We start from the raw sequence: 576,716 nt of genomic DNA, 5'->3' as shown, positions 1-576,716 counted from the left end.
GAGTTGGAGGTATGGATCATAGCCAGAAAGGTGGTTACAAGGCCGTGATATCAGCTCTGAAGACTCTGTTTAGGTGAAATATATGTAATTCAAGAACCAATGATTTTACCCAAAAGCTATAAGGTTAAGTTTTTACAGGTGATCTGTTTGAAGGAACGTTCAACAAAACAACATAAAAACACTATAACAAGAACAAAAAATACTGCTACTACTACTACTACTACTACTACTACTACTACTACTACTACTACAATAATAATAGTAATAATAATGAAAACAGTAAACATCTTTACTCTGCGTGAGAAATTCTGTCAAGCACTTCACATGAATTCTCATGTAGGCCTCCAATAGCCTGATAAGGTAAGTACTATCATTATGCCATTTTACATATGAGTCAAATGAATGAAGAAATTACATAATTTGGTCACGATCACACAGACAGTAAGTGGTGGTTCCAGGATGTGACCTCAAGCAGTCCAGCCACTATGCATGCAGTCACCATACCCAGGACTGTCCTCTGCTCACCACCCTATACTGATTAAAAAGAGCCAGGTGACATCACAAGTGTCATACCCTTTGTGGTCCCAGAGAGGCACTATTTACAGAAAACAAAAGATAGAACCAAGCTTTAATAAGGAGCACCACTTATTCCTTCCACAGACACTTACTGAACATCCACAATGTATCTGATGCTCTGCTAGAGATAATGGTGAATAAGATAGATGTGGTTATGGGTTTGTTGGCACTTACAGAACAGTGGACATCCACAACGTCCCCTGCATCCTTCAGCCACTTCCTTCTGAGGAGCTCTTGAATCAAACTTAACATAATACCTGAAAAGCAATTCCTAGAAAAGAATTTTCAACTGTTTTGAATTGTCTACTCAATTACTCACTTCAGAATCATGAATTACTTTTATCTCATTCAAAGCTCTTTATAGTGTTCCTATATGTAATGCTTTGAAGAACATCTTTGAGGGAAAAAAAAACATAACATGAGAGAGTACTTGAAGAGCATTTACTGCCTGGGATGGTAACAATGTAATTTATGAAGCACACACATTTGCTTGATAGGTTTGTTACCTCTTCTAAATGGCACTGGTCTTCTGTGATGGTTAATTTTATATGCCAACTTTGCTAGGCCAGATTACCCAGATATTTGATCAAACATTATTCTAGATGTATGTAAAAGTATTTTTTAGATTAGATTAATATTAAATCAGTAAACTTTGAGTAAAACAGATTATCCTCTACAATATAGGAAGACCTCACCCAATCAGTTTAAGGTCTTTTTTCTGTTGTTTTTATCTCTTTTCCACCTTGAATTCAGGTCATCATTTCTCTCTTATCACTCTTGCTCCATTCCTGTCCTACTCTGCTCCATCTTGACAAGACTACAGAATACCTCAAAATAAAAATCTGATGTCTTGATCAAAAACTTTCAAACACACTCTAATGCCTAAAAGCCCACATCTAAACTCCTGACTCTATTGTCAGCTTCCCCTTGTCTGGCCTCTGCATGCCTCCTTGTTTAGCCTGGTTTTTCATCAAAACACCACCTTTGCCAGACACATACTTTCAGCCTCAGGCGTAGTGAATTACTTCTAGCTCTCCAGCAATGCTCTCTGTCTCCATCTCATCTCTTAAAGCTAAGCATGGAGATCCATCTGCCAGAATGGCCTTCTACCTTTCTATATCTAGCCAGACTCTCTAATCAGTATTCACAATCAGCTCCTGAATGAAGAAAACTTGTGGATTTCCTTCTCTTAACTTGCCATCATACATTTTATGGAGCTCCCATCAAAATAATTACCCACTATAATGTATATTATTTATTTATTCTTTTTCTCTTGAGAAGGCCCTCCAAACTACATAAACTTTAGAACCCACCAAATCTGACAGGGCCCTTATCTGTTTCATCTTTGTACCCTAATTAGCTAGCTTGGTGTCTTATACATATTAGATGTTTAATACTTATTTGCTGGGTGTTAAATAAATCAATCAAATTACAGATTTCATTTTACTGGAAGTGAACTCAATATAACCTAATAAAAATATGGGCTTTGACACAAAATCACAGCTATGTGATTTTGAGAAATTTTGTTAACCTTAGTTGTAAAATGAGACTACTTGACTCATAGAAATACTCTTAGCAACACTCTTAGCATTCTGGTTTACATATTTAAAAGATTCGATTAATGTTAGGATTTACAATGAGAAAGGATTACCCAAATAACTAAATTTCTTACATCAAATGTTTAGACTTATAAAATGGCTTTAACTATTATCATATAATGCAATAGAGCTTTGCATGCCACAAAAAGTTAATAAATACTAACTGGTGGTTGTGATAAGCTTAGAGACTAAGAGAAAATTGCAGGTAAAAACTCAGCCCACATAGGCTGTACCAACCAAGCCACCCTAACATAGACACTTTGCGTCTCAAATGGATTATTGCATTTGCTAGCAATTAGAATTTGTTCAGGCATCATTAATGGGGTTTGTTCAGTTTCTACCACAAATATCTGTCAGTGAAATACATGTTCAAACAAATTATTTTCCCTAAACCTAATGACTTAACTTGACTAATGTGTGCAAGACTAATTATTTGCTACCCAAGACTCCAAAGATATCAGACTTTATGGGGTAAAAGTACAACAGAGAGAGCTTCCAACTGTTTCTAGTTATGGATAACAGGTGTGCTGACACTGCATTGTCATTTTCTATGTGTGTCTTAATATGCAGAACATTGAGAAGCACTTGTGCAGATAGGGGTTTAATTTACCATGTTTTCACATTTCTGTGTAGCCTAGTTTGGCCCCTTAGAGTACCTGCTGCTGGACTGTGTGTTAATGGTTGCCTCAACAGGAATCTGACCTTTTTTGCTTCTGAACTAGCCAGCTCTGTCCCTTGCATTACTACCTTCATTTTCTAGATCCATTCATTGCTATCAAATCTGTCTCCTTGAATGCTGCATCTTGAAGTATTGAAGTCTTGGTACCCCTGTTCCTAGTTAAAATATGCACATTTATACAATTTTGACCTTCTTTATCTTATGTGTCCTGCAGGAAATACCTTAGATCATAGTCAGTCCTCAAGAAATAATCCAAGAAACTTTTCATCTCATTCATTCATTCCTACCAGAAATCAGAACAAGGAAGTATTTTTTCTTAGATTTCACCCCATGTGTATGATTTCCCAGTAATTTATCCCACAAATGCTTCTTGAATGCCACCATGTGTTAAGCACTGTGTAAGATTCTTAATGTATAAAAATGAATAACATCCCCTTCCTGCCCTAAGAAACATTTAAATTATTGAAGATAGAGACCTGTATAAAAATAACTATATTGCAATGGAAAAACAGACACTTGAGCAACTGGCTTCCTTCAAAGTCTTTATAAGCTAAGTGTGTATTTTAAAAGAGGGATCATTGCTGTCAATATTCATTTCCATTCTCTATTTGGAATATTCCCAGACTAGGCAAGGGGAAACAAAGGAAACAGCCAGACCAGGTTATATCCCTGATAAAATCACCTCCTCAACCCTTCTGCCCCAAATAAAAGATGCCATTTCTCAAATTATTTGCCAGATAAAAGGCTTCTTATCTTAGAAGCTCTTAATTGTTGTCTCATTTCACAGGAATCCTGTCTTTCTCATCCCTACTTCCACCTCCACCTCACCTAGTCAAGCTGTTCTTGCTGTGTGTTTGATTGCACCTGCATTGCAGCAGTTACTACATGGTATTATAGACCTGTGGTCATGGGTCAGCAAGAGGAGCAAAGTGGGGACTGTGTTTAGACTTGGTCTTAAAGGTCAGAATGCTCAAACTTCCATGCATTCATTTATTAAAAAGCTTAGGTAGTTTTTCCTTATGAGTCAGTCCAGTTTTAACTTGCTGTCAGATGACATCTCCAACGAACACTTTAAAGGCGCAAGAAGCCCCAGGGGTCTGCTGAGATTATTTACAGTGTAAAGCAAATGAACAAGAATTTATCAGCTAGCTTGGTGGTAAGCAATTCCATGCATATCATTCTGACTAGGGTACCCCGATTTGCTCCCCACTTTCCATAGGAGAAAGTCTGACTTCCATAACATGGCCCTACAAGATCATTCATTCTTAGAATCCACATTATTGTAGTAAGAAATGGTTGAACAGAAGCTATTTCTTGTGGTTTAACCTAAAATCTCTCCTGTTGTATCTGCCATAATTTCTATGTCATAGGCAGCTAGAAATTTACACCAGTCCTCTCATGCTCCCTAATCTACCTGGAAAACTTAGATTTTTATTTTAAGAAAAATCACCATATCTAAACTCCTTCATGTATTATTAGCTTAATATACAAACGCATGCTGCCAGTTTTAGGGGTTGCATCCAAACTAAGCACAGTAAGCTCACTCTAACTGCAACATACTCCTTGTTCCTCGGGGACAAATGCCAGTTTCTCTTTTGAAAAAGAAAAGTCAGCTGTCAAATGGCATAGCAGCATGAACTTTCTTACTTCAGACAACTCTTGCAAAATGATACAAACCAAAAAGGTGGGACTAATTTTAAACTGTATTTACCATATCAAAGAAATTTTCTGCTCTTTGAAAAACATCAGACTTAAATATTTTAGATTTACCAGCTAAGGGTTTAGGACACCCTAGAGTGTAGTAGCTGTGATTCCATTGCCAGATATTTCATGAAAATTTATGGGTCAGAAAAAAATTGGAAAAGATGCAAAAAAGAAAAACTTCAATCTTAAATGATGAACACATCGTAATTTTCAAATTGAATTTCCATTCACAGTATGAAGACTAGGTTGATTGGAAGATCTCATGAAGTAAATCAGCTTGCCAGCCCATGTGTTTGAGAAAACAAAAAGACACTAACGTTCACATAGTAGTTTTCACAGGAACCCAGTTGGAACCCACACAAAACTTTTCAGTCACCCAAATCCTAGCTCAGTGAATATATGCAGTGTTAGTCATTTATTTCAAATTTTTAGAGATCCCTCAAATGCTATTCAATGTGTCAGGAAGAATGCTCATTGAGGAAGCAGGATAAATAGCAGAAAAGCAGGCAATTCTATGCGACAGCAGATGTGCTAGTACAAAGCAAGGGAGACATGCAGAAAGGAAGGGACAACCAATTCTGAAGGTCTAAGGAAAAGCTTCGAAGGCAAATTTTCTTGAAAGGAAAATTTAAGTTTTCCAGGCAAATTAGGGAGCATGGGAGGACTGGTGTAAATTTCTAGCTGCCTATGACATAGAAATTATGGCAGATACAACAGGAGAGATTTTAGGTTAAACCACAAGAAATAGCTTCTGTTCAACCATTTCTTACTACAATAATGTGGATTCTGAGAATGAATGATCTTGTAGGGCCATGTTATGGAAGTCAGACTTTCTCCTACGGAGAGTAGGGGGCAAATCGAGGTTCTTTAGTCAGAATGATATGCATGGGATTGCTTTATAGTAAGATAACCCTGGAGGAAATGTGGAGCAGGAACTAGAGTAGGAAGAAGCTGATGCTAGGACAGCCAATGAGGAGGCTATGAAAACAATCCAGGCACATGCAGTACCAGCAGCCTGAACACGGGCAGGAGAGAGACAGAGGCAGGGACCAAGTCAGAGAGGGACAGAGAGTCAGCTAATGGGCCTCAAGTAGCAGTTCCTTCCTCTCCTCTGTTTAATTTTACAGGGAACTAACTTCCTCTCCTGGTCTCAGCTGCTGACTAGCTTCCATATAGGTGTGGCCAAAAGAGGCACTGGAGAAAAACTGGAGCCCACGAAAAGGAAGGAGGCCAAGTTTACCCTATTGTCCTTCTAGCAAAGGATTGATGGTGCTCTCCTGCTTTTGCTCCATGTCCCTGTTCTGTGTCTCAGCTCTCCCATTACCTATTTAAACGAGTTTCTGAATTGTAGCCTCTCTGTTAGATACACCTGGAATGCTGTCTATTTTTCTGACGAACAAGAGGAGAATTAATACAAAAGAGAGAATCAATACAAAGGAGAATGTACAGGAATTAATGACCATGGATGTGGAGGTAAAGGAGAGGGTGGAAGTGAGGACATCTGACATGTCTCACTGAAGTAGTGAGATGAGTGAGAAAAACAATACCAGCAAATACTCCCTGAGAGTTAAAATATGCCAGGAACCATTTAAAATGTTTTACACATAGTAACTCATATAATCCTAATAACAACTCTTTTGAAGTAGAAAGTTAATATTATGCAATTGTACAGGTCAGAAAAACTGAGGCCTATAGAGCTGAAGTAATTTATCCATGGTCACAAATTAGTAAATGATATAGAGCCTGGTGACTAATAGTTTAAAGAGATGATGGAGGAAAAGGACCAAATGATGAGCTCATATCTAGGCATGTGGTGCACAGGGTACTTGCTGAACATCTAAATTTAGATGATGTTCTGCAGTTGAAAATACAGTCTATAGTCTAAGAGACAGATGGAAGCTGGATGTGGGTGTCACTGTTGTATAACTAAATGTTGAACATAGAATATTAGGTATAAAAAGACCAACAAAAGATTTAAAACTTCAGCAGTTAATGGTATTGTATAAAGGAGGCAGATGAGTTGGCCCATTCTCTCAACACAGTGGCTATGGACAAGATGACCGCCAATAAAATGCTTCCCAAATTACCATGCTACACTGCTATGATAGAATCTCTACATTTCCCTGTTGCATCACTAACTTGTCGCCACTTAATAAATTTGATTGGGAGTTTCTTGGCAGCACTGACTGTATATATTTCAACCAGCCAATCAAACAACAAATATTTACTGAGCTCTTGGTAAATGGCTAACTATATATTAAGTCCTATAGGGGATTTGAGAGAAATCCCAAATCCTCTCTCTTCCTTTAAGTACCTCATACAAAGAGATTTGTCAAATATTCTGAACCTCTATCCCATGACTTCATTTGAAGCAACACACACTTTGAGAGGCTCAGTCAAGTATTCATAGAATAGGTTTTTAATGTCATAGAGTTGAATGAAATTCTTTCACATTTAAAAAAAATCTCAGTTTAATAATAATTTACTTTAAAGATGTCTAAAATTTCCCATATAGTCTTAAAGAACTTCTTTGTTATTAAAGGTTATGTCACAAGATGAGGTCATTCATTTAACATTTATTGAGCATTCCCAAATTAAGAAAATTGTATAAATCCTAGGAATACCAAAAGGAGTAAAACAGTTCCCTGAGAATATCACAGAATAAAAGCATTGGTTATAAAGCAGTATATACAGTACTACAGCGGACTGTTCATTGGCTGCTGCTAGAGGGGCTCAAAAAAGTGCCTAACTCAGCTTGGGAGGGGATATCAGGACATGACTACAAGAGAAGGTGCAGCTGGAGCTAAGGCTTGGGAGACACGTCATAATTAGCTGGAGAAGAGGGCAAGGAATCCTAGACAGAAGTAAGCATGGCATGGAGGTGTCAGAGCGTGTGGGACACTGAGGGGCTGTGTGTGAGTCAGAATAGGGAGAAAGAAAGAAGTATGTGCAGATGCTACACATGGTAAGCTAGGAAAGTCACAGAGAGATCAGAGCTGAAGGGCCATGTTAGTCATACAGAGGGGCATACGGATATGGTCATATATCCCTCCAGCACTGAGTGGGGTCAGTGAAGGATTTTCATTAGGGGAATGAAATGATTATATTTACTTGTAAATCAAATCAATAGTATATGGACAAAGCATTTGCTGGTGGTTATGAGGGGTAGGAGTGGAATGTGAGGTTGAAATAACATTTAGGAGGCAAATGCAGAAATTCAGGTGAGAAATTATGAGAGTAATGTCTTTCTCAAGTCAGCCAAGAATCGTGCTCACAGTGACCTTTGGTTTGGATGTGTAAACAGAAAGAATTTATTTCCTCTTTCTTTTTAAATGATTATTATTTAATGTAGGTTATAACCCTTCCTGGAACAGTTCATTAAGACCTCCAGAAAGAGGCAGCCATTAAAATTAAGCTGAGTGAGATGGAAAGTGGGGCTGTAAAGATTCCACCGCAGCCACCTGGAAACAGAAAATGTTAGGTTTGTGAGTCCTGGCAGGCTTCCTGGGAAGGAACCCTGTACTTTCAGTTAAAAAAGAAGGGCCCATGAGTTGGATTCTTTTGATTTGGAGTTTTCATTTTTAACCTTAAAGTGAGAGAATTTAGGAGAGCATGGAAAGAGTCAATATCTGTTTTTCCTAATTCTAGGAAGTTCCTAATCCTAGAAACTTTAAAACTCTTTTGTATTCAGTAAAAGCAGTGAATGGTAATGGAGTTGGAGAGAAATTCTCAAAGCCAATAGAATTAAAATGTAATTTTCAAAAGGTAAAATCATAATTCTTAGGTAAACATAAAATGAACATATGATAAATATTTTAATTAATTAAAATATTAATTAATGAGGGAAACAGTAAGAGCTTAAAACTAGGGACCTTGTCCATTGTATTTTGTACTCATCTTAAGTTTGAGTATCTGAGCATACATAAGCAATTTAATAAATTGATGAGTTAAATACAAAATGTTAATGTCCACCAGGCCTGTAAACCTTTTAGTTATATGTTCTATCAGACAGTAATTATTTGCATCTTTACTGGGCAAAAATTCATGGTAACCTTTGCTCCTAAAAAGTTATAAAACAGACAATCAATAGAAAGTTGCATGCAGCACTGCCCTGACAGAATAACCTGTAATTAGATAATTAGAAGCCTATTTCCAATTGTTCGATAACTTTTGTGACAACAGAGATTTTGATGAGAATGGCACTTCACATCAAGCATGCAGGAAACTGCCAAGCAGGAAATTACCAAGGATACAGTCATATTTTGATATAAAAATAGCATGACATACCAGTACAAAAATGGGTTAAGCATATGAACTGACAAGTCAAAAAAGAAGAAATACAAATATTCATAGACAAATGAAAAATATTCATAGGAATTTAATACTTGCTAGTTAAAACAGTCAGATATCTAATTCCTCCAACAAGTTAACAAATATGGGCTTAAATGATGATATCCACTGTTAGGAAGACTGTAGGGAAATAAGCACGTCTATAATCAGCATATGGGAGAATAAGAGTAGCTCTCTGGCTCAGACTCCAGTCTTTACGGACCTTGTCCATTGTATATTGTACTGCACATCCCTGCTCAACATGAGCAGAAACATGGCAAGACAGGACCCAGAGAACTTTATCTCTGCCCCAGAACCTACAGCTTGTGCCAGGGCCACCAATGCAGTACTCCCAAGTCCATAAAGGCAGGTTAGTCCCCAGAGCATCCATAGTTGGTTTCCAATAAAGAAATATCTTCCAGTTGTACTGCTTCCAGGGAACCACTGTTGAAAATGACCATAGAGGGGGAAGATTTGCCATGTGTTGGGGTCAGGAGGCTGCCCTGTTGCCTTAGCGCCCTTCACTCTTTGTTTTGTACCTTTTTTCCTCTTTACAACCCCCATTCCCGATTCTCCCTTTTCTTCTTCCATCACATCTTTTCTCTCTGTCTCACACACACACACACACACACACACACACACACACACACACAGTTACACTATCTTAACAACTCTTTTCTAGCTAAAAAACAGATCTGTTAACTCATTCACATGATATTCCCTGAGTTTTTGTTACTACTTGCAAGACTGTTTATATATCAAAAGAAAATTTCTATTTAGTCCTTATTTGGGCAATATGTAATGTAGATCTCTGCTGATAGAATTTCAAACTTTTTCTTTGGATGGGGAAGAAAAAAAATTAGACTGACAGAGGAAGTAAATGCCTTGAAGGGGCAATGCGCTTAAGTTATGTACATTCAGAAAATATGGGTTACAGTTGAGGAATGCAAAAAACTGGATTCTTGTCGTTGGAGTGCCTCCCTCCTTAATTCTGGGAAATAATAATGTGTTTCTTACTAAATAGTGAAAAATGTTGTTACCTTGACAAATACTATCTGTTAAGCATAGCATTAGGAAGGAACTTACTATTTCTCATCATCACATGTAATACTGAGGATACCCAGTTAAGACATAGTCCCCTGAACTCAGAATGCTATGAAATCTAGAAGTGTCAGTGAATAGTAATAAATAGTAATAATAAGTAACATATAAAATAGTATAATAATAGTATACATAGTAGTATAATATAACATAGTAAGAATAAGAAGAAACATAACAAAGATAACATTTATTAACTGCTTATTATGTTCTGGGTACTGTTCTAAATATTGTACACATATTAATTCATTCCTAGCTTGGACCAGAGAAACAACACTATAAAGCATATACTATTACTATTCCCAATTTACAGAGAAAACTAAAACAAAAAACTAGCTTAAGCCAGTTGGCCAAGATCATTACACAGCTGGTAAATAGCAACATATTCTACTATTAATAGAAATCTATCAATCTCTCTCTCTCTATCTGTCTATCTATGTATCATCTATCTATCCTCCTATCTATCTATACCTAGTTTAACAGGTGGAGGAAGATGTTCTAGACTGAGTGGTACAAGGGAATCCATAGATGACAACATAATTCAGACAGAAGCATTCTGCTTCATTTTGTCTTCTTCTCACCTAGGTGCTTGGTGCAAATATGTTGCCATTGCTATGTTTACTCTTGTTTGCTGCTTGTCAACAACTGCAGTTTGGGGATGAGTGTTTGTGGCTGTAGTGGCAGTGCCCAGGGTTGCCTTTTGCAATAGCACTCCTGGCGCCACTTCTGAGGCACCTCTGCACCTCTCAGAGCTCCAGGCATAGCTGAAGAGTATAAGCACCACCAGTCTTGCCACCAGGCTCCCAGGGGCATCATCTGAAAAGTGTGATCCAGTGGCTGGCAAACCTCCCATGAGCATCCCAGCAGACTTCCCAGCAATAAACTATGGCCCTCTGACAAGCAGATGACTGCCAGACTGGCTGGGTGTGGAGAGAGACAGATATTGTTTACTCTTTCAGACTAGAATAGGGGAAACTCTGATTCACTGGCAGACAGGCTTTGGAAAGAGAGGACCAGTTGTGGTGGTTGATTCCTCCTAGTGTTTTGTAGTTGTAAATTGTTCTATTTCTAGAACTAGAATCTCTTTAAATAACATACATATATACAACACACACACAGAGAGAGAGAGAGAGAGAGAGAGAGAGAGAGAGAGAGAGAGAGAGAGAGAGAGAGAGAACCTAAACATGTGGATTTCCACTGACTCCAAAGTCCAGAAACTGGAAGAATAATTTTCACAAGGTGAACACTGAGCATGAAACCCTGCTTCGATTTCAGGAAAAAAGTTTTTTCAGAGGCAGCTTGCCTCAGTTTCAAGAGAATAGCTAGCTTGCCCTGTGAATGTGTTAATCCTTAAAGGTTTTGATAATGAAGGGACAAGTGAAAGGAAGACAGAGAGAGTGGTTTTACAAATCAGTTTTCAGGTTGATAAGAATAAAAAATTGCATTTCTTTCATAGTATTTAAACAAATGCAACTTTAATTTCCATGATATTGCTCTTTTGTTTGCCTATCCACCAAGCATTATAGGAGATGAGAGATAATTAGGACACCAGAGGTTTTTGTGGAACAGGAGAAAATATATTCTGATCTGGATACTGGACTGGTCTAAAGAGATTTTAGGTTTTTTATAAATCATCAAGGAGAAAAGAGAGGATCTTCCATTCCGAACAACTTAGACATTCATTTAAATTCAGTTTTCTCTGAGATGCACTCCAAGGTGTTTTTTTCTGCAATTCCAAGTCTCCAATTGCTTGGCTGCTGGTCTCTTTCTCTGTAGCAAAGTTTCATACCTTCTAGTTTTTTGTCTCATTTACACATCAAAACCATTATTCTAAAAACTGAATAATCTCATGTTTTACAACTACCAAAGTATTCCTCCCTTTATTTATAAGGCATGAATATCTTCCTGAACTTTATTTCTTCTGCATTTTCTATGAACTTGCCATAAGGAAGAAAAAAGCATTACCTTTCTCTATGCTTAGTATCCTATGAATTCACTTCAATTATTAAAAAGTGACTGTAACTTATTTTTTAAATTCCTTGCATTCATACTTCCCTTGAAATATAAGATCTTGTCTTAGCACGTAATATAAAGCCTTAAGCTACTCTGTATGCTCAAGAAATACAACTGACAATGATAGTGGAGATTCTTTAAAAGCTTATCAAATTCAATCCAATCTAAGACCAATATCTTTTATCTACTAACATTAGCATTTAACATCGCTTCCCCAAATCAGAATTTTTATATTAAATGCCTTGTTTCCTGAAGTTAAAGAGTAAAATGTTCCAATTAACCAGATGTACTGGTTAAAACGAATTTATTTATACATCACCTGGGACACTGATTTTCAGGAAACTGCAATACAACCAAATACTCAACAGCAAAAAAACTAAAAATTTTTATTTTTATTATTTGATAAAACAGAGGTAATTTGGGATCTTGTGATATATCAAAGCCATTGTTATGAATTTTATTTACTTTCTCTCTGGCTATTTTGTCAGTCAGAAGACCAGAGTTCTAGAACTATCTTGGTAATAACTAGCTAAGTGACCAATAATCTACTTCCTTTCTGGGCCTTCACTTCCTGGGATGAATGGATTAAATGATCCCTTAGGTCCACTATAGCTCTAATAGTCTGTGCTTATATTATCACATAATAGGTAGGGCAAGTGATTGTTTAGCCTGTTTCCAACCAATGAAATGTCATATTATCTAAATTTTATTTTAGTCCCAAAGATCATAACAAATGCAATCTTTTAAAAAACATTAACAATAAGAGAAAGACATCTAGGCACTTTACAACCAGAAAGCTTTGAAAAATGCTTTGAATTAAAGACTATGTCTACATGATACCTGGATTTCTGTTTGGAAAAAAAGTAAATCCTGTCCAACATTTAGTATTTACATGCACAGTTGAAAATTAGATTTACCAGAAACCATAGAAAAAATGGGGTATTAAGGCATATTAAAGAGAGATGCTGTTATGGTCATCCCTGTAGAAGTAGAAGGTCAGTCCAGACATCCATTCAGATAGGTTATGATATTCATCAAAAGACAGAAGTGAGCCTTAGGGATCATGAAACCCAGCCCTGCCTTTAACAGATTTTGTTGGCAGAGGTATAGGAAGGTGGAGCTTTAACTATTTTTTTTTAATAAATAGAAAGCATCATTCTAATAATTTATGAATGTAAAATCATCCTTATAGCAACCCTCTACACAGATAACTACTGTTATCTTCTCAGTACAGATGAGAAAACTGAGGCACAGAAATGTTAAACAACTTGCTCAAGGTCACAGAGCTAGTACATGGCAGAGCCAGAATTTGAAAAGTTCTCGAGTTTAGCTTATGATCATGGGTAATACATTTTGATAGAGGGAAAATACAGAATCTGTGGTAACTTCCCAATATACTTTAATGCTAAGAGGCTGTGAAAATGTCTTAAGGCCTCTGAGGGCCACGACCTTTCCTGGGGAGTAAACACCTAACTGATTAGGTATATGAATTGATTGATGTAATTCTGGGGAAAGGAAATCCTGGGGCAAAATACCTCTAAAATCTGAAATCAGTCAAAGGGAGGAATAAAGTTTAAAACCCATTTTTTGCTTACAAATTGCAGCCTGGGCCCTTCTCTCTTTCCTGCTCCAGCAGAAGCAAAACCAGCCCTCCCCCTCACCTCTCAGGTACAGATAAGCCCTCTGTTGCCCAGGTAATTACCCACTGATATGGAGATGAACTTCTCTCCACCCCTGAGGAATGATGCAAATGCACTAAAGCCATACTTCTCTCCACCCTTGAGCGCCTGTTGATATGCAGATGTACGAAAGCCAGGCAAGATATTCTGGAAATGTTACAATTTTACCCACAGGCCACCCCTCCAGAAATCTCGCCTTTCAATTTACTCGTTCCCCCTCTTCCGACCAAATTAATGACATACAATAGCAACAACAATAAATCATGATAATCCTCAAACTGAAGAATTCAGCCTATGCAGATTAAGTAAATGTACAGCACAATCTCTAAGCACAAAATATGTTTCTACACTTGTTTACTCATTCCTAACAAACGTGCTAGATTACTCACAAAACTTTTACCAAACATTAGACAAAGTCAAGCCTCTCTTTAAGCATTTTTTTCTTGACAATAGCAACACAATCATAATTCTCAAACTAGAGGATTCAGCTAGGTTCAAAGTCCCATGCAGATTAAGTCCAAAACTCATCCATTTCAACCATCACACAGCAGCTGCAGTGAGGGGGCACATCCAGGACACAAGGACCAAAGAAGCAAATAACCGTGATTTTGGGGGATCACTTTGCTGTTATTCAAGGAAAACACAGGAGGCCAGCTTCCAGGCCTTTTACCCATGGTGCTAGAAGAGCCAGTCATCACCAGTCCCTGTATTGAAATGTTCAAGGCCACATCCATTTTTTTCCTAATTGCTGCACCCATCCTTACAACACATGTCCAGTACAGTGGGTGCCTTGATCAGTCTCAATCACCAGCAACTGGCCATAGGCTGAAAAGAGGCACTCTAGGCCCCTCTTGGTGGTTTGCTGATCTGCACAATGAGCAGGGCACTCCTTTTGGGCTCGGCTGACTTCTCCCAAGGTCAATGGCAAGCCCCACCAGTGGGCTACAGCCCACATTCTTTTGCCCCATGTGCCATTGGGCCACATCAGAGGCAGGCTTTCCTTCTAGCCAGCACACCTGGGCCAATGCATCCGCTTCGCCATTCCCTGGGAATGCCAAAGGCAAATGGCCAGTGACATGACATATGGTAGGTGTCTGTGTCACACCACTCTGTGGCCTTTGGGTCCAGTCTCTCACCCACCCCGTGATAGGAGAGGTGGTTATTACCTTGGTCGGAGCTGTTCCAGCAATGGGCTCCATAGCCAGCAAGGTGTGGTACACAGCAGCCAGTTACTTCTCTATCAAGGTGACCCGGACCTCTGCTCCTTTCCATAGTTGTGACCAGGCTCCGGCCGGCAGCAGAAGCAGCAGCAGTGGCAGAAGCCAAGGGCCATGGTTGGCGTGGTCAGCAGCGGTGGTAGTGCCTCCACGACCACTCAAGTGTAGATACATGTTCCTCAGCATGAGTGCCACTTCTCCCCATCATTTCTTGGGGCGGCCCTCCCAAAGGTCACACCGATTATGACAGATTTTGGGTTCAGAGGAATCCTGTTGACTACCACCAGATGTAAGTCGGGAGAAAGAAAATCCTGGGGCAAAATACCTCTAAAAACTGAAATCAGTCAAAGGGAGAAATAAAGTTTAAAACCCGCTTATTGCTTACAAACTGCAGTCCGGGCCCTTCTCTCTTTCCTGCTCCAGCAGAAGCAAAACCAGCCCTCCCCCTCACCTCTCAGGTACAGATAAGCCCTCTGTTGCCCAGGTAATTACCTACTGATATGGAGATGAACTTCTCTCCACCCCTGAGGAATGATGCAAATGCACTAAAGCCATACTTCTCTCCACCCTTGAGCACCTGTTGATATACAGATATACTAAAGCCCACCAAGATATTCTGGAAATGTTACAATTTTACCCACAATTGAGTATATGAAATGACTGTTGTTAACCAAAAGACAGAGTGGGTATGTGAAATGGTACCTCCGTGTTAGAAACACTGTATTTTGAAAAAGAGAAACTAATTATAATGATACAAATGATAATTTTTAAAAATATGGAGAAAAAAATGAGACAGGAAGAATGGCTCTAGCAGGCTCAGAAAGAACAACATAGATTTTAATGTAATTATTTCATAGAAATAGATTTATTTATTTTTTTAAATCCCAGACTTGTTCTCTACAGGGAATAGCACACAAAATAAAGGCAAAAAATGGTAAAAGTTTACACTGGGATAAGCACTAGGTGAGAAAATGATCACAGGGTAATGTGCAGTTCTGCGCTTTCTTTAAAGGATGGGCCGTTCTACACGCCAGCTGAGCCCCTGGACCTGTGTTTTCATAGCTGTGTGCTCTGAGGACAATGGCGTTTACACTACCTCCATCAGAAGTATATTGAATCTTTGGTCCTCGTCTGTAATCATTTATAGTGTCTAGCACACTGACATTTTCTTGATTAAAGATGGTTTTATACAAATATGAGATAGATGATAATTACAGTAACAGAATGGACATTTTTTCCCCAGGCTAAAGCTTCAGAACATGTAAAGATGTTGAATCATAGCAAAACAGCTATTATCTTCAGCCCACCTGACAGGATATTCTGCCTGATCCTAGCCTGCTTTCCTGTCCCCCAAGGGGAAGTAAATACCATCTGTGACTGCCTAGCTTCCATCTTCCCTATATGTACCTCATAATTTTCGGTACACTGCCATGTTGCCTGAGCTGCTGATAAGCTGTGATGTCTCTGTGCAGTTAATGCTGTTGGGAGGGTGCCAGTTTCCATGCTGCTGTGCCGCTCAAACCCGACCCAGCCCTGATGACTCTACCGCCGTACACTGCAGACAGGGTGGTGGTCTCTGTGACATGGGCCAGATGGGCTCTCTCTCAAGGCTGTGTCAGATCTACACAGATCACACTCCCTTGCCCAGGACGAGCCCCTCCACTCATTGTTGTACCACCTCTCCCTACATTCATTATTGAACTTTGTCTTGAATAAGATTAAGAAATACTCCTTTTCCATTTGTTTTGGATGCCACTTATAGTAATAATCCTAATCATGTCAATACCTTGTGAAAGGATCCTCTCTAATTTCCCAGCTTCACCAGGCCATTCTCCTCTTTCCCCAACACTGATAAAGCCATTTGAGTGCTAAACTGTTAACTTCAGGACAAATAATCATGTACTTTTGTGACTACATTATTGAAAATAATTATCCACCAATTTATTCTCATAGCATATGGGTACGATGCTTTACAATGTAAAAAACCAGAATTTTTGAATATATGATTCCATTTAATTACATAAGAATTCCATAAATAGGCATAATCCATTCTATTTGACATTTGAAGAATGTGATGTCCAGAGAGACTGTGATTTATCTAGACTTATCAGTTAGACAGAAATGATATGAAAATCTCTTCTCCCACATGCAACTCATCAAATTCTCCACTCCGTAAGTATAGCAGAGACAATTAAATACAAAGCCAAGGTCAAGAAATGAAAATCCCCAGGTAGCTAGAAAGGATGATAGAATTTCTTGATTTTCTTAAATCAAAGAAGTGGTATAAATGATGAGGGGCTCACAGGGACATTCACAGGGAAGCACCCACAGAGGAGCAGAGTCCAGGAGTCTGGCCCAGAGAGCAGGTGAGCCACGAGGAAGTTTAGAATCCATAGGGAACCCTAAATAGAAAAAAAAATAATAGAAACCCAGGCGTCTATAGTATGTGGGTATGAGGTTCATGGGCCCATATGGCTCAGTACTGAAAACTGAGAAATTAGCTTGAAAATTGGAGTGAGTCCAGGAAAATCACGGAGTTACTACAGAATAATACATGGAAGTATTCCCGCATCCCCTGACACACAGAACTCCAACAGAAAACATCTTATGGTGAAGACAATGTGAAAGTACAACAATTACAAATCTTATGATTAAATTAACCAGCATTCAGGAGAGACAGAAGAGGGAAGATCTGTACACCAAGAATTAGAGATAATACAACAGTCTGAATGAAGCTGTATTACTAAAATGTTCACATATATAAATAAATGAATGTAACATAAAGTAGAAACAGGATATTTTAAAAAGAAAGAAAGAAGAGGTTTGAGAAATAACAGAATTCTAGAAATGAGAAATACAGTACCTGATTGAAAAGCTGAATGTATGGCTTAAATAATGACTAGATATAGGTGGAGATTAATAGTGAATTAGAAAACAAATCTAAAGGAATCACACAGAAAATCAGCCAGGAAGATTAATGGGATGGAAAATATAAAATAGGACATAAAGAATAAAGAGTTGAAATTTTATTTGAGTTCTAGAAATAAAGAAGAAAGAGAATAAAGGGAGAACTTAAGCAAAGATCATGAATATGATTTTCCAGAATTGAGAGGTATGATTCCATAGACTGAAAAAGCACACTGAGTTATAAACAGGATAAATAAAGATAAATCCAAACAGGTTGTATTAACACTTACAGAGCATTAAAATCCTTGAAGGCAATCAGAAAGAAACAACAGGTTACTTATAAAGGAATGACATCCTTACAAAGAAATAGCAGTCAAATTGTCATCAACGATAGCAGATGCAAGCTTAGAGTGGAATAAATATCTTTAAAGGGCTGAGGGAAAGTAAGTACACCAAGAATCTTATGAGTATACCTAAAATACCCTTAGAGGACAAAAATACCATCTTCAGCTGTAAAGAAACTGCATTTACTACTCCTGGATCCTAAGAGAATTATAGAAGGTATATTTCAGCAAAATGACAATTAAACGTGAAAGGAAAGAAAGAATAGAAAAATTAGATGTACAAGTAAGCAAAGAAACTGGTAAACATGCTGTTAAATCTAAATTTTTGCTATCTGGTTTTAAACAATGATCAATGGGGATTGGATTTAAATCAACTTGTAACTAAATTTCTGGCAGTAACAACCTGAAAGAGTGAAGCTATCCTAAAGTCCTTCTATTATTTAGAAACACATAAAGGTATTTATTAAGTTTACTCATGTATGTTAAAAATGTAAAGGCATAAATATACTAAAATATGTGTATCCATTCTACTTTGCTAGATATTTAAATCGTTTCCAGTTTGGGGAGCCACTATATGCAATATTGTTATGAACATCCTTGTGCATTTCTCAGGGTGAACCTATGAGGCTACATGGCAGTGGAGATGAAATACAGCAACTCATCACAACATAGGTTAATGTCACAGGAAAGAAAATGTATGTATTCTAAGATCCGATTTTTTTAAAAAGATAAAACTAATAAAACTAGTTCATTGGTTTGTTAGAAATCACAGCACTGGTTGTGCTTGAGGAGGAGAGGAAGGGTAGTGACTGGGAGGGACAGCAAGGGGAGCTTCTGGAGCCTGAGGAATATGCTGTTTCTTGATCTGGATGGCAGTTACCTGACTGTGTCATGTGGCTGTATTCATTTTATGATAATTCATTTAGCCGTATGATTACAACATGTGCATTTTTCAGTATGTTTGCTATACTTTGTAAAATAAAAAAATAGTTTATTTTTTAGTGTAAGCTTACCACCAAAATAATATAAATAAATTGTATACTTTAAAACCCAATAGAGGAGGAAAAGGAATAAAATATGATTAAACAATAAAAGCCAGAAAAGAAGAAATAAAAATACAGTAGAAAAAAAATAGTATGGCAGAAATAGTTCAAGTAGATCAAGAGTCATAGGAAATGTGAATTGAGTACTTAACTACTAAAAGACAAAAGTTTTGAAATTGATTTTAAGAACCTAGCTAAATGCTGTTTACAAGAGACTCAGTCAAGATGCACAGAGTGGTTCAAAATGAAGACCATTAGAAGATATGTGGGGTTTTTTGCTGTTATAACAGATTATCACAAATGTAGTGGCTTAAAGGAAAACAAACTTACTCTCTGAAGTTCTGTAGATTAGAAATCCAACATGAGCAAAAGGCAAGGTGTGGTCAGGGCTACATTCTGTTTTTGAGGCTCCTTTTTCCAACTTCTAGAGGCTGCCTGCATTTCTTGGGTCGTGACCCTCCTTCCCCATCTTCAAAGACAGCAGCTCAGGTTGAGGGGTTGAGCCCTCCTGTCCTATTATTCTGACCTTGCTTTTGTCATTACAGCTCTTTATCTGGCTCTCCCCCTTGGCCTCCCTCTTCATTGTTGAAGGTTTGTTATGATTACATTACCCAGGATAGTCTCCCCAGTTTAAGGTCATCTAATTTAGTTCCATCTGCTATCTTAGTTTCCCTTTGCCATATAATATAGAATATTCATAGGTGCAGGGACTTAGGACATGGACATTTTGGGGGGATCATTATTCTGCCTGCCACAGATATATTTGGTAAAGATACACCAAGAAAGTTGATGGAGTGATAGTATAATATCTGGTTTAACATATTTAAGCCAACATATATTAGTAGGGAAAAGGGAGAAACTGTATAATCATAAAATATACCAAGACGATATACAATGTTATTGGTCCAATAAGAATTAAAAGGACCCGAGTTTTGTGTGCTAGTCCAGTGTTCTTACTAATAAAAACCTCTAAGAAACACAGATGAATAGAAGGTTCTGCCTAAAGTCTCCTGTGTGTGAATGCTGGTAAACTTCTTGCCCCAAATGAAAATCATGATTCTGACCTAGCCCACAGGGCTGTTGTAAGAAATACCTTAGGATTGAGGCACACTGCAGCTATCATATAAATGTTAAATAAGAATAATATTTCCTGTATCCTTACTAGGGTTGGGCAAATCCAGATGTATATTGTACTTTTCACATATTTCAAAATATTTTCAAATGTTTTGGTTTGGGTTCAATAAAAACCTCAAGTACATTTTGCCAAGTGCTTTTTCCATTAATTATACAATCCATTTGTATTTCAAGGGAAATTGAGTCCACATGTTCCTAATTCATTTAGCACTAACTCATCAAAATATTGTTTCTCTCAGGTCTATTTTCTGTCCAGAAGACTTTTCAAGCCCTCTCCTCCCTTTTTTTTTTTTTTATTTCTTAGAAACAAAAAGATAAAGTTTTCCAAGGGCAAACTTTGGTAAACTACCAAAGACGTACTAACTACTGCAGCTAGAATTCCTTGAGTTTGAAAGGCTTCTGTCAATCTGCCCAGTCTATGTCACCTCTCTCAGCTATTCCCTAGCTTCCTTGCCTTTTGATTTCCTTTGACCAGGTTCTTACAGGATCACACTGACCCACTACAGATTTCACGTGTTCGGTCACCAGATTCCATAGGCTAGAAGACACCTGAACCCTCCTGACGAGCCCTTTCCTCTTAATAAATACCTTCCAAGGCTGGGGCCAGGGAAAGAATGGAGTTGTACTGCCTTCCAAAATATCCTCATGGGATCTGTGGCCAGCCTTAAAAATAGATACATTTTAAAAATATGACTTTTTTAAGTATGTACTTTGTGTGTGTGTGATATCTTATGTGTGATTAATGTTGTCTTAACTCAAGAGTGTCTGAAGGATGAGGAACCTGATAGGATGTTCATTGTGAGAGCTCCAAAAACAGCAAGAACTGCACATAGAAGTGAGCTCCCACATCACTTATGGAGCCTTCTTGCCAAAAAGATTTAACCTGAATCCATTCATAAGCTGATTGTGGAATTCTTGACAAGACAATTTCTCTGGGGCCTTCAAAAATTCCAGTGTTATGAAAGACAAGTAAAAGTCATCAGCTAACTCTTCTAGATTAAAGGAAATTAAAGAGATGTGACAACTAAATGCAGTATGTTATAGTTGGAGCTTAGAAAAGTATCTATGAGGACATTCTGAGAATTTGAATGTTACATTTCTTGGGCATGATAATGTTGTGGTTATGCAGAAGTGTTCATGCACACACAGACATACACACAAACACACACATATATAAAGAGAGAGTAAATGTAGCAAAATGTTAACACTTGCAAAATGTGCATACACCTACCTACTCACACATACACCCACACCCACAACTGCACATATATACGCACACCCACACATACCCATACACCCAATACCCACACCCCCACAGCACAGGGGAAATGTGTAGGAAGACTCCTATGCAAATTTGTACAAATCCATTTCAAAGCAGAAGTCAGTGTGCCCTTTTTTAAAATATAAATATTTAGATCTTTGAGGTTGACTTTTTCACCACATGCTGCCAAGTTTAATATGTATAAATGTTAATTAAATGATAACAGTATTGAAAATGAGTACTGTTGCTGTGTGTACCAGTCAAGAGCTTTCAATGTCTCATGGAGTGATGGGCTTTCAAAAGTCTGAAGATCATGTAAAAATGTGTGTAGATACATTTTTCTTCATGGAGTATACATCATTTTCATTAGGTGTACAAAGGGAACTTTAATAAATTTTAACTGCTTTAAGAAGTTTCCCATTGAGTATTTTGTTGATTAAGAGAAACCTTAGACAAACCTCAAATTTGTCAGTGCTAATAATGCCTGTGGCACTTCACACTAAGACATTCACTGTAGCTTGCAGAAGTCCTTCAGCAAAATTGAAGCCTTTTCACCAGCTACACACATTAGTTATCAACATGTGTAGAGACTGCTCCTTGAGAAGTTCAACACATCATTAAGATATTTAAATAATCATTTACAAGCCAGAAAAAAGATGGAAAGACAGTGGAAAGCTAGTTGGCCCAACAGTGGCTGGGCTTGTGCAATTTAAAGATTGCAGCACACAGCCCCCCAGAGTACAGAGGAGGAACTGACTGTGCCTTCTGATTAGAACAGAATTCACCTCAGTCACGTGGCTTTTGTTTTGGAAGGGGATTTGGGACATCACTGGTTTATGGGACACAATTCTACACCAGGTGGTCCTAGTTAGGTGAGAGATTTTATGTAAAAATAATCCTTCTTTGGCTTTATTCAGCACAATAAAACCACTAAGACATTTTCCCATATGAAGGATTTCTGTAGGCACATTCAAAATGTTAATCCCCATTTTTATATGCATTTTTCATGACTCCTAAGAAATTTCCCAGGTTGGGAAATTTGCAGAAACTGGTCCCTTGACAAAGTCATGAGATGTTTTTACCACAACAGGTTCGTTTGGTGTTCATGTAGGCCCAAGATACTTTCATAACATCCCTCATTATGGACACCACAAATAGAATAAAACGTTGTTATCCTAACCTTATAAATGAAGGCAAGGGTCTCACAGTGATTTTTCAAGGCTATCAAATTCTGAGTTCATATTGCACCTCCATTCTAGGGTTACCAATCCAGAATTTTATCCATGCTGAACATTCTTTGTAATACAAATGTCAAATACAAAATTTCAATATTAATGAAAAAGAAATGGGCAATTTTATTATACCAATACAAATACATATTATACATGTATAAGTGAATACCTCTGCAATACAATCCTTGATATGTGAAGCAATCACCTAAAGCTCCAAACATTTCTGAAGTGGCTGCAGAACCTTCACTAAAAGATAAAAGCCATGTTTAGGAGAACTTTACTCTTACACAGCTTGGGGTAATGGAAAGAATTCAGACCTGGATTTGAATTCTGAGGTCATCATTATTCTTTATGTGACCTTGAGAAAAGTTACGTAGTCTCTCTAAGCTTTGTTTCCTCATTGTGTTTTCAGGAGGACTGAGAGAGACATCGTCTGATTGCTCTTGTTTAATGAGATGACTCAATCCTTTCCCTAACATCATCCTAGTAGAATTCAGTTACAGATCCTGGCCACTTAAAATAGAAATATATACTCTTTCCTCTATTTCAAGTGCCAATCATTTGCATGAATATATATGAGCAGTTTAGGCACAGCAAAAAGAACAAAACTACAGCGTTTGTCCGTGTCTTATACCACATTAGTAAAAGTGTCAGGAAACAGTACATATGATTAATGCTGCTGAAATAGGCAGGAAATTATTCAGGTGGATTCAATCAACCCAGCCAAATGTATAGGTAGCTTATTAAATTTTAGACAAAAGTCCACAGGCACTTAATACATAACTATGACTCTAGACCTAAATTAACAGTGCTCCCCACCCCCCGGCTCCCCAACCTTTACAACTTACTGCCTAGAAGCAGCCACTCTTCTTACAGCTAGGGTTCTTGACCTGCTTTTCAGCCTTTTTTTTCCTCCTCTCTGAAAGTAAGACCTGTGTCCTTTCTAAGCCCCTAACCTGAAGCCCTTGCTGAAGCGCTGTGCCAGGAGTCTGCCTTCCAGGCTGTCTCTTCCCAAGGCAAAGGCGATGTGAAATTGACCCGCTGCCAGTGCTCCCCTACGCTCTCCCACCTGTGAGCTCGCCCACATGGATCAGGATTTTGAAGAAGAGGAGGTACAATATGGGCTTAATGGGGCAAGAAAACCATAGTTTTCTAGACAAAAGATTTAGCACCTGGCTCACTGGGGTAAAACTACATGTTAAATATTTAAAGCAGTCATCTGAGACAACACAGGTACAGTTCTTTTCAAAGTTAAATGTTTCTTGGTTACTAGGGTTGCAACCACGGCAGGGAGGGATGGCCTCTTTTCTTCCTGCTTTTGAGGATCACTTCACTTAGATACAGGAAAGACAGGTCCACACTACTGGCCAACCCCAGCCTGAAATTCCCTCAATGACCACAAAGGGGTTCACTGTTTCTAAAATCAGCTCAGAAAGAGAGCTAAGTGTTACATTAAAGCTCCGTCTCAAGTCCTAATTCTATGATTTACCAGCCATAGCATCTTCAGAATAATAAAATGATCTGTCTGTATGAAGCATCTCCCATTCAGAGTAACAGATCTGTTTGTGGCATATTGGTCTTTTGAGAACTCCAGAAGACTAATGATTTTAAGTAAAAAATTAAACACAGAAATAGTAGTAACATGTTGACACATCGATTGTAGACCCTGTACTACTGTGAGAGAGAGGTACAGTATGGTGCCATGGGAAAATGCAGAGTTCTAGTCTCCGTTCTTGCATTCACCAGCTAGGCTCTCTTGGGCATGTTGTAAGACTGCCCTAAGGTCTCCATTTTTCTCATCTGTAAAATGAAGGTAGGTGTCAGACTAAATCAGTGTTTCCCCAGGTGCGTTCCTTGGAGCATTCTGTATGTTTTGCTCCCCTACCCCGACTCCCTTCCACTTACAGAAAAATGAGCAATCTGCGATGAAACCTATTTAGAAACAGTCTTTATCTTACACATTTATCTTGTGAACATCCAAAAGAGGTATTTATTGTTCAGCATTTTCCAAAATTATTTTCCCACAAAATTAGTTTCTGAAGAAGAAGGAAAAAAGTTTTCCACCAGCAACATACCTATATCTGCCCTAGATACAGGTACGATTTAAAATAAACCCAGTTTAAAACCTTGTAAACTGGGTTTATTGTAGTGTCATTTGGTTGTCAGATATACTGAAGCAGAAAATGGGCAATTTCAATCCACTGCACTAAGTTTATTTCTCCTCAGTGAATTCTATTCCTCTAAGCTGCCATTTGGCTTCAGAGGTCTTCCTGAGTCATTCACCAATTGTCTCAGTTAAAAATAGGATAGTGTCATGTGGGCGAGATCACCAACAGCAGCAAGCATGACCTTATTTAACATTACGCACTGGCCCCACAAGTGTCTTTCCCCTACATGTCTTTGAGAAGACCACCAAGATCTAGATATTAATCTGGGCAGTACAGCTAGAAGTCATTTTCAAGTAAGGCAAGAAAAAGCTTTTCAAAATAAGGGGAAAAAAACCCTCAAAAAACAAAAAACACCTCTCCTGACATACGACTTGTAGAAAATGGTGAGAAGGAGAAATGGCGTTGTCTGAGTAATTTTTTCTTATTAATTTGTGTTTTGCTATGTTTTGTTTTTGGCCCTGAAGGAGTTGGTATAACAAACCAAATGCCATTCTTTTATAAGATAGTGCGGTGGTCTCCAAGAGATAGAATAAGGGGGCTTATACTCTGCCAGCACATCTAGGTTCTTGCTTCAGTTTTACTGCTGGCACATCAGATGACTACTATCCGCTCACTTACTTTAGTCATCTTTGTGAATATGTGTACATTTTCATATTAAAGTGTAAAAGTATCACAAGTTCAGCCTCTACATTTTAGGTAAAAGAGGAAAGAATCACTCATAAAACTACCATGTAAACATCGAAAATTATTTTTGTTCACACCTCTCCAGTCTGTTATAAAGATGCCCATTATTAATGTAGTTGTAATTCTAATGGATAAAAAGTTTTCTATTCAATTTATTTCATTTACATTCTATCATAAACTTTCTCCTATGATGGAGACAAACTTTACATTATTTTTTGATGGCTACCTGAATTGTCACCAATTTATTCACTGAACTATTCCTTTACTGTAAGACTTTGTTGCTTCAAAGTTTAAATTTTTCTACAATAAACATTTTTGTGCAGTTGTCTTTTATTCATTTTTCAGATACTTTTTAAGATGTATTCATGAAATGAGGTATTTAGGGATTTGGTATAAAACTGCACTCTGAAATGTTTCAGTCATTGTGATGTCACAGTGTTAATAGCCTTAGCTTTTAGCATTTAAAACAATTTTTTTATTAATTTAAAAGTAACTTTGTTTTCATTTGCATTTCTTTTGTTACTAATAAGGGTATACTAACTGGAAATCAGTCCCTAACCCTCTCACTGAAAAAATGTAGTTCTCTGATAATGTCTGCTTTCTCCTCCAATATTTTAATAATTTGTGAGTTAGTAGACCCAATGCTCTGACCCTCAGGTCAAAGTCAGGCCTCAAGTTACAGGGCAATCAATCAAGGAAAGCTCTACTTTAAGGCTTCCTGCCAGAACAGAAGCAGAAATTGTTCTTTTCAAAGATTGTGGTGGGTTCCCAGCTAGGCATTATGCAGCTATTATTTTCCTAAAGTTTGGTGTCTCTGCACTTGTTACAACACTTTAGTTCTGTGCGCTGCATCTTCATAGAACACCTATTTTGGGCTAGATAATGTGATAGGTCCTGTAGATTCAAAAATGAATAAGACACAGGCTTGCTCAGTGAGTTTAAACCTAGCACAGTGGTTCTCATACCTGGCTGATCATGAAATTATCTGGGGAACTTTCAATAAAGAAGTTTCCTGGATTTATCTCAGAACTACCACATGAGAAGTTTCACGCTTCTGTATTTCTAACAAGCCACCAGAGGTAAGCCAGGCTCAGGAACCAGTAGCCTGGAGCCTTCTTTTTTGCAGTCTTGGGACAACAAAAAAGCAAGAATACAAACAGGCAGTTGTCTGTGGGAGGATCTGTGAAGGGAAGAAGGAGAAAGTCAGCCTAACCCTGGGGAAATGATTGATGCATCAGAATAAAGAGCAAATTGCACAAAACCTCTTAAATGTTACCTTTGAAAAAGGCCCTTTCAAGCCAAAGGTGATACGTCTTATTCTCCTGTAGTAGAAAGCAGATTCTAGAGAATGACTCAACTTTTGCCTTTAATTTCTGAAATTACTTGCCTTTAATTTTTTCCCTTTACTTACAATCCAGCACTCAGGTCACTTGAGTCATCCCCTGAAGCACAGATGGGCTCTCTCCATTGGCAACCAAAGAAACCCCCACCTTCTTAACATGATAATCTAGGTCTTTCATTAGCTCTCCCCAGACTGCCTTTATATTTTACAATGATGAAATCGGTTGGAATATTATTGAATAACTTTTTCTGTACCCTATATTCCAGCTTCTCACCCTAAGTCTCAAATTTCTAAAGGTGCCCAGTATACTCTTATCCCATTCCATGCCATTGATAACGCCATCCTTGCCATCTGGAATGCCTTCTCCCCCTACCTAATCCAGCTCGGATCTCACATCTCTTCAACACTGAGAGATTATACCACCCCTGCACATTTTAATTTTACCTACTGTTTATTGAGTATTTGCTCTGCACCCTGCACTCTACTAAAAGCTTGACACATACAATTTCACAAACACACCGTGAGTTAGGTAGGCCCATTTTTCAGATAAAGCAAATAAAGCTCAGAGAGATCAAATATATAAGTTTACCCAGATAAAAACAGAGCGTGGGACCAAATCCAAGTCTAACAACAAAGCCTCAACTGTAACAATATTTCCTCTTTGCTACCCTAATGCCCTAAGACCTCCCCCATTGCTCATTTTTTCCTTGAGCATTATCACTTTCTGCCTTGCATTCTAGCTAATTCTAAATCATTTGGGCCCACCTCTGGGGAGCAGTTTCTCAAGGGCAGAGATCCTAACAGGTGATTAGTGCTTCAGATTCTCTAGAATGCTGAAGTTTTCTATTTTTTAAGTTCTTAGTGAATGCATATAAAAACAAAATGAATATAGCTATAGTCTCATTGATGAATGTTTGCTATGAAAAACACTACTTTTCTATATAATTTCATTACTAAGCATCTTGTTTATTATACTGACTCTGATACTGTAGATAAATTTGCCCTTAAAATATAGCAAAGCTAAAAGGCAAAGTCTGACACCAGTCAGCTTGCAAACGGTTGTTAGTCTTATCCCTCAACACCAGCATTATAAAAGGTCCCACTGGATTAGCACTTAAAATGTCATGCATTTAAAACACTTTGATAATTTTTTAAAAGAGACCTTGGCTATGATACCATGTACATTATGATTAATATATAAGAAAATGACTATATAAACCACATGTGCATATTATTTACTATGAAAACTGGAATGAAATTTAACAAAATAAGTTATGTGCTTGCTTCCAAATTAAGGACCCATATCTCATCTTCTGCAGCCTTTAAAGGTGCAAGATGATAGACTCCCAGAGCATTTCAGAGTCATCTCATTCTCAAAGTGGCCCGTTACTCCTTCAAGTACAATGCTTCAAAATGCTTTAAAATTTTGTGTACTGTGTTTTTAAACCTTAAACATTACTTGGGTTTGATAAGGAAATGATTAAGAAGGTCTGCTTTAAAAAAAAAAGAAAAAAAGGCTAACTCTCAAAGGCAAAGAAAATTATGTCCCCACAAGGGCTGCTCACAAAGGGAATACTGTTGGGGCCAAGAAGGGGTTAACCCTGAGTCACTCTCCTCCCACCTCTTCTCTCAGCCTCCCAGATACCATACAGCTGTTGAAAAGTATCTGTCAACAAAACTATTACTGTCTTTCCTGGGATCAACACTATGTCCTGGACCCTCAAGGTCAGCAGAATCTCCCTCAGAGCAAGAAGAGGCAACAAGCAGAAAGTTGGCAAGGCCGGTGAAACCCCAGGGGCTGCTGGCAGGTGGAGGGCCTGCCCTGACTGCTGCAGGTTCTATAGGGAGCAGTAGGGCTCCAAGGGTAGAGGCTGCCCAGCAAGAGAAAGACACACTTCTGCCCCCTAAAAACTCTTCTCTAGAGCAGCCTAAGTCTGTCAATTCCCTTCCTCCCTTCTTGTTCCATCTCATGCTTCCATTCAGAATTTGCAAGGAGCAAATGACTAAACATAGTATAATGAAAATATTGGCTAATGGTTTGGAAACAGTTACTATATAGCTGGTGTTACATCAGCCCTTTGGGTAAATCACCTTCATGAAAAAAATAACAAAAACCAAAAACATCCTCTGAGGTAGGCTCTGCCATTTTACAGATGAGAAAACCAATTAGGAGAGTTTAATGACTTGCTCAAAGTTGTTGAACGTATAGTCTGTGGAGTCAGAATGTGAACCAAATTCTAACTCCTAAGTCTGTACATTTAGTGAGTAGGTTTTCTGCCATTCTTTAATTCTCTTCCACTGTAGGGAGAGAGCATGTCCTGGAGAGCTCTAACATAGGCAACATCAGTCTCCTGGGATTTCTCACGTGGCAGATTTATATTACCAGAAAGCTGTGATCAGGAGAGGACTTTTAAAGTCATGGCATGACTGCTAGTGGGATATAAATTATAGTCTTTCTCAAAGGTAGTCTCTCAGTAGCCATCATAATGGGATATTCTTTGACCCCACAATTTATCTAAGTAAAATAAGTAAGGATATTCACAAAAATTTAGATAGAGGTATTCATCATGATGCTCTTTATAATATCAAAAAATTAGAAGGAAACCCCTTTCTGTTAAAAATCAAGGTATTGGTTAAATTATGAAATATATTTGAATATTATAAATTCATTAAAAACAGAATTATGGAAAAACATTGACATGGAAATACATTCATGGTATATTGTGATTAAAATAGTTCACAAATAGCATATAAATGATACTACTTAAACATATATATGTATATGCATATTATGTATTTATATTATACATTATATACTAACATAACAAAAGCAGTGGGTATAAAATGTGTAACTATAGAATTATAAAGTCTCATGGTTGGATAGACTCTTAGAAGTGTTTTAGTCCAGAAATGCCCATCCCAAAATCCCTGGCAGATAATACCTAGGATCTGATCCCAGGTTTTTACTGTTAGGGGGCTCATTAACACCTCCTCTGGCCAGTTTCAATTAATTTTTGTACAACACTTATAATTTACAAAATCTTGTGTCTATATAGCACAGACTATGTCAACTTGCTTTAGTAGAAAAGGGAGGGGACAAATTTGCTCCTTAGAAATGATTCCCTGCTGAGAAGCTATATTCTTCCATTCTTTCTCTTCAGGGGAAAGATGTTATATAAATCAGCTAAGTAAGATTATAAACTAAGTTGAACTCCATCATCAGCAATAACAGCTCCAACATCTATAACCAGCATTGACATCTGTAACTATTTCTGATGACTGTCTCCCAAGTTTGTTTATATTAGTGGGACTTCTGGAAAATTCTGCCAATGAAAGCCAAAGCTTTCAAAGTTCCACAGGAGAAAAAGGCAAAAATGAGAAACTCACTGTATTGTATGGAAAACCAAGAGCTAGATCCTGAGGGAATATTTGAATGTTCTTGAGTTTTCCAGCATAAGCTCTTGCCTTATGTTATATGCACTACTGAGCTTTATAGAAGGAAACTAGCCAAAGTCAAGAGGTTTTTCTTGAACTAGACATCCATGAGTTGAGGCAGAATTATTTAAATGGAATAGCAAGTTAGCCATGGAGTGTGTGTGTGTGTGTGTGTGTGTACGTGTGTGTGTGTGTGTGTGTGTGTGTGTATGTGTGTGAGGTGAATGCTGTTGTTGGCATGTAATTCATTCATTCATCCATTCATTCATCTGTTCATCTATGTGCCAAGCACTTAATTAGTTGTTAAGAAATAGGGCACAAGATGAATAGTTCCTCACTGTGTGGAGGTTCCAATCTAGAATGGTAACTGACAAAGGCCTGAGGATGGAATAATACATCCAGGAGGAAAAAGTAGATTGTGAATATTCCAGGAAGAGGAAAGAGGATATGTAAAATTCTCTTTTTTAAAAAATAAGGTCCTGTAACCTGAAATGACAGCTAAATAACTAGAAGTTTGCTCCTGCTTCAGGAAGAGAAGCTAGTCAGCTAAGCAAAGATCAGATCATAAAAATTCTTTTGGGCCAAGCTTGATGTCTGGATTTTATGTTAAAGTAAGGAGAATTACTTGGCAAAACAGGATACCATATGGTTAAGAGCCTGGATTTTTAAATTTGATGCTTGGGTTTGAAAACTATCTCTGCCCTTAACTGTTACCTTGAGCCACATAACATTGTTAATATTAAAGCACACTTGATCTGCAGCTTCATATGGTTCAACCTAACAAAAAAATCAAAAAACTGATTCTCATCTCTAAAGCATTCAGCAGAAGCCTGCTGAGGTCCCATTCATTACCACGGGCAGTGAGAGCCCATTAGGAGTGAAGCCCCAGGCCGGCAGGTTTGCCGACTCCTGTCAGAAGATGACACTTGCCTTAGCTGGCAGCACAGGGCAGGCCATGCTCAAGGAAGGCACTGATTTTCAGCTTTCACTTTGTGTCCTCAAGCCCACCTCCCCTGCAGAGCCTCCCCTTCTTCTCCTTTCCCTGATTTTGGTCAGAAAATGTGTAATTCACAGAGCCTGCTGCTTATGTCACCCCTCAGCTATCTGACCGCACTGGAGAATTCCTGGCAAACAAGGCCCAGAGCACACACAGGCCTCTATTTTTCTTTCTCTTGCTCATTCGCTCCCTTCCTTTGGCGCAGGAATCTGCCTCCTCTGGTAAGGCAGGGATGAGTTTCTGAATTGTGTTTATTTGTTGGCGCTCTGGTGTGAAAGAGCTCCCCATCAACTGCATATTAATCTTGTCAGCAGTCTGTATCTGTTTTCCTCTGCCTCCCTCCCTGGCCTAATTTATGGCTTTCCTTTCCCCTGCTTCCTATTGTCACAGTGACAGGGAGCACTCGGCTATGGGTGCTCAGGCCACAGACAGGAGCACGAGCTACGCTCACAGGAGGAGCTGCGGCATGCTGCAAAATCCCGCCATTTGTCTGGCAGGGATGCATAGACCAGGCCTGCCCTCCTTTATTGATGTCCTATCTTGTGCTGTGCTCAGTTCAAAGAGAAGAACCAGGAAAGCAGGTCTCTATCTTCTAGGGCAGAGGGCACATGGATAGTAGGCAGACAAGGTGGCCAGTATGTATAGTTTAATTGCCAAGCCACAAGTATTGGTAGCACAGACTTGAATTGAGATGATACTTTCTACTTGTGTGACTATTTGTGTGCCCACTTTTGTCATGAACATATTTATTAGCTTTCTGTAGACCTCTTTTTCCTCATATCTCAAATCATTGAAATACTATCTACCCCTTCACTGGTTATGTGAATTACATGACAGGCTGCCTTAGCTCTTATTCCAATATATGGCAAATGCTAAGCACTCAGTTTATGGGATACATTTTTATGTATTAGTACTAAAAAGGAGAAAAGAGGATGAGGAAGGAAGAGAAATTTGTGAAGTGGTTAAGTTGTAGAGTTAAGAAAGCTGTCTTAATAACATTGTTTTAGACACCCTGCCAATTGAGCCTTATGTTAATATTGCGTTTCTTATGTAACACACCCTTAGCAACAGGCTGTGTGTTTGAAATCTTGATAAACCTAAAGCCTTGTCCTGACACTGGCCCTTGAATTAAATGAGGACTCAAACATTCAGTGTGTCTAGATCCTCAGAGGCTGACTTTGAAGACTGTGTATCCTGAACTGGAATTTCTTTACAATGTTAACTGGCTAAAATGAGCTGTCGTGAGCTAAATCTGATTCCATGCCTAAATCATGGCTGCACTTTCTAGTCCTCTTCTATGATGGGGGGCATAGTCACAGCCTTGAACGCAGTCAGCCTAACTCTCTATGAGTGCTTTAGTTTTGTTGCAGAAAAGTAGCCTAATGTTAGAGAGTAGAACCTTCCTACCATCTTCCCCTCAGTGGGCCCTAAGTTCCTTCCAGGAAACAGGATCCCATCCCCACTAAGCAGGAGTGCCATGCTGAGGTTTGATGCATCTGCAGTTTCTCTTTACCTCAGTATTCTGGTGCAATTCTTAGAGACCATAGGAACTCTGCTATTCCTTGAATTCCGATACTTCTTAATTTAAAAAGTTAAAAACAAACCCAGTAGCCCCTCTGCTGCTCTCAGGTACAAGGTGGACAGACAGAATGGGACATACAGCTGAGCTCTGCATAGCATGCCTCCCTCTCTGGCCTTTCACAGACTGTTCCCTCTTGCTTTTTCTTGCCTCTTGTTTCCTCGTGCTCTCCACCCTGATCTGGCTAATGTTACCTCATCCTTCAGGCCTCAGCTTGGATGCACCACGGTTCCCCTGTACACTCTACCCTTCCTGCAACAGAGCACTTACCACACTACCGCTCAGTTCCTTGTTTGTTTTTCCCCCAGGGAGAGCAGGCACCATGGCAGCTGTGTTCATTACTGACTTCTGTTCCCTAACATGGTGCCTGGCTTTAGATGTGTATGTATTGAAGAAAGGAAGAGAGAGGGAGAAGGATGCAGTACTGCTGGACGCACAGTGATCTGGCCTAGATAAGAACAAAGTCAACAACTTTGAATTCTGGGCCTGGAAAGCAAATATCACGTGATGGTGCCCTGTGTGTCAGAGGCACCAGAATCAAAGGGTCTGAGCAGGGGCTCCACTTGTCAAGCAGTGAGGGGCTTTTGAAGTTTGTTTGTTTGTTGTGCCTTTAGCATTAATCTCAGGTTGCTTCTAACTTACAAAGGAGCTTTTCTATCATCCTGAGATGGAATTCTCACTTTGATTTCTAGCCAAAATTTTTGTCTTGAAAACTATCATTATTTTTTGATCCAGTTTCTATTTGTGGCTAGGACTTTCTTTTAATGAAGATAAGTTAAGAACTAAGATGTAATTTTTGGAAAGTTGTTGAAGAGAAATACTTGAGAAGTAAACCAATACTAGGAAATAGATGCAACTAAGAAACACTCAAATGCAAAAGAAATCTCTGTTTTTCTCTTACTTACACACAAACACACACACACACACACACATGCACACATGCACACACACACACATACACACACACATGCACACGCGCACACACACACATAGTACTGGCAAATTAGAAGCTGAAAGTCATTGTAGGAAGAATAGGGGAAGACATTTAGTTTCAAATGTACTAATTTTATGCCTCTGGAGATGTTACTTGATTGTAATGCAGCCAAATTGAATACTCAATTCCATTATGTATTAAAATTGGGGTAATAATGCTTATCTGATAGGATTGCTGAGAAGATTAAAAACAATATCTGTGAAACAACTCACATGCAGTAGGCACTCAATAAAAGCCAGTGGTGATGATGGTGTCTTTGACACTCACAGGGGAGGAGCTGAGGGGACATTGTGTTCCTTGGCAAACCAAAGCCCCTGCAGCCTACAGGGACAATCTGGGCTGGACATGAGGTCAGTGAGGGCTCTGGATTCCTGGAACAGTTTCACGCAAACACTGCGGAGACATCTGATTGCAGTCCAAGAACCCAAGGGCTCTCTCCAGTCCGGGCACACATGACCGAGCATGTGGAAGCTCCTCTGCGCAGCGACATTTCAGAAAGCAGCTGAGCTCTGGATGCTCTTTATTAAGTGGTAATTCTAGAATCTCAAGGTGGTTGGTTCCCAGCTTGAACCAAATATTTTGTCTGCTCCATTTGGTCAACCTGTGCATTAAAAATGGGTGGCTTTTATTATCACACCAGCCAAAGATGCAGCCAAACATTCTCTTTCGTACACTTGACCCCATGGATTGTTGGCCTACCCAAGGCCCTGAGTCATAAATAGATACCATCTCTGCACTTCTCTTGTTCTCTGCTGAGGTCTCTAGAGTCCTCAGTTGCATCCAGTTTTGGAAATTTTTTCCTGATTTCTTATGCCCTCCAGGAGGAATCTGCCAGGCTCAGTTGATTTTAATCTATCTTGCTGCATATCTGTTTATATAAACATTTACAAAGTTGGAATCAGAGTATATGTACAAATAAGAATCCTACTTTTTTCATTTAACAGTAAACATCCTGTATATTCAATGTTTTCTGGTCAGTATTATTTTTAGGGCAGCATAATATTTCACCCCATGAAGAATCAAAATCTATTCAGTGTTTCTGTGCTGCTGAATACCTTGTCTATACCCACCCCCAGTTTTTTGTCTTACATATTCTACAAAATGGCAACTTCAGCTAGGAAAAAGCAAAGGAGGAAAGCACATTATGGCCCCTGTGCAGCCTTTTGAGGGGCCTATCTCTGGCCAAGGCTTCAGGTTTCACTTGCACCCACCTTTCACTGACAATTCTCTAAAAGAATGTGTTTCCTGGATGTCTGATCACAGAAAACAAATATAAACCTTGAAAGAAGACTGTGTTGTGCAGCATTACTTTCTGCTTGGAGAGTGTGAGGAGGCAAGCAGAGGCGGTGTCTCTGTCTTGGTTCTCCAAATGAAAGCACTGAGACCTGTCCCCGGGGGCAGCAATGCTCACTCCAAATTCTAAGCAGCTCCATCACTTACATGTGTTGAACATGCCATTCAGATTCCTACTTCTCTGTACCTTAGTTCATGCTATTCTTCTCTAGAACACCTTTTCCTCTACCTATCCATTCTTCAGGTTTTAATGTGCTTTCTGTTCAGTTCTTTGTATCTGTTTCTACTGTTAGTGCTCACCCAAATCTTGCTTCTTTGGACTCTTATTAAAAGCAAAAAATAAAAATTTTGCACTCAGTTTTCTATGTAATCTTCACAGACCTCTCTACCTAGGTCATAGCACCTTAAAGCAAAAAGCTCAACTTATCTTGTACATAAACACAACAGCTACTACGGTGTGATAGCATAAGTGAGGATTCAGTAGGTCGCAAAGATCAGGTGTACTGGTGGGTCTGGAGATGTGTGACACCAAGGATCTGTTCATCCTGAGACATACAGGGAAACCAATTCCCAGAAGATAAGGAGTCCAGAAGGAAGAGGAGAGGCAGGAGCTCTGCAAGGTTCTGCAAGCTGGGGAGATACGGGAGTGGTCAGTGGGTGAGCAGACAGGCCCTATTTGATTTGGTAGCAGGTAGCAGGAAACCGAGGAAATACACCACACATTTCCAATAGGAAGGACTAGGATCAGACTCTGGAGAGCTGATGGATAAGGGAGCAGGCTGAGGTCGAGTCCAGAAACTGCCTACAAAGTCTTGGCTTACTTGGGGGCAGTCACTCAGCAGGAGATTTTACACTAGAGGTTAAAGATCCCTTTTCCTTATTTAACACTAAAGAGAGAACTACTAAAGCAAGTCCTAGTAACCCCTTCAATCCTTGCCAGAATAATCCCAAGTATGGAACAAGTTCTCATCTACAGATAAATCCCAAGTGGGACTCAAATATTTAGAGAATTTTCATGTAGGGGAGGCAGGTAAGCAAGTGCAGCTATTCATATACTAGGTTCTCAATAAATAATTGTTGCCTGATAAACAAAAAAAGATTTTGGTGCTTTTTTTTCATCCTTTTTTTTTTTTTTTTGGTAGTTGTACTTGTTGTTTACACGGTGATGAGGACTATTTCCCTAGAGCCTTGAAATCATGACAGAAAGGACAGTTAAGCAAAGAGGTAGGCATGGGATAGTGGGAAGGATGTTAAAATAAAAATCCTTAAGTAGAGTTAAAAGCACTGGCTCCAATTGCCTTCCCAATGGGAACACTAGACAAGCACAGAAAATAAGGAATTGCACAGACAGGAACATTGTAGGCTGGTTGTTGAAATCTCTCAACAGATTCTAACCTTCTGAATAAGGACCCTAAAATAACATTGGCATTAACTTGCTTTATCTGTAACAGTAGTCAAGCTCCTGTACCCCAGCCCAGTGTTTCTAAGCTGCCCACTCTGCAGAGAACAAGAGGACCATGAAATAAACACAGATGTGTAAGCACTGAGAAGGAAAGGATTTCTCAAGGAAGACAACTAATTTGACAAAAAGTCAGATAAAGTCTCAAATTTTTCCTCCTTGTTTTGAAAACTGAGGGTCATTTGACAAAGTGAAGAGATTCAATATTTTAAATAATTAAATAAGTCAAGCATGCTCTAGTCAGCTCATGTGATATGCTGCCACTGGCGAAGTCCAAGTCAAACACTGTACTTGTACTCGAGTTGGAAAACAGCGGGGTCATTTAACGACCATTCCTTGCATTCATCTTAGGTCAAGAGAGGATAAAGATCAGAGTAATCAGGGCTGAAGTTTCAGAACATGATGTGATTATGACGGTGTTCACCCTGTCATGCACAGCCTTCCCAGCTGGCATTAGGCATTATGAAATTCCCTGCCCCAGGCATGTGGAACCTTCACCACATGAGAGATTGGTGGGGACATCCCCACAGCGTGACCTATTACTCTGTGTTCTCATAAAATCAGGATGGAGTTCAATAGGCCCCTTCCTATCAGCAGAAGGAAAGCCTCACCCAGCTGCCACTGGGGGTGCAAGGTACTGAATGGGGCAAAACATGTGGTCTGATGTGTGGTTTAGAATAGTCTCATGCCAAATTCCTTTAACAAATCAGGAGTGGTTCTGCCTTGGATATCTCTGCCGGGAGCAGTAGAGAGAGACAATAAAAAAATTAAGCCTGCTAATCCTACCCAGAACTGCCCAAGACTACTTTGGGCTGGGGACACACATGCTCAGCCTTCAGAGACGCATATGAGTGCATTTTGTTAATCCCCATCACTGCATGTCAAGGATAACTGATCTATGACTAAAAATAGTGTGAGGACAGCAATACCAGACATTTGGGGCTGAATTGAGGACAGAGTGGAAAACTTGACAGCAGCACAGTAGAACCTTTCTGGCCCAAGGCCACTAGCTCAAGGGCAAGAGGCCTGGGTTCATCTGCTGGGGAAGCTTGATTGACAGGTTCACCTCCCAAGAGTGAGTCTCAATGGTCGTAATCTTCTCACATTATTGGGCACCTTCTGAGTGCAGGGCAAAGTGCTAGGAACAGGGGATGTAATGGTGAAAGACATGGTTCCTTTCTTGGAAAAGCTTACAACTGACTGATATTTAACAGGGATACATAAAATAAAACAAAAACAATTCTGCTTTACTTCACTGACTCCAGTCTGAAGCTGTCTCTTGCATCCACACTAAGAGAGAAAGAAATCAAGACTTCTAAGAGCAGAACCCCCTTCAAGCCCATCCTCGGCTCTGGTAGGATTCTTTGGGTGGGAGGGAGGAGAGAGGCAGGAAGAGGGTGTAAGGTCACATTCACCAACTTAGTCGAGGTAGTTAACATGTAGTTAGATCAAGTATTATTAGTAATACTTTCTGCATCCTAAGGAACTGTCTGCCATCAAACATTAACTTTTAAAATTCTAGAATCATTGAATCTCAGTATTCCCCCCTACATAACGATCATATTCCAACCATAAGCCAGATGCCATGCAAAGAAACTTTTTAAAGATTGCCTTAAACACTTGATGCAGTGACCCTGCCTGAGGCATGTTAAACTACTCCTCTCTAAAAGAAGAGTAGTTCTGAAGAAAATTGCTAGGTGTTCTCAGGAAAGCCGTATGCTATATGCCCTTGGAGTTGCAGTTGCCAACCATGACAGGGGCTCTTGTGGAGACACTCCTATCCCCTTCAGAGCTCCTGACATTGCTGACGGTGACTGAGCTGTACTCATTTCCTTACTTGTATTCATTCTTCGTGCTTAGAATACACAATGCTGGGTTCTTGAATGAGACATCCAGTGGAGCTTTCACCTCTTTTACTGGCATCAGGCCACAGGCCTCACAGAGTGTGATAATAGCTTACTTAAATAAGTTCAGATTCAATGAAATGAAAACGGAATGCAGGAATCCTCATCTGGGCTCCACAACACAGCCACCTATTCTACCTAGGTGACTAGACCTACAAAAAGTACTTAAAACAGCTCCTGGCACACGGTAAGTGCTACGAGGTTGTCATTCATTGCTATTACCATGATTGCTGTCATTGGCGTTGATGTTGTCAGTAGAGGAAAGGACTGGATACCCGCTCTCTCCACCCCACTGTGGCTTTCACTTCACCTGCGCCATTCCCAGAAAGAACCCAGAGGGATTTATCTTCCCAACCTCCACTTTTCTCTAAAGATGAACCTCCTATATTAGATACAGCTGGTTACTGATTCTTCTAGACAACAAATTGCTAAACCTCTTGGTAACAAGTGCCTATCTCTGTGTCAACCCCTCTGTGAAACTTTTTCTAATTTGTCCATGTAGAGCTCATCTCAAGTGCTGCTTCTAACGTGGCCCTATGGCCCTGCCCAGTCAGAGACTTTGCCACTCTGTACGAGAGCCTTTATGTCCTCTGTTGTTCTCACCGACCTGTGAGCTTCTTATGGGCAGGAGCCATGCTGGTTCATCTCTGCATGCCCTTCCTCTTTTTCACTGTGGAGGAAAGCAAAGAAAACAAATAGAAAATTTTATTTTTATGCATGTTGACATTGAAAACTTCAAGACATGTGACACACACATATATATGTGTGTATGTGTATATGTATATGCATATATCCTGATGAGGATATTCACTGGGCAATTGTTAAACCAGTTGGAGTTTTAGAGAAGATCAGGGCTAGAGATATACATTTAAGTGCCATTTGTACATACTGATATTTGAAATGACAAGAGTGAAGAAGGCACCTGAAGGTGAGATTTTGGAGAGAGAAGAGGAAGAGGGCAAGGAAAGAAAACTGGGGAATTTGGACTTTCCTAATACTTGCCATTTATCTCTACAGATAGAGCCAATTGCTCCTTCCATTTCCAACAGGTTCAGTCCATCTCCAAGCTCTGAGACAAATTTTATCTTAGAGAAATAAGGAGCTATTGATCCTTTCTAAGCTTCTATTCATCTGTGCAGTTAATCCACAGTATAAACCAGGACTGGGAAGTGGGTCTCTGCCCCAGTTCTTGGGGCCTCACGCTACATGATAATCTTCCCCGAATCTCAGTTCTAGTCTCTCTTGGCCATGACGTACACACTGATCACAAGTATGCAAGGCAGAGATAAGAGTGGCCAAATGAGACCAGGGATAGACTTGTGATTCAGAAATAAGTAAGTAAATAAATAAATAAATAAATAAGCAAACAAATAAATAAAACAACTGAAGACAGTGCCAAACCTTGATATATGGATAAAAAAACAAAGTCATGGTAATGGAAGCAGTGGCTAATAATGGCTCCTGCGCTCTCACAATAGAAGGAAGAAAGGACAAGTGTATGGGTGATGGGAGCCGCCGAAGCCAAGAGCCAACAGAATTTATCAGTATTAGTAGAAACCTAAGAAACCAGGCACTCTTACACCCTACTAATGGAAGAATATCTTGGTATCAGCCATCTTGGAGGGTAATTAGGGAATAAATTTCAAAGGCTAAAAGATGTATATAGTCCTTCATCCTGTTATTCCACATCCAGCAACTTAATCCAAGGAAATAAAGGATCTTCAGCATGGATATTGAATTCATAGAAATGATGACAGAAGCTGGAGAGGAAAATGCAGTCTTCCCATTAGCTTATTATATGCACATATAAATGATGACTCCAAAGCTAAAGTTTTATTAAAATCTTGATAAATGACTGATGGAATTGTGTAGAAGAAATTCCATCAATCTGTGCAAAGATATCCCCATATAGGAAAAGCCTAATTGCTTCACCACCCAGTCTTCTTTCATGCTTCCTAATTGGTGTGGAGGCGTGAAGAGCTTTGAGGTGGGTACTGACAGCTTTGACAGAAGCAGAGGCTGATAGGGACCAGTTGCTGCTGAATTCCCAGCAAGCTAATAGACTTACTTTCCAAAGAGATCACACTAGGCCCTGACTGACCCATCCAATTTAAGCATCAGGTGAGTGGAAAACCAGACTGTAAACTGGGTGGTAGCCACCTCACCAGCACACGTAGATCAACCATCCAACCGTTCATTGCTCTGTGATTGCCCATCACAGAGGGGTTGTAAAATGATGTAATTTACTCAGCTGGAGGTCAACAAAATCACAGAACACCATCAGTAAAGTGATAGGTTAAGTTTCCAGGGAAGCGGCATCAATGATACACACTAAAATTCAGTTTATCTGCTGTACTTCCAAACTATTAAAAGATGCAGAGGAGCCGAGATGATTAGTATGATGTACATGTTGCTTGGACAAAAAGGGAATTTTACAGCTCTGAAGAATGTCAAATTGAAATTGCCTGTCATCAAAATTGGTCCCAGAGAAAGGCACATGAGAGTATGTCAGCACTCCGTGCAAGAGGACTGCCAGCTGCTCCGAATGTGAGAGGATGAAAAGTTCTTTAAGAATAGTGCTTTACACCTTCTCTGGCATTTCCATCTGGAAAACATCAAAACATTTGGCTAATTTAATTATATATCTGTAATTATGTTTGGCACTAGGTTCCAAAGAAAGAAACGAACATTTATTGAGTGCTTCTCTCGTGCCAAACACTGTAGTAGCACTTTGACAAATGAAAGAGGATGCTAAAATAGAACCTGATGCTGAGACATCACGAACAACCCACGCCAGTGTGTACAATCAGCAAAGGAGATGTTCCAGAACTTACAGGACCCAATCACTCACCTACATCTAGGATGTAAAAGGTCGCCAGGTACATATTTGAAGAGATTTTTCTTTGGAGAGAGCACACTGCCTATCTCTCACCCTGCCCTTTCAATGGAGAGAGGGGTGAGTGTACCACCTCCTAAACCCAAATCCAGAGAGAATTTTGAAGAGATCAATATGACACCTTAATATAAAAGTATAAGTCCTGTGAACTTTGAGGGACATATGGTTTGGTGTTTGAGTCACATCTGAGGAATTTACATGAACAGAGGCTGGCTGAAACAGAGTAGAGGGCTGTAATATGGGAACTGACTATACTCCAGAGGGCATTTCCTGAGAACCAGATGATTGGAGAGAACTGCCTGGCAGGGCTAGAGGACCTCAGCAGTAGGTAAGCTGGAGGTAGGCTACTGGATGCTTACAGAGCATACCAGAAGTCAAATATTAATGCATGGAAGAAGAATTTTAGGTGAGAAAACTTTGTGATGGCCAATGATGGGGACACCAAAGAATTTCCAAAGGCACTCAGGAAAGGAAGAATCATTTAAATATCTAGCAGGGCCTCAGACTGCTACCTTAGACCACCCCAGATTTCCCTTTCCCTCTTGCCCCTGCCCTAACCCTAGGAAGATCAGATGAACTGGTTAGAAAAGGAGAAGGCTACATAAGGAAAGAGAAAAATAGCCAATCGTACCTTTTTTCTAGAGCTGGCTTCATGCTACCTGATCAAAGAGGCACTTAGATGCAGATGAGGAGAGGCATTGCATTTAAATAAAGTTTAGGTTTGATTATTAGATGGAGCGCTACAGTTTTAAATTCCTGGATTAAAAGTAGACCTGTGATTTTAAAGGATGTAGTGCCATATACTACTTGAGAATGACCAGAGAAGTAAGGGGATATGATGGATTGAATAATGGTCCCCCAAGAGATTGACATTCTAACTCCTAGAACCTGTGAATATCTTACCTTAAATGAGAAAAAGGACTTTGTAGATGTGGTTACATTAAGAATCTTGAAATGAGGAGATTATCCTGGAGTTTCCAGGTTGGCCCAGTATAATCATGAGGCTCCTTGTAAGAGGGAGGTAGAAAGGTCACAGACACAGAAAGCAATGTGATTACAGAAGCAGGCAGGCAGAGAGAGACTGGAATACACTGTGCCACTGGTTAGAAGGCAGGAGGATGGGCCAAGAAACTCAGAAGGCCTCTAGAAGCTAGAAAAAGAGTGAGGGAATTGACTTTCCCCTAGAGCTTCTAGAAGGAACACAGTCCTACTGACCCATTTTAGGACTTGTGACCTCCAGAATGGTAAGATAATAAAATGTGTGTCATTTTAAGCCACCAAGTCTGAGGTGATTTATTTCAGCACCAATAACAGACAAATACATGAGATTTGTCCAAGTTTTCATGGAGGAACAGGGGAAAACTTGCCTCACTGATTATAATTAAAGAAACAAGAGAAAACAAAAAAAGAAAAAGGTTGCTTTATGATTTTATATCACATTGGCAAGCTTGTTCATAGTTATCTTTGTGGTCTTGATTAATATTCACAATAATTTGATTAGATGTTATAATCCCCATTTTAAAAATCAGAGGTTAAGAAACTTAACCTAAGGTGACACAGTAGGCAACTGAGGCCATAATCGGGCAAGAGCCTGAACCCCTGGTAACAGGCCAGCTGGTACGGGCCCCCATCTACCCGGCTCCAATGAAATGGCACTACACCATTTTTTGTGGGCATGGTTCTCATTTTTCAGATGAGACATGAACTATGAAATACCTTCCATAGATTCTGCGCCCTGCAAATGGATGAGCTCCACACAAGATTCAATACCTGGTCTGTCCTACTTAACCCCCCTGATGTCCTTGGGCTGGGTGCCCAAGGTCAAACTCTAGTTCTGACCTCTTATGATTAGACTTCCTTTATCAGATACTTCCTGATTCAGTCTTTCTAAAGAGCCTTATCTTAGGAGTTAGGTCATCACCTGGGCCTGCTTCTCTTGATTTCTATTTCTCTGAACACTTACCACCATTTTCCTAATCTTTCAGACTGAAAAGTTTGGAACTATCTTTGGTCTGTCTGTTCATCTCATTCTTTGACCCTGTGGTTGCCACAGGTGATGCACTCTACCCATTCTATCCAGAATGGGACCCAGAGAGAAAAAAGAAAAAAAATCAAACAAATGAACACTGATCTATAGGACAACTTCAAGTAGCTTCATATATATGATGGCAAAGAAGGTTGTATGCATATACCAAAACTTTAAAAATTGAACATTTTAAATCTGTGCAGTTTGTTATGTCAATTCTACCTTAATAAAGCCGAAAAATGAAAAAAGTATATATTCAAGGGTACATTCAACACTAGTCCCTCTGTCTTCTTTCCTGCCCTGCAGTTTCTCCCTCAGGCACCCCCTTCTCTAGGACTGACAGCCCAGTCTGAGCTGTGTGCTGGCTCTCTTCCCAGTCTTTTCCACAGCAAAGGATCTCTTTAATATACCCTCCACACCTCCAGCTACAGCAGCAGGGACCTGGCCAGGAACAAAGAACATTCCTCAGCACGCCACTATGAATACAAAATAAAAATCGATCAAAACATCAAAACAAATTTTCAAAAGCTGTTATGAATCCCAATACACATTACAAGTAGTTTTTTAAAGAGAAGTAAATCTAGTTACTGAACAATTCTATGAATTAGCCATTTGGCAAATTGGTTTTCAGGGAATTGTCATTGATGAATTGATGGAGCTGCCTGACATCAACGTTCTTCCTTTGTCGGGGAAACAGATGACTAAGAAGAGTATTGTTCTTATATATCACATAGTGAGAATCCATGTGTCCCTTCTAAAAGACACACTATGCATTGGCAATATTCTCTTTATTAGAAATTATGCTTTTTGGATTTTTAAGGTTTCTGTCTTTAAACTTGTAGCTTCAGAGCCCAAGTACAAGAATCCACAATTCACTGGAATGGTATTAGAGTTCTGGCTAGAGCTAAACATAAAGGTATTAAAATGTCTTTAAAATTATTAGCAGAACTGGTGAAGATGAAGAAAACAATGCAGAATTCAAGTAAACTTTAAAGAAATAATTGCAAACAGTCTGGGTGGGAGTTTTGGAGTTCTGTCTACCTAAATCAGGTAATAATCTGTAAATATGGTTACAGAACTAGGGAGAAGGTGAGTTGAACCTAGGGATGGATACAAGATGCAAAATCTGTCACTTGTAAGGTTATGGACTTGGAATCTCCTGTTTGGAGGCCATAAAGAAGGTCCAGCAGTACATCAGAGCTGGGGGCACTATATTCTTCATGCAGGAGTACAGTGCTGCTATACTGTACAGTTACAGTAACTGTAACATGGTCTCACTTATTTTCCTCCTATCCCTGCCAATCTCCCAAGATGGTAAAATGATATCCTGCAGTTTGTTCATGATCACCAGTAGAACCATCCTAGATTTTTACAGCCCAGGTCCCATATTTTTTACTTGGACCTGGCTCAAATATGAAGCCTTGGCTTGCTTAAGATAGAAAAATGGAGAGCGGAGCCAAGATGGCGGTGTGAGTAGAGCAGCAGAAATCTCCTCCCAAAACCACATATATCTATGAAAATATAACAAAGATAACTCTTCTTAAAATAGAGACCAGAGGACACAGGACAACATCCAGACCACATCCACACCTGCGAGAACCCAGCACCTCGCAAAGGGGGTAAGATACAAGACCCAGCCTGGCAGAACCCGAGCGACCCTCCCCGCAGCTCCTGGCAGGAGGAGAGGAATCAGCAGGGAGGGAGATGGAGCCCAGGACTGCTGAACACCCAGCCCCAGCCATCCAGACCGGAGTGCAGACAGTGCATGCATGGGGTCCTGGACACTAGGGAAACAGGGTGGCAGGTGCCTGAGGCTGAAGCCGGAGAACAAAGAAATGGGAGCGGCCACTTTTTTTTTTTTTTTTTGCGAGTGCTTTTTGGAAGTCTTAAAGAGACAGTGACCCCAATACTAGGGAAAAGGGGCAGCAAGACCAGTGAGCGGGTGCCTGAGACCAGCACCTGAGGACAAAGAGAAGGGAGTGTTATTCTTTTTATTTTTTTTTAAATTATTTATTTAATTTTCTTTTTGTTGCTGTTGTTGTTTTGGTTTGGAAAGTGCTTTTTGGAAGTCTTAAAGGGACAGGGAAGGACACTTAGACCAGAGGCAGGGAATCTGGGGATCTCTGGGCAATCTAACCCCCTGGGCAGCACGGAGCATGGAGGCCCCTTATGGAGATAAATAGCCTCCCGGTAGCTCCCCCTAAAATGGGGCTCCACCATTTTGGAGCAGCAGCCAGAGCCAGGCCACACCCACAGCAACAGTGGAGATAAACTCCATAGCAGCCAGGCAGGAAGCAGAAGCCCTGTCTCCACACAGCTGCCCAGCACAAGCCACTAGAGGTAACTATTCTTCCAGGAGAGGAAGGCCACAAACCAACAAGAAGGAAAGCACTTCCAGCCATCACTCATACCAGCTCTGCAAACTATCTCTATCACCATGACAAGACAAAACTACAGGCAGACAAAGATCACAGAGACAACACCTGAGAACGAGACAGACCTAACCAGTCTTCCTGAAAAAGAATTCAAAATAAAAATCATGAACATGCTGATGGAGATGCAGAGAAAAATGCAAGAGCAATGGGATGAAGTCCGGAGGGATATTACAGATGGCAGGAAGGAGATCACAGAAGTGAAACAAACCCTGGAAGGATTTAGAAGCAGAATGGATAAGATGCAAGAGGCCATTGAAGGAATAGAAACCAGGGAACAGGAATGTATAGAAGCTGACATAGAGAGAGATAAAAGGATCTCCAGGAACGAAACAATACTAAGGGAACTGTGTGAACAATCCAAAAGGAACAATATCTGTATTATAGGGGTACCAGAAGAATAAGAGACAGGAAAAGGGATAGAAAGTGTCTTTGAAGAAATAATTGCTGAAAACTTCCCCAAACTGGGGAGGAAATAATCGAACAGACCACGGAAATACACAGAACCCCCAACAGAAAGGATCCAAGGAGGACAACACCAAGACACATAATAATTAAAATGGCAAGGATCAAGGACAAGGAAAGAGTTTTAAAGGCAGGTAGACAGAAAAAGGTCACCTATAAAGGAAAACCGATCAGACTTCTCAAAAGAAACCCTACAGGCCAGAAGAGAATGGCATGATATACTTAATACAATGAAACAGAAGGGACTTGAACCAAGGATACTGTATCCAGCACGACTATCATTTAAATATGATGGTGGAATTAAACAATTCCCAGACAAGCAAAAGCTGAGGGAAGTTGCTTCCCACAAACCACCTCTACAGGGCATCTTCAGGGACTGCTCTAGATGGGAGCACTCCTAAAAAGAGCACAGAACAAAACACACAACATATGAAGAATGGAAGAGGAGGAATAACAAGGGATAGAAGAAAAGAATCTCCAGACAGTGTATATAACAGCTCAATAAGCAAGCTAAGTTAGGCAGTAAGATACTAAAGAGGCTAACCTTGAACTTTTGGTAACAACGAATTTAAAACCTGCAATGGCAATAAGTACATATCTCTCAATAGTCACCCTAAATGTAAATGGACTTAATGCACCAATCAAAAGACACAGAGTAATAGAACGGATGAAAAAGCAAGACCCATCTATATGCTCTTACAAGAAAATCACCTCAAACCCAAAGACATGCACAGACTAAAAGTCAAGGGATGGAAAAACATATTTCTGGCAAACAACAGTGAGAAGAAAGCAAGGGTTGCAGTACTAATCTCAGACAAAATAGACTTCAAAACTAAGAAAGTAACAAGAGATAAAGAAGGACACTACATAATGATAAAGGGCTCAGTCCAACAAGAGGATATAACCATTCTAAATATATATGCACCCAACACAGTAGCACCAGCATATGTGAAACAAATACTAACAGAACTAAAGGGGGAAATAGACTGCAATGCATTCATTTTAGGAGACTTCAACACACCACTCACACCAAAGGATAGATCCACTGGGCATAAAATAAGTAAGGACACAGAGACACTGAACAACACACTAGAACAGATGGACCTAATAGACATCTATAGAACTCTACATCCAAAAGCAACAGGATATATATTCTTCTCAAGTGCACATGGAACATTCTCCAGAATAGACCACATACTAGGCCACAAAAAGAGCCTCAGTAAATTCCAAAATATTGAAATGCTACCAAACAATTTTTCAGACCACAAAGGTATAAAACTAGGAATAAATTCTGCGAAGAAAACAAAGAGGCTCACAAACACATGGAGACTTAACAACATGCTTCTAAACAATCAATGGATCAATGAACAAATCAAAATAGAGATCAAGGAATATATAGAAACAAATGACAACAAAACAAAGACCCAACTACTGTGGAACACAGTGAAAGCAGTCTTAAGAAGAAAGTATATAGCAATCCAGGCACACTTGAAGAAGGAAGAACAATCCCAAATGAATAGTCTAACATCACAATTATCGAAACTGGAAAAAGAAGAACAAATGAGGCCTAAAGTCAGCAGAAGGAGGGACATAATAAAGATCAGAGAAGAAATAAACAAAATTGAGAAGAATGAAACAATAGCAAAAATCAATGAAACCAAGAGCACGTTCTTTGAGGAAATAAACAAAATAGATAAGCCTCTAGCCAAACTTATTAAGAGAAAAAGAGAATCAACACAAATCAACAGAATCAGAAATGAGAACGGAAAAATCACAACAGACTCCACAGAAATACAAAGAATTATTAAAGACTACTATGAAAACCTATATACCAACAAGCTGGAAAACCTAGAATAAATGGACAACTTCCTAGAAAAATACAACCTCCCAAGACTGACCAAGGAAGAAACAGAAAATCTAAACAGACCAATTACCAACAATGACATTGAAGCAGTAATAAAAAAACTACCCAAGAGCAAAACCCCTGAACCAGGTGATTTACCGGGGAATTTTATCAGACATACAGAGAGGACATAATACCCATTCTCCTTAAAGTTTTCCAAAAAATAGAAGAGGAGGTAATACTTCCAAACTCATTCTATGAAGCCAACAGAACCCTAATACCAAAACCAGGCAAAGACCCCACCAAAAAAGAAAATTACAGACCAATATCCCTGATGAATGTAGATGCAAAAATACTCAACAAAATATTAGCAAACAGAATTCAACAGCATATCAAAAGGATCATACACCATGACCAAGTGGGATTCATCCCAGGGATGCAAGGATGGTACAGCATTCGAAAAACCATCAACATCATCCACCACAACAACAAAAAGAAAGACAAAAACCACATGATCATCTCCATAGATGCTGAAAAAGCATTTGACAGAATTCAGCATCCATTCATGATAAATACTCTCAGCAAAATGGGAATAGAGGGCATGTACCTCAACATAATAAAGGCCATATACAATAAACCCACAGCCAAAATCATACTGAACAGAGAGAAGCTGACAGCTTTTCCTCTGAGATTGGGAACTAGACAGGGATGCCCACTCTCCCCACTCTCCTAGCCACGGCAATCAGACAAAACAAAGAAATCCAAGGAATCCAGATTGGTAAAGAAGAAGTTAAACTGTCACTATTTGCAAATGATATGATATTGTACATAAAAAAACCCTAAAGACTCCACTCCAAAACTACTAGAACTGATATCGGAATACAGCAAAGTTGCAGGATACAAAATTGACACTAACAATGAACCAATAGAAAGAGAAATCAGGAAAACAATTCCATTCACCATTGCATCAAAAAGAATAAAATACCTAGGAATAAACGTAACCAAAGAAGTGAAAGACCTATACCCTGAAAACTACAAGTCATTCTTAAGAGAAATTAAAGGGGACACTAACAAATGGAAACTCATCCAATGCTCATGGCTAGGAAGAATTAATATCATCAAAATGGCCATACTGCCCAAAGCAATATACAGATTTGATGCAATCCCTATCAAATTACCAGCAACATTCTTCAACGAACTGGAACAAATAATTCAAAAATTCATATGGAAACACCAAAAACCCCGAATAGGCAAAGCAATCCTGAGAAAGAAAAATAAAGTAGGGGGGATCTCACTCCCCAACTTCAAGCTCTACTACAAAGCCATAGTAATCAAGACAATTTGGTACTGGCACAAGAACAGAGCCACAGACCAGTGGAACAGATTAGAGACTCCAGAAATTAACACAAACATATATGGTCAATTAATATTTGATAAAGGAGCCATGGACATACAATGTTGAAATGACAGTCTCTTCAACAGATGGTGCTTGCAAAACTGGACAGCTGCATGTAGGAGAATGAAACTGGACCATACACAAAAGTATGTGGCATGAAACCCCATACACAAAAGTAAATTCAAAATGGATCAAAGACCTGAATGTAAGTCATGAAACCATAAAACTCTTAGGAAAAAACATAGGCAAAAACCTTTTAGACATAAACATGAGTGACCTCATCTTGAACATATCTCCCCGGGAAAGGAAAACAACAGCAAAATGAACAAGTGGGACTATATTAAGCTGAAAAGCTTCTGTACAGCAAAAGACACCATCAATAGAACAAAAAGGAACCCTAAAGTATGGGAGAATATATTTGTAAATGACAGATCCGATAAAGTCTTGATGTCCAAAATATATAAAGAGCTCACATGCCTCAACAAACAAAAAACAAATAATCCAATTAAAAAATGGGCAGAGGAACTGAACAGACAGTTCTCCAAAAAAGAAATACAGATGGCCAACAGACACATGAAAAGATGCTCCACATCGTTAATTATCAGAGAAATGCAAATTAAAACTACAATGAGATATCACCTCACACCAGTAAGGATGGCTGCCATCCAAAAGACAAACAACAACAAATATTGCCAAGGCTGTGGAGAGAGGGGAACCCTCCTACACTGTTAGTGGGAATGTAAATTAGTTCAATCATTGTGGAAAGCAGTTTGGAGGTTCATCAAAATGCTCAAAACAGACCTACCATTTGACCCAGGAATTCCACTCCTAGGAATTTACCCTAAGAATGCAGCAATCAAGTTTGAGAAAGACAGATGCACCTCTATGTTTATTGCAGCACTATTTACAATAGCCAAGAATTGGAAGCCACCTAAATGTCCATCAGTAGATGAATGGATAAAGAAGATGTGGTACATATGCACAATGGAATACTACTCAGCCATAAGAAGAGGGCAAATCCTACCATTTGCAGCAACATGGATGGAGCTGGAGGGTATTATGCTCAGTGAAATAAGCCAAGCGGAGAAAGAGAAATACCAAAGAATTTCACTCATCTGTGGAGTATAAGAACAAATGAAAAACGGAAGGAACAAAACAGCAGCAGAATTACAGAACCCAGGAATGGACTAACAGGTACCAAAGGGAAAGGGACTGGGGAGGATGGGTGGGTAGGGAGGGATAAGGGGGGGGAGAAGAAGAGGGGTATTAAGATTAGCATGCATGGGGGGGTGGGAGAAAGGGGAAAGCTGTACAAGACACAGAAGACAAGTAGTGATTTTACAACATTTTGCTATGCTGATGGACAGTGACTGTAAAGGGGTTTATAGGGGAGACCTGGTATAGAGGAGAGCCTAGTAAACATAATATTCTTCATGTAAGTGTAGATTAAAGATTAAAAAAAATGAAATAAAGAAAAGGGGGATTACTCCTTGATAGGATAAAACTAACTGAAAATCAATGATTAATGCATGCTTTAAATATCCTTAATTTTGATCATTTAAAGGGTGTCAAATGATCGGCTATGGAGGTACACTTTTCTGATAATATTCCTTTCTCTTAAAAAAAAAAAAGCAGTTCCTGTGTGGTGACCTCCAATGAGTTCTACACAATGGTATAAAGGGCACATCAAAGTGTGGGCAAAGGGTCTGTTTGTGTTTATACAGAGGATCAAAGCCTAATTTGGCTACCCAGAAAATGAACTAAGGTATGATATGAAGAACATCTTCCAACATCAGCACTCTCTGGAAGAGTCATACCAGAAGATGATCACCAAAAAACCTCAACAAAGGTCCAGGTGATGCTGCAGTTGTAGCTGCATCCATCCCACCGGTTCCTGTACTTGCCATTGGAATGAAGAAGGAGATATCTAAGCTGGCCTGTGCTTTCAGTACAACAGCAAATTTGACTGGATCTATACTGTTGGAACTCAACCAAGAAGTAGGAGAAGTACAAGTTGTAGCTCTCCAAAATCTTACAACTACAGACTATCTACTGTTAAAAGAACATATGGGATGTGAACAGTTCCCAGGAATGGGTTGTTTTAATTTGTCTGATTTCTCTTAGACTGTTCAAGTACAGTTGGACAATATCCATCATATCATAGACAAATTTTCACAAATGCCTAGGGTGCCTAACTGGTTTTCTTGGCTTCACTGGAGATGGCTGGTAATTATAGATTTGCTTTGGTTATGTAACTGTATTCCTATTATGTTAATGTGTGCGTGCAATTTAATTAGTAGTTTAAAACCTATACATGCTTAAGTTACTCTACAAGAAGATATGTCAAAGAAATCATCAATCTTCCCATGTTTTCTTCCATCTGCTACCTCTATTGCTTTTCTTCTTCCTTCCTAATTATAACCCTTAAATAGAATTCGTGCCTCATATCGAATTTACCGAGTATCATAATTCCTCCAAGTGGTAAAGATACCTCAATACAAATGCTGGGCATAGAAGCCACAGGGCATAAATCTGCAAAGAAGTAAAAAGCTAATCTTTTCAAACAATATGGCTTCTCTCTCACTTACCAACTTTACATCTCCCTGTATGGTCCCGGAATATGACTGGTTAGCCAGAGACAGGTAAGATTCCTCAAGAGAGGAACAACCTAAGACAGGCACAGTTGCAGGGGGGCCATCAGGTGAGAAATTGGGGATCAACAGTGGTGAGGCTTAGAACCTCACTCCCCATGTTTTGTGAGAAATCTTCTGCATCCGTGAATGTTTTAATGCCCTTGTCTAGCTTGGATTAACACATAGTCTACAGGCGCACACCTGATCATCTACAATTGCTCTCTTAGAACACTAAACTATGTTTTCTACCTACCACTACAGCATTTTATTAAAAATAAAAATAATAATAATAATAAAGGGAGAAATGTGGGATCTACATGTAAATGAAGTATAAAAATCAAACGAATATTCATATTTGACCTGATTGTTTATAGTTTATAATGTGTGATCAAAACCTGAAAGTTTCTGTGATGACTGCCCTTGTACTGTTCACCATGTAAGAACTTATTCACTATGTAAGAATTTGTTCACCATGTAAGAACTTGTTCATTATGCTTCAGAAGATTGGAGACTGATGAGAATTAGGCTTGGGGTGGATTAATGATTGTGCATTGAGCATTGACTCCCCTATACAGAATTTTATTGTTGTTAATAACCATTTGATCAATAAATGTGAGAGATGCCCTCTCAAAAAAAAAAAAGATAGAAAAATGGTTCCTCTTCACAGTGAGGTCAGTCTTTCTTATGATTACAATTTAATGTAGAAATGATTATTAAATCAACAAATGCTCTATTTTAAATTTCACTTTGGAATAATATAATACCTGCTTACTATTTAATATGTCTCTAATTCTCAAGAAAACCTGACACATTAGTCAAACAAAAAACTAATTTCATGATAAAGTAGTAACACTTTTAAAGTAACTGTCCACACAGCTATAGACATTTAGCAAAAGCAAATGAAGCCCTGTTTAACTTTAACAAAGTAGTAGATTAAAGATTAACTAAGTTATTCTATTGCTTTACTCTTCTGACAGATGTTGGATCTCATACAGCTAACAGCACAGTAAATCTAGTGAAAGAAATAGTTATAGATTGGGAAATTGAGAAAATATCATACAATTATCATTGACAATGGAACAATCAAGGTGAAGCAACTTGGAAGTCATGAGCATTAGGGATTTTATTTGCCCCTTCATCAGATTGTTTAGGAAGAAATTATAGTACAGTGTACATAACAGAATCACAGGCTGATCCAGAAAGACTGTGGACGTCTATTGTCAGCCAACTGATTTGATAATTGCCTTGCAGTATAAAAAAATGTTGAAATAAAATAAAATCACAGCTACTGAAAGTTTAAAAAGTCTGTTCTGACAACAGCAACAAAAACTTAATCTTCATAATTTGTAAATTGCAATAGTTCCATAGCAGCACTTAACAAAAACAAGGGGTGCTTAAAGAAATACTTTGCCAGAGCCTGCTGCAAAGTAATCAGCTGAAGTGCCATGAGTGTTTCAATTTCTCTCATGAATCCTGTGGTAAAGAGTCTCCTATCACTAACTATAGCTATGATTTTAATATTTTAATATTTGTGTACATGCAAAGAAAGCAGGTTCCGATGAAAAGACAGAAGCAGTTTAGTTATTTCAAAATTCAGTTATATAGCTCCATTACTACATTAATAGTTCAAAAGAAGAAAAATATTTCAAGCAGTTGGGAAAAGCAGTGATTCCAAAAATATGAGAAACAAAATATAAGTAAGAACAATTTCAGTCTACTTCTGAAAATATTTATAAGGGATCTTTAAGCAATGCATAAAACTTCAATCAGAGATTGCTTCAACAGGACAGTGTCATAATCATTGGCCAAATCATCAAGTACAGGAGATAAAGAAAAGGTGAACTTTCATCTTAGGTACCATTAGAAAGTTAGAAAATCTTTCTAACATGAGCTTGACAAAAAATATTTTGCTTTTCTACTGACGTTAGTTAATAGTAGACACCTATATTGTGTCACAAATAAGCAGTATTACTTAGGGAGTAATCTGATGGTTAATATCTCCAAATGGATTGTTCTTAGATTATAATGTCAAACTTTTAAATGTGCTCACCAACAGTTTTTCTTTTCATTTAGAAAGTTTACCTATACTTAATAGAATCAATTTTAGAGTAAAATAGGCAGTTTTGCCACAATCACACTTGAGCATACATAAAAAGGAAAATATAAGCAAAACAAATTGTCATCCATGACTTTTTGAGCCTAACTCCTCTCTATCACTTTTTGTCTTCACTTTCCAGACATTATCATTTTCTGTGACATCAAGAGTATAAATGCAGCATTTCTTAAAAAAATGCTCCAGGACATTCTTCTGCTTATTCAGGGGAAGTTTCTAACAAATTGACATTTGATGCCTTAATGACAGTTCTGTGTCATGCATGAAATGGTTATACCATCCACCATCTCGTTACTTTGAATTTTCTATCTATTCCAAGGATTGGGAGGTTTCTCCTGCTTTCATTCTGCTCAGAGAGTGAGAGGCAATCTTTTTGCACATGTCTAACAAATCTAATGGCTCATTCATCTCCTTATGAACCATTAACATTGTAAATAATAAATTATAATAATTTCTAAACATTTCCAACTTATTCTTACCCCAAAAGTCTCTTTTATGATGTTAACATATGACTTAAGCCTTGATTTTTAAACATATATTTAACTCCTGACCATCTGGCATTCTGTTAAAAAGCATGTTTGGTACATCTTTGCCTTTTATGAACCCTCCTATTTGTCATCTCAATATCCATTTTCCACACTCTCTTTTCTTTATTCCTTAAAATAATCACTAAGTTGAGGTCTTCCCTCTTTCTCACGCTGCTAATAAGACTCAGAGGAGGAAGAAAACATAGGCAAAAATCTCTTGAATATAAACAAATGAGCAACTTTTTCCTGAATACATCTCCTCGGAAAAGGGAAACAAAATAAAAAATGAACAAATGGGACTACATCAAGCTAAAAAGCTTCTGTACAGCAAAGGACACCATCAACAGAAAAAAAAGGCATCCTACAGTATGGGAGGATATATTTGCAAATGACATATCTGACAAGGGGTTAACATCCGAAATATAAAGAACTCACATGCCTCAACATCCAAAAAGCAAATAACCCTATTAATAAATAGGCAGAGGATCTGAACAGACACTTCTCCAAAGAAGAAATTCAGATGGCCAACAGGCACATGAACAGATGCTCCACATCACTAATCATCAGAGAAATGCAAATTAAACCCACAATGAGATATCACCTCACACCAGTTAGGATGGCCAACATAGAAAAGACTAGGAACAACAAATGCTGGTGAGGATATGAAGAAAGGTAAACCCTCCTACACTGCTGGTGGGAATGTAAACTAGTTCAGCCATTGTGGAAAGCAGTATGGAGGTTCCTCAAAAAACTCAAAATAGAAATACCATTTGACCTGGGAACTCCAATCCTAGGAATTTACCCAAAGAAAACAACTTGTCAGATTAAAAAAGAAATATGCACCCCTGTGTTTATTGCAGCACTATTTACAATAGCCAAGAAGTGGAAGCAACCTAAGTGTCCATCAGTAGATGAATGGTTGAAGAAGATATGGTACATAACACGATGGAATATTATTCAACCATAAGAAGAAAACAAATCCTACCATTTGCAGCAACATGGATGGAGCTAGAGGGTATTATGCTCAGTGAAATAAGCCAGGCAGAGAAAGATAAGTACCAAAGGATTTCACTCATCTGTGGAGCATAAGAACAAAGCAAAAACTGAAGGAAAAAACAGCAGCAGACTCACAGAACCCAAGAATGGACTAACAGTTACCAAAGGGAAAGAGACTGGTGAGGATGGGTGGGAAGGGAGAAAGAAGGGGAATAAGGGGCATTACGATTAGCACACATAATGTTGGGGGGGTTCACGGGGAAGGCAGTACAGCACAGAGAAGATAAGTAGTGACTCTATAGCATCTTACTATGCTGATGGACAGTGACTGTCATGTGGTATGTGGTGGGGACTTGATAATGGGGGGAGTCTAGTAACCACAATGTTGCTCATGTATGATACCAAAGTGAAAAATAAAAAATAAAAACATCCTTAGAGGAGGTAGCCCTCCCACTTGGCTTCAAGGTTAGGCCTGGTGTGTCTTAGAGAATCCCACCCCCTTTACCAGTGATTAATTCAGAAATTAATAAATTACCTAATTCTAGCCAATGAAATGTGAGGTGGGATTTGCTGAAGGTTTGGGGGAATTTTTTTCTTCTCTCTTAAAGCCAGTATAGGTCTATCTCTCTCTGCTACTAGATACTCATTCCTGGGTTAGGCAGCTAGAGAAACGTTACTGCAATTAAGGACAGGTACAAACTGTAAGATAAATTCCAGCTGAAATAAGCAGGCAAAGAGAGGCAACAAAGGGCCAGGCAGTTTATTTGAATGTGATCCCGGGCAAAGTTCACCAGCCTGTACAGACACAGGCTAGGGAAGTCGCACTCAGCAGGGCAGGCAGCGAGTTTTTAAAGAAGGCAGGGGGAAGCAGAGCTTAGATTTACAGCGGTGCGAGGATTGGCTAGCCTACGGCACATTTTTCAGGTTGGGAGGGGGCAGCAGCTGGGGACCTCGGCACATCATCAGTGTCTGACGTGCTCACCCCTCCCCCCCAGTGCCTTCAACCTTACACAAACAATAGAAAGTGAAGCAGCATAGGACAGTTTAGTCCCAAAGCACAGGGCTCATTTTAAGAGAGCAAGTATGAATGAGTTAATGGTAAAGCTGAAAGAATTCTGGAACCCAGGCCATTTACTAGGTCAAGATATATAGTCCCTATTAAAACAAGAGGCATCTCTCTTTTATGACTATCAGAATAATAATATCTTATCAGGAAGAGCAACATAATTTCAGGCACTTTTATACAGAGTAGAAAGTGAGATGTTGTATCTTTATTTCAGTGGTTGAAACTTTGAAAATAAGGCAGAAGACATGATACTGCATATAGAAAACCCTAAAGACTCCAACAAAAAACTATTAGAACTAATAACTGAATTCAGCAAAGTTGCATGATACAAAATCAATATACAGAAGTCTGTTGCATTCCTATATACCAACAGTGAACTGGCAGAAAGTGATTTCAGGAAAACAGTTCCATTTATAATTGTATCAAAAAGAAATAAAACACCTAGGAATAAACCTAACCAAGGAGGTGAAAAATACACTGAAACTTATAAGACCCTGATGAAGGAAGTTGAAGAAGTTACAAATAAATAGAAATTTATCCCATGCTCCTGGATACGAAGAATTAATATTGTCAAAATGGCCATTTTTCTGAAAGTAATTTACACATTCAATGCAATCCCTATCAAAATACCAATGGCACTTTTCAATGAACTAGAGCAAAGAATCCTAAAATTTATAGGAAACCACAAAAGACCCTGAATAGCCAAAGCAATGTTGAGAAAGAAGAACAAAGCTGGGGGTATCATACTCCCTGAATTAAGCTTTGTATAAAGCTGCAGTGATCAAAACAGTATGGTACTGGCACAAGAACAGACCCAGAGATCAATGGACCAGAAGAGAGAGCCCAGAAACAACCCATGCCTATATGGGCAATTAATATATGACAAAGGAGGCAAGAATATACAATGAAGAAAAGATAGTCCCTTCAATAAATGGTGCTGGGAAAACTGGACAACTACATGAACATAATGCAACTAGATTATTCTGTAACAACATATACAAAAGTAAACTCAAAATGGATTAAAGATCTAAATATAAGACATGAAATCATAAAACTCTTAGAAGAAAACAGGCAAAAATCTCATGAACATAAGCATGAGCAGTTTTTCTGAACATGTCTCCCTGGGTGAGGGAAACAAAAACAAAAACAAACAAGTGGGGCTACATCAAACTAAAAGGCTTCTGTACAGCAAAGGACACCATCGACAAAACAAAAAGCAACCTATAGTATGGGAGAATATATTTGTAAATGATATATCCAATAAGGCATTAACATCAAACATGTATAGAGAACTCATATGTCTCAACACCAGAAAAACAACCCAATTAAAAAATGGGCAGAGGACCTGAATAGACATATTTCCAAAGAAGATATACAGATAGTCAAAAGGCCCATCAAAAGATGCTCCACATCACTAATCATCAGGGAAATGCAAATCAAAACAACAGTGAGGTATCACCTCACACCAGTCAGAATGGCCACTATCCAAAAGACAAGAAAAACAAGTGTTGGCAAGGATGTGGAGAACAGGGAACACTTTTACCCTGTTGCTGGGAGAGTAAATTGCTACAGCCACTATGGAAAGCAGTATGGAGTTTCCTCAAAAAACTAAAACTAGAAATACCATATGACCCAGTAACTCCACTTCTAGGAATTTACCCAAAGCAAACAAAATCTCTGATTCGAAAAGATGTACCCCTGTATTTATTGCCACATTATTTACAATAGCCAAGAAATGGAAGCAACCAAAGTGTCCCATCCATAGATGAATGGATAAAGAAGATGCGCTACATGTGCACAATGTCATAAAATGAAAGAAATCCTGCCATTTGTGACAACATGGAGGAACTTAGAGGATGTTATATTAAGTGAAATAAGCCAGGCAGAGAAAGACAAATTCCATATAATTTCACTTACATGTGGAATCTAAAAATAAAACAAAAAAAACAAAAGGAACAAAACAGCAATTGACTCACAGACACTGAGGAGTAATTGGTGGTTACTATGGGGGAGGGTTTGGTGAGTGGGTGAAACAAGTGAAGGAGATAAAGAGGTACAAAATCTCAATCATAATAGAAATCAGTCATGGTAGTCACAGTGATGAAAGTATAGTATAGAGAACATAGTCAATAGTTCTCTAACATCTTTCTATGTTGACAGATAGTACCTACATTAGTTGGGTGAGCATTTAATAATCTATATAACTGCTGAATCACTATGTTTTATACTTGAAACCAATATACAATTATACCAACTATATTTCAGTTAAAAATAAAAACAAAGAAAAGAAGATCAAAGAAAGTCAGACACTGGCTTTGCCTATATTAAGAGAAAGTACAGACTGGCCTCTCATAGCTTCATCTTCAAGAAGACCCAACTGCTACCAGCAGCCATTCCATTGCCATGAAGGAAACTAGACTTAAGATAAAACTGACATGGCCATAGTTCAGCAGAAGAGCACGACCAGGATTCTGGTTGACAACATTGAGCCACTGGATGAAACAGTTTGGAAATCTGCTGCATCTGCTCTTCCATTTAAGCAAAGTAACATATTTTCTTAAACAATATACAGGTATTGAGACACTTGGGGCACAACATATTCTAACTGATACAAACCCACTATATTTAGTTGGTCAGAATGAAACTGACCTAAATCAAGACTAAATCCCTTAGTTGATTCCTATTCACTACAATGTTTGAAATTATCAGCAAGGCAAATCAAAAATGTATCTGATGCTTTCTTTAGTTTTAGCAAGATGAGATCTAGCAGACATCTGGTTTGCTGTAATCTGCCATCAATATTTTTATCTTGGTTTTGCCAATTAGATGATCTGATTCAATATAGCAAATTAGTCATTCAGTCAGGGTGATGGGCTTGGCCTAAACATGCTTTGGATTTGAGAAGTTTACTTTTTCTTCACTTTGGTGAAACCATTGTTTGCACTGTGCTGCAAGTTCTTGTGGCTCTAACTCCAGTGACGTCTGTGTGTAGTTTAAATAATTGTATGAGATGATACTGACTTATCAACTTTAAGATCCAAAAACATTATGTGTTTTCTTATAATACATGCAAAATAAACTTTTACTTTCTGATTAAGTTTGAAACAAACATATTTTTTTGACTGAAAGAATTTTTGGCTCTCTTGTTTCTTTTCCTATGTTTTCCTTTTTTCTCTCTCTAGTTGTTGCATAAAGCAAATAGTTAATGATTTTCTGCTGTATCGGACATTCCCTGGGTGAATGAAATTCGAAGATGAAAAAGACCCATAACCTGCCCTCAAAGTTCTCAGGCTTAGGAGAGATTCAGACATGCTACGTGAAAAGCAGAGGGAAAGGGTATAGCCATGTGCTGAAGACAGGGGAAAGCAAGTAATTCTTCCTGACACCATTAAAAACACCTTCCATAAGCCCCTTAACTCCTGCTTTAAGATTTTTTAAATTTTGACTGACAGTTTACTTAAGTATTGTATATCTTCCCATACCATATCCACTAAACAGAGCTGTTTCTTTCTGACAATCTCAAAATTGACTGCTGCAAAAATCATATCAACACTTAATAAGGATTGTGATTCTGTCTTGAAAAAGACCTTCTTTGCCCTCTTTGACCTTCTTCTAGAGGTTTAGAATATATTAGTAAGAGAGTAGAAAGTATCTTGAGAACTCTGAAACTATGAATCCTTGGTGTATCCTGGACCAATCTCATACAAATGTACCTCTTTGCTTTACGCTCGCTCCTTTTCCCTTTCTCCTCTCGAGATGAGAACTGTGAGAGGTAGACCATACTCTCTTAATACAGGCAAAGTCAGTGGTTGATTTTCTTCTTCCTTATTTTCAAAATTTCAATCACTGAAATAAAGATACAGCTCTGTATAAAAGTGCATGAAATTAAGTTGCTCTTCCTTGTAAAATCGTATTACTCTGACAATCCTAATGGAGAAATAACACATTTCAATAGGGACTATATATCCTGACCTGGTAAATGTCCTGGACTCCAGAATCCTTTGAGCTTTAACATTAACTCATTCTTACCTACTCTTTTAAAATGAATCCATGCTATGGGACTATGCTTTTCTATGCTGCTTCACTTTTTATTATTGGTACCTCTCCTTAATTTCAATAACATTTCTCTTGCTGCCTTACCCAGGAATGAACAGTCTCCCTGATACATGCACTTTGCCAGCTAGTGGTGTTGGGGCCCACCTCACACAATGAGATCTATTGCTTACTCTGGAATGGGGTGACAGTCAGTGATCAAGCATAAGTAAGCATATCATAAGGAAGGAGTGACCATGGGTTGCAAATTGCCCTGATGGGTACAAAAGACTAGATTCAGGTGAGGGACTCTGGACGCTGATGTTCCTGACCTCCTCGGACTAAGATGAACTTCTGAGCTGCTAAGCAAATCATGACTTCCCCTAACTGCATAGAGAGGAGAGAGAGAAAAAAAACAAAAACAGTCAGCATGTGTGAATTCCACACCATGCGACAAGCACAGTGTTAGACATTTTACGTATTTATTAATCTTCAAGGGCTCCAAGGGCTGCAAACTGCCTCCTAGTTAGTGACTGGCAAAACTGGGAATTGACCCTAAAGCATCGGACACCAAACTTACCTATAAATTGTCCTTCCTAAGGCATACCTCTCTGTTTATTGCTTTCCTGAACCTCAGGCAGCCATGTTTATCCAGATCCTGCAAGTGTAAAACCGATGACATAATCACGTGATGGTGTCTATGGGACTACTTTAGGAGGATTAGACTATTATCAACGAATCAGGGACTAGTATTGTTTTATCAGCATGGGAGTGTTTTCAATTAATTTGTAATTAAATAAAGGAAGTAATTTACTGGGTCTTGGAAGAGTCAGGGCTGGGGAAGGCTTATCTCATCAGTCTCAGCTGTGCATTCCTCTTGCACCGGCTCATTGTTTAGATCATAGCAGTGATACATGATCTGACCTATAGGAGTAATTCAATAAAACATCAATATTTTCCTTCCTTTAACCCATGGAGCTGTGATAACTCTAGAAATCTGCCTGGAATTGCCTCTACTATGAGCCCATCAAGAGTTGCAACTTTGGCCTTACTGTTCTGTCAGCTATTCCTGCCAAAGAGCCTGACCATGTGAAATGACCAAACTGGTTTTGTCTAGGTGGAAGACAAGTGAACTTCATGGGTTCAAAAATATTTTAAATGTCTTTACATCTAAGTTCTCTAGGCACTATGTTGGCCTCTGTACAACTATGGTCTGATATAATCTCCTCCCAATCATCTTGCAAAATAGGTATTGTTACCCCAATTTTATTAGATGAGCAAATTTAGATTAGTCAGTGGCAAAGCCAGGAACAGTACCTAGGTCTGTAGCTCTGTCAGGCCCCAGAGCTTTTCCACCTAGGCTCAGTCCAGGTTTATGCAAACTATGAAAAGTGAAAATGTGGCTGGTCCTCCCACACAGCCAGAGGATACTGTAGTTATCTCTTCAGAGTTTTTTCTATTATTCAAAGTATAACAGGGCTTGGTATCTGTAGGACTTGGCACAGATATTTCAGTAAATACATACTGAAGGGTCCCCACCAGTAAGATGGCAAACTTCTGGCTTCTCTTCGGGGTCCTCCGTTCCCTCCGGTGCCACCTAAAGCCCAATCACCTCTCGCCCCCCTCCCAATCCCAGCACCTAGCCAACAGCCACCAGCCCCGTAGAAGTGACACCTCAATCAATTCATGCCCCCTCCTATATAACCCAGCACCTTTCCCTAATAAAGGGGAACTCTCCGGTTAATTGCTGCTATGTGTCGCTCCTTTCCTTTCATTGGTGCTGAAACCCGGGAGACGGGACACCCCAACTGGGCCCCGTCTTCCCCCGACACCAGCAGCAGCTTGCCCTCGTCCTCTTTTTCCGGCGCTGGCTCATCACACTCACCACTCCTCTCTGGCCTTTAGGTAAGATTTCCCCCCCCAGAGTGGGCCACTCTTCCCCGAGCTATCGCAGTGCCATTGACAGTGATCATCCAGCAAGGCCCTGACACTCAGGGATGAGGAGGGAACGCTCCCCGCCTCAGGCCTTCACGGCTGCGGCGGACCCTCAGGCCCCTCCTCCGACAGTCAAACGCATTCACCATCCCTTCCATCAGTGCTGAAAGTTTTTAAGCAAAATTTCCCCGGGGTGGGCCACTCTTCCCCGAGCTATTGCAGTGCCATTGACCGTGATCGTCCGGCAAGGCCCTGACGCTCCGGGATGAGGAGAGAACTCTCCCCGCCTCAGGCCTTCACGGCTGCGGTGGACCCTCAGGCCCCTCCCCAAACAGCCATAAATCCCTGCCTCAAGCCTTTACGGCTGCGGCGGATGCTCAGGCCCCTCCTCCGACAGTCATAAATCCCCGCCTCAGACCTTCACGGCTGCGGCTGACTCTCAGGCACCCCCCTCCAACAGCCATAAACGAGGTGACTCCTTTGTGGATGAGAACGCTCCCTTTCCCCCCCTCCTCCTTCTGCTCCGTCTGCCGAAAACGCCTAGCGCTAGGTACCTCGTGACTCCGGCACTCTGCCTTCTTAGGGAAGTCTGGGTGACGACCCACACTTCCCAAGAAATTCCGACTCGTATACGAGTTTCCGCAGACCACCAAGGATCATCGGGGACGCCCTTTGTCTCCTTGTGGTCTGCTCTAAAAGGGACTTACACCAAATTCCATAGCAACATGGGACAATAGCTAAGGGGCTGATACCCCTCATCAGGATTCGGATAAAAAAGTAGATATTTATCCTCTGCCCATGTCAGAAGGGTACCAATATGCCATGACTTGTGTGGACACAGCTACTGGACATCTGATTGCTTTTCCTACATGTTGTGCAGACCAACAGATGACCAAAAGAGGCTTGGAGTGTCTCTGCCACCTATGGCTGACCACAGGTAATTGAGAGTGATTACGGCACCCACTTTACTGGACATGCACTACAAGTACGGTTGCAACAGTAAGGAATCAAATTGAAGTTTCATGTGCCATACAGTCCTACTGAGGAGGCAGAGACAAAGGAGGATTACAGAACTGCAGACTGTTGGATGCAGATGTATTTCTAGGGTTCCATTGCAGGGAGAATAAAGCCAGTTAATAAAAGCTTTTACCCCAAGAACGTTCTAATGTCTTCCTTGGTCTCACTGAATCCACAGTGAACTTGCCAGGGACTGAAACCCTCTGGCAAGACAGCCCACATCCCAAGTTTAATGGTAGCAGACCTTTCATAGGAACCCAAGCCCACATGCATCTCAGCTCTGCTTTAATTTGGGGTTAGGGTTTGGTAAAGGGTCTGCTGTCATGAACTCAGTCTCTGTCTATAAAGAACTAAAGAATCAAAGTAATTAACTAACTAAATAAAAAAATGTAATAAAAGTTGATCTGAAGTCTTTGGATTTTTCATTTCCAACACATTCCCCACATAATTACCTTGATTTTTTAGTTTACTTTGGGAATATTCATCCCTCCCAAGGAAGAAAGTTTGGCAACCTGGGAGCAACTAGCTTCATTGGTGATTTAAGCAATGGGAATTATTTGCAAGTTTGTGTGAAAAGGTGCATGGGATTGAAAGACATGGGGATCAGATAGCATAAAGCAGAGACTGGAAAGGTCTTTTTGACAGTAACCTTATCCAAACTAGCTTTGAAATATCTAGTATTTTTTCCTAGTGTTGTTTCTTGCTTAGAACATAGGCACACCTTGTTTTATTGTGCCTCACTTCATTATGTGTCACAGATACCATGTTTTTTTGTAAATTGAAGATTCGTGGCAATCCTGTGTCAAGCAAGTGGATTGGTGCCATTTTTCCAACAGCACTTTGCTCATTTCATGTCTTTGTCTCATTTTAGTCATTCTTGCAACAGTTCAATTTTTTCATTATTATATTTGTGACAGTGATCTGTGATCAATGATTGCAACTTGCTAAAAGCTCAGATAATGGTTAGCATTTTTTAGCAATAAAGCATTTTTAAATTAAGGTATGTACATTGTCTTTTTAGACATAATACTATTGTGCACTTAATAGACTACAGTATAGTGTAAACATAATTTTTATATGCACTGGGAAACTAAAATATTCATTGACTCACTTTATTGAGATATTTGCTTTATTTTATTATGGTGGTGGTCTGAAACCCACAATATCTCCAAGGAATGCCTGTACTATGGCAGTTTGCTTGTTAGAATTTCCATCTCTAGCACCTAACCATTATTATGGGGTTGATTTCCATAAAGTACAATCCCACTTCAGCCTCATCTCCCACCCCTCTTACCTTCACCCAACTTTCTCCCAGCCAGACTAACCTAATTACTATTCTTCAAACATATAGAGCAGTTAACCACTCCCATAACTTTGTTCTTAGAGTTCCCTCTGCCTGCAGTGTCCAAATTTTCTCTACTTCAGAATGCAGTTCAAGCTCTTCGAAAGTTCCTCTGAACTTTTAACTATAAGGAACACTTCCCTTCTCGACTCCTATAGTGGTTTACTTATGTTTCTTTTCGGCACTTAACACTTTTCACCTTATATTAGGACTACTTATAGACCAGGCTTATTTTGCTCACATTTCCTTGAAGCCTGCACCTCACACATTCCTTAGACTTCCTATCACAATGCCTGACTCATGGTGGGAAGCCAATGAAGGAATAAATGAGCCCAAGGTGTCTGGAGACCTCCCTCTGCCAAAGAAACATTTAAAGCTGATGGCATTTCTGAGCAGAGACAGTCAAGTTACAGGGCCTCTCTTCCCAGCTGCTGGCTTATGTGGTACTAAAGTCCCCAGATGGGGACAGCTGTGCCAGCTGAGACCAGCTGAGCATTTAGCTCCATCCATGAAATGAAAACACCCAGGCAGTGTTAGGGCTTGTCTTACTGACTACTGACTTTGCCTTAAGGAATTGTATCCCTGGGAATGTATCCCACATTTCTCAGGGTTCCTTCAGGGTGGGCTTCTGGGCATTAGTATCACTTGTTAGCTACACACCACAGAAGTGCTTTAGTCTTGTTTCTCTGTTCCTTCAGTAAAAAAAGTCCTGCATCTCTAGGTCCTCAGATTTTCTGGATCCTCTGAAGATAGTGGCTGGTGTTGTGATGAGCACAGTGGGAACACCTTCTACAGCAAAGGATTACTATTTATTTAAACTCTGCCCTATTCTAAAAGGACTTCAGGAAGATTACAAAAAGACATGTACTACAAAGATGTTTTTAAAGTGAGAAAATTAATGGAAGAGAAAAATAAGCATAGAACAAATAAGATGACTAGTGATTAATATAGAAAATGATTGATGACGAACATGAAGGCCATTCAGATCCTGTGTCTTTGCTGCAGGTGTAGTGTATATCTGACTCTGTGCTTCCTAGAGACCAGAAAAAAAAAAGGAGGGAAAGATAATCAAGTATAGGAATCATGGTATCCATAAGATAAGAACAAATGAATTGCTTAAGAGGAGTATCTCTCTTCCTCTGTAAAAAAATCACAGAAATTTTCTTCTGTGAATTCTATGGAAGAGTACCCTGCATGATGCAGACAGCAATGCCCTTAAAAACACTGAAACACACTGCAAATTCCAGGCTTGTTGTAAATCTGACAGGCAGAATATCCATCTGATAAGGAACTTCTGGAGAGATCAGTAGTTTTCTCCTGCTCCTTATAAGTTCATCCCAACAAATATTTCTAGAGCCACTACTCAGTGTCAGCCAGGATCAAAGATTTCCAAGAGCTAGTAACAGGAGAAACCTATCAAGACTCTGGTCCTTGCCCATCTGATACTGAAAGAGGAGTAAAGTTCAAAGGCTTGGCTATTGTTGGGGCCAGAACTTCAGTGAAATCCAAACATAAAACCTGAACAGGTGAAGAAGGAAGTCTTATAATAACTGATTCCTAACCTCTATAGTCAGTGTGGCCATCACTCTTCTTAGTTCTGGGTCCCCTAAAGTTATCCTGGGGACCCAGAATTACAGCTTCAACATAGCACTTGGGCCTTTGCTCCAGAGGTACATTCTTGTCACAAAGAGTAAAAGGGGTACCATCTTGGTGTAGTGGAAATAAATGAGCAGTGTTTGTTGTTATTTGAATCACATACAGTAGTCTCCAAATAGTAGTATCCAGAATAAAATTAGGAAACAGTATTGGTAAAAAGAAATTACGAATTACCTTCCTAGAGAGGAAAATCTTTAGTGATTATAAGAGTGGAGACCACCATGGGAGAAAAAATATCATTGATTACTGAATACATGCTAGCGCCTATACAATAATTGTGATGTTAGACTATTCATTTGGGATTGTTCTTCCTTCTTCAAGTGTGCCTGGATTGCTATATACTTTCCTCTTAAGACTGCTTTTGCTGCGTCCCACAGAAGTTGGGGCTTTGTGTTGTTGTTGCCATTTGTTTCTAGATATTCCTTGATCTCTATTTTGATTTGTTCATTGATCCATTGATTATTTAGTAGCATGTTGTTAAGCCTCCATGTGTTTGTGAGCCTTTTTGTTTTCTTTGTAGAATTTATTTCTACTTTTATACCTTTGTGGTCTGAAAAATTGGTTGGTAGAATTTCAATATTTTGGAATTTACTGAGGCTCTTTTTGTGAGCTAGTATGTGGTCTATTCTGGAGAATGTTCCATGTGCACTTGAGAAGAATGTATATCCTGTTGCTTTTGGATGTAGAGTTCTATAGATGTCTATTAGGTCCATCTGTTCTAGTGTGTTGTTCAGTGCCTGTATGTCCTTACTTATTTTCTGCCCAGTGGATCTATCCTTTGGGGTGAGTGGTGTGTTGAAGTCTCCTAGAATGAATACATTGCAGTCTATTTCCCTCTTTAGTCTGTTAGTATTTGTTTCACATAGGCTGGTGCTACTGTGTTGGGTGCATATATATTTAGAATGGTTATATCCTCTTGTTGGACTGAGCCCTTTATCATTATGTAGTGTCCTTCTTTATCTCTTGTTACTTTCTTTGTTTTGAAGTCTATTTTGTCTGAGATTAGTACTGCAACCCTTGCTTTCTTCTCACTGTTGTTTGCCAGAAATATGTTTTTCCATCCCTTGACTTTTAGTCTGTGCTTGTCTTTGGGTTTAAGGTGAGTTTCTTGTAAGCAGCATATAGATGGGTCTTGCTTTTTTATCCATTCTATTACTCTGTGTCTTTTGATTGGTGCATTCAGTCCATTTACATTTAGGGTGACTATTGAGAGATATGTACTTATTGCCATTGCAGGCTTTAGATTCATGGTTACCAAAGGTTCAAGGTTAGCTTCTATAGTATCCTACTGCCTAACTTAGCTCGCTTATTGAGCTGTTATATACACTGTCTGGAGATTCTTTTCTTCTCTCCCTTCTTATTCCTCCTCCTCCATTCTTCATATGTTGTGTGTTTTGCTCTGTGCTCTTTTTAGGAGTGCTCCCATCTAGAGCAGTCCCTGTAGGATGCCCTGTAGAGGTGGTTTGTGGGAAGCAAATTCCCTCAGCTTTTGCTTGTCTGGGAATTGTTTAATCCCGCCATCATATTTAAATGATAGTCGTGCTGGATACAGTATTCTTGGTTCAAGGCCCTTCTGTTTCATTGCATTAAATATATCATGCCATTCTCTTCTGGCCTGTAGGGTTTCTGTCAAGAAGTCTGATGTTAGCCTGATGGGTTTTCCTTTATAGGTGACCATTTTCTCTCTAGTTGCCTTTAAAACTCTTTCCTTGTCCTTGATCCTTGCCATTTTAATTATTATGTGTCTTGGTGTTGTCCTCCTTGGATCCTTTCTGTTGGGGGTTCTGTGTATTTCTGTGGTCTGTTCGATTATTTCCTCCTCCAGTTTGGGGAAGTTTTCAGCAATTATTTCTTCAAAGAGACTTTCTATCCCTTTTCCTCTTTCTTCTTCTTCTGGTACCCCTATAATACGAATATTATTCCTTTTGGATTGGTCACATAGTTCTCTTATGTTGTTTCATTCCTGGAGATCCTTTTATCTCTCCCTATGTCAGCTTCTATACGTTCCTGTTCTCTATTCCTTCAATGGCCTCTTGCATCTTATCCATTCTGCTTATAAATCCTTCCAGGGATTGTTTCACTTCTGTGATCTCCTTCCTGACATCTGTAATCTCCCTCCGGACTTCATCCCATTGCTCTTGCATTTTTCTCTGCATCTCCCATTGCTCTTGCATTTTTCTCTGCATCTCTGTCAGCATGTTCATGATTTTTATTTTGAATTCTTTTACAGGAGGACTGGTTAGGTCTGTCTCCTTCTCAGGTGTTGTCTCTGTGATCTTTGTCTGCCTGTAGTTTTGCCTTTTCACGGTGATAGAGATAGTTTGCAGAGCTGGTACGAGTGACCGCTGGAAGAGCTTCCCTTCTTGTTGGTTTGTGGCCTTCCTCTCCCCCTTCGCAAGGTGCTGGGTTCTTGCAGGTGTGGATGTGGTCTGGATGTTGTCCTGTGTCCTCTGGTCTCTATTTTAGGAAGAGTTTTCTTTGTTATATTTTCATAGATCTATGTGTTTTGGGGAGGAGATTTCCACTGCTCTACTCATGCCACCATCTTGGCTCCGCCTTGCTAGCGCCTATACAAAGGATATATTGTACACTCTAGGATATGTACAATTCTGGACTGTAAGACTAGAACTATGAATGATAGGAAGTAGGTTTGGGCTTAGTATAATGGGTATTATAAAAAAATAATTCAAGTTGCCAAAGGGCTTCTTCATAAGGGAAATGTCTGGGCAAAGGCTGGTTAAACACTTGCTGGGAAAACATGTATCAGTAAAAAACAGCTTGGATTCCATTTAAGGTCCTTTTTAAGTATTACTTTCAGTGATTCCATGAAAAGTGTGATTATCAACCCAGTTTTCAGAAAGAAATTTGTTTCCATCTTTATGTCCTCTTCCTTAGTTGGAAAGGGTTTGTGCTAATCTAGTCACACTCCCTTACCATCCCTTACCATGACTTCTGAGGTCTGATGGGTTCTGTGGTATGAAAGTAAGTGCTGGGGTCCAGAGGACAGAACAAAAATACCTGGCCCGTGGATAGATAAAATCCATATCTACCAAGGGTAGGCAGAACAGGGCAGTCTCCTTATTTAGCAATAAGATTCATTACTTCCTCAAATAGGATTTAGTGAGCACTTGAGTTGTGTGTAAACTGGGAAGAGGGGGTTAATGGTGGACAAAAGAACTGGGTGAGTGTATCAGTGTAGAAAGCTCATGGTCTAGCAAACGCAGTAGAGAAATTCAGCCAAAGCCATCAGGGTCATACAACTGTGTGTGGGGTGAGGTTTTAACTGCACCCAGCCTCCCTGGCTTTCTTAGACACCCACCTGATGCTCTACATCCAAGAATATCATTCTTGTTAGCAAAGCCCACTGCCCCTGTTCAGGGAGAAAAAGAGAACAGAAAGTGCAGCAGCTGTCTTGCCAATCAGTGGTTTTAGCCCCAGCCAAGTTCCCTTTTGATTCAGTGAGACCAAAAAATGACAATGGGACATTCTTGGGGTGAAAGGGTTTATACCCAACTTTATTCTCCCGGTGATGGCAGGTCAATCACTAGAATGCCGCCCACCTCAGAGCAAGTCCGCATGCAGGAAGCCGGTCTCGGCCTCTGGGGCTCTCTGCCCCTGCAGCCCTCTCAGTATCTGTCCTCGGTGCTGCCACCACTCCAGTCTCTGCTCTCTTGCAGCTGTGCAGCAGCCCAGAGCACTGGGTGGAGCTCTCTAATAGAGTCAATAATAATGTATTGCCCACACAAGTGTAGTGAGCAAGCCAACCAGGGCCAGGTGAGAATCCTGGCGGTAGGAACTTTCATTTTCTCTACAGCATCCCTGGCAGGGTCTCTGTGGCTAGGGCAGATCGAAGCAGGGCAAATGTAAGAAATGAGACCAGAGGTATGGCTGGGACCAGATTGCTGCAGGCAATTATAAGGATTTTAAGGACTTTCACTCTGAGTAAGATGGGAAATCACTGGAAGGGTTTGAGCAGAGAGGAAATACTAGATGCCGCAGAGGCTACTGTTTTGTGTATTCACTGTAGGAAAGCAAGAAAAGGAGTAGGGAGGGTACTTAGGTGTGACTTGGGATAATTCAGGTGAGACTTGAGAGGTTAGGGTGGCCATGGTAAGGAGAAAGAGCACACAAGATTAGGCAAGGAAATTATCAGAATTGGGCTTGTCTTGCCAATGGGTTTCAGCTCTGGGCAAGTTCACTATGGATTCAGTGTGACCACGGAAATGATAGAATGTTCTTGGGGCGACAGGGTTTATTATCTGGCATGTTCTCCCGGCTATAGGTCAAGCACTAGAGATACGTCTGTATCCAGCAGTCTGAAGGTCTGTAATCCTCCGTCGTCTCTGCCTCCGCCCAGAGCACTGGGCAGAGCTCTTTATATAGTGTCTCTGTCAATAATAGTTTATTGCCTATGGGTGTGGAAGCAGTAGCCTAGCAGCAGGCCAGTTATATCATCAAGTGGTTTAGGTTCAGTGAGGATCCTGGCCATAGGAACCCCAACTTTCACCATAGGCTTCAAGATAATTCATCTGTCTGAAAGGGTGGAATTAAGAAATGTATTGACAGTAGGAAGAAATTGGAAGTCCTGAGACTGTATTTCTTAAAGGTGGGCCACAGACCACCTACACTTAAATCACCTGCAGAGCTTGTTAAAATAGAGTCCTGGGTCTCTGACCAGATCTGCAGAATTAAAATCTGCAAGATCTCTTGTGAGGTTCTGTTACTAGGTCAGTCTTTTGAATGCCAAAATTTGGGAACCACAGAGGACTGAAGTCCTTAAAACTGAAGTTCAACAGAGTGTTTACTGACAGAAATTTCAAGTCCAAAGAGAACGGATACGTGAGTATCAGAGCTTTTTTCTCCTTTAAGATTATATTATTTAATAGTAATATACTAGAAGCCACCATTTGGGACATGTACTATGTGCTAGATACAGTTCTAAATAATTGAGCCATGTGTCAGTGAAAAATTATTTATGTCTAAGAAAATGTTATGCCAGTGACAACCGCCTTCCACTCCCATCCCTCCTCAGATGAGTGGGCCCCGAGAAAGAACTTAACTTGCTGAGTGGGGCCATGGGTATGGAGCTGCTGATTAGAGGCTGAGAAGGTGTGACTATGCTCTGTGTAAAAATAAGGATGAAGAGAAACCTTGGGGTGGTCTGGAGCAAGGACAGAGCCTCAGCCAAGATGGGGGGTGGGGGGCAGGAGGGAAGGAAGATGAAAGGCTGCCCCTAGGGGGAGAGCTGGGGAGAGAGGAAAGACAAGTGGCAAGGACCTGAGGGGGCGTCTTGGGAATTAGCGGAGATGTTTAAAAAACATTTTAGAAAGCTTTGTCGGATTGTCTGTGATGCAAGCTCTCTTCCCCACCACTTCCTCCAGTAAGTCTTTACCAAAATTACTACCTGTTGGATCTGTTTTGGGGATGCAGTGATGTGTCAGGGTCTGCTCTACGAGTGCCCTGGTCAGGAACAGAGATCGCCCCATCACCTCCAGTGGGCACTGCATCAGCTCATTCACCCTGAAAGCAACTTCCGGGAGGCTGTCAGCTGTACCAACCAAGACTGTCCGGCTCACCTCCCTCTCTCACCCGCGTGAAGCCCTTGCAGCCTTTGCAGAATCTGTGTGGTAATTTTATTTATTGCCGTGGTGTTTTCCAGGCAGAGAATCTGGAATTAGAGTGACCTTTTGCCCACAGCAGCTGCTGATTTATCAGAGAATCTGTTAGAGTCTGGTCCAGATGTTGATGTTCCTGACATGAAGCTGTTTAATTTCAAATTGGCTCAGCTGGAAAATTAGGTTAAGTTTTTATAGTCACAGTGCAAGGCAAAAATTTTACCCTTTTTCATAAACTCAGGGTGCTGGTGCTACAAACCACAATTCAAAGAAATTTAAATTCTGGCCTGGGCAATGTTACACTGTATCTGGAGGAAGGCTAAAAGGTGGGAGGAAAATTCTTACCAGGAGAGTCACCCCTGGGCCTCAGGAACGGCTGCCAGAAGCTATAAAGAAATTACAGATGTGTGGGAGCCTGAGCAGAGCTCAGGTGAGAAAAGGTGGCCATCCCCAGCCAAGAAAGGAGCATGTGCATTTGCTCCTCAGCTCTGCCCTGAGCGCCAGGATCCCGCTGCTGATGATCTGCCTGCCAGGCCAGACTTCCCACCATTCGGTGGTCCAGGGTGCCTGGCAGAGTCCCTGACCTGTTTATTGCCGTGTAAAAGTTTCAGAGCCTTCACCTTGTCCTGGAGCCCTGCCAGGAGAAGGTGGGTGGCAGTGGCTGCTGCTGTGAAGAGCAGTTCACTGTGTTGGAAGGGAATTTACTCACGTTTCTGTTCATTGTCAGAAAATCAGGCCTCTGAGGTGAAGAGGAATTCAGAGGTAAAACAGAGACGAGGGTGGAAGTCCTCTCCATCAGGCCTTGATGGTCACAGTAAGGCTCAGGGTAGGGGAGCTTCCAGGGGGCACAACTCTCCTTGTGTTGAGTGCTTTAAGAGGAAGACAAACTGGAAAGATTCAGGGAAGATCCTTAGACAGCATGACAGGAGAGACAGAGTTGGCTGGAGAAGAGAAGTCCTGGCTGAAATTTCAGGACAAGTGGGTGGTGAGGGGTGAAGAATGTGACAAATTATTTCAAATACCAATGATATAAAAAGACAGCTGACATGTTCGGTGGGGTAAGGAGGAAATCAGGGTTTGGGAAATGGAAGTCACCGAGAGGTAGATACTTGGTTAAATTTAAAAAGTAATAATAGTAAGTCCATTCCCTGTCTCTATAACTGTCTGGATAATCACTTAATAAATGTGTCAAATGGAGATCAGGTTTAAGCATTGGATGGAGAATCACATTAAAAGACCTTAAAAGTCCCTCAAATCTACAATCTAGACTCAGGTCTATTCTTAAAATGTTTTATGTGAAACTGTCTAAGCTTTAGTCACTTGATAAATTAAGGTAATAAAATTCTTTTCACTGGAATATTGAGAGACTGTAAAAGGCACCATATGTTCAGTGTGTTTCAAATCCTTCAGAATGACAATTGGTGTCTAAATGCAAAATATGTGTTTTTCATTTAATTATAATAAAGGACAAGTTAGATGAATTATGCAAACTGAAAAAATTGGATAATGTGGATATTTTGAAATATTTACCACAATTCTACAGCCAAGGAAGATTCAAATTCCTGATTCTTTCTCTTGAAATTTTTGCATCTGGATTTATTTATGCTGGGATAGACACCCACTTCCTAACCCACAATTCCTCATAGCAGAAAGCTCTTAGCATCCACCCGGGACAAGCAACTTCTCCCCAACCTTAGTCAGACTAGTGAGTCAGAGGTTCTTTTTGTACAGGGATTGAATCTACCAGGAATTACTGTTCTTTATCAAGTGCACATAGTCAAGCTGTGTATTTTTTAATTAAAGCATTAATATGAAAGTACTCTTTCTAGGGGGGAATCATTCATTATTCAGTATTGTCTACTCTTGCCAAACATCTGGATTTGGTGGAGAAGCAACTGAATAGTTAAACCAAATTTTTCTTCATCATTTGGATGTTTTGGTGTCATGTATAACTAGGCTCAGTTAAAATTTGGAGGGAAAACTTGGCAAAAAAAAAACAAACCCATAATGACTTATTGCTAGCATAACAATCTAAAAAGAATTAAGATTTTTCACGTATGATTATCATGATTTGAGAAGACACTGGAAAAAAAATTCTTCTAAATAAGTCAGTGAGTAATGACCAGGCAACAGAAAATAATGAACTAAATTCTTATATCTCTTACATAATTCAGGCAAATGATTGGTAAATTAGGAAGCCATAAAAATGGTAGGATGTCAAATGAACTATAAATCATTTTAGCAGGTATTTGGAAATCCTGGATGCACAAAGAAACAATAAGCTAAGAAAACAATAAGCTACAGTGTGGGTGTGAAAGAGTGTATGGAAACACCACTTAGACTCTTTGTGAAGGCTAATGAAGAATGGAGAAGAATCCCAGGAATATGGCTAAAAATAAATACTATTAGACCAAGTTGGAAAGGAAGAAAAGGATTTCGGACATTATTCTTCATTAGAACATGGCTCTTGAACTGCTGAGGATGGATGAAGCCAACTTCACTGTAGGCCTCTTAGAGGTTCCAGAAAAGGAAGAGGGCATAGGTGTGTGCATGTTGAATGCATCTTGGGGCAAATGAAATTCTCAGGGCTTGAGAATGAAATTGCCACCACAATCTGGCAGCTCTACTCAATGCAAGGAGACTTGTATTATCCCTCCCTCCTCCTCCCCTCTCCTGTCTCTCCTATACCACCTCCAGGTTATCGAGATTCTTTGTGTACCCTTTTTTCTCCTGGTCTGGAAACCAGGACCCTTAAATGCTGTTTTTTTTCATGCCCTGTCCTGCCAATTGTCCATTTAACTTCTCTGGGCCTGTTTCTTCATCTGTAAAATGAGGGTATTGGATATTACTTTAATGATAGCAAACTACAGGATGTTAAAATCCATAAGTATTAAGCAACTATTAAATGAAGAAGCAGCATGTGATATTTTTTAATGCATTTGTGAAGTGATGCTTCTGACTGAGCACTAGGATCTGAGTACCAACATTAAGCTGAAGCATTGGGCTGTGAGGTAATAGACAAAGAGATATGGGGAAAAGTATTAGAACTGGTATCCTTTAACAAAAGATTAGTGGAACATGCTGGTGGTACCAAACTAGAAGAAGCAGACCCCAGTGTGGGCAGGCAGTGAACACATGAATGATAGTAAGAGATTATAGAAATATGGGTGGAAAAGAATGAGATAGGGTTCAACTTAGAAAAAATTAAAAGTAATGCATTTGGGAGCAAGTAACGAGAAACATATGACCTTGCAATGTTTGTGGCAACAGAATTAGCTGGAGACAGATCATCATGCCAGTGAATAGAAGATGGATGACCTCTGCACCCCTAGGAATTCTGAGTTCAAATCTCTCCCTTTGAAAGTAAGGGATGAGAAAGAAAAATGAGGAAAAGGTCAGAAAAGTGCAAAACTAATAATTAGGTAATTAAAGGCAATTGATTTAAGGTAAGATTTCACAGTTTCACAGACTGTCCTGGCTAGTATGAGGTAGTGATAGGAACATCGAGCATTGTGAATCCCACTGTATAAACTGTCATGGAATCAGAGGACATAGAGAAGGAGGGGGTCTTAGAAACCTATGTTGTCTCTCCCCTATTTTGAAAATGAAGCCAAGACATTTTAACATCCTGTAGTTGGCTATCATTACAGTAATATTATCCAATACCTTCATTTTACAGAAAAAGAAACAGGCCCAGAGAAGTCAAATAGCTCAAAAAAGGGTATAGTTCATTAAAGTGATGTCTCCAGCAATAGTAATAAACATGAAACCTCAGGGCCTCTTGGTTATTAAGGCCTTAACGTGGTGAATCTCCAAGTTTCACATCTCTTTTCATGTCTTCTTGTTTTTGAGAAAAATTTCATTGTGTCTTTGTTCTGGCCCCTTTCCCTTAGGTCCCTCTCTCTGAACTTCCTCTCTCTAATGAGTGCTGTCCCCCAGCCCAACACCTATACCATGTACCTCTTCTTTACCTCACAAAGGAGATCTGGGAGGAAGTCACCTTCACCTTCAGAAACCTCTCTCTTTTCATCAGAATGATGCGTTTTCCCTCCTGACTGTTCTCTTGCATATTTTATTTTTAAACTTCCTCTAAGGCAATGATCACACTGTACTGCAAGCCTGTATGATCAGCTCATGCTTTCCTACCACTACATCTGAGGGAAGAGATGGTATCTCAGTCTTCTTTGTGTGTCCATTACTTATCACAAGTCCTGACATAAACAGAAATCTTTTCCATGAATGTTAAATGAATGAAATGTTCTCTTTGGTCTACATCACTCACTTCCTAAACTTCTGTTTCAAGGCAGATTTGCGGAAGTGTTGGATTCACAGGGCACCTTCACACTGTCAGTGCTGCTATTGAAGTGTGACAACACTTCCTGTCCTTAGACACTTGGAGCTTCATCAGCGCAAGTCCTTCCCAATAATCAAATCCAACCCATCTCAAATGTAGCCAGCCACTCTCCTACATCAGGCACGACTGATAGCCAATTCTGTCCTTCAGCTTTTACTCAATGTGTTCTGTATAACATTATATTTCACAATATATTTCTCCAATAAAGGAGGATTCCATGGTGAAATAAATGGGAAATGTTTGGGTAAACAAAAGTAATTTGCATTATTTCACTGTCCTGTATCATAAATCTCAAGGCTAGGGAGCAACCAATTTGGTTTCATAACTCTTTTCTCATGTGGCATCTTCAGGGAATAATGTTTTTGGAAAATACTTTGAGATATGTTGAGCTTGTTGGCAAGTGATCATGCCACCTCTTCTTGTAGTAATATAAATGCTCACTGTGTGTCAGACACTGTTGCAATACTTCATATGTACTAACTCATTTAGTTTTCACAACCTCATAAGGTACAATTATCTCCACTTCACAGAAGAGAAAAATTGAGGTATAGAGGTTAAGAAATTTTCACACCATTGGACAGCTAATAAATGGCAGCAGAGAATTCAATCCCAGATCTTTTGACTCCAGTGTCCTGTAGGTTCCCTACTCCCTATAAATCTCATTCCACATTGACTTCTGGGTGCTACAAAACGAGTCTGAGTTGTTAACAGCATGCAAACCCTTAACTATTCAGAAACAACATTCTTTCTGAGGCTTCTTTCTCTGAATCTTCCAATTCTTCATTCTTCAAATGAAACTTTCCCAAATTTTTTTATCTTCTTGGTGACTGGCCTCTGATTTAAGTTAAGGTCTCAGAAATAATTCAGTCAGACTGACATTGTTTGACTGACACTAAGAAGAGCAAACTATTCCCTCTCTCTAGAAACACATTAGATTTGGGAAGTTTTATTTATGTTTGCCTGGGGAATCCATACTATTGAGACAGGGACCGTGGGTGTAGTCAGAGTAGGGTGAGGGCCTCCGGAAAGAGCAAGGAAGGATATTTGCAGTCAGAGCAATGTAACTACATGCAAGGAAACCCCCTACCAAAACTCTGTGTTAAACATTGAGCTCTAGAGTCATTCTTCAGTGAGATCAGTTAATACACCCCAGATAAAGAAGAGTAGCAAATGTTTTTATTATGCTAATCATTTATAATCATGTGTAAGATTCACTTTAACACGCTAAAAGGCCCAGGCCTATGTGCTGTCTTTCCTCCTTCAAATCTGATGAAGTGATTTTGCAAACTGGGCAAACTAATTCCGCCTGCAGGCCCAGCCATAAACAACACAGTAAAAGGCAAGAAGGATTCCACCTTGAAGATAAGATTGCATTTTAGTACACAAGAAGTTAAGACATTATAAGTTCTTAACTTACTCTTTAGCAAACAGTACCTCAGCCCACCCTGGGGGCTGAGCAGGTGGCCCTTGTTTCATATGCTCCCAGACCAAGATGCTGGTATCTCAGGGAGAAATCATCAGAGCGGGAAATTACTTGTGTTAATTCTAAAATGTTCAGGGACTACTTAATAAGTTCACACCCCTAAGCTTTTTTTCATGTTCTCAAAAATCCTCAACTGTCTATAAAACCCCTAGACAACACACCACTACGGACTCTCTTGTCCCCTCCTGGCATGAGCCAGGAGCTCTGTCCTTACACTTTATCTCTAAATAAAAGCCTGTACCTTGCTCTCCTACCTTGAGTGTTTGTGAAGCTCATTCTTCGGCTTTGTGAACAAGAACCCTGGCATCACTATGTCACTGGTACATGTTCAGCTAAATAACTAAACCTCTGCAAATCATGAGTTTGAGGAATATTTCATGATATTTTTTATAAATGGCAGAAACAATAAGCAAAGAGCTCTTAGCTAAAACCGCTCCCACTTGGGCAAATATGCAAGTATCATGTGGGGCCTCACACAGGCTGTTCCTACCCTGCATCTGCACTGATTCAACCCTTCACTGACCAACTGGCAGCTGTGGCTAGCCTTCTCAGGAGGGACTCATGAGGAGTACCAGTGACCATCTAGGAAGTACACTTTAGTGAGAGAAACTTCTTATAATGATTGTAAGTCTGGGGAAAGGAAATTCTGGGGCAAAATATCTCTAAAAACCGAAATCAGTCAAAGAGAAAAAAAGTTTAAAATCTGTTGTTTATGAACTGCAGTCCTGGGCCTTCTCTCTTTCCTGCTCCAACAGAAGCAAAACAGCCCTCCCCCTCACCTACAGACTGCAGCAAGCCAGCAAGCAAGCCAGCCCCCTCCCCTTACCCTCTCAGATTCAGACCTGCCCTCCGTTGTCTAGGTAATTACCCATTGATATGGAGATGAACTTCTCTCCACCCCTGAGGAATGATGCAAATGCTCTAAAGCCATACTTCTCTCCACTCTTGAGCATCTGTTGATATGCAGATGTACCTAAGCCAGGCAAGACATTCAGAAAATATTACAATTTTACCCACAATGATATTACCATTAAATTACTATTAAAAGTGGGTATGGGAGAGAAGAGACAAGAAGTGATTTTTTAAATTATGAATTAAATCTTACAGATACAGATGTGTGCAGCCAAATGGACACTTGAAACACAACTCTCAGAGGAGCGGATCTTGAGTTAACATTTTTCCTCTAATTACTAATTACACCAGAGAAAGAGGCTTTATGGCCAGAGTCCTGGAAAGGTGAAATATGATCAGTAGAGATTTGCAGTAAAGATGGAGGATTGATATGTGACGTCAGACAGCTGGCAAGGAGGCCCATGAGGCCAGGAGGCCAGCAGCTGCTCACAGCGGATTTGAGAGGGTGAGAGAGGGTCTGGGAAGGGGAGGGATCAGAAAAGGATCTGGGAGAGGAGAGATAAGGCAAAACATGCTAACAATTCTGCTTCCCCCTCCTCCTCTTTCTGTCATTTCAGATAAGAACGTATTAATCCTCTGAATTTGAGGCAATAGCCAACAGGTGGCAAGGCCTATCCCTGTACAGCAGGCAGCTGCTGGAAGTGAGAAAGGGTGTCAGGAAGAGGGAGCTTCAGGTGGGAATCTCCACAGAGCAATTAACCTTCACCCGGAAACACACCCCACTCCACTCCCACCACTCACAGAAGGGACCCCAACCCTGAGGGTCATACACTCAGAACATTCCCTAGAGCAAAGATACTAAAAGGATTGCGCAGGGGCCAGCTGCAGTGGAATCTGCTGACCTTCTCGTTAACCGTGCAGATTCCTGGACCCCACCCAAAGACTCCAGGGAATGAGTCTCTGTTGGGAGGGTAGTCTACCTCCCTAGTCACTTTCTTTCACATCATCCCATTGGTTTTATTCTTGGCACATAAACCATTATCTGAAGTGATGTCCCTTTATTTGTTTCCTGCTTTCCTGTGCTACTAGACGTTCCAAATGAGCAGCGACAATCTACTCAGTATAGTGCCTAGCACATAGGAGCCACTTAACACATACGTGCTGGATGAATGAATAGAGAAATTAATGGGAGGTGGAGAGGAAGAGAGGAAGTTCAGAATGCCTTTCCTGCTGAGTAACTAGTCAAGCTACCGCCAGTTCCTATGCTCTGGGATCCTTAGGTAGTATGCATCAGCCTGGCAGTCATGGAAGAGGGAGGTTGCTCTCTATTTGGGTAAAAAACAATAAAAATGAAGGACTGAGGATGGTATACTAGCAATGAGCCCTTAATGCATACTCACACAAGAGCTGGATGCAGGGAAACATGCCACCAGAGCCCACCAGCAGCCAGGCAGAGAAGGGGGTCCCCCTTTAGTGCCTTTTATATCAGGAAAGCCTTTAATGTGGACCTGCATTAAATTGTCCCTAAGACACTGATATGAGGCCTGCATTGCTACCCCTAATTTGAGAAAGATATTAAGGTTTAAAAGTAATGACAACATGCTGTAGACCACAAAACGGAGTTAGAAAGGAAGAAAAAATGTTAAAATCTGGCCTTGCTGACTCATAAACCAGCTATATTTTTCAACTCAACTGCTTCCTCTATTTTCTTTGATGCTTATACTTGAAGTCACAATGGTTTTTGTAACAGGCAAGCAGGGGAGACATTCACATAACACCATTTTTATTAATGCACATTGTACTTAATTTACCTATGACTCTTCTTTTATGCAGTAACATTGTTAATATTGATATTATTTTCTGTGTCAATAACTAGAGTACTCACAAATACAGCATATTAAATGTAACATCTTTTTATATGTAATTCTTTCTTAGAACTAAATTCTATTAAATCAGTCTTTAAAATTCCACTCCCATATAATAAATGTAGTCTCTTCCTGCTGTGAGAGTCTTATATCCATTGTGAAGTCAAAGAATCACAGGCTGTTAAATCTCGCTCTGAAGAATCATGTCATCTAAATCCTCCCCTCCTTACCACAACATAAACAAGGAATCAGAGGTCCAGGGACTTCACATGGCCTGGGATGCAATGTGGCCAGCATTCCCATTTTTTGCTTGCAAAACTTTTCATGGGAATCCCAGTGCTTGGCATAATTTTGAGTTCCATGGCAGGGCCTAGCTGGTATTACTTGACATTTGTCCTTTTCAGTATTGACTGAGTAGGCACACAATCCCTATAACTATGGCTTTGAATTGCCTTAGAAATGTCTGCTTGCTCTTTTGCCACTGCACCTGTGTGTCTGCAAACCTCAGCGCAGCTTTCCCTAAACCAAGGCAATGAGTACTCAGCAGACTTCCTGGGAAGAGTGTTTAGAGCTTGGTGAGCAGCTGAGCTCACTCCTCCTAGAATGCTGTGTTAAGAAAGGCTTCCCACTGTACTGAGGGGATAAGGAGGCCCCAGCCTCGCTCCTACAGGGCTGGTGCTCAGTCCTTTAGCGCTGCCCTGGGTTTCTCCCATAGCAGTTCGGAGAGCCATTGCTGTCACAAGCTGTGTCAGTCCCAGCGTCAGCATGAGCCAGGAGAGGATAAAGCAGCCAGCTGTGAGCGGGTCTTCTCTCATTTGCCAAAGGAAAAAAGATTAGCAAGCATTCCCTGGCACGGGGCAAAAAAGCCATCACAAGTTCTAGGACTAATGTGGCATCATTTTCTGGTGGAGCTTGAGTGCTTTGACATTCGTGGAGGAGTTTGACTCCCAAGTCTACTGTGTTTTATGTATCTGTTCTCAGTACACTGTTTCTGAGAGGTAAGTAGAATCAAAGATTATTGTCCCTTTTCAAGGGTACAACAACTAGGAATGTCTTTGCTCCTTTTCTATGCAGAGAATTCTTCATTCCTCAAAATTCAGCTCATTGCTAAGTACCTCAGTGATGCCTGGTCAAATTCCCCTTGGTAGTCTCCTGGAGGCGATGAGATTCCCTCCTGCCTCCAGCAGCAGCCAACACACCCCTCAGTCATAGTCTAGTCCCCTGAGGTTCTGATTGTTGACTTTGAAGTATTTCCTCGGTACACTATGCTTCTCTCCAGAGCAGGGGCAAGTTTCCTTGATCTCTATAGACACTCACCGTCTTTACTCACCTACTCTCTCTCTTACTCCAAGTCCAGTTTTAAAGCCTGGGACATCAAAGATAATGAAAGGACAGAAAAGAAAAAAAAAAAAGGAAGAAAGTTAAGTGGCTTACCCAAAGTCACCCGGCAGCTCAGCATCAGAGTTCTGACACTGAGTGCAGGGCTCAATTCTAAACTAGGCTGTCGTCATGTCCACAAAGAGTGATATTTTTTTTAAATGATTTTACTACTAAAGAAATAAAAAACTGAAAAACACACAGCCCAGGCCAGTTAATTCTTAAGTATGATTAGATGATGGCTTATGGGCTCCACCTTTGCTTTAAATCAGGATCATTTTCAGGTCTAATGGAAATTACACGATGGCTTTGGCTTCACAAGGAAGGAACTTCAAGCTAATCAGCCTTGGGAATGCCACTATCTGAGATGCCAAGGCAAAAACAAAGGAATGTAATCAATTAAGATTCTCCCTTCAAGAACGTTCCAAGGCTGTGAGGCTGCTGAGATGAGATGGGACTGGAATCCTAGCCACAGGCTTAATTGCTTTGCAAAAGGCCACAGCTGTTGCTGCAGGGAAGAGCAGGGTAAAATTCTGTTTTCTTACTTTCAACTTTCTGCTGACCTTGTCTGAGATTGTTTCTGAACTGCCTGAGGTCAGTATCTATCCCAAGTGGTACTTTAGTGTCCTATGTCTTGTCTTTGCATTTCATTATATCCCCAACACTTAACATAAGATGGGCATATGGTGCTTGCTCAATAAATGTTTTATTAATTAATTAAGCCATTAAAAGTAGGGCTGTAATAGGAAGTGATAGTTCTCTGGAACACAAGAGAAATGCTCCTTCACTTTTTCAACTAATATTTCCCTTGGCCTTTGGACTAGAAATATAGGAACATGAAGAAAGGAGAAATAGTGTAAAAACATTTCAATTTTGTCCAGTCTTGTGACCAAGTCGACACAGATTTTCCCATTTATACTCTATGACTAAATAAAATTTTGGGGGGTCTGTTTTGTTGTTTTTCTTCTATGACAACCAATTCCTGAATAATTACTGACTTGCCCCACATTTGCAGCCTCTTCTGGTCTTTGAAATAGCTAAAATGACCTGATGCCTAGCAGAAGAGTGGAACAAATGGACTTTGCCAGAAGTTGGGCCCATGGGATAAGATCTAGAGAGTTATTGGCTTAAGTGGTGTTAAGCAGTGCCTCTGATTGGAAAATAAAAGGAAATAGAATCCCCTCAGAGAATCAAGAATAGTTAGGCCTCATCCTAAAATAAATAGACCAGAGAAGCATGGGTGGCAATGGCTTAATCCTCAAACCTGTTCTCCCCTTTTATTTCACTTTAGTTTCCAAACATTTGTCTCTGCCTTCTATCTGTAGCCTTATACCCAAACATGTTCTAAGACCTTAAGCAATGTAGATTTGTCACCCTTCTTTATCTTTAGAGAAGAAATGTGCATTCTGTAGGTATTTTGTAAATATTAGCAACCAAAAAGCCCAAGGAATCAACCCCGTGACTAACTACCATCAGTCCTTCTTCTTACTGTCAACCAGATCAAAACCTCTTCTAGTGACTTTTCCAAAGTCAAAACCTTAGGGTTCCTTGTGCTTTTTTGTTAACACTTCACTTACTAGAGCCAATGGGTTACTATATCCTTAGGAATATGTTTAGCTTCTTTCCATGTTCTATATATTGTTTTCTCTTCATTTGTGAACCTTGAGTCATTTGAATGTTTCAGGCTCATTTACACTTAACTCATAAGTCACTCAGAAAGTAGCAGTTGGTGTCTACCAAGCCATTTTATATATCTTATTAAAAATTATTTGCCCTTTTGCCAAGGATATCCAAACTGGAATACCAGAAGGTTTGAAATACAAAACACATGACATCTGAATGGGTTCCAAACTCTGTAAAATTTCTCTTCTGCTCCTCCTAAATTTTCCTCCTGCCCACTTGCAGCAATAACTTAGACCCACGAGGCTGTTTGTGTTGTGCCATCTACCCCCAACTGGAAATGTGGGTATATTTTAGCCTTCAAGCCACCATTCAAAACCTAGAGTGAAGCCACAGCTATCAGGCGGCAACTACCAGGTGTTCTGAAAAATGCATCTGCTCATTGCCTAGTGCTGGTGTCTTTGGCAGCAAGGAGGAAAGTGCTGCTTCCACAGAACAGCCTAGGCAAGTGAAGTTGAAATCGATTGCAATAAATTACTCCTAAAGCCTTGCTTCTCTCCTCCTTAGAAGGCAGACGTAAATTGGCTTTCCTCCATTCAGGTGGTCCTCAGAGGTCCAAAATTAAAACGGTGAGAATGGGTTTTTCACAATGACTCTGCTCCAACCAAGCCACGAGGGTCTCTGTGCAGTCTAGCTGATGACAACTACAGGGCCAAGCAGGCAACCTGGAAGCACAGTTCCTTTCTCCTTGTTGGAAATATGCCAAGACTACGAATGTTACCCACCTAATTCTTGTAAAAGGTACCACGGGACCTTTAATAAGCAACAATAGCTAGAGTCTCAATTTTACACTTTATCTGTGAGACTTTGTCGGAGGGAGGGGGCAGTTTTAAACGAATATGTATTCAACACCTCAGACTAGATGGAAAGTCAGAGCCCTGCAGTTGTGGATCAAAGAGACTTGAAATTTGATGAAAGACAGGACTTGAGTAATGTTTTTCCATTGCTTTTGAGGTCAGGTCTAGAAATCAAACATTGCAAGGAGCAAATACCTGTCTGTAAGTACCGTCCCGCCTAACTCCGTCCTCTTTGCTCTCATGCGCTCCGCCACCACCCCGCGATCGGGAGTCTCTGGGCTACTGCCTCAGGAAGAGTTTTTCCTTTCCTTCCACTTCCTGTCTCCCTTGAACACACTGATGGCAGCACGTGCTTAGTCTTGTATTTTCTTAAGTTACTTTACTACATGTGGGAAAATTCTGTCTCCACAAACTCTACAGTTAAACAGAACAAGGATTTTACCTTTCTCCTGCTTAGTTGTCTATCTCTAACAAGTTATGTGTATCATAATTATTATGAGGATGAATTAAAGAATTAATGATGGACATTATAAGTTATGAAGTATCTTATGAATATAGACATTTGTTTTTATTATATTATAGCTATTTATTACTATTATAGTTATGCAGAGGAGTTCTAGGAGAGTATTTTTTCTTCGCTGATGTACAGCTGAAATCTAAGGACTAAGTCCTGGAAATCCTAACATAAAAAGTGGTAACAAAAGTTAGGAGAAACAATCAAAATTACAAAAAGGAGTGGCTAGACAGAGACCAGAGTAACAAAACCAAAAAAGTAGTCCTGGGAGTCAAGAGAAGTCTTTCAAAAGAAACCACACCAGATATACTGAAAACTGAGTAAGACAAGGATCGAGAAGAGCCACTGAATTTGGCAAGGGGAGGGTCCTGCACAGTTCGGAAAAGACTGTTTTGATGGAGTGGTGGGGCTGGAAGCCCAGCTAGAGTTGGTTCAGAGGAGTCTGAGAGGAAAATAAATGGAGACAGTGAATAGAGATAACTCTTTTTAAGAGTTTCCATGTAAAAGGATCAGAGCTGGATGGCAATGTGAGGCCAAGGCAGGGTTCTATCTTACTGTTTAACAACGGAATATATTATATTATATAGCTTGTTTGTGTGCTGATGTGAATAGCTTAGTAGACAGCAAAAATTTGATAAAACAGCAAAAATAGGAAGGATTTCAGGAGAGATGTTGTATTAGTGCCATACAGATGTTGAAGGTGCCAGAATCTGTGGGCAGCATCACACACTGGGTAGCTAAAACAACAGAAATGTATCGCCTCGGTTCTGGAGGCTGGAGGTCAGAGGTGACGGCGTCAGCAGGGCTGCTTTCCACTGAAGTGCTCTTCTTGACTTATAGATGGCTTTCTTATTCTGTCTTCACATGATCTTCTTTCTGTGTCTGTCTGTATCCTAATCTTCTCTTCTTATAAGGACACCAGTCACATTGAATTAGGTCCCATCCCTATTTAACCTTAATTACCTCTTTAAAGAGACCTTATCTTCAAGTACAGTCACATTCTGAAGCACTGAGGGTTAAGACTTCAACATAGGGATGGATCATGGAGGGAACAACTCAGCCCTCGACAGATGCTCTGGGTTAGGAGAGAGGGAATGGGCTCAAGGGCATAGGTAGAAGGTTTCAGCACATCTGTAATGACAGGGTGGAGGAAAGAAAATACGGGAAGAAATGTATACAGTTACTAAGAGTTAGTGTTGTCTTCATGAAATAAGGCAGGTAATGGCAGAGAAGGAAGTTGGAGGTTTAAAAAGAACAGAAAAGAGGTAAAACAGTCATCTAGGAGAGTGTGGAGTGACAGGTAAAGGGAAACAGAACAGACTTGCTGGGCACTAGGGCCAACCTGAAGTATGTGGTCATGGCTTTCATATGACATCAGTCCGTAAGGGTGAGTGCTATTTTCTCCAATTATGTTCACTTCTCAGGACTGATACAGAGTGGACAGAGATTTTGGCTTAATTAGATTCATGGTTTTGTTAGATGAATATGGCAGAGGGAGAGAGAAATAAGAGAGTTGAGTATGTGTACAAGGTCGTAATTGTAATGATGAACCATTGAATTGATGGCAGTAGGAAAAAGAGATAAGGAAGGATGTCTGGTAGTGAAAATGGAGTAGGATTGATAGATTGCAGCTTCCTGTAGAGTCGGGGAACTGTTGGAGACAGGAGACGAGACACAATGCGTTGAAAAGATAGGAAGTGCTAGTCACGGGGAACACTTGAGATAAGATGTGAAGTGCTGGCAGTTATTGTACGGACTAAACTGGGGTAGAGTTATGTGAATCAACAGTTTCTCAGTAGGAGGAGGAGTCAAAGGACAGATGATCCAAGGCATTAGTTGCCCCTAAAGATTTGAAAATGTCATGAATTATTACAGGAGTAGTTTTAAAGAGAGGGGCATCAGCAAGGTGCTAAAATATTCAAGGAATGAAGACTGAGAGGTCTGTGCTGACTGTGAGAGAAAGGGCAGGAGGCAGGGATTAAGGCAGAAAGGGGAATGGTCTGGAAGAGCCAAGAAAGAATAGTGAGTGAAGGGTAAGGAGGACACCTTGGGTATAGGACAGGAAACAGACCCTGATGAAGAGAGCCATGGAGAAAGTGTCCTCAGGGAAGAGTCGAATCTGAGTTCAGACAAGGGAGTGGAAGGGTGAGGATGGAGTGCTCTGTTGCTGCAGACACAGTAGGAAGTGACCTGCCTCCAGACCTCTTGCTATATGCAATAATGAACTACCTAACTAGCTTTTCTTTTCTTTTTTTTTGAAGATAACATCCATCAGGTGCTTTTCCCAGTTGAATTCCTTCAGTGGGACCACCTCAGCAATTTGCCATGCATGTGCATATGTGTGTTTGTGTGTGTCTCCACACATACAACTACTGCTCAAGCAGCCCTGTCATGTACAATTCATCAGCAAGAGTATCCCTCTAGGAAGCCTTGCTCAGGTAAACAGGTGTGAGGAATGCTCAGTAGTTAACCTTCATCTCACCATAAAGTATTAGCAAAGCACGGAGTGCTACTTCCACAGAGAGCTGCTTTGGGAGTGGTTGCTATCCACCTTTGATATTCTGCTGTATATAAGTCATTGAAAGAGATTTATTAGTGATTTTGAAACCCCCACAGGGAATGCTTAGCAAATATTTCTGAAATTTAATCCACTTTAAAATGTTGGTCTATCAATAGAGAACCCTTTCTGATCTTATTTCACTGAAGGAGTACAAATCTATACACCTACACAATGGACCAAACCAAGGGTTAATACCTCATCAAACCCTGGCTACTATATATTCTAGAATCTTGCTGTTGAGCAACTGTGACTCTCAAGCATTCTCTGTGGGAGTTTCAAAACCTGAGTCTCGTTTGTCTTCAGGGAGTTTATATTTTAGCAGACTATCCAAGAACAAAATAGGTATCTAAATCTCTGCAGTTTCCTCTTTTGGGGAGCAAGGTGTTGGATACTTAGGAGGTTTACAGGATGTAGCCTTGAGTGTAGGTTGAGCCATGGACAACTGACAGAACTGCAGGCATGTATTCAAGATGCAGATATTTGAATGATACCTATTAATTTCCAAATGTGCACTTTTAATAGCACACTCTCCCATATACAAATATACAACGAATGCACGTACTTTTTATGCCCTCCAACTCTGGGAAACAGATTGCTGTGACATGATCACTCACCTGTGGTCACTTTGTGGACACAAACTCCTGCACTTCTCTAGAACTCACTGAAAACATCTAAAAGTGGCTGAACTGAGATTCACAACTATGAGCTGTGACTGAATAGCCACCAATAAAGATAACTAACCTCTGCCCCCCAGTCATCCCACCCATGTTGTGTCCCTGGAAGGGGCTGTGCACTTGATGCAAATGTCCATGTCAGCAGCTCTTTGTGGAGCACCGGTGTCTGTCTGAGCAAAGGACAGAGATTCTACCCTCTTCCTCCCAACAAACGGACTCTCCCTCCTAACAACCGGTATGGGACTGCCCCCTGGAGGTTTAAGAAAGCCTGTTTCCTTAAAGGCAGGCTTTAACTACAGGCATTTCAGATATAGAATCTGGAACAAATCATCTGACCATCTAGTCCAGACCCCTCACAAATGAGGGTAGCAAGACTTCAACACTGGAATAAACTCGTATGGATGCAATCATTTGCAGAGATTCCACCCAGCAATGTGAGACAATGGTAAATTCCTTATCAGGAACTTACTGCAGCTCTTGAAACAGGGAAAAAGAGGCTTAAAACCACTTTTTATTAATATCCAGATTATTCAGGGAGATCAATCATTTCTTGATAACACCTATTGGACGTATACTGCAGAGAGGACAGTAAGCTTTGCTTCATTCATTCATCATTTGCTTCTCAGCCACAGTAACTAACGTGTTAATCCCAATATACCTACATTCAGGAAACATGTTCTCCAAAGTAGCTTCTTAAATTTCTGGAGCTATGACAGTGATTATATTTAAAAGCAGTAATCCTCTGATCTCTCTACTACCAGGTAAATGTAGTTGACAATAGCAGGCCAAGTTTTCTGTTTCTACATAATCAATTTCAGTTCATTAGCACTGGTTCTCCCAGATTACAAACAGTGGGGTCACACGGTGCATCATCCTGGCTGAGCACTTGCTCAATGTGCAGGAATGAGGCTGAGAGGGCAAATGTTGCTGAGTGTTGACCAGCCTTGGTTATCTCATTAAATTTGAAAATCTGTGAAATTTGTGGAGGCTGTGGAAACTCTCATTACAGCTTCTTTCTGTTGATAGAGATAGGAGTCAATGAAATGTGATATAAAGAGATCATCCCAGTATGTAATTAAATAAGGGAAAAGTGGATCACACAGCCATCTGATAATATTTCAGAAATTAAAAATACATGTCTAAGCCTAGAAAAGCTATTATATTGGGATATTAGTGATTTTCTCTGGTATGATAATGATTAATTTTTATTTTCTCTGAGAAAATCAATTAAAAAAAAAAAGAAAAGGGAAAGAAAGTACAACACTATTGTAATCCAAGGAGACAATTCTCAATTGGTGAGTCTGAAATTAAAACAAGCATTAAAGCAAGGGGAGAAATACGTGCTGGCCTGTAACTGGTACATGTAAGATTCTCATTCCCCTACAGAGAAGAAAAATGATTTAAGATTTGTTATCATTTCTTTTCTAAGCAACAGGCATACTCTTGAAGTAGCTTTGAAATTGCTAAAATTCTAGTTTTTAAAGACGTAAGTTGTTGGACTCTATTTCATATTGACTAAGCTGAAAGTTGTCCAAACTCCTTTTAATAAGAGATTGAAGGATGAGGGCCATACCACTTTCAGAGATTTCCCTTCTCAGTGGAGCTAAGCAGTATTTTCAAAATATCTGGCTAGATCTTAAAAGGCATTCATGACAGGTGATAATTGATAACTACTGAGTTTTGCCAGAAACTCTAATGTCATTGGCATATAGAGCCACAGCATTACTACAGCCTGTATGTGCAGAGGACTGGAACACAAATAGAAGGCTTCATAAATTAAATTTAATGTTTCATAGCTCTTCTTTAACTAAACAAAGTAGGTGTAGAAATTATATTAAGTTAAAATTTATTTCTGTGCAAAATAAAAACCAGTCTCTAGATATATATGTGTGGGACAAGAAAGCAGAATTCATGATCATGTGGACCCCTAACTGAACATTAAAAGAGAAATTATTTTACATATCATAAGGAAAAACTAAAATTTTAGAATTCCAAATATTTTCAAGCATGGGCTTATAATGTCAACCAGTTACACCACTGAGTGGGCAAGTTGTCAGGGGGTAGCTTTTAACTGAGTAAATTAATTGATCAGTGCATTCATTTCAAACTTAATATAGTCATTTCTATTTTATTAAGAAGTCACATTCCTTTGATCACTGCTAATACGCCTTAGAGAAGAAAGTGAAGGTAGATGAGCAAAGGCAATGACTTAGTGAAATTAAATGCTCATGTTTAAAACATTTGCAATTTATTTTAAATTTCTTGAATTGCCTTCTACCCTCTAGAGAAGCAACCAACCAACTGACCACAGATCAAATTAGATCCAGACAAGTTTTATTTGACAATTTTGTTTTATTTTCCATTTGTTTTGCAGTGGTCACTGCTGTCATTGCTATTTTTAGGATGTTTTAAATGTCCTTGCAAGGGTTGGACACTCTGTCAATTATCCACAGTCCAGCTTGTGTCGTAGCCAAGTACATTCACACATTTATAATAACTGGTTTCTATGTGTGTTTCTTTTTTATTGTTTTGTTTTTGTTTCTATCTCTACTCTAGAGCAATTTATTTCTTAAACTGCCAGTCTCATCTCAGGCAGTGAAATCTATTAGCAGGTCTGGGATCAGCACTGTTTCCCACAAACTAGAATAGAGGAAAAATTGGCAGTGCATCACAACTGTAAAATTTAGCCTATTTTATAAAACTTTTGCCTTGTGGGCATACTTATGTGTGTACATGCATGTGATCATGCATGCATATGCCCACATAGACTATATGCAAATTCACAATGCATTTCTTACGATGGTGGTAGTCCAAAAATGCTCTAGAGGGTTTCTCAGAAGGATTAAGATCCTCAACTCAAATTATACATTCCACAAACATATACTTTATTCCACAAATGCAGGTTATATTCACTCTATAAATATTTATTTTCTACTACTGTAAGTACCAAGAATTTTTCAAATTCCTCTGCCTTCAAGGAGCTTACAAATCTGTAATGTTTAAGATACATTCTTAAAATACTTGATTACCTACAAAATCCTTAAGGTCTTTTCTCTTCCCCAGCCCAAGCTCTACCCACTTCTTATTCACCTTCCTCATCAATTCTTTCTTGATCACCCTGACTGAAAGTAGAGAATTCCTTCCCTTACTGCCTGCCTAAGTGAGCCATTTAGCAGTTATACAGGACTTTGTGGCATTTCTTTTATCGTTTTAATAAATGGTGTTTTAATGTTGAGGACTAGCACAAAAAATCCCTAGGTATTGGCAATATTTTCCTTCTCTTTCCTTCCAAGAAGGAAGGATCTTTCATTATATTGCTCCATTGTGGAGTTCTTATCATGCCAAGAGGATAGTCACCAGACAAGAAGAACTTAAAAAGCAGAGAGGATGTTATAGTTCATGCTCTGTGAGAGAAAGCATTTCTATAGTGAGAATACAAGAAAAGATCCAGAAAGTAGGAAACACAAGGTGAAAAAGAGGCTGATGAATTAGAACAGGAGAACCAGTTGCTCTAGAGTTTGATAGAGGTAAGTAAAGGAGATTTTAGGAAGTTTTCTGAAATTTAAAGTAATCACTTCCTTGCTACCTGTTCAGGAGACCTTCAGTGAAAGCCTTCTATTATATTTCAGTGCTTTATGGAGTCATTTTTGTGGTATTAAGGGAAACTGCAATGTGCCTTGAGGCACCCAACTTCACTTAGATTACAACTATATTATTTAATACTTTCTAGGATGGCATTTAGCCTTCCCAGTCAGATTGTGACATTTGAAGAGAGTATTTTTAGACTATTTTGCTAACCCCATGACACTCAGCTTGCAGGATTCACACTGAAGGGCTGATTTTTGTGTTTCTTTTTCCTCTACCTGAAGACTCAGTATGTTTCAATGTAGTTCTCAACCTACCCAAAGTTCAAGGTTTAGGCCTTTTGTCACCTTTGAAATCATCAGAAGAAAGATTTACAGCACTGAATGTACTTGTCACATAACTTTCCTATAAGGACTTCAGGAAGAATCTATAAAAGTCATCAATAAGATATTAGAGAAATTATTTTTAGCAGCAGGAACACTGCCCTTTCCTGTCTCAAAGTCAAAGAAAACTGATATATTTGGATTTATTATCAATAAATCTAAAGTGCTGTTATTATTCTGTCCAATTCTCTGACCTTAAATTTAAAAGTCTGAAACTATCTTACACGACATCAGATAGAATCATTCTGGAAATAAGGCCGTCTCACTGCTCCCTACATTAAAAAGTGGTGTGTCACGTGATCATTCTGACTCCCGCAGTCCAGTGGACACATAGTTGTGTGTACACCATAACACTAAAAGTGTTAGCTAATTACCACATGCAACCTGTAAGTTCAGGAACAATAATTTATCCAGTGTATGTAATGCTGTGTGAGAAAATCTCAGAGTGGTCTTATCTCTACGTTTAAGGGAACCATTCTCCGGTAAACAGAACCAAACACTTGGTATTTCTGTGTCTTAAATCCATCTTCTACTGATGCCCTTTAGCAGTATGAGCATTAACTATATACATTGTAATCATTTATTGTTTAAATCATATTTCTTGCTTTTAGGATGTCTTTTTATATGAACTGACACCTCTGGACAATTGATTTTAATTTCTGTAAATTGTTTCTATTGTGCAGCAATAGCCAGTCACCAAGATAATAATGGCCTTTCTTTGATGTACCTCAATCTGCACATCTGCTTCAGCTCTTCTACCAGATGTTCATATTTATTTATATTCCTTGTTTAAAGTTTTGGATACTTCTGCTCTGGGGAAAGATATATTAGTATAATAAACTGTGTTATATAGAATGTCAAAATAGTGTGTTCACCAGAATTAAACATAACTACCTTAGTCAACCGAAAGTGATATGATTCTAGAATTTTATTAAATGCATACTTATAATGGGCTCTTGAATACTTTTTTAATATTTAAGGTCTTAATAGTAGTGAAGTATCCATTGGCATAATGCAAAGTAGCCTTTTAAAAATTATTTCATTCCTGCAAATTATCTAATATAATCAACCCAATTATATCTCTGATCATTACATGACTATAACTATATCTGAATTGCCCCTAAAATTTCCATAGCAAATAATTCCAACTGCACAAAAACTTCATTGAATCCTCACAACAATCTTGTAAGGCAATTACCATTATAATCCCATTTTACAGATAAAGAAACTGAGGTTCCATATCTGGAAAATGACAGAATCAGCTTTCAAGACTAGAACTGCCTACCTCTCTCCTAACTGTGCTACATTACTTCCTTACCATATAGAATTATTTAATCTATACATCAGATATATGATAATAGACACAATTAATGAGAAAATGAATACCTTGCCACACCTCCATGTAAGAACTTGCTTTGGATTAATTTGTAGAATTTCAGGTGGAGGGAGACCAGTTGATGGAGACCTGGATAGGAGCTGGGACTGGTTCCTCCAGGGCCTCATTTCTAAAGCTAGACACACATACTTTTGGGACAAAGCAATGCATCTTTCTAGAGCATTAATTTTTCCTCAGTGATAAGTAGTTTAATAATTTTATTAAAACAAACATGGATATATTATGGAATGAATAAAAAAATTACCTTGAATTTTTTTATTAAAAGTGAGATTTCCAGAAGCTTCCCCTTTCTGGGAGAATTGCCCCAGGTCTCCTGGGAGTCAGACATTTCCTGCCCTCTGATTTCAGGGTGTACAGATCCACAGTTGTAGGATCAGGGGGGCCCTTGAAAAGTCTGAAGCAGATTCTGAGCAGCATTTCATTCTGCTGGAGCTTGGAAGATGGATGTGAAAGAATCCAGACCAAAGGGAGAGGAAAAGTTAGAAAGCCTGATAATAAGGGCAAAACACAGGTAAAGGATAAAAAACAAGACACACACACACACACACACACACACACACACACACACAGCCTGCAGAATGAAGATATAAAAGATTTATGTCCAAATATCTCCCCCCTCCCACCCATTCTCCTCCCCAGTGCCTCCCTTCTTCACGTTAAACATTGGCCACATCTGTGTGTGCTTGGCATGCTTTGCTCATTCTGCCTTACACAGCAGAGCCCCTCCAGCAATGAACCTGATTAAACACTTTCACACTCTGGGCCGTTTGCCATGGTCATTTGGTCACAGCCAGTTATGTTTCTGGGCAAGTCCTGAAGTAGTCTGAGATGTCTGCCTGGTGGTGCTCGCTATAGCCTAACAGGGACACATGTTTGGAGAAAGAGGGTTTCGTGTAGAGAAGGAATGTTTTATTTTTTTCTCCTTTCAGCTGATGATTGCTGTTTCAGGATGTAGCAACTTCCATTGGTGAGAGAGATTTATTACTTACTTTCTGGAGAAAGCAATTTTCTCTCAAGTGTGAACATTTAGACAGGGGGCATCCAAAAAAGTCACTCATTTTTTGCTTTTGTAACTTAGAGGGAAGGAGAAATTTCAATCTGCCCAATTTCTCCCTCCCCTCAAGAATGAGCAGTGATGTGCTCTCCAAAACCACAAGGCAGAGAGAGGGCCCCATGCTGTCTCTTTGCAGTGAGAATGCAGAATCTCCAGTTGCAGCAAACAGTCCCTATAACCACAAACTAACACAGATTGTTTAGTGATTTTGGAAATCCATTGTAGCAAAGGTGCAGTGTGACTGCTGCACTCTATCCTCCATCACATCCCAAAGATGGCGCCAAAGATGTGATTTTATTTTGTAATGTCAAGGAGCTCTCAACACCCCTAGGCTTTCTTTTCTCACTCTACCTTCCCTCTCTGGAGAAACTGCAAATACCTTAACATATCTTTCAAGACACTTCCTAAGCCAGCCCTGTTTACCTCTTCTTTCACATTGATAACCTGAACTCTACTTCCAAATCCATGCATGCTAAGGCACTTGAAGTTTCCTGAAGTTCTATCTTTTGCCCCTAAGCCTTTGCACATGCTGTTCCCTCTTCCTAGAACAGCTCCTATTATGTTCCTTATGAACTCAAGCATACTCTCAGATTACATCCTCACAACCCAGGACTAGGGTGTGTGGGAGTGAGCACCTGCTTAAATTTTGCACTGTAGATCCCTCCTTGCCTCTCCCTAGTTCCAGCCCCGCATATGCTTAACATAACTTTCTTCCTGATCCCTATTATCCTCCATCCTCAGAATGCGTGAGGTGCCTATCTCCTATGTCCTCCACTGTTCCCCCTACTGTAGCATTTATTCGATGGTATTGTAGTTGGCCTTTTACTTGTCTGTTTTCCCCAACTGTAAGTTATTTGAGGGCAGGGACTTGTATTAACTGTCCTTTTGTAGTGCTTCATATCTAGTAGGTAATTAATATATATTGCCTAAATGAATATACTTTCAGTCCTGTATGTCTCAGGCATGATGACATACCCGTACAATCAAAGGAAGCTTGGGTTGGAAGGGACCCCATAAATCATAAGATCAAATCCTTCATTTTATAAGTGAAGAAACTGAGGTCAAGAAGGTCAGGGCAAGGCTATTTCTCAGAATGACATAAGCTGAAAAAGCATCCTAGTAGCTTATTTTTAGCAGATATCAGTTGCCAGTGTAATGAAACATAAGCTATTCACCAATGAGATTTAATATGCAAGCCAAATAATGTAATATGTCAAAATGATTTTATAACACCTTTTTATAATAACACCTTATTTTATAATAAGTTTTCATGACATTTTTCTTCAGTCAATATGTAAGCTGCCACCCCCAACTGCGCACATTTTGCAGTTAAATCAACTGGGAAAATGCCAGGAAAATAAGTAGAAATACAGCTAGAAAGAAGAGTGTTTACTAATTTGTGATACCATGTGGTTAGGCAAGACCTTTCCCTCGACTTACAGAAAGGAGAGGACAGATGATATTGCCAGTCTCCTGGACACCTCGCCTGTGTAAAGTTCTTAGAGCTGTGTCTATTGCAAGGAGTGTGTGGTCCAGGAGAAAGGTTCTTAAAGGTGGTACTTTTTTCTTTGTGTGAAAATACAGGTAATATATTGAGGAATTAAATTTTTCATATTTGGAGCCCTCAAGCAATTATACTAAATAGCATTAAATAAAATGACAAGTCATTAGGCTTTTACATTTAGTATCAAACTCCCAACAAATCAAATTTGAATCAATTTGTTTTCTATTCATGAAGAAAGATAGTGGTGAGCAAAGGGAAAGAAATGTATGGAAAATTTTTTTTTTTTTGAGAGGGCATCTCTCATATTTATTGATCAAATGGTTATTAAAAACAATAAAATTCTGTATAGGGGAGTCAGTGCTCAATGCATAATCATTAATCCATCTCAAGCCTAATTCATGTCAGTCTCCAATCTTCTGAAGCATAACGAACAAGTTCTTACATTGTGAACAAATTCTTACATAGTGAATAAGTTCTTACATGGTGAACAGTACAAGAGCAGTCATCACAGAAACTTTTGGTTTTAATCACGCATTATGAACTATAAACAATCAGGTCAAATATGAATATTCATTTGATTTTTATACTTGATTTATATGTGGATCCCACATTTCTCCCTTTATTATTATTATTTTATTTTTAATAAAATGCTGAAGTGGTAGGTAGATGCAAGATAAAGGTAGAAAACATAGTTTAGTGTCATAAGAGAGCAATTGTACATGATCAGGTGTGTGCCTGTAGAATATGTGTTAATCCAAGCTAGACAAGGGCATTAAAACATCCACGGATGCAGAAGATTTCTCTCAAAACAGGGGGAGTGAGGTTCTAAGCCTCACCACTGTTGATCCCCAATTTCTCACCTGATGGCCCCCCTGCAACTGTGCCTGTCTTAACTTGTTGCTCCCTTGAGGAATCTTACCCGTCTCTGGCTAACCAGTTATCTTCCGGGACCATACACGGAGATGTAAAGTTGGTAAGTGAGAGAGAAGCCATATTGTTTGAAAAGATTAGCTTTTTACTTCTTTGCAGATTTATGCCCTGTGGCTTCTATGCCCAGCATTTGTATTGAGGTATCTTTACCACTTGGAGGAATTATGATACTCAGTAAATTCGATATGAGGCACGAATTCTATTTAAGGGTTGTAATTAGGAAGGAAGAAGAAAAGCTATAGAGGTAGCAGATGGAAGAAAACATGGGAGGATTGATTATTTCTTTGACATATCTTCTTGTAGAGTAACTTAAGCATGTATAGGTTTTAAACTACTAATTAAATTGCACACACACATTAACATAATAGGAATACAGTTACATAACCAAAGCAGATCTATAATTACCAGCCATCTCCAGTGAAGCCAAGAAAACCAGTTAGGCACCCTAGGCATTTGTGAAAATTTGTCTATGATATGATGGATATTGTCCAACTGTACTTGAACAGTCTAAGAGAAATCAGACAACTTAAAACAACCCACTCCTGGGAACTGTTCACATCCCATATGTTCTTATAACAGTAGGTAGTCTGTAGTTGTAAGATTTTGGAGAGCTACAACTTGCACTTCTCCTACTTCTTGGTTGAGTTCCAACAGTATAGATCCAGTCAAATTTGCTGTTGTACTGAAAGCACAGGCCAGCTTAGATATCTCCTTCTTCATTCCAATGGCAAGTCCAGGAACCAGTGGGATGGATGCAGCTACAACTGCAGCATCGCCTGGATCTTTGTTGAGGTTTTTTGATGATCATCTTCTGGTATGACTCTTCCAGAGAGTGCTGATGTTGGAAGATGTTCTTCATATTGTATCTTAGTTCATTTTCTGGGTAGCCAAATTAGGCTTTGATCCTCTGTATAAACAGAAACAGACCCTTTGCCCACACTTTGATATGCCCTTTATACCATTGTGTAGAACTCATTGGAGGTCACCACACAGGAACTGTTTTTTTTTTTTTTAAGAGAAAGGAATATTATCAGAAAAGTATACCTCCATAGCCAATTATCTGACACCCGTTAAGTGATCAAAATTAAGGATATTTAAAGCATGCATTAATCGTTGATTTACAGTTAGTTTTATCCTATCAAGGAGTAATCCCCCTTTTCTTTCTTTTTTTTTTTTTAAATCTTTAATTTACACTTACATGAAGAATATTATGTTTACCAGGCTCTCCCCTATACCAGGAACCCCCTATAAACCACTTTACAGTCACTGTCCATCAGCATAGCAAAATGTTGTAGAATCACTATTTGTCTTCTCTGTGTTGTACAGCCCTCCCCTTTCTCCCTCCCCCCCTATGCATGCCAGTCTTAATAACCCCTTTCACCATCCCCCCTCTTATCCCTCCCTACCCACCCATCCTCCCCAATCCCTTTCCCTTTGGTACCTGTTAGTCCATTTTTGGGTTCTGTAATTCTGCTGCTGTTTTGTTCTTTCAGTTTTTCCTTTGTTCTTATACTCCACAGATGAGTGAAATCATTTGGTATTTCTCTTTCTCCACTTGGCTTATTTCACTGAGCATATTACCCTCCAGCTCGATCCATGTTGCTGCAAATGGTAGGATTTTCCCTCTTCTCATGGCTGAGTAGTATTCCATTGTGTATATGTACCACATCTTCTTTATCAATTCATCTACCGATGGACATTTAGGTTGCTTCCAATTCTTGGCTATTGTAAATAGTGCTGTGATAAACATACAGGTGCAGCTGTCTTTCTCAAACTTGATTGCTGCGTTCTTAGGGTAAATTCCTAGGAGTGGAATTCCTGGGTCAAATGGTAAGTCTGCTTTGAGCATTTTGATGAACCTCCATATTGCTTTCCAAAATGGTTGAACTAATTTACATTCCCAACAGCAGTGTAGGGGGGTTCCCCTTTCTCCACAGCCTCGGCAACATTTGTTGTTGTTTGTCTTTTGGATGGCAGCCATCCTAACTGGTGTGAGATGATATCTCATTGTAGTTTTAATTTGCATTTCTCTGATCATTAGAGATGTGGAGCATCTTTTCATGTGTCTGTTGGCCATCTGTATTTCTTTTTTGGAGAACTGTCTGTTCAGTTCCTCTGCCCATTTTTTAATTGGATTATTTGTTTTTTGTTTATTGAGGCATGTGAGCTCTTTATATATTTTGGACATCAAGCCTTTATCGGATCTGTCATTTACAAATATATTCTCCCATACTGTAGGGTTCCTTTTTGTTCTATTGATCATGTCTTTTGCTGTACAGAAGCTTTTCAGCTTAATATAGTCCCACTTGTTCAGTTTTGCTGTTGTTTTCCTTTCCCGGGGAGATATGTTCAAGACGAGGTCACTCATGCTTATGTCTAAGAGGTTTTTGCCTATGTTTTTTTCCAAGAGTTTAATTGTTTCATGACTTACATTCAGGTCTTTGATCCATTTTGAATTTACTTTTGTATATGGGGTTAGACAATGGTCCAGTTTCATTCTCCTACATATAGCTGTCCAGTTTTGCCAGCACCATCTGTTGAAGAGACTGTCATTTCAACATTCTATGTCCATGGCTCCTTTATCAAATATTAATTGACCATATATGTTTGGGTTAATGTCTGGAGTCTCTAATCTGTTCCACTGGTCTGTGGCTCCGTTCTTGTGCCAGTACCAAATTGTCTTGATTACTATGGCTTTGTAGTAGAGCTTGAAGTTGTGGAGTGAGAACCCCCCCCTACTTTATTCTTCTTTCTCCAGATTGCTTTTGCTATTCGGGATCTTTGGTGTTTCCATATGAAATTTTGAATTATTTGCTCCAGTTCATTGAAGAATGTTGCTGGTAATTTGATAGAGATTGCATCAAATCTATATTGCTTTGGGCAGGATGGCCATTTTGACGATATTAATTCTTCCTAGCCATGAGCATGGGATGAGTTTCCATTTGTTAGTGTCCCCTTTAATTTCTCTTAAGAGTGACTTGTAGTCTTCAGGGTATAGGTCTTTCACTTCTTTGGTTAGGTTTATTCTTAGGTATTTTATTCTTTTTGATGCAATTGTGAATGGAATTGTTTTCCTGATTTCTCTTTCTATTGGTTCATTGTTAGTGTATAGGAAAGCTTCAGATATCTGTGTGTTAATTTTATATCCTGCATCTCTGCTGTATTCTGATATCAGTTCTAGTAGTTTTGGAGTGGAGTCTTTAGGGTTTTTTATGTACAGTATCATATCATCTGCAAATAGTGACAGTTTAACTTCTTCTTACCAATCTGGATTCCTTGTGTTTCTCTGTTTTGTCTGATTGCCGTGGCTAGGACCTCTAGTACTATGTTAAATAACAGTGGGGAGAGTGGGCATCCCTGTCTAGTTCCCGAGCTCAGAGGAAATGCTTTCAGCTTCTCGCTGTTCAGTATAATGCTGGCTGTGGGTTTATCATATATGGCCTTTATTATGTTGATGTACTTGCCCTCTATTCCCATTTTGATGAGAGTTTTTATCATGAATGGATGTTGAATTTTGTCAAATGCTTTTTCAGCATCTATGGAGATGATCATGTGGTTTTTGTCTTTCTTTTTGTTGATGTGGTGGATGACGTTGATGGATTTTTGAATGTTGTACCTTCCTCGCATCCCTGGGATGAATCCCACTTGGTCATGGTGTATGATCCTGTTGATGTATTTTTGAATATGGTTTGCTAATATTTTGTTGAGAATTTTTGCATCTACGTTCATCAGGGATATTGGTCTGTAATTTTCTTTTTTGGTGGGGTCTTTGCCTGGTTTTGGTATTAGGGTGATGTTGGCTTCATAGAATGATTTTGGGAGTACTCCCTCCTCTTCTATTTTTTGGAACACTTTGAGGAGAATGGGTATTATGTCTTCTCTGTGTGTCTGATAAAATTCCGAGGTAAATCTGTCCAGCCCCGGGGTTTTGTTCTTGGGTAGTTTTTTTATTACCGTTTCAATTTCTTTGCCTGTAATTGGTTTGTTAAATTTTGTGTTTCTTCCTTGGTCAGTCTTTGGAGGTTGTATTTTTCTAGGAAGTTGTCCATTTCTTCTAGGTTTCCAGCTTGTTGGCATATAGGTTTTCATAGTAGTCTTTAATAATTCTTTGTATTTCTGTGGATTCTGTCGTGATTTTTCCCTTCTCATTTCTGATTCTGTTGATTTGTGTTGATTCTCTTTTTCTCTTAATAAGATTGGCTAGAGGCTTATCTATTTTGTTTATTTTCTCAAAGAACCAGCTCTTGGTTTCGTTGATTTTTGCTGTTGTTTTATTCTTCTCAATTTTGTTTATTTCTTCTCTGATCTTTATTATGTCCCTCCTTCTGCTGACTTTAGGCTTCATTTGTTCTTCTTTTTCCAGTTTTGACAATTGTGATGTTAGACTATTCATTTGGGATTGTTCTTCCTTCTTCAAGTGTGTCTGGACCGCTATATACTTTCCTCTTAAGACTGCTTTTGCTGCGTCCCACAGAAGTTGGGGCTTTGTGTTGTTGTCATTTGTTTCTATATATTCCTTGATATCTATTTTGATTTGTTCATTGATCCATTGATTATTTAGAAGTATGTTGTTAAGCCTCCATGTGTTTGTGAGCCTTTTTGTTTTCTTTGTAGAATTTATTTCTAGTTTTATACCTTTGTGGTCTGAAAAATTGGTTGGTAGAATTTCAATATTTTGGAATTTATTGAGGTTCTTTTTGTGAGCTAGTATGTGGTCTATTCTGGAGAATGTTCCATGTGCACTTGAGAAGAATGTATATACTGTTGCTTTTGGATGTAGAGTTCTATAGATGTCTATTAGGTCCATCTGTTCTAGTGTGTTGTTCAGTGCCTCTGTATCCTTACTTATTTTCTGCCCAGTGGATCTATCCTTTGGGGTGAGTGGTGTGTTGAAGTTTCCTAAAATGAATGCATTGCAGTCTATTTCCCTCTTTAGTTTTGTTAGTATTTGTTTCACATATGCTGGTGCTACTGTTTTGGGTGCATATATATTTAGAATGGTTATATCCTCTTGTTGGACTGAGCCCTTTATCATTATGTAATGTCCTTCTTTATCTCTTGTTACTTTCTTAGTTTTGAAGTCTATTTTGTCTGATATTAGTACTGCAACCCCTGCTTTCTTCTTGCTGTTGTTTGCCTGAAATATGTTTTTCCATCCCTTGACTTTAAGTCTGTGCATGTCTTTGGGTTTGAGGTGAGTTTCTTGTAAGCAGCGTATAGATGGGTCTTGCTTTTTTATCCATTCTATTACTCTGTGTCTTTTGATTGGTGCATTAAGTCCATTTATATTTAGGGTGACTATTGAGAGATATGTACTTATTGCTATTGCAGGCTTTAAATTCGTGGTTACCAAAAGTTCAAGGTTAGCTTCTTTAGTATCTTACTGCCTAACTTAGCTCGCTTATTGAGCTGTTATATACACTGTCTGGAGATTCTTTTCCTCTCTCCCTTCTTATTCCTCCTCCTCCATTCTTCATATGTTGTGTGTTTTGTTCTGTGCTCTTTTTAGGAGTGCTTCCATCTAGAGCAGTCCCTGTAAGATGCCCTGTAGAGATGGTTTCTGGGAAGCAAATTCCCTCAGCTTTTGCATGTCTGGGAATTGTTTAGTCCCGCCATCATATTTAAATGATAGTCATGCTGGTTCAAGGCCCTTCGTTTCATTGCATTAAATATATCATGCCATTCTCTTCTGGCCTGTAGGGTTTCTGTCGAGAAGTCTGATGTTAGCCTGATGGGTTTTCCTTTATAGGTGACCTTTCTTTCTCTATCTGCCTTTAAAACTCTTTCCTTGTCCATGCCATTTTAATTATTATGTGTCTTGGTATTGTCCTCCTTGTATCCTTTCTGTTGGGGGTTCTGTGTATTTCCGTGGTCTGTTCGATTATTTCCTCCCCAGTTTGGGGAAGTTTTCAGCAATTATTTCTTCAAAGAGACTTTCTATCCCTTTTCCTCTCTCTTCTTCTTCTGGTACCCCTATAATACAGATATTGTTCCTTTTGGATGGGTCACATAGTTCTCTTAGTATTGTTTTGTTCCTGGAGATCCTTTTATCTCTCTCTATGTCAGCTTCTATACATTCCTGTTCTCTGGTTTCAATTCCATCAATGGCCTCTTGCTTCTTATCCATTCTGTTTATAAATCCTTCCAGGGTTTGTTTCACTTCTGTGATCTCCTTCCTGACATATGTGATCTCTTTCCGGACTTCATCCCTTAGCTCTTGTATATTTCTCTGCATCTCTGTCAGCATGTTCATGATTTTTATTTTGAATTCTTTTTCAGTAAGACTGGTTAGGTCTGTCTCCTTCTCAGGTGTTGTCTCTGTGCTCTTTGTCTGCCTGTAGTTTTGCTTTTTCCTGGTGATAGAGATAGTTTGCAGAGCTGGTACAAGTGACAGCTAGGAGAGCTTTTCTTCTTGTTGGTTTGTGGCCTTCCTCTCCTGGGAGAATAGCGACCTCTAGTGGCTTGTGCTGGGCAGCTGTGCGCAGACAGGGCTTCTGCTTCCTGCCCGGGTGCTATAGAGTTTATCTCCGCTGTTGCCATGGGCATGTCCTGGCTCGGGCTGCTGCTCCAAAATGGTGGAGCCCTGTTGGAGGGAGAGCAGCTGGGAGGCTATTTATCTCTGTAAGGGGCCTCTGTGCTCCCTGGTGCCCAGGGTGTTAGAGTGCCCAGAGATCCCCAGATTCCTTGCCTCTCAACTAAGTGTCCTGCCCTACCCCTTTAAAACTTCCAAAAAGCACTCCCTTCGTGAGGTGCTGGGTTCTCGCAGGTGTGGATCTCGTCTGGATGTTGTCCTGTGTCCTCCGGTCTCTGTTTTAGATAGAGTTGTCTTTGTTATATTTTCATAGATATATGTGGTTTTGGGAGGAGATTTCTACTGCTCTACTCACGCCGCCATCTTGGCTCCACCCTGGAAAATATTTTTAAAACACAGTATTCTGGGGAACAAAGAAGGCTGAATTAAGTACCTTCTCCAGGTTACATGCCAGCAAGTAGCAAAGCCAGAATAAAAACTTCTTTATCAGCTGCTTCAGTGGAAAATCTGAAAGGTGCAGAAACCTGCTAGGTGTTGTTGATTAACAGTAAGAGATGACTCAGGCATTTCTATCCTGTGCAAAGGTAACAGTTGAAATTAAATAAGCTCAGAATTCAAGGAGACTGGAAAAAACATCATTTTACTGTCTAGTATATGATTTGGAGGAAACCATGTCTACAGGGCATCTCTCTACCAAATTTTCACCTTACAGAAAGTCTGAAACAAGGCCCCCCGGGGGTTCTTACTTACTGAAGATACTCCTTTTCCATTCCCCACTCCCATCTTGAATCTCTCTATAGAGACTTGAAACCAGTTTCTATGGTGTGGATATTCCCATCATGGCCAATTACAAGTTAATTACCAAGGTGACATCCCCAAATGCAGAGGTGGGAAAAAATGAGCACAATCAGCTTTCAAAGCTGGCTTGAGCCAGTTTAGCACACCACTGCTTGAAACCCAGGACTGCCAGATCAAAAGAGAATTCTTCAGTATAACTCTGCCAGAGCATGTCTTCAGGCCTTCCTGTGTATTTGTCCTGATTGGCTAGATTTTGTGGCATAACAGTTGAGCCCTGTAGTCTCAGTGGCTTAATACAGCAAAGTACAGGTTTCATCCATGACACATTTCCAGAGTGGGTGCGTGGTGGGAGGGCAGTACTTTGGCCTATGGGGGTTTCGCCATCTGGAAAGGGCTGGTGGCAGTGAGGGAGAGCCTGGGGATTTTCATGTGGGCTTTTCACCATTTCAGCTCACATTTCATTAGTCAGAACTAGTCTCATGGCCCCACCTAAATACAAGGGATTTGGCAAGTTCAAGGGAGCAGATGGAACATTTGGTGAGTACCACTGTCTCATCACACCCATGATTTCAGCAGGCACCACTGTTTCTTCATCGTTCAGGACACATTCAGGGGACCCAGTAGGGTTAAGGAGAAATGAAGGGCTCTGAATGCCTTGGGAAAATTAGAAGTTCAGCAAGAGCCTTCAAACAACATTATTTTTTATTGTTAATAAATATTAATGTGCCAAACCAACTATTATTCATTGACTAAGACAACAACTTACAGCTCAACAAAAATCCCAGGCAGGCTTTGCTCTGGTCCTCTGCCACACTGGGAGATGTGGCAAGTTTTTAAGAATTTGCTGTCTAAACATAAACTATCAATCTGAGGTTTTCTGCCTGAGCTAAGGCCCAGAGCCCATTTCCAGCAGAAAAGAGCATTCCTGGGAGGAGACGGCCCCTCAGCATCCAAGTGTTCTTGGGACAGGGAGTGTCTAACACTGGGGGAACTGTGGGTTTCCAGGGACTCTTGCCTGAAACCACAGCTTTTCATTTCAATATTTTGTGTCCAGGGAAGACCAGGTGTGGAGGCTTCCTCTAGGGCTTCTACAGAGTCGAGGGTATCAGGTGCATCAAGTTCTCCCACTCCTTCCTGTATCTCTTAGCTGATTAGATACATTACTTTAATCACCTCTGTTCCAAAAGCAAATAGCTATGAGTCTAGGGCTACAAAAATGTTCTGAGATAGGTAAAGAAAAATGTGATTTCAATCCTGTGGATAAAATGAGAGTTCCTGCGGCCAGGATTCTCACCTGGCCCTGGTTGACTAGCTCACTGCACACCTCTGGGCAATATGTGGCTGTTGACTCTATATAAAGAACTCTGCCCAGTGTTCTGGGTGCAGCACAGTGGTAGGGCTGCAAGTCTGCAGGAGAGCAGAGCAGAGGCTGGAGTGGTGGCAGTGCCAAGGATAGAGGCCCAGAGGATGGCTGTGCAGGACGACAGTGCAGACAGAGGGGCCCAGAGGCAGAGACCGGCTTGCTGCATGCAGACTCACTCTGAGTGAATGGGATTTTAGTAACTGACCTGCCACCTGGAAATGAAGTTGGGTATAACCCTTTCATCCCAAGAATGTTTTGCTTTCAATTTATTTGGTCACATTGAATCCATAGTGAACTTGCCTGGGGCTGAAACCCATTGGCAAGATAAATCCTAACTCAGCCTCTAATGAATTATCATTGCTTGAACAAATCTCTTAATCTCTGGCATCTCCTTTTCCTCATCTAGCAGCTAAAAAAGTTGCACTAGGCCTATAGTTTTCATACTTTCTTTGTGAAACCTTTAGGGATTGATCTGCCTAAGAGGAGAGAAGCTAGAAGGTAAGGTGCAGGACTTCCATCAAGAGCAGATATATTTTTTTTATGTATTAGATTTTTTAGAAGATTTTTGTTTTTGTTTTGCAAAATGGTGCCATTGCTTAATAAGAGTTCTTAAGAGGATGTTTCCAATAGCTCTTTTTCTTTTCTTTTTTTTAAAAATCGACTGAACTGACTACCTAAAAGAACTGAAAATAACATGGATGACAACACTTCAGTCCCAGGAAATAAGGCTGCTAATGGCTTGTGGGGCACTCTGCTGGGATACTTTCCTTCCTCATGTAAGCTGTTAGCCAGGCTCCCAGTTATTCCACACTCTCCAGGCTTCTCTAACTGCAGCCTGAGTCAGGCCTCTCCATCCAGCCAGTGTTTTACAAAGAAGCCTGGACTAAATAAGAGAAATAGGCAGTAGAACTTCCCTGAAATTAAAGCAGAAGACCTCAGCCTGCATGGGGAGCATGTGGTTTGGAATATTTCCACAGACTATTAAATCATACAAGAATTTTCACCATCGTCACTATGGAGGTCATGACATGACTTTCCTCTAATGAATTCTTTATATGGGCAGCTCTTCTGTTTTCCACCTTACTCCCCTGATTCCTCACTTACACCTCCACTCTCCTCCGCATCTTGCTATGAGCAGTCCTCTCTCCTTTAGTCTCTTTGTGGGAACATGTGGTAATACTTTTCCTTGATCTAGGCCTTGAATTTGGTCGACACCTGTGTAGGCCTTCAACTAATGGCTCAACAGGTACTGCCATGAGGTCATTCTCCAGAGTCCTCTGTGCACACACTGCATCTAACAGGCATGCCAACACCTCCCCTGCCTTTCCCACATGCGCAGAGACCTCAGGTGTTTCTCCTGATACACTGATTTACTATTCAAGGTTCCAGGGATGCATTCTTCAGGATTGTCCCCAGGATAGTCTTCTTCAGGAAGAAGAGGGTTAACTTCCAAAAGCCTCCAAAGGGAAATGAAAAAGAGAGACAGAAAGAATGAGAGAGGGAAAAAAATAGAGGAAAGAAAGAATTTGTACTGAAAACTTTCTTTGGTGAGCATTACCCTGACTTAATCTTATGAGATTGTTATGTTTGCTCAAATAAGTCAAATGACATGCTCAAGGTCACAGAGCCAGGAAGTGGCAGAACCAATATTTAAAGACAAACCTTTTTTCAAGTCCAACATTCTCTTTGATTACCAGGTCCCAGTTCTTTATTTTTGGAGCTATTCACTAAATCGTAACTATAAAGCCAGGTACTGCACCAGGTGCCCTACACACTCATTTTTACAATAGCCCAGTGAGGTAGGTTTGAGTATAGTCACCTTACAAATTTTATGGAAATGGAGCTCATAAAGTTTACATTGCCCAAGATCATATAGCTAAATGCAGAAATGATCCTGATGCTTTCTGCACAAATCTACCAGTTATTTTCCATTACTTTCAAGAATAAAAAGCTCCTAGGAGGTTTACAAGCTCTCATAATAAAAGTAAATCCTCATCTAAACACACGAGGCCCATCATGAACTCTTCTTTCTGCTCCCCCACTGACACCAGTCTCTCCTACTATATGTTCAGTTCCTCAAAATACTCTCTCAACCCTACGTGAATCATGCACGTTGTTACTTCTCATTTTCATCTACCTTTAACTTCTTATAACTCAGCATGTAGCCCCCTTTGCAAAAAGCATTCCATCCCCACATGCCCACCAACTACCTCATCACAAATCCAGTTGTAATTACTAGTAGTCTTGCTCTTGCAGCCTCTTATGAATATCTTAACCAAAACACTGACCAAGGTATGGTGTAATTGTCTACCAAGTTGGCTGTCTCCACCACCAGACCCTACTCTCCCTGAAGGTACCAAACATATTTTATATAACTTTGTATTCTAAAAATTTATCATTATATCTAAAACAGTTGAGTTCAGAAAGTTTGTTGACTGAATGAGAGGATGAAAAAATAAAAGAAAGGGAAGGGAAGCAGTGAGTGTAGTAAGGGGAAAGTCAAGGACTGAACCCAGGTCTTTCTGATTCCAAAATAGACAAGACTTCTACTCATACTCCTATACTCAACCCAAGATGCCCCCCGCGACACTCTATCAAAGATGTGATTCTACTTTCATTCTCCCCTCTCTTTTCACTCAGCCACTGAGAGCCGCCTTCTCTGCTATGGCTTTCAAGGCAGTCCACCTGGCTTTGCGCACAGCACTGATTAGCTCCCCTCTCGGGTTTTCCAGAGTTCTCTGGAAGAGCTCTCCCCTCTGTGTATTTGTCTATTTGAGTCTTTACAAGTCACAGAGTTTGTCTAACAAAAACAAAAAACAGCATCTGATATTACTAAAGGACATGCCCTCCCCAAATAAATATTCAAGGTTGAACAGGATTTTGATTCCAGAAAAACAACCTAATAGAACTTTTTGCACTTCTGATTAAATTATTTAGGGGATATATTTTTACATAGTCTGCAGAATCTTCCTTGCAAATAAAAAAATAATATTCTGTATTTTAATAGTAAACTGCCCTTTTTAATCACTTTTACCACATGTTTTCACATTATAAAAGTATTATTGTCTTGCCAATGGGTTTCCGCCCAGGGCAAGTTCACTATGGTTTCAATGTGACCAACGAAATGACAGTAGAACATTATTGGGGTGAAAGGGTTATTACCCAACTTTATTCCCATGGTGGCAGGTCAATCACTAAAATCTTATTCACTCAGAGTCAGTCTGCATGCAGCAAGCCAGTCTCTGCCTCTGGGCCTCTCGGCCCACACAGCCATCCTCTGGGCCCCTGTCCTCAGCTCTGCCACCACTCCAGCCTTTGCTCTGTTCTCCTGCAGCCTCACAGCCGTGCCACCATGTCACCCAGAGCACTGGGCAGGGCTCTTAATATAGAGTCAACAACAATGTATTGCCACACATGTGCAGTGAGCTAGCCAACCAGGGCTAGGTGAGAGTCCTGACCACAGGAACTTTCATTTGATCCACAATTATGTATCTATTGTAGAAAATTTATAGGCATAAATATGCAAAATGAAAAAATAAAAATAACCATAATCATACCACGCAGAAATAATCACTCTTATTTTGGTAAAGATCCTTCTCTTTCATCTATGCATATATAATTTTCTTGCCTGAGGGTTTTAGCCACATGCAAGTTCCCTATGGATTCAGTGAGGCCAAGAAATGACAATGGAATGTTCTTGGGATGAAAGGGTTTATACCCAGTTTTGTTCTCCCAGCATAGATTGAGCACTAGAATCAAGTCAGTCTACAGGTCCCTAATCCACCTCTGTCTCTGCCTCCACCCAGAGCACTGGGCAGAGCTCTTTATATAGTGACTTTGTCAATAATAGCTTATTGCCTGCAGTTGTGGAAGCAGTAGCCTAGCAGTAGGCCAATTACATCATCAAGTAGTTTAGGATACGGTAAGGATCCTGCCACAGGAGCTTCCATTTTCGCCACAATAATTACGTAAGGGTAGCTCATATGTACTCCATAAGTATTATGAGCTGGCACTGTTCAAGTACTTTGTGTGAGTCAGTTTAAATCCTCAGAACAATCTCATGAGATTGGCACAATTATTATCTCCATTTAACATATGGGGAAACTGAGGTATGAAGAAGCTGACTTGCTCAGAGGCACACACATATTAAATGGTAGAGCTGGGATTTGAACAAAGGCTGCCTAACTCCTGAGTTAGGCATGTGCTTTCAGCTCCTGAGATATACTGAGGATAATACTATACACACATACATGATCAGGCAGTAAAAACTGTGTTAGTAACTTGTCTTCTTGTAGTTAATATACCTTGAACAGTTTTCATGAAATTTCATACTCTTCTGAAACATCACTTAATAAGTGCATATTTCATCATATTGATGTGCCATTATCAATAAATTTCTTATTGATAGAAATTTAGATTATTTTCTAACCTACTATAAACATACTGTATGAACAAAATCATAACTGGTTCTACATTTACAACTTAGAATTGAAGTCACTGGGTCAAAAGGTAAGAAATTTACACATTTACAACATCCACATCCTCTGATGTAGCTCAAACTTAAATGGAATGTATCTCAGGAGTTGAAAATTAGAGATGCTGAGTAGGACAGCTTGCTTACCCTCTGGGGCTTTTTTGCCAAGTTCTTCCCTATTCTTAGAGCTGGTCATAACAAATGGAGAAAAAAATATCCTAAGCCAGGCATGTGCTGTTGTCAAAGAATGTCCAGATACTTCTTGGCCCAGTGCCACCACCTGCTGCTCAGGTGCACGCCTCCCTCAGCCTTTCTCCTCTGTCAGCACCACATCAGAATGAGTTATCATTTATTTTTCAGCAGTTGGTCTCACCAGCATAGAGGCCCTTCCCATTTGGAATGCCTACCATAGGACAACAGCTGGGAAAAGGTGGAGAAAGTTCCTGGGATAGAGGTGCAAGGGGATCCCTATAAGCTGACCTGCCCCATTAACCTACACAGCATCTCCTTGGAGGATTCAGGAGAGGGGGATGAGCAAATCCACTCCTTAGAAGGTGGTGGCCCTCACTTAGAATAGGGAGACCGTGTAAAGTGACCCAAATGAGAAAAAAACAGAGGAACAGTACAGTATATCTTAAGTGTTTATTAAGATGATGAGGATAGCTGAAGAACCCTTTAAAAGCTTATTAAAATGAAGAAGAAAGAAATTTAGAAAATAAAATATTGAGAAGGATATTAAAAAGAGCACAGCAAATACAGATGAGGTGACTAGTATCCTAATAGTTTTCTGTCAAACTGTTTGTCATAAATTTTAGAGCCTCCTCATCTGCACACCACACATAGAATGATGAGTAATTCTCTGACATTCATTCTTGCAAGTTTTATTGAGCCTATAAAACTAATATTTACCAAACACTTTATAGTTTATAAAGCTCTGTACATATACATTATCACAATTTACACTCTCAAAAACTCTTGTCAGGCAATTATTGTCATTACTTAATCACTATCTGTGAGTTAACCAAGGCTAACAAAGTTAAATAGCTTACTCAAGAACATTCAGAGTGATGGTTAATTCCGTGTCAGTTTGACTGGGTCATGGGGTGCCCAGATATTTGGTTAAACATTATTGAGAGATGTGACTGTGAGAGTGTTCCCGGAAGAAATTAGCATTCGAATAAGTAGACTGAGTAAAAGAGATTTCCCTTCCCAATGTGGGTGAACATCATCCAATCTGTTGAGGGCCTGAACAGAACAAAAAAGCAGAAGAAGGGAGAACTGATGTGCTCCACCTGACTGAGTGGGGTATCGGTCTTCTCCTGCCTTCAGACTGGGGTTTACACCATTTGTTCTCCTAGTTCTCAGGACTACAGACTAGAAGAGGAGCTACATATGGGGAATGGGGAATTTCTCAGCCTCCATAATCATGAGAGCCAATTCCTCATAAAAGAAATCTTTTAAAATATCTCTCTTAAAATGATATATATGTTATATGGGCTATAGGTTCTATTTCTCTGGAGAAACCTAACACATACAGTTAGAGCTGGAATTTGAACACAGGCCTCTTGACTCCAAATTTCCTGTCAGATCCTGTGAATAAAGTGAAGGTTCCTGTGTCCAGGATTCTCACCTGATCCTGGATAGCTAGCTCACTACACACGTGTGGGCAATATGTTTATTATTGACTCTACATAAAGAGCTCCGCCCAGTGCTCTGGGTGACACAGTGGCACAGCTGCAGGAGAGCAGAGCAGAGGCTAGAGTGGTGGTAGCGACAAGGACAGAGACTGAGACGGCTGCATGGGTAGAGGAGCCCAGAGGCAGAGACTGGCTTGCTGCTTGCAGACTCCCTCTAAGTGGACGGGATTCCAGTGATGACCTGCCACTATGGCAATAAAGCAGGGTATAATCCTTTCACCCCAAGAACATTCTACTGTCATTTCTTTGGTCACACTGAATCCATAGTGAACTTGCCTGGGACCGAAACCTATTGGCAAGGCACCTCCTAAGTGCAAGACCCTCCCACCAAGGCAGACCTGAAGATCAGAGCCCTTAAAGATGGTGCATTAAAACCCAGGAGGAAACACCCTGTTGTGTGATGACCAAGGCCCCCAGCAATCAATAACCAGACAGTAAGACCTGAGTTCTACTGTGTGCCTTATACTGACTTAGGCACAGTAGGGACAAAAAGAGAAATTCAAAGTCTGGTGGGATTCTTCTCTTAAGTATGTACCCTATTAAGACTCATGAAACAATTATAGAAAAAAGATATTAGTGTTGGCTAAGATAATTAATAAAGCTTTTATAAAGGAAGCAAGGCTTGGTCTAAGGAAAACTTAGGAGAAGAGATCATTTCAAAGGTGGATCATAATGAGCAAAGATATGAAAATAATGGCTAGCCATGATATTATGAGGTGAGGGTGGGACAAGCTATTCAAAGACAAGTTTAACTGTACTATAGTGTATGTGTTAAAAAGGAATAAAAGGGGGCAGGTAGCATGAAACCAAGTGATAGATATAGACTTAAAGAGCAAACAAAATCCATCCCAAAGATTTACTACTGAGTGCTTTCTATATGCTAAACACTAGGGATGAATAAATTTGAATAAAGCATAGTACCTTCTCTTCAAAAGTAAGTTGCTCCCAATCTTGGGAACTTGGATTCCATTCTGTAAACAATAGGTTTTGAGTAGGGGAGTGACAGAATGTAAATTTATTTCCACATAGCTATATTCTCTTAACCAAACAAAAGAAATGTTACAGACCCACCCACAGCAGCACGGTGGTTATTAAGACACTCCATATGGCAGTTTACAGGTAGTATTTTAAACAAGAAAACTGTATGGAAAGTTCTGGTATGAGTGAAAGAAACTAGCTCTCGTGGGAAGAATCCAATGTGTAGGGAGATAAAAGAGGGGAGGGTAAGGGGCAGGAGAAGCTAAAGGGGGGAAGTATCCCAGCATGAGAGGAAGGCAGCATTTTTTAGCATCTGGACAAGGTAAGAATTCATGACTGGAGAAACAAGGTAGCAACACAAATACTAGGATCAAAGGGCCTCAGAATGAAGAACAAGGCAAAAGCTTGATGATTGGGATCAGAGTACAAAATCAGTCTAGTCCCAGAAGCATGACTGTCTGTCCCTTGACCTGGGTTAAGACCAGGCCTACAGATGGCAGTGAGGCTGACCTATAGGAAAACTTAGAGATTCAAAACCCAAGAGTCAAACCCATCGCGGATGCACAGCTCTGAAACTTTCTAAGGGGAGCCTCTGTGATCTGGCTTAACACTGGCTACCAAACACATCCTGGCTATCTTTATTAACACTGTTGATTCCAATCACATTGGTCTTGTTACTCTACTCCTCCAATGAACCCCAGCTGATTAACACCTTAGACACACACACACACACACACACACACACACACACACACGTTTGAGGTTTTGCTTGTACCAACTCTCTCACCTATAATGTTCTCTCTCTTCATTCAAGTCCTTTTCAGCTTTTCTCTGAAATGACGGGTTTACAGGTTCCTTTCTCTGAATCAGAAGACAATTTCACCTGGTCCTCCTGTAATTAGTCTCTTTATTGCCACAGCATGGAGGAAAATTCACAGGCCTGATGTCATTTACTCATTTTGGTTGCTTCCATCTGGACTTGTTTCTAAGGGAAAGTCATTCTGAATTTCAACTAGGGAAATACAGAAAATATTCATCTCTTGTCCTTTCCTGGGTTGACAAAGGGAGAGGAATCTTTCTGTTTCCTAACACTGAGACAGAATCAGCAGCAGAAAAAAAAAGATAAAGGTTTCAGTGGGAGCAAGAGGTCCAGAGAGGAGATAGAATAGGGGAGGCATCTAATATAGCAGATGAACCAGAGGCATTAGTGGTCAGAATAAAATAATAGGGAAAACAGAACCCCATACACAAAAGTAAACTCGAAATGGATCAAAGACCTGAATATAAGTCACGAAACCATTAAACTCTTAGAAGACAACATAGGCAAAAAAATCTTCTGAATACAAACATGAGCACCTTTTTCCTGAACGCATCTCCTCAAGCAAGGAAAACAAAAACAAAAGTGAACAAATGGGACTACATCAAACTAAAAAGCTTCTGTACAGCAAAGGACACCATCAACAGAACAAAAAGGCATCCTACAGTATGGGAGAATACATTTGTAAATGACATATCCAACAAGGGGTTAACATCCAAAATAAATAAAGAACTCTGATGCCTCAACAACCAAAAAGCAAATAACCCGATTAAAAATGGGCAGAGGATATGAACACTTCTTTAAAGAAGAAATTCAGGTGGCCAACAGGTTCATTAAAAGATGCTCCACATCTCCAATTATCAGGGAAATGCACATTAAAACCACAATGAGATATCACCTCACACCAGTAAGGATGGCCAGCATTGAAAAGACTAAGAATAACAAATGCTGGCGAGGATGCAGAGAAAGGGGAACCCTCCTACACTGCTGGTGGGAATGTAAGCTAGTTCAACCATTGTGGAAAGCAATATGGAGGTTCCTCAGAAAACTAAAAATAGAAATACTATTTGACCCGGGAACTCCAATCCTAGGAATTTACCCAAAGAAAACAACTTCTCAGATTCTAAAAGACATATGCACCCCTATGTTTATTGCAGCACTATTTACAATAGCCAAGATATGGAAGCAACCTAAGTGTCCATCAGTAGATGAATGGATAAAGAAGATGTGGTACATATACACAATGGAATACTATTCAGCCATAAGAAAGAAACAAATTCTACCATTTGCAACAACATGGATGGAGCTGGAGGATATTATGCTCAGTGAAATAAGCCAGGCAGAGAAAGACAAGTACCAAATGATATCCCTCATTTGTGGAGTTTAACAATGAAGCAAAACTGAAGGAACAAAACAGCAGCAGACTCACAGACTCCAAGAAGGGACTTGTGGTTACCAAAGGGGAGGGGTGGGAGAGGGTGTGTGGGGATGGAGGGAGAAGGGGATTGATGGGTATTATGATTGGCACACATGGTGTGGGGGTATCATGGGGAAGGCAGTGTAACACAGAGAAGGCAAATAGTGACTCTGCGGCATCTTACTACACTGATGGACAGTGACTGCAATGGGGTATGGGGGGACTCAATAGTATGGGTAAATGTAGTAACCACATTGTTTTTCCATGTGAAACCTTTATAAGAGTGTATATCAATAATACCTTAATAAACAATATAATAGGGAAAACAGCTATGGGTGTTTTTTATGTATGACTTGGTGTTTGTTTATTAGAGACCATCTACACAAACGTTATAAGTTACTGTGAAATTTATCTATAGGGTAAATAATAATAATGAAAATGAAAACTCTGTAATGTCTAGCATTTGTTTTGTTTATATGTGCTGAGTACTGTGATAATGTTGATTGTACAGAGGCTTCTTATATTCCATTGTTGGTAGTATGGAGTACATGATATTTTTCAGAGTATATATGGGAACAGTTACTGAGGCAAGAATCAGTAATTTTATCTCATTTTTGATGACTATATCCCATGCAAAGTCACAAAAAGTCTCTGCATTGTAACTACCAACTGTGATCAGAATTATTATTTTAATCATAATGATAGTGACAATATGCAATGCATGGGAAATGGATGCTTAACTCTTGATTTCAAAGCCACAGCATTCTAGAGTGGATATTTTAGCTGAACTTATGTTTTCTGAATTTCTACAAAGCAAAGTTTCAGCACACATCTTTATGTCAGCTTGAATTCTAATCAGGAAGGATTGAGTTATGTACAGTACATGTCATCTTTCAGACAAATACCTACCTTAATTGGCTCCAATGAGAAATAGGTAAGTAAAATAAAAAGCATATCCCACTCCATGTAAAATTGGGAACATTCTGAATTTTAATTTGGGAGGTTTGGAAAAAATCTATCCCTTCTCCTTTCCTGGGCTGCTAAATAGAATTTAATAAGTATAAAACTGTTCTTAGTATAGTTGTGGTTTTTAGATCTTCAGAATAGATTCTTTTTTGTCAGCATTTCAGTGGCACTGGAAATGCAATTCATTATGAAAAGTTAGATGTTTCTTGCTTAAGAAAGTTTGAATATAAAAGTCTTGCATTATTCCATATTGTCACTGGATATAAATATGGGGAGTGTGTGTATGGGGGATGAGTTGTAATTATAAAGGGACTCTGAATCAAGCCCAAATCGATCTACTCTGTTGAACCAGAGGAAATCCAAACAAGTTCCCCAGTTGTCTCTCCATCTGGCTGCCACAACCAGTTCTTCTGTTTTGCAACCCTAAGCCCCACTACCTTCTCCTCTTGTCCTTCATGCTTTCCTCTGTTCTCTCTCACTTCAGAATGCTCAAGAAAAGCAGTTCAGATTCGTTATACTGCCAACGGCCCACTGCATCTCTTTTCTTCCCCCAAGCACCTCCTTAATATTTCTTAATGCATTGTTCATTTCCCTAGGGCAACATAGAGCCCCATACACTGGGGAAAAAGGAGTAAATCCAGGGTGTGATTCCCTTCAAATCTGTATTTTATATCTCTACTGTTTCCACAGTGAGTGATTTTGTACCCTTTGTTGCCTATTAATGTGTGACCTTTGACTAGAGGATTTCCTATGCTCCACATATGTGCTCAATATCCCTCTCATGTGGCAGATAATACCTTTGATTGCAATGACATCCATTCCATTCTTGGAAGATTTATTCAGTCTCACTCACAGAAGATCTTTCTATTGAATTTTTGGCTTATACTAGTTTTCAAAGTCTTCTGTAAGGATTAGAGTAAAGGATATTACTTTTGGCTCTTCCTAAGAATATTCCTATGGTCATATTTTTAAGAGATTTTTACACCTTACATAGTTTCTCACCCTTATATCTAAGTGTCTCTATCATTGGACAAATTTAGTTCATTTTCAGTATATACAAGCAAATAATACTTTAAAATAGTGACTGAAATTATATTTGAAAATATATTAAAATATACTTTGCAACTGACAAAAATATAAGGGAAACCCTCAGAGACCAAAAACAAAGAAGAAGCAGGAAACCAAGAATGTAAGGAAGCACCAACATGACCATGAGCTCCCACCCTATCGGTCATGTAAGGAGCGGGAGCACCAGAGGTAATGCCTAAGGCCTACCCAGAGCAGGTCATTGACAGGAGACCCCACATGAAGCTGAAATCACAAGGGAGTACACCTTTGTTGAAATACAGCCTAAATATATACATACACAAATCCTGCTCCATTTGTGACAGCAAAGAAATTTGTTTATCCTAACCTTGGCAGAGGCTGAATGCTAAGTGCCCCATGAGACTTCAAAACTACAAGCCCACCCTCATAGGCTTATAATTTTGTGATTCACAAAACTTAAAAATCAAGAATTAGCATACTCATACTTATGAGAGAAATGTATCTTCAGCCTAGGCCTTAAACATTTCACTCATATAAACCCAGAAAATAATTGTAATAAAATGTACAAAGAAACAATGCTCTTTGAGTGAAACCAGAAACAACAAGGACATAGTTAAAAATACTTAACACTTCAAATGGTAGAAATGATCAAGTAAGAATATTAAATAAGTATGCTTACTATGTTAAAAAAATAAGAGAATACTGAATAAGACACTCAAAAAAATGACCAGGCAGATTTGACAAAAACAACCGCATAGATGCACTAATGCTAAAATAAAAAAAAAGAAAAGAAATGTTAAACATGGATGTATGTCTAACATGGATACATGTACATCAAGTTAGACATGACTGAAGAGAGAATTAGTCAATTAAAAGATAAATCTAAATTAAAAGGAAGTTCATAGAAAAACAAAGATAGAGAAAATATAAGAGAAGTAATAAGTATAAAGATACTTCTTTTTTTAAATTTTGGTATCATTAATAGACAATCACATGAGCAACATTGTGGTTACTAGATTCCCCCCATTATCAAGTCCCCAACACATACCCCATTACAGTCACTGTCCATCAGTGTAGTAAGATGCTATAGAGTCACTACTTGTCTTCTCTGTGCTATACTGCCTTCCCCATGCCTCCCATACATTATGTGTGCTAATCATAATGCCCTGTTTTTCCCTTATCCCTCCCTACCCACCCATCCTCCCCTGTCCCTTTCCCTTTGGCAACTGTTAGTCCATTCTTGAGTTCTGTGAGTCTGCCGCTGTTTTGTTCCTTCAGTTTTTGCTTCGTTCTTATGTTCCACAGATGAATGAAATCATTTGGTACTTGACTTTGTCTGGCTTATTTTACTAAGCATAATACCCTCTAGCTCCATCCATGTTGTTGCAAATGGTAGGATTTGTTTTCTTCTTATGGCTGAATAATATTCCACTGTGTATATGTACCACATCTTTTTTAACCATTCATCTACTGATGACACTTAGGTTGCTTCCATTTCTTGGTGATTGTAAATAGTGCTGTGATAAACATAGGGGTGCATGTCTTTTTGAAACTTGGCTCCTGCATTCTTAGGGTAAATTCCTAGGAGTGGAATTCATGCATCAAATGGTATTTCTAATTTTTAGTTTTTTGAGGAACCTCCATACTGCTTTCCACAATGGCTGAACTAGTTTATATTCCCACCAGCATTGTAGGAGGGTTCCCATTTCTCTGCGTCCTCGCCAGCATTTGTTGTTCCTAGTCTTTTCTATGTTGGCCATCCTAACTGGTATGAGGTGATATCTCATTGTGGTTTTAAATTGCATTTCCTGAAGATACTTCTTAAAAATAAGAAAAGCAAACATACATCTTGGAGTTTCAGATGAAAGCAATAGAAAAAAATGGATAACAGGATATATGTGAAGACACAACTGCTAAGAACATTTTCAAAATTTATTAAAGATATTAATTGGCAGATTTAGGATGAAGTACAAATCCCAAGCAGGATAAATGAAAAGCAATCCATAACTAGATATATCATGGAGAAACTACAGAAAATAAAAGATGAAGAGAAGATCCTGATAAAACCAGAGAGAACATGAAGCTACAAATAACAAATAAACTAATTGCTGATTTGTCAGTAACCAAGGAAGCCAGAAAACTGGAGGGTAATTTTCTCAACCTTCTGTAAGAAACTAATTTTTAGCTTAAAACTTTACACCAAATGAAATTATTTCTTAAGAACTTATTAATGTGAAAACTTTTGGTACAAATAAAATCTAAAATATTTTATCTTTGACAAATTACAATTAAAGATAATTATAAGGGTTGGACTGCACAAAAAAGAGAAATTGAACAAGAGGAAAAATCTGAAATGAAAGCAGAAATGATGGGCAATGAATAACCAAATATGGGTAAAACTAAGCATCTAGCATCTAGGCAAACATCAACTATCTTGTTGGAGACAGGACAAAATGGATGAAATACTGGTCATCAGTAGTGCACAAATGAGTCTGATGGAATTTAAAGTGGTCTAAAATACTTGTTTTGTTTGGGACAAGACTTTGATAATTTAAATATGCATGTTGAAATTTCTAAGGTAGCCTTCAAAAGAATATAAATGGAGTATATAACTTGTAAACTAGTAGAGGGCAGAAATGAAGTAATAAACAAAGTCTTAACAAATTTTAAAAAGTAATAATCAAATGGTAAGGAAGGAGAAAAAAACCACAGCTATGAAAGCAGAACAAAGAGAAGGTACAAAATGATATGGTAGGGAAAAAAAACAAATAAATTGGGAATAATAATAATCAATGTGTCTGTTCTAAAATTTAAAGACTTCTGGACTGAATTTTTTAAATGATTGTTTGCTATTAAGTAAAAGGTTACAGAAAGGTTGAAAAGGTTAAAAATGATAAACCAAGCAAACACAACCCAAAAGAAAGTGTTAGTAGCCTTATTGATTTAAAAAATAATACACTTTAAGGCAAAAATCATTCTTCAGAAGCAACAGAATCATTGTACAATGATAGAAAGTTGCCTATCCCTACTAAGACATAGTAATTCTAAATTTGTATGACTCAAATTACACAATTTCAACATATATAGAGCAAAAATTTATAAAACTTCAAGGATGAATTTATGAACATACCTTCAAGGAGAGCGATTTTAAGACCTTTCTAAGTAATTAATAGGCTGGTCAAGCAAAAAATCAGTTGGAATATTGAAGAAAATGAATAATACAAGCTCAATATTATGTCTTTACACAGGACATTGCTTCCATCAACCCAGGTTACTCATTCATTAAGAACACACAAAGCACAAAAATTTAGTACAGTAACCATAAAATGCGTGTCAATACATTTCAAAGAATAAGCATCATTCAGAACAAATTAATCATAATACAGCTAAGTTAAAAATGAATTTTAAAGAGATAACTAGAAAAAAATTCAACCATTTGTAAATATAAAATCACATGTCTAATAACTTAGGGGTAAAAAATTACAATGAAAACTAGAAAATATAAAGCAATAGCAATAATAAAATACTACCTATCAAACTTGATATGAAGCTAAAATAGTATGTAGAGGGAAAATACGAGGGCTTAAATGATATTAACAAAGAAGAAAGGCTAAAATTAGTCTACTAAACACCTAACTTCATAAATTAAAACGTAAGAATACAACATAGAAATTTAAAGCAAGCAACAAAGACAAAAGTAAGAAATTATAAAATCAGAAATGTAAATAATTGTGTATGGACATATACATGAGTTATTGCATAATGTTGTCTACTATGGGGGCCTAAACAAGGCATGCTTCAGTAGCCATGAGCAGGCCCAGTGACCAGATTTGTGTTTTTAACATGATTCTCCAATAAAAGGAACCAGGGCTCTTTGGAGAAATGGCTGATTCTAGGGCTGGGGCAAGGAATATGCATCATGAGCCTGGATCATGATATAGTGCCAGAAAGTAAAAAGCAAAATAATGAGCAAATATGTAAACAGAACCCAGGAATCAACTGAAAGAGCTCCCAATGGTCACAGCTGGAACAACTAAGCTAAGCAACAACTTAAATAAGCAGTACTGGATTGTAACCTAAAGGATAAAATACATATTCCTGAGTCCCTTCTGATATAAATAAAAGATTTCTTGAATAAATAAATGGGGGGAGAGTAGAATATTTCTGATACAGAACAATCCCAAATATTTGTATAGATACTGCCCCCCTCAAGGAGGTGGAGCATAACTCTCCATATCTTAAGTACAGGCTGCATATAGAGACTTCTTTCCAAAGAATATAGTATGGAAAGTTGGTGGTGGTAATGTATTGTGGGGGGGGGGGGGTGCGGTGGTAGTTCATAGCAGCAAGCACTACCTCAGCCAGGTGGTTAAGGTAATCCTCAATGAAAAGTCATACTGATAGCACATATCCTTCATAGGATGTAATATGATTCTCATGACTTGTACTTTATGTCTTAGGCCTTTATTCCCAATCTTACAACCCAAGGCTAAGCATAAGGAAACCAGACAGAAATTGAAAGACATCCTATAAAATATCTTATCACCTCAAACTGTCAAGGTCATCAAAAATGAGGAGAGTTTTTAGAAATTGGGCTAGTTTCAAGAAAATCAAGGAGATAGGACATCTAAATGTAATGCAGTATCCTGGGTGGACTCCTAGAACAGAAATAGGACATTAGGTAAAAACTACTAGCTAATAATAGAATATCAATATTGGTTCATTAGTAGTGACAAATTGCCATACTGATTTAAGAGGTTAACAAAAGGGGAAACTGGTGCAGGGTATATTGGGACTCTGTACACTATCTTTGCACCATTTCTGTATATCTAAAACTACTATAAAATAAACTATTTCTTTAAAAAATACTAAGTAACATTTATCTAGTATGTGCCATGAACTGTTCTGAGCTGTTTGTGAGCAGCTGTATCTTCTAACTAATTTTCACAACGACCCTATAATGTGAACATGATTATCCCATTTCATGAAGAAACTGAAGCAAAGGGGGGTTAAGTAATTTGTTCAAGGTTGTCACAAAGCCAGTAAAGGGTGGAGCAGGGGACTGAACCCAAGAGAAAGAATTTTGTATTCTTTGTACAAGATGACCTCTGGAAGTGCTTCTTAGCATCATGATTTGATTCTCTGATTTTTAATAAACCTCTTCAGTGTTGAGGAACGAGTATATGGGAAATTAAAAAGCTAATATTGAGGAGTTTTTTAAACTATGATAATATAGGGTTTCAAACTTCTTCCGGAGTGAATGGGGAGGGAAAAGAGATTAGGGGTATAAATGTCAGTAATTTAAGCTTTATAAAAATGATTTCTATAAAATGAGGAATTTACTTAGTGGAAAAAATTGGCAATGGCTATTACCCAAAAGTATGGTAAGGAAAAATAGTCACACTCTAAAGGATCAAGACAGCTCGCTCAGGCAGAAAATGCTTTTATGCAAAAATAATCATAAAAGTTTTAAAGTGTGGATTATCGATGAATTATATAACTTCATTGTGAACAAAAATAGAAGCCTAGAGATTATTGCCAGTTTAAGGAAAGTAAACAAAAACAAAAAAATTACAAGAGAATAAAGAAGGCACTGCTATGCACAAGGAAAAAAAAGCAAATAATCAAAGCATAAAAGACAAAGAATAAGGTTTTGTTTTGTTTTATTTAATATAGTAAAGAGTTGAAATACAAGAAAGAGTTAATGAAGCCATTATTTTTGGTAGGTGAAGTTAGAAACAGCTCCTGTAAAGGGAATGGTGGAAGGCCTGAAGAGATTCATTCAGAAATGGCATGAAGCAGAGTAAGCAGCCTCCAACATGACCTTTAGAGCAGTATTTGTTGTGCTGATTGACTTTTGCATTGGCTGAAATTATTTTTGAATGAGTCTTTTTATTATTCTCCTTTCCTTCCAATGTCTGACTCCAAGTGTTGTCTTTTTCCTCATATGTTCTTTCCTAAATTATATCAGCCATGAAATGGAGCTTTTATTGTAAGTTTTCTGAGAATGTGTGTTCAGAAGGGGACAAAATGGAGGTAGGAACCTTTCCTTAATAGTAGAGAATCTCCCCTCTATTTTCAGACTCACATCTTCACAAAACATAGTTGAAGTCGATTTCAATTAGATGGTTTCCTTCCTATTTTATTCTTAGTAGAAAGAATCTTTAAGCTTCAATGAAATCTTAAACTGCTTCTTAAACTGCTTAACATCATAAAAAATGACAGTGTTGTGGATATTTCCTTATACTCTACATAAGGCAATGCTTATCAATATCTAAAAAGAGATGACAGAAGGCATATAATAAAAGCTATGTATTGTAATAGATAAGATTTTTCAAAGAATTCACCACATATAAAACAACAGGAAATGGGATTTTTTCAAAAAATACACTCTTAAAGATTAGTATATTAAGATAGGTAGATAAATAGATAGGTATTCAGGTAGATATAGACAAATAGAGAAATATTTATTTTGAGGGATTGGCTCATAAGATTATAGAAGCTGAGAAGTCCTGTGACCAGCTGTCCACAAGTTGGAGGCCTAGAAAAATCAGTGGGGTAGCCCCAGACCAAACCTGAAGGCCTGAGCAGCAGGGAAGCCAGTGGTGTAAGACCAGTCCAAGTCCTCAGGACCAAAACCTGGAGCACTGATTTCTGAGGGCAGGCAGCTGGATATCCCAGCTCAACAGAGAGCAAATTTACCCTTCATCTACCTTTCTGTTCTATCTAAGTCCTCAACAGATTGGATTATGCCCACTGAAATGGTGAAGGCAATCTTCTTTATTCAGTATACTGATTCAAATGCTAATACCTTCAATGCATAGCCTCATAGACCCAACAAGAAATAATGTTTCACCAGCTATCTGAGCCTCACGTAGCCTAGTTAGGTTGACACATAAAAGCAAACATCAGAATTAGTTTGACCCAAGAACAGGAAGAAAAATTACCTGCACAAGAACTGCATTCAAATGAACACAGCTGATACTGTGCAAAAACATTAAAGAACAGCCAACCACCACTGACCTCTTTGTCCCTATCCCTACATCCAGCAAGTATTTTTCAGTCTTTCTGACCTAACATCATCTCAGTAGGATTCAGGACTCCTGGCCACTCCCTCATTCTGAAAATAGCCCCATGTTTTGGCTCCAGTAACATGACCCCCACCTGAGTTTCTCTTCCTTTTTATGACCACACACTTGCCAGCCCATCCTCTTCCTCAGAACCAATGATCATTGGGCTCCTAGAGCTCAGCCCTAAGCCTTGCTCCCCTGCACACTGAGTCATCTCTCCAGGCACACTCATCCACCCAGGTTCAATTACTACATGTGTAAACTCACCCATGTCTATTTCTGCTCTGAGTGCCAGGCCTGCCTATCCAATTGCCTACTTTATATGTTTGGATGTCTCAAGGGCACACAGCAGAATGTCTACCCAAAGTCATAACTTCATCTCCTGCCCGCACCCAGACCCTTCTTCTTCTAGTATTCCTTGTCCCCATAAAAAACAAAACCAATCAACCAGTGAAATAAAATGGCATTAAAACTGATAAATTAATTTTCTTTCAGAGAGATAGATGTGACATAAAATGCTGTGTCTGAAGGACAGAAGAAACCTAAGAAAGCACATTTAAAGTTATTGGATAAACACATGATCTATGAGTTTGAAATATAAGAAGAAATAAAACAAGTTAGACCCACTGAAAGATACCCCTTTTCAGTAAGTGGAACAGTATGGTATCTTACAAATTAATCTTGATTTGGGTTCATTCAAAACCAGAATGTTACACAAAACTTAGAAAACAATAAGAGCAAAATGAATTCATGGAAACATGGACTGGCATACATAAAATAGAAGAAAGTAACTATGCATAGTTGCATTTACTATTTCTAAGATCAAAATCAGAGATAACCTTCCCTGCAAGTCATCCAGACATCTTCCTAGTGGTACCCTGCATTTTTTAAGGAAAGTCAAAGGTCAGAGAGGGTTAGGCTGGTAAAGAGAAATAGAAAAGTTGAGGGAGAAGGAGTAAGAAAAGTGGTAGACACCAGGGGGGGATTAAAGATGGTGCATGAAAGGTGAGACAGATGCCTCATCCCAAAATCACATATAATACAAAAATATAATTAATACAACTAATCCTGAAAGAGCAACAGGAAAGAAGGCTGTGCCAGACTGCAGACACCTGGAAAAAAGAAAAGATCTCACAGAACAGGGTAATGTACCAACATTGAGATCAGGTGAGGCCCAAGCCCTTCCCCCACCCCAACTCACTGGCGAGAGGAAGAGAAATAGAGCAGGGAGGGAGTAGAGGCCTAGGACTGCTGACACCCAGCCCTGGAGATCTGCTCCCGGAGCACAAACCTACATTGCATGATGCTCTGGAGATTAGTAGGGTTGAAAAGCTCATACAGGAAGAATACCTGGAAGACTGAGATTCCAGCCACTTGTGGAAAACAGGAATCCACATCCGGCTGCTCTGCGACAAAAGAAAGCTGGCCAGTCTGAGGGACTTCCTAACAGTGAGAGGGATGCTAAAGGGGCAAGGATTGCCCAGAGCTTACTGCTCAGAAATAAGGACAGTTGGACAAAACTGTCTGAGTGCACTCTGCCCAGCAGGTTGGGAACTTGGCTGGTTAAGCAGCTCCAAGGCCCCCCACTGTGATACGCAGCCTGCTGCAACTTCCTCCTGTCCAGACCACACCTGGCTCACAAACCAGCAGCACCTGCCACAGTGTCAGGATAGCCAAAGGGAAACTCTGCCTAAGGCAGCTGCAAATGCAAAGCATAGAGGCTTAACCCTGTGGGCTCAGCCCACTGGTTCTGGCAGTGGAGCCAAGCATAGCAGTCGGGAATCAGGAAACAGTTCTTTCCTCCCCCCAGGCACCAACACTGCTCCCCTGAGACCCCCGACATTGCTCCAGGGGGTAAGCAGCTCCAGAGAGTAGAGCTTCTGGGCAGTAGATGGTGCCACATACAAAGGTGAAACAGCAAAGGAACCTGGTTCAAAGAAAAATACCACAAACACCACGAAAAGGGCCAAGTGAAACTGAACTCATCAGTTTTCCTGAAGAGATTCCAAAATAAAAATCATAAACATGCTCACAGAGGTACAGAAAAATACAAAAGAACTCAGGGAAGAATTCCAAATGGAGATTCAATCATTATGAAATACAGTATCAGAAATGAAACATACAATGGAGGTATTTAAAAGCAGATTAGATATAGTGGAGAGGATGGTAAATGGAATAGAAATTAGAGAAGGGGAACACAAAGAAGCTGAGACACAGAGACAAAAAAGGACCTCTAGAACTGAAAGAAATTTCAGAGGATTGTGCGACCAATCCAAATGGAGCAATAATCGCATTATAGAGGAAGCAGAAGAAGAAGAGGAGAGAGAAAAAGGGATAGAAAGTATCTTTGAGGAGGTAAATGGTGAAAGCATCCCCAATCTAGAGAAGGAGATACTATCTCAGGCCATGGAGGTACACAGATCTCTAAACACAATGGACCCAAGGAAGATAACATCAAGTCATATAATAATTAAAATGGCAAAGATGAATGATAAGGACAGACTATTAAAAGCAACCAGAGACAAAAAAAGGTTCACATACAAAGGAAAACCCATGAGACTATCATCAGACTTCTTAGCAGAAACCTTACAGACCAGAAGAGAGTGGCATGATATATTTAATGCAATGAAGCAGAAGGGCCTTGAACCAAGAATACATTATCTGGCAAGATTATCATTTAAATTTGAAGGAGGGAATAAACAATTTCCAGATAAGCAAAAGCTGAGAATTTACCTCCCAAAAACTGTCCCTACAGTGTATTTTAAGGGACTGCTATAGATGGAACTGTTCCTATGGCTAAATAGCCATCACCAGAGGAAATAAAACTACATTAAAGAAAGTAGAACAATTAATTACTAAGCAGATGCACAATTAAATCAACAAACCCAAAGTCAATCAAGGGATAGACAAAGAGCACAGAATATGATACCTAATATATAAAGAATGGGGAAGGAAGAAAAAGGAGAGGGGGAAAAAAGAACCTTTATATTGTGTTTGTAATAGCATGCTAAGTCAGTTAAGTTAGATTGTTAGATAGTAAAGAAGTTACCCTTGAACCTTTGGTAACCATGAATCCAAAGCCTACAATGGCAATAAGTACATACCTATCAATAATCACCCTAAATGTAAATGGTCTGAATGCACAAATCAAAAGACATAGAGTCACTGAATGGATAAAAAAACAAGCCCATCTACATGCTACCTATAAGAGAGTCACTTCAAACCCAAAGAAATACACAGACTAAAAGTGAAAGGATGGAAAAAATTTCATGCAACTAATATGGAGAAAAAAGCAGGAGTTGCAGTACTTGTATCAGACAAAACAGACTTCAAGACAAAGAAACTCACAAGCAACAAAGAAGGTCATTACATAATGAAAAGGGGGTCAGTCCAACAAGAGTATACAGCCATTAAAATAACAATGCACCCAACACAGGAGCACCTACATGTGTGAAACAAATACTAACAGAATTAAATGGGCGGAAATAGAATGCAATACATTCATTTTAGAAGACTTCAACACTACACTCACTCCAAAGGACAGATCTCAACCACACAGAAAATATGTGGACAGAGGCACTGAACAACACATTAGAACCAATGGATCTAACAGACATCTACAGAACACTCCACCCAAAAGCAACAGGCTACACACTCTTCTCAAGTGCACATGGAACATTTTCAAGAATAGATCATATACTATACCACAGAGTCTCAGTAAATTAAAAAAGACTGGGATTATACCAACCAGCTCCTCAGACCACAAAGGTATGAAACTAGAAATAACTTACACAAAGAAAATGATAAAGCCCACAAACACATGGAGGCTTAACAATATGCTCCTAAATTACCAATGCATCAATGACCAAATAAAAACAGAAATCAAGCAATATATGGAGACAAATGACAACAATAATTCAACACTGCAAAATCTGTGGGACACAGCGAAGGCCATGCTAAGAGGGAAATATACTGCAATACAAGCCTACCTCAGGAAAGAAGAACAATCCTGTATGAAGAATCTAAACTCACAATTTAAGAAACTAGTAAAAGAAGAACAAATGAGGCCCAAAGTCAGTAGAAGGAGGGACATAATAAAGATTAGAACAGAAATAAATAAAATTGAGAAGAATAAAACAATAGAAAGTATCAACGAAAGCAGGAGCTGATTCTTTGTGAAACTAAACAAAATAGATAAACCCCTAGCCAGAATTATCACAAAAAAGAGTCTACATACATAAACAGAATCAGAAATGAGAAAGGACAAGTCACTATGGACACGACAGATATACAAATAATTACTAGAGAGTACTATGAAAAATTGTATAGTAACAAACTGGATAACCTAGAAGAAATGGACAATGTTCTAGAAAAATATAACCTTCAAAGAGTGACTCAGAAAGAAACAGAAAATCTGAACAAATTATGAAATTGAATTGGTAATTTAAAAACTACCTAAGAACAAAATCCCCAGACAAGATGGCTTCACTGCTGAATTTTAACAAACATTTAGTTAAGATCTAATACCCATCCTCCTTAAAGTTTTCCAAAAAGTAGAAGAGAAGGGAATACTTACAAACTCATTCTATGAGGCCAGCATCACTCTAATACCAAAACCAGACAAAGACACCACAAAAAAGAAAGTTACAGACCAATATGCTTGATGAACATAGATGAAAAAATACTCAACAAAATATTAGAAAACCGAATTATGATTAGCATGTATAGTGTGTGTGGGGGCATGGGGAGGGCTGTGAAACACAGAGAAGACAAGTAGTGATTTTACAGCATCTTACTATGCTGATGGACAGTGACTGGGAAAGGGTATGTGGGGGGGACTTGGTGAAGGGGGGAGCCTAGTAAACATAATGTTCTTCATGTAATTTTAGGTTAATGATACCAAAATTTTAAAAGAATCAACTGCAAAAAAAAGATACTCAATATCATTAACCATCAGGAAAATTCAAATCAAAATTTTAATGAGATACCACTTCACACCCATTAAGAGGGCAATAATAAAAAAGAGAGAAAATTGCCAAAAAAAATATTAGCAAACCGAATTCAAAATTACATTAAAAAAATCATCCATCATGATTAGGTAGCATTTATTCCAGGGACGCAAAGATGGTACAATACTGGAAAATCCATCACATCAACAAAAAGAAGGACATAAACCACATGATCATCTCTATAGATGCTGAAAAAGCATTTGACAAAATTCAACATCCATTCATGATAAAAACTCTCAACAAAATGGGTATAGAGGGCAAGTACCTCAACATAATAAAGGCCTTATATGACAAACACATAGCCAACATCATGTGTAACAGAGAGAAGCTGAAAGCTTTTCCTTTAAGATCAGGAACAAAACAGAGATATCCACTCTCCCCACTTTTATTCAACATAGTACTGGAGGTCCTAGCCATGGCAATAAGACAAAACAAAGAAATGAACAGCATCCAGATTGTAAAGGAAGAACTCAACTGTCACTATTACAGATGACATGATATTCTACATAAAAAACCCTAAAGACTCCACTCTAAAACTATTAGAACTAATATCTGAATTCAGCAAAGTTGAAGAATACAAAATTAATACACAGAAATCTGTTGCATTCCTATACACTAATGATGAACTAGCAGAAAGAGAAATCAGGAAGACACTTCCACTCACAATTGCATCAAAAAGAATAAAATACCTAGGAATAAACCTAACCAAGGACATGAAAGACCTATATCCTGAAAACTACAAGACACTCATGAGAGAAATTAAAGAAGATACTAATAAATGGAAACACATCTTGGGCTCATGAATAGGAAGAATTCATATTGTCAAAATGGCCATCCTGCCTAAAGCAATCTACAGATTCAATGCAATCCCTATCAAAATATCAACAGCATTCTTCAATTAAATAGATCAAATAGTTCTAAAATTCATATGGAACCACAAAAGACCCCAAACAGCCAAAGCAATCCTGAGAAGGAAGAACAAAGCTGGGGGTATTACACTCTCTGACTTCAAAGCTCTACTACAAAGTCACAGCACAGCAATCAAGACAATTTGGCACTGGCACAAGAACAGACCCATAGACTAATGGAACAGACTAGAGAGCCCAGATATAAACCCAAGTATATATAGTCATTTAATATACAATAAGGGAGCCATGGACATACAATGGGGAAATGACAGCCTCTTTAACAACTGGTGTTGACAAAACTGGACAGCTACATGCAAGAGAATGAAACTGGATTATTGCCTAACTCCATACACAAAAGTAAACTCAAAATGGATCAAAGACCTAAATGTAAGTCATGAAAAGGAAACAAAAGCAAAAATGAACAAATGGGACTACATCAAACTAAAAAGCTTATGTACAGCAAAGGACACCATCAGCAGAATAAAAAGGCATCCTACAGTATGGGAGAATATATTTGTAAACAACTTATCCTACAAGGGGTTAAAATCCAAAATATATAAAGAACTCACATGCCTCAACAACCAAAAAGCAAATAACCCAAATGAAGAATGGGTAGAGAGTATGAACAGAGCATTCTCCAAAGAAGAAATTCAGATGGCCAACCGGCACATGAAAAGATGCTCCACATTGCTAATTATTAGGGATATGCAAATTAAAACCACAATGAGATACCACCTCACACCGGTTAGGACGGCCATCATTGAAAAGATTAAGAACAGCAAGTGCTGGTGACGACTCAGAGAAAGGGGAACCCTCCTACACTGCTGGTGGGAATGTAAGCTAGTTCAACCATCATGGAATTATCAAGGTTCCTCAAAAATCTAAAAATACAAATATCATTTGACCCAGGAATTCCACTCCTAGGAATTTACCCAAAGAATACAACGTCTCAGATTAAAAAAGACATATGTGCCCCTATGTTTATTGCAGCACTATTTACAATAACAAAGATACGGAAGCAACTTAAATGTCCATCAGTAGATGAATGGATAAAGAAGATGTGGTACATATACACAATGGAATACTATTCAGCCATAAGAAAGAAACAATTCCTATCATTTACAACAACATGAATGGAGCTAGAGGGTATTATGCTCAGAGAAAGACAAGTGCCAAATGATTTTCCTCATTTGTGGAATATAACAATGAAGCAAAACTGAAGGAACAGAACAGCAGCAGACTCACAAACTCCAAGAAGGGACTTGTGGTTATCAAAGGGGATGGGTGTGGGAGGGCATTGGGGAGGGAGGGAGAAGGGTAATGAGGGGTATTTTGATTAGTACACATGATATGACAGTCTCACAGGGAAGACAGTGTAGCAACAAGAAGACAAGTAGTGACTCTGTGGCATCTTACTACACTGATGGACAGTGACTGCAATGGGGTATATGGGGTACTTGTTAATATGGGTTAATGTAGCAATCACATTGTTTTTCATGTGAAAACTTCATTAGAGTGCATATCAATAATACCCTATTAAAAAGTCAATAATAAAAAAAGAAAAACAAAAGTGGTGGACACCACTCTTTGTTTAAGCTATCATTTGCAACATTTCTGGTTCCTCAAAGCCTAGCTACCAATCATCATCCCACCAAAATATTGCTGCATGGTCTAAACAAAATATGATTTGGCATAGGGTCACATCAACCACAACTGTTGAACCTCATACACAGTAATGAGGAAGTTATTATTTAACATAGCACAAATTTATAAGTAACAGAGATCTGATAAAACATTAAGAAATCAGGGAATGGGATTAAAGATGGCAGCATGAGAGGAGAGACAGAGGCTTCCTCCTAAAACTGGATACAATTAGAAAATTTAATTGGCACAACTAATCCTGAGAGAGCAAAAGGAAAGAGGACGGTGCCAGACTGCACACACCTGGAGAAAAGAGCAGACCTCAGCGAACAGGGTAAATACCAGAGCTGTGGCTCTGTGGGACCTGAGCCCCTTCCTCCACCCCAGCTCACCAGCAGGAGGAAGACAAATGGAGCAGGGAGGGAGTGGAAGGCTTGGGACTGCTGAATACCTAGCTCCGGAGATCTGCGCTGGGAGCACAAACCTACATTTCATGGTGTCTTCATGAGACTCACATGACTACCAGGTTGGAAAGTTAATACAGGCAGAGTTCCTGGGGAGACTGGGATTCCGGCTGCTTGTGGAAAGCAGGGATCCATATCTGGCTGCTCTGGGACAAAAACTTATACCTGTGTGACTGACCCACTGGCTCAGGCAGTGGAGACAGGCACAGAAGCCAGGAGGCAGGGAATAGCTCTTTCCTACCCTCAGGCACCAGTACCACTCCCCTGCAACCCCCGACATTGCTTCAGGGGCTCAGAAGCTCCAGAATAGAGCTTCTGGACAATAGAGGGCACCATATACAAACATGAAACGCCAAAGGAACCTTGTCCAGACTAAAACTGTTAATACAACTACAGAGAAAGATTTAAATGATATGGACCTCATGACTCTTCCTGAAAGGGAGTTCAAAATAAAAATCATCAACATCCTAATGGAGGTAAGGAAAGACAACCAAGAACTCAGGAATGAATTCAGGTCAGAGATCCAATCATTAAAGAACATGATGGAGGGTATTCAAAGCAGGCTGGATATGGTGGAGGAGACAATAAATGAAATAGAAACTAGAGAGGAGGAATACAAAGAAGCTGAGGCATAGAGAGAAAAAAGGATCTCTAAAAATGAAAGAATATTGAGAGAACTGTGTGACCAATCCAAGTGGAACAATATTCACATTATAGGGATACCAGAAGAAGAAGAGAGAGAAAAAGGGATAGAAAGTGTCTTTGAGGAGGTAGTTGCTGAAAACTTCCCCAATCTGGGTAAGGACATAGTCTGTCAGGCCATGGAGATCCACAGATCCCCCAACACAAGGGACCCAAGGAAGACAACAGCAAGACACATAGTAATTAAAATGGGAAGATCAAGGACAGACTGTTAAAAGCAGCCAGAGGCAGAAATAAGATCACATACAAAGGAAAGCCCATCAGACTAACATCAGACCTCACAGCAGAAACCTTACAGGCCAGAAGGGAGTGGCATGATGTATTAAATGCCATGAAGCAGAAGGGCCTGGAACCAAGATTACTTTATACAGCAAGATTATCATTTAAAGTTGAAGGAGGGATTAAATAATTTCCAGATAAGCAAAAGCTGAGAGAGTTTGCCTCCCACAAACCATCTCTGCAGTCTACTTTGGAGGGACTGCTATAGATGGAAGTGTTCCTATGGTTGGATAGCTGTCACCAGAGGTAGTAAAATCACGGTACGGAGGGTGGAGCAGCTGATTGTGAGGCAAATGCAAAATTAAATTGACTATCCCCAAAGTCAATCAAGGGATAGACAAAAAGTACAGAATTTGATACCAAATATGTAAAGAATGGAGTAAGAAAAAGGAGGACAAATAGAAAAGAAACTTTAGATTGTGTTTGTAACAGCATACTAAGTGAGGTAAGTTAGACTCTTAGATAGTAAAGAAAGTAATCTGGAACCTTTGATAACCACGAATCTAAAGCCTGAAATGGCAATAAGTACATACCTATCGATAATCACCCTAAATGTAAATGGACTGAATGCACCAATCAAAAGACATAGAGTCACTGAATGGATAAAAAAACAAGACCCATCTATATGCTGCTTAAAAGTGACTCACCTCAAACCCAAAGACATGCACAGACTTAAAGTCAAGGGATGGAAAAGATATTTCATGCAAATAATAGGGAGAAAAAAGCAGGTGTTGCAGTACTAGTATCAGACAAAATAGACTTCAAAACAAAGAAAGTAACAAGAGATAAAGAAGGACATTACATAATGATAAAGGGCCCAGTCAAATAAGAGGATATAACCATTATAAATATATAGGCACCCAACATAGGAGCACCAGCATATGTGAAACAAATAGTAACAGAATGAAAGGAGGAAATAGAGTGCAATGTACTAATTTTAGGAGACTTCAACACACCATTCACTCCAAAGGATAGATCCACCAGACAGAAAATAAGTAAGGACACAGAGGCACTAGAACAGATGGACCTAATAGACATCTAAAGACCTCTACACCCAAAAGCAACAGGATACACATTCTTCTCAAGTGCACATGGAACATTCTCCAGAATAGACCACATACTAGGCTACAAAAAGAGCCTCAGTAAATTCCAAAAGATTGAAATCCTACCAACCAAATTTTCAGACAACAAAGGTATGAAACTAGAAATAAATTGTACAAAGAAAGCAAAAAGGCTCACAAACACATGGAGGCTTAACAACACACTTCTAAATAGCCAATGGATCAATGACCAAATTAAAATGGAGATCCAGCAATATATGGAAATAAATGACGACAACAACACAAAGCCCCAACTTCTGTGGGACGCAGCGGAAGCAGTCTTAAGAGGAAAGTATATAGCAATCCATGCATATTTAAAGAAGGAAGAACAAACCCAAATGAATAGTCTAACATTACAATTATCAAAATTGGAAAAAGAAGAACAAATGAGGCCTAAGGTCAGCAGAAGGAGGGACATAATAAAGATCAGAGAAGAAATAAACAAAATTGAGAAGAATAAAACAATAGAAAAAATCAATGAAATCAAGAGCTGGTTCTTTGAGAAAATAAACAAAATAGATAAGCCTCTAGCCAGACTTATTAAGAGAAAAAGAGAATCAACACACATCAACAGAATCAGAAATGAGAAAGGAAACACAATGACAGACCCCACAGAAATACAAATATTAGAGACTACTATGAAAACCTATATGCTAAGAAGCTAGAAAACCCAGAAGAAATGAACAACTTCCTAGAAACATACAACCTTCCAAAACTGACCAAGGAAGAAACACAAAATCTAAACAAACCAATTACCAGCAAAGAAATTGAAGCGATAATCAAAAAACTACCCAAGAAAAAAACACCCAGGCCAGATGGATTTACCTCAGAATTTTATCAGACATACAGAGAAGATATAATACCCATTCTCCTTAAAAAATAAAAGAGGAGGGAGTACTCCCAAACTCATTCTATGAAGCCAACATCACCCTAATACCAAAATCAGGCAAAGACCCCACCAAAAAAGAAAACTACAGACCAATATCCCTGATGAACGTAGATGCAAAAATACTCAACAAAATATTAGCAAACCGAATTCAAAAATACATCAAAAGGATCATACACCACGACCAAGTGAGATTCATCCCAGGGATGCAAGGATGATACAACATTTGAAAATCCATCAACATCATCCACCTCATAAACAAAAAGAAAGACAAAAACCACATGATCATCTCCATAGATGCTAAAAAAACAGTCGACAAAATTCAACATCTATTCATGATAAAAACTATCAGCAAAATGGGTAAAGAGGGAAATTACCTCAACATAATAAATGCCATATACAGTAAACCCACAGCCAACATCATACTGAACAGCGAGAAGCTGAAAGCTTTTCCTCTGACATCGGGAACAAGACAGGGATGCCCACTCTCCCCACTGTTATTTAACATAGTACTGGAGGTCCTAGCCACAGCAATTAGACAAAACAAAGAAATACAAGGAATCCAAATTGGTAAAGAAGTTAAACTGTCACTATTTTCAGATGACATGATATTGTACATAAAAACCCTAAAGACTCCACTCCAAAACTACTAGAACTGATATCGGAATACAGTAAAGTTGCAGGATACAAAATTAACACACAGAAATCTGTGGCTTTCCTATACACTGACAATGAGCCAATAGAAAGAGAAATCAGGAAAACAATTCCATTCACAATTGCATCAAAAAGAATAAAATACCTAGGAATAAACCTAACCAAAGAAGTGAAAGACCTATACCCTGAAAACTATAAGATACTCTTAAGAGAAATTAAAGAGGACACTAACATATGGAAACTCATCCCATGCTCTTGGCTAGGAAGAATTAATATTGTCAAAATGGCCATCCTGCCCAAAGCAATATACAGATTTGATGCAATCCCTATCAAATTACCAACAACATTCTTCAAAGAACTGGAACAAACAGTTCAAAAATTCATATGGAAACACCAAAGACCCTGAATAGCCAAAGCAACCCTGAGAAAGAAGAACAAAGTGGGGGGGATCTCACTCCCCAACATGGATGGAATAAAGGGTATTATGCTCAGTGAAATAAGCCAAGTGGAGAAAGACAAATACCAAATGATTTCACTCATATGTGGAGTATAAGAACAAAAGAAAAACTGATGGAACAAAACAGCAGCAGAATCACAGAACCCAAGAATGGACTAACAGTTGCCAAAGGGAAAGAGACTGGGGAGAATGGGAGGGTAGGGAGGGATAAGGGGGGGAAGAAGAAAGGGGGATATTATGATTAGCATGTATAATGTGGTACGTGGGGGAAAGGGGAGGGCTTTGCAACACAGAGAAAACAAGTGATTCTACAACATCTTACTATGCTGATGGACAGTGACTGTTATGGGGTTTGTAGGGGGGACTTGGGGTCGGGGGGAGCCTAGTAAACATAATGTTCTTCATGTAATTGTAGATTAATGATAACAAAATTTTTAAAAATTTAAAAAAAACATTAAGAAATCAGACATTTAGCTAAGCATTTAAAGAATGGATTTACCATGAATTATGGATTTTGGTATAGTTACCAAAATATTTACAGCAAATCCTTTCACTGAAGATATTTAAAATTGGATTCAAAGAAAACATGAGAGAATACTAGAGTAAAAACTCCAATACTAACAAGTATGAAACAGATGAATTTTAGCTTTTTATATTTTTAAGATATAAAACTGTTACTTTTCTGATTCATTGAAAAATAGATTTTGTTTTCTAAACACAAATAACATGAAATAAAAATTAAATCAAACAGCACTTAATTATGTTTCCAGAGACCTACAGATATACAACAAGACATTCAAGGACAAAACTGTAAACTTCAAATAATGCTTTTGCCAATGACAGAAACAGAGGAGTTGTAGGGAAGTTTTTAGAAAGTGATCCACTCCCAGGCTTCCCACAATTCACTGGGGATTATGACCAGCAAGCACACAGCTGATTTTAATTGCCATAGTAATGCCTAGGGAGAGAGTGATATTTGGAGTAACTGGCTTCAAAACAATGAGGGGCTTTAAAGATTAAAGTCAACACTTTAAATTGCACTGCAGACTGAATGAGAAGCTAATACTGACCGTAGAATGCAGGTGTAATATTCTCCATATGTTTTGGCCCTTGTAGCGGAAAGAGATTGAGCCCGCTGCATCACATGCAATAAAAACTCAAGGACAGTGCACTATAACATTGTATTTTGAAGGTTAGGAACACAAAAATTATGATGGTAAAAAATCCATATAGCGAAAGGTGTTCTTAGATGTAGGAAATCAATCAATGGACATCTGTGAGGCTTTTTTTAGACATAGGCAAGCAGGTTGTTGCAACTAAATGTACTTTGAGTACTTGAAATCTTGGCCTAGAAGTGAATTGGTATACAGCTCCTGATGTTACCTGATAACAGTGGAAATACTGGATGAATCAATAGCTGGCTAGACATTTCAGGTATGAGAAATGACCTCTCAGGCTTCACACCTGAATAAGAGTTCACTGAACACTATAAGATCAAAGTATAAAACTTGAAAAGCATAACTTAATTCAGTAATAGTATATGTAAAGAAATAGTAATGCTTTTGCCAATGACAGAGGCAGAGGGTTTGTAGGGAAGTTTTTTTAGAAAGTGATCCACACCCAGACTTCCCAGAATTCACTGGGGATTATGACCTGCAATAACTGCAACTGATTCTAATTGCCACGGTGACACACAGGGAGAGATGTGCTAGTAGAGTATCATATATAATAGCATAGTAAAGAAACAGCACATCCCTAAAAGTAGATAATCCTTGGTGAACTAAATAATAGTAAATGCAAAATCTTACTGGAAGAACTAAAACAAACTAGAAGTAACCTTGCCAGTATGAATGAAAATTCTCCCAATTGTATAGTTTGGTTTTAGCCACTGACATATGGGACAATTTATGCAATAAAGTATATACTTACAAAGTTTCAACTTCTATTTAGTGGGGGAAACAATTTATTATACCAAAAAAGTATAAATGTGTGACAGATGGTAAGGCTCTTATTTTCTATTCTTGGGCAGGGTCCCTTTTTAGCTGAATGTCTTTCACTTCTTAAAACTATGAACATTGTCACTCATGCCTATTTTCTGAAATTAAACAGATCAATTCTATGATGAAATCCCCTGTAAATTAGGTTACTGAATAGTATCTTCCCATTTTGTATCCTGCATTATCTACGGTACCACTTTACCTAGAATAATCAAATAGGCCAAAGCTTGGCAAAATTCATTCTCTAATACAACCTTCATATTAAATTCTCTGAATCAGTTTTGTAAAAATTTTATATTTAAATTTATTCAGGTAGGACTTTACAATGGAAACTATAAAAGAGTATACTGGGAGTGAATTCCTCCATCCTGAAGATTTTAAAATATAAAACTGTTACTTTTCTGATTCATTGAAAAATAGATTTGATTTTCTAAACAGAAATAACATGAAATAAAAATTAAATCAAATTTTCCATGAATAATTGAGAGAAAGTGAAGTTAAGATGTTCACTTTCTCTCAATTATTTGCTAAATTATGAGTTCTTTATATAGAAACCTAATGATGGATCTCACTGGTTCACCTAAAAAACGGGCAAAATTTTTCATAACTGTATGTGCCATAGGCAGACTGGTTTATTGTATTACTATATAACATGCAAACCACTTCTTTAAGATTTTTTTTTTTACCTGATTAGGAAGTGAATGAATGTACTGTTTACACAGGTAGAAGGCAAGATAAAGGGTGCAATCTGGTGGGTAATACTAGATGCAGTCCCTGGAAGGGTAAGGATGAGATCTCTCTCAGTAGCCAACATTGCGACCTACCTACTTGAAAGGAATAAGGTGGTTTTCTCAAACTGTTGGGGGAAGGCTGGCTACAGTTAGATTTATTAAAAGCTGATTCTAAAATGAAAATTTTCAAAAATGTTATAGTAGCTAGGGTAACTCTGGTTACTATAGCAAAGTCCAATATTTCAGCAGCTTAAGAAAATAAAGGTCTAATTCCCATCCATTTAATAGTCACAAGTGAAAGCCGTTGGCAGAGAAAGCAGGGTGAAGCTCAGGGTAAAGGGGGCTTCAGAAGCTCTGTGCCATGGGAATCATTCAGAGATTCAAGTCTTTCAGTGTCATCCTAATATCTGGGTAGAAAGGGAAAGAACATGAATAATGCTTGGGAAGGGTTATTAAGGGCCAGGCTTAGGTATGGCCATATATCATTCTGCTCTTGTCCCATGGCTATAAGTCAGTCACATTTTCCCATCTAAGGATAAGAAAGGCTGAAAAATGTTGACTGATTCTCATAGCCCGAGGAAAGAAAATGAAATGTTTGATGAACAGCTAGTCTTTTTTTGCCGCAATAAATGTCACATTTTATTGCTGCCAAAATTGGGGTTGGACATGTGACACTTGTAAGATGTAGCTAATGACACTTTCTCTGCAATTTTAAAATAACACTTAATTTTACTTTTTCTCCTTATTCCATTTTTTCTCCTTAGTTTTCTCTTATCTGCAACTTATTAATCATGTGCGTGATTTGGTTGAACTAACTGGGCATATACATCTTATTTTGAAATATGCATTCATATTCAGAAAGAAAATTAGTAACATAGCATGACATGCATAAATATCTAGTTAAATTGTTTTATGAAACCTAACTGGAAGGCCAACAAACTTTTTCCTGCTTTTCAAAAAAAAAAAAAAATGCAGGACTTTTCCCCAAACAGTTTAAACCTACAGGAAGAGTCATAACCAAAATTGGGGATGATGTAATTACTTAGATTTTTTTTTTTTGTCTGTAAGAGCCACATGTTTATATTCAAGGCATAATCCAAAAACAGTTTTCACCTACAAAGAAAATTTTAGTGAAGAACAAAATTTTGGAGAAAATTTTATGATAATGAATCAGCAGCAGTCTAGGTGATTGAGACCGAGACCCTCAGGAAAATCCCTTTCTGGAATGATTCCTCTGGCATCACTATGCATCGGACATTTTATTCTCATAAGAAGAAAGAGCTTTGAGATGTGGTTTGTGGCTAGACAGCAAGGATCTATTCCTTCCCAGAAGATAAACTATACATATTACATCAAGAAAGGAAAAGTTTAAGATTTTTGTAAATCTGTGGAAAGACTGTTCTAGAAGTTGTGCTTTCTCTTTAATTTGTATTCAGGAATTGGGGTGGGGGGGAGAAGGAGAATCCTTCCCTTCACTGGTCTGAATTATGGACAAGAGTCGAGAAACATTATTGTCTTTAGACCAGCCCCCAAATGAAGTAAGACAGCAGTGACTAGATTCACTATCCCCTTCACACACAATTTCATCCTCAAAGAGGGCAGTAAACAGAGTTAGAACACCTTCCCCTTGTGGAAGGTCATCTGGCAGGTTCGTGCAGAATGAAATTAAGCTGTAGGTCATATGTATCACTTAAGCCATGGCTGGCCCACTGAAGCATCTCACCTCTAGGCAAAGGGTAGACCTGGGGTGAGTAGTTAAGCACTGCATTTTATGTAGAAGACTGAAGAGATCAAAAAACCTTTCTTGGGGGCCCTGCCCCTGGCTATTCTTAAATTAGGCTCATTGCAATAATAAATAGATAAAAGTATGTCTAGCTCCCAAAGGGATATATCCCTCATTTTGGCGGTATTAAAACAGTAGTAGATAGTAGTGTGGAGGTTAAGAACAATGGATTTGGGATTTAGTTAACCTGGATTCTAACCGTGGTGCCATCAGTTGAACACTGTGGGACTTGGAATAACTTGTTGCAGGAATTAAACCATATAAGTGTACAGGATACAACCAGTGTTCAAGAAACAAGAGTTGTTGTTAGTCATTATTATTGTTATTATTTTGGAGACTCTGACCAGGATATTTTAGATGTTAGTGAGTAGGTGAGGATAAAGATTCTACTTACCAGCGGACAGTTTAAAAGAACTGGGAGTGATTAGACAGAGAAGATGATTTAGAAAGACATTAATATGAATACAATTATACTGTAAAGGATCTCGTGGAGGAGTGGTCAGACTTGTTTAGTGAAGCCAGGGGAAGCAGACCCAGGACCACAGCAGAGACAAATTTGGCTTCATACAAGGAAACATTTTGGGCGGATTACAACGAATGAGAAAACAGCATGGATGGCTCCTGAAGGGGTCAGTTCTCCATTCTAGTTACCCAGGATCAAAGAAATTTCGGTGAAGTCATGTGCGGGATTTCAGGGAATTTTAGTTTGTAGACAATGCCTCGGATCAGAGAAGGCTCCAAGAAGCACAGGGTAGAAGCGAGTAAAACCCTGGCCAGCTCGAGACGAGATCTGTCCAGTCCTCCTCCACTTGTGGTTCTGCCGCTGGAAAATCCTAAAACTTAACCAGAGCGGCTGGGAGCCCCGCCCCGGAGTCCCGGCGCGCACGGACTCTCGTTACGGTGGCGACGGAAGCAGTTGGCAGGAGGATTCAGAACAGGTCTGTGGGACCGGAAACGAGGTGGTTCAGGAACTGGGCGTGGCTTCGGTTACTGTGGCAGCGGCGACGCTTACTCCCGGCCAGATCCCAGTTTAGACGCCAGGGCTCCTTCCGTCCTTTTCATGGCACCCAAGAAGGAGAAAGGCGGGACTGCGAGCACCGCTTCTAAGCTATGGGAACCTTCCCTCATCGCTGCACAGTTCAATCAGGTGAGCCCAGAGCCCTGTAAGGCCCCTCTGTTCCCGGGGATGGCAGAGCCCTGCCAGACCCTCCAGACAACGCCGCCAGGCCCGCCCTCTCTTCCATACGCCACCCCTGCCCCTTCGTAAACTGTACTCGGAACAGCTCAGGCTTGGTGGTTCCTCTCAGGAAACGTCGTAGGGTCCCATCCGCAGAGAGCGGCCCTTAAGGAAAGGAGGAAGGGGGCGCTTGGTGAGTCAGTACCATTTTAAAGGGTGGTGAAAGCTGCGTGGTGGGGAAGAGAGGTGTAGCTCTTGATACCTCATGATCCTTTTCAGGGAAGTCACCCACATTGGCTTTTCAAAATTGTACTGGAATTGTCTCCATGAACTGACTTCCTCTTGACATCTGAAGGACAGAAATCCTGTCCAGTCAGCTGTATGCTGGCCCATAGTAAGGCTTCAATAAATTCTGTGTGAGAAGAGACATTTCATAAAAGTGAGCCTTCTGTAGATAGGAAAGGATGGCTTTCTTTAAGTAATGCCCTAATACCACCGTATCAAAGTTTTTATGTATCTTGAAGGTACTGTAGGAGATCAGAGTAATGATGGGTTGGCTGCTAGGCTTATCCACGGGATGGCACACAGGCTATCTACAATTCCCCTGCCACATGACTTAAAATTGAATGGCATCCCAGAACTAACTAGCTCCTGTTCCACTCACACCCACCCGCCTCCAGTGAGTTGGGCCCCCAGGTGGTCTTGTCATCTGCCACCCGAAATTCACTTCAACACTAAGTTTTTTCTAAGTCCAAGGTAACATTTGGAAAGAGGAAGGCTGATTCTAGACATTCCAGCTTGCCATTCCAATGTACTTCATAAACAGGAAAAAAATGTTTTCTTCCTTTTTTGTGTGTGTTTATGAGGCAACAGGGAATTGTACTTAAAGGGAACACATTTCTAAAATCTCACGATGACTTCATGACAAATTTCTACTTACTTGTCCTAGTTTTCCATGATAGTTGTTTTTTGTTTTTTTTTTCTATGAACATTAACTCTGTCTGATAAGGAATTCTACCTAGTGAAGAAGTTGATAAAAGTAATTAAGACACTGCTGATGCTGACACGGCATCATGGAATTTCAGGTTATTTCTAAACTTTAGGAATGAAGGACATTAGTACTCAGTTAACAGTCTCAAATTCTCAAAGATGTTTTTCAAAATGCTCAGTGAAAGCACCCTCTCTTTTGCTTTTATAAATCAGCCCTAGACAAAATAACTTTTTTCTCCATTTTCTCTGAGCTTGTGTAGGCCAAGTTTAGGCTTGGAGTGAACATTTCTGCTTGAATTATAAACTGCTGAACAACAGAATTTGATGGAGGTTCTGACACTGCATTAACTTTAGTGTTGTAAATATGAAGCTATAATTTTGCTAGTTGTAATGAAAACCTAAAGGCACTATTTTTCTTTATAACTTGAAAACCTGAAATAATATCCAGCATTCTTGATCCTGCTCAAAAAATATAATTTCAATAAATCTTATATATTAGTAGAAAGAATTTGAACTCTAATATGTAGTTTTAACTACAAAGAGTAAAAGTTTTTTTGTTGGAATACATGTTTTTCATTTCAGGAAAGACAACTGCCCTCCACCTCCTCTCATATTTTTTTTCTCAGCTTGGCTTCACATCTGATCCAAGAGCAAAATTCCCAGGTTAACCCTGAAGTCCACTGCCCAGAGGCATGTCCTAACCACAAATGTAATAGACTCTGAATTTGGGTTAAAGATGACTGCAGAGGTGTGAGTTCCTTATTCTTAGGGTTTAGGGAAGTGCTTTGTATCATAGTGGGTGCTCAAAAAATGCTTTTGCCTTAGCTTCCAGATATTTTCTTTCCATTCAGTTGCTACTCGTGTGCAAACTGTGTTCAGTATGTGTAGTTGAGTATGTATGTGTGTGCTGCTGTGTGTGTGTTGGGTGCAGGACACAGGGAGTCCTTCCTCTCAGTTTTCCATAACCAGTGTTTAGAATTAACTTATTAAAGAATCCAGATCAATAGTAGTTTTGAACTTATGCTCATACTGAGGTGTCCTAGACTTTAATAAATGTCACAATTTGGTTTCAGTGAATTTATTTGTGTCACTATTTTGCACTGTCCTTTCGAACTGAAATACTTGTCAATTTTTCAGTACATTTTAGTTCATTCTAAAACGTAAAAGTGATAGCAAATAATATGAGGTAGTCTAAGTACTAAGTACTAAATGACAAGATAGAGACTAGAGGTTAGTATTATGAATGTGGGTTGAGGTAGTCAAATAATGCTTTCTAAAATGCTTTCTTTAGCTGGGTCCTAAAGAATGGGTAGAATTTGAGCAGGTAGAATGAAGGATGATTATTTTAGGTAAGGAGACCAATATGTGTCTTAAATAAATCTGGGATATTTAAATTGAAACAGAGAAAAAATATAGGTTACACCACGTCTGGGTGTTCATTTCTCCTAAACTAATTCTGTCAATCAAATGGTCATTTATTAACTTTGCTATCCATGTACCAAAACATTTAGCTCATTAGTATATGTGAAATATCACACCTTACATTCCATAAAAAAAAAACACTTAGATACATTGGCAATAAAACTGTAAAAATACATCTTAGGGTGCACTTGTATGTGACATAGACATTGTATTTATGATTTCCAACAATCCTTAGTAAGTTAAAGATATTTTAGTGTCATAGAAATTAAAATCTTTTCATGCAACTGTCAAGGTAGCCCGTATTGGCCTAAGTACTCAGTGACAGAAGTTACTATGTGGAGACGTTAGTCTAAGATATTTTTATTTGTATAATTTTATCATGGTAAAATGTACATAGCATGAAATTTACCACCCCAACCACTAATGTTCATTCGTTTTAAGTACATTAACTCACATTGTTGTGCAGCCGTCACCAGCATGCATCTCTAGAGCTCTTCCATCTTCCCAACTGAAACTACACGCAGTAAATGATTCCCCGCACCTCCCTCCCGCAGCTCTTGGGAAGAACAACCATTCTATGAATTTGACTACTCTGGGTAACTCATGTAAATGATATCATACAGTGTCTGTCTTCTTGTGACTGGCTTATTTCACTTAGCATAATGTCCTTAAGGTTCATTCATGATGTAGCATGTATTAAAATTTCCTTGTTTTTAAGGCTTTATAGTATTTCATTGTATATATGGACTAAATTTTCTTTATCCATTCATCCATCAATGGACACTTGGGCTGCTTCCAGCTCTTCGCTATTCTGAATAGTGCTGCTATTAACATGAGTGTACAAGTCCCTGCTTTTGGGTTTTTTGGTGTATATATCCAGAAGTGAAATTGCTGAATCAAATGGTAATTCTATGTTGAATTTCTTGAGCAACTGCCATCCCGTTTTCCACACTGGCTCTACCATTACGTATTCCCACCAGCAATGCACAAGTGTCCCAGTTTCTCCACATTCTCACCAACACTTTTTAAATTCTGGGTTTTAAAGCTATAAAAGCTGTCCTAATGGATGTGAAGTGGTATTTCTTTATGGTTTTGATTTGCATTTTCCTAATGAATAGTAATATTGAACATCTTTTAGATATTTCTTGGCCAGTTGTGTATCTTCTTTTGTCCATTTTTTAAATCGAGTTGTTTGGTTTTTTTATTGCTGAATTGTAGGAGTCTATTAGATATTCTGGATATTAATCCCTTATCAGATACATGGTTTGCAAATATTTTCTCACATTCCATGGGTTGCTTTTTCACTCTGTTGATAGTGTCCGTTGATGTACACAGTTTTTAATTTTGGTGAAGTTCAATTTATCTAATTTCTCTTTTGTTGCCTGTGCATTTGGTATCATATCCAAGAAATCATCACCAAAGCCAGTGTCATGAAGCTTTTCCTATTTTGTAAGAGTTTTATACTTTCGTGTCTTACATTTAAACCTTTGGTCCATTTTTTGTTAATTTTATATATGGTGTGAGGTAAAGATCCATCTTCATTATTTTGCATTATTTTTGATATCCAGTTTTCCGAGCACTTTGTTAAAAAGAGTGACCTTTCAAAGGTGGGGCAAGTGAGAGTAAACTTGCCACAGAATTTGCTACCATATTGAAAACAGCTTTATCTTGATTGGGCATACTCTTGGTTGCTTTAGATATTTGACTGGTTTCAGTTTTCATAAAGTTATTTCAGCCAGTATCTAGTTGTTTCTCTAATGTTTCCATGGAGTACAGAGCCTGGAGCTTCCTAGTCTGCCATCTTGCTGATGTTAGTGACATCTAAGAGATTTTATAATCAATTCTGATCTTTCCATTTCTTCTAAACCTATTATATGAAAGGTGATACTGGTAAAGGGGAGATTAGCTGAAGTTTTGTCATGACAATTTAGGAAAATTTTGGAATTTACAGGTTGCATAAGTCCTGCCTCTGAACAATGTCAGATGGCTTCAAAATGACTGAGGTATATATGCTGCAACTGGAATTTTTTGTTATGGTCAGAACTTTTGTGTCAACATGGAAAAACCTCACAAAGGTATCTTTGTTGTGACAGTATGATACTATAGAAAATATTCAGATATACAAATCAGTTTTATTCCTTTCAAATATTATGGACTTTTGTCCCAAATGTGTTATCAGAAATTTTGAGAGTTGATTTAGATACTTCACAGGTAGACTTTGATTTGGGATTTTGCCAATTTTGATTGTTAATACTTTCATATTTTCAGATTATCTGAGGATGGTTATTTTCTTTTCATTTGTTCCTAGCTTAAGGTCTCATTTTTATGTGTAGGAAAATGGCAGCCATAACTTATGAGATCCGCTACAAAAGACATCAAAAAATAAAAAAGAGAGAAAAAACTTTACGGCAATTCATATACCCCTTAATCCAGCCAGTTTCACTGTTCCAATTCACTGATTTCATTTTTTTAATGATGAGTTCAGGTCCCTAATACCCAATTTAAGGAACTGGATGCTCTTATTGTCAATTGCTTTACATTTATCATTACGACTTAACTTCTTGATAAAGCCTTCAATTCTTTTTCAATATAAATATCTGCATATATAAAAATATTTGGAAACATCTACTATAATATATTATTATATTGTATTATTACTGAGACTCATGCGGTCTTTTTTTAAGAGGCAAACTTAGAAGTTCGATTTATTTCTGAAGTGTATCTTTTAATGAAGTATAGATTAAAAATAATATTATGTTGGTTTCAAGTATACAACACAATGATTTAAAAGTACACACATCATTCAATCATCTCCCCAACTAGTGCAGTTACTATCTGTCAACATAGGAAGATGTTACAGAATCACTGGCTATATGCTCCATTCTGCACAACCATCTCTGTGACCAACTTATATTATGATTGAAATTTCTGTGCCCCTTTATCTCCCTCACCCACCCCACTCACCCACACCACAACCCCTTCCCTATGGTAACCATCCATCACTTCTCAGGGTCTATGAGTCTATGAGGTCTTGCTTCCAATTTCTATATTTTCATTCTCAATGTACATTTCCCATTTTCAGATAAATAATGATTTTTGTATCAAAAACATAAATTGACTCTACACCTGGTAGTGCTGTCCTTTGCACTACTCAGAGGTGGAGATTCCCAGGGTACCTGGGCTACCCTCCTCCTTTTATACAACTGAGGATCCGAGCATTTCAAGGTATGGTCCAAAGACATGCAGTGATTTAGCACAAGAGGGGCCAGATCTGAACTGTATGTGTGGTAAGTATAGCATTTTCTGTAGACCTTGTAATTTGATTTTACTTATGTCAGTCTCCAAAACAGTGTTAAGAGGTAGGTATTATTACAGTAGAACAAGTTATTTAAGGAATGTCTATTCAAAAGTTATTTGATTAGTACTTGAATTTGAGATTCTAATGTTGCTAAAACCAATAAATAAATATGAAAAGAGTAGTTATTTGACCTGAAAATAAACTTCATCCTTATATCATTCATACTCTAACTCTCATAGTTAACATTCAGAAGAAAGGCCATAGCATTTTCTTTCCATATTCAACTCTAAGGCTTCTTTCCAAGACAATTTAAAGTAGGAAAATTAGAAATATTTGAATGTCTTGATTAGGAAAAAAATTGTTTTATTATCTCCAAAAACAGTGCTGCTTGTTTTTTCTAAGAGCTTTATAGCTTTACGTCTTTCTTGTGCTACCTGAAAGTATGCTGCTTTTCCTGGTTGTGTCTCTCCATGCTCGGTGCATCATATTTTCAGACCACCTCCATCTCTCAGCTTTCCAGCTTCTGTCAATGGCACTACAATTCTCACAGTCTCAAAAGCCAACCTATGAGTTACTGGTCCTGTTCAGTCTGCCTCTAAGTCTTCTTGATTTTTCTCTTATATTCTCACTTCTATCTCTTCTCCATTCTCATGTCATCATTCTAGCCCAGGCCTGTGTATTTTGATCCCTGAAATTTTACAAGAGCTGCTTACCTCTACTCACTATAGACTCATCTATTCCTGTTTATCAAACCAATGACCATCTTACCTTTCCTAAACACTGCTCACACCATGTTCACTCCCAGCTCAAGAACTATCAGTGACCACCTGTAATCCAAAAATATGATCATCCTAGCTTTTTCAACCCTAGCTTTGGCAGCGCATTTAATCTGGTTCCATCTATCAAATTGAATCACTACAGACCAGACGGTCTCCTCACTGCAGCACAGACACCTGCAGCAAAGACAATGAGCTCCTGGAGAAAGCCCAGCTCTGGGAACAGACCAGTCTAAGTATTGAATCTTGATTCTGAAATGTAATGGGTAATGTAGGGCAACTTTCTTCCCTTCTCTAAACCTTGTTTTCCTTTTGCCACATAGAGATAATAATATCCACTGCAAAGGCTTACTGTGAAGATTAAATGATTTTTACTTCATTTCATAAATATTTCTATAGCATCTGGTATCTAATAACCATTCAGTAAATGAGTTCCCTCCCTCCATCCTGCTCTTTCACTTATTTTAGTCTCATTGCTTGGAATGAATTTCCACTTTGTCTCTCTTTGTCATACCCATTCCTTGAGGCATTTATGAAGCCGTGTCTTACAGGAAGCTCTCCCAACTACCTTAACCCACATTTATATTTATCTCTCCTCACTTTGGCTCTAGTCTCTATCTTGTAATTGGTACTCACTTACTTAAACTATTTTCTATCATTTCATGTTTTATAGAGTTTAAGTTTGATGTGAGGTACTTAATAGCAAAATCATATTTTATGCTCCTTATGTCTACACCATAATAACTAGCTTAGCTATAGGAACATGATATCACACTCAAAGTATATATGGAATTAATTCACTGATTCACTTTGAAACTTGAAGAAAGCTATATTGTGGAAACCATGCTTTCTAAGAGAAGAGGGAGGGGTGGAAAACATTTGTATCAGAAAACATCACAGCAGGTACCGTGACGAGAAGAGAACTAGGCAGTGATACCAATTCACTTCTCAGGGATACTTCATCTGCCATCCAGGAGACATTCCAGTGAAAGTTCTTTATAACATTTAGTTAGCAGTCTCTCCATATTACATTTCATTTGAGAAATAATATTTTTCTCTTATTAAATGTAGCTTATGACAATAGCTGAGTTGTACACACTTGAAAAATAATAATGGAATTTGTTGGAGTCTTGAACAAAGCTTATTATTCTTGTAAAGTTTGTAAAGTGGATAAGGGTTCAAGATGGGTATTACTGAAATGTTAATATCCCAGACTCTTAAAAAAATGTTATAAAATATATAGATACTAGGATGATAATAAACTGAGTCTAAGCAAGTTTTTTTGGGGGAAAGTGTTCAATCAAATTGAACTGCTTAAGCCATTAAAAATGTAGTTTGCTAGAAAGGAAAATATATTTTATTGGACAGAATCTTTGAACAATTTTTAAGAGGCATTGAAGGATTTTTCAACTTTTTTGATCTTAAACAGTAAGCTATTTCTCATGGTAGTGTAAATTTAAGACTTACTGGAAATACTTATAATATGAGTTGAAGACTGATGTCTGGCAGCAAACATATCCCTAAAACTGGGTTGGTTTTTATTAGTATATTCTCTGAAATATGCTTTCATTGATATTTACAAAACAAATTGCCAATTCACATAAAGGTTGTTTTAATAAAAGCCAAAGAAAACAACTGAGTTCCTAGGAAGAATGTTAAGTGGGAAATGGACTTTTCATAACCTCACATTATAATTCCTCTTTTTGGACAAAAATGTATTATTTGAATGAGTTTGGAACCAAGGGGTACTAGCATGTCAAAATATCTGCATAGATGTGGTATGTGATCATTTTTATTGCAAAAGAAAAACATTAAATATAAGTAACATGTAAGTATTGCCAGTATGAGTTTGGCAACATCCTAGGAAAATGTTAGTTAAGAAATGGTGAATGTTGACCATGTTTCAGCTCTAGCCATAGAAACCATTATTGACTCCCAGCTATCTACAGGATAAAATCCAAGGGGTTCTGACTGCTTTTCACGGCCCTTACTAACTTGGCCTTTCTCTGCCCATCCATCTTTATCTCCCTTTACTTCAGTTGAATGGTCTCTGTGGTATCCCAAGGCATACACTGACCATACCCAGGCAGTTTCCTGGCCTGCAGATCTCCCTGCCTCCGTCCAACTCTTTCTCGTTAAAATCCTCCCCTGTATCTTCCAGAAAGGAGTTCAAGCCACCCATTCTGGCCCTCACTGACTTTTCTCTCTCTACTACATTATTTCAGTGAGTGTTGTTTTTAACACTATCCTACTTTGAGCTGTGGTCCAAAATTTCAGTGTTTTTTTTTTACTATATTTACATTCCTTGCAATACTACAAATTCCTGGAGGGTAACAGAATGGTAATCTTCAGGAAATACCCATTGAATTAAATTCATTGACTGTATTCTATTATATTTTACTGGAAACATCCTGTGTGTGTGGCCTCTGCCAACTGCCCTGACTTTTTCTTGTATCTTCTGGCCTTCTTTGAGTTCCAGAATTAGTTCCAACCCATTGGTCATAGAACTTAAATTGAAAAAAATCTCATAGCCTTAGTTTTGCATCCAAAAAACAGGGACAGTGGTCATACCTCCCATCCAGATATTAAAAAGATTGTTGAGAGAATTTAAAGGCACCTAGAACATAGTATGTCAGACTTCACACATCTCTAGATTTTCCCAGACTCCAGATTTTCCCCTTCAAGCCTACTCTTTACCAGGTCTTCACCTTCTCATTGAATGTGTCACCATTCACCCAGTGAGTGAATGGGGCCAAAAACCTTGCATTTATTGTGTTTTCCTCCTTTTCTGCACCCCATAATTGATTTTTAGTAAATTCCATTTTTTCTATCTTTGAAATGTATCTAAAATCTATCTCTTGGTACCACCCCCACTGCTACACCCTAATCCAAGCCACCATCATCTCTTACCTAAACTACAAGTAGCTCAAGTGCTTCAGAATTTAGTCTCTTTCTCCTATTCTCACTGCCCCAGAGTCTTGTCAAATATAACAGCCAGAGTGTTCTTTCAATACACAAGACTTTGAGTAAAATCTTAATGCTTTACTATGGCCAAAAAAAATCCTGTGTGTGACCTCTGCCAACCACTCTGACTTCATCTTATATCTCCTGTGACTCACCCATTCCCTTAGTCCATAGTAACCACATTGGCCTTTTTGCTGATCTTCAAATCCGTTGGAAAAAGATCTCCACCTTAGAGAATTGGCTCTGGCTATGCCCTCTGTCCAAAATGAGCCTTCTCAAGATAGTCACATGAGTTACTCCCTTAGGAATTATCTTCAAATGTCTCCTTCTCTGACTACCCTATTTAAATGACACCATCACACTCTATCCACTTACCCTGATTCGGTTCCAGACCTTCTACTTTACATATATCCCATTATGGTCTGTTTCCCTCCATGTGAATGTAAACTCCATGAGGGCAGGGGTTTATCTTACTCACTGATATATCGCCAACTCCTGACTTGTAGAGGGGCTCAAATAACTTCTGAATGAGGGATAATAGGTACTCAGTAAGGAAGAGCTATTAGTTAATAACAGTATTAATATACTTATTGAGCTGGTAAGAAAATTAAATAACGTATACAAAAGAATGTAAAACACTATTTAGCCTGATATAAGTATTTATTATTATTACTACTTTTACGTATTTCCATATGAATGTTATACATGTTCTTCATACTCAATATGATTAAAACTTCAGACTCAATAGGTGCTATCCTATTCATTGAGTCAGAAATCATCCTTGAATCTTCTTTTCAAATATCAAATTGTTCAGCAATTCCTATTACTTCTACTTTCTATTTCAGTTCCTTCCTTTTTATCTCCCATAACTTCTAGCACCATGACAGACACCTTCTAACCTTCCTTCTTTCCTGCCTTCATCCAGGGGTAAAAATTCAGAGTATGTTAACTTGAATAGTTATATGTAAATCAACACAGAAATAAAAAAATTCAAACCACCTTTTATTCTCTATAGAAATTAAACTATGTGTACCTTATGAAATGCTTATCAGGTGATATAATTTTTAATAATTCTCATTCCTCACACTTTTCTAACAATTTCAAAATCACTTGTTGGAGTGGAAACAGGCATAGCAGCTGGGAAGCAAGAAACAACTCTTTCCTTTCCCCAGGCACCAATACCACTCCCCTGCAACCCCCAAATTGCTCCAGGGGCTGAGCAGCTCCAGAGAGTAGAGCTTCTGGGCACTAGAGGGCGCCACATACACCTATGAAACACCAAAAGAACATAGTACAAAGCAAAATTATGAATACACCAGAGAAAGACTCAAATGAAATCGACCTCATGAATCTTCCTGAAAGAGATTTCAAAATAAAAATCATTAACATGCTCATGGAGGTACAGAAAAATATTCAAGAACTCAGGAATGAATTCCAGTCAGAGATCCAATCATTACAGAACACAGTATCAGAAAAGTAACATACAATGGAAGGTTTTAAAAGCAGATTAGATACAGGGGAAAAGACAATAAATGAAATAGAAATTAGAGAAGAGGAATACAAAGAAGCTGAGCACAGAGAGAAAAAAGAATCTCTAAGAATGAAACAATATTGAGAGAACTCTGTGACCAATCCAAACAGAACAATATTCGATTTATAGGGGTACCAGAAGAAGAAGAGAGGAAAAGAGAGGTAGAAAGTATCTTTGAGGAGATAATTGCTAAAAACTTCCCCAGTTTGAGGAAGGAGATAGTCTCTCAAGCCATGGAGGTGCAGAGATCTCCCAACACAAGAGACCCAAGGAAGACAACACCAAGACATATAGTAATTAAAATGGCAGAGACCAAGGATAAGGACAGAATACTAAAAGCAGCCAGAGAGAGAAATAAGATCACACACAAAGGAAAGCCCATCAGGCTATCATCAGACTTCTCAGCAGAAACCTCACAGGCCAGAAGGGAGTGGCATGATATATTTAATGTAATGAAGCAGAAGGATCTCAAAACAAAAATACTTTATCCAGTAAGATAATCATTTAAATTTGGAGAGATTAAACAATTGCCAGATAAGCAAAAGCTGAGAGAATTTACCTTCCACAAACCATCTCTACAGTGTATTTTGGAGATACTGTTATAGATGGAAGTGTTCCTAAGGTTTAATAGCTGTCACCAGAGGAAATAAAAGCACACAGTAAAGAAAGTAGAACAGGTAATTACTAAGCAAATGCAAAATTAAATTATCTACCCCCAAAGTCAATCAAGGGATAGACAAAGGGATACCTAATATATAAAGAACAGGAGGAAGAAAATGGAGGAGAAAAAATGAACCTTTAGATTGTGTCTGTAATAGCATACTAAGTATGTTAAATTAGACTCTTAGATAGTAAGGAATTTACCCTTGAACCTTTGGTAATCATGAATCTAAAGACTGCAATGGCAATAAGTACATATCTATTGATAATCACCTTAAAAGTAAATGGTCTGAATGCACCAATGAAAAGGCATAGAGTCAGTGAATAGAGTAAAAAACATGACCCATCTATATGCTGCCTACAAAAGACTCACTTTAAACCCAAAGACATACACAGACTAAAAGTGAAGGGATGGAAAAAGATATCTCATGCAAGTAATAGGGGGGAAAAAAGCAGAAGTTGCAGTACTTGTATCAGACAAAATAGACTTCAAAACAAAGGAAGTCACAAGAGACAAAGAAGGACATTGATTGCATAATGATAAAACGGTCAATCCAACAAGAAGATATAACCATTATAAATATCTATGCACCCAAACACAGGCACACCTACCTATGTGAAACAAATACTAACAGAATTAAAAGGGGAAATAAAATGCAATGCATTTATTCTAGGAGACTTCAACACTCCACTCATTCTAAAGGACAGGTCAACCAGACAGAAATAAGTAAGGAGACAAGAGACACTGAAAAACACATTGGAACAGGTAGACCTAACAGACATCTGTACAACTCTCCACCCAAAAGCAGCAGAATACACATTCTTCTCAAGTGCCCATGGAACATTTCTAAGAATAGATCATATATTAGGCCACAAAAAGAGCCTTGGTAAATTCAAAAAGATTGAAATTGTACCACCCAGTTTCTCAGACCACAAAGGTATGAAACTAGAAATAAATTACACAAAGAAAATGAAAAATCCCACAAACACATGGAGGCTTCACAACATGCTCCTAAATAACAAATGGACCAATGACCAAATAAAAACAGAGATCAAGCAATATATGGAGACAAATGGCAACAAAATTTCAACAGTGCAAAAATCTGTGAGACACAGCAAAGGCCGTTAAGAGAAAAGTATATTGCAATACAGGCCTACCTCAGGAAAGAAGAATAATCCCATATGAAGAGTCTAAACTCACAATTAATGAAACTAGAAAAAGAATAAATGAGGCTCAAAGTCAGTAGAAGGAGGGACATAATAAAGATTAGAGCAGAAATAAAATCAAGAATAAAATAATAGAATCAATGAAAGCAAGAGCTGGTTCTTCAAGAAAAACAAAGTAGATAAAATAAATAAAAATAAATAAATAAAAATCAAATGAAAAAAAAAAAAACCAAAGTAGATAAACACCTAGCCAGACTTATCAAGAAAAAAAGACAGTCTACACACATAAACAGAATCAGAAATGAAAAAGGAAAAATATCTATGGACACCACAATAATACAAAGAATTATCAGAGAATACTATGAAAAATTATATGATAACAAATTGGATAACCTAGTAGAAATGGACTTTCTAGAAAAATACAACCTTCCAAGGCTGACCCAGAAAGAAACAGAAAATCTGAACAGACTGGTTACCAGCAATGAAATTGAACTGTTAATCAAAAACCTACCTAAGAATAAAACTCCTGGACCAGATGGCTTCACCGCTGAATCTTATCAAACATTTAGTGAAGACCTAATAGCCATTCTTCTTAAGTTTTCCAAAAAGTAGAAGAAGAGGAAATACTTGAAGCTGATTCTATAAGGCCAGCATTATTCTAATACCAAAACTAGGCAAAGACAACACAAAAAAAGAAAATTACAGACCAATATCCCTGATGAACAGAGATGCAAAAATACTCAACAAAATATTAGTAAACTTAGTTCAAAAATATATCCAGAAAATGATCCATCATGATCAAGTAAGATTTATTCCAGGAATGCAAGGATTGTACAGTATAAGAAAACCCATCAACATCATCCACCACATCAACAAAAGAGGGACAAAAACCACATGATCATCTTCATAAAGCCCAAAAAAGCATTTGACAGAATTCAATATCCATTCATGATAAAAACTCTCAACAAAATGGGTATAGAGGGCAAGTACGTCAACATAATAAAGGCCATATATCACAAACCCACAGCCAACATCATACTTAACAGCAAGATACTGAAAACCTTTCCTTTAAGATCAGGAACAAGACAAGGTTGCCCACTCTCTCCACTCTTATTCAACATAGTTCTGGAGGTCCTTGCCACATCAATTAGACAACACAAAGAAATAAAAGGCCTCCAGATTGGTGTGGAAGAAGTTAAACTTCCTGTTTGCAGATGACATGACATTGTACATTAAAAAAACTAAAGAATCCACTCCAAAACTACTAGATCTAATACCTGAATTCAGCAAAGTTGCAGGATACAAAATTAATACACAAAATCTGTTGCATTCCTATACACTAGTGATGAACTATAAGAGGGAGATATCAGAAAAACAATTCCATTCACAATTGCAACAAAAAGAATAAAGTACCTAGGAATTAACCTAACCAAGAAAGTGAAAGACCTATACTTTGAAAACTACAAGACACTCATGAGAGAAATTAAAGTAGATACCAATAAATGGAAACACATCCTGTGCTCATGGGTAGGAAGAATTAATATTGTCAAAATGGCCATCCTGCCTAAAGCAATCTACAGATTCAGTGCAATTCCTATCAAAATACCAACACCATTCTTCCATGAACTAGAGCAAATAATTTTAAAATTCATATGGAACCACAAAAGACCCTGAACAACCAAAGCAATCCTGAGAAGGAAGAATAAAGCTGAGCGGATTATGTTCCCCAACTTAAAGCTCTACTACAAAGCCACAGTAATCAAGACAATTTGGTAGTGGCACAAGAACAGAACCATAGACCAATGGAACAGACTAGAGAGCCCAGATATAAATCCAACTATATATAGTCAGTTAATATCCAATAAAGGAGCCATGGATGTACAATTTGACAACCTCTTCAACAACTGGTGTTGGCAAAACTGGACAGCTACATGCAACAAAATGAAATTGCATGATTGTTTAACCCAATACATAAAAGTAAACTCAAAATGGATCAAAGACATGAATGTAAGTCATGAAACCATAAAACTCTTAGAAGAAAACATAGTCAAAAATCTCCTGAATATAAATATAAGCAACTTCTTCCTGAATGCATCTCCTTGATCAAGGGAAACAAAAGCAAAAATGAACACATGGTACTACATCAAACTAAAAAGCTTTTGTATGGCAAAGGACACCATCAACAGAACAAAAAAGGCATCCTACAGTATGGGAGAATATATTTGTAAATGACATATCTGACAAGGGGTTAACATCCAAAATATATAAAAAACTCACAAGCTTCAACACCCAAAAAGCAAATAACCCAATTAAAACATGGGTGAAGGATATGAACAGACAATTCTCCAAAGAAGAAATTCAGATGGCCAACAGACACATGAAAAGATGCTCCACATCATTAATTATCAGGTAAATGAAAGGGAAAACCACAATGAAATATCACCTCACACCATAAGGATGGCCAGCATCGAAAAAACTAACAACAACAAATGCTGGCAAGGATGCAGAGAAAGGGGAACCCTCCCACACTGCTGGTGGGAATGTAAGCTAATTCAACCATTGTGGAAAGCAATATGGAGGTTCCTCAAAAACTAAAAATAGAAATACCATTTGACCCGGGATTCCCACTCCTTGGAATTTACCCAAAGAATTCAAGTTCTCAGGTTCAGAAAGACATATGCATCCCTATATTTCTCACAGCACTATTTACAATAGCCAAGATATGGAAGCAACCTAAGTGTCCATCAGTAGAGATGAATGGATAAAGAAGTTGTGGTACATATATACAATGGTATACTATTCGGCCATAAGAAAGAAACAAATCCTACCATTTGCAACAACATGGATGGAGCTGGAGGATATTATGCTCAGTGAAATAAGTCAGGTGGAGAAAGACAAATACCAAATGATTTCCCTCATTTGTGGAGTATTACAACCAAGCAAAACTGAGGGAACAAAACAGCAGAAGACTCACAGACTCCAGGAAGGAACTAGAGGTTACAAAAGTGGAGGGGTGAGGGAGAGCAGGTGGGGAGGGAGGGAGAAGTGGATTGAGGGGTGTTATGTTTAGTACACATAGTGTGAGGGGTCACAGGGAATACAGTGTAGCACAGAGAAGGCAAATAGTGTCTCTGCAGCATCTTACTACACTGATGGACAGTGACTGCAATGGGATATGGGTGGGGACTTGATAATAGGGGCAAATGTATAACCACATTATTTTTTTCATGTGAAACCTTCATAAGGGTTTATATCAATAATACCGTAATAAAGAATTTTTAAAAATCACTTGTTGGTTTTAGAAGTCCTGTTGGAGTCTGTGGGTGATGTGGTTTTTACTCCATAGATGTGGCCCTTGTCTGAGCCATGAGGTGATATGAGAATGTACATAGGCTCTTCCCATAACTTTCTGTTTAAATGACAATCATTATTATGTAATTTGTAGTTCTCTGTACATAATTTCTCCTAATATCAGCAATATTGTTCACTGTACTAAAGGCTCCTCAGCTTTTGAACTTTTAATAGTTACATTGAAAGATTTTCTAGTTGTCCTAATATTGTCTGAGATTTTTATATACTCACATATTTTATATATTTATTTATTTTCAATTAAGTCACAAAACCATTTCTTGGAATGTCATATCTAATTACTTGGTTCAATTTTATGAAATTTTGATCACCTAAAATCTTTGTTTACAAACATTGTGGCTAATGTTTAGGACTGAAAACTGGAAGAGGTTAATAATTCATCACACTTTTCATTTTTTGTCATAAAATAATAAACCCATTTCTATATAATTTATCTATCTGCCTTTCTACTGTAATTTATATTTAGTTTTATTTCAAGTACCATTTATTTCTTTGTTTCTGTACATCTGCTTCTCTTTCATAGTTTGCTTTATTAGTTTTAAATGAGCAACATATTTTCATTTCTTTCTTATAAAGCTAAGGAAAGTATTGACATTTCTATTGGAATATTTTGTTAAAGCCAGATCCCTAAAAGTTAGTTGCACTTTTCCAAATGCTCAACTACTCACACTTTACAATTTACACCAAAAGGAACACATAAGTTTTGGCATGATTTCCACTCAGTGGGTGCCATTTTAGTACTATAGTTTGGCCTTTGGGGTACTAATATTTTTCTAATGTTCAATCCCAGCCTCTCTTAAGGTATATTATGTAATTATCTCTCATGTTTATTTAGTACATAGAAAATTTATCAAGAAAGTATTTGCATTGACTTATTTGATACACATCTTTTATTGTCTAAGGATATAATGAATATAATGAGTTAAGAAAAAGTAAAACATGTGAAACTTTTTCCAAAATGTGGGCTGAAACCCCAGACTTTCTCCATGTCACCACTCTGGTACTGTTTTCACATAAATCTTACTCAGTGAAAACATTTTCTGGTACCTATTCAAAAATGTGATACATCACAGATGCTTTTTCATTAGTCCCACCAGATCAACAAAAACACTTACCTACCTTCAGTGCCTTGAATTTTGCATATCAGGTATTATTAAAACACTTTTACATAAAACTTTTAAATCAATAGTGATTAAAATTTTACTCCTTTGATTTTTATACATTTTCCAAAAGGCTGCTTTATCACTTCAATAAATAAATGCTTTGCCATAGTCAGGACTGTAAATCTACATTGTAATGATACACCAATGTAGATCATTATTTTTTGAAGTACAACTAAGTAGTTCATTTCTAAAATGTTCACTTATGTTTATATAATAGATTATGTTGAGTTCTGATATGTTTAAAAATGTTCTGTAATTTATTGACAAATTTTGATAAAAAGTTTTTATTTCTAATATTTTACTACATGAAATTAATTATATTCTTTAAATTTTATTAATAATTGCAAAATTTCTTTATTGGAATCATGAGTTTTAACAAAAGACAATAGCCACTTTGACTTAAAAAAGTGTTTTGCCTGTTAACTTTTTTTTTGTGAGAGGGCATCTCTCATATTTATTGATCAAATGGTTGTTAACAACAATAAAATTCTGTATAGGGGACTCAATGCACAATCATTAATCAACCCCAAGCCTAATTCTCAACAGTCTCCAATCTTCTGAAGCATAATGAACAAGTTCTTACATGGTGAACAAGTTCTTACATAGTGAATAAGTTCTTACATGGTTAATAGCACAAGGGCAGTCATATCACAGAAATTTTCTGTTTTGATCATGCATCATGAACTATAAACAATCAAATCAGATATGATTATTCATTTGATTTTTATACTTGATTTATATGTGAATCCCACATTTCTCCCTTATTATTATTATTATTATTATTTTTTAAATAAAATGCTGAAATTGTAGGTAGATGCAAGATAAAGGTATAAAACACAGTTTAGTGCTGTAAGAGGGCAAATGTAGATGATCAGGTGTGTGCCTATAAACTAAGTATTAATCCAAGCTAGACAAGGGCAACAAAACATCCACAGATGCAGAAGATTTCTCTCAAAACAGAGGGGGTGAGGTTCTAAGCCTCTCCTCTGTTGATCCCCAATTTCTCACCTGATGGCCCCCCTGCGACTGTGCCTATCTTAGGTTGTTCCTCCCTTGAGGAATCTTACCCGTCTCTGGCTAACCAGTCATCATCCGGGGCCATACAGGGAAATGTAAAGTTGGTAAGTGAGAGAGAAACAATATTCGTTGAAAAGGTTAGTTTTTTACTTCTTTGCAGATTTATGCCCTGTAGCTTCTATGCCCAGCATTTGTCTTGAGGTATCTTTACCACTCGGAAGAATTATGATACTTGGTAATTTTCTATATGAGGCACGAATTCTACTAAAGGGTTGTAATTAGGAAGAAAGAAGAAAAGCTATAGAAGTAGCAGGCGGAAGAAAACATAAGAAGATTGATTATTTCTTTGACATAACTTCTTATGGAGTAACATAAGCATGTATAGGTTTTAACAAACTACTAATTAAATTGCATATACACATTAACAGAATAGGAATACAGATACATAACCAAAGCAGACCTACAATTACCAGCCATCTCCAGTGAAACCAAGAAAACCAGTTAGGCAACTGAGGCATTTGCAAAAACTTATCTATGATATGAAGGATATTGTCCAACTGTACTTGAACAGTCTGAGAGAAATCAGACAAATTAAAACAACCCATTCCTGGGAACTGCTCACACCCCATATGTTCTTTTAACAGTAGATAGTCTGTAGGTGTAAGATTTAGGAACACTACAACTTGCACTTCTAATTCTTGGTTGAGTTCCAACAGTATAGATCCAGTCAAATTTGTTGTTTTACTGTATGCACAGGCCAGCTTAGATATCTCCTTCTTCATTCCCATGGCAAGTCCAGGAACCAGTGGGATGAATGCAGCTACAGCTGTAGCAGTGCCTGGACCTTTGTTGAGGTTTTTTGATGATCATCTTCTGGTATGAGTCTTCCAGAGAGTACTGATGTTGGAAGTTCTTCTTCATATCGTATCTTAGTTCATTTTCTGGGTAGCCAAATTAGGCTTTGATCCTCTGTATAAACACAAACAAACCCTTTGCCCACACTTTGATATTACCTTTATACCATTGTGAAGAACCTATTGGAGACCACCACACAGGAACTGCTTTTTTTTTTTAAGAGAAAGAAATATTATCAGAAAAATGTACTTCCATAGCTGACATCCGACACCCTTTAAAAGATCAAATTTAAGGGTATGTAAAGCATGCATTAATCGTTGATTTGCAATTAATTTTATCCTATCAAGGAGTAACCCCCCCTTTTTTGTTATCATTAATCTACAATTACATGAAGAATATTATGTTTACTAGGCTCTCCCCTACACCAATTCCCCCCCACAAACCCCATTACAGTCACTGTCCATCAGCATAGCAAAATGTTATAGAATCAGTACTTGTCTTCTCTCTGTTGCCCAGCCCTCCCCTTCCCCCATCCCCCACATTATACATGCTATTCATAATACCACCTTTCTTCTTCCCTGCTTGTGTCACTCCCTACCCTCCCATTCTTCCCAGTCTCTTTCCCTTTGGTAATTGTTAGTCCATTCTTGGGTTCTGTGATTCTGCTGCTGTTTTGTTCCTTCAGTTTTTCCTTTGTTCTTATACTCCACAGATGAGTGAAATCATTTGGTATTTGTCTTTCTCTGCTTTGCTTATTTCACTGAGCATAATACCCTCTAGCTCCAGCCATGTTGTTGCAAATGGTAGGATTTGTTTTCTTCTTATGGCTGAGTAATACTCCATTGTGTATATGTACCACATCTTCTTTATCCATTCATCTACTGATGGACACTTAGGTTGCTTCCAATTCTTGGCCATTGTAAATAGCGCTGTGATAAACATAGGGGTGCATCTGTCTTTTTCAAACTGGAGTGCTGCATTCTTAGGGGAAATTCCTAGAAGTGGAATTCCTGGGTCAAATGGTAATTCTATTTTGAGCATTTTGATGAACCTCCATACTGCTTTCCACAATTGTTGAACTAATTTACATTCCCATAAACAGTGTAGGAGGGTTCCCCTTTCTCCACAACCTCGCCAACATTTGTTGTTGTTTGTCTTTTGGATGGTAGCCATCCTTACTGGTCTGAGGTGATATCTCATTGTGGTTTTAACTTGCATTTCTCTGATAACTAGTGATGTGGAGCATCATTTCATGTGCCTGTTGGCCATCTGAATTTCTTTTTTGGAGAACTGTCCAGTTCCTCTGCCCATTTTTTAGTTGGATTATTTGCTTTTTGTTTGTTGAGGTGCATGAGCTCTTTATATATTTTGGATGTCAAGCCTTTATCGGATCTGTCATTTACAAATATATTCTCCCATACTGTAGGGTTCCTTTTTGTTCTATTGATCATGTCTTTTGCTGTACAGAAGATTTTCAGCTTAATATAGTCCCACTTGTTCAGTTTTGCTGTTGTTTTCCTTGCTGGGGGAGATATGTTCAAAAAGAGGACACTCATGTTTATGTCTAAAAGGTTTTTGCCTATGTTTTTTTCTAAGAGTTTTATGGCTTCATGACTTACATTCAGGTCTTTGATCCATTTTGAATTTACATTTGTGTATGGGGTTAAACAGTGATCCAGTTTCATTCTCTTACATGTAGCTTTCCAGTTTTGCCAGCACCATCTATTGAAGAGACTGTCATTTCCCCATTGTGTGTCCATGCCTCATTTATTGAATATTAATTGACCATATATGTTTGGGTTAATGTCTGGAGTCTGTGATCTGTTCCCCTGGTCTGTGGCTCTGTTCTTGTGCCAGTACCAAATAGTCTTGATTACTATGGCTTTGAAGTAGAGCTTGAAGTTGGGGAGTGAGATCCCCCCCACTTTGTTCTTCTTTCTCAGGGTTGCTTTGGCTATTTGGAGTCTTTGGTGTTTCCATATGAATTTTTGAACTGTTTGTTTCAGTTCGTTGAAGAATGTTGTTGGTAATTTGATAGGGATTGCATCAAATCTGTATATTGCTTTGGGCAGGGTGGCCATTTTGACAATATTAATTCTTCCTAGCCAAGAGCATGGGATGAGTTTCCATTTATTAGTGTCCTCTTTAATTTCTCTTAAGAGTGTCTTGTAGTTTTCAGGGTATAGGTCTTTCACTTCTTTGGTTAGGTTTATTCCTAGGTATTTTATTCTTTTTGATGCAATTGTGAATGGAATGGCTTTCCTAATTTCTCTTTCTATTGGTTCATTGTTAGTGTATAGGAAAGCCACAGATTTCTGTGTGTTAATTTTTTTTCCTGCAACTTTGCTGTATTCCGATATCAGTTCTAGTAGTTTTGAAGTGGAGTCTTTAGGGATTTTTATGTACAATATCATGTCATCTGCAAATAGTGACAGTTTAACTTCTTATATACCAATCTGGATTCTTTGTATTTCTTTGTTTTGTCTAATTGCCATGGCTAGGACCTCCAGTACTATGTAAAATAACAGTGGGGAGAGTGAGCATCCCTGTCTTGTTTCCGATCTCAGAGGAAAAGCTTTCAGCTTCTTGCTGTTCAGTATAATGTTGGCTGTGGGTTTATCATATATGGTGTTTATTATGTTGAGGTACTTGCCCTCTATTCCCATTTTGCTGAGAGTTTTTATCATGAATGGATGTTGAATTTTGTCAGATGCTTTTTCAGCATCTATGGAGTTGATCATGTGGTTTTTGTCTTTCTTTTTGTTGATGTGGTGGATGATGTTGATGGATTTTCGAATGTTGTACCATCCTTGCATCCCTGGAATGAATCCCACAAAGGTCACTGTACGACCTTTGAATATGCTGTTGAATTCTGTTTGCTAATATTTTATTGAGTATTTTTGCATCTACATTCATCAGGGATATTGGTCTGTAATTTTCTTTTTTGGTGGGGTCTTTGCCTGGTTTTTGTATTAGGGTGATGTTGGCTTCATGTGTCGCGTGCCCCGTCCTCGCCGGCAAGAACAGCACGCAACAACAGCAGGATTCTTCTGCAGAAAGCTTTATTCTTCAGCTCTTTGTGAAACAAATGAGTTGGGCAGGACCCAGAGGGGAAGGAGAGGCTTGCTTATATAGTTCTCATGCTCTGACCTGGTTGGTGCGGCTCCATATGCCTTATTAGCATAACCATTTGGTGGGTCTCATTGGTCCTTATGCCAAGGCGCAATTAGCATGTAGTTTAGTGGTATGGGATGATTTGTCATTAGGAAGTTCGGGGCCTTCCGGCTGCCCTGCATTGGGCGCTATTTTCTGAGCGCGGCTGCCAACATCTCCCCCTTTTTTGTCTAACAGAAGCTCAAGGCGGAACTTGCCAGCAGAGGCGGAGACAGAGGCCTGACCTCCATCATACTTCCTGATGCCCCCTTTTTGGAGAGGGGTTCTGGGCATCTACCCCTATGCAGTCAGGCATGCCTCTCAGAGGGGTCCAAGACCTCTTGCAGTGCTTTGCCTCGCATCCTCTGGCTGGCGTTGGGACCGCTTGGTACAAAGGGTTTGGACCTTTTTTCTCAACCCTCTTGCACCATGACCTTCTTAAAGAAAGCTGTGATTAGGCATTGAGGTACTCGGGCCTGGTGCAGTGCCACATGGGCTCAGGGTGCAAGAGCTACCTCAAGCTAAAGCTGAGCTTCCTTCTTAAGCATATTGAGCCACACTTGGGGAGAGGCGTCAACGTCTATCGCCATTAGGGCTTGAGCAAGGATCACCTTGTCCTGCTTATGTTGGTTGCGGAGTCTGCATAACAACCAGAGTAAAAGCATGAGACCTCCAAGCAGGAACACGCCCATCCCAGCCATGCCCGCCCACTCCTTGACGTGGGAGAGAGCTCTGAGGAACCAGGAAGAGAGTCCTTCTGCTACGGAGATATCTAGACGGGTGGAGTTGATGTGGATAATTTCTCGCCGCAGCTCTTCTAGTGTCCCATCGAAGTCTTGGGACCAGTTTCCTGAAAGATACTGGGACAGGTCTCATGACAGATTAGCTGCCCGTGTAAAATTTTCATATTGAATGATAGTGATGCAGAGGGCACGATATTTCCGCTCACATCCCAATTGGGCCATTTGCCAGAGCACCTCCATTTGTTCCTCCACGAGATCTATGCGTTGATTGAGGATCATTATTTCTCCTTTCAGTTTGCCATCAAGTGTGGACTGTTGGTCCAGGGCAGAAGCTACTGAGGCTGCAAGGTTATTGAGCTCTGTAGCCGATTTGATGGAGGTGTCTAAAGCTATACCAGCGGCGGTGGCTGCGACCGCGGTCGCGGAGATCAGGAGCACTATGGCGGCTGTAACACCGAAATCGCGCCTTTCTCGAAACAGAGTCATGCTGTTAGGGGCGTCTATGGGAACAGGGACCCAACGGGGGATGCGGACTACCAAAGCATTGGTAAAGTTACGCGCATCCCAACACTGAGACAGAAAGCAGGTTTCATTGGAGCAGGAGTCAAAGCTACTATTGGATAAGATAAACAGAAATGGGGGGTATACGCATACTGGAGAAGGTGGAAAAAGGGAATTAGGTGACTCTGGACCTGATTTTGCTGAACACGTGTAGTTCTCGTTGTTATGGGTCATGATCATGTTCCAGTGTGCGCGCATGTGGGTATTCTCGCACCAAAAGGTGATATTTTTTACACCGATTCCCCCACCCTGGAGGGCGGAAAAGGGGGAGAGGTCGGTACACGAGCCATTGACTCCACACAGCATCCATTTATGGAAGGGGTTCATGCTCAGCTGCTGACGAAACTCGCCTTCGAGCACCTTTACTGGCCACCAAGCCTCATTGGCTGGCCGTCCCTCCATATCTGGGGAGATGGTAAACTCCTGCCTCTCAGTCGCCCACGTTACTACAGTTGACTGACAGTCAGTCCAGGGCCACAGCTCTCCCTCATAGTCGCCCACACAATGGGAGGCATATTTGGGTTGACGAGGCCTGTCGGTGGAATTGTTCCTGGGAGAGTATACAAATGTGCCATTGATCCAGAGAACCATCTGGTGGATAGTCATGTTCTTATAGGGCGGGCTCCCTTCCTTATTAGGCCCTTCAAATTTAGCTGACATAACGGGGAGGCCACTGGCCTCTAGAATTATGTCACTGAACCATCCGTATTTCCTCCGTTTCAGGGAGATACAGCCAGCTAGATTCTGAGTGGTGAAGCATAATGACCCATTAGTTACGAAGGATCGGTTTTCCCCCAACGGGGCTGTTAGGGTGTCCTTTTCTAGGTAGGGCAAGTTCATACTAGAGTTGGTGGTGAAAAAGCGGGGAAAAACGGCTGCATTGAAACGGACAGGCATAGGCTTAGGAAAGGCAGACAGGATTCCCCATCTCAATACTCCCTGAGTCGGGGTCTCCAGTGTCAGGAGCAGGGTCAGGAGGTACAGCGAAGTCATCTCCTTTGTTTAGGACTTTCCTTGTTAGGCGCTCTGGGATCCAGAAGGGATTTTCTTCACCCTGGGGGAAAACACACACAGCTCCCCTGGATCTGATTATGATTGGATCCGGGCCCTTCCATTGGTTAGATAACACGTCCTTCCATTTTACTAGTTCTTGTGGGTCTTTTGGCCACTGATTATGGCGATCCGCTGCTGTATGGCCTTGAGCATCCAGATTCAAAAAATTTATAGTGAAAAGTGCTAGGGCTATGGCAGTTTTTGGTGTGGGGGGTATATCTTCAATTCCCCCTTTTTGTTTAAGTAAATAGGATTTGAGCGTGCGGTTCGCGCGTTCCACAATCCCTTGACCCTGTGGGTTGTAGGGAAGGCCAGTGATATGTTTTATCCCCATGTGATGACAAAATTGAGCAAATTTTGTAGAGGTATAGGCTGGGCCATTGTCTGTTTTCAGAATCTGTGGTAACCCCCATGCGCTCCAAGCCTCAAGGCAGTGCTGGATGACATGGGAAGCTTTCTCTCCTGACAATGGGGAGGCAAAGATGACTCCTGAACAAGTATCCACGGATACATGTACATATTTCAGTTTCTCAAAAGATGAAATATGCGTCACATCCATTTGCCAAACTTGTAAAGGCTTAATACCTCTGGGGTTGATCTCAACATGAGGTGTGGGAAGGAAGCTGCAGCAATGTTGGCAGCTAAGGACAATGTTCCTAGCTTCGGCCCTGGTTATGCTAAACCGCTTGCGCAGTGTTTTGGCAGTGACATGAAATTGTGTATGGAATTTTGAAGCTGCGGTGATAGGGTCTAGCAGGGGAAAAGCTATATTTCTGGTTGCGAGGTCTGCCAGGTGGTTGCCTTGAGTCATAGGCCCGGGAAGGCCTGAATGTGCTCTGATATGAATTATATACAAAGGAGATTGCCTATGAAGTAGTGCTGATTGTATCTGTTTGAACAAAGTGGCTACTGGGCTGGACGCTTTGATTAGCCCGGCCACTTCTAGAGATTTGACTGCATTAACTACATAACAGGAGTCAGACACAATATTTAAAGGTTCAGGAAAGATTTGTAGGACTTCTAAGACTATGCGACATTCTACTATTTGTGAAGTGTCAGGCGTGTAGCCTTTTGTCACAACTTTGCCATCATGGACATAGGCACCTGTGCCTGTCTTAGACCCATCTGTGTAAACTGTTTTTCCATGAGGCAGCGGGGTTAGGCTAGTGACCCGAGGGAATACTAGGAGATGATTTTTGGCGAAGTTGATGAGGGGATGTTTAGGGAAATGATTATCAAAGGTTCCTGAGAAACTGTAAGCAAGTATGGCCCAATCATCGTTCATAGCACATAATACTTGTATCTGTTCTACGCTGTAAGGGGTTATAATTTTAGCTGGAGCCTCTCCGAAATGAGTCATGGAGGTTTTTACTCCTCTCAAAGCAAGTTTGGCCACGGCTGCCGGATAGTACTCTATTGTCCTAGCCTGAGAGGCTTGGGGATGAATCCAGATCAGTGGGCCGTGCTGCCATAAGACTGCTGTTGGCAGCTCTGGGGTGGGAAGGACACACAACTCAAAGGGTTCATTCGATTGCACTCTATTTAATTGTGCTGTCATCAAAGCCTGTTCTACTTTGCGAATGGCTTGTAATGTCTCAGGTGTAAGGGAGCGCGGTGACGTTAGTTGTGGGTCTCCTTCTAGGGTTTTAAATAGTGGAGTCAATTCAGTGGTGGGTATCTTTAAGTATGGCCGCAACCAATTAATATCCCCTAGGAGTTTTTGGAAGTCATTCAAATTTTGCAATTGATTATGTCTTATCTCAAGCTTTTGGGGGCAAATTACATCTGTGTAAATGGTTGCTCCTAGGAATTTGCTAACACTAGATTTTTGGACCTTCTCGCTTGCTATATTCAGTCTCCAATTTTCTAGGGATCTAGTGAGATCTATATATGCTTCTTCTATTTCCGCTGGTTGTGGGGAGCAAAGAAGGATGTCATCCATGTAATGGATGATCTTTAGCATGGGATAGGTCTTACGAATTGGGTCTAGCGCCCGCTGAACGTACAGTTGACATATGGTGGGGCTATTTGCCATTCCTTGAGGGAGGACCTTCCACTGAAATCTGGCATCGGGTTGTTCATGGTTAATAGCTGGCAAAGTGAAAGCAAATCTTTCCCTGTCCTTGGAGCTTAGAGGTATAGAAAAGAAACAATCTTTAATATCTATTATGAGCACTTTCCATTCTTTGGGTAAGGCAGAGAGGAGTGGCAGTCCCCGTTGTACGGGTCCAAGCATTCTCATTTGAGCATTTACTGCTCTCAGATCATGAAGCAACCTCCATGATCCTGACTTTTTCCTGATTACAAATATGGGTGTGTTCCATGGGGACACAGAGGGTTCTAGGTGTCCCACTTGGAGCTGCTCTTGCACTAAGCAATGAGCTGCTTCTAATTTTTCAGAGGATAGGGGCCACTGAGGAACCCATACGGCCTCCTCTGTGAGCCAAGGTATGGGCATGGCATCTTCAATGACCCCTATGAAAAACCCAGGCCATGACGGTCATTCTTTACTTTGGGCAGGATGGGCTCTATGTGTCCCTGTTGGTGTTTCCCCAGCCCCTTGCCAGGGATGTATCCCATGTCCATCATCATGCCTTGGGCGGGGGTGGAGTATTCATTAATGAGTTTGAGGCCTAAGTCTCTCATGACATCCCTCTCCCATAAATTGACCGGTAGAGGGAGTACATAAGGGGTGACTGTACCCTCTTGTCCTTCAGGGGCTCGCCATTTCAATGGTTTGGCACTAATTGAAGGGCTTGACTCATATCCTAAACCTTGTAATGAATGTGAGGATTGGGTCACAGGCCACTTGGAGGGCCACCAGGTTGCAGAGATAATACTTTTATCTGCTCCAGTGTCTAGGATTCCCTCAAAGCTCTTTCCCTCTATTTGAAGAGTTAATTTTGGTCTGTCTGCTAAATCTAATACTATGAAGGCTGAATCCCAGTCAGAGGAGCCGAAGCCCCTTTCTCCCCTCTCCGTGTTGGTAGCAGGATAATTGGCGTGGAGACTAGGTAAAACTAAGAGCTGGGCTATGCGGTCTCCCGGGGATATAGGATAGATTCCTCTGGGAGCCGAACACATGATTTTTACTTGTCCTTCATAATCTTGATCTATGACCCCGGGATGAACTACCAGGCCTTTCAATGCAGCAGAAGAGCGCCCTAGGAGTAACCCAACGGTATTTGGTGGTAGGGGGCCTTTAAAGTCTGAAGGGATAGGCTGAACTCCCATCTGTGGAGTCAACACTATTCTGGTGGTGGCACGGATGTCCAATCCCGCGGAACCTGAAGTGGCTCTCCTTGGGGGGCCTGGTTGTTCCCGAATGACACTTGCATGCTGGTTGCCCCATATATTTGCGGGCCCTGGTGACAGGGGCCCCTCTGGGCGTTTTTTGGCAGTTCTAAGGGTTTCCCTTCTATATCTTTAATAGACCCGCACTCATTGGCCCAATGCCTGCCTTTCTTACACTTAGGGCACAACCCAGGGGTCTTTTGGGTTGTTTGTTCTGAAGCTGGGCTCCTACACTCTCTCTTTATATGTCCTAATTTCCCGCATTGAAAGCATTTGATACTTCTGTTAGTGATCCTGGCTTGTTTGTGGCTCTGTAATATGGCCGCGGCTAGGCCCGCATTGGTGAGTGGCCCTCCTATTTCTCTACAGGCTTTCAACCAGGCGTGTATCCCTTTTTGTTTCCAGGGTGTTATCGCCTGTCTGCATTCCTTGGTACATTGTTCAAATACTAATTGCTCCACTAGGGGCATTGCTTGTTCCTGATCTCCAAATATTCTGCCTGCGGCCTCCATCATACGAGCGACAAAGTCAGAAAATGGCTCGCTCGGCCCCTGAATAATTTTTGTCAAATTGCCTGATACTTCTCCTTTGTTGGTGAGGGCTTTCCATGCTTTGGCGGCGCATGCATTTATTTGTGCGTATACCTGTAAGGGGAAGGCGGTCTGGTTGGCTACCCACTGTCCTTGGCCCGTCAGCATATCATATGACCACGCAGGCTGTCCTTCGGCCGCGTTTGCGCGTGCCTGGGTCATACTGATATCATGCCACAATGCCTTCCATTCTATGTATTGCCCCATACTAGAAAGGCATGCCTTAGTTACATATTGCCAGTCTGCGGGTGTCATGGCTGTCTCTGTTAATCTCTCAACTTGTGCTATGGTATAGTTAGCACTGACTCCATAAGCCCGAACGGATTCTGCTAACTCCTTAACTTGTTTATGGCTCAGGGGCTGGTGAGAGCGTACGCCATTATCCTCAAATACAGGAAACATTTATCTAATTGCCTGAAGAGTATCTGGGTGGCAAAAGGAGAGTGCGCCACTCACGTAAGGTGGCGGGGCAATGGGTGTCGGGGGACACCCTGCTTTCATTTTTTCCTTGGTCCGCTTTTCAACTTTGCTGGTTCCCTTACTTCTACACTCTGCGGTTTTATTTTCTTCCCCTTCCTCTGCGGACATTAATTCCTCCTCAGATTCCCTATTGGAGAGTTGGAGGTCCCTCAACTCTTTCCAAGGGTATTTACTATTTTCTCCGAGGCGATCGTCACTCGCTTCTCGGGGCTCTTTCGCTTTTGCCCTAGGCGGGCTTTCTCCCTCACTCTGGGGTTTCTTTACTTTCGTTTTTGTGGCCTTTTTTCGGCCGCGCGCGCTCTCTGTTTCCCGTTCCGTTTCTGACATGCTCTCTTGGATATCTGTCAATGCTCTCTGACCTTCTTTTATTACCTTTTCACATCTCTCATCTTGCAGACAAGCTCTAATCAGTTTCCAGAGGGGTCTGGTGCCTCCCCTCAGGCTACCCTCCTCCTCCTCTCTATCAAGATCTTTCCCCAGTTTGTCCCAGCTCGGGATTGAGAGGGACCCTGAACAAATGAACCAGGGGGCCACACGGTCTATCTCCTTCACAAAAGATCCTAAGACTTTGCTGGAGACCTTCAAGTTTCGCTCTTTGAGAGCTGTCTGCAGCGCCGTGACTAATGACGGTGCATTCCCCATGGTGCCTCCTTATTTACAGAGAACCATCAACCATCATCCTAAAAAGCAGGGGCCTCTCGGAACTTACCCCTCCGGGCATTCTTCTGACCTGCAGTTCTGAATCCTCTCCAGATGTCTGAAGGGTCCTCCCTGTGCCGGTGATGTTCTGGTTCCCGGGATTCGGCACCACTTGTCGCGTGCCCCATCCTCGCTGGCAAGAACAGCACGCAACAACAGCAGGATTCTTCTGCAGAAAGCTTTATTCTTCAGCTCTTTGTGAAACAAATGAGTTGGGCAGGACCCAGAGGGGAAGGAGAGGCTTGCTTATATAGTTCTCATGCTCTGACCTGGTTGGTGCGGCTCCATATGCCTTATTAGCATAACCATTTGGTGGGTCTCATTGGTCCTTATGCCAAGGCGCAATTAGCATGTAGTTTAGTGGTATGGGATGATTTGTCATTAGGAAGTTCGGGGCCTTCCGGCTGCCCTGCATTGGGCGCTTTTTTCTGAGCGTGGCTGCCAACAATGTTGGCTTCATGGAATAAGTTTGGGAGTATTCCCTCCTCTTCTATTTTTTGGAACACTTTAAGGAGAATGGGTATTATGTCTTCTCTGTGTGTTGATAAAATTCCGAGGTAAATCCGTCCAGCCTGGGTGCTTTGTTTTTGGGTAGTTTTTTGATTACCATTTCAATTTCTTTGCTCATAATTGCTTTGTTTAACTTTTGTGTTTCTTCCTTGGACAGTCTTTGGAGGTTGTATTTTTCTAGGAAGTTGTCCATTTCTTCTAGGTTTCCAGCTTGTTGGCATATAGGTTTTCATAGTAGTCTTTAATACTTCTTTGTATTTCTGTGGAGTGTGTCGTGATTTTTCCATTCTCATTTCTGATTCTGTTGATTTGCGTTGATTCTCTTTTTCTCTTAATAAGTTTGGCTAGAGGCTTATCTATTTTGTTTATTTTCTCAAAGATCCAGCACTTGGTTTCGTTGATTTTTGCTATTGTTTTATTCTTCTCAGTTTTGTTTATTTCTTCTCTGATCTTTATTATGTCCCTCCTTCTGCTGGCTTTAGACCTCATTTGTTCTTCTTTTTCCAATTTCGATAATTGTGATGTTAGACTATTCATTTGGGATTGTTCTTCTTCTTGAAGTGTCCCTGGATTGCTATATACTTTCCTCTTAAGATTGCTTTCGCTGCGTTCCACAGAAGTTGGAGCTTTGTGTTGTTGCTGTCATTTGTTTCCATATATTCCTTGATCTCTATTTTAATTTGTTTATTGATCCATTGATTATTTAGGAGCATGTTAAGCCTCCATATGCTCCTTTGTTTTCTTTGTAGAATTTATTTCTACTTTTATCCCTTTGTGGTCTGATAAATTTGTTGGTAGAATTTCAATATTTTGGATTTTGCTGAGGCTCCTTTAGTGGGCTAGTATGTGGTCTATTCTGGAGAATGTTCCATGTGCACTTGAGAAGAATGTATATCCTGTTGCTTTTGGATGTAGAGCTCTATAGAAGTCTGTTAGGTCCATCTGTTCTAGTGTATTGTTCAGTGACTATGTGTCCTTACTTATTTTCTGCCCGGTGGATCTATCCTTTTGGGTGAGTGGTGTGTTGAAGTCTCCTAAAATGAATACATTGCAGTGTATTTCCCCCTTTAGTTCTGTTAATATTTGTTTCACATATGCTGGTGCTCCTGTGTTGGGTGCATATATATTTACAATGGTTATATCCTCTTGTTGGACTGAGCCCTTTACCATTATGTAGTGTCCTTTATCTCTTGTTACTCTCTTAGTTTTGAAGTCTATTTTGTCTGATATTAGTACTGCAACCCCTGCTTTCTTCTTGCTGTTTTTTGCCTGAAATATGTTTTTCCATCCCTTGACTTTAAGTCTGTGCATGTCTTTGGGTTTGAGGTGAGTTTCTTGTAAGCAGCATATAGATGGTTCTTGCTTTTTTATCCATTCTATTACTCTGTGTCTTTTGATTGGTGCATTCAGTCCATTTACATTTAGGGTGACTATTGAAACATATGTACTTATTGCCATTGCAGGCTTTAGATTCGTGGTTACCAAAAGTTCAAGGTTTGCCTCTTTATTATCTTACCACCTAACTTAGCTCACTTATTGAGCTGTTATATACACTGTCTGGAGATTCTTTTCTTTTCTCCCTTCTTATTCCTCCTCCATTCTTCATATGTTGTGTGTTTTGTTCTGTGCTCTTTTTTTTTTTTTTTTTTTTTTTTTTGAGAGGGCATCTCTCATATTTATTGATCAAATGGTTGTTAACAACAATAAAATTCAGTATAGGGGGGTCAATGCTCAATGTACAATCATTAATCCATCTCAAGCCTAATTCTCGTCAGTCTCCAATCTTCTGAAGCATAACGAACAAGTTCTTACATGGTGAACGAATTCTTACAGAGTGAATAAATTCTTACATGGTGAACAGTACAAGGGCAGTCATCACAGAAACTTTCGGTTTTGATCATGCAATATGACCTATAAACCATCAGGTCAAATATGAATATTCATTTGATTTTTGTACTTGATTTATATGTTGATCCCACATTTCTCCTATTATTATTATTATTTTTATTTTTAATAAAATGCTGAAGTGGTAGGTAGATGCAAGATAAAGGTAGAAAACATAGTTTAGTGCTGTAAGAAGGCAAATGTAGATGATCAGATGATCAGGTGTGTGCCTATGGACTAAGTATTAATCCAGGCTAGACAAGGGCAGCAAGACATCCACGGATGCAGAAGATTTCTCTCAAAGCAGGGGGGGTGAGGTTCTGAGCCTCACCTCTGTTGATCCCCAAATTCTCACCTGATGGCCCCCCTGCGACTGTGCCTGTCTTAGGTTGTTCCTCCCTTGAGGAATCTTACCCGTCTCTGGCTAACCAGTCATCTTCCGGGGCCATACAGGGAAATGTAAAGTTGGTAAGTGAGAGAGAAGCCATATTGTTTGCAAAGGTTAGCTTTTTACTTCTTTGCAGATTTATGCCCTGTGGCTTCTATGCCCAGCACTTGTCTCGAGGTATCTTTACCACCTGGAGGAATTATGATACTCGGTAAATTCGATATGAGGCACGAATTCTATTTAAAGTTTGTAATTAGGAAGGAAGAAGAAAAGCTATAGATGTAGCATATGAAGGAAACTTGGGAGGATTGATTATTTCTTTGACATATCTTCTTGTATAGTACCTTAAGTATGTATAGGTTTTAAACTACTAACTAATTTGCACACACATATTGACATAATAGGAATACGGTGACATAAACAAAGCAAATCTATAATTACCAGCCATCTCCAGTGAAGCCAAGAAAACCATTTAGGCACCCTAGGCATTTGTGAAAATTTATCTATGATATGATGGATATTTTCCAACTGTACTTGAACCATCAGACAAATTAAAGCAGCCCATTTCTGGGATCTGTTCACATCCCATATGTTCTTTTAACCATAGATAGTCTATAGTCATGAGATTTTGGGGTGCTACAACTTGCACCCCTCCCAACTCCTGGTTGAGTTCCAACAGTACAGATCCAGTCAAATTCGTTGTCTCACTGTATGCACATGCCAGCCTAGACATCTCCCTCCTCCTTCTTATGGCAAGTCCAGGAGATGGTGGGCTGGATGCAGCCACAACCGCAGCATCGTCCGGATCCCTGTGGAGGCTTTTTGATGATCATCCCCCGGCACGAGTCCTCCAGAGAGTGCTGATGCCGGAAGCTCCTCCTCATATCGTATCTTAGTTCATTTTCTGGGTATCCAAGCTAGGCCTTGATCTTCTGCGTAGAAACAAACAGACCCTTTGCCCACACTTTGACATGCCCTCTATACCACTGTGCAGAACTCATTGGAGGTCAGCACACAGTAACTGCTTTTTTTTTTTTTTTTTAATTAAGAGAAAGGAATATTATCAGAAAAGAGTACCTCCATAGCTGATCATCTGACACCCTTTAAGTGATCAACACTAAGGATATTTAAAGCATGCGTTGATCTTTGATTTACCAATAGTTTTATCCTGTTAAGGAGTAATCCCCCTTTTCTTTCTTTCTTTCTTTTTTTTTTTTTTTTTTAAATTTTTAATCTACACTTACCTGAAGAATACTATGTTTACTATGCTCTCCCCTATATCAGGTCCCCCCTAACAACCACATTACGGTTACTGTCCATCAGCTTAGCAAAATGTTGTAGAGTCACTACTTGTCCTCTCTGTGTTGTGCAGCCCACCCTCCCCTTTCTCCCTCCCCCCCATGCATGCTAATCTTAATACCCCCCTTCTTCTTCCCCCCCCTTATCCCTCCCTGCCCACCCATCCTCCCCAGTTCCTTTCCCTTTGGTACCTGTTAGTCCATTTTTGGGTTCTGTAATTCTGCTGCTGTTTTGTTCCTTCAGTTTTTCCTTTGTTCCTATACTCCTCAGATGAGTGAAATCATTTGGTATTTCTCTTTCTCCGCTTGGCTTATTTCACTGAGCATAATACTCTCCAGCTCCATCCATGTTGCTGCAAATGGTTGGATTTTTCCACTTCTTATGGCTGAGTAGTATTCCATTGTGTATATGTACCACATCTTCTTTATCCATTCATCTACAGATGGACATTTAGGTTGCTTCCAATTCTTGGCTATTGTAAATAGTGCTGCGATAAACATAGGAGTGCATCTGTCTTTCTCAAACTTGATTGCTGCGTTCTTAGGGTAAATTCCTAGGAGTGGAATTCCTGGGTCAAATGGTAGGTCTGTTTTGAGCATTTTGATGCACCTCCATACTGCTTTCCACAATGGTTGAACTAATTTACATTCCCACCAGCAGTGTAGGAGGGTTCCCCTTTCTCCACAGCCTCGCCAACATTTGTTGTTGTTTGTCTTTTGGATGGCAGCTATCCTTACTGGTGTGAGGTGATACCTCATTGTAGTTTTAATTTGCATTTCTCTGATAATTAGCGATGTGGAGCATCTTTTCATGTGTCTCTTGGCCATCTGTATTTCTTTTTTGGAGAACTTTCTGTTCAGTTCCTCTGCCCATTTTTTAATTGGGTTATTTGTTTTTTGTTTGTTGAGGCGTGTGAGCTCTTTATATATTCTGGACGTCAAGCCTTTATCAGATCTGTCATTTTCAAATATATTCTCCCATACTGTAGGGTTCCTTTTTGTTCTATTGATGGTGTCTTTCGCTGTACAGAAGCTTTTCAGCTTAATGTAGTCCCACTTGCTCAATTTTGCTGTTGTTTTCCTTGCCCGGGGAGATATGTTCAAGAAGAGATCACTCATGTTTATATCTAAGAGGTTTTTGCCTATGTTTTTTTCCAAGAGTTTAATGGTTTCGTGACTTACATTCAGGTCTTTGATCCATTTTGAGTTTACCTTTGTATATGGGGTTAGACAATGGTCCAGTTTCATTCTCCTACATGTAGCTGTCCAGTTTTGCCAGCACCATCTGTTGAAGAGACTGTCATTTTGCCATTGTATGTCCATGGCTCCTTTATCAAATATTAATTGACCATATATGTTTGGGTTAATTTCTGGGGTCTCTAATCTGTTCCACTGGTCTGTGGCTCTGTTCTTGTGCCAGTACCAAATTGTCTTGATTACTATGGCTTTGTAGTAGAGCTTGAAGTTGGGGAGTGAGATCCCCCCTACTTTATTCTTCTTTTTCAGGATTGCTTTGGCTATTCGGGGTCTTTGGTGTTTCCATATGAATTTTTGAATTATTTGTTCCAATTCATTGAAGAATGTTGCTGGTAATTTGAGAGGGATTGCATCAAATTTGTATATTGCTTTCGGCAGGATGGCCATTTTGACGATATTAATTCTTCCTAGCCATGAGCATGGGATGAGTTTCCATTTATTAGTGTCCCCTTTAATTTCTCTTAAGAGTGACTTGTAGTTTTCAGAGTATAAGTCTTTCACTTCCTTGGTTAGGTTTATTCCTAGGTATTTTATTCTTTTTGATGCAATGGTGAATGGAATTGTTTTCCTGATTTCTCTTTCTATTGATTCGTTGTTAGTGTATAGGAAAGCTACAGATTTCTGTGTGTTGATTTTGTATCCTGCAACTTTGCTGTATTCCGATATCAGTTCTAGTAGTTTTGGAGTGGAGTCTTTAGGGTTTTTTATGTACAGTATCATATCATCTGCAAATAGTGACAGTTTAACTTCTTCTTTACCAATCTGGATTCCTTGTATTTCTTTGGTTTGTCTGATTGCCGTGGCTAGGACCTCCAGTACTATGTTAAATAACAGTGGGGAGAGTGGGCATCCCTGTCTGGTTCCCGATCTCAGTGGAAATGCTTTCAGCTTCTCGCTGTTCAGTATAATGCTGGCTGTGGGTTTATCATATATGGCCTTTATTATGTTGAGGTACTTGCCCTCTATTCCCATTTTGCTGAGAGTTTTTATCATGAATGGATGTTGAATTTTGTCAAATGCTTTTTCAGCATCTATGGAGATGATCATGTGGTTTTTGTCTTTCTTTTTGTTGATGTGGTGGATGATGTTGATGGATTTTCGAATGTTGTACCATCCTTGCATCCCTGGGATGAACCCCACTTGGTCATGGTGTATGATCCTTTTGATATACTGTTGAATTCTGTTTGCTAATATTTTATTGAGTATTTTTGCATCTACGTTCATCAGGGATATTGGTCTGTAGTTTTCTTTTTTGGTGGGGTCTTTGCCTGGTTTTGGTATTAGGGTGATGTTGGCTTCATAGAATGAGTTTGGGAGTATTCCCTCTTCTTCTATTTTGTGGAACACTTTAAGGAGAATGGGTATTATGTCTTCTCTGTGTGTCTGATAAAATTCCGAGGTAAATCCGTCCGGCCCCGGGGTTTTGTTCTTGGGTAGTTTTTTGATTACTGTTTCAATTTCTTTGCTTGTAATTGGTTTGTTTAACTTTTGTGTTTCTTCCTTGGGCAGTCTTGGGAGGTTGTCTTTTTCTAGGAAGTTGTCCATTTCTTCTAGGTTTTCCAGCTTGTTGGCATATAGGTTTTCATAGTAGTCTTTAATAATTCTTTGTATTTCTGTGGAGTCTGTCGTGATTTTTCCATTCTCATTTCTGATTATGTTGATTTGTGTTGACTCTCTTTTTCTCTTAATAAGTTGGGCTAGAGGCTTATCTATTTTGTTTATTTTCTCAAAGAACCAGCTCTTGGTTTCGTTGATTTTTGCTATTGTTTTATTCTTCTCAATTTTGTTTATTTCTTCTCTGATCTTTATTATGTCCCTCCTTCTGCTGACTTTAGGCCTCATTTGTTCTTCTTTTTCCAGTTTTAATAATTGTGATGTTAGACTATTCATTTGGGATTGTTCTTCCTTCTTCAAGTGTGCCTGGATTGCTATATACTTTCCTCTTAAGACTGCTTTCGCTGCATCCCACAGAAGTTGGGGCTTAGTGTTGTTGTTGTCATTTGTTTCTATATATTCCTTGATCTCTATTTTGATTTGTTCATTGATCCATTGATTATTTAGTAGCATGTTGTTAAGCCTCCATGTGTTTGTGAGCCTTTTTGTTTTCTTTGTAGAATTTATTTCTACTTTCATACCTTTGTGGTCTGAAAAATTGGTTGGTAGAATTTCAATATTTTGGAATTTACTGAGGCTCTTTTTGTGAGCTAGTATGTGGTCTATTCTGGAGAATGTTCCATGTGCACTTGAGAAGAATGTATATCCTGTTGCTTTTGGATGTAAAGTTCTATAGATGTCTATTAGGTCCATCTGTTCTAGTGTGTTGTTCAGTGCCTGTGTGTCTTTACTTATTTTCTGCCCGGTGGATCTATCCTTTGGGGTGAGTGGTGTGTTGAAGTCTCCTACAATGAATGCATTGCAGTCTATTTCCCTCTTTAGTTCTGTTAGTATTTGCTTCACATATGCTGGTGCTCCTGTATTGGGTGCATATATATTTAGAATGGTTATATCCTCTTGTTGGACTAAGCCCTTTATCATTATGTAGTGGCCTTCTTTATCTCTTGTTACTTTCTTTGTTTTGAAGTCTATTTTGTCTGATATTAGTACTGCAACCCCTGCTTTCTTCTCACTGTTGTTTGCCTGAAATATGTTTTTCCATCCCTTGACTTTTAGTCTATGCTTATCTTTGGGTTTAAGGTGAGTTTCTTGTAAGCAGCATATAGATGGGTCTTGCTTTTTTATCCATTCTATTACTCTATGTCTTTTGATTGGTGCATTAAGTCCATTTACATTTAGGGTGACTATTGAAAGATATGTACTTATTGCCATTGCAGGCTTTAGATTCGTGGTTACCAAAGGTTCAAGGTTAGCTTCTTTAGTATCTTACTGCCTAACTTAGCTCGCTTATTGAGCTGTTATATACACTGTCTGGAGAGTCTTTTCTTCTCTCCCTTCTTATTCCTCCTCCTCCCTTCTTCATATGTTGTGTGTTTTGTTCTGTGCTCTTTTTAGGGGTGCTCCCATCTAGAGCAGTCCCTGTAGGATGCCCTGTAGAGGTGGTTTGTGGGAAGCAAATTCCCTCAGCTTTTGCTTATCTGGGAATTGTTTGATCCCACCATCATATTTAAATGATAGTCGTGCTGGATACAGTATCCTTGGTTCAAGGCCCTTCTGTTTCATTGCATTAAGTATATCATGCCATTCTCTTCTGGCCTGTAGGGTTTCTGTTGAGAAGTCTGATGTTAGCCTGATTGGTTTTCCTTTATAGGTGACCTTTTTCTCTCTAGCTGCCTTTAAAACTCTTTCCTTGTCCTTGATCCTTGCCATTTTAATTATTATGTGTCTTGGTGTTGTCCTCCTTGGATCCTTTCTGTTGGGGGTTCTGTATAATTCCATGGTCTGTTCGATTATTTCCTCCCCCAGTTTGGGGAAGTTTTCAGCAATTATTTCTTCAAAGACACTTTCTATCCCTTTTCCTCTTTCTTCCTCTTCTGGTATCCCTATAATACGAATGTTTTTCCTTTTGTATTGGTCACATATTTCTCTTAGTGTTGTTTCATTCCTGGAGATCCTTTTATCTCTCTCTATGTCAGCTTCTATACGTTCCTGTTCTCTGGCTTCTATTCCTTCAATGGCCTCTTGCATCTTATCCATTCTGCTTATAAATCCTTCCAGGGATTGTTTCACTTCTGTGATCTCTTTCCTGACATCTGTGATCTCCTTCCGGACTTCATCCCACTGCTCTTGCATTTTTCTCTGCATCTCATCCCACTGCTCTTGCATTTTTTTCTGCATCTCTGTCAGCATGTTCATGATTTTTATTTTGAATTCTTTTTCAGGAGGACTAGTTAGGTCTGTCTCCTTCTCAGGTGTTGTCTCTGTGATCTTTGTCTGCCTGTAGTTTTGCCTTTTCATGGTGATAGAGATAGTCTGCAGAGCTGGTACAAGTGACCGCTGGAAGAGCTTCCCTTCTTGTTGGTTTGTAGCCTTTTCCTGGGAGAATAGCGACCTCTAGTGGCTTGTGCTGGGCAGCTGTGCGCAGACAGGGCTTCTGCTTCCTGCCCAGTTGCTTTGGGGTTTATCTCCACTGTTGCTGTGGGCTTGGCCTGGCTGGGGCTGTTCCTCCAAAATGGTGGAGCCCCGTTAGAGGGGGAGCAGCCAGGAGACTATTTATCTCCGTAAGGGGCCTCTGTGCTCCCTGCTGCCCAGGGGGTTAGAGTGCCCAGAGATCCCCAGATTCCCTGCTTCTGGTCTAAGTGACCTGTCCTGCCCCTTTAAGATTTCCAAAAAGCACTCTCCAAACCAAAACAACAACAGCAACAATGAGAGAGGGAACAGAAAGGAAAAAAAAAAGAAAAAACACGCGATTTTTTTTTTTTTTTTTTCCTCAGGTGCCGGTCCCAGGCACCCGCGCACTGGTCCTGCTGCCCTGTCTCCCTAGCACCAGGGTCCCTGTCCTTTCAAGGCTTCCAAAAAGCACCCACCCACCGGTCCCGCAGGGAAGGAACGCTCAATATTCTTGGTCCTCAGGCACTGGTCCCACGCACCCGCTCACCAGTCCCGCCGCCCTGCCTCCCTAGCACCGGGGTCCCTGTCCCTTCAAGGCTTCCAAAAAGCACTTGGCAAAAAGAGAGAAAAAAAAAGGGGAAAAACGCGCGATTTCTTCCGTCCTCAGGTGCTGGTCTCAGGCACCCACCCACCGGTCCCACAGGGAAAAATGCAGGATATTCTTTGTCCTCAGGTGCCGGTCCCAGGCACCCGCTCACCAGTCCCGCCGCCCTGCCTCCCTAGCACCGGGGTCCCTGTCCCTTTTAGGCTTCCAAAAAGCACTCGCAGAAAAGAGAAAAAAAAAGGGGAAAAACGCGCGATTTCCTCTGTCCTCAAGTGCCGGTCTCAGGCACCCGCCCACCGGTCCCGCAGGGAAAAACGGGGGATATTCTTTGTCCTCAGGCGCCGGTCCCAGCCACCCGCTCACCAGTCCCGCCACCGTGCCTCCCTAGCACTGGGGTCCCCGTCCCTTCAAGGCTTCCAAAAAGCGCTTGCCAAAAAGAGAAAAAAAAAAAAAAAAGGGGAAAAACGCGCGACCTCCTCTGTCCTCAGGCACCGGTCTCAGGCACCCGCCCCCAGGTCTCGCAGGGAGAAACGGGGGATATTCTTTGTCCTCCGGCGCCGTTCCCAGGCACCTCCTCACCGGTCCCGCCACCCTGCCTCCCCAGCAACGGGGGCCCGTCCCTCTAAGGCTTCCAAAAAGCGCTCGCCAAAAAAAAAAACTGCTCCGGTTTCTCTCCACCCGCCGGGAGCCGGGGGGAGGGGCGCTCGGGTCCCGCCGGGCTGGGGCTTGTATCTTACCCCCTTCACAAGGCGCTGGGTTCTTGCAGGTGTGGATGTGGTCTGGATGTTGTCCTGTGTCCTGTGGTCTCTATTTTAGGAAGATTTTTCTTTGTTATATTTTCATAGCTCTATGTGTTTTTGGGAGGAGATTTCCACTGCTCTACTCACGCCGCCATCTTGGCTCCCCACTGTTCTGTGCTCTTTTTAGGAGTGCTCCCATTTAGAGCAGTCACTGTAAGATGCCCTGTAGAGGTGGTTTGTGGGAAGCAAATTCCCTCAGCTTTTGCTTGTCTGGGAATTGTTTAATCCCACCATCATATTTAAATGATAGTCGTGCTTGATACTGTATCCTTGGTTCAAGTCCCTTCTGGTTCATTGCATTAAATATATCATGTCATTCTCTTCTGGCCTGTAGGGTTTCTGTCAAGAAGTCTGATGTTAGCCTGATGGGTTTTCCTTTATCGGTGACCTTTTTCTCTCTAGCTGCCTTTAAAACTCTTTCCTTGTCCTTGATCTTTGCCATTTTAATTATTATGTGCCTTGTTTTTGTCCTCCTTGTATCCTTTCTGTTGGGGGTTCTGTGTATTTCCGTGGTCTGTTCGATTATTTCCTCCCCCAGTTTGGGGAAGTTTTCAGCAATTATTTCTTCAAAGAGACTTTCTATCCCTTTTCCTCTCTCTTCTTCTTCTGGTACCCCTATAATATGGATATTGTTCCTTTTGGATTGATCACACAGTTCTCTTAATATTGTTTCATTCCTGGAGATCCTTTTATCTCTCTCTGTGTCAGCTTCTATGTGTTCCTGTTCTCTAGTTTCAATTCCATCAATGGCCTCTTGCATCTTATCCATTCTGCTTATAAATCCTTCCAGAGTTTGTTTCATTTCTGTGATCTCCTTTCTGGCATCTGTGATCTCCCTCCGGACTTCATCCCATTTCTCTTGTGTATTTCTCTGCATCTCTGTCAGCATGTTTATGATTTTTATTTTGAGTTCTTTTTCAGGAAGACTGGTTAGGTCTGTCTCCTTCTTTGGTGTCTCTGTGGTCTTGGTTTGCCTGTAATTTTGTCTTTTCATGGTGATAGGAATAGTTTGCAGTTCTGGGACTAGTGATGGCTGGAAGAACTTCCCTTCTTGTTTGTGGCCTTCCTCTCCTGGGAGAATATGGACCTCTAGTGGCTTGTTCTGGGTAGCTGCGTGCAGACAGGGCTTCTGCTTCCTGCCCGGCTGCTATGGAGTTTATCTCCACTGTTGCTGTGGGTGTGGCCTGGCTCAGGCTGCTACTCCAAAGAGGTGGAGTTGCATTGGAGGCGGAGCAGCCGGGAGGCTATTTATCTCCATAAGGGGCCTCCATGCTCCCTGCAGCCCAGGGTATTAGAGTTCCCAGAGATCCCCGGATTCCCTTCCTCTGGACTAAGTGTCCCACCCTGCCCCTTTAAAACTTCCAAAAAGCATGCACCAAAACAAAACAACGACCACAAACAAACAAAGAAAAAAAATGGCCACTCTCTTTTCTTTATTCTCCACCGCCGGCTTCGGGCACCTGCTCACCAGACTTGCTGCCCTGTTTCCCTAGTATTGGGTTCCCTATCCCTTTAAGACTTCCAAAAAGCGCTCGCCAAAATAAAACAACAACAAAAAAAAAAAAGAAAAAAAGGTGGTCACTCGCGTTTCTATTGTTCTTTGGTGCTGGTCTCCGATACCCGCTTGCCAGTCTTGCTGCCCTGTTTCCCTTGTATTGGGGTCCCTGTCCGTTTAAGACTTCCAAAATGCACTCACCACAACAAAACAACAACAACAACAACAACAAAAGATGGTCGCTTGCTTTTCTTTTGTCCTCCGGCATCCTCCTCCTGTACCCACTCTCTATTCTTGCTGCCCTGTTTCCCTAGTATCCAGGGCCCCGCGCATGCACTGTGTCTGCGCTCCAGTGCGGATGGCTGGGGCTGGGTGTACAGCAGTCCTGGGCTCCTTCTCCCTCCCTCTCAGACCTCTCTCCTCCCGCCAGGAGCTGGGGGTAAGGGCGCTCGGCACCCGCCGGGCCGGGGTTTGTATCTTGCCCCCTTTGCGAGGTGCTGGGTTCTTGCAGGTGTTGATGGGATCTGGATGTTGTCTTGTGTCCTCTGGTCTTTTTTCTAGGAAGAGTTGTCTTTGTTATATTTTCATAGATATATGTGGTTTTGGTAGGAGATTTTCGCTGTTCTACTCACACCGCCGCTCTGCCTCGATTAAATTTTTTAAGATACCTGCTCTTTCTTCTTTAAATAGGCCTGAATTGCTATATACATTCTTAGAACTACCTTCTCTGTGTCCCATAGAAGTTGGAGTATTGTGCTGTTATTTTTATTTGTCTCCATATATTGCTTGATCTCTGTTTTAATTTAGCCATTAATCCATTGATTATTTAGGAGCATGTTGTTAAGCCTCCATGTGTTTGTGAGCCTTTTTGTTTTCTTTGTACAATTTATTTCTAGTTTTATATCTTTGTGGTCTTAGAAGTTGCTTGGTACAATTTTAATCCTTTTGAATTTGCTGATGCTCTTTTTGTGGCCAGTATGTGGTCTATTCTGGAAAGTATTCTATGTGCAGTTGAGAGAATATATTTCCTGCTGCTTTTGGGTGGAGTGTTCTGTAAATGTCTTTTAGGTCCATCTGTCCTAATGTCTCATTCAGTGCTTTTGTGTCCTTATTTTCTGTCTGGTTGATCTGTCCTTTGGAGTGCATGGTGTGTTGGTCTCCTAAAATGAGTGCATTACATTCTATTTCCCCTTTCAATTCGGGTAGTATTTGTTTCATATATATAGGTGTTCCTGTGTTTTGTGCAAAGATATTTATAATGGTTATATCCTCATGTTGTGTGTTGGACTGTCCCCTTCATCATTATGTAATGTCCTTCTTTGTCTCTTGTTACTGTCTTTGTTTTGAAGTCTATTTTGTCTGACAAAAGTACTGCAACTCCTGCTTTTTTCTCCTTAATGTTTGCATGAAATATCTCTTTCCATCCCTTCACTTTTAGTCCGTGTATGTCTGTGGGTTTGAAGTGAGTCTCTTGTAGGCAGCATATACATGGATCTTGCCTTTTTATTCATTCTGTAACTCTGTGTCTTTTGATTGGTGCATTCGGTCCATTTCCATTTAGGGTGATTATTGAGAGATATGTACTTATTGCTATTGCAGTCTTTGGATTCGTGGTTACCAAAGGTTCAAGGACAGTTTCTTTACTATCTAGCCGTCTACCTTAACTCACTTACTATGCTATTATAAACACAGTCTGATGATTCTCATTTCTCTCCCTTTTTCTTCCTCCTCCACTCTTTATATGTTAGGTGTCATATTCTGTACTCTTTGTGTATCTGTTGACTGACATTGTGGGTAGCTGATTTAATTTTGAATTTGGTTAATATTTAGTTGGTCTACTTCCTTTGTTGGTGTTTTATTTTCTCTGGTGGCTGCAATTCAGCCTTAAGAGCACATCCATCTAGACCATTCCCTTTAAAATACACTGTAGAGATTATTTGTGGGGGTTAAACTCCCTCAGCTTTTGCTTATCTAGGAATTGTTTAATCCCTCCTTCAAATTTAAATGATAATCTTGCTGCATACAGTACTCTTGGTTCAAGGCCCTTCTGTTTCATTGCACTGAATATATCATGTCATTCCCTTCTGGCCTGTAAGTTTTCTGCTGAGAAGTCTGATGATAGCCTGATGGGCTTTCCTTTGTAGGTCATCTTGTTTCTCTCTCTGGCTGTTTTTAATACTCTGTCCTTGTCTTTGATCTTTGCCATTTTAATTATTGTATGTCTTGGTGTCGTCCTCCTTGGGTCTCTTGTGTTGGATGATCTATGAACTTCTATGGCCTAAGATACTATTTCCTTCCCCAGATTGGGGATGTTTTCAGCAATTATTTCTTCAAAGACACTTTCTATCCCCTTTCTCTCTCTTCTTTTAGTAGCCCTATAATACAAATATTGTTCCATTTGCATTGGTCACACAGTTCTCAATATTTTCATTCCTTGAAACCCTTTTTCTCTCTCTGCCTCAGCTTCTTTGTATTCCTCTTCTGTGATTTCTATTCCATTAACAGTCTCCTCCACCATATCTAATCTGCTTTTAAGTCCCTCGATTGTTTATTTCACTTCAGTTATCTCCCTCCTCAATGCATCTCTTAGTTCTTGAATATGTTTCTGTAGCTCCATCACCATGCTTATGACTTATTTTGAATTGTTTTTCAGGAAAATTGGTGACTTCAGCCTCACCCTCTTTTGGTTTTTTTGAGGGATCAAGGTTCTTCTGCCTTTTCATGGTCTTGGAGTGATGGGAGTGGTTGCCAGTGAGTGGCACAGTGTCAACTGTGAGGAGAAAGTCCCTTCCTGGTTGCTGGTCACCATGCCTGTCTTCACTGTCTGTGTCAGTTAATCATGCACAGGGAACAGCATATGGGTTAATCACTTAAGCTGCTGTGGGTGGGATGTCCTAGAGCACTGGCCGGGGTCATAGACCAGGGGTGCATGTTCTGCCTAGAGAATAAGGCCCCTTTATGCCTCCTGGTCTCTGCGCCAATCTCTGTTGTCTCTGCTGGTCAACCACACACAAGGAGCAGCCTCTGGGTTAATCCCCTAAGCTACTGTGGGCAGGGCACCCTTTGGGATGGCCTAGGACACTGGTGGGGGTTGCAAGCGAGCATTGCATGTTCTGTTGCAAGAACAAAGACCCTTTGTGCATCCCGGTCTCCATGCCTGTCTCTGCTGTCTGTGCCAGTCAACTGCATGTGCAGGGAGCAACCTCTGAGTCTGGAGTGCATGCAGGGAGAAGCCTCTTCATTAAGCTGTGTGGTTGCTATAGGCAGGGCTGTCCTCTGGCCAGTCTGCAGCAATGACATGGACAGCCAGTTATGCAAGTGGGTGCCTGTGCCTAGGAAGGAGCGGGAGGCTGCTTATTGCAGTGAAGGGCCTCAGGGCTGTGTTGCCAACCAGAGATATAGGGAGCATGAATCTCCTGAAAGTTCCATGCCTGCTGAGCTGTATGTGCAAGGACAATTCTGTCCACCTATTAAACCCATGCCCCTTTAAGACTTTTAATGCACCTGCTTTTCTTTTGTGCCAGTGTAGCTGGTTGTGGGAACCTGTTCTCAGTCCCAGTCTCAGATTTTGCCTTTCAGCTCCTCCAATCTCCAGAGCTCCATGCAATGTGGGTCTGTGCTCCCAGGGAAGATTTCTAGGTCTGGTTATTTAGTAGTCCTGTGCTTCCATTCCCTCCCCACTCTGATTCTTTAGCTTCCACTGGTGAGCTGGGGTGGCAAGAGTGCTTGGGTCCTGCCGGGTCACGACTCTCCACCTTACCCTTTTCTGTGAGATGTTGATTTCTCCTAGATATAGACTGGCCAGTGTACTATTATTTCTGGTCACTCTTGTAGGAATAGTTGTGTTTGCTGTATTGTCAAAATATATGTGGTTTTGGGAGATTTCCACCACACTACTCATGCCACCATCTTTGTAAGAAGACTGTACCACTTTTTTTTCATCCATTCATCTATTGATGTACATTTAGGTTGCTTCCATATCTTGGTTATTGTAAATAATGCTGCAATAAACAGGAGTGCATTTGTCTCTAATTGGTGATTTTGTTTTCTTTGGATAAATTCCTGGAAGTGGGATTGCTGAGTCATGTAGTATTTATATTTTTATGCCAATTTGCAATCCTACAATCAGTGTATGAACATTCCCTTTATCCACATTCTGGAAAACACCTACTGCTTCTTGTCTTTTGGATAGTGGCCACTCTGACTAGTGTGAGGTATGATTTGCATTTCTTGATTATTATTGATGTGGAGCATCTTTTCATGGCCTTGTTGGCTATCTGTACATTTTCTTTGGTAAAATGTCTGTTCAGGTCATTCATAAATTTGGTTTTTTTATTGTTGAGTTATGTGCATTTTTAATGTATTTTAGATATTAGCCCCTTACCAGATACATCATTTGTAAACATTTTTCCTATACTGTAGTTTGCCTTTTTGTTTTGTTCATGGTGTCCTTTCCTGTGCAAAAGCCTTTTAGTTCATTAGAGTCCCATTTGCTTATTTTTGCTTTTGTTTCCATTCCCTGAGGAGATAAATCCAGAAAAAAAAAATACTTAGCTGAGGTTCCAGGGTGTTCTATGTTTTCATCTAGAGGTTTTATGGTTTCAGGTCTTATATTTAGGTCTGTAATCCATCTTGAGTTTATTTCGAGTTTATGGCATAAGACTGTGGTCCAGTTTCATCCTTTTGCATGTAGCTGCCCAGTTTTCCCAACATCATTTATTGGAGACTGTCTTTTCCTCCTTGTGTCTTCTTGCCTTCTTTGTCATATATTAATTGACCATAAGGTATGGGTTTATTTATGGGCTTTCTGTTCTGTACCATTGATGTATGTTTCTGTTTTTGTGCCATACTTTGGCATACTTGTGCCAGTACCATACTGTTTTGATCATTGTAGCTTTGTAGTATAGTTTGAAGTGAGGGAGCATAATATCTCCACCTTTATTATTCTTTGTCAAGATTGTTTTGGCTATTTGGGGTCTTTGTGGTTCCATACAAATTTTGGGATTATTTGCTTTATGAAAAATGTCATTGCTATTTTGATGAGGATTGCATTGAATCAGTAAATTGCTTTGGGCAGTATAACCATTTTAACAATATTACTTTGTCCTATTCATGAGCATAGAATATCTTCCTGTTTATTTGTGTCTTCTTCAATTTATTTTATCAGTGTCTTGTAGTTTCCAGAGTATAGATCTTTCACTTCTTTGGTTAGATTTATTGCTAGATATTTTATTCTTTTTCCTATTTTAAATGGAATTGATTTCTTAATTTCTGTTTCTGTTAGTTCATTATTTTTAAATAGAAACACAATAGACTTCTGTACATTGATTTTGTATCCTGTAACTTTACTGAATTCATTTATTAATTCTAATAGTTTTTTAGTAGTCTTTATATGTATATATTTTTATATATATAGTATATAGGTTTTCTATATATAGTATCATGTCATCTGCAATAATGACAATTTTACTTCCTTATTAAGATGCCTTTATATCTTTTTCTTGTCTGATTGCTATTGACTAGGACTTCTAGTAAATGGTGAGAATGGACATGCTTGTATAGTTCCTGATCTTAGAGGAATAGCTTTCAGCCTTTGGCCATTGAATATGATGTTAGCTGTGGTATTGTCATATATGGCCTTTATTGTATTGAGATATGTGCCCTCTATACCCATTTTGTTGAGAGATTTTATCATGAATGAATAATTTTGTCAAATGCTTTTTCAACATCTAGTGAGATGATCATATGGTTTTTAATCTTTTTGTTAATGTGGTATTTCCACGTGATTGATTTATAAATATACCGTCCTTGCATCCCTAGAATAAATGCCACTTGGTTCTGATGAATTATCTATTTAATGTGTTTTTGAATTTGGTTTGCTAATATTTTGTTAAGGATATTTGTATCTGTGTTCATCAGGGGTATTAGCTTGTAGTTTTCTTTCTTTCTTTCTTTCTTTTTTTTGTAGTGTCTTTGTCTGGTTTTGATATAAAGGTGATGTTGGCCTTGTAGAATAAATTGGAAACTTTCCTTCCTCTTCAATTTTTTGGAATAGTTTGAGGAGGATGGTATTAACTCTTCTTTGGATGTTTGCTAGAATTCATCTGTGAAGCCATCTGGTTTTGGTATTGTGTTTGTTAGGAACTTTTTTTTAGTACTGCTTCAACTTAATTACTAGTAATGAATATGTTCAGATTTTTCTGTTTCTTCCTGGTTCAGTCTTAGAAGATTGAATGTTTGTAGTAATTTATCCATTTCTTCTACATTGTCCAATTTGTTTCATATACTTTTTCTTAGTAATTGAATTATTTGCATTTCTGCGGTATCTATTGTAACTTCCTTCATGACTGATTTTTCTATTTTGAGTCCTCTCTTTTTTTCTTGATGAATCTAACTAATGATATATCAATTTCTTTTTTATCTTTTTAAAGAATCAACTTAGTTTCATTGATTTTTTTTGTACTTTTTTAGTGTCAATTTCATTTTTTTATTAAGGTATTCTGATATACACTCTTATGACAGTTTCACAAGAAAAACAATGTGGTTATTACATTTACCCTTATTACAAGTACCCCATTGCAGTCACTGACCATCAGTGTATTAAGATGACACAGAGTCCCTATTTGTCTTTTCTGAGCTACACTGTCTTCCTCGTGACCCCACACACACCATGTACACCAATCATGACAGCCCACAAACCCTTTCCCCCTGTTCCCCACCTGCCCTCCCCCACCACACCCCTTTGGTAAACCCAAGTTCCTTCTTGGAATCTGTGAGTCTACTGATATTTTGTTCCTGCAGTTCTGCTTCATTGTTATACTACACAAATCATTTGGTATTTGTCTTTCTCTGCCTGATTTATTTCACTGAGCACAATACCCTCTAGCAACACCCATGTTACTGCAAATGGTAGGATTTCTTTCTTTCTTATGGCTGAATAGTATTCCATTATGTATATGTACCACATTCTTTATCCATTCATCTACTGATGGACACTTAGGTTGCTTCCATATCTTGGCAATTGTAAATAGTGCTGCAATAAACATAGGGATGCATATTTCATTTTTAATCTGAGAAGTTGTTTTCTTTGGTGAATTCCTATGAGTGTAGTTCCCAGATCAAATGTATTTCTATTTTTAGTTTTTTGAGGAACCTCCATATTGCTTTCCACAATGGTTGAACTAGCTTACATTCCCACCAGCAGTGTAGGAGGGTTTGTTTCTCTGTATCCTTACCAGCATTTGTTGTTCATAGTCTTTTCTATGTTGGCCATCCTAACTGGTGTGAAGTAATATCTCATTGTGGTTTTAATTGGCATTTCCTTGATAATTAGCGATGTGAAGCATCTTTTCATATGCTTTTTGGCCATCTGAATTTCTTATTTAAAGAAGTGTCTGTTCATATCCTCTGCCCATTTTTTAATAGGGTTATTTGCTTTTTGAATGTTGAGGCATGTGAGGTCTTCATATATTTAGGATGTTAACCCCTTATTAGATATGTCATTTACAAATATATTCTCCCATACTGTTTTTGTTCTGTTGATGGTGTCCTTTGCTGTACAGAAGCTTTATAGCATGATGTAGTCCCATTTGTTCATTTTTTATTTTGTTTCCCTTGCCTGAGGAGATGCATTCAGGAAAAAGTTGCTCATGTTTATATTCAAGATATTTTTGCCTATGTTTTCTTCTTAGAGTTTTATGGTTTCATGACTTACATTCATGTCTTTGATCCATTTTGAGTTTACTTTTATTTATGGGGATAGACAATAATCCAGTTTCATTCTTTTTCATGGAGCTGTCCAGTTTTGCCAACACCAGTTATTGAAGAGGCTGTTATTTTCTCATTGTATATCCATAGCTTCTATATCGTATATTAATTGACCATATATGGTTGGGTTTATATCTGGGCTCCCTTGTCTGTTCCACTAGTCTATGAGTCTGTTCTTGTGCCAGTACCAAATTGTCTTGATTACTGTGGCTTTGTAGTAGAGCTTAACGTTGGGGAGTATAATCCCCCCCACACACACACTTTATACTTAATTCTCAGGATTGCATTCACTCTTCAGGGTCTTTTGTGGTTCTGTATGAATTTTAGAACTATTTTTTCTAGTTTGTTAAAGAATGCTGTTGGTATTTTGATAGGGATTGCACTGAATCTTTAGCTTGCTTTAGGTTGGGTGGCCATTTTGACAATATTAATTCTTCCTATTCATGAGCACAGGATGTGTTTCCATTTATTGGAATCTACTTTAATTTCTCTCATGTGTCTTATAGTTTTCAGAGTATACATCTTTCACTTTCTTGGTTAGGTTTTTTCCTTTGTATTTTATTCTTTTTGAAGCAATTGGGAGTGGAATTGTTTTCCTGATTTCTGCTAGTTCATCGTTAGAGTATAAGAATGCAATAGATTTCTGTGTATTAATTTTGTATCCTGCAAGTTTGCTGAATTCGGATATTAGATCTAGTAGTTAAAGATTCTTTAGGGTTTTTTAAGTACAGTATCATGTCATCTGCAAGCAGTGACAGTTTGACTTCTCCTTACCAATCTGGATGCCTTTTATTTCTTTTTGTTGTCTGATTCCCATGGCTAGGACCTCCAGAACTATGTTGAATAAAAGTGGGGAGAGTAGGCATCCTTGTCTTGTTCCCGATCTTAAAAGAAAAGCTTTCAGCTTTTCGCTGTTAGGTATAATATGGGCTGTGGGTTTGTCATATATGGCCTTTATTATTTTGGGGTATTTGCCCTCTATACCCATTTTGTTGAGAGTTTTCATCATGAATGGATGTTAAATTTTATCAAATGCTTTTCCAGCATCTATGGAGATGATCATGTGGTTTTGAGGATTGTTCTTCTTTCCTGAGGGAGGCGTGTATTGCAACACACTTTACTATTTGCATGGCCTTTGCTGCATCCCACAGATTTTGCGCTGTTGAATTATTGTTGTTCTTTGTCTCTATATAGTGCTTGATCTCTGTTTTTATTTGGTCATTGATCCATTGATTGTTTAGTAGCATGTTGTGAAGCCTCCATGTGTTTGTGGGCTTTTTCATTTTCTTTTTGTAATTTATTTCTACTTCCATTTCTTTGTAGTCTGAGAAACTGGTTGGTACAATTTCAATCTTTCTAAATTTACTGAGGCTTTTTTTTTATGGCCTATGATATCACCTATTCTTGAAAATGTTCCATGTGTCCTTGAGAAGAATGTGTATCCTGTTGCTTTTGGAGGAGTGTTCTGTAGATGTCTGTTAGGTCCATCTGTTCTAATACATTGTTCAGTGCCTCTGTATCCTTACCTATTTTCTGTCTGGTTGATCTATCCTTTGGAGTGAGTGGTGTGTTGAAGTCTCCTAAAATGAATACAGTGCATTCTATTTCCCCTTTTAATTCTGTTAGTATTTGTTTCACAAATGTAAGTGCTCCTGTGTTGGGCACATAGATATTTATGTTTATATCTCCTTGTTGGATTGACCCTTTATCATTATGTAATGTCCTCTTTGTCTCTCATGACTGTCTTTGTTTTGAAGTCTTTTTTGTCTGATAGGAGTATGCAACTCCTGCTGTTTTCTCCATATTAGTTGCATAAAATATCTTTTTCCATCCCTTCACTTTTAGTCTGTGTATGTCTTTGGGTTTAAAGTGAGTCTCTTGTAGGCACCATATAGATGGGTGTTGTTTTTTTATCCATTCAGTGATTCTATGTCTTTTGATTGGTCCATTTAGGCCATTTACATTTGGGGTGATAATCGATAGGTATGTGGTTATTGCCATTGCAGGCTTTAGATTTGTGGCTACCAAACATTCAAGGTTAACTTCCCTATTATCTGAGAGTCTAACTTATCTCAGTATGCTATTACAAAGACAACCTAAAAGTTCTTTTTTTTCCTCCTTTTCCTTCCTCCTCCTTTCTTTATATATTAGGTATCATATCCTGTACTCTTTGTCTATCCCTTGATTGACTTTGGGGGTAGTTCATTTAATTTTGCACTTGCTTAGTAATTAACTGTTCTACTTTCTTCACTGTGTGCTTTTATTACCTCTGGTGACAGCTATTAAACCTTAGGAACACTTGCATCTATAGAAGTCCCTCCAAAATACACTGTAGAGATGGTTTGTGGGAGGTAAATTCTCTCAGCTTTTGCTTATCTGGAAATTGTTTAATCCCTCCTTCAAATTTAAATGATAATCTTACTTGATAAAGTATTCTTGTTTTGATGCCCTGCTGCTTCATTGCATTAAACATATCATGCCACACCCATCTGGCCTGTAAGGTTTCCATTGAGAAGTCTGATGATAGCCTGATGGGTATTCCTTTGTATGTGATCTTTTTCTTTCTCTGGCTGCTTTTAATAGTCTGTCCTTATCCCTGATCTTTGCCATTTTAATTATTATGTGTCTTGATGTATTCTTCCTTGGTCCCTTCTCCTGGGAGATTTGTGCACCTTCATGGCCTGAGAGACTATCTCCTTCCCCAGATTGAGGAAGGTTTCAGCAATTATCTCCTCAAAGACACTTTCTATCCCTTTTTCCCAGTCTTCTTCTTCTGGTACCCCATAATGCGAATATTCTTCTGTTTGGATTGGTCACACAGTTCTCTCAAAATTCTTTCTTTCTTAGAGATCCTTTTTTCTCTCTGTGCCTCAGCTTCTTTGTATTCCTCTTCTCTAATTTCTATTCCATTTACTGTCCCTTCTACTACATCTAATCTGCTTTTAAATCCCTCCATTGTATGTTTCATTTCTGATACTTTGTTCCATAATGATTGAATCTCTGATCGGAATTCATTCCTGAGTTCTTGAATATTTTTCTGTACCCCCATGAGCATGCTTACGATTTTTATTTTATCCTCTTTCAGGAAGATTTGTGAATTCTGTTTCATTTGTCCCTTATTTCATTCCCCCTCCTCCATGTGTTGTGTAAATATGATGTCTTCTTTCACACCATTTTATTTCGTGATTCTCTTTTAACTAATTTTTAAAGGTGATTGATTTTACTGCTATTGTCTTTTAATCTTTATAGTAGCTTATCTATTACCTTAGTTATATGTTTGCCTTTATCAGTGAAATTTTTTTCTTTGCATAATTTTCTTGCTTTGACTTATGGCTTTTTCTTTTTCTCTTAAGGCAGTCCCTCTAACATTTCCTTTAAGCCTGGTTTAATGGTGGTGATCTCCTTGAATATGGCAACCATCAGTTTGTTCTCTGTGTCTATGAGTCTACTTCTGTTTCATTTGTTCATTTTTTAAATTCCACATATAAGTTAAATCACATGCCATTTGTCTTTCTCTGTCTGACTTATTTCACTTGGCATAATACCCTCTAGGTCCATCCACACTGTTGCAAATGGCAAGATTTCTTTCTTTTTAATGGCTGAATAATATTATATATATGTATATATAACATTGCATATGTGTACCATACCTTTTTTTATCCATTCATCTATCAGTGAACATTTAGGTTGCTGCCACATCTTGGCTATTGTAAATAATGCTGTGATTGTTTGCTTATGATAATGATGCATATCAGTCTTTTTAATTCCACTGTTCTGTTTTGTTTTGTTTCTTACTGTGTTTTGTACTGTGCCCTCCCCTCCAATTCATGTTTAAATTTAATCCCTAATGTGATGGTGTTAGGAGGTGGAAACTTTGGAAAGTGATTATGTCACAAGAGTAGAGACTTCATGAATGGGATTAGTTCCCTTATTAAAGAGACTCTGTAGGGATCCCTCCCTTTTTGCCATATAAGGTTATAAGGAGAAGATGGCCATCTATGAACCAAAAATTGGGATCCTACCTTGATCTTGGACTTTCAGCCTCCAGAAGAATAAGAAATAAATTTCTGTTATCTATAAAACACCAAGTCTCTGTTATTCTGTTATAGCAGCCTGAAGAAACTCTATCCTAAACTTGCTTTGGTCAGTCTTCCCATTGAAGTCCTTTCCTCATAACCAGTTTATTTAGCATTCTCTCAATCTAGCTATTCAATCCCTTTTTAGGTTTTGGCTAAAATTCAGTACAACTTTCCAATTTTCCACTCTGGTTTTGCACAATGGTAGAATGTTTTCTATTTCATTCACACTTTTTCCCTGATACAATGAGCAAAGGCCTTTCAATACAACTGCAGCACATTGATCAGAGGAAGCATTAAATATAGACAAATTTCCTGTAATTGATCAACGCTTCTAAACTTGTGACTAGAGTTTGGATTATGTCTTCTTCACGTGCTCACTTATACTTCCCACATTGAATCTCATCAGACACATAGGCTTACTCAACTTAGAAAACTTTATGAAATCTCCCTGCAGTATTTAACTGTCCCCTTGGCACGGTGTCATTGTCACAACGTCTGCTAGTGAAGGCAAGCAGGGTCATAGAGGAAGGCCATTGTCTGAGAATCAGGCCATGTCTCCTGCTGTCTGTGTCACTTTGACTAAGTCTCCATGTCACAGATTTTGTTTTTCTATCTGCAAAATGAAGGAACTGGACTAGAGCAACAAATTTCCCAGCATTGAACTCTACAACTTTAGATTTCACTTTAGTATATGTTCATATTTTATATAAAAGCAATTAAATAAGAACTATCCAAGTATGATCCCCAGGACTCCTCAGAGTTAACACTTGTTCCTTCTAAAAAACTGCCTGTTTAACCTAACCTTTGTTTTTTTGTTATTGTAGTTTTGTTTTAATTAAGGTATCATTGATATACAACTCTATGAAGGTTTCACATGAGCAACATTATGTCCTTACCTTTGTTTTTAAGCCAGTTATCTAACCACAATGAAACATTTCCTCTACTTCCACAGTAACTCAATATTGTTATGAAAATTTGTGAAATGCTTTCTAAAAAAGTATATAAATTCTGTTTCCTAGCTTCCCCTGATCCTCACCCCTCACAATCATTTTTCTTTGTATTGTTATTATTGCATTTTCTGCTTAAATGGTAAGTGTATGGCCTTGTGTGACAGACAATATAACAGCTTCTCAGAGAGCATACATTGAGTAGAAATGGAGAAACCCCCAAATTAAAAAAACACCAATAAAAAATCATGTGATTCTTAAAAATCTTTATGACTCCATATATGTATATATTATTTGAGTTTTGGTTAAACTAGTTTAAGATTAGGAATATTGAGTTCAACCACCTCTATCTTTACACCAAATATTTAGAAGGCTGAATAAATATAAAGACAGTTTCTTTATTTACACTAGTCATTATATAATTATAAATGGCAGAACACTAAAAAATGATTATTGTTTAACTTATCAATCATATCTTACAGTTTAGGACCAATCTAGGAAAATGTTTGTGGAAAAGTGATTTATTATGACCACACTTTCAACCTTTTCTATGGAAATAACTGTAGATGCATTATATTGCTCTTTGTGATGAAGATGACACCTTTGTTCATAAGCGTATACCCTTTAAGTTTTGTTTAAAGTAATGATGACATGTTTTGCTTAAGAAATTTTTTGCTTAGTCTCTCTTTTGATCAATAATCAAGAGCAATCATGTCTAGAGACTAAAGATTTTGGTCATATGGAGCAGCACTTTTGGTCATATGAAGTCCATGGGAACTCGACCTCTGGCTCTACCCTCATTAGCACCATCATCAAATCAACTGAAGAAATTAGCTCACCTGCCATGGTATATTCCACAAAGAGTCACTTTCACTTATCCAGTGATGGCATCACTGGAAGTCTGCTCTCAGCTTCTTGGGCAACATTCTGTTTCTGGACCTCACCACCATCTCTAATTATTTTTATTTTATAGATATTAGTGTTCCAGCAAAAAGCAAGGAGATTGAAAGTTTCCTCTCTACTTCAAAGTTTAGCTACTAGAAAAGTTTTTAAAATCATAACTTAATTTGGTCAGTGAAAGTTCTCAAACAAATAAGCATGTAGAAACAGATCATTTGTGTTTGAAATAGTGTTTTAAGGAAAGATTGTTCACCTTAGCTTGGATTGAAAAAAGTGGGATTAAAACAAAGTTAAGCAAGGAAAGGTGTATGACTTCCTAGATCTTCTTCTGTCAGTCTTTATAATAGATGTTACCCACCAGTCAATTCCAAACATTAAACATGGTCAGAAGTAGAGCAAGAGCCTCTATGTAACATGCCATCAGCTCAGGAATAGTTGAGATACAGATGATCTGCAAGGAGACTAGACCATTATTAGGTTGTTAACCATTATCTTCCCCAGGTTTGGGGGCAAAATTACCCTTTTATTATCTTCTAAAAGTCCTCCCCATTTTTCTTCCTCTGTCTTATTTTGATATTGACATCTTCCTCCTAATCTTCCTTCCCTGAACCCATACTAGGTTTCAGAGGAATCAGAAAGTGGTTCTTGACACAGAAATGTCCCTTTATGGGGGAATTATTTAAAGCATCATAATTTCCAGAATGTAAGGTGGGCCCATCCCAAAATATCATTTTAAAAATGCATTCCAAAGGAAAATAGAAGTAATTTTCCTTTTTTTTCTTTCAAACTCTTAGAGTCCTTACACCTCTCCATTAACATGAAGAACTGAGGCTTGTCTGATTATATCTATATCTAATGTGTTTTTTCTTATAAATAAATAGTACATTGTTTACCTGCCATCACTAAGGCATTCTCTTTTAGTAGATTTTTATGTATTGGAAATGGTTTAAGACTGAGTGTGACCTGCTAGTGAATATGGAGTTTTACTACAGCTTCATTAAATAATTAAATTGAAGTGAAAAGCATTTGTTCCTTCCATGTTAAACTACTGTCCTAAGTACTACCTAGAGTATATAGAAAGGGGAGGATGGGTCAGTGGAAAAACAAATGATACAGCATTCCTGCCACCTAGGAGCTTACCATCAGAGAAGACACAGACACCAGTGGTTCCAAAAGTATGACCCCTGGACTAAAAATAACATCACCAGGGAACTTAGAAGAAATGTGAGTTCTCAGGCCCTGCACTAGACTTACTGATCAGAAACTCAGGATGGAGCCCAGTGCTTTGTGCTTTAACAAACACAATTCTGATGCACACTAAAGTTTTGGACATACACTAATATAGTCACTACAATGTATGTACTGTATTACTACTACAGTACTGACTACTACCTACCTCATAGGTAGGTAGTGGACATAGAAATCACTGTTGGGCTGGGATTTTTAGGGGAGGAGTCACAGATAAAGCAGGGTTTTCACCTAGAAGGAAGGCATTCTGTATAAAAGGACCTGGTGGAGCAAGCAGACAGCTAAGGAAACACATGACATGTCTGTGATATACAATTTACCACTAACAAGACACTGTGTCAGGTGCTTTATGCACACTACTGTGGTTAAGCCTCACAATAGCCCTAAAAATATTATTCACATTTACGTCAGGAAATTAAGGCTCAAGAATTTACACAGAGCAGTGAGAGTTTAGACAGGCGATGGGAGATGTGGCATTAAATATATGTGAGGAAGAGAATGTAAAGGGCTTTGAATTCCAGTCCTTGGAGTTTGGGTTCTATCTTATCCCTTTAGAGTCTAAGAGTTAGAAAATTAAAATACTTTCTGTGAAGGAAGCATGAAATGATGAAATTGGTGTCTTAGAAAAATTAATAGGTTGGAGATGGAAGAAACTAGAGGCTTGAATAGACTCTGTAGAAGGTATTTTCTATAGTCCAGATATGTGCTAGTTACAGACTGAACTAGGAGACTAGCTATGAAAATATAAAGAAAGGGACTGATTCAAGAAATTCTGAGAAGAAGGAAACGGTGCTTGCCTATCCAAGAGGAGAATGAGAGAAGATTTGAAGTTATGATAATTGGGAGAAATGAAAGTCGTAAAAACTGACAAATTCAGGAGAATGAACTTAGATGATTTTTGTTATTTTTGATGGGAGAGGTTTTGTCTTGTTTTGTTTTTAGGGTTTAGAGAGATGAAAAGCTCAGCTTTTAGACATGCTGAGTTTAAGACGGTGGTAGAACATCAAAGTAGAAATGTTCAGCAGGCAGTAAAGATGTGGACTATGGCAGTGGAGACACAGACTTGGGGACTGTCAGGAGAGTAGTGATAGTGGGAGCCATGGGAGTCATTGCAATGTCCCATAGGGAGTCTGTGCTAGGAGAACTGAAGGGTGAGATCTGAGTGCCATGCAGTATCTAACAGATCCTCATTTATGAGACAGAAAGAAAAGAGAGTATGATGGTCAGAGAAGGAACATCCAAAGGACTAGAGACAAAAAAGGAGTAGTGTCCTGAAAGTCAGATTACAAAGAAGTGGTAGCTCAAAGTGGTAGTTAAAACAACCCATCTATAGAGACCTAGGGACAGCAGGGCAAAACAACCATATCTGGTGGTGAAGACATCATCAGCGATCTTTAAGGATGCAATGTCAGGAGAGTGGGTGGCAGAGCAGGGAGTGATGATGGTGGTGGAAGGAGGTGGAGACAAGACTATAGGGTTCAAGGACCTGTGGCTTATCAGGATGTGGGATCCTCAAGTATTAGCTCATGTGGTTTGGAAGTTTGATTATGAAGTAAAGAAATCGTATGGGAAGCAGTTAGTGGGAAAAATGAATTAGGCAAAGATAGTTATCTATGTACTAAGATAGGATAGGGGAAAAAGGGGAGGAAGGGATTGAAAATGAGAGAGGGAGCAATGGGAGAATTGAAGGAACACAGTTGTATAAATATGGCAAAGTAAAGTGGGTCATTCACTCTAGTTCAGTAGAGAAGAGATATGCATCTCTTCCTCAGCCCAAGAAAAAAGTTCTTGAGACCAGTGAAGGACGTATTGAGATTGAAAATGTGGAAAGGGAAGGAAACCTAAGCAAGAAAGCCTTGCTGTTCTGAGGATGAAGTAGGGCTATGTGTAGACAGAAAATGGGCAAGCAGGTGACAGACAAGAATTCCTTCCACTATTTCTTCAAATGGCATCTGCCCATGAAGCTTTCCCAAAGACACAGGGAGAGATGCAGTCTAGTTAGATGCCTATTGCCTTACATTATGACTGTCCATATATCTGTCTCCCCTACTTGACTGTGGGTCTTTTGAGAGCAGAGACTTCTTGCCAGTACTTTTTAAAATGCAGACTAACAGGAAGGATATTATAACAAGCACATTTGTACCATCATGAGAAATTGAGAGTTGCTACTTTTTCTTTTTTAAAAATAAACACTGTAAAAATAATTGAACACATTGTCCTTATTCACATCCTTTCTCTCCCTTCCCAGAAGCAAACACTGTCATGAATCCGAGATATGTCCTCTCAGCCTATCTATGTATGTATTTATCTATATCCACAAATAATATATAGTATTGTTTACTTACGATTTTTAAAAGTTTATACAGATGGTTTCATCTTGTACTTACCAATTCTGCATTTTTTTAATTCAGCCTTATGTTTTGAAATCTATCCATGTTCAGATACACAGATTTAGTTCATTTCCTTTAATTACTCTTATTGTATTCATCTTTGCATCTTCCATCTCTAGGGTGGGACACAAAACAGAGGTACTCACATAGTAAATGTTAATTACTAGTGAATAAATTAGGGCAAACAATATAATAAGAGAAATGAGTACTTTGTACAATGCTTTATAGTTATGAAATACTTCTATGTGTAATCACTTCTCATCTGTATTTGTGTATTTCCTTCCCCAGACTGATGTTATTTAAGAATAGTGATTATGCCTTATGCCTATGTATTCTATTCCTAATGCCCATTCCAATATTTGGTATATAGTAACACCTCAAAAAATATTAGTTGAATGAATGAATGACTTTTTATTGTATTATTTTATTAAGGTCCAGGTTCTGAGTATGTGAGCGTTTTTCCAAGACCACGCGGTTGGAATCAGGACTAATAATCAAGTTTTCTGATACCAAATCCAGTGCTTTTCTCATTACACCACTGAAAAAGCAATTGTAAGACTATATTAGGGAATCAATAGATGAATAATTATAATGAATTACTGCCCTGATGTAACCAATAAACAGAATCCATGCACCTGTGTCATTGGAGAAAATTAATAACCATATCCAGATTGAGGGCTTGAAACTTACCATAATTATTAACTTGGGTTATTTAGTCAGATGGTCCTTCAGTGAGGTCTGTACTATAAAGTAGATGTGTGAATTATGAGCATGTCTAGGATGGCAGGAGTGAACAAATGATCAGGAGCTGTTTGGCTCAAGTAGAACTGCTCTCACTAAGGTCACTGATAACCTCCTAATTGCCTTTGATGACATAAGCCATTCCTCCCCTGACTTCGGTGACACCTTCCCTCCTAGCTCTCCTCCATCTCACTTTCTTTTCTAACTCCTAAGAAACTCTTCCCTAAAACAATGATAGCTGAGCAGAGATCTGAAGGAAGTTATGAACAGTTTAGGAAAAGATCTCAGGAACTGCCTCAGACCTACCTGTCCACACTCTAATCTGCCCTGCTAGGACTGATTGACATTGATCAACACTTCTTCCCTTCACTTGTCAGTTTGGGAGTCTCACTCTACCTTCCTCACTCAGAGAGAGGTCTCCACATCTTTTTGCCTTCCTTGAACAACTCCTGGGTCCTGGGTAACTGGGGAAAAAAAGGACCACTGCACACCAGCTCTGGAGATCCACACATCCTAACTCCCTGTGGGCCAGTCAGGGCGACAGATGTGATTAAACAGCATGCATAAAGAAAAGGTCTTACAAGGAACCTAGTTTGAAACAGAACCATTGTTTGCCCATTTTCAAACTCCTATGTTTCTGTGTATCTTTACAATTTGTTACATCACAGACATTTAATCATACTAATTTAATAAATGCTTGTTGAGTTGAATTACTCTTTTTTTATTGAACTGAGGCAGGGCACAGGTTGCCTAACACATTTCTTGCTAAAAGAAGTTTTTGGATAGACAAACTCAAGTATATAGAAGATCTGGCACCATCCCAGGACCATACCTGGATGCCCCTTCTTTCCCACATTGTAAGGATGTGAATAAGGACAATGTGTTCAATTTTTTTTACAGTGTTTATTTTTAAAAAAGAAAAAGTAGCAACTCTCAATTTCTCATGATGGTACAAATGTGCTTGTTATAATATCCTTCCTGTTTGTCTGCATTTTAAAAAGTATTGGCAAGAAGTCTCTGCTCTTAAAAGACCCACAGTCAGGTAGGGGAGACAGATATATGGACAGTCATAATGTAAGATGATAGGCATCAAACTAGACCCATAGTTTTAGACCTAAAAATCAGAAACATAATCAGGAAAAAAATTTTGTCCTGCTACCAAGTATTAGAGGCAATACAGAGGATGTAATTTGGTGGCCAAAATATTGGCATTTCTTGAACTTTTTATTGTATTTGGGAGAGAATAGGACACAGTGTTTATAATCAAGACAGTCTTGTATCCTTGTGGTAGTCAGGAGTTTCCTTGGGGACTCTACACTCACTCAAGATGGATGTAAGAATTAAATTCTATCAGTGGCCTTATAGTTACAGATGATAATTGAGGATACTACCTTTAATTTCAAGAAAATGCATTGTTCATGAGACATCATTTACCAAGTAGCAGCTATGGGTCATGGGTGGATAATCAGAAAGAGCACTGGCTGCTCATCTCTTTCCTCTGGGTAGCCCAAGTGCCAAGGCTATACCAATTCATGAAACATATGGCAATGCTTAGTGGATAAATGACATTTAAAGTAGAGAAAGGAAGGTGCAAAATGGGGACTACAATAGGATAACTAATAAGCTAATAATATTGAATCTTGAAAATATGTCTCATTTTTAATGTGGGAGATAGTAACTCGACACTGAGGGGACTTGAGAAAGGCTCAAAAGGGTCTCATGTCTGAGGAAGGAGTTGATGAAAGGTTGTAGCCTTTAATATCTGATGATGAAAGAGATCTTGTTCCTTTGGGTGAGTCGCTGATTGCAGTTTTACATTTGTAGAGCAATTAGCAGGATTCCTTTTGGCTTTGCTTGGTCTCCTCCCTTAGAAGAATGCCTCTGATATGTAATATTTGTTTGAAAACCCAAAGAAGCTTGTTTCTTTTTGAGGTTTGCCTTACTTTTTTATGTTCTGAAGTTCATTTTGGACCTCAGACTTTGCTCCAAGCAATAAAACTGGTTGGATTTTACTAACATAATAGACCCATAATGTTAGCCAATGGTTGGGGGTGGGAGATGGTTAAGGTGTGTAGTGGTTTCTGTGGTTTCTCTGTGGAGTAGAATTCCCTGCAAAGCTTTTCCATGTGGCGTTTTAATAGCTGTCTTAAAATTCTCTGAAGCATGGAGCAAAACTGAATTAGGCTCATGTGCTAGATTGGTGGGATTGGCCAATGACTCTTAAAAACAAAAGAAAAACAAGCAGTCTAAGCTCAGATGCTGAACTGTCCAAAGAAGATCCTCAGGACATACCCAAACTCAAAATTATAGAAGCAGTCACCTCTTTTAACCCATTTTTGCAGAACTTTCTAAGGGAAATTAGAACACTTCCCTTGCATATATTCATATTTTAAGTTTGCACAGTACTGTACAATTTACAAAATGTTCATAGGTATATTTGTCCATTAAGCCCTGCAACAACCTTTGCCATGTTGTATTATTAGATCCATTTTAATAAAGGAGAAGATGGAGTCACAAAGGTAAGTCCAGTGTCATTAGGCTAAGAAACCACAGAGGCAGAATTTGATGCTCCTTCAGAGCTCTGTGTCTTTACATCAGAAATTCAATGATTTTTAATTAGTGTTCATGTTTAATATTTATGAAGACAAGGAAAACCAGTGAGATAGTGTGTACATGCACAGTAAAGATGTTTTTAGGCCACTGAGTTCTCCTCAGTAAATATAGGCCATTACAGTGTTGTCTAAGCAATGAAGGAGTATGCTGTTTCTTTAATCCAACTGCTCAATGATTCAGAGACATGTTACCTACCAAAGTGTTGAGTGTATCTGATAAAATGCCACATACTTAGCTCATATAATTGCATATTAATAATACCAAAATTTTAAAAAATCATAGTATCATAACTGAAAACATAAACTCATGCAATTGTATATTAATGATACCAAAATTAAAAAAAATTTTAATCATACTATTATAACTGAAAACAAAACAAAAACAATGCCACATATTTAGTTGGCACTGCCATACTAAGCATGTGTAAAAATTATCTTTAGTGTGTGGTTTTGGCTGCTAAGTTCAAGAAGCATTTATTGAATGCTACTATATGCCAGGAACATGAGCAAAGTGGGAAGTTGTCTAGTTGGTATGATTCTAGGGGAGACTCTGGCCTTACTCACTGCCTAAAGTAGCCTCATTAGCAGGGCATCCCTCTAAGTTAGTCCAGGAGTTACTGGGATTCTTTTTTTGAAAATTCAGACAGCTTGGAGAGAAAAAAAACTTCAAAGTGGTCATAGTCACTAAAGCCGTGGGATATACTTATTTATCCAATTAGCAAGTAAAGTATTAAGTATCTGAGCTGAACAGAATGTGATGTGGGTACATTTCATTCTACCCAGGAGAAGAGGATGGTGGATACTGGAAGGACCTAGAAGGGACTCTGGAGATGCAGAATACAGCAGCAGGCCAGTGAGCCTGTCTTGCCTGCAGAAAGAAGTGCACTAAGGCTCTCTATTAGATATAAAGTTTAATTGCTTTGCTTTTGTTTTTAAGAATCTTCCTGGCATCTGTGTTTTAGGTCTGCTCCTATAAAATGAACTAGACTAGTATTGGCCATACAAATATCAAACATTTGATCTTTGTTCTTATTTTTTTTTAAGTTAAGTAAGCAGGTCCCATCTCTATTGAAAATTAGTCAGGTGTTGCTCTCTCCTCCCAGCCCTCTGTGCGGCTGCCCCAGGGCCCCTCAGCAGCTTAGTCAGCCTCTGCACTCCTCATTTGTACTTATTTCTAACTGATGTCTTTCCACAGCTGGTGATGGGGGGGTGCGTCTGATTGATCTGGACCAAGCAAAGGACTTAGAAGTCCCTCCTGCCACACACTCACATTCTTTCCCACAGCTCTGAAATTTATATACCTTTAGAACTTTAAACATAGTAGGTTCATACTTTTGTTTTAGAAATGTGTTAGTTAACAAGCCTATTGTTATCAAAGAGAAAATTTTTTTATAAATTGTCATTCAATTTAATATTTGCTTTTCATTATATAACTATTGGTATTCTGTTTGGTTTTTTCTTCACACTTGAGGCTCTTCACACTTGAAAGAGCATTTATAGAATAACCATGTTTGTGCTAATGACTAGCAAAAGCAGAAGCCCCTCCAGAAATTATATCTATGATGATGGCTCTGATTATTCCCAGGTGCTATGCTCAAAAAGGCTCTCTGTAGGTTTTCTCATTCAGTTCGCACAACAATCGCAAGAGGTAGGTGCTCTCATGATCCTCATTTGTACACGAGCACAGAAAAGGTAAATAACTTGCCCAGGGACACACACCTGGGCACTGAGATTCAAATCCAGGCAGCATACCTCCCGAGCCCAGACTCTTAATCATTGTGTCACCATGGCCTGTGTTTCTCCAAGGGGTCACTGAAGTGAGGAAGCCTTGTCAGCTGTGGGCGAGGGGTGCTCAGGGATCTCCCACAGCAGTGGCCCCGGGGCTCAGAGCCTGAGTGGGGAAGAGATCCCTGAGGTAGTAAGAAGGAAAGGAGAGTCTTGGGGTGGGTTGCTCCTTCCAATGTGGCCTCTCTTTCCTTAGCTTGTCACCTGCTTTTCGTAGATCCCATTCTGAAGGATAGCACTAAGGCTGGCTCACACCTGACACAGTGACAGCACACAATCACTTCACACAGCCCCCTGCTGCAGAGCTTGCATTGGAGGGGGGCCTGTGGTAGATGGAATCTGCTCTGCTCTCAATGTTTTCTCAGAGACAGCCTGGCCTTTTCCTTCAAAATCATCTCTAAGTCAGTCTCAGACACACAGGCTTTCCTGGGCTGGGGCCTGTGATGTCCTGGTGAATGTTTAATAACCTGTTCTCCAGGAGGAAAGCTATGATTTGTAGCATTCAACATTGTTGTAGTTTCCATACTCCTACCATGCTGAATTACAAGTTATCAATGCAACCTCACTGATCAGAGTCAGGAAGAGCTGTGGGTAATCAGATCCACTCCTGAATGGAGGTCAGTCAATTAGGGTGGAGGGGGCCATGGCACTGCCGCAGGAGACAGGCGTCAAGTTCAGATTTGGATGTCTCCCAGACTCTGGACCTAAACTGTTCATACTATGTGCAGCTTCTCTGTGTCTTCCTTCTCTCTCCACCCAACCCTGATACTCACCCATCATAATGTCAGGCCCATATGAATTTCAAAGGCAACTTGAAAGAGAAAGGGATCACAGAACTTGTAGACATCAAGGTACCCCTTGATGGAGGCATGGGAGAAAGTAGGAATGAAGAAAGCAATGGGAGGAGTGGTTTTATAGTCAATGCATGTTTGCATGTGAGTCTTTGGCTGTTTCCCTACTATCTGGAAGCTTGGCCTCCTTCCCTTAGTGTCTGGTTGTTCATCTGAGTCATTCCCAGGAACTTGTAGCAGCAAAAGAATGACTTCAGGGCCTAACTCCCAAGACCCCACTAGTGACCCCCTGGTATGAATCCTGTTACATCAGATATAGTCTGTTTTCCTCCTAAACGACTTCAGGGCTGTGGACCAAAAACCCTGTACAGCTATATTCTAACACTTTATGATTCCCAGGGTCAAAATCCTTAGTGTCCAAGCCTATTCCAAGTTGCTTTAAAATATGGATCAACAGATATTTACATCAAGCCATGCTCTATTTCCCATTTGCTACTAGGCACCATGAGGTGCAAAAATGTATAAAACATAATTTTTTTATCTAAAGAGCTTACGATCTAGTTGAGAAAATGTGACAACCATGTGAATTAATTCCTAAATAAGGAGCACTTAAACAGCATGATGATAATATGTCAAACTATAGGACATAATAAATTGTGAGGAACCTATAATTAGAGAAGGATTTATAGTAATTTGTTTTAGTGAAGATAGAGGAGTTGGGTAAGTGCATATCCTGCATATCCCAAGTTTTTGGTATTGTTCTTGTTTATTATGTAGCATGTAGCCACTTTTCAACCTGTATTTCCAATTTATTTTAAGTTAGAATCCCTTTTTAACAAATACAATTATAGCAGCCAATTTCACATAATAAAAAATATTTCTTCTGCTGGCCAGCAGCCCATACTAACACTTCTTTGCTGATGAAGATCCAAGACTCCTTTTGAAGGAAAAACCCAGTATGAGAAAGACATCCACAAATCCCTGTCCTTTTGGCAGTAAATCTACCTGACAAAAAGCCTATCTTTCATTAGAGTACCGACATAAAGTACAGGTTTGCATGTCTGCACAGTGTTAACAGTTAACAGAACTTGACTCAGTGTTGCACTGATTTTACTTGGGGCTTGTACACATCTCCAAGTAAAGCTGCTGACCACTTGGGCTCTGATCTGTTCTAGGTAAAGGACTGTGGGACTCTCATCTCAGCCCTTTGAGGACAACAGGCCCCCTGGCATGCTAGTGAGGCAGCAGGAGAGAACATGTGTGTCCTGCAATTGCCATTCCCCACCAGCTAATTATTTGTGCTAATAGAAGGAAGCAATCTCATTCCCATCGTCCAGATGCTACTTTTCATTTGTTCTTGAAAGGGTTTTTATAAGTATGTTAGAATATAGAAATGCCTGAAAAAATCTGGAGAATTTGCAATATATGAAAGAAAAATAATTATAAATCTACCCTGTGTCTCTGAGACAGGAGGCTTATGTGAGACAGCTGGGTTCTCTGAATTTACATGAATACTTTCTTGCCTTAGGAGAGTCTGTAAGTGTTTGGGTTAGGACGCCCTCCTGCCAGGCTTCAATTAGGTGAGGCTGATAAAGTAAATAAAAGGTAATGGATTGTGTCCATACATGACTTCATTCCATCCTTTGAATGACTTTATCAGTAACTCCTAGAGGATAAGACTCAGCCATAACCATGTACAGATATGCCTCCAGGCCATAGAGGGCTGACTTTATTTCATAAAGTGTTTGAGGAATGCCAGACTCAAACCCTATTCCTTCACCATTGGCTACATCCAGTGTAGTTTTTCTAAAATGATTAAGGTTTTCTTTCTGTAGGCTCATACTACTAATTAAACCCAAACTGTCTTAAGCAAATCCCCCCACAGGTAGGGGCACTGCGGGACTCGTGAGTGTAATGAATCAGCTCGTACATACTGTGCTTGCATTTCTCCCACACAGTCAACATTTGTTTTCTCTATACTCAATTTCTCTTGATGCCTCCTGAACTCAAATTTAAGGACTTTGCTTAATTGCGTGTTTGGATGGGCTACAGGTAGTGGGGTGTTTTTAATAGCATTTTGCCAAATCTACTTTGTGTTTGATTTTTTTCCAAAACAATTTCCTATTCCTAAAACTGCTGCCAGTTCATAGAAATTTGGAATTTATAATTATCCTGAAATACTAAAAGAAGGATTCATAAATTATATTTGCAGAACATCATTCATTTAACACTTCATCCTAATTAGACATGGTAAATGATTTGCTCCTCACTATTCAAATAGTGTGCATTCCCTGGCATCTCACTGCCCCCTAGCGCAGCATGCCAGTGAGTGCATCCTTCTCTGCAGGCATTCTTGGTTTGCATTTCTTACTGTCTGTCGGATCAGTCCATTTCATGCTCACCTGGATTTTGGCAGTGTGATTAGACTCTAATCCATGACGTCAACAAAGTCTTCTTTGAGCCCTCTTTTGCCAATTAGATCCTGTTCCTAAAGCAGCGGTTTGGAAGTCTAGATTGTGCAGATGGGAAATTGAGCCTCAGCTGGACTTTTCAGACCCCCTCCCCATGGAGAGACAGAGCCCAGAAATTTCAGTATAGTGCCACGCGCTGGAGGAACAGATCTTGTGTTAAGTTGCGTGCTGGAACAAAGTGACGAGAACACTGGGTTTGAGAGAAACAACCTGGGGAAATTTCCTTAACCAACTGGAGCCTTCATAAATCTATCATTGATAAAAAAAAGTGGTCTTAAGATGTTTTAAGGATTTTATACATAATCTGTTTTTGAAGGTTTTATACACTTTAACATGTGATATAAATCTTCATCTATTACATTTATTCTGGCCAAAGTAGCCATTTAGGTGCAATTTAAGGATTATGGAAAAGGCAGACTTGCTCTCAAAACTGTTCTAAAAGGATCACAAAATTGTAAGCCATGTATGTGGTCTCCATGAGGTTCTTCCAAAATGACCTTGAAAAAGTTGTTTAACTTCACTGGGCCTCCATTTTTCCATCTATAAAGTATTAGTGCACCTACTTAAAGGGATTACTTAGGGATGCAATGAGATAACATATGTCTGGCACATGGCAGATTTTGATAATTGTTAGTTCCTTGCTCTTCCTCCCTTCTTTTTTTCTGGTCTGAAATAGTCAGCACCTGTCTTCTACACCAGGCACCAGTAGATAGATGGACTACAATGCCCTCTTTCTGAATTGTCCCCAAAGGAGCTGAGAGGCAGCCCTTTCTTGTCACCATTAGCTTTAAAATATTTGCAAGGAAATTCACAGTGGAAAGTGGGATAAGGGGGTAGAGGTGGGAGGTGGTCATTAAAACCTCCAATGTTGGAAAGTGTGATTGACAGGAGCTTCAAATATTACCTGTTCAGGAACCATGTGTAGTTCATCATGAGAATGAAAGAGATTCACCTCCTTTAATGATTGTTGTTGCAGGTTTGACTAAGCAAAAAAGGCATCAAATGTGGGCAAGGCTGTTTGGTCATAATGGAAGTTCTTCCAAAGAACACATTATAAATCTCATACCTTTTCAGAATCAGAATAGTTAAAAAACAGATTCTCAATCTTACTATGGTGAATTAGCAAACAAAAAAGGCTTTCAATGCAATATAATAGAAGGAAACAAAGCCACACCTACATGCATGCATGCACACGCACACATACATACTTGGTAGGTAAAATATACATTTTTATGCTTTTATGTGTGGTTTTTGTTTTGGTGATAGCATTAAATGTTGAAACGGTTTTGTTAGGTAGTAAGTTTCCATGGAGAGAAGCCTAAAGATACTCACTATGTGATGGTAAGGAAGAATTTGCCCTAAGGTCTGTTCTCCCACTACTACACTAATCCTGTCATTACCCTGACTATGACCTGGACAGAAACCAGAGAGAACCACATGAAATTATGCATTTCATTAAATGTGTGTAAAGTCTTTTCAAATCTTCTTAGACATTGTTTTGGAATCCACCAACAGGGAGTTTTAATCTATTTGAATCAGAGCTCTTGAGTGGAGCTCGAGGGAGGCTTAGATATTGCTCTCTCCAAGTCCTTTATTTTATAGCTGGGGAAACTAAGGCCTGGAGAGGTCACCTGGCTAGAGCACCCTCCCTTTCTGTTATCTCATGATCTCTTTCCTAACGTCTTTATCACGTTTGCTCAGTCCGTCTCCCCCGTAAGATTGTTACTGTTCAAAAGCACTAGGCCTGATATGCTTGAGTTAGACTCTTCTGTCAGCACCACACAGTGGGTAACTCAGTAAATTCTATTCTTCATGTCCTCCAGAAAACTGCTTCTTCCCTACAGAAATTATAATTATAATAGAGAAAGGGGGATTACTGAATAAGAATACTGTCTTTAGTAACTTTTTCTGTGAATTATTCGATACAAAATTTCATGTCCAAGTGTAATATTTTAAGCCTAGTTCTTGGGAATGGAAAAGACTCATTTGTGAATTAGCAATGAGATTATTATGTTACATTAGGAGGACAATATGTGCTCTAGTTATGTGCTTTACAAAAACTTCAGGGATTAAATTTTCGCCTCATATAAAAGGCCCATTTGGCAACTCATTCAGTATTACCCAACATTCAACAAATATTTACCAAGCTACTACTGTGCTCCTAGCACTGTTCAGAGTCTTAGGATGTACCAGGGAACAAAACAAAAGATTTCTGCCTTCTAGGTTGCATTTTCACGTATATTTGTAACATATGAGTGAACTTTGCTTTCCACCACCAAATTTTTCTTGGACATCTTTCTAGTGAAAGTGTGTCATTTTCTTAAAAAAAATTGTCTTCTTTAAAATAAAAAGCTTAGTTTCTCAAGAAAACTTTTTAAATTGCATGAAATTTGGCACAATACTGCCGCCTTGTGGCTACTTGCATCAGGAAATCACATACACTACAAGGTGAACTGTCTTTAAGGTAAGATTTACGGGAAAATTACCCTGTTTTGAGGTGAAAGGCTTTGACACAAAATTATCTAACCAGGAGTATTTAGAATTCAATTTCTTCTGGTTTTCTAACAGAAGGATTGGAAGGGCTCCATCGCGTTTGTAGTTGGAAACCAGACTGAGGACGATCTTCTCATCCGAGCGCTTACGCTTGCAGTTCAAGTCCCTCAGCGTAAAATCTTCAGTTTGGTATCATGGCGAGACATCCTCCAGCAGGTACCTGTCCTCTCTCATCTCTAAGTCTTTTTTTTTTGTCTTAAAATAATAGAATAAACAATAAAATAGGTAAAACTATAGTCTTCTGGGGCTATTTGATAATTTGGGTGAACTATTTTAAACAAACATGTAGCTAGAATAAATTTGAATCATTTCATCTGGGAGAAGTATTTTTGGTTTGTGAATATTGCCCATTTACCATTTGTTCCTTTAACAAAAATTGCTGTGTCTATACCAGACTCCCTGCTAGACTCTGGGAGGAATTATTTAACAAAGGTTCAGTAATAAGAAAGACTAAACTACTTACTGTTGCAAGGAAGTCTGTAACTAACCAGAAAAATGAAGTCTACCGAGAAACATAGCTGTCAGAGGTCAGCGGGAAGGATGACTCATTCTCTGTCTGATGGCACATTCTCATACAATTATTAACAACTTACCAAAATGGCAATACGTATAATTGATGAATATCTTTCCTCAACCCCTCAAGTCCCCTAGGTATTTGGAAGTTACATATATCTAAGTACTCTTTATGTAGGTCTCTCTTTTTCATTATCGATGAATTTCATTTTCTTATAGATTGATGATATAAATTCACTTCTTGGAACTACATCTAAAAAAGCAAAGAACCCCCTAGGCGGTAGTGCTCCCTTATATTATGAGGTAGGTGAATGCGCTTGTTGAAGAGAGTTATGCAATTTTTTAAATATTAGGTAAGATCTTACAGTTACTTTTTAAAATTTTAATTCATTCTTTGAAAGCAATTTCTTGCTCTTTGTTGGAGCTGTTTGTTCCTTATCATGGGCACTTAAAAAATCTGCTTCCCTTTTAATCAAATCCCTCTCTAGGAATAGAATTGTCCTAGAATGTCTATACCCTACTGCATCCAGTTGAGGGCTATAAATCAGAAATTTTTATATCTAAAACTGTTGGGTCATGCTTGTTCATGGTGATTAGTTTGTGATGGTATTTTTTTTTAAAGGGTGTCATATTGTTACTGTATTATAAAGTGTTAGTTTCACCAAAGAAAAAATGTAAAAATACTTCAGAAAGCATTTCCTGTATAAGACAGAGGCACAGCTGGAGTAAGTTTCCCTCAGCTTGTGACCTTTGTGAACATTTTACATCCTACTTTAATCAATATGAAAATAATTATAATTCAGATTAATGGTCCATTCTGTTACTAGCAGATGCTTGACACAAAAATCTGGCCTGGCTGACCGATAGGTTTTTGAAAAGAACTCATGCCCAGTACAAGGGGATTTCCCCTCACCCTGCCTTGTTAATAGCTAACTTACAGCTTGCAAGAAACTATAAACATCCAGTGACTAATTAGAATATCACTTAAAATTTGTCAGGCTCTGTTTTATGGCTCTGAAGATTGAAAGCATAAAGATTTTTGGATCTTTCTAAGACGAACTTGTTTGCACTATTTCAGTGATGACTAATAAAGTTTTTATGTGCCTCAGGTCTTGGATGATTTCATAATGGGCTCTTTAGTATTGCCTGAGTACTATCTGAACAAGTTTCAATGGATTTATTTACGATTGACAATACTGTGGATTTTATAACATTAACTCTTGCTACACTACTCTCACTATCACAGAAAACTTATTCTGTGCTATTGGAGTGAAAAAAAATACCTTCTGTCTTTTGTTCTGATGCTCTGTTGTGTGTGTGCTTCGGTAGAAACATTCTGTGTTACCTGGATTTAAAATATTGGAAGTTTTCTTCTGAAGTAGCCATAGAAATTCATGTCCAGTTCTCAGGCCTGGGATCAATTAGCCCTGCAAAGGACTCTTTCTTCTTCAAAGATGCTCAGTAAAAATCAGAGATGATAACAGGCTGGTTTTGATGTCTAATCTACACAGGCATTTTGACTTGGATGTGGGATAATGCAATGTTACACATCCAGAGTTGAGTTGGAAAGCCATTCCTCTCCAATATGTGCTGTGACTCTTGGTTGTGAGTCCGTCACTCAGGGGGGTCCATTTTACATCTGGCTCTACCACATCCTTCCAGTGGAGCATTTGGGCAATAAGCCTCCCACACCCACTCACATACCCTTTCTGAATGGTTCCAGAAGAAAAGGGAAGGCAGGATGAGCACCAAAGAGACTGGACCTTGGGTGCACCAGACATGCATTAATGCAACAAAAATGAATAAAGAATTTTAAATAAATTCAGGCCCCTAATCAGCATCAGCCAAGGACAGAATGCAGATCTGGAGAAGCAGGCACAATCTTAAGCCTTTCACACTTAGAACCCATTCAGGAATGCTGTCACTTGGTACCTCATCCCAAGTGAATTGAAAAGCTGCAGGCAGTGCCTACTGAAGGACCCAAGATAGTTGTAAATTGTGAGCATGAAGGAGGCCCTGAAGCCAAACTCTTTGGGGACCTGTGGACTGTCAAGGCAGGCAGACAGCCTGTTTATGCATCTATTTCTGCTTTAAGTTTTGCATGGTCTGTGTTAACTAGGACACTTGCCACAGTGAACTCTCTCAGGAGCCTGGCTAGGAAGTCTTATATTTTCTTTCTCAAAGGAACCTGCAGTGGGGAAGAAAAGATAAGCTAAGAAAATTTCTTATGTTAATGGGAAATTCATAGAGTTCTGTTTCCTTTTGTACCTCCATTTTGGAGGGAGAACTCAAAATAGATACTGTAAAGCCATGCACTTACGTTTACTTCTATCTGTAGGACACTCTCATTGGCTTTAAATCCGAAACTAGTTGTTCTTTCTTTAAAGACACTTCTAACCAATTTGGTTTTTTGGTTTCCTAGCCTACAGTCGATTAAGAGCAACAAATCAAACTGAAACTTCCCTATATTGCAGTTCATCATGAGTAGTAAAATAGTGTCAGAACCACATTACATACTGCCAATAACTACTTGAAAGGTCTGAGCTAGCAAAGTCCACATTCCTAAATGATTTGCTCAAGCTTTCACTTGGATGGCTTGGAGTTGTGTACACACAGCCTCATTTTGATATTGTGTAATTTCCCCTGAAACTTTAGAATTTCATTTAGCCATGGTATTGTATATATGAGAGAGTATTTATTTATAAACCACAGTTCTTTGAAAACCTGCTTAGACCTGTGCTAACATAATTCCACAGAGACATAGCTGCAGCCCATTTGTTCATTCACCTTCTCTTTTTGGAAACCATGTTCCGCTCCAGCAGGAGTTCCTCCATGGACTCATGTGCCAACAGGAAGAGAGTATTTTCCTTTGTGTATAGTCTCACGGCTGTTAGCTTTCATGTTATTATATTAGTAATAGTAGTAGTATTAAATAATGATGACGAAGATGATAATGATTCCATGCACTGACATTACATATAAACATAATTTCCAGCACGTGATCCTACTTGAGGATGTGAGCCCACATGGAAATGGATATACAGATACTGCCTGAATCATATAGTGGCCAGTTTTACCACACAGTGGTATTTCACCAAACACCAAACAACAACTACATTCTTATTCAAGTACTAGATGTCAAACACTATCTACAAAGGAGGGGGAGGGAATTTGAATATTATAGAGACTCTAATCTCAAGTAGTGTAAGAACTAGTTAGAAAAAAATGTATACGTGTATATGCCTGATACCTGGTAAGTGTTCAATAAATATATGGTAAGTGAGTGAATGACATTGTGAGGAAAACAGTTCATAAAGTCTATGAGGGGCAAGTTAAGTATTGTGAGTATGCAGAGGAGGATGAGATCACCATTAGCTAAGGTGGGGGAAGCAGGGAGATCCAGAGAATTGTGAAGGTGGCGCTGGCAGGGAAAGGAAAGGGGGCTGATGATTTTGACCTTTTACACATACCCAATTAACCCATATCACATTTCTAAAATAAAATATAAATGCCCCCATTTTACTTACAGGGAAATTGAGGCATAGAGAAGGTAGGAAATCTACTAATTGAAAAACTGAAGAATATGTATTTAACCACAGTTAAATACATAGCCTCAAGTTTTTTTACTTTACTATAAACTCTGTACCCTTTTGCTGGGCTCAAAGCTGTCCACCCTCGGATGGGTAGGTCTTGACATGCAAATGTGGGAGAGGGCATTCTAAGAAAAAGAAACAGCTCAAGCAAACGCATAGGGGTGGGAGAAGACTGACTGAATGAATGTGTACTTACATGGTAAATATAAACTAAATAGGAAAGGTAAATCTTGTACATATTTTAATTACAACTTTAAAATCCTAAAGATGGATATCTATAAGAAAACATTTCAAACACCCCCCAAAAAAATCCATGCTTTATGATTCATGCCTGAACTTAAATTTCCTTGCTAAGCATGCACAAATATTTGTGTGCGTATGCTTTATAGCCCACGTAGAGAATCAGACCTGTTCATTTGTAGGGTTACCCCTTCCTGAGCAATACTAAAAAGGAAAATATTTATGATCATTAAAAGTCAGCTGAAATGTTCCTTACATGTGTACCATACATGTAAAGATTCTCCCATTTGTTATTAAATGTGATCCATGGTATGTGAGCATTGTAAAAGAGATGTACAACTTTCAGAATTTGACACTGAGGCTTTGATGAATTCAAAAGAAAAAAAATGACCAGTTGAGCAGAAATTTGTTTATCTGATTTATCTGAAATCAGAGTCAACTGTCTTAAAAGGTGTAGATTCCACTCCGTGTTTCTTTTCATTTCATGATGTTAAACACCTTACCACCCTTCGCTACCTTCAAATGAATCTCCATCCACACATGGGCCATGGTTTACATGCCTGTTTGTGATTTATTCAGAAAAGACAAATTAGGTCACCACACACACACAAAAAAGAACCCTGTTGAAACAGATATCTATAAAGAATAAAGGTTTTTATGCTCCAGTTGGTAACTCGTGTATCACAAAAAATAATCAATTCTGTATAATAAAGAACTTGGTCAATCCTAAAGATTGTGATACATTTCAACTTTACAACAAAAAACATATTAATTTTCCTCTTTACAACTGTCAGTAAAAAAAAAGACCTAATTTTTTAACTGATATGTTTTCATCAAAATATTTCTATTGGGAGCTCATTCTGGGATATTAAACATGGAAAGATTTTTCTGATATATTTGAGAGTAACGAACCAAATGCAGTTTTAAAAGATATAGGTTGTAAGTTTTATATCTAAAGATCTAATTAGTTTGATCACATTTTTAAGACACATTTCTAGTGCATTGGACTAGTAGCCCCGGATGTAATGGCTCCATTTCCTCAGCTCCTATGCCTGGGTGTATAGACATATTTCTCAGCTCTCCCCAACATCTATTCATAACTCACAAGTAAAAATGCAGACTTAGCTATTATCTTGTTGCCACCCTTTTCCAGATTCTTAATATGAAACTAACTTCTTAAACAGTGCCTCAAATTAGCAATCCATTCAGTAGAATGTCAGGGCCTCTTTCTTGGGGTGGCCCTTGTCAAAATGAAAAATGGCAAACTCCTGCTTCAGAGATAGGAACAAATACTATGTGAAACCAGTTAAGAGGTTTGACGTTATTAAAATGGCAGATCTACTGGGAACAGAAAGAGCAGCATGTCATGGAAGAAACGAAGGAAAGGGGAGACAGGAAGCATTCTCTGGCCTTTTCAATCCTGCGTTTTAAAACAAAACAAAAAAAAATTCAGGAAGAATTGGAAGGGAGCCAACCTAATGCCGTTATTTCATAGAGCTTAGGGACACGCCAGGAAATTACAGGCCAGTTAGTTTGACTTCACTTGTAGGGAAAGTATTAAAAACTGCTGCAGGAGATCAAGTAAAAGGATGCTTAGAAAAAGCACAGCTTGATTAAGTCAAGCCCGGCCAACATGGTTTTCGGAAAGGGAAGGTCATGTCTTAGGAACTTGTTGAAATTCTTTGAAGCTATTATGGCCAGTACAGTCTTCAAAGAAAATAGTGGGGCCTAGAGTCTGTGCATCTTTTCCGTTCCACATCAGTCCTTCAGGGATGGACTCGCTGTGTCAGGGCCTTGGTGCTCCAGGTTCAAAAACCATTATCAAAACAGCAGAAAATAACCTCTGATGGAACATTTTTAAAGCTGGAACCAATTAATACAACCTGATATTTATAAATGTAAAATAATGATGGAACACAATTTAGGAATATTGAGCTATACAAAGAAGTACTACATTGGGACTATAAAAACAATCTACGAATGATTGTGCCAAAATCTGGGCTTGGGATGCATTTCTCACCCAAAGAAGGGAAAATGAGAAGAAATCACAGTGCTGGAAATGGTTACAAAGTATAGAGTTATGAAGAGTTGCAACTGAATGAATTCTGTCAAGATGGGAAAAGGAGCAGTCAGACGTGTTAACAGCCCAGAGCTTCCATGGTCCTGGAGGAGGCCAGAGCAACCCAGCAGAGAAAGTCAAGTCCAAGCTAGTCACTGAGGGGGGCAGAAGTTCAGGCCTTCATTGCTTCAAGAGTGGGCTCCCCAGGCGAGAATATTTGCCTCTCAGATCTGAAACCTGGAGTTCTGTTCTCAAAGAAAAGCAAAACTCAAGCAAAGGCACTCAGAAATATCCGAATCATGCCCCCAGCTCTTTTCCACCTTGAGGCACAGGCAGCTGGCCAAGCCCCTGTTGTTCAGGTGGAGCCAGGGAGTCACGGAGGAGGAGGGGAATCTCAAGCTGAAGAGCCTGGGATTCAGCAGCAGGAAATGCATACCGCGCAAGGTTTGGGGCGCTGGCTAGGACCTTCGGTCGATGTGAAAACTGTTAGGCAAGACAAGAATCTAATAACGAATCCGAGGACACAGGTATCAGTAGAGGAGCAGCCGCAAGCATAAAGCAAGTTTTAGGTAATGAAGAGCAGCCGTCACAGTCTTGGCTGGGTGGATCCTGGAGCCTCCCCAACACTCAATACTCCGCACCCACCTTGATTGGAAGGATGTCAGGGAAGGAATCAGGAAGACTATATCCTTCTATTCCTGTATCTAGGACTGTGATGAAACCACCTTTATATATGGTAATATTATTAGTTATCATTTTTTGACTGCTTAGTTTATTACAAGTCTTGTATGCTGGATGCTTCATGTAGATTAGCTCACCTCATCCTCTCAACAACCATCCAGGAGATCCTTCCAAACACTGTGAGTGGACTCAGACAGGTTAAGTAACTCTTTGACTCCGAAACCTGTTTCGTCTGCTTGCATCACACAAAAACTGAGGAGAAATAATTTGGATTCTGCAAGTGGTTGTTGTGGTTGAACATTTCTTGAATACAAGCTACTGTGAGTAATTAGAACTAAGCTTCAAACCTCTCAGTAGTTGGTGATGTGTTTACTACCATTCAGGCAAAAACAGTGTAGGCGTATCTGCAGATGAGGAACGTGACAAACAATTGTAGTTGTATTTTTGAGCCATGTTGATGAGTGGCTTGTGCCCAAATGTTTGGGTCGACAGGAATTTTTAAGGCTTGCAGCTCAGATTTATGTGCCTGAGGTGACTTAAATTTTCTCTTTGGGAGAGGGAAGAGAGAAAAATGGGGAATGAAAATACATTTTCATCAGAGCTGAAGGTGTGGGAAAAAGGGGACCTGTCTGAAATCTCAAGCAAATGCATGAGATCCAAGTTTATCTCCAGAGGGCCTGCTGCCAGTTTAGTGAGACACCTAGTGGTGAGATGCACTGATCCAACCGGACCGCCCGGCTCGTGCCCCAGCTCTGCTCACACTGGCTGCGTGACTTTGGACAAGAAGTGTCACTCTGCTGTCCTTCAGTTTTCTCTTTGTAAAGTCAGCATTGATGATAGTATTGCCTCATAAAGCTGTATTGATGATTCAATAAGATAGTAAATATAAAACACTTAGCATAGTACCTAGCATAGAGTGCCCATTACAGTTTAGCTGTTATAGTTAATATTATTATATTTTAAATTTCTATTCTCAGTCATAGCAAATGTTATACTTTAGGAAGCATGGAAGAACTAGAAACATCTATCAGTGGGTTTTTTTAATTTTTAATTTTTTATTATGGTAAAAAGAACACAATATAAAGTCTGCCATCCTAATTATTTCTATGTGTACAATTCAGTAGTGGTAAATATATTCACATTGTTGTACAGCCAATCACCACAACTTCTTGATCTTACAAAACTAAACTCTATACTCAATAAACAAGTCCCATCTTGACAAAATTCACTAAGTTGCAACTCTTCATAATTTTTTACTCTGTAACCATTTCTAGCACTGTGATTTCTTCTCATTTTCCCTTCTTTGGGTGAGAAATGCCTCCCACGCCCAGATTTTGGCACAACAACTCATAGATTGTTTTTATATTCCCAATGTAGTACTTCTTTGTTATAGCTCAACATTCCCAAATTTTGTTCCATCAGTATTTTATATTTATAAACGAATAACCATTCATCAACTCACTTATTTAACGTAGTATAATATCTTCAAAGTTCACCCATATTGTAGGATGTGTCAGAATTTCCTTCCTTTTTCAAGGCTGAATAATTTCAAGGCTGTATGTGTGTGTATGTATAGCATTTTGTTATATATGACATTTTATCCATTCAACTGTCTATGGGCGCTTGGGTTGTTTTCCATCTCTTGGCTATTATGAAAAATGCTGCTATGCACATGGATATGCACATTATGCACAGATTTTTTACTATGTAGAATATGATTCATGAAAGAGAAACTAACAGGTAGGTCAGTAAGGGAAGGAAAAAAGCCAATCAATGATTAAAGAGTATTTGGGCTATTCCATTACACTAGTTTTCATGGCCATGAAGACTAATGTTATTATGGAAACTAATAAACTAATGTACATTCTTTTTATGTCGTGTAAGGAGTAAATGTGACTGAACATCCTAAGGAATAAACAGCAGTAGTAACCATTTCTAAAATAAATAATTATAATGATAAAATTCTACATTTATATAAAAGAAGGATTTCACAAGCACTCTCTCATTAGGTCTTAACACTTTCACGTGAGCTGGTCAGAACAGCTAGTATTTCCTCCATTGTGTAAATGGGGAAATGAAAACCTAAGAACCTCAAATGATTTGTTCACAGTCATCAGCCAGAGCTGAAATCAGTGTCAGTTTCCCTGACACTGGTGGGGTTTCCTCTACACCAAAAAAATAGGTATTTATTTTAATGTGCATTAAAAATAAATTTGGAATACTAATTTACAGTATCCCCAGCTTTATGGCTTTGCATAAAGCTAAATTATTTTTTTTAATTTGCTTTACAATCAGTTTAGAGAAAAATACTAGTTTCATAGTACAGGTGGCACACAGGTTTGGCTAAATAATCAAGTGATGCTCGATGTCTAAGAATTGTAAATGCTTCCTTTTCATGCATTCTAAAAATATCTGAGTGGCTCTTACTTACAAATGCTATGGTTGAGTGTATCTTGGTGAATAAAACATACAATTCCCTGCCCTCACAGAGTTTAAATTTGAATGGGGAAGGCAGGCATAAAGCAAAAAATCAAACAAGCAAGCAAATAAACACCTAATTATGAGTTGCAATAACTGCTTTAAATTAGAGAGAATTACAGGGGAAAATGCTTTAGACTGAGTGATTGGGGATAAACTGAAAGACAAAAAGAGCCAACTGAAAAGAGTGGGGGAAAATATGTAGGCAGAACAAACAGCAAGTGCATAGAATCCGAGGCAGAAAGGAAAAGATTTTGGCCTAACAGAGAAATGAAGGAGGCGGGTGTGTGGGAACATCGAGTGTGAACAGAGGGAGATGGAGAGGTGGACAGAGGCCAGGCTGCAGGGATTGGTAGGGCCTTGTTAAGAAAGAGTTTGCAATTTTACTTCATAGGAAATGGGAAGCCATAAAGTCTTTTAAAGGGGAGAGTGACACAATATTCGTTCTTTTTAAAAATATTTTCCTGCTGTTGGGTGAAGAATAAATTGGGATGGGGCAGAAGGCAAATATGGAAGCGAGGAGAGCAGTTAGTAGGTTGTGGGAGTGTCCAGGTGGGTGTGGAGAAAACTGCTTCAGGTCTATTTAGGAGGAAGAGTTGGCAAAATGGCGCCAGTGTGAGGGGTGAGGGAGAGGAAGGCTTTGGGAGTGACTCCAGAGCTCTGGCTTGAGAAACTGAGTGAACATATCTTCTGATACCGGGAAAACTGGAGTTTGAATTTGGAGAAAGTTTGAAAGTACAGTTTGGGATAAGTTATATTTGATAGGTATGAGAGGGGTCTAAGACAGGTAACAAAAAAGAAATCAGGTTTTTTAGTCTCTCTCACTTTTTATATCCTGACATTCCTAGCTCAGTGCTAATACACCGTAAGTACTGAAGAGGCATTTATTGTCTGAAAGAATTAACTTATTAATGAAGTGAGAGTTACAGGTAAAGATGACAAGGAGCAAACCACTTCAACAATACTGCTTCGCTAGTATTTCCTAGGTACTTGCAGCCCTGGTCCCTTCCATTTTCCCTTTACTGGTTCCATATCCTATACAGTGGTTTTCTAACTGTGGGTACAGCCCAGTGGTTCACAAGGAAACTTAGTTGTTTGCTACTGTATTTGTACATGTGTGATCTGTGACACAGATTTTTTTTCCCCATAAATATAAGTCAAAAAAAGTTTGAAAACCTGGTAGAATCCTGGAATCCTCCAAACCTAATTTCTGTTATCTTCCTTTTGCATTTTCTCTCCATCTCCCACCTAACCATCTCCCACCTAACCATCCTGCTCCTTACCCCACAGACATTTACTGAGTTCCTATTACATGCTGGATTATGGGCACAAGACCTGGTCTCAGCCCTCGGGAGCTGGTAGTAGATAGTTTTATAAACAATATTTGCTTCCTGCCATTTCATGGCAATGTAATACCTTGTAGCAAGTCTGATATAAAAGTTATATATTTAATCCCTGGTTACAATTGAGTCTGTTCTTCATTGAGCCCTGTGGCTGACCCCACTTATTGTTCACAACTTTCAGCCAAAAGGGTAATGGTCCCCAGACAGGGCATGTGGGAAAGAAAGGAGGGGGAGGGGCAGAACACTCACCCAAACAGTCAAAGATACAACAAAGATATAGAAGGCCTGTTTCCTTAAAGGGAGAGAAAGTATTGCTAGAATTGAAGTATGGTAACAGTTTTCATGCTTCTACATGTTTTTTGATATGATGTCTATTTCTGCAATTCTCTTTCCTTGAACTTTGGTTACAAGGAAAGGAAAAAGAAATAACCAAACAGAACGTGGGAGAATTGATTATTAGAGAGAAATTCAGTTACATTTATTGAAAAGCTACTGTACATATTAAACACTCATTAAACATCAATTTGAAAAAATGGATTTCAGATAGATATTTCTATATTAAAAAATCCACCCATTCTTCGCATTACTGGCACAAACCCCTCAAACCCTCATTAAGTAACGTGACAATATAAGTTACCTAAAATGTGGTCTCGATATTGCTCCAAGAAATATATAAAATATATGTAATGGCAAATTCAGTAGTTTGAAACATCGGAAAACCATCCTACAAAAATTCTCACCCAGAAAAAGTGAAATTGTTCAATAAACCCCTGCCTTTAAAATTTCATATTTCACCTTCACACTTGTTTGGATTGTGATGTTCATAATCACGTGAAATCTGTAGAACTCCAATGGTGAGCCAGGTCAACAGGATGACCAGCATAGTGTCCTGTACTACATCAAAAATTCCCAAACGAGTAAGTTTGTCATAATCCTCATTAGCTTCATCAAGAATGTATATGAAAAAGAAAAACTTACTCTGGACTCATTTGTTCATGAACAAATCTTTAATTAGGTTATCTCCCTTTTCAGAAGGAACATCTAATTCTTTTAGGAACATCTAATTCTGAGGTTCATGCCACCAAGCTAGAAAGTGATTGTACTCAAATTTAGGTCTATCAGCTCTCACGAGGTATAACAGTGGCAGTGTGTATACAGGCTACCATTTGTTAGAAAGAGGGTGTGTATGTGCTTGTTTATGTATATCTCTCTCTAGATGGGAACACAATTAACTGGCAAAAATGACTGAGTCTGGGGAGAACTGGGAACCTGGGAACAGGATGGGAGAGCAACTTTTCACTGTTGTATTTGGAACCTGTGAATGTATTATCTATTCAAAATATAAATAAAACTAAAATGAGAGAAAAAAAAATTTATTTTAAATAAAAAAAATTATAATTTTATTCTTCCATTTGTCTCTGGAGCTACAGAGAAGCAGAGCAGAATCTAATAACGCAACATAGTCACAGGCCACCTCTGCGGGGTCACATGTCCTTCCTGAAGGGTTAGTTTCGTATCACATTCCCAAAAGATTCATTTTAGGAATATAATTGAGAAAAAAGATAGATCCTATATGGACTTAATGGAAGTGACTAATATATTATTTTTGTAACTAATAAAATTTCAAGGACTGACAGCAAGTTTCAGATTTGCTTTTCTCCCAGTAAAGTGTCTGCTTTGAATTACTCGGAAGGAATTCTTCTCCTGCCAACTTTCAATTCCCTGTGCAAAACCTCCACAGAACATTGTCAGGGGTTTCCTATAGAGGTTCATTTCAGGATTCTTCAGTCATTAGAGGAATACACACACACACACTCACACACGCACACACACACACACACACACACACACACACACACACACACTTTCCTCCTTTTTTTGGATCAAGCAAAGGAAAATGTATTGGCTTGGTAGGGTTTGTGTAGGGTGCTTTCCCTTTCTGAAAGCAGAGACAAGTATTAGTCATCAGATGGGAAAAAGAGTTCTTTGGTCTCACCTGGGGCCAGCATCCTGTTTTATGTATGCAATCCTGCCCTGCATGTAGGTGGAGCAGGGTTTTGCCACGGGATGTGATTTAAGAGGTGCTGCAAGTCCTGCCTGTCCAAAAATAACCCCCAGAAACTGCTAGTTAAATTCAGGCACAATGTCCATAAAACCTTGGTTTAAATGAAATGAAGCTGCATTTTCAGAATGTTAACCCATTATATCCATTATCCTATCAGCATACATTTCTTTATCAGAGATAAAGCTGGACTCTCAGGGGATGTCCATTTGTACAGGGAGAGTGAGGGAAGACATTAGCAAGGTCGAGGCTTCGGGTAATAATGCAAGCCACCAAAAGCCATTTCTGCCTAAGCATGAGGACATTTGTTGAAACTAAACTTCCACATTCATTCAGTCATTCTTGATTCAGTATGTTATGGAAAACAACATTTTCTCAAATAGGCGAGTACCGTTTGCTGGAACTCTAAAAGAAAAGAATAATAATAACAACAGCTCATATTTAGAAGATAGCTTTTTGGGGAAAAATACTTTGACACACAATGTCAAATTTGATTCCATCAGCAACCTCATTAGGTGACTTGACATATTCTCTTCTCATTTACAAAGTGAAGAAAAAGTCTCACCGAGGTTCAGTGACCTGCCCCCCTTCAAGACACACTCCCTACAGTCAAGAATCTGACGGTCAAGTTTAACCTGCTTAGTAATTTATCTAAACTAAAGTGCGAGCTCCAGGAGTTTTCGCTAGTGGTATTACTGAGCAAGTGTTTCCCCTTGTCTTCAAGTTTCTGAAAGAACTGTGCCAAAACAGGCTTCTGCAGGTGCACATTTGGCCTCTGAAATTTCAGTTAGGTTTGATCAGTTATTCACATCATTCCCTGGGCAAAGAACATCCTCGACTTAGAATACTGACCACTTGGCATAAAGCTGTAAAATACAACAATAAACCAAATTAGATAGGGAAAATACAAAAGTAAATTGGCAGTAACTAACAGGATTTTCTCTAGAAGCCTTTGGGATCTGGGCTATTTTGAGAGTAGATAGAAAGTGGGGTAGATCCTGATCAGGCATTATGAAGTGACTGGGAAATCTAGGATTTCTGTCTCAAAGCACACCTACCTTGTTCTGTAAGTGAACACACATGGTTCCATTATTTACAGTTTTGCTAACTCTAACTCATCTCTTTTAGACATTATAACATTTAATTCACTTTATACTCCTTCAGTGAGTGCTAAGTACACTGAGTTGAAGAGAATTATGTAAAATTTAGATATAGATGTTTCCATTTATCAACCAAGTAACGCTGTTCAAATGCCGTCTTTTTTATGAAATCTTCTTGGAATCCCCCTAGGCAGAATCATCTTGCTGTGTTATGCTGTGATTGTTTGTTTGTATCTGCCTCCCCCTGGTTCATAGTGAATGGCATGAGCACTAGAAGCCATGTGTTACTCATCACTAAACCCCAGTGCTCTAGGCCAGCAATCCCAAACTCTTTTGATCACATATCCCATCAGTTAGGAAAAAACTGAGCATTTATTCCATGTACCTTGTGCTAAAAATGTGTAAAAATACAAACAGTAGAAATATCAAAGAAAGTCTTCAAAACAAAAGCTAAAAAGGACAAAATAAAGAGATTTAATAGAAAGTTGTAATATTTTTCCACCTCCTGTGGATATGCACACTGGGAGTGTATTTGGAGACCAAATTTAGCACATTAGAAGGGCACAATAAATGTTTGTAGAATGGGTGAACAAATGAAACTTCTATACACAGTCTCTTTGGCACATGAGGCACTTGCAGGACATGACTTTCTAAATCAGTGAACTAATGCCATTTGCTTCCCAACCTTTGAGCACACTGCAACCTTTGAACACACTGGCTTGGCGAGAGTGGGGCTGGCTGGATGTCACCCAAACTGCCCATTGCAGGGTGCTCTTTTATAAGAAGCAACCTGCACAATGTTTGTGAAGGTCTGTGTGATTTGCATGTTGGTTATTTTGTTCAGCATGTGTTTTATTGTTGTTTACCATTTGCCAATAACAACATGAATCCAGCCTTCAACCTGGAAAACAGATAGGAAATGAGCAATTCTAGTACCCTATGATAACAAAGAAGTTTTAAAAGGTGCAGCGAAGGGAGAACAATGCCTAAATCTTCCTAAAGTTTTGAGGGAAAGGCTTTAGGAAAATAGCTTAAAAGCTGAGTGGGGAGTTTATGAAGTAATAAAGGTGGGGAGGGAATTCTGGGCAAACTAATCAGCCTTTTGAAAAATCCAGCAGACGTAAGATGGGCCAGCAGGATGAAGGAGCTCCAAACGGTGGGTGTCCCTGATGTATGGGAGGGAAAATGAAGAGCAGCCCAGACCAAGGTGGAACAGGTGTGTCAGGGGTAGGTCATAAGGAATATAAGGTGAATTATGTCCTGCTGAGGAGTATACAGTTTATACTTCAGGTGTGGGAGCCATTGAAGAATTCTGAGCTGGCTGAGCTGGGAAGGAATATGAGAGGCTGTGTATTCAATTTATTAGCTGTTATAAAAGCAGTTGTGGGTAAAATTTCAATACTTCCAGAATCTCTCACCTGGCCTTAGTTCATCACCATATCAAGAGGTGTTTCCAAGGGGTGGAGAGAAGTACCATCTCCATATCAATAGGTGATTACAAGGAGGAGCGAGGGCATATGTGGACCTGAGAGGTTGGGTGGGGTCTGTTTTTCTGCAGCTGGGTCGCCAGAGACAAGGGCAAGCAGAAGTGGATGATTGCTTGTTTCTCCCTTTGACTAATTTCTATTTCAAAGGTATTTTGCCCTAGGCAGGGAAAATATTCCCCACCTCCCTGAGTTACAGCAGTACATTTTAATTGTAGAACATTTGGAAAATGTAAAAAAAGCATAGCCTATATAGTAGTAGGAAAATAGTACTGAAAGTAAGGACAAAGTATCTGTAGAATATTCTGCCATGCAGAGATGTACACTTCTTTTTTTTAAATAAGAATTATATATCCTTGTACCATGTCCATTTCACATATTATGACATTAGCTTTTTTCTAAATCCATATTCAGTGTCAATATAATAGAAAGCATGTCTCTGTTCAATAATTCATTTACCCACTCCCCCTTTTGCTAAATTTAGACTGTTTACCAATAGTTGTGGCCCTGATTGTTTCCTTATGAAAAGTTTCAAGAAATGGAATTACTGAGTCAAAGTATATGAATCTTTTTGAAGCTCTTAACACATATTGCAAAATGCATTCAAGATAGTTTGTGCCAATTTACATTCCTTCTAACAGTTCTCATTTAACTACACCCTCTTCAAATTGTGTTTTTTAAATCTTAGTTTAATAAACAAAAAGTGTAAGCTTGAACATTTAATCATATATTTATTAGCTGTTTTTGTGAGTATGGAATTCATTAAACTGAAATGATTATGTAATTTCATTTTTAGATTTCTTCTGAAAATGGGAGGGGACCCTCTACTGTTTAAATTCAGAATGAAAAATATTTGCTTTAAGTGATTTCAAAACAGATATTAGGTGCTATGAGGGATACATAAAGGAAGGATCCCTCCTCAGGGCCCCACACAAATTCAAGAGGCCACCGCAGGGGAAGGGCCCAGATTCAAGGCTGCTAATAAAGGCCTGCCTGCTGAAGGGCTGGGCGGCACCGCCCAGGGAGAGCCACCTCAGAGAAGACATCTGGGAGGGTCAGTGCAGGAGGCTCTTTGGCTACGACTTTGCTTCTCTTCTTGCCTTTTTGTATCAACGGTCCTCAAAGTGGCATGCCTCAGAGTCAGTCACCAGGAGAGCTCATTAAAAATGCTGATTCCAGGTCTCAGCCACAGTGATGGGGATCAGGGGTGTCTTCAGGAAAGTCTAAAGACACACCTTTTTTTGTTATTGAAATATAGTTCACATACAATATTCAATTAGTTTTAGGTGTACAACATAGTGATTCAGCAATTATATACATCATGAAATGCTTACCAGGGTAAGTGTAGTTATCATCTATCACCATACAAAGATATTACAATATTGTTGACTATATTCCCTATGCTGAACTGTCATTCCTGTAACTTATTTATTTTATAATTGGAAGTTTGTACCTCTTTATCCCCTTCCTCAAGTTCACCCATCCCGCTACCCTCCACCCGTATGGCAACCACCAATTTGTTCTCTGTATTTGAGTCCATTTTTGTTTTGTTTGTTTTTTATTTTGGGGGGTTTCACATATAAATGAAATCATATGGTATGTGTCTTTCTCTGTCTGATTTACTTACCATAATACCCTCTAAGCCCATTTATGTTGTCACAAATAAAAATGACTTCTCTCTTTTTTATGGGTGAGCAATATTCCATTGTATATATGTAGCACATTTTTATCCATTCGTCCACTGACAGACATGTAGGTTGCTTCCATATCTTCCCTATTGTAAACAGTGCTACAAAACACACAAGGGTGCACTCTCTGTCAAATTAGTAATTTTTTTTCTTCAGGTAAATACCCAGAAGTAGAATTGTTGAGTCTGGTATTCCTATTTAAAAATTTTTGAGGAAGCTTCATGCTGTTTTCCATAGTGGGCAGCACCAATTTACATTCCCACCAACAGTATCTGTGGGTTCCCTTTTCTCCACTTCTTCGCCAATACTTGCTATTTCCTGTAATAACACACCTTCTGGACAAGCACCCAGTCACCTCTGAGCCTGTACTTGAAGAGACACAGCCACCTCTATGTGCACACACTGCCCACAGGGCCTGAAAAGGGCTATCCTCTTCTACAAGGAGATCTCTGTCTTACTCTGTACCACCCTTGGCACCCACCCAAAACTGAGCAGACTCCACTTATTCTTCTCCTCCTCACATTCTCCATTGCCAGTGTGCATCCATCCATTCATTCATTCTTTCATTTTGTGCCCTTCTGCCAGGCACCATTCTAGGTGCTGGAGGGACAGAGGTGAAGATGCCCTCACAGGCGTCTGTTGCCAGGATGTGTATATTCTTCAGTCTGTTGAGTTCTGCCAAAGTCAACGTAATCAGAAAACGTTCACGTTTTGCACCTTCCTCTGTTTTTCAAGGTAGTCAATGCCACCTGCCCACATCTTTGTCTCTCACCTCTGGGCAAACTAGAATACCTCTGTTAAACATATGTGCCTCTAGTAATAGGGGCAAATGACAAGTTGGAGGAGAAAAGTACAGAGTGTAAGATCTGCAGGGCACATTCACGGGTTTTGGCATTTGCTGTGGGTCCCCAAGAAGTCTAATAAAGCCTGGATTTGTTGCTGAATATGAGCAGTCACTAAATATAAATAAAATGCTATAACTCACAGGATTCTAGACATTTTAGCTCTCACCTGCTTAAAACTTTGTCTCATCACTTTAAAGGTAAAATACAAATTCTTTTAAAATGTCTGGTGGTCTTACCCTTGGTTACCTCTCTAGTATCGACTTTCCCGAGTCTTCTCCCCTCCCCTGGCCACCTGCTGCTCCTGTTCCCTAAGCCCCCAGTCCCCTCTCCCAACCACATTCTAGTTTCTGGATTATGCCACTCTCTCTGGCTCAGTACCTGTGCCTGGGATACTGCCCTTCTCTCTCTCTCCTGTCCTCCTTGCCCATCTCATACCACCCAACCTCAGTCATGGTCACTCCCACCAATCCTTCAAGACTCTCTCAGTGTCGCCTTTAGGAAACCTTTGCTGCCTCTCCCAGTTTGGATGAGATGCCTTTCCCGGGCCACTGCACCCTCACTCGGCTCCATCAGTGGGCAGCGCACAGGATAGTCTAGGGCACACTCCGTGCACTTTGTACTGGCCTCCTTCCCTTGACTGAGAGGTCATATGGGCAGGGGCTGCTCTTCTTGTCGCTGAATCTTCAGTACAAGGAATGTAGTGGGTACTGTGTAAAAATCTGATGAATGAGTGACAAGGTGGATCTTTAAACCAAGTTAGTGCGTAACCAAGAATGGCTCCATCTCAACAGTTGGATGGTGAAAAATGGACATCACCGGGATCTGCACCACAAGAACAATCCATCTATAGAACAAGTCTCTAAGAAAGGGTGAACAACGTGCACCCTCCAGAGGCCTCAGTTAATTCAGATTTGATCCAGCCCAGTAGGAGAACCTAAGTCTGGGTGACTCATGACAGTAGAGACTCCAAGTAGTGGTAAACTTTGCAATCAAGCAGTATAAAACATGGTTCACAATGGCCACCTGATTTAATTCATTCATTATTTACTAAGCTTCTTCTGTATTCTAGAATTTGAATTCAGATCAGTAAGGAAAGAAATAGATGGAAACTGATGTCTTTATGAGGTTTATGTTTAAATTGGGAAAGGAAAAAAATAGAAAAGTAAAGTATGTGTAATATTAGATGGTAATAAGTTTTATGGAGAAAAGGAGGCATATTTATTGAATGAATGGTATACTGTATGTCTACATAGGCATTGGATTCTGTGAGGAGATTTAGAAAAAATGAATCAGAAAGGGATCTGACCTTCCAAACTCCTAGAGGAGACAAACCCTATACACAAATAATTCCAATACAAATGAACTAGATCCCTCTGGAAAGATTCAAAAAAGGTGCAGGGTTGTTCAATTATAGTATTGACTATAAGCTGCGAGAACCAAGAATGACTTCAGAGGGATGGGAACATCTTGAGACTAAGGAAAAGATCTTGATCTACAAAAGAAGATTGCCATGATAATAGAATCATGTATTGCTAATACATATTTAAAGCTAATACACATCTGAACTTTCTGCATCATTCTTCCATATATGATTGCATCTAACTCATATGAGTGTATTCATATATTTTCAAAATATATTCATGATTTTTCAAGCATGCAAAACCCCAAAACATTCCTTAATAAAAAAGGGAAGTTTTGCTTTATCCTTCTTTGTAAGAGTAATCCCAACAAACATTTCTAAGAATTCTGTGCTTTTTGACGTGTGCATATTAGATGTCCAAAATGGGAAATTCAACACATTTCAAATTATACAAGCACAGATCTGTTCTACCTTCCATGTATTTGTTATTGCTGCTTCTGAAACTTCCTTACAGCCCCAAAGAAGTCTTAATCCCTGTCAAATGTTATTATGATTATGTTACCGACTTTTATATAGTCTTGAAAGGGGTTGTTTATTTAGTTTCAGTGACTCCTTGTTACTGCCAAATATTATTTCATTTCAGTACAGATGTAAGGGGTCCAAATGACTGGAATTATTTTACAGCCCTGACATTATCAAGAGATGGATACCAGTTTAATTATGGACAGCTGAAAATGATCTACGAGTCACCTGCTATGGATATTTATCATCATTATGAACTTCTCACCACACTGTAGTCTGAGCACTTCCATAATGTTCCATTTGTGTTAGGCAGACAGTGTGATCTATGTGGAGCCTCTATCTTCAGATGCCTTTAAATGCATGTATAGACAGCTTAATATTGCTTGATTATTTTCTTTTCCTCTGCTCCAAGTGAGAAAATATGTTTCAGTCATTCCCCTTCTTTTTCTTCCCTCTTTTTCTCTCTCCATTGCCTTCTCTCACTGCTACCCTTATCCTTCCAGCTGTTTTTCCAATTATGCCTCATTGGAAATTAGTCGTTACTTAAAGAATGTGAATTGGATAGACTAGACATGCCAAGGATCAAGTAATGCAATGACTGCAGTATAGTTGGCACCCAGTAAATGCAGAAGGAATGAAGGAGGAAAGAGAGTGGAGGGAACAGGAAAGGGGGGCTGTGGAATTGCAGAGCACTCTTCATTTAATTCTTCCATCTCCCATTTTAGAAAAATTAAGAATAGCAAACTTCCTCCTTCTCTACCCCCTTGCATTATACACTGCACCACAACAAAATATGTTTTTACACCTTCTCTTTTTATCTCTGCTTTCCCTAAATAGAGCATGGTTTGCCCTTGTCAGAGCAGAGAGAGAGGGTTCAGTGAAAGGAGAAGCCAGGTGGTCACCACCAGCAGATGATGAATTACGGTCACTGTGCACCTGCCTAAACACTCTTAAGTCCATTCCTTTTCTTGTTCCCCTAACCTGAGCTGGAAGACCTTCAAGAATTCCAATTTTGTTCTGGGCATAAACACAGTAATAGAGCTAACTTTGGTAAGGGTGTACTATACATATATCATGCACCATGCTAAATCTTTTTATGAGTTATTTCATTCAATTTTAATACAGTCTTATAAGATCAGCATTATTTGGATTCTCTTTCTGTAGATTAGCAGTTTCCAATTGTCCCTGATTGGAACAACCCCTGGGGAACATTTGACAATGTCTAGAGATGGCTTTGGCTGGCACAGCTGCATGGAAGCCAGGGACGCACCACACTTTGTACAGGGCAAAGGAAAACCTCCTACAATAAAAAGGGGAACTGACTCAAAATGTCAGTAGTGCCACTGCTGCAAAGCCCTGCTGTGGATAAAACTCTGAGGTTTAAGATACTAATCATTAACTTGCCCAAGGCTACCCAGTGGTATTAGAGAAGACTGGAATATAAATGCAACTTTTGTACTGTGTTGCACATAAGTAGTTAAGGCTTCAAGTGGCTGGTTCATCATCCCTTGTACAAAAGGAGCTAAAATTCTCAACAGGGGTCTTTTCAAGTCCGGGCACCTCCACATCAGCAGTCCTTTTCAGCCATTTGCTAATCACCTGTTTTTCCATCTTTTTCATCAAATATGCATGTCAACCAAAAAAAAGCTGTAAAACAATTAGTCACATTCAGCTGGGAGTCTTAGGGATTGCAATCTGGAACACAGATTGAGGAGGAAACACAAATGTTTATTCCAAGAGAGTAAAGGGTTTAGTATTTTTAATGGCAAAAAGGGGGACTTCCAGAGGGCTTACATTAGTGTGTCAGAATTACAATTGGCTATAAACTGTTTGATCTACATATAGTTATACATATTGGTTGCTAAGGCTATTTATTCACTAGGTAAAAAGTGCACCTTGTTGGAGTCAGCAGATGTTTGTTGAAAATGTTTATGGTTTGACAGAATACAAAATTTAACATTCTTCTGGAACAATTTCCAAGAGGAGGACACCATTTATTCAGCTTCCTTCATGGCCCCCCACTGTATTTTAGTTCACTGTCATTGACAGTGTTAACTCCATTTTGTCTACATTTACATGCAAAATCAGATCTATCGAAAGCAGCCCCTCACTCTAAACATTTAAAATTTTGTAACGTACACATACACAAACATTCGGACAATAGTTCGTCTGACTTTTTAATGTTATAAGCAGATAGAACATATATAAGAGCAGAATGTGTAAGCAAATAATGATGCTACCCAAGCAACAACCTTGGAAGGTGGCACATGTAGTTCACACTTACTTTGATGAATAAATTATACATATTTAATCTGAAAATAATGATGTATATAATCTCTGATGTTCTGCAGGATAATTAGATAGAAATGCTACATAGTCAGCAGTATATACTTTAAAGGTGCCAATCAAAAGTGTTTGTAATCTTCTTTTTATTAATTCTTCCACATCCACAATTTCAGTTTTGACAGTATTTTAAATACTGAGTATCTTTCAATAATTTTAGTCATCCCCAAAGGCCACTGCACATATAAACACACATATTCTTGTGCATATATACATATATATATACATACTCTTGTACACATACACACAGACACATGCATGCACACACACACAATCCCACACCACATGTCTACACACATCAGACACATGCATACAGACTGCAGGTATTACTCCCCAGGGCAGTTTCCTTTGCCCTCATGCCTCCCTCAAAACCTAGCTGCTAGCTCACACTTTTGCTGCACCTACCCCTGTACTCAATATGGGAGAGTATATTTGTAAATGATATAACTGATAAGTGGTTAACATCCAAAATACATAAAGAACTCATACAACTCAACACCCCCCCAAAATAATGCAATTAAAAATGGGCAGAGGAGCTGAACAGACCTTTTTCCAAAGAAGACATACAGATGGCCAACAGACACAAGAAAAGATGCTCCACATCACTAATCATCAGGGAAATGCAAATCAGAACCACAATGAGCTATCACCTCACACCAGTCAGAATGGCCAGTATCCAAAGGACCAGAAATAACAAATGCTGGCGAGGATGTGGAGAAAAGGGAACCTTCCTACACTGTTGGTGTGAGTGTCAATTGATGTAACCACTGTGGAAAGCTGTACAGAGGTTCCTCAAAAAAACTAAAAGTAGAAATACCATACTACACAGTAATTCCACTGCTAGAAATTTACTCAAAGAAAACAAATCTCTGATTTGAAAAGAAAATGCACCCTTATGTTTGCTGGCATGTTATTTACAATAGCCAAGATAGGGAAGCTACCTAAGTGTCTGTCAATAGATACATGGATAAAGATGTGGTACATATATACAACAGAATATTGTTCAGCCATAAAAAGAAAAAAATCTTGCCATTTGCTACAACATGGATGGACCCAGAGGGTACTATGCTAAATGAAATAAATCAGGCAGAGAAAGACAAATACCATATGATTACACTTATATGTAGAAATCTAAAAACAAAATGAAACAAAAAAAACAAGACAGCAGTAGACTCACAGACACTGAGAAGTGCTTGGTGGTTACCATGGAGGAGGGATTGGGGCAGGGGGTGAAATAGGAGAAGGGGATAAAGAGGCACGAAATCTCAATCATAATATAAATTAGACACAGGGATGAAAGTACAGCATAGAGAACACAGTCAATAGTTCTGTAACATCTGTTTTGGACAGATAGTAACTACACTAGTTGGGGTGAGCATTTAATAATGTAACTGTCATATCACTATATTGTATACTTGAAACCAATGTACTATTGTATATCAACTATACTTCAGTTAAAATATATATCAAAGAAATATACTTATAAATAGATGCTATTTTTCATTTTTCACTATTACATAGACCTGTCCTGACCAAAATAGTAGCCACTAAGTACATGTGACTATTTAAGTTTTAATTAATTAAAAAATAAAATAAAAAATGTAGTTCCTCAGTCACACCAGTAATGTTCAAGTGCTCAATAACTCTGTGTGACTGTTGGTTACTATGTTACACAGTTCAGGTAGAGAGCATTTCCATCATCACAGAAAGATCTGTCAGCACTGAGGTAGACAAAGATAGAATTGGAGAATACCCAATGTTTATTAAGGGGTGGAAAAACACACCCTTTCATATAGTGGTGGTGAGAACAAAAATGCTACTAACTTTTCAAATGTGAATTTGGAAGTATCTATAAATATTTAAAATATATATGGACTTAATAGAAAAAAAACCTGAAATTAACCAAGTGTCCCTCAATAGGAAACTGGTTAAATAAATGACCAAACACCCATACTATAGAAGGGAATGCAAATAATTAAAAAATACATAAATAAGCAATACATGTCTTAACTTTGTATATAAAACCACAAACTATTTGACAATATGAAAGCATGATCCTATTTATATTAAAATAAAAAAGATATACATATGTAATTTTATATATGCATAGGAAATTACATAAGGACACATAAGAATTAGTTAACAGTGATTACCTCTGGAAAAAGGGAATGGTAGAGGATGTTGGGGAAGTATTTCTCTTCATTGTACATCCTTTGGGTACTATTTGGACTTTTTGCAATGTTTAAGAACTATAGCACCTAGTCATATATTAAGGAAATGAAGTACCCTAAAGAATGTGATATCAAAGAATGAATGAATAAATGAATGAATGAATGAAGAATTTGATCTTCTGTGTCTCAAAAACCTCTTAGCTCAACCTTGTGCTAGTCTGAACTGAGTTAAAGTTATGGATTCTGCTCTTGTTCACTGAGATCTTACATATCCAAACCAACACTACATCATTGACCCAAGGGCAAAACGTTAAGTATGAAGTCATATCCTGTGCATTATTACAGCCACTATAACAAACACCATGGGCCGTAAGGGGGATCCTGAAACCAAAAGAGTTTTTTTAGGAGCACTGGTGGCTATTTGGAGTCCCTGGAAGTAAAGACTTGCCTCTGTTCATCCCTCTTCCATCACCCCTTCCTTCTCTGCCCAACACAACCATACTTTTCTCTCTCCACCACCACTTTCATCCCTTGGCCTGTTCTAGCCAAGAGAAATGCAGATGCAAAATCTTTACACTTCCTCAGAACTCACCTGGATTGAAAGTGCAGCAAGTTCATCAATGATTCAAACTGCTCCATATTCCTCCTTGTAAGCCCATCAGGGAAACCAGGCAGCAGACCCCAAGGAAGTCCTGTCTGTCTGTTTGTCTATCTATCTTTCTGGCTATCACCTGTCATATATACAAATATACATATGTATGTGTGCACATGTGTTTATATATATGCACACACTTGCACACATGCATACATTTTCTTTCCTTAGGAATCTGTGGAACAATTCTAAGTGTTTATCCAGGCAGATGTTGTGCTTACTACTTATGTGGGAGGGGCCACAGAGGAGGGGTGGGAGAGAAGGGAGGGTACCAGAGTCTGTGGGTGGGCCTGATCCCCCAGCAAGGAAAGCATTTGGCTTACTTGGTATATTTTTGTTGGATCAAATCTTTAGAAAATAAATGTGACATAAATCTTTAGCCAGGTCAGTGATACAGAGGAATTGATTTTATTTCTTACTGTGCTCAGTATCACAAACTTCCCAACAGACAAAGGGCATCCACCCTCAAAAAAGATTTGCACACAATAAAATACAGACTTGTCTCCCTGCCTCAGCTAAATACTCTCTGAAGCTAAATTTCCTCCTGTATTGGTCTTTCCCAGGACCAAACCCCTCTGGTGTCTTGGCCGGGACTTACCCCCAGCCATGGGAGGTCATGAGGCCTAGCCTGAATAAGTCCAGGAGACTCATACAGGCCTCGCCTGGCAAAGGTTTTTCACCATTTTAATGAGTCTCATTTGCTCTTAAAATTCGTTTTTTAAGTTTCTGACTCATGCCAGGCTCATTTATTTGGTATTTCTGCTCAGTGAGTACCCAGTTTTCACCCACTTACGGCTGTTTTTCTACCTAGTTCTGCAAGCTTGAGTTTCTGTCTAATTACTCCCGACCAACTTCTGCCCCCATTTTCTGTTGTATCCCTCAGCCTCCCAATATCTCCAGCCCTTGTCAGCTTGCCTCCCCTCCCCCCCCCCCCCACAGGTACATACACGGAGACACACCCACATGCACACACACGCATTGACTCAGCGCTGGACAGGCAGCCTTTACATCTGGAAGGTTGAAGGTTTAGTGATTATTTCTGCTACTCTAAGTAAGGCAAGGGAAGGGAAGCCTTTCGGCAATGTTATGTGAAAAGTTGCATTTCTTTAAATTCTGTCTGCAGTGTTTCTTTTTCTTCACTCAAAGACTTATCCTTTAAACAAAGGTCCTCCAAGGATTTGTTTGTCAGTGGAAAGAAACTACTGGCTCTTGATTGGGTGGAATTGTGAATTATGGAGTGTAGAAGAAAGGATTTTCAGTAGAAATTAGCTTGCAAACATCTTTCTTTTTCTGCCTCTCCTGAGGGTGACCCACATACCATAAAAATTTTCAGCTTTAGATTTAGAATACAGCAGACTTTCATTTTTATCAGTTATCCCAAGGACTCACACTATCATTCCCTTTGTGGGAAGCACAGAGAGGAAATGGCGTGTGTGGGAGTCAAATCTCTTCCGAACAACCCAATGGGAGGGCAGGCAGGCTGAGGGGCTGCCCTCGCTAATGGCGCCACCCTCACCGCCCTGCCCTGCTCTGCCTTTCTCTGCAGTGTGGGTCTGCCTCTGTGGGGCCCCCGGGACTGTTCCTGGAGGAGGGGGCGGAGGGGTCCCCAGGCCCTCCACCACGCTGCCTTGCCCTGCCACCACTCTCACTCTGTGCCCGTGTGTCTTGAGAACACAGATACCCACAATTCCAGCAGCACTTCTCATCACTAATCTCCCATTTCACAGCAGGATGTCATTGCTGTGTGCAAGCCATGCCAGATTTTTGTTTTAAACCAAGCTCTCTACAGACAGTTTTAGATGGACCAGAAATAACTTTTATGGCCTGCAAAATACCTTACTCTCGGGACATTTTGTTGTTCTTTGAGTACATTTTAACACAGTGAGGTAACATTCCTAGACTCATAGAGACATGGAGATAGAAAGCCGCTCCAGAGAGATCCCATCCATCAACATGACGCCAGGCAGGCTTCACCCAAACCACCCCAAACGTAAGTAAATATCCTGTTTTCACAGGTCATCAGGAAAAGAGACTCCACACCACCTTGGGTAACCCATTTCAGTGCTGACTTCCCTTCAACACTGTCATTATACTTGTATTACAGGGAAACACCCCATACTAGAGCTTTAAAGCACCCATACTGTGAGCTTTAAAAACCTAAATTTGTATATTTTGAACCAGATGTCACAAAGCAGCCTGATCGTCGGCACACTGTTTAACTAGTATAAAAAAATGCCATTTCAAATCAAATACAGTTCTACTCTTGGAGCTGGACTCAATCAGACAGCTTTCATTTTACAGTAAATGTGTGACCATCTGTCCCCTTAGCATCCCCTTCCCTCTTACATCTGAGTCACCATTAAACGGCGAGGTTCTACAGGTGTACCCTTATATTTTCCTGCTCCCAGACATCACGGCCATCACGTTGCTTTCCCTAAATCGTTTTAGCAGTAAGAGAACTGCCATAAAAAAAGCAAAGTGCTCTGTTCCGTGGCGCATGTTTGCTTAGACACACACAAAGCTTTCTGACACTCGGTTTGTTCCATTGGATTTTAGAAATAGCAGCTTTAAAAGAGTCCTTTCCCTGGCTTTCCCCTTCTGCGATGCAATGCAGGAAATCCCTGATATGGTCTCCAAGAGGTCCAGTTACATTCTGGCATATGATAATCCACAGGGCCTTTTGCAATTAGAAGCAAAATAGCCATCTCCTTTTCTTTCACCTATTTCCCTTGGAAAAGTGAAATTCATAAGGAACCAGATCAGTCAGGAAGGCCCTGACCAAGAGCTGGTGCAAACCCCAGACAAGACTCAGCTCGATGAGGCGTGGTGTGCACACTCATTGTCTGAGACACAGGGTCTGAAATTGACACCATATGTGCCCAGAGGAGTAATTGCTCCAAGGGGGGACAAAAGCAACATGTCAGAACATTTTGGTAACACCTAATTCATCTCAAGGTTATAAATAAATCTTATGCTTGCTTAAAAACAAAAGTCGAAAAATACTTCGACTAGATTATTTTTGTGACAGTGCTTCCGGCAGAGGTGAACTTTATTAGGGAGACAACATGAATAAAGAGAAACACATAACAACTTTTTATGGTATATTTTACGTGATTTTATTTTTTTGCAGTAAATAAAGTGGTTATAGGGCTCCAAGGAAAAGGGCCCAGATGTTAGAGAGTTGTGTGAAATTTAGGGGAAACAAGCTGTAAAAAGCACAGTCATAAAATAGGCTGTCAGTGCCACACATCTGGACAATACAGCTGTATGTTCCTAGCGGTTGTCGTCACCCAAAGAAAACTCAATAACCTCATTTCACCCCAATTAGGCCGCATACCAACAGGATCAACATTAAATTGCAAGTTGGGGAGCAACATTCATATGGCGCCTATGTCAAGCAGCTTTTATCTTTCATTTGAATTTGGTCTCCAAGAAATAAAAGATTGCTAACATAACCATTTCCATTATTATAAAACCCTATTTAATTCATAACGTCCTAATAAGTCAAAGTTTGACAGTTTGGACTTGACTGTGCCAAACAATAGACTTTGTGTAGCGGGGAATTGACCCCTCCGTCATCCTAAACGGAGCCCTGCATATCTCCTCTGCCCCTTTGGGGCAGCCTGAGCCTAGCGTCATTGTCAAAGTGCTCTCTGCCTCATTGGAAAAGTGCTTTATGTTCAGACAACCCAATTTATGTAAAGATTTCTGGCTAGCAGGGGGGGACCTTTGCAGGAAGACAACTATTACAAAACTGAGGCACCATTTCATCCTTTCATCACTGACAGACCTCGCCAAAAGTCATAAAATGCCACTATCCTAATAATTGTGTTTCTTCACAGGTGTTACTGGCAGCAAAGGCAATCCTGGACAGTGGGGAGAAATTAACCTTACCACTGATAGGGAAACTCTTGAAATTTCAGCTTCTCCAGATTAAAGTTAAGGACCAACAGCGACGGGAAAATGAAAAGAAGGTACTGTGTGCTGGTGGGGTTTTCTAAAGACAGCAGGCAGGGGTGGAAATGGAGCCAGATTTCCGCAGGGGCCCTTGGGCTCTTCCTAGACCTACCATGAAGGGTTACTTCGCACATTTAGCTGTTGCCTCAACTTCTTAGGGAAAGGCCTAGTCAGAGATCTGTTGGAGGAATTATATTTTCTCAAAGACAAACCCTTTAAAAATAACTTCCTTTAGGCAGAAATATGACAATATTCAGGACATGGGCCTGAGATTGTTTTTATGTTAGCTTGTTTATATACTGGTAACAAAGAAGGGAACCAAGGAGAGACAGGGAGTCAGTAAAGTAAAAATGTGAAAAAAAAACCCACAAAGTAGGGTCTAACTATTTAAAATATTTTATTCGATATTCAATGTGAGTGCTTATTGTACACATTGTACAATATGCTTATTGTACATATTGAATATTAAGGTACAGGCTACATCTGTACCTTCTTAGTAATCTGAACATACCAGCAGTAATCTATCACTTCTTTTCATATTTATATGTCTGATTACTTCTTTACATGTAAATTTTTCATTTCATTTGCCTGTGGAAATCAATGTATGTTTTCCAAAGATTCATATTTCCATCTGAAAAAAAATTTTCTAAATACTTTTAGTAAAGTGATGCCAGGTTCAAATCCATTTGCTGTTATTATTACTCGAAGTAAGAGATGTTTTTCTTATTCTCCAAATCATAGTGAAGTATGTTTGGAAAGCCAAATACTTTCTTTTATATATATATATATATATATATATATATATATATATATATATATATATATATATATATGTAGTATGTGTGTGTGTGTGCATGTGTATGTATGAAATGGATTTATATGTATGTAGTTTTTATGCCCTTATGTGGAAGAGGCAAAATTAATTCATGGAAGAAGAAAAAGTGAGTTTTCACATTTGCAAGGCCCCTGAATCTATGTTTCCTATTTGAATGGACTCTTGACAAGGTATTTGTAGAAAAAAATAATGCCACCTTGTATTTGTATAGAGCTTTATAATTTTCAAAGAGATTCCCCATATAGCATTTTATTGGGATGGCAAATTGTTCCCAGATACTTCTACATATATGAACTCAGTTGACAGTACCGTTTTCTCTCTATTGAAGCTCTTTTCAACATATGCAGGAGACTTGTATCTTCAGAAATCCTCAGGGATGTTAAGACTTGGCAGAATTAAAATTGGAAAATTTGGAACTAGTATAGAAAGATCTTTTCTTACCTTTTAAAATTCCAATGTCACATGGGAATATGAATTATAAAGAAGGTAGACTATGAGTTCTGCAAAAATTCCTGCTGCTTATTTGCTTTGCACTTTCCCACAGCACCTACAAATGTACCTGACACACTAATGAGAGTTTACTTGTTTGCCACCTATTTTAAGTTAGAAATTGTTTTGTAATATGTTTTAGATGTCAGTTAACAGACTTTAAGTAGAAATAAATGGAATATCCCGGCAGCCCAGGAAAAATTTTTAAAGCTAGCAGCAATATAAAAATATTTCTGCACAGTTAACCTTGCTCAGCATTTCTTTGAAATGTGAGCTATAATAATACAGCTATAGATTCTGAAGTTTTGGGAATAATCTTAATTTATTTGTTGAAAATTCAAGAGTCCTAAGGAATTTGGGTTTGAATTTTATATATATCTGTATATAATATATATATGTACAAATATATATTATATATAAATAAAATATATGTTGTATATTATATATATTATATATTATATATGTATAAGTAATAAATGCATAAGAGAACTCTTTGAGCAACCAAGAGCCAATAATTATATAATCTAATTTGATATCTTCGTCCCCAAACACCAGCCTGAAATCTGACTTGAAACCATATGAATAAATGCTAACTAAATGGAGAAAAACTGACTGGAATGGAGTGTTCTCCAGAAAATATGCTTGGTAAAGGCAAGATTAAGAGAGTTGTTTGAGGGATGATGTAATCTATGCTCATTTCAACAACATTGCCCAACAGGTCAGTTGGAACAATTGAGGTTAGTGCTTGTCAGCCAGTGAGTTTGGCAGCAAGCAAAGTAGGAAGTATGTAAGAGGGACACCATGCTGTGGATGAGCCAGAGAGGACTTTACCTGACGTCCTCCTCTTTCCTGAACTCAGGGTGAGATTCTGAGATTCCTACAAGGAGAGTAACTGTCTCTTCAGTTTTTTAACATCAGTGAAATCTGTATAGATGTTTTCTTTCAAATGCTAATGATACTGCTGACATCTGTACAGCGCAAATGGTGCTTTATATTTTCTATGTTGAATTTTTGGAATTGTATTTGAAAATGAATGCTTAGAAAATATCCATAGCAGAAATTGTAGAAAATACTAGGGAGAAGGTGGAACAAAAGTAACTAATACATTTAAGTCCCTGTCCTTTTTCCCCAGTGAAACAAAAATATCCCTATATATTTGATCCTGTTTTAATGAATTAAAATTTTTCTTAAAAATAAATGATAAATTATACAGTTCTAGTTGCTAAGTACAGTAAAAATATCATTATTTCAGATTCCACTAATTTTAATAGTTTATAACACTTTAGTCTGGGCTATACTTTTGAAGCCTTTACCACATGAATTTCTCAGAGATGAAGGCCTGCCTCTGATTACACATAAGTTGAATATGTTTGAAAACTTTTATCTTTTTGGAAACACCTTGTCGATTACTTCCAAACATACATTCATGAAGAAAATATAATACATTTCTCTAAATTAGCATTTCATAACTTCTGAATATGATTCTTTCATATAAATTAATCCCATTAGATATTATTCCATCTTAAAATCTGAATAAGAGAGTTTTTGCTTAGAAATGAATTTTCCTTGTATGCATCATTATCTCAGCATTTACTTTGCACTTTTAGTTCTGTCATTATCAATCTGTTGTTAATTCATTAACTCAACAAACATTTAGAGAAACAAGGTACTAGGCATGCATATTTTCATAATGTTCATTGTAATTTTAAAATAACTTGCTTGGTTTCTATTCTGATCTCATATTTTAATTTAGTAGTTGTCTGAATGTTATAGTATCATTTACATTTTTGCTTCTTTTTAATTCCAACTTCTATCTTATGTGTCAATTGTAAATGTTTATTTAAAACCAAATACTTCATTGTGAATCAAAATATTGAAAATATATTGAGAATTGAGCTGAAAGAAAACAAATTCAAAAAATAGGTGAAAAATTATTATAACCCAAAAAAATTATCCATTTAAATAATCAGCTAATCTAACTCTAATCTTCTGTGCCTCTTAAGTGAGTTCAGAACATTTGCATAGGTTTTAGGAAAAGATCCAAATACAGTCTGACTGCTTTTAATTTGGGAATTGAATAACCAGCACATATTTTCTTGGATACTTTTAGCACATCTTTTATGTAAAAGCAGAACAGTTCTCTTTCTTTCTGGCTCATACACTCAGTGTGAGTTGCCTTATTTTCCAATGTGTTAGCACTAAAGAAAAAGAAAGGCAACAAAGAGCTATGGACAGACGGCATTTGGTGGACTTTTCTTAAAACGACACAAAATTAAAAGCATCTTAAGTTGGTAAGACTGGGATGAAATCACAAGTAACCAAGAGTATGCTCCAAAGGAGGAATGAAGAGACATTAGGGTAACTTTCAGAGATGCTTACAGTTTCTTCCAGTTGAACCCCCAAAACACTGGAAACCAGCCAATGTAAGGCCATTTTTTGTGTGTGTTTAATTGTAAAAGAAAGGCCATGGGGACATACCAGGAAATTATGGGCTGGTTAGTTTTGATTCAGTTGTGGTTAAGGACTTTAGGAACTATGTTAAGAAATCAATCAAAGAGCAAGAACTCGGGCGTGTGGTGTTTCAGGAAAGGAGTAACTTGCTTCACTAGCTGGATGGAATTCTTTGAGGCTGGAATACCAAAATGAGGATACTGCCAACAGAACTGCTGAATCTAAAGTGCTATGAAATCCAGTCATTCAGGGTAAACAGTAAGTGACTCCTGGGCTAGGTTATCTGTAAAATAGAATTGTATTTTCCTAATTGGGATGCTTTTAATCAGTGAAAAATTTTTACAAACTTCAGGAAAATATAAAGAAACACATATTTAAAATAAAGATGGAGGTGTTTCATGAAAATAAATGGTTTACTTCTCTCAAACTTATTTGACACTGCACATTTCTTCCAGCCCATCCACTGTCCTCTCATCATCTGTGGCCAGTAGAATAGATTATGAGATAGAGTGAGATCTTAAAAGATAACTAGAGTAGCATCCAGAAGACAGACCTAGTTTTTCATAAGCCACATAGTAATGGCACAACTTCATTATTTAGCCTCCATGAGCATGTTTTCTTATCTATATCCTTAATAATGTTATTATGGGACTCTTATGAGACAAAGCTACACACAGTTATGAAGATGTGCTGTTAATTGTAAGAATAAGATGAAGTGTAGCTAGTTACCATGTGTTCCACTGACTTTTACCGTTTACCACCCTTTCTTTAAGGAAGAACAGAATACCTGGCAAAGTATTTGAAGGCATTTGAATTTTGAGATCAAAGAGTCATTTAGAAACAAAATACAATCTGAAATATTTTGAAGTATCAAATAACTAGGTTGCCCTGTTACAGAGAGAGAATTTTGTATTTTTACCTTTAACAAGTGATAATACTAAAATTAAGAATTCAGGTAGTTACTGAATACTCAGCGGGGCATGTGAAATGCCAATACGTTCTCTGGTTGTTGCTAAGACGAAAGCCCTACATCTGCTATATAGCTTAACTGGTTAAAAAATCTCTGTGCCTATCCAAAGCTTCCCCACAGTAGGAGGCCTCCAGATGCTTTTTGTACACAGTGCGCTTTAAAGAAAATGTACTCTGTAACGAAATTGACTCTCCCTTCATATTCTGGGGAACATGTGTTCCCCAAACATGGTGGAAAGAGGGGCCTTTTGGATGCATCCCTCCTAAATTTTTGTTTTGAATCGGCAAGAGTTTCTTCTGAGTTCTTTTAAGTTGTGAGTGGACAACCACAAAATGGGAACATGTATACTATGTAATTCAGAAACAAGAAAGGCCAAAGAAGTTGGTGTGAACAAATTTTAGTATATGTATTAGGAGAGGGTCAACTTTGCTGAATGCTCAGCTAATCTGGTTCACCTCCCACCTCTCCTCCCAAATCCCAAAATATAAACCCATGGTGGGGAAGGACTTATTCAGAATATGAGAGAATAGAAGAAAGGGAAGAAGATAGGAGGTGATATTCTATGACTGGGGTTTGGTAGACAAGGATGTTCCAGCTTTGGATTGAAGTAGAATGCCAGCAGGCCCAGCAGTCAACCACTGTCCAGGACCAGAAGGGCAAGGGGACAGTCCTGGGTCAGCTCAAGTATGAAGTGTGTAAGGAGAAACAGACTGAAACAGGAAAAGAGTAGGTAGGCCACCATTAGAGTCAGCCGTGGAAGAGCAGAAGGGACTGCACAGGGCAGAGAACATGCCCAGAAATCCACCAAGGGCTTCTCTGCCTGGAACTGGTGCCCAGGTGGGCCTAGTGCTTCTGTTTGCTTCTGTTCACTACTGTGTAGTGTCTCTGCACCAAGAAAGTGCATATATAGTTGCTCTAACTGGGAAATTCTTTGCATGGCCATACTTCTTGAAATTCTATCAATTGAAGATTGATCCACATCACTGTTAAACAGAAAATACAGAACACTAAGTTGTGTAGTAAGAACAGTAACAATTATGCAAAATGATACATAAACATAATTAGAAAGAAGGTATTAAATATCTTATTCACTCATCTTTTCTGGATGGTGGAATTGGTATTTTTTGGTAAGTTTTCCATATTTTTTCCAATTTTTCAATAATGATTACCTTTATAATTTTGAAAGTTATTTAAAGAAGTAACCCAGGATTTTAAAATTTACAAGTATTTAAAAAATACTTCGGTGAAGGGAGAAAGGCAAATATTAATAATTTCAATGTTAATGGAAATTAGTTTAAAAGGTGCATTACTCCAGTCCACCAAGTTTGGCCTTGCTGAGGGAATGCAAAGGCAAAAAGAGCGAGTGAAGAAGCAGAGGGCACTGAGCAGGAAGAGTAGCCAAGGGACATGAAGGTCTATGGAGAAACAAAAGAGCAACTGGGGAGTATTATTTAGTCCCTGGAAAGAGAGGAAGGGCGAGCAGGCATGGAGAAAGTGGGGGAGTGACCGAAGTCAGAATCCCAGAAGAACCTTGAAAGCAAGATGAGTTTAGGGTTTGGGGCCAGACCACCCTGTTTCTTTACCATAGCTTTGTTTCTTAATTTATAAGATGGGAATAAAATGACCCATCTTGCAGGTTGCTTTTTGAGAACAAATTAATGGTAATGTCTAGAAAGCCTGTATCAGAGTACATGGTTAAGTCTCTGCTATTTTACCATTTATTTTGGAACCTTGGTTGTGATCAGCCCCACTCTCTCCAGGACCCCAAGAAATTTTACAGGAGAAAGGGCTTGGGGAGTTCTTACCTTCTAGAACCCCAAGCCTTGCTAAAGGGGTTCTAAGGAGATGAGAGCTATGTGGCTGCACAGGCTCTTGAACACCACCTGGGAGAGCCTGAAGGATTAGCAGGTGAGTTTAAAGGGTTTTTTTTTTTTTTTACTCTTATCTGGGAAAGAAAAACACCTTTCCCTAAATGTTTGTATACTCAGCAAATACTTTTTGGAATAATGGAATAAATGATGGATGTATAAATGTTTATTCTTCCAGGTGAACTTCAGACTAATTTAACTTAAAACCATTTCTTCTTTTCGGTTCTCAAGATCACCCTGTGATTTTATTCAAAATTGCAGTTGTGCAAGTTCCTGGCACATTCTGATGGCAAAACTCAGCCTTCTCTGTGGCCAGGCTAGCTGTCCAGGAAGGAGCTGCACGGTGGTGTTTCACTTCAGTGGGTTTACCATGACCCATGTGGCTGTTTGAGTGCCTGCAGGAGTCTTGCCAGTGCCTCTGAGCTAACTGGACTCAGGGGCCCTGATTTGTGCTCTGGTTTCATTTCGAATTAACAATCTCAAAATTCCAATACACCCTCAACACCAGCAGGTAGTTTTACTGTATTTTTTTCAGTAAGCTTGCTACGCCGCTTTCTGAGATGACTCATGTTATCTTCTCTATTCAAACCTCCTACCTTATACATGCCCATTGTCAGCTGAGAACTTTGCGTCATCCTTCACTTGGAAAATTGAAACATTGCCTCAGTGCCATCAAGACCTCTCTCTTGAATCCACACCCAGTTACCCATCCCCTCTTTGATCCTCTTTTTAAACTGAGAAATTGCCTTTCCTTCTATCAAAGTCCAATTATTGATGCATTCTCTTGATCCTATCTCATCTTGCCTCCTCAAGGACCTTAGTCTCCCCTTCTTCAATGTCTCCCTGCCTACTGGATCATTCCACCAGCCTGTGAACACGTCTCCTGACTTTACAGACAGACAGACAGACAGACCCGGACTTCATATCCCCCCTACTTCAGTCCCCTCATCCTCAGAACTCAGTCCTGTATCCCTTTCCCACCCAAACATTTCAGAGAAGTCACCCACCCAAGGGTTCACTCCATTTACTGCCTTCTGGCCCCACCATCACCACCTGCCATCAGTGTCATCTTTAATTACTGATACTGTCTTTCCGCCCTTTTCAGACCCTCAGTTCTCTGGCTTCACACTATTTTTCCCACCCTTTTAACCACTTTCTCACTTGCTGACCTCTCCTCCTACTCCCAGCTGGCATGCGTTGGAGTTGCCGGGATGATCTCACATTGCTTGAGAACTCTCCCTGGAGGGGATCTCATCTCTTCCCATTCTGTTAACCACTATCTACATGTTACCCATTCAACTCCAGTCAAATCTCTCTTAGGAAATTGTGTATCCGGCTGCCTCCTCAACATCTCAGGGGCATCTCTTAACTTAACATAATCACTCTGCCTAGTCTGCCCACCTTAAGTGAAAGCCATTATCTCACCCCGACTTCTCTACCTCTGTGAGGGGCACCATCAAACTGTCCCATTGCTTAAACTAAATAGAGGACAATATTTTTGTCATCTCCTTCTTTACAACTCATCTCTAATTATTCAACCTCTACAGTTTCAATATCCAAAATAGACCTCAAATCCATCTTCTTTCCTCCACCCTGCCACCACCCTAATCCGAGTCATTATTAGGTCTTAGCTGAACGATTGCTAGAGTTGCCTTACTGGTCTTCTGGCTGCAGAATCATAGTACGTCTCCACCTAAAGCCCTTTATGGTCTTTCCACTGCATTTTAAAGGAAGTGTCAACTTGGGAACCCCACCTCCAAAGCCCTGGATGACCCGGCCCACGCCCTGCCTCTCCTGCCTCAACTTGGGCTACCGTCTCCCTTACCCACTATTCTCCTGCTCTACTCACCTCCTGTCGGTCCCTGGAGCACACACCTCTCCTTTATGACTCAGGGCCTTCACACACACACTTCACCTTTCCCTTCAGGTCTTTGCTCAAATGCCATCTCCTCAGAGAGGCCTTCTATCACCAATTTATGAGATTGTGTATCTGTTACTACATTGGGTTTTATCCTTCATAGCATTCATGAAAATTTGTAATCATATTTTATCCATTTGTTTATGTGCTTTATTGTCTTTCCTTCCCCACTGGCCAGGAGCTCAAGGAGGCAGCGCCCAGGCCTATTTTTTGCACCTATTTATATCTCTCACAGAATGAAAAGCTGGGGCTTTTCAGACCTCTGCACCTTACCTGTGCCCTCCTCATGCCTCCACCCAAGGCTGCTAGTGACGACGACAGAGCAGTCTCCCCCGGGGCTTTCCTCTTTTTGGCTGCTGAGGAGTAGGTGCTGGGGTGGCAGAGTTTCCCTCCCACAGGAGCCACAGATGCTACGCATACCTGGAGAATCCATGGGTATCTCTGACACTTCCTTTGGGTGCCACAGCTAAACTGGGTTCTCTGGAGTGCTCGACATCCAGAAGACAGTGGAGTAGGGTGATCCTCCTCCTCTCCGCTTCTATGTTACATTCTGCTGGCTGGGTGCCAAAGCCACGTCTTCTGCTTTTTCTGTCTCTAATGTCTTAGAATGGAGTTTTCACAGTTCAATTTCATGGCCTCAAGAAAATGCAGAGCTCCAAATAGTGCTACAATACTTTGTTTAGTTCCTTTTGTTTCCAAATTTTTTATTTCTTTGTTTGATTGAAGAATCGTTGATATACAATCTTAATGTTGGTTTCAAATATACAACACAGTGTTTCAACTGTTACCCATGTTATTAACCTCTAGTGGGGGTTACTAGTATCTATCAACATAGAAAGATGTTACAGAATCATTGACTCTATTCCCTATGCTGTACTACCATCCCCAAGACTGACTTATATTGTGATTGCCCCTTTATCCCATTTTTCCTGCCCCCACCACACCCACACCATCCACCCTGACCCTTGCCCCTTGGTAACCACTTATTTCCAATGTTTTGAGTATAGAAAAAAATAAACAATACAAGCATATTATTCTGGATCGTCTGTATGGCCACTTATGACCCAGTACTAAAACATTATTTCAATGAACAAAAATATTTGAATTTATGAACACACATATTGAAAGTAATTACCTTATGAAATAATGCACAAGGTTTTCTGCAATTATTTGAAAAGAAACAAATGTGGGAAAATTGAGCCTTCACATAGTGCACGGCAATCTAAGCAGGCTCCAAGCAGTGTATAAAGAATTCACGCTGCCAACTGATGTTTTGTATAGATCCCATCTTTGAATATATCAAATAGAAAAATGATTATATCTTCCATTTTTAAGTAGCATTATAATAAAAAAATTTGTTAATGCTAGGTTTCCAAAAGAATCTTTTAACCTCTCAAAATGATCAATGCACTACTTAAACTTTGAAAAAATTTTATCAAAGAGATTTTAGAGAACACTGCTCTATTTTCCTCTGTATTTTTAATTTTTGTTTTGTTCTGTTTTTAATGAACAAGTCCACCTCTGTCTAAGGCCCAGAAAGAGATTCCCCAGGGTTAGGTTACAAGATCAGTCTAAGTTCCTGCCATCACAATGTACTCAGATCCTCTACTTGTTCTGCTGTGCAGCAGCTGAGGTAGTTTATTGGGCCTGACTGTCCTTTAGGATAACTTCACTTCCAGAATGCTGTTTGTGCAAATGCTCCTGGCACTCACCCCTCCAGTCCTTGTGGATAGGTGTGCCTCATCACAGCTTATGCTCAGCCTGTGATTTCCACTGTCCTGGCTTGAAGAGTGAGTAAGGAGAATAGATGAGTAAATAAGCGATTGAATGAAATAAAGATTAATTCACCTGACAGTAGAAAAGTCCATGCTTGCTCACTGTATAATTAGGAGAAAAAGTATTTTCTCTTTGTAGGTGATTGAAGACAGATTTAAGATAGAAAAGGATAAAGGGAAAGCAAAATCTCCCAAAGAGAAGAAGGCCACGAGTGCTAAAGTTGCCAAAGGGAAGGGAAAAGATCAGCCTGAGGCAAACACAACTGTGAAAAAAACCACCCAGTTGAAACGGAGGGGAGAAGAGGATGATACCAGACTTTACATTGGTCAGTAAGGTTCTCTCGTGTCGGTTGCCTTTTTCTTCTTGCCTTTTTACCTACACAGTCACTTGAGAAATCATTCCAAAAACAAAGCTTAATCTTTCTCAGGCTCTTCGCACTTTATAAAACCAGAAATCGCACAGAAAAATGACACTCTACAGAAAAATATTTCTACTTCCAATTCATTTATGTTTTCAGCAAATACTTATTTAGCACGTGTCTTACAATAGGCACATTTAGATAGTGCAAATAAAGCATGAAATAACAAGCTGGTTGTGCCACCAACTAGCTTACTATCTTTTGGGGAACATTTTTAAAAGTCAGACATAATCGTAAGTCAAAATGAAAAGTGATTATTGTCATGACTGAAATACAGTGATAGTAAAACCAGATCAGTTAACTGGGGATTTATGTAGAGCACAAAGCTTCCTGACCTCAACTTCTCCCACTATCAGTGTTTTCATCTTAGGTTATTGTATAAAGATGATGCAACCTAGGCAACTATGAATAATTGATTGCCATCTTCCCTTAAACCCAAATAAAGCTACCTGTTATTATTTGTATCACATCTAAATGACATGACAGGCCTTCATATCTTTTATTATTTTGTCTCCCATGAAATATCTTTGCTCTATTCTAAATCCACTAGACAGCAGCAGTCATATTATGGATTCCACAGGCAATATCAACACTGATTTATTAAGTGATAGAAGAAAAACCATTACTTAAAAATTAAAAATTTGCGCATCTGTTGCACAATTTACAAATAGCCCACTGATCTTCATGGATTTTTGTGGGATGTAATGATTTCAAGTACCACCTAGCATTGGTATTAAAGTATAGCAACTATTCTCACCCCCAAGAATTTCACATTCTAAGATAAACTCATATTTTAACATTGATACGTTAGTATAACCAAGACAAAATAGAGGAATACAACTTTAGGAAAGTGCACAATGTATATTTAAAAAATTTAATACATATAATAAATACATAATTACTACACAACTCAGCATTCACACCTATTGACATAAATACACAGAATGCTTTGATAAGGAGCATGTCTTTATTCAATATTTCCCTCTCCTGTAAACACCTCTACTTATAAAATATCAGAAAGCTGTAGCTACTCGTAATTCAGGAGTAAAGCCAGATGTTGCTCCAAAGAATTAGACCCCCCCAAAAATCATAGCCTTAATTTTTTTTAACAAAAGTCCAAGTATAAATTTTCCATGACCACAGGCCCCATGTATGTTTGTCTTCCTACTATGACGATGTCTCATTTGCAAAAGGGATTTAATATTTTGTAAAATGGCCACCACCTTCTTAGTGGAAGGGCAATAATGAAAACCAGTCCACATAACTGCATTCCAGCCAACTGGACTCTTTTTGGCAAGCCAGAGGGATTATAAACGCATGCATAATGTATATAAACCATTGAACCAGCTGAGTACAACCTGTTCTCTCTTAAAATGACGGCTGCTCTTCTTTGTGGTATTTTGAACAGACGATGAGCCAGATGATGGTGCCCAACATTACATTATAGTTGCGGGCTTCAACAATCCTCAGCTATTAGCAATTATGACTGAGCTTGGCATTCCCATAAGCAGCGTGATTAAAATATCTTCAGAGGATTATGAACCTCTGCAGACACACCTGGCAGCAGTTAGCCAGCAGCAGGAAGTTTCTCTTCAGCCAGAAGGTATGCAGTCTGTTACACAACTTACTAGATCCTTCAATATTACCCACTGTCCTTAGTGTAAAAATATAATTCTGTCTAAAACAGAATCATGCAATATATCCATTATTAAATCCTTTCAAGACTTTGATTTGCTATTTATCATGCTTGCACTAACCAGATATTATAAATTTTTCAAATTAAAATCGTACTCTGTGTTTATATCCCCGGGTAGCCGCAGACCATAGGCGGCCAGTCAGAAGGCTTGGTTATCCAACTGCATCTCTCAGAAATGTTTAATCTAGAACTCTTACCTAAAGCATGAGCTGGACAGATCAGCTGTGGACAATCTGTACTTCTGTAAGCCATAATCACTAAATGGGCCCAAAGGAGGTCATAGCCTTGGATTCTTGCTCTGCTTCGCTACTGGCTTATTGTGATAAATCATAGAGGATGCTTTATTTTCCAGGCCTTAGAGAAAGAAGTTGTGGAATGAAGTCCCAACTACCTACTATTCAGCTATTTGTAGCCTTGGGAGCCTTCATCTAAGGGAATTGTGCTAGACAACCTCTGTGGGAAGGGAACTCAGAGTTGCTATATACTTTAGGTAATGGAACTGGATTTGGTAGAAGCCTATGTGACCTAAAAGTCCAAGCTCCTTTGGCCATGTGATGCTGCTTTTATTGTTATTTGTTAATAAATTTGCACAGTGTTCTGTAACCTACACAATTTCTATAACACTACATTTTTTTAATTGCTGCTTCAAATAAGAAATTATTACCTCTGATAATAATAATAACTACCATTTATTGGACACATGCCTTGGGACTAGACTTAATGCTAAAGGCTTCAAGTAGGTTGATTCATGTGTTTCTGCAACCAGCCTTGGAGGTATGTTTTATTATTTACAATTTGCCAAAAAGAGCTCTCAGCCCAGAGGCAGCTATTAAGTAAAAGAGTTGAGATTTGAACCCAGCTACTCCTGACTATCTCAAAGGATAGTTGTAACATTAAATAACTTAATGAAACCTCTGAGAAAATGCTGTATAAGCTCCATAGTCTCTCTATAAAAAATATTTAATGTATAAAAATAAAATTATAGAAAAACAGACTTTACAATAGAATAATGAGATCTTAGTAGTAGAACCTATTTAGTTATAGATATAAATTAAACATAACTATTTCAGGCAAATTTATGAGTATAGCTTTATGGAAATCTGTCTTTATTTTACGGTCAGAGCACAAATGACCCAAGAAGGCTGTAGCTATTTTAATGTGACCAAAAGTTAACTGACGCATAAATCATCGATTCAGTCTCTTAGCCCCGTGGGAAGGAGAACTGGATCAACACCATTTCCAGCCAATTAGCAGCAAACAGACACTAAGGTGGTCAAAAAGCGAATTGGCAGAAAAACTCCTATATAGACGCAATCAAAGAGTAACAAATATCAAACATATTTAGCTCTCAAAATGTGTGACCTTATCATAATGTTTCTGGGCCTCAGCTATAAAGTGAAGGGGTGGGATAAGTTCACATTTAATATCAATTTCAGAAGCAAAATCCTCTTTTGCTTCTGAGTTTATAGTCCAGGTCCAGAAACTTCTCAAAATTATACTTATTTATTTGTATTTTCTGGTATGACACAGACATCTTGGAATGCATATGTTACACCATGTCCACTTGATGTGGGAAGAAATTCAACACTCTTATTTTGTAGTACAAACATGTTGCTATTGTTAGATATAGAAGCTGAAAAAGTGAAGAAAGAGAATGCCGTGAAAGAACTTGAAATTTTCTGGAAGTACTTGGAACCAATACTGAATAATGAGAAGCCTGAAACCAGTCTCTTTGATGTTGCTCGACTTGAATACATGGTCAAGGCGTGTGACTTTCCCTCTGACTGGTCAGACAACAAGATGATGGTTAGTACATGCACTGGTGAGAGTGAGTGATCTGGATGTGTGTTACTGTCATTCTGTTTGCCACATTCATTCATTCTATATTTATTGAGCACTGACTATGGACAAGACTTTGTGCTAAGTTTGTTTGTTTATAAGACAGTGATAACATCAAATGTCCAGTGATGATTGTAGCCTGATTCTTTGGCTTTGAGTGTATGAATTTATGACAAAGAATAAGATTTGAATGAAGATAAAGAGTGGTAATTCTTTATTACCTCAACAATGTTCTAGGCAGTAGAGTCTTAATCTGTATTAATTGTGAAAATAGTAAATTTTATGGTTTGTGACATTATATTGTCATTCTTTTTTATATATCAGCTCAAAACATGTTTTTCTATGCCTTTAATTTCATTGTCAAAGTTGTACTTTTAATATATTTGGTTAACATGGTCTATCCTAATAGGATGACTTGACCCCACCTCAACAATTAGCAGGCATTTCCTAGAACATTTACTGGCCCCTATTATGGAGGAGCTTGCAGAGAGGCAAGACTAAAACCATGAAACAGAGACGCAGTGTTCAAGGTGCCTTATATCTAGATGCTCAGTTATGTGAAACACACTCTAAGTTTCCTATTAATTCAGAAAGGTAAGAAATGGGATGCTTTGAAAAGTAGCAAATGCTAGTAGTAGCAAATACATGAGGGTGTTTTAATAAAGAGAGTTAAGTGACTACTTGTCATAGATGTTGGGAAAGATATCAAGACATCCCTTTTACAGAAAACTGCTCATGTCTCTGGTTGACTCTCTGTCCCAACAAACAGGGGCCCGGGAGGGTTGAGTCCCCTGCAGCGTGATAGATTTCAGCATCAAGAAAGGAGGGACCACATCAAGTGAATGCTCTGGAGGGAGCTGGGCAGAGTAGGGCAGAGGAGGTACATGGGTATTTGTGCCCAGTAACTGTGGTTAGTTGCCAAAAGAAAGCTGTCTGTCTAAGAGGAGAGTGAGATGAAAGCCTGGAACAGTTTCTGAGCCAAAGGGTAAGCTATTCATTACCATGGGGAAGACATTTGTCGCTATGAGTCCCTGATTCTATTACTTTGGATAGATGTGCACTTGGTGAAGTAAGGGAAAACACTGAGGAGGGCGGCCCAGATTGGAACCCTGAAGGATGGACATGATTTGAATAAATAACAGTGAATAGATCAGTTTGAGTTGTAAAGACTGTCAGCGTAAAGCATTAGATGTCACTACATAGAAGCCGAACACTGCAGTCTGATGCCTTGCCAATGTAAGAATAAATGTTAGCCTGACCTATATGTGGAAAATGAAGCTGAACATAAAGAAGCTGTGGCTGAAGGCAGAGCTTGTTCTGGTTATGCCAGTCTCCCTTTGCTTTTCCTCTTCCACCCCTTCCTCTAGTGGCCTTTATCTTTCCTGCTTTGTCTTTCACTCTTCTGCCTCCTAAACCTGAGCTCAGAAAAGAATTCACTGCCAACTGTCTTCTACTGCCTCACGTTAAATTGAGTCAATGCATTTCCCTATCCTGGAGATATTGGCATCTCAAGAAATGTACTACTATGACTGCTCCATACTATTTAACTGGAATTCTAGATTACACCCAACAAGTATGAGATATGTTTGGGAAAGAGGCTGTTTCCCTGGGATCTTGAAATGTCACCTCAAAGCCAGCTTTCTACTCTTTCTCTCTAGTAGACCAGCTCTTCTCCAAGATCATAAAATCTGTGCCTAACAAAAATTCATATCCACAAATAAATGTATTGGAGAAATAATCCTCCTCTCAATGGGGCCATGTTCTGGCTATATAATCTGCCAAAAACTTGTGTACATTTTTGATTCAATAGGACATAGGGAATCACAGCTGAACATGAATGCTCTGGAGGGATCTGGGCAGAGCAGGGCAGAGGAGGTACATGGGTATTTGTGCCCAGTGACTATGGTTAGCACGCAAAAGTCACCTGCACCACACTCCAGGAGAGGCAATAACAAGAGGCTTTTAAGGCAGCCACAACCAAGTACCTTTTGCTCCTGCTCCAGCTAATGTTCCCTTTGTGTGTCTTATTTTACTCCCCAAGTATAGGCTGAGAAAACCTGAAATGAATTGAGCCAAGGTAGAGCACATTCCAATGTATCATCACCACATAGATGTGAAATGCCGAAGTTTCAAAAGACCCAGCACCATTCCCATCACTATGCTTCCTATCCCAGTGTCCACCACCTATGGTTCATTTGAAGATTTTAATTACTCCATTTTTAAAGAAAGTGAATCTGCTGATATTTTACTTTTTGAAAACATAAAGTAGAAGGGTTTAAATGTCAACTAAAGTTCAGAAATTTTGTTTTATGTTGAAGAATTATTATCAGCTGAAATATCAGTGATAGTAGAACATTCCTGACTTCAGAACCAGAAGTTTAATGTCTAGCTGTTTAGTTGGCCCATGAAAGTAACCATCAGGCATGAAAACATTCAGTGGTCTAAAGACCATTTACAGCTGTGCTGCCCAGCTGAGCACACTAATCTCTATCAATCAGTTTGCAAGTATTTATTGACCATCTTCATGCCAGATCTGTGGTCTGGGTCTCACTGCAGTAGCATTTTATAGCCTGAACATGCCTCTACAAAGTATGGTTTGTGGATGAACAGCCCAGCATTGAGGATGATGGGGAAAGAGAGCCTTGAAAACAGTTCAGTAATAAAGTTGGGTTCCAGGAGAAAGGGCACTGGGTTTAATGTTGAAGATCAAAGTTCATCTTGAACTTTGGATTACTTAAAAAATGTAAAAGCAATAAATCTACTTCTAATAGAAGCAGGTTAACTACATGGTGTAGATACATGGTGCCACGCTCTCAACTATATTTGTAAGTTGATAATGGCTTCCTATCCAAGGCAGGAACCAGTCAAGAAGTCTTCTTCCTCTCTGAAAGGAGGAAAGCATTAGTACCTTTGGCTGCAAATAAGCAGGCTATATTTCTGCTGAACCGAGATAATGGAAGCTTTACATCAAATAAATGCCCATCAAGAAGTGCTAACTGCTTGTGTAACACATCTGCACCATCTCAAGACTTTGGTTGGTTGCTGAAGTAATTTTCTGGCTTTTAGCATGTGATTTGATATTTGATTTAAAAAATGAATTAATAGGTTAAGCTGAGGGGTCATTGGGCAGAACTTTTGCTATATTTTTTGTAAATACAAACGAACAAAAAATGTGTTTCTATGCCCAGTTTGGACAATGTATACCAGGTTGACATTTAACTGAAGAATGCTCTGGCTTAGAGTAGACCCGTGACGCCCAGACTGACGACTGTGCTGTGAAGATGGGCAGAATTAGGCCCTTCCTTGGATACCTGCCAGACTGTGGCTCACAGGCCCTGCAAGAGTCTCTCTCCCTCTACCTTACATCTTTAACTGAGATGTAGGATGAGCCTATTTAATCCTTCGTTTCCTGCAAGCAGACAGACCTAGTGATAATGGTACTTTTCCACTCAGGAAATGAAAGGCCAGGTAACAGAGGTATCTGATCTATATCTTGCTTGCCAGATTGTAAATGGTGGGTATTATAGAAGCAGTAGACTACCAGGATTTCTTAGGTTTTGCTTTGGTTTTTTTTTGGTTTTTTTTTTTGTCTCTGAAGGTAACATACAGGAAAGGAAACAGGCAGGGAGGAAAGGAAGAAATGTTGATTGACTGCACATATACTGGGTGTACGATGCATAAAATGTTCAGGTGATTTCCACTGTGCTTCTTGTACAGCCGAGCAAGAAATCCTCTACAGCTTGTCTTAGGCTGAGGATATCAAAATTACCTATCTAATGTGTTGTATAAATTAGGACATCAGAACATAGGTCACAATGCTGAAACTATTGAATAGGGTGTTTTTCACTTTGCCAAAGCATTAACTACACTCTCAAAGTAGTAAGCAGACTCCCAAGGGAGCAGTCTGCCAGGTGGTGCAGAGGGCAAGGAGGGCTCTGCTGCTGAAGGGGTGGTCACCACAGCTGTGAGTCAGCGGTTTCGGGAAGCACTTCCAGATAAGAAGTAATACATTTAACTGTTAGAGAGAGGTACAAATATACGTCTGATTCCAACAGTATGAAACCAATAATTATGTAATTAATATTTATAGGTATTATATTTAGATATAATTATATTACATATATATTCATTTTATCACACATATTACATATATAATTATATATTTACATATATATTTATCTATAATAATTATGTAATATAACATTTATATGTAATTAATATTGATTATATAATTAATCATTGTGTAATTAATTCTCTCACCTGTAGCTAGAATTGGGCACCAATATTTTTGAAAATATTGCCTGTTTGATGTATGACTGTCTGGACTGGAAAAGGCAGCACCAGCACTATTTGGAAAACATGCAGCTTATTAATGTGCCGCAAGTGGCTAATGAGAAACCTGTCTTAGAAGCAGTGATGATTTCTGAGGTAGGCACGTGCTCGCATGTCTTTAATGGGCTGGTTGGGTAACTGAACAATTAATTTTTACGTTAGTAAAACATATGAAGAGAAAATTGTGCAAATACTTGTAGCAAGATAGTACTGCCTGCTGGGCTTTAACAAATGAGAGGGAACAAGCAAAGGCTTCCAGGCATAGCATTAAAGGAAGGATATTGATAAATCAATCACGGTGTTTATTTAGCACCTATCATGTGCTAGCACTGTGCAAGGCACTGACAATACAGTTACGAGCAAGCCTCATTCCCTGTCCTCCTCATAGAGGTTAACTTTTAAGGGGGATGGCAGTTAAGTCAACAGTGGTTTCGGCAGAACTTTCAACAGAACATGACAAGTGCTGTGAGAACGGTCAGCTTAGATTGCAGTAGAAGCAATAAAACACAGCACCTAACCTGATCAGAAGAACTGTAGGGGAAGAGAAACCTTACCAGGAACAATAGGTGATGTGGTAGATGATGTGCTGAAGGCTGAGTATGAGCCGCCTAGGGAAAAGCCTGATGGGGAAGGGACAGATGGTGTTCTCAACAAAGGGGCGGAGTGTACACAGATAACGGAGGTCAAAGAAAGGAAGTACTGTGCCACAGGCCAGGACCGGACCACGGCGTAAGCCAGTGCTCCCAGGCACCGTGTGCCTGGTGGAGAATGCACAGCATGAACTCAAGCTGGAGGGGTAAGAACCAGAATGTCCTTTGGTGCCGAGTTAGTTTGGGTTTTATCCTGAAGATGATGGGGAATCATTCAAGGATTCTAAGAAGGAAAACGGAGTGATTCTGAGCCAAGAGGGAAGAAATCCTTTTTGAGCTCTGTGCCTCATCTCCCCACCCCTTTCCTGGCAATTGCTTGGTGGAAAAACTGAAAACTGGTCTTACCCATTAACTTCTTTCCTTCCTCAGATGGAACTCTTTTTAAAAAAAAAATCATGGTATGAGCAAATGATTTTGTGGTGTGAACATAACCATACAATCTTAGAATCCTGTCTGATCCCATCCTACCAGCGCTGGAGGAAAGCATCTCTCAGACGAATATCTCCATTATTTCCTTTCATTACTCTTCTTTTAGGCTGCACAACCTGTTGCTCCAGTCCCTGGAAAGAAGAAAACACAAAGTGAAGAACTGCAAGCCCCCCGACCAGGCATGTATGAAACCTGTCGCTGGAGGGTAACGAGCTGGTGCTTAAGGAATACTGGCTGTCCTTGGTACTGCTTCCAGATAGCCCTCCGCCTACAGATCCTACGTTTATAGTGCATGGGCATAGTTTGGATTTATGGATGAAATTCTGATGGAAGACATGGAGAACACATCTTAACTGAGAAATAATATTTTGTATATTTTACAGTGGCTTCTGTCATCACAACTGAAGTAGACATGAGATATTACAATGATCTGCTAAATCCAATTCCAGAAGAATTCATCTCTGTGCCCCTGATACTGCATTGTATGCTGGAACAGGTAGGCGGACACACTCTGAGGCTTGTTTCCTACATGGGTCACCTTGAGTTAGTCACTTATCTCTGTTTGCTTCCTTTTTTTTTTTTAACTAGTTTCAAATTACACACAAAATACTTGAACGCATTCTCCTTTACAAAGATTAGAACATTTTAGATTTAAAGTTTGCTTTGATCATCAGATTCCATTCCCTTTCTTTTGACATGCTCTGGAGCAGTTTATGTTCCAGTTTCATTCCCTGAACTTTTTGTAGACATATCCTTAAAACTGTCTGTGTCTGATGTCATTTTAATGGAAGAGAAAGTGAAATTGGACAGGTGGATGGAGTGAGTGGTTAATGGTCTTTATCTTTAAAATTTCTTTCATACTTGTAGATTTAATCAGATTTTTCTAATTATGAAGTCAATTTTAGTCATTAGTATTTTTATAAGTATGTTCCTTTTTTGCATTTTTCAATGTCATACAAAGTTCTTTATATACATTTTAAAATTTCTTCTGTGTCTGGTTATGTGCCTTCTGTGTGGCTGATGTTACCTATTTGTGTCCTCTTTTTTCCTAATCATGGTTGTCAGTGGTTGTCAGTGTATTATATTGATCTTTCTAAAGAACCAGCATTTTATTTCATTGATAAACTCCTTACTTTTTATTTTATTAATTTTTTCATTTATCTTATTGTTGCCCTCTTTCTACTTCCCTTCAGTTTATTTTGATTGAAAGCTTACCTCATCGATTTTCAGTCTTTTTTGCTTTAGTGAGACCTATACATTTCCTTTTATTTCATTAGCTGTTTCCTGATGCTTTCAATATATTCAGTTGCAATCTTTTATTTTAATTTTTGTTGTTCATTGCCAGCTTCTAACTTTACTGCATTATGGTCAGTAAACATGGTCTGCATGTTAAATATGTTTTTTAATATCCTGAGCTTCCCAGAAATTTTCTCTGTGACCTGATGTATACAATTATTCTTGCAAGTGTTCTATATGTATTTGAAAAGAATTTGTTATTAATTAACTCATTCAATTCTTGGAACAACCCTATTAAGCAAGAACTGTTTCTATTCCCCATTTTACAGATAAAGAAACTAAGGCATAAAAAGGTTAGGTATCTTGTTCCAGTATGAAGTGGCAGAAAACACTTTTAGACCTACTCAATCTGAGGGGAGAAGTATTTTGAGGATGTTGCTCCATTGTCTTCTTCCTTCTGATGTTGCTAATGAGAAGTCTGATGTCAGTTGGATACTTCCCCTTTTATAGTTCTGTTTTTTCTTTCTGGCAGCCCTTAGGGTTTCTCTTTTTAATTCATAACACAAGGCTAAGTCTAGGTATGGCTTTGTTTTATCATTGCTATTAGTGATCTGAAGGTTTAGATCCCATTCTACTTTCTGATCACATTCTTAGTAAAATAGAAATTAAGATAGCCAATGAAGACCCTAAAAAATGTTTCTGGGCTTTATCTATCAAATCATCTCTTGCCCTCCACCTCACAAACATACACACACATACACACATTCACTCACTCATTCACTTATTATTCATCTTCTACATAGGCTTTCTGGGTTTTCCTCAAATAAACTATACTGAATTCCACCTTAGCTTTTTACTCCAACTTCTCTTCCTAGAAGGTTTTTCTCTCACATGTCTGCCTGGTATATCCTCCCTGACATGGATCCCCAGTGGAAGTGGCATTCCTTAGATAGGCTTTCTCTGACCACCTGAGATAAATAAGGCCCATGACAACACAGAGCACTCTCTACCACATCACTTTGTTTTATTTTCTTATCAACAAGGGCTTTTCCTAAAATATATTTATTTGCTCTATGCCTTATCTTCCGCCTTTTACTAGAATATAAGCTCAATGCAAAGGGACTTAACCTAGTCTTGTTTGCTACTATATGCCCAGCATACAGTAACCACCCCTATACCATAGTAGACACTGAATATGTATTTGTTGAATTAAATTATATATTCAAATATTATTTACTCCTATTTATTTATCCTAATTATTATTAGATGGATGTTGGAACTTCCCTTTTTTCCTGCTTTTAATGTCATTTAAATGTTCCTTCAGATTTATCCCTTTGGGAATTCCAGTTTTTCTTACTGATTTGTTCTTCAGTGGAATTCAGTTTGCTATTGAAGTTACTTTTCAACAATATTTTTAATTTATTAATTTTCCAGTTTCTTTTTACAGCTGTCTAGTATTGTTCTTATTTCATGGGTATAATGCTTTCCTTTATCTCCCTGAATTGTAAAATGTTTGTTTTAAAGTCCTTCTCAGGCTCTCATCTCTGTTACCCCCACTATACATTTTTATGTTTGTCAGATGCTTTAGTTGTCTAACCAAATAGATAAACACTCACATTTGGTTTTAATTACCCCATAAGGTTTTTGGAAGACCAGTAGGTTTATTAGATCAATAAATTTATAAAAACTCAGAAGCCTTATAGAGTTTGCAATATTATCATTTTATTTCTCTTTGCATCTTATTTTATTCAACTCAGCTCAAAGTAACAAACATTTATTAATCATCTACTATATTCCAGTCACCACAGGGAACAGTTGGTGACCTCAGTGCCTGACACATAGAAAACACCTAATAATAGATACATGCTGACTGAATAAATGCCTAATATTTAAATAATAAGAGGATGAAAAATTAAAATATGAAAGGAATGGGAAGGAATTTTATAGGATGAGGTAATGTTTCAGAGATGGAACAGTTCTGAATGGTCTTTTGTGATTGGAGTGTGTCCAAGAAACGGTTGGAAGATAGAAAGTAGAGACATGAGTGATTATTTTGAAAGTAAGGAGTTGACAAAAGGTAAAGGGTATGAAGCAATTTTGTTATGGGTCTCTAGCAGAGGTTCTCAACTGGGGTGACTTTACCACCCAGGAGACATTTGACAATGTTCGGAGATAATTTTTGGTTGTTACAGTTAGAGGGGTGTTACCGGCATCATGAGGGTGGAAGCCAGGGATGCTGCGAGGCGTTCCATAGTGCACAAGACAGACCCCAAGACAAACAATCATCTCATCCAAAACATCTTAAATTCCAAAGTTGAGAAATCCTGCAGAAGGATATGAAATCATAACAGATAATTGTGGGATTTAAGGTAAAGAGAAAAACTGTAAATTAAGGGCTATCTTGATTATATTTCAACTTTTCTTGTTTGCTGCATAAAATTAAGCAAGGCATTTAATCTTTCTCGACTGCACTTTTCCCATGTAAAAGAGTCTATTACCCTTCACTGATCTGACCATCTGCAACTATTTTGAAGAAAGAATGAAGATTTGACCGGAACCCTAGTTCCTCCCACTCAGTAGCCTTGGAGTTGAGCCAGTCACGTAACTTCACTCATCCTAATTTCTTCCTCTGTAAAGTAGAAAATAATATCTACTCCACAATATTTCTGTGAGACTTACGTGCTTGGCATGTAGTAGGCACCCAGTAAATATGTACTATTGATTCCAATGGAATATAAGCACAGTTTTGAATGCTGCAAGAGAAAGTAAATCATTAAGAAAAATTACATGATGTTGTTATTTTGATTCCTACCATAGTAAATTTCTTGTTTAGAAAATTTGTATTTGGTGTTCTTTGTCCTAATGCATGCATTAAAATTGCATCTACTTTAATGCATGGACTGTGAACATTTTTCCTCTTATTTTGATAGTCACTGGTGATTACACTGCCACTTTGAGTAATTGCTGTACTTTACAGTAGGAACTGCCTTGCTTTTACTACAGGCCATGGAAATACATTACCACTAGAGAGCTGACCAATGAACTGATTCCTCCCAGTGGTTTATTTCAACAGGTTGTGGCAACTGAGGAAGACCGAGTCCCACCCAGTCTGGTGGAGCCACCTCCCAGAGCAGATGGACTGGACCACAGGATTGCAGCTCACATCGTGTCCATCCTGCCCTCTCTCTGTCTCACAGAGAGGGAGAAAAAGGTCAGATGGGGACACACCCAAAACACATGAATGCTTTGAAAAATTATGGATTCTCTCCTTAAATCAATATTATTTCAATTTTTGAATAGAATCTCCAGGAGTTCTTCTTATCTGAAGAAGAAAGTGAAAGCAAAGCAGTGCCCAAAGGCCCCCACCTACTGAACTATCACGATGTGCATGCCCACAAGAGGTACTTACTGAAGGTAATGATAACCGGCTTACCCTGGGGCGATTGATTCAAGAAAGCCTCTTTGTAATTGTTCAGTTGGAGAAACATTAATTAGATCACTTTACCAATGTAATTAAAAGTACAGTCATGCACAAAATGGATACCTGCTTGTAAGGTGAGCTCTCAGAAAATAGAAATGGATAAATGAGAAACTGTGTCAGCAAAGAAAACTTGTCTAATTATAGCAGGCCAATTCACCATTAAATCGATTGGGACTGCATGAGATTTGCATTAAAACCTTACAGTTACTTGCTTTCAATAGCTACTATTATGAAAAACTAGTGGAGGCCAGAAAAGAATCTCAGAAGGGAGAGGTGAATGTACACGACACTTCGGCAGTTTGTCCCTGTGAATGAAAAAGCCATCATTTCTGTGCACCAGGAACCTCTGGCAAAGTGAGAATGAGCTTTTTTGACCTTCAGTAAAGTACCAACAGTTTGTCTTCCCCAATTACCATTGATTTCCCCTGTTCCTGAGTAATGAAAGCGAAGGTATCATGTGTTGCCTTCTCCATATGCATAAGGCGCTTGACAGCTTACTTTAATGTCTTCTGTCATGTTGCTCTTTTTCATCAGGACCAAAAGAATTTTGACCCAGTTCAAGTTGAGCAGGAGATGCAGTCCAAGCTACCACTGTGGGAATTCCTTGAATTCCCTCTGCCCCCGCCATGGAATAGCACTAAGCGTCTCGCTACAATTCATGAACTCATGCACTTTTGTACAAGTGGTGAGTACTTTGCTTTGTCTTAGCTTAAACTCTTTCATTTATGGTCATATATGCTTCTTAAAATTACACCCCTATTTGCAAAAAGTATTTTGGTTATCGATAAACCTTTCAGAGATTGAGGTAGATATTTTGAATAAGTACAGTTTTCTTTTCTTTATTAATATCATTAGCAATAGTATGATAGCTCTGATGCATAACTTTTTCCACTTGAGCCACTGGGTTTTCTTTCCACTGTGATTCCACAACAGGAATTATCCTCTTCTTTCCCCCCTCCACTCCCACCCAACCCCACCTCATCCTTCATTGACATCATTGGAGATGACATGGTAGTCCCTATCCTAGTAAAGGAGGTAGATTAGAGTTGGTGTGGTTCTGGGAACATGTTGATTCAAGTTAACCTTCTCTCACAACGAACAGGAAGGGCCATTTTATGCTCTTTGAGGACAGTGGAAAGGAGGGTCATTAGGAACGTCTAAAATCAGCTTCTCATTGCAGAGTTCACTGGGGTATTACGATATGGAAAATCATTTCTTAAAACAATTATGTATTTACTTGAGGTAAGTGACAGATAAATTCCTCCTTATAAGAAAGAATAAGAAATTACACAGACATCTTTATTTGACAAGAAAGCATTTGACCTAGAAAAGAGAAAAACATCTAATTTCACTTCTAATCTTAAGCAAATCACATAATATTTTTATCCTGATTTCTTTTGTTCATTTTCAAATAGGCTTAGTAATAAAAGAAACAAAACCTTTTGAATACTGTCATGCCATCCATCACCTCATGGAAATGTGAGGTGTAGACTATGGGGAGTAGGATGTCATGTCTGTTGTTTTCATAACTACCCTCTTCCTGATGTTCCAGAGAATGTCCTTAGCCTTTATCCTGCTCCTCTTCTCCTTTTGCCTTGTGGCATTGTTGAAAAACAAAATTCAACCAAGTAAATGTGAAGATCTAATTGACTTCATTAATCAATTCATGAATCAGTCAGTATCCCATCTAGCAAGTAGAGATACTCCTAGAAGCGATACAAATGCAAGGTTATTATAGGCAGGAGGGTGGGGCAAAGAATTTTTGGCAAAAGAAAGAATAGTTTCAGGCAAAATTACCTTATCTCAGGGGGAAGGACAGGGGGTCTTATCTGGTGGATCACCTCATCTTCCTTTGGGCATGGAGAGGGTCCAGGTGACAGATTTCCCCATTGGTACTGACCCAAAATTCCTGACTGTTAATAATGCATTTCTGGGGGAGGCTGGAACTGCAATTAGGTCAGGGATTAAGCCCCTGTTTGGTGACTTAGCCTAGCAGAAATGGCTCCATTTGGAGCCTGTGGTTTTCTTTTTGACAGTAGGATTCCGTTTTCTCTCCACCTTAGTTCTGCACAAAGAACAGGATTTTTGCCTCTGTTGCCTCCATTGAAACTTCACACATATCTTGCTTACATGCCCATCCCAAACCCTTTCTCCTCCTGCCTCTCCTTCCTCTTTTGTCTTTCAGTATCTCATACTTAACAGGTCCAAAACCAAACCTGATTGCCCCAAAGTTTGTCCCTTTACACTTTTAGTAAGTGGGAACTATTTTCTACCAAAACCTTGGAGTCTTCCCTGATTCCCCTTTTTTGTCATACATCTCACCATACCCTTCACTACCATACCAGCCCAACCCACCATCACCTCTCGTGTGGACTATTTCAGTAGATTTCCAGCTGGGTTACAGGCTTTCTCTTTTTTACCTGTAGCCTTTCTCCACACAATAACCAGAATGGCTCTTCTAAAATGTTAGTTATATCATGAGTATTCTTAGCTCAAGACCTTCTGGTGGTCACCCATTTCACTCCCAGTAAAATCTAAACCATTCTACCACCCACTTTTTGAGCTTATCACCTGTCAAGCTCTCATTGTTCCACTCCACTTTACTTACATTGGCCTCACTGGGGTTCCTTGAACATGTTACACCCCTGCCTCAGGATCTTTGCATGTGCTATTTCCCTTGCTTAGATCACTTTTCTCACAGATATCCACACAACCTGCTCTCCCACTTCTTTCACGTATTTCCTTAATTGTTCAAAGAGGTTTTTCTTCTCACCACCTTATATATAATAGAGGCCCTCCTGTTGGATTCCCCTGAGGAAGGCGCCGCTCCTAATCACTCACCAAAGACGTTTCTTGATGCAACAAGCAAGAGGAATTTATTCAGAAGCCAACTAGTTGGGGTCCAAGTCAGCCCGTCGCAGCGGGTCTCAACGAGGACCCTGAGCACTTACAACTAAGTGGTTATATAGGATTTTCTGAGGCATTCAGCCCTAGAGGATTACCATGGTTACAGATTGTGTTGTAGTAACAAGATAACAATACTACATAGCAAGATAACAATACTACAGAGGCAGTAATTTTTCAAACCTACGATTTCTGGGTTAGTGCCACGTCCTGGGGGTGTAGCAAGGTAGGGTCAGCTTTTATGCTTAACTAACCGAAAGGTTAGCGCCGCCAGCAGTCATGATTGATTAACTTGTTTTTCCAGAGGAGTTACCTTGGTTTCAGTTGTTCCCTCTGAGTCATATGTCAGAATGGTTTTCAGGCTTCAAGATGGCTACTCTTAGGCTAACTTATTTCTCAGGGAGGTTGGGGTCCTACATTCCCCACTTCTTTTTCTGAACATTCTAATCATGGAATGTTGGTGTCTTCTTGATGTGTGAGGGTATGATACTGTTGTCTCAGCATTAGCACCTGCACAGCACTTACTCTTTCTCTAATAAAGGTTATTACTCGATTTAAAATGCAGGGACCTAAGGTGAGGAGCAATATAAAAATAAGCAGGGGTCCTGCCAAGGTGGATATTAGAGTTGTAAGCCATGGGGATCTAGAAAACCAGGATTCAAACAGGCTCTGGTTAGCTTCTCGTTCTCGCTTTCGCTGATCTAATCTTTCTCTCAGTTTAGACATTGAGTCTCTTACTACTTCAGTATGGTCTGCATAGAAGCAACATTCTTCCTTTAGAGCTGCACATAATCCACCTTCTTTTAGAAATAGTAAATCTAACCCTCGTCTATTTTGCAGCACTACTTCAGAGAGGGAGGTTAGGGACTCTTCAAGTTTAGAAATGGACTGTTCTATAGTTCTCAAATCTTCATCGATAGCTATTCTTAGTCCTTCATAATGTTGGTTTTCTTGTATAATTGCAGCGGCCCCTGTTCCTACTCTGGCTGCGACTCCTACTCCTAGTAATACAGCTAGAGTGAGTGAGACTGGCTCTCTCTTATACCTTAGTCTAGGTTCCAATTCTGCCACGAATGAGAAGTCATCATGATACATTAGTCTGGGTACTAACTGGACCATTATACAGAATTCGTGGGAGAAGTTGAAGACAGAGGTGGAAACACATGGAGTTAGTCCAGTATTACAGGCCCACCATCCTTCAGGTGGTGGGACAAAATACCTGTTTTCTCTTGTGGGGATCATGGGGATGGTCTCATTACATAAATTTTTATGCGTGGCGGGAACCGTACCTAGACACTTTCCTATTCCAGACACTTCGGTTAGTGTTAGCTTTTTATGACTGCCCCAACTACAAATTTCGTGGCTGGTTGTATTCTTAAAATCAGCTGACAATCCCAGCCCTTCATAATAAGGTGGTCTAGAAGAAAAACATAACCAACAGGACTCTGTAGTTTTAGGGTCAGTGGCATTTAGGACTCTGAAAGCTCCCTCAACAAGGTTGAGGAGGCGCTGTCCATTGCTAGAAAAGGAGGTCAGTGGGCTAGGAGCAAAGACGGGGACAGCTGAAATAGTTAGGGTTCTTTTCGGGGCTGGGGTTGGGAGGCGAGGCTGATCTGGTAAGACAGCGTTTGGTCCTACTGGAATAGCCGGGAGGGTTTCTACTTTGAGTCTAAGAGTGAATACAACTCCATTATCATATCCTTCCTGATAGAGTCTTAATCCCCACATGAGCCCTCTTTCCCAATTTGCTCCCTTTCCGGCTTCAGTAAAGGAAATATCAATAAGATTACAGGTAGAGCTGGTCATACATTGGGCCTGAGTACTGTTTCTTTTAACTCTTATAAGACTTGGAGGGGAGCTCCCGGCATTTCTGCCTATCCAATGACATGTCCCTGTTTGTTCACAGCCCCAATTTTTGCAGAAAAAGTCTGTCTGCCCACCACACTGTGAGGCCTTAGCACGATCGGTTGAGGGGGCTGGGCACACATAGAAGCAGGTATCTTGGAGTTTTTTCATAGAAGCCCGAGATCCACATCCTGGCCTTCCTATTCTACCTCCGTGCCGAGGGTCTTGTTTGAAGAGAGTACATATGTCTACAGTGAGGGTAGGCCACCAAGTCCCCCTAGGATGCTGTTCTGTTAACTGGACTACTACTTGGTGGGAAGCTGGGGTAATGATTTGCCATGTCAGTAACCTGGGTTCATGGGGGTTAGGGTTCTGGTGGGTTGGAAGTAGCAGGAGCATCAGAATTACTAACAGCATAATTCTTTTTACACAAGCGAAGCTTAAGGGGGTTATCAGTTCGAGTTACTCGCCAGTCCGGGTCCGGGGGTGCCTTCTTTAGATGTGAAGCGTGTATCCAGGAAGAGACGCCGTCCACTTTTACAGCTGTGGGAGTAGTCAGGAGGACGATGAAAGGTCCCTTCCACCGTGGCTCGAGGTTTCCTGTCCGGTGCCTTCTCACGTAGACTGGGTCTCCCACCTGGAACTGGTGAGGCACCGAGAGGTCTTCTGGCTGATAGGCTTCCTTGATGGAGGCCCACACCTCTTTCTGCACAGCCTCCAAGGCTCGTAACCTTTCAAGCAAAAACTTATTAGTTGCACACTCAGGGAATGTATGAAGATGTGCTGACTGAAGCGGGGCCGGGGCCCCAAACATTATTTCAAAAGGCGTTAGTCCAAAGCGGCTGGGAGTGTTCCTGACTCTAAACAGGGCAAAGGGAAGGAGGACTAACCAATCACATAAGCCAGTCTCTATGGACAATTTAGTCAAGGTCTCTTTTAGAGTTCTGTTCATCCTTTCTACCTGTCCTGAGCTCTGGGGCCTGTATGCACAATGCAATTTCCAATCCGTCCCCAGGATCTTGGCCAATCCCTGACTTACCTGGGCAACAAAAGCAGGGCCGTTGTCGGAGCTGATTACCTTTGGAATCCCAAACCTGGGAAATATTTCTTCAAGGATTTTTTTAGACACCGTCTGAGCTGTTTCAGTTTTGGTGGGGAACGCCTCTGTCCATCCTGAAAATGTGTCTAGAAAAACTAGAAGGTACTTATATCCATACTTAGCAGGCTTAATTTCAGTGAAGTCAACTTCCCAATAAGTTCCTGGGCGATCTCCTCGAAGTCTTTTCCCGGATATTGCTTGATTTTTGCTCACGTTTACTAATTGACAGGGAACACAATTTTTTACAATCTCGTCAACTAATTTTCCTAATCTAATAACATGATAAGGGGAGTCTCGAACTAAAGTCTTTAGGTTTTTTGCTCCCAAATGTGTCAGTTGATGTAATTGCCTTAAGTATTCTTCTGCCTCTTTCCGGGGCAGGACAACTTTTCCTTTTTCAGACTTGTATATCTCTTGGGGTGAGGAATTTTTGAACCCTAATTTGTTTATACAAATGAGATCTTCAGGTGTGTACTGGAAGCTCTTGATGTGAGTGGCTTCCGGACACACTTGAAGGGGCAAAATGTTCATTCCCTGAGCCGCTTGCTTTGCGGCTTGGTCTGCTCTCTGATTTCCTCGAGCTATTGGAGAGTCGTCTTTCTGGTGTCCAGGGCAATGCATTATTGCTACTTCTTTAGGCCTATGGATGGCTTCCAGCAAATCTAAAATTTCTTGTTTGTTTTTAACATCTTTCCCGGCAGAAGTTAACAGCCCTCTCTGTCTATAAATAGCCCCGTGTATATGAGCAGTGGCAAAGGCGTATCTGCTGTCAGTGTAGACGTTAAGTCTCTTACCTTCTGCCATCTTTAGGGCCTGAGTCAGGGCGATGAGTTCTGCTCGCTGTGCAGAGGTGCCCATTGGGAGTCCACTGGCCCATACAACTCGGTCATCATCTACTACTGCAGCTCTGGCTATTCTCTTACCATCTATGATGTAACTGCTCCCGTCTGTATACCAAGTCAGGAGTCTCGTTCCCCCTAAGGGCTGATCTTGCAAGTCCTGGCGGGTTCCTGTCTCTTCAGCCAGGATTTCCTGGCAGGTGTGAAGCACTTCTTTCTCCAAATCGGGGAGCAGAGTGGCCGGGTTTAGGATGGCAGGGGGGGCAAACTCTACTCGATCACGATTCAGGAGTAAGGTTTGGTAGTGAGTCATTCTGGCATTCGACATCCATCTCTTGGGTGGTTGCCGAATTACACTCTCCAACGCATGTGGAGCAACTACAGTAAGTTTCTGTCCCAGTGTCAGTTTGTCAGAATCTTTAACTAGGAGGGCCACAGCCGCCACTACTCTCAAACAGGCAGGCCATCCACTACTTACTGGGTCTAATTTTTTTGACAAATAGGCGACAGGTCTCTTCCAAGGTCCCCATTGCTGGGTCAACACTCCCCGAGCCACTCCACTCCGCTCATCCACAAAAAGGACGAATGGCTTAGTTACGTCTGGCAGGGCCAGAGCGGGTGCCGACAGGAGGGCCTTCTTGATTTCATCAAAGGCCTGTTGCTGTTCAGGTCCCCAAACAAACGGGGCTGCCCCTTTGGTTAGGGGGTACAGGGGGGCGGCTAAGGTGGCATATCCGGGTATCCACAATCTGCAGAACCCTGCTGTTCCCAGAAATTCGCGGACTTGGCGCGGAGTAGTAGGGACCGGGATCTGCGTCACAGTCTGCTTCCGGGCTTCAGTAAGCCACCTCTTCCCTTCTCTCAGGGAATACCCTAAATAAGTCACTTGTGGTTGGCAGATCTGTGCCTTTTTGGCAGATGCTCTATACCCCAGCCTAGTAAATTCAGTCAAAAGGGCTTCAGTAGCCGCTTGGCAGACTTCCTGTGTAGGAGCGGCTATCAGTAAGTCATCAACATATTGTAACAAGGTTACCTGTGGGTTGGAGGCTCGGTAAAAGGCCAAGTCCTGGTGTAAAGCCTCGTCGAAGAGGGTAGGTGAGTTCTTGAATCCTTGTGGCAAGCGAGTCCAGGTCAATTGTCCAGTAGTTCCTGTGGAGGGGTCTTTCCACTCAAAAGCAAACAGCGGTTGGCTACTCTGGTGCAGGCGCAAACAAAAGAAGGCATCTTTTAAATCTAAGACTGTATACCAAGTATTTTCTGGGGCCAGAGAGCTTAGCAGGTTGTAAGGATTCGGCACAGTGGGATGAATGTCCTGTGTTCTCTTATTAACTTCTCTTAAATCTTGCACTGGTCGATAATCTCCTGTTCCCGCTTTCTTTACAGGCAGCAAGGGAGTGTTCCATGGGGATTTACATTTTACTAATATCCCCTGTTCTATGAGCCTCTGGATATGGGGCCTAATCCCATCTCTGGCTTCTTTACTCATTGGATATTGTCTCACAGTTACTGGTGAGGCTGAGGCTTTTAATTCTATGACCACCGGGGGTTGGTTTACAGCGAGTCCCATACCTGCCGTCTCTGCCCAGGCCCCTGGAAACTGGTTGAGCCACCTCTGATTGACTTGGGAGGGTTCTGGTTCCTTAAAAAGGCGGTACTCGTCTTCTAACTTTATGGACAGAATGCTTAGGCCCAAGGGTCTCTTTTTTCTATCAGTCACTTGGGTATCTTCAGTCTGAAAGGATATTCGGGCCCCGACTTTGGTCAAGATGTCTCTTCCCAACAAGGGTGTAGGGCATTCCGGTATAACAAGGAATGAGTGGTTTACTTGTCCCACTCCTAAGTCTACTGTTCTTTGGGTAGTCCATGCATATTGTTTCTGACCCGTGGCCCCAAACACCCAAGACTTTTTACTAGAAAGGGGGCCTCTAGCTTGGGTCAGTACTGAATGTTGAGCACCGGTATCTACCAGAAACTCAACGGGTTGCCCCTCCACCTTCAGAGTTACCCTAGGCTCGGGGAGGGGCTCCGAGCCCCGTCTTTCCTAGTCCTCATCTTCTAGCAGGGACAACACTTTCTTCGGAGGTCCCCGTGGTGGTTTCTTAGGGCAATCTTTCACCCAATGCCCCTTTTCCTTGCAGTACGCACACTGATCTTTATCCAAAGGAGGTCGGTTGCCCAGGGACCCTGCCTTACTACTTTTACCACTAGAGGGCGGCCGTCCCTTACTTTCTACTACTGCGGCCAAGATTTTTGTTAAATTTCTCTCATGCTTCCTATCTCTCTTTTCTTCTTTACTTTCCCTCTCCTTCTCTTTCCTTAACTCCTTCTCTTCTTCAGTCTCTCTCTTATGATAAACTTTCTCTGCTTCTTTCACTAAATCTCTCAGCGACAAATCCTGTAAGCCCTCCAATCTCTGAAGCTTTTTCTTAATGTCGGGTGCCGATTGCCCGATGAAGGCAAGGGCCACTGAAGCACTATGCCCCTCAGAAGTGGGATCAAAGGGGGTATACCGCCTGAAGGCTTCTATCAGGCGCTCTAAGAATACTGCAGGTGCTTCAGTGGCTCCCTGGCTGACCTCTCTTACCTTGGCCAAATTGGTGGGGCGTCTTGCGGCCCCACGGAGACCTGCCACCAGAGCCTGACGATAGATGGTTAGTCGCTCCCTACCTTCTGGAGAATTAAAGTCCCAGCTGGGTCTAGTCAACGGGAACCCCCTCTCTATGTCATGAGGGAGTTGCGAAGGCCGTCCGTCGGTTCCAGGCACATTCCTCCGTGCCTCCAGGAGAATTCTCTCTCTCTCTTCCATGGTAAAGAGCACCTGCAAAAGCTGCTGACAGTCATCCCAGGTGGGCTGGTGGGAAAACATCAGAGACTCTACTAAACCAGTTAGTTTCTGTGGCTCTTCTGAAAAGGGCGGGTGGTTAGCTTTCCAATTATACAAATCAGCAGAGGAGAAGGGCCAATATTGCAGGGGTTGGAAAGGTGGTTCCCCTTCTTCTCCAAGGATGGGAACTCCATAGGACCGGAGAGGAAAGATACCCGGTGGGTCCAAGATGACCCCTCGGCGGCGCCGGGTGCCCTGGGCAGGTCCCGGAGCCTGCCCTACTGCCTCAGCATCAGGGACTGAGGGTGCCGGAGCTGGGGGTGCTGGGGGTGCTGAGGGTGCTGAGGGTGCTGAGGGTGCTGAGGGTGCTGGGGGTGGGGGCACCGGGGGTGCCGTGGGGGCAGGAGGGTAAGGAGGGGGAGGGGGATCATCAATTATAAGCGAATCCTGAGTATCAGGGTAAACTTTGGTAGTTTCCTTTTCCTTTTTCTGAGGTTGAGTCTGGGCAGCTAAAACTCGAGGGCCCATTTTCTTTTGCACCCAGGGCTTAACCCAGGGTGGTGGGTTCTCCACCAACTCTTGCCAGACTACAATGTAGGGTTGCTGATCCGGGTGTCCTTGAGACGAATCCTGAAAGACAACAGCTTTTACTGCTAATAAGGTGGGGAGATCAAAAGTCCCCTCCGAGGGCCACCCAACATTGTAGGTGGGCCATTCAGAGGTACAGAAAGTCTGCCATGGTCCCTTTTTCACTTCTACTGACAAGTTATGTGCCCTCGCTCTAACTTCCGTCCAATGATCTAGCGTCAGGCTAAGGGGGGTCGTCACTATCTGTCCCATTGTCAGTATAACAATAATTAGACACGTAAAGGACACAAAAAACAAAGACACACACAGATTAGACACACAGCGGCCGCTTTTGGCTCTTTTCAGAGCCTCGAGCAGAAACCGAAAGGAATCAGAGGGTTGATATTCTCGGCGCCCAAAAATCAACCCTATCTCATCAGGTTCAGTTTGCCGGAAAAACAGACGGGAGGCTACCAGGCGTCCCTGGCCTCCCAACCTCCCTGAGGCGTCCCCCAGGGTTGCAGCCTGCGGTGCTCTAGTACGTCTACCGACCGCAGTCACAGCCCCTTTACGGGATTGAGACGGCTGCCAGACAGCGGGTACCCTTCAGAACTCCGACCGGTCTCACTGAAACAGAAAACAGAACACATACAACTCAAGGCGCCACTAATCTTACCTCTTCCTCCAAGAGCGACTTCGGGAGTGAAGCGGGGTGGACGCCCGATCCCGGACGAGCCCCCAAATGTTGGATTCCCCTGAGGAAGGCGCCGCCCCAAATCACTCACCAAAGACGTTTCTTGATGCAACAAGCAAGAGGAATTTATTCAGAAGCCAACTAGTTGGGGTCCAAGTCAGCCCGTCGCAGCGGGTCTCAAAGAGGACCCTGAGCACTTACAACTAAGTGGTTATATAGGATTTTCTGAGGCATTCAGCCCTAGAGGATTACCATGGTTACAGATTGTGTTGTAGTAACAAGATAACAATACTACATAGCAAGATAACAATACTACAGAGGCAGTAATTTTTCAAACCTACGATTTCTGGGTTAGTGCCACGTCCTGGGGGTGTAGCAAGGTAGGGTCAGCTTTTATGCTTAACTAACCGAAAGGTTAGCGCTGCCAGCAGTCATGATTGATTAACTTGTTTTTCCAGAGGAGTTACCTGGTTTCAGTTGTTGCCTCTGAGTCATATGTCAGAATGGTTTTCAGGCTTCAAGATGGCTACTCTTAGGCTAACTTATTTCTCAGGGAGGTTGGGGTCCTACACTCCCCAGTGGTTATCACTTTTCATCCCCTCATCTGGCTTTATTCTTTTCATCTCTGCTGTGGTGTACAGTTATCTATTCACTCTGTTTCCAGCCACTACAATGGGTACTCCATAAGATCAGGGCTCCATTGCTGAGGTCCCAGCTTTTATTGCGGTCACTTACAACTAATAGGTGCTCAAAAAATATTTGTCAAGTGAAAGAATGAGCAAACTTTCCTTAATTCTGTAATTTTTACCTCTTCCCTGTCTCTTTTCTGAATTTCCCTATGTGTTTTTCCAAAAGGAACCCTCCCATAACCCTCATCTCTGTTGGAGAGAAAGTGGATGTGACCTCTGAATCATTGATCTGCCATATTTCTTTTTTTCTCTTTGAATTGCATGATTATTTGTTATGCCTACCTCCCACCCCTCTACCTTGAACACCTAAAGGTGTTTAGACCAAACACTGAAAGTGCAAGAATCAAATCTTTTCTTTGAATCTCAGGCACCTATGACCAAGCATAATACATAGAGAATAAAAATGAGTGAGTGAACAGGTAAATGCACATATGTGTAATAGAATAAATACACAAATGAACAGAGCCTGTAGAAAGCCGATAACCTATGAAGTACAATTATGAAAAGTAAGGCAGCAGGTCAAGTGGTCAAAAGAGGCCTTTTTTTGAGTCTAATAAAAAGGAAAACCTACTGAATATAACAGCATATCTTAAACACAAGTAATTTTTCTATTTTAAATTACAACAGCAGCAAAGGTGTTTTTGCTTAAAAATGGTAAGTTTTAAACATATTCAACCAATATGGTACTCTGGAAAGTCCATGTGAATTAATTTAGACTCCTAATATTGATTAAGCTATGAAACAGTTTGGGAGTGTTGTCCTAATAAGTTGTGTCTTGATTGTGTAGCTTTGTTATTATGAGGTACCTTTGAAATTTGTTGCAGAATTGTGGAGTCCATGTTTAAAGTCAGGTGAACACCCTGGTGTGACTCCCTTGTCATTCCAGGGTACAGACCCCTTGCTTAGCCCTGTGCCGGGTGGTAGTAAGAAACATTCCTAGCAGCCCAGGTTCTGCTTTCTTACAGAAATCTTGAGCTGGAATGAAGTACAACGAGCCTTCAAAATGTTTACTTTTGAGAGCCTGAAACTCTCTGAGGTTGATGAAGAAGGGAAACTGAAGCCTCCTGGGATGGTGCATGGGGCAGATTCTGATATGTTCAACATACCATGGGACAACCCTGCCAGATTTGCTAAACAGATAAGGCAGCAATACATCATGAAAATGAACACCCAAGAGGCCAAACACCAACCAGGTATACTGTATGGAGGGAACAACAGGCATTCTTACATTATATGATTGTCGATTTTTCTAGTATTTTATCTCATAGATCCTTTTCACACTGATCAGATACTGAAATGAAAGAAAGAGTTTTGTTTGTGGATCAGAATTGGTCGGTGTCTGTGCAAGATGACAAGATCAATAAAGAACCTTCAGATCCTAGTCAGCCTGATGCTAACAACATAAAGCACTCTGACCCAAATAATAAGAAACCCTCAGACTCTGATACTAAAGAGCTGTCAGAACAGAATACCAGCTTGAAAACTCAGTTCCAACTTGAGCCTTTGGGTAAGTAAACATGTGTGTGTGTATATAGACACTATGATAGACTGTATAAACAAAGATTCAAGATGCATAATTTAAATTTAAATGCCTCCCTATTTCAACTGAAAAACTGTTTAATCCCTCAGTTATTTGATTAGTTCAACTTTGTCATCAAGGGCTGTTTTTCAGTAATTCCTCTTTGTCTAAACCCTTGTTTTTTAAAACATCCTAAGGCCTCTTAGTCTACTCTTACGTTAGTAAATGTAGTGCAGTGAACATAATTAAACTTTCCTCATTAGTTTTGCATGGGGTTCTTGTGATTATATGCAAAAATTATGAAAAATTACCTGCAATAACATAATGAACTGCCCATAATAGAGCTTGTACAGGATCAATGCTCAATGAACATTGATTCCCTTCCTCTCTTCCTTATAGCTAAGGTAATTATTCTTACTCTAGAATGTAGCGTAAGTATTGTTATATTAGGAGATATGGAAGCATAGAAAGATAATTAGGCTGAATTTTTATCTTACACATAGCTGTCAGATTAATTACTTAAAATATAGCTTTGTTTCCCTACTTTTAACCCTCAATGGCTCCCTATTACCTGCAAAATAGAGCCCAATGCCTTGGCCATGCTTCTCCAGTAGTTTAAAATTACTTTTCCAAACCCCTTCCACTTTTTCCCTTTTGATCCCTTATCTAATGTTATAGTCAAACAGAATTAAGCCCTATTTTCTCTACACAGTCTGCTCTTTTCACTCTCGGTGCCTTGCCCTGACAGTGCCCTCACCATAATCTTTTGGGTTGTGATTAGCTTTCAATGGCACCTCCATGAAGCTTCGTCAGGTGTGTCCATCTGGAAATCCCTTCCTTAGCATTCCTGTGATCATGCTCATTCTCCATTTTCTTTATGGCATTCTTTATTATTTCTTACTACTTATTACAATTAGTCATATGCCTATATTAAGACCTCTATAATACTATAGCTTCTTAGAAGTCATAAGTATGATTATGTTAAAAATATTTACCATATTGGCCCATTAAACAAGTCTCAACAAGTTTTCACAGAATCAAAACTATAGCATATGTTCTCATACTACAGTGAAATTATGGTGGGCATCAATTAAAACAATGAGAAAATGTCCAACTTTTCAAAATTAAGAAATACACTTCTGTATACCCAGGTCGAAGAAAACATCACAATAGATTAGGAAATATTTCAAACTGAATGATATTAACCATCCTGATTTTAAAATTTGTAGAATGCAGCTAAAGAAAGAAATACTCAAATAGTTTACAGCTTAAATGAATATATTTTTTAAAGGAAAACTAAAACTTAGCTAAACATGAACCTCAAGTAGTTAAAGATGAACAAAATAAATCCAAATAAACAGAAGAAAAAAATAACCGTGAAGAAATGGCATAGAAAATATGAATGCAATAAGGAAGAAAAAAATAATACAAAAGTTTGGTTCTTTGAAAAGACTTAAAATGAATAAATATTTTAAAGAAGTCTGATCACAAAAAAAGAGAAGCATGAATAACCATATTAGGAATAAAACTATATCAAGAATAAAAATCGAGGAATAAAGCAATAGACTTTCCTGTGATCCTATAGAAATTTAATAAATAATAATAGGATATAAACAACTTTATTCCACTAAATCTAAACACTAAGTGAGAAAATTGCTAGAAAAGTATAACTTAACAGCAATGACTCATGAAGAGACAGAAAACCTGAATAGTCTTTAACATTTAAATAAATTAAGTCAGTAATTAAATATCTTCCCTAATAGAGTTTGCCAAACCCAAGCAATCTTATTGACTAGTGATACCACTCAAAAAATAAATAATTTTAATAATAACAAAAATTTCCAGGAAATAGAAAAGGGATATCCTCCCCTACTCATTTTATGAAACTCACATAAAGCTTTTAATAAAACTGTCCAGGGTAGTAAAACAAAATTATAAATCAAACTCATTCATGAACATAGATGCAAAACTACTGAGGAACAGGAATACAAGGAAAAAACATACATTGCAAAAATCAATATAATTAGCAATTAACACATTGAGAAAATGATACAATTACTTCAATAGATGCAGAAAAGCACTTAAAATTCTATAACAATTTATTAAAAAAATAATCTCAGCTAACTAGCAGTAGAGAAATTCCTCTACCTTATAAAGGTTATTTTAAAAATTGTGACAACAAACATTATATCAGCAAAGATGAAAAGTTGAAGGATTTCCTATGAGATCAGGAGATTATTCACTATATTATATACACTTATATTCAGTATTACATTGGAGATGGTAGCCAACTAAGTAAGACAAGAAAAAGAGGTAAAAGTGTAAGATTTGAAAAAGAAACAAAACTGTTATTATTTATAAATACTATGTATGTAGAAAACTGAAAATAATCTACTCAAAAAAATTCAGGATTAACATGGACATTTAGTAACAAAATCATGTTTGTTAAAGGACACACCTAAGATATCTGGAGTGCTGAGACTTTTCTTTATCATTATTCATTATACCAAATATTTATGTTCTATGTACTTTTCTGTATGTGTTGTATCTCATAATAAAAAACATGAAAAAAAAAGTGATCAGTGTCAGGAGAAAACAGGTATTAAGTCAGTATTGACTGAATGGTCATCTTACCATTTTCATTTATCCGGATGAGAGCAGAAGAGGAAGTCATGTTGGAGTGGAGTTACGGAAAATCTGCTGCCTATTAGTAGAGCAGATAAGTTAGGTTGAAGAGAACAGAGGAAGGAAGGAGATAATGTTTACTTAATATTGCCCTGCTATATTCTGAGCTCTATGCTGTTATTTTACATATATTAAATAATACTTTATATGAACAGTAAGCTTTAGAGGAAAATGCTGTTATCTCAATTCTACAAGACAAGAAAATGAAGACTCAGGGGTTAAGTAATTTTAATTTATTCAATTTCATACAAGTAGGAAGTCAGGATTCCTACAGGAATGTAAATGTATGACAAAGAAGTCATTTGAGTTAACATGAAGCCAGAATAAGCCAGAAGATAAATGAGGCCTGAAGTTTTCTCCTTTGTTTTTTGTCTTGGTTTCTTCTTTGGAGCAATTGGTTTATAGTTTTCCTCAGGCAACTTTTGCCACCTGGTGGTCAAACCACATAAACTGGCATTCTGGATGCTGGTGGAAAGTAGATGATGATAGCAATGCCCTAAATCATAAGAGCCAAAAGTGCTATAATGAGTGCATCCTAGAGGCAGGGCTGTCTTGAGAGCTGAGCCCATGACCTGTAAGGCGTTCTGCATGGTGTGTGTTGTCCCACTTCAAAGACTGTTATATCTGAACAGGGAGGGCAGCTGAGACTCGGTGTGGCTGTTGTGTGTAAGGAAATTTTTTATTGTTGTTGATCTTGCATTTTCCCCCTAACTGAATCATACTTTTAAAACAGATACTTTAAATCTCTTTAAACACAGCAGAAGTTGTTCATGTATTTCCTGCACAACCATCTTAGCATCAAATATGCATGAAAGCCTATTCTTGGAAATGAAGGACTGGATATTTGTGCTTTTCTTAACCAAACAGGGGATTTCCATCTGAGACTGTTTTTGAACTTGACAGGGCCTATTGGATATTTATGAAAAACCTGAGAGTTGATAACCATGAGGCTATAGGTTTAGATGTGCCCTTTATGCTTTGGGGTGCTTTTTTAATAAAGTAACTGCTTTGCAGAGGGATCTTGTTATCTCTAAAGTAAAACAGATTAGGAAAGCTGTTTTTCAAAGGGATGAGAATGCATCCATTTCCAGATGTGTCAAATACTACTGAATCACACTGTCAGAGGAGTATGTGGTTGAAGGAGAAATCAGAAAGAAAGAAAAAGTGAATCTTACTCTACTTTTAAATAAAGAGTTCAGATTAGTTTTAGAATGTTCTTTCATTTGACAAAATAACTGATGCACATTTTTTTTAGAACATATTTTCTAAACTGGAGATTTTTTCTGCTGGATCCTTAAACACGGGAGGGAATATCAAATCTCCTGGAAATCTGGCAGACCACAGAATAGAATAATTCTTATTCCACAGATTTCATATCAATTGCTTCAAGGACACTTGGGACATCATGGTCTATTTAGAATTATAGTTGCCCTGAGTTTTTTTTGAGTAGATATATTTATATAAATACTGAAATGAATTGACTTTATAGTTTTTTTCTAAATTAAAATGGAACATGAATGCTGTCAACTTCACCAGCCGAAGGCAAGATGGAACTAGTAGCAAAAATGCCAAGTAGCTATGCTCCTAAAAGAAAGAATAACATTGCTTTATCCTTGATAGACATAGTTAACTATTCCCTCTAGAAGCCCAGATATGGTTCTCATTGATATAGAATTAAGTTAAATCTTATGCCTACCCCCAAAATAAGCTTTTGTTTTTAGGGTTTCTTCCTCATTTTTGCTCTCTTCCTATGGCTGTATATACATTTCTAGTTTCAATGTATGATGTAGATTTCCCTTATTCAATCAAAACAAAAAAATTACTGAGTTCTTACCATGTGCTGGGTGCTCAGGGTACAGTTAGGGAAAATAATATAAAATTCTTATTGTCCAGGAGTTTACATTTGATGTGGAGAGACAGACATAAACAAATAAATATTATCAGGCACTGATAAGTGTTATAAAGCAGGGTAAGAGGAGGAAGGCTCTTGAGGAAGTAACATTTGAGCAACAGTATGAACGAAGCAAGGGTTTCAAACAGGTAAATGTCGAAAAACAAAGCAAGACATGTCAGACAGAGCAAGCACAAAATCTGCAGACAACAGGCAAGCCAGTCATTCTGGAGGAAATGAGCAAAGGAATGTGGAAGGAGATGTGTTCGGAGAGTTAGGCTGGAGCCATTTGATATATGACTTTGTAGGGATTAATCTGCTGTTATTCTAAGGGTGACAAAAAGTCAGTTTGTCTCAGCAGCATCACAAATATGTTACAAGATTCGTCCCCCATTTCATTTCTTTGGTCAAATTTGGAATATGATAATACTTTAACAATTTCTTTATTAGAGATGCACAATCGCAATATATTACAAAAATGTTCTGAGACATTCACATAAAGATGTCTATCCATGTTAAACTTAGGAATTACTACAGCATGGCGATGGAGAAACTAGAGCATGAATCTATTCCTTCTCTGCCCATTCATACAGTCATTTGCTCCATAGCCAAGGATGATATGGCAATCCCAGTCATCATATAAGTATGTACTCTTTGTTCACAAGGAGAGCTGGTGTGCATGATTGTATTGGTCCACAGTATACTGCCTTGGAACCCAGCTACTAATTCATTTAACTAACTTTTGTTAAACTCCATCTATAAATCCTCAGATGCTTATTAAATGGTCTTTAAATTAGCAAATTATTAATGAATAAAAGTGCTCTGCTGGATGATGAGGTAGTATAATTTTCTAATAGAGCTGTGTTGATCTGGTAGTTCTGTTCATCCATTCCCTGCTCCTGCACTAAGTCTGTCGTCCACGAAACATGAGCCACAGAAGTTTGAAAAAGCTGCCAGCATGACAAGACAGTGTATACTAAGCAGCTGATATAGCTTAAAAAATAAATATTAGCAGCTTGTAAAGGCAAACATACATTATTAGAAGTGGGCGGTACAGTCTGAAGGTAGAAATCATATAGAAAGCTGGGTTCTTTTCAAAGGGTTTTAGTATAGCAGTCCTAGTGGACACTGATTTAGAACTATTGACACAAACACCTTTTTGGAGACAAGAAACATGCCTTTCAGGAATTACCTTTTCAGCACAGAAACATAGATCATATGGGCAACAAAAAGGCACAGCCCAGACAAAGGCATGAACAAAGCCCAAGCACAACTGGATGTTGGTGTCTTTGATTTACAGAAAAGAGCATGAACAATGAGATCAAAGATGAAGCAGTCATAAAGGCTGATCCTCTTGAAAAGGTACGAGTTACTTTCCTAAAAGTGTAGATACTAGTAAGATGATCTGAGAACATCATGACTCAGAGTGAGAGACAGAAAGCGAGAAAGAGAAAGAGGAGGGAGAGAGGAGGGAAGGAAGGAAAGGAGGGAGAGAGGGAGAGAAAAGGAAGAAAGAAAGGGAAAACAAGAGCCGTCCGTAGTAGGAGAATGCTGATGATGGAGGGAAGAAATTATTCAGATGTTCCCAGACCAGCTCCAACTGGAGAGGAAGGAGTTAATTTCACTAGCCGGCTTAAGCAAAACTTGCAGGCCCCATGCTCCTCTCTAGACAGTGTGGCTTGGCAACCTCACAAACACCTGCCGACCATACAGCCATGTAAAACTAGTGCTGTCTTGAAATGAGTTCTGAAAACCTGCCTGTAATTGCTAACAGGACTCAGAAGAGTATAACCTAACAATAAAAATATTTAGATTATGTTGCCCATAAAAAAAAAGTCAAAGGCATACTCTTTCTGGCAGCAGTTCTCCTAAAATGTTGCCATATGGATTTATACATATGTAGATTTCCCCAATTAGATGGAGTGCATGCCTGTTAGTGATGGAGGCCAAGAGGGCTCCATTTGCACTAGAGCAAATTAAAGCTGAAATTGTATTCCTATGACATTTTAGAAGCCCAAGAAGATGACCATGGAAGCAGAGTTAGAGGACATAAAGAAAACCCAGCAACGTAGTCTGATGGACTGGAGTTTTACTGAACATTTTCAACCGCAAGTTCTGCTTCAGGTATTAATGGACTGTGAGTCTCTAGGAGACAGTCAGATAGGTCTGGGGAGCTGTGGTGTGTGATTTAGAACAGTTCCTTCCAGGTCTCTTTCTCAGATCTAGTTCACATCAATATTCCCATTTACTTAAGCCGTGAAATGAGTTTATTCCCAGATTGAGCTATGCGTGCCCAAGAAATCTCCAAAATAGATTAAAATATACTTTCCAAAACGGTTTTATAAAATCTTTTAAGAAAAAAAGAAATGAACTTGACTGCTCTATATTTTTTTTAAATAAAAAGTAAGGCATTATTGGAAAACAATCTCACTTTTTCCCATTTGCCTGGCATTTCTGTTTAGTTTTCACTACAGAGTTTTTATTATATGTGTTTTAAGTTGAAGAATAGTTGATATATAATATTATGTTGGTTTCAAGTACATAACATAGTGGTTTGACAGTTATCTACATTATTAAGTGCTCACCCCAACTAGTGGAACTATCTTCTGTCAACCGAGAAAGATGTTATAGAAGTATTTGACTATGTTCTCTATATGCACTTTCATCCCTGTGATTAGTTTATATTATGATTAAGATTTTTGTGCCTACTACAGAATCTTTTCTGATGCAATTAGTAGGTCAATGGAAGCTACAATATCTAACATTTATTCAGCACTTGCCATATGCTAAGCAGTAATTAATAAGTATTTATTACCTCATTTAATCTTCACAATAATCCAATGAAGTAGAAACTATTTAAAGAGTAGGACCCTGAGGCACCTTAACCAATAGTAACTTTTGCCCAAAGTCATATGGCTGCAAAGTGAGAGAAGCAGGATATTAACCCAAGAAATCTGGCCCCATAATTGCTGGCCGTAACTGCTATGCAAAACAACAAGTAATTTTGAGGCTTAAATTCCATTTGTTACTTTTTTATGCAAAAACCTGTACTGTTTCCTCTATTTTATTTTTATTTTACTTCTATTAAAGTTTTACCTACATGTTTTTTTAATCTCTTTATTTTGATATCATTAATGTACAATTATTTAAAAAACATTATGGTTACTGGACTCCCCCATTATCAAGTCCCCCCCATGTATCCCATTACAGTCACTGTCCATCAGCATAGTAAGATGCTATAGAATCACTTCTCTGTATACAGAAGAGAATTGTCTTCTCTGTATATACTGCCTTTACCATGATCCCCTGCCCCTACATTATATGTGCTAATGGTAATGCCCCATTTTCCCCCTTATCTCTCCCTTCCCACTCACCCTCCCCAGTCCCTTTCCCTTTGGTAGCTGTTAGTCCACTCTTGGGCTCTGGGAGTCTGCTGCTTTTTGTTCCTTCAGTTTTTGCTTTGTTGTTTTACTCCACAGATAAGTGAAATCATTTGATACTTGTCTTTCTCTGCCCAGCTTATTTCACTGAGCATAATACGCTCTAGCTCCATCCATGTTGCTGCAAATGGTAGGATTTGTTTTCTTCTTATGGCTGAATAATATTCCATTGTGTATATGTACCACATCTTCTTTATCCATTCATCTACTGATGGACAGTGAAGTTGCTTCCATATCTTGGCTATTGTAAATAGTACTGTGATAAACATAGGGGTGCATATGTCTTTTACAAACTGGGCTGCTGCATTCTTAGGGTAAATTCCTAGGACTGGAATTCCTGGGTCAAATGGTATTTCTATTTTTAGTTTTTTGAGGAACCTCCATACTGTTTTTCACAATGGTTGAACTAGTTTACATTCCCACCAGAAGTGTAGGAGGGTTCCTCTTTCTCCACATCCTTGCCAACATTTGTTGTTGTTTGTCTTTTGGATGTTGGCCAGCCTAACTGGTGTGAAGTGATATCTCACTGTGGTTTTAATTTGTGTTTCTCTGATGATTAGTGATGCGGAACATCTTTTCATGTGCCTGTTGGCCATCTGAATTTCTTCTTTGTAGAAGTGTCTGTTCAGCAGTTCTGCCCATTTTTGAATTGGCTTACTTACTTTTTGTTTGTTGAGGTGTGTGAGCTCTTTAGATAATTTGGATGTCAACCCCTTATCAGACATGTCATTTATGAATATATTCTCCCATATGTAGGATGTCTTTTTGTTCTACTGATGGTATCCTGTGCTGTACAGACACTTTTTAGTTTGATATAGTCCTACTTGTTCATTTTTGCTTTTGTTTCCCTTTGCCCGGGGAGATATGTTCATGAAGAAGTTGCTCATGTTTATGTCCCATAGATTTTTGTCTATTTATTTTTCTATGGTTTCATGACTGACATTCAGGTCTTTGATGCATTTTGAGTTTGCTTTTGTGTACAGGGTTAGACAATAATCCAGTTTCATTCTCTTACATGTAGCTGTCCAATTTTGCCAACACCAGCTGTTGAAGAGGCTGTCATTTCCCCATTGTATATCCAAGGCTCCTTTATTGTATATTAATTGACCATATATGCTTGAGTTTATATCTGGACTCTCTATTCTATTCCACTGGTCTATGGGTCTGTTCTTGTGCCAGTACCAAATTGTCTTGATTACTGTGACTTTGTAGTAGAGCTTGAAGTCAGGGAGATTACTTCCCCCTACTTTATTCTTCCTTTTCAGGATTGCTTTGGCTATTAGGAGTCTTTAGTCATTCCATTTGAATTTTAGAACTATTTTCTCTAGGTCATTGAAGACTGATGTAGGTATATTGATATGGAGTGCATTGAATCTGTAGATTGCTTTAGCCAGGATGGGCATTTTGACAATATTAATTCTTCCTAACCAAGAGCATGGGATGAATTTCCATTTATTAGAGCCCTCTTTAATTTCTCTTAAGAGTGTCTTGTAGTTTTCAGGATATAGGCCTTTCACTTCCTTAGTTAGGTTTATTTGTAGGTATTATATTCTTTTTGATGTAATTGTGAATGGAATTGTTTTCCTGATTTCTCCTTCTGCTAGTGCATCGTTAGTGTATAGAAATGCAACAGATTTCAGTCTATTAATTTGGTATCCTGCAACTTTGCTGAATTCAGATATTAGATCTAGTAGTTTTGAAGTGGATTCTTTAGGTTTTTTTATGTACAATATCATGTCATTTGCAAACAGGGACAGTTTAACTTCTTCCTTGCCTATCTGTATGCCTTTTATTTCTTTGTGCTGTCTGATTGCTGTGGCTAGGACCTCAAGTACTATGTTGAATAAAAGTGGAGAGAGTGGGCATCCTTGTCTTGTTCCTGATCTTAAAGGAATAGCTTTAGCTTCTCGCTGTTAAGTATAATGTTAGCTGTGGGTTTGTCATATATGGCCTTTATTATGTTGAGGTACTTGCCCTCTATACCTATTTTGTTGAGAGTTTTTATCAAGAATGGATGTTGAATTTTGTCAAATGCTTTTTCAGCATCTATAGAGATGATCTTGTGTTTTTTGTCCTTCTTTTTGTTGATGTAGTAGATGTTGTTGATGGATTTTCAAATGTTGTACAATCTTGTGTCCGTGGGATGAATCCCACTTGATCATGATGGATGATCTTTTTGATGTATTTTCGAATTCTGTTTGCTAATATTTTGTTGGGTATTTTTGCATCTATGTTCATTAGGGATATTGGTCTGTAATTTTCTTTTTTTTGGTGTCTTTGCTTGGTTTTACTATTAGAGTGATGTTGGCCTCATAGAATGAGTTTGGGAGTATCCCTCCTCTTCTACTTTTTAGGAGACTTTAAGGAGGATGGGTATGGTCTTCACTAAATGTTTGATAAAATTCAGCAGTGAAACCATCTGGTCCAGGGGTTTGGTTCTTAGGTAGTTTTTTGATTACCAATTCAATTTCATTGCTGGTAAATATTCTATTCATGTTTTCTGTATCTTCCTGGGTCAGCCCGGGAAGGTTATATTTTTCTAGAAAGTTGTCTATTTCTTCTAGGTTATCCAGTTTGTTACCATATAATTTTTCATAGTATTCTCTCATAATTCTTTGTATTTCTGTGGTATCTTCAGTGATTTTTCCTTTCTCATTTCTGATTCTGTTTATGTGTGTAGACTCTTTTTTTCTTGATAAATCTGGCTACAGTTTATCTATTTTGTTTATTTTCTCGAAGAACCAGCTCCAGCTTTCATTAATTCTTTCTAGTGTTTTATTCTTCTCAATTTTATTAATTTCTACTTTAATCTTTATTATGTCCCTCCTTCCAGACTTTGAGCCTCATTTGTTCTTCCTTTTCTAGTTTCATTAATTGTGAGTTTAGACTGTTCATTTGGGATTGTTTTTCTTTCCTGAGGTAGGCTTGTATTGCAGTATATTTCCCTCTTAGCACGGCTTTCGTTGTGTCCACAGATTTTGTGTTGTTGAATCACTGTTGTCATTTGTCCCCATATATTGCTTGATCTCTGTTTTTATTTGGTTATTCATCCATTGAGTATTTAGGAGCATGTTATTAAGCCTCCATGTGTTTGTGGGCTGTTTCGTCTTCTTTGTGTAGTTTATTTCTGGTTTCATACCTTTGTGATCTGAGAAGCTAGTTTGTACAATTTCAATCTTTGAATTTATTGAGGTTGTTTTTGTGGCCTAGTATATGATCTATTCTTGAAAATGTTCCATGTGCACTTGAGAGGAATATGTATCCTGTTGCTTTTGGATGCAGTCTTCTGGTAATGTCCATTAGGTCCATCTTTTCTAATGTGTTGTTCAGTGCCTCTGTTTCTTTACTTATTTTCTGTCTGGTCGATCTGTCCTTTGGAGTGAGTGGTGTGTTGAAGTCTCCTAAAATGAATGCATTGCATTCTATTTCTCCCTTTAATTCTGTTAGTAGTTGTTTCGCATGTGTAGGGGATCCTGTGTTTGTTGCATAGATATTTATAACAGTTATATCCTCTTGTTGGACTGCCCCCTTATCATTATGAAATGTCCTTCTTTCTCTCTTATTACTTTGTTTTGAAGTCTCTTTTGTCTGATACAAGTACTGCAGCTCCTGCTTTTTTCTCCATGTTGGTTGCATGAAATATTTTTTCCATCCCTTTACTTTCAGTCTGTGAATGTCTTTGGGTTTGAAGTGAGTCTCTTGTAGGCAGCATATAGAAGGATCTTGTTTTTTAATCCATTTATTGACTCTCTATCTTTTGATTGGTGCATTCAAACCATTTACATTTAGGGTGAATATCGATATGTATGTATATAATGCCATTTCAGGCTTTAGATTCGGTGTTACCAAACGTTCAAGGATAATTGAATTACTATCTGAGAGTCTAGTTTAACTCACTTTGTGTGCTATTACAAACACAACCTAAAGGTTCTCTTTTTTTCTCTCCTTTTTCTTCCTTCTCCATTCTTTGTATGTTATGAATCATATTCTGTACTCTTTGTCTATCCCTTGGGTGACATCCATTCAGCCTTAGGAATACTTCCATCAATAGGAGTCCCTCCAAAATGCACTGTAGAGGTGGTTTGTGAGAGGTAAATTTTCTCAACTTTTTCTTATCTGAAACTTGTTTAATCCATCCTTCCAATTTAAATGATAACCATGCTGGGTAGAGTATTCTTGGTTCAAGGCCCTTCTGCTTCATTGCATTAAATATATCTTGCCACTCCCTTCTGCACTGTAAGGTGTCTGTTGAGAAGTCTGATGATAGCCTGATGGGTTTTCCTTTGTATGTGATCTTTTTTCTATCTAGCTGCTTTTAAAAGTCTGTGTTTATCCTTGATCATTGCCATTTTTTTTTGAGAGGGCATCTCTCATACTTATTGATCAAATGGTTGTTAACAACAATAAAATTCTGTATACTGGACTCAATGCACAATCATTAATCAACCCCAAGCCTAATTCTCAACAGTCTCCAATCTTCTGAAGCATAACGAACAAGTTCTTACATGGTAAACAAATTCTTACATAGTGAATAAGTTCTTACATGGTGAACAGTGCAAGGGCAGTCATCACAGAAACTTTTGGTTTTGATCACGTGTTATGAACTATAAACAATCAGGTCAAATATGAATATTCATTTGATTTTTATACTTGATTTATATGTGAATCGCACATTTCTCCCTTATTATTATTATTATTATTATTATTATTATTATTATTATTTTTAATGAAATGTTGAAGTGGTAGGTAGATGCAAGATAAAGGTAGAAAACATAGTTTAGTGCTGTAAGAGGGCAAATGTAGATGATCAGGTGTGTGCCTATAGACTAAGTATTAATCCAAGCTAGACAAGGGCAACAAAACATCCACGGATGCAGAAGATTTCTCTCAAAACAGGGGGGGTGAGGTTCTAAGCCTCACCTCTGTTGATCCCCAATTTCTCACTTGATGGCCCCCCTGTGACTGTGCCTGTCTTAGGCTGTTCCTCCCTTGAGGAATCTTACCCATCACTGGCTAACCAGTCCTCTTCCAGGGCCATACAGGGAAATGTAAAGTTGGTCAGTGAGAGAGAAGCAATATTGTTTGAAAAGGTTAGCTTTTTACTTCTTTGCAGATTTATGCCCTGTGGCTTCTATGCCCAGCATTTGCCTTGAGGTATCTTTACCACTTGGAAGAATTATGATACTCGGTAATTTCGATACAAGGCACAAATTCTACTTAAGGGTTGTAATTAGGAAGGAAGAAGAAAAGCTATAGAAGTAGCAGACAGAAGAAAACATGGAAAGATTATTTCTTTGACATATCTTCTTATAGAGTAATATAAGCATGTATAGGTTTTAAACTACTAATTAAATTGTGTACACACATTAACATAATAGGAATACAGCTACATAACCAAAGCAGACCTACAATTACCAGCCATCTCCAGTGAAACCAAGAAAACCAGTGAGGCACCCTAGGCATTTGTGAAAACTTATCAATTATATGATGGATATTGTCTAACTAAATTTGAATAGTTTGAGAAAAATCAGACAAATTAAAACAACACATTCCTGGGAACTGTTCACATCCCATATGTTCTTTTAACAGTAGGTAGTCTATAGTCGCAAGATTTTGGAGCACTGCAACTTGCACTTCTCCTAATTCTTGGTTGAGTTCCGACAGTATAGATCCAGTCAAATTTGTTGTTTTACTGTTTACACAGGCGAGCTTAGATATCTCTTTCTTCATTCCAATGGCAAGTCCAGGAACTGGTGGGATGAATGCAGCTACAACTGCAACAGTGCTAGGATCTTTCTTGAAGTTTTTTGATGATCATCTTCTGGAATGAGTCTTCCAGAGAATGTTGATGTTGGATGTTCTTCATCATATCATATCTTAATTTGTTTTCTGCATAGCCAAATTAGGCTTTGATCCTCTGTATAAACATAAACACTTTGCCCACACATTGATATGCCCTTTACACCATTGTGAAGAACTTATTGGAGATCACCACACAGGAACTGCTATTTTTTTTTAAGAGAAAAGAATATTATCAGAAAAATGAATTTCCATAGCTGATCATCTGACACCCTTTAAATGATCAAAATTAAGGATATTTAAAGCATGCATTAATCGTTGATTTACAGTTAGTTTTATCCTATCAAGGAATAATCCCTCTTTTCTTTTTTTTTTTGTTATCATTAATCTACAATTACATGAAGAATATTATATCTGCTAGGCTCTCCCCTATACCAGCTCCCGCCCACAAACCTCTTTACAGTCACTGTCCATCAGCATAGCAAAATGTTCTATAATCACTACTTTTCTTCTCTGTGTTATACAGACCTCCCCTTTCACCCACCCCCCACATTATGCAGGCTAATCATAATACCCCCCTTTACCCCCCCTCATCCCTCCCTACCCACCATCCTCCCCACTCCCTTTCCCTTTGGTATCTATTAGTCCATTCTTGGGTTCTGTGATTCTGCTGCTGTTTTCTTCGTTCAGTTTCTCCTTTGTTCTTATACCCCACAGATGAGTGAAATCATTTGGTATTTCTCTTTCTCCACTTGGCTTATTTCACTGAGCATAATACCCTCTAGCTCCACCCAGGTTGTTGCAAATGGTAGGATTTGTTTTCTTCTTCTGGCTGAGTAATATCCATTGAGTATATGTACCACATCTTCTTTATCCATTCCTCTACTGATAGACACTTAGCTTGCTTCCAATTCTTGGCTATTGTAAATAGTGCTGCGATAAACATAGGGGTGCATCTGTCTTTTTCAAACTTGAGTGCTGCATTATTAGGGTAAATTCCTAGGAGTGGAATTCCTGGGTCAAATGGTATTTCTATTCTGAGCATTTTGAGGAACCTCCAAACTGCTTTCCACAACGGTTGAACTAATTTACATTCCCACCACCATTGTAGGAGGGTTCCCCTTTCTCCACAACCTCGCCAACATTTGTTGTTGTCTTTTGGATGGTAGCCATCCTTACTGGTGTGAGATGATATCTCATTGTGGTTTAAATTTGCATTTCTCTGATGACAAGTGATGAGGAGCATCTTTTCATGTGTCTGTTGGCCATCTGAATTTCTTCTTTAGAGAACTGTCTATTCAGCTCCTCTGCCCATTTTTTAATTGGATTATTTGCTTTTTGTTTGTTGAGGTGTGTGAGCTCTTTATATATTTTGGATGTCGACCCTTTATCAGATCTGTCATTTATGAATATATTCTCCCATACTGTAGGATACCTTTTTGTTCTGTTGATGTTGTCCTTTGCTGTACAGAAGCTTTTCAGCTTGATATAGTCTCATTTGTTCATTTTTGCTTTTGTTTCCCTTGCCCGGGGAGATATGTTCAAGAAGAGGTCACTCATGTTTATGTCTAAGAGATTTTTGCCTATGTTTTTTTCTAAGACTTTTATGGTTTCATGACTTACATTCAGGTCTTTGATCCATTTCGAATTTACTTTTCTGTATGGGGTTAAACAGTGATCCAGTTTCATTCTCTTACATGTAGCTGTCCAGTTTTGCCAGCACCATCTGTTGAAGAGACTGCATTGTATGTCCATGGCCCCTTTATCGAATATTAGTTGACCATATGTGTTTGGGTTAATGTTTGGAGTCTCTATTCTGTTCCATTGGTCTGTGGCTCTGTTCTTGTGCCAGTACCAAATTGTCTTGATTACTGTGGCTTTGTAGTAGAGCTTGAAATTGGGGAGTGAGATCACCCCCACTTTATTCTTCCTTCTCAGGATTGCTTTAGCTATTTGGGATCTTTGGTGTTTCCATATGAATTTTTGAATTATTTGTTCCAGTTTGTTGAAGAATGCTGTTGGTAGTTTGATAGGGATTGCATCGAATCTGTATATTGCTTTGGGCAGGATGGCCATTTTGACGATATTAATTCTTCCTAGCCATGTGCATGGGATGAGTTTCCATTTGTTAGTGTCCCCTTTAATTTCTCTTAAGAGTGAGTTGTAGTTTTCAGGGTATAGGTATTTCACTTCCTTGGTTAGGTTTATTCCTGGGGATTTTATTCTTTTTGATTCAATTGTGAATGGAGTTGTTTTCCTGATTTCTCTTTCTATGGGTTCATTGTTAGTATATAGGAAAGGCACATATTTCTGTGTGTTAATTTTGTATCCTGCAACTTTGCTGAATTCCGATATTAGTTCTAGTAGTTTTGCAGTGGAGTCTTTAGGGTTTTTTATGTACAATATCATGTCATCTGCAAATAGTGACAGTTTAACTTCTTCTTTACCAATCTGGATTCCTTGTATTTCTTTGTTTTGTCTGATTGCCGTGGCTAGGACCTCCAGTACTATGTTAAATAACAGTGGGGAGACTGGGCATCCCTGTCTGTTTCCCAATCTCAGAGGAAAAGCTTTCAGCTTCTCGCTGTTCAGTATGATGTTGGCTGTGGGTTTATCATATATGGCCTTTATTATGTTGAGGTACTTGCCCTCTATTCCCATTTTGCTGAGAGTTTTTATCATGAATGGATGTTGAATTTTGTCAAATGCTTTTTAAGCATCTATGGAGATGATCATGTGGTTTTTGTCTTTCTTTTTGTTGATGTGGTGGATGATGTTGATGGATTTTCTAATGTTGTACCATCCTTGCATCCCTGGGATGAATCCCACTTGATCATGGTGTATGATCCTTTTGATATATTTTTGAATTTGGTTTGCTAATATTTTATTGAGTATTTTTGCATCTAGATTCTTCAGGGATATTGGTCTTTAGTTTTCTTTTTTGGTGGGGTCTTTGCCTGGTTTTGGTATTAGGGTGATGTTGGCTTCATAGAATGAGTTTGGGAGTATTCCCTCCTCTTCTATTTTTTGGAAAACTTTAAGGAGAATGGGTATTATGTCTTCTCTGTGTGTCTGATAAAATTCTGAGGTAAATCCGTCTGTTCCAGGGGTTTTGTTCTTGGGTAGTTTTTTGATTACTGTTTCAATTTCTTTCCTCATAATTGGTTTGTTTAGCTTTTGTGTTTCTTCCTTGGTCAGTCTTGGAAGGTTGTATTTTTCTAGGAAGTTGTCCATTTCTTCTAGGTTTTCTGGCTTTTTGGCAGATAGGTTTTCATAGTAGTCTTTAATAATTCTTTGTATTTCTGTAGGGTCTGTCATGATGTTTCCTTTCTCATTTCTGATTCTGTTGATTTGTGTTGATTCTCTTTTTCTCTTAATAAGTTTGGCTAGAGGCTTATCTATTTTGTTTATTTTCTCAAAGAACCAGCTCTTGGTTTCATTGATTTTTGCTATTGTTTTATTTTTCTCAATTTTGTTTATTTGTTCTCTGATCTTCATTGTGTCCCTCCTTCTGCTGACTTTAGGCCTCATTTGTTCTTCTTTTTCCAGTTTTGATAATTGTGATGTTAGACTATTCATTTGGGATTGTTCTTCCTTCTTCAAGTGTGCCTGGATCGCTATATACTTTCCTCTTTAGACTGCTTTCCCAGCGTCCCACAAAAGTTGGGGCTTTGTGTTGTTGTTGTCATTTGTTTTCATATATTCCTTGATCTCTATTTTAATTTGTTCTTTGATCCATTGATTATTTAGGAGCATGTTGTTAAGCCTTCATGTGTTTTTGAGCCTTTTTGTTTTCTTTGTAGAATTTATTTCTAGTTTTATACCTTTGTGGTCTGAAAAGTTGGTTGGTAGAATTTCAATATTTTGGAATTTACTGAGACTCTTTTTGTGGGGTAGTATGTGGTCTATTCTGGAGAAAGTTCCATGTGCACATGAGAAGAATGTATATCCTGTTGCTTTTGGATGTAGAGTTCTATAGATGTCTATTAGGTCCACCTGTTCTACTGTGTTTTTCAGTGCCTCCGTGTCCTTACTTATTTTCTGCCCGGTGGATCTATCCTTTGGGGTGAGTCGCGTGTTGAAGTCTCCTAAAATGAATGCAATGCAGTCTATTTCCCCCTTTAGTTCTGTTAGTATTTGTTTCACATATGCTTGTGCTCCTGTGTTGAGTACATATGTATTTAGAATGGTTATATCCTCTTGTTGGACTGAGCCCTTTATCATTATGTAGTGTCCTTCTTTATCTCTTGTTGCTGTCTTTGTTATGAAGTCTATTTTGTCTGATATTAGTACTGCAACCCCTGCTTTCTTCTCTCTTTTGTTTGCCTGAAATATCTTTTTCCATCCCTTGACTTTAAGTCTGTGCATGTCTTTGCATTTGAGGTGAGTCTCTTGTAAGCAGCATATGGATGAGTCTTGCTTTTTTATCCATTCTATTACTGTGTGTCTTTTGATTGGTGCATTCAGTCCATTTACATTTAGGGTGATTATTGAAAGGTATGTACATATTGCCATTGCAGGCTTTAAGTTTGTGGTTACCAAAGTTGAAGGTTAGCTTCTTTACTATCTTACTGTCTAACTTAACTCACTTATTGAGCTATTATAAACACAGTATGATTATTCTTTTTTTCTCTCCCTTCTTATTCCTCCTCCTCCCTTCTCCATATGTTGGGTGTTTTGTTCTGTGCTCTTTTTAGGAGTGCTCCCATCTAGAGCAGTCCCTGTAAGATGCCCTGTAGAGGTGGTTTGTGGGAGGCAAATTCCCTCAACTTTTTGCTTGTCTGGGAATTGTTTAATCCCTCCTTCATATTTAAATGATAATCGTGCTGTATACAGTATCCTTGGTTCAAGGCCCTTCTGTTTCATTGCATTAAATGTATCATGCCATTCTCTTCTGGCCTGTAGGGTTTCCGTTGAGAAGTCTGATGATAGCCTGATGGGTTTTCCTTTATAGGTGACCTTTTTCTCTCTAGCTGCCTTTAAAACTCTTTCCTTGTTCTTGATCTTTGCCATTTTAATTATTATGTGTCTTGATATTGTCCTCCTTGGTCCTTTCTGTTGGGAGTTCTGTGTATTTCCATGGCCTGTTCAATTATTTCCTCCCCCAGTTTGGGGAAGTTTTCAGCAATTATTTCTTCGAAGACACTTTCTTTCCCTTTTTCTCTCTCTTCTTCTTCTGGTACCCCTATAATATGGATATTGTTCCTTTTGGATTGGTCACACAGTTCTCTTAATATTGTTTCATTCCTGGAGATCCTTTTATCTCTCTCTATGTCAGCTCTATGTGTTCCTGTTCTCTGGTTTCTATTCTATCAGTGGCCTCTTGCATCTTATCCATTCTGCTTATAAATACTTCCAGAGTTTGTTTCACTTCTGTAATCTCCTTCCTGGCATCTGTGATCTCCCTCCAGACTTCATCCCTTAGCTCTTGCATATTTCTTTGCATCTCCATGAGCATGTTTATGATTTTTATTTTGAATTCTTTTTCAGGAAGACTGGTTAGGTCTGTCTCCTTCTCTGGTGTTTCTGTGATCTTGGTTTTCCTGTAATTTTGCCTTTTCATGGTGATAGAAATAGTTTGCAGAGCTGGGATGAGCGACAGCTGGAAGAACTGCCCTTCTTGTTGGTTTGTGGCCTTCCTCTCCTGGGAGAACAGCAACCTCTAGTGGCTTGTGCTGGGCAGCTGCACACAGACAGGGCTTCTGATTCCTGCCCTGCTGCTATGGAGTTTATCTCCACTGTTGCCATGGGTGTGGCCTGCCTCAGGCTGCTACTCCAAAATGGTGGAGCCACATTGGAGGGGGAGTGGCTGGGAGGCTATTTATCTGCATGATGAGCCTCCGTGCTCCCTGCTGCCCAGGGGGTTAGAGTGCCTAGAGAGCCCCAGATTCCCTGCCTCTGGACTAAGTGTCCTGGGATGCTTCTGTCCGGTTTGGGAGTCCCTGTCCCTTTAAGACTTCCAAAAAGCACTCACCAAAAAAAAAAAAAAAGAAAAAATATTAAATAAATAATTTTTTAAAAAAAGCCTCTCACTTTTCTTTGTCCTAAGGCACCGGCCTCAGGGACCTGCTCACCAGTCTTGCTGCCCTGTTTCCCTAGTGTCCAGCACCTCACGTATGCACTGTGTCTGTGCTTTGGTCCGGATGGCTGGGGCTGGGTGTTCAGCAGTCCTGGTCTCCCTCTCCCTCCCGGCTCCAACTCCTCTCCTCCAGCTGAGACCTGGGGGGAGGGGCCTCAGGTCCCGCCGGGCTGGGGCTTGTATCTTACCCCCTTCACAAGGCGCTGGGTTCTTGCAGGTGTGGATGTGGTCTGGATGTTGTCCTGTGTCCTCTGGTCTCTATTCTAGGAAGAGTTGTCTTTTTTATATTTTCATAAATATATGTTGTTTTGGGAGGAGATTTCCACTGCTCTACTCATGCCGTCATCTTGGCTACAACCTCTGATCATTGCCATTTTAATTACTATATGTCTTCATGTTGCCTTCCTTGGGTCCCTGTGTTATAAGATCTGTGCACCTCCATGGCTTGAGAGACTGTCTCCTTTCCCAGATTGGGGAAGTTTTCAGCAATTACCTCTTCAATGACACTTTCTATCCCTTTTTCTCACTCTTCTTCTTCTAGTACCCCTATAAAACAAATATTGTTCTGTTTGGATTCATCACACAGTTCTCTCAATATTCTTTCATTCTTAGAGATTCTTTTTGCTCTTTTTGCCTCAGCTTCTTTGTATTCCTCTTCTCTAATTTCTATTCCATTTATCGTCTCTTCTACATCTAATCTGCTTTTAAATCCTTTCATTGTATGTTTTATTTCAGGTATGGAATTTCTTAATGATTGAATCTCCAACTTAAATTCGTTCCTGAGTTCTTGAATATTTTTATGTACCTCCATAAGCATGTTTATAATTTTTATTTTGAACTCTCTTTTGGCAGATTGGTGAGTTCAGTTTCATTTGTCCCTTTTTCTGGGGTTTGTGAGATTTTGGTCTGAACCATGTTCTTTTGACATTTCATAATTCTGTGTGGTGCCCACTAGTGTCCAGAAGCTCCAGTCTCTGGAGGTGCTCAGCCCCTAGAGGAGGTTGGGGGTTGTAGGGGACCTGGGGGGAGGAAAGATCTGTTTCCTGATTCCCATCTGCGGTGCCTGTCTCCAGTGTCAGAGCCAGTGGGCCAGGCACACAGGTGTAAGCCTCTGTGCTTTGTGTATCTAGCTGTTGTAGGCAGGGCCTCCCTCTGGCTGGCCTGATGCCAGCACAGTGACTGCAGGTTTGTGAACTGGTATTAGCAGGCTAGGAGGGAAGGCACAGCAAGCTGCATGTCACAGTGGGGGGGGCCTCAGAGCTGAGTAGGGCAGCCAGGGGGCAGCGGTGCCTGAAGCTCCTCAAAGTCCCAACCAGCTGGGCAGAGCACACCCAGACAACCTTGTCCAGCTCTCCCCTCCCCCACACACAGCAAGCTCCATTCAAATCCCTCTCCTTCAGCAGCGCTCTGCTGCTAGGAAGCCTCTCAGACTGCCTGCCTTTACCTTGTCCCATAGCGGCCTGCTGTGGATCCCCTCCTCCACAAATGGCTGGAATCTGTGTCTCAAGCACTCCACCCATCTGAGCTCCCCAACGTCCAAAGCACCACACAGTGTAGGTTTCTGCTCCCAAAGCAGATCTCCAGGGCTGGTGTTCAGCAGTCCCAGGCCTCCACCCCCTCCTGGCTCCGTTTCTCTTCCTCCCACCGGTGAGCTGGGGTGGGGGAAGGGCTTGGGTCCCGCCTGATTAAGGCTTCCCTACATTACCCTGTTTCGTGAGGTCTGCTCTGTTCATGATGTCTGTATGCAGTCTGGTTCAGCCTTCTTTCTTGTTGTTGTTTTAGCGTTAGTTGTATCAATTAACTACATTTTCATTCTAAATGTATTTTGGGAGGAATTTTCCATCTCACCACTCATGCTGCCATCTTGAATCACTCTCCTTATCTACATATTTTTAAATCTATAAAAATTCTTATGAAAAATAGCAGCTCATTCCACCCTCAAGCATAAATTTCCAGAGGTAAAAATCTTCAAGACCTTTTCCTTTTCACTTTTTTATTCAACTCAGTTATCTCTAAATAACAAGGACATTCTGTTTAGTTTTAGTTTTAGCTTTGGTCATCATTATCAATTGACTTAAGAAAAGGGCTCTGCCCATCCCAGTCCATCACACACACACACACACACACACACACACACACACGTGCAGGCAAACACTCACTCCTACACTCACACTAATGCTTTTCCTTTCCAGTCTCTGACATGTTAACTATATCATAATTTTTGGTCAGATCAATATTCAATGTTTACTTTATTTCAACTATATAAATTAGATTCACAGCCAAATTGTGTAGTATTCCATAATTGTATTTTCTTTTTTTGACACTATTTTTGTTTTCCCTGGTGTTAATTTTCCCATTTATTCCCATTCCTTCAGTTAACTATGCATTTGTTATTATTCATCCTCAAACTCTACCAAAGACTAAATTTCCCCTCAATACATTCAGACAATTGGAGTATCCTATCGGTTTTATCATCTGAGTGATATCTCTCCCATGTGCTCTCAACTCCTGCTTGCTGTCTAGGCCTATCACACAGCTGTGGTCTTGGGATCTTGCTTTACTATCCTCCTGGGCCACATCCTTGCCTCTCTTCCTAGTTTGATGCCTGGTTTCCTGAGTCCCATGTCTTTTTTCTTGGTTTACTCTCTTTCTGTAGGGAACCATCTCTTCCAGTTGTTTCCTGATTTAAGAAATCTGGCAGGTAAATAGTTGAGGCACTAGATGTTTGAAAACATCTTAATTCTATTCTTACATTTGACTGGCACTTAGTCTTTTTATAAAATGCTAAGTTAAAAAGCATTTTTCCGAAGGGGGAGCCAAGATGGTGGTGTGAGTAGGACAGTGGGAATCTCCTCCCAAAAACATATATATTTTTGAAAATACAACAAATACAACTAATCCTAAAAGAGAGACCAGAAGACACAGGACAACAGCCAGACTACATCCACACCTACAAGAACCCAGTGCCTGGTGAAAGGGGTAAGATACAAGCTGCAGCCCGGTGGAACCTGAGGCCCCTCACCCCAGCTCCCGGCAGGAGGAGAAGAGTCAGAGCGGGGAGGGAGAGGGAACCCAGGACTGCTAAACACCCAGCCCTAGTCATCCGCACCAGAGCGCAGACACACAGTACATGTGTAGGGTGCTCGAAACTAGGGAAGCAGGATAGTAAGACCTGTGAGCAGGTCCCAAAGCCGGCACCCCTGGGACAAAGGAAAGCGAGTGCTTTTTGAAAGTCTTAAAGGGACAGGTTCCCTACAGCTAGACGGAAGCATCCCAGGTCACAGTCCAGCAGCTGGAAATTCCAGGGAACTCCAGGCACACTAAACCCCTGGCAACAGCTCTGAGACCCCCTCACAGAGGTAAACAGCCAAACAGCCCCCTGTCCATTACCCCTCCGGGGCCCCGCCATAGCAGAGCAGCAGCCGGAGGCTGGCCACGCCCACAGCAAGGGAGCTTCCTCAATACCGGCCAGGCAAGATATAGAGACCCAAACTACACGCAATTGCCCAACACAAGCCACTAGGGGGTCGCAGTTGTCCCAGTAAAGAAAGGCCAGGAGCCAAGTGGAAAGAGTCTTGACTCGCCCAGATGACAAAGTCAATAGCACTCCACTGTACCTATCAACATGAAAAGGCAAAAAAATTTGATCCAGATAAGACTAACCCAGACAGCTTCAACATCTTCTATATCTTCCCCTGAGAAGGAACCTGGGGAGATAGATTTAACCAATCTTCCTGAAAAAGAATTCAAAACAAAAGTCATAACCATGCTGGTGGACTTGCAGAGAAATATGCAAGAACTAAGGAGGGAGAATACAGAAATAAAACAATCTCAGGAAGGACTTCAAAACAGAATGGATGAGATGCAAGAGACGATTAATGGACTAGAAAACAGAGAACAGGAACGCAGAGAAGCTGATGCAGAGAGAGGTAAAAGGATCTCCAGGAATGAAATAATTTTAAGAGAACTGTGTGACCAATTGAAATGGAACAATATCCGCATTATAAGGGTACCAGAAGAAGAAGAGAGAGAAAAAGGGATAGAAAGTGTCTTTGAAGAAATAATTGCTGAAAAATTCCCCAAACAGGTGGAGAAAATGGCCTCTCAGACCACAGAGGTACACAGAACTCCCATGATAAGGGATCCAAGGAGGGCAACACCAAGACACGTAATAATTAAAATGGCAAAGATCAAAGACAAGGACAAAGTATTAAAGTCAGCCTGAGAGAAAAAAAAAAGGTCACCTACAAAGGAAAACCCATCAGGCTATCATCAGACTTCTCAACAGAAACCCTACAGGCCAGAAGAGAATGGCATGATATACTTAATGCAATGAAACAGAAGGGCCTTGAACCAAGGATACTGTATACAGCACGATTATCATTTAAATATGAAGGAGGGATTAAACAATTCCCAGACAAGCAAAAAGTTGAGGGAATTTGCCTCCCACAGACCACCTCTACAGGGCATCTTACAGTGCTCTAGATGGGAGCACTCCAAAAAAGAGCACAGAACAAAACACCCAACATATGAAGAAGGGAGGAGGAGGAATAAGAAGGGAGAGAAAAAAAGAATCATCATACTGTGTTTATAATAGGTCAATAAGTGAGTTAAGTTAGACAGTAAGATAGTAAAGAAGCTAACCTTCAACTTTGGTAATCACATACTTAAAGCCTGCAATGGCAATATGTACATACTTTTCAATAATCACCCTAATTGTAAATGGACTGAATGCACCAATCAAAAGACACACAGTAATAGAATGAATAAAAAAGCAAGACTCAAAGACTCATCCATATGCTGCTTACAAGAGACTCACCTCAAATGCAAAGACATGCACAGACTTAAAGTCAAGGGATGGAAAAAGATATTTCAGGCAAACAAAAGAGAGAAGAAAGCAGGGGTTGCAGTACTATATCAGACTAAATAGACTTCAAAATAAAGAAAGTAACAAAAGATAAAGAAGGACATTATATAATGATAAAGGGCTCAGTCCAATAAGAGGATATAACCATTATAAATATATATGCACTCAATACAGGAGCACCAACATATGTGAAACAAATACTAACAGAATTAAAGGAGGAAATAGAATGCAATGCATTCATTTTAGAAGACTTCAACACACCACTCACTCAAAAGGACAGAGCCACCATACAGAAAATAAGTAAGGACACAGAGGCACTGAACAACGCACTAGAACAGATGGACCTAATAGACATCTGCAGAACTCTACAACCAAAAGCAACAGGATACACATTCTTCTCAAGTGCACATGGAACATTCTCCAGAATAGACCACATACTAGGCCACAAAAAGAGCCTCAGTAAATTCCAAAAGATTGAAATCCTACCATCCAACTTTTCAGACCACAAAGGCATAAAACTAGAAATAAATTGTACAAAGAAAGCAAAAAGGCTCACAAACACATGGAGGCTTAACAACATGCTCCTAAATAATCAATGTATCAATGACCAAATTAAAATGGAGATCTAGCAATATATGGAAACAAACGACAACAACAACACAAAGTCCCAACTACTGTGGGATACAGCAAAAGCAGTCTTAAGAGGAAAGTATATAGCAATACAGGCATATTTAAAGAAGGAAGAACAATCCCAAATGAATGGTCTAATGTCACAATTATCGAAATTGGAAAAAGAAGAACAAATGAGGCCTACGGTCAGCAGAAGGAGGGACATAATAAAGATCAGAGAATAAATAAATAAAATTGAGAAGAATAAAACAATAGCAAAAATCAATGAAACCAAGAGCTGGTTCTTTGAGAAAATAAACAAAATAGATAAGCCTCTACCCAGACTTATTAAGAGGAAAAGAGAGTCAACACAAATCAACAGAATCAGAAACGAGAAAGGAAAAATCATGACAGACGCCACAGAAATACAAAGAATTATTAGAGAGTACTATGAAAACCTATATGCTAACAAGCTGGGAAACCTAGGAGAAATGGAAAACTTTCTAGAAAAATACAACCTTCCAAGACTGGCCCAGAAAGAAACAGAAAATCTAAACAGACCAATTACCAGCAACGAAATTGAAGCGGTAATCAAAAAACTACCAAAGAACAAAACCCCCGGGCCAGATGGATTTACCTCGGAATTTTATCAGACATACAGAGAAGACATAATACCCATTCTCCTTAAAGTTTTCCAAAAAGTAGAAGAGGAGGGAATACACCCAAACTCATTCTATGAAGCCAACTTCACCCTAATACCAAAACCAAGCAAAGACCCCACCAAAAAAGAAAACTACAGACCAATATCCCTGATGAACGTAGATGCAAAAATTCTCAACAAAATATTAGCAAACCATATTCAAAAATACATTAACAGGATCATACACCATGATCAAGTGGGATTCATCCCAGGGATGCAAGGATGGTACAACATTCGAAAATCTATCAACATCATCCACCACATCGACAAAAAGAAAGACAAAAACCACATAATCATCTCCATAGATACTGAAAAAGCATTTGACAAAATCCAACATCCATTCATGATAAAAATTCCCAACAAAATGGTTATAGAGGGCAAGTACCTCAACATAATAAAGGCCATATATGATAAACCCACAGCCAACATCATACTGAACAGCGAGAAGCTGAAAGCTTTTCCTCTACAATCGGGAACAAGACAGGGATGCCCAGTCTCCCCACTGTTATTCAGCATAGTACTGGAGGTCCTAGCCATGGCAATTAGACAAAACAAAGAAATACAAGGAATCCAGATTGGTAAAGAAGAAGTTAAACTGTCACTATTTGCAGATGACATGATATTGTACATAAAAAACCCTAAAGACTCCACTGCAAAACTACCAGAACTAATATCGGAATTCAGCAAAGTTGCAGGATACAAAATTAACACACAGAAATATGTGGCTTTCCTATACACTAACAATAAACTAATAGAGAAATCAGGAAGACAATTCCATTCACAATAGCATCAAAAAGAATAAAATACCTAGGAATAAACCTAACCAAGGAAGTGAAAGACCTATACCCTGAAAAGTATAAGACACTCTTAAGAGAAATTAAAGAGGACACTAAGAAATGGAAACTCTTCCCATGCTCCTGGCTAGGGAGAATTAATATAATCAAAATGGCCATCCTGCCCAAAGCAATATACAGATTCGATGCAATCCCTATCAAACTACCAACAGCATTCTTCAACAAACTGGAACAAATAATTCAAAAATTCATATGGAAACACCAAAGACCCCAAATAGCTAAAGCAATCCTGAGAAGGAAGAATAAAGTGGGGGGGATCTCACTCCCCAACTTCAAGCTCTACTACAAAGCCACAGTAATCAAGACAATTTGGTACTGGCACAAGAACAGAGCCACAGATCAATGGAACAGAATAGAGACTCCAAACATTAACCCAAACACATATGGTCAACTAATATTCGATAAAGGGGCCATGGACATACAATGCAGTCTCTTCAACAGATGGTGCTGGCAAAACTGGACAGCTACATGTAAGAGAATGAAACTGGATCACTGTCTAACTCCATACACAAAAGTAAATTAGAAATGGATCAAAGACCTGAATGTAAGTCATGAAACCATAAAACTCTTAGAAAAAAACTTAGGCAAATATCTCTTAGACATAAACATGAGTGACCTCTTCTTGAACATATCTCCCCAGGCAAGGGAAACAAAAGCAAAAATGAACAAATGGGACTATATCAAGCTGAAAAGTATCCTACAGTATGGGAGAATATATTCATAAATGACAGATCCGATAAAGGGTTGACATCCAAAATATATAAAGAGCTCACACACCTCAACAAACAAAAAGCAAATAATCCAAATAAAAAATGGGCATAGGAGCTGAATAGACAGTTCTCTAAAGAAGAAATTCAGATGGCCAACAGACACATGAAAAGATGCTCCTCATCGCTTGTCATCAGAGAAATGCAAATTTAAACCACAATGAGATATCATCTCACACCAGTAAGGATGGCTACCATCCAAAAGACAACAACAAATGTTGGCGAGGTTGTGGAGAAAGGGGAACCCTCCTACAATGGTGGTGGGAATGTAAATTAGTTCAACCATTGTGGAAAGCAGTATGGAGGTTCGTCAAAATGCTCAGAATAGAAATACCATTTTACCCAGGAATTCCACTTCTAGGAATTTACCCCAAGAATGCAGCACTCCAGTTTGAAAAAGACAGATGCACCCCTATGTTTATTGCAGCACTATTTACAATAGCCAAGATATGGAAGCAACCTAAGTGTCCATCAGTAGATGAATGGATAAAGAAGATGTGGTACATATACACAATGGAATATTACTCAGCCATAAGAAGAAAACAGATCCTACCATTTGCAACAACATGGATGGAGCTACAGGGTATTTTACTCAGTGAAATAAGCCGGGCGGAGAAAGACAAGTACCAAATGATTTCACTCATATGTGGAGTTTAAGAACGAAAGAAAACTGAAGTAACAAAACAGCAGCAGAAGCACAGAACCCAAGAATGGACTAACAGTTACCAAAGGGAAAGGGACCCGGGAGGATGGGTGGGAAGGGAGGGATAAGGGCGGGATAAAAGAAAGGGGGCATTACAATAATATGTATAGTGGGGGGGGGGGCACGGGGAGGGCTGTGCAACACAGAGAAGACAAGTAGTGATTTTACAGCGTCATACTATGTTGATGGACAGTGACTGTGAATGGGTATGTGGGGGGGACTTGGTGAAGGGGAGAGCCTAGTAAACATAATGTCCTTCATGTAATTGAAGATTAATGATACCAAAATAAAACTAATAAAAAAATTTAAAAATTAAAAATTAAAAAAAAAGCATTTTCCCTCAAAATTTTAAAGGCATTCCTCAGCAGTCTTCTACGCTTCTGGGATTGCCCTCAAGACAAAACAGTGAAATTCTGATTTCTGATCAGTTGTTTGAGTCTGTTTTTTTCTTTTCTTTTCTTTTCTGTAGAAGGATTTAAGATCTTCTCTTTGTTCCAATGGATTTCCTGTTGATGTGCCTTGGTGTGGCTCTGTTCCAAATGTACTGGTGAATCCAGTACAATCCAGAAACTCTTATGTTTATATTCTGGGTAATGCTCTATAATAATTTCTTTGATAATCTTCTTCCCTCCATTTTTTCTATTCTGTCTTCTTAGAGCTCCTGTTATTCTGGTGCTGAACTTCCTGAACTGAACTTCCAATATCCATATTGTTTTTCCCCCCAGTTCCCAACACTTTGCCTTTTTGTTCTGGAGATATGGCTCAGCCTCATCCGATTCTTTTATTGAGTCTTCTATTTCTATCATCATTTTAATTTCCTGAAGCTTTATTTATAATTTCAAATTACCTTTTTATAGCATCCTGTTCACACTCCCTGATCCAATATCTTCTCTTATCTCTGTGAGGATATTAAAGTCCTTTGAAGTCTCAGTGTTTTCTCCCTGAATTGTCTTTTACCAGAAATTCTTTTTTTCTTTTTGCTTGATTAATTTTTTGGTCTCCTTTTCATATTAGTAATATCTAATGGTATTTGTCTTTCTTCATTTTAATAATGAGACACTAAAAATATGACAGGAAATGAGCTACATGAAGTCAGGGCCAGGGAGAATTGTCAGTACTAGGCTTCATTTGGGGTGAGTTAGCTGGGCAGTTTGTTTTGGAGACCTGTCAGTGTTGGTGTATTAGGTTCATCCTCTTGAGCCATTTAGATTCTCCAGAAAGAAGAAAAATCTAATCTCCTGTGTGAAAGAGATAGCTTCCCTGTCAGGGTTTTGAGAATTGAGTGATGGGGGAAAGGCAGTTGGCTGTAGATCTCCCTTGTCCAATGTGAATAGTCACATATGGGTCAGTCACATGTTCCTGTCACATGGATAGGAACAAAAAGCATATGAGGCACCTTGCCCACCCTGCCCTGGCCTTGTAATATGCCTGTGGACACATGTCTCCTCAGAGCATTCGGAAGATCTGACTGCCTCTCCTTCATCTTCCCAAAAGGAGGGAGGCCAGGCGGTCAGAGGAGCAGAGGACAGTGGCTTTCCAGATCGCCCTCCCTGAGGCACACCTTCCGCTTGCTGAGCTCCTGTCTCTGGTCAGGAAAAGACCCTATTTTTGGTTGTGCTTTGCTTTTGTATAGGAGTCCCAGGCAGGGCTAGCAACACTTTTTAAATAAAAGGCAACAGTTCATGTTCCTTTCCTTGGAAAAAAAAAACAAAAAAAAAAACACTGCTAGTCACATATAGCTTCTGAGTACTTAAAATTCGTAGCTAGTACAAATTAAGAGGTACTGTATGCTCTACACTATATATATGTGTGTGTGCATATATATGTATACATATGTAATATAGATGAATAAGAACTTAATATAAAAAATGATATATCTCATCAATTTTTATATTGGTCATATACTGAGATGATAATATTTTTGACATTGGGTTAAATAAAATATATTTTTAAAATTAATTTTCCCTTTTTCTTTTTACATTTAAAATATGGCTACTATAAAATTTTAAATTACGCATATAGTTCACATTTGTGGCTCACCTTATATTTCTATTGGACAATACAAATTTAGACTTTCACAATTCCCTTTTTTCTCTGTAGTATCTCTCTCTTTCAAGCGGTGCCTGGGTCCCCTCTTTTAGAATCCACTAGTCACCTTCTCTGGGTAATAATTTTCCCTTCCTCTGCTAAGGTGGGAGAGGAGCAGTCATCTCTGTTCAGAATTGCTGAGGGCTTCCCCCCAGGCCTAGTGGCTTCTTTGAAAGATCTTAATTTTCTTATTTTCAGTACCATTTTCACCCACTTTCAGGGTCACTTACTGCTGCCATTTCATGAGCCTTTCTACATTTCTGTACACAAATAAGTTTGTTCCTGGTCTCTCCTAAAACTAATCTTAGTATTTGGCTTTCTATGTTCTGCCAGGTCAGCTACCACTCACCCTTCTACTTTCCAGCTTCTAAAATGTTGTTGTCTTTCTCTCTTCTCCTGTAGCCTTCAACTTTATGGTATTAGAAACCAATAATGTTACTGTTCTTTCAGTGAGGTGTTAGGGAGTGCCTGTGTTTAATCTTCCATATTTAACTGGCAGTTCATTTCAGAACCCATTTATTTTATTTTGATTCGGTTCTGTCCTCAGTACTCCATGGAGCTGCTCTTTTCAAGGTCACCAATAATTGTCCTGCCAAGTCTATTGGACACTTATATTTCTTCATCTTCCTTGACCTTTTAACAGCATCACAGGGCTGATTACTTCCTGGTGAAACATTCTCCAGTCTTGGTGTGCAAGACCACTATACTGTGTTCCTTTACAGTGCTCTGCTTGAAATTTTGTTGAATACTTCTCCGTCTATCTAGATATTGAAGTGCCTCAAGTCTCAGGCCCAAACCATGTTCTCTCTTCTGCAAACATTCTTTTCATAATTTCATCTATTCTGTACAATCTGATGCTGATGACGCCTAGAATTTTACCTTCTGAATTCTGTCTTTCTTGAGTTCCACACTAGTAAATCCAACTTTAAGTGCTGCTTGAATTTCTGATAGGCATCTCAAATGTAGTGTCACACATGAAAGTTTATAATTTTCCCATATAAACATGTTTCTACCTTTATCCATCTCAGAAAATGTCACCATCAAGCCAAAAAGCTAAGAATAATCCTTTATTTCAGCTTTTTCTTTGTCTTGCATGTCTGATCCATCATCAAGTATCAAGTGGTACACCTCAAAATATATCTTCAAGCTTTTCGCCATTTCCACTGTTGTTACTTTAATCCAACTACCATCTTCTCATTCTACTGCAATATCCTCCTAATTATCAACCTGCTTCAACTCTTGCCCTATACCAATCCAGTCTCTAGATATTAGATGTTCCATCAGGTTTATCTTCTTAGAACACCTCTCTGAATTCCAGAATGATCTATAAAAATCTTAATCAGATTTTAGAGTAAAATCTTATCTATTTAGTCATTTCTGTTTTCCTAGAATCTGCATAGTGCCTGGGACGTGGTAGGAGTTCATTTTCATGAAAAAATTAACTAATGAGTTAATGAGGCCAGCAATATTAACTCAGAAATGATAGGTAAAAGCCAAGTAGTAAAAAAGGAGAAGAAAGATACTATATGAAAACTTACCAAACACTGATTGACAGCAACTATAACTCTGAGAAACTCAGTGCTGAATATTCTAGCAGCCAAGTAAATGTGAAAATGCAAATACTGCAGTGCTTTCTAATAGAAAGAAGGATATATGTTTGTCAGAAATAAACATGGTTTGTTTTTAGGTTTAAAGTCTGAAAGGAATTTGCCTTTCCAAAAAGTAAAGTAAAGGATAGTGCTGTATTTAACAAATTTGTAATGCAGAACTATCCACTACGGGTGTATTTCTTGTATTGGCTCTCAGAGAACAGAGTTAAAGGTGTAAATGCCACTCCATTAAGACACTCATACAGGGGGGCTAGATTAGGAAAGTAAATGTATTATTTTGGCTGTGCTACTAGTGTAAAACTGAAAGCAAAAGTAAAACAATCCTTTACTGACATAATTTGCAATTCCATAGCTTCAGATCATCCGAAAAGTAGAAAACTGCAATCTGCCTACACAAGATTGATAGAAACAAAAACAAAAACAAAAAAATACACAGCTGTCTAAATTATTCTCCTATGGACATACTTCCCTATGTTGATTGGCAGTAAAAAAAAAACTGGACAACAAGCTGCCCACTTTGCCCCTCTACTGGCGGCTGCAATTGCAATGCATGCTGTGAGCAGAATGTTTGGAAAAGGCCAGAGATGCTGTAGTGGAGAGCACTGTGTGGAGTATGAAATGGTGACATTTAGAGTCCAAAGACTGGTATGAGCCCTGGCACCAGAGCTTAGGAACTCTGCATTCTTGGACAAATCTCATTTCTTCCCCCAGCCCCAATTTCTGCTGAAAAATGAGGATTTGTTTTTCTATAAGAGCTGCTGAACTGCTCCAAGAAATACCTACCACTTACATTTTCACCTTGACTAATAGTGTGGAGGAGGGAAGGGAAGGAAGAGTAAGTGCAGAGAAATGCCCTAGCAGGACACCCTTCTCTTGGGAACAAAAGATACAACAGTGCAATTAATTTGATTTTTCAGGTTCTTCAAGAAGCCAATCAGCAGTACAGGTGTATTGATTCTTATTATCACACCCAAGACAACTCTTTACTTTTAGTCTTTCATAATCCAATGAATAGGCAACGTCTGCATTGTGAATATTGGAATATTGCTCTTCACTCCAATGTTGGATTCAGGTAACCAATTCAGACTGTTTAGTTAATTAGCTAGCTTAGTTAGCTTATTAGTTACTTGGTTTTTAGTTTGTTAGCCTAAGTTACATGGTCCAACTTAATGAATACGTTTGTGTAGTACTAAGATTCCAAGTTGCATGTCTGAAGTGTGCCAGTCATGTGATAAGCAGGGAAGCTACACTGGAGAAGTAGACGTCATTCCTGGCCCTGTTGAATCTAATGGGAATATTTTTATCTTATATTTGACTTATTTAGACTCCAATAAAGCTGCCTCTGAAAGATTCAAAACAGAAACTACAAAACATGACATTCTACAGACTGGTTGCCACTTGATCTGGGGAAGACTCAAAAGCAAACACAGCAGTCAGGTTCCCAGCACACTGAGACCTCTAGAAATCAGTGGGTCTTTTCTGCCAAGCTCCATTGTTATTTCTTTACTGTCTTGAAATTTTGCTCTCTCTTTTCCTTAATAACAAATAATAATTTCATTATGGATAATATATATCCAGTATTTATTATTTATATAGTATTGATTTAGTCCTAAGGGATACAGAAATATATAGAGAACGGCTTGACAGCATAACTGGGGAAGCAGTTCTTCATCTAACTTCTTAAGTTAGAAGCTTATCTCAGGGTTTTATCCTGAGTTGGCTTTTGTGTGTGTTACTTTATAAGCATTTAGAGCAAAATTTCCTTGTAAATAGTATCTTAGCAGCACCACAATGTATCTATTGATATTATTGTTTTTGTCTTTCATTTCCAATTCCAATCATGCTTACTCATTTGACCCATAGAAACACAGAAATGAGAGTTTTAATTTGAAATGTTTGGCTGTGATATACATTTTTGTTAGAGTTTATAATGTCAAGATATAGTGTCAGGAATATGTTCTACAAAATATTGATGCTAAGAAATTTGTTGAAATCTGCCTTATTGTTTAATATGTGGTCAGTTTTTATAAGTGCTCCAGCTTGCATGATAAGAAAGTAAATTCTCCAGTTTTTGAATTCAAGATTGTATTTTTTAAATCTTCCTCATTTTTTCTGATTTTTGAAAACTTGTTCAATCAACTGAGAAAACTGATTTTTCAAATTCTGAATATATGTGATAAATTTGTTAATTTCTTCCTATGATTTTTATCCATTTTTGGTGTCATACACATTGAGATTACATTATTAAGGAAATAATAGAATTGTTACGCCTTTCTAAGCTTTTATCACTATTCAGTGTCTCTCTCTGTCTAGAATTGCTTTTTGCTTTCAAGTTTATTTTGTCCAATATAAGCATATCTACACAGATTTTACATGTCTTTTGTCTGACAATGATAAACTATAGAAGCCTTTTTCTTTAATGTTTTATCTGGTATATCTTTCCTGTGCATTTACTTCTCATAAAATGTATATAACTAAATTGTGTCCCTTTATTTATCATGTATTTTTTGCTGTTGTTTCTTTAATTTGTTTGGATTGATTTCATTTTTTAACCTCTTCTAAAATGACAGTTATATATTGTATCTTTTAATTCATTCTTTAGAAATTGTGACATACATTTCTTAATTAACAAAACAAAATCAGTGCCTTTACCTTCCTTTCAAATAATATAAGCACAACAGAATGCTTTAATTTCATACATCCCTATTTCACACTTTATATTATTGTAGTCTAAGGCTTTAGTTCTATCTTAATTTTTTTTTTACCTTAACAATTGGACAGTATTATTATTTTTTTTACAGCTGGTGTTTGTGCAAATTAACATGTTTAGTATTTTATTTTTCCTTGTTCCTAAAATAAGGCCTTTAAGAGTTCCCTAGTGAGGATTTTTGGTAATCAGTTTTGTTTGTTAAAAATGCCTGCATTTAAACCTTATTCATAAAAGATAACTTTGGTCAGGATATAGTTCCTGACTGACTGCTAAATTCTTGGCACATTGAACACATTTCATTGTCTTCTGAAAGCCTTTGACATTGTTGAAATGTAAACATCATTCTTAATGAGAAACATTACATGCACACTCTGTAATATCAGAAAAAAGGCAGAAATAACCATTATCAACAATTCTAAGCAAATTTAATGAAGATCAGAAAAATAAGTTAATAGAAGTACCTTAAAGATATGAGTTGAAAAGGAGTAACAGTAAATGTCATCATTGACAGTTGAAGTTATTACCTACACAGGAAAATCCAAAATGATCTATAGAAAACATATGAATTAATGAGAAAAATTAGCTGGAGATCATAATTTTTAATTGCACTTTTGTGTACAAGAAATGGTTAGGAAATGTAATATTTTAAAAAGGAAAAGATTCCATTGACAATAGACACAGAAACTATGAAGTACCTAGAAAAGCCAAATGCTAGGGCTTGTTACACACAGCTGCACTTTCACCAGCGGAAAGCCATGCCTTTCCCATTCCTCACCCACATAAAAAATGATAGCTGTGTTTTGTTTCAGTTATCACAAGTTAAGTCACAAAATCTACAATTTTTAGTTTCTTTAAAAGGGGTCAAGAATTAAAGACAATCATGAAACTCCCTGAGTATAGAATCCATCTTTTTTTTTTCAAAACTTTATGGCTCACTTTCACACAATTGGACCATAATCTTTATTGTCAAACCTAAATATTCCAACTTACTTCCTCAGAAACAGCTTTCTTTGGACATTCATATAAGCATACATAACATTTAGTTAAAAAAATAATTACAACAATCAGTATAAGTAGAATGAATGGATTTGGGAACAAATATAACAGACTCATGGTAAGCAACAACTTGATGTTAACGTAGACACATGAGCAAGTTAGGGCATAGTACTTGTGATGTGGGTATTCACAAGGCCAGTAAGTTCTACAGCAAAATGGAGGGTTTCAGTTAATCCAGTAACTCAGCTAACTCTTGGTCAATTAAAGGAGTTTCTGTTTTGCTATAAAATTGACCTAAAAAGAGATTGCACAATACTACTCTCCAACTAACAGCGTTGAGTGACTGTTTCTCCAAATTACATCAACCCTCTGGTATTATCAAACTGCTTAATACTTGACTTGGGTGACAGTTTCTCATTTTAAAATGTACATGTCTTAATTGTGAATGAAGTTGAAGTTGGGCATTTTTCATAGGCTCACTAGATATTTGTATTTAACAACTTTGTACAAAGTAGACCTAGAATATATCTGAGTCTACTGCATTTGTTACATGGGCACTTTAGGATCAGCTCATTTATTAAAAGTTTATTTGCACAGCCAGTATTGTAAGTATTTATTGACTTTAACTAATAGTAACTCAATTGTCATCTGCTATTCTTTACTTTTTTTTTCAGGAATTATTTAGAACTTGTTGCTAAATACATTCAAGATTGGATGGTAAAAGAAGAAGCTATATATCAGAAATCTAAAATGGCCAAGGAAATCACTAAGATCAATTCTGAACTGGAATTGAAATCTTCTGCAGGTGCCAAAATTTTAACTCCTAGAAAAATTTATTCTATTAAAAAATCTACAGTGACTCTTCACTTCCTTTAAAAAACAGAATAGTTGCACTGCAGATATGATGAGATTGTACCTGAGTGGGGAAATGAAATATTTGTTTTAAATTGACCCCACTTCCTGCCAAATCTGGAAAATTCAATCTGTTGTGCAGATCAAATGCAATGTTGGGAAAATGCCAGTTGTCTTTATATTGGTACGATTGGTAGTTTTGCCTAAGGTTTGTTGTCAGTGCTGCCCAGCTTCACCCCAATTAGAAAAATTCAGAGTCATAAATTCAGAGTCATATATGAGGAAAATTCGGAGTCAGTATGTCTCCATCAGTATAACTGTAAATTCAAATATGAGAGTAAAACAAGACCTTCCTTAGAGGAGCAAACCAGAAGAGCCCAAAGACTAATTGGGGGTAGGAATCTAAAAATAAAGGGAAAAGGGATTGTTGAGGGCTTGTGGCAGGGACTTGACAGGATGTTGGATCAGTACATGTCTTTGTTTTTCTTGTCAATTTCCATGGCTTTAATGCTGTTAGGGGAAGGGAGAAGAGGTGACAGAAAAGTTATACTTGATAAAGAAGTAAAACAATGAGGTAACTTCTCTGGAAAACAAGAATATTTCACTGGGTTAGTACAAGAATAATGGACTCCATGTTAATAATATTCGCTATATGTGATAGCCAAAGTTGATAGTGATTTCTCATAAAGAAGCAAATGCACATAATTTCTGAAGTTTTTGCAACCTCTAGTAATTACCAAGGGAATTTGTGCTTGACTTGATCGTAAAATGAAACTTAGAATACCAACTCGATAATGAATCATTCACTATTCACCAAAATGGTTCTATCCATCCATCAGCTGGGCCTTCCTCCTAATGGGGGTACAGCTGGGCAGCATTAAGTACTGGAATAATGCATGGGAGAGGTAGGGCCACCCTCTCATAATGTGTCTAGAGCCATAATTCCTATTAACAGGAAAAATAGTGGGTTGACTGCCTTTTCTTTATTCTGTTTCTGAACAGAACCAAAAGCTTAAAAATTGTCTAGGTGCCTGTGGAAATCCAGAAAATGGTCAGTTTGGGACTGGAATACACCTGGTAGGTGTTGCATTCAGTTTGAGGCCTGTCAAGTCAGGAAAGATGTAAATCTCCAAAACATAATGACTACAATGGCTTCAATACGGAAGGACAAGTTAGATTTGTTGTGTGTGGTCTTAAGGGGCTAACCTGGGATTAATTAGGTTAAAACTCTAGAAAGAGAGAGAGTCCAGTTCAATAAAAGCTTCAGAGTCTCAACACACTGAGTGGTTGAGAACAGTCTCAACCACTTCCACCTACAGTGAGTCCCTCTCCATGAAGGAGCTCAGTACACTTCAGATGTCTGTCCTGGAGGTGGCAAGAAAAAATCCTAAAATGAATGAATGGGGAGTTGAATCTACAACCTATGATTCTCTACAAATCAGACATTTGATCCTTCTGTGAAACTTTATTTTAGAAAGTTATTTAGAATGTTAATATTTTTTGGTTATAGGTAACAAAGAAATGAGCAAAACAGAGTTATCAGATCAAGAAAAAGAAAAAGAGAAGGAAAAGATTCCTTTCATTTTAGAAGGCTCTCTCAAGGTAATCCAATGAAAGATAAATGGCACTGAGTAATCACAAATTCAAAATGATCTTGTGATAGAAAGGTTGTGTGGTGTGATAGATAGGAACATTTGGCTAAACACTCAGAAATAATTGGATCTGCAATGAAAGGACAGTCTCCTCACCAAGCTATCTCCTCCACCAGATGATGAACCTTTTAGGAAAGTTGTGTCATTCATTCTTACAAACCCCAAATCCAGGGTGGTCCCTTTGTTCCTTCTTGGTGTATAGTCTCTGTTTCTGCCTCAAGTATTTGTTTTTGTTTGCATATTTTAATTGGAATTCTTAATTATAAAAGTAATACATGCTTTTGTAATGAATCAAAATTACCCTGGCTCTTCTAAGTCCCTAAAATAAGAAATAATAACAACTTGGTATGGTCTGTGCTCATACAAGCATGCATGCACACGTATAGGGTTTTCATTTGGTATGGATATTTTTACTCTGCCACATGCTTTTCCTTTTAGCAACATATCGTGAATATCACATTCAGACAATATCTAGAGATATAATTTATTTTCATAGCAATATATTAATCTATAATTTGGATGTACCATAATTTAATAAATGATATTCTTATTAACAAACATCACTTATCATTTTAAATTTATATTTATATGGAAATATTTAACTTTTATGTAGTCAAATCAACCATTTTTGCCCAAAATATACAAGACACAATGCCAAATTTTGGTAAGGATGTGAAGTAAAGTGAATTCTTGTACACTGCTGGTTGAAGTATAAATTCACACTTCCACTTTGGAAAACTGGACATATCTACTAAAGCATACAATTCCTCTTTCACCTAACAATTCCACTCCTAAGTATATACCTAATAGAAATGTATTCATGTGTGCACCAAAACACATGGACAAAATTGTTCTTGCAGCATTATTTTTAATTCTTTCAAACTAGAAAAATTTCTAATAATTCATCAGTAGAATGCCTACTATGGTTTAGTAAGATGATGAAATACCGTGTAGCTCTGGAAATGAATGACCTATGGCTACACAGAGAAATATGGATAGATCTCATGAACATCATGTCAAACAAAAGAAGAGTCAAAAGATTATATATGTTATGTGTGGTTCATTTACATAAGGCTTAAAATCAGGAAAAGCTAAACTAAAGTATTATAGATTAGGGCAAAGGGGCATTTGAAGTGAGTAATGATTGGGCAGAAGCATGCAGAGGGCTTCTGGTGAGCTGGAGACACAGTCTGTTTCTTGACTAGGTGATGGTTACGTAAGTGTCTACATGGTGGCAATTAATTCCACTGTTCACTTAGGATTTGTGCATTTGGGGTATATTTGTTAGGGTTTATAAAAAGAAAGGTTTTAATAATCTGTCATTCTTTTTGTGGTTTCAGGGCTTCTGTGTTTTTGGTTCCATCAAATTGATTCCACCCTGAGATTATACATTAATTTGACTGTACTCTCTGAGAATATTTTTACAGATACACTTTTTTACATTCAGATATCTAGTCTACCTAAAATTCATTTTTTATAGTATAATATAAGGACCTAACATTTTCTTTGCCCAGATGGACTGTCATTTTACTAGTACCATTTAATTAATGTGACATTACACCCAACACCAAATTGGAATGTTGACTGTATCACATATCAGGTACCCATTTATTATTTTGAATCCACTTTTGAATGCTGTTTTGTATTGTGTTTCAGTCACCTATTTAATTACTCCTTGGCAAGTACCATACTATTTTAATTATAATAGCTTTGCTGTAAGCTTGAATATTGGGTAAGCAAGAGCTGACTTCCCCAGCTCCATCAGGATGCAATAAACCTTAAAAGATTATTGGTTAATGTTGGTGAGCCTATTGGTTAATGTTGGTGAGCCTCACTGACTTCTTGGTCTTAATGGTAAAGATAATTACATGGCAAATCTTTAAGTTTATTATGAATTGCTGCTTAATTTTATTAAAACATTTTAATGTCTACTAATATATTAAAACTAATACCTCTTAATTCTCCTTTTTATTTTGTTGGTATATTGAATTATGGAGATTGATTAAACAATATGAGTAACCTTTGCATTTCTAAAACAAACTTCTCTTCAGCATTTCCTAAATTTAGTCCTAATCCTACATAACCACATATAACACAGTAGCCTAGCGGTCTCAGGGGAGGAGAAACTTAAAATACAGATACCTTCACTACACACTAACTGAGTCTTTCAGAGTAAAATCTAGGAATTTTATTTTTAATAAGTTCCTGGGACCATCATCATGCACATAATAGATGAAAAATTATAGCACTATTTTTTCAAGCATGTTATTTTAACAAACAATTGGGTTCGATTTGATAGTATTTTATCTAGAATTTTTGTGTCTATGATGAATGAAATTAGTCTATGGACTTTTGTGTTGTTATTAGCAAGTATTAAGGTTATGTTGGCTTTTTTTTTTTTGGTATCATTAATGTACAACTACTTAAACAACATTATGGTTACTATCCTCCCCTTATTATCAAATCCCCCCCAAAAACCCCATTACAGTGACTGTCCATCAGCGTAGTAAGATGCTATAGAATCATTACTTGTCTTCTCTGTATATACTGCCTTTCCCATGTCCCCAACCCCCTACATTGTGTGTGCTAATTGCAAGGCCCCTTTTTCCCCCATATCCCTCCCTTCCCACCCATCCTCCCCAGTCCCTTTCCCTTTGGTCATTATTAGTCCATTCTTGGGTACTGTGAGTCTGCTGCTGTTTTGTTCCTTAAGTTTTTGCTTTGTTGTTATACTCCACAGGTAAATGAAATCATTTGAAACTTACTTTCTCTGCCCAGCTTATTTCACTAAGCATAATACCCTCTAGCTCCATCCATGTTGCTGCAAATGGTAGGATTTGTTTTCTTCTTATAGCTGAATAATATTCCATTGTGTATATGTACCACATCTTCTTTATCCATTCATCTACTGATGGACAGTGAGGTTGCTTCCATATCTTGGCTATTGTAAATAGTACTGCGATAAACATAGGGGTGCATATGTCTTTTTCAAACTGGGCTGCTGCATTCTTAGGGTAAATTCCTAGGACTGGAATTCCTGGGTCAAATGGTATTTCTATTTTTAGTTTTTTGAGGAACCTCCATACTGTTTTCCACAATGGTTGAACTAGTTTACATACCCACCAGAAGTGTAGGAGGGTTTCCCTTTCTCCACATCCTTGCCAACATTTGTTGTTGTTTGTCTTTTGGATGTTGGCCATCCTAACTGGTGTGAAGTGATATCTCACTGTGGTTTTAATTTGTGTTTCTCTGATGATTAGTGATGCGGAGCATCTTTTCATGTGCCTGTTGGCCATCTGAATTTCTTCTTTGTAGAAGTGTCTGTTCAGCTCCTCTGCCCATTTTTTAATTGGCTTTTTTGCTTTCTGTTTGTTGAGTTGCATGAGCTCTTTATATAATTTGGAAATCAGCCCCTTATCAGATATGTCATTTATGAATATATTCTCCTATACTGTAGAATGTCTTTTTGTTCTACTGATGGTATCCTTTGCTGTACAGAAGCTTTTTAGTTTGATATAGTCCCACTTGTTTATTTTTGCTTTTGTTTCCCTTGCCTGGGGAGATATGTTCATGAAGAAGTTGCTCATGTTTATGTCCCATAGATTTTTGCCTATATTTTTTTCTAAGAGTTTTATGGTTTCATGACTTACATTCAGGTCTTTGATCTATTTGAGTTTACTTTTGTGTATGGGGTTAGACAATGATCCAGTTTCATTCTCTTACATGTAGCTGTCTAGTTTTGCCAATACCAGCTGTTGAAGAGGCTGTCATTTCCCCATTGTATATCCATGGCTCCTTTATCATATATTAATTGACCACAAATGCTTGGATTTATATCTGGACTCTCTATTCTGTTCCACTGGTCTATGGGTCTGTTCTTGTGCCAGTACCAAATTGTCTTGATTACTGTGACTTTGTAGTAGAGCTTGAAGTCAGGGAGCTTAATTCCCTCTGCTTTATTTTTCCTTCTCAGGATTGCTTTGGCCATTCAGGGTCTTTTGTCATTCCATATGAATTTTAGAATGATTTGCCCTAGTTCATTGAAGAATGCTGTTGGTATTTTGACAGGGATTGCATTGAATCTGTAGATTGCTTTAGGCAGGATGGCCATTTTGACAATATTAATTCTTCCTAGCCAAGAGCATGGGATGAATTTCCATGTCTTAGTGTCCTCTTTAATTTCTCTTAAGAGTGTCTTGTAGTTTTCAGGGTATAGGTCTTACACTTCCTTGGTTAGGTTTATTCCTAGGTATTCTATTCTTTAGATGCAATTGTGAATGGAATTGTTTTCCTGATTTCTCTTTCTGCTAGTGCACCATTAGTGTATAGGAATGCAATAGATTTCTGTGTATTAATTTTGTATCCTGCAGCTTTGCTGAATTCAGATATTAGATCTAGTAGTTTTGAAGTGGATTCTTTAGGGTTTTTTATGTACAATATAATGTCATCTGCAAACAGGGACAGTTTGACTTCTTCCTTGCCAATCTGGATGCCTTTTATTTCTTTCTGTTGTCTGATTTCCATGGTTAGGACCTCCAGAACTATGTTCAAAAGAAGTGGGAAGAGTGGGCATCCTTGTCTTGTTCCCCATCTTAAAGGAAAAGCTTTCAGCTTCTCGCTGTTAAGTATAATGTTAGCTGTGGGTTTGTCTATATGGCCTTTATTATGTTGAGGTACTTGCCTTCTATACCCATTTTGTTGAGTTTTTATCAAGAATGGATGTTGAATTTTATCAAATGCTTTTTCAGCATCCCTGGAGATGATCATGTGGTTTTTGTCCTTTTTGTTGATGTAGTGGATGATGTTGATGGATTTTCCAATGTTGTACCATCCTTGCGTCCGTGGGATGAATCCCACTTGATCATGATGGATGATCTTTTTGATGTATTTTTGAATTCAGTTTGCTAATATTTCATCAAGTATTTTTGCATCTATGTTCATCAGGTATATTGGTCTGTAATTTTCCTTTTTTGTGGCATCTTTGTCTGGTTTTGGTATTAGAGTGATGTTGGCCTCGTAGAATGAGTTTGGAAGTATTCCCTCCTCTTCTACTCTTTGGAAAACTTTAAGGAGGATGGGTATTGGTCTTCAATAAATGTTTGATAAAATTTGGCAGTGAAGCCATTTGGCCCAGAAGTTTTGTTCTTACATAGTTTTTTGATTACCAATTCAATTTCTTTGCTGGTTATTGGTCTATTCAGATTTTCTGTTTCTTCCTGGGTCAGCCTTGGAAGGTTATATTTTTCTAGAAAGTTGTCTATTTCTTCTAGGTTATCCCATTTGTTAGCATATAATTTTTCATAGTATTCTCTCATAATTCTTTGTATTTCTGTGGTGTCTGTAGTGATTTTTCCTTTCTCACTTCTGATTCTGTTTGTGTGTAGACTCTATTTTTTTCTTGATAATTCTGGCTAGGGGTTTATCTGTTTTGTTTATTTTCTCGAAGAACCAACTCCTATTTTCATTGATTCTTTATATTGTTTTTATTCGTCTCAATTTTATTTATTTCTGATTTAATCTTTATTATGTCCTTCTTTCTATTGACTTTGGGCCTCATTTGTTCTTCCTTTTCTAGTTTCATTAATTGTGAGTTTAGACTGTTCATTTGGGATTGTTCTTCTTTCCTGAGGTAGGCTTGTATTGCAATATGTTTCCCTCTAAGCACGACTTTTGCTGTGTCCCACAGATTTTGTGTTGTTGAATCACTGTTGTCATTTGTCTCCATATATTGCTTGATCTCTGTTTTTATTTGGTCATTGATCCATTGAGTATTTAGGAGCATATTATTAAGCCTCCACATGTTTGTGGGCTTCTTCGTTTTCTTTGTGTAATTTATTTCCAGTTTCATACCTTTGTAATCTGAGAAGCTGGTTGGTACAATTTCAATCTTTTTGAATTTACTGAGGTTGTTTTTGTGGCCTAGTATATGATCTTTTCTTGAAAATATTCCATGTGCACTTGAGAACAATGTATATCCTGTTGCTTTTGGGTGTAGAATTCTGTAGATATCCATTAGGTCCATCTGTTCTAATATTTTTTTCAGTGCCTCTGTCTCTGTACTTATTTTCTGTCTGGTTGATCTGTCCTTTGGAGTGGGTGGTTTTTTGAAGTCTCCTAAAATGAATGCATTGCATTCTATTTCCCCCCTTTAATTCTGTTAGTATTTGTTTCATATATGTAGGTGCTTCTGTGTTGGGTGCATAGATATTTATAACAGTTATATCCTCCTGTTGGACTGACCCTTTTATCATTATGAAATATCCTTCTTTGTCTCTTGTTACTTGTTATGTTGGCTTTTTTAATGAATTGAGGAAGTATACCAAGGTTGCTGTAAAGAAGATTAGCATGTAAAAAAATCAGTGGAGTTCCTTTCACCAGCAATAACCAGTTAGAAAATGTAATAGAAAACAAATATCACTCATGAGTGTAACAATACTATAAGGTACCAAGAAAAATAAATTAATAACACTATGCAAAGTCTTTATGGAGTAAATCACAACATATTATCAAAGAACATTTAACACCTAAATAAGTGGGAAAATATACCATGGTAATGGAGGAGAAGATTCAATTTAGGAAATTAAATACACTGTAATTCCTACCAAAATCTCAAGAGATTTATGAAATGTGAAAAGCTGATTCTAATATTAGTAAAGAAAAATAATAGGATAAGAGCTTTCTTTTAGATAGCATGTAAGTGGCAAATTCCATCTCTTTATTTTCATCTTTCTGTGTCATATTTTAAGAGTCTCCTGCCAGTGGGGACTATACACTAGAGTTTTTTAAAACTCATGTCTTATGATCTCTCATTTAACAAGAGAATTATATTGTTTATACATATTCTAATTAATTATATGTTTGGAATTTCTTCATCAAAGGTATGTTTTCTTTTCCTGCCTTTTCTATAGTCCTTTTTTTTTTTTTCACCTTTCTTGCCTTCTTTTGTCATCAGTCTTTTCATTTGCAATCATTCTGATGATAGGGAATGCAAATTATAACACTAATTAAGTGAAATGTTACTCTCCCGCAAAAGATTTCTTTTTTTTCTTATTAGTAGACCTGTATTGCAAAAAAAAAAGTACACAATCATTTGTCAATAAAATATTTGCAGAAACTACTTCTCTTGCTTGTTACCTAAGTACCAACATAATGTCCTTGATTTTACCTATTGACCCAAAGAGACTGAAATATTTACTAACTGGCCCTTGATAGGAAATGTTTAGAATATATACACTTTTTTCTATTCTACTTGTTGTTTTTATAGAAATTCAACTTATACATAAAATCTAATGAAATCTTAATATCTTAATATCTTTACTTTCTTCCAGAACAATACAAGGAACTATTCAAACTAATTAAAATTTACTTTCCCCCTCCCAACTTATGTTTAAGTTTTATCTTGATTATCATGTTCCTATAAATTAGACATTTTTATTGTCATTGTTTTAGATGGTCTATTTATTTTGATTTAACCCCAGGTTTACCACTTGTTTTTATAAGCATTTCTTCTCACATCTCATATCTTGGGATTATTTCCTTTAGAACTTTCCCTAGAGGGGGTTTTTTCTAGTAAACCTCAGTTTTTACTTATTTGAAAAATGGCTTTACTTTACCCTTATTCATTAAACATGGTTTTCATTTATAAAATTCTTGATTGACTTTTTTAGAACTCTCAAGATATTATTCTACATTTTCCTGGCTGACCGTGTAGTTGTTAATAGATTGATAGTTGGTCTAATTTGTCATTCCTTGATAGTTTATCTTTTCTCGCTAGCAGCTTTGAAAACATTCAGTGGTTACTGCTAAACTGTTTAGCAATAGCTCTCTAGGAAAGAAAAAAATGTGTATATATCAACATGTGCATGCATAAGTTTATTCTAAATTTTACTAATATATAATATGTATAGTGCACAATTTACAAATAATAAAACATGTAATACTTTTTGTAAATTACATTTAGCCAGTTGATTCTCACAGAATGCTTTTCATTGAATTTTGCTAAGTTCTTATATCTTTAGCCAACCTGTGGTTACAGCTGACAAATGAATGTGATTGATATTTTCATTGACATGAACAAGTGAGACAAAAGGAATATGTCTCACTCACTCATCAATAACATGAGTGACTTATTTGCTGAATCAGATAATAGTTTTTAAATACTAGAATAATATTTCCTCAATTTTTTGTTCTAGTACAATGTAACAACTCCAAACATGACACACTTTTAAATTCACCTCCATTAACATTTTCTCCACCACTTTTAATTCTAGATTCAACAAATAATCAATCCCTAATTTGTAGCATCTGCTGATATCTGTAGTGTAAATACCCCCATTATAGTTGATTTCATATGACATCACTGAATGCAGTTGGAAACAATATACAATAGCATATCATTATATTGTATTTCTATGGTACAGATATCATTGGCATAATTTCAAAAGCATAGATAATAGTGAAATGTAACAAAATAATTAAGAAAGTGGTAAGTTTTATGCATTTATTGCCTTTATTTATATTATAAAGTATGCATATACATATATGTTTACATTATTTAATTGTGCATTTATATAATTTAATTTTTAATAATGACTGTGGTTAACAACCAGATTGCAGAATTCCTGAAAATTTAACAATAAACTCTTTCAAGTCAGTATGAGCCAGGTCCAGCACACCACTGTTATTTCTTGTTTTTGATCCATTGGTCTTCCTGAATTTAAGGATTAGTGTCTTTCTTCAACTCTGGAAATGTCTCAGCCATTATCTGTTCAAATATTACCGTTTCAAAAGTTCTTTTCCATTTCCCAGAGGACTTTCAAACTCACCTTGCTATTTTCCATACTATAAGTCCAGAGAGAGGAAATCCCAGGGCAAAATACCTCTAAAAAGCAAAATCAGTCAAAGGGAGAAATAAAGTTTAAAATCTGTTTATTGCTCACAAACTGCAGTCTGGGGCTGTTTCTCTCTTTCCTGCTCTGGCAGAAACAAAACCGGCCCTCCCCCTCATCTCTCAGATACAAATAAGCCCTGCTTTGCCCAGGTAATTACCCACTGATCTGAAGATGAACTTCTCTCCACCCCTGAGGAATGATGCAAATGCACTAAAGCCATACTTCTTTCCACCTCTGAATGCCTACTGATATGCAGATGTACTAAAGCCAGGCAAGATATTCTGGAAATATTACAATTTTACCCATAGGCCACCCCTCCAGAAATCTCACCTTACAATTTACTCATTCCCCCTCTTCCGACCAAACTTATGGCATGCAATAGCAACAATAAAATCATGATAATCTTCAAACCAGAGGATTCAGCCTATGCAGATTAAGTAAATGTACTTTACAGCACAATCTCTCACTAAACACAAAATATGTTTCTGTACTTGTTTACTCAGTCCTAATAACCATGCTAGATTACTCACAAACTTTTACCAAACATTAGACAAAGTCAAGCCTCTCTTTAAGCACTTCTTTTCTTTACAACAGCAACACAATCATAATTCTCAAGCCAGAGGATTCAGCTAGGTTCAAAGTCCCATGCAGATTAAGTCCAAAACTCATCCATTCCAGCCATCATAGGGCAGCTGCAGTGAGGGGGTGCATCCAGGACACAAAGACAGTAGAAGCAAATAATTGATTTTGGGGGGGTCACTTTGCTGTTATTCCAGGAATACCCAGGAAGCCAGCTTCCAGACCTTTTCCCCAAGGTGCCAGAAGAGCTAGCTATCACTGGTCCATGTGTCAAAATGTCCAGAGCCACATCCATTTTCTTCTTAATTGCTGCACCCATCCTTGCAACACATGTTCAATAAAGTGGGTGCCTTGATTGCTCTCAATCACCAGTGACTGGCCATAGGCTGCAAAGAGACACTCTAGGCCCCTTCTTGGTGGTTTGCTGACCTGCACAATGTGCAGGGCCCTCCTTCCAGGCTCAGCTGACTTCTTCAAAGGTCAGTGGCAAGCCCCACCAATGGGCTATAGCCCACATTGTCTTTTGCCTTGTGTGCAACAAATGCTGATGTAGCCATTGGGTCACATCAGAGGCAGGCTTTCCTTCTAGCCAGCACACCTGGGCCAATGTGTCTGCTTCATCATTCCCTGGGGATACCAAAGGCAAATGGCCAGTCACATGGTATTTGGTAGGTGTCTGTGCCACACAACTCTGTGGCCTTTGGGTCCAGACTCTCACCCACCCCGCGATGGGATAGGTGGTTATTATCTTGGTTGGAGCAGTTCCGGCGATGGGCTTTGTAGGCAGCAAGGCATGGTACACAGCAGCCAGATGCTTCTCTATCAAGGTGACCCAGACCTCTGCTCCTTTCCATAGTTGTGACCAGGCTCCAGCCAGCAGCAGTGGCAGAAGCAGTAGCCTTAGGCTCAGGCCACGGGCTGGGGTTGGCATGGCCAGCAGCAGTGGTGGTGCCTCCATGACCACATGAGTGTAGACACACTTTCCTCAGCATCAGAGCCACTTCTCCCTATCATTTCTAGGGGTGGCTCTCCCAAAGGTCACACCGCTTATGACAGATTTCAGGTTCAGAGGAGGCCTGCCAACTACTGCCAGATGTAAGTCCATGGAGAGGAAATCCTGGGGCAAAATACCTCCAAAAACCCGAAATCAGTCAAAGGGAGAAATAAAGTTTAAAACCCGTTTGTTGCTCACAAACTGCAGTCCCAGGTCATCTTTCTCCTCTGCTCTGGAAGAAGCCGGCAAACAAGCAAGCCAGCCCCCTCCCCTTAACCTCTCAGGTTCAGACACACCCTTGGTTGCCCAGGTAATTATCCATTAATATGTAGATGAACTTCTCTCCATTCCTGAGGAATGATGCAAATGCACTAAAACCATACTTCTTTCCACCTCTGAACGCCTATTGATATGCAGATGTACTAAAGCCAGGTGAGATATTCTGGAAATATTACAATTTTACCCACACATACTCTCTTGTTTCTTACTTATACTTTTGATGGCTCCTTTTCTTTATTTAAGCATTCTAAAATACTTTATATTCTGTTTCTGTTAATCCCAATATCTGGAGTCTGAGAATAATTTCACAGTTTGTTTTTCCTCAGGTTCTTGCTTTGGGCTTACTTCCTTATGTTTTGTGATTTTCATTTGTGAGCTTCTATCAAACTACAACCTTTTTAGAATAAAGGTGTTCGGTAATATGCATTTTGGCCATAAACCTGTGTGAGGACAGGCTTGTGGTTAGGGGTTCCTTGTATAAGATAAATTCTAGCCGGAATAAGCAGGCAAAGAGAGGCAACAAAAGGCCAGGTAATTTATTTAAATACCCCCGGGTGAGGTTCTATGGCCTTCTTGCCGGAGGCCAGAGAAGTCACACCTGGTTAGGGAGGTGGGGCGCTTATAAGGGATTAGGAGGGGGAGGAGTGGGCAAGCTATCCTAGGGGGTGTTGAGAGGTATGATTGGCTAAAGGTGACATAATAGTCAACTAGAAACTTTTTTCTATCCAAGAGGGAGGAGGCTGACAATCCTGGTCTTAGCACATCAGGATGGAATTCAGGGAGAGCTGTCCCATTTCCATATACGGCACGACTTTGGGGTCTGGTCTGTTCTCCCCCTATGGCATCTCTCTCTTCTGTTTGCATGTCCTTGTTTTTCTTTTCTCCAGCCTAACACCTTGGGGACATTTTTCTCCACATCCTCTACGCCTCTCCTGTCATTAACTCAGGGCCAAGGAATGCATGGTCTTCCTTATGGAGCAAGAAGTTTTTCTAATTCACCCATGAAGGTATAATTTTTAAGTACCTGCTGTATTCAGTGGTCTCCGATATGATCTCCCAGGTTAGGGCTCTAATCTCATAACCATTAAAACTCAAGTTCTGGGCTGACAGCGATAGGCAGATAACCCTGAGAAACCGCCACCTCCAGTGCTCTGTTCCCCACTGCATCAGAGCTTCCTCATACCCTTTACTTTGCTGGCTGCCTTGCTATGCATTACAATGATGCTTTTCATATTTTATCCAGCATTTTTTAAACATTTTATGCCAGGAATGTTCCTTTGGACATCTAATCTACCATATTGCTGATTAACCATGGATGGTACTTAAATTGGGAATGGGACCAGCTAAGAGACTGGTGCAGGAGTTCAGTTAAAGATAAAAAAAAGACCCAAGCTAAATAAAATCATGAAAGAATGTGAGAAAAGTGGACATAGGGAGAGCTCTCTGAAAAGAACAGGCAAGACGTAGTATACAGAAATTAGTGAGAGAAAGAGAATCAAGAATGACTCCAAAGTTTTAGCTCACTGTTTTGATTTGTCAGAGGTACCACTTACAAAGTTCATGTTCAGTGTTTTCCAAAATGAATCCGAACTGTATCTGATTAGATCCAAAAACCTGATAAATTTTTAAATGTGTTTACAGGCATGGAAAAAAGAACAAGATCGGTTAGCAGAAGAAGAATGCTTGAAGGAAGAAAAAAAAGCAGAAAAGAAGAGTAAGGAATTTGGTAAGAAGAAAGGCCAGGAACAGATAGAGAAGGAAGATAGTAGGATTTTGAAGAAAAAATCTTCTTCCAAGGAAGAAGCTAGAGAAGAGCAAATGAAGATTCCAGAAGTACCGGAGGAGGCCCTCCGGCAACCAGCACCTGAGATCGTTTATCCGGTAAAATCAGTTTCCTAAAAAGCCTGATTGGGTCATTACTAATTATTTTGGGAAAAACACAGCTTCCTTGGAAACATAGGGCTCTTAGTCTTCGCTGTCAGAACAGAAGGCCTTGGGTTTCTTTTGGCAGAGACACCCTCAGACCTATGCCCACCCTCTGATGTCCAGGACCTTCTTTGCGGTGGGTCGCTGAGATGGGAACACCCTCAGGGCCAGTTCTTCTTGCCAGGTTGCTAGAGGGGGAAAGAGGGGAACCTGACACAAAAGCATTCATGTAGGTTTATGTAAATAATCGACTCTGATAGGTCAAAGAGGACCCATGGTTGGCTTTATCTGTTGCAAATGATACTTGCCTCTCTGTCAGGATCCAGGTTTTTGCTAGTATGCTTTTGTAAGATCTTCCCTTTGCCAATCTCTCCTTCAAACGGTTTAATGAAGAAAATTTAATGGAAAAAAAATTGAAACTAACATCCCTTGATGTTTCTAGCTACTACAGTATGCCAGTTGTTCTCAGACTTTAGCATACATCTGAATCACTTGGAGCTCTATTAGCAACACTTATTTAAAAAATCTTTAACATATGAACTCCTAAAGAGTAAAGTGTCAACGCTCCTCAATATATCAATTCACTTGGAACAAAACATTAACAGCCAATGAAAGAGAAAATAATTTCTTCTCGCACTGCCTTGGCAATAGTACAATGATTTGATTTGCCCTGGGTTATAAAGATGCTCCAGTGAGCAGAGTTTAAAAGCATCGACCTCCTCTTATTCCGCTTGTTATTGTAACATACCAGGATGTGCTGGAAATGATATGGACACTAGCCTCTAAGTCTACAAAGTGACAGACAAATCATTTAGCAGAAATTAAGATTATGACAACTTTAATTGGCTCACACTGATGAGTTCATTTTTGTCAGCTGTAGTTCCACACTCAAAGCGTGATGTTTTCTCTTCTAGTTTCGTGGATACAATATGGGAGATAAACCCATCCAAATCTCAGGAACAAGTAATTATCTGTATCCTTCAGATGGAGGACAGATTGAAGTAGAAAAGACCATATTTGAAAAAGGTACATTTTGAAAGCAGCTGGTTAATATTAACTAGCTTGGAAAATATTAACTCATTTTAGATCATCCTGGGGCTTTTTTACTCCTGACTGTGATAGGTGAGAGTGGTAATGTGCCCACTGTGATTCATTTATGCACCACAGTCAGCATTTTCAGACTTCACATGCTTATAATTGTTTCTGCAAGGCACGGGCCAGCTGAGAGGTTAGCTGGGACTAATATGAACATTCCAGTTATTAAAATATTTCTATATGATTGGAAAATAGTATAACAGTAATTGCAATAAGTCAATTGTTAATTAATAAGATTAATTACAATACATAGTGTTACCTCAGATCCAAGCACATACTGAATTTAGAGCAAACTTCTGGTCTGGCTCCGGAGCACAGAGCTTGGGGCCTGCTGCCAATATCCAGTTATTTTACCTTTAGAGAAATTGCCTCTGGATTCAGAAGTCTAAGTGGGAGACGGGTGTAGTATACGAGTTAAGAAGGATGTATGTAGTCTGGAAACCCTCTAAAGGAAATGCTGAATTCTTTTCAAGGCAAGAGCAGATCTGTGCTCAAGAGATCCTATCAGGGACATCCTGCAGGGCTTGCTTATCTGTTCACTGTATTTTAAAGATCCATCAAGTGGGTTGGAGGACCTGAGCTTTATTTGACAGCTTACTGTCTGGTCAGGGGCAGTGGTCTCTGAGAGCTGTGAACAGGTCAGTGTAGAGGGAATGTGAGCAGGACCTTTTTTAAGGTCCACAAGATTATGCACCCGCCTATGACACCAGCCCACCCCTTCTCCCCTCCTATCCTTCCTCTGCCCCCTCTTTCTCAATAGCTTTCTTTCTTTCCTTCCTTGTTTCTTATCATCTAATAACTATCAATTCAATGGGGAAATCATTGCAAGTGTTAGATGCTCTTCCTTAGGTGCAATCACAGCTCAAGTGGAAACATCATTAGATAATAACAAAAGATCATATCAATGATTTTTAAAATATAATGCCCTGCAAATTGTTCAGATTATTTAAAGAACGGTTGTAGTACAATTTATATCAAATGCCAGACCATTTCATTACGTAAGATTTGTTTCTTTAAAATACAAAATGGAAAAAAAGCAAGAGAGGATTTTTATTAAATGCATAAAGGTGTGCATCTTTATGTTATATATTTAATATGTTGACTATCATCCCTGCATATAGGGTACAGTTAGTAATAATTAAAAATGGAGTTCAGAATCACATAACTAAGAAAAACACTGGACTCAAGTTTTGTAACATGTTCTATTTCAGTAACTATTCCTTGCTCTTATTAAGATTTGCATATCATGTATGTAAATTTCAGATGGTTCATAGCAAATATGTTGTTTTCGTACTAATTCTGCCAATTTTGAGAGACAATCACTCAATAAATGTTGAAAAGAAAAAGCTGAATTAAAAAAGAAGAAAACAGCTGAGAGTGGAGGCAAAAAAATGAGTCAGAACACTGGAAGGGAGAATATGTTGTTAAAAAAATTCTTATCTGCTCTTACTAACAATAATAACTACTATAACGTTTCTTTCTTTATAAACTGGAGAACCCTTTCAGATTACAATCTCATGTGATTAATCATAAAGTTGAGCAGAGGTATACATTAGCCTCCACCAATTTATTTTCTCCTCCATAATTTGATTAGAAGTCTGCAAACATCTCCCTGGCCCAACCTGCCATTTATTCCTGGAGTTCCACCATCACTTAATTCCCTTAGGCATCTTGTTGTAAAAATAGTAGTATCCAGAGGTATTGCCTGACTTAAGTTCTATGTTGCATTATTTATATGTATTGTCAAGCCGATTAACAGGGCATCATAATCAGCCCATCTTCTATCCCATGATTCTTCTCAGGCCCAACTTTTATCAAAGTGAAAGTGAAAAAGGACAAGCACAGTTTTATAATTCACTTGAAAGACCCTAAGGAAATTGTGCAAAAGGAAGAGGATTATTCCTCAGAAGATGAGGAAGAAGAAGGAGAGGAAGGACACAATCTTGAAATGGGTAGGCACTACATCTTTGTGGCAGTGGGCCTTAACACTTCAGCAGTTTGTCAGGCCCCTCCACTTGACAAACACACATATGCCCCTTGCACTTAGCACGTGCAATTTTTCCAGATGGCAGCTAAAGTTTTGCCATTCTGCTCATATACATTTTCCAAAATGTAATGTGTGCATACCTTGTACACAGTCCGTCTATAGTGGACTGCTTACTTGGTTTACCCCTTGTGGGCACCCAGCTTTTGGTTCCAGGTGTCATACAGAATCTACCTAGCCTGGCTACTGTTATGTAGCAAAACTGAGTTTACAATTCCATTCTGGCCTGAATTTTGTTTTATGCACCTGACCAAGGGCAGTCTCTAGGACTCAGGTCCTCAATAATTGATTCCTATTGAAGGTTTAGTTTCTCTTTTGACTATTTGCTGCAAATGATGGGCTTTCTTTCTATGCTCATCCAAGTGGATGTCCAATGATTCTAGACCACGAAACTTCCTGATAACACCATTTAACATCCCTAGGCAATACCGTCTGGGGAAGTTAATTGCTTCGTGCCCAAAGTGAAAAGGATTATATGTGTAAAAGGAGATGAGTTAATAAATAAAATATTTTGGACCTAAATTAGTAATAAGATCAATAACTAAATCTCACTAATAAATTTAGTTATGGCCACAGTATTTTCCAAACTCAAGAATACAATGTTTGACAATCTTGAATGTATACAAGAAATTTTTTTTAATTTTAATTACTTTTCTATGTTTTATCTGATATAAAAACATATGGGTTTGCTTCAATTTCCTTTGTATTTACTGTATTTTTAATTAAATCGAACAATTAGCCCTTAAAAAAGCATATGGTTTATTATTTCAAAAAGTAGCAAATATAGGAATATTTAAAGAATATAACAGTTGCCCATAATTCTACCACCACAGTGGTAACCACTACACATAATATTTCTTTTTTACATTATCATCATGAGCATTTTTCTACTCATTAAGTATTCTTTGAAAAACAAGCTATTTTTTAATTTCATAATAATTCATTAGTATATTCATATATATCATAATTTACTTAATCATAGGCATGTTCTTAGCTATTTAGGTGATTTCTACTTTGCATTAAGTTTTGCTTACATTTCTTTTTAATAAAATGGAAATGTCCTTGATTTGATTTTGTCTTTTAGAACAATCAGCTGCAGAGAATAAAGCTGTCAGTAAGTTTGGCTCTTTTTCTGCCACCTTGGAAAATGGATTCTGCCTCTCAATAAGTTACTATGGATCGAGCGGAATGGCGCCAGGTGAAATAAACAGAACGGAAAGAATAAACGTTCCCTGACCAAGGGTGTCTGTACATCCTCAGTCCGCTCACCTGTTAATAAACATGTTCTGACTTAATGTCCCTCATTTCTTGAAGGGTGGGAATATATGTGTGTGTGTGTACATATAAATGTGCATATACATGTATATATGTATATATATAAAATCTTCCATACATAGAAAATAAGTGTTTTGACATTTCAAACTGTATTTAGCATATATATAAAATCTTCCATGTAATCACTTATACATACAAGATCATGTATATATGTATACACATGCATATATATATTCCAGTTATCTTTGTTGACTAGTCCATGAAAATAAGTTTGTTAGTTGGTGTCAAAGAAAGCGTGATTTGCCAAGGAATCCTCTTGGTTTTCCACAGAATATTTTTATGAATCCTTTGATTGTAGAACAGCTCAGTGTGCTTCAGAACGTTAGTCTTAAAGGAGCCATTCATTGGACATCTTGAAGGATTTCTTTACCCCACTTTTAGTAAACAAATTCTCCAACTGGAAGCTATTTCCTTACAAACCACAAAATAACATGTCACTTTACCAAGAACCAATTAGGCAATCTTGTGGGTGCCCATGCATTTTACAGGGATATAACCACAACAGATTTTTTTTTAAGTTTACAAAATTTAAAGATAAATATAAACTCTATGCTATATAACTTTCAAACTATGTGTAGATCATGTCAATCCAATTATATGCCTTACTATGTAGGTCCTTTTCTGCAGAGACAATATTCCCATGGATCATTACAATCTTCCTGCCTTGTGCCAAAAATTATAGTACTCTCATGAGTTGGGGAGCCCATTAAATTTGTTAGTATTTTTTGTTTATTTGGGATTTTGTCTTAAATTTCTATTTGATTTGTTTTTAAACCAGCACTTGGAGAAGTGATTTGTGCCTAACGAATCATGTTATTTAAAATCCATTATCACATACAGTCACCAAAAATTCCTATCCTTTGTGAACACAGGTTATCATTATTTCAGATTAAGATATTTATACTCTACTATGAACTATGTTGATACTATTTTCTAAGTGATTTCTTTCTTCTTGAGTTAATATGCAATCATTCCATTTAAAACAAATGTTCCTAACTTTAGGTTATAAGTACTGCATTTGAAAATGTTTATAGTGTGGATAAGTAATGTTTTGTTTCCTGTGTATTAAAAAAGTTGAAGGCATGAGTCTTTGTGAAAAATATACTATAAATTCCTCAAGGGTACATCTAATACTAATATTTAATAACTTTTATCTGCTAATCAATAAAAAATTTCCAACCCAATTTTTCTCCCTTAATTGGATATCCATAGTTCTCTAGAGCTTATTCATCTTGTTTAACTGATATTTTATGCCCATTAATTATTAAGTCTCCATTTCCTTCTCCCCAAGCCCCTGGCAACACCATTCTACTCTGATTCTATGAATTTGATTATCTTAAATACCTCATGTAAATGGATTCATGCAGAATTTGTCTTTCTGTGACTGGCTTACTTCACTAAGTACAACATCCTCAAGGATCATCCATGTTGCCACAAATTGCAGAATTTGGGGCAAGACACATTTAGGTTGTTTCCACATCTTGGCTAACCTATTCTTTTTGTGCCTTTCAAGTTTTTTGAATATGTTTTCTCTTATCTCTGGCCATTTGCTAATGCTGTGCCACTTGCTCAGAATACTTTCTCCTGCACTGTATACCACCACTTTCAACAATTAAACTCCTCCCCATCTTTCCACACTCAGTTTGCAGGTTACTTCCTCTGAGAAATGCTTCATAGACCAAGTAGCAGGAGCATGTAAAGTGGGCCTTTGAAGGAAATGAAACTTGCCTAGGCAAAGAACCAAAGAAGAGAATTCTAGATACCATGAATAGTGTGTGCAAAAGCTCAATGCTACAAAAGCTTGGCACGTTTATGGAAAGCCAAACCATAGTATAACCAAAGTATAGGTTGTACGGAGGCATTCTGTGTTAGATGCCTTTCTTCTGGGTTCCCATGGCTCTCTATACTTCCAGTCACAGACTTAATACACAACCTTGTACCTAAGCACTCCTTCATCTGAACTACCTGTTACTTTTTATAGCTTTCTTGTAGTCTCATTCATCATTGGCTACCTAGCTCATGGCACCTATTAGTAGGTACCCAATAAATATTGTTTGATTGAGTACATGGATGGGGATGAGGGGGAAGAGTTTCCAGCTACCCATAACTGGGTGCCATTCACTTACTTATATACTGTACTTTCTATGGACGAGGCAACTTGCTGTGACTGAGCCACTAAGATGAATAAAACATGGTACATCTACTCAAAGAACTCATAGTCTAATGGGAAAAGAAAATACGTATAGAGAAATAACTCCACAACTGCTAGAAATTGTGTATAAACAGAATGCTGGGGACAGATAGAAAATACTTCAGACAGAAAGTATAGCTCCTGAGATGGGACTTTAGAGATGGTGGGAGATATCTAGACAAAGAAACAAGGAAGGGAATTTGTAGACAGTAAGAACCATTTGCATAAATCACATTGCATAAAAGCATGGCATCCTTTTGGAAAGGTAAAAAAATGAGTGTGGTTGGAGTAGAGGAAAGTGAGTATTGTATGCCCTCTGATTAGTGAGCAGCAGAAGTCTGTAAGGAAGAGAAGGAAAGTGACATGATCAGATTTTATTTTAGGAGCATAGTTTTAGAGATAGTTTGGATAGTTCACTGAAGTGGTGGTATTGGAGGTATCCTGATATCAGTTAGGAGACTGCTCCAAAAAATCATGCAAGAGGTAATGAATGACAGACTGAGCTAAGGTGATAGGAGTGAGTAAGAGAGAGATGATTTGAGAAAATTTTTGAGGGCTTGGTGACTGAATTTGTAGAGTAAGTCAAAAAGAGAAAATGTGAATGACCTCAATGTCTAACTTGGAAAACAAGGTTCATGATTGGTCATGGCATTAACTGAGATTCAGAATATAGGAGAGTTGCCCTGCTTGGGATAGGAGAGGTTTACTGAGTTTGGAATGTCTGCAGTACCGCAGCTAAGAGGAGATCTCTAAAAGTGATTGGAAATATGGATCTGGAGCTGAGAAGATGGGTCATGTCTCGAAATGTGAATTCTGGAGTTAGAAGCATGTAGAAGACTGGAGCACCAGAAGTGAATGAGACACGTAATAAAACTGCTCAGCTCTAGCTGTGTATCACAATCATGTGGATGTTTCACAAGTATAAATTCTGGGCTTCATCCCAGAGATCCTGATTCAGTAGTCAAGGTGGGGGGCTGAGCACTTTTTATTTTTTAATTCCATGAGTAATTATGGGTAGCCACAGTTGAGAACATCTGTTGTATAACAATAAGGGGAAAACCCCTGGGGCCTAACAACATATAAGAGGCTGAAAGAGGAAGAGTCAGTCAGGGTAACTGAGCAAAAAGTTGACCAGAGAGGTGTAGGAGGAGATCCAGGTGGGCGTGCTATCCTGGAACCCAGGAGAGACTGGGGTCCAAGACATAAAGGATGCTCAGAAACTTTCGGTATAACATCCCTGCACACATCGGCTCTTCTTCAAGAATTCTGACAATTCCTTAAAACCGAGAATAAAATTAATCTTCCAGAAGAAAATGTTTACCGTCTTAGCTAGCAATATTTTTTTTTCAGTATTTCTTTGTTTGCATCTGTTATTATGTTCCTATGTAACATGTCTTTGTATTGAAGCTATTTGGCTGCAGATCTTATTTAGACTATTTTGGCTTTATAATGTCTTTTATGTAATTTTTTCATTATTGCCCACTGCTACAACCATTTTCATGTAAGAGCCTCTCGATAAATATTTCTCACATAAATGTAGACATGGTGATTGCCCTGTTGTTAGAGGTGTACAGTCTGGATGGGAAAGCAAGAGCGTGTTAAATGATGACTCAGTGAAATAGCATCAAAGCATTGAGCACCTCATAATGTTTAACTACAGTTCTGATTTTCAAGTCAACTACATTACCCCTGAAATCTATCCAACTGATAAATCATATTTGGCAATTGTTGCCAACTGGTATAAATTTTTAAAATATAAAATTTAACAAACATATGAAATATAAATGCCTAACCTGTTTTCTCCTTTTTCTCTTTATAGAGGATAAGGACCCTGATTTGGAATCAATGTTGAATATCCCATCAGCACTTATTCCAACAGCAATTCCTGCTATCATGACTGTTCCTCAAGGCAAAGGGGAAGCGAAAATAAAAGGCAAAGAAAAACCCAAAGAATCCCTGAAAGAGGAGGAGCACCCAAAAGAAGAGGAGAAAAAGGTGAACGGACCTTGCTGGATTCCCAAACTCAGCTTCTGCCTCCATGCTAACTTTCTAAACATTGTAGTATATTCACAGCACATACATTTTATTGTGCAGATGTATTAGTAGTCCATGAGGTTTCAATTTTGAATGGTCAAGAAGAGATTTGCACATGGAAGTTGGTTTCCCGTGCCAGGAAACATAATGTCATAAGCAAACTGTCTCAAGTCATTCATCTAAACTCAAAATGACTAGTTCAACCCTTTTTCCTCCCTGGTTCTTGCATGGTCCAGCTCCTATCAATCCTTACTTTAAAAACCTTATTTGGTTCCACTGAGATAACTATTGGAAGAGGAAGACTTCTAACTAAATCGTGGAAACACTTTCATTTGATAGCCTTGGACTTCAGCAAAACTGAAGAACCCCCACTTTTGATTTAAAAGTATTGCAGCCTCTACCTTCAACCCTTCACAAAATGCAAACACACTCATACATACAGGCTTTGACTCTAAACATTTTCCTAATAGAAAAATATGGACCTAAAGAGATTCTAAAAGAGGAAAGAGGAAGCTATTGATAAAATTTGGACTTGTTTTGGTGTTTACTAGTACAATTTGTATATGTGTAAATACTCAACTAATTAAAAGAAAATAATATGTTAAAAAGTGATCAGGGATCTAGATTTCAGACCCTGGACCTTTAAAAGTTCTGGGGTTTGAGTGTTAGCCTCTGTGGTATATTTATATAGCTACATGACATGAGTTTTCTGAAGACAGGACACTTGAAAATAGGGCCTTGTTAAATAAAAAAATTCAAGTGTTGAGCAAAATAACCCCAGGTAATTCCTTAATTTGGCCTGTAGCAATTTGGTAACCAACCAATTAGTTCGCCCAATATTTTAAAAATTGACAGTAACAAAAGAGACACAATTACTGGTTTTGCATATAACAATAGATTTGTCATGGCAGGCTCATGTCTGAGCATTACTGTTCATTTTACAGAATTTCCTAAGCTTTTTCTCTTAATTGTACTTTCTGTTTTTAACTAATTTTCAGCTAACTATCTAGATTTATTTCTGTTGTTGACAAAGAAAGAAAAAATTAAATAATCAACAAGAGGGGACTCCTTAGAATAAACTAAAGATCCAGTAATGGGGACCAGTTCAAATGATTTTAGTGGCTGAAAAAAAAGAGCCAATTGGAAAACCTGAAATGATTATCAATTAGGAATTATTTGCAAGTAACCAAATGGCTTTCCTTCTGGAGTGCACATGACCAAACAAGGGATTGAGACATAGTTAGCATAATATTGATTAGGAATTTTTAAGCAGATACACCCAAACCCTCATTAACTTTTTTTACAATTTTTTATTAAGGTATTATTAAGGTTTCATGTGAAACGAAGGTTTCACATGAAAAAACAATGTGGTTACTACATTTACCCATATTATCAAGTCCCCACCCATACCCCAATGCAGTCACTGTCCGTCAGTGTAGTAAGATGCCACAGATTCAATATTTGCCTTCTCTGTGCTACACTGTTTTCCCTGTGACCCCTCACACCATGTGAACTGAACATAATACCCCTCAGTCCCCTTCTCCCTCCCTCCGCATCCGCCCTCCCACACCCCTCCCCTTTGGTAACCACTCATTCCTTCTTGAAGTCTGTGAGTCTGCTGCTATTTTGTTCCTTCACTTTTGTTTTGCTATAATGCTCCACAAATGAGGGAAATCATTTGGCACTTGTCTTTCTCTGCCTGGCTTATTTCACTGAGCATAATATCCTCCAGCTCCACCCAAGTTGTTGCAAATGGTAAGATTTGTTTGTTTCTTATGGCTGAATAGTATTCCATTGTGTACATGTACCACTTCTTCTTTATCCATTCATCTCTACTGATGGACACTTAGGTTGCTTCCATTTCTTAGCTATTGTAAATAGTGCTTCAATAAACATAGGGGTGCATATGTCTTTTTGAATCTGAGAACTTATATTCTTTGGGTAAATTCTAAGGACTGGAAATCTGAGGTCAAATGGTATTTCTATTTTTAGTTTTCTGAAGAACCTCCATACTGCTTTCCACAATGGCTGAACTACTTTACATTCCCACCAGCAGTGTAGGAGGGTTCCCCTTTCTCCGCATCCTAACCAGCATTTATTGTTCTTAGTCTTTTTGATGCTGGCCATCCTTTCTGGTGTGAGGTGATATCTCTTGTGGTTTTAATTTGCATTTCCCTGATGATTAGTGATGTGCACCATCTTTTCATGTCTCTGTTGGCCATCTGAGTTTCTTCTTTGGAGAAATGTCTCTTCATGTCCTCCACCCATTTTTTAATCAGGTTATTTGCTTTTTGGGTGTTGAGGAGTGTGAGTTCTTTTTATATTTTGGATGTTAACCCTTTGTCAGATATGTCATTTACAAATATATTCTCCCATACTGTAGGATGCCTTTTTGTTCTGTTGATGGTTTCCTTTGCTGTACAGAAGTTTTTTAGTTTGATGTAGTCCCATGTATTTATTTTTGTTTTTGTTTCCCTTGCTTGAAGAGATACATTCAGGAAGAAGTTGCTCATATTTATATTCAGGAGATTTTTGCCTATGTTGTCTTCTAAGAGTTCCATGACTTACATTCAGGTCTTTGATCCATTTTGACTTTACTTTTGTGTATGGAGTTAGACAATAATGCAATTTCATTCTCTTGCACATAGCTGTCCAGTTTTGACAACACCAGTTGTTGAAGAGGCTGTCATTTCACCATTGTATGTCCATGGCTCCTTTATTGTATATTAATTGACCATATATGGTTGGGTTTATATCTGGGCTCACTAATCTGTTCCATTGGTCTGTTGTTCTGTTCTTGTGCCAGTACCAAATTCTGTTGATTACTGCAGCTTTTCAGTAGAGCTTAAACTTGTGGAGTGTAATCCCCCCAGCTTTATTCTTCCTTCTCAGGATTGCTTTGGCTATCCGGGGCCGTTTGTTGTTCCATATGAATTTTAGGACGATTTGCTCTAGTTCATTGAAGAATTCTGTTTGTATTTTGACAGGGATTGCATTGAATCTGTAGATTGCTTTAGACAGGATGGCCATTTTGAAAATATTAATTCTCCCTATCCATGAGCATGGGATGTGTTTCCATTTATTGGTATGTTCCTTGATTTATCTCATAAGTGTCTTGTAATTTTCAAAGTATAGGTCTTTCACTTCCTTGGTTAGATTTATTCCTAGGTATTTTATTCTTTTTGATGCAATTGTGAATGGAATTGTTTTTCTGATTTCTCCCTCTTCTAGTTCATTGTTAGTGTATAGGAATGGCAACAGATTTCTGTGTATTAATTTTGTATCCTACAACTTTGCTGAATTCACTCATTAGTACAGGAACAGTTTTACTTCTTCCTTACCAATTGGGTTGCCCTTTATTTCTTTGTGTTGTGTAATTGCTGTGGCGAGGACCTCCAGAACTATGTTGAATAAAAGTGGAGAGAGTGGGCATTCTTTTTCTGTTCCCGATCTTAAAGGGAAGGCTTTTAGCTTTTCGCTATTGTGACGTTGGCTGTGGGTTTGTCATATATGGCCTTTATTATGTTGAGGCTCTTGCCCTCTATACCCATTATGTTGAGAGTTTTTATCATGAATGGATGTTAAATTTTGTCAAATGCTTTTTCAGCATTTATGGAGATGATCATCTGGTTTTTGTCCTTCTTTTTATTGATGTGGTGGATGATGTTGATAGATTTTCTGATATTGTACCATCCTCACATCCCACATATAAATCCTACTTGATTATGGTGGATGATTTTTTTGATATATTTTTTAATTCAGTTTGCTAATATTTTGTTGAGTATTTTTGCATCTATGTTCATCAGGATATTGGTCTGTAATTTTCTTTTTTTCTGGTCTCTTTGTGTGATTTTGGTATTAGAGTGATGCTGGCCTCATAGAATGAGTTTGGGAGTATTCCCTCCTCTTCTTTTTGGAAAACTTTAAGGAGGATGGGTATTAGGTCTTCACTAAATGTTTGACAAAATTCAGCAGTGAAGTTATCTTGTCCAGGCGTTTTATTCTTAGGTAGTTTTTTGATTACCAATTCAATTTCATTGCTGGTAATTGGTCTTTTTTGATTTTCTGTTTCTTTCTGGGTCAGCCTTGGAAGGTTGTATTTTTCTAGAAAGTTGTCCATTTCTTCTAGATTATCCAGTTTGTTAGCATATAATTTTTCATAGTATTCTCTAATAATTCTTTGTATTTCTGTGGTGTCTGTAGTGATTTTTCTTTTCTCTTTAGTGATTCTGTTTATGTATGTGGACTCTCTTTTTTTCTTGATAAGTCTGGCTAGGAGTTTATCTATTTTGTTTATTTTCTCGAAGAACCAGCTCTTGCTTTCATTGATTCTTTGTATTGTTTTATTCTTCTTGATTTTATTTATTTCTGCTCTAATCTTTATTTTGTCCCTCTTTCTACTGAATTTGGGCCTCATTTGTGCTTCTTTTTCTAGTTTCATTAATTGTGAGTTTAGAATCATCATATGGGATTGTTCTTCTTTCTTGAGGTATGCCTGTATTGCAATATACTTCCCTCTTAGCACAGCCTTCGCTGCGTCCCACAGATTTCGTGTTGTTGAGTTATTGTTGTCCTTTCTCTCCATATATTGCTTGATCTCTGTTTTTATTTGGTCATTAATCCATTGGTTATTTAGGAGCATGTCGAGAAGCCTCCATGTGTTTGTGGGCTTTTTCATTTTCTTTATGCAATTTATTTCTGGTTTCATACCTTTATGGTCTGAGAAACTGGTTGTTACAATTTCAACCTTTTGAATTTACTGAGGCTCTTTTTGTGGCCTAGTATATGATCTATTCTTGAAAATGTTCCACGTGTACTTGAGAAGAATGTGTATCCTATTGCTTTTGGGTGCTGTGTTCTGTAGATGTCTGTTATAACGGTTCATCTGTTCTAATGTGTTGTTCAGTGCCTCTGTCTCCTTACTTATTTTCTGTCTGTTTGATTTGTCCTTTGGAGTGAATAGAGTGTAGAAGTCTCCTAGAATGAATGCATTGCATTCTATTTCCCCTTTTAATTCTGTTAGTATTTGTTTCACATATATAGGTGCTCCTGTGTTGAGTGCATAGATATTTATAATGGTTACATCTTCTTGTTTGACTGACCCCTTTATCATTATGTAATGTTCTTCTTTGTCTCTTGTGACTTTCTTTGTTTTGAATTCTATTTTGTCTGATACAAGTACTGCAACTCCTGCTTTTTCTCCCTATTAGTTGCATGAAATATCTTTTTCCACCCCTTCACTTTTAGTCTGTGTATGTCTTCCATTTTAAAGTGAGTCTCTTGTAGGCAGCATATAGATGGATACTGTTTTTTTATCCATTCAGTGACTCTATGTCTTTTGATTGTTGCATTCAGGCCATTTACATTTAGGATGATTATAAATAGGTATGTACTTATTGCCATTGCTGGCTTTAGATTCGTGGTTACCAATGGTTCAAAGTTAATTTCCTCTCTATCTAAGAATCTTACTTTAACTCTCTTAGTATGCTATTAAAACACAATCTAATGGTTCTTTTTTTCTCCTTTTTCTTCCTCCTCCATTCTTTATATATTTGGTTTTGTATTCTGTACTCTTTGTTTATCCCTTGATTGACTTTGGGGGTAGTTGATTTAATTTTGCATTTGCTTAGTAATTAACTGTTCTACTTTCTTTACTGTGGTTTTATTACCTCTGGTGACAGCTATTAAACCTTAGGAACACTTCCATCTATAGCAGTCCCTCCAAAATACACTGTGCAGATGGTTTGTGGGACATAAATTCTCTCAGCTTTTGCCTATCTGGAAATTGTTTAACCCCTCCTTCAAATTTAAATGATAATCTTGCTGGACAAAGTATTCTTGGTTCGAGGCCCTTCTGCTTCATTGCATTAAATACATCATGCCACTCCCTTCTGGCCTGTAAGGTTTCTGCTGAGAAGTCTAATGATAGCCTGATGCGCTTTCCTTTGTATGTGATCTTATTTCTCTCTCTGGCTGCTTTTAATAGTCTGTCCTTATCCTTGATCTTTGCCATTTTAATTATTATATGTCTTGGTGTTGTCTTCTTTTGGTACCTTGTGTTGGGAGATCTGTGCACCTCCATGGCCTGAGAGACTATCTCCTTCCCAAAAATTGGGGAAGTTTTCAGGAATTACCTCCTCAAAGACACTTTCTATCCCTTTTTCTCTCTCTTCTTCTGGTACCCCTATAATACAAATATTGTTCCTCTTGGATTGGTCACATAGTTTTCTCAATATTCTTTCATTCTTAGAGATCTTTTTTCTCTCTGTGCCTCAGCTTCTTTGTATTCCTCTTCTCTAATTTCTATTTCATTTATCGTCTCCTCCACCATGTCCAATGTGTTTTTAAAACCTTCCATTTTATGTTTCATTTCTGATACTGTGTTCCATAATGAGTGGATCTCCGACTGGAATTCATTCCTGAGTTCTTGAATACTTTTCTGTATGTCCATGAGCATGTTTATAATTTTTATTTTGAAATCTCTTTCAGGAAGATTCATGAGGTTGATTTCATTTTACTCTTTCTCTGGTGTATTCATAATCTTGCTTTGAACCAGGTTCCTTTGACTTTTCATATATGTATGTGGTACCCTCTAGAGCCCAGAAGCTGCATTTGCTCACTCCCATGGAGCAACGTTTGAGGTTGCAGGGGAGCGGTGTTGGTGCCTGGAGGGAGGAAAGTGCTGTCTCCTACTTTCCAGCTGCTATGCCTGTCTCCCCTCCAGAACCAGTGGGCCGAGCACACAGGTATAAGCCTTTATGCTTTGAGTGTGTAGCTCCTGTAGGTGGGGCTTCCCTCTGTCTGGCCAGTTTGCTGGTTTGTGAGTCAGGTGCAGGCTGGCCAGTAGGAAGGCACAGCAGGCCCTGGAGCTGCATAGCCACCCAGGGGGCTGGAGCACCTGAAGATTATGAAAGTTCCCAACCTGCTGGGCAGAGTACACCCAGAAAATTTTGTCTACTGTCATTTGTCCTGAGCAGTAAGTTCTGTGCAATCCTTGCCCCTTCAGCAGCCCTCTCACTGTTAGGAAGTGTCTCAGACTGCCCACCTTTCTTTTATCCCAGAGCAGCCAGATATGGATCCCTGTTTTCCACAATCAGCTGGAATTTCAGTCTCTCCAGGTATTCTGCCTGTCTTAGCTTTCCAACCCACCTAATTACAAGAGCACTATTTAATGTAGGTTTGTGATCCCAGAGCAGGTCTCCAGAGCTAGGTAATCAGCAGTTCCAATCCTCCGCTCCCTGCCTGCTCTGTTTCTCTTCCTCCTGCCAGTGAGCTGAGGTGGAGGAAGGGCTTGGGTCCTGCCAGGCCCCAGCTTTGGTGCAGCCCTCTTTCCTGTTACTCTTTCAGGATTCGTTGTATTAATTGTATTTTCATATTGTATGTGATTTTAGGAGGAAGCCTCTGTGTCACCTCTCATGCTGCCATCTTTAATCTCTACCTCTGAAGGCCGTTTTAAAATTACCTCATTAGCTTATAAGTAACCTTTTTATTGTCTTCTATTGTTTTTACTTACTATAGAAGCAATGCATGCTCATTATAGAAAAGTGAGGACACATATCATAGAAGCATCCAAACTGTAAGAATTACACAACGAAGGTAGTAGGATACTAGTCAGCCCTTACACCTACACATGCAAACAGAGGCATCTTTCAAGGCTAAGGTCAAGCCCTACTCCTCCAGAACCCTTTCTTAATTATTCTTATGAACTTTGATATCCCCTCTTTTGAGGAAAGATGTGCCATCTATTTGGTGCAATTAACTGTTTCACATGTCTGTGTGTCATTCTACAAGCAGAGTATAAATTGCACACAGGTAGAGTATCATGCATTTTTATAGGCTCCATTGCAGGGCCCACTAGTCCTGAGCAAGTCATAAGCACTTCCTATGCACTTAGCAAGTCCTTACTTAGTCATAATAAATCAGTATCTCATTTAGAAAATGAAAATTATTCACATGTTAAATTATTTACAGGAGGAAGTAGAACCAGAACCTGTTTTACAAGAGACTTATGTTCCCACCTTCCATAACCTGAATGTGTCTTGCCCCAATGGCCTCCTGGTGACATTCATTGGGCAAGAGTCTACAGGTGAGTCCTAACTGAGGTGGGGTGGGGAGGTAGGGGGCACAAAGTCATATAGAAAATGGTTGAATCACCATTGAAATTGTATATGTTCCTACCAGTTAAACATACTTGTTCATAATGAATGATAGGCTAATTAATAATAATAACAATAACCACTTTTGATCACTTACTATGGGCCAGGCACTAAGTACTTAACATACATGACAAAATACAACTACTATATGCTAAGTCCTAGTAATTCCATTTTGCAAAATAAAGAAATTGAGACTTCAGGAGGCTCAGTAAGTTGACCAAGGTCACCTGACCTGAGCGGCAGAGATAAAATGCCATTCTTGGTTCAGTGAGAGAAAAACAAATGCTTTTAACAACTACTGTATAGTCTGTCTTCCTGCCTCTACAAAGGGCCACAAGTATAGTAGTTTGCTGGTGTGATCAAAACAAAGGAGGCAGGGATAAGTGCAGGTTAAATAGATGAAGAAAACCAGTCTTGTTCCTATGTATCAATATGTAATTTTATAGCATCTGTTATTTCTATTGATTCTGAAAATCACTCCTAACCTATTAAGATGAATGTATAAGTACAAGTAGGACTTCTTTAATTAACCTTATGGGACATCCACATTGGTGACTGAATTTCAATATCATTTAAATGGAGACCCACTGTTACAATAGAATTGGGAGATGGAACAAAGCACTGAACTAATGAGTTGTAACTACTGATACATTCCTTTCAGCCACTTACTGTCTCTGGACTGCATTTCTTCATCTGATAAATGTTATGTCAGTGGATCCCATTTTTTTTTACAACCAAATACCCACTTTTTATAATTCCCTTAGGTACACTGTATTTGAGAATTATATCTATCAAAGAAAAAGAGTATGCCTGTTGAATAATAACTCAGTGTTGTATTTACTTGCCATCCCAATGAAAAGAAACTAAATATTGTTGTAGATCTGTTTTGCCTCTGTTTTGCTTTTCATTAGGCTTTCTGAATTACTAAAAATAGACTGTGGACCCTTGCTTCCATTTCCAAGGATTCCTGGTGGCCTGGGTTTCCCATCATGGAACCAACTGTGTAGGCTACTAGACTGATGGCTTCTCAGGGTCTTCCAAAGGCTAAGATGCTGAGTGTACTGAAAGAGATATTGTTTTCAGGTTCACGGATATATTTGTTTGCTTATTTGCTTGATCCTGTTATCAAACCCAGCTTAGTACCTGTCTAACCTGTCTTTTCTATTAGTTTCATTACCTACTTTGATATTTTCATCATTGTATCAAGAGTAGACAGTGTTGTTAATAATAACTGCCTGAAACACATCATCTTTTTTAAATCTTCCATAAATTATAAATATCCTGATTCAAGTCTGAACACAGTTACAAAGTAGCAATATCTTCATCAGGGTCAACCTTGGACATAGGAAGAGAAGGTCATGTGGTGCAAAAAGAAAGAACCTAGACTTGAGTTCTTTCCTGGGTGACTTTGGACAAGTCATAACCCCTCCACCTGAATTTTCTTCATTTATAAAATCATGTCACATGTTTAACAGTGCTGTTATAAGTATTAAATGAAAAAAATACTTTTTAATCTGAAACATATTATTCTAATGTTAGGTTTCATTTTGGGGCTTTTGGTCATGGTAGCAGTGGTGGTTTTAACAGCATAAGAAAATAGTTAAGCACAGATACCTGATTCAAATCCAAGCTATGCTGCTTACTGGCTTGTGTGACCATGGAGAATTTACAACCCTTCAAAGCCTCCATTTCTTAATCTGAAAACTCTGGAAAGTGAAAAGTCTACCTAAAAAGGTTGTTGAGGTCGGCTGAATAATGTACAGACACAAAGCATTCAACATATAGAAATACCTCAGTGAATGTTTATTTCATTATTATTCTACCACTTGAAGTATATCATGAAGGGCACACATTCTATTTTCCCACCACCCTGATAGTTTTTGAAATGCCATCATTACATGTTCATAAACAACTTTATAAATTTGTTATAAAGGGATTCTCAGGGAGAAATATGGCAATGCACCTAAGAATCAAGAGGAAATCATTCAGATAGCAAAACCTTGGTAGCTACTGTGTACCAGAAATTTCTTAATAGTACTTTCTTTAGAAGAAACCTATTAGGTGCTTTTCTCCTTGACTGCCAGCTAAGAGTAGAACCTTGAGAAAAATCTGGTTTGGTTAGAGATGGGAATATTATAACTTTGAAAAATGATGAATAATTTAGGAAGGGCTAGCTTATCTTTAAGAGACTTGCCCGGGGCCTCCAGGCAACCAGGGGAAACAGGGGAGCATCATGCATCCACAGGTGAGAGTTTACTCAAAGGCAAGAGAAAAGTACCAACAAGGAGAAAAGGGAACATATAAGACAGCAAAACTCTTCTTCTGTCCTAACTTGCCTTGTGATGTCTCAGATTTCCTTAAAAAGAAGAGCTTATACATGGAGAAGGTACCTATTAAGTTCTTGTAAATGATGTATTTACTACATTTGTCACAAAGGGAACAGAGAATGCATACTCTGGGCCATCTGTCATGACATGAAAACTGCCCTATTATTCAGATGTAGATAAAAGAATGAAAAAAATTAAGCAAGAAGATAAAATTCCACCCACACAGCATTGCCCCATTCACAGTAAGGTCTGTTTTTTTTTTTTGAAGATCAATATGCTGTGGATGAAGAACCCACTTGGGACATCATGGTCCGACAGAGCTACCCCCAGAGGGTGAAGCACTATGAGTTCTACAGAACAGTGATGCCCCCAGTGGAGCAGGAGGCCTCAAGAGTTATCACCAGTCAAGGCACTGTTGTCAAATATATGTTGGATGGATCCTCACAGGTAAAAGAATGTTGAATAAATGATACTCTTTCTGGCTGCAAAGTAAAACACAAACAAGCTATGGGTAAGGAACAGTCTTGTGGAAGGCAAGAGGAAAAACTCACTTGAAAATGACACGTTAAAATGACAAATGAAGGCTAGTACAGTTAGAAGAAAAAAATATGTGCACTATAGAATACAATTAAACATATCATTCTATATAGATCCAAGATTGTAGACTGAATAGTATTTACCTCCTCTTCTTCTTGGGGCACCTTAAAATAATAGAAAAATACTTTAAAATAATTCATAATAGTACCAGAGAACAGCAAAATGTGTTACAATAGATCAAAAGATAGGGGAATTCCTAGAAAATGCAAGTCAGATGGGATCAGATTAATGAAGAAACAAGAGCAAAGTTTAAAGTAACATAAAGAGAAAAACCTGCAGCAAAACTAAAAATTAGAATGGGAGTTCTAACACAGACTTTTCACAGATGGAGCTCTCGGATCAAAAAAACAGGGCAATGTGTCAACTTACTACTACCGGAGGCTGGGAAACTGTAATATCCAGAAGCCATACGTCCTACTCCAGCCCTCCCCAGTGGTCAGTGGGGAAGAGCTGCTATGTCCAGATAGTACATCACCATGGAGCGAGAAGGAATTCTCAGGGAGAAATAGGGCAATGCACCCAAGAGTCATCAACCTTAGAGGAAGGCAAACTCCGTGGAAGTAGAGTACAACATTCAAGAAGTCCAAGAAACAGCATGTTAAAATAAGAGAAAATAGTTAAACAAAAAGACTTGAAAATGAGTAAAATATAGGCAGAGACTTGACAAGTTAGCAGTCAGTAGACTAACAATTTTAAAAAATGTTGCTATGGAAAAAAATCAAGAGTTCTTAGATATTAAAAATAACAGTTGTAAAAGAGAAAGGGGGGTGGGTGAGTTATGAGGGAGAGAAAGGTTAAGAGACATGGAAAAAGGTTCTCTATAAGAAGAAGAAAATAGAATAAAGGGGGAAAATGATGAAAGAAACAATATGGGGAATTTTCCCAAAGCTTAGAAAAACATACTTCAGATTAAACATGACAACAAAGTGCCAATCAAGATTGATACTAATTATCTTTAAAAGATATCTAAATATGTCATAGTGCAACTTTAGAACTGCATAATAATGACAAAGGCTTCCTGGAAGGAACCAGTTACCGATAAAATAATAAGAACCAGATGGACGTTAGATTTCTCATTAGCAACACTGAAGATGGTTCTTATCATGCTCTCGTTGGGAGGCTGTAGATACTGGATAGATGTATCTGGAGAACATGTAGATAGATACTATGCATACTAAATAGATGTTTAGAGAAAGTAACCACTTTAATATGTGATAAAGTTTTAAATGTAGTCATTAAAGTATCTACATTAGTTGGGGTGAGCATTTAATAATGTAGTTAACTGTTGAATCACTGTGTTATATACTTGAAACCAATATAATATTGTATGTCAATTTCACTTCAGTAAAAAAAGTTAAGAGAGAGTATATAATTTCTCGCATAAGGGGAGGATGAAGATTGGGAAAAAATAAAACTCGAGTCAATCCAATAAAAGACAGGAAATAAAGAGAAAAGAAACAAAATAGGTAAATGAAAAATGTAAAATATTATTATTGTGCTGCTTATTAAGCTATTATCTCTGAGCTCCAAATCTACCCTCTATCATATGCCTTGTGCTGAGTCTCGAGTCTGCAAACAGCATGTCTTTCAAATAATTTTAACCTAGGCCAGTTTGATTCACAGTGTTAATTGCTAACCGGCCTTTTTCTTGCTTCTGATAATGTGAGAACTTTTGCTTTTCCTTCAGATTCTCTTTCCAGATGGGGCTGTGAGCAACAGTCCTGATTCAGGTCCTGTGTGTCCTCCTGCTGAAATGCCAGCAAGCTCTCATTGCGGAGACCTGATGGATACAATTTTTCTGCAGAAATCAGAAACAGCACCATCTGAGACTGTCATCACAAAGAAAGGTAATCATTGAAGCCTCTCAATTTAAAATGGATTTAATAAAGTCTTCAGGTGCTTAATAAATGTTCAATATCATTATTACTTTACTTATCTTTTCTATGACTATATTCATATATACTCCCATACATATACATATATATGAATTTTAATTCACGTTAATTCATATTCACAGCATTACATGCTGTTATAAGATCGTTCTTCTCTTAATAATAAGTATGGATATTTTCCTAATCATGATATGCTCTTACACAGCATTATCTCTACTGCCTCAGCTACTGTTCGGGGATTGGTCAGTTAAGCGGGTCAATGATGCCAAGATTCTGAGTAGGCATCTCTGTAGTTCTCTTGACCTTTCCCTCACAGTTACATACAGGCCATGCCAGATGCAGACATGAGATCCTTCACACAGTAACTTCCAAAGCAGAAAGGAAAGAAAGTGAACACAGAACTTTTAAGTGTCTCTTTTTATCAGGGAAGAAAGGTATTTCCAGATTCTAACCCCCAGCCCCACCCCACAACAGACCTCCCCTTATATCTCATTGACTAGACCTGTTCAGGGACCTAGGCTGGGAAGACAAGTATCTGACATTTTGGCTTTATTCTCAGGAGAATGAGCACTACTAGTAGAGAAAAAGAAGGTGGGTAACAGTTGGGTACACAATCAACTGTGTCTGCCATAACCTGCATTACAAATTCACTCTCCTCAGGGATATTTCCAATTGAGTATGAAAATGTCTACTTCCTCATACTGTTGCCAGTGTTGTATATCCTCATTTTTTAAATCTTATTCAATATGATAGACAGTTATATCGTATGTTAATTTGCACTTATTTGATTACTGATGAGGTTAAACATTTAAAGCTGTTTGTTTTCTTCTTTCTGTAAACTTTCTATTCCCATTTTTCTTGGTTTACTATTGGGATATTCATCATTTCATATTTATTTGTAAGAGTTCTTACATTTCTATATCTCCTATATATAGGAGATGTGTGTTTGCATACTAGGCACAATTTTGAATAATTTAAAAAATTAAATCAGCACTCCTATGAGGGTAATCATTATATATTTTAATAACCCCAATTTACAACTGAGAAATAGAGACACAGAGAGGTTAAGTAACTTCACTGAGGCCTTTCAGCTAGTAAGTAATAGAGCTGGGATTTGAGTGTGGACACCTAACTCCTAAATTTGTTAGATTTTTTTCAATTTCTCATATACCTTTAATGATCTGAGGCCAAGGCTTAATCTTTTTTTGTCAGTCCACACATCTCACTACAGTAGCCAGTAACCTTGTGTGAAGGCAAACTGAATTCCTTTTTGCTTACTCAAAATAAAGTAAAATTGATTTTCCTTTAATAATAGCAGAAGGTTCCTCGCTGAAGTGAATAAAACCATTCCTACACCTTTCCAAACTTCCCATCTCAGAAGCTCCTTCTGTTACCACTTGTCTTTTTGATTGATACAAGAGGACTTGATGTAAGGGTAACCACTTCTATTATAGCCTGACCTGCTTGGCATGTTCCAGATTTCTTCAAGCCCTTCCATCCAGAATGATGTATTCACTTTTTAAAAAACAAATACTGTAATTTCTGGCTCACAGTTTTCTCTATTTTTAACATCTTGAAAGTGTAGTACACTTCTTACAATTGATGAACCAGTATTGATACATTAATATTAACTGAAGTCCATAGTTTGCGTTGTGTGGTTCACTTTGTGTTTGTACAGTTCTATGGATTTTGACAAATGCAGAATGACATGAATCTACCACCACAATGTCATACGGAATAGTTTCACCCCCTAAAAACCTCTGTACTGCATTTATTCATCTTTCTCCTCCCCCACAGTAAACCATCCCCACCCTAAACTCCCGGCAGCCACTGATCATTTTATTGTCTGCATAATTTTGCCTTTTCCAAAGTAGTGTGTAGCCTTTTCAGACTGACTTATTTTACTTATGCATATACATTTAAGATTCCTTTGTGTCTTTTCATGGATTGATAGCTCGTTTCTTTTTATCACTAGAAAAATAGTCCATCATATGGGTGTACATTGTTTATCCATTCGCTTATTGAGGGCTATACTGGTTGCTCCCAGTTTTTGGTGATTGTTTATAAAGCTGTGTAGAACATTTGCATGCAGGTTTTTGTATAGACATTAGTTTTCAACTCACTTATATAAATACCTACAAGTATGGTTGTATATGGAATGTATATGTTCAGCTATGTAAGAAACTGCCTGTCTTCCAAAGTGGCTACACCATTTTGCATTCCCATCAGCTTTGAATTGAGGATTTGAGAATTCCTGTTATCCCACATCCTTGTCAGCATTCGGTATTGTCATTTTTTAAAATGTTAACCATTCTAATAGGTGTGGAGTGGTTTCTCATTATTGTTTTCATCTTAATCCCTAATGACATATGATATTGGACATCTTTTCTTCTGCTTATTTGCCAGCTGTGCATCTTCTTCAGTGAGGTGTCTGTTAATATCATTCACCCATTTATAAATTAGGTTGTTTGTTTTCTTAGATGAGTTCACTTTTAGAGGTTGTATTTTACCAGCACATTGTGAATCTGCCATTTGAAGGACCACCCTTACCCAACCCCTGGTACATTCCAAGCCTTCTCTATCCGTTATGTCTGGGATCCTGTTCTATTCATTGTAGTTACTGCCCACACAATTTTCTCTCAAGATGGGTACTATCGTTTTGGAGGATTGCCTATTGGAAAATTCTGAGATCTGTGAGCCCCTACACTCACCTACTCCCCATTTTTTTTTTTTTTTTTTTTTTTTTACTTTTTTTACATCAGTCCCTGTGGGCTTGCTCTTCAGCTCTGCTTTCGGCAGCCCTTATGTTGAATTGGAATTTGAGGGTTTCCCTAGTTTTTCTACAAATGTAATTTATGGGGTTTTTTCCAGTGTTGTTATTGCTTCATTGATTTCCAGGATGAGAAGAGGGAAATTCACTGCTCTGCTGCTGCTGCATGCTTGACAAAAACAGTCTCTCATATTTCTTTTCAGTTTATTTTGCTATTCTTTCTTATCTTTTTAAGGTGGATACTTAGTGTACTAATTGTGAGGCTTTCTTCTTTCCTAATGCAAGCATTCGTGGCTATAAATTTGCTTCAGAGTACTGTGTTAGCTCCATACTGTAAGTTTTGTTTTAATACCAGCTTTATTGAAATATAATTCACATACCATAGTACTTACACTTTAAAGTAAACAAATTTTGTATTTTCACATAGTTGTGCAACCATCTCCAGTACCTAATTCCAGAACATTCTTACCACAGACCACCCAAGACCAATACCCTTTAGCACATTCCCCATTTCCCCACCATGTAGGACCTTTTAACTACTGATCTACTTTCTGTTTCTATGGATTTACCTACGCTGGGCATTTGATAGAAGTGGAAACATACAATATATGACCTTTTGTGACTGGTTTATTTTATTGAAGGTAATATTTTCAAGGCTTATCTATGTTGCAACTTGTATCAGTACTTTGTTTCTATGGCCATTAATATTCCATTGTATGCTTATACCACACTTTGTTTATCCATCCATCAGTCAGTCAGTGGACTTTTGTGTTGTTTCCACTCTTTGGAAATTACAAATAAATTTGCTTTGAACATTTTTGCACAAATTTTTGTAAGGACATATATTTTCATTTCTCTTGAGTAGACACCTAGGAGGGGAGTTGCTGAGCCATATAGCAACTCTATGTTTAGCATTTTGTGGACCCAACAAACTGTTTTCCAAAGCATGTGTACTATTTTACATTCTTACCAACAAATGATGAGGGTTCCAATTTCTTCACATCCTTACCAACACTGTTAAGTTGCCTGTCTGTAGCCAGTCTGCTAGGTGTAAAGGGATATTTCATTTTGATCTTGATTTGCATTTCCTTACTGGTTAGTGATGTTTATCATGTGCTCGGTGGGCATATTGACTATCTTCTCCAGAAAACTGTCTATTCAGATCCTTTTCCTGATTTTTAGGTGGGCTATTTGTCTTCTTATTGTTGAGTTATAAGTATGTTTTCTATATTTTGTGTACATATTCCTTATTTGTATATACTTTCTCCCATTCTGTGGGTTGTCTTTCCACTTTCTTGATGGTGTCTTTTGACAGTGTCCATTTTAATGAAGTGCAATTTATTTATTTTTTCCTTTGGTTACTTGTACTTTGAGTGTTGTATCTTAGATATAATTCAAAGTCACAAAGATTTATTCCTCTTTACTTCTGAGAATTTTTTTTTATTATTATTATTCTTATTTTTAATAAAATGCCGAAGTGGTAGGTAGATGCAAGATAAAGGTAGAAAACATAGTTTAGTGCTGTAAGAGGGCAAATGTAGATGATCAGATGATCAGATGTGTGCCTATAGACTAAGTATTAATCCAGGCTAGACAAGGGCAGCAAAACATCCACGGATGCAGAAGATTTCTCTCAAAGCAGGGGGGGTGAGGTTCTGAGCCTCACCTCTGTTGATCCCCAAATTCTCACCTGATGGCCCCCCTGCGACTGTGCCTGTCTTAGGTTGTTCCTCCCTTGAGGAATCTTACCCGTCTCTGGCTAACCAGTCATCTTCTGGGGCCGTACAGGGAAATGTAAAGTTGGTAAGTGAGAGAGAAACCATATTGTTTGAAAAGGTTAGCTTTTTACTTCTTTGCAGATTTATGCCCTGTGGCTTCTATGCCCAGCACTTGTCTCGAGGTATCTTTACCACCTGGAGGAATTATGATACTCGGTAAATTCGATATGAGGCACGAATTCTATTTAAGGGTTGTAATTAGGAAGGAAGAAGAAAAGCTATAGATGTAGCATATGGAAGGAAACATGGGAGGATTGATTATTTCTTTGACATATCTTCTTGTAGAGTACCTTAAGTATGTATAGGTTTTAAACTACTAACTAATTTGCACACACATATTAACATAATAGGAATACGGTGACATAAACAAAGCAAATCTATAATTACCATCCATCTCCAGTGAAGCCAAGAAAACCATTTAGGCACCCTAGGCATTTGTGAAAATTTATCTATGATATGATGGATATTGTCCAACTGTACTTGAACAGTCTGAGAAAAATCAGACAAATAAAAGCAGCCCATTTCTGGGATCTGTTCACATCCCATATGTTCTTTTAACCATAGATAGTCTATAGTCATGAGATTTTGGAGTGCTACAACTTGCACCCCTCCCAACTCCTGGTTGAGTTCCAACAGTACAGATCCGGTCTCACTGTATGCACATGCCAGCCTAGACATCTCCCTCCTCATTCCTATGGCAAGTCCAGGAGATGGTGGGCTGGATGCAGCCACAATCGCAGCATCATCTGGATCCCTGTGGAGGCTTTTTGATGATCATCCCCCAGCACAAGTCCTCCAGAGAGTGCTGATGCCGGAAGCTCCTCCTCATATCGTATCTTAGTTCATTTTCTGGGTAGCCAAGCTAGGCCTTGATCTTCTGCATAGAAACAAACAGACCCTTTGCCCACACTTTGGCATGCCCTCTATACCACTGTGCAGAACTCACTGGAGGTCAGCACACAGTAACTGCTTTTTTTTTTTTTTTATTAAGAGAAAGGAATATTATCAGAAAAGAGTACCTCCATAGCTGATCATCTGACACCGTTTAAGTGATCAACATTAAGGATATTTAAAGCATGCGTTGATCTTTGATTTACCAATAGTTTTATCCTATCAAGGAGTAATCCCCCTTTTCTTTCTTTCTTTCTTTTTTTTTTTTTTTTAATTTTTAATCTATACTTACTTGAAGAATACTATGTTTACTATGCTCTCCCCTATATCAGGTCCCCCCTAACAACCACATTACGGTTACTGTCCATCAGCTTAGCAAAATGTTGTAGAGTCACTACTTGTCCTCTCTGTGTTGTGCAGCCCACCCTCCCCTTTCTCCCTCCCCCCCATGCATGCTAATCTAATACCCCCCTTCTTCTCCCCCGCCTTATCCCTCCCTGCCCACCCATCCTCCCCAGTTCCTTTCCTTTTGGTACCTGTTAGTCCATTTTTGGGTTCTGTAATTCTGCTGCTGTTTTGTTCCTTCAGTTTTTCCTTTGTTCCTATACTCCTCAGATGAGTGAATTCATTTGGTATTTCTCTTTCTCCACTTGGCTTATTTCACTGAACATAATACTCTCCACCTCCATCCATGTTGCTGCAAATGGTTGGATTTTTCCACTTCTTATGGCTGAGTAGTATTCCATTGTGTATATGTACCACATCTTCTTTATCCATTCATCTACCGATGGACATTTAGGTTGCTTCCAATTCTTGGCTATTGTAAATAGTGCTGCGATAAACAAAGGGGTGCATCTGTCTTTCTCAAACTTGATTGCTGCGTTCTTAGGGTAAATTCCTAGGAGTGGAATTCCTGGGTCAAATGGTAGGTCTGTTTTGAGCATTTTGATGAACCTCCATACTGCTTTCCACAATGGTTGAACTAATTTACATTCCCACCAGCAGTGTAGGTGGGTTCCCCTTTCTCCACAGCCTCGCCAACATTTGTTGTTGTTTGTCTTTTGGATGGCAGCTATCCTTACTGGTGTGAGGTGATACCTCATTGTAGTTTTAATTTGCATTTCTCTGATAATTAGCGATGTGGAGCATCTTTTCATGTGTCTCTTGGCCATCTGTATTTCTTTTTTAGAGAACTGTCTGTTCAGTTCCTCTGCCCATTTTTTAATTGGGTTATTTGTTTTTTGTTTGTTGAGGCGTGTGAGCTCTTTATATATTCTGGACGTCAAGCCTTTATCGGATCTGTCATTTTCAAATATATTCTCCCATACTGTAGGATTCCTTTTTGTTCTATTGATGGTGTCTTTCGCTGTACAGAAGCTTTTCAGCTTAATGTAGTCCCACTTGCTCAATTTTGCTGTTGTTTTCCTTGCCCTGGGAGATATGTTCAAGAAGAGGTCACTCATGTTTATGTCTAAGAGGTTTTTGCCTATGTTTTTTTCCAAGAGTTTAATTGTTTCATGACTTACATTCAGGTCTTTGATCCATTTTGAGTTTACCTTTGTATATGGGGTTAGATAATGGTCCAGTTTCATTCTCCTACATGTAGCTGTCCAGTTTTGCCAGCACCATCTGTTGAAGAGACTGTCATTTTGCCATTGTATGTCCATGGCTCCTTTATCAAATATTAATTGACCATATATGTTTGGGTAAATTTCTGGAGTCTCTAATCTGTTCCACTGGTCTGTGGCTCTGTTCTTGTGCCAGTACCAAATTGTCTTGATTACTATGGCTTTGTAGTAGAGCTTGAAGTTGGGGAGTGAGATCCCCCCTACTTTATTCTTCTTTTTCAGGATTGCTTTGGCTATTCGGGGTCTTTGGTGTTTCCATATAAATTTTTGAATTATTTGTTCCAATTCATTGAAGAATGTTGCTGGTAATTTGAGAGGGATTGCATCAAATCTGTATATTGCTTTGGGCAGGATGGCCATTTTGACGATATTAATTCTTCCTAGCCATGAGCATGGGATGAGTTTCCATTTATTAGTGTCCCCTTTAATTTCTCTTAAGAGTGACTTGTAGTTTTCAGAGTATAAGTCTTTCACTTCTTTGGTTAGGTTTATTCCTAGGTATTTTATTCTTTTTGATGCAATGGTGAATGGAATTGTTTTCCTGATTTCTCTTTCTATTGATTCATTGTTAGTGTATAGGAAAGCTACAGATTTCTGTGTGTTAATTTTCTATCCTGCAACTTTGCTGTATTCCGATATCAGTTCTAGTAGTTTTGCAGTGGAGTCTTTAGGGTTTTTTATGTACAGTATCATATCATCTGCAAATAGTGACAGTTTAACTTCTTCTTTACCAATCTGGATTCCTTGTATTTCTTTGTTTTGTGTGATTGCCGTGGCTAGGACCTCCAGTACTATGTTGAATAACAGTGGGGAGAGTGGGCATCCCTGTCTTGTTCCCGATCTCAGAGGAAAAGCTTTCAGCTTCTCGCTGTTCAGTATAATGCTGACTGTGGGTTTATCATATATGGCCTTTATTATGTTGAGGTACTTGCCCTCTATTCCCATTTTGCTGAGAGTTTTTATCATGAATGGATGTTCAATTTTGTCAAAAGCTTTTTCAGCATCTATGGAGATGATCATGTGTTTTTTGTCTTTCTTTTTGTTGATGTGGTGGATTATGTTGATGGATTTTCGAATGTTGTACCATCCTTGCATCCCTGGGATGAATCCTACTTGGTCATGGTGTATGATCCTTTTGATATACTGTTGAATTCTGTTTGCTAATATTTTATTGAGTATTTTTGCATCTACATTCATCAGGGATATTGGTCTGTAATTTTCTTTTTTGGTGGGGTCTTTGCCTGGTTTTGGTATTAGGGTGATGTTGGCTTCATAGAATGAGTTTGGGAGTATTCCCTCTTCTTCTATTTTGTGGAACACTTTAAGGAGAATGGGTATTATGTCTTCTCTGTGTGTCTGATAAAATTCCGAGGTAAATCTGTCCGGCCCCGGGGTTTTGTTCTTGGGTAGTTTTTTGATTACCGTTTCAATTTCTTTGCTCGTAATTGGTTTGTTTAACTTTTGTGTTTCTTCCTTGGTCAGTCTTGGGAGGTTGTATTTTTCTAGGAAGTTGTCCATTTCTTCTAGGTTTTCCAGCTTGTTGGCATATAGGTTTTCATAGTAGTCTTTAATAATTCTTTGTATTTCTGTGGAGTCTGTCGTGATTTTTCCATTCTCATTTCTGATTACGTTGATCTGTGTTGATTCTCTTTTTCTCTTAATAAGTTGGGCTAGAGGCTTATCTATTTTGTTTATTTTCTCGAAGAACCAGCTCTTGGTTTTGTTGATTTTTGCTATTGTTTTATTCTTCTCAATTTTGTTTATTTCTTCTCTGATCTTTATTATGTCCCTCCTTCTGCTGACTTTAGGCCTCATTTGTTCTTCTTTTTCCAGTTTTGATAATTGTGATGTTAGACTATTCATTTGGGATTGTTCTTCCTTCTTCAAGTGTGCCTGGATTGCTATATACTTTCCTCTTAAAACTGCTTTCACTGCATCCCACAGAAGTTGGGGCTTAGTGTTGTTGTTGTCATTTGTTTCTATATATTTCTTGATCTCTATTTTGATTTGTTCATTGATCCATTGATTATTTAGTAGCATGTTGTTAAGCCTCCATGTGTTTGTGAGCCTTTTTGTTTTCTTTGTAGAATTTATTTCTAGTTTTATACCTTTGTGGCCTGAAAAATTGGTTGGTAGAATTTCAATATTTTGGAATTTACTGAGGCTCTTTTTGTGAGCTAGTATGTGGTCTATTCTGGAGAATGTTCCATGTGCACTTGAGAAGAATGTATATCCTGTTGCTTTTGGATGTAGAGTTCTATAGATGTCTATTAGGTCCATCTGTTCTAGTGTGTTGTTCAGTGCCTGTGTGTCCTTACTTATTTTCTGCCCGGTGGATCTATCCTTTGGGGTGAGTGGTGTGTTGAAGTCTCCTAAAATGAATGCATTGCAGTCTATTTCCCTCTTTAGTTCTGTTAGTATTTCCTTCACATATGCTGGTGCTCCTGTGTTGGGTGCATATGTATTTAGAATGGTTATATCCTCTTGTTGGACTGAGCCCTTTATCATTATGTAGTGTCCTTTATCTCTTATTACTTTCTTTGTTTTGAAGTCTATTTTGTCTGATATTAGTACTGCAACCCCTGCTTTCTTCTCACTGTTGTTTGCCTGAAATATGTTTTTCCATCCCTTGACTTTTAGTCTATGCTTATCTTTGGGTTTAAGGTGAGTTTCTTGTAAGCAGCATATAGATGGGTCTTGTTTTTTTATCCATTCTGTTACTCTGTGTCTTTTGATTGGTGCATTCAGTCCATTTACATTTACGGTGACTATTGAGAGATATGTACTTATTTCCGTTGCAGGCTTTAGATTAATGGTTACCAAAGGTTCAAGGTTAGCTTCTTTAGTATCTTACTGCCTAACTTTGCTCGCTTATTGAGCTGTTATATACACTGTCTGGAAATTCTTTTCTTCTCTCCCTTCTTATTCCTCCTCCTCCATTCTTATGTTGTGTGTTTTGTTCTGTGCTCTTTTTGGGAGTGCTCCCATCTAGAGCAGTCCCTGTAAGATGCCCTGTAGAGGTGGTTTGTGGGAAGCAAAATCCCTCAGCTTTTGCTTGTCTGGGAATTGTTTAATCCCGCCATCATATTTAAATGATAGTCGTGCTGGATACAGTATCCTTGGTTCAAGGCCCTTCTGTTTCATTGCATTAAGTATAGCATGCCATTCTCTTCTGGCCTGTAGGGTTTCTGTCAAGAAGTCTGATGTTAGCCTGATGGGTTTTCCTTTATAGGTGACCTTTTTCTCTCTAGCTGCCTTTAAAACTCTTTCCTTGTCCTTGATCCTTGCCATTTTAATTACTATGTGTCTTGGTGTTGTCCTCCTTGGATCCTTTCTGTTGGGAGTTCTGTGTAATTCCATGGTCTGTTCGATTATTTCCTCCCCCCATTTGGGGAAGTTTTCAGCAATTATTTCTTCAAAGAGACTTTCTATCCCTTTTCCTCTTTCTTCTTCTTCTGGTACCCCTATAATACGAATATTATTCCTTTTGGTTTGGTCACATAGTTCTCTTAGTGTTGTTTCATTCCTGGAGATCCTTTTATCTCTCTCTATGTCAGCTTCTATACGTTCCTGTTCTCTGGCTTCTATTCCTTCAATGGCCTCTTGCATCTTATCCATTCTGCTTATAAATCCTTCCAGGGATTGTTTCACTTCTGTGATTTCCTTCCTGACATCTGTGATCTCCCTCCGGACTTCATCCCACTGCTCTTGCATTTTTCTCTGCATCTCATCCCATTGCTCTTGCATTTTTCTCTGCATCTCTCTCAGCATGTTCATGATTTTTATTTTGAATTCTTTTTCAGGAGGACTGGTTAGGTCTGTCTCCTTCTCAGGTGTTGTCTCTGTGATCTTTGTCTGCCTGTAGTTTTGCCTTTTCATGGTGATAGAGATAGTTTGCAGAGCTGGTACAAGTGACCACTGGAAGAGCTTCCCTTCTTGTTGGTTTGTGGCCTTCCTCTCCTGGGAGAATAGCGACCTCTAGTGGCTTGTGCTGGGCAGCTGTGTGCAGACAGGGCTTCTGCTTCCTGCCCAGTTGCTATGGGGTTTATCTCCGCTGTTGCTGTGTGTGGGGCCTGGCTGGGGCTGCTCCTCCAAAATGGTGGAGCCTAGTTGGAGGGGGAGCGGCCAGGAGGCTATTTATCTCCGTAAGGGGCCTCTGTGCTCCCTGCTGCTCAGGGGGTTAGAGTGCCCAGAGATCCCTAGATTCCCTTCCTCTGGTCTAAGTGACCTGTCCTGCCCCTTTAAGACTTCCAAAAAGCACTCTCCAAACCAAAACAACAGCAGCAACAATGAGAGAGGGAACAGAAAAAAAAAAAAAAGGGGAAAAACGTGCAATTTCCTCCTTCCTCAGGCGCCAGTCTCAGGCACCTGCCCACCGGTCCCGCAGGGAAAAATGCGGGGTATTCCTTGTCTTCAGGCACCGGTCTCAGGCACCCGCTCACCGGTCCCGCGACCCTGCCTCCCTGGCAACGGGGTCCCTGTCCCTTTAAGGCTTCCAAAAGCACTCACCAAAAAAAAAAACCGCTCCGGTTTCTTTCCATCCGCCGGGAGCCGGGGGGAGGGGCACTCGGGTCCCACCGGGCCGGGGCTTGTATCTTACCCCCTTAGCAAGGTGCTGGGTTCTTGCAGGTGTGGATGTGGTCTGGATGTTGTCCTGTGTCCTGTGGTCTCTATTTTAGGAAGATTTTTCTTTGTAATATTTTCATAGCTCTATGTATTTTTGGGAGGAGATTTCCACTGCTCTACTCACGCTGCCATCCTGGCTCCGCCCCCTACTTCTGAGAATTTTTATCTTTAGATCTTGCATTTGGGTTTTGTTAGTCCATTTCTATTTAATTTTTATAGATGGTCTGAAATCGGGGTCCAGATTCTTTCCTTTGCACTCATTAAAAAGGCAGTTCTTTCCCCCATTGACTTGGTTGACATCCCAGTCAAAAATCAAATGACCACAAATACAAGGGTTTGTTTTGGGGCCTTCATTTCTACTTCACTGTTCTGTGTCTATCCTTATGCCAACATCCAATTGTCCTATAACTATAGCTTTGCAGTAAGTTTGAAATTTGGAACTGTGAGTCATCCAAGTTTATTTTACTTTTTAAGTATTATTTTGACTATTCTGGGTTCCTTGCATTTCTATGCAAATTTTAGGATCAGGTTGACAATTTCTGTGAAAGAGGCAGCTGGGATTTTTATAGAGATTCCATTGAACATGAAGATAAATTTTGAGAGTGTTGCCATCTTAACAATACTGTTTCCCAATTCATGAATATAGGATAGCTTTCCATTTATCTAAGTCTTCCTTAATTTCATTCAGTGATGTTTTGTAGTTTTTATTGTACAATTTTTATACTTGTTAAATTTTCCCTAAGTGTTTTATTCTTCTTGTTGCTATTATAAATGGAATTGTTTTTTAAATTTTATTTTTGGGTTGTTTACTGGTGGTATGTACCAATACAATTGACTTTTTTGGATGAAACCTGAAACTTTGCTGAACTTTTTTATTACCATCTTTTTTGCTTTGTGAGAAGTCTGGAAATAAGATTCCAACCCCCCAGTGTCTATTGTTGCTGTTATTGCTGTTTGTTCAGTAATTTTCCTGAATTTATTCTTACAAGTCTGTTTCCTTTGTCCCATGGGGCCACTGAAGTCTCTGCTCAGTTAACCTATTCGTCAGCCAGTGTGATTGGACAGGGATTTCCTCAAATGCTTCAAGCCAAAAAAGTTTCCCAGCCTTTGCCAAGGAGCTTTGCATGTATGTGTGCTTATCAGGGTATACAGTCATCACTCACAGTTTAGACTCAAAGTCAGTCAGAGCTCAGAGATTCACTATTTCCCAGGTCTTTCCTGGGACTGAGTACAGTCTTGAACATGCATGTGGCTTTCCAGGTTCCCAGGCAAATGTCAGGATTTTTCAAAGTCCCCTGTGGACATCTTATTGCCTAGCTTTTCCTTTTAAGTTCTTTGGTCAGCTTCTTGCTTGCCTTAACTATTATTGCTGCCTCAGTGGGCCACATTGTAAGCAACTGCATTGATTGTTTCAATAAAGGCCCCAGAAAAGGACTGTTGACAATGAGCGTCTTCTGACTTTTGTCAGAGTGAGGATTTCCAGGGCATTTTCAGACAAGTCAAACAATGACAGTTCTGTGGGACTGGAGCTATCAGGGAGAATTCAAAGCCCATCTGCCTCGTCCAGTGACTGTTAGTCTATTGGTTTTCGCAGCTACTTTGAACCTGAGGCTACTGTTTTTCAAGGCTACTGTGGAGCTGGAGATGGAGGAAGATGGAGGATGGGGTTAGAGCAAGTTATAACCCCACAAATCAGCTGTTCTTACTGAGATTCAACCATTTACTTGAGTTGTTTATTAGATTATTTCAATTCTTTGGCTTATTTTCAGAATTCTGAAGAAATTGATTTTGATCATTTTTTCCAGTGTTCTCACTGTTTTGATGGAGGGGTGGCTTTTCTACTTGCCATTCCAGTAGTGCTTCTCCCATCTCATAAGAAACAATATTTAGTATTTTTATTATTTTTCATTCTTGGTATTTTCTATTTCCATTGTGACTTCTTTTTTGACCCACATGCTATTTGTTCTTGTTTCTAAATTACCAAATCTATGAAGGTTTTTTTAAACATTGATTTTTAACTAATCTTTTGAAATTTGTTGAAACATGGTATATACCCTCATGTATGGTCAGCTGTCTAAAAAATTCTGTGTATAATTGAAAAGAGCAGGTATCCTGCAGTTACTGAGTGCAGTGTTCTCATATCTATTAGATCAAACTTGTTGGTTGTGTTGTCCAACCTATATCCAAGTTCAGCAAACTTCTATAAATGACAAGATAGAAAATATTTTAGACTTTGTGGGTCTCTGTTACAACTACTCAGCTCTGCTATTGTATCATAAAAGTGGCCCTCAACAGTACATAATCAGATGAGCATGCCATATTGTATTCCAACAAAGGTTATTTACGGACACTAAAATTTGAATTTTATATCATTTTCATGTGCCAGAAAGATCTTATTCTTCTTTTGATTTTTGTATTATGTATAAATGTGAAAAGAATTCATACTTCACAGACTACCTAAACAGATAGAAAGCCGTATTTGCCCCACAGGTAAAAATTTGCTAGCTTCTATTCTGTATGCTTACTGATTATTTTTTAATGTACTGTATCAACCCAGCACAAGTATGTTTACATTTCCTGAAATGATAAAATCACCTATTCAGTGCTGTGCTCCTTTTAATTTAATACCTATTTCTGAAATAATGTTATCTTTTTTATAGTTCTGTCATATTTTTGTTTCCATATTTTGAAGATATGATTTTAGATACAAATTTAGAATTTCTAAATCTTCATGTGAATTTAACTTTTTATCATGCTTTGAGATTTTTTTCCCCTAATGTCTGTTTTTCTTATTGTAGCCACACCAGCTACTATTTAATACTTTCACAGTATAGCTTTTTCCATACTTTAATTTCTGTAGTTTATGTTTAAATGTGACTGCTATGAGCAAGCATATAGGTAGATACTTAAAAAATTCAATTTGACAATTTTTGTCTTTTAAATGTAGGCTTTAGTCCATTTATTGTGTAGCAGATATTTTCTGAAAATATCTTTTTGTTGTCCTCATTCTTGAAAGATAATTTCATTGGGTATAGAATTCTGTAACTGACAGATATTTTCTCTTAATACATAGGCAAAAATTCTCCATAATCTTCTTGCTTACAATATTGTTATTGAAAAGTTGTCTTTTAGTCTAATCATTGTAGCCAGAAAGATAATCTGCCTTTAAAATATTTTCTTTCATTACTACAATTTCAATATGATGTAACTAGGTGTAGATTTTGTTTTATTACCCAAGTTGGAACACACTGAGATTCTTGAGTCTGTAGATTAGTATCTTTCATTGTGCAAAGTTCTCAATAATTATCACTTCAAATACTGTTTTTGATCCATTTATTTCTCTTCTTCTCAAATTCCAATTAAGCATGTACTAGGGACCTTTTACTTCTAATTCATTATTTCTATCATTTTTGCTTTCTGAGCTTCATTCCAAATAATTTCTAAAGGTCTATCTTTCAGTTCTCTTCTAATACTCTGGAAACAGAAATAGGTCCAAATTAAATTTTAGGACAATGGAAAGGCTTAGCTTGACCTATCTGTCCTCTTTGGTTCTCTCCATTAGTTGAGTCTGCATCTTAATCCAAGATCCATTTCCTGATGCACATTTCATGGTCTGAATCTGAAGAATCTTCCTGGAGATAACAATCCTTCACTATCTTTGCTTGCAATTTGTTCCTGGGTCTGAGTTGATCTCATCAGTAAGATGTGATAACCCTGGCAAATCTCATCTACAGATTACTCATTATTATTCACACAAATGGAGTAAATCTATCCTGATAGAGGGATTGGTGTATTATTTATAGAGTTCTACAAGGTGTTCTTCAGATCTGTCTTCCTGTTACATATGGATGGTGGTAGGGAGAGATGGGGTAGGTGTATGTTTCAGATGATTATCACTGTAGTAATTAAAATATACAAATCCTCTCCCCTGGTGAGAGGCAAGGATATGCTTAGTTGTAAGATTCTCCAGATCCAGGGCTAAAGAAAGTTGTTTCCTGTCTATGACTGACAAAATGATAAAATCAAGTGAATGCAGAGTTAAAAATCTGGTAAAATGCTAGAGTGCAATAGGTCAAAAGGACGCATCTGAAAGTTTGACACAGAAGAAAATATAGGCTTTAAAAACCAGGGTACAGAACCCAAAATCTGGAATTCAGGGAGATACAAGCAAGACTCAAAAGAAAATGACCAGATAAATATCATGCCATAGAGTGTGAGCTGTGTATGTATGTGTATATTTGGGGTGAGGTGACAGGAATTCAGCCAAGGTTCAAGTGCCAAGATTAAGATATTCATAACATGCTATTTTTCCCTTTTGAGAATTAATATGATTGATGAGTACCACTTAGAATTTCTATGCCACAGTGTCTGAAGTGGTTTCACTGTATCAAAACTTAATGAATATGTAATTGATATTATAGTTATATTGTTGTGTTTCATTTTACTTGTCTTCCACAGGAAAAAGCCACAAAAATCAGTCATCAATGGCATATAAAAATGAAGTCCATGAACCTCCCCCAGAGGCAGTTCAAACAATAACCCCCGTAGAGGTTCATGTAGGCACCTGGTTTACAACCACACCTGAAGGAAATCGTATTGGCACCAAAGGATTAGAAAGAATAGCAGGCTTGGCTCCATTTTTATCTTTTCAGGCCACAGATCCCGTCAATGAAACGGTATGGAAAACTATTGCATATTGCAAAATTTTCTAAATCATTAGAATTCTGAAACAACACATAGAAGACTGTCTGGCAAATAATAAATTTTCTGTAACTATTCATGAAATAATAGATGGATGGGTGAATGGCTAGATCCATCTCCCCAAAGATAAAAACATTGTGTAGTTTATTTGACCAGCATAATGTACCATGAAATACTAATTTTTGAAATGACAAAAAATATTATTAATTTCTATACCACTTTTAAAACATATAAAATTAATTGGGTCACACATTTCTTTACATTGGATGTATTTGTGTATATGTCTTATATTCTAGAGGTGAGGGGCTATGCCTTATTTCTACTTCTTTATGTGCACCTGGAGTGACAGAAATTTTTTCATGACCCTTGACTTCAAAGAACTTGGAGTTTATTTAAGGAGATTCTCATATTAAGTAACTCATGGATGCAACAACACTACAGAGTGACTATACAAAAGATTTTATTGGAAGTCTAAGTGACAAATGAGTTGTATTTAAAAATAACGGTTTTGTTTAGGATGTGAAATCAAACCTCCCTGGATGAACAATAAAACTTTCTATGTGCTACGCTTTCTCTTCAGAGTTTCACATACATCATCTCATTCAGTCCTCACACCAATGAATATTATTACAGATGAGTAAATTGAGTCTCAGCAAGTTAAGAATGGGGAGTCAAGAGTACATATCTGGAAAGTGCTGAATTCAGATTAGAACCGGTTGTTGATGTCTGAAAACTGGGCTTTTTGCATTTTTTCAGCTAGTCCTCTAAGATCTTCCATGCAGCTCTGAAGCACACTCTGAATCTAAACAAGACAAAAGTTTCCTAGTGCCTTATCTCTGGGTCTGAACTTCCTGCCCACACTACTGATCAAAAACAAAATATCTGCTTGCTATTGAGAGGAATTACAGTGTCTAACCAAATGTGTTTTCCTTTCCTCTTCAGTCTACTTCTGAAATAATTTTGTAATCTCTTGCCTTGTTTGCTAGTTGTCTTTGTAAGACTCAAAGTATACATCATCTCAAGATGGTTTTTGGTCACTTCAGGTAACTCTCTTTAATTCGGTTCCTGATGTAAATTATTCTTACTCAGTTTAATATGCAAATTTGAGTAACATTTCTTAGTTAATAACTTTCCCTCACCCTTATTAATACCTACTATCATTATGGAAGCATGAACCAAACACCAGACACCTAACAGAATAACAACAGCAATAATAATACTTACTGAGCATTCACTGTGTGCCAGCTCCTGTTTTTAGTACTTTATACATTCTAACTTACGTAATTCTCACAACTATTATTGTGTTCTTTTTGCAGATGAGGAAAGCTACAGAGAAATTACATAGTTTTCCCATGATCACACAGCAAGTGGTAGAGTCAGAATGTGGACCCAAGGTTACATTCTAGATCCCACATGCTTAACCACTCTTCAAATAAGGGCCAAGAAATTACATGATCATATGAAACAAAATTGAAAATGGATGTATTTTTTCACAACACCTGACATGAAGTATCACTTTTCAGAGTATTGGGTGCTGACCTTGTGGTGAGGCCAACCTGGGTTTGAACCCTGGCCACACTCCTTACTAGATCTATGACTTTGGACAGGTTTCTACCTGGGTTATGTCCTTACTCATAAAATGGAGATAATTGTCATTACCTGAAATAGTTGGGAAGATTGATGCCAGATTCAGCACTATCGGGTGTTCAGTAAATATTCTTGCTACTGTGTTCTTAACCACCACTAGGAAAAATGGTTATCCCACCCTATGGTGACCAGAAAATGTCAGTGTTATGTGACATAATGAAATGTTTGAATAATTCTAAATAATGATATGAAAGTATCTATACTAGACCAAGTGTTAGTATTAATCATTGCTAACTTGAGGACTAAGTGTTAATCACTTTACCAGATCTCATTTAATTCACATAACATCCCTGAAGAAGATACAAGTGTTGGCTCCATTTTGCAGATGATGAAACTAAAGCAGAGAGGTTAAGCAATTTGCCTAAGTCTTCAAGCCATCCATGGGGTCAGGATTTTAACTTAGGCAGCTTAACTCCAGATCTCATGCTCTAAATCACCACATTTCACAGCATCAAGAGTACCAATAACAAGAACCTAAAATAATAATCATCATGCATTTCTTTCTTAAGTATAGTGATTTCTGCCTACTGTAAAGAAATAAGAAGGTAATTATCTCATGCTCCCAGCAGCTGTAGACATTTGAGTCAAAAAATAACGAGCAAACTCAGTCTTACTTCCATCTGGACTGCTTCAAAGAAATACTGGTCCCCTTACAACTAGGATAGTGCAAGTCAGAAAATAGTTAATAAATAAAATATGTATTATATAATTTGCAATACTTTTGTTGCCAGTTAATCTCTCTAAAACAAACACTGAGTTGGAGTTTGGGGTGCAAGATAATGATTAGGGACACCATCTATGAAAGGAAGAGGCAGGAAGCACAAATGGGCAGAGGGAGAAGCTGAGCTGTGGTGAAGACCCAACAAAGCTTCAGTAATGGACAGGAGCTCAGAGCCATTATCACCTGTGCCCATGTCCAAAGTCTGGGAGCAGTAACTGGATCAGTATACCCCTGCCTCACTCAGTCACCAGACACAGCTACCCTGGAACAGTGTGAGTCAGGCCAAGCATGTCTCTGCAGCAGAGGCACATGCTGAAAGAGCTGAGAGCTGACTGTTTTATTACTGACCTCACCACAATGGGAGCAAGTCCTTTCTTGCAGGAGATCTGTGCCATGCACCTCCATGTCTGTCATCTCTATATGCACACACACACACACACCAACAACAACTGAGCATCTAGAGCTTCTCTGGTCAACCATTTAGCTACAGTAGATAGGAGCCTGACTGTTCTTTTAGATGAGAGAACTTGCCAGGACTAACAGAATTTTTTTCTGTGATTCCTACTCTCTAGTCCACATACTTAAAACCCTTCAACACTGTTTTGCCCTCTCTTAGGTTAAAGGCTAAAGTCCTTGATTAAAGCTCTCCTCAGTTTGGCCCTTGGACTTCTATCCTCGTCTCCCATCACTGGTCCCAGGGGTCCTTTGTGTGTGGCATTCCTTCCACCTGTGCTGCTCCCCTGCACCCACACAAAACACCCAAGTTCTTACTGCTTCATGGAGGGGAAGGCAGACCATGCCAGAACTCTCACTACAGATGAGTGGTCCCTCGAATGGCTCCTTTAGCAACTTCAATGACTGTCCTCCATCTGGACTGTAACTCCTAGAGGATAGGCATTTAAACTTTGGTCTTGTTCTCCAGCATCTAGCACAGTCAGTAATACATAGTCAGCACTCCACAGATCTGCATTCAGTTGGACTACATTGGAATAGACATGGAACATAATGGGTTGATGAAGTGACTAACCCTTGGCTTCCTTTCTTGGATGATACAGGTATTTTCCTTCTCAGACACTTCTATTTTCCACAGTAACACTATCCATCAGAACAAAAAGGGTTAAGGTGTAAAACTGACCATCAAACTAACAGAACACAATAAACTTTAATTTCCAACTGCATTGACTCAGCTTTAGGGAGATACAAGACAGGATATACAACATGATTAGTGCCGCATCCTTTCCAATTGGGATACCCAGCAAGGACCCACAGGCACACGTTTTTTGCTCCTAAAGTGCACATGGGATACCTATGGCCACTGCAGCTATGAGTGTATGAGTGTGTGTATCAGCTTGACACAGATGCCATGGGCCATGTTCCCCACCAGTCTTCATGTTCTGCTCTGATGACGTTAGGCAGAGACCTCTATACCAACTTATATAATGTGCAAGGAAATGCCATTACAGGTTTATCTTAAGTAGTTTCTAAGAAGACAGGACCTCTAGTCATTTTCCCAGACAGACCTGGTTCACTCCAGTCCTGATGTTAACTTTTTACTCATAAATATGTGATAAGGAAGGAGCATTAGTTTTGAAGTCAGGCAGCCTTAGTCCAACACCAACCCTGGTCCTTGCTGAGAAAGTTTCTTAACTTATGGAGGCCTAAATTTCTTCCTCTATAAAATGGGGATATCAGTGCCTGCTTCCCCAGATTGTTATAAAGATTAAATCAAGTAGATGAAATAAAATTTCCACTTAAACGAGTAACCGGGATTTTGATGGTGTTCAATGGGAATTAAAAATAAACACACAGGGGGTTGACCACCCGGCCAAATGTTCATGCTCTGCCTCTGTATGTTTAGGTTATAACAACCCGAGAAGATAAAGTGACCATTGTTGAAAAGAAAGATGGAACTCGGATAGTGGATCATGCTGACGGTACCAGAATCACAACCTTTTATCAGGTTTATGAAGATCATATTACCCCTCCAGATGATCAGGAAACAAGTAAGTTTTATTTTTCAAGTACATGACAATATTTTATGTCTTTATAGTAAGATAGCTAGAAGCTTCACTGATTTTTGAACATATACATAAGAAAAATAATTTTTGTAAGACCTCAGTGATCCAAGGAACATTTATGCAGTCCAAAGCAAGGTCTATGAGGGTGCTTTATTATGATCCATATCTTCAACAGACACCGGGAGTGGTAACAGCTCTAGTTGGCTGACAGATAATAATAGCGCCTTTTCCATTTTCACCACTAAAAACCTATAGTCAGGATTGGTGGCAACTAAAAGTTAACAATCATGACTCAATTGTCCTGGACATTACTCTCAGACCTGTTAACTATGATCCTCAAGGAATCTAATTTCTGTAAGTAGGTGACCTCAGGTGTGTCCTCCTTCATTTTTGAGAATGCCTCTCATTATCAGAAAGGTGGTGTGAGAGAATAGCACACTCCAGCTCTTAATTAAATGAAAACTGTTCAAATACTTTAAAACACTACCACCCTTCCTAACCTAACTTTAGACAAGATTTGTAAAGAGAAATTATTCCTTGATTCCCTTTTCTTTAATTCCAGTTTATTTGTTTAATGCATTAATTACCCAATCACATGCAACAAAATTGGCCAGTAAGTGGAAAAAGAGGAAACTTCATACCCCACCAGTTAGTGTGAAAATTAAAAGAGCCACTTGAGAGGGCAATTTAAAAATATCTAGTAAATTGAAAATATGCATATCATATGATGCACTAACTGTACTTCTAGTTGTATATATAGAAAGACACTCTTTTACACACGGAAACAGGTACAGAGGTTCTACTTGTAACACTGAGTATAATATTAAAATATTGGTAAAACACACATGTCAACAACAGAATAGAAAAATAAAATGCTATATCCTTACAAAGACATGCTATATAGAAGTTAAAGGAATGAAGTACACACACATACACATATATATCAAGATGATTAAAGGTCTTAGAGCCATGGTAAGGGAAAAAGTAGATGTGGAATGATACACAGAGTAATACATAACTCATGCAAACTTAAAGCACACAAAATATTATATATTGATTTTGATACACGTATTTATAGAAACATAAAAATGGTTTGGAAAAGAAAGGAATACACCTAGAGATAAGGAGAAAAGTGAACTTGAATTTATCTCTAGTTCTTCTATATACATATTAAAAATGTTGAAGCAAACATGGCAAAATATTAACATGTATAAATTTTGAGTAATTATATTTCATGCTTTTATAAATATTTCATTTTCTCAAAATAAAAAGAGTAGTGAGAACAGAACAGCATGTTAAGTAAAATAAGAAGGGTTTTTCTGGAAGAGTGACCGTGCACTGACAGGGAGAAGCCATACCACAGCCCCACTGAGTTCTCAGGCCTTGACCTCAGTTTCTCATCCAGGCAATCAGGATTCAGAAGCAAACTCAGCAGCAGGTGTGTTTCCCCACGTGTACATCCCGTCAGATCTGCTCACCTTGAATTTGCTTGCAGCTGAAGGTCCTTGGGCTGTCACCAGGCAGGTGAAGTGCATGAGGATAGAAAGCTCACACTATGCCACGGTCATCACCAACTGCGAGGACAGTAGCTGCTGTGCCACCTTTGGAGATGGGACGTCTGTTATCGCCAAGCCACAGGGAACATACCAGGTAGGCCTGGGGGGAAATGAGGAGTACCAAAGGTAAGTGTCTATTCCACGAGGAAACTCACTACTCCAGGGCAGTGAACTTTCCTACCATATGGACGACGGCTCTTGCTCTCTTGTCTCACCTCATCTAAGAACACACTTCTCAATCTCTATTTATTCATGCTTTTACAATCTGTTCCAGAAAAACATTGTCCTGTTTGCCTTACAGTGCTTTGGTATCTTCGGATCAAGATTATAAATCAAGATCTATTTGTTGGTGATCCTTTATGTGGTAGTCAGTAGGCACTGTGGGCGTTAGAAGCACTCAGGTGATCGGGCTTATGCCTACCAGGCCAGCTTCCCCTCCAGCCAACTCTACCCTCATTCTCACTCTCCTGTCCTTCCCACTTCCAGTCCATCCCCACTCTGCCTAATGTCCCCACAGAATGCGGAGGAGCCTAGGGTCTGTGTGGTCCTGGAAGGGAAGCTTGTCTGCTGAAGCAAAGCTTTGTCCTTGGAGCATCAGGGAAGAACACTGTTAGCAACTCCTCTATGACCCTGCATTTCCGCCCTACAGGTGGACACAGGTGCCTGGTGTCAGTCTGCAGTCCCATTAGTCTTAAAAGGATTTGCCTTTACCTTTCCACCTCCTGGAGAAGGGACACCAGTGCCTATATCACAAATAATGTCATAGGATTCTGAAAGCTCAGAGCCACAAGATGATGAGCAAAGACCTCTGTGATCAATATTTGTTACTGTGCAAGCTGCTGAAACTAGTTTGTTCCTCCCATCTCTCCTGATAATATTATGCTGTTCCCTCTTTGTCCAGAGTGTTTGGGGGCAGAAAAAGTGCTGAAAGCAAGAGATGACTGTGAAATGTTGCAATTGGAGAAGCAGGTGCTATTTTTCTTATGTAGCATTCAGAATATCCATTTTTTAGGCAGGTTGGCACTAACCATACTCCAGTACCAGGTGTTCTACCAAATTTCACGAGAATCATGAGAATGTCTTGCAAGGTCAGATTTGCCTTATTTTTATCACAGCAAACTCTAATGATTACAACTATGGGGGCAAAGGAATTTTAGCACCACTGGCAGTTACCACTGAAGGAAGAGGGAGAAACCAAAGAGATCTGACTTGGAGTCACTCATTGTCTGTCACTATTGTGTAACCACTTGTTTCTTTCAGCTTCACCCAATATCCTGAAACACAGCCCAAGAATGATTTAGAAAGTTGATCACTCCTGGTTAAGAGACACAGACTTCTGTTCCCAACTAAAAATAAATCCAAATAAGTTTACCAACACCTATTTTATAGTTCTATAATTCTCTAGAACTGAACGATGGCATTCAAAGTACCTTTTGTCAGTCTTCTAGTGGTTGGTCTTGACAAGCACAGTCATCACTTCCTCATTCACCAGCATGAGGACAATGGGCAGTACGATGAGTGAGACTGGATGTCAGGCAACGTATTAAAAAGAGAGGTAGATCTTGGTATTGGCCACTATTGTACCTTGGCAGCACTAGAAAAATTAGCCAAAACATGAAAGGAAGGTGGATATAACAATTGTTATCCTCTATAATTATAATGTGTTATAGGTGTGGGTAGTTCCATCTATCCAGCTGGAGGGTTTTAGGAGGACAGGATAACTAATACTGGGACTATTATCTCCCATGGGAAGCCTTCATCTGTCCCTGGTTCTAAGAACTGAAACCAATTTCTCTAGATCAGAAGACCTACTGGATTCTAGGGGGAGGGGTGTGTGTGTGTGTGTGTGTGTGTGTGTGTGTGTGTGTGTGTGTGCTGGAACAAGCTTCTAACTACTCTTTTATGCCTGTCTGATTTGTGTGTGTGTGTGTGTGTGTGTGTGTGTGTGTGTGTGTGTGTGTGTGTGTGTGTGTGTGTGTGTGCTGGAACAAGCTTCTAACTACTCTTTTATGCCTGTCTGATCCAGCCTAAGAAATTCCTTTGGGGAAAAATATAAAAATGTAATAAGCATTCATAAGAATAATACTGAAAGAACTTTAAGAGTCTTTATCTTTATTACCAATACCATAAACAAACATTATCATAATGGAAAGTGGTTCATCCTCTACTCAGCATGTGAAATCAGCTAGAAGAGGCAAATTTAATAGCAAACTCTGAGCAGTATAGGTATGTAAAATCATGAGAATTCTATTTGCTAACTGGTTATCAAGTTAATAAAAGATAATCTCTAGCAAAAATTATGGATCATTGCTATATTTCCCATGTTGAGTCTGTGGGATTCAGCATAGGTGTTTTTCCTAGAAGAAAAGGCACCTCCTGTTTATTAGGTTTGCTTTTTGACATTTCTGCATGGTTGTTTCTCCTAGTCTATGGTGTGTGTGTCTTAATTCTGAAAACTACAGGCCATTTTTTTCTCTCCAGAGTAGCTTTCAATAAGTTATAGAGTCAATATGGCAGTTTGGGTCCATTTTGATGTGAATCTATGGAAGCGGAAAAGTTGCAAATTTAACTAGCCATCTGTGCCTAAAACCACAGAAAATCCTCAGAATTAGCCAAGACCCAATGAATTCTCTGGGCCTGGGGAGTGGTGAAGAGTCAATCTGAGTGACTTCCAAAATGGTAAAGTAGGGACCTCCAAAAGACCACGCCTCCCTAAAAACAACTAGAAAACTGGAAAAAAATGTCAAAAATCCACTTTTATAAAACTTTGAAAATTAACCAAAGGATTATAACAATCTAAGGCTTGTTTACTTAAAAAGAAAAAGAGTAAAAGAAGGGGGAAAAGTGAATCTCAGGAAGAACAGTAAGATTCATGGAGATTTCATTTGCCATATTCCTCTCTCTTACCCTTGCTCCGTAGTAGCCTTGAAAGTCAATACCCTCACATTTATGATAGCAATGAAAGCCAGCAGGCTAGGAGCTGGTGAAAGGGGAAGAATAGGTTTAGAGCTCACCAAAAACCCCATCACAAAATATTGTCAGTGTTTGACCTGTCTGACAGGTCCCCATTCACAGAGGTTGTCTTTATTTGCTCTGACTCTGAGCTCACTCACTACAAACAATAGCCTTTTCCCCAAACAAAGGTAATTATTTAAAATTACAGCCACCTGAGGTGACAATAACAGACAAGAGGGTGAACAAAAGAAATTAAGAGGAAAAGCTGGGGAACAAGAAGTCCATAAAGTGCTTTGAAAAACCTCTTACATATGACTTGGAATATAGAAAACCACATTCATATGCAGGGCTGTATGCATGCCCAGAAAGGAACTCAAAATGCCTATCATGAGACTTTTTGCTGATCAAGAGGCTCTGCACAAGCAGGAAGTGAAGGCTAAGGTAGAGCTGTAAACTTCCTGCTGGAGCACTGAGAAAATCCCTGTGCAAACAGAGCTCTTCATAGAAGCTGAAAGACCTATTAGTTTAAGGTTTTAAAGAAATATCTACCCAATTATGAGCAGACCGCTAAGCTAAGCAAGCAGACATGCCAGTGCACACACATGACAATAAATATAAACTTTAAAGAGTTAGTTCAGGAAAATCACTAAATAAATAGCAAAAAAAGCAGAAATAACAATAACAAGCCTGAGGCAGGAATGTAATTTCCCGAGTTATACATTATGCTATTTAAAATGTCCATTTTTCAACAAAAAAATGATGAGACATAAAAAAGGGAAATTGTCATTCATAAACAGGGAGGGCGTAGGAGGAAGCAATCAATAGAAACTGTCCCTGAGGAAACCCAGACTTTGTACGTAACTGGACAAGGAATTTAAGTCATATGTTAAGTTTATAACAATATGTTAAAAAACTAAGGGAAACCCTGTGTAAAGAACTAAAACATAGAATGAGAAGATCAATACACAGAAATTATAAAAAAGAACCAAATAGAAATTATACAGTTGGAAAGCACAATAACTGAATAATGAAAAATTCACTAGAGAGTCTCAATATCAAATTTAAGCTGGCAGTTGAAAGAATTAGCAAACTTGCAAATAGGTCAGTGAAGATTTGTCAGTCTTAGGAAGAGAGAGAAAAAAGGGAAGAAAACTGAACCGAGTCTCAGTTCACACCAATATAGGCCTAATGAGAGTCTGAGAAGGAAAAGAGAGAAGGGAAAAAATACTTCAAGAAATAATGGCTTAGAACTTATCAAATCTGATAAAAACAATTCATACATGGAAGAATCTCAACAAAATTCAAGTAGGATTAACTCAGAAGAGATCACACCTATACACATCATGATCAAGTGAAAGACAAAGCATCTAGCAAGCAGCAAGAGAGAAGAGACTCATCAAACACGAGGTATCTCCAATAAAATGAACAGCTGATCTCTCATCAGGAACCGTGAAGTCCAGAAGGCAGTGAGATGCCATATTCAAATCATTTAAAGAAAAACACCATCAACCTCCTACTCATTATTCAGTAAAATTATCCTTCTAAATTAAAGAAATTAAGATATTCCCAGATAAACCAAAACTGAGAGACTTAATTGCTCTTATACATGCCCTACAAGAAATACTCCTTTTAGGCTGTAATGAAAAGACAATAACTCAAATACACACAAGAAATAAAAAACACTAGTAAAGGCAACTACTTATATGGGTAAATATAAAAATACAGAGGTAAAAGGTAGCTACATATCATACACGTATTTTTTATTTTGGACTCACTTATTTTTTTATTTAAAAGGTGATTGCATAAACCAACAATTATTATAGCATATTCTGTGCTTATAATGTATAAAGATGTAATTTTTTTGATGATAATTATACAAAGGAGAGGGGAAGGAATAAATCCATATAGGAGCAAAGATTTTGCTTAATACTGAAATTAAATTAGTATAATCCAATACAGATTAATCCAATGCAGTATTAATCCAATGCAAATTAAGATGCTATTTGTAATCCCCAAGAGACACTAAGAAAAATAACTCAGAAATATATAGTAAACAAAACAACAAGGGACTAAAAATGGCATTCTAGAAAATTTCTATTTAAAACAATAGAAGGCAATAATGGATAAACAGGGTAAAAGAGATACAAAGACATGCAGAAAAATTAAAAATTGAAGATGTAAATCTGAACATCAGTAATTACATTACATACAAATGGATTAAACAATCCTATAAAAAGACAGATATTGGGAAATGAATTAAAAAGCATGATTCAACTATATGCTGTCAAGTTTCTTTAATGACTTCTCTATTCCTGTTATCCTCCCAGGTATTACCTCCAAACACAGGCAGTCTTCATATTGATAGGGATTGTTCAGCTACATATTGCCATGAATTCAGTAGTGACATATACCATCCTTTCCAAATACGTGAACAGCTGAGAGCTAGCAGGTACATCATGAAGCACACATCAGAGGTTATTTGTGAAGTCCTGGATCCTGAGGGAAATGCCTTTCAGGTAAAATGCATCATTAGTCTGAAGGTAGAGCAGCTCTGGCTTTGTTTTTGAGATATTTTGCACTAGAGAGCTTCCATGTAGCTTTTTACCTTGGCTGCCTTGGGATTATTTATCTACCTAATCTACCTACTGCCAGTACTTTGGGCAGGCAGTAATGAATGCCAGGGTCTTTCATTCTCAGGTGTACTTTCATAAGGATAGCAAGCCCAGCAACTAGGATGGTAGAAATGTTAAAGCCAAATAAGTAATTAGACCAAAAGGGAAGACACATTACTAAATACCGAAAAACAATACCATTTATTAGTGTCCTCTTTAATTTCCCTTAAGATGCAAAAAATATCTATGTTCATCTATGTTCATCAGGGGTATTGGTCTGTAATTTTCTTTTTTTGTTGTGTCTTTGTCTGATTTTGGTATTAGAGTGATATTGGCCTCGTAGAATGAGTTTAGGAGTATTCTCTCCTCTTCTACTTTTTCGAAAAATTTAAGGAGGATAGGTATTAGGTCTTCACTAAATGTTTGATAAAATTCAGCAGGGAAACCATCTGGTCCAGGGGTTTGTTCTTAGGTAGTTTTTTTATTACCAGTTCAATTTCTTTGCTGGTAATTGGTCTATTCAGATTTTGTTTCATCTTGGGTCAGCTTTGGGAGGTTGTATTTTTCTAGAGAGTTTTCCATTTCTTCTAGGGTATCCAGTTTGTTACCATATAATTTTTCATAGTATTGTCTCATAATTCTTTATATTTCTGTGGTGTCTGTGGTGATTTTTCCATTCTCCTTTCTGATTCTCTTTATGTGTGTAGACTTTCTTTTTTTCTTGATTCGTCTGGCTAGGGGATTATCTATTTTTTCTTATTGTGTCAAAGAACCAGCTCCTGCTTTCATTGATTTCTTTCTATTGTTCTATTCATCTCAATTTTATTTATTTCTGCTTTAATCTTTATTATGTCCCTCCTTCTACTGACTTTGGGTCTCATTTGTTCTTCCTTTCCTAGTTTCATTAATTGTGAGTTTAGATTGTTCATTTGGGATTATTCTTCTTTCCTGAGGTAGCCCTGTATTGCAATATATTTCCCCCTTTGCAAGGCCTTTGCTGCGTCCCACAGATTTTGTGTTGTTCAATTATTATTGTCGTTTGTCTCCATATATTGCTCGATCTCTGTTTTTATTTGGTCATTGACCCATTGATTATTTTGGAGCATTTTATTAAGCCTCCATGCGTTTGTGGGCTTTTTTGTTTTCTTTGTGTAATTTATTTCTAGTTTCATATCTTTGTGATCTAAGAAGCTGGTTGGTACAATTTCAGTCTTTTTGAAGTTACTGAGGTTGTTTTTGTGGCCTAGTATATGATCTATTCTTGAAAATGTTCCATGTGCACTTAAGAAGAATGTGTATCCTGTTGCTTTTGGATGGAGTGTTCTGTAGATGTCCATTAGGTCCATCTGTTCTAATGTGTTGTTCAGTGCCTCTGTCTACTTACTTATTTTCTGTCTGGTTGATCTGTCCTTTGGAGTGAGTGGTGTGTTGAAGTCTCCTAAAATGAATGAATTGCATTCTATTTCCCCCTTTAATTTTGTTAGTAGTTGTTTCACTTGTGTATGGGATCCTGTGTTTGTTGCATAGATATTTATAACAGTTATATCCTCTTGTTGGACTGACTCCTTTATCATTATACAAAGAAGAAATGTCCTTCTTTGTCTCTTGCTACTCACTTTGTTTTTAAGTCTATTTTGTCTGATACAAGTACTGCAACTCCTGCTTTTTTCTCCCTGTTAGTTGTATGAAATATCTTTTTCCATACCTTTACTTTCAGTCTGTGTATGTCTTTGGTTTTGAAGTGAGTCTCTTGTAGGCAGCTTATAGGCAGGTCTTGTTTTTTAATCATTCAGTGACTCTGTGTCTTTTGATTGCTGATTGCTGCATTCAGACCATTTACATTTAGGGTGGTTATTGACAGGTGTGTAGTTATTGCCATTTCAGGCTTTAGATTCATGGTTACCAAAGGTTCAAGGGTAATTCCCTTACTATCTAACAGTCTAATTTAACTCACTTCCTGTGCTATTACAAACACAACCTGAAGGTTCATTTTTTTTCCTCCTTTTTCTTCATCTTCCATTCTTTGTATGTTATGAATCATATTCTGTGCCCTTGGGTGACATGCATATCCCTTGGGTGACATCTATTTAGCCTTAGGAATACTTCCATCTATAGGAGTCCCTCCAAAATTCACTGTAGAGGTGGTTTGTGGGAGGTAAATTCTCTCAACTTTTGCTTATCTGAAAATTGTTTAATCCCTCCTTCAAACTTAAATGATAACCTTTCCAGGTAGATTATTCTTGGCTCAAGACCCTTCTGCTTCATTGCATTAAATATATCATGCCACTCCTTTCTGGCCTGTAAAGTTTCTGTTGAGAACTCTGATGATAGCCTGATGAGTTTTCCTTTGTATGTGATCTTTTTTCTCTCTCTGCTTTTAAAAGTCTGTCTTTATCCTTGATCATTGCCATTTTAATTATTATATGTCTTGATGTTGTCTTCCTTGGGTCCCTCGTGTTGAGAGATCTGTGCACCTCTATGGTTTGAGAGACTGTTTCCTTCCCCAGATTGGGGACGTTTTCAGTAATTACCTCCTCAATGACACTTTCTATCCCTTTTTCTCTCTTCTTCTTCTGGTACCCATATAATACGAATATCATTCTGTATTCTTTTTCTTAGAGATTCTTTCTTTTTTAGAGATTCTTTTTTCTATATACCACATCTTTGTATTCCTCTTCTTTAATTTCTATTCCATTTACCATCTCTTCTACTGCATCTAATCTGCTTTTAAATCCTTCCATTGTATGTTTCATTTCAGATATGGTATTTCTTAATGATTGAATCTCTGACTTAAATTCATTTTTGAGTTCTTGAATATTTTTCTGTACCTCCATAAGCATGTTTATGATTTTTATTTTGAACTCTCTTTCAGGCAGATTGGTGAGTTCAGTTTCATTAGGCCCTTTTTCTGGGGTTTGTGAGATTTTGGTGAACCATGTTCTTTTGATGTTTCATATTTCTGTGTGGTGCCCACTAGTGCCTAGAAGCTCCAGTCTCTGGAGGTGCTCAGCCCCTAGTGTGAGGCTGGTGGTTGTAGGGGAGTGGAGCTGGTGCCTGTGGGGAGGAAAGATCTGTTTCCTGATTCCTGTCTGCAGTGCCTGTCTCCAGTGTCAGAGCCAGTGGACTAAGCACACAGGTGTAAGCTTCTGTGCTTTGCATCTGTAGCTGTTGTAGGCTGAGCCTCCTTGTGGCTGGTCTGACGCTAGTGAAGTGATTGTTGGTTCTCAAGCTGGTGCCAGCAGGCTAGGAGAAAGGCGCAGCAGGCTGCATGTCACAGTGGGGGGCCTTGGAGCTGAGTAGGCAGCCAGGGGAATGGGGCACCTGAAACTCCTCAAAGTTCCCAACCAGCTGGGCAGAGCGTGCCCAGACAACCTTGTCCAGCTTTCCCCTCCCCCTGCGCAGCAAGCCTCGTGCAAACCCCACTCCTTCAGCAGCCCTCTCGCTGCTAGGAAGCCTCTCAGACCGCCTGCCTTTCCCTTGTCCCAGAGTGGCTGGGTGCGGATCCCCTCCTCCGCAAATCTGTCTCTCAAGCACTCCGCCTGTCTGAGCTCCCCAACGTCCAGAGCACCACACAGTGTAGGTTTCTGCTCACAAAGCAGACCTCCAGGGCTGGTGTTCAGCAGTCCCAGGCTTCCACCCCCTCCCCGCTCCATTTCTCTTCCTCCCGCCGGGGAGCTGGGGTGCGGGAAGGGCTTGGGTCCCGCTGAATTAAAGCTTTCCTACGTTACCGAGTTTCGTGAGGTCTGCTCTGTTCGTGAGGTCTGTGTGCAGTCTGGTTCAGCCTTCTTTCTTGTTGCTGTTTTAGGGTTAGTTGTAGCAATTAACTATATTTTCATACTATTTGTGGTTTTGGGAGGAGTTCTCCGTCTCACCTCTCATGCCCCCATCTTGAATCTCCTCTGAAGATAGGGCTTTGAGTCCCCTGACATCTGAGTCACCTTCCTCTGAAGGCATTCTGATTTGTCATTGTTTAACAGTTTAGGTGTGGTTTGTAAGCAGAGATATGCTACTAGTTTTTCACTTTTATAAATTCAGCCTGTTTTGAGTCAACAGTACCTTGTAAATAAATATCCCTGATTTTCTAAGTTTACCAGAAGATCACCTGCTCTCTCAAATGGGATTAGCAGGAAGATGAGCTTTATGGCACCTTTTTTCACTTGTAGTTGCTTATGTGCTGTGTCCTTTAGGTCATGGCTGATGGTAGTATATCAACTATGCTACGAGAAAACAATTTGGAAGATGATTTAAGTGAAAGAACCGAAGGCTATGATAGTTTATCCTCTATTCACCTTCAAAAGAATCATCTACAAATCTATGGTGAACATGTCCCCAGGTAAAATCATAAAAATAATACCATGACTTTTATTTTTAATTGTAAGTTCAAGGAGCATTCTAACTGAATACTCCCAGTGATTAGATTTCCATTTCTTCAAACAGGTTTTTTGTCATTCATGCTGATGGATCAGGAGTGGAACTTCTTCGAGACAGTGACATAGAAGAATACCTCTCCTTAGCATATGGAGATTCAACTACTGTAGTTCTTCAGGAACCAGTACAGGAACAACCAGGTAGAGTGCCCAAACCATCTGGAACTCCCTGGGTCCCCTCATCAACTCTCATCCTCTTTATCTAATGCACCCTTTTCATGAAGCATCACCATGGCTGATGAAAAAAGAATTAGGTACAATTATTCCTCCTAATCTTCAGTCAAGGTCATGGGAGACATATCCCCCAGTTGAGGTACGAATTTTTCTGCTGAACAGTCATCTTCATCTAACAATGGCTGGAATCCCCATTCTTCTCCCATATATTCATGTATTTGCATTCTTATGTTAATTGTTAGTGGGTTAAAGGAGTTTTTATTTGAATATTTTAACATTCATCTCTGTCTTTTTCCTTTTGCTTACTTTTCCAACTCTGCTTCCACCTGGCCCTGTCAGCCTCTTTTGTATCATTATTCATGCTCATACAAAGCTTTATCTGCACATCAACCTATGTAAACTGTGTATACATCCCTTTGCCACCTATAAACAAAGTTCTGTGTTTAGGAGTGTTAGGTGAATTAGGTATGTTTAGGTTCCTGTGTATGTGTTTGTTTTATCTTCGTAGAAAAAAAAAAGAAAAGTGAAATATAAGCTCATTTTTTGTTACTTTCAAAAGGTGTTGCTTGATGAATTTAATTCAATAAGAATACAAAGTACATTTGGTGCGTGTTAGAAGTGTAGGATAAGTATATGTAAGTATACATAACCTGAAGTGCAGGATAAATTATATTGTATTCATTGGACATTTTTATTATTTCATCCATTTTAAAGAAACCAGTGTGTAACTAAAGGTTAGAGACATATTGTATTAAGTAATGGCCATTTCTGTATGTCATATTATGTATTTAAACACAGATATGAACTTCATATTATATGTATACCAGATGAGTGTGCTATGTCTAGGTTTGTGTGTGTGTTTCTGTTTTATCTTTTGTCTTGTTGGTGGGATATATTTTGTACTCATTTATGGATATGACTGCATCTCTGTGCACTCACATCTTTTAATTATCAGTGCACATGTGCATGATGTAATATGACTTGCTCTTTGTGAATATGATAAGTAGGGCACTCTAGTTGTTCAGTGCATGTGTTGATTTGTATGAGAATAAGAGTTCATTTCAAATTGCATTGCTTTTTTAGTCAGTTATTTAACTAGCATCAATTTGATAATCCACCATATGCCAAACACCCATTGGGTGTTAGGAATACAGTGGAGACCTCAGACGGTATGGACCCTGCTTTCACAGAGCTTAGAGTTTAATGAGAGATAGTCATTAATTATATATTTACATGAATAACTGTATGATATAAATTGAGGTAATATCTGTGAGGAAAAGGAATATGGTTCTATGAGAGCATCTAACAAAGGAAATTGACATCATCTAGAAGGCTTCCCTGAAGACAGTGGAGCCAAAATGGTGGATCAGTAGGCATTCATTAAAGTTGAAGGGAGCCGTTCTTGGAGGAGAGAATACAAAGCAGAAAGCAGAAAGCACCAGAAAATGGGGGAAAAGGCCAAAATAGTCAAAGCACAGAAGGGAGTGCAAGTTGAGGAAGGGCTGGGAAAATGTGAAGGATTCAGTTTTATTCATGAGCAACGGGAAGACAAAGAAGAGTTTAAATCATGGACTAACATCATCAGTCATCCTGACTCCCAGGACAGGTCCACTCACCCAGGAGCTATGAGTAGAAAAGCTACTTGTTGTTTAAGTCCAGAACAGAATCTCTCTGAGGCAAATAAATGATCTAAGGTAGGGTCAGTGATGGGGAAAGAAGTGGATGAACTCAAGACATGTGTACAGGTAGAACTGACAGGACCTAGGTGTGGTTTGTGAAGGACAGTGAGATGTCAATTAATTAATTCCAAGTGATCTAAATCCAGACTGTGGCTTCACAGTGACTAAAAGCCTCACCTTTCTTGTTAGATCCTAAGGTCCTTAGGCATAATTGCTGTATCTGGCCTATCAAAAAGTGTTGAAGTGCATGAGTACCTGTTGAATTTCTTAGAATATTTTTGATAGAGAAATGATCTTCTGATAACTCTCTTTGAACCAGGTACCCTGAGCATCACTGTCCTTCGCCCTTTTCATGAAGCATCACCATGGCTGATGAAAAAAGAATTAGGTACAATTATTCCTCCTAATCTTCAGTCAAGGTCATGGGAGACATTTCCCCCAGTTGAGGTACGAATTTTTCTGCTGAACAGTCATCTTCATCTAACAATGGCTGGAATCCCCGTTCTTCTCCCATATATTCATGTATTTGCATTCTTATGTTAATTGTTAATGGGTTAAAGGAGTTTTTATTTGAATATTTTAACATTTATAGATTTTAGAGAAATATACCTGACTTAGCTAATTTTCTTAACTTATTAACATGCAAACTGAGTATATAAGAATAACATGAAGGATTATACACAGGGGTTTGCAACTCCAATGTTAAAAAGTAAGCCTGTAATTATATCAGATTAGAGAGACCCCACCTAAAGTTTTGTTAAAGAAAAGATCTTGAGCAGGAATTACAAAATCCTACATCTTGCAGATTTGCCATTTCATTTTGCAAGCAATTTATGTGATATGTATGGCATATTACCAGATATTAAATTATTAAGTCAGTGAAGATATTGATAATATGATCAGAGAGAGATACTAGTGTTAAGCAAAGAGAATGTTTTTGAATTATGAATGATTTTTGCTTTCTACACAATCTTGTAATAGAAGAGACACAGATAATGAACATGTAAGGTAACAAAAACCTTCTAGCCCTATATTTTAACTTGGTGACTATAATCAACATGGTAAATGAAGATGACCTGAATTCTAGTCCTGATTCTAACAATTACTAATATGGGATTTGGTACAAGTCACACTGCACTCCACTTTCTTTCCTGAAAAAAATAAAGAGGCTGCACCAAAGGGCTCACTCAGGCCACACTGAAATGCATTATGACAAATAATATGCCACATCTGAGATTAATGAAGGAAGTTTATTTTCTTCCTCTGCAACTCCTATAGCTAGAACCTTCTATCCCTGGTAGCAGTGGCCCAGCCTACTCAAGCCCCTGGGTGGTCATCACTGACCAGGCACTGAACACTGAACAGCAATTTAAAATGAAGCACATCAGACACACTTCAGGACATATGACATCAAAGCACACCACTCCTGAAAATCAATTACAGAGATTACCTAGAGATGTGCTTCTATCTACTCTAAGACAGATCTTTCTGTCCAAGGGAACCTGGGCATGCTTAATCTAGAGTGAGTTCAAAGACCCATTCAGATCTATGGGATTTTCTCTCAAGGAATCGCTGTAGGTCAAAATGAACATGAGACCAGGAAGTTAAAGGCTGCCTAATTCTAAATGTCTTAGGCTACCTGTGGGTATTAAATGGAACAGTCACTTGTGTTTGGCCTAAGCCAGGCTGCTGCTGCATTACCATGGCATTACCTTTGCCTAGGACTCCCCTAATACTACCCAGCAGGACATCATGCAAGAGGATTTGAAGATATCCAGATTTTTGGAAACAAATATAAAGAGGAAGAGCTGTCCAGTTCTGTTACCAATTTTCCTTATATTTGCTAAGCTTTCTGAGATCAGGGGTCATTTTTTCTCTTCATTGTATTCACAAGCAAGTGGTTCCTAGCATAATATCTACATAATAAGTATAGAGTGGGAAAAAAAACAATGTTAAAACATTCTGATTTCCTTGGTGGTTATTTTGTTTTGTTTTGTTAGCAGAAAAAAACTCTAGGAGCTCCATTCGGCACTTACATTTGGAAGGGTCTTGACATTGGCTCCAAACAGCTAGTGACTGCCCCTGCCCCTATACTCAGGAACCCCAAGGTGTTACAGATACGCCAGTTCATCCAGCATGAGGTGGTAAAGAATGAGGTGAAATTGAAGCTGCAGATTTCCCTTAAGGTAATGGAATCCAGGTAACCTGACCCAAAAAAATCAGGAACAGGGCAATCATTCCTCCTGGTTTCCTGAGGAATCTGAAGTTACACAATTCTACCAATATTTACCTAATGCAACACATGAATGTCAATCTTCCAGTGGGTAGGAAGTTGAGAAGTAGAAAATACTTAATGATTCCCATAATGTATAGGAGTATTAGGGCCCCAAAGACATTGCACAGATAAATAACTTTTATGTATGTGATTGCTATAGATAGTCCTCCTCCTTATTTTATGAGAAACTGCTCTGGTGACCTCTAGAAAAAGGCAGAACTCTGTATTTGATACTTGTCCACAGAAGAAATGGGTTGTTGGTTTTTGGAAAGGGTCTAAGAATTTGTAAATATACAGTTAGTTGTATATCTATAACATCCCACTGTCTAGTTTGTTAAGTCTCTCAGCACAGGAATCATACGTGTTTGTTTATGGTTGTATACAGAGCACCTGGCATAGAGCAGGGGGCCATTATTTATGGAAATGGTCCAGTATTTATGGAAAAAGTAGAGTATATTTCTGTCAAAGCAAAGGCATGGACTAAACAATTTGCCTTTATAGGTAGAATCATAAGGACTATCCTTGGAAAGGACTCTAGCAATCATCTAAACCAACTCTGTCCCTTTTATTAATGAAGAGACATTGGAGGGCTGACTTAGAAGCCAGGTCTCTCTGAGGTCCTCGAGGAGTTCAAACATCCTGTAGCCCTTAAAGATTTGCCTGTGGACTTTTCAGGTCTTTGTTTATTAACATGTTAAAGAAAAGCCTTTCCAGATTGCTTGACCAGTAACTGATTGTTGAGCGTTTTGAACTTATATTCTTAATCTTTTTGTAGCATTTCAAGTTGATGCTGACTATTTTAATGTCTCTATCTTATTTCTGACTTCTTTGATTTATTTTATTCTGCTGATTTAGGATTATATAAACCATATTCTAAAGAAAGAAGATGAGCTACAGGAAATGAGAGTTAAAGATTCCAGAACAGAGGAGGAGAGAGGCAACGCTGCGGATCTCCTCAAGCTAGTTATGGTGAGAAGGAAATGTTTAATATGCCAATGTTTTTACTATTGTATCAGTGCTAGATGCTTCAAGACAAAATATTGTAATAGCTGCTTCTGCCACTTTTCTGAAGCATTTGCTCTCTTCTTATAATTTCTTATTTCTGTGGAAATCTGATCCCTCATATATTGAATTTTCCAGTGCTTCTTAGGCTCTTCCTTAAACGTAAGTATTTCTGAAGGCTCTTAAATAACAGTTTTTATGATTCAGCAAAACTGACACTCATTGAAATATTGAATTTATTAAATGAATGAAATAGGAAGCAGGGGAAGAAAGGAATTTCTACAACTTAAAATGATTTCCATTTTTAGATGTTGTCAAATAAAAGAAATGACTAAAAAAATCAAGTAAATTTTGTACTGACAATGAAAGACTAATTCATTTTATAGAATTTCTATGAAAGATAAATTTTAGCACATGAAGAATGCTTCTAAACAAAGTTAATTTTGTATGTAATACAATCATCACCATTAAGGAATTCTTTCTTTATTTCAGTCTTTCCCTAAAGTGGAGGAAACTATGAAAAGTCATGTTACCGAAGGTACTACATTTACTATTCTCTGCAAAATATTTATGGATTTCAAAGGAACAGTCTTAAGTGCACTTCTCAGTCATTCTTCCATCTGACAGCAAAGCACTGTGCACGTATTTCTGTTGTAGTGCTCACCATGCTGTATTGTGATGATTTATTCACGTAATTTTTCTGCCCATATTGTGAGATCCTTGGAAACCATGATTGCCGCTAATTCATCTTTAACTTCCATCTGCTGAATGAAAAATGTTGACATTTCACTTTTATGTTAACCTCAACCTTTATTTAGAACATAGCTAAGATACAAGAAGGAAGCAATCAACCAACCAGCACTCCACCCCCAACATGCTCACACACACACACACACATACACACACACAGAATTGTTGAGCAACTACACATGACTGCCAAATCCTCACACAGTTTGACTCTATAGGTAGTTCAAGCAGTCTATTCTTGGAACACACCTTCCTTCAGAGCCTCTTTATTTGGGGATATACATAGCCCCCAATTGGTTACATAGCAAAATTGGTTATGTGGTTTCTCAGTTCACAGTAAAACAGAGGAGAACTTGGTGATTTGAGGTTTCCTTTTCTTTTCTATTTTGGCCATTTTTAGATGTTGTTAGACAAAGGTCAGACTTCATTTAGCCCACAGAGTTGTTTTGTGCGCCCTCCACGTTAGCTTTCTTAGTTGTTTTTGTTTATCTGAACTTTTCTTCTCTTGAAATGTCACATTACCACATAGTGACATTTGGCTGAAGATGGTTAGCAGTTGCCCCTCTGTCATGACCATGAACAAAAGACTCCGTCACAAGCCCCAGCATCTCTCTGTCCTTACACTCTTGTGATTCTTTTACCTAGACAGTCTCTTGTAGTAGGGTTGCCAGATTTAGCAAATAAAAATATAGAAGGCCCAGTTTAATTTTAATTTAGATAAACAACAAATTTACTTATACTAGAAAATTAGTAAATCTGATAATCAAATTTTACTAAATGCCCTACATTTTATCTGGTAACCCTACCTCATAGTATTTGCATTTGTAACAGTCTGGCATGAGGGAACAGTCACCACAGAGGTAAACGCACAGGTTCCCCAATGGTGAAAAACAAACTAAATGTTTTTTTCAAACATGCAAACAGACAGACATAGGAGTCAAACAGGGTCTTGCATGCTCACAGCTGCCCCTGACATATCAGTACGGTGACCCTAAGTCATAGCTCCCTATAGTATTTCCTAAAACACTATCATATGGTTCCATCCAAAATGAGTTTTATGGTAAAATAAGTTTAGATAATACTGAATATTGCTGTATTTTTTTAGCCACAATGTACATTAACCAATTAAGGATGTAGAAAAGTCTTACAGCAAAGAAACATATTTAACCTTGAATAAATTGGTGTTTCCCAAGCTCATATAACCCTGGAACATGGAACCTTTTTTTGTTTCTTAATCTCCTATTAATATCTCACTAAGACCGTGTTTGTAGAATAAACTGAGAATCACCACCCAGATTATCAAATAACTATTGTATTATATTTAGATCCCTACATTCAGATCCTTAGATACTTTTTTAGAGAAACAATTTCAACAAAGTGGTTAATTTTTTTAAAGTTTTGTGCAGAAATGCAGTTAGATAGAAAGAACATCAGTTCCCCTAATGATGTGTGATAAATGAGGTGTCATTACATTTTGTATTTTGACTATAAATGTGTGTTCTCCAATGGATGTTTCATAAAAATGGTATGATTTGCTATAACATTATAGCTTGGTCATGGAAATTCTGGGTAAACAGTTGATAAATTAAACATAGTTACTCAAATGAGTAATTGGGTACTGACTGTTGTGCTGTGAAGAAGTGAGGATAAAAGTTAAATACATCTATTTTTTAAAGTTGCAGCCCACCTAACCGATTTATTCAATCAGTCTTTTACTACGGCTACAGAATGTCCACCAGAAATGTTTGCTACAGATTTCCGTGAAAAGAAATTGAGGTAAGTTGATCCAGTAAAGTGTTCCAATTAGCATTAAGTACATAGTGACTGAGGAAAGAGAGATGTGGGTGTCAGAACTGTGGGTGACTCCCTCAATGACATCTCAGCCTTTCATTTTGCACACTGTTAACAACTGATCACAGAGTGGCAGCTTTTCTATTATTGTTGATAAGCTGAGAGCATTGCCCTTTTTCATCGTATTTTCCTTTCCTTCCACATAGGCACACAGTGACAGCAAAGCGCTGGAAAGAAAAGTTAGATCAAAAGAGGTAATTCTATCCTGAAGTATACATACATACATGGGGTCCCAGAATTTTAGAGTGGCATTGGTTGCAGGGCACTTCCATCCAGGCTCTCTGCTATTGTTGGGGTCTCTTCTCCTCTTCAGCCAAGTGCTCATTCAGCTTTTGGGTGATGATGTCATTATCTCTTGAAGAGGTCTGTTTGACTATTAAGTAGATTTTCTCCCTCTCATAAAGCAAGAAAGCTCTCAAGTACTCTCTGTGTTTTGGTAATTCTGATACACTGGTAAGTATTCTAGAACATAATGCGAAGCATTGTCATAAACATTCCAGGATTCTTATAATTCACATGAGGAATGTGCTTTAAGCACTGTGTGCTTTGCTTATTCCAACTCCAGTCGTCTATTGCCATAAAGAAAGGCAGCCAGATATATTTATTGAGTAAATAGTACATATGCACTATGTACTCTGGGTACCCTTGTACACATTTGCATGGTTCCTCTCCAGATTAACTTCCAGGATAGATATGCTTCTTAATAAATATGTCTGAGTTACCTTGTAGAATGTGTCTGTGAAGTGGTGAAGTAAGACCTTAAGTCTCATGGGCCACCCTTATATATAAGATCAAACTAGAAGGTATTTACTGTCTCACAGAAGAGCTCTGAAAGGATTTTCAAGAAACTAGTGACAGTGATGGCCTGTGGGGAAGGAGAGTATAAGGTCAGGGAAAAATGTGGGGTGAAGACTTCCTATTTATTACATACTCCTTAGTACTTTTTGAATATGTACATGCACATGGGTTATCCATTTATATTTTTTAAGATTTTGAAACATTAATAATTTCAAATTTTAACCTGTATGTAGATAATGGCAAGCCAGTGAAAGGTTTTGAAGAAGAAAGTGAAACACACAGGAATAAGAGCTACATGTCATAGAAAAAGAAGGGTTGGCAACATGGAAAATGGTTTGGGGAGGGGAGTTAAAGAAGGGGAACATTTCAAGGAAATGGAAGGTGGTCAGTAAATGTCAGATGCTGTGAAAGAACCAGAAAAGAGAATGAAAAGAGGAATTTGGGCTTAGCAGTTGGAAGGTTTATTGATTTCTTGTGTGAAAACAGTTATAAGAGAGTGGTAGGCAATAGCCAGACTACCATAGGTTGATAAGTGACTCTAATGAAGCAGGAAAGGTAAGATATTTAAATGTGAAATTAAAGTTGTTTCAATGAGATGATTTTTTGATTCAGCCAGTGTTTCCAGAGAGGGCATCTGGGATAAGGGAAAGAGCACTGGTTTTAGAGTCCGCAGACCTGGCGTCAGTTTCAACGTGGTTACTTACAGACTAAATGATGCAGGCTGGTTACTTTAGTTCATTAAAATTTACTTCAGAAATTCAGTTTGCTTATAGAATTTATCTATAAGACAAGGATGATTGGAGTGCCTAATAACTAAGGTCTATTTAAGCTCATGCATTGGGTGACTGACACGTGACTGGCATGTGCACTTACCAAGATCGTGGGCTTGGAGGCAGGCAACCTGGGTTTTAATTCAAACTTGACCTCTTATTAGTTATGTGAATTAGGGTAGGTTGCTTAACTTCTCTACACCTTGATTTTTGATCAATAAAATGGGGATAATAGTAGTAACTCATAGGGTTATTATAAGATTAAATGGACTTATAAAATTCCTGGCATGCAGTAAGCACTTCAAAATGAAAACTATGTCACATAGGATTTAGTTCAGCTACATTTAACAGACAACCCCCAAATCAGTGCTTTCATATCTAACAAAATTTATTTTTTCTAATGTAAAAGAAGTCAGAAGTAGACAGTCCATCAGGAACCCAGATTCCTTCATTGTATCTGTTCATCATTCTTAGCACATAATTTTCATCCTCAAAGGTGTTGCATGGTTGCAAAATGACTGCTGCAGCTACAAACTTTTCACCCATATTCCAGGAATTTTAGGAATAGAGATGAGACAAGAACAAAAGGAAAGTCTCCTAGTTGAGGGTTAAGCCCTGCTTGACAGCTATCTGGAGTCTTACCCAGTGATTTCAGGTTCCTTCTCATTGGCCCTCTGTGTGTGTGTATATATACACATACACATATACATACAAGGAAGGCTGGGAAGTATACTTTTTAGCGGGTATATCGCCTCCCCAATATAGGTTCCAATACTGGAAAGACAACTAGTAAGATTATCATGATTGCTTTTAATTTGCTTCATAAGCACTGATCACATTATTCATAAACCATTCTTCAGGTTTTAGTTTTTATTTTGTTTACCACTGCTACTGAAATGATAGGAATCAGTAGAATCTAGCTGGCATTTAAACCTCAGAGAATTGAAAGACATGTAAAAAGGTCAACCATGTGACTTTCAGTCTTTTGAGATCAACTGTAAAACCAACCAACCCCCTGTGGTAATTATGTCCTATCTGATATGAAAGTCTGATGTAGGAAATGTGACTGATTCTAGGAAAAGCAGAAAAGGAGCCAAAACAAGTTGACAAAAAAATCTCTGCTGAGTTAGTTTTTACCAGTTTTACTGTTTTTCTGTGAGATTTAGAGCTAAAAAACAGGCAAATAACATTTTAAAAATATTCTATCTTCTTTTGCATCGCTATGGAAATATCAACCAGGAAGGAAATTGAAAAAACACACAATTATCTAATGGAAATTAGGAACAAAGTAATATCACCCTACTTCAAATCTGAACTGAGCAAGTTATATCAGTCACAGGTAATTGAATGTAATTAAAAACAACTGAATAAGTCCTCATAAAACTTGATACAAGGCATATCTCTACTTTCCCTGATGTTTCTTTCCTGCATCAACCTGACTGGCTGACCCATAGCTTTCAAATCCGTGCCCCTCACAGACGTGAGCGGGAAGGCTAGTTTCAGGTCTTGCACCTAAGTAGAAGTTCTCGACCAATATTTTAGTACCATTCTACCTCCCTGCTTTACTACTAACACTATTAATTGCCTTCTCCCATCTCTTTTAAGTCCTTTTGTGGATTGAATTCTCCCTACTGATGATTATTATCCTCTGATAAATCCCATTTTGAAGATTTTATCTCATCACAAATTTTCCCCCATCAGCTGTGAGATACTGGGAAGCTCATGGAAGCAGCGCACTCCTCTGCTCTTCTGTGAAACCTTCAAACTATCAAGCCAAGTGAATATTTTCATGTGTTTGAACTCCCAGTGTTTCTATGGAAATTCTAGATGCTATTATTAACCAGAGGCTGCCTGAAAAGAAATTATAGAAAATTATGACTAATTTAGAAAAATATCTATAATTGAGTTAATCAGTCTCTTGAAAAACTTTTAGTTTGCAGACTATTTTCAGGGCCTTAAAAATATGCTTACATCATTGCTAATCAACTTAACATTGCTGTAGAAGTTGCATTTCAGCCATATGTAAGTCTAAAATAAGTCTTTTGGTTTTTTTTTTAAGTTTAATTATGTGGACACCCTTTCTAAAAATCTGCCTCCTTTTACAAAGAAAGATAAAGGTGCAAACAAAACAGCTGTTCAGAATACAGTTGATCTTCATCCAGGTAATGTGTTCAGTAGCTCTTATTCCTGTTAACATGCTGAAGTGAAAAATACCTAATAGTGGCCTCTTAGAACCTATCTGGTTCCTACCACCTTTTGTTTCAGTAGTAGCTAATAGCATAACCTAACCTTGATCTGTATATTACAGATTTGGCTGAGTTATATGAAGAAAACAAGATGTAAATAAGATTTAGTTTCATCCTGTATGCTTAAAATTGACCTGAAAGCATTATGAAGACACAGACTAATTTATAAGCCAAGCGAGTAGTGAAGCTTATTGGAGAACAGGGCATTTTCATGGTCTTAAAATATCACCTTGTATTACATACTAATTATAAGGAGGGATATGTACCTTTATAGTGGAGAGATATTACATCTTCCTCTTTGACCAAGTGATCAAACTTCTCCCAACTCTGAGACAGCCCAACATTAGGTACTTGCTCATATAATGCAATATGAAGTGCCTAGGACCTGTGCAGAATTCCTTCCAAAAATCCTTAACCTAAATTTAATCAGGAGGGAGCAATCTGACAAGTCCAGAAGGTAGACATTCTATAGGACAACTGGCCTAGATTCTTAAAAAAGAGTCAATGTCATTAAAAGGAAAAAGATGGGTGGTTGTTCTATGTTAAAAAACAAAAGAGGCATTAAAGCTGCATGTACTGCATGAATTTTGATACTGAATTGAGAAAAACACCTATAAAAGATAGTATAGATCAGCTGTACAAGTGACTAGAAACCATGTATTACAGGGCATTGTGGAATTGCTGTAAGTCTTCTTGTGTGTGATGGTGGCATTGTGGATATGTAGGACAATGTCATCATTTCAAGAGATGAAGAATTTAAGGATGCAACGAAAGTTAGTGCTTCTTTAATAAACTGGGTAGGTAAAGTACCAAGATAGAGGAATTTTTCTACTGGACAACACCCAAAATTCAGATGCCTACAATGAGCATGGCCAAAGAAAATATCTAATTACCATAGAGCTTCTCAAAAGCAGAGATTAAGGCTAGACTTATAAAGATGATGGAGAGAAATCAGAGATGAAAGTTGACGGTGCATATGCTGCATGGACCTGGCAGAGGCTCTAATCAATCAAACCTACTCCCCCCTTGACAGGAGGCAAGGCTGCAGCCTTTCAAGCACAGTCCCCCAAGCAGCCACTACCATTCAGCCAGGGTGGCACATAAACACACTGGGATGTATTTGCATCGCCAGTCCTTAATATACTAATTTAAAATTTGTTTCATATTGCACTTCTTAGAAAGATACATTTTAATAAAGAGATATATTTTCATAATAAGGGATGGATTTAAGATTGGAAACCTCTTTTGAAAAATTGCATCTCCTTTATTCTTGGGTAAAAATAAGCTAAACTACTTGGTCTCTGCTTCCAAATACTATGTGGTTATAGGTCCAGAAAGAGCTAGCTAGCTCTTCAGGAGTTTAAGCCTTGCAGACACTGTCCTGTTTGTTAATGAAAAGCATTGTGTCATATAATAAGGAATCCCTTCTCAATAGCATTTTTATATTTAGTCTTTCTAAGAGTGTTAAGGGGGGGTTGAGGGAGAGTACCTTCGTTGTAAAGAAGAATACTAACATTGGTAGTCATTGTATCATTGTCCAAAATAGCACTTTATAATATTAGTTTTGGGTTTTTTAGATTCCCAGCCAAATGAAGATTCAGAACAGGAATCTTCAGATACCCTTAGTCTTCCAAAATTGGAGAGTTTTGTGGCTACCAAGGAATCTGCTAAACAGAACCAAACTGAAAATGTAACAAAACCTCCAGAAGGTATGGCAGTCATTTACTTTGTCTCATTGTTTTCCAAAACTGGACATCATGTCCTTTTGGAATATGGGAAATGGCAGTGGGGTAAGGTTGGCAACTACAGAAAAAATCTAGAAGGGATCCTGGAGCTATGGAACTTTGTAAGGCTTTTCATCATGTCCAAGTATCTTAAAAAATATTTTGAGAATGACTAAAAATCCCAGATTAAAGGAAAGAAATAAGAAAGATTTTTTTAGATTTGTTATTTTATTGTTGTATTTCTGCATTATATTATTATTATATTATATTAATTATATTATATTATATTATATTATATTATATTATATTATATTATATTATCCCTCATGGTTCTAAGAACTTGTGTGATTTACTGAGGGCCAGGGACCTGGAAGCTGTTTTGAGAAGCCTGTAATTTGGTAGTTAGATTTACCTGTTATTTCAGTACTTTCTTAGTTTGTAGGTGTTAGAAGAGAAACATAGGTGCAGTCTGTCTCTCCCATCATCTCATTGGGGTAGCAGAAATCGAACTATGGGATAATACAAAATAATATCTAGTTACAATGGAGTCACATTGCCTGATTTCACTGAAGTTAATCCAACTAAATATAGTTGGTCAGAAAAAGAGAAGCAGAATAATTTAAATTGTGTAGATAAATTTGCACCCTTTGACTCTTGTGGGCATGTCCTGTTCCATATTGAAAGTAAGATGGGCATCTGCTTATGGATCTTAGTTACCGCCTATAAGGGGAATATCTTGCCACATTTATGGGCCAATTAAAGATTTACATTACCCAAGTCTTTTGCCTTCTCTCTATAAGGTTTATTCATTTTGTAGATAAATTTACTCAGTGCCTCCTGTGTGCCAGGCATTGTTCTAGACATAGAAATATAGCAGTTAAGAAACCAAAGTCTTATAGACCTGTATGTACAAGGGGCAGGCCTAACCAGAAATTAGTAAATAATGAATTAGATAAATTCAGACTGTGAAAAGTATTATCACATGATAAAACATGGAGAGGGATTCCACCCTTGCGGGGAGGGACAGCATCCATTAGGGGGTTAGAAGGCCGCTCTATGAAGGAACATTTGAGCTCAGACAAGAACAAGGAGCCAGCCATGCAAACACTAGGGGAAAGGAATATTCCAGATAGTGGAAGAGCAAGTCTGAAGGCCCTGATGGGATAAGACACAGAAAGAAAGGAGTATAGCTGGAAGAATAATGAGCAAAGGAAAAAGCAGAGAAGGTGAGGTCAGAGATGGGGGTGTCATATGACACTGCATAGGGAGTTCTGAACTTTATTCTAAGTGTAGTTTTATACAAACACCATTGGAAGGTTTTGAGCAGGGTAGTTACATGACTAAGTTATGTTTTAAGATCACTGTGGTAGCTGTGTGGATAATAGCTAGTGGCCAGGAAAGGGAGGAGTGGGGAAAAGTGGAAGCATGGAGAAAGCAACTGAAGTAGAGCATTGGCAGCAACCTTGGCCAGGGTGGTTGGTTGGAGACGGTGAGAAGCAAATCGGTTGGAAGTATATATGCTGCAGGTAGAGTCAACAGGACTTGCTGGTCAATTAGATGTGGGGGTGAGAAGAGGAATCAGGGTGATTCCTGGCTGAACTGCTTTGACTGGTTGTGAGGCCGAGAATTTGTAGTTGTAACAAGTTTCCAGGTGGAGCTGATGATGCTGGAACAGCGGCAGCGCTGCGCTAAGGCAAACACCAGAATGTAAATATTAGGCAGGAGAGGAGCCAATAAAGGCAACTAAGAAGACAGTGAGGTAGGAGAAAAGCAGGGGCATGAAAATCTCCAAGTGTTTTGAGTGTATAAAATGTTCCTGAAAGGTGGAGTAAGATCAAGAATAACCATTGGATTAGATAAAATGGAGATCATGAGAGATCTTGACAAAAAGCAGTTTCAGGGCATGGAGGAGACTGAAGTCAACTGAAATTATATATAGAATGGCTGAAGAGGGTCAGCAGCAGGAATACACAGCTTTACTCAAGAGTTTTGCTGAAAAGAACAAGACAAATTGTAGCTGGAGGAGATGTATGTCCAAGGAATCGTTTTATTTTGTTTAGTTTTAGGCATACTAGAGCATACCGATTGCCAAACAATAATCATTCTGTAGTGAGAGAGAGAGCTTACAGGCAAGAAGAGGGCTTAGCGGCAGTAGCAAAGTTCTAAAGAAGGTGAGAGAAGATGACTTGGGAGACACACTGAGTGGCATAGTTGACCTTGGATGTGAGCAGGTTCACAATGACAGCAGAGAGGAGAACATTACATTGGCACATGGGTTGATACATTTGGTACTGGGAAGATGAGCAAGCCTGGTTGAAAAGGAGCGGATATAATGATAGAATATAAAATCCATTCTGGAGAAACAGGAAAGGCAAACAAGAAGGGGGAGACTGATCATTTAAAGTGTTAGTGTAGTTGATTAAAGGTCTCAATGATGTCAAATAATTTGCTTGGAGACACAATAAGGTAATAAGCTTAGATGAGGAAAATGAGATTTTGAAAGTAAAATTATTGGTGTTGGCAGTCAAAGATATAACCATGGGAGTTTCTGAGGTAGAAAAGAGGGAAAGGTGATGAATCGGGGTGACTGAGAATCAGAGGACAGGTCATTCAGGTGATGTCACCAAGAGAGGTGAAAGAGAAGACCATTCAAGGTGTCAAGATCAGTGAATCAAGGGAATGATGGAGAGGCCAATAAATGACAATTCTTGAAGATGTTACAGTCCGATGGCTGGAGCTTCAAAGGAATGGGAGATTTTTATGGAGGAAAAAAATTGTTTGGACTAAGGAGTACTACAGAACGCCTAGCACCAAGAAACTTGAGATAAGAGACAATAATGTGACTCCTCTATATTAAATTAAATTTAGTAAAGTTTCAAGGAGGTCAGAGTGGGAAGAGGTTAACACACTGGGGGAAAGCTCTATAGGAGAGGTGCTCTTGAAAAATAAATAGAATTTCATAGATTTAAGATTTTAAGATTTTGGGTTCTGTTGGTTGAGTGGCTACCTCTGCCCCAGTGCTGGGGTTGGCAACAAGGCGTGTCTCTTCCCAGCTCTGCTTTCAGTGACACCATCTGACAGCTTAAGTCAGCTGTGGTGAGAAATCAGTAAATGCTACAAATGTACAAATTGTACAAACCAGAGCCATTCTTTTCCAGAGAGGCAGTTTAACATTTACCAACGTACCCATTGGCTGCAGGTAAAGTTCGGGTATATCCCAGGTCCCACACTAAAGGGGCCACTATCCTCTGGGCCAGCTGTTACCGCAGAGGGTTAAAGTTCAAGAAAGGGAAATGTGTTTCTGCTCCCAGCCTCTGCTCACAACTGGCACACTGCCGCTTACACACACATTTATCCGTTAAAGCAAGTCCTGTCGCCAAGATCAAAGTCCCATTTCAGTGGGGCAGAAGAATATACTCCACCTACAGGGAAGGAATGCTCAGAGAGGATGTAAATAAAGCCATGTTCTGACAAGAAGTAAGAAAAAAATGTGTTGTGAATAAATACTGCAGACTGCCTCTGCATAGAAACAGACAACCATTACAGGCTCTTCAGCGGGGTCAGGTCCTGAGGTAATATCCAGATGATACCCCTAGTAGGACCATCCAGCCGCTGCCCCACTGCTGAGTTAATCCCTCCCTCTTCCCTCAATCCCTGGTGAAACCCGGGGAGGCTCCGGGGGTGGAGGGATGACAGTCCGTCTGTAGAATGGGAGGCAGTATGGTGCAGAGCAGAGCTTAGGGTATAGATTCTGCCTGAATCTTTACATAACAGAGACATATCATCGGGCATGCTGTTTAACCCCTCTGTCTCTTCCTGTTTCATCTTCCAAAGTAAAGGGGAAATAATGGGTTATACATTACAGGGTTGTAAGGATTAAATTTGTTAGTATATACAAAGATGCTGAAAGTAGTGCCTGTCATAAAATAAACTCCGTACCAGTATTTACTATCAGGAATAACAGAATGAGTGACTACTTAGTATCCATTAGACTAGTGAAATGAATTCACATAAAACAGTAATTCACATAAAACACATATAGTAAGAATACAAACAAAAAGACATATCAAGCCATTAGAATGGTTGCCTATGTAGGCAATTGTAATCAAAGGGAAAAAAATACATTAAAACACTGATCACTGAGCTCCATCCCCAGAAATGTTGATTCTGTTACCATCTGAAATAGGGCTTGTCTGGCATGTGGCCTGAGAATCTGCGGCACGTGGCCCAGGGGATTATGATGCACAGATGAGTTTGGGACACACTGGGTAGCTGTCTAGAAAGAACTTACTACTCATACAGAACACTTCTGTAACCAGATGTTTGTGGGGTTTCCCACACCAGGCAATCCTGCACACCATCAGGGCATCCTATTGTGACTTTAACCAGAGTTAGGGCAGACCTTACAGGTAAAAGGCTCAGTCTCACAAAACTGCTGACTTCAGATGCTAATCTCAAGTTAGGCTGTCACCTGTGCTTCTTTCTGACCAACCAGCTGTAAATTGGGGCTCCCACAAGGCCCTTCTAGGGTTCAGTAATTTGCTAGAACAGCTCACAGACCTCATATATTCTTACGCAATAAGAGATACGATAAGAGGCACAGATGAATAGATACACAGGGCGAGGTCCGGAAGGTCCAGCCCAGGAGCTCTGATGCTGTGCAGCTGGGGGGCACCACCCTCCCGACCTGTGGATATGCTCAACAACCTGAAAGCTCTCTGAACCTCTAACAGTAGGGACTGTGGTGGAGACTTCATCACAGAGGCGTGATTGATTATTAACTCAGTCGCCTTCCCCTCTCCCCTTCTCAGAGGGTGGGTGTGGGGCTGAAAGTCCGAGCTTCTGGTCACGGATCGGTCTTTCTGGTGCCTGGCTGCCCTCCTGAAGCTGTTCGGGAGCCTGCCCAGAGCCACCTCGTTAGGTCAGGAGGCACACCTGCCACCCAGGATGTTCCGAGGGCTTTGGGAGCTCTGTGCCAGGAATCAGGGGCAGAGACCAACACATGTATTTTCTATTCTCTCACACCGGTAGAAGGAGAGTGTTCCTTGTGGAGTCTGACACACATCGTTGTACGTTCCACACCTGCCACTTCTTTCAGTGTCTTGAACAATTTATTTAACTTTGGTTTCTGTGTCTGTAAAAACAGGACACTACTATTATATTAGTTAGGACTCTTCTATTTGCAGCTGAGACAACTGAAGCTCAAACTCACTGAACTAAAAAACGGGGGGGAGGGGCAATTTACTAGTGTTCAAAAGCAAACCTCAGAGAAGTACATCCGGTACCAGCCCAGATCCTGTATTCAGGCCCTCCAGCCTTGCAGGGGCATGTTTGTATCTGATTGCCCATCTCTCTGGGCATCCTCCCTACCTGCATCTTGTCCCTCTTTATTTGTCCTGTTTGGTTTAATCCTCTGCACAAAGACAGGCTATGTCCACATGGCAGGGACCATGACTATAGAGGTCCAAGGTTCTGATTCTTCCAGATCCATAATCCAATAAGCAAGACGGGCTCATCCCTGTCAACTTTTGTGGAAACATCCCAGTGACGTGCCTGTGTTGGCTTTGCATGGGCCATGCACCATCCTGATGGATGGGGCCAGGGATGTCGTGGCACCAAGTGTGTGTGGTAGGAGTGGGTGTGGAGGTGGGTGATGGGGAGAGTGCTGAGCACACAGAGATTATAATTACCAAAACTCTCATCTCAGGGGACTTGATGAGAACAAAGGGAGAAGCTATATATAAAAACATACATGTGGTGTGGTGCTTGCCTGTAGATAGTGGACACTTAAATATTGGTTCCCTTCCCTTTCTGCTCTTGATGCTTTGAATAAAAGAAGGGATGTTTAAATATAATAACCTAAAATACAATTCTTATTTCAACCTCCTGGATGTTGGAGGAATATATACAGCTGCAGCTATGTAGTTGATTAGCTCATTCCTTTGCCAAATGTAGTGATCTGAGAACTTAATTTTCTGGCTTGATTTATCAATAATTACTGAACCACCTTTTAGAACTATAAATATAGTTGCTGAGCCAAAGAAATTCTTAAGATCTTGCCCTCAGTAGTTTCAAGAAAACTTTCAGAGTTAGTGTTTTATTGTATTATCATTGTTGCTTTAATGGAAAGAAACCTGGAGACCTGGGTGTAAATTCCATTCATCACAAGAAAGTCATTTGACTTCTTAGAATTTCATTTTTCTCATTTATTTAAGAAAGGTGATGCTAATAGCACCTGCTCTGCCCATCTCATAGGGCTGGTAAGATGTAAAGATACATGCAGGACTTAAGAAAAGTCTCCGTTCCTTTAAATAAGCTCCTCAAAGAGAAAAGAATAAAAGTATCCCAACTTGGTTTATGTTCTCATATACTCTGGTATGACCTCGAATGTTTTTGAATAAAATGCCCATGTGGCATAATTTAAATGTTCTCTCTACAGAACCACAGTCTGTGCCCCTGAAAATTCCAACCCAGTCATTGCTGCAGGATGCTGCAGGACAAGCAAGGAAAGAGAAAGTGAAGTTACCTTACTATTTGCTGAGTTCCAAGCCCAAGTCTCAACCTCTCATAAAGGTAAAACAAAGGAACAAATTTCCCAGAGTCAGTCCAGCATTTTACAGAATCCTGAGTGGAAGGTACTGATTTCCTGCCACTGTATCCCGCTATTTGTTGTATATATACTGTCTCACCATGAAGACCTTCTGGTCACAGACAAACTAAGGCGGGGCTTTGCTGGAGCCAGCTCATACAGGCTCACGAGAGGAGTTTTATGCTCTGACTGCTAAACCTTTGACAGTTTGAAATCAGCCAAGCAAGTTCTTACACCTTGGAAATTGGCAAATGCTACTAAGTCAAGGTTCTTTTCAGAGAGCCAGCTTACCAGCACCCTTCTTAGGATAAAATCCAAATGACTCATCATGACTGCAAGCCATGTTTACTCCTTTATCCTCACCTTGCCCCAAACTCACTACACTTCAGCCATTGTGGGTTTCTCTTAGTTCTTTAAAAACACCAAGCTCCTTCCTTCCTCCAAGCCTCTAAGATTATGATTCCATCTCAGCTCTGTTGGGAAGCCTTCCCTGAGCCCCAATCAAGTTTCAATAGCTATCCTTGGCTACTTCCATGGCACACTGTGTTCTTCACCATCATAGAACTTATTGCCATGTATATAACTGGTAAGTTGTAGGACTGCTTCTTAAATTTTAATGTGCATATGAATTACCTAGAAATATTGTTAAAATATGGATTCTAACTCACTGGGCCTGGGGTGGGGCCTGAGATTCTGCAATCCTAAACAAGTTCCTTGGTGAGGAGGTCAGTGCTGCCAAGTTGGGGAATACCAAGGAAACAGGGCAGCGGTTCTCAAAGTGTGATTACTTTGCCAGCAGCCCTGGCAATACCTGAGAGCTCATCACAAATGCAAATTCATGCGTCCCATCCCAGATTTACGAAATGAGAGACTCTGGAGATGAAGTCAGCAATTTGTGTTCTAAATCCTTTAGGTGATTCAGATGAGAGATGAAGTTTGATAATCGCTGGCAGAAAGGAAAAGCACAAACTTTAGAATCAGGCTAACTTGACTTCGAAATTTCACTCTGCCACTCAGCATGTGAGCAAATTATCTTTCAATTTTCTGACGTTGATCTTCTTTATCTTTAAAACAAAGCCTAGGATAACTCCTCACAGAGCTCTTGTAAGGGTTACATGAGATTGTAATTGTTCCTTACCTCCCCCAGCCAAGCAGTTGTTTTCCTCTGGTAACAGAGCCTTTTTCTTATCTTGGGAACCCAAAATAGAACCATTTTATTTTATTTACTTATTTCTTCTTAATGAAAAGGTGCAAGATTCTGTTGGAGGAAGAGTGAAAACGTCCTCTGTTGCATCTGCTGCCATTAACAATGTAAATTCATCCCTTTTTGGATTCCATCTTCTCCCACCATCAGTGAAGTTTGGAGTGCTTCAAGAAGGACACACCTATGCAACCACTGTAAAGCTCAAGAACATTGGAGTTGACTTCTGCAGGTGAAGCTAAGGCACCAGATGTCTGGTCCATTCACCTTCTTCCACTCTGTGACGTGCCTTTGGCTCCCTAAATTCGTGAATGCTTATTGAGCTGAACTGTCATTACACCTTGACTCTTGAGTCTTAACATCACTCATTCAACCACTTACTAACCCCTTCATTCACTCTTTCTTCAACAAATCAATATCTGCCAAGCCTCAACTACATAGCAGGTGCTTCCTTGCCCTCCCATTAATTATTAGTCATACTTTGGAATGAATAATAAGACCTGATCTACATTAGCAAAAAATGAAGGGGTTACAAGTGTTACAATAACACACAAAACTTGAAAGTTTGTTTCTCAAATCTACCACCAGTTATAATACCAGCTGACATTTGTTTGTACTTTATGATCTAAAAGTGATTTAATTATATTATTTCTGCATAATTAAGACAAAAGGGGAAAAAATTAACCTGAGTTATTAGGATCATTTTGATTCTGAAGATCTGATTTGGAATTAGTAACAAATACCTTAGTTCACAGTCTCTACTCCAGGTTGAAAATATACTGTATCTGGCCTGCAATGACCAGAAAAAGAGTTCTTCATTTCCAGATCAAGACCAATAGAATTTTAAAGCCTGTAGAAACCATGGAGACTATTACAAAAGAATAAACTGAGTAAGTTCTTTTACAGTCTTGTCAACTGAAGCAAGGCTAGACCTCAGATCTCTGGAGCACCAGTTCATGGAAGGCGCCTGTTTATCAACACACCTAGGTCCCTGCTTCGTGTGGCAGTTCAATCCTTCCCATTAGGTCAATTTCCCAAAGATCTGCAGCAAGATAATTCCCAGTGACAAAATCTCCTCTCTTCTATTTTGAATTAAACTAAGCATAATGTGGAGTCTTTTCCCCATAAAAAAGGGAGCAAATGTTTGTTTCAATCACAGTTTTTCTCAGTGTAAATAGCAAGCCCTTCAAGAATGTTTGTGATTCTAGACTCAGGATTGGAAATCAGATGGAGCAAAGCCACAGGGGCATCCAACTTAAAAGATCAATGTCCATTTTAGTTGAAGCGATTCTCCAACTTAAGGAACCATGTTTGCTTTCTCAGAAACAAGGTGATGAGGGGCCCAGGCCACCAGATCAGGCACTATTGTTTTTTTAGATTGTTGCCAACAGAGTGGGTGGGGAGAAGTAGACAGTTATTTTCAAACTAAAAAAACTCATCTTTCTGCAAGTCCTGTGCAAGTATAGAATTTTAGCTTTAGAGATTTCATTCCTCATCTTGTTAAATTCAGCCACCGCAGGGCAGACAGCAAAGCCGATGGCAGAGAGAGTGGGGTTGGGGTCAACATGGAGGTAGGCTTTCCTTGGCATTTTAATTCACTCCAGTCTTTAACCTTCAGGAAGAACCACAAACCACAGGAAGGGGGAGAGATCAATAGGCACCACATGTGAGCATGGCGCTTTTCAAATTCTCCAACATTTTCTGAGCCTTTTCTGTCTCTCTTCTCCTTAAACATGCAAACCCCATACCACGACAGAGCAGGAGTGGTTCCCAGGCTCCACTGCCTTCCCAAAGAGCCTTTATTCTTCAGCCTAATGATCTGGCAGTCAGCATCTGTGTTCATGCCAGAGGCTACACTGCAATGTGCACACCAGCCAAACATTTCTAACACTCTGCTCAGGGCCACGCTGCTGGTCAGCATTCCAGCAACAAAGGGCTGAAAGTTGGGTTGGAGTCTGTTTGATGCTGATGAACACTATTAGAAAGGTTGTTGGAAATGGGCCCCAGAGTCTTCTCTCAATTGAACATTAGGTTGTTTTTCTAGTGGCAGAGACCCCCTGCTCCTGTGTAGCGAATATTAACCCCTCCCTGATTTCATAAGCTCCCAGTTCATCCATTGCTCATGTTTTTCACTATAGCATAAATTTACTCCCATCTTTTTGCCTGGTAGGTTTAGGGTGAAGCAGCCTCCACCCAGCACAGGACTGAAAGTGACTTACAAACCGGGACCTGTAAGTCCTCTACACTATCTTTCGTATGTGTCCATGTGTTAGCATATAAATATGCATGTGTTTTCAGTGAAATGGGAAATAGTCTTCCTACCCATTCCTTTTAAACCATGTGTAAGTCTAGTTTTTCTAGTATCATAAGCAAAAGATTCCTGGTATTGGTAGATTATGTGGCTTGATATTCATGTGATACCCCTGAGATAGATCCTATGTGTGAAAAGGATTAAACTGCCAGCTATGGAAACATTTATGAAGTTCACCTCACATGTCCCAATATTTACGGTTAAGTACAGTTGTATGAAAATGCCTTGTTAAAAATGAAAGATGATTTAATGTGTGCTTGGAAAACAACCTAAAGATATCCAAGGGAAAAATCCTTTAGAAAAATAAATATTCCATTCTTTACATTTTATGTAAACCTGGTTTGTTCTCTTGGTGTTTGCTAGAGAATATTATTTAGTGGCATACTAAGAAGTAGCAGTATATTAAATTAATCAGCTTCCTCATTTCTCCCAAATCTCTGAAAATACAAATTTTAAAATGTCAACCTGTTATGACTTTGATTCATTCCCCTAAGTGGGGCCTTTAGTATAAAATCTGTATATTACCACTTACTTTAAATTATAATTTCAGAAATGCAGTATGATGTAAAGTTTGTATCAAAATATAATGAAATCACACCTGTAAATCCCAATATTTATTTCTTAGTCAGTATATCATCTTGCTGCTTTAACACCTTTCAGTTTACTCAACAAGCTTTTGAGTTCCTCCCACATGTCACTGCTAGTGCCAGGGTATATAGGGGATGTTGAAAAAAAATGAGTAAGATACATAAGGAGCTTACAGAGACAAGCATGTAGTGGGAACTCAAGATGTGTGACTGAGTGACAGAATGAAGTGAGGAAGCTGGGGGATACATAAATCATTCATCACAGCTGAAGGCATGCATGGCCCATACACTGAGCCAGGGCATCCAGTTCCATAACCAGCACGCAGTTGTTATATGTTGGCACAGAAGGGTTGGTTTGGTATAGTACAGACTCAGTGACTTCCTGTCATGGCTATGACAAGCAGCTTGTGATTTGTTGGTTAATTAATCTTCTGCTTCTTGTTTTCCTCATCTGTAAAAGAAGACACTTAGACCAGATAATTTCTTAGTCCTCTTCCAGCTCTAATATCTTATGATCTATAAAATAGTAATATGCAACAGCAATTCCAAACAGAGATACAGTTTGTGGTTAGATCCACTAATTCATGAACACCTCTCTCAAACAATTCATCCTTTTACTGTATCAAGATTTCAGAATCTTCACAGCATAAAACAAAATCAAAAATTGAAGCAAGCTCTTCCACTGGGAAATTAGCAAATCTTTTTCATTTAGGGTAGGGACCATGCCAAAAGTCAAAATGACTGTTGGATCGACCTTTATAGGTATTAAAAACCCAGGATGTAATATTTGAAGCTCACTCTATACTGTTAGTTTTTTTGTGTTCTTTTTTCTTTATGAAAAGGTTTTGGCTCTGGTAAAAATATAATCTATAGACTTCCCCGTGTGTACATCTAGCCAGTGTTCAGCTTGGTTAGCTGCCAATACTGAATGAATCCTATGCCCGAAGCCTGGGTGAGCCTGTGTGGCAGCAGTCCTCCCGCTGCTCCTGTGCAGAGCGTCATCGTCCCCAGCCCTGTGCTCACCATCGGCCTTGGAGGACGCAGGGCCTGGATGCAGCCGTTGGATAGCATCCAGTATTCAGGTTTTCACAAGCACAATTTTGTTGAAAAAATTGAAACACTTTCCAGTTTTATTATTGATAAAACCATATTGAAGAAAAAAATTACTGGTTTCTAATTGCTTTCCATATGGTCGTTTCTGATTTGTCTTCCAGATAACTGTCCTCAGGTCTGCTTTTTAACCTGCCTCCTGGAGAGGCAGCTTAGAACTGTAAACAGCTTTCTTTCCTGGCTAGTACTCTCTTCAAGGAACAAGGCAAGAAGCCCATGGCTTGCTGTGTTTCTTCTTCATTATATATCAGATTTTTTCTTTGTTGCTACGGACCTCTTCCATGTAGCTTTCAGACTTAGCAGTTTGGCATTTAAACTAATTCTGTCCCCCTCTACTGGCTTTGTGACATTATAGGGCCTACATTAGGAATACTGTAAGCCAAGTGGCAGGGCAGGGAAGTTGTGGGATTCAGCCAGTCTCTTAGATTGAATTTCTATCTATATTAGATTACATTTGTCTCAATCAGCAAGGATGCCGAAAGATTGAAACTTGCTACTAACATTCAAGAAATAACACAATTATAGACATTGCAAAAATTTGTCCTCAATGCCATCTCTAATATCTGGCATTTAGTTTCCCTATGTTTTTCCTAAATAGCATCTAAAGTTCTGTCCTTCAGCAGTTTATCCTGGGTCCCATTGACTCAATGGAATTCTACTGAACTGGCCTATGAAGTAATTCTTGTAAATGCTGAAACAGCAACCATTCATTAGTGCTAAATTCATAGATGAGGAAACAAGATTAGAGAGTTTACGTAATTTTCCCAAATTAGTATTAAAACCAAGATTTGAACTCGTCCGATTCTAAAGCTACATTGTGTCTTGTAGGTGGCAGCTGGTTTACAGACAGAACTGCAAGTGGAGTTATTTGCCATGGCTGTTGGAGAGGATGGTGCCAAGGGACTGGCACACATCTCTCACAATATTGAGATTACGACTGAGCATGACGTCCTGTTCTTACCCGTGGAAGCAAATATCCTTTAAAGTTCAATTTGGGTGGTCATAAAGGGCGCAAGATCACATGGAGCAAGGAGAACACGGGAGTTGAGACGCTGTTTTCTAACTCCCTCACACCCGCACTCTGTAGCTTCATTAATTGTATTTTTAAAACCACACTGTTAAACGTTTTAGAACAAAGATGGTGTCTTCATCCATCTTTGTAAGAATCTAGCAAAATGCCTTGACACAGTACATGTGCTGTAACTGCAGGATGGGTAAATATTAATGTTACCGGCTCTCTATGGAGTATCAGATGATCAGAATTTTTTTGAAAAGCCAGTCTTTGTTATCAAATTTGTAATCTTGTTGGATAGGAGATATCTTCTTATTATAATAGTTGGATGGATATTCACTAGATTACACATATATACCTTCATACTGGTATCTCTTGCCTATAGATATCAAAATAGATATTAAGAACCTATTCAAAGTACTGCATGAAATATTTTATCATACATGAATAAATATGAAAATTGGACTCTGTCTTAATAGACTCACATAATTGTGTAGCAGCAATAGTGTTCTCCCTTGATTCTTATAATGTACTCCAAGTACATGAATCATATATTGGTGTGTTGCAGTTATATACCTGTTTATATTTGGGCTGGGTCTTATAGAATGCAGACACTTTTGATGAACTGAGACTTGAAACAGACTGAACAAACCCAGCAGTAGGAAAGCTCCAGGTGTTGGGAGGATTAGCAGGGAGTTCAATCTGTTTAGAACTTACAGAATATTAGGAAATATAATGAGAAAGTTAGCTGGAATCAAGTTGTGAAAGATTTTGAATCCTTGGCTTAAACTTTATTGTATAAGCAACAGTCAATCAATGAAGATTTCTGATCCAGGGGGTAATATCATCAGCTTACCTTTATAAAACTGAATCTAGTGTTACTGCAAGATATGTTGAACAAGAGCCACTGGAAGACTGCTTTGATAGGCCAAGGGTAAGGGCATGAACTATAGTGTGGAAACAGTACGTGGAAGAGGGACATGGATGAAGACGTTTGGCAGCGGGAACTATAAAATCTGAGATGGAACCCACTGATAAAAGGAAGTAAGAGTGTCAACTCCAAGGTTTATTTCAACTCCAAGTAATGGATAATGGGTATGTAGGACTGGATCTCAGTTGAGAAGTCAAAACTGGAGATAGAATTTTAAGCATCTTCTACACAGTGATGATAATTGAAGGTATGGGAAAGGAGGGAAAGGAGCAGGAATTCAGGGTCTGTTTAGAAAAAGAGCTACCAATGGAAATAGAACAAGAAATTAGAAAACCATGAAATAATCCCAGAAACCATAGAAAAAAATTCCAAGGAAAATACATAGTTGGCAGATGCTATATAGAGGTAGACTTCAAATTTAAACAGGACCTCTAGATCTGAATGGAACAAAAAATAAATTGCAAGAGATAAATAAAGACTGGGTGTTAAGAAAGCAGAAACATGGAGTATGGATACTCTTTCAAGAAAATTTATAAAGGGAAGAGCAAGAAAGTATGGTGCATCAGGGAAGCAACAGAGCAAAGGAGAGATCTGAAGTTTAGTTTAGCCTTCAGTATTTTTGTAGGTTGAAAAGAGTGGATCAGAAGTGAACCATTAAAAACGAATGCGAGGAAGTAACTGAAAGAGCAGTATACAAAGAGAGCAATAACTAACAGAGCTGAAGGGTCATTCTCAGCAAGGGAGATGGTGAAGAGGGCTAAGATCCAGACATTTTGAAGCGAAGGAGGAATTCAGAACTTGTGTCAAATAATCTTGATTTCAATAGAAAAGGAGCTGAATTCATTTGCTCATTCTTTCAAAGCTACAAAGTGTCTAGTGAACTATTCTAGGCACTGGGATACAATAAACAAGAGACAAAAACACATTCCAGTGGGGGACAGACAATACATAAAATAAGTAAAATATGGACTATAGGGTTATTAAGTATGGTGGAGAAAAATATAAAGTGGGGAAGGGGGTATAGGGAGTGTTGAGGATTGCAGTTTGAAGTAGGGTGGTCCAGAAGGACCTCGCTGGAATGTCATTTTTTGTTGTTGTTCAGTGAGCTTTGATGGCAGGGTTCTTCTGCAGTAATAGAAGGAAACTAACCAAAGAACCAGTTGTGTTTATCCTGGGAATTCAACTGAGTCCTCTTATATCCTCTTCACACAGGTTGTTAGATGCTGATCCAGGGCACCTGATACTTGCTGCTAAGCGGTTCAATCATTTTAACACTTATGTTAGTAAAGTTTCTATCTTCTTGCCTATAGACAAAAAATCAAATGTCCCAAAGTTTTATTAGATCTTTTATCATTTCCAGTGTCAATAACGATAGCTCTTAGCCCATTTACCAAGATCTATCCCCATCCACACCAAAAAAAAGTATGAAATCTGGATGTTGATACGGCTTGGGGCCTGGTTGTGGTGATTAATGGCTCCCATAGAAAGGCCATTTGGTAGAGAAACAGAGTGGGGAGAACAGAAGACATTACAAGAAACCACTATCCATCCTTCATCCCTAAGCCTGAACATGCAGAATTTGCATAAGACAGAAAAGTACCTAAAACTGAGCTAATGGTGCTAGAGGAGAGGTTCTTATTCTACAATGTTATCTGCATTTATATTTACTAATTATTTGGTCATGAGAATCACAGTCCTTAATGAGTATTTTACCAGTTTTAACAAGCAGCAATTATGAAGAGAGACCAAAACATTTCCCCCAAGGGAAAGAAAACCCCATGGTCCATAGGACTTCCACAGTTTCTTCCTCGTCACTTGGAGTCTTCATGTCCCGTAAAGTTTCTCCACATTAAGGCCAGTAAGTAATAAACGAAAATTTGTCAGCCATTCCAATTTGAGGCCTTAGACCTCACGCTTGCTCCCCTCTTCTTACAGCTGGAAACCAATGAGAATGAGCTACTTGGCCTCATGGAAAGAAAATGCTTGTTTTTGATAACTATAATAGCTACTTCTTTATATACATTATAACATCTAATCCTTATACTGAATTTGCCAATTTATAAATACGGAAGCTGAGGCTTAGAGAATCTTAAGTAGAAGAAATAAAAATCTAACTTACTTCAGTGTGGTTCTAAAGTTCATTCTTTGAGTGCTGTTTTCAATGTTAGTTGACTTTCCAAAAAGCAGAAGTATCATCATGCCTTTTTGCACTTGAGAATTTTTAAGTCTAGGTTTTCAAAACATTTTCGACACAATATTCCTTATACATTCTTAAAAATAATTGAGTAACCCAAGAACTTTTATTTATATGGATCATATCTATTACATTTATTAAATTAGGATAAAAATGGAAATATTTTTAACTTATATAAAAACAATAATAAACTCAGTATATTAACAAATATATTTTAATGAAAAGACACTATTTTCCTAAACAAAAATTTATTAAGAGGGGCACTGTTTTTACATTTTTTTAAATTTCTTTAATGTCTGGCTAAACAGAACATAGTTGGACTCTCGCATCTGCTCTGTGTCCAATCTGTCACCATATCACACATTATACAGCCTCTGGAAACCTCCACAATATGCTCATCAGAGAAGGCAAGTAACACTTAGTATTAGTTTCCTAGGGTTGCCCTAACAGTGCCCCAAGTCAGGTGGCTCAAAAGAACAGATATTCATTCTTTCACAGTTCAAGAGGCTAGGGGTCTGAAGTCCAGGTGTGGGCAAGGTTGATTCCTTCTGGAGACTTTGAAGCAGAGTTTGTTACATGCCTCTCTCCTACTACTTGATTATGCCAGCAATCCTTGGTGTGTCTTGGCTTATAGCTGAATCACTCCAATGTCTGCCTATCTCAAATGACATTCTTCCCTGGGTATTTCATTTTGTCCCATCTGTGTCCCTGTCAGGCCAAGCTGGCAGGGTTTCTGCTGATAGAACTTTCTTAAACGTCAGTCTTCTGTGGACATCAAGGCAAACCATGCCAGTACACATCAGTGTGCTCCACAGATCTCTCAGTGATAACCGCATCTCTATTCCTGGCTTCTGCGGAGATGGTTGATTTGTTACCTAAGGTCACAAACTTAATCTCTCCAGCAGGTTTCCAGCCACACCTACTGTGATCTCTCCAGAGCATGCCTTAGCATCTTCTGCAATAATGGCCAAGACTGTGAATTCTCCAAATCATCATGTTATGGTTCCTTTTTGTTACTCAGATCCTTCCTCAATTTATTACTCTCCTCTTGCATTTTTACCATAAGCAGCAAGAAACCAGGCCACGTCTTCCATATTTTGCTTGGAAACCTCAGCTAAGTATTCATATTCACTGTTTACAAGTTCTACTTTTCACCCAAAAGCAGAACATAATTCAGCCACGTCTCCTGTTACTTTATAACAGTGATCACTTTGCCTTCAGTGTCCAGTAACAAGTTCTTCATTGGAGTTCTCACCAGAGGCAACTTTAACATTCACATTTCTATCAACATTTTGTTCACAATGATGTAGAAGTTCTCTGGAATGATAGAAGCTTTCTTTACTGTCCCCGACACTTACTTTTAAGCCCTCATCAAAAGTGCTTTTAATGTCCACATTTCTACCAACAGTCTCTGAGGTAATCTAGACATTTTCTACCATGTGGCTCATAACTCTTCCAGCCTTCAAGAATTACCCAGTTCCAAAGCCACTTCCACAGTTATAGATATTTGTACAGCACCACCTTCCCCCAACTCTGTATCAAAAATCTATTGGTTTCCTGGGGCTGCCACAGCAAATTGCCACTAACTGTGTGGCATAAAACAACAAATAGTTACCCTCTTGCAGTTTGGGGAGCCAGGGGTCTGAAACCAAGGTTTGGGAGGGCTGGTTCCTTCTGGAGGCTGAGGGAAAGCTTGTTCCACGCTCTCCTAGCTTCTGGTGGCAGCCGGAATCCTTGGTGTTCTCGGTTTGAGCTGCAGCACTCCAGTCCCAGTCTCTGCCTCCTTCCGTTGTACATGGCCCCTTTCCATTACCCCAAACTGAAAAATGGTCAAGTTTGCATCTCCAACTGGACAATTTTGAAAACTATGGAATACCTTTCAGATTCCTAATTCTTATTGGCACTAATCTAAATCAAAAGTAACTTCATGAATCCACCTAATAGATATCTAAATGATGTTGCTTTTATGTCTTTGTTTATATTTTCACAGAATTAATGAGTTTAAGACTATTGTACTTACTCATTTTAAAGATAAACATTTATTATAAAGATTTTCTGCAACATCACCCAGTGCTGACAGATAACATTTTAGTCTGTTTCTTTCCAATCTCTTCTACTTTATGTATATTGTGACCATTCTATATTTTTGTGTCTCACACAGTAACAATAGTAACATATTCTATGTTTACTCTAAGCCAGTAAGCACTTCATACTAAGTCGTTGATGGTAGGCTATTGTGCCTATTTTAGAGATGAGGAATCTGAAACCAGATTAGATAATGTGCTCTATAAAAGCTATTTGTTATCTGTTGCTAAGTAACAAATTACCCCAAAACTTAGAAGCTTAAAGCAACAAATGTTTATGATCTCATAGCTGATGTGGCACCCAGACACAGCTCAGGTGGGCGCTCTGGCTTAGGGACAATCTGCTTTCAGCTCACTCAGTTGTTGGCAGGATGCAGGTCCTTGCCATGTGGGCTTTTCAGGGCAGCTCCCAACCTGACAGCTCGGGTCATCAAAGCAAACAAGAAGAGCCTGACAAAATGTGAACAAGGCAGAATTCACAATGTTTTATGACCTAATCTTGGAAGAGACAGCCCATTCTCTCTGCTGTGTTCTATTTCAGAACTAGTCACTAGGTTCAGCCCACACTCAAGGGAAAGGGATTACACAAGGACAGCCAGCACTAGGCCCTAAAATCAGGCTGGTTACTGTTGGACCGTGTGTGTGCTCTGCCCTAAAAACATATCAGAGCTGTTCTTGGATCCCACAATACCTCAGAAATATGAAGTGTCAGGGCTTAGAACATAAGGTGGTTTTACCCTTAAAAACCTGTCTTATCTCAAAACTCACGGTCTTCAGTTGGGAGGAAAGGGGGCAGACTGGGTATATAGGCCGGCTGGCTTCTTCCCAGCCCCTGCCTGCTGTGGCCTGGAAAGGCTATGCTGAGCAGGCTCATCAGTACAGCTGGTGAGCGAGTGGGGCCCTAGGTGCAGTCCTGCGCCAAGCAACAGACATCACCATCTCCTTGGTCACTGTCCCTACATTCTGATAGGTTTACTAGATTTTGGGGGTATAAGATATGAATTCTGACACTTGCTACTGAGAAACTATTTAATACCGAGTATTACCAAGCACCTGACTTCCAGTCAGGGAATCTCAAAATTGTTAAGCGTATCTTCTTCACACGGAGATAAGATACATATATGTGTTTATGTATACACATATAAATATGTATGTGTAGTTTATGTATAAAGTTTATACATGGCATGTATATTTATGTATGTATACATAAATTATCCATGTGTATATATTTATGCATATATATACTTTGATATTTTATATATATATTTTTAATAAGCTTAGATATTTTACTCCTGATAAACTTCTTATTGATGAGGATTTTCTTTATGACACTACAGGCTTCTATGGGTAACATGGCATCATTTGCAAGAGATACTATTCATTAAATTGTTTCTGTACTAAAGATTAGCCAATGGCTGGCTAGGCAAATAAATGCTGACATGACTAGTAATCTACTTGACTTAAAATTTAATTTCAACTCACTGGTTAACCTCAAACATATAGGGTTAAGGAGTTCCAAGAATAGTGGCCACAAGTTGTAGCTCAATTACTATACACATCACTTCATCTATCACAAGTTCTCCTTCTCTCTGATTAGTATAATTCATCAGAGAGAAAACCTTTAAATCCCCTGGTATTGTTAATCTTAAAAGGGGGCAATCTTTGGGAAATCACTTTTAAAACATATTCACATAGAGTGCCCTCCTGGAATTTGTTTTGGTTTGAAAACCATCAAAAACACTAATGGCAAATGCTGCAATTTCTTTATGAATAACTCCAAGAAGCACAAACATGATATGGATTCTGCCTTTTGTTCACTCAAGAATTAAGGTATCTTTCCAGAATTAAGTACCTAACTCCTTTCCCTGGTGGCAGGTAGCCATCTCCAGAAAAGGCTGAGTCTTCTGACTGTGAAGCTCCTAGAATCCCCCACACTCCATACTATGCATCAGAAACTCTTGCCAAAATTCTCTTTACTGTTATTTTGCCCAACAAGTAATACCACCATATTCCTCATCTCACATCAGTGTTATGGTTAGAATAATAACAGATTTGTGGTTTGGGATAGATAGAGCCATGCCACAGAAGAGCAGCTCTGAGATTGGCAAGCAAATGGTAGCAGAACACAACTTGGATGAAATGAACAAACTCATAGAAAGATTCAAACTACTGAAACTGAGTCAAGAAGATAGAGAACATCTAAATAGAACTATAACAAGGAGTTCAGTTAGTAATTTAAAAACTTCCCACAAAGAAAAATCCCACGCCCAGAAGAATGTGTCAGTTTCTTTTCCTGAAACATTTCCACCTCCCCAAATCCCTACCATACAGATATATGTGTGCATATATGTGAATATCTATGGTGTAATGATCACTCAGAAGCCCAACTAAGGCATCTCAGCCTGATTATGCTTCAATTAAAACAACTCTTTTATTTAGAGAAGTATAAACAATTGGCAATGAGGATACTTTTATATACAGATATAACAACCTGCAAGAGGTTAACTTTAAGGAGATTGTTCTAGGCAATTTTTATGGTTCCTTTCGGCTCTCTAATTTCCCCTCTGCGTTTAGGGGCAGAGGACAATCAATCCTGCACCTGATTATGTCAGTAGCAGGTAAGACCTAATACAAAGAGTAACAAATCTTCTGCCATAAAAGAAATAAAAACTTCTGAAATGTTAATTTCAGCTCTAGTGAAACAAATATGTAGTTTAAAAAGTTCTTTGCTCCCTGCTAGAATATAAACGGAACAACAACTGCAAGACTCAATCTTTGAGGACACAGGGTGATTTTAAACTAATCTTGTGGACAAATTCAAGAAAGGGAACCCACAGTCCAGGCTGGAATTCCCCCCGGCAAAGCTGGGACCCACACCCTGAGGCCTTCTGCAACACAATTAAGTATGACACCAATTCTGCTGCTTAGTTTACAAGTCCTTTTAAATAAAAAGTAAAGAAAGGCACCACTTTTCAGTTGTAACTTAAAATTAGCTTCTCCCTCTTTTTCCTCTTCCGCTTCTTCTCTTCTAAGTGGCTGGTAGCATCAGCAAAAAACATCACTTCACTTTTTGCTTCACATTCCCTCCTGAGGTAATCAAGACCTGCCATATTGAAGCCGATAACATCCTGGGGAGGAATGCAAGAAAGATTAAACAAACTGTCTCTCTCTTCAGTTCAGTAGAGCAGCTTATGTGAGTCAGGGCGACCAGCGCTTCAGGTGTTGCTACTCATTTTTCCCTAAGGTCTTTTCTTGTTTTTTCCTATTTCAGCTCCAACTAAAATCTTCTCAAATACAGATGTACTTCTGGTCAATATCACCAAAGATGGGGCCCAGAACACCACGCTACTTCTCAGACCCACACACACACCAGGATTTGCCGCCTCTTCTTGTCTTTTTACAAATATACTTACTCGGACTTGGCTGACTTTTGAAATAGTTGTTTCTTTTAATTTTTCAATCACTGGCACAAGCATTTGGTTGCTAGTGATCTGCCCAAAGTGAATCCTAATAGAAAAATAAAAGAGAGTCATGTTACAAAGAGGGATAGTGGTTCTGGCTCTAGTTATCCCTTTTACAATAACAGAGAGACACAGCATCAAAAAGATTCATTTTATCAGATCATGGAAGTATAGAAATGCTTCTGGCAAAAAAAAAAGCTCAAGAAGTTTCTTCTTTGCTATTCAGTTCTGATTATAATTTTTAAAATACTATCCTAAACCTCTTGACAGCTTCAACTCATTTGCAAAGCTGACTCTTTTCCCAGCAATCTACCAGGTGGCCACAGGTTTTGACAATATTTTATGGAAAGCAAAGGGAGAAAATAATTTTCTTTTTAAGAAATGCTAACTCAATTAAAATTTATCAATATATCTAATAAAGCAACAGCAAAAAAGAGACAATTGTTAATCATAGTCAAGCTCTGACTTAGAGTGCCAAGATGCCCTTGATGAACTCATGCTTCTGTCATCTCCATGTTCACCCTCACTCTCAATAGGGACCTGCTACCTCTACCCGTGAGGCAGTAACCATCTGCAACCCTCTGACAGGCTGGAAGTATTTGTGGTATTTCTGTTAGAATCAGTAACTCTGATTTAATAGCACCATATACCACAGTGAAAAATTATAAGTAATACTGTTAAGTGTGAATTCATGTCCTTCTAACTGCCCAAAATTATACATATGGCAACAAAATAATATATCAGTGTTCTTCTTTTATTCTGATAGAATAAAAGGAATAGAGAGTTTAAAATCATGCAAACCATTCGAGTCACCAAATATCAATTCACTAAATACACCTGTTTTTTAACTATTTGGTATAGGCTGACCAGTTTATTTTGTCTTCAAACAGCATTCTAAGGAATGTTCAATTTGTCTCTATTGCTGTCCTCTGCTATAACAGCTTGAGACTGAGGGACAGAGACTGGGAAATAAGAAGAAAATATTCTAAAGCTTTTGTAATATGTTCTTCTCCATTACATAGTAACAAGAATTCTCCATATTTAAGAATATGATCTAATGAAAATACCTTCTTCGTTTCTTGGCTCCCAACTTTTCCATCTGTACGGATACCAGCCTGGGGAAAACCCACTATTCGTTAAAATGCTGTTAGTAGGACAAAACAAAACCATTTGCTTAAACTAAGGAGTTAAATGGAAACAACAAATGAGGCAAACTAGCCATTCAGCAATGGGCTTTCCTCAAACTGACTAGACCCAGAGCTACTGTGTTAGACTGAGTCCTCGGGACCTATACCTGGCTAAGGAGTTCTGAGCAATGTACTGACTCTTACTACTTAAATATGTGGGTCATCACTACCACTGCTTTTCCTTGATTCCAAAGGACAGTAAATAATAAATCATTCATGTTAGACAGCAGTGAAATTCTGTAAGTCTCTGAATCTGAAACATTAGATTTCTTAACCCCAAAGTGCTGACACCTTCAGTTAAAGTAGTACTAGAGCAGCTATGCTGAGTAGATGTGGTATTCTTTAGAAAAGGACGTTACCTGAGGAGAAAGAAGAGGCATCTACACATCAGTTCAACATCCAAGCCCAGCTGGATGAATTCATTGAAGAGCTTAAGAATGTCTGGGACGTAAGAGAAAGGCAGCACAAGCAGAGATTCTTCCAGCTCACTGAAGAAAAGAACAAACATGACATTTCTTAACATGGCCAAATTTTAAATCTTTTCCTCTACTATTTTTCTCTTCCGCTTTTACACTTGAACTTACCCAAAGTTACATATTCATTTTTTTTTCTGGCTAGATCTCTCTTCAATGTTTTATTTTTTATATGTAATATTTTAACTATTTGACACATTCTGATCCATGGCATGGTAGGAGAATCTTTTTTTTCCTTCCAAATAACCAATTTCTCCAAAGTCTTTCAAGTCTGTTCTGATGATTGATTGATTCTGAACACAATCTTGTGTTATTTTAATTTTGCTAATTTTCTAGCTTTTAAAACTAGAATAGCTCCCTCTGTTGTTCTGGTTTGTTTTGTTTTACCTTTCTGGAACTAGTTCTAGTACCATTTCATCAATTCCAATTAGAAATCTCAAGAGAATTTCAACTGGGATCATAAACCTATAAATTAGTTAAAAAAAAACTAGATCTTTAAACACAGAATCTTCCCATCTAAGAATGTATAGTTCCTCAATTAATCTAGATTTTTACATTCCTCTAGGGAAGTTTCCTCATTGTCCTTCCATAGGTCCTGTTTATTTCTTGTAAGGGATATATTTAGATATTCAGAACTGTTAAGAAAATGTAACTTTTAGTAGGTCAAACTCACAAATAAACCAAAAGCTAAGTCACAAACAAGAAACATTTCAAGAATAATACAAAAAACAAGCAATTCTTGAAAACTAGTAAGAGAAACTATTAGAGAGCAAGGCAGAAAGGGAAAGTAAAAATTCACGTGAGAAAATACAAACGGGAAATATAAAATTTTAATTCTGTTAAGTATCAAAAGAAATTAAAATATACAATACTACCTTTTGCCTCTCAAACTGGCAAAGGATTTTTAAAAGCCTGGTTAAAATCAGTACAAGCACTCTGGAAAGTAATTCAGGAACACAAACCCTTACAAAGCTTCTGTCCACTGATCAGTTACTAGACTGCTAGAACTCTCTTTGGAAAAATAATCAACATGACGACAGAGGCGTCTACATACAGGGATTCACAGAAGGAGCTGGGATCACAGCAAAAAACAAAAGCAACATTCAATAGTAATTATTCATACAATGGAATATTTTTAATTAACCCAGTGATGTGTTCTGAAGAAAGTTAATAACAGGAGTAAATGCTCAGGACATTACGTGAAAAAGGACAGGATACAAAATTGTGCATGACTCCAACTGTGTATGTAACACAGAAAGCAAGCCAAAGGAAATATACAACAAAACAATGAAACAATGTTAACAGTTGGTACTATTCTTGCATCAAATTACAGATAATTTTATTACCTACAATGTAAAGTAGCACCATCCCTTCATTTGTCCTTAAAAATACCTCCCTTCGTATTTTAGGAGCCTCCTAGTTCTACTTTAAAATGAACACTCTAACAAATTATTTTCCACCAAAATTTTGACTGTTATATCTATATGAAAGATAACCATCAATTATATTTTTACTTATCTCATGTTCAGACAGGCATTTGGTTGTTAGCTGACAAATTATAACAATTGTGCACTGGGACTCACCTTGACTTGATTCCTTTAAAAATCTCCAACACATAAGCTGAAGGCTATAAGGGAAGCATAACAGTATTAGTGGAACTCTTTGTTGCTTCCCACCGACAGTCTCTAACTTCCATCTCCTAAACACTGGGGATCCCTCTCTCTCACATGAGGAACAGTGTTTTAAAATGGCAATACGTGGATGGGTTTAGAGTCAGTCAGATCTGGATTTACAGTCCAGTGCTGTCACTTACCAATTGTGCTGCCTTTTATCTGTAAGCTGGGCCAGTTTCCTATCTATGAGATGAAGATACTCGGACTCACATGATTATTGTGATGCCTAATACATGCATGTAAGGTTCTAAGTAAATAGAGACTGCTAGAAAAGCATTCATTGTCCATGACTCTCCTTCTCCTTTATCTGACTGATTAATGTCAACTTTTCCTCCAAGAACTTCAATTTCAAAGTAGATGAACAGAATCTCAGATGGCTTTAGATACTGAACATAAATTAGCACTAGAATATAGAAGAATGCCAGTTGAGTCCAACCAAAAAGGATGACTTGGAAGTTACATTAAAATGGTACTTTTGAAATACAAAATATACTAGAGGATTCCATCATTCAAGAGAGATTCTTTTTAATGACAAAAGTTTCCTAATACATCCATCCTCAAACCATGTCTCTTCACTTCCTCTCTTATCACTGAAAGTAACCTTTGAATAGCCAAGAGGAAAACTGTTGGTCTACTCACAGAGATGTTGCCATAAGCCATCAGGATGGGGTTGATGGGAAGAGGAACCTATGAAGAAATTATTACCTCAGGTCACTAAAGAACAAAACTCTGATAGCGCTTGTCACACGCAGGATGATAACAGTATTTTAGTTTTGAAGAGAGAAAAGAGAGACCCTAAAAACTGAAAGAATATGAAAGACCTATCAGGCCTTTTAGTTTCAACAGCGCTTACGAATGAGTGTGGGGCAATAGTTGCAACTACGAATGCATGACTCGGTTACCTTACCTCCCAAACCCAAGCAGGAACATGAGTTTCTACCCAATACAAAAATCATCCCAATCTATAATTCTCTATCTTACACTTTTTATTAAGACCAAGCTTCTTCCCTTCCATAGTTCCTCAATTCCTTCTAATGTTTGAATTAGAAAAGATTCTATTACATTTATCTCATTTCCTGATCTGAGTTAATAAATCCTAAAACAATGGTTTTCTCTTCAGGACTTGTCTCTACTTATAAATGTTTCTTAGAGCATAACATAATGGACTGTCTTACCTCTTTCCCTGCAGCTTTGCAAATGGCTTTGTGCTCTTCCATTTTTGCAGTTTCTTCCCGATATAGCTCAACAGCCTCCATGATCCTCTCAGCCTACAGATGACAAAGGACAGAAATCATCACAACACATTCCATTATCCCAGAACACTGCAACTGGAAGGCCTGTCTAGAAAATCACCAAATGAAATAGCCTGAATTGACTTAATAAAGATGTACCAGTAGAGTGCCAAACAACATTTAAAGACATCCTTGGTTTTTTTTTTCTTTTTTTAATGTATAAGGAAGAGACTAAATGTGGAAACAGGTGAGACTGTGTGTGGACACCTTGAATAGAGCAGCTCCCAGGAACATCTGAATGATGCTTTCAGGAGATGAAGCTTGCCTTTCTAGAAACCATGCACTGATCAAAGAGATTCAGCACTATTCGTGTCCTTGGTTAAGGGAGGGAAGCAGAGGTTATGATCTCTGTAAATTTCATCAATTTTTTGCCACAAAAGGGCTATTGGGTTGATAAAGACTTGTACTAAAAAGTTGGGATCCTATTTAAAAACAAGATACTACATCCTTTATCAACTTACTGCTTTGACGGTTTCAATGGTTTTCTTTCCAGTAAAATAATTGTCACCTTGAGTCTCTCCTGGAACCTGCCAGACACAAAGAGATCCTTGAACAATATAACTGACAAGCATTAAAGAGCCGATAAATTAATCTTACATCCAGAAAAGAATAGGCATTTCTATGTTATAATAATGGTAGCATGGTGTTATTAGCTATCATTAATGGAGTACTAAGTACTGGACACTATGTTTTTATACACATTATCATAAGAATACCCTGCTCTACAAATATTTAAAGAGAATGCCCAAATTCTCAATTTTTTCTGATTTTTTTTTCCAATAGTGAAATAATTCCCTGGAGCCTCTTTACAAAAGAAAAAGCTAGAATGACAATCATTCAGTAGCAAATCTGGCCAATCATTTGTCCTGTGAAATCAGGACATACAGTTGAATCAAAAAGAACTACACAGATCCGTTCTATATCAACTGGTGAGGACTATGACATCTAGCCCCAATTCTAATTCCACTAGAAATTCTTGGAATTACAGTAAATTCCAATAAGATAACTACAGGCCACAATCTCACAGTCCCAAAATATTTACTTACTGCTGGTTGGTCTTCTTTGGCCACACTCTCCTCATATTCTGCTTCCCTTTGCTGCCAAGACATAGATATAAATGAACTTGAAAGAAAAAACATGGTCTCTATGTGAAGTGAAATGAGACAGTGAGAAGCTACTTTTAAAAATACAATCCCCTAATAGCACATCTGTGGTGACGGGAGACTGGAAACATCTCCTGCAGGTTCTTGGACTTGTACTGACTGAGGTGTGACCGCACTAGACGGCAAACTTTAGCTGGCACAGTGTGTCAGACACACACCAGCGTATTTCTAACCAGGCCTAGAACCTTACCATTTCCCTTTCATCCTCAAGGATAAGAGGCTCTCTCGTTCTCTCCCAAACTCTCAGAGATTTGTCATGGGATGATGACACAACATAGTCCCCACTTGGGCTTACAGCCAAGCTCCATATTTCCTTGTGGTGCCCCTGGAAAGGGAAAAAAATGTGACACCCTAAGTAAGAAAACCTTATTAATAAAGAGCTACCTTCTTACATTAGTGGGAGATCAACACTCAATATTCAAAGTACTTTGCTTATGTACTGAGCAAAACAGGCAAGAAGTCACCTCCAGGGTCTGTATGTGTTCAAACTTGTCCGCATCCCATTGCTTAATCTTATGGTCCTTCCCAGCAGTGAAGAAGAGGTGAGACTTGGGTACGAACCGTAGGCACATCACACTAAAAATCGAGAAGTACGCAAATGTCTTTCACCAAGTTTCACCTTAATGAAAAGCTTCACTCACATAAAGAGCTTCTGAACAGCTAGTTCTAGAGTGTTTGATTATTTACATGTGAGAATTTTCAATTTGTGACTGCTGGAGAACACTAAATGTTCAAGGGAAATGATACGGACAGGTGACTCAAAGGGAGGTTTTGAAAGGACTGCACTTACCTGTCGTCATGTGCAAAGAGAGACTTGTGGCAGTCCCCGAAGTCCAGGCCCCAGATCTTCACATTCCTGTCGGCAGAGCCAGTTGCTATGAGTGCTCCATCCTATGTGGAAGGGAAGGATGACATGACTTGTTATCTGAAACTCTGTAAATTAGGTTAAGAAAAGCTAACCACAATGTTTAACCCAATTTTTTCAAAAACATTACAATCAATGCCAAAAAAGTAACTTCATCTCTACCAAGAAAGAGGGCCTACTTCTTTGCTTTTACCTAAAGATCTACTTAAAAAGCTTGTTAAAGTGAAATCAGGAACCTGTGGCTTAAGTGATGATGTACTGCTAACAGGGCAGCATGATGCCTGATGTAGATTATCTATTCACTTTGTTAAACAAGAAAAAAAATCTCTAATCTCTGTCACAGGATTTGTGGGGAGAGAGGAAGAGGGAAAGACAGGAAACAATGAGTCTGGGAAAAAGTATTAGAATGTTTATGTCCTAGCCTTTTATCCCATGTTTCTTATTACTGCTGCTCATAGCTTTCCTATTTCAATGTCTAGTTCAAATGGTGTCAACATAACAAGAAAATTGGAAACATTTTTAACGTCAACTTCATCTATCAATGGACTGATTATTGACAGCTAGAGCACAGGTCTAATTCCTTTTACAGACGAGACAATGTTTTTAAATATATATGGTCATGCCTAATCATAATAAGACATTGCAAAAGTATGATTTTGGTCAAGAGACTGAAAGTACAAATAGTGCAAAATATCATAAATATCCAAATATAAAAAGAAGTTTCATCTTCCTCATGAATTTTATCCTTTAGCACAAAGGGGGTTGCCTTTTAAAAAGTCTTTCGTATTTTAGAGTGCTCTACCAATTAGAGCATGTTAGACAACTAAATACTATTTGGGGAATCCATTGTGAGGATTAATTCAGGTATTTGAGAAAATATTCTGAAAGCATTAAAGCAATACGTATACTTGAGGTTTAATATATATGTTTTTTATTATTAATTAATTTATTTATTTTGTTGTCATTAATCTACAATTACATGAAGAATATTATGATTACTACGGTTCCCCCTTAACCAAATCCCCCCTACAATACCCATTACAGTCACTGTCCATCAGCGTAGTAAGAGGCTGTAGAATCACTACTTGTCTTCTCTGTGTTGCACAGCCCTCCCCGTGCCCCACCTCCCACATTATACATGCTAATCATAATGCCCCCTTTCTTTTTCCCCACCCTTATCCCTCCCTTCCCTCCCTTTCTCCCCAGTCCGTTTCCCTTTGGTAACTGTTAGTCCATTCTTAGGTTCTATGATTCTGCTGCTGTTTTGTTCCTTCAGTCTTTCTTTGTTCATATAGTCTTTGGGTTTGAGGTGAGTCTCTTGTAAGCAGCATAGAGATGGGTCTTGTTTTTTTTATCCATTCTATTATTCTGTGTCTTTTGATTGGTGCATTCAGTCCATTTACATTTAGGGTGATTATTGAAAGATATGTACTTATTAGATTCATGGTTGCCAAAGGTTCAAGGTTAGCTTCTTTAGTATCTTACTGTCTAACTTAACTCACTTATTGAGCTATTTTAGACACTGTCTGGTCATTCTTTATTTTTCTCCCTTCTTATTCCTCATCCTCCATTCTTTATATGTTGGTTGTTTTATTCTGTGCTCTTTTGTGCTTCCTTTAACTGCTTTTGTCGGTAGTTGATTTTATTTTTTGCCTTTAGTTAGTATTTGGTTGGTCTGCTTTCTTTGCTGTGATTTTATTTTCTCTGGTGATATCTATTTAGTTTTAGAAGTGCTCCCATCTAGAGCAGTCTCTCTAAAATACCCTGTAGAGGTGGTTTGTGGGAGGCAAATTCCCTCAACTTTTGCTTGTCTGGGAATTGTTTAATCCCTCCTTCATATTTAAATGATAGTCGTGCTGGGTACAGTATTCTTGGTTCAAGGCCCTTCTCTTTCACTGCATTAAGTATATCATGCCATTCTCTTCTGGTTTCTGTTGAGAAGTCTGATGTTAGCCTGATGAGTTTTCCTTTGTAGGTGACCTTTTTCCTCTCTCTAGCTGCCTTTAAAACTCTGTCCTTGTTCTGGATCTTTGCCATTTTAATTATTATGTGTCTTGGTGTTGTCCTCCTTGGATCCTTTCTGTTGGGAGTTCTGTACACTTCCATAGTCTGATTGATTATTTCCTCCCCCAGTTTGGGGAAGTTTTCAGCAATTATTCTTCAAATACTCTTTCTATTCCTTTTTCTCTCTTCTTCTTCTGGTACCTCTATAATGCAGATATTGTTCCTTTTGGATTGGTCACACAGTTCTCTTAATATTGTTTCATTCCTGGAGATCCTTTTATCTCTCTCTGCATCAGCTTCTATGCATTCCTGTTCTCTGGTTTCTATTCCATCAATGGCCTCTTGCATCTTATCCATTCTGTTTATAAACCCTTCCAGAGATTGTTTCATTTCTGTAATCTTCCTCCGGACTTCATCCCTTAGCTCTTGCATATTTCTCTGCATCTCCATCAGCGTGGTTATGAGCTTTATTTTTAATTCTTTTTCAGGAAGACTGGTTAGGTCTATTTCCTTCTCAGGGTTGCCTCTGTGATCTTGGTCTGTATCAATTTCTTCTGCCTCTTCATGGCGATAGATATATTTGTGGGGAGCTGGCGCGTGTGTTGGGTAAGAGAAAGTCCCATCTTGCCAGTTTATGGCCTTCCTCTCCTGGGAGAACAGTGGCCTCTAGCGGCTTGTGCTGGGCAGCTGCGTGCAGACAGGGCTTCTGATCTTGCCCAGCTGCTATGGAGTTTATTTAGCTCTGCAGTTGCTGTGGGCATGGCCGGCCTCAGGCTGCTGCTCCAATATGGCGGAGCTGCATCGGAGGGGGAACAGGTGGGAGGCTGTTTATCGCGGTCAGGGGCCTCCAAGCTGCACTGTGGGGGTTCAGGCACCTAGAGCTCCCTGAGGTTCGTAGCTGCTGGGCTAAGTGTCCCAGGGCACGTCCGTCCAGCTGTGGGGTCCCTGCCCCTTTAAGACTTTCAAAAAGCACTCGCTTTTCTTTGTCCCCAGGGCGCCGGCTGCAAGGACCCACTCACAGGTCTTACTGCCCTGTTTCCCTAGTGTCCAGCACCCCACGTGTGCACTGTGTCTGCGCTCTGGTCCGGATGGCTAGGGCTGGGTGATTAGCAGTCCTGGGCTCCCTCTACCTCTCCGCTCTGACTCATCTCCTCCTGCCGGGAGCTGGGGTGAGGGGCCTCGGGTCCCGCCAGGCCAGGGATTGTATCTTATCCCCTTCGCGAGGCGCTGGGTTCTCCCAGGTGTGGATGTAGTCTGGATGTTGTCTTGTGTCTTCTGGTCTCTCTTTTAGGATTAGTTGTATTTGTTGTATTTTCAAAAATATATTTGGTTTTGGGAGGAGATTTTCGCTGCTGTACTAACGCCGCCATCTTGGTTCCTCTATATATAAATTTTTTTTTGGGGGGGGGGAAGGTTACATGTATAGCAATAGAAAAATACTCCCAAATGAAGATATCAAGCCAAGAACTAAGAGTGTGCTTTAGAAAAGACAACTTGTTACTGAGATATTATTTTAATTTTACTTACATAAGAGATGTCCATGCATATAACAGGCAGTTTGTGTCCATATAGTGAGAGAAAAAACTAAACATTAAAAAAAAAGACCAAAAGTATAATTTATGTCAGTCTATAAAATACAGGCATATTTTTATTGCATGTGGATCTAAAACAGAACTTATGCAGTGCTAAATGCTGTCATGGATTGCTTTAGGTCTGTATCACGAAAGACACAAGCTTCGGAAGGCAGCTAGGATCTATGAGCAGCACACAGCTGCCAAGAACCTTACAAGGACATTGCCACATAGTGGAGCAGGGATGCCGCCCTGGAGGCCCAGTGCCTCACACAGAATACAGCACAGAGATGCTCTCTGGATCTCAGCTGATGAGGCTCTGGAGTACTGGTTTCACAATATCCCCAGGTCCAATCCAGTCCCACTGACTCTATGTATAGGGCCCCAGGAATCTAAATTTTAAAGGCAACCCAAATGACCCCTATGTAAGGAATCATGCCCTGGATACCCAGTAGTGCTCTTAAAACTACTGGCTATGGCAGAATTGTCTGTCCTTGGATTTTCTGAACATATGAAATATAACTTTGTTCAAACAAAATTTATGAACCAAAGGACTCTTAAAACTCTAGTTATCCTAGTGCGCAATGCTCTGATTCACCCACAAATTTTTAGAAACATACTCCTGCTAGGTACAGTCAAGACCACTTCATTATAGTCTCAACCCAAGATCACTCAGAAAGAAAATATTTCAGGCATAACCACTGTACCTTTAAAGTGTCAACATAGAAAACTTTCACAGTACAGTCCAGCAAAGACACAGCCAACAGCTTTTGATTGGGGGAGTAACTGACACACAGAACATCTTCATCTAGTTGCAAGATTCTGGTTTGTTTCACAGAAAGCCTAGCAACAAGAAAAAAATAATGAGTGCTCTACAAAGGCAGACCAAAATTCCAAAAACTCCTTGAAGCTCAACAGAAATACATATGTCAAAAGCTCATTCAGTCATTCCCCATTTTCACTCCAAAAAGTGGACACAAATAAAAAATGTCTACTTACCTCTTTTGGGTACTATTTTCATCTTTCACCAACTCAAAATCCCAGAACTTGACAGATTTATCTGCACCACCTGTCACAAAGCCACGCTGAAAATCAAATGATATTTCAATTAACAAATACTTTAGTATAAAAATTTTGATAAGAAGATACATCAAAATAGTATTAAAGACCATTTTTATTTAATGGCATTGGGAAGAATTTTAAAATGTGGTTCCTCCCTGGCCCTCTCATTGCTCTCTTGGGGCTACTGCCACAGACCTTATTTGAAAATTCCTGGCAGAGACTAATGTAGACAATGATAACTAGTGTAAAGTTCTAGTTTACTTTCGCTGAGGAAAAATGACTCAATGAACACTGTGGGGATTTTTGCTTAACCTAAGAAAGTAACAGTCAAAAGAGCTTGCTATTAAGTAGTAAAGCAGTTTGACATAGACTGGATAATCTAAGTAAGTTTGAACTGACCTCAGAAAGGTATAAATTTATTCCTACAATGTCCCTGATTAAAATATGTTCAAAATTATTTTCCAATATCAAGAAAATTAAGTCTCACCAGACTGTAGTGTTAGTGTAAAGCATATAGAACCTGGAGTAAAAAACTAGTTCTGAAGTGTCTATTCAGCCACTTCTGAGATTTGTAACATAAAAAAAAAACTTATAAGGATCCTTAGTGGTGCTGTAGTGATGAAGACTAAGTAGTTTGTAAGGCCATTGTAAACACAGCAAAAAATGACATAATGAATGTGAACATACTTAGAAAAGACAGAGCATTCTACAAACACAAGATGTTATTACTACTTAATTTTAAATGGTGTTTGGTTTGACCCCAAATGACATTACCCACTCTAAATTCCGGATTCCCTTTTTTCCCAAAAACATCTATCTACTTTCAATGGAAGGTTTGCTGCCACTGAGAATGCTCAAATAAACAGGCCACAATCTCTTCAGGTATTGTCAACAAAAATCTCAAAATATTCTGAGCACAGCTCCAATATCAGAGTAAATATACAGTTCTACAGAGTGACTCCTTTGAATACAAGGAATGACTTGAAAGGGCTGACATATTTGCTAAAAAACACTAGACTTATATAGTCACAGGAGTATATTTTAAAAGCAGAGCAGAAAAGTCTACTCTATCATCTGCATTATGTTGCCCAAGGAAGTATTTCCTCTTAAGAAGTATCACTAACCATCGGTAAAAATCAGGAGGGTAAACAATTTGATGTCATGGAGATGACAATCAAGAGCAGCTGAACAAGAATTCATTTCACAATGACAGCTATTCATATTATCAGGCATATGATATAGCATCATATATAAAATCTCAAAGATTAGACAAAAAGTGGTCTTTCTTTAAAGAAACCCTGAGAAAAATCTGCTAGGCAGCAGTAAAACTTGATACAGGAAATGAGAAAGGCAGCCAGAGTACCAAAGTCCAGATCTTAACATCTGGGTTAGTCACCTGATCTGGAGAGAGGGACATGGACCATAATGCTCCATCATGTGCATCTATTGTCTCCAGCAGATTTCCAGAGGCCAGATCACAAAGCTGCAGCTTTCCTGTCTGAGAGACACAAAATGAGCACAGCTAAATGGACACACCTACAACCTCCAAGATTCATGCCTACACAACACAGCAAAGATTTCATAATCTTTCAAAGCAGCAACTATGTGGCCAACTGCTTAGGAAACAGATTCTATATTCCATGGCCTGGACTTCCTACCTGAATAAATGCTGTTAAATCCCCCACTGATGTGCTGAGTTAAGCAGGGCTGCTATGCTGTACTACTACGGAACAGTACAACCTGGTAGTACTAGACTCTTGTCACTTTCCTTGGTTCCCCAGCTTCAAATGGGAAACAAAATAAACATAATAGCAAATGGCAAACCTAAAAACCTTTAAAGTTTAATCAATCCTTCAAATGTAATTGGCTTACCCAACTCTTCTTCTCCATCTGTTTTTGGGTTCGTCTTCTACAATACACTGGCAATGAGAACTAGAAATCTACCTATAATGCTAGAGAGGGCAATGAACTTAAAAAAAAATCACAGTTGCTTAGGAAACAACCAGCCATGCTTCCCGTTAGGAACTCTATATGTACCATGGCCACAGTGCCAGGCGTGGAAGTCACCCAGCAGCAAAGCCTGCTGCACAGTGAGCTTCTGCAGAAGTGGTGGAAAGAGTGTAAGAAGGTGAAAGACTTTGAGTCCCAGGGCTGCCTCCTTCCAGTCCTGTCACTGTTGGAGAATTCATCTCCATAAGCCTGTCTCATCTGTAAAATGGAATTTGTATCATTAACCTCACTAAATGTTGCAGGGATTAAATGAGGTCATGAACATTAACTGCCTAGCACAGAGACTAGGTTAGGGGTTGTATTTTAGTCACACAGGTTGTTTTTGAAGCAATTCACAAAATGCTTTTCCAATTGCAAGTAGTAGGTGCACATTTGTTGAAAGAATGAGTAAAAATGAGGTAAAATTTTAATTGAAAGTTAATGTTTTTTCCCTGACACTGACCCTAAAATCTTTCCAGCTTGTTTTACACGTTTTGCTGGACAAAAAAATATCCATTGTGATAAATAGGTTTTCTAATAAAATAATCATGTATATATGGCATTGGTTTAAGGGCAAAACAATGACAAATAATTGCAAATCATTTTTCCAAAACATTCCACAGGCCTTATTCTATTTTATTCTCACTACTACTCCAATTACTACCATTACTGCTACCAGCTCTTATTAGTTATTTGCTGTGAGACAGTCTCTGTGCTGAGTGCTTTGCACACTATGAGGGAGGTTATTTACATCATTTTACATGAGAAACCAAGGCTTCACAGTTAAATAACCTTCCCAGAGGTTTCACAGCTAATGAGTGGAAGAGCTGGGAACTAAACATAGGCCCATCAGTGCAAAAGCTACTGTCAAAAAGCAAGTGTATACTGTGGTGAGCATTTAGTAATGTATACAAATTATGGACTATGCTGTACATCTGAAACCAATGCACTATTGTATACCAACTACATTCCAATTTTTAAAAAAGTGCCATCATCTTATTATATAGATAAAGAAACATTCTAATACAAGTTATGTGACTTGCTTCAAATTACCCACTTTGTAAGGGGGAGAATCTGAACCCAAATCCATGTCTGCTTATTCCCACATGATCACCTCTCACCTTAATTAGCAGCTGAGAATGAGGATTTGATCAGTCTGTCTACTGAATGCTTCTATCTGCCAAGAATGATGCTAAGTACTTAATGTCTCTTATAATTAGTCTTTTTCAAAACACAATTACTTATGTGCTCAAAAAAGATGCACTTAAGACTAGTCACCCAAATAATGACAGTTATCTCAGTGTCATGATTTTAATTTTCTTCCTCATAAGTTGATATAAAGTTTGATTTAAAAAAAATTCAAAAGGAGTCTTGGCTTACCTTTGTTCCTATGGCCACCTGCCTATCACCAGGAACAAAGAAGGAGCAAAGCGCATATTCACAGGTCATCGTGCGAATACACTGCAGTGTAGACCTATGAGAAAGAAGGAACAGAGAACTCATGTTGAGAGAGCCTGCTTCCCCACTTTAGAGGCTGGTGTACATTCCATACCCGCTAGCCAGTGAGCAACATGAGAGGACAATGCCTGAGTAACCCTTGCCTCAGACCCAACTGTAGTCACAGGAAAAATATTAAATGGTATCTAGCTTTTCTTTGAAGGCACCTCCTTATCCTAAGGCACAGAGATAATACAAACGCAGGGCAGAGAAAAGCATCTGCTGGGCTCAACAGAGTCTGATATGCCATTACAAAGAAGTGAGCCCATATGACTGCAAGTCAAATTAGAATATTACATATCCCTACAAATAAAGTTAATTTAATTGGACTACAAACATTCATCCACCCAAATATATACCCAATGCCCACTTCCTTCAACAAACATTTACTGAATGCCAGGTACTGTTCTAGGTGCTGGAGATATTCACAGTGAATTAAACAAAAGAGATCCAGAATCTCACAGACCTTAACATTCTTTAGGAATGACACACATACATGGTACATCAGGTGGTGGCAGGCGCTATAGTGAAACAGCTGGAGAAGGGGATGAGTTATGGGCTGGGGAGAGGATGGCGGGCCTGCTGTCTGATGAGAAGACAGGGAGAAAGCCTGCACATTAATGGGGGAAAATGGTTTCAGGCACTAAAAACTGGAGCACAATAGCCAAGACAAAGACGTGTTCTTGTGTTTAAGGGACAACAAAAAGGCCAGTGTGGCTCCAGTGTGGCAGAAGGGGTGAGCAGTAAGAGACGAGGTCTTAAGGACTTTTGCCGTTTAGTTAAAAGTGAGATGGAGTTATTGGAAGTGATACAGCTTCCATTACAAAAAGATTACACTGGCTGTTGTATGGAGGACAGACTACGAACGGGCGAGAAAGGAAGCAGGGAGACCAGTGAGGAAGCTATCAGCAGTCCAGATGGGGTGATGGTGTTTGAACTGGGTGGTGGCAGTGCAATGATGAGATGTGGTTGGATTTTGGGTAACTTTTGAAGGTAGAGCCGATGGAATTTGCTAATGAATTGGACATGAGATATGGAATCAAGAATGACTACAAGGGTTTGGGCTACAACTGGAAAGAAGTAATTATTTACTAGTCTGTAGGAACAACAGGTGGGGACACTTGGAGAAATGAAGATCACAAGTATGATGTGGGAACAAAAATTTGAGATGGCTAATGAGACATACAAGTGGAGATACGAACAAAAAAGAATTTGAATAAATGAGTCTCATGTTCAGAGAGAAGCTAAGGCTAGAGATAAAAATGTATGCATGACTAGCATTGAGAAAGCCACATGACTATAAGTTACATAAAGTGAGTGCAGACAAAGAAAAGGTCCAAAGACTGCCCTGAAGTATCCTAACACTTAGAGATGGAAAAGTAGGAAGGTAAGAAGGGTCCAACAAAGACTGAGAGAAACCAGCCAGCAGAGAAAACGAAAATAATGAAGTCAAAGTGTTTCAAAGAGGAGAATGTTATCAATTCAAGGAGTGTCAAATGAAGCTTATAGGTCACTGGATTTAGAAATATCACTGATGAAATGACAAGAGCTATTTTGGTGAAATGCTAGGGATAAAAATGTGATAGGAGACAGAGACAGAATGGAGAAAAGAAATAAGATCATGAGGAGATAACTGGAGAGAGACAGGAGGATGAGACAGGGTTATTATTTCTCTTAAGATAGGGGAATTACAGCATCTGTTTGCTGATAGGAATGATCCAATAAAGAAAGAAAAATCATGATGCAAGAAGAGGAAAATTGCTAGAAGGGGAGTGGAGGAAAAACCTCAAATCAAGTTGTGATTAACTTAGGTTAGGAGCACCAACATAGAAATAGGAGGAAAGATAGATTATGTGGATATAGAAGCAGCTAAGGTGGCAGATGTTATGCACATTTCTAGATGATTCCATGTTTTTCAGTGGACTAGGAAGTAAGGTCATCAGCTTAAAGGTGTTAGAGGTGTTTGAGGTGAAACAGTCATCTAGGAAATAAGACTTGAGAAATATGATAAAGTTAAGGAATAGCACTAAGAGCCTATTACTATTTAAAGAATAGGCAGTATGTCTGTGTGTTTTTCTGTAGCCAAATACAGCTATACATTTTAGACAAGGAATAAACTTGCTTTTTTTTTTTGTACCAAATTTAAAAAGGCAACTTTCCCTATTCTAAACTCCACAGGCCTATGATCAAAATGCACTGAAGATACATTTTGACAGAATTATAAAAATGAATTCAAATGGAAGAAAATACTATTAAGATAAAGCAACAGAAAGCATCATTTTACAAACCTGTTCCATATCTTAATGGAATCAGCTGCTGCTGAAAGGACAGCAATATTGTCTGAGCTGAATGACAAAGTCCGCACATCACTGCGATGAGCCCCGATGGTAATTCTGCTTGTCCTCATGGGCTGAGGAGCAGGTGTAGATGGACTTAGTGAATATAATTCCACCAAATTGTTTTGTAGCAGAAAGACAGCCTTTAACTCTCCTTGAGGTGCATGAATCAAGTCAAAGGATCTGCATGAGAAAAAAATCATTAAGTGTTCTAGCTACCATGTCAGCTCAAACGTTAACATTCTCTAAGAGAATTTTACAAAGAAGAGTGCTCTGAGTATTTGACAGTAGTCAAGTAAAGACTTTTAAGTCAAAGAAACCAAGGCTCTGAGACTGGGTCTGGCATATACCTTGTTTTTATGTACAGATTTTTTCTAAGCAGCCTTAATCCTTCCTAAACATGAGGCATACACATTCTTCCTTTTAACTGGGGGCAGGAAAGAATAGTAATGAATAGATACCAGGTCATTACAATAAAACAAACATGAAATGATGAGTAAGTGGACACATGAAATGATGAGTAAGTGGGTGAGAGCAGTAGGAGCCGAGGGTGACACAGGTTTCCCACAACCACTGTCCCCAAATACATGACTCCTACAGACCGCTTACAAATAGCATGGAAAAGCCAAAACAACTTTGTAGCTTATTATTTCTCTAAAACTTCAGATACTACATTTTTACTCACTTGATTTTAGCAGAAGTTTTGATATTAATCACCCGTTGGATTTCATCTTGCAGAGTCAATTCAACATTGACTTCAAGGTCTCCCTCTTCCCCTTTGCAAGAATTTAATCTAGAGGGGGGTAAAAATACAACTATGCTATCACTTTTTTAGAATAAGCTTTGCTATTACTTGAATCAAGTTCTAGCTCTGAGATCAAACAACCTGCATGATCCTGGGAGTCACTGAACCACACAGGAGTACCATGAGAATTAAACAATGTAGTGTATGCAGAAATGGTTTGTGACCTTCAGTGTCAAACATAAAGTACTGTTTCATTTAATGTGTATCCTAAATAAATGGATTCTGAATGCAACAGCCCATAAAATTTCCTAAGACAAATCTTTGTAACACAAACTACTCCACTGAAATGTTCCTGGCAGACTTTTCAAACTTCAGGACCTTTCAGAAAATCCATTAACCTGCATCTATCCATTCATCCATGTCTAATAAACTAGAGGTCTCAAAAGATTTGCCAAGCCCTATGATTTTTTATTTCTTTGAGACTTGGTAAATTTCAGTCATAGAGGAACTGATTTCTATGCTTATATTTCTCCCAAACTTCAATTATATAACTGTTCAACCATTCTTTCTTCTTACAGTCCCAAAAGTTAGCATTATACAGACCAGCTTCCTTCGATATAGGCTACTGTCATTCAAGAAACACTGCTAGCCTCAGAGAATTAAATCATTTGGAAGCTATTTTTAAAAGCTGGTATAGTAGTTCTGAGTTCAAGATTCAGAAACATGCTAGTTATGAAGCTATACAAGAGTAGAAATCTAAAACTTAGACTACTGGTACTCCGAAAAACCTTGTATAGCTTTTAACAATAAGTGGTTGCAGAATAAATATTTCCTTAAAGAAGCTGTAGTTTTTTGGTCAGTACTTTGTGGCCCACCCAGGATACTTTATTATTAGTAAATATTAAGAAAACACACTTTGCTTTCTTTCTAGCCTTCTTCATCTTCTTATCCATTTTCTTCTGAATTTCCTCTTTGGAAAGGATACAAAAAACTTCTAGCACAGAATCAGCTCCCTAAAAAAGCAAAAGGTTCATTAGAGTCCAGGATAGGAAATTTGTAATTTAGTTTTTTTTCAGTAAAAACTAAGCAGTGACATTTCTTTTTCTTCCCTTACAGGTTGTATTGGCTTAGACAACTTAATCTCTTGGGATTGTTGTTTCACCTGTAAAGTGGGGACTCCACTTCTTATTCAAGAATATTGCTCTGAAGACTAAGAAGTTAATGCTTTAAATGCTTAGAAAACCAAGCATTTAATAAATAATAAGAACAATAATAGTGATTATTGTTGTTATGCTAGTAACAGCTAGGGATTATAGGTTCCACACAGTACCATATAATAAATTCTTAACATGACCAAAGAAATAATTATTTCTACACCAAACATGAAAGAAGAATGAGCCTGTGAAAGGAACAACCTAGTTGTTGCTATTTTCTCCTAAGACTGGTACTTACATGGCAAGCAAGAATCCTGCCTGTCTTGTCAACTGCAAGGTTCACAACTCTGTCTCTTCCTTCTCTCATCAGGGAACCAGCTTTTTTGCATGTTAGGATGCGCTACAGAAGACACAACAAAGATGATGAAGGTTAAATGTAAGTTCTGCTGAACTTCTGAAAAGACATGGTCTCAAAAATGCAGGTGACAAAGATATTCCCTAAAATGATAAGAATTGCAAATACATAACTTCACAATTCTCACTTTTACCACCACTCAACTCTGCTGAAGGTAAGAAACAAAAATGTATTACATCCTCAGGAGCTTCATCCACCTCAAGGGAACCATCCTCTACTTCATCTGTGTCCTGTATTCCAGAGGAAGACTCCTTGATTTTCTTGGGCTCTGGTTCTTCTAGGTCTTCAATCTGTTTTATAAAAATGGGAAAATCAAAGCTGAAATAATGTGTCCCAGAAGGTAACCCTTAATCCTAATGACTCAGAAACCTGTCCTTAGGGCCATTAATAACTTTCACTTAGTGATCTCTCTGATCAAACCTCTTCAATGGTAGGACATTTATCAGAATATATTAAAAGCTGACTACATCAAATGCAAACAAAACATATTAACTATGCCATCTCCAATAACTTTCCATAGTATAAAGACTATTGTTTGACAAGATGAAAAAATGGCAACCGACTCTTCATTAACTTTAAAACCTTCTTAAGTGAAAGATCTACCATATTCTAGAGGGAAAGATTCAAACTGGCATTAAGAATTGTAAAGGCACTGCAAGAGAAGTTAAAGTTTCTCCTTAAATAAAGAAAAGATAAATACTAGCATACTAATGCAGAACCCACTAAAATGGCTACTGGACACAACACTACACAACTAACTCCAGCTAAACCTAAGGTCCATAACCTTTTTTTCTGCACAAAATCTTCAAGGATCTGAATACACTGTAGATATTCCCAGAGTATTCATATTTATAAACACACACAAAGTTTACATAGACTTTTGTTTGGAGGAAAAGGATTGCAGATATTCTGAAACCCATCCATGGACACCCAAAGGCCCAGGAATATCAGGCTAAGAAGCCCCAAACTAAAACATTAGCATTAACCAAAAGCTACAAGCCTAAAGCTATCCTTGGTCCAAGCTCAAACAAATAATGAAGAAAAAAATTTGTTTAGAAGTTGCAAGTTATCAATTTGACAGAATCCTTCTAGTACTATGTGAAGTACTGAGTGTTCATATTTGAATCTAAATCCAATGAGCCAATGAAACTGCTAAAAATGACATCACCCATGATCAGAGAAAATAAATTACCTCTTGGAGATAGGCTATGTCCCAAGCCCTCAGTTCACTGTCCGAAGCCCCAGTGATGAGTCGCTTTCCTTCTGACACAAGAACCAACCCCCAGACCTACAAAGTAAAAAAAGATTTAAATAATGTGATTTTTAAGAGACTCCAGGGTACATGATATAACATTTAAGAAGTCTAAGTATACTGTAATGAAATCTCGTTGGCTTGCAAAGTCTACTATTAAGGCAACCCTTTCAAAATATGCTCAGAGAAATCTCATTTTTAGAAAGAAAAAAATGGCATGTGGCGGCACTGTTGTTTATGTGGTAACTAAAAGTTTCTCTGTAATTTCCTATCCATAAACTTAAACAATGGCTGTTCAGCATAAATCCTATCTAGAAACCACTCAGATGATGATTTTAAGTCTGATACTTCTTTGCTTTCAGTAGTGCCTGACACATTAAAGGTATCCCACTATCTATTGCATAATTTTCAGCCACATTAAAGGTATCCCAGTATCTATTGCATAATTTTCAGCATTAAATGTCCAAAGCAATGAAAGAAGTAGTATTGTTGCAAATCAATTTAGAATCTAGTTTGCCTTTCCCCCTCATTACTTGTAGGTGTTCATGAAAGCCTGGTATAAATAAAGCATTGAGGAACATGCAAAGGCATAAAATATTTCCTGAACCTTCCTGAATAGATCTATGTTCAGGCACTCTTATAATAGCTACGATTTGCTGTTTACATGTCACTGAGCCAAGCACTGTACACACAGTATCAATAAACCTCTCTACAATCATAAAGGTGGATACTTATTATTTAAAAATGATAAAACTCATATTCATGGATGAAAGACTCAAGGCCAATCTTTACCAGATGCCAGAGTAACTGTATCTGCTCTGATGGCTCATCCTTCTACCACACCAACCTCTGTCCCTCAAGATGCACACGATTTGATTTTAGCAATCAGCAGAAATGGAGCCATGAATGGCCCAGAGAAGAAAAACAGCTTTTCCTTTTTGCCTTGAGTCAGTCTTTCCCTGGGCCCATGACCCTCCACGTACCTCAGTTCGGTGGCCAACGATTGTTTTGAAGCAGTGCTGGGTATCAAGGTCCCACCATTTCACCATGGTATCCTTCCCACTGAGAGAAGAAACAGGAAAAAAATCATATTAGGAAGAATCACCAAACTATCAGGGAGAAAAAGAACTCATTTGTTGCCTTAAAAAGACAATCTATACCAAAAATGTCTAACGCTACTATTTTACCTGACTTTTCTTTTAAGAATAATCCTAACTCTCCATGTGGATATTCTCAGGTAGAAAATGTTTTCACCATTAAGCACAAAAATAACTTTGAATTCCAAGTGCTAAAGAACCTAGCATGTGAACACTGACCATCATTTTCATCATGACAGTGCTAGATTTCCTTCATCCTGTCTAACAAAAAATGTCTTAGGTCTCTCCTACCCTCTGTCTCCCATGTCCACTTAGTCTCTGTCCTGAAAATGCCTCCTCTGTAAAGTCTCTAAGCCTTGATTCCTTCCAATCCATTTCTGTATACAAATCTGAATTTAAGTCCTACTGCCTGAATTCTTTTAGGAGCTTCTCATCTGGTCTCGTCCATTCCTGTTCACGCAACACATCCCATATACTACTGTCAGACAATCTCAATTTTTAAATTTACACTAGCTCAAGGTTCTCTTAAGAACCAAATCAGGCTCGTCAGCACCACTGTCAAACCTCCCATTAACTGGCTCTTAATCTCTCTGCCAATGGGCTGTACTCTTCTGGACTCAAATGCCTGTTCCCTGCTTATTCACTAATATAAATCTAATACAATCTTCCTTCATGACCAAATGGGAAAAAAACAAGAGACCCGATTTACATAATCTTTATTCCATAATTGCATCTCATGGTCTTATTCCCTTTCCTTTATATTCCCTAAGCTATAATGTGTATATTCTTGTAGAGCTGTAGTCATTTTCTCACAGAACCTATGACTGAAGAAGCCACATTAACGTCCCTGGAGCCTATCCCATAATAACAAACCCACTGCTGGTACAGTATTTGGTGCTCTTTCAAACTTCCTGAGTCACTACTATGGTTCTCCTAAGTACTGTGTGGGAAACTGCAGGCCCCAAACTTTCCTGGGTGGTCATTCCTTGGGAATGATGATTATTATATTAGGCTGAACTATATGAAATTGCTGATGTTTGACCTATCATTTTTAACCTAGACAAATGAAAATTTCAAATGGTTTTAACCTAATACATGTTCAGAAGGCCTAAATCTAGACTAGGTCTCAAGTAACAGGCTAAACCAAACACTTGGCATTCACATCTGCTCACTGCTCCATATTCTAGGGGTCTGGAAAATAACTCATTCTATAAAAGGATTGTCGAAAGGTTAAGGAACATGGAAAAGCTGTAACCAGGGGAAAATGACAAATCGGAAAAGGGAATTTAAAAACTCTGGAAAGTTTCTATGACACTATTTGGGAGGGGAGGAAAGGAAAGGAAAGCAGAGTAGAAGAGGAAACTAGCACAGGAGCTTGAGTAGTGTGGACAAATGGCTAAGGAATGAAGCAAATTCCCTCTATGAAACCACCCCCCAGTGAATTTACCTAGAAAAGAACTGGAAGCAAAATTTTTTTCTTTACCTAGAAACGAGCAGATTCTTTTCCCGTAGAAACAATGCTTGTGTGACAGCGTCCTTGTGCCCCTTTAGACGGTAGAGGCCACTTTCATTGATCACATCCCATACAATAATATCTGTGTCCTAAAGGGATCAAATCATACAGAATAATTTTCTTTACCACATAATGCCTAACTCTACAAACAATGGGATATAAACTATTACAAAGGTGATAGTTAGTTCCTTGTAGAAAAATTGGAAGTTACACAGAAAAGCATGGAGAAAATAAATACCAGTTAGGTCTGCCACCTAAACATCATAATTTGTTTTACATTGTTCTTGTCTTTATCTATCTATCCAGGTAGTTCTTTTTCTATTAGAAAACTGAGATCATGCCTCTCATATCATTTTGTAACCTCTCCCTTTTTTCATTTAACATATTTCCATTTTTACATGTCCTTCTAGACCGTTCGGTCATATAATTAACCTTAAGAATCTATCATAACTTGAAGTTTTTTCTATTTTAGCCATTTAGGTAGTTTCCAATTTTCTGCTATTACAGATACATGAACATAAATCTGTCTATAGCTCTGATCAGAATAAATACTAAAAAGGAAAATTATTGGGGTAAAGTTATTTCTATTTTTGAAGTTTGCAATTCACACCATCAAAGTGATTTCCAGAAGGCTGAACCAATGACAGGCCAGTTTCCCAACTCCTTGGCTCTGGATATTCTCAAAAAACACTGCCAATTTCACAAGTTAAAAACACTGCCTCAATATTTATCTGATTTGCATTTCTCAATACCAATGAGAAATTCCATACATTTTTATTTACTGGCCATTTGTACCTCTTTTGAACTGCAGAATCATGCTTTTTTGCCTTCCTATGGATCTTGTTTTTTTACCTAATTGTTTAAGTTATTAAAAGAAGAATGCCATTAATCCATCCTTTTTATATTGAAAGTATTAAATACCTTCCCTTTTTTCAGTCCATTGTTTTTTTCTAGCTTTGAGAAATAATTGATATGTATCACTGTATAAGTTGCATAAGACATACAGCATAGTTGATTTACATATATTGTGAAATGATTGCCATGATAGGTTCAGCTACCATCTACCTTCTCATTCAGATAAAAGAAAAAAAGGAAAAAAATTTTCTCCTTGTAATGAAAACTTTTAAGAATTTACTCTAACAACTTCTCCTATATTGTTTTTTAAAAGTGCAAATGTTTTAAATTTCAGTATTAAAATCTATTGATCTTTTGTATTTTGTTTGATAGGCTTGAAGTGTTTTCCCACTTAATAACAGATAAATATTTACTTACATAGCTTCTAGTTTTCTTAAAATAGTACACTTAGCCAATTGTCTAAGCACCAGTTTATAACCTACTGTTTTTCTATTCCTCGGAAATGTCATCTTTAAAAAAATACCATTCAGGAATATGAAAGTGAATTTGTTTCTGTAATTCCCATTTGGTTGCAATAATCTATTTTGTATTGGTATCAGATTAATATAACACATTTAAATTATGATTTCATAATGCATTTTAATATCTGAAACCTCCTAAAAAAATCTAATCCTGAAAAAAAAATCTGAAGCCCTCTTTCATTATTCTTTCCCAAAATTCTGGTGTTTTTGAGTCACCTGTTTTTCCATACATGCTTTTAAATCATTTGGTCACATTTGGAAAACAGAGCAAAACTTTTGAGATATTTACTTAAATTGCTTTAACAATATTAATTAGAAAACATTAACATCTTCGTCTTTCCATTTACGAACATGGTCTCTGTCTGGATATTCAAGTCTTCTGTTACAGTCTTTAGTTTCACAGTATTTTTCTGTTACTTAAAATACTATTATAAATGGAATCTTTTACATTATATTTTCTAACTGATGACTGTAAGATATAGGAAAACTACTGATTTTACTGAACTTAATGGCAAAGAATTATTATTTTGTATCTCCTTTTCCAATCTGTTTTCTTTTCCCCTTGTGAACTGCTTAGGTAGCACTTCCATAATGATGATAGGTAATAGTTTCTAAGAGTATCCTCATATTGTTCCTGTATTTAATAGGCTTTTATCAGAGAATATGATAGTAAACAAAATGATCTTCCCAATTCTTGTCCATCCTCACTCTGTTTCCACCATCTATAGGCATACCTTGTTTTTATTGCACTTTGCTTTATTGTGTTTCAGAGACACAGGATTTATTTACAAATTGAAGATCTGTGGCAACCCTGCATCATGCAAGTCTATTGGTGCCATTTTCCCAATAGCATTTGCTCAATGCATGTCTCTGTGTCACATTTTTATAATTCTCACAATATTTCAAACTTTTTCATTATTATTTTCTTTGTTATTGCCTGTGATCGATGATTATAACTCACTTAAAGCTCAGATAATGGCTAGCATTTTTTAGCAGTTAAATGTTTTTTGATTAAGGTTTTTTATTTTTTAGACATAATGTCATTGCATACTTAATGACTAACTACAGTATAGTGTAGAACATAACTTTCATATGCACTCTGAAACCAAAATATTCATTTGACTTGCTTTACAGCAATAATATTGAGGTGCTCTGGAGAACCCACAATCTCTCTTAAGTATGTCTGCATTCTATTTACTACATATATATTATATACACCAAGTGCCCTCGTTTTGTCCAAAAATTTTTATGAACAACATAATTTAGCAAAGCCTTACAATCCTTCACTAGATCAAAGTCTGGGCACCTAATTCAAGATCTCACCTTGGACCCAGATGCCAACCTGCCTCCTAGCTGATCATACTTCAAGGATGTGATGGCTGCTTTGTGTCCATTGAAGGTCACATTTCCTTCTCCACTCAGGAGACTGAAGATTCGGACTGACCCATCCTCATAACCAACAGCTAAGTGCAACCCATCTGGGGAGGGGCACAAGCAAGTGACCTCTTGTTTAAGCCCCTTAAGGATGAGGATCTGAAATCAAGAATCATAAACAATATAGAGGTGTTAAGCATATCATAAAGAGAAAAGTGTAAGAACAATTAGGCACAGTAAAAATAAGAGCATCAATAATTCCAAATCACTCTTAGAATAACACCAGAACTCTGCAATCCATCTCGAGTTCTTTAATATAGGAACTATTATCTGTACTGGGCAATGAAACAGTCAAGAAAAGTTAAAATTATTTTCTTCAAAGCTCTACATTAGCTTAACACATACAAAAATTTCCCAGGCAATGGAATAAATTACTAAGTCCTTATCTTATGTCAACACCAAATAATTTTCTACATAGGATTATAAACACATTCTTGCTTTAATAACCTCATCTTATAAGAAACAAACCTGCATGGCAACAGAGTGCTATCATAGTTTATACCCAAGGGCCTGTGGGTGGCAACAGGTATCAAAGTAGTAACCTCTTGGGGATCACAGTAAGTGGACAAGTTCAAAATGTCCGTATTTGGTTTGGCAGAAGTGGTAGGCTTAGGGAATTAAGAGTCACACAAGCATCAAAGCCTAGTTTAATAACTCCTGGGTCTCAGCTCTGTAAGTAAGAAAAGATCCAATCAACAAAGCAGAGTAATATTCCTTTGAGATATCTAATATTTTGTAACTGTGGGGGCAAGAAGAAGAACTTGACAAACAGAAAATTGGCAAAGTAGAGAAAAACAAACATTTGGGAATTATGAGTACAAATAATTACCTGTAAATATCACTACAAGTAGAAAACCAAGAGGTAAGCTCCTATTTGGTTATAGCTTTAAAGAATTTAGTGTAGAACAGAGGAACCTGATATGTGGCTACCGAGCCCCAAAGAAAAAAGACTTCTCTCCTGGGGGCACACACATAGGGGGTAAAAAAAAGTCTGTGTGTGATAAATCAGAGCTCTCCCACTTCTGCCTCTCCATCTTCAAATATCATAAATCAGTATCAACCTAGTTGTTCTTACCTTCTCTCCTTTCCTTAAATCCCAGATGAAAACATGTTCACAGGCTGGTACTGCTACATAGCGTCCTTTTTCACCACGGAGTGTCACAAACACAATATTACCTTTCTGGCTGCCAATCAGGCCAAAGACTGCGCTGGCAACATAGCGCAGGTACTGCTTGGTGAGCCCCATGTTAAAAGTGGCCGATACCACAAGTGAGGCAGCTGGAAACAAAGAAAATGCAAACAAGGAAAACTCAGGGCTTCGGGGATCTTGATTCTGCTAGCAGGCAAACACCAACTGTTTATCATGTGGTTAAAAGCATGTAGCTGTGGCTTCTTAACTTCCACTTACTCTAAATAAACCACTGACATAAAATACATAGACACCTTCATTTCTTATTTGCTGTTGACTTAATAAGTAACCCCCACTTGTCAAGTTTCAAATTGGTCACACTGTCATGCCCACCTCAGAAATAACTGACATAGGGTCTCAAGGTAGCCAAACAATTCGCTCTGCCCATTCATCCACCATCAAAGTTTTGACACTGAGATGGACAGCCTGAGACTGAAACTATTTATCAATGAATGTTTATTGTAAACCTACTAATTAGACAAGCCCTGTTCTAGATGCTAGAGATGCAGTGTTGAGTAAAATAGAATCCCTGACCTCATGGCACTGGCATTTACTTCTAGCACAGTGGTTCTCCAGCTGTAGTGTGTATCCAAATCCCCAAGGGCTTATGAAAATGACTGCTGGGAAGCACCTCCACCTCCCCTCCAGTGCCCCCCTCCAACTCAGCAGGCCTGGGGCAGGGGCTAAGACCCTTCACTTCTAACAGCATCCCCAGGGATTTTGCTGCCACTCTGGTTCCTCACTGTGAAAACCACTGTCCCAGAGGATCTGCTACCCAGGGCAGCTACCCATCCCTAGCACAGGGAAATGGTACAGCAACTAGGCACACTATTTTTGAAAGATGCTGTAGTTCTTGCACTAAATCAGATTCACTGAAAACTCTGGCTATGGATAAAAGAGACAATAGGTAAAAAAGACAAGTCAGGCCTGTCTGCTCTTAACTGGAAGAATGCACAGTATGCCCCAAAACAAGCATGCAATTTAAAAAACACAAGACTACTGAACAGCAGTTACAGTGCTTTTTGGAGTTGGTTTTTGTTGCTGGTTCATTTGTTTGGTTTAACTCTACGGGGTCTCTTTCTGATTACATACAGTCTACTCTTTTAGTCTAACAAAATATTCAGTGTTAACTCTCTGCTTGTGTTTTCTTTTAATAATCACGGTCTCCTTATTTTCATAAGAACCAACATAAAGGCAGTTACAACTCAAGCAAAGGTAATATTAACACAATGCTCTTATTAGCCTGGGCATTTGATCAGTTCTTCTCCAATTCATCTTAGTCCTCTAGCCCCTTCACTGTACTTGTTCCTCTTGGTAGTCTTTGACCACCTACCAACTCTTTCCACAGTATTTTCCTTGGAGACTTCATATAGCATGCCTAGGCCCAGGGACTCCCACATCTCTATTTCCAGTCCTGTCCACATACATGAATACTAACTATAGAGTTCTAAAAACTTATGAGACATCCTCACTCAAATACCTTGAAGCATCACACTTAACATGTCTAAAACCCCTTGCATTTTTTTCTGACTCTAAGACACACAATCCTTCTAGCTGTTCAGGCTCAAAACCTTGTAGTAACATTTAGCAATACTATAGCAATACATTTAGTAATATTTTTAAATATTACTATAGCAACCCAGGCTTAAAAGAGTACTTAGTGTATGGTAACTGGTATACTGAATGTATATTACTGAATAAACATGCAGTTGTTTAATCACATATAGCAATTGAGTTACTTAAATGGGTTAATATATGTAAAGCAGTTAGAAAATCATCTGGCATTTTGAAAATGTAAGTATATAAAATTCTTCACAATAACCTTGTAAGGTAGGTACTATTCTTATCCCCATTTTACAGACAAGGACACAAAGCAGAGATGTGAAATAGCTAGCCCAAAGTCATTTGCTACTTTTAAATGCTAAAACAGATTCCAATCTAACTTCAGAATTTCTTCTTTTAACCAGTAAGTTAAACTGCTTCTCTTTGTTTCTGTCCTCTCTTCTATCAGAAACTTTCATCTGATTAGGTTTCAGAAGTAGGGTCCTTTTCTCTCTTTGCACCACTTTCTGTTCCAGCTCATGATCACTGGGTTCCTGCACTAGTTTTCTATCTAGCACCTCCACCTCCATGTTTTCCATTCTTTTCAAAGTCATACTACTACCTGACTGACCCTTTCAAAGGCACTGTCCCTACCCCTGAAGCCCTAAGTAGAGCTAAACTGTTCGCAGTTTTCAAGAACTCATTCTATCTACCCCCTTTGTTTCTCGCATACCACTCTGTCTGGCGAGTTGGTTTCCTTCCTTGCCCTGAAATCTTGCCTTCTTTATACTGTTCCTCTCACCTAGAAAAACATACATTCTCCCTTCTGCCTATTTTAAACAACGTTACTCTCTGAGGCCCACTTCCTTCGGGCTAGTTCAATTCTTGCAGCCTTTTCCACTGCCTCAATATTTAAACTGTCTCCATACAACTTGGTACTGGTCACCTGTGCCTCTGCCGCACAGCTCTCGACTCCTTTGTACAGCGCCTAAAACCTAATCATCCTTCGTGCCCCTACCACCCCTGTTTCCTAAACACGCAGCAACACTCTCCGCAAACATGTTTCTATGACGCGCCGAAGGCTGGCGCGCGGTTAACAGATCTGTCAGACGTCCCTAAACCAAGTCTTCATTTAGGAGCGCGAAGTGGGTTCCGCACACAGACCACGCCACCGGCGCATCCTCAGGAGGGTCAAGCAGCTCTACACTGCACGAGCCAACCCGAGTGTAGGAAGGCGGCCTCCGGGTACGGGGGTGAGGAGCTCGTAGTTGCCCAGGTTCCGCTTCACCCTATCAACGTGCCCCAACCTTCCGTCGCCTCATCTACTGCTGACACTACGAAGCCTCGGCCAGGACCACCGAAATCCAAAGAGCGGAGCAAAGATGTTCTGCCCCCTTGCAGACCCCGTACTCACCTTAGCCTCCACGAGGCTCGGGGCCGATTGGACACACCCACATGACCCACTTCTTCCGGCCCTCTCTCTAGGCTCTTCCGCCCGACGTTCCTTTGGCCTTCGAGGAGGAAATGACGTAAGCTGTGCTCTGATTGGCAAGGGCCGGCCGGGAGCGGAAGCTGGTGTTCGCAGCCCGGAGCTGTAGCAGCTGTTCGCTCTAGCAGCTGGTTAGTCCAGCTTGCTGGGACTTTGACTTGCCGCTGAACTCCTGACAAGGTTAGCCCAGGGATGCCTCTCGGCTTCTTTCTACGAGGAGCTTAACGCGCCCCGCCTGCCGTCCGGATGGGACCGCCGGAGTGCTGTAAGAGGCGGGACGGAGGCTGCGGGCGAAGGTGGGGCGGAGCTGCCCGGGGGCGCGGCGGGAGGCTCTCTGGACTTGGCCCGGGCTGGTGCTGCGGGCAGGGAGTTCTGTCCGTTCTCTGAAGAATGAGCCTGCAATTTCTTACCCACCTTTTGGTTGCGTCCCTCTCGCCCAAGGAGCTGTTGGGTCTACTTACTGACGAGGAGATAGAGGGTAGGGCAGACCCAGGTACGAGGGACGGTGGTGCTGTAGCCACCGTGGAGGCGTCGCCCTGGATGTCGGTGAAATTGGACGGCCTGCCGGTGGTAGCCCCAGCGTCGAATCTGTGTTGCCACCGGAGTGAACTGGGCGTTCTGCAAGCCGAGAGCAGTACGAGTCGGGACTGGGTAGACTCGGGGCTGAGTCCAGGATGCTGAGTAGCCTAGATCCCTGCCGTCCCTGGAATGACATTGGTCTGGCTTTGTGTTTCCGCTTTTTGGCCGCTTGAGGGGGAAGTGACCAGGGCCGACACCTCCTTGCTTAGCAGTCAGTTGAGGCTTAGGTGCTCTGTTACCAGGTAGGAATTAGTAAGTCTCTGTGTTGGCTTATTGAGCAAGGTATCTGCAGCCAGCCTAAAAAATAGACTTACCTACATTACTGATTTGTCTAAGGATGTTTCTTGAGTTTTTCAGACATGTTAGTCGTACATGTTCAAGAAAATTGCAATAGTGGAGAATGGATATGATAAGACTGTAGATAGATGTAGCAGTAGAGGTGTTTTGAAACAAGATTATTGTGGGCAGAATGAATGAAAAAGGAGACAATTGTGGCAACAGACTATTCAGTAAGTTTGATGGGGAAGGGAGTATTTATGGGATTGGGTATGGTTAACATCTCCCACAGGTGATGTGCATTATTATTATTATTATGGGGGAAAAACGGTGTGCTTCAGTAGACAACTGCATAGTCTGGATTCTATCTGGATGATGCCCTTTGGGTTCTCTTAAGAAAGCTAGGTTATTATGTAAACTGCGGATAACTAATGTCAATTACTAAGTACTTTTTGTTATAGGCATGCAAATTCTGTCCTCTTACAGGTTCATTGGAAATTTTTCCTCCTTGTACTTTCGTTTCAATATTCCCCTATTAATGTGTCCAATTGCGGGATTCCCTTTATCTATGGTCTGCCTGATTCTCTTGTGATTTAAATATTGGACACATGTTCATTTTTATATTTGAATGGATCATAATTTTACTTCTTTAAAAAATTCTCTTAGTATCATGAAATAATATGAGAAGGGACAACCACAAATGGAAAAAATATTTTGAACAATAGTTGGTTGTAAGAGCAACTGTGAGTGCTAAGATAATGCATCTTTAAAAATTCCTAATAAACTATTTCAAGAGTATAACCATAGTTTCTTATGTACATTTCAAGTTGCTTAATGTGCTAATATCTACAGTTGAAACATAGCAACTTCTTTTCATATGAAAATGGTGCTACTAACTCACCATTAGAGCATGTGCTTTGACATTTTTGAATGGCTGTGTTAAATTTGACCTGGGCAGCTGGACAAAACTTAGAAATATTTTTGTGATACTGTGTTTATTGTTGACATATTTGACTGCTTCAGGTTTTTTTTTTTTCATCTAAGTAACTTTTTAAAAAATGTCATTCTTTTGATTTGTGTAGAATGATTCTTAAGTATAATAGACTTGGTGTTGGTATGGGGGTATGTGCACCAATATCTAATGTACCCCGAAGTTTTAAATATTGAAATACAAAGACATAAAGAATGGTAAACCTGTAATTTATTCAAAAACAGTAAAATAGAGCTGGTATTAAGGAAAGTCAAAAGCATGGACCAGCTCTGTTGTAATTTTATCCAGACCTGGCTAATCAATGTAATCATTTTTAGGAACAAGTAAACAGATACAAAGTTCTTATTTTTCTCTTGTAAATGATAACATTTTCTTTTTATCCTCACAAAATTTTTTGAGACACAGTGATCCTTGGTGTTCTGCCTGATTCTGCGCAGTCATGAACAATAAAAATATAATCTCTCTAGCTAATCCAATTATTCATATAAAATTCTATTTAGAGGACTTCTTAAACTAAAAGATGACAAGATTTGTTTTTTAAAAAGTGAGGACTTAATAGAGAGGTATCTAGGATGGCAAAATGGGAAGATCCTGAGCTCACCTTCTCCCATGGGCACGCCAAAATTCTACAACTACGTATAGAACAACTGTCTCTAACATGATCTGAAGACTAACAGAACAGATCTTACAATGAAGGACATTAAAAAAAAGCCACAATGAGACAAGTAAAAGGGGCAGAGACCCAGTTTAGTCAGGATGCTCAGGATGCACACCTCTGGCAGGGCAACTCACAAATGGGAGGGATGTCACAGCTATAAAGGTTCTTCTGAGGAGCGAGGGGTATGAGCCTTATGTGGGACTTAGCAGCCTGGGTACCTGCATTGGGAAAATGAGCTCCTGTAACATCTGGCTTTAAAAACCAGTAGGGCTTCTGTCTGAGAAAGTTGGAGAGCAATAGGAAAGTGAGACTCCACTTTTTATTACAGAGCTTCCACACATTGCAGAGGCAGAGTTTGAAAATTGCGTGGCTTACATGTGAAGGAGATCAAATGACTAATTTTAGGGCATATGTGCTACAGAGGCAGGGATCTGCTGAAATATTCTCTGGGGATGGAAGAAAGAATGCTTCCAAACTTACTCAACAGGGCCAGCATTACCCTGATACCAAATCAGACAAAGACACCACAAAAAAAGAAAATTAGCCAATATCTCTGATAAAAATCAATGTAGAAATCCTCAACAAAATATTAGTAAACTGAATTCAACAATACACTAAAAGGATCATTTGCCATGATCAAGTGGGATTTATTCCAGGCACCCAAGGATGGTTCCGTATCCACAAATCAATCAATGTAGTATACCACATTAACAGAAAGAAGAATAAAAATAATAAGACCATCTCAATAGTTGCAGAAAAAACAATTTATAAAATTCAACATCCTTTTATGACAAAAACTCAACAAAGTGGGTATGGAGGGAATGTATTTCAATATAATAAAGGCCATATATGGCAAACCCACAGCTAACATCATACTCAGTAGTGAAAAACTCAAAGATCAGAAACAAGACAAGGATACCCATTCCCCCAACTTTTATTTAACATAGTATTGGAAGTCCTAGTCACAAGAGTCAGACAAGAAAAAGAAATAAAAGGCATCAAATTTAAAAAAGCAGAACTGTCCCTTTTGGCAGATGACATGATACTATAGAGAGAGAACCTGAAGATGTCAAAAACAAAAACTGTTAGAACTAATCAGTGAATTCTGTAAATTTTCAGAATACAAAATCAGTAGACAGAAATCTGTTGGATTTCTATACACCAATAATGAACCATCAGAAAGAGAAATCAAGAAAACAATTGCATGTACAAATGCATCATGAAGAATAAAATACCTAGGAATAAATTTAACCAAGAAGGTGAAAGACGTACTCTGAACACTATAGTACATTAATGAAAGGGATTGAAGACAACACAAATAAATGGAAAGATATACTATGCTCATGGATTGGAAGAATTAGTATTATTAAAATGTCCATACTACTCAAAGCAATCTACAGATCAATGCTATCCCTATCAAAATACCAATGGCAAATCCTAAAATTTGTATGGAACCACAAAAAGATCCTGAATAGCCAAAGCAATCTTGAGAAAGAAAAGCTGGAGGTATGTGCTCTCTGATTTCAAACTACTCTACAAAGCTATAGTCATCAAAAAAAATATGGTACAGGCACAAAAACAGACACATAGATCAATGAAACAGAGTAGAGTCCAGAAATAAACACTTATATAATCAATCTTTGACAAAGGAGGCAAGAATATACAATGGGAAAGACAGTCTTTTTAATAAATGGTGTTGGAAAAACTGGACAACTACATGTAAAAGAATGTAACTTTCTTATACCATATACAAAAATTAACTCATACCATTATGTTAAAGACTTAAATGTAAGACTGAAAACCATAAAGCCACTAGAAGAAAATGAGGCAGTAAGGTCTTGGACATTGGTCCTAGCAATATTTGGATCTTTCCTCAGGCAAGTACAGCAGTAGCAAAAAAAAAAAAAAAAAGAAAAGAAAAGAAAAGAAACTACGTCAAACTAAAAAGCTTTTGCACAGCAAGGAAACCATCAACAAATTGAAAAGGCAACTTACTGAGTGGTAGAAAACACTTGCAAATGATACATCCAATAAGGGGTTGATACCAAAATACATAAAGAATTCATACAATTCAATAATAATTTAAAAAATCAATAGACATTTTTCTGAAGGAGACCTACAGATGGTCAGCAGGCACATGAAAAGATGCTCCACATCACTAATAGGCAGAGAAATGCAAATCGAAACCACAATGAGATACCACTTCACATATGTCAGAATGGCTGTTATCAAAGAGACGACATAGCAAATGTGGAGAAAAGGAAACCGTCATTCCCTGTTGATAGGAAAGCAAATGGTGCAACCACTATGGAAAACAGTATGGAGGTTCCTCAAAAAATTAAAAATAGATTTGCCAATCTAATAATTCCACTTCTGGGCATTTATTTAAATGAAAATAAAAATACTAATTTGAAAAGATATATACACCCCTTTGTTGCAACATTAATTAGAGTAGTCAAGATATGGGAGCAACCTAAGTATCTGTCAGTAGATAAATGGATCAAGTAGATCTGACACATATACAGTGGAATATTATTCAGCCACAAAAAGATGAAATAATGGTGATTTGTGAGAACATGCATGGACCTAGAAGGTACATGCTAAGTGAAATAAGTCAGGCAGATACCATATGATTTCACTTATATATGGAATCTAAAAAAAAAAAACAGATAAACAAAGCAGAAACAGACACAGATGCATAGAACAATCTGAGTTGCCAGAGGGGATGGCATTGGGGATGGGCAACATAGGGGAAGGGTATTAAAAGGTACAAACTCAGTTATAAGGTAAGTAGGACATGGGAGATGCAATGTACAGCATAAAGAATACAGTTAATAATATGGTAACAACTCTGTATGGTGACAGTAGCTAGATTTATTACATTGATCACTTTGTAATGTATGTAAATGTTGAGTCACTGTCATGCACTTGAAACTAATATAATAATTGTGTATCAACTGCACTTCAATAAGAAATTTTAATTAAAAAAATTAAATATTTTTAAGAATTTTTAAAAGTGAAGATTTAAACAAAAAGATGACAAAATTGAGAAAAGATAAGCTACTGTGTTTATCCCTTGTATATAAATCCTGGAATATAAATGTCTTGCCTCAGGACCTTTTTATGCTAAGGTTTAGTGTTTGCTTATGAGCCTTTGTTCAAAGTTCAGAACTGATTAGATGATTTTTTTCAATGGAAATTCTTGCTCCTCTTTAACTTTATCCAAAATTCTGGCTATAGCTTAGAGTACTGTAGTCTTCCCATTCTCCCTCCTTCAGTTGAGCTCATCGCATTCTTTCTACCACTGGGATTCTTAATCAGTCTGGGAACCCCCTCAAATTTATCTGCAGATCTGTGCTTGTATGAGCTCATATACTTATATTTTAGGTGGTAAAACAGTCTTTGTCTTTCATATGATTCTAAAAGGGGTCTGTACCCCAAGAATTGTTAAGAACCACTGTTCCTTAAAAGGTCAGGGATCAGATTTTCCTGCCTAGCTTGGATTTGTTTCTCTATTTGCTTTATTGCTAAGGTGTGTGTGTGTGTGTGTGTGTGTGTGTGTGTGTGTTGGGTAATGGGAGATTTCAATCTGTTTTTGGCAAGAAAAATAAATTTCTGTTAGCAATGGAGCTTAAAAAGAATTCACTGTTTGTTAAATGGCATGATACTTTCCATATAATGCCACTGAACTTTGATGTACAGTAAGAGCTCTGAACATTATTTACCCATTTAACACCCAATATTTTATGGGTCACAATGACTTTTAGGATGTAGGGAAATTATCCAACAAGCTGTCCCAACAAAATATGATTGGACATGTAGGAGAACCACCAGTGTGTACTGTCAAAGAAGATAATAGAATTTCAGGGAAACAATAGTCAATATTAAATGCAGCTTAAATTTTATTATCTCTTGGATTTAACATTTGGGTAGCTATGGTTGGTTGACGTTAAAAGGGAAATTTTAGCACTGTTACTGCTGCAGACTAAATAAATGAAAGAAAAGGAAATAGAGCTGCAAAACAGATTACACCTTAAAAGTTAAGTGGGAAAAGGGAGAAGTTTAGTTGGTATTCTGAAGAAGAAATGGGGTGGGAAAGTTTTTGAGAATAGGGAGACTGAGGGTAAGGAGAGACCAGATATTGTGAAGGTAGAGTTGATAGTACCACATTCTTGTAGAAGAGAGCTAGTCAAGTGGAGTAAAATGCTTAAATGACAGTGATTTGGCAGGCTTTAAAGTGTGGAATACACCCTAAAATCATTTGAAAGTTTCAAAGAGTGAATGAAGTTAAGAAGGAACTGGAGGGAGGTAAGGTAATTTGAATTGTGACCTCTAAGCACATCAGGATAGGAAGGAGGTGGTGTCATATGTCATGGAACTGGTATGGGTTTTAGTGCCAGCTGGTCTTTGATTTGGATCCCAGGTTGCCACTTGTTAATTACATTACCTTGAACTGATAATTGAACCTCTGGGTCTGATGCCCTCGCTGTAAAATACATTCTCTGTGGAATTGTTACAAGTATTATAAAGCGTATCTGTAACATATCTAATATCCTGTGGCACACTGTCCCTGCCATGGTAGCCGCCTTTGGTTCCTTGAACATCTTAGGCTCTTTGCCACCCTAAGGGTCCCAGATTTACCCTTACCTCTGTCTGTAAAACTCTGCTACATTTGATCTCACCTGTCATTTTTTGCTTCTCCAATCTAAATTAGCTTCTCCCTTTTTCTTTGTAGCACATTTATCACAGATTTCAATTATATATTTATTTCTATGGTTGTATAGTTGTGTGATTTTTGTGTGTCTGTCTCTTCTATTGGACAGAGACTCAGCACCTCACAGTGCTTGAATGAATGAATGCTGACACATAGTAGGCAAATAAGTATTTATTATCTTGCAATTTCTGTGGGTTAGGAATTCAGAAGTGGCTTATTTGCATGGTTCTGGCTCATAGGGGTTTCTCATGAGGTTGCAGTCACATTGTCACCTGGGGCTGAAGTCATTTGAAGCCCAACTGGGGTTGGAGGATCCAAGGTTATTCATTGAAATGCCTGGCAGTTAATGCTGGTTTGGGGCAGGAACTCTGTTTCTCTGCAGAGGGTCCTTTCCATGGGCTGTTTAAGTATCTCCATGTCATGGGAGCTGGTTTTCCCAGAACAAGGAGTCCAAGAGAGAGCATGGCAGAAACTACAGTATCTTTTATGACCCATCCCTGGAAGTCACATGCTGTCATTTCTGCAATATCCTTATGGTTACCTAGGCCAATTCCATTCATTATAGAAAGCAGCTACACAGGAGCATTAATATCAGGAGGCAGGTATCATTGAAAGATGATTCTCTCCAGCAGTTTCCTAATAGTGTGGTGGGGGGCCCAGCTAACATTGGAAAATGTGCATTTGTATTGGGAGCAGGTAGGATAGTGACTGACTTAATTTTTTTTCTAGTGTACAGGAGCGGAATCAGAAAAAACAAGTGTTAGGTTGATCTAGGTATTAGGGATTAACCAATCATTATAAGGGAAGACATTGAGATAAATAAGACAATATCTAATTCAGCTATTTGCATTTGTTAATTTGGTGCTTGTTAGAGGGTTTGACAGTGAGTGTCACACATGGAGATACATCTTAATCTCTAATGTGGCAGAGGTGACCTACACATTGACTGAGAAAGTTACAACAGGTAAATTTGTGCCTTGCTTTGTGCTAGGTGTTCTGCCATGCAATTTTAATGCAGATTATATCATTTAATCCTCACAATAACCCTAGGACTGTATTACTCCTATTTTAGAAATAAGGAAAATCTGGTTTAGAGCCAAATATAACACAACTATTAGTTTGGAGGGTCCTAGGCCCAAATTCAGGCCCTCTGATAACAGAGCCCAAACTTTTACATTGCACCATCCTATCTTTGCCTCACAGTGTAATTGCATGTGGAAATATTTACCTTAAAATACTATGGAAGCTGGCTTCAAAATTGTACATACATTATAATTTTACATAACATAGAAAAGTAAGAACTACATCAAAATTTTCACCCACCTTTACTTGTTGGTATTTTCAAATGCTCTATAAATGGGGTATTACTTAGAATTAGAAAGAAAAGTTGTTTTAAAGAAGTGATTTTGTCCTGGAACTTGGCATTCAAGTTTGCAAAATGAAATTAAGTTTGTGTTTAATGGGATATATTATATTATGGTATGGATAAAATCAAAGTTCCTGTGGCCAGAATTCTCACCTGGCCTTAGTTGGCTAGCACACTACACATGTGTGGGCAATATGTTGCTATTGACTCTATATAAAGAGCTCTGCCCAGTGCTTTGGGTGACATGGTGGCACGGATGCAAGCCTGCAGGAGAGCAGAGCAGAGGCTGGAGTGGTGGCAGCACTGAGGACAGAGGCCCAGAAGATGGCTGTTCGGGATGACTGTGCAAGCAGAGAGGCCCAGAGGATGGCTGTGCAGACAGAGAGGCCCAGGGGACGGCTGTTCGGACAGAGGAGCCCAGAGACAAAGACCGGCTTGCTGCATGTAGACTCTCTCTGAGTGAACGGGATTTTAGTGATTGACCTGCCACCGTGGAAATAAAGTTGAATATTACCCTTTCACCCCAGGAACGTTTTGCTGTCATTTTCTTCGGTCACACTGAATCCATAGCAAACTTTTCTGGAGCTGAAATCCATTTGCAAGACATTTGTCAAAGTCGGCAGGGTTCATTGTTGACCAAGGAAAAAAGACAGGCTGCCCTTATGGGACGGGTGCTTCAGCAGGCTGCCCCTATGAATGGGGAGACAGTGGATTGTTCCCCAGTGTCTATGTTGTCTGAGGTGGCTTGCCTTCTAGAGGGCTGGGTCTCATCCCAGGACTGGAGGCAAATGGAGGTGGAGGTGATAACTGAGGCAGTAAGGATAGCCCTTGGTCTTTTGAGTAGGTCTTTTGAGAGACATAGTGCCCGTGAGACAGCAGGAACTATGGGTTGGCTGCTTCTCACAGTATTAAAAAAGTCTACAGAAGATAAGGACATGATCCTGAAAAAGACCCAAGAAATGGCAGCACGAGAACACTAGCTGCAAACTTCTGTGGATTCCCTGAAGAGGAAAACAGCATTGATGCAATAGGAGGCAACATGAGAACACCTGCAGCAAGGTGCCATTGCAGAGGTAAAAGATTCCTTACAGAATGAGGCGGCAGCACTGACAGGAGCTCTGAAGGAGGAAAGGCCATAAAGGAAAAAGACAAACTCCTGAAGAAAGCACAGGTGAAGGCAGCATGAGAATGCCAGCTGCGAAGCATTGAGGTGAAGGTAAGAGAGCTGCTGAAGACTGAGGTAGCATTGCTGTGAGGCACAGTAGAAAAGGTAAAGGTTGTAGCAGAGGAGGCACTCAGGGGAGGGGAGAGAAAGATGCCATCGGCCCCAGAAATGGAGGAGCTGGGGAAGGATGAAGGGGTGGTGCTGGAGGCTCTGGCCCCTCCTGTATTGAAAGCACGCCCAGTGGTTGTAAAGAAAATAAAGACCCAGCAGCCGGGAGTTCCCCAAGGAGAGGAGCAGCCCCCTCCCCAGGTCATGGAGCACTCTATGGTCCGCCCCTGTACTCAGGCTGAGCTGGTGGATTCTTGGTTCCTGCTTCTGTGGGACTTAGGGTGGATGGAATTGTTCTGTCGGGATCAGAGATGTGAAAGCTGTCTTCCCCAACAGTTCAGCCCGCCTTGAGTGAGTGGTTACAAAATGCACATCAGACCCCAGGGAATCACTCCCTCCTCGATTGGCTTATGGCTACACTTTGTGCTGTGTGGCCCAATCAAGGTGATCGAACATCCTACCCTGCAAGATGGCAGACGTATGCTGAGCTCCCACAGGTGTTATGAGAGGTAGGTATAAAAAATGCCATCTGTAGTCCAGAGAATCATGGCCCATATGAGGATCCTTTTACTGCAGGGAGGAGAAATACTGTGCTTCAAATGGCTCCCACATCCCTCTTTGGTTCTTGGGGCCATTCTTGCCCCTCACATAGGGAAGTGCATAGGCAAGGTTACACATACAATAGCAGACTTAGGAGAGGCTGAAGCAGTGAGAGATTGGAAAGAAATAAGATCTGCTACTTACAAGGAGAATATAAAGGGCACTATGTAGGTTACGAGGACTCAGATGTGGGTTGATTTAATACAGGGAGGAGAAGACAGAAGGAAATTAGACGGGAAGTCAAATGGAATCTTACAACTGTCAAGTAGAGCTTTGGCAACAACTGAAATCAGAGCAGTAGTTCCAGCCATTAAGAACAAAGAGGCAGAGGTCAGAGACAGAGCCATGAGTCCAGCTTGTGTGTTTGCAAGACTTCCTGCTGGAGAGCAAGAAAACCTCACTTGAACTCACACAGGAAGATGATTGGGGAACACCGTTAGAGGGGAAGGTCAAGGTACATGCCCTAAGGGACCAGGGGAGGACCAGAGGCCACATGTTGAAATAGCTATCTATTGGTCCCCAGTGAACATACAATGTATCCTGGCTCTGGTGGACAAGAGCTGAATGTTCACTGATTTATGGTAACCCTAAGCAGTTTCCTGAGACCCCCACTATCATAGATAGATATGGATGGGATAAGGCTATCAGAGTGAAACAAGCCAAATCCCTTTGGGAATAGGGCATCTACCCTGAAAAGAGTATTCTGTGTATATCTCTCCCATCCCTGAGTATATTTTGGGGATTCATATCCTGCAGGGTCTATGGTTGCAGACCACTGCAGGTGAGTTCAGACTGAGAGTACATGTGTTGAAGCAGTTCTGAGGAAACATACTAGGCACCTGCCCCATAGCTTTGCCTGTACCTTGGTGGGTGACTAATACCAAACAGTACAAACTGCCGGGAGGGCATAAAGAGATTGGAGAAACCCTCCAGAAACTGGAAAAGGTGGGTATAATAAAGCCCACCCATAGTCCATTCAATTCCCCAAAGTGGCCAGTAAAAAAGCCAGATGGCTCCTGGCTTATGACCATGAATTACAGAAAACTGAATAAGGTCATACCCCATATGCCTGCTGCTGTCTCCTCTATTGCAGACTTGATGGATACCCTCAGCCATGAACTAGGAACATACCATTATGTGGTAGATCTTGATAATGCCTTCTTTTCCACTGACATTGAGCAGGAAAGTCAGGAACAGTTTGCCTTCACATAGGAGGAATAGCAGTGGACTTTCACCATCCTTCCACAGGGATACCACCACAGCCCCACCATCTGTCATTGACTTGTAGCCCAGGACTTGGCTACATGGGAGAAACCGCCAAGGGTGCGGCTGTACCATTATATTTATGATGTCACTCTCACATCCAATTCTCTTTCAGATCTAGAAGGTGCAGCACCTAGACTGCTGCAACATTTATAGGCAAAAGATGGGCTGTGAACAGTACGAAGGTTCAGGGACCTGGTTTGTCTGTCAAATTCTTGGGGATCGTCTGGTCAGGTAACACTAAACTTATACCAGAAGCAGTCATAGACAAAGGCCAGGTCTTTTCTATCCTTACAAAGGTGGCATTGTGACAAGAGATTTTGGGTCTTTTGGGCTACTGAAGAGTGATTATCCTACACTTGGCACAAATTCCGAAGCCCTTATACCATTTAATACAAAAGGACGTCACGTGGGACTGGGATGAGACATGTGCATCTGCCTTTACTGCAGCAAAATGGACAGTCAAGGCCATGCAGGCCTTGAGTGTAATAGACCTATCAAGCCCCTGTGAGGTTCATGGAACTGAAGATGGTTATGGCTGGGGTCTCTGGCAGCGGCTTGAATGCCAACCCATTAGATTCTGGTCACAACTCTGGAAAGGAGCAGAGGTACAATACACTTTGATAGAAAAACAACTGGCTGCTGTGTATCACGCCTTGCTGGTTACAGAACCCATCACTGGAATGGCCCCAATAAAGGTAATAACCATCTATCCCATCTTGGGGTGGGTGGAAGACTGGACCCAAAAGCCAAGGAGTCGTGTGGCACAAATGCCTACACTGGCCAAGTGGGGTGCATACCTACAGCAGCGTAGCACCCCTTCTACTAGCCCTTTGGGTGAAGAACTCCAACACTTACTGGGGCTGGTGACATATACTAGTGAGAACCAGAAAGAATTTACTTTAGAACCATTACCTGTAGAGAGTCCTTATTGGGAGGGAAGAGCCCCTATACCCAAAGATGCATGGTACACAGACGGCTCCAGCCATAGGCAGCCCCCAAAATGGAGGGCCCTAACTTTCCATCCTAAGACTGAGACTATGGATGGAAGATGGTGAGGGGAAGACCAGTCAGTGGGCAGAGTTGTGGGTTGTGTGGCTTGTGATCAGCCAGGAGCCCTCCCCTATAGTTGTCTGTACTGACAGCTGGACTGTCTATCAAGGTTGACCCTGTGGCTACCAACCTGTTACACTGCCAACTGGCTGATTGGTCACCAACCCCTTTGGGGGCAAGAATTGTGGCAAGACTTATGGGCCTGTGGTCGTAAGTAGTCTGTGGTCAGACTAAAAGAATTACAGTACACCATGTGACAGGTCATTTGCCACTGGCATCCCCAGGAAATGAAGCAGATAAATTGTCCAAGATACGTTGGTTAGAAGGAAAGCCTTCCTCTGATACAGCCCAATGGTTACATCAGCGTTTGTTGCATGCAGGGCAAAGGACAATGTAGGGTGTAGCTCATTGGTGAGGCTTGTCTTTGACCTTTGAAGAAGTTAGTAGAACCTGGCAGGAGTGTGTCATATGCTCTAAAAGGGAATTACACTGTGTTCCACAGCAACATGGGACAATATGTAAGAGGCTGATACCCCTCATCAGATGGCAGATACACTATATTGGGCCTCTACTTATGTCAGAAGGGTATCAGTATGCCATGGCTTGTGTGGACACAGCTACTGGACTTCTGGTTGCTTTTCCTACATGTTGTGCAGATGACCAAAAGAGGCCTGGAGCGTCTCTTTACTGCCTATGGCTGACCACAGGTAATCAAGATGATCAGGGCACCCATTTTACTGGACATATACTGCAAGAATGGGTGCAACAGTTGGGAATCAAAAGGAAGTTTCATGTGCCACACAGTCCTACCGCAGCAAGCATGATTGAGAAGCACAGTGGCTTGTTAAAATCCAGACTAAAGTCAGATACCAATAGTCTCTGGGGATGGTCAGTCTGTTTATGGCAGTGCTATGGCATTTAAATGAGAAATCCTAAAAGAGAGCCCTATATGGCTGCCTCCCCTATACAACTGCAAGTACAAACCAAGGAAGAATCACTGAAGCCAGGTTTGGCCACCAGAATAATATCTTGCTGCCAGTACCAACTGCACTGAACCCTGGAGACTCCATTGAGTGGACGTGGCCTTGGACCTTTTGACACATGGACTAACAAGAGCTGGCTCTCCTGGCATCTTGGGGACAAGGCCTCCTGTGTATTCCTGGAATAACAGCAGTGTGGCTTCCAAAGATCACTGTAGTATATCCTCAATGGCCAGAGGGTATGAGCATCTTACCGGGGAGTTTTGTTTTATCATTATGGCCAGTGCATGCACCTCCAGTAGCACTATATATAGACCCTTCAGTAACCTCCATGGAGAAGGGAGTAAAAGTATGGTATACTAGACCTGGAAGGGAGCCCCTTCCTGCTACAGTCCTATCCCAGCACCACTCTATTGCATGCATCCTACCTGATGGACAAGATTTGCCTATGTTGATGTCATTAAAACATTTGTCTTATTTCCCCTAAGGTCTTTGTAGATTGGGAACCTCCTCTGGCCTGAGGATTTATAATTTTTGTTCAAAATCTTATTGTATCTTAATTTTTATTACTATCTCTAACTTGTTCATTATCGCCTCTAAGGTCTTTTTGGATTGGGAACCTCCTCTGGCTTGACGATTATGATAATTTTTATTACCTGTAACAAAATCTTGTTGTGTCTTTATTTTATTATTATCTCTAAGTTGTTATCCTCTTTTGCTGTTGTGGAATCTGGTTACAGAGCTCCAGCTTCCTAGCTCAGGGATCATTGCAGAAGATTGAAAGCATGTAGATTGTAAGGCAAGAATCCTGGAGGGGTGGAGTGTGGGGAAGTTGGGGTTCCTATGGCCAGGATCCTCACTGAACTTAAACCACCTGATGATGTAACTGACCTGTTGCTAGGCTACTGCTTCCACACCCTTACGCAATTAGCTATTATTGCGCTATATAGAGAGCTCAGTTCATTGCTCTGGGTTTAGGCAGAGACGTTAGATGTTAGTGCTAAACCTACCACCAGGAGAACAAGCCGGATAATAAACCTTTTCACCCCAAAGAAACGTTCTACTGTCATTTCTTTGGTCAACATTAAATCCATAGTGAACTTGCCTGGGGCTAGAACCCGTTGGCAAGACATTTCCTGTTATATTTACAATAAGATCTAAACTACTTCTTAGGGCTTATGAACTCCAACATCTGGCCTTTCCCTCTCTCACCAACCTCCTCACACCTACTACTCATTACCTAGCTATTCTACTCTAGCCAAAGCAGTCTCTGCTCTTCATGGAATACACCATGCTCCTTTCTTCCCTTTTGGCCTTTGCACTTGATATTTTCTCTGCCTGAAACACTCTACGGAGCTTCACATGACTTGCTCCGTCACTTCATTTAGCTCTCACATAACACCTTTTCTCCCATAATACTTACTGCTTCCAGTCATTCTGCTGGATACCTGCTTCCTTGTTTGTTCATTGTTTATTATCCCCTCTCCTGGGAGACTTGCTCTGTCTCAATCACCTGTGTATATCCCTAGTGCCTACACCAATATCTGACTTATAATAAATGCTTACAAAGATTTTTTTATACAATTTTTTTATTAAGGTATTATTGGTATACACTCTTATTAAGGTTTCACATGAAAAACAATGTGGTTACTACATTCACCCTTATTATCAAGTACCTCTCCCATACCCCACTGCTGTCACTATCCATCAATGTAGTAAGATGCCACAGAGTCACTACTTGTCTTCTCTGTGCTACACTGTCTTCCCCATGATTCCCCCACACCATGTGTACTAAACATAATACCCCTCAATCCCCTTCTCCCTCCCTCACCACCCACCCTACCCCATGCCTCCCCTTTGATAACCAATATTCACAGGAGTCTGTGAGTCTGCTGCTGTTTTGTTCCTTCAGTTTTGCTTTGTTGTTATACTCCACAAATGAGGGAAATCATTTGGTACTTGTCTTTCTCCACCTGACTTATTTCGCTGAGCTTAATATCCTCCAGCTCCATCCATGTTGTTGCAAATGGTAGGATTTGTTTCTTTCTTATAGCTGAATAGTATTCCATTGTGTTATGTATATGTATCACATCTTCTTTATCCATTCATCTACTGATGGACAGTTAGGTTGCTTCCATATCTTGGCTATTGTAAATAGTGCTGCAACAAACATAGGGGTGCATACATCCTTTTGAATCTGAGAAATTAGATTCTTTGGGAATGGAATTCCCAGGTCAAATGGTATTTCTATTTTTAATTTTTTGAGGAACCTCCATATTGCTTTCCACAATGGTTGAACTGCTCACATTCCCACCAGCAGTGTAGGAGGGTTCCCCTTTCTCCACATCCTCACCAGCATTTGTTGTTCTTAGTCTTTTCAATACTGGCCATCCTAGCTGGTGTGAGGTGATATTTCATTGTGGTTTTTATTTGCATTTCACTGATGAATAGTGATGTGGAGCATCGTTTCATGTGCTTGTTGACTGTCTGAATTTCTTTGGTGAATTGTCTGTTCATATCCTCCCACTTTTTAATAGGGTTATTTTTCTCTTTGATTGTTGAGGCGTGTGAGATCTTTATATATTTTTGTTGTTAACTCCTTGTCATATATGTCATTTATAAATATATTCTCTCATACTGTAGGATGCCTTTTTGTTCTGCTGATGGTGTCCTTAGCTCTTTGCTTTGTTTCCCTTGCCCAAAGAGATGTGTTCAGGAAAAAGTTTCTCATGTTTATATTCAGGAGATTTTTGCCTATGTTATCTTATTCTTTTGTTGCAATTGTGAATGCAGTTGTGTTCCTGATTTCTCTTTCTGCTAGTTCATCATTAGTGTATAGGAATGCAACAGATTTCTGTGTATTAATTTTGTGACATGCAATTTTACTGAATTCATATATTAGATCTAGTAGTTTTGTTGTGGATTCTTTAGGGTTTTTTATGTACAATATCTTGTCATCTGCAAACAGTGACAGTTTAACTCCTTCTTTACCAATCTGGATGCCTTTTATTTCTTTGTGTTGTCTGATTGCCATGTCTAGGACCTCCACTACAATGTTGAATAAAAGTGGGGAGAATGGGCATCCTTGTCTTGTTCCTGATCTTAAAGGAAAAGCTTTCAGCTTCTTGCTGTTAAGTATGATGTTGGCTTTGTGTTTTTCATATATGGCCTTTATTATGTTGAGGTATTTGCCCTCTATACCCATTTTGTTGAGAGTTTTTATCATGAATGGATGTTGGATTTTGTTGAATGCTTTTTTGGCATCTATGGAGATGATCGTGGTTTTTGTCCTTCTTTTTGCTGATGTGGTGGATGATGTTGATGGATTTTCGAATGTTGTACCAAATTCTACTTGGTCATAACAGATGATCTTTTTGATGTATTTCTGAATTTGGTTTGCAATGTTTTGTTGAGTATTTTTGCATCTTTCATCAGGGATATTGGTCTGTAATTTTCTTCTTTTTTGTGGTGTGTTTGCCTGGTTTTGGTATTAGAGTGTTGCTGACCTCGTAGAATGAGTTTGGGAGTATTCTCTTCTGCTTCTTGGAAAACTTTAAGGAAGATGGGTATTAGGTCTTCACTAAATGTTTGATAAAATTCAGCATTGAAACCATCTAGTCCAGGAGTTTTGTTCTTAGGTAGCTTTTTGATTACCAATTCAATTTCGTTGCTGGCAAGTAGTCTGTTCAGATTTTCTGTTTCTTCCTGTGTCAGCCTTGGAAGTTTGCATTTTTTGTAGAAAGATGTCTATTTCTTTTAGGTTATCCAATTTTTTAGCATATAATTTTTCATAGTATTCTCTCATAATTCTTTATATTTCTGTGATGTCTGCAGTGATTTTCTCTTTTTCATTTTGGATTCTGTTTGTGTAGACTCCCTTTTTTTCTTGATAATTCTGGCTAGAGGTTTATCTATTTTGTTTATTTACTCAAAAACCACCTTCTGCTTTCATTGATTCTTTCTACTGTTTTATTCTTCTTGATTTTATTTATTTCTGCTCTAATCCTTATTATGTCCCTCCTTCTACTGACTTGGGGCCTCATTTGTTCTTCGTTTTGTAGTTTCCTTAATTGTGAATTTATACTGTTCATTTGGGTTTGTTCTTCTTTCCTGAGGGTAGGCCTGTATTGCAATATACTTCCCTCTTAGCACGGCCTTCGCTTGATCCCACAGATATTGCGCTGTTGAATTATTGTTGTCATTTGTCTCCATATATTACTTGATCTCTGTTTTTATTTGGTCTTTGATCCATTGGTTATTTAGGAGCATGTTGTTAAGCCTCCATGTGTTTCTGCGTTTTTTCTTTTTCTTTGTGTAATTTATTTCTTGTTTCATACCTTTTTGGTCTGAGAAGCTGGTTGGTACAATTGCAGTCTTTTTGTATTTACTGAGGCTCTTTTTGTGGCCTAGTATATGATCTGTTCTCGACAATGTTCCATATGCACTTGAGAAGAATGTGTATACTGTTGCTTTTGAGTGATGTGTTCTGTAGATGTCTGCTAGGTCCATCTGTTCTAATGTGTTGTTCAGTGCCTCTGTCTCCTTACTTGTTTTCTGTGGTTGATCTGTCCTTCAGAGTGAGTGGAGTGTTGAAGACTCCTAAAATGAATGCATTGCAATCTATTTTCCCTTTCAGTTTTGTTAGTATTTGGTTAATATATGTGGGTGCTCCTGTGTTGGGTGCCATATTTATAATGGTAATATCCTCTTGTTGGACTGACCCCATTATCATTATGTAATTACTTCTTTGTCACTTGTGCCTTTCTTTGTTTTGAATGCTATTTTGTCTAATACAGGTAGTGCAACTCCTCTTTTTTTCTCCCTATTAGTTGCATGAAATATCTTTTTCCATCCCTTCTCTTTTAGTCTGTGTATGTCTTTAGGTTTGACATGAATCTCTTGTAGGCAGCATATAGACAATAGCCTAACTTAACTCACTTAGTATGCTATTATAAACACAATCTAAAGGTTCTTTTTTTTCCCTACTTTTTCTTCCTCCTCCATTCTTTATATGTTAGGTATCATATTCTGTACTGTACTCTTTGTCTATTCCTTGATTCACTTTGGGAGTAGTTGATTTAATTTTGCATCTGCTTAGTAATTAATTGTTCTACTTTCTTTACTGTGGTTTTATTTCCTCTGGTGACAGCTATTTCACCTTAGTAACACTTCTATCTATACCAGTCCCTCCAAAATACACGGTAGAGATGGTTTGTGGGAAGTAAATTCTCTCAGCTGTTGCTTATCTGCAAATTGTTTAATCCCTCCTTCAAATTTAAATGATAATCTTGGCAGATAAAGTATTCTTGGTTCAAGATTCTTCTGCTTCATTGCATTAAATATATCATGCTGCTCCCTTCTGGCCTGTAAGGCTTCTGTTAAGAAGTCTGATGGGTTTTCCTTTGTATATGATCTTATTTTTCTATCTGGCTGCTTTTTATAGTGTGTCCTTATCCTTGATCTTTGCCATTTTAATTATTATATGTCTTGGTATTGTCTTCCTTGGGTCCCTTGTGTTGGGAGATCTGTGCACCTCCATGGCCTGAGAGAGTATCTCCTTCACCAGATTGAGAAAGTTTTCAGCAATTACCTCCTCAGAGACACTTTCTATCCCTTTTTTTTCTCTTCTTCTCGTACTCCTATAATGGTAATAATGTTCTATTTGATTGTTCACAGAGTTCTCTCAATATTCTTTCATTCTTAGAGATTCTTTTTTCTCTCTATGCCTCAGCTTCTTTGTATTCCTCTTCTCTAATTTCTATTCCATTTACTGTCTCCTCTACTATATCTAATCTGCTTTTAAATCCCTGAATTTTATGTTTCATTTTTGATACTGTGTTTGGTAATGATTGAATCACCATCCAGAATTCTTCCCTGAGTTCTTGAATATTTTTCTGTACTTCCATGAGCATGTTTATGATTTTTATTTTGAACTCTCTTTCAGGAAAATTGGTGAGTTCAATTTCACTTGGCCCTTTTCTGGTGTTTGTGGGTTTTTGTTTTGAACCAGGTTCCTTTGACATTTCTTAGTTGTATATGGTGCCCTCTAGTGCCCAAAAGCTCCACTCTCTGGAGCTGCTTAGCCCCTGTGGCAATGTCTGGGCTTGCATGGAAGTGGCGCTGGTGCTTGCGGGGAGGAAAGAGCTGTTTCCTGCTTCCCAGCTGCTGTGCCTGTCTCCACTGCCAGACCAGTTATTTGAGCTTACAGATGTAAGCCTCTATGCTTTGCGTTTATGGCTACTGTAGGCAAGACTTCCCTCTGGCTGGCTTGATGCCAGGGAAGGGGCTGCCAGTTTACAAGCCAGGTGAGGGCTGGCTGGGAGGAAGGCACAGCAGGCTGCATATCACAGTGAGGGGCCTTGGACCTGCATATCTAGCCAGGGGAGTGGAGTGCCTGGAGCCCCTGAAAGTTCCCAATCTGCTGGGCAAAGTGCATCTGGATAATTTTGTCCACCTGTCCTTTCTCCTGAGCAGTGATTTCTGTGCAATCCTTGCCCATTTAGCAACCCTCTCACTGTTAGGAAGTCTCTTGGACTGCCCACCTTTCTTTTGTCCCAGAGCAGCCAGATGTGGGTCCATTTTCCACAAGTGGCTGGAATCTCTCTCCAGGTATGTCTGCCTCCCCTAGCTTTCTATCCCCAGTAATCTCCAGAGCACCAAGCAATGTAGGTTCGTGCTGCCAGAGCAGATCTCCAGGACTGGGTGTTCAGCAGTCCTAGGCCTCCAGTTCTTCCTCCCACCAGTGAGCTGGGGTGGGGAAGGACTTGGGTTCTGCAGGATCATGGCTTTGGTACATTACCCTGTTCCGTGAGGTCTACTCTTTTCTCCAGGTCTATACAGTCTGGCACAGCCTTCTTTCTTGTTGCTCTTTCAGAATTAGTTATAGATTAAACATATTTTCGTATTATATGTTGTTTTGGGAGGAGACCTCTGTCTCATGTCTCATGCCACCATCTTTAATACTTTCCCCCTCAACAAAGATTTATTGAATAAATGAATCTACCATTTTTCTGAACAGTCATCTGACATTTTGGCATGTTAAGTATCCTTTTTCTCATGTTAAATTCCCATGACTTCTGTGTAGTACTTGATGCTATGTGTCTTTCTGTCGTCCTTCTCTTCTGATTTCTACATTTCTGTACAAGCAACCTCCAACTATGTCAGTATCTCACACCATGTCCTAAAAATTTTCAGATCCTTTTAATTTTTACTTTGTATATTGCCTCTAAAATCCATGCCTTCTTCTCCATCTCTTTCTCTACTTACTTCAAACATTTATTTCTTACTACTTGATTGTGGTAACATCCCTGCTTCTCATTTTGTCTTACTCAGTACATCTCCATATTATCATTGGACTGAACTCTTTAAATTGTATGCCTTACTTATTTATTTTTATCTCTTGCCAGCACCTAGCACTTTTTCCCCTCCAATAACATACACTCCATGAATGTTGAATAAATAGTCCTCTGTTTCTGGGAGGTAGAGCTACTGGGCATGTGATTATTTTAATGGCTGTAATTCTTTGAAAATAATTTGTGCTTAAATAATCTCCCTTATGTTCTAGGAAAGTTGTGGCAAGTCTTTGTTATGTTTTGATGATTGTGGACTGTTTAAGTGACTGTCATCACAAAATGTTCTATTGGAGCATTTCACAGTAAAGTTTTGTTTTTGGTCTAAAAGCAGTAAAGCAGTATCTTTTCTTACCTATTAAAATAATTCTCTTCTCTTTTAAGCCAGAGTTCCCAGTGAATATTGAGTTGCTGAGGAATTTGGTTAAAGACAAGCTGCCATTCCCATTCCATGGATCCCTTGGGTGCCCCTTCTCAGTTTGTAAATGTGGATATACTACCAAGCTGGGGTGAACTTCATGAAGATGAATTGAATGCTTCTGATACTGGAGCTGAAACATTTCAGGAAGACACTATTAGATCACCTTTTCTTTATAATAAGGACATCAATGCAAAAGTGATTCTTTGGTAATTCTTTGATTAAATTTTATCATAATATGTTAATGCTTTCTCATAACTTCCAAATTATTTTTCTCATAATTTCTTTTAAACTCTTCTTTTTTGTATAAGCCCTAGCATTGTTGAAATGTTTCATCTCACACACACACACACACACACACAGATTTTTTAGGTATAATTATGTATAAAAAAACATATTTAAAGTATACAATTTGGTCAATTTTGACATATGTATGCACCCATGAACCCATCACCAAAGTCAAGATAGTGAATATACTTATCACCCCCAAAAGTTTCTCTGTGTCCCTTTGTAATCCCTCCCCTACCAAGCCCCTCCCTGCCTCCACATCCCCACGCAACCATTGATCTTTTATGCCACTATGGATTTAGTTTACGTTTTCAAGAGTTTGATGTAAATGGAAAGTATACTTTTTTTTTAGTCTGGTCTCTTTCAGTCAGCGTAATTATTTGAAATTTCATCTATGTTGCATGACTTAGTACATTTTTTTGTAAAGCTTTAATGAGATGTAATTCAGATACTATACAATTCACCAATTTAAGTTGTACAGGTCAGTGTTTTTAGTATATCATAAAGTTGTGTAACCATCACCACAGTCAATTTTACAACATTTTCACCAACCCCAAAGTCCTCTACCCCTTAGCAGTCACTCCCCAATTCCTTCTTCCAGTCTCTGAGCTCTAGCCAATTCTAATCTATTTCCTCTCTATATGGATTTGCCTATTCTGGACATTTCATGTAAATGGAATCAGTTGTGACTTAGCATAATGTTCTTAGGGTTCGTCCATGTAATGGGTGCTTCATTCCTTTTAATGGCCAAATAATATTCCATGTATGGATATACCACATTTAGTTTATCAGTTCATTAGTTGATGGACATTTGAATTATTTTTACTTTTTTGGGTATTACGAGTAATGATGCTTTGTCTAAACTCTTTAAACCAACTATTTTCAGCTCTATAAACTGCTCTATAACTGCTCTATAAACATGCTATTTGAATGAAAGAGAAATGTAAAAGAAACACAGGAGTGACATGATGTTGTTGTGAGTTTCAGGTTGTAGCAGTTGCATTAAAGAGCTATCTGAGATGCCAGATAGTCTTTCTGAGTCAGGAACTCCCTTATCTCCCTCCTCTTCCCTACATTTGCTCTTTATTATTTCCTCAGGAAAGGAGATGTGGCATTATTGAACTGTACAGCCATTGTGAATACCAGCAATGAAAGTCTTACAGACAAGAATCCTGTGTCAGAAAGTATCTTCATGCTCGCAGGGCCTGATTTGAAGGAGGATCTCCAGAAACTTAAAGGTGAGTGAATTTTCTCAGACATTTTATTGCTTAGGAAACATTTATTTTGGTATTTCCATTTAAGTATGAAAACTAAGTAGCTATAGTTGTTTTGTTGATGTTATTAAACTAAATAAAAACAGTTTTTGAGAACCCTGCCATGTGTCAGAAGCTGAGTGCTGAGAACTTATTCTGAGTAAAACTCTCAGTCATGTTCCTGAATTTTAAAATGACAATCTTTGTAGCCAGTTAGATCTTAGGTAGCATTTTCTTGGCTGTTTATTTTCTTGCACTTATAAGGCTTTAAAACAGCTTTCCTTTATCTAAACTGAAAATTTTTATCATGGTATGATCTGGATAGAGAATTTTTTGTATATGTCCTGGACATAGACTGTTACACTTTTGAAGTGAAATTGACTTACTGATAAAACTAAAGTGTATCACAAGAACAAATGTATTCTAGATTAATTTTGTACTTACTCTTGCTTTTTTGATTTTTAACCAAACACTCTTCTGGGAATATTTCATTAGAAGTGGGAACAGGAAGAGTCCTCTTGGTTCAGAATCTTTTTTACCTTATTTGTACTCATTTTCTTAAAATACTGACCTAGCAAACCTTTGTTATTGTTATTTGAGCCCAAATGGAATATTGTAAAACTCTATCATCCCATTTTATAAATTTATGAAATATAGTAATGTTTCTTAAAATGTAAACAACAAACCCCATGTGTGTAAATCTTGATTTCTTTGGCTTTTTATCATTTAACACTTGACAACTGGTTTCTAACTTAACAAAGATATTAGAATTTGAACAGGAATATTTATAGTGCTGGTTCCATGACAGAATGGATAGAATAAGAAGAATTGCATTATCTGATCAAGAAACTGAATTTTGTGAGGGAGAAGGGGGGAAAAGCCTGTAAACTGAAAGCGTGATACCATGAAGAACACATAGAAATTAGAAAATGTGGTAGAGATAATACTGTGAACGTTTTTGATAAAAGTAATAGAGAAGCTGGTCCAGAAAAATTCCTTATGGCATGTGTGTGTGTGTGTGTGTGTGTGTGTGTGTGTGTGTGTGTGTGTGTGTATCTTCACCATATGCCTCAGAGCTGGACTTACATATAAAAAAAGGAAAATAATTAAATTTAATAATGTAAATACACAAATAAAACTCATTATTTATAGGAAATCTGTAATGATTCCACCAAAAAACTTTAGAACTAAAAAATGAATCCAATAAAGTTGCAATATAAAAAATCAGCATACAAAAATCAGTTGTATTTCCATACACTAACAGTGAAGTACCTGAAAATGAAATTATGAAAACAATCCCATTTACAATAGAAACAAAAAGAAGAATAAAATAGGAATAAATTTAGCCAAGGAGGTGAAAGATATACCACTGAAAACTATAAAACATTGGTGAAAGATATTGAAGAAGACATAAATAAATGGAAAGATACTCTGTATGCAGTAATTGAAAGAATTGATATTTTTGAAATACCCATACTGCCCAAATCTTATCTATAGATTCAGTATAATCCCTATCAAAATTCCAGTGGCATTTGTTACAGAAATAGGAAAAACAATTCTAAAATTTGTATGGAACCACAAAAGACCCAAATAGCCAAAGCAGTCTTAAGAAAGAAGGGCAAAGCTGGAGGCACCACACGTCGTGATTTCAGACTATATCCTACAAAGCTCTTGTAATCAAAACAGAACAATACTGGCATAAAAACAGGCACATAGAACAAGGAAACAGAGTCAGAACTGCAGAAATAACCCCCTTCATTTCAGGTAATATTTGACAAGGATGCTAAGAATACTCGGTAGGGAAATGGTAGTTTTTTCTTTCAGTGTGGTGGGAAAACTGGATAACCATATGCAGAAAAATGCAATTGGACCCCAGTCTTTTTCATTTTTATTTATTTTTGGTGGTGGTGGAGGTGGTGGGGTGGGATAGCTGGGGGACCCCTGTCTTATACCACTCACAGAAATGAACAAAATGGATTAAAACTTAAATCTAAGACCTGAAACCATAAAACTCCTTGAAGAAAACATAGGGGAAAGCTCCTTAACATTGTTCTTGGCAATAATTTCTTGGACATGACAGGAAAAACCCAAGTTACAAAAGCAAAATAAATAGGTAGAACTATATCAAACTAAAAAGCTTTCTACGTGGCAAAAGAAACAACAAAATGAAACTACGGAATGGGAGAAAGTAATGTGCAAATTTAATATACTTGAAAATATATCAGTTGAGGCATTGATATACAAATTGTATAAGGGTCTCATACAACTTAATATCAAAAAAGACTAGTAACCCAGTTTAAAAATGGGCAAAGGACCTAAATAGACATTTTTCCAAATAAGACATACAGATGGCCAACAGGTACATAAAAAGATGCTCAACAGTAGCCTTCAGACAAAGGCAAATCCAAACCATGGTGAAATACCACCATACCTGTTAGAATGGCTGTTAACAAAAAGACAAGAGATCACAAATACAAGAATGTGGAGAAAAGGGAACCCTTGTGCACTGTTGGTAGGACTGTAAGTTGGTATAGCCACTAGGAAAAACAGTATGGAGATTCTTTAAAAAATTAAAAATAGAACTACTATATGATCCAAAAATTTTATTTCTGGGTATACAGTGGAAGAAAATGAAATTACTCTCTCATAGAGATAATCTGTACCTCAGTGTTTGTTGAAGCATTTTTTACAGTAGCTAAGACGTGGGAACAACCTAAGCATCCATTTGTGGTGTTACATATCAGAGTTTCTTCATATATACACACACGTGTGTAATACATACATTATTACATACACATTATGTATTATTACATACACATTATACATACATACACACAATAGAATATTATTCAGCCATGAAAAAGAAGGAAATCCTGCTGTTTGTGATAAAATGCATGGACCTTGGTGGTATTATGCTGTCTGAAATAAAACAGAAAGGCAAATATATCTCACTTATACATGGAACCTAAAAAAAAGCTGAAGTCATAGAGACAGAGAGTAGAATGATGGTTGCAGGGAGAATAGAGGAAATGAAGAGATATTGGTCAAAGGCAACAGACTTCCATTTATAACATAAGTTCTGAGGGTGTAATGTACAGCATGGTGATTTAATTAATATATACTCAACTATATAAATATATTCAATTTATATTCAATTATGTGTTTATATTCAATTACATACATATATAAGGTCTACTTTTCTTGGTAAGAAAAATGTTCTCACTATAAAAAAAGGTAGTTATTTGAAGTGATTGATGTGTTAACTGACCTTTTCATGGTAATCATTTTGCAGTACATACATACATCAAATCATCACCTTAAACTTACACAATATTATATGTCAGTTATGCCCCAGTAAAGCTGGGGGTGGGTGGGGGAAATACAGCATCAAAGTCAGGAGACACTTCTTTATTCTGTCCTGGTAGGATACCATGGTGAACAGTGTTCACCTAATTTTTTTGTTATTACTACTTTTTAAGAATGATAAACATTCACCTGAAAGAAAATGATTAGCATGATTCTGGAAACTGTATTATTTAAAGGAATCGTTTACTATGGATAGCACAGAGAGAAGAGGAGAGTTAAGGGAAACATGACTGTTTTTCTCAAATACTTGGAAAAGGGTCATATTGAAGAGGGCAGGAGATAATTTTGTTATAGAACCCCTGTTAGGAAGGTACATTAAACTTAAGTTCATTAGAGAAAATTTTCCAAGAAATAGAGCTTCCTAAAAATGGAATAGGCAGATTTGGCTTATTGTACCCAAATTTCCTAAACAAATTCACCTTTTGAACTTAGAAGTTTTGTGAAACCAAAGTTGTGTAGGGTTCATTGGTGTTTTTGTTTGGATAAAGTGTGATATGACAGATTAACAAGTGATGTTCAGCTTTAAATTAGAGTCAGGATAGTATCAGATAATTCACCTATCAACTCGTTTCTAGGCAAGAATACTTGCAATTAAGTACTTAACTATGAACACTTAAGTATCTTAAGTAGTAAGCTTAAGTGCCTCCATGTACAAAGTGAAGAGAAAAATATTTTCTCCTGTAGTCAGGATCCCTGTACAGTTCTGCTGCCTAAATGTTTGTGTTTCAGTATTTGAGTGTGTGGGTTTGGTAGGATGGAAGTATGTACACTACATTTTTTGGTTGCTCTGTCCTTCTACAAATAGCACTCTTTTTGCTGTAAGTATTAAAGCAGCTTTTGTGTTTCCTACTGTGAATGTAAAGATTTGGAGAGAAGTAAGTAAAGTTGAAAAGTGCTAACTAATCCTTAACACTCAGGTACTCAGGTTATCATTGCAACAGTGCTCTTAGCAAAGGATGTACAGACTTAGGGCTGGAGTGAACTGATTCAGTGAATTTGTATTCATTTTGTAAGGATTAAAAATACTTTCAGGATTGTGTTTTGAATGTTAATTAGTGATATCAGGACTTGAACTTTGAGTTAGGAGAAATCTGAGCTGGAAAGAATGAGTGAAAGATTGGAAAGCAATGCAGCAGTACTTAACCTAACTTTAGTCTTGAGAGTCTGAGTTTTTGTTAGCAGCTATTAAAGGAAAGGCATGATTTCAAAAACCAGAATATCCGAACACTTAAAATTCTGTTCTGTTTCTAAACACTGTCCTGAGAGATCTTTAGGACTGATTCAGCAGGCTGACCACCCAAATACATGTTTGCTTGCTTGCTTTTTTTTTTTCCAAATCAAAGTAAAATGTTTATATCATTTATTTTAAGTAATTATTTTCTAGTTATAAAGCAGTAAATGTAAATTGTAGAAAATTGTGTGCACACAACTAAAAATAAGTGAAAACAAATTTTCTACCCCACAAAGATCACCACTATTATCATTGTAGTATACATATACTTATATCATTCTGAATCTTTCTGTATGTGGATGTGGGTACATGCATATACTCTTAAATATTTTGTTACCAAAATAAAATATATATATGCTGTCCTCAGAATAAGATACTTGTGTATGTACTCTTCTGTACTCTGCTTTCCTCAGCTTTTGATTTCAGAAATTACCTCATGTATTTAAACTTTCCAGTTGGCCCCAAAATACGCTGTGCAGCTAGTTTATCCAAACCAGCATCCATTCCAGGACCACACATAACATCGAATTATTACATCCCTTAATTTTTTTTAATATAGCACAGTCCCCTTTTTATGACACTGACTTGTTGAGTGAACCAGGCCAAGATGTTTTCCAAGATGTCCCACCTGGATTTACTTGACTCACTTGAAGTACCATTTAGTTTGTTGCTTTATCTCTTCCTATAAACTGAAAGTTACATCTAATATAATGAAGTTTGACTAAAACATTTCATGGTGATGTACTGTGTGCTTAATGTACTGTAACAGGAGCTATATAAAAACTAATTGACCATTAGCACACCATTACTGATACTAAAATGGCTCTCTGGATTAGAGTGGTGACAGTTTGATCCTTCTATTTGTACAGGTAAATTTATGATTCACCCTTTGAGACTGAAAACTAATCAATATAGGGTTATTTAGGCTCTGGAAATGTCCATTTCACTGTCACACCTTCACATAATAGTTTTAGCAAGAATTATAGTCCTTGTCTGAATCAATAATTTCATTAAGTTTACAAAGTTATGTGGTTTTATAAATTTGTTATTATATCGACATTTACTATCTAGCATTCCTCTGTAAAGTAGAGCATTTCTTCAGTAACTGACATTATTCATTACTCTGAAATAAAGTTTCTGTTAGAGGGGCAGCATAAATGCTCAATTCTTCTAATTACCACTTCTCAAAATAAAACAAAATTAACTTAATGGCTGACTCAAATAGAACCAAATGAACTTTTTCTTTTCTCTGTTTTGAGTAGCATTTTGTGCTTACAGCTCTGTTTGATCAATGTATATAGTTTTAAAAGTCAAGGAATTTTATGTCAAAATGTATTAAGGAACAGTAACCATCTGCCTTAACCTTTCCTTCTTTGATTCCTGTTCTCCAGGGGCAAGTACTCAAAAACCTTTAAATTCCTCATTTACCTTCTATTTCTAAATAATATGCTGAAACTACTGTATATTTTTTCATTCTTTCCATTACCTGTTGACTCTTACTGTGGAAATTAAGATCAAACTTTTTGCATTCACTCTCCTCCTTCTTATACACATACGACACTCACACATTCTCCTGTCTTCACCACCCCTGAATCGGTCTGTCACATTCTTATTAGATCGGTATTCATCGTCAGCATTTCTATAACACTGTATAATCGTTGCTCATAGCTGATTAGAAAACAAGTTAACATTCTTTGTGTACAGCTATTTTTCCTTTAAGTTATTAATTGATTTTATTAATTTATTTTATTTTCTAGGTACCTATCATTGATTCAGTCCCAGATTTTTAGATGTAACTGTAAACTTCCTCTCAGTAAAGTCAAACATACCTGTTTATCTTCCAGTTCCATTTTTTCTTAATAAGGTCGCTTTTAGAAACCCCCCATCCCGCTTTCCTCTCCAGACTTTTATTAATGCTTGCTGCACAGTTACCATCCTGGGAAATCTTTTCTATTTAATGAAGTGGATACCCTGATTTCCTAGACCTCATGAGGTCTTTTTTTTTTCTTTGATGTATTCCTTCATTTTTGTGAGGAAATCTACCAGATTTCTGAGAAGGATGCAAGGGAACAAAATTATTGAGATCTATCTTCTCCCTTTACACTTAAGTGGTACTTTGGTTGGAAACAGAATTCTAGGGTACAAATAATTTTCCAAATTTTTGAAGGCATTACTTCACTGTTTTCTATTTTCATTATTGCTCTTAGGAAATCTAACGCTGTTCTCACCTCTGGTGCTTTGTATGTCACTGGTTTCTGCTCTGGGAACCTTGTGATTCCATCTTTATTTCTTATGTTCTCTAATTTCTCAGTGATATGCCTTGATGTAGTTTGGATATTCCATAAGCTCTTTGAGTCTAGAAACTTGTATCTTTCAGTTCCAGAAAATTTCTTGTGTTATGTCTTTAATAATTTCCTTCCCTCTGTATTCAGTTCTGTCTTTGAAGAAATCCTATTAGATATTGAACCTCCTTGTTTAATCCTTAAATTTTCATAGCTATTCTCTCTTACTTTTTATCTTTTTATTTTCTAGATCTCTTCAACAGTAACATGACTCATCTATTGAACTTTTTATTTCTGCTGTCATAGTTTGCACTTGGCTGTCAGATACATAAGTGCTTTTCCTGTTTCTGAATTTTCCTTTTCTATGACATTCTTTTGTTTCAGAGCTACTATATCTTCTCTTACCTTTTGGAGAGTAGTAATTACAGTGTTGAGAGTACTTTGTTTTTTAAGTTGCCTTCCCAGCATTGTCTATTTCTTAAGCATTTGTTCCCCCACCCCACGCCTTTTGCTAGAGGCTTTCTTTACTTCCTGGTGATCCTTGAGTGTCAGCTGTATTTATGAGGAAGGAACTGAGAAGCTTTATGTGCATGGGCAAGGGTTGTTGCTTGGTGGATTTTGACATAGATGATGAGCAGGAACCTGTCTTTTTGGGAATCATTCCTCAGTTATCAGAATCTGTAGATCCTTTGGTTGGGCCTCTTAGTTTCCTTGAAGGGAATCTTCTAGTGGTAGAAATGCATATGTCTTTGTTTTGTAAGTCAGGAGCAGGAGACTAAGCTATCACTGTTGAGTTTAACACTTTAACTAAATCCCCTCTTTTCAGCTGTGTCTGGGCTTCTGGAGTCCAGAAACTCTCTAGTTCGGCATCTCCAGAGCATAAACCTTCCTAATGATGTGGTAATAAAGGGATCATCACCTTGCTGTGCTGGCTGAGGGCAGGATTATTGCAGATTTCCCTGATTTTTTGCAAACTTAACTCAGCCTGTTTCTCTTTTTAACCCCACCTTCCATCATAGCCTTTAGATGAACTTAGCGCCTCCAATTTTTTAGCCTTTCTGATATTCTGCAAGAATACTAGCTAATGCATGTATGTACTTTGCTTATATTAACTCATTTAATCCTGTAACATAGGAAATGGAGGCATAGAGAGGCCAGGTACCTGCCCAGAGTATCACAGAAGGAAGGTGGTATACTCAGGGTTTGAATCAAAGCAATCTGTCTGGAATCCAAACTGCCTTTCAGTACAAACCAGCTTACTTCATACTGATTACTGCATTTCTGCCAGCGTTTAGATTTCTCTGCTTTGGTGAATCAGTTACTTCTAGTTCATAGATTCTACCTTCCAAAAATTTGATATTACTTATCTGCTTCATGTTGTTTCCCATTCTCTTATTTCTCTGTTTTTAGACCTACTATACTGCTTCACTGTCATTTTGGGAATGAGATAAATGTTTGTGTTAAATCCATATTTTTAACTGACATTTCCCTAAGTTATTAATCCTTCCTCTATTTTACACATCATTTTGTTGTTGTTTTTAACGTCTCCATGATTGATGTCTGCTCCGTTGTCCCCAGGTTGCCGGACAGGTGAAGCAAAATTGACAAAAGGCTTTAACCTAGCTGCCCGGTTCATCATTCACACAGTGGGACCTAAATACAAGAGCCGCTATCGCACAGCAGCTGAGAGTTCCCTGTACAGCTGTTACAGAAATGTGCTTCAGCTGGCAAAGTACGGCTTACTCGTTTCCTGGACACAGCATGCCATATGTTGTTTACACACAAGGCCCAGTTTTAAAATGAAACCTAGATGTTAAAGTCAAATTTTGAAGTATTTCAATAAATTAGGAGGGCCCCAAAGATAAAATTGTCTTCTCAAAATTAATAGAATAAAAGGGATGGATGTAGGTGACTTGAGAATTTAATCTGTTCCCATTTTACCCAGTCTTTACTTGGAATATATTTTCCCCAAATGGTACAAATAAATTGCATTTAATATAATTATTAAATAGTGCAGTTGGGCCGATTTCTATAGTAGATTTGTTGAAGGCATAGAGGAGAAGTTGAACTGCATTTTTAAATTAGTTGTGTGTGTAGTAGGTGTGGTGAACATTGGTAGTGTGACCACTGTTTTCTGTTTGATTACAGAGAGCAGCCAGTGTCTTCTGTTGGATTCTGTGTCATCAATTCTGCAAAAAGAGGTTATCCTTTAGAGGATGCAACACACATAGCACTTCGTAAGTGACCTTGAAGGAGCCACATGTAAATTGATATAGCACTTCCTAAGTAGGATGGGGGTGTTGTACATAAATTGAGTCTTTAATTTTTTTTTTTCACTAGTTAAATAGTTACAGCCAAGGGGAGAGTTGATTAACTGATCATGGCAGCCTGGAGGGAACTTTGTATTGATAAAGTTGCTGAGCTTTCAGTTTCAGTTTACTTTCTCAGGTTGATACTTTTATCTATTTGAATAGAGGCTTAAAGATTTACTCATTAAATTTGAAAATGATACCAAGCCAAGTAGTATGGCCAGTGCCCTGGGTATTTAAATCAAAATTCAGAATATCTGGTGAGACACTGACAAACTGCAGAGTCAACTGTTTGAAACATCAGTGGTATTTCTCCTAAAGAAGAGCATTTGTTTAGTGTATTTGGTGGTGGTCTTCAAATATCTGAAGGAGAGAGTACTTGAGAACTGACTCTATGCTGCATTTTTAGAGCAATGGTTCTGTACTTCTTTGGGAGTCATCATAAAACTACACTGAGCATTTAATGAAAGAAAGGGGAATATCATGCATAGGGAATTTGCATGCTATTTCAGGAAGTTCACAGATCCTTATAAGGATTGTGGATAAGGCCTCCAACTGTGGAAGGTTGGTCTAAGGCTAAATGACAAAGAAGATTTGGTCCCATCTGAGAAAGGACTATCTGTAATAAAAATGCATTTTAAGTGAACTTCTTGTCACCAGTAATGGTCATGCAGAAGCTAAATGACCATCTGTTGCAGATATTCCTGTTTGGGAGGAGAATCTATACCAGGTGATCTTTAAGACCTCTTTCTACTTCTAAAATTTAAAGATGAGGTGCTGAAAGTCTTATATCCACCAAAAAAAATCACAAGATATTTGAATGTTTAAAATTATTATTATATAGCCTAGAATTTAGGATGAGAGCATGTTCAGTCTTAGTCTTATTTTGCTACTTTTAAAATTAAGATCCTTACTGCTCAGGGTTTTTATAGTAAGCATATAGTTTCAGTTTGTATTTATGTGTATTAAAATTGAGCTTCTTGAGGAGCAGAGATCTTTTCACCTTTGTATTTCCAATGCTTCCATATGTCAAGAATGCTTTATATATGGTGGTTGCTCAAGAAATATGTATTTTTAAAAGGATAAAGAAATTCCATTTTATTTCCTCAATAACACTGTGTTTTAGGTAGTATGGCATCCATTTTATAAATAAAGAGGTTCACAAAATTTTCATGTTGTCAGTATTATGCAAACTTGGAACATATATCCAGGTCTTTTGATTCCTAAATCTAGGAACCTGTCTGTTATATCAAATAATTCATTATGTTTGAGTTAAAACTGCATTAATGGGAAATGCTATGTCACAGCTAGTCCTCATGTATTCTCAGTGGTGCCTTACCAAGGCAAAGATCCTGCCTTTATAAAGTTCTTCCTGGCAAGGCTTTTACAGACCTCAGCATTCTCTGATTCCACCTAGCCCCATCATTTTTCAACTTGAGTTAAGCCTTTTTTTGTGTCTCTATTTCTTATTAATTATGTGTATTAGGATTTAAAGAGGCAGCATCATTTTGTTAAAAAGGCCCTGAAAAGGGAGTCAAAAAGACTGGTTTTTGGTCCCAATTCTATCAATCTAACTTTAGCTCCATAGCCCAAGATCAATCGCTTAATACAGTACCATAGAGCATTCAACTTAGAGCAGTAATTGTAGTAACAGCAGGTGAAGATCAACAATGGCTATAAGAGACTTTGATGAAGCAATGTATAGGAATTTAATTAGCCAAAGGAAATTTAAAGCTTTAAGATGGAAGGTTAACTTTTATCTTATGCCTGTTTGCCTTGTTCCACCTCATATCTAGCAGCAGAATTAGAGCATCTCATTATAAAAGTACGCACATATACAGAAAATTGTACCTTTTGCTTGCATACTCTGAGCATTTGGGAAGTAAGTGTCGTGCACATTTTTATAGTATATATAGGCTGAGAAAAAAACCTAATGATGTAACTTGAAGTCCTTAGTACCAAAAGCTTTGTTATTAGAATATTATCAACATTTACTTCATTTGAAATCTAAGTAGTATCTTCTTGGATGTATCAAGACTATTTTTTTTACCTTAGTTCATGTGTAGTGCAGTTTTTCTCCAGAAGAAAGAAGCATCTGCACTGAAATAAATTTATCAGGTTATTTATTCATTTAACAAAACTTCGAGTGACTACTTTGTGCTAGGCTCTGTGCTGTATAGAAGATGACACAGTGGTGAGACAGCAGTTTTTGTTCTTGTTGTGTTTCCAGGTTGGGAATTTTATGGTGCCAGATGTCATTCTCATGAGTTAAGGGGTTTTCACTAAAAGTTAGGCACATGACAACCCAGTTGGCTGCAGAGAATAGTGCACAGAGAAACTCTGAACTGGCAGGCAGTATTAAAACCTTACAGCCATGACATCGTTTTTTTTCCCTCCTTTCCACAGACTTTTCTGAATGAACCCTTCTGCAGGAATTCAGTTTGGTTACTATTTGGCATTATATTTTGTCTTCCAAAGGAAATCCCACAATTATATGCTAGGAAACTATTATGTGTGAATATTAAAACTCGGTATCAAAGTAAATAAGATAGAAGAAAATCTCTTTTTGAAAGTTCATTTAAAAAAATATTCAAGCAAAATAGAGGGAGAAATGAAAAATAAATCTGTCACCTAACAGAGGGAGAATTATGAATAGGTAGTCCTTCAACAAATTGTTCTGCTCTGCTGGGTTCTGATAATACAGGATTTGAACAAGGCAGGCAATAGGCAGATAAAGAGCCAAAAAATATTAATTCCGTTACTACTTTTGACTGATTGCTTGCCATGTTCTAAGGTGTGCTAGGCTTGTACACATTAATGTAAAATATAGTTGGCATTCAAAAAGTTCACAGTCTAACTATAAAATGCTGTGAAAAGTTCACAAATTGAGGGTATTCAGAAGATTATAGGAGGAGCACAAAGAAAGGTGGAGTTCTACACGAAGGAGATGGCTTTTGACTGGGTCTTGAAAAAAAAGAAGGTTATGGTGGATGAATGATTTTCTAGTCAAAGGTAACCTCTGCTTGTATGGTAACCATACAAGCAGAGGTGGGATAGCATAAAAGTAAATGATGTCTTCTGAGTACAGCAAAGAAGCTGATTTGGCTAAAGCATGAGGGCTTTGGATCTCAACTTAGAAGCAGTGAAGAGCCATCAAAAACATTAGGGAGGAGGGTAACATAGGCAACATGAATATGTAGGCTTGGAAGTGAGAGAAACAAGAACACAGTTAAGAGCTTATTGCCAAAGACTTTGTAAGCACTGAGAGCATGAGAGCAGCTAAAAGAGAAGGAATAGGTGTTAGAAATATCAGCAATAGCACCGATGGACAGTGACTGCATTGGGGTATGGGTGGGGACTTGATAATATGGGTAGATGTAGTAACCACATTGTTTTTTCATGTGAAACCTTCATAAGAGTGTATATCAATCATACCTTAATAAAAAGTTTAAAAAAAAGAAATATCAGCAATAGAATTTAAAAGACAAGATAGTCTATTAAAAATGCAGGATGAAGGAAGAGATGAAGTGTCAATAAAAGACAGAATTCTAGCTTGAGAGAGTGGTTGAATTTTGCTATGCAACTAAAATAAGAAATTCAAGTAAAGGAACAGGTTTTAGGGTGAAGATGTAGGTCAGGTTTGGACCTGGTGGGGTCACATTTGGACATGTTGAGTTTGAAATCTCTGGGTCATCTGGGCAGATATGCCCAGTAGGTAGTAGGGAATTCAGCAATATTTGGGAGCCATCAGCATTTGTAATCGTACCTAATCAGCAAAAATATATAAAATACATATACATAAGAAAATAAAAATGTGAACAGAACCCTGGAGGTCATTTTTAAAAGATGAGGCATGGTTGTTTAGAAATAAAGCTGGAGAAAACTCTAGTTAAAGTTAAGGACTGAGAAAAGGCCATTAGGTCTCATTATTAGGAAGTTGATAGAGAATCATAAAGATAACATAGAAATTAAGAAAAAAATAATTTAGCTTTAGTTTGATAGGATTTTTACAGGAATGAAGGGCTGAGTAGGACATCTAATACTGTAATTGAATGAATGGAAAGACGCTTGTGCTAGATCATCCTGGTCAAAGAGAGAGGCCCCAGGGAATAAAAAATAACTGGATGAGGGAGAATTGTCTGGAGTCAGAATGTTCTGTGGTCAGACAATGTTCTAGACGCTGGCTATAAAGCAGTGAATAAAATAAAGCTCTTGCTGTTGTGAAGCTTTCATTCTAGTGGATGGGGTGGGAGGTCAGGGAGGATATGCAGTATACAAGAAGCTCCACAAAGTGTCTGTAATAGTTGAGCTAGAAGAAAGCAAATCAGGTAAGGGTTTTTAAATAAGAGTAGTGCGGGCCGGTGTCACTGGTAAAGAGCCATTGAGCAGAGACCTGAATGGAATAAGGAGTGATCCATTACAAAAGTCAAACTTTGGTGATTAGTTTTTTATTTATTGAATAATCTTTCTATTCCTTTCCTTAGGCACTGTAAGGAGATTCCTAGAGGTTCATGGGGAGACCATTGAAAAAGTAGTATTTGCTGTCTCTGACCTTGAAGAGGTATTTTGCTAATTATGTTGCATTCTTAAATTTGATTTTACTTGTGTTTGCCTTTGTCTCATCATTACCTATTCACTGAATTGCCAGCAGCAATCCTAATTGTGTGTATATACTGGCAGTGGACCATATCATCATTTGTTGAAAAAAGACGCCATATTAAAGACTAAAAACAAGTGAAGAAGGAGCATTTTGCTCAAATTTTCCACTAGTAAGCTCTTGTCACTTAGTGAAGCCTTACAAGGTGGAGTGCCTGGGCAGTACAACTGGAAAAGTGCTACTATGCTGGGGAAACTTTGGTCTACCTGGTGAGGACACAGGTGACTGGCTGGCCCAGTGGCTGGCACTAAGTAGGGTTATGTTTTGTTGTATATAGCTGGTTTAGTATGTTTCATTTTATTTTGAGCCATTTTAGAGAATTAGTTATTTTTTTATTTTTGATCTTACATATCTTTATAGTGTGCTTTCTCCAGTTCAGCTTGTATTATTTCCTAGTTTTGCGTCCTTGGGCAAGTTACTTAACCTGTCTGTGCTTTGATAAAATAGGAACACTAATAGTACTTATGTCACAGGAGTGTGGTAATGAGTGAGTTAATACATGTGAAATATCCTAAGTATACATAGTTGTATATATGATACATAATTTTGAATTTGCTCAAATAAGACACATTTACTTTATTTGATGTTTCTTCTTTCACCAGGTTTACCTATTCATTCAGTCTTTCAGGGACCTTATATTGAATATGTAGCATATTTCAGGTTTACAATACTAGGTTCTGGAGAAACACCAGTGAACAAGTCATGGTTGTTGTCCTCAGAGAACCCATTGCCTATTGGTGGGTATAGAAAATTCAGATAAGTTTTGATAATTGTGTATTAATGGAGGTATGAGGAGGATAGGAACATAGAACTGCCATCTGGCATAGCATTAGAGAGTATTTCCTAGAGGAGGTGATGCATAAGTTGAAATCATTGTTAAAGATAAATAAGATTTTCCAAGGGTGGGGCAAATGACTGTAGTCATACAAGCATAGGCAAAGGCATGTAAGTAAGAAATAGCATTAAGGGCATGGTTGCATAAACTGTAACGCTGGGTATGGCAAAAATGAGAGTTAGACAGGGGCAAGATCACTCAAGGCTTTGTATCTCATTCTATGGAACTTAGGCTTTATCAGTGGGAAGACATAGAAGAGCTTTAAGCAAACAATGTGGTCTAAATTTAATTTTAGCTGTGTGGAGGAGGATTTGGAAGGAGAAAGATAATGTTGTAATACTCCAAATGAGAAATGACCAGGTCTGAACAAGGGCACTGATGATGTTGAAATTTAAAAAAAATTTTTAGTAAACAAATTCAGGTGGAATTGGTGTTAATAAATATGTAAGGGAAGAGAGAGAGGGAAGTTAAGGATGACTCCTAGGTTTCTGGCTTGGATAACTGGGTAATGATGCCACCCATGAAATAACAACTAGAAAGGAGAAAATGTTTTGGAGAAAGGAAGAAAGGGGATGAAGACAAGTTCTTTTTTAAACATGTTGAATCATAGGGGATCAGTGGAGTATGAGGGATATAATCAGCAGGCCATTGTGCATTATCAGTCTAAAGCTGAGGAGTGAAATCTGGGCTAGAGTTTTGGCCATTGTCATACACCAAGTAAGACACGGTTCCCACTGTCACGGAGTTTGTGGGCTAATCATGAGACAGCCAGCTAGACGAAGACTACCCTGTAGTGCAGCAGGTGCTGTGGTAGGAGTCTGAGCCATAGTGCTGCAGGAGTACTTTGGGTGCCCAGCCTAGACCAGGGGACAGAGAAGATTCTTTAACTTCAGTCTACCTGAAATTATTATCTAGGTCCAATAGACTTTTTTTTCTTTGTCATTTGTAAATCATTTATTGAAGAGTAAAGGGATAATGAAAAACACTTATACTAGGCAGTTCAATAAGAATTTAAACATAATAAATATCTTTATATCAAATTTTGTTGCACAAACATCATAAAAGATGAAAGAATACCATAACACATCTTTCTTAGTAAAATGAGCTGGTATAGGTTCTTATAAATACTGCATGGTCAAGTCCTTCCTGTTGAATGACTAACTGAGAGAATGCCACTTTGTCCATAGAAATACATTGTTAATGCATAGGTTCTTGAATTTGAGAAAATCAGTGTAGGATATTGTCATCTGAAGACGCAATGTCTCAGAGTTAACGATAGACAATTAATATTACCGTCATCATTAGAGTGCTGCTATCTGTCTGCATTCATCTCTGATTCCTTTAATAATTCTGAAGTGTCCTTTTTGTTCAGTTATCTTCTCTTTTCAATTATGGACTAAAAATGAAAACTTCTGAATTCTCAAATCTATCCAACGAAAGTTAAAAACAGACTACATGTAAGAAAATAAAACTATAGACCAACATCCCTTATAAATGGAGATGTAAATATCTATAACAAACTATTAGTAAACTGAATCTAGCAATATATAAAAGAAGTTAAAAATTCCTGTCCTCCCAAAAATCTACAAAGGAAGTTCATAGCAGCTTTATTCATATTTGCCAAACTTGGAAGCGACCAGGATGTCCTTTAGTAGGTGAACAGATAAATAAACTGTGGTATATCCATAAAATAGAATATTATTCAGGGCTAAAAATAAATGAGGTATCAAACCATAAAGAGGTACAGAGGAGCCTCAAATGCATATTACTAAGTGAAAGAAGCCAATCTGAAAAGGCTACATTCTATATGACATTCTGGAAAAGGCAAAACTGAAGTCAGAAGATCATGGGTAGGAATTGGGAGAGGGATGACTAGACAGAACACAGGATTTTTAGTGGATGAAAATATTCTGTATGCTATTATAATGTTGGATACATGTCATTACACATTTCTGCAAACCTATATAATAATGTGCAACATCAAGTGAACCCTGATGTAAACTATGGGTGATGAGGTGTGTCAGTGTAGATTCATCAATTATAATAAATGTGCCACTCTAATGGGGGTTGTTGATAATAAGGGAGGCTATGCATGCATGGGAGATCTGGGAAATCTCTGTACCTTCTCAGTTTTGTTGTGAACCTTAAGTTGCTCTAAAAAAGTAAAGTCTTATTTTTTAAAATGGGCAAAAGATTAGAATAGACATTTCCTCAGAAAAGGTACACAAATGACCAATCAACACATGAAAAGAGGTTCCACAACATTAAACATTAGGGAAATAAAAATAAAAATCACAGTGAGACACTCCTTCATATCCACTAGCATGTAATTATAGCATGGCTGTAATTGCAATGACAGACAATAACAAGTGTTGGTGAGGATGTAGAGAAATTGGAGCACTGATTCATAACCAGTTAAGAATGTAAAATTGTACAGCTGCCTTTGGAAACAGTTTGGCAGTCCCTCACAATGTTAGAGACCCATTCTTAGGTATATGTAGAAGAGAATTGAAAACATATGTCCACACAAAAACTTGTACATGATTATTCATAATAGCCAAAAAGTACAAACAACCTAAATACCATCAGTTGATGGATTGATAAACCAAATGTGATATATAGATACAATGGAATATTACTAAGCTATAAAAAGAATAAAGTACTGATTCATGCTATGGCATGGGTGAGCATTATGCTAAATGAAAGAAGCCAGATACAAAAGGCCACATACTGTATTCCATTTTTATGACATGTCCAGAATAGGCAAATCCATACAGACGAAAAGTTTAATGGTTTCTAGGGGATAGGGGAGAGAGGAATAAGGAATAACCTAGCTAGTGAGCTTAGATTTTTTTTTTTTTTTTTTTTGAGAGGGCATCTCTCATATTTATTGATCAAATGGTTGTTAACAACAATAAAAATCAGTATAGGGGGGTCAACGCTCAATGTACAATCATTAATCCACCTCAAGCCTAATTCTCGTCAGTCTCCAATCTTCTGAAGCATAACAAACAAGTTCTTACATGGTGAACGAATTCTTACATAGTGAATAAATTCTTACATGGTGAACAGTACAAGGGCAGTCATCACAGAAACTTTCGGTTTTGATCATGCAATATGACCTATAAACAATCAGGTCAAATATGAATATTCGTTTGATTTTTGTACTTGATTTATATGTTGATCCCACATTTCTCCTATTATTATTATTATTTTTATTTTTAATAAAATGCTGAAGTGGTAGGTAGATGCAAGATAAAGGTAGAAAACATAGTTTAGTGCTGTAAGAAGGCAAATGTAGACGATCAGATGATCAGGTGTGTGCCTATGGACTAAGTATTAATCCAGGCTAGACAAGGGCAGCAAGACATCCTCGGATGCAGAAGATTTCTCTCAAAGCAGGGGGGGTGAGGTTCTGAGCCTCACCTCTGTTGATCCCCAAATTCTCACCTGATGGCCCCCCTGCGACTGTGCCTGTCTTAGGTTGTTCCTCCCTTGAGGAATCTTACCCGTCTCTGGCTAACCAGTCATCTTCCGGGGCCATACAGGGAAATGTAAAGTTGGTAAGTGAGAGAGAAGCCATATTGTTTGCAAAGGTTAGCTTTTTACTTCTTTGCAGATTTATGCCCTGTGGCTTCTATGCCCAGCACTTGTCTCGAGGTATCTTTACCACCTGGAGGAATTATGATACTCGGTAAATTCGATATGAGGCACGAATTCTATTTAAGGGTTGTAATTAGGAAGGAAGAAGAAAAGCTATAGATGTAGCATATGAAGGAAACTTGGGAGGATTGATTATTTCTTTGACATATCTTCTTGTAGAGTACCTTAAGTATGTATAGGTTTTAAACTACTAACTAATTTGTACACACATATTAACATAATAGGAATACGGTGACATAAACAAAGCAAATCTATAATTACCATCCATCTCCAGTGAAGACAAGAAAACCATTTAGGCACCCTAGGCATTTGTGAAAATTTATCTATGATATGATGGATATTCTCCAACTGTACTTGAACCATCAGACAAATTAAAGCAGCCCATTTCTGGGATCTGTTCACATCCCATATGTTCTTTTAACCATAGATAGTCTATAGTCATGAGATTTTGGAGTGCTACAACTTGCACCCCTCCCAACTCCTGATTGAGTTCCAACAGTACAGATCCGGTCAAATTCGTTGTCTCACTGTATGCACATGCCAGCCTAGACATCTCCCTCCTCATTCTTATGGCAAGTCCAGGAGATGGTGGGCTGGATGCAGCCACAACCGCAGCATCGTCCGGATCCCTGTGGAGGCTTTTTGATGATCATCCCCCGGCACAAGTCCTCCAGAGAGTGCTGATGCCAGAAGCTCCTCCTCATATCGTATCTTATTTCATTTTCTGGGTATCCAAGCTAGGCCTTGATCTTCTGCGTAGAAACAAACAGACCCTTTGCCCACACTTTGACATGCCCTCTATACCACTGTGCAGAACTCATTGGAGGTCAGCACACAGTAACTGCTTTTTTTTTTTTTTTTTTTAATTAAGAGAAAGGAATATTATCAGAAAAGAGTACCTCCATAGCTGATCATCTGACACCCTTTAAGTGATCAACATTAAGGATATTTAAAGCATGCGTTGATCTTTGATTTACCAATAGTTTTATCCTGTTAAGGAGTAATCCCCCTTTTCTTTCCTTCTTTTTTTTTTTTTTTTTTTTTAATTTTTAATCTACACTTACATGAAGAATACTATGTTTACTATGCTCTCCCCTATATCAGGTCCCCCCTAACAACCACACTACGGTTACTGTCCATCAGCTTAGCAAAATGTTGTAGATCACTACTTGTCCGCTCTGTGTTGTGCAGCCCACCCTCCCCTTTCTCCCTCCCCCCCATGCATGCTAATCTTAATACCCCCCTTCTTCTTCCCCCCCCTTATCCCTCCCTGCCCACCCATCCTCCCCAGTTCCTTTCCCTTTGGTACCTGTTAGTCCATTTTTGGGTTCTGTAATTCCACTGCTGTTTTGTTCCTTCAGTTTTTCCTTTGTTCCTATACTCCTCAGATGAGTGAAATCATTTGGTATTTCTCTTTCTCCGCTTGGCTTATTTCGCTGAGCATAATACTCTCCAGCTCCATCCATGTTGCTGCAAATGGTTGGATTTTTCCACTTCTTATGGCTGAGTAGTATTCCATTGTGTATATGTACCACATCTTCTTTATCCATTCATCTACCGATGGACATTTAGGTTGCTTCCAATTCTTGGCTATTGTAAATAGTGCTGCGATAAACATAGGACTGCATCTGTCTTTCTCAAACTTGATTGCTGCATTCTTAGGGTAAATTCCTAGGAGTGGAATTCCTGGGTCAAATGGTAGGTCTGTTTTGAGCATTTTGATGCACCTCCATACTGCTTTCCACAATGGTTGAACTAATTTACATTCCCACCAGCAGTGTAGGAGGGTTCCCCTTTCTCCACAGCCTCGCCAACATTTGTTGTTGTTTGTCTTTTGGATGGCAGCTATCCTTACTGGTGTGAGGTGATACCTCATTGTAGTTTTAATTTGCATTTCTCTGATAATTAGCGATGTGGAGCATCTTTTCATGTGTCTCTTGGCCATCTGTATTTCTTTTTTGGAGAACTGTCTATTCAGTTCCTCTGCCCATTTTTTAATTGGGTTATTTGTTTTTTGTTTGTTGAGGCGTGTGAGCTCTTTATATATTCTGGATGTCAAGCCTTTATCGGATCTGTCATTTTCAAATATATTCTCCCATACTGTAGGGTTCCTTTTTGTTCTATTGATGGTGGCTTTCGCTGTACAGAAGCTTTTCAGCTTGATATAGTCCCACTTGCTCATTTTTGCTGTTGTTTTCCTTGCCCGGGGAGATATGTTCAAGAAGAGATCACTCATGTTTATGTCTAAGAGGTTTTTGCCTATGTTTTTTTCCAAGAGTTTAATGGTTTCATGACTTACATTCAGGTCTTTGATCCATTTTGAGTTTACCTTTGTATATGGGGTTAGACAATGGTCCAGTTTCATTCTCCTACATGTAGCTGTCCAGTTTTGCCAGCACCATCTGTTGAAGAGACTGTCATTTTGCCATTGTATGTCCATGGCTCCTTTATCAAATATTAATTGACCATATATGTTTGGGTTAATTTCTGGGGTCTCTAATCTGTTCCACTGGTCTGTGGCTCTGTTCTTGTGCCAGTACCAAATTGTCTTGATTACTATGGCTTTGTAGTAGAGCTTGAAGTTGGGGAGTGAGATCCCCCTACTTTATTCTTCTTTTTCAGGATTGCTTTGGCTATTCGGGGTCTTTGGTGTTTCCATATGAATTTTTGAATTATTTGTTCCAATTCATTGAAGAATGTTGCTGGTAATTTGAGAGGGATTGCATCAAATCTGTATATTGCTTTGGGCAGGATGGCCATTTTGACGATATTAATTCTTCCTAGCCACGAGCATGGGATGAGTTTCCATCTGTTAGTGTCCCCTTTAATTTCTCTTAAGAGTGACTTGTAGTTTTCAGAGTATAAGTCTTTCAATTCTTTGGTTAGGTTTATTCCTAGGTATTTTATTCTTTTTGATGCAATGGTGAATGGAATTGTTTTCCTGATTTCTCTTTCTATTGATTCGTTGTTAGTGTATAGGAAAGCTACAGATTTCTGTGTGTTAATTTTGTATCCTGCAACTTTGCTGTATTCCGATATCAGTTCTAGTAGTTTTGGAGTGGAGTCTTTAGGGTTTTTTATGTACAGTATCATATCATCTGCAAATAGTGACAGTTTAACTTCTTCTTTACCAATCTGGATTCCTTGTATTTCTTTGTTTTGTCTGATTGCCGTGGCTAGGACCTCCAGTACTATGTTAAATAACAGTGGGGAGAGTGGGCATCCCTGTCTGGTTCCCGATCTCAGTGGAAATGCTTTCAGCTTCTCGCTGTTCAGTATAATGTTGGCTGTGGGTTTATCATATATGGCCTTTATTATGTTGAGGTACTTGCCCTCTATTCCCATTTTGCTGAGAGTTTTTATCATGAATGGATGTTGAATTTTGTCAAATGCTTTTTCAGCATCTATGGAGATGATCATGTGGTTTTTGTCTTTCTTTTTGTTGATGTGGTGGATGATGTTGATGGATTTTCGAATGTTGTACCATCCTTGCATCCCTGGGATGAACCCCACTTGGTCATGGTGTATGATCCTTTTGATATACTGTTGAATTCTGTTTGCTAATATTTTATTGAGTATTTTTGCATCTACATTCATCAGGGATATTGGTCTGTAATTTTCTTTTTTGGTGGGGTCTTTGCCTTGTTTTGGTATTAGGGTGATGTTGGCCTCATAGAATGAGTTTGGGAGTATTCCCTCTTCTTCTATTTTGTGGAACACTTTAAGGAGAATGGGTATTATGTCTTCTCTGTGTGTCTGATAAAATTCCGAGGTAAATCCGTCCGGCCCCGGGGTTTTGTTCTTGGGTAGTTTTTTTATTACTGTTTCAATTTCTTTGCTTGTAATTGGTTTGTTTAACTTTTGTGTTTCTTCCTTGGTCAGTCTTGGGAGGTTGTATTTTTCTAGGAAGTTGTCCATTTCTTCTAGGTTTTCCAGCTTGTTGGCATATAGGTTTTCATAGTAGTCTTTAATAATTCTTTGTATTTCTGTGGAGTCTGTCATGATTTTTCCATTCTCATTTCTGATTATGTTGATTTGTGTTGACTCTCTTTTTCTCTTAATAAGTTGGGCTAGAGGCTTATCTATTTTGTTTATTTTCTCAAAGAACCAGCTCTTGGTTTCGTTGATTTTTGCTATTGTTTTATTCTTCTCAATTTTGTTTATTTCTTCTCTGATCTTTATTATGTCCCTCCTTCTGCTGACTTTAGGCCTCCTTTGTTCTTCTTTTTCCAGTTTTAATAATTGTGATGTTAGACTATTCATTTGGGATTGTTCTTCCTTCTTCAAGTGTGCCTGGATTGCTATATACTTTCCTCTTAAGACTGCTTTCGCTGCATCCCACAGAAGTTGGGGCTTAGTGTTGTTGTCATTTGTTTCTATATATTCCTTGATCTCTATTTTGATTTGTTCATTGATCCATTGATTATTTAGTAGCATGTTGTTAAGCCTCCATGTGTTTGTGAGCCTTTTTGTTTTCTTTGTAGAATTTATTTCTACTTTCATACCTTTGTGGTCTGAAAAATTGGTTGGTAGAATTTCAATATTTTGGAATTTACTGAGGCTCTTTTTGTGAGCTAGTATGTGGTCTATTCTGGAGAATGTTCCATGTGCACTTGAGAAGAATGTATATCCTGTTGCTTTTGGATGTAGAGTTCTATAGATGTCTATTAGGTCCATCTGTTCTAGTGTGTTGTTCAGTGCCTGTGTGTCTTTACTTATTTTCTGCCCGGTGGATCTATCCTTTGGGGTGAGTGGTGTGTTGAAGTCTCCTACAATGAATGCATTGCAGTCTATTTCCCTCTTTAGTTCTGTTAGTATTTGCTTCACATATGCTGGTGCTCCTGTATTGGGTGCATATATATTTAGAATGGTTATATCCTCTTGTTGGACTGAGCCCTTTATCATTATGTAGTGGCCTTCTTTATCTCTTGTTACTTTCTTTGTTTTGAAGTCTATTTTGTCTGATATTACTACTGCAACCCCTGCTTTCTTCTCACTGTTGTTTGCCTGAAATATGTTTTTCCATCCCTTGACTTTTAGTCTATGCTTATCTTTGGGTTTAAGGTGAGTTTCTTGTAAGCAGCATATAGATGGGTCTTGCTTTTTTATCCATTCTATTACTCTATGTCTTTTGATTGGTGCATTAAGTCCATTTACATTTAGGGTGACTATTGAGAGATATGTACTTATTGCCATTTCAGGCTTTAGATTCGTGGTTACCAAAGGTTCAAGGTTAGCTTCTTTAGTATCTTACTGCCTAACTTAGCTCGCTTATTGAGCTGTTATATACACTGTCTGGAGAATCTTTTCTTCTCTCCCTTCTTATTCCTCCTCCTCCATTCTTCATATATTGTGTGTTTTGTTCTGTGCTCTTTTTAGGGGTGCTCCCATCTAGAGCAGTCCCTGTAGGATGCCCTGTAGAGGTGGTTTGTGGGAAGCAAATTCCCTCAGCTTTTGCTTGTCTGGGAATTGTTTAATCCCACCATCATATTTAAATGATAGTCGTGCTGGATACAGTATCCTTGGTTCAAGGCCCTTCTGTTTCATTGCATTAAGTATATCATGCCATTCTCTTCTGGCCTGTAGGGTTTCTGTTGAGAAGTCTGATGTTAGCCTGATTGGTTTTCCTTTATAGGTGACCTTTTTCTCTCTAGCTGCCTTTAAAACTCTTTCCTTGTCCTTGATCCTTGCCATTTTAATTACTATGTGTCTTGGTGTTGTCCTCCTTGGATCCTTTCTCTTGAGGGTTCTGTGTAATTCCATGGTCTGTTCGATTATTTCCTCCCCCAGTTTGGGGAAGTTTTCAGCAATTATTTCTTCAAAGACACTTTCTATCCCTTTTCCTCTTTCTTCCTCTTCTGGTATCCCTATAATACGAATGTTATTCCTTTTGTATTGGTCACATATTTCTCTTAGTGTTGTTTCATTCCTGGAGATCCTTTTATCTCTCTCTATGTCAGCTTCTATACGTTCCTGTTCTCTGGCTTCTATTCCTTCAATGGCCTCTTGCATCTTATCCATTCTGCTTATAAATCCTTCCAGGGATTGTTTCACTTCTGTGATCTCTTTCCTGACATCTGTGATCTCCTTCCGGACTTCATCCCACTGCTCTTGCATTTTTCTCTGCATCTCATCCCACTGCTCTTGCATTTTTCTCTGCATCTCATCCCATTGCTCTTGCATTTTTCTCTGCATCTCTGTCAGCATGTTCATGATTTTTATTTTGAATTCTTTTTCAGGAAGACTAGTTAGGTCTGTCTCCTTCTCAGGTGTTGTCTCTGTGATCTTTGTCTGCCTGTAGTTTTGTCTTTTCATGGTGATAGAGATAGTTTGCAGAGCTGGTACAAGTGACCGCTGGAAGAGCTTCCCTTCTTGTTGGTTTGTAGCCTTTTCCTGGGAGACTAGCAACCTCTAGTTGCTTGTGCTGGGCAGCTGTGCGCAGACAGGGCTTCTGCTTCCTGCCTAGTTGCTTTGGGGTTTGTCTCCGCTGTTGCTGTGGGCTTGGCCTGGTTGGGGCTGTTCCTCCAAAATGGTGGAGCCCCGTTGGAGGGGGAGCGGCCAGGAGGCTATTTATCTCCGTAAGGGGCCTCTGTGCTCCCTGCTGCCCAGGGGGTTAGAGTGCCCAGAGATCCCCAGATTCCCTGCCTCTGGTCTAAGTGACCTGTCCTGCCCCTTTAAGACTTCCAAAAAGCACTCTCCAAACCAAAACAACAACAGCAACAATGAGAGAGGGAACAGAAAGAAAGAAAAAAAAAAGGAAAAAACAAGCGATTTTTTTTTTTTTTTTTTTTTGTCCTCAGGTGCCGGTCCCAGGCACCCGCTCACTGGTCCTGCTGCCCTGTCTCCCTAGCACCAGGGTCCCTGTCTTTTCAAGGCTTCCAAAAAGCACCCACCCACCGGTCCCGCAGGGAAGGAACGCTCGATATTCTTTGTCCTCAGGCACTGGTCCCAGGCACCCGCTCACCAGTCCCGCCGCCCTGCCTCCCTAGCACTGGGGTCCCTGTCCCTTTAAGGCTTCCAAAAAGCACTCGCCAAAAAGAGAGAAAAAAAGGGGAAAAACGCGCGATTTCTTCCGTCCTCAGGTGCCAGTCTCAGGCACCCACCCACCGGTCCCACAGGGAAAAACGCGGGATATTCTTTGTCCTCAGGTGCCGGTCCCAGGCACCCGCTCACCAGTCCCGCCGCCCTGCCTCCCTAGCACCGGGGTCCCTGTTCCTTTTAGGCTTCCAAAAAGCACTCGCAGAAAAGAGGGAAAAAAAAGGGGAAAAACGCGCGATTTCCTCTGTCCTCAAGTGCCGGTCTCAGGCACCCGCCCACTGGTCCCACAGGGAAAAACGTGGGATATTCTTTGTCCTCAGGCGCCGGTCCCAGGCACCTGCTCACCAGTCCCGCCACCCTGCCTCCCTAGCACTGGGGTCCCTGTCCCTTTAAGGCTTCCAAAAAGCGCTCGCCAAAAAGAGAAAAAAAAAAAAGGGGAAAAACGCGCGATTTCCTCCATCCTCAGGCACTGGTCTCAGGCACCTTCCCGCCGGTCCCGCAGGGAGAAACGCGGGATATTCTTTGTCCTCAGGCGCCTTTCCCAGGCACCTGCTCACCGGTCCCGCCACCCTGCCTCCCTAGCAACGGGGGCCTGTCCCTTTAAGGCTTCCAAAAAGCGCTCGCCAAAAAAAAAAACCGCTCCGGTTTCTTTCCACCCGCCGGGAGCCGGGGGGAGGGGCGCTCGGGTCCCGCCGGGCCGGGGCTTGTATCTTACCCCCTTTGCAAGGCGCTGGGTTCTTGCAGGTGTGGATGTGGTCTGGATGTTGTCCTGTGTCCTGTGGTCTCTATTTTAGGAAGATTTTTCTTTGTTATATTTTCATAGCTCTATGTGTTTTTGGGAGGAGATTTCCACTGCTCTACTCATGCGGCCATCCTGGCTCCGCCCCCTCGTGAGCTTAGATTTTTGTTTTGGAATAATAAAAATGTTCTGAAATTAGATAGTGGTAATGATTCCACAACTTTGTGAATATACTAAAAACCACTGAATTGTATACTCTAAAAGGGTGAATTCTGTGTTATGTGAATTATCTCAGTTTTTTTTAAAGACTAAAGAGATGTTATCTCCAGTCTTTTTACATACCCACCTCATACGCATGAAAGATGATGCAATATTACAGGTGACATGATAAGAAAACAGACAGATAATGATTTCTTGAATGACTTCTTTGTCCTTCTAGGCAATTCCATCATTCTTTTGGCTTATTATTCTGTTTCAGTCTTTTTTTAGTACAGTTAGGAATACTGTACTATGAATCATAAAAATGATTCATAGAATTATTAAAAAAGTAAAATGCTTCAAGATGTAGGAAAAATAAGGGCACTGAGTGTCTATAATGTATCATGGATTTTTAAGTGAATCCAGTGGACCAACCCATATGGAAATTATAAGATGAAATGAGTTTTACTCCTTTTCTTGTAAGTAAAGTTTATCTTTGTTCCTTGGGAAATCTCTGAGAAAGAATACAAGTCATAAAATAACAATCCTTTACAAAGAGTTAGAACTGTTAAAAAAAAAATCTCGAAAGCTAAGCCTAGGTCAAATGGACCCAGATGGAACCCTGAGGATTAAGGAGGCAGCATCTGAACTGAATCTTGAAAGACCGATTATCCCTAGTAAAGTGAAGGAAGTGGCAGGAGTGGCAGGGCTATGCATTCTAGGTTCAGTTGGTTGGAATTGCTAGAGTGGGAATCATGTTTAACTTGACTAGCTAACAATATCCTGATCTTAACACAAGAACTGAGTGAGGGTCCCAGACAGCATCAAGTCTGAGCCTAAATAGAAGAGGTAAGGGCTTTCTTCTTGGTGGAGGCACAGTGTGTGGGATAGCACTGAGCACTGCTTGATGCCCGCTGTAGTACTTCGTTATTTTTCACCGTATGACTTGCTTTTTAACAGGCTACTTACCGGAAGCTGCTACCTCTGTACTTCCCAAGGTCATTAAAGGAGGAGAGTCGATCATTGCCCTACCTCCCTGCAGATATTGGAAATGCAGAAGGGGAGCCTGTAGTACCTGAACGGCAGATTCGAATAAGTGAGAAACCTGGTGCCCCAGAGGGTGAGTTCTGCCTTCCTTATTTCTCCTCTTAAGCAGGCGAAGGGACTGATAAAACACAAACCACCAAAGAAGCAGAAAGTTCAGCTAGACCTTGGGAAGCTCTCTTTTATTGTGACACTAAGATCAAGACCAACTTAGGTGTTTAATTTAGAGTCTTATTCTTGTTAAGATTTATCCTTTAAACTAAAAAATAATTATATTATGGGAAGTCTGTGTTAGGTAGTAGTGATTCAGAGTTAGACACATTTTCACCTTCATGAAGTTTAGTTTCATGCATGACACTGTTGAGACAGTAGTCAGGTACTTTATCTGAAATTTCCCACAGCTTCAACAGTGCCCTCAAAGCCAGACCTAACATTAAACATGAATAGAAGAATACAATAACCGTTTTTTTGTGTGTGTCTTTAGGTTACACACTTCTGTAGATTGAAGCAATGGTAGAGCATGGTAGAATGGGAGCCCTTCTTAATCTGTTCTTTATAGCAGCTGATACTGATCTTCATGGATACATGTTTAAGCTCATAAATCCCTTCAATGGAGACATGCCTCACAAATTTCAGTGCTGGAACTTGATCTCAAAAGTTAGCAGCTTAGGAATTACTGTGAGATCCTCCTGCAAACACTTTTAAATGATCGTCAAGTTAAAATCTGTAGGAGACTACTCTCTATTACCCGTATACAGACTTAAATCAAATGGAGGGAATTACGTAGCATCAGGAACTGTCTGTGAACCAAGTTTTGCTAGAGAGATACCCATATGTTTTAGGGAGTTTCAATATAGTACACCCCTGATATGTGCTCAGAGTCATTTGGAAATCCTCATAATTGTGACCACTACTATAAAATATAATTTTTCCTAAATGTATTTCATATGACAAGGAATAATGAATAGCAAAACCACTTTTAGATGCCAATACTGGGAAGTAGATACTCGTGAGCCAAAAGGTCCCCTTCTGTCCACCATTCTCAAAGAGTGCTTGATTTACATCTGTGTCTCAGAAAATACTGCCTCAAAAGGCCCTCGTGTTCATACTTTGAATTAGAACATTAAATCTGTTAAAATAGATGTAAAATCAGCTTTACATGAGGGATTGAAAGAAGATTTATTCATGGGTCTTTTTTAATAAAAGCAGACTCTTCTAAGCTGTTGGCCTGTCCCGTTTTGAGGAGCAGTGAAGTAGCTGTGAAGCAGTCCCAGTTGGATGGCCTGTCAGGCTGGGCTTCAGGTGGTGGCATTGTCTTGGGAAGCTTCTTCTGGTCCAAGTGGTTTTTTTTTGTTTTGTTTCTTTTCTCTTTCTTTTTTTTAAAAAAATTCTTTTTAACAGATCTGACAAGGTAGTGAGGAACAAATTAAGAGATAATCCACTCCCAAAGGACTAGTTTCTATTAGCCAAACATAAAATGATCATATGGATAAATCAGGGAGTTGACTTACTAAATTGTAGTGAAAACTGTAACTCCTATAGACCACTATAATTATTAGGCATAACCAGTGTAGAAAACCAGGATGCTAAATTAGAGTCAAAATATATCCTAATGAATTTGGATCATACCCTGCCAACCTAGTCCATCCATCTTCCTTCAGGGGTTACCTAATGAAAGGACTGAAGTTAATATACTAACCAGTCAAGTGCTCCCTCCTTAAGCAATTCTAGATAAGTGACACCAAATATTGTTCTTTGTTTTTCTCTTTATTTTAGATGCCTTGCTACAATCCATCTTTAAATCCACATACTGCATGATTACTTCTGTACTTTTACTAATGATTGCATTCTACTGTTGCCATCCTAATACACCCAAGTTATCTTGATTTGACTTCATGTATTCCTAAAACTTCTGTCACACATGGACAGTTGGTTTCTTACATTATTTCAGTTCTTCAGATCCCTAAATCTGATTTCAGTTTCATTTTCAAAAAATAACCTTAACCCAGTGTTTGAGTTACCTCACAGTCATGCCTACTGCTGTATTTAGTCTGTTTGTAGCATTTCCTGTCAAGTTTTATCAGAAGCTCTCTATTGACAGTATTTTTGTTACAGACAACCAAGAGGAAGAGGATGAAGGCTTAGGAGTTGATCTGTCTTTCATTGGCTCTCATGCTTTTGCTCGAATGGAAGGAGATATTGATAAGCAAAGAAGACTCATCCTTCAGGGACAGTTATCAGAGGCAGCCCTGCAGAAGCAGCATCAGAGAAAGTAAGGCAAACTCCTTTAAACTGATAGACACATAAAGACATGTGTTTATGCCCTATATTAGAACATTAAATCTGTTAAAATAGATGTAAAATCACCTTAATGTGAGGGATTGAAAGAAGATTCATTCATGGGTATTTTTTAATGAAAGCAGACTCTTCTAAGCTGTTGGCCTGTCACAGTTTGAGAAACAGTGATTCATAGATGTGAAGAAGAAAGAACAAAGCCTTACGTCTGTCAAGTGATCTATATAATGTGATCTGTTCTAATGTTTTCTTCATGACAATCTAGTGGAAGGTATCATCCCCATTTTGTAGACGTAGAAATTCAAAGTTAATTTATGTGGTCACATTTAATATGTGGTGAAGACAGTGTTGTTGCATATCTGATTTCAGAGCTCCTACTCTTCTTACTATAACTGTAGGACCTATGGGTAAGGTTATATCCACAAAGTAGAAACTAGAGAAAGAGAAAGGCAGAGTTTCAAAGTTTTCACTTAACTTTAATATATTTATAATTAAAGCATTGTCTACCCTTCTATTAAATTTAAAAGAGCTTTATTTTTCCCTGATTTATCCCAAGGACCTTATACAGCTATTCCATTTCTTTAAGGTGTTTTCTAAAGCAATTCTGAATAAATTGTTTCCTTTTTAAAACATAAAAGTGGCTTTTGTACCTCTTGATAAGCTTTTCCAAGGATTAGTAGTCCTTGGAAAGCTAGCTGCTTTTCAAAAAATTTTAAAGGAAAAAAAAAAAATCATAAACTATAAATGGTTAATATCATCCATTACCTTATAAGGTTGGTTGAGGGTATAACATCTGAGGATTGTTATGAACATTACCTAAGGTAATGCAATGAGCTTAGCTAAGTACCAGCTGCTAATTATAGCAAGCTCTTAAAACTGGCCACTGCTGCGCTTTCCAGTACTGAGCCAATCATGGTCTGTTGTACCTTTGAGCCTTGGTACTTGTCATCCTTTTGACTGGAATACTCTCATCCTTCAACTCCTGGCCCATTCTCTGGGACTAGCTCAGAAGCAATTGCTTCAGGAAGCTTAATTCCCTGGAGATGTAATGGAAAAAATGGAATGGAAGTTTGGAACACATGGATACGCCATATGTTTTTTTCACACCCTGTACTTAACCAAAGTATAGCATAACATTTATCACACTATATTGTAATAGTGTGTGGCAGTTGCCAGTCTCCATCTGAAATGTGGGAGTTGAACTGGATGATCTCTGGGGTCCCTTACAGAATTAGAATTTTGTGTCTACTGAGTTCCTGGTGTTAACCGTTCTTACTTTATTTTAAAAAGCAAATAGCCACAAGGGGGCACCAGTGAACAGCTTTCCCCAAAGCAATCACAGTCAAATATAGTTTCAGTGGTTTCTGAACTTGGCCACGTGTAAGAATCATCTGGTGAACATTTTGCTTTAACTACAGTGACGGGACTCTCCTCCACATGACTGAGACATTGGCATCTACTTGTATTTATAACCTTTTCTCATCATGATTGATGCACTGCTAGATTTGGGTACCTCTTTTGGTCTAGGGCAGTTGTTCTCAAACTGTTCTTTGGTTCACTTTTTGCTCTTAAAAATTGTTGAGGATGCCAAAGAGCTTTTGTTTATATGGGTATTCCTACCAATATTTATTATGATAAATTATTTATTAATTTACTTAGAAATAACCCATCATGTTTTTATGAAAAATAACCATTAAAAAAAAGTTAGAAGAATGGCACTGTTATAATTTTTGCAAGTGTTTAATGTTTGGTTTAATAGAAGACAGCTGTTTCACATATCAGCATTCAAACTTATAATAAGTTGTTTTAGGTGAAGTGTCTGAAGAAAATTCAGTCTCATATATATAGTTGGAAAAGGGAATAGTATTTTAATAGTCTCTTCAAATAACTTGGGGTATTCTTTGATACTATATAAAACTCGATAAATGGTAGTTTCTTCTAATTAGTTATAATGTGGAATTTCAAATCATATCTGTGAATTTTGTATTCTTTTACATTATGATGTGTTGTTTTATCCTGTACTTTGAATGGATTTTATAATAATGTATAGCATGAATTTATATTATGATGCACTGGTCTTTTGGAAAAGATTGATTTACTAAATTATTTAGATCTTCCAAATATTGACACATTTCCTTACACAATATAAAAAAATTATGTTTGTTAATATTACCACTGATCTCATCAGAAACGTCTTTTCAGTATCAAGAACAAAAAGCTTATAGTGATAGATACAAATCCCCCAAAATCGTATATATTTTTAAAGCTCAAGGTTTAGCATTGGCTACACATACTGTTGATTGTTATTCTTGAAATGACAGGGTCACTTTATTCATTTATGAGAAAACATCTGCCAGATGCTCATGTTGAATAACCATAGTTTTTCTGCCAGTCATTATTTGAAGAAAAACAGTGTATTGTGAAAAAAAAGCAACTAGTTCAGCTTGCAAGTCAAACACATAGTGCTTTTCTTCAAGGCAACCTCATACTTTGGTATGCAGAAATGCTTTTTGTGTTCTTTCCATTTTGTGACATATTAATATTAAAAAGATGTGTTCCCAAGGTTGACTTAATGAAATTAATAATTTTTACTTCTTCATCAAAGACATTCTTTTAAATGAAACTGGCTTTTTTTTCTGTGAGTATTTTGGCAATGAAGAATACAATGACTGCTAGTACAATCTGGTGTCTCCATCTTGATTCATGCTAAGGCACCAGTAGTTTTACTCAGTAGTTGGTGTTGCACTATCAGTGTAAACGTAAACACAGTGAAAAAGGCAAATAATGTTTTAGTATTACTATGAAAGTAGTCTTGACCTTGCAGATCCTCTGAAAAAGCCTCGGTACTGTGGAACACACTTTGAAAACCACTGTTCTGTGGTCTCTCACCCGTAGTTTATAGATTAAAGGGTTTTGGTAATTGTCTGATACAGTTTTCCAAATGGGGTACACAGACTCTAAGCAGTAAATCACCAGGAGTGCTTGCTACAAATTTGTAGGTCCCACACCATACTTACTAAATCAGAATATATATGGGAAGGGCTCAGGAATCTTCCTTCTACTCTCTTAGATCATTCTGTTGTGCCCGAAATCATTGATCTAACCTGACACCTTTGCTTCACAGATGGTAAATTAATTGTTCCTCAAGAGTGGTTTACGTAGAGTTCCGGCTCATTAAAGAAGACCTTTCAAAGTAGCTAGTGCAGCATATCTCCCTTGTCTAACATCTGTAGCTCACTTAATATAAACCAACTTTGGAGAAGTTTGGAAAGAACTAGAGGCTTTTACATTCACATATGAAGAACTGCATTATTGTCACCTTTTTCAAATAAATCTACTTATTTTATTCTCTTTCTCTCACACACAAACACACACACACCTCATTCCTCTTTCATTCCTTCGTGAATGGTACAGATAACCTGAAATTTTTTAAGCTTATGTTTGGACTGAATACTTATCTCTCAGTCTGTGTCTCTCTCATTCTCTTTAATGAGGAGATTTGTTTTTCTTAAGGACTGGTTCAAGCTGGTATTAAAATGAATCTGTATTCACTGAGTCCATGCTTCCTGGAAAGGAGTCCTCAGCAAAGAAGTAGATTCTAGGAAAGAATATGAATACAGCATGTAAAGCATAACTCTTATTAGTAGAAGGTCTTGATCTTGAGATTCAAATTTTTTACACAATTTACAGTGTCCTTTCAGTTCCGGAAACATATATATTTATTCTATACAAGATAATATTCTCAATACTGAAATACACAGAGATAAGGTATTCCCTCTCCTCTGGAAATCATGAGCTTAGCCACACTACCTTCAGATGTCAGGGATATGTTCCGTACAGTGTTCAGGTTGTATGCATCCATCCAGTCAACACATAGTTGCAAGCACAGAGAAGAGCACATCGTCTGGTCCCCAAAGCCTGAACCAAGAAACAAAACTTGGTACCTATGCCACCAGTTCTTTTGAGTGATAAGCTACATCTGAATCAAGATTTTAAGAGTTCCCATTTTTGTGTCCATTGTCTGTGATGATTAAGATGAGGTAACATGTGCTATTACAGTAGATTAAATGCAGAAGCATATGTGAGAATCCAGCAGAAATTAAAGAAATTTGCAAAAATATAAAGAAGTGTAACTCTTCTCCATAAATATAGCATTTTTCTTATAATAGATTTTTATTTTTTTAATTAATAATAATTTTAAAGTTTTCTAATATTGTAAATATTTGCTAATATAACTGATATAAACATAAAAGGGTCCTGAGACGAAAAAGTTTGAGAATTGATGACAGGTTGTTTAGAAGTTAATGATACAATGGGGTATAAGGCATCTGTTTGCATATCTGCCACGTACAAAATGTCTAAGATTGCAAGTTGTAGTTTTAAAGTTTATTTCTCTTATTCTTTCTAAACCAGGCATTATTTGTACATATGGAGTGTGGTTTGTTTTGATTATGTTACTTGATCATGTTGATAGAAATTTTTTTATCTTTGAGGAATTAAGTAGGTCTTTAGTTACTAATATCTTTTTGAAAACTTTCAATTCTTCCATTAGTAACAAATCTGAAGGTCAAATGGGTTGCCTGTTGGGTTCAGTCATCCTTTCCATGACATTGCCTTGCCACATCAGTATCTCTGGGCAATTCTTTTTTACATCTGAAAAAATTAGACATGTTGTCTAATTCTTGATTAATATTTCCAGGTCTTAATCCAGCTGTGACACCAATTTGGATATTTCATAAAATAGAAGTTGGCTTTCTTACAAAAATTAGGAAGCAATCTAGATAGTCTTTTTCAAAGATACAGCTTTTAAAACTCTTAAAATTATTTTACAGCAACTTTTTTTCTTTTTAGTGTGCTTGGTCAGCTTAAGATCCAGTTGCTTGTAACTCATGTCATTTCTCACAGTAAAAACTTTATCTCATTCATTATTAAATATTTATTGAGCCCTTACTAAGTGCCAACCAAGTATTGTGCTTAGAAATGAAACAAAGTGACATGCAAGACAGAGCCCTAGCCCTATGGAGCTTAGGCTATAAAGAGGAGGGAAATGTCAAACTATTTGTTACATTAGTAATTTATTTAAATTTCAGAGTGCAGTAAGGTTATAACAAATGTCTTTACCAATTAAAATGTGGGGCAGTTATGTGAGGTCTGAGTATCTGTTAATTCCAAAGCCAAAATTTTTGCTGGACTATTGGTTGTACACAAATGGATTAGTTATTGTTATTTTTTTAAAGAGTAATTTAGCTTAAATTTTCTTTATCATTCAACCTTTGGTTGTGTAGGTGGATAACTGATTAACTGGAAGAAATCGCCTTATGTTAGCTTCATGAGGACAGCATTAAACTTCAGTTGATTGCAGCCTATTGGGAATCTATCTGTTCCGTATTTCTGCCTTTAGAACTCAGTAGTGACTATTTTAGCAGCTATTGTGACATATTTTGTATGATTGTTTACTCATAATTATTATATTTTACCCATCAAGTAATAGAATTTCATTTATTTGGAATAAGCTTTAGGAAAACAAGAGACTATTTTGAATTGATATTTTCATCTTATACCTTTTGTTTTGCTTGTTGGATTGGGATTAAAGATTGTATGTCTTTTGAAATGGAACACAGAAACTACAGCAAAAACAAGGTACGATGCATAAAAGATATGATGGAAAATGTAAAATAACTCTTTGAATAGATGAGGGAAACAAGGAAAGCATTGTTTCTCTATTGGATGAGAGCTAACCACCTCTGCTTGTATTCCTTTATCCCAAATACTAATTTAAAAGAAAAGAGTGACTAAATAATCAGTCAAATTTACACAATCTATAGTGGCAGTGGAGAAGGCTTAATCTGAATAAAGAAGAAACCAGATGAAAATTGAAGTCACGAGTTGTTTATTGGAATTCATTTCAATGTCCTTAGAAACTGAAATAGCACCAGGGTCTTAGCAGTGATTCCAAACCTTTTTTAAATAATAAAGCCTTTAAGAATCTCAGATGTAAGCTATAGACTTTCTCTTCAAAACATGTTCATATGGATTTTATGAATTAAAATCTATTCTAGGATCTCAAGTTGTCAATCATAGATCAAGTTTAAAAACATTTTAAAGTTAATAGTATTTCAGAGTTCATACAGAATAAAATCAATTTTAGATAGAGTAAGGACTTTTTTTTTTAAATCTAAACTCATGGAAGAAGTTATAAGTTAGATTCTTTCAAACCTTGCAGAAAGGACAGGTTTCTTAAATGAGATATAAAAAGCGTTGAGTAATCATAGATAAGTTCTCACAAATGCCTAAGGTGCCTAACTGGTTTTCTTGGTTTCACTGGAGATGGCTGGTAATTATAGGTCTGCTTTGGTTATGTAACTGTACTCCTATTATGTTAATGTGTGTGCACAATTTAATTAGTAGTTTAAAACCTATACATGCTGAAGTTACTCTACAAGAAGATATGTCAAAGAAATAATCAATCTTCCCATGTTTTCTTCTGCCTGCTACTTCTATAGCTTTTCTTCTTCCTTCCTAATTACAACCCTTAAATAGAATTTGTGCCTCATATCGAATTTACCGAGTATCATAATTCCTCCAAGTGGTAAAGATACCTCAAGACAAATGCTGGGCATAGAAGCCACAGGGCATAAATATGCAAAGAAGTAAAAAGCTAACCTTTTCAAACAGTAAGGCTTCTCTCTCACTTACCAACTTTACATTTCCCTGTATGGCCCCGGAAGATGACTGGTTAGCCAGAGACAGGTAAGATTCCTCAAGGGAGGAACCACCTAAGATAGGCACAGTTGCAGGGGGGCCATCAGGTGAGAAATTGGGGATCAACAGAGGTGAGGCTTAGAACCTCACCCCCCCCTGTTCTGAGAGAAATCTTCTGCATCCGTGGATGTTTTATTGCCCTTGTCTAGCTTGGATTAACACATAGTCTACAGGCACACACCTGATCATCTACATTTGCTCTCTTACAACACTAAACTATGTTTTCTACCTTTATCTTGCATCTACCTACCACTTCAGCATTTTATTAAAAATAATAATAATAAAGAGAGAAATGTGGTATCCACATATAAATCAAGTATAAAAATCAAACGAATATTCATATTTGAACTGATTGTTTATAGTTTATAATGCATGATCAAAACCAAAAGTTTCTGTGATGACTGCCCTTGTACTGTTCACCATGTAACTTACTCACTACGTAAGAATTTGTTCTCCATGTAAGAACTTGTTCATTATGCTTCAGAAGATTGGAGACTGATGAAAATTAGGCTTGGAGTGGATTAATGATTGTGCATTGAGCATTGACTCCCCTATACAGAATTTTATTGTTGTTAACAACCATTTGATCAATAAATATGAGAGATGCGCTCTCAAAAAAAAAAAAAAAGTACACACTTCCAATTGTAAAATAAATAAGTAACCGGGATGTAATGTATAGCATAAGGAATATAGTCAAAATATTGTAACAACTTTGTATGGTGATAGCTGGTACCTAGAATTATCATGTATATAAATGTTGAATCACTGTGTTGTACACCTGAAACTAATGTAATACTGTGTGTCAACTACCCTTCAATAAAAAATAATTATCTACAAAAAAAGAAAAAGCATTGAGTAAAGAAGAAAAAATAGTTTTGACTATATTAAAATTAACAACTTTAGAAAGTGGAGCAATGGAGCTTAAAGAAAGGAGAATCAAGTTACATAATGGGAGTATTCATAGTATACACAACTGGTAAATGATTAGAATCAAGAATATATAAAGAACTTATATAAATAAGGGAGAATATAGCAAACAGCCCAATAGAAAAATGAACAAACAGTATGAACAGACATCTCATGGAAGAGGAATACCTGGCCTGTAGACATGTACAAGAACTTAGCATCATTAGTGACCAGAGAAATGAAATACCATTTCAAATCTAATTGATTGGCGAAAGTTAAAGTATCTGCTAATATCAAGTGGACATAGATTCACAGGATCTCTTATTCACTGCTTGTAGAAATATAAATTGGTACAACACTTTGGAAAAAGGTTTGGACTTACCTCCAAAAACTGCACATACCCTGTAACCTAGCACTTCTACTCATTGGTATCTACCCAGGAGAAATCACACACAAACACCAGGAGACCTATAAAATAAGTTGATCTCAACACTGTTCACAATAGCAAAAACCTGAGTGCAGCCCAAGTACCCATCAATGGATGACAAAAGCCATAGTTTTCACATAGTATCAAATGCACTATATATAGTAGTAAAAAATAAATGAACGATATTGACATCCAATAATATAGATAAATCTTAGCAATATAAGATGTCAAAGAAAGACCTAAAAGATTACATATATCATAATAAGCTTTTCTCTTTTTGAATAGTTAAAAACTACCAAAACACTTTTTAAGAATATATACAGATGAATTAAAATGATGAAAAGTAAGAAAATGATGAACCTGAGATTTCAGATGATGGATGGGTGGAGGCAGAGGCTACAGTTGGAGAGGAGAGACTTTGTGATTAGATAGGGGTTATTGTGAGGGGATAACTTTTGACTGGCAGGATTGGGAGTGCTTACTACTTCCTTAATTAGTTATTACTAATTAGAGAAGCAGTTGTTTTTTTTTTTTTCAGATAACCAGGCATGCATCAGTGATGAGAGTTTTGAACTAAGGTATTTAATGCTATTTTGTCCACCTGAGTTCCAGTTTAAAGATTTGTTTTCACAGTTCTCTGAACACATAGTTACTAAGTGTCAAGAACTACCCTAGTGGAAATGTAGAGTCAAGTAGAACATATTCCCTATCTTGTGATCTAACAGAGGAGAAGCAAACACTGCTGTAAGTGGGTAAAGTCTTGTGTTAATCTTTGTGGTACAAAGAAAGGAGCAGTTAGTTCTGCATGTCTAGACCTTGCCTCCACTCCAACCCCTCCACTCCTCTCCCTGCCAGCCCTTCTCTCAGCATACATTCTTGATTGATAGAGTATTTAGGCACCTGTTGGATTGCTTGTTTCATTGTGCCTTATTATAAAGTTGTCTTTTAATATGTGTCTGTCTCATATTCAACTTTTTGAAACTAATGACCTTTTATGATTATTCTCAGACCTCCAAAATACCTTGAATTAGTCATGTTTATTAGTTCATCCAAAAAAGATCTAAGTCCCTACTATAATGCAGGCATTATATTTATGCCATTTATCATAGAAAAACAAGGTAAAGAGTACATAAATAGAATATAGAAAGTAATAGATATTTACTGAATTCCTGTTACATGTTTTGAGCTAGGACCTGTGGTGCTCACAAGACGTTTAAGATATATTATTCTGTTTAATATTGTGGATGTGACTTAACCATAAAACAATTAGAAAACAGTAGAATTGTAGATTTACTGTAAAAAAAACTATGAAATGACTCATGCAAAAATATGGAATAGCACATATAAGTAGAAAGAACTGCAATAAAGATCAGTCTTTTCTTGACTTAAAAATTTTATCTTAAACCAAAATTAAAAACTATTATCTTTGACTGATAGACATAGGTCAGCAAGGTTCCAAGTTTAAAAGGACAAACTATAGAACTATGTAATACCAAGTGTGTTTTTCACAAACAATAAGTTTCTGTGAAACTAGAAGGCATATCATTTGTTAATTACAATCCATATATAATAGACTTCCTATTAAATATTTGTAGTTGTGTGATTACACTTTATAGCTAAAGGGTATCTTACATAAACAACACTTTATAGATAAGGAAACTTAGGTTCATAGAAATGAGACTTTTACTGAAGTTGCACAGAAAGTGATAGGATTACAGGCAAGTCCTCCCTCTCCTAGTTTAGTGTTTTGTTTTTTTTGTTTTTGTTTTTGATGTTATAGGATGTCCCCATATGTGACCTAGGTGCCTCAGAGTTGCTTTTCACACAGTTAGGTACCTTGAAACCTTTTTTATGATCAAGTAAGGTGGCACGTTGAGTATTAAGAAAGCAGCGTGAAATAGAAAAAGTACTCGCCTTTCTGGAAAACTGGAGACCTGACTTCAACTCTACCATTAATTGGCTGGTAACTCTAATATTAACTCCATCTTTTGCAGGTCATTTCTCCTCTTTGAGATCTTCAGTATCTCTTCCAGCTTTAATATCCTCTTAGCCAAACCCAAACTGCAGTCCCTATGATCTGGTGTATAGAGTATTAGTACAACTAGTTTCATTAATCAATTACTAAATAAGCCTGGGCTTTCCAGATAAATTACCTAGTTTCTGTGTGGGTCCCACATAATACGTAGAACACCTACCTGTTTTTCTTATAAAAAGTAAACTCCTTGAATATTGTAGTAACAAGAGGCTGAAGCCCAGCCTGTGTCCATTAATAGGGGATAGGTTAAGCTGGCTCACCCCAGAAGGCAGACTGGTCAGATACTGTGAGTGAAAAGAGCAAAATGCAGAACAAAGATATAGTATGTTAACATCCTATGCAAAGGGGGAGATGCATAAATACAGTCCTGTGTATGAATGCAGAGAATATTGATGGAAGGAGATGTCAAAGAATGGAAGGAGTGGTTGCCTCTGGGGAAAGAAATCCAGAAACTAGGTGTTAGGGGTGGGGAGGAGAGAAGGTGGGGGAGAAAGCTTTCACTGTTGTTCAGAAAAATGTCTACTATGTGCATAGAGCGTTTTATTCAAACTGAGCTGAATTTGAAAATGCTTAAAAAAAAAAGTAAACTCCTTGAGGTCATTGACCATGTCTGTTCATTATAAAATCCTCAATACCTATCACGTAGTAAGCACTCAACAAGTTCATTGAATTAGTGAACATCTGTTTTGGAGAAGTGCTATTGCTTTAGGCTTTCTCTATTTGTATTTTTTAATAAAAGAGGGGATAGTATTTAAAAACAATGTTAATTTGAGTACTTGGTATCTTAGCCATTTTTATAAGTAGTCTTCATTTGATCACAGAAGATTTTTTAAATAATGTATTATGAGTACCTTTGCTTAATAACTCATTTCTGTTTATCACTAACACATGGAGATTCTGCATAGTATAACAGCTTCAAACTCTTTCCTCATTATAATAATATATGATTCTTTAGGAACAAGGAAAAAGAAAGATCCCATTTGTAAATTTAATTTATAAGAGTTTATTATAATAATTACATTCTTTATTTCTCTAGTTACAATCGCTGGTTATGTCAAGCAAGATCTGAGGATCTATCTGATATTGCTTCTCTAAAAGCCTTATACCAAACAGGTGAGCTTCAAGATATGGTAACTTATTCTTTTACTAATTAAGGAATCTACCTAGCATGCTATTAGAGATCCCATTATTCTCTGATTTTATCGATTTTATCTATGAGTAAAATGTTTTTATACTAATGAAGATAGTTTTTGGTCATCATCAAGATCTTAAAAATAACATCTCAAAACCTATAAAATTTTCAACTTGTAGTTCTACATTGGCCTGTTTCATTTCTTTAATGTCTTTTTTCTTATCTTTTAAAAGTTTTTTTCTGCTTTTAAAAATACCATCTACTTGCTATACAGAATTCAAACCTTAAATAAATATATAATAAAGACAATGAAAACTGTCATGTACCCACTTTTTCTTCATTGTATTTCTTTTCTAGACAGTACTTACTAATTTTCAAATTTGAGTTTCATTTAGTTTTTCATGAATCACTAATGTTATTGAAAGTTATAGTGAGCTTAAACAAAAAGCTATTTATAAAAAGATCTTTGCCCTACAAGCTTACCTTTGCCTGTGCTTGATATAAAACCTGTAAGAGACCTTATCTTTAAAATAAGGGCAGTCCTCAAAACTAAATGAAGCTAAAAATAAATAAATAAAAGTATTGTTTTTAAAAGAACAGGAAATATGAAGATTAACTTTGAAAAACTTATTTTCCTGGTTTTCAGTCTTCTACATTTGTAAAGGATTAAAAAATACAAAAAAAGATTGTAACGTCAGGGTTCAGGACAAATAAAACTCTTGGAATAAAGTTTCTGGGTGCTGATTCCATTTCCTCTTTGCAGGTGTTGATAACTATGGTCGAACAGTGATGGTGGTCGTTGGAAGAAACATTCCTGTAACATTAATAGATATGGACAAGGTAAGCTATTAAAAGCCTTTGTTTTACAAATAGTGTTGAGTTAAAAAATAATTACGATAAGAATTGGGAATCAGGACTTAGAATATCAGATGAGGCAGCACTGTGTGCGTCCAGCAGAGTAGCAGCAGCCCAGGGTCTGCTAGCCAGCGTATATCATTTCATTAAGTCAGTAGTCTGGTTTGCCACATAGGAGAAACAAGTACTGGAAGGCATTAATATGACCTCCAACAACTCAGCTGCTTTGTTTACGATGTGACATAACTGGCAAGTTTTTTATTGGACTCATTCTGTATTGTACTAACAAACAAATTCTGCCTTTTTTGAAAAAAGATAAACTGGAGTATCTGAAGAAAAGAAACCAGAGATGTAATTAACCCAAGATGTCTTAATTCCATAATCCTTTCATTTGGAAGCAGAGAACAGAAACAGATGATTCATAAAAAAAGAATGGTATCATTGGTAAATAAAAATAAAAATGTACAGTCTGTTTAGTAGCTCAAAAAAAAGTGAGTGGGAGATAAAGGAAAGATGGCAGCATGAGTAGGGCAGCGGAAATCTCCTCCCAAAACCATATATATTTTTGAAAATACAACAAATACAACTAAGCCTAAAAGAAAGACCAGAAGACACAGCACAACAACCAGGCTACATCCACACCTGCAAGAACACAGCGCCTCACAAAGGAGTAAGATACAAGCCGCAGCCCGGTGGGACCCAAACACTCCCCCCACCCCAGCCCACCAGCGGGAGGAAAGGAGTCGGAACATGGAGGGAGTGGGAGCCCAGGACTGCTAAATACCCAACTCTAGTAATCTGCACCGGGAGTGCAAACACACATTGCATGGTGTGCTGGACATTAGGGAAATGGAAAGTAAAACCTGCGAGCGGTCCCAGCTCCCCTGGGACAAAAGAAAAGTGAATGTTTTTTGAAAGTCTTAAAGGGACAGGGGCTTCACAGCTGGATGGAATCATCCTGGCACACTTAGCCCAGCAGTCTGGGAATTCTGAGGAGCTTTGGTTGCCGCAGCCCTCTGGGAGGCAGGGCAGCTCTGAAGCCCCTCATGGCAATAAACAGCTTGCCATTCACTCCCCCTCCGGCATGGCCCTGCCACAGCAGCCAAGCAGCTGGAGAGCAGCTGCTCCCACAGCTGCCGCCCAGTCTCATACCAGTGCGTAGCCACCTGGGCCAGACTCAGGGGCCGCCACCGGTGCGCAGCTGCCCAGCACAGGCAGAGGAAGCTGGGCCAGGGCACAAACGGGCACCATTCTCACAGGAGAGCATACCCAGCACTCCTGCCTCTCCCTGCAGGGCTCTGGGTACCCCAAGGGCTGCTCCCGGTGTGTGGGTAACTGACACAGGCAGTGTAGAGGGGCAGGGCAACCAGCAAGCAGGAAGGGACTTTGTTCTCCCAGCTGACATAGGTGCCACCTGCCTACAACTACCTCTATCACCATGAAAAGGCAGAAGAATTTTTTCCAGTCCAGAATTATCCAGACAACCCCCAAGAGAGGGCCTGGGGAGACAGATACAACCAATCATCCTGGAAAATAATTCAAAATAAAGGTCATAACCATGCTGATGGACCTACAGAGAAATATGCAAGAGCTAAAGGATCAAGTTAGGAGGGAGAATACAGAAATAAAACATTCTCTGGAGTGACTTAAGAGCAGACTGGATGAGGTGCAAGAGACTGTTAATGGAATAAAAAGCACAGAACAGGAATACAAATAAGCTGAGGCAGAGAGAGATAAAAGAATCTCCAGGAATGAAAGAATATTAAGAGAACTGTGTGACCAATCCAAATGGAACAATATTTGCATTATAGGGGTACCAGAAGAAGAAGAGAGACAAAAAGGGATAGAAAGTGTCTTTGAAGAAATAATTGCTGAAAACTTCCCCAAACTGGGGGACAAAATAGTATCTCAGACCATGGAAGCCCAGAGATCTCCCAACACAAGGGAACCAAGGAGGACAAGGACAGAGTATTAAAGGCAGCCAGAGAGAGAAAAAAGGTCACCTACAAAGGAAAACCCATCAGGCTGTCATCAGACTTCTCAGCAGAAACCTTACAGGCCAGAAGAGAATGGCAAGATATAGTTAATGGAATGAAACAGAAGGGCCTCGAACCAAGGATACTGTATCCAGCACGATTATTATTTAAATATGAAGGAGGGATTAAACAGCTCCCAGACAAGCAAAAGTTGAGGGGATTTGCCTCCCACAAACCACCTCTACAGTGTATTTTAAAGGGATTGCTCTAGATGGAAGCACTCCTAAGGCTAAATCGATGTCACCAGAGAAAATAAAATCACACCAAAGAAAGCAAAACAACCAAATACTAACAAAAGGCAGAAAATAAAATCACCTATTTACAAAAGCAGTCAAAAGAAACAAAAGAGTACAGAATAAAACGCATAACATATAAAGAATGAAGGAGGAGGAATAAGAAGGGAGAGAAATAAAGAATCATCAGACTGTGTTTATAATAGCTTAATAAATGAGTTAAGTTAGACAGTTAGATAGTAAAGAAGCTACCCTTGAACCTTTGGTAACCACGAATCTAAAGCCTGCAATGGCAATAAGTACGTATCTTTCAGTAATCACTCTCAATGTAAATGGACTGAATGCACCAATCAAAAGACACAGAGTAATAGAATGGATAAAAAAACAAGACCCATCTATATGCTGTTTACAAGAGACACACTTCAAACCCAAAGACATACACAGACTAAAAGTGAAGGGACAGAAAAAGACACTTAATGCAAACAATAGGGAGAAAAAAGCCAGTGATGCAGTACTTGTATCAGACAAAATAGACTTCAAAACAAAGAAACTAACAAGAGATAAAGAAGGACATTACATAATGATAAAGGGGTCTGTCCAACAACAGGATATAACCATTATAAATATATATGTACCCAATACAGGAGCACCAACATATGTGAGAGAAATACTAACAGAATTAAAGGAGGAAATAGAATGCAGTGCATTTGTTCTAAGAGACTTCAACACAACACACACTCCAAAGGACAGATCCACCAGACAGAAAATAAGTAAGGACACAGAGGCACTGAACAACATGCTAGAATAGATGGACCTAACCGACATCTATAGAACTCTACACCCAAAAGCAGCAGGATACACATTCTTCTCAAGTGCACATGTAACATTCTCCAGAATAGACCACATACTAGGCCACAAAAAGAGCCTCAGTAAATTCAAAAAGACTGACATTCTACCAACCAACTTCTCAGACCACAAAGGTATAAAACTAGAAATAAACTGCACAAAGAAAACAAAAAGGCTCACAAACACATGGAGGCTAAACAACATGCTCCTAAATAATCAGTGGATCAATGACCAAATTAAAATAGAGATCAAGCAATATATGGAGACAAATGACAGCAACAACACAAAGCCCGAACTTCGGTGGGACGCAGCAAAGGCAGTTCTAAGAGGGAAGTATATAGCAATCCAGGCCTATTTAAAGAAGGAAGAACAATCCCAAATGAATCATCTAAAGTCACAATTATGGAAATTGGAAAAAGAAGAACAAATGAGGCCTAAGTCAGCAGAAGGAGGGACATAATAAAGATCAAAGAAGAAATAAATAAAATTGAGAAGAATCAAACAATAGAAAAAATCAATGAAACCAAGAGCTAGTTCTTTGAGAAAATAAAGTAGATAAGCCCCTAGCCAAACGTATTAAGATAAAAAGGGAATCTACACACATCAACGGAATCAGAAATGAGAAAGGAAAAATCATGAACACCACAGAAATACAAAGAATTATTATAGAATACTATGAAAATCTATATGCTAACAAGCTGGAAAACCTTGAAGAACTGGACAACGTCCTAGAAAAATACAACCTTCCAAGACTAACCAAGGAAGAAACAGAAAATCTAAACAGACCAATTACCAGTAATGAAATTGAATTGGTAATCAAAAATCTACCCAAGAACAAAACCCCCAGGCCAGATTGATTCACCCCTAAATTTTATCAGACATATAGAGAAGACATAATACCCATTCTCCTTAAAGTTTTCCAAAAAATAGAAGAGGAAGGAATACTTCCAAACTCATTCTATGAAGCCAGCATCACTCTAATACCAAAACCAAAACCAGGCAAAGACCCCACAAAGAAAGAAAATTACAGATCAATATCCCTGATGAACATACATGCAAAAATACTCAACAAAATATTAGCAAACCGAATTCAAAAATACATCAAGGGGATCATACACCATGATCAAGTGGAATTCATCTCAGGGATGCAAGTATGGTGCAACATTTGAAAATCCATCAACATCATCCACCACATCAACAAACAGAAGGACAAAAACCACATGAAGGACAAAAACCACCACATCAACAATCAGGAGTACAAAAAACCTCCAGAGATGCTGAAAAAGCATTGGACAAAATTCAACATCTATTCATGATAAAAACTCTCAACAAAATGGGTATAGAGGACAAGTACCTCAACATAATAAAGGCCATATGTCACAAACCCACAGCCAACATCATACTTACAGCTGAAAGCTTTTCACCTAGGATCAGGAACAGGACAGGGATGTCCACTCTCCCCACTGTTATTCAACATAGTACTGGAGGTCCTAGCCACAGCAATCAGACAAAACAAAGAAATACAAAGCATCCAGATTGGTAAAGAAGAAGTCAAACTGTCACTTTGCAGATGATATGATATTGTACATAAAAAACCCTAAAGACTCCACTCTAAAACTACTAAAACAAATATATGAATTCAGCAAAGTTGCAGGATACAAAATTAATACACAGAAATCTGTTGCTTTCCTATACACTAACGATGAACTAGCAGAAAGAGAAATCAGGAAAACAATTCTATAAACAATTGCATCAAAAAGAATAAAATACCTAGGAATAAACCTAACGAAGGAAGTGAAAGACCTATAGCCTGAAAACCTCAACACTCTCTTAAGAGAAATTAAAGAGGACACTAACAAATAGAAACTCATCCCATGCTCTTGGCTAGAAAGAATTAATAATGTCAAAATGGCCATCCTGCCTAAAGCAGTCTACAGAGTCAATGCTATCCCTATCAGAATACCAATAGTATTCTTCAACGAACTGGAACAAATAGTTTTAAAATTTATATGGAACCACAGAAGACCCCAAATAGCCAAAGCAATCCTGAGAAGGAAGAATAAAGCAGGGGGAATCTAACTTCCCAACTCCAAGCTCTACTACAAAACCACAGTAATTAAGACAATTTGGTAGTAGCACAAGAACAGACCCACAGACCAGTGGAACAGAATAGAGAGTCCAGATGTTAACCCAAACATATACGGTCAATTAATATTCGATAAAGGAGCCATGGACATACAATGGGGAAATGACAGCCTCTTCAACAGTTGGTGTTGGCAAAAACTGGACAGCTACATGTAAGAGAATGAAACTGAATCATTGTCTAACCCCATACACAAAAGGAAATTTGAAATTGATCAAGACCTCAATGTAAGTCATGAAACCATAAAACTCTTAGAAAGAAACATAGACAAAAATCTCTTGGACATAAACATGAGTAACTTCTTCATGAACATATCTCCCCGGGCAAGGGAAACAAAAGCAAAAATGAATAAGTGGGTCTATATCAAGCTGAAAAGCTTCTGCACAGCAAAAACACCACCAATAGAACAAAAGGCATCCTACAGTATGGGAGAATATATTCATAAATATTAGATCCGATAAAGGGTTGACATCCAAAATATATAAAGAACTCACCCACCTCAACAAACAAAAAGCAAATAATCCATTTAAAAAATGGTCAAAGGAACTGAACAGACAGTTCTCCAAAGAAGAAATTCACATGGCCAATAGACAGATGAATCGATGCTCCACATCACTAGTCATCATAGAAATGGAAATTCATAGCACAAGTATTTTGAAGGTGAATTACATGAGGAACATTATGAGGTATGTCCATTATTATAAAAGGACATTATATGTGATGCCTAACATGGTTTTCTTTGAGGGCTAATTTTCTTAGCATCTTTAATGTTGATCTGAATGAGGAAAATGGGAACGGGTTTAGTCAGTAGATGGCAAAGGGCTGGGCAGCATTTTTAGAGCTCTAAAAATCTCAAATTTAATGAAACCCAGATTGGTTAGAGAAATATTCCATTACAAGAAGGATGACATTTAAGACAAACTTTAAACACAAAGCAGAGATACAATATGGATAAGGCCAGTTATCCAAGCTCTACTACAAAAATGGATATAGAGGGCAAGAACCTCACACCAGTAAGGATCACCACCATCCAAAAGACAAACAACAACAAATGTTGGTGAGGATGTGGACAAAGGGGAATCCTCCTACACTGCTGGTGAGAATGTAAACTAGTTCAACCATTGTGGAAAGCAGTAGAGAGGTTCCTCAAAAAACTCAAAAAGTACCATTTGTCCCAGGAATTCCACTTCTAGGAATTTACCCTAAGAATTCAGGAGCCCAGTTTGAAAAAGACATATGCACCCCTATGTTTATCACAGCACTATTTACAATAGCCAAGAAAAGGAAGCAACCTAAGTGTCCATCAGTAGATGAATGGATAAAGAAGATGTGGTACATACACACAATGGAATATTATTCAGCCATAAGAAGAAAACAAATCCTACCATTTGTAACAACATGGATGGAGCTAGAGGGTATTATGCTCAGTGAAATAAGCCAGATGGAGAAAGACAAGTACCAAATGATTTCACTCATCTGTGGAGTATAAGAACAAAGAAAAAAACTGAAGGAACAAAACAGCAGCAGACTCACAGAACCCATGAATGGACTAACAGTTAACATATGGAAAGGGGCTGGGGAGGATGAGTGGGAAGAGAGGGATGGGGAGGAAGAAAGGGGGCATTATGATTAGCATGTATAATGTGTCTGTGGGGCATGGGGAGGGCTGTACAACACAGAGAAGAGAAGTAGTGATTCTGCAGCATCTTACTACGCTGATGAACAGTGACTGTAATGGGGTATGTCCGGGGGGACTTGGTGATGGGGGGAGTCTAATAAACATAATGTTCCTCATGTAATTGTAGATTAATGATACCAAAATAAATAAAATAAATAAATAAAAAGTGAGTGAAAGTAAGATACCTTTTTCACCTTCAAAATAAGCCACAACTTTTAAATACTAGTCATTGTCATCAAAGATGAAACTGTAAAAATGATCAGACCTATTAACCTAGTAATTCCATTCCTGAGAACTTGTACTAAGGAAATAATCCAAAGTATGGAAGTAGCTGTATACCCTGAAACTGCCCAACCCGAATACTCAGGCAAGGGACAGTTGAATCCACAGGATAATATGTAGATCCTCCTAGAACATCATTTTTTTTAGAAACTGACTGCAGAGGAGAATCACTTTAATAATTCTTAATCATAGTACAATATTATGTACTTTAAAAGTGTAAAAATTACAATTTTAAGATAAAACACAATTGTTCAAAAATAGGTAACTGCTTCTAGCTAAGCCCTTATACTCCTGGTCACTGGTGTTTGTGTAACAAAATTGCAATAGCACTGGACCTGGTATGTTACTCACAAAATTATATTAAAATTTCTAATAGGTAATTATGGCACATCCATAAATTGACTATTCTGTGACCTTAAAAATTATGCTTATAGAGGAAAGTACTATAGAGAAATGTTTATAAGAGAAATAATGATATGTTAATTTGTATATACACTGATCTTAAGTTTTTTTTTAGGGAGGTTGGGACAAGTCAGTTTAAGAGTAAAGGTAAAAACTGGAGGTAAATATGTCAAAGTGGATCTCATGGTTTTGGAGAGAATTTGTTTTCTACATTTTTCTGTCTTGCGGCCTTTTTTATAATAAAAAAAAGTTTAGGTTAAAGACAGGTATTTTGAAGCTGAAAATGGGTATCTTAATTGCCCTGAGGAGGGGGTAGAGTAGATAGAAAGAGCACCAGAAGCAATCTGGTAAGAGCAGAAATAATGATATAAATACACATAGACATACACACACATGCACAGATGAGAAAAAACTCATCTGATGCAAATTATATCATGAATACATTTCTATCTGTCGTCATTTGTTTTGTGTTATTAATCAGTATCACATTAATTCTCATCATTGATGATGTGATTGGTACCAATAACAATCCTGCATTTAGTTTTGGTATGTACTTGCATGGTGATCTGATATGCATCATTTCATATAAGATGATGAGATATATTGTAAGGTCCAAACCAGGTAATAACTGGAAAGATACTGTGTTTTCTTAGTGCCCTCCTCTGCTCTGGTAGCAGTTGGATCCTAATCCGTGTTCATCCAATCATGTTAATGCCAAGGACTGCCCCTGAAATAGCCTGTTTGATAGTAATCTTTCAGCTGTTACCTCTTAGCTTCGTCACTGTTTATAGCTGCACACTGAGTCATACTGGCCTTATCCATATTGTATCTCTGCTTTGTGTTTAATGTCTGTCTTAAATGTCATCCTTCTTGTAATGGAATATTTCTCTAACCAATCTGGGTTTCATTAAATTTGAGATTTTTAGAGCTCTAAAAATGCTGCCCAGCCCTTTGCCATCTACTAACTAAACCCGTTCCCATTTTCCTCGTTCAGATCAACATTAAAGATGCTAAGAAAATTAGCCCTCAAAGAAAACCATGTTAGGCATCACATATAATGTCCTTTTATAATAATTCATTGTTACTTGGAGCCTTGAATCTTTATCTTAGTAGAGACTACAAAAACTGTGACTGATTTTAAACAGAGACTTCAGGATGATTAAAAGTCTAGAAATAAATTGGACTGTAATGATTTTGGTATCATTATTGTAGAGAGGGAAAACCTGGTAGTTGACAGAACTTTTCTGAGTATTTGAAGAGTTATGTGAGAGAAAGACTGATTGTTCTCCTCAGTCACTTAGAATAAGACAAAAAGGGATCATATTATAGCATTTATGAGAATTATTAAACGCTGGCATTATTCACTTTCCTGAAGCTCTTTTTAAAGAGAATTGATACTTGTAGTCTGAGATGTCCATATGCAATGATTGGGGCATAGACTAGGTTAATCTTTTGGATTTTTCCTTTCTTAGTCTCTGTGAAATAGATGACTGTACAAAATGATATTTACCTTTACTCCTCTTTTTCTTCTAGGCTCTCTTGTATTTTATCCATGTAATGGATCATATTGCTGTGAAGGAATATGTATTAGTATATTTTCACACACTTACCAGCGAATACAATCACCTGGACTCTGACTTCCTGAAGAAACTCTACGATGTTGTTGATGTCAAGTTAGTTATTTTTGCAAATTATGAAGGGGGGAAGTAGCTCCTTTCTTTCCTATATTAAGTAATACCAAACATTACTGTGAAGTCTGTGAAAGGGTATTTCAGGTAGCAAAGATTTTTATCATACATAGATTAGATAATTTCATGTTAGGAGGTCCTCCTTAATTTCAACTTATTTTTGCATTTAAATGAATTTATATGTAAATTTTCCTGCTTTTAAATACCTTGAAAAAGGTTTGGGATCATTACCAATCTTTTTATATAAAATAAGAAAAATACTACCTTCTATTTGTAAGGTGTGTTACATTTATTAAAGTACACTTAATAAATGTTATTTCATTTGTCCAGTGACCCGTGAGTTTGTGAATTCATAATCTGATCCCAGATATTCTAATACCATGTAAAAAAAATGGCACAAAATAAATTTGCTAAATACAAATTCACTTTGTCCTACCTGTAGATAGATAAATATAAATATTATCTACGTTTGAAAGATGGGAAAATCTGGACATTCTGAAAGGTGAAGTCTATTGCCCAAGGTCTCACAACAGTAAATGCAGAATCTGGACTTGAACCGTGGCAACTTAATTGGAGCCAGAAAATTACTTTCATTCAACCGTATTTCCCTTGAAGTGATAATGGAAATTTTAACCAGAATGTATATGTATGACACCCCACTACAGCAAAGATAAAATGTTCTGCTTTAATCTTTTTTCTTATTAATAGATCTTCTAAATCAAAATAGCACTCCACCCTCCTGGTGGCTGTTTTGATATTGGTAGCATTATAATGTCTTTATGGATTGCAATGAAAAACCCACATTACAGTTAGTATACAAAGAAGGCAAATTACCATAAATTTCCAACTATCCTATTCCTCCTATTAAATCTCATCTTAATCAGGGATATTAAAGTCTTCATTGCCTAATAGATCCCATTTTCTCTTGCTTCCTGATATTATATTATATAAATGTAAGGAAGCTTCTTCTTTCCACTATAATTCTGCCTCTATCACTAGCCAGCTCTTTAACTTTGAACAGGGCTTTACTTTGAATTGAAAAGCTTGAATTATTTCTCAGAAATCTTCTCAAGTAACTTTGTGTGACCCAAAGGTGATTGATAGGCTTTTGAAATAGTTTCAGGTACACCTGGAGAGGCTCGGTAGTGTAGTGGGTGATAGTGTGATTCTGGAGCCATTCAGAAAATGCCTAGGTTCAGTTTCTGGCTTTACCACTTGATGGCTGGGTGACTTTGGGAAGATTAAAATAAAGACAGTGGTGGCACTTAGCTCATAGAATTGTTATGAGAATTATCTGTAAAACTTTGTACAATTCCTAGGGCATAGTAAACTCTATTGTTTTAATATGACCATTGAAACTTTCAGTTAATAATTTTCACTAATTTTAAATGGCTTTACTGTTGTTTAATTAATAATCTGATTCCAGAGATTGTAGCACCATATGGAAAAGCAGCACACAGTAAATTTTTTGTTAAATATGAGTTTACTTGGTCTTACCTTGTATGTGGCTCTGTTGTAGCCAAGAGAAACACAGTTTCTCCTATAAAACAGATAGTTTAAATGATGAAATGTTCTCTGAATTGTTTTTGACATTTCACCTAAAATTCAATATGTAAACTAGAGCTATTTTAAAAAATGTTTTTCCTCTGTGAATATATTTAAATACTCAAGCAAAGACTTAAGTATCCCTAATAGTGAGTGGTTTTAGACATGACTTATATTTACCCTTTTTTAAATTTTGAATCAGGTACAAGAGGAATTTGAAGGCTGTTTATTTTGTTCATCCAACATTTCGTTCAAAGGTACAGTATTTTTCTTTTTAGCTAAATCTTGAATTCCAGGTGCACTGCATGCCTTCCTATTAAGACACATTTCAACGTCTTAATTCTTACATCAGCACTATGGTGGCTAGTTTCTTTGTTTACCCTTCCTTTTTAAGTGATTCAAGTTGTAGTCCTAATGTTTTTGTCCCAGTATCTTCGAAGGAACCCTTAGGAGCTGTTAACCCCTCAGTCCTTACTTGTTTGTGCTCTTCATTCCTCTGGGCTTTGCTCTTGCTGTTGATACTGAAGACACTTTCCCTCCTGTACTGATGGCCAACTTCTCTTTGTCCCTCAGATCTCAGCTCAGCAAGTACTCTCTATAGAAAACCTTCCTGACCAATCCTGTAATTAGTAGGTACTCCTGCATTTTACCCCCTTAAGATTTTTGAGTCTATCATTGTTATGTTTTCAGTTTTGTTTAATTTTCTACCTTACATGTTAACCTGCGAGATGCATGAGAGCTAGAATATAGATAGCTTGCCCACATTTATTTCCCTAATATCTAGTCCTACATCTCAACTTCATTAAGATATCTAGTCTTTTGGACCTTTTACTTTTTCTGAAAATGCCATCTTTTTTTGCCATTGTTTGCTTTCCTGCCCCATCTAAAATGTATGTTCCATCACTTCAGCCACTCTTGTCATTGCCTAAAATAACCTGTGACCTCTTACCTTTTCATCACACCTATCCATTAAAATCTGATATTGAAATATTCCAACACTGTTTTCTTCACTCCCATGTCTGGGTTGCTGAGCACTAATGAAGAAATCACAGAGCTATGTGAATTTGGGCTCCTTGGCAGACTTACTGGGCTTTCACTACTAAAAGTCCTTTGATATTTCACTTTGCAGTGTCCCAGTGGGGCCCTCTGCTCTCCTCAAGCCCTGTCCTACCAGCAGCAACTCACTCCAACTGATGACCTTGCCTTGTTCTCAGCCAAGAACAGAGAAAACATCAGTAAGGAGCTTCCTGTCTTCTACCTCCCACCCCACACTTAACTGCCACCTGTTCCTATCATTGCCTTCTTTTTCTCTGTCACAGAAATGTATTCCTTCTAAATGCAACTCAGTCCCTCTACCTGTGCTCTGGACCCCATAGTAATAATAATTGGTAATATTTTCTAAGCACTTACTATATGCCAGTTCTTCTCATACACTCTTATCTAAGCCTTATATTACATCTATGAAGTAGATAGGAGCAGTAGTCCCACTTTATGAGCAAGGAAATTGATGCTTAGAAATTAAGTAACTTTTCCAAGGTAAGTAATGAATAAGTAGCAAAGGCTGGATTTTGAATGTAGACAATTTAATTCCAGAGCCTACACTTGGACTCCTAAGTACGCAATATATTTTCATTTCTTCAAGAACCTCGCTTCAGAAATTATCTTCTTTCCATCTCCCATTTCTCTGGATCAAACTCAACTTTTAAGCTTGCTAAAGCCTATTCTTTTCTCTCCTCCCCTTTGCAACCAAAAATGTTTAGTGTAATATATGTCCTATGCTTACCATCTCCATTTTTCATTACATCTTAAATTACTCCAATTGGTTTAAGTCCCATTATAGCAACTAAAGCTGCTCACCACAATCACCTCTGATCACCAAGATAATCTCTGTCTTACTATGTCCACTAGACATTCTTCTGTGTTTATCTTCCCTGGTTTCCAACAGCCTTACACACAGTTGATCAGTTCTTCCTTTGCATTGGCTACCTTGGAACTTACCTTGCCTAGTTTTTCTCCTGCTTCTAGCTGCTTTCTCTCAGTATTCTTTGTGGTCCCCTCTTTCTCTGCTCATCCTTTCAGTGTTAGTGTTCCCAAGTCCCCTGTCCTCTTCTTTCATTCTGTACTTTTCTCATTCCAGTGTCTTCAACCCTCCAAAATAAATGCAATCCCCAAGTACCATCTCTGGGGAGATGGTAAAAGGCGTAATGTTTAAAAGCATGGGTTTGAGATTCAGGTAATATAGGTTCTCATCTAGCTCTGCCAGTTACCAACTTACCGTCTCAGGTAAGTTATATAACTCCTCTGTGCTTTAACATCATCTTCTATAAAAATAGGAATTATAATAGTACCACCTTTAGGGTTTGGGAAATGATGAAATTAGTTAATACATGTAAAAAATGCTTAAAATATTACCTGACATATAATAAACAATCAGTAAATGTGAATTGTCGTCATAACATCATCATCATTCCTGCGCTTAGACCTACATGTTGAACTGCCTCTAGTTCATCCCACCATCATCTTTTACCTAAAAGTATACAGCAGCCTCCTAGTCAATATTCATGTTGTCCTGCCTCCAGTTGAGCACTGTTTCAAGTGCCTTCAGGCCTTCCTAGTGAAATTTTCTTATAATGAATGTAAATAATAGAAGCCTAAAATATTTATCATAGGGTCCTTTGCAGAAGTTTGCCAACCTGTGGTCTAGGCCAAAAAAAGAGAGAAGAAGAAAAAGCATCTGAATTTTTCACTGGGGCTTAAATAAAAGATGGCTCATTTGGGCATAAAAAAACAGGATTTAGTGTTTTATTAGATGAGTGCAGGTGAGAGAAAGGACTGTGTCATCTGTGACTAGGGATCATGGATTGGGATATAAATTAGAATATGGATGTCAGTCACCATCAAGTAAACAGAGCTGTAACTCTTTAAATGTGTTAATGAAGAAAACCACAGAGAGACTTCATGCAAAGAAGATAACTAAGACATTATCCTGGGATCAGGGAAGGAGAGCAAGAACCTAAAAATAATCTAAAAGTAATCTAAAATCTAGAAATAATCTAAAAATCAGTAGAACCAAGATTGACGAATGCCAGCGAATGGAAAAAGCATCCGTGACAGCAGAAATTGTCATTATTTTAAAGCACTCTGGAGAAATTAAGTAAGATAACTTGCGAAAAGTCCTCATTATATTTTATAATTAAGAGATGAGTGAAAACCTCAGTAAGAAAATGTTTCCACTTTGGGATTGGGATTTCTCATTGTTTACAAAATTGTTGAGTTTCTCATTCAAATACCAACTTGAAAATTTCCATCAAGTATTTATGTAATTCTTTTAAAAATTGCAAGTTTCCTTTTGGTTCCTCAGTATTACAACAGCACAGTAAGTGCTAATTAAGTACTTATGGGAGCAATGCTTGGCCAGACTGAAAAAAAAAATGTATAATGTATGACCAATAAGTTAAATGCAGGGTTTTCCACACCCTGTTACGATTACATAGTCTTATCAGATATGTATTGTTAACTTTTTACTATTTTGTTATGCTCAGTAGGTGGCTGTTTTTTTTTTTTCTTTCTTTAGAAGTCAAGGAAAGTAGTACTTGACTATTTCCCAAAATCCCATCATCATTTATATTTTGTTCATCCAGTAGCAACTGAAATTTTTTCTTTAATGGAGACAACCAGGATTACCTTAGTAATTAGTACATCTTTGTAAGAATGTCTACTCTCCCCACTTCTCTTCAGTATTGTACTGAAAGTTCTAGCCAATGCAACATGGCAAGAAAAAGAAACAGAAAACCCTCTGGTATCATAAAAGCTGCTGGTACTAATGAGTAAGTTTTATCAGTATTTCAGGATTTAGAATCAATGTCTCAAAATTGATTGTATATATTAACAACAAACAATTGAAATCTAAAAAGTAATATAATTTATACTAGCACCAAAAAATATTAAGTACTTAGGGATACATATAACATAGGTAGAAGACTTGTACAGTGTACAAGTTATGTATACTGTAAAACATTGATGAGAGAAATTAAGTGAGATGTAAATAAATGACATACACTGTATTAATATATTTGAATACTTAATATTGTTAAATTGACAATTCTTGTTAAATCTATGGATTCAGTTTGATCTCCACCAAAATTTCAGCAAGGTTTTTGAAGAAATTGACCAGTCAAAATGCAAAGAATTAAAATATTAAGAACAACTTTGGAAAAGAAGAACAAAGTGGAGGACCAACACTACCTGCTCTCAAAGCTTATTCTAAAGCTACAGTACTCAAGACAGTGACATACTGGCATAAAGACAGACATTTACATCAGCAGAACAGAATAGAGAATCCAGAAAAAGATCCAGATAACCAGTTCTTGACAAAAGTGCAAAATCAAATCAGTGGGAAAATGATAGTTCCTTCAACAAATGGTACTGGAACCATTGAATATCTATATGCAAAAAAAAAACAAACTTTGATCCATATCTTGCATTGCATACAAAAATTCCAAAAATGGATCAAAGTCTTAAATGTAAAACATAGAACTATTAAAGTTCTAGAAGAAATGTAAGAGACAAAGCTCTGTGACCTTGAGTAGACCAAAGATTTGTTAGGCACAACGCCAAAGGCACAATCCACAAAAAAATTGGACTTCATCAAATCAAAAACTTCTGCCCTTTTAAAATTGTTAAGGGAATGGAAAAACAAGCCACAGCCTGAGAGAAAGTCTTTGTAAGTGTAGTATTTCACTAATAAAGGACTTGTCTTTAGAATATATGAAGAAATCTTAAAAATCAATAACAAGGAAACAGCTCAATTTAGAAATGGGCAGATTTGTACAAACATTTTAATTACCAAAGAAATTATGCAGATGGCAAATAAGCTCATGAAAAGATGTTTAACGTGATTAGTCATTAGGAAACTACAATTTAACCAAAATGAGAAATCATTACACTCCTATTAGAATGACTAAAATTGAAAATCCTATCATACCAAATGTTAGAATGTGGAAGAACTGGAACTCAGTGCTAATCAAAATATGAAATATTACAGAAAACTTCAGAACAGAATTTTGCTGTTTATTTAAAGAGCTAAACATACACCTACTATGTGATCCAACTATCCACTCTTAAGTACTTACCCAAGACATGAAAACATATCCATACAGAGACCTGTACACAAATACTTACAGTAGCTTTATTTTATAAAACCAAAAGCTAGAAACAACACATATGTCCATCATTGGGAGAACTAATAACCAAACTGTGGTATATCTATATAACAGAATAATACTCAGCAATAAAAAAGAATAGACTGTTGATATATGCAACAACACCAATGAATCTCAAAATAATTATGCTGAGTAAAAGAAGCCAGACAAGTGTATGTACTGTATGATTACATGCATATAAAACTCTAGGGAATACAAACTCATGAATAACGTAGAGCGGTTACCTGTGGAAAGAGAGGGACAGGCAGAATTAGAAGTGTTAGGACTCTTAAGAACCTTTGAGAGTGATGGGTATGTTCATTTTCTTGATTGTGATGATGGTTTCATGGGTATATACATATGTCAAAACTTAAATTGTATACTTTAAGTGTGCAGTTTATTATATATCAATTGTATTTTAATAAAACTTTTTTAAGGAACTATTAATGAAATACCACTACACTACCACCAGAATGTCTAAAATTTTAAAAACTGACAATGTCAAGTATTGCCAATGATTTGGAGCAATTGTGTTATAAATGGGAATGGGAAATTCTGCAATCACTCTGAAAAAAGTTCTGGCAATTTCTTACGAAGTAAATATATATCTAGTCTGCAGCCCCGCAATTCCACTGCCAGGTATTTCCCCAAGTGAAATGAAAATATATGCAAATAAAAAGATTTCCACAAGAATGTTCATAGTGGCTTTAGTCATAGCCGCCAAAGACTGGAAATAGTCCAGGTGTCCATCTGTAGGATTATGAATAAGCAAACTGGTATATTTTTGTAGTGGAATATTTCTTGGCAATAAACAGAACATACTACTGATATACACAACGGCATGAAGGAATCTTTAAAACACTTTGCTGAGTCAAAGAAACCTTACAGAAACAAGTCATACAGTGTGATTCCATTTATATGATATTCTAGATACCTAGATATATCTAGAGCAGGCAAAACTAATCCGTGGTAAAAAAAAGAAAAAGAATGTTTACCTCTGGGGAGAGGGGCATGACCAAAGAGGAGCATGAGGGAATTCTCTGGGGTTATGAAAGTGTTTAGAGTTTTGCTTATGCAAGTGCATGCATTTGTCTAAACAGCAGAGTACACTTAAACCCTGTGCATTTCATTGAATGAATTTCATAGCAAAGAACTGAGTAAATATTGAACTCTAGTTGCTAAAGATAAGAATACCATATTTGGGGATAGCTTACTGATATCTGTAGTGTACTTTGAAATACAGCAAAAAAGTAAGATGGATTGATAGATGATTAAAGGGATTGGTGAAACAGAAGGAAAATGGTAATGACTGAGTGTTGGCTATACTGGTGATCACTGTAAAATTCTTTTAACTTTAGTGAATGAACATTTTCATAATGTTCTTAATTTTTTTTTACTCCTGCCACAACCAAACTTATCAAAAGAGTATTCCTTTGTACCAAGTTTATGCAAATATGTATGTACTATTTGCTAAGCTCTGACTTTAACCCTTCCTTCCACACACTAGAGAGTCAATAAATAGCTTTTCTTCCTGTGACATAGATGGATAGATTTTTCCAGAAACAGCAGTGTCAGAGGCACTGGCTAGACAGAGCACAGATAGGAGTCTGTGCTAATGGCCGGCTGGGCAGAGCTGGAGACCAGATGTATGAAGTAAGAGGCATTATGTTACTTCTCCATAACTTAGGATGGGGAAAAGGAGGGACCACTGAGGGAATAAAACCCACGTGTAATGACATCCACTATTATATTAAGTCAAAAACTATAAATGGTATGTTTGCAATTATAATGAGATGAAATCAAGGGATAATAAAACAATTGAATCACACTGTTCTGATTTCCATGCTCGTATCTTTTCCAGGCCACTCCACCCAAAGTGATAATAAATTAACTGCTTATATAAATCACTATTCTTCTTCTTCTTTGAAGTGTAATAGAATGCAAACTAATAGTATTTACACCCATGTTGATTCTGGCTCTAGTAGATTACTTGAGTGCACATGTGTGTGAACAGTCTTTTCCTAGTTTATACTCTTCTGTGATCCTGTGTTCTTGGCTTTGCTTTTGTGAGTAATTGGGAGAAAGGATTTCTAGCATTCACAAAATATCACAGCAGCCCTTTCTCAAATTTTAAATTTTCTTCAGCTTTTCAAAATAGTAAATACTGAGTAATGGAACTTTACCTAAATAAATGTGTACTTATGACTTACAAATAATTGAAATTAAAAGCTAAGCTATATAAAACTGAAATAAAAGTGCCCTTGGGTTGCCCTGAACAGAAAATTTTTAACAAGTTTCCACTTCTGGGTACTTTGTGTAATTTTCTCTTGCTAATAATACCAAGAGAAATGTGTTTCTCTTTTAAAGGTTGCATGTCTAAGCTCACTGCCTACTCCTCCCCAACCTAGGCTTCTCTTTGAATTTACTACCACTATCCCACCATGTCAGTATGGTACCACATATTCAAGATTTCATTCACAAAATTGCATAATTAAGAATGACCTTAAAAATCATATAAGTCTAACTTGCTCATTTTATAGATGAAGAGACCCACACTGAAGTTCAATTTATTTTTATTGTAGAATGAAGGAATATTAGACCATCCCTAAATAGTATTAAAGTAGTAAGTCCATTTAAAACTAATTGGAGTAAGGCCATTAAAGTAATACTCCCCCATTTGTTAATTCTTTCAACACATTGAATTCCTTTTTGTGTTGGTCATTAATTAGACCCAATGAATATCGTATTGAATAATAGGCTATCCCCTTTACAGTCTATTTAGAGATTCAGATAATACAATACAGAATGCTAATTATGTAGTAATATTAGTAAACAGTGTTGTTGGAAAACTTAGAAGGAAGCTTCTTTTCCAGATTTGGGTGGAGGGTAGTCAAAGAAAGCATCCCCACTGAAGTGAACTCTAATCTGAACTCTGAAAAACAATTAGCCAGGTAAGGAATTGAGGAAAAGAGTATCTGGACTAAAAGAAGAATGTGTAAAAAAGTCCTGAGGTAAGAGACAGTGACACAAAAATGCTCTGCATACTCTGTTAGCTCTATAATTTTATACCTTTTTCCAGGTAGCACAACTCTTTGCATATAATAAGTGTTCAAGTGTTTCTTTAGGCATTCGTTGTGTTTAGTACATTTTGCCTGAAGTAGTTATTTCTATGCTTATAGTCTACCTCTTACAAGGATTGGCCCCTTTTGAGAAATGGCCATATCACTATTCTTATATATCACAACCATGTACAATGCTTAGCACATAGTAGATGACCAACAGATGTTTAACTCCCTGCACAAATGTATCTCCTAACACATCTTTGAGGTTCTCTGTTCTGACTCTACAATCTTACATTCTTAAGTTCTTTTAGAATCACTAAAATCTGTAGTCTCCATAGCTCTTACTAGTTTATCAGCTGCCTCTGTGGCTGGTTGTAGAGCTCCTTAACCTGGAACATTTACTAATCCAATTTGCAGAAGTTTGTATCAGATATATACTAGCATGTGCCTTTTAAAAACTGATGTAATAAGCTGATTTTTGGTATGTAATTAAATGACTGTTAATTTGACCTAACTTGCTTGGTTCTGGCAAGGCTAGATGCCTTCCGTCTCCCTCACCACCACCTTCCTCCAAATAAACTTTGAAGATGGGAGTGGAGAAGGTATAAAAGGGTAATATTAATATTTGAGACCTTATAGCCAGCCATTGGTGGTATAGCCAAGTACTAGGGAAATTATAGAAATGAATAAGTAATTGAATACTAGGAATAGGAATAAGTGCTATAAATGAGGTTTAAGCATAAGGCCATGTGAATTCAGTAGAGGGAATAATCAATCTCTAAGGGAGAAATGGTGGAAATGAATCTGACGAGTCAAAGTTTAAATAGAATTCTGGTAGAGGTAGGTTAGTTCAGTGTTGTCTCTCTTATTCTGTGTCTTTTCTCATAAGTGTGAAGAAAGTTACATCATATTAGGGGCCTGGAATACATGAAAGGTCTGGAACACCCACTGAAGAACGTGATAGCATTTTAGAGAAATTAACAAAATGATTTGCATAAGTGGTATGGCTTTATACATTTGCAGTGTCCTGTGCCAGTGCACTGAGAATTCATATGTACATGTTACTTTCTTCTATAAATAAAATGGAAATAGCAACAATATTATACCTACCTCACAGAACTGTTGTGCAAGCTGTTGATAAGCATGACTAATTACGATTGCCAGTATAGAGAGATAAACAATAATTTGTAAATTCTAGCTGTTGCCTAGTTTATGTCAGTATTGTTTGTTATCAAGAACTCTTTTTGGAACTAACAACTTTCACAAACTAACTTTTATAAGGGATTTTATGTTATAAAGTGAAATAAGCAAAGATGGCTCCACATCCCAGAAGATTTCACTTTGGTTGACTGAGAAAGAGACTGCGTGCCAAGTGTCAACTGAAAAATAAATTTCTCAGATAGTTGGCAGAAATTTTTTCAATCTCTTGAAAAGTGAAAAGAGTTTGTGAGATTTGGAGATGTTGACCATCTTCAGAGTACCAATAAATCAATGATTCTATCAAATAGGGCAGTGATTTTGACCACAGCTCAGAGTATGAAGCGTGTGTTGCAACACAGCACACTTGGGACCCACAGATAAGTAACCAACAAGCTTGTCCCTCCTAATTTCTGCCTGGTTGTGTTTCTTTCTCTGTTGTTTTTAATAATGTTTGTTCGTAATCCACTAAATCGATTCCATTATTCAGTGATGAACTACAACCTGCACTTCGAAAAACACTGCTTATCACAAGATTTTTCTGACATCAGTTTCAATTTTTAAATTGAGTTTTTCTCTGGTATAAATTTCAAAACCCTGTTTTGTATCTTTAACTCTGGCCACTGGCTTAAATTATTTTTCTCTTCTATTAATCAGGTATCAACATGGTTTTTTACCACCTTTTCTGTCTCAGAACTGAAGGACAAAATCCACCATGTGGATAGCCTCCACCAGCTATTTTCCGCCATATCACCAGAACAGATTGACTTTCCTCCTTTTGTCCTTGAATATGATGCCAGGGTAAGAAGTACCAGGAGTTCTCCCTCACCTGGTGTATGTAGTATGCTGTTATATAGCGCGTTGCTTGTAAGCACAACATCCTTTCATTAGAATATGATATTAATGCAAGTAGTGCATTTTAGTAAACTTGATAGTGTCATTTAGCATTCTTTTCCTGCAATAACATAAGCAGAACTCTTTGTCCTCAGACAGGGCTTTTTCCCTAGTAAACGTTTCAATGAGGGGTCTTTCTCCTGTAGGTTTGAAGGTAATCCTTGCCTGTATTGTCAGTTTTCTACCACCTTTGAGACATACCTCAGATTTTCTTGAAGATTGAATGTCTTTCATTCTCTGTAAAATAGAGACAGAAGAATCCAAAAGTATCCGATATTCAGCATTAATTGTAAACCAGGTAGCCTCTCTTAGTAGTATTTACTGAAAGTTTAATTTTGATATAAGTTTGTATAATTTTTTAAGAACATCAACCAATGATTTAGTATTATTATAGATGCAATTATGAACACTAATGAAGAGGTACCCTTGAATTTCATCCAAGCTCTGTTCCACTGTGTTTATTCACACTTACATAGTAGCTGGAAAACAAAAAACAAAAGTAAGTAACATGCTTGGCCAAAAGATCATCAATCTCCTTAAATAATTGCTGCTCATCTACCTATCTTTATGCATGAACCAGGGAATATATTTGAAGGTTATATTAAGTTTGAATTGAATTATTCTCCCCTAATTATACAACATGAATACAGTAAAATAAATATTCTGTGACACATTTTCTGTCTAACATTTCTCTAACTTCAGCCATGATTTCTGTTCCTCTTTATGTAAAAAGCAAAGTATTTGTGTTCTAATGGCTAATAAAATTTCATGTTTGGCTTTTGGAACAACTGGATCATAGATAACAAAGATTGTTGAATTAAGGGAGGGGCAAAAAGACCATCAGTGTATTTATTGCAGATTGCTGGAGGAGAAAATGGCCTTACTGTTATTCTTTTGAACTCTACATCACTCTCCTTAATATTAAAAAAAAAAATGGATAGCAGGAAATATGAAAGTCACTAAAAGACATTTTGATACCAAAAATTTGGAATGAAAATTCAAAGCTAGTATCTGGATTTATAATTTATCTTCTGGGATGGAAATACACAAGTTGGATTGTATTAGTTAGAAAATCCGAAGGACTGGTTTTTAAGCCAACGAGACTTTTTTTAAGGCCGTAAGCAGGCTTTCATTAAGTATGAACACCGCACTCGAGCTTGGTTTTGTTTTTTTGTTTTGTGTGTTTGGTTTAGTTTTTTGTTATATTTTGTATATCAAATACAGGCCTATTAATGTGATTAATCAGAATTTGGCACAATAACCTATAATCTAATACTTGCTTCATTGGATCATCTCTCCATACCTATACTAGAACTTTCTAAGATAGAGATGTAAGGCCATCTATACATAAAGATCAGAGAGGGAGGAAACCAAAGGTATTAGGAGGCGATGTGAAAAGGGCAGGCAGAGGGCAGATGACCAGACCCTGGAGCTTCATGTTAGGCTGCAGTATTGTGGCTTTGTGCTGGGTGGCAAGTGTTTGGCAAGGGGGAACTGCCATTATATTCCTGTTCAGAAAAATGGCTAAAGCTCATGTAATTGCATATTAATGATACCAAAAAAAGAAACAGTGTAGACAATGACTAGAGAAGGATAAGACTATAAGCAAGGAATCAGGTATAAAGATGTTGATAGGAAATTCTAACAAAAAAAAAGTATCTAATTTCTTTCAAGTATCCTGAAAGATAGTCAGTCCTAGGACTGGTTTCTACCTAACATTTTTTTTAGCCTTTTTTGTACCTGTTCAGGTTTATCATAAGAAATAATAAAGGAAGTTTGCCTAGATATCCTCTTGTTTCCCTGGTTATGGAACCAGGGTTAATTCCTGCTCCGAAGCATCTGCCCTGAAGAAAGCAGAGTTTTTGATTCACTTAATCACTGAAATAACATTTAACTGCCTATTATGTTCAAGACCAGATAGATAGACCAGATAGATAACAATAATGTAAATGTAGCATAAAGCAATGCCATTTTCATCCTATCTGTTAGTCTCCATTTCTGTTATCTCACATGATAAGTAATTTCTGTTTATAGTTTACTGAAAAACAAGTTATTTGTCAAGGAAATACTTTCCTTAAAAATGAGAAATAAATCTTAAGTCTTATAAATCTAATCTAGAGTCCATCTACCATAAAGGTGACTATCTTGATTTTTATTAAAATGAAGTTAGCCAAAATGAGGTCAGAAAATTTCTTCTTAGCACTGATTTGTTGCTTCTGGCATTTAATTCTTCATCTTGATCTTGAACTAAACCCCCTGAGAATTGTAATTGTTACAAGCCTTGCCACTCAGGCATGTCATGGAGAGGACTCACTTCTGCCAAAACAGTTATGGTTATTAAATTTTGCTGTGATAATTTGTTTTGTTTCTTAACTCTACATTAAGATCCAACACATAGTATGACAACACAGTTTAACAAAAGAATCTGGTTATTGGATCTGAATAGACATGGATTTAAATTGAAGCTCTCTTGGGTACTAGCTAGGGGACCTCAGGTGAGTCAGGCAATCTGTGTGATCCTCAGTTTCCACCTCTGTTAAATGGGGATGTTACCTACTTCATGGCATTGTGTGAGAATAAAAAGGAATAATGAAAAAAAGTACTGATAAGTAATCTGGCATATAGAATATTCAGTAAGTAGTAATATTAATAAAAAATATTAGCGTCATGATTAGATCTACCTACTTTATACCAGCTCTGACTGACTCTAGTGGAACTAGTCTAATGACTGAGGACCTGCTCAGAACCAGGCATGGGCTGGACATTTTACATGCACTGTGTTGTTGACTATAAATCCTTTTGTTTCACATTCCCAGTTAAATTGGTCTTTTATACTGCACTATCAAGTAGTCTGTTATTTAGTGGTCTGTTATTTAATATTCTTGTCTTTTTTTTCTTTCCACAGGAAAATGGGCCTTACTATACATCTTATCCCCCATCACCAGATTTGTGACCTGCCATCTATCAGTGCTACTGGTTTCCAAGTACACCACTTTCTCCACTAATTGCTACCTATTGAAGTGATACTCATTTTTGCTGTTCAGATCCAGAGAGCCTTTTGTCTCCACCTCTCTGGTATTTTTTTATTGACTATATTTTCTGGCACATAAGCTGCTGAAAATGGTAGGCCATTCTGAACTGCACATTTATTTTAAATTTGTATATTTGTATCTAATGAAAATGTTTGTTTTTACAGGGTTGTTAATAGAAACTGTATTCTCCATTAGACAAGCCACCAATATTGTCCACGTCATCTCTTTAACCTTGCACGCTTCCTTCATGTATTTAAGCATTTCTCAAAAAATATAGAACCAATATGTGCTCACCGGATGCATTGTTTGCTTCAGATCCTGGCATTACATTTTATACAGATAATTTGGTTATGATAAAAGAGAATTGTCTGGGATCAAGGATGTGGAAATGTATCTGATCAAAATCACTAGCAAAATATGGGACTTAGAATTTTACTGTACCAATTAAGACTAAGATTTAAGGACTAAAGTTCCTTGGATTATGTGATTTGTTAAGATTGCCACTGTTCTGGTCTCAACAGGAGAAAAGAAGACTGTATCTTCAGCCTTTTCCTTTAATTATGAGTGATTTGGTCTCCTGAGTCAAAAGCACTGCATTTGTTGCTACTCTTAAATGAAGGGCCTCTCCTGAGACTCCATCTATGGGCCATCAGAAGGTGCTGTCTTCCTAGAGTCATGAGTGAATTTTCTTGGCTCCTAGGGCTACTCTCTCTCCAAGGACATTCCCGAGCAGTGTCTCTTGAGTTGCCAACAATCTGAAGGGAGTGTGTTGTAGTGAACAAAATTCCAGGCCACTTTTGCCACTTAGGCTCTGATTGTGCCTTAGCTTGCTTATGAATAAAAATTAGTTATGCTACCTACCTCACAGAGGTATCATGAGGATAGCATTTAGAAAGGGCTTTGATGTCTTTGGATGAAAAATGCTAGGGGAGTTTGTGTGGTGTCTTTAATTCATTTTTAAGTGATAATAAATATACTTGAGGGAATGCTACCAGGCACTCTTCTTGTTCTTGGCACCTTTTGAGTGATTTTTCTTTTCTTGGGACAAGAACTGTCAGTGCAGAATCCCAACCCTGAGGATTGCCTTCCTGCTTTGTCCAGAATTTCTTCTGGCCTACTCCTCCCTCAGTACTGCACTTTAGTAAGAGGCATCTGTTCGCCATTTAAAACATTTCTTCTTGAATTAAGTTCAAACCATTATAACTTCCATCTGGGTATCTTCATATTCCTTTTGATTCCTGTATCCACCCACCTTCTCTCTCACCCCATCATGTAATCTGTACAGTGACAGTTTGGAGAAGAAAAAGTAGAACCCTTCTGTTCTGATGTGCTCAAGACTAGTGCTTCCAAGGGTCCCATTCTACTATGTCCAAATTAATTCTTCAGTGGAGGTAAAAGAAACACTTCTCATTTATGAGAGAGAAATTCCCCTATAGTTGCGTCTACCCCATTCTGAATTTTCCCATATTAACAGGAAGGGGCTTTAAATTTCTTAGATAGGCACTCTTGCTTTTTGCATGTAATGGGCACATTTACTTTGTGTCAGAAATCAAAACCACTTGTTCCTATATGTGTTTGTTTGTTGAGAATTTCCTGTTATGTTCCCGAGGTCATCAGGTCCTGACAGCTAGTCAGATGTCTGCTGTTAAGTTTTCTCTCAAACAGTACTCCTTTAACCCCTTGAACCTTGAGCTTTAAAAATCTGAAAAATTAGCTTCGTCTTCAATCAGTTATTAGATCATATGTGAAGTATCTTTTCACTAGGAGCAATTATAAAAATAGGCCAACATTTTCTTTTTTAAAAATGGATTTAGCTACCTCTAATTGGCATCTAGCCTGAATCATTTCCTCTATAGGTAACAAGGAAGCAAGCTTTGCCATTTGAAAGAAGGCAAATTTATATGTACAATTTCTTATAGTCAGTAATTTTAAAAGGATGTCCCTTCACTATGTTCATATCGGTATGTCAATGTTTAGTTAATGCAAGCAGATTCTATATGTAGCAAGATTCTAGATCAGTTGATTTCCTACAGTATGAAGGTAATATGGGACTATATTCATATTAACTTCATTTCACAATTCAAGAGTGACTAAAGATAAGGGCTGCTCTTCCTAATGGAACTAAATTTGATATCTGACCAAGTTCATGCTTATATAGTTTTTCATGTCTAAAGTGTTATGTAATGAAGTTTTTCCAGTGTACTAAATCCTAGGAGGGGGACATAGTGACTTTCATGTTGAAGTGATTAAGTAGCATTGATTGTATGTCTGCCTTTGTCAGAAAGTTGATTCTCCTGGATAACACATGCCATTTTCAAGGACACATGAGAGGATAAAAGGGTAGCTGGATGGAGATGACCAGCAGCAGATGATACTAATCCAAAGCACTACCAAGTCTTCAATTTAATTCAACTTTGGTCTTGCCAAATGCTACTTACATCGAAGAAGAAACAACTTACAAACATTAAGTTAATTTCATTAATTAATCCATGCAAGGCATAATACAGTTTTAAAACAAGTACATTTCTTCTTTCAGCATGTATTTGAATTTTTCTTAACTCATCTATATCCAAGTTTCTTGACAGCAAAAATCACCTCTTGAAAAAAGCTATCTTTATTTGACTCTAAAAGGCTTAGACTCTTAAAGTCTGTATTTTAAAGATTTTTCTTTTCTTTAATATATATCTTATTTCATTGGTAGTACTCTCTTTTTTCAAAAGAATCCACCTACAGTAGTTTGAGACTAAACAGCAGGGATTTTTAAGGTATTTTTGTTAGGAAAAATGGATGTAGATTTTTGATCAAATATCTGAAGTCTAAAAAGATTAAAGTATCTCCCATTTCTAGAAAGGGATGAATAATAACCACTCTAGTTGGAAAACATGGCTGGCCTATTTCTACCTGCTTTCTGTTTGCTTAGGAATTGTTTAATGAATTCAAACTGTAGGTAATAGTTTAATTTTTGCTTTGTAAAAGTTCAGAGGAAAATGATAAAAAAGTAGTTTCAGTGTAAGCTAAAAATCACTTTTTATGTTCTCCTTGATACATTGCCTGTGTATGTATGTATGTAGACTTTAAATTGTTTAATATATGAACAGAAATTACTCGATTTTGAAATACTGGGACAGAGAAGAATTGTATTGTTCTATGAACAGTGAATTGATTGTATTAAGGACCAAAAAGACTACAGGACAACATATAAACTTCTAATTTGGAATTACCCCAGTGAGTTTCAGTTGTGATTCTAAGTTCTGGACATCATAATCAACATTCCCTATAGTGTTTTACATTTACTGTCAGTAATATACCTCATAGTTGATGAACGAGTCTTGGTTTGTAATTGCCTGAGACCGTGAAGGGTAGAGGAGGGTTCTACCTGGTCATATCATAAACCCAGACATTATAAGAATTACCTAACAGGCCTAACCATTTTTACATTACATACATACATATGCACATACATGTATATATGTGTATACAGACAGCAGTCTGCTTTGCTTTACATTCTTTGAATGTGGTTTCTGTGGCCCTTATGCAGAGAACATAGAGCAATAAGTAAGAGTTCAAGTTTTGATTCTACCAAAATGGCCCTTAAACAGATGGTGTCAAGGTCATTTTTAGATATTAGTGGCTCTCTTGGATATTAGTTGTTAACTTTGTTTTCCATGCTTCCAAGAAGAGTATTTTTGAATCTTTATAAGTATAGCATGCCTTAAATGTATAGGGCCACTGAGTTCAAGAAGAAAAGCATAGGTATTCTCTAGGTAAATTATACTAACAAAATCACAACTGCTGAATGTGATTTAGTATTTTTCTTGAATAGTTAAAACTAAAACGTGTTGTATGAACAATCATATGTTTTTTGTAATGTGTTTTGTTAGTGTAAGCACACAGTTGTAAACTGAGCCAGGACTTTGTCAGACCAAATCTTCAGGGCTAACATATTTAAATAAGAGCTTAACGTGTGTACATGATTTTAACTGCTGTTGGGCAAAGGAGACCTAAAAATGTTCTGATTGACACGATCTTAAAATTCGTTTATGCAAAATTCAGAAAGATTTTATTGATATTTTGCATTTAAAATATTTTTTGGTCCTTTTATGTTAGAAGTTAGATCTCTTTTAAAGAGGGTCCCACTCCATGCAAACACAGCTTATGAAGTACCAGTAGTAAAACGGGAATTTTTATATTGGATCTCAAAATAGGACAGTCTTTTTCGGACATTTACACCTCGCATTTCTGTATCACCAAAGTTAACCTAAATAGTAGTACAAAGTTCAGTGAGTTTCACTGTCAACCTTCTCTATGGAGACCTAGACTACAGCTCCTCAAATTCTAATGTATATATTTTAAATCAGCTGGAAATATGTTGAAATACAGATTCTGACAAAGTAGGTCTACCATGGAGCCTGGGAGTCTCAGATTCTAACAAGCTCCTTTGTGGTATCAATTCTCCTCTTCCTAAGACCACACTTAGAATAAAAGAGTGTAGACTGTATTTGGCTTCCATATTTTCCCTGTTTCCAGAAAGGAGACAGAACTACTATTGTAATTCCTTATGTGAGCCAGGCCCTCACACATCCATTATCTTATTTAATCTTCCCCATAAATCCTGTGAGGTAAGGTGGTGATAGAGGTTGAAATCTACAAACACAAGCAATGAAGTATATAGAGCAGTGTTTCTCAAATTTGAATAATGCACAGTCCCTTTTAATAAGGAAAAATTCTCTTTGCTCCTCAGTTTTTTATTTATTTGTTATTTATGTAATTACATATTAACATAAAGCTACATGTAAAAGGCTTATGCTTATAGCTCTGGCACACCTATGAAACCAAAAGACTTTAAAGATCAGACACAGGCAAAAGTACAAAATATAAAGTAACACTAATTAAATATGATGGATGATTGTTTTGCCAAAGTGAAACTGTCACTTGTAGTGTGATTATGGTATGAAGTGCTATCGTGCAGGTTCTTTAGAGTTCAGTGTGCACCTCCTGCCGTGTGCAATATGGTGACTCAATTCTCCCACTACTGTCTTGTGACTCTTCAGACTATTACTTTCATTTGTTTAGCACATCGTGGTGTTATTTGGTCTTCCTCTAGCTTGAATGCATCACTTCCCTGTTAAGTCAGTGTCTGTTCTCCATAAACCTTCCTCAACTAAAGCAGAACCCAGCTTTAATGTACAAGTAAATACAATTGCAACCTGGGCACTGAAATGTTCTGGCAGTATTTGGGTTTTAAGGCAATTGTCCAAATAATTCAAAACATAAATATTATTATTTCATATTTTTCACCAACATGAAAAATGTCTAATTCTCATAGTAAACTCATGGATTCCCCCCCACCAAATACCTTCTCCCTTCCTCCACTCCCACTCTATCTCCCCCACCCCATCCCCACAAGAATGTTTAATGGCAGTTGGTGGTCTTGCTTTGTTCTCCAGCACACCTGGGCTCAGAACTTGAGCGTGCTTCTCAATCTTTTCTGAACTTCAGTCTTTTCATGTATTAAACAGGAATGATATTCAATGACTAATTAAGAGAAATAAATGCAGTAATGTTTATAAAGGATGCATAGTAAGTGCTGATAAATGATAGCTGCCATTGCTTTGATTAGAAATAGTCAATAATATTTGAGGACTTCTGTGTGCCCTCAACTTTGTAAGCCTTTTATATATGTTATCTTATATTTTGAGTGGTAGAATCAGGATTCATATCCAAGTCTGGCTCCAAAGCTTGTGCTCTTATAAAAATAATATAGAGCATCTACATTAAGTTGCTTCTTTTAAAAGTTATTTAATCTTACCGTATTTTCTCAAAAGTATTTATTATAAAATGAATCATGTTTCTGTGGAGGGGAAATGGCTAAGATTCCTTTTAATAAGAGTGTGATGTGCTCATAATCAAATTGTCACAAAATAAATACAAATTTCTTTTAAAATGTTCCATGGTAGGTTATAGTCCAGTAAAAGGTTATTAGGACCATAGGCTCAATTTATGCATTATTATTCTCTTGCACCTTTAAGATCTGTAATTAGTGATAACATACCATTTTCTGAGAAACAGTATGCAAACATCTTAATTTTCACCCATGAACATATTTTTTTTTAATTATTCCAGTTTTCTTTTAAAATAGTCTCAAGTGAGTCTTCTCTCCTAGTTTTCTAAAATTTGAAGTTCTGAAAAATGAACAAGCATACCTGTAAGCTGGGTTTTTATTGTTTGGCTGTTTTCTCTAATTGGGTCATGGGAGAAAATACCAGGAGAGAATGTAAAAGGAACTCAGTTATTATTAACGAAAATAGTATGTATCAAATTCAAATCTTGCCCTACTTGCTAAAACATTTACACAAATTGTTAAGGTAATAGAGACACAAGGAATGTGAGGATGTCTTTGAATTTGGTTGAACTCTGTTTTAAAAGTATTTCCCTATATGCTATCCTATATAGAAGTATGATAAAAATCTATGTTGTGGAAATTACTGATTCTTTTTTCAGTCCATCCTCTTCTCCCCAACTGCAAGGTCTTTAAGTTCACTAAGTATATTCCTCTCTATCCATGTGGGTTGTAATATACTGATTTTATAAACATTGTAGGTGGGTTATGTTATCTATGAATTTTATTTCTAATAGTAAAGTAAATGTTAGAAATTAATATGAAATGGGACATTGGTTCCAAATATTTGAGGACCACTGAACTTCTCATTTATAGGTCAAGAAATGGAGGCACAGGAAGGTTAAGGCAGGTTGGCCTCATAGACAAAACTATGTAGATTTTAGGTAGTCTTAGGATGGATGACCTTGCCATCTAATGCTAGAGCTCTTCCATTCAACCATTTTGGCACAGCTGCTTGACTTTAACATTCCCTCTTATGTCCTCTGCAAAAAGGCTTTTAAAATGTATTATTATCATTTATTTTTTTAAGTTGCGTTTTCTCAGACAAGGTACAGGGGAGGTCTAGAGTTCAGGAATTAGCAATGGAGGTTATCGGTCATCATTCAGGGACTGAAAATATTTTGGGTGAAAGGTAAATGTTAATTTAAAGTTACAGATTTGAGATTTTATTTTTTTACCCAACTAGCCATTCACTTCCATTCACTTTCCAGCTCTTAAATAAAAATTTCTGCTTCCAGCAAAATTGAACAAAAAGCAGCTTTTAAACCCACCTCTTTGTGTTTTTGTTATTGTTTGATTTTTTTGTTGAATTGTAGTTTACATATAATATTACATATTATATATGTAATATATGTATTAGTTTCAGGTGCAACATAATCATTCAGCAAGTTACATACATTATGAAATGCTCACCATGATAAGTGTAGTTACCATCTGTTACATACAAAGTTATTACAATATTGACTATGTTCCCTATGCTGTACTTTTCATCCCCATGACCTCTTTATTTTATGACTTCTCTATTCCCTTCATCTGTTTTGCCCATTCTCCTAACCCACCCAGTTTGTTCTCTACATTTATGAGCATTTTTCTGGTTGGTTGGTTGGTTGGTTGGTTGGTTGGTTGGTTGGTTGGTTGGTTGTCTTGTTTAAAAAAAAGAAGGGTAAAACCATATCTTTGGAAATCAAATAACACTGAAAAAAATGCTGATCTGAAGATGATGCACTTACACCATCTAGAAAATTGTACAGACCTTGGCAGTGCTGCCCTATCAAGTGCCAAAAGTGTGCCAAAATAGGCCATTATTGTGGAGGCTCCTGCAGGAGAAACCAAATTCTTATCTATGAGCCCATTTTTCAGACATGTAGTTTTATAGCACAAACATTCTCTCCTTAACTTGTTCCTGAATCAACAAGCAAGATCACATACTTCCTCTCACTGTACTTCCTCTCATGCAGGAAATAGTTACTAATGAGTACATATGATCACAGCTTTACCTAGAACAAAATCCTGAGGCATAGCTTGGAACCTCTCTGTAAACTGAAGCTCCTAATATCCAGAACCTCCCTGACTAAACGTGCTAGAAGAAATAAACTAAAAATACATAATGGCTTAAACACAACAGTAATTTCTCACATAAAGCCCAAACAGATGTTACTGATGAGCAAGACCTAAACTTCAATGTTGTGGCTCTGCCATCTTCAGCATGTGGCTTTCAAAAGATCCATGCTTTTCTGCTTCAAGCAGGCAGATGAGGAAAGAACATGGCAGACATGCACACAAGGTTTTTCTGTGCCAGACTTGCAGTTGGCACATGTCACTTCCATTCATGTTCCATTATTTAGAACTCAGTCACTGGCTACAGCTAACTGCAGGCTAGAAGTCTAGGGAATGTTAGTCTAACTGTGTGTCCAAGAAAAGAAAATAGGAATTCGGTGCCCAGCTGTTGCAATAATCCAGGCAGCCTACTCTGTGCTGGAAACATAAAATTATAAAAAACAGATATTCCAGCTAAATGGAAATAAATTACTCCCTAATGAAAGAAATGCTCCACTAGAAATCTATCAAATGTCAGAGAATGGCATTGACGTATGATCACAGCTTTGCCCGGAACAAAATCCCAAAGCATAGCTTGGGACTTCTCTGTAAACTGAAGCTCCTAATATCCAGAACCTCCCTGACTAAACGTGCATACACCCTAAGGCAGCCAAACAGTAGGGCATCTCGAGGACCTTCACTGAATCCTGTGAGATCTTACTACTTAGAAGCCTGTGTATCAAGACCATTGACCTGTTAGAAATGTAGATTCTCAGGTCCCACAACAAAACTACAGAATCAGAATTTTATCAAGGACCTCCAGGGGATTTACATCCACATTAAGGTTGAATAGTCACTGTTGTAATCCTGCCTCTGGCACTTAACAGTAGTGTGATTTGGGCCAGTGTCTTGCCAATGGGTTTCAACCCCAGGCAAGTTCGCTATGGATTCAATGTGACCAAAGAAATTGACAGCAAAACGTTCTTGGGGTGAAAGGGTTATACCCAACTTGATTTCCAGGTGGCAGGTCAGTCACTAGAATCCCATTCACTCAGAGCAAGTCTGCATGCAGCAAGCTTGTCTCTGCCTCTGAGCCCCTCTGTCCACACAGCCGTCCTCTGGGCCTCTCTGGGGCCTCTCTGCCTGCACAGCCGTCCTCTGGGCCTCTCTGCCTGCACAGCCATCCCGCACAGCCGTCTTCTCTACACAGTCATCCCGCACAGCCGTCGTCTGGGCCTCTGTCCTCAGCGCTGCCACCACTCCAGCCTCTTCTCTGCTCTCCTGCAGCCTTGCAGCTCTGCCACCATGTTGTGCCCAGAGCACTGGGTGGAGCTCTTTATACAGAGTCAACAGACATGTATTGCCCACAGGTGTGCAGTGGAGCTAGTCAGCCAGGGCCAGGTGAGAATCCTGGCCACAGGAACTCTCATTTTATCCACAGCCAGATTACTTAATTTTTCTGTCCCTCCTGTTTTCTTTTTGTTTTTTTTTTTTCTAGGCAGGATGGTTTTTATTGAACATACAGCCAGCTTTTTCCTGAAATGGGTCAGCAAGGCCATGGTGTGGCCTGGAAGGGAGGTGAGAGGTGGACGAGCCACAGCCCGACTCTCCTGTTCTTTATCTGTAAAATTGGAGGTAATTGATATTGAGGATCTCTCTAAAGACAATGTACACAAATGTTGAACAACACCTGATGCTTAGTATGCATTGGCTGTTTCCTCATGCTAAGTGATTACTTTTTAAGTGTAACTGTAAGGAGATACAACTTTTTGAACTGTATTTGAACTCATCCTCTCTGAACCGTTATTTATTTCACATTAAGGACTTTAGCCATTTGAAATGATGAGAGGTTTCTTTAGAAATGAGTAAACAAAGAAAAAAAAAGAAAGAAAACCTCTTCCAAAGTCATCAGCAAATAGTGTTGGTCCTTGTAAGCTCTAATTTGACAGCCACCACAACTTCAATCAATGAATTATCAAGTTACAAATTTGTGTATATATAGAAACAGTCTAATTTCCTGAACCTTGAGAGATACTAACTGCTTAATGGACTTAGATCATAACATATGTGGTAACCCTAGATTAACTGAAATAGGCAAAATAGGATATGTATAGATCAAATAATTTTTGTTTAATCAGAAAATAACCAGTTTTCAACCTTTTTGGAAATGTGTTTTAGCATTATAATCTTTGTGACTCACTTAGTAAGCATCATATATACACATTAAAGTTAATTTTTGCTTTTATAATGATTTAGAAAGCACACCTAGATTTTGCAGTGCCTCAGGCTCATCCCTTTAATGTCTCACTTAATCCTATATGGTCAGGATAGAAAGTTATCAGAGATAGGGCTGAACATGCAGTGCCCTAAGAACACAGTCTTTAAGAGCATCTTTAAAGTCAGTGCCTGATATCAGCTTACTTGACTTTATCTCTTCCTCTTAAACTATAATTTTAAAATTCCAGTTTAAGGTCTAATTACTGATGTTCTGGGGAGTTTAGGTTCATCAAATTCCTTAAAATTGGGAAATCGGAAGGCCTTTTTTCTAATGGCCTTTACTCAAGGAAAGGAACAAATCCAGCCCCGTTCACATTTGAGTTCAGATAGAAGTAAGCCACAAAACTTAACCTGAATTGTTAAATTATATCATTGGCTGTTAAAATAATGAATTAGGGGAAACTTTTCAAGGTAAGAGGGAACTCTTCTCTGTTTCCACCTAAATCAACATTTGTGTACACCCCTATGCACTGAGATCCTGCTTCCCAATCCACAGAGAAATGTAAGTTTGGTAAGTGAAGCCCAGACCTACTACACAGTTGTTTTCTTTGTGTAGCACTTCATACAAGACCAGAACTAAGAGACGTTAACATTTTCTTGTTGAATCCATCTTGTTGGTGTGGAAAAACTTACCCTAGCAAATCCAGTTTTGAGCCTTACATAACCCCCATAGGAGTTAAACAAGAAGTGAGAAAGAGGCCAGAATCCCATTGTTCAGTCCACAGTAGTGGAGTGGCACAATGTAGACCACTCTTATGTGCAAGGTTTTTTTGTATGTTTCATTTACATGTTATGATTTAGTGTGACATGTGTCAGAGTCAAATTATAATACAATCCTATATCCTTTCTGAGTATGCAGACACCTATGACTGCCTGTTTGTATTCTAATCTCATGGAATGTATCCTTTTTTGGCATGTTCATTGTATTTTCTCTTTCCTTATTGAGATGTAATTTACATATCATAAAATTCACTTAAACTTTTAATTCACTCAGAGTTGCACAACCATCACCACTATCTACTTTTAGAACATTTTCAACACCCTAAAAGGAAACCCTATATCCATGAACAGTCATTCCCCATTCCCACTCTCTCCCACGCTCCCTCCTATGTCTGGGTTTTACTGGAGCGTGTCCTCCCTCTCAGACATTTGTCCATGTTGCACTCATTGGCAGAATAGTGTCTCAATAAATATTTGTTGAGTGAATTAATACCCGCATAAGCCACTGTCAATGAGTGGCAACTAAAGAATAATTGAATCCAGGTGTTAAAGACTGGATTCAAATCCTGACTGATGCTTACCAGCAGTGTTCTAGGTTTAGAGTACTTAGCCCTTCTGAGCCTCAGTTTTCACATTTGCAAAGTGCAGATAGCAGTACTTACTTCACAGGATGGTGCTGAGAATCACTGGAGAAAATATGGTCGCCGCACTTGGCACAGTGCATGGCCCAAACTGTGAAGATAGTATTGGTCCATAGATGAAAGAGAAACCCCTAGGTTGATGACCAGGAGAAGTATCTGCTACCAAATCTGCTCACCAGCCTAGGGGTCAAAGTGGAAAACACTTTCCTGTGCCTCTCCAGTTTCCTTCCTCAAAGCAGAGAATTCTAGAGTACAACTTACAACAACTGACCTTCCCTTGCCTCACTACTGCTGCTTCTACTGATTCTGCATGATAGTTTCCTCTCCACATGCTGCTGCTGATCCTCATGTAGGGCCCATGCCCTCTTTATATAGAAGCAAGTACTGTCCCTCAGCTGTAAAGAACTGACCTTCAAGAGTGGATTACCAGCCCCTCTTCCCACTTGCAGCGTTTATTGCTCCTTTCCTTCACCATGAGTGCAGAAACTCTCTCTAGGAGGATAAGCTTCCTAACTTAGGCAGCCGGCAGCCTGGGACTGATCACTAGGCCTTTCAAGGGCTAGAGAACAATTTAGCTGTCTTTCTCTCTCTTACAGCCTTTGCAGCCACCACCTACCTCCCTCTGCCCCCAAAGTTGCCTTAGCAGATTTGCTATGCATGCAATTTATGAAAAAACTTCCTTCACAATAGTAATGAAATCATAGCAGCTATCATTTATAGGATATTAGTCATTGTTTATATATTACCTCCAATCCTTACAGTAACCTTGCAAACTAGGTATTTGCCCTGTCTTACACGGAAGAAAAAAAGAATCTTAGAGAAGTAAAGAAACTAGCCATAAGGTAATATCAGGGAATAGATTTTGAAAAGGCAGAGAAAGTTGGGTAAATCTACCTCTACAAAGCTTCTTGCTTAAACTCTGGCTATCCATTATGTAGCCTTGTTCTGGTATATAAAAACAGACTTCAAATCAAAGCTCAGCCATCTACTAGCTTTGTGGCCTTGGATATGTTTTCCAACCTCTTTGAATTTCAGTTATCTCATATGTAAAAAGTACTTTCCTCTTAGAGTTGTATCAAATGACTTAATACCTATAAAATTCTCATAATATTAGCTATTGCCCTATTTTAATATTCTAATTGCTATGATCAAAGTGTCTCACTTTGTAGACCTAACAGATATACCTGACTCTTCAATTCAAAATTATGTCGCATTACCAATACAGAAGATCTGTGATGTATTTGATATGTCTTTCCTTGAAGAGAAAATGACATTTTAAACAAAGGGTTGGCAAACTTTTTTGATAAAGGGCCAGATAGTAAATATTTTAAGCGTACAGGTCATATGGTCTCTTGTCACAACTATTAAACTATACTGCTATCACATGAAAACATCCGTAGACAAGACTTAAGCAAATAGGTGGAACTGTGTTCTAATAAGACTATGTATGGAGACTGGAATTCAAATTTCTAATAATTTCCAGGCATAAAAAAATACTATTTCTTTTTTGCTTTGAACCATTTAAAAATGTAAAAGCTATGCTTAGCTTGAGGGCCATTTAAAAACAGACAGTGGGCCATCATTTGCCAACCCCTGTTTTAAAAAATTCAGAAGTTCTTTAAAGCTGATAAATACAGCAGAGTCCTAATTAGGGAAGAGTGGTGTGGAGGGAGAAAATAAAAAGCTAGTCAACCTATCAACTAGCTAGCCCAGATCATAGCTATATAAATCACTTCTTTGCCTAACGCAATTCATGCAACCCTTTTGAATTTAAGCTTATTATCTATAAAGCTGAGGTAGTGATATCCCTCTGACCTATACCTACTTCCTTCTGGTGAAGGGAGGTTAATAATAATTATCATTTATTGAACTTATACCTTTGTGCTAGATATTTGAATCATGTTAGTTCTAATCCTTAGTACTCCCACTTTACAGATGAAGAAATGGAGGGTCAAAGAGGCAAGTAACCTGCTAGAGGTTACAATTCCAATGTCTAACCCTGGGTGTCTAAGTCCCATGAACACTCCCAGCCTTCTCAATAGAATGCAGAATCTGTGAGTGTAGAGGCCTCGTTGGCATTCTGTGCTGTATACTAGTGCCAAGACTAGTACCATGTATACAATAGGCATTGCATAAATGATTGTTGAGTCAATGAATGAATTTTCCTATTTTACCAGTGGGTTCTTAACCTTTTCTTAGTTCAGGGACACCTCTGAGAAACAATTTAAAGTTTTGGACCATCTCTCCAGATCAATCTCAAACTGAGAAACCTTGCATGAAATATTTTGGCAAACTATTGAAAGAAGATGCTGCTCATATACTGTGAATACTATTGGTTAGAATTCTTATAAGCATGGAAACAGGAACAGGATTTGGAGATGTCCTCTTTCTTTCTTTTACTTGAAATCATGTGATAGTAGGGCATTAAACAAGGCCTAAAATGTTGTCTTCTCTATAGTCACTCATAGCTCCCAGGCATGCTATTTAAAACTCTTAATTTCCTTAAAAGTCACTTTCTCAAAAATTATTACTGAAAAATGACTTTTATTGGATCCAACTTGCTTCAACATGAAAAGTGAGAAGCCACAGCCTGTTACCATGCAATTTTTTTGCCTTGAGAAATACAGCTGTGAGGAAACTACCCACTCTTCACTGCTCGAAGGCCAACCAAGTCTGACTCCAGTGAGTTACTCAGAGCAGGCCTGCTGCTGCTTGTCACTTTCTTACAGCTTTACTTCCTCACTGCCTCCTGCTGAGTCAGTGAGGGGGGTTATTAATGTTTAGACATTATTAAACTCAGATGTTGCTGGTTATTTTCTATAAAGCATCTGTTGTTTACATACCCTTATCATTTACATCAGAACCTTAAGGTTAGGACTCACTCCAGGTAAGTAGTACAACTAAGAGTATTGTGTATTCACAGAATGTTATAAACAGAAAATATACTGCTTACAGAGACTTAAAAAATATTAAGGTGCTGCATTCACCTAACACTCCTTTCCTACTTTCTTTCATTGTATCCCCACAAAGGAGTTCCATTCTAATCCCTGAGTATTTTCTTTCACTCTTTCTGGCACAAGTCACTCTATTCACACTTTGGTCATGTCATGGCATTTAATTTTTCTCCGTGGCAGTTATTACCAGAGTTCATGTTCACACACATCAATTGTTTAAAATATTGAAATATGTCCACAGAAGCCCTCCAAATGTCCTTTGTGCCACCTTACCTCTCCCCCAGTTTTTCTGGATTTCCCCAGGATCTAGCAATTAAAGAGTTAAGACCACCTGCCTTCCAGAACTACATTCCAAGACTATAGCTAGCATCTCTTCTGATTGCCTAGTGCCAGTACCATACCAATTTAAATATCACACCTATTTATTGCCATATGCACGCGCATGCGCACACACACACACATATTTTTTTTTCTACTTAATCAGGGGTAGACCAGATTCTAGACTCATGCTGTGCATTTCATTACCTTACATAAGTTTCTGAGAATCTTCCTTGTGCAGAACTTACCATGTTACACTCTGCAATCTTTCTTTAAATATGTAACATCTGCACTTTGAACTTGTTTTGGGACTACATGTCCATCCTCAGATGGGGAGCCACCAACTCCCACTTGTATTTATGGTTCAGTTCCCTGCCAACCCCTCCCTCTTCCAGCAGAATGTCATCATCAGGAAGCTAATACATGATTTATGAGAGCCTTGTTCTTTTCTAGATCTTTTCACATCATGCTAGTCTGTATCATTCATCTGCTTGTGTGATTTAGGTTAGTTTGGGACCTCTGTGATCTAGAGATGGTGACCTCCCTGTCACATACCAGCTAATTTCAGAGAGCTACTTGTAACTGAGCAGTTGCTCTAAGTTCAAGCTTCAAAGTGTAGAATCTATAGCAGCTGTATTTCTATTTCTCCAGCCATTTCTCTGTTTACTTGCTACTTGGGAAATCTTTGCAGTAATCAGATTGATCAATCTTTGCCAATACTGCAAATATGCCTTTGGGTGCTGTCTGCTACAAAACATTTTCTTCGCATTGCTGCAGTAACAAGAGTTTTGTTAACTTTCCAGGTAGAGTTTGGTCAAAGACAGCCCCCACCTAGACTGTACATTGCAGCAGGGCAAACCATGTAGTCTCTGTCTTGAACACCACAGTATCCACAGTGCTGAGCCCAACACCTGCACAAACACCTGTTTGTTTTTTTTCACTGACTGACCGGTTTCAGTGCCACCTTGGATTCTTACATTAATTGGAACCCTGCCCTTTACAGTTACTTTTGGACATGATGTTATAAATATGTACTCCTTGACTATATTACATTTAAAAAATAGCCTACTTACTGCTGGGAGTGTGGGCATATTTATGTTTTTCTTGACTTTATACTGTAATTCTATGAAAAACCATTAGGCATGTATTTACAAATGTATTACAACCAGAGGGTGGAGAAGGTAGGATGAAGAGGAAAATCAATGCCTTGCCCTGTTTATATATCAAACTAAATGGCTTTTGATATTAAGAGAGTTATTTGTAAAGAAGATACAAAGGATGAATATATTTTCACCAAAAATACATTCTCTGACAAGAAAGAGAGGCCTATCCCAGTTTAGAAAGGCTTAGTAGTGTGCTGTGTTTCAGTGATTGAAGATTCTTTTTTTTCTTGTCTTCCTTGTTCATAGCGCCTAACTTAGTAGAGTGTTGCAGAAAGAACACAGGCTCTGAATTTAGAAGACCTGGGTTTTAGCCCCCACTTCTCAGTTTTCTTACCTATCAGGTCTTTATCTGTAGGCCTCATCTCTTCTTACAATTATACTTTATCACCTCAAAATGTAGCTGAAGGTAAATTATAAACTGTAAATCACAATATCCAACTAGCAAAGTACCATCATCGTCATCACATCCTTTGTAAATCAAGACCAATTCCTTGATTCTGGATATTGTAAGGATTTACAAGAATTATATCTTTTAGGAATGGCCTCTGCCTGCCCTAGTCTAATATAATAAATGCAAGAACTTTGCCAAGCAAATTCCTGAAAAGAACACAGTGCAATAGAAGCAGTTCACAAAGTCCTGTGTTTTGGTCCATGATCACATCCTGTTGCAGTGTCAGCAAGAGCTGGCCAGCCACCTGGAGAGAGAAAAGAAGTGACGAAAATGTCAAGATTCCTCACGTAGGTATGTCACAGAATGAGTTGAAGTAGACTAGGACATTGTGTTCAGCGATAAAGGCCAAGAGATTTCACCATCTCCATGCCAAATTATTACTATCTTATTTGAAGAATCTCATTTTGCTGTGAACTTTCTCCCACGAGATAAACTAAGAGGCTCTGCATTCTTTTTTCAACCTTTTACGGGAGAAACTGGTACCCTGACCCAAGTTACCAGGCCTTGACCTTTGGCATTTGCCCTGTTGTCCTTATACACATAAGCACACTTGAAAACATGAGCCACGGAAGAAAGAGGAGGACAACTTAAATCGGTGAACCAACCAAAGAAAAAAGGGAGAGGAACAAACAAGAAATTGAAGAAGGCAGATGGAAATGGGTTACCTAGTGGGTGGAGGGAGAATTTCCTGAAGAACATGCTATCTTGAAGTATGACCACGACCAACTCAAAGAAAAAATTCTGACAGAACTGCTCTCTTTCTTCCCCAGAGTCTCGGATCATAGGGTACATCCCATTGAGTCTGGGAGTAGGGTAGGCACAAGGTCCCATCTCTAAGCATCCTAAACTCTGTTCACAGTCCTTTGAGTTCACTGAAACTCTGTTCCTGACTTTTGTATTTAAAGTCATCAGTAAGCAGTGAGAGCTTCAGAGAGAAGCTGAAATAGTGTGATGACGTGAATAACAGCCAGTTTTTATGATCCCTTACCATGTGCCAGGCGCTATTCTAAATATATGTACACATTTGATTCCCCTAACGATTCTGTGAGGCTACAACTTTTATTATTATCTCTCTACAGATGAGGAAAGTTGAGGCACAAAGAGAATTAAGGCCCAGAGTCACATTAGCGGCAGGGGCAGGATTTGAACCTGGTGTTGAAGTCTCCAGGACTCCAATCTGCCAACTAATAGAGGCAGTTGCCTCCCAAAGGACACCTGTAGAATTGGTGGTGGAATGGATGGGAGTTCAGGCTCTCAGGCCCCCCACAAAGCTTTATGGATCTCTCAACAGGCACCAGTTTTAACTAGATGTAGTGAATGTTGAGCTTTATACAAAGCAATGACGAATATGCTAACAGTTAAATGGGAATGCACATTTGATCCTAAAACTGCGTATTTTATTCCATCATTTAACATTTGCCCTTCCTATGACAAGGCTTGTCTTGGCCACCACCCAAATAACTGCATGTCCCAGTTTGAAACAAGAAACAGGCACTCTCCTGTGGTAAATTAGAAAAATTGTTCTTGGTATGGTGAAACTAGGTTCCAGAGTTCAAGTCATGTGTAGTTACAGTCAGAAAAAAAATATTTCATACAGTAAAACTTTGGGATTAATCATTTTTGAAATTTTCTAAATGTGTTTTGACCAATTCATCAGATGATTTTCTCTTTCAGCCCCATTCACTCCATTAGTTACACACTTTAATGTTGAATGTAGGACTATAGGACTCAAGCTGGATTGGAACACAAACATGTTTCCATCAGCTTTAGTTTTCCCCAGTGTTAATTTCCTTGTTACATGTAAGGAATATAAGCTTTAAATCCAGACCTCAAGATTCCAGCACTATGACTCCAGCCACATCTCCTTCCCACTACTGTCCTTTCCTCTACCTTTAAAGAAATTGGGCTGAATCCCACCCAGAGCTTCTCCATCTCTTTGAATTTGTACTGTCCTTCTGAGTATCCTTTAAATCCTGTCATAAACCCTGCCCTCCATGAAACCTTCCCCAGTTCTAACCTCATTGATCTCCACCCGCTCCAAACTTGCTCCCTACTTTTAGACATCTTTCCTTAAAGAAGAATCACTGTGGTCTTGTCCCAGGCCCATATGTCCCCCCACGGGGGAAGTGTGTGTGTGTGACCCTTTCCTGTTCTCCCTGTGGTGCTCAGCCTGGCACCTTCACAGAGCTAGCTTTGCTCTGTGCCTTGCCATACACATACATAGTGAGGGGGTATGCCATAGACATCAAATATTAACCAGGGAAGGGACCTTAGAGATTAACTAGCATCACTTTTTCATTTTATAGATAAGAAGCAGAGGCCAGCCACCGAAAAGCTTTGGTGAGATGGTGGCAGAGCCAAATCTGACTCCCTGCAAATGACTACTGAAGGGTCCCCACCAGTAAGATGGCAAACTTCCGGCTTCTCTTCGGGGTCCTCAGTTCCCGCCGGCGCCACCTGAAGCCCAATCACCTCTCGCCCCCCTCCCAATCCCAGCACCTAGCCAACAGCCACCAGCCCCGTAGAAGTGACACCTCAATCAATTCATGCCCCTTCCTATATAACCCAGCACCCTTCCCTAATAAAGTGGAACTCTCCAGTGAATTGCTGCTATGTGTTGCTCCTTTCCTTTCATTGGTGCCGAAACCCGGGAGACGGGACACCCCAACTGGGCCCTGTCTTCCCCCAACACCAGCAGCAGCTTGCCCTCGTCCTCTTTTTCCGGCGCTGGCTCATCACACTCACCACTCCTCTCTGGCCTTTAGGTAAGTTTTCCCCCCAGAGTGGGCCACTTTTCCCCGAGCTATCGCAGTGCCATTGACCGTGATCGTCCGGCAAGGCCCTGACGCTCGGGGATGAGGAGGGAACTCTCCCCGCCTCAGGCCTTCACGGCTGCGGCGGACCCTCAGGCCCCTCCCCAAGCAGCCATAAATCCCCGCCTCAAGCCTTTACGGGTGCGGCGGACGCTCAGGCCCCTCCTCCGACAGTCATAAATCCCCACCTCAGGCCTTCACGGCTGCGGCTGACTCTCAGGCACCCCCCTCCAACAGCCATAAACGAGGTGACTCTTTTGTGGATGAGAACGCTCCCTTTTCCCCCCCCTCCTCCTTCTGCTCTGTCCACCGAAAACGCCTAGCGCTAGGTACCTCGTGACTCCGGCACTCTGCCTTCTTAGGGAAGTCTGGGTGACGACCCACACTTCCCAAGAAATTCCGACTCGTATACGAGTTTCCGCAGACCACCAAGGATCATCGGGGACGCCCTTTGTCTCCTTGTGGTCTGCTTCCAGTCCGAGGATCTCCATTTGTCTTACCCTGTTTGTCTCCTTCTCTGTCCTTTACCATGGGAGCCTCCTCATCCCTCCCTGAAAGTTCACCTCTTGAATGCCTGCTTAAGCATCTGGCTACCCTCTCCCTGATGCCTGATATAAAACCAAAACTTCTCCGTAAATATTGCTCCCAAGATTGGCCGACATACCCCCTAGACAATAAAAACCAATGGCCTGCAGGGGGAACTCTTGATCCTAACATCACTTGCGATCTTTTTAACTACTGCCAGCGCCTGAAAAAATGGAAGGAGATTCCCTATATGGAAGCTTTCCGCCTCCTCCTCTCCCCGCCCCCTCCCAAGTTCTCCTAGCCTGCAAGCCGCCGCCCCCGCAGAAGCCTCCCTTTCACTCCCTTCCCCTTCTTCTCCTACAACAGCCCTTCTCCCTTCCTCCCCAACCATCTCCTCCCCCATCTCACCTCCTCCACCTTCATTCCCTGCAGATTAAGCCTGAGCCTTTCAGCCCCCCTTTAACTAGGTCCCAGGGGCCTCCTCCGTCTTTGCCCTCATCACCTGTTTCTCTCCTGTTAGGGACCGCCTTTGTCTTCTTACATGTTTGTAGAGAGAATGGGAAAGCACCTCCCCCCATGTCTGAACGCAGCATGGGAAAGCACAAGCTAGAGAACAACCGGTGCAGTCCCTAGAAGTTATCTGTCCACAAAAACATATCTTGCCAAGACTCCTCACTCTGAAAATAGGGAGACCTTGAAGATGTGTAGAAACACCGCCCCTGCTTCTAGCTATGCCCTTCCCCCACTTGCCGATGTGGCAGGAATAGAAAACAACGCATTCCATAAGCAATTAACTGGATCCCTGCTGTAGCTCAGTAGAGCATGGGACTCTTAACCTCAGAGTCATGAGTTCAAGCCCAACTAAAGCAGCAGAGGCAAGCAGCTGGGCTGCTAGCTGGTGACATGTGGGTCCAATTCTATCTTTCTTTATTTTCTTTGCCCCCCTTCTGCACTTCAGGACCTGCTCGACTAGGCACGGCTAGACCGCGTCACTCCCCCACAGACTGAGCCAGAACCCTTCAGTCCCCCTCAGACTCAGTCCCGAGAGCCTCCCAAAATTATCGCCCCCCTCCGGGAGGTAGCAGGATCCGAAAGCATCGTGCGCGTTCACGTCCCTTTCTCCTTACGAGATTTAGCCCAACTAGAGAAACGCCTAGGTTCCTTTTCCACTGATCCCACGACATACATCAGGGAGTTTCAATGGACCCTCCAGTCTTACAGCCTCACACATCATGACATTTTCATGCTCCTGGCCAATACTCTCCTCCCTGAAGAGTGTAGACAAGTTTAGGACTTCGCCCAAATGCAGGCTACTGAAACCCACAGGACTGACCCCACCTATCCCCCTGGCCCCACTGCTGTCCCCGAACAAGACCCACACTGAAATTATAACACCGCCATGAGTCTCCGCTCTCGAGATATTTTTGCCTCCTGCTTAATAGCAGGTCTGAAAAAGGGCAGCTTGTAAAGTAGTCAATTTTCAAAAGCTCCAAGACATAATTCAAAAGAGAGATGAAATCCCCTCCGAGTTCTTAGACAGACTCACTCAAGCCCTATTACAGTATACCAGCCTGGACCCAGAAACACCTGAAGGAAGACATGTCCTTATGACATACTTCCTAGCTCAAGGCTACCCCGACACTAAAGCTAAACTCAAAAAGTTAGAACAGGGCCCCGCTACCCCACAGACTGAGATCCTAACAGTGGCCTTTAAAGTCTTCCATAAGCGGGAGGAGGAGAAAGAATGCCGTAAACAAAAGGCTGATTAGGCCAATTTCCAGATGTTGGCCCAGCTGATAAAACCACAACCTGGGCGCCCCTCTACAAACAAGCCCCCCCAAGAGCTTGTTTCAAGTGCAGAAAAGAGGGACATTGGTCAAGGGCGTGCCCCTCCCCCAGATCTCCTACCACCCCATGCCCCAGATGCCACAAAAAGGGCCACTGGGGGTCTGATTGCCCAACCACCCGAAGGGGAGGCTGGACGAACAACCCCCATCCTAAGCCCGCCGTAGTGGGGCTGGCAGAAGAAGATTGATGGGGCCCGGGCGCTTCTCGCCCGACCATTTCCATCACCAAACAGGAGCCCAGGGTTACTTTAACAGTAGACGGTCACCCCATCTCCTTCCTCCTAGATACAGGAGCCACCTTCTCAGTCTTGTGAGAATACCGGGACCCTACCACGCCAGCCATTACTCCTATAGTCAGAGTAGGAGGTAAACAGATTTTCCCATTAAACCCCCCACCCACCCTTTTATGCACAATCCAAGACAATCCCATACCTTTCTCCCACTCCTTCCTGGTTATGCCCCAGTGTCCCATCCCTTTACTAGGATGAGACATCCTTTCCCTCCTCCACGTTTCCATAACTATATCCACTCCCACAGCCCCCAGTACTCCCTTTCTGATGGCCCTCATAGCCAACGACCCCCCTCTACCCAATGAAAGCTCTGGTTCTGCCCTCATACACCCTGTAAATCCCAAAGTTTGGGACATTACAAGCCCCTCCATGGTCCTATGTGCCCCTGCCTCTATCAAATTATGTGACCCCTCTCAGTATATCTGTCAGGCCCAATACCCCCTAACCACTTCAGCCCTCATAGGCCTCCAACCCATCATTCAAGCAGACCCACTCACTCCCCATTTAATACCCCCATATTAGCTGTTAAAAAAACCAACGGATCTTTCCGCCTTGTCCAAGACCTTCGCCTCATCAACATAGCCATTGTCCCTATCCATCCCTTAGTTCCAAATCCATACAGCCTCAGCATCTCACTTCTCAGTCCTAGATCTCAAAGACATACCCCCATATTAGCTGTTAAAAAAACCAATGGATCTTGCCGCCTTGTCCAAGACCTTCGCCTCATCAACATAGCCATTGTCCCTATCCATCCCTTAGTTCCAAATCCATACAGCCTCAGCATCCCACTTCTCAGTCCTAGATCTCAAAGACCCATTTTTCTATCCCTCTAGACCCCTGCTCCCAAGATTTTTTCATCTTCACCTGGACGGACCCATACACAAGACATTCTAAACAACTCACTTGGTCAGTTTTGCCACAAAGCTTCCGAGATAGTCCCCATATTTTTAGACAGGTCCTAGCTCAGGACCTCAAACAGTTTCATCATGATCACTCCAAGTCCACCTTATAATACATAGACAATCTTCTACTCTGCAGTCTCTCGTGGGAACAGTCTCAACTTGACACTGCCTCCCTACTTAACTTTCTAGCTTCCAGAAGTTACCGAGTATCCCCCGTCAAAGCTCAAATCTCTTCCCCTCCTATCACTTACCTCAGATTCCTTCTATCTCAACAAAGAAAGTCCATTACCTTAGACAGAAAATGGCTCCTCTCTGACCTGCCCATTCCCAAAACCAAGACAAAAATCCTTTCCTTTCTAGGCCCTTTCTAAGCCTAGCTAGATATTTTAGAACGTAGATCCCTAACTTCTCCCTGCACCCTGTTGGCAAGACCCCTATACAACCTCAGCAAGAGCCCCCCTAAAAAACCATTATCCTCCTCACCCCGACACTCCTTCATTAAGCTCCGTCAAGCCCTTGTAGAAGCCCCAGCTCTCCATCTTCCTGATTTGTCGAAGCCCTTCTCATTATACATTCATGAGAGGTCCAGTCAAGCTCTAGGAGTCCTAGGCCAATATGCTTTGCCCCAGTAGCTTATATCTCCAAGCAATTAGACCCCACAGTTCGGGGATGGGCCCCCTGCCTATGAGCATTAGCCGCTAGACAGCTCTTGCAGAAAGAAGCTCATAAACTGACATTCAGAGCACCCCTTACCATTCTGTCCCCACATCACCTAAAAGATCTCTTAACCTACAAAAGTTTACAGACTCTCCCTCCCTCCAGACTCCTCACCTTACTGTCCTCTTTCCTCCAAAATCCCGTTCACCCCCTTTGCCATCCATACCCAAATCATGACTTTTTCCTCCTTTACTGCTCTCTCGCTTTTTTTCCTCATTCCTATTGTCTCCCCACCACCCCAGCCTCCTTTGTATGGCGATTCAAAGTCAGACAGACTTACACACAGCATCAAAGAAAAGTTACTGCCCTTATTGCCACACCAGACTGCCCTCTGAAAAGCTGCTCTGAGCCTTTATACCTCCACTTTCCTCCCTCCACTGAAGTGTTCACTAGCAGCTACCCTTATTCTCTCTACCTCTGCTTCCTCTATGACCAAAAACAAGCCTATTGCAGGCGATGGCCAGATACCTACAGGAGATGTCCCTACTAGTCTTGCACAATTCACTACATAGGTAACTTCCAGTACCCACAGTATTACTCCTCCAACCGTTTCATGAAATATCCCAACAGCTCATTCTCCTTATCAATCCCAGATCCCTGGGACTCTCGATGGGCTGCCAGAGTCACAGCCTCAGTTTACTACGGGGAGTCCTCGACCCCCCACAGTACCCTTCATATCTCTCGAAAGTATGTTCCCTCTCATTCCCAGATCTCTCAAGTTGCATCAGGTAGCAGACATTCCGAAAAAGTCATTATCCAAACTCTTGATAGCGCCTCTTCATCTTCTTATCCCCACCCCTCTTCCCATTTCTCCTACTCTTCGTTACAGCTCATTCAGGACACCACCATCTTTCTCAACCACACCCTTAACACAGCCAATTGTTTCTTGTGCGCATCACTACAGCGCCCACTGCTGGCCGCCGTGCCCCTTAATATTTCCAACTACTCCTTCCATGCAGAAAGACAACCCCTCTGCCCCCTGGCAGACATACCCCTATGGGAACCAGAATACGCAGATAATCTCACCATCCACCACTGTGTAAGCCCAACTCCACCCCCCTCCAGCGCACTTCACTGCCTCTCTATCTACACCCCTACCTCCAGCTCTAAGACTTTTACGCAACCGGGACACTTCTTTTAGTGTAATAGCAGTCTTTTCAACTCACTGCCTCTCAACTCCGATACACCCTGCATTCTCATCACCCTAATCCCACAGTTAACACTTTACAGCATGGCAGAATTTCTTGAGCTCCAACCTCCCTTGCCCTCGCGCACAAAAAGAGCTGCTTTCCTTCCCATCATGGTCAGTAGCTCTTTGATCACCTCAGCCATTGGGGCAGGGTTTTCGGGAGAAGCCTTGGGTCACTCTCTATAGGCAGTTAGAGATCTCAACGCCAAACTTGAGGGAGCCCTGACATCCACTGCCGATTCTCTAGCCTCTCTCCAAAGACAGGTCACTTCGCTAGCTAAAGTCACCCTTCAAAACCGGCGGGCCCTAGATCTGCTTACAGCCGAGAAGGGCGGCACCTGCGTCTTCCTCTGGGAAGAGTGCTGCTATTACATCAATGAATCTGGCATTGTAGAAACTGACATTACCAAACTCACCAACCTTGCCTCCAGTCTCCACTCTGCTTCCAATTCCAACCCATTCTCTTCAATACTAACAAACCCCCTCCTCACCTGGCTCTGGCCCATTGCAGGCCCCATAATAATCATTCTTCTCGCCTGTCTCTTCTTACCCTGTATAATAAAGTTCATCAAATCCCAAGTCGGAAAACTCTCTAATCAAGCTTTCAACCAGCTTTTACTCAGCAACTACCAGCTTCTGGCCACAGAAGATCCCTCACCCTCACGTGACCTCCTCACCACGCGCTGAGATGGACCCCTCTCTCCACTAGAAACTGTTCCTGGAAACAATAGCCACAGACGCCTGGCTCCTGACACCCATATCCTCTTGGCCAACCTATGGTTACAGGGAACCTTCATTGATTTCCAAACCTGAAGAAGTCCACATCTACTCGTCCTTACTGCGGGGAGTCCTATCAACCCTTTCCTCCCAATCCTCAAGCCCTCACTCCCTTCTCCGCCCCTGTTCAGCAGGAAGCAGCCAGAGAGAAAGCAACGTCCACAAACCCATAGAGGAGAAAGGGGGGAATGAAGGGTCCCCACCAGTAAGATGGCAAACTTCCGGCTTCTCTTCGGGGGTCCTCAGTTCCCGCCGGCACCACCTGAAGCCCAATCACCTCTCGCCCCCCTCCCAATCCCAGCACCTAGCCAACAGCCACCAGCCCCGTAGAAGTGACACCTCAATCAATTCATGCCCCTTCCTATATAACCCAGCACCTTTCCCTAATAAAGCGGAACTCTCCGGTGAATTGCTGCTATGTGTCGCTCCTTTCCTTTCACTAAGAAGCAGAGGCCAGCCACCGAAAAGCTTTGGTGAGATGGTGGCAGAGCCAAATCTGACTCCCTGCAAATGACTACATTCTACAATGTAGAGGGGAATGTGATGTCAAGGAAGAATATTTTTAGGTTATGAAATTATGTGGACTGTTTCTATCCTGGTGGGACTAGTAGAGCAGAGAGGGAAAAACTGATTCAAGGACTGCCAGAAGAAAGTTGTGCAAGAGGGAGTGGATCCCGTGCACAAATAGAGGACTTAGGAAACAGCCTGGAGGGTTTACCCAGAGGGACAGAGGGGACAATGAGTATGGGGGTATATAGGTATTCTGGTAAATATCAGGAGCATGTGGAAGTATTTTCCTGAACTTTTTTAAATGGGTTAAAACTTCATTTTAACAGTTTTCAGTTAAAAATGAAGAGGAGGGAAAAGGTATTGGAAGTTAAGTTTGAAGTGAGAAGAAATGAAAGTTGTGTAGGGTAGTGGGAGAAGGAATTGCTGAGGGAATTAAGTATGATGATGGACAGTGCTCCACTCGAGATTTTTTATCAAACTTTTTCAGTGGAGTTTTGTTTGCCTTTTGGGTAGGCATATTGCTCAGCATTTAGCATCTCAGGCCTTCAGTAATACCCCTTAATGATTGTGATGATCAGAACTGCTCCCTGCTGCATTTCCAAACACCCTCTAGGAACCATTCCTTGACTGAGAAGCACTGGGAGACCAGTCACAGGTAGTATGCTTTTCAGGGGCATTCGGCTACTCACGTGCTGGTGGGAGGTAGGTGGAAATCTGAATTTATGAGGGTGGGGTCTGACAGACAATGCTGGCAGGAGAGAGAGGGCAGGGGAACTGAGGGTGCATATAATGGGGTGATAATAACAGTCAGATTTTCTGAACACCAAAATCCTGCCGCTGGCCCAAGGCAACTCAGAAACACCGCAGGGGTAGAGGATCCCTGGTTACTGTTCATGGACATTTGGACAGGTGTCCAATTTTTGACTATTATGAATAAAGTGCTATGAACATTCTTATATGTATTTTGGGGTGTATGTATTTTGGGGTGGGCATATACATTAATTTCTCTTGGAAATCTAACCAGGGTGGACTTGATAGGTCATGAGCTACATATATTTGACTCTATTAAAAACTGCTAATTTCTTTAAAAGTTATATGTATACCCACCTATGACTCAACCATTCCATTGCAAGTATTTACCCAACAGAAAATAAGGCATATGTACAGACAAAGACTTGCACATTAATGTTCAATGCAGCTTTATTTGTAGTAGCAAAGAAATGAAAACAACCCAGATGTTCGTCCAAAGGTGAGGGGATCAACAAGTTGAGGTATAAGCCATACAATGGAAAATACTACTCAGCAATAAAAAATGAACTAGACACAATAACACGGATGAATTTCAAAATAATTTGAGCAAAGGAAACTAGATGCAAAATACGTATGAGTCCATGTATATAAAATCCTAGAAAAATCAAACTAATACACAATGATAGTAGATCAGTGGTTGTGTGAGGGTGAGGGGAGTAGGGAGGAAGGGACGGAGTCCAAAAGGATTCCGAAAGGAAATTTCCAGGGTGGTGGACATATTTACTTTCTTGACTGTGGTTATTGTTTCATGGGTCAATATGAATGTCTAAACTCATCAAATTATATGCATTAAAAATGCAGTTTATTGAACATCAATTATATCTCAAAGCTGTTAAAAAATAAAAAACCTACTGAATAGTTTTCCGAAGTTGTTGAACCAATTTTTACTCCAACAGCAATATATGACAATTCTAGCTGTCTACCACATCTTTGCCAACATTTGATTTTAATCAGTCTTTTTAATTGTGATGGTAATGTGGTGGTATCAGAGTATGGTTCTGATTTGCATTTCCTAATCAAGTTACTGCTTTGAGCAGCTTTTCATATGCTTACATTTGAATATCCTCTTTTGTTAAGGGCCTATTTCAGGTGTTTTCCCACTTACCTATTGTATTCTTAGTCCTTTTCTTTTGATTTATAGTCCTTTATATATTCTGGAAGAATCCCTTAGCATTACTGGACAGGGAGAGGGAGAGAGAATGCACTTACCTCCTCCCTATCTTCACTTGCCTTTCCCACTCAATGTTGTCTTTTGATGAATAGTTCTTTATTTTGTGAAGTCCAGTTTATTAATTTTCTCATGTTAGTGGTTTTTACATATTTTTTAACAATATAAATATATTCTCTGATTTTTTTTCCTAGAAGCTTATTGTGTTAGTGTTCATCTATTGGCCTTATGACCCTAACAATTTTTTTTTTTTGTATGGTGTGAAATAGAGGATCAGTGCTTCTTTTTATTTTATTGGGTTACAATTGATCCAACACCAATTTTTGAAGACCATCATCCTTTCCTGCACAGAATTACAGTGGTATATTTGTCACAAGTCAGGTGGTAGAAGGAGCCAAAAAGCCAACCAAGTGAAATCAGCAATAGTGGGAAACAACTGTCACCCCTAACCTGGAGGGAACACATGGAGGAGGAGGTATTACTGGAGTCCAAAGGCCAAGTTCAGGAAGTGGAAGCTGGAGCCATGTTGGTGTAATTAGCAGGAGCTTGAGCTACAGAAAAGAAGTAACCAGCATGCAGACTCCAGGAGGGGCAGAGTGGGATAGGACAGAAGCTTGGGAAGCGCAGCCCGCAGGAGCAGCCTTCAAGGATAATGCCTAGCAGGAAGAAAGGCATAGAGTGGATCTGAAGGTAGAAGGCCTGGGACCAGCACCCCACCTGACTGCAGATCCCTGTTGTGGAGTTAATAATTGATTTTTCTGATAATTCTAGGGTCAATTGGGTATCTATATCTTCCAATAAAATCACCTATTTATTTCACTGAAGTTTTCAAATTATTAGCACAAAAGCCTGTGTTAAATCTACCATTTAAAATCTTTCTATATTTGAGGTTAATGCCCCTTTCTTACTCCTAATTTTCTATATTATTTAAGTTAAATGTTTTTTTCTGCATTTGTGACTAAGGCCTAGGGACAGGCAGTGTCATTTTTATTCCTCTGACCCCAGTATATGCTGTAATTGATTAAAAGGTCTAGAAGCTGATCTAATTCAGAATCAGTTATTTTGCCAAGAATCCTTCACAGGCAGTGAGTGGTATGTACTTCCATCTAGGAGCACACAAATGTAAACGTTCTTTTTGGTGTTAACAGCTAGTGATCCACTTATACAATGGGGGTTATAAATGCTGATAAACTAATTTTACCATTATGTCTTTATCAGATTCTATAAAGAGAAAAACTATCCCTCATCACTATTTGGCCACTCTTGGCTGTCTTTTGACTTTCTTTTTGGCCTTTTTACCCTTTCAGATGTCCCAATGATTTCTTTCACCAGAAAGTGAGCTTTGCCCTAAAGACACAGACTTAGAATTTTTGCAGAAATGCTCATTTAACTTTTCATTTAATTATTTGAATACATAATACAAATTCAAATGAGTCAAGAGGACACAGAGTAAAAAGTAAGCCTTCTTCCCCACCTAGAGAGTCACTCAGTTTCCTCCCTGGAGGCAGCCACTGTTACAAGTTACTCATGGTAGCTTCCAGAGACATTAAAACTATGTGTATATATTCAAATGATAAAGCAAATGGGGTAAAATGTGAATAATAGGTAAATCCAAAAAAGCACATATAGGTGTTCTTTATGCTGTTTTTATTTTGTAAGTTTTAAAGTATTTTCAATTGAAAAGCAATGTGCATATTGTATATTATTTTTGTTTAATAACTTAATGGCACTATACTATTCACACTGTCTTGCCCTTCTCCTTTTTCATTAAACTATATTGTGAAGATCTGTCCATGTTAGATATACAGATGTGCCCCATTTAAAGATTGCCAACATTGCATTGCATGGAAATACAGTAAACCACAATTTATTTAAATAATATACAGATGGGCACTTGGGATGTTTTAAATCCATAGATAATATAAAAATCCTGCAGTGAATGTCCTTTTACACAGGTGTTTCTCACATGTGTGAGTCTGTCTGTAGGGCAAATACCTAAAGTGGAACTGCCACATCAAAGGGTATGTGAACTTTGAATTTCAATAGTAATCACCAAATTGTCCTCCCCGCAGGATATTTCAGTATACATTTCCACTACTCTTTGAGAGTGCTGGATTCCTCACTGTCTTAGCAACACAATGTGTTATGGAACTTTACTTCCAATCTGATAGTTGAAAACATTGGATTTCTTTGTAGTTTTAACTTGCTTTACTCTAAGTTGACTTTATTTTCTTTTCTGTCTGCCTATATCCTTCCCCCTATCTGTTGGATTATTGGCTTTTTTTAGTTGATTTGTAGGACGTCTTTATGTGTTAAGAAAGTTAGCCTCTTATCTGTGATATCATAACATTTTTGAGCTGGAAAGAATAACCATGTAGTAATCTACCTCAGCAATATCATGTTACAAATTTTAAAACTGACTTAAGGATGTTAAATGACTTACAAATCTGCAGCCCAGGATTTTTGACTCTACTAATTTAGTAGTTTTTACATGCACCATGCCAACCCTAAAACAGAAAGAACCAATATTCATCCTCTCAAAATGTGTAAGCATTGAGATTTTGAGATTTTGTACCACCCATGGCCCCATTATTCCTCGCTAATCCATTTAGGGACATATCTCCCTTCCCAACTTAATTTGCACTTTCTGGATTCACAAGATTTATCCTCATCAAATGTCTTACTCTCTATAAGCAGAATGACTTCTTGACTTTTCCCACAAATCCTCTTCTTGAGTCAGTCCTTCAACTTGGACTTAATGGAGCTCCTGTTAAGTGAAGATTGCTTCATTGGGCAAGATAAAAGGATAAAAAAGAAACAAAATTTAATCCCTGCCTTGGTGAACAGCCCATTGGAGGAGACAAAGCAAACACTGGATTTATTTGTAAACAAGCTCATAATTACTTGCTAATATTCAAGGCATACAGATTGAGTGATTAAATGGGTTGAACCATCTAAAAGGATTCAGGCAACATAAGTTTTTACTTCAGATCTAGAAAGAACTGATGTACTATCTTCTTTTTATAAATGAATAGATGTAGAATAATAGACCAAATGACTTGTTTAGACAGCCTGGAAGAGGCTCAGGGCTTCTCTCTCCAGGATCTATGATCTGTTCACGACACCATGCTGCTTCAATCTGGCGGAGAAGCAGAAAGGAGTGGGGAGGCGATTTAGGTGGAATGAGTCACAGATTTTACTCCTTTTAAGAGGCCCTGTGGTATAGTGAGAAGGCTGTAATTCAGTGGTCAGATTAGATCTGAATCTGTCTTGCTATTTACAAGTTGTGACCTTGGCAAGCTACTTAGTCTCCCAACCTCCACTTTATCAACTGAAAAATGGAGTTAATATCTACTCTTGAATGTTGCCTGACATGTAGTAGGCGTCTGATATATGGTAGATACTTTAGCTAGTAGTGAGCTAGAGTGAGAACATGGGTTGGTTTTTCCCTTGCATATGTTGTTGATTAACTCGGTTGAAGCAGAGAGGGTGTAGGGCAAAGAACAGGAGAACAGAAGGGCCCTGAGGCCTAGGGAAAGGCACTGCAGTTGCTCCTCAGACTCTTCTCTTCTTGCCTAGCAGAAAAATTTCTGTACACATAAATAAGAATTTCCAAAGAGAAGATTTGAGAGAGTCCTGACTCTCTGGATGCAGTCCTACTTGGCGTGGCGCGTGAGACAGTGCTGCCAAGTGTTAAATCTCCAGACTCGGTGGAAGAGTGGGCTTGACTTTGCCTTCACCATTTCCCAGCAATATGTTCTCAAACGATTATCAGTTACCTTCCTTGCAGCAGGGAAACCTGCGAAATGGGGCCAGTATCCCCTGCATCACAAGATTTCCAAAGATCAAATTAGATAATTCAATTAACAAACAATTTAAAAATACCTACTGTGATGGTTAATTTTATGTGTCAACTTGGAGGGTGTTTCTGGATGAGATTACAATTTAAACTGGTGAATTTTGAGTAAACCGATTACCTCCTTAATGCAGGTGGGTCTCAATCAATCAGTTGAAGGCCTGAATAGAACAAAAAGATCTGCCTCCCCAAGCACAAGCACGAGGGAGTCCTCCAACAGACTGGAGTCTTACAGTCTTCAGATTTCATGTGCACCACCAGCCCCCATGGGGCTCCAGCCTGCCAGCCGACACTGCAGATGTTGGACTTGCCAGCCTCCATAATCAAGTGGGCCAATCCCATGTAATAAGTCTCTCTATATAAATCCCACTGGTCTGTTTCTCTTTTGAACCCTGACTAATATCATGCACTGTTCTAGGCCATGGAGGGACAGTGTTGAAGGAGACAGACAAGGTCTCTCAGGGAACATATATTCTTCTGGGGTGGCAAGGCAATATCAGTAGAGATACGAATCAAATGCAAGATGGAGGCTGGCAGTGAATGAGTGGGGCTCCTTTGGAGAGGGTGGATCTAAGTGCAGCATATTATGGATAGGAGAGGACAAAGGTTCCTGGGAATGAGCTCAGTGTGCAAGGACAGAGGGGAGGTCAGTGTGCCTGGAAGCAGAGCAAGTCAGATAAAGAGTGATAGGAAATGGGGTAGGTAAAATTTCAAATTCACACCAGGTAGGCCTAGTATTCTCATGGTAAAGAATTTGGATTTTTTCCTAAGCACAGTGAGAGACCCACTGAACATGGAAGGGTTTTTGTGCTAGCACATGACATATTCTGACATATTAAACACATTTTCAATTGAGGTGAAATCCACTTACATAAAATTAACCATCAAAAAGATTTCAGAGGCATTTAGTACTTTCAACAATGTTGTGCAATCACCATCAGTTCCTATTTTTAAAAGATTGTTCTCGTTGGCATGTGTAAGATGTATGGTAGGGGCCAAGAGTGCAAAAGAAGGAACATGTTTGGAGGGGATGCTGAAGAGATGACGGTGGCGAGGGTTGGAGCAGAGAAGACAGAGAGAGTGGGCAGATCTATGAGCTACTTTTTGGCAGAAGAGTCAATAGGGCTTTCTAACACAGCCATTATATTATACAAGGGAAAAACAAAAACATATATGGAAGCACTTGATAAACTTGGCAAACAGTCAAACATCATCATCATTGTGAATAGGGCTTGATGATTATTAAAGAGAAAGAGCTGGACTGGATGGTCTCTCAAGGTCCCTCAAAGTCCTGAGATCCTCTGATGCTTTAAAGACAGGTAAGTTATTTGGGGAAAAAAAGGGAAGACTTATTTGAAGATTTTCCTGATCCCATGCAGTGCCCGAGGGCTTCCAGAGGACAGTTCCAGGGCATTGTCCGACCAGATACTTCATGAGAACAGGCAAAGCCTGCCTCCCTCCAGCCAGCAGAGCTGTGTCATGGCCTGGAGGCGTGCATGGGAACTGGCAGGCCTGGCCTAGCATCCCAGACGCTACACGCTTAAGAAGGAAGTGCCCTGACGCCTAGGCTCTCAGACCTCTGAGATGTCCAGTAAAAACAGACTGGGTGGTGAGGCCGCAGGCCAGAGAAGGGAGAGTGCTTCCAGCTGAGCGGCCCTGTGTGGATGACTTTTGCTGGCACTGAGCATGCCACGGAAGGTGATAGCACTTTCCCCAGAATCCCAGGGGCTGGAGGCTGAGATCTTTTGCACAAGTGAGGCTCAGCATCTGACCCTGTCAGCATCCCAGATGGTGTAGAGGTGGCAAGGGTCTTCAAGAAAGACCCTCCATGAAAGACAATTTCTCCACCCCCTCCTTTCTCCTATTTTGAGGAGCTTGCCATAAACCCAAATCTACTTGGTTTATGATCTTTGTAGTCTCCTCTGGAAAAATTGACCTCTTTTTCGCATAAGATTAAGCTTTAGATAGTGAGGCCTCAACCGGTCTGGGAGCACTCTTCCTTAACACAGAGTTTCTCACTAAGCAAATGAAGATGCCAAATTAACTCTTTAACATCACCTAAGTAATAATGCCACTACATTATAATTTGTGAAATGGTCCTTCCAACTGAAAGAACAAACATCCCTTAGATATCCTAAGAGCTATAGTTGTCAAAGTGTGGATTGCACACTGACAACATTAGTATATCCGTCACCTGGAATTTGTTAGAAATGCAGATTCCTGGCCCTCACCCTGATCTATGAGATCAGAAGCTCTGAGGGTAGAGCCCAGTAATCTGCTTTAACAAGTCTTTTAAGAGATTTTGATGCATGTTCAAGTTTGAGGATGCCTGCCTTAGAAAAACAGAGAAATATGGAACCTAGAAAGTCTGAACGGATCAGGAGGTCACCTGACCATATTATGGATGAAGGCAGTGAGGCCCAGAGAGAGAAGGTGACTTGTCCAAGAAAGTGTAAAGGACAGATCGCCTTGTGGTCCCTCGAGGCTCTCCCCCCCGTGGGAAACTGCAAGGACACTCAGATTTTTCTTTTGAAATACTTTCCTTTCCCAGAAATTTTTAGCTGTTCAGCAGTCCTCACATTATCAAGTAACTTTTAATAAATACTCTGTGTGTTTATATAATTCTGGTTATTTTATACAGAAAAGGTGTATGACACTAACTGTCATAAAATGCTAGAGACCTCAGAGTGTGATTTAGATGGGTTCCCTGGAAGCAGATTTGGTGACAGAGAATTATATGCAGAAGTTTTATTGGGTATACTTCCAATAGATTCACCTAGAAGGGTTGGTCAGGGGAAGAAACTGATCCTTAATTCGGTTGTAATTGAGGCTTTAGATGATCCTACAGGGAGCTCTGGAGCAGGAAGGAACTTTCAGAATTACTTCCACTTGAAGCAAGGGGTCTGACCTTTATATCTCTTCATTAGACAGTAATTGCTGTGAGCCATCCCGGAGGGACTTCGTCTTAGGCCAGGCAGGACTCTACCAAGGGCACAGCTGGGAGCAATCAGCAGCTGGGAGCTGGTACATCCACCTTGAAGAGGGGATCTGGAGAGCACAGGAAAGTATTCTCTACAGAAGGCATTCCAGAGTTGGGGGCTGGATGGCAGTATCAGAAAAATTCACCTGCTGAAAATAAAACCCAAACACCCCAAGACTCAACATTGAAAGAATCAGATCCTAAAAGGTGTGTTACTGATGAGACTAAAGTACTTACCGTTTCTCCTAAATACTCCCAAATCTGCTGAAAAAGATCACAGTACACACCAGAGCTTTCCAACTGGTGTGCTAAGGCCCACTGATGGGCAACAGTGAGTCACAGATATGGCAGAGCTTCCCAAACCTTATGGTGGCAGAACAGGACTTAGGCTAACTAGAGTTTCCTCTGGTATCCCATACAAACATGGCATATGGCTGCATAGTGTTCAAAAAGTTGGGGAGCACAACTTATAAATAAAGTTATCTGCTCAGTTGTACCATACTGTGTCTGGGGCAATGCTGGCATCATAGATGGAGGTGGTCTGTATGAATTTACACAAAACTAGTTGGTGCTTCTCAAGCACTATGCCAGAGTGGGACCCCTCTAATTCTGAGAACCAACACTGTTTATCCAGAATCGTGTCCTGAGTGCAGAAGGGCAGTTCACCCAGGTACCCTAAAATAGTGAAATATCCCTGAAGAACAAGGGCACTCTTGAAGCTTGCTCTACTTTTGTCCCCATGAGGATATCTTCTTTATGTTTCAGCATCCTCAGTGGGATTATGCTTAGAGGGTGCTCTGAGAAAAGGTTGGGGACCAGTGATCCTACCTGATACCCCTCATTGGTAAGCCTGTATCTAGTTTTTCATTCAGTCTCTTATTCAGAGAATCAGTTCTCCATAGTGGGCTTATCTGTGAGGAACTGATAGAATTAAGTTCTATCTAACCTGCAAAGCTGAGGGCCGACCTCTGGGTTGTGGTGACGTGGTATGGAGACCCCAGGCAGTTCTCTCTCCCAGCAGTATCATTTAATGAATAAGGAAACAATCTCACACAGAAGGGACTGGCCATTGGAGAAACAAATGTTTTCCCAGGACATATACCAATACTAGGGCTATTCTTTCCATCCAGAATTGGGCAGGACAGAAAGCAGTTTGACAAGCTTTAATGACAGAGGCCTATCTGATCAGTGAGCCTTGAGCTGGCCCCCTGTTGGGCTACCTTCAGTCCTGTAGCACAAATATTTATGTGACCTGCTCTATAATCCCTGGTTATGGGGTCAGACTAAGGGTGAAACTAGAACCATACCCATCTCCTCATCCCATCTCTTATCTTTTGGGAGGGAAGAAATCTAAGTATTTCCCCTATGTGGTTGTAAGTTTTGACCCAAACCCTTGGGCACCTTGGTCCCGGAGCTGCCCCAGGATTGCATCTCAGGTGGATTTCCAACTGGCTTTGCCTTCCCACTGGGCAATAGGAAAAATGGTCCTCTAGATTTCCTTTCTGAGGAGAGAGGGAGGAGATAGCAGGGGCCTGAATACCTAGCAGCTGTACCAGAGGATCTCTGCTCATTGGCAGGGGAGCTCCTCACTGCCACCTGCACACACACACAGAGCAGGTTCCTTCGCTAACACCAGAGAAAGGTGCACCGGTTTCGTCTCAGAGCAGGTCTGAGCAGGTCTGACTGATATTCTACTTGCTCTGTTAGATTGGGGACCAGTAAGCTGAAGGCTAGAGAAGCAGAAAAGAGAGAGATAGACCAGACCAGTGAAATTCAGCCTGAGCACCTGTCTCCCAGGAAGGTTTTCTGCTCTTCTCTGGGACTGTGCCAGCCAACTTCAGGGAGAGCGGTGTCGCCTCTGGAGCCAGCCAGAGCCCACTCCCTAGTGCTCTGGAGCAGCCAACTGAATTCTGACATCTCCTTCTCATTGTGCTTTAACACAAAGCCAGGAGGCTCCACCCTAGCTGGGAGATGGAGCAGCCCCTGCCAAAGGCTTTGTCTTTCTTGACTACATGTCCCAGAACATCCAGGAGCCTCCAGCCCTAGATCCCACCAAATCACCAGGCCTCCCTGGCACACTGCTGGAGGGGTGCTGTTACTGCTTTGACACAAACTTAGCCATGAGCTGTTGCTCTTATCTCTGTCTCTGTGTTCTCATTCTTAAGGACAGGGATGATGACCTCTTCATTTCTCCATCCCCCAAGGCACCTAACATAGTGCCAGTTTCAAAGTAGGGTTTCAGGAAATGTCTGGTAGATGAAAAAGTAAATGCATAAATGAATAGATGCAGTTATGAGAATTAATGAGAGCCCCAATAACACTGACCAGTTGAGTCAGTCTTCGGAGCTAGGGCATCTAATCCTAGAGTAGAGGGTGGGAAATGGGGTATCTACATCCTCAGCTCTTGGCACATTCTCTCACCGCTCACCCACTATGTCTTTCTCCACCATCCGACATTACAGGAAACTGGGACACAGAGAGGATGCAGAGAAACCTGGGAAGGTGAAAAGGCATCCTTTAGTGTGTGTGTGGTGGGGGTATGTGTAGAGAAGAGGAGGCTGTGCCCCATCCCTGTCCTGCTGCTACGGCTATCTGGCGCTTGAGCTTGGCAAGGTTTTCTTGGATGACCTTTGAGGTCTGGTCTTTCAGAGCCTCATCTGGCAGGGCCTCATTTCTGTCCAACCCTGAATCACCACAAAGTCACCATCCAACCCTCAGTATGAGACCTTCCTAAGCCGGAGGCAGACAGCAGTGCTAATTAGCAGGCCACCCTCCACGTACCCAGCAGCTGTGGCTGCTTTGTGAGTGAGTGTAAAGCCTCTCTGCTTGGAGGCAGCCCATCTCCTGCCATCTCTGCAAGAGGTCCGGGGTCTACTTCTTAGAAAGGACGTGTGAGCCCACTGCTCTGCTTTCTGATTCATGAGCCCAGCTGATGGAGGGCTCTCACTGCCCACGCAGGAGTGCTCCCCCTGGATTGGGGAGAAACTCAGAATCTCTCCTAAAATTATCGCTGCAAGTTCCAGTCTTACATGGAATGAGGGCCTGTAATAAGAGTAATAGAAATGTGACAGAATGATCTATACAAAGGGTAATTATCTATATAAAGGATAATACTTATAAATATTCTTCCTCTGAGTCGTTCTGAGGATAAAAAGCTTTTGTTTTCTTTGGGCTGATCAGGTATACCATTTATTTCTTGCTCCTGTCAATCACAGTCAGCAGTTCAATAGGTAGCCTCCCATGTGATGATTCTTGGCCCCATGTTCCTTCCTTGAGGCTTAGCTATATTCTCTTAGGGCTAGGAGTCCTTTGCCTTTAGCTGACAGACAAAGAAAGAGAAAATAGAGGAAGAATACCCAGTTCTTACTCATTTTTGCCT

At 38.8% G+C, this 576,716-nt stretch overlaps 3 protein-coding genes across 19 annotated transcripts; 2 read left to right on the top strand and 1 right to left on the bottom strand.

Annotated features, from left to right (window-relative positions):
* Positions 1-142,048: 142,048 nt before the first annotated feature.
* Positions 142,049-436,194, top strand: SPAG17 (sperm associated antigen 17). Of its 9 annotated transcripts, none has more exons than XM_073234479.1 (50): positions 142,051-142,584; positions 212,940-213,080; positions 213,657-213,740; positions 241,901-242,032; positions 252,461-252,647; positions 254,149-254,343; positions 256,061-256,242; positions 260,542-260,703; positions 261,793-261,865; positions 262,070-262,182; positions 265,996-266,133; positions 266,223-266,336; positions 266,938-267,088; positions 278,830-279,057; positions 279,153-279,371; positions 285,260-285,321; positions 285,970-286,083; positions 312,393-312,547; positions 315,856-315,986; positions 317,544-317,635; positions 329,316-329,435; positions 330,070-330,309; positions 331,269-331,380; positions 333,252-333,401; positions 334,578-334,691; positions 338,839-339,014; positions 347,025-347,139; positions 349,805-349,983; positions 351,821-351,980; positions 368,177-368,394; positions 372,646-372,790; positions 374,301-374,455; positions 379,644-379,832; positions 384,116-384,261; positions 384,366-384,496; positions 386,528-386,655; positions 388,209-388,394; positions 389,339-389,452; positions 389,978-390,023; positions 391,909-392,008; positions 392,230-392,277; positions 394,891-394,990; positions 395,711-395,813; positions 397,475-397,606; positions 404,061-404,194; positions 405,459-405,643; positions 407,582-407,642; positions 410,248-410,392; positions 413,076-413,220; positions 436,056-436,194. In XM_073234479.1, exons 1-49 carry the CDS (start codon positions 142,498-142,500, stop codon positions 413,213-413,215), a joined length of 6,732 nt encoding a protein of 2,243 aa, XP_073090580.1. In that variant the 5' UTR covers positions 142,051-142,497; the 3' UTR covers positions 413,216-413,220; positions 436,056-436,194. The 9 variants fall into 9 exon arrangements, with proteins under 9 accessions (XP_073090585.1, XP_073090582.1, XP_073090580.1 ...); XM_073234478.1 differs by lacking the exon at positions 436,056-436,194 and adding an exon at positions 413,298-413,481; XM_073234481.1 differs by lacking the exon at positions 436,056-436,194 and having other exon boundaries at positions 142,050-142,584; positions 212,943-213,080; positions 413,076-413,481.
* Positions 418,047-449,470, bottom strand: WDR3 (WD repeat domain 3). Of its 3 annotated transcripts, none has more exons than XM_017640989.3 (27): positions 449,345-449,470; positions 446,275-446,477; positions 445,089-445,298; positions 442,360-442,478; positions 440,763-440,841; positions 439,720-439,815; positions 438,704-438,817; positions 438,411-438,512; positions 437,874-437,971; positions 436,899-437,006; positions 436,166-436,396; positions 433,761-433,854; positions 431,788-431,889; positions 430,329-430,414; positions 430,037-430,172; positions 429,286-429,342; positions 425,680-425,780; positions 425,354-425,465; positions 425,080-425,214; positions 424,773-424,823; positions 424,188-424,253; positions 423,610-423,702; positions 423,074-423,121; positions 422,345-422,388; positions 420,648-420,776; positions 419,054-419,147; positions 418,047-418,768 (listed from the first exon to the last, which is right to left on the bottom strand). In XM_017640989.3, exons 2-27 carry the CDS (start codon positions 446,443-446,445, stop codon positions 418,613-418,615), a joined length of 2,832 nt encoding a protein of 943 aa, XP_017496478.1. In that variant the 5' UTR covers positions 446,446-446,477; positions 449,345-449,470; the 3' UTR covers positions 418,047-418,612. The 3 variants fall into 3 exon arrangements, with proteins under 3 accessions (XP_017496478.1, XP_036877077.1, XP_017496479.1); XM_037021182.2 differs by lacking the exon at positions 449,345-449,470 and adding an exon at positions 449,238-449,261; XM_017640990.3 differs by lacking the exon at positions 429,286-429,342.
* A 1-nt stretch (position 449,471) lies between these two features.
* Positions 449,472-557,557, top strand: GDAP2 (ganglioside induced differentiation associated protein 2). 7 transcript variants are annotated; one of them, XR_005062095.2, is made up of 15 exons: positions 449,502-449,684; positions 470,910-471,148; positions 472,326-472,465; positions 480,938-481,091; positions 481,508-481,596; positions 486,153-486,229; positions 499,759-499,918; positions 501,958-502,114; positions 513,304-513,380; positions 514,163-514,239; positions 523,408-523,547; positions 525,310-525,364; positions 535,225-535,368; positions 538,367-538,584; positions 557,260-557,557. XR_005062095.2 is itself a non-coding variant. In XM_073234487.1 (14 exons), exons 2-14 carry the CDS (start codon positions 470,973-470,975, stop codon positions 538,412-538,414), a joined length of 1,494 nt encoding a protein of 497 aa, XP_073090588.1. In that variant the 5' UTR covers positions 449,472-449,599; positions 470,910-470,972; the 3' UTR covers positions 538,415-544,301. The 7 variants fall into 7 exon arrangements, 6 of the variants coding, with proteins under 6 accessions (XP_073090588.1, XP_036877112.2, XP_036877093.2 ...); XM_073234487.1 differs by lacking the exon at positions 557,260-557,557 and having other exon boundaries at positions 449,472-449,599; positions 538,367-544,301; XM_037021198.2 differs by lacking the exon at positions 557,260-557,557 and having other exon boundaries at positions 538,367-544,301.
* Positions 557,558-576,716: the final 19,159 nt, after the last annotated feature.

The sequence above is a fragment of the Manis javanica genome, chromosome 4 (genome assembly GCF_040802235.1).
Source record: "Manis javanica isolate MJ-LG chromosome 4, MJ_LKY, whole genome shotgun sequence".
Taxonomy (NCBI): Eukaryota; Metazoa; Chordata; class Mammalia; order Pholidota; family Manidae; genus Manis; species Manis javanica.
This window is presented reverse-complemented; position numbering and strand designations above follow the sequence as displayed.

What these genes read in the sequence shown, in the direction of transcription:
- SPAG17 (XM_073234479.1), top strand. Translation starts at nt 142,498, where the DNA reads ATGGCACCCAAGAAGGAGAAAGGCGGGACTGCGAGCACCGCTTCTAAG. An exon ending in TTTTAGAAGGCTCTCTCAAG is followed by an intron (nt 317,636 to 329,315) that starts GTAATCCAATGA and finishes TCTTTTCTCCAG; the next exon opens with CCTAACACCTTGGGGACATT. An exon ending in AGCTGCAGATTTCCCTTAAG is followed by an intron (nt 388,395 to 389,338) that starts GTAATGGAATCC and finishes CTGCTGATTTAG; the next exon opens with GATTATATAAACCATATTCT.
- WDR3 (XM_017640989.3), bottom strand. Translation starts at nt 446,445, where the DNA reads ATGGGGCTCACCAAGCAGTACCTGCGCTATGTTGCCAGCGCAGTCTTT. An exon ending in GAAAATAGTACCCAAAAGAG is followed by an intron (nt 430,173 to 430,328) that starts GTAAGTAGACAT and finishes TCTTGTTGCTAG; the next exon opens with GCTTTCTGTGAAACAAACCA. An exon ending in CCATTGAAACCGTCAAAGCA is followed by an intron (nt 423,703 to 424,187) that starts GTAAGTTGATAA and finishes TGTCATCTGTAG; the next exon opens with GCTGAGAGGATCATGGAGGC.
- GDAP2 (XM_073234487.1), top strand. Translation starts at nt 470,973, where the DNA reads ATGGATCCCTTGGGTGCCCCTTCTCAGTTTGTAAATGTGGATATACTA. An exon ending in TACGATGTTGTTGATGTCAA is followed by an intron (nt 523,548 to 525,309) that starts GTTAGTTATTTT and finishes ATTTTGAATCAG; the next exon opens with GTACAAGAGGAATTTGAAGG. An exon ending in ATCCAACATTTCGTTCAAAG is followed by an intron (nt 525,365 to 535,224) that starts GTACAGTATTTT and finishes TCTATTAATCAG; the next exon opens with GTATCAACATGGTTTTTTAC.